This window comes from Ascaphus truei, chromosome 1 (genome assembly GCF_040206685.1).
Source record: "Ascaphus truei isolate aAscTru1 chromosome 1, aAscTru1.hap1, whole genome shotgun sequence".
Classification (NCBI taxonomy): domain Eukaryota; kingdom Metazoa; phylum Chordata; class Amphibia; order Anura; family Ascaphidae; genus Ascaphus; species Ascaphus truei.
The window spans coordinates 307,121,264-307,658,465 of record NC_134483.1 but is presented as its reverse complement, the minus strand read 5'-3'; the positions used below and the strand labels follow the sequence as shown (position 1 = coordinate 307,658,465).

Genomic DNA, 537,202 nt, shown 5'->3' with positions numbered 1-537,202 from the left:
GTAAATAATGTTTACTGTTGGCAGAAGGGCAAAAAATATGCTAGAAAAAATGTATCGAGAACTGATGTGGCTAATGTATCCCCAGGATTTACATCATCAGAAGTAGAGTCCTCAGATGTGGATGCCCAACAACTTGTAGCCATTGCAGAGAGAGCACCTTTTTTAGGCAGAGGTGGCAAAAGCAACACCCAAAGAAGAGGACGAGGCGGGGAGGGAAGAAAACTACGCGATCGGCCACGTTACGGCTAAAGAGGCAAGAACAAATGATGGATGAGACAACCTCAGAAGAATTGACGGTGGTGAATCTTTCAGACATCTTCCTCTCTGAAAACCAAATCAATGTCCTTAAAAAGGGCTTGTCATTTGCCCCCACATTTACCCTGGATAAATTTGAATGGGTCAAGGACTTACATCTGTTTTGCCGTAAGCTTCTGCTTAAGAAATGTTTCTCCAAATCAAAGGAAAACACTACCCAACCAGGAGATTCAGTGGGTTGAAATGATATGGAACGCCAACTCATCTGTGATATGGGTACAGAATTTTCATTGGACGATGAACCTGTCCAGAGTGAATCCATGCTCCTTTCGCAATTTCATCCAAAATCAACATTTTGCCCACCCTTTCAGACCTGTCTGCCAATTGAGGTCTTTGCATCCCTTGTGACCAGTGATATTCTCAAATTATCAGAATGTCCAGGGGTAAGAAATCTTACTTATCAGGAATGGCTTGCCATTAAAGAACTAGGCAAAATGACAACAGTCGAATTTAAGCCAGCGGATAAGGGAGGCAACGTGGTGGTATGGCCAAAATTACAGTATGAATGCGAGGCCTTCCAACAATTTAGAGACCGTACATGTTATGTGGAACTGGCAGCTGATCCCACTGACAAATTAAAAAAGGAATTGGACACTATTCTCAGTGAAGCATGTGCCTTGGGTACCATAACAACTAAAAATATAGACAATCTGATTACGCGACACCCGACGACTGCTACTTTCTATTTATTACCAAAGATACACAAAAGCTTAACCAATCCACCAGGTAGGCCGATTGTAGCCCGGATTGGCAGCCTGAGTGAGCCCATCAGCAAATTTCTGGACCCCTTCTTACAGTAGAGGCAACTCTTATTCTAACAAAAACCAGTGGCAATTCCCCAAAAGACCCAGGAAACACCCAGGTACATTCTGAATACATGCCTTAAACTTTCCTTAAACTAGCCCCAGCATTTCTGCATTGATTAATGGCCTATCAGATTAACAGTGGGGGTCCCTGGCAGTCCCATTCAAACTGAATTGGACTGCCAGGGATCCCTGCTGTGTTAATCCTATGGGTCGTTAGTCAATGCAGAAATGCCTTAAACGTGCCTCAAACTAGCCCAGAACATACCCAGCACATACCCAGCACATACCCAGAATGTAACCCGGCTAGTTTACAGCAAATGTTAGAATAAACGTTGCCTCTACTGTACGTCCAGCGGTTGAAGCATTACCTTCGTATCCCCGTGACACCATGGATGTCCTTTCTAGACTCGATGGTGTCACGGTTGATGCAAATACAATCATTGCTACACGTGACGTAGAAGCTCTGTACACGTCTATAAATCACCAAGACGGTTTACTCGCTACAGAGTTCTTCCTTAAAATGTCACAGCTCTGTTCCAACCTGATTGATTTACTTTTACAACTCTTGTCTTTTATTTTATACCATAACTTTTTTTTTTTTAAGAATAGATTTTATTTACAGAATAGAGGGACTGCGATGGGGGCCACGTGTGCCCCCTTATATGCTAATTTATTGTTGGGCTGGTGGGAGAGGGAGGTGGTGTTTTTGTGAGGCCAATGCCCATCTGACCTCGCATGTTTTGCTGTGGTTGAGATACATCGACGACATTCTTATCCTCTGGCAGGGGTCTGCCGTTGAGTTTAGGGGGTTCGTCGATGTGCTCAACCACAACAAACAAAATATTAGACGTACCTGCAAATCTAGTCCCACATCAATAGATTTCTTAAACTTGAAGATATCTATTGATTCTAGTGGAAATGTAGGGACGGATATTTTCAGGAAGTCAACATCCACCAATTCAATTTTACACGCCTCCAGTTTCCACCAACAGCACCAAATTCAGGGCATTCCTCGTAGCGAATTTATTAGATTAAAACGCAATTGCTCCACAGAGGAATGCTTTGAACTCAGGGCGGCTGATATGAAGGAGAGATTTATATCTAGAGGATATAGTAGAAAGTACATTCACCAGGGGTACCAACATAGTGTAATGAACCAACGAACAACATTGTTACAACCAAAAAAGAAAAACATTGATTCCAAAATTCGATTTATTGGAACTTACAATGACAGATGGCGAGCACTTAAATCCATTCTCTAAAAACACTGGCCCGTCCTTTGTACCGATGGAGAACTTAGGGACGCATTGGGAGACAGTGTCAATCTGACAAGCTGACGTTCACCAAACCTACCAGATCGTTTGGTACACAGACATTACACTCCCCATACCACTGAGACATTTCTTACTGTCAGACGCAAAGGCTTTTCAAAATGCCGTAATTGCTCGGCCTGCAAATTTATGGCACAGACCGACACTTTTTCTACTAGCGACAATACTAAAACATACAATATTGGTTACACCTTAAATTGCAAGTCCAAAGGTGTCATTTATTGTTTAACTTGTCCTTGTAAATTAAAATATATAGGTATGACAACCCGAGAATTGAGATTTAGAATTCTAGAGCATTCAAGAAATATTCGATCAGCTCAACGGGATCTGGATGCTTTTAAAAAAATTACCTCTGTAGCACTTTTTATAGTGTCAGTACGCATATCTCTGCATTTGCGTTTGACAAAGTGTCCTTGGGCATTAGAGGAGGGGAGTTGGAAAAAGCCCTCCCCAAAAAAGAATGCAGATGGATAGTCCTCCTTAATACTGTGCATCCTAGGGGAATGAATGACTCCCTTGGTTTTGCTATGTTGTTATAGCTTCATTTTGTGGTTGTTTTTTTTTTTTTGTGTCATCCCCCCTTTTTTTTTTTTTTTTGCCCCTTTTTATTTTTCCCCCTTCCCCTGTTCCTTGATTATTTTGTTCTATGAGGCTGCAGGAGCTTTCTATATATTTTCCTTCCATGGTTATGACTTTCTTTCTCCGCGCTCTTTAATTATACTTTATTCTCCCTCTTCTGTTTTACTTTTTTTTTTTTTTTAAATCATCAGTTATTATTTTCTTTATGCTCAAAATATTATGTATTTCGTGCCTGCTCTCTTATTATCTGTGCCTTATATTCTATAGGGCACATCACCTCATTGATGTCTAATTTTTATGTGCTCTTTTTTATGTAGATAAGAACTTTGTATATTGCACTTGTACATGCTTCTGTCTGTCTACAATGCTCCCATGACGTCACCCTAACTCTTGAATGGAGACACCCCAATTGAGAGTCTCTGCGAATGCTCAATTGAGTTACAATACTACTCCTGGGGATTTTCCTTCCCCTAGACGCATTGGCATTGATTGCTTTACCTCGGGCACCTGTGTAGATGATGTCGCCCTCCGTTAACCTCACCGCAATTGGCTGTGGATAGGAGACGGTGACGCCGATTTTGATTGGCCACAGTATAAAGGCTAGTAATCATCCACTACCCTTTTACCACTCTGGGATGAAGGCCCCCTTGGCTGCAACGCGTTGAGTGTTCACCGTCGGCAGTTTATATGATTTCTACAGCGTGACCTGTGATTCATGGTGCAACTCCTGTGGACTGCATGAGACACTGCAACATATGTTGGAGTAATACTCCATTGGACTGACTCACATTCTATTATGGACAGCTGAGTATCATTTTCTCTGCTGCCTCTAGTCCCTTCCCTTCTGTGGGAGCTAGGCAAATGCTTGTTTGATTGAGCACTCAGTACTGGCTTTACTTCTCATTCTATATAACCACGTGTTTTGCCTTTTTATAGAGTCCACAGGCATGTTTTGCACTCATGTTTTCTGATATTTTCATTATTTCTCTTTGGTTATTGCTGCACGGGGTTAGAGTATTTTTCATCTTATTTTCCCCTGTGTCTCCCCCTTGGTTTAAGATATAACATTTTTTCTTATGTTCACTATTGTGTATATAAGTTTATTCATTGTATATATTTAATCATTTAATCATTCTTTTTCTTGGGTTTAGTTATATTATTTGCAGCTAGGATCCTTAGGGGGCTTTGTAATCTTTTAGCTCATCTGTATCACCTCATATATTTGATAGGTATATTATTATATTTTTGATACATTTTTTGCTTTAGGTTTTACTTTCAGCGATATTACCTTATTATTTGTTTGTATTATTTTTCTAGTTACAGCTTTTTTATTTTTGTGATGCTGCCTTCAGTGTGTTTATGTTTTTAATGTTAGTGTGTCTTATTGCTCGCTTTTAAAATCATTTCCTTTTTCTATTTTGACTTATTTTGACATCCAGCGTGGGATCCATACGGCGGCCATTCGTAGTGGAGAGCCAAGTCCTTGGACTGAATTCAGACGGCAAACGGCACCCCAGGAATCCGGTGAGCTGTGACTTCCACAGGCAGCCCTGAGGGAGCCCACAAAGATGAAATTATGCAGCACAGAACTGGATGGTGGTGATATAATCACAAATTGCCTATTTACCATTTTATTCTTGTGAGTGTGATTCCTCCCCCCCCCCCCTTCCCTTCCCTTTTTCATATTAAAAACACAGTGTTATGCTATGGGGCGTGCGGTCTCTCTTTTTCTGTTTGTAGATATACCTGGATGTGGTTTATCCCATGTGAGAGCAGCCGGAGAACCCCTTTGTCAGCATCATTTACCTTAATTCATGGACTAACATCTAAAGGACTGGTTGGACTTTTATCTTTCCTTTTTTACACTTTTGCACAATTTTATATAATGAATAAGTGAAGTAGACCGCTGTCACCATTAGTAGTTTGAGTAGTGTAAATTTGAATGACAGGTGCTGTAAGGGTATTAGATACAGTAATATCGGTGGTGATCAAGGAGTGTTGATCAGAGAAAAGAAACCCTTATTATTAGCAAACTCTTGTCATATACATGGTATCAATAATTGGTTGGACTTCAGTGGTCTCACAGTTAATTACTGTATGTCTGAGGAATGTCCAGATCCACAGAGGAAGTCAAAAAAATAATAAAATTTTATTAAGTCTAAATAGATATTTAAAAACACATATACATAATTAAAAATCCCTATTGCTCTAAGTGGTGGATATATTTGGTCACAACTCAAGCGGTATAATACCTTATGTGCATATATCTTGACTGACAGAGTCACAGCTGTGTCTAAGGTCTCTTGACCAAAAAATCAGAGTTGCAGGTGTGTATTGATAGGTATTAGTCATAACGTAATCACAAGAGAAACAAAACAAAATCTCTATGTGTACTATGAGGTAGGTATTTGGAGGTGTGGATAAGGGTGGGTGGTGAGCAAAAGCGGAGAAAGAAACCATATACAGATATAGTTCAATGCTGATGTCACTGTGCTGTCATATCAGGGCACAGATTATGCATATATATCTGCTGTGTCGCAGTATATGCTACACTCCGCTTGCATAATAGGCCCTCTGGCTCTCTCACAACCCGAGCCCCGCAATGCTGTGTTGGCGGGTTAGATCACAAAACCAGAATCACCCAGGTAAATCTTGCACTCAAAACGATTCTCTATATGTGTATAACCATAGAGAATCCTGTGTGCAACCGTAACAAACAAAACCTCTATGGCGCCGAAAGTACAATGCTCATGAATGGAAACAAAAGAAAACAGCGCACAACGCCAAATAGTGAAGCAAATTCAACAATATATTATAGAATTAAAAAGGGGGTAATATATCTGCGTACATGAAAAAAGTTGGTAAAAGGATCACACTGTTTACCACTTGGCAGATGTTAACTGTAGATTCAGGTGCTTGCTTCCCTCTGCTGCTGCAGCTCAGTTGATTCTGGGGCAGGACGTCAGTCTTTTCACTCCCAAGGGGATTTCCCTTCATGCAGCCAGGTTCAGCAGCTTGTACTGGGGCTCGGTGAAATTGCTCCTGCTTCCTGGCCGATATGAAGCTGCTCCTGTACCTCGGCAGGTGTATCCTCTGCACAGAGGTTAAAACGCAGCTTGCTGGGGTGCCCTCAGCGTGCCACGATGCCGCTCCGTAGCGGGACGCTGTGTAATGGCGTCACTGTCTACACAGCAGTGGTGGATTCAATAGGGAAGTTTGAACAGTCTTACAAAGTCTCTCACAAGTGTCCAAAACAGCACACAGGATGAAATAAAAACAGGACAGGCCAATACATAGACAAAGGCCAATGTAAGCAGATATAAGGCAATAGAATATTACATCCAACTAGTTTCGTAGATTTAACTACTTCTTCAGGGAAGAAACTAGTTGGATGTAATATTCTATTGTGCGGGAGCAGGGGGTCCCCTGAGCTGATTCGCTTTGATTTCTGGCTCAGAGACCCCCTGCTTCCGAGTTACAGGCCCTGGTATGGGGCATCGGATGCGAGTGTCATCGCCATCTTTATAGCGTCCAAGACGCGACATTGACGCTATAAAGATGGCGGCGACACTGGCATGCGATGCCCCATACCGGGGCCTGTAACTCGGGAAGCAGGGGGTCTCTGAACCAGAAGTCAAAGCGGTTAAGCTCAGGAGACCCCCTGCTCCCGCACACTATTAATAAAATGACATTAAAGCAGCTTCATTACCTTAGCGACTATCCTCTAAGGCAATGAAGGGGTTAAGGCACAATAGCATGTTTATTATGGACAATTGCCCCCAATAAACATTGCAATATACAACACACATCCCCCCCCCCCGCCCCCTAACACATACAATACAGTAATGGGCAACATTGCTATTATCCACATACTGTATGGATAATAATTCATTTGCCCATTTACAAGACATGAATCACAATAAATACAGTAATTACATATTGCACTTACCTTTTCCATGCACCCATGATGAAGGCCGTCTTCATCCTCATCCTGCCCATGTTCCCTCTGGGATTGAAGTCTGGCGATCTCTCATTGGAGGGAGGGGGGAAAAAAGGACAATTCGCTAAAAAGATACAGTACACAGTAAAAACAGTGGGGAAAAATGAGACACGGTTACCGTACTTACTCCGCTGGCGTCTTCAACCAGTTGATACCGTGCTCAAGAATATGCGCTGTTGACGCGGTGTGCTTCGGATCGTTGTCCTGGTAGAAACGGTGACCATCTGGGAACTCACGTGTGATGTATTCCACAATCTCAGGCACAATTTGCTCTTGGAAAAAAGCTTTTTTCATGATTCCTATAACAAGAAAAGAAAAGTGCTCACAAAACTGCACACTAGTACAGTACAGTGCATAAGGCAAAAGCGTGTGACACATTTTACTGTACCTTCAAAGATGACGATGCATCCTGGTCCACGCCTAGAGATGGCACCCCACACATGCATCTTCACTGGGTGTTTTGGACGCGACTTTTAAATAAATATGCGACCTTTTTTGTGGAATGCAAAGGTGGCAAATCTCTCCAGCGATACAGTAGACTCGTCAGTGAAGATGCAATCCTGGAAAGTTTCTCCACTGTCGATCCATGCCTGGGCCTGGACCACTCTCTTGTTCTTGTTAACGTCTCTTATCATAGGGTACGCTCTGTAATGACAAGGAATAATTTTATAGGTACAGTACAGTTTCTTAAACAACACTTTAACCTCCTGTACTGTCCAGTACTAGCCTCACACGTCCATATTTCCATCCAATTCTGTGTCTCATCTTCCTTATGCTGGTCTCGGATACAGTGAGATTGTGATTTTGCTGCAGAGTGTATTTGACCCTTAAGGCATTCTTCTCATCATTCTCTTCACTTATTTTGTCGACCAGAAGAGTTGTCTCCATACAGTGTACAGAAAAAAAACAATCCGGTAAGTTACAGTGCAGTCAAAATAGTATAAAATTAAATAGATCTATACTATATAGTTCTATTAATATGCAGCAATATAATCAATAATTGATATACTGTATTACATACTGAAGTTATATAAATACACCGAAATAACTTTAAAATTAGATAGATCTACACAATACAGCTCAACCCCGTTATAGCGCGGTCCTCGGGGGCCACCTGGTCTGACCGCGCTAGAACCGGTGTTGCGCTAATTTAAAAAAAATGGCCGCCGTGTGCCCGATCGGGAGGAGGTGGCCGGAAGCCCTACACGTCTCCCAGCAGCCACTAGGCCCGCCAACAGCGGCCCTCCGAGTCCCGCCGCAGCCTGCTCCTTACCTCCCACCACCGGCATCCATTCCCCTCCACCTCTTCCCCCCCCCGATGCCCCCACACCTACCTGCCCGTCGCCCTGGCATTCAGAGAACCTCTGCTCCCGACCTCAGTCTGTGTGTCTCTGACACACCACTCCTATGCAGCATAAGCAGTTTTTGGCCTAGCCCACGCGGCCCTCCGAGTCCCAGCCTGCTCCTCACTCACTCTCCCCACCGGCATCCACAACACCCTCCTCCCTACCACACACCCCCTACCGACACCACCCCCCTCCTCCTCCCGATGCCAGCTCTGCTCCAATCTTAGCAGCCGACACCAAGGTAGGGAGGGGGAGTGGGAGGGAGGAGTGTGAGTGTGGTGTGAGTGCAGTGTGCTGTGAGTGAAGTGTGCTGTGAGTGCAGTGTGCTGTGAGAGTGTGCTGTGTGCTGGGAGAGTGTGCTGTGAGAGTGTGCTGTGTGCTGTGAGAGTGTGCTGTGAGAGTGTGCTGTGTGCTGTGAGAGTGTGCTGTGTGCTGTGAGTGTGTGCAGTGTGCAGTGAATGCTGGTAGTGTGCAGTGAGTGCTGGTAGTGTGTGTAGTGGGCTGTGCAGTGTGCAGTGAGTGCTGGTAGTGTGTGTAGTGGGCTGTGCAGTGTGCAGTGAGTGCTGGTAGAGTGGGTAGTGTGCAGTGAGTGCTGGTAGTGTGTGTAGTGGGCTGTGCAGTGTGCAGTGTGCAGTGAGTTCTGGTAGTGTGTGAAGTGGGCTGTGCAGTGTGCAGTGTGCAGTGAGTGCTGGTAGTGTGTGTAGTGTGCTGTGCAGTGTGCAGTGAGTGCTGGTAGTGTGTGCAGTGGGCTGTGCAGTGAGTGCTGGTAGTGTGAGTAGTGGGCTGTGCAGTGTGCAGTGAGTGCTGGTAGTGTTTGCAGTGTGCAAAAAATTTTTTTTTTTAAATTCCATGCTCAAACCGCGTTATAAGCAGATCCGCATTATAGCAGATCGTGCTATAATGGGGTTGAGCTGTATATAGTTCTATTAATATGCAGCAATAAAAACAATAATAGATATACTGTATTATATACTGTACAGTAGTTATATAAATATACCGAAATAACTATTAAATGAGATAGATCTACACAATATATAGTTCTATTAATATGCAGCAATATAAACAAAAATAGATATACTGTATTATATACTGTAGTTATATAAATGCACCGAAATCACTATAAAATTAGATAGATCTACACAATATATAGTTCTATTAATAATATAAACAATAATAGAAATACTGTATTATATAGTTATATAAATATACTTACGCGTTAGTTACCGTTGGTGTCCTCGTGCGTTGTTTGGTTTTTCCATGTGCATGATAGCACATAGTGGTTGATGGCACAACGATGCTAAAAGCAGCTAACCAGCGTTGGATATCTGCAATTCGTTGTCCGCTCATGTACATCTCCTTAATTCTCATGCTGAGATCCTTTGAAATCTTTTTAACAGGCATTGCTGCGAGTAGAAAGAAATACAGACACAAGAATGTATATTCGATGTTTAGTCGATGTGTATTCAATGTGCAGTGAATCCACAAAATGGATGGTGTCTTTATACGTTAATGACTCACATTAGAGTACGCCCACTTTTAACACCTGTACCTTATCGCCATGCATAAAAGGTTACACACTTTGCATAGCCCACCACTCGATGATCTGTATTTGAACTTGCCCTTGTCCAGATACTGCATTGTGCCATTTGCTTCCATGGATCAACCCCGATTCTACGGACGCAAGAAACTACTCTCTTCTGCCCTGCCTGACTTGCCGAAAAAGCGAAAGACGGAAGCCGTTTCCAAGCCAAGGCCAAAGCGACAGGCTAAGGCAAATTAAGAAAACCTGCTGACCCCAAAGGCTAAGGGTTTTAATACACGTAAGCCTTACTGCACCGACACACTTTATTCGAGCAAATACCCAGTATGTACCTGGCAGATACCTGGAATGCGCCGCTCCTCACCTCTGACAAGCCCCGTTGCGTTTGCCTTCCCAGCCTGGGTTCATGCCTGGCTGACGGGCGGCTGATCTGTTAAATGATAATGATTAGGATTTAATAGGCTGCAATGCTTTGCGTGTCTACCAGATGGCATACATTCATGAATTGTAATGCAGTATATATATATATACTGTGCAGTATTGCAGCCAGCAGGAATAAAATGCTTCAATCCCTGCTTGGAAAATACCTCAATGCACTCGGGCAGAAAACAGTCACAAACCTCAATACACCCGGGTATACACGAATTCGTGGGACTAGCCGAGCTCGAATAAAGTGTGTCGCCAGTGTATTATGTCAAGAAGAAATTCGGTGATGTACACTCAAGGCAAAACAAATGGCAGCCAACCCATCGAACCCGCAGGCCACTTCCTCGATTACACTTCCATGACTCTGCCACAGCTCTTCATGAAATCTGCAGCCCATCTTCTCCACTACTCGTCCACGACGCTGCCGCCGCTCTCTCGGAAATCTACAGCCCGTCTTCTCCACTACTCGTCCATGACGCTGCCACCACTCTCCCGGAAATCCACAGCCCGTCTTCTCCACTACTCGTCCACGACGCTGCCGCCACTCTCCCGGAAACCTACAGCCCATCTTCTCCACTGCTCTTCGACGCCGCTGCCACTGGTGTCCCTGAAATCCACGGGTCACTTTCTCCATTACGCTTAGACGACTTTGCCTCTTCTCGCCCGGTAATCCACAGGTCGCTTTCTCCATCCCTCTTCGACGACGCTGCCGCTTCTCTCTCGGAAATCCACAAGTCACCTCCTCCATCCTTCTTAGACGACGCTGCCGCTTCTCTTCTGGAAATCCACAGGTCACCTCTTCCATCCTTCTTCGACGACGCTGCCGCTTCTCTCCAGGGAACCACCATCTCATCTTCCGTAGAACCCATCCACCCAGATGTCCACAGCACGCCATGCACAAGAACCAGCTCATTAGACCGCTTGCTGAATGGGTTAAGTGTGGATATCCCCGGGAACTCTACTGTGCTGGTAAAGATAGATCTGCTTTTAGAGACCATGCTAAATATGGATCAACGGATGCAGAAGATGGATCAACGGATGGAGAAGGTGGATCGACGGATGGAGAAGATAGAGACTGACATAGCGGGGATACATAATTTGCTCGGTGTTCATGCCCCTGTATCCCCGACGCTGGAGCAGGAGGGTGGCATGGATGTGATGAATGGGACCTTCGACCGCCTTCCAACACCAAGCGCACCCCCTCCACCAGAAGAATTTGTGTACATGTATGCCGTTGAGGAGGAGGATAACATGACAGCCCCGTCAAGACCACGCCAGGAGACAACACGGTGACCAAGACAGGAGGAAAGCTTCCTCCCAGACAACCTACCCTCGCCCGCCGCCACAAGCACACCCGCTCCCAGAAGAACACCCGCTCCCAGAACCCAATCTACATACGCTTGCATCGATACGGTGCCCGACATCATCCTGCGCGAGCTGCCACCGGCACTCAGGGAGAAGTATAGGGTGATGAGTGCTGGTTTACCCCAGAAGTATGGCATGTTAATTTTTAAGCACCACGTGTCCTACTTGGTGTACTGCGGGTGGGCCTACAGTGTGAACTACGAAGGAAATCGCTAAAAAATGGTGCTTCCTGATAATTTAAGAAGGACTATTGTGGAGGAATTGCGGCGCTATTTTTCAATTTCAGATCCTTTAATGAAAATCGTTGGAGACTCATTTTGCGCCATACAAAGCATCGGCCCTGGAAGGAAAATCTGGTGGGGGTCGAATTTGCGTGACTGTTCAACTGTTGTTTATTTTTTGTAAAAGTTTTTGTAAATGTTTTGACTTACTGTACTTTAATAAAGGAGATGTTGCGTTTTTTAAATTTTATGAATAAAGAATTTTTTTTAATAACACCATACTGTTGTGCTGTACATGTTTTGACTTTCTGTACTTTAATAAAGGAGATGTTGCGTTTTTAAAATTTTATGAATAAAGAATTTTTTTTAATAACACTATACTGTTGTGCTGTACATGTTTTGACTTTCTGTACTTTAATAAAGGAGATGTTGCGTTTTTTAAATTTTATGAATAAAGAATTTTTTTAATAACACCATACTGTTGTACTGTACATGTTTTGACTTTCTGTACTTTAATAAAGGAGATGTTGCGTGTTTTAACTTGTATTAAAAAAGAAATGTTTTTACTTACTGTACACAAGACCTGCCTGCACAATTCCAGTCCCCGAGGGCCGCAAACAGGCCCGGTTTTCAAGGTTATCCTTAAAACCTCGAGGACTGGAGTTATGCAGGCCTGACTGACTGTTCTGTACACCATCCTACTGTAAATGTTTTGACTTTCTGTACATAAATGTTTTCTCTAGCAGTAAACCATACACCTGTTAATGTTTTGAATTGCTGTACACTTAAAATGTTTTTAAATTGTATTTGTAAATAAATGTTTTTGTACTGACTTCACCAATAAAAGAAAATGTTGATTTGTTTTAAATTGTTCCATTGTCTCCTTTTATACTGTAACAAAATACAATGTTTCTAGAACATACTCTACAGTACTGTCCAGGCATACTGTACAGTATACTGTAGTTATGCTCAGCACTGTACAGTACATCACAAGAGTATTAAAACAATACATGCTGTATGGGTATAGAACAGGGGGGCGCAAACTTTTTTCCCTGCACCCCCCTGCCGGCTGTCCCCTCACTCCCGCGCCCCCCTCCCAACCCCAACTTACCCGCGCTCCGGCGTAATGACGTCACGTTGCCATAGCAACGTGACGTCACATGACCTCGCAGCGTCATTTTGACGCCGCGTTGCCATGGCGACACAGGGAGGAAGCCGCCGGAGCCACGGTAAGTTAGGTTTACAGAGGCCCTGCAGCTCCCCCGGCACTTAATTTAAGTGCCTTCGGGAAGTGCGCGGGGCCTCTGTAAACCCCGCGCCCCCCGTTGGCAGTGTCGCGCCCCCCCTGGGGGTCGCGCCCCACAGTTTGCGCACCGCTGGTATAGAATACACATATGTACTGGAATACATGTAGAATAAATGCATACTTTTTATTTTTCGGGTTTATTATACAGTATATATAAAAAAAAGTATTGTATACGGTCTGAAAACTACGTCAATACTGTTTCAGGTATTCTATCCTAATCAATAACAATGGCCACTAAACTGTTTTTTTTTAAATCAGATTCAGCAATGTGCAGGCATTGTAACACAAAGCGATATTATCCATCGAAATCCCTCCATTTGCCGTTTTCAGCATGAGATGACAAAGTTTTATTATCTGAGGAAAAAAAAGTAAAAGTTTTACTGTAATGGTCAGTCAGTCCCCTAAAGAAGTTCCTACAGTCAGTCCCACCAATAATTTTCTTGGGGGGCATCTCCTGTTCACATGCGCATGCGTCTACTGTTGATGTGATGACACGCATATGCGTTTCAAGGAGGTTCCAATGCGCATGCGCCTAGCATTGTTCCACCAGTTGTTCAGTATCTACTGTAGAAGCTGCTCAGCCAATGATATTGCTTACAGGAGACTCGCTTGATTGTGCATTAATATTTCAAAAACAGAATAAAATACGGCTACATTACTCACCATAGACTTTGCCAATCAGCTGGTGCCGAGCCACTGCCAGTCCCGTATTCTTGATCATACACGTAGTTGACAGGTGACAGCGGGACTACTACACCTGTAGTCAGCTGATGAGGCTGGAAATCGCTTAGGTACATGCAAGCTTGCTGGAATCTGTATGCGAAATCCGTCTCAGGCTGCAGGTATCCGGGCGGGGACAGACAGCAAGGGTTTTCGGTCACCAGGTTTTCACTGACGGTCGGACCGTTATTGGAAGCCGGTGCTGGCGCATTGCTTGCCTGCGACTGATGTTTCTTAGTTGGTTTTAACATGACCTTTCGCCTTTTGAAGTCTCCATGATCATAGATACGGGAAAAACCCGGTGATACACACCAATACCCTCCAATAACATCGGGATCTATACGAAAAAAACATGGATCAATACATAACTTTTTCCTTATTGCAAGCTTCCACACATGAGCATCTGGTGAAAATTTGTAAAAGTCATAGTTTTCGATAAAATACTGATAAATTTGAACAACTGTTGCCATCTTATCATCTGTTGCATTAATCGCGGCCCATATTAAATAAGCATTCGTTCTGTCGGGTTTTTGGAACACGGACTGCAGTTGTGCACTCATCTCTGAACTCTCAGGACAATACTGTAGAACACCAGACACTGCGCGTTTAGTTTTAATATGAAAAGCCTAAATTGATACATTATTGTAACTTCTTCAGTCCCAAGGCCAATTTACAATGGACCACTGTGGTATTCTTTTAAACACCTGCAAGTCGACACATTACTGAAGCGCATGCGCATTACAATTCATGAATATCTGCCATCTGGCGGATACGCAAAGAATTGCAACCAATTAAATCCGAACCATTATCAATAAACGCATCAACCGCGCATCAACCGCGGGTGTGAATGCAACATGAATGTGGTATGAATGCCGTCAGAATGCGGCATGAACGTGGTGAAGTGCGTGGCATTCAGAAAAAATCCCTGAAAAAATTCGGAGATGTTGGAGAATAAAAGTGGCCACGGCTGTATGTATGTTTGTATGTGTATATATAAACTCATTATACTCATTATATTATATGAGAGGTGTATATATTTTATGATTTCTGCTGATATTAAATTATTTATCATGTGTCCTACATACCACTACTGTATATAGGTTGTTTGTTGTGTGTATATATATATAGATAGAGTGAGGAATATTTGTCTGCATGTCCTGAAACACACTTTATCTGCTACTGTATGTGTCTATCTATAAATATTCCATCATTGGGTGGATAAAAGGTCTATCTTATCTGATATGAGGTCCTTTTAATAGCCATTATTTTGGCTCATCGCCCGGATCCTGGTACTATTAGTTTAATGTATACACAGTCATCTGCTACCTACCTGGTATTTTTATTTTCAGACATGCTCAAATCCCATTTGTCTGTGTTGCATCCAATTGCTTAGCGATATGCACACTAGATCAAATACTCCCCTTGTTAGCGCAAGTATTTAAATGAGGGAGGGATGGTCATATTTACTCCTCCCCTTGATGAAGCATGCCGTGTCTCGCGAAACGCGTGTCGGGGATTCATGACATCATGCCGGTGATGTCCTGAAAGGAGGTGCCGCCATCTTGGTGCAGCAGCAACAGACTCTCAGATGGCTTGTATCACGGTTTTTGGCTTAATACGACATTAGATTATTTGATATATCTATTACATGCCATTTACACCATCATATAGCCTATATACATCTACTCGAGTCTAAGAGGTTCATTATTTATAGGGACCACGTCATTCAATGTTGATATATATCTATATATATACAGCTCAACTCCATTATAGCGCGATCCGCTATAACGCGGATCGCTTATAACGCGTTTGAGCGTGGACCCCAAATTTAAAAAAAAAAAACTCACAGCACACTGCACACACTCACAGCACACTGCACATACTCACAGCACACTGCACATACTCACAGCACACTGCACACTCACAGCACACTGCATACATTCACAGCACACTGCACACACTCACAGCACACTGCACACACTCACAGCACACTGCACACACTCACAGCACACTGCACACATTCACAGCACACTGCATACACTCACAGCACACTGCATACACACACAGCACACTGCACATACTCACAGCACACTGCACACTCACAGCACACTGCATACATTCACAGCACACTGCACACACTCACAGCACACTGCACACACTCACAGCACACTGCACACACTCACAGCACACTGCACACATTCACAGCACACTGCACACACTCACAGCACACTGCACATACTCACAGCACACTGCATACACTCACAGCACACTGCATACACACACAGCACACTGCACACACTCACAGCACACTGCACACACTCACAGCACACTGCACACACACACACACACACACACACACACACACACACACACACACACACACACACACACACACTCACAGCACACTGCACACACACACACACACACTGACACACACAGCACACTGCATAAACTCATAGCACACAGCACACTGCATACATTCACAGCACACTGCACACACTCACAGCACACTGCACACATACACAGCACACTGCACACACTCACAGCACACTGCACATACTCACAGCACATTGCATACACTCACAGCACACTGCATACACACACAGCACACTGCACACACTCACAGCACACTGCACACACTCACAGCACACTGCACACACACACACACACACACTCACAGCACACTGCACACACACACACACTGACACACACAGCACACTGCACAGCACACTGCATACACTCATAGCACACACTCACAGCACACTGCATACATTCACAGCACACTGCATACACTCACAGCACACTGCATACACTCACAGCACACTGCACACACTCACAGCACATTGCACACACACAGCAAATTGCACACACACACACTGACACACTGACACACGCAAAGTCTCACACAGTCAAATACACACACACACACACACACAGAGACACACTGTCTCTTTAAGGGAGCTTGCTCTCGCAAGACGGAAGCAGAAGCAGGAAGCAGAGACAGGGAGAAGAGCTGCCAGATGCCGGTTAAGTGCTGTGTGCTGTTGCCGCTGCCCCACCGGGTCTGGGAATGCTGGGAGAGTTCTCAGCTTTCCCCCCTCCAGTGGACACGGTACCACAACAAAAAAAAACTTGAAAAAAAATAAAAATTTAGACGGCCCTAATTTTTCCGCGACACCGTTTATAACACAGTGGTCACGGGTGCCCCCCGAGGACCGCGCTATAACGGGGATAAGCTGTATATATATATATATATATAAAAATATATATACTCATGCAGTAGATCCTATACAGCAGTCCTCACATACAATAATTCTGATAGAGAGTTGTGTTTACATCGTTGTATTGTTGTGAGGATTGCCTATGCTGGATATGTGAGAGATATTCACTGTGGGTATATGCATAGATTCTGCTGATATTGTATCAGCATGTGTGATTCACTATGGACATAGGCAATTGCTATTATTTTGACCTGCACTGTGGTTTATAAAAGTATATAATCTATAGTAAGTATACGATAGTATACATCTACATAATTAAGACTAGGCTCTGCTATATTGATGTGTGGTCATTTTATCTGTGAGTTACTATTGTGCTGCTGCACCATTTAGAAGTGTTGGTGTGTTTCTATACATCTTATTGATTAACCTCCCACCTTTTGTATATACCTTATTTTGGTGGCCTTATTAAATGGAATTGATGTATAAGCTATATACGAAACCCACCTAGGGGTTTGCCTCCCATGAGGATTTTTAAATTACACTGTGTATTATATATTCACTTGTTTATTAGTGTATTATTCTTAATATTTAATATTTTTTAACTTTTTAGTCCTATGTGGACATATATAATATATGTCAATATTTGGTCAGCATCTGGTCTATTGACACCCTTGTCTAGATATTTGGAATATTACATTTATCTTCTTTTCACAGTGAGCGCTACTATATATAGACCAGGCAATTACACCTTTATATCGGGATCATATCACTGAGCAAAATGAGTTAATGAAATAAATTGTACATTTATTCACAAGCAAAGGTAAATACACAATGTTACACAATTTGCAGTAAAAAGACACACTTACTTGGGGATTTGGGGTTGAAAACAAACCAGACTTTCCTAGGTGTAGGGCTTACCATTACAGCGCTTACCCTAAAAAGTCTTGGAACTAGAATCACATGCAGTCCCAAATGCCAAGGTCCCCTCTCTCTCTTTAAAGGGCTGAAATTCACTTGCTGCTTAGAAAAGTAACTTAGAAGACCCCTAGAAAAACTGAAAAAATCTGAGCTGTGTAACAGTTTTTAAAACCTCTCAGTTTCATTCACAGAACCCTTATAGCCCAATTAAAAAGCCTGAGAAATTTCTCAGCAGCTAATCAGAGCAGGGCTGGTAGGATGTACAGGGTTACCTGAAAATCTGAATGAACCCAGGGGCGTGAGAGATCCCTACATGCCGCCCACCCCACGGTGACAGGCTCTGACCAGTCTCGGGAGCCATATGGACATGCACATTGCGTCCATTGATCTGAGGATGGGGATAATTGAATCCCACCCTCCTGTCCAATTGGTTGTCATACGTTGGACATTCCCATGGCTTTTATCACCAGATGTCCTGCCAGACCTCCTGGCTCCACTTGGTAGCCCAGAGGCCTGTCAGCGCATTAGTTCTGAGAGTACCAGCTCATTTCTGTGCACAAGCATATGTTTTAAACACACAGTTTAAAAAAATATACCTTACACTTTTATGCTGCTAAAATGTCTAAGTATTTTTGGTGATAAGGGATAGAATGAGAACTTGTACTTTTTGGTACCACTAGCCATATGCCTCACACTCTGCAAAACGTGACTTTAGACTTTAACCACACCCCATAGTCCTATATATAACTGGAGCAACCCCTATACTGGGTTCAGGGTGATCTGGGCATTATCTGAGCATCCCCATTAAACTAGGGACCCCTTGACGGTCTCAGGGATACCTCACCGTCCTATGCCTTTTTACCTTTCTGGGTTGTGCTGACCACTCAGAGAAACATGGAGAGATGTACGCTGGGTATTACCTGCAGATACTGGACAAATAATGGATGGGTATGAAAGCAAACATAGTCTGCAACATCACATGGGTAAAGAAATTAAAATGAAATGGCGCTGACATATTGTACAGTATCGCAGAAACAAATGCCCATCACTGGACAAAGATGGTACTAGACTAGTTGCCAAGGTATATCAAAAGATCAAGACAATGACCAGACGTAAGATGGAAGGACGAAATCAGAAGATTCGTTGGAGTAACGTGGAGAAGATCATTGGGGAGGCCTTCAATCAAGCAGTATATCAACAAGGAATGAAGATAATGATGATGATGATGATGATGATGATGATGATGATGATGATGATGATGATGATGATGATGATGATGATGATGATGATGATGATGATGATGATGATGATGATGATCATGATGATGATGATATATAAATATATAACAAAGTCAGAAATGTCTTAAACTTCTCTTTTAAAATGAGTGGTGACCAGTGGAGAAAATGAAAATCTGCTGCCCCTAGGCATTTAGCTGTTGCGGTCACCTCCTTGCTGCTACCCCCGATCTCCTTCTGAACTGCAGCGTCAAATGACACAGTGGACTTCATCAACATGAAGTTGCACGGCATCATGTTGCCATGGTAACACAACATCATTTGAAACTGTGACGTTGCATTGCCATAATCTTCTCACAATCCAGGGGGAGCATGGGGAGTATAAACACAAAAAACAGAACTCTGAGTTCTGTTTTTTGTGTTTATACTCCCCATGCTCCACCTGGATTGTGAGAAGATTATCTGCATTTTTGGGGATGAGTGAAGACAACCCCACCGGAGGGTAGAAGCAGGGGGGTGACACTTCTATTTATATTCACAGTTTTCATCACTTGATACTTCACTTGTTTTATTGTCACATTTATTTGATAGTAGGCACCTAAGGGTGTTAACGCCTGGTTTTTCACATTTGTCTCTCGTCGCATTGCCATGGCAACGTTGATGACATCCACAGTGTCATTTGGAGCTGTGGTTCAGAAGGAGGAGGGTGGCAGTTAAGGAGGCGGCCGCAACAGCTAAGCACTTCCCATCAGGCCCGATAGTGCAGCAAATGTATATGGGGTGGACATTTTTGCCGCCTCCAAATGTTGCCACCCTATGCCCAGTGATAATGGGAAATTCGCCGCTGGTGGCGACTCCAGACACATCTTCAGTTTTTTGGGCTTTCAATTGATCATTCAGGAATAGAGAGATGGGTGAATGTTTTTGGCAGATTTAGATCTTCTGTGGATCGGCCTGTTCCTTTGGTCCTCGGCTCAATCTCAACAGGGGCGGTTCAAATTTTGCGGATTTTTTTAAAATTATTGCCAATACACTCGAATTCCATAATCCGTTGAAGGATTTTTAAGAATCTGCCAACGAATTGCTAATCCGCGGATTGGATTTGACAAGTCTATCAATGGCGGTTTTTGATGAATCCGCTGAGATTAAAACCAGTAAAATCCATTTTGCAGATTTTTCAAAGAAAGACAGATTTTGGGAGGAAAATTTGAGAAAATCCAGGAAACTGATTGGGGCGGATTCACCCATATCTAGTCAGGAGGCATATTATAATCATACTAGTTATTAATTCTCAAATAGGTTGACCATCTGATCCAGGGACAGTGCACCCAGCCTTCATTTTGCAGTCCGCATTCTATGTCAAGCTTCATGTCTTGTCATTCTATGTGTAAATTAGTTTTGGGTAAATATTAACCCACCACTAATTTATCTGTCTTTGGAATAAAGAGGAGGTTTCCTAATATCAAATTGGACTCCTGATCACCCAAGAGTAAACATTTAAAAAGCCATGCAAGATTGGCTAGGTGTGTCTTCTGGTAATCAGGAGTCAAAAGGCACACATTTAGTAATTCATTTCAATGGACTAAACCAAAGCTTCTTCAATTGTTGAACATTGATACTGGAAATTCTCAAAAAAAATCTTCAAATCTCTTCTTACAAGCATTAGTATGCTTTCTGCACACTTTGTAGCTACTTCAGCACTAGAGAAATCTTTACCCCCTAGACTTGCATCATATTTCGTAATAAACAACGCTGAGACAAGTTTAATGGTTGGTTATCAATGTATGTGATATCCACTAAGCAAAGCAGTTTCCATATGTAGCCAGTAAACAAGAGTTGCATAGCCCAGAGCACTGAGTTATTTGGTTCCCCAGTGGTGAATTTAAAGTTAAATTATAGTAATAACAAGGCTCCTGCTTAAACGCTGCAACAGCTGGCCATTGTTTTGGACAGCTGTTAAACATGAAGGTGCTAGGATATCCTCTGAATTAAATCCTTACTGGGATACGGAGCACTCTAAACTAAGATCCCCTTGCATCTGGTGTCCAATTACTAAAGAAAAATAATGAAAATACATGTGATGATATCAGTGAATTGATAGAAAATCAGGGCTATGCATCAAGCTCCTGCAAATCTGGATGCACATTATGTTGTGCCAGTGTTATGTACTATATATATAGAAAATATTTCAATCAAGTTCTAAAACAGATCTTTTAGGCAGTGATGTTTTTGCCATATTAGATCTAGCGGAGTTTATTGTGGCTTTGCTGGATACAAATGAAAAACCTTCACAGAGTTGTTGAGATATTATATACTGTACATTACATTACAGAACTCTGTAATAGCCGAAAGTTGTATTTGTTAGTTAAAAAAGGTATAATATACTGTATATCATAATTTCACTGGGCATATTCAATAGCAGTGCAAATAACAAAACTTTGAATTAAAAAACAGGAAATAAAATGCAAAATTAGAAATTTGCATGTGTTTGTATTCATAGCCAAAGGCGAATATGAGTAAAATATAAATGATTGCGTAATTTTCTTGGCTTCTCAATCTGACGTTCTATGAAGCTAATTCCATATACATGGAATCAGCCTCTACATGAGAACTAAACTGAAGTTAGAAAGGACTATACATGTTATGGAAGTACCCGAGAAAAAGGGTAGTGCTTTGTACAGCTGGAGATAAGAAAAACAGCCCACTCTGAGCAAAGGCCTACAATGAAAGGTAGTCAGGATTAAAGAGAAAGGCCTCTAGATGATAGCCTTTATGGAACTCAAATATTTCTAAAGTTACAGTAAGAAATTATAGTTTTGAGTTTCCCACCCACAACCTGCTGCACTTTATAATTACATTACATATAATATACTATTCACAGCTGTATCTCACATATATGTTAAGAAAAACAGTTACATACAGTAACTGGAAAAAGTGTACTTTTCAAAGTCTGGGTTTAAAAAGACACATTTAGGAGTAGTTGGTTTCGCTATTTCATAGAGTTGCAATAGAAGACACAGACACTCACTTAATTTAGAATTCAATGCAGAACATAAGAAAAGAGCAACATAACTGTTGTATTGATATGTGTAGTGCGATTAATTGTGTGCAGGATTTTAGGTGGGGAAGAATTAAGTAAATGTAATTTAAAACATAGGATCTATCTGTGAAAAAGGGGGTGTCCTATCAGTGTTGGTGGGCTAGGAAGGCTCCAAATGCAACTGTGCTTGGCCTCAAAGGCATCTCCTTTCTTAATGGCTGGGTCAGCAAATTAGGTAGGAGTTGCAGTTTTATTGGATTTGGTTTATTATTTGAGATTAAAACTGGCAAGTCTGCCTTGGTTTATGTTTATGCAGTTAAAACTGTGGCATTTCCTCCTCCCAGTATTGCTGTTGCATCTTCATCTTCCTTTTTCAAATCTTAGTACAGATTGGCTGGTTTAAGTTTATAAGGGTAAAGGCAGTTCCTTGGCAGTCATGTTTATAATGTCATACAAATAAACTTTTTTTTTAATATTGACCACAAGGCCTAATTATATTCAACAAACCAAATACTATTATTAGTACTACTACTACTACTACTACTACTACTACTACTACTAATAATAATAATAATAATAATAATAATAATAATAATAATCTAACACACACACACACACAAGATTGAATTGGAAGGTAGAAAGAAAAGCCTACCTGAAACATTTTATGTTTTATACAAGTTCTATTTTGCTTTTCATTGGCAATATCTAAACAGCTCAATTTCCATGGATATATGAGTTGTAGTGTTTTGTGCCTCTAACATTTAAAAATATATTTATTATAATAGATGTAGCCAAGTTCGCCCTCTGGTCCCCTTGTACCTGTTGTGGCTGTGGAAGCGCGCGCGTGTGACACCGACAGGGCATGCGGGCACCCGACAAGTGCCGGGTTGCTCAGGAAGCTGTGGGCAGCGGTCAGAAGGGCGATCTGGTCACCGGGCTGGGGCAGATCGGAGGGTGTCGCCATCTTGGTTGTCATTGCGTATGCGCAAGACCCGGCACATGTGCAGAAGGGGCATAGTTGCGGCAGCCAATAGATACAGGCTCCCTGAGGGATCTACAACTCCCAGCAGCCCCAGGGGCAGGTACTCACAAGACACAGCAAAGCCAAAAAGGTTCCCCGGATTCCCTGAGGGGAAAAGTGATACATTTGGCACGCTTGGAGCGCGAGGGCAGTCGGTGCAGGGACAGCAAGGGGTAAGGTAGTCTCTGGGTGGAGTTGGCTGTCAGACTAGGCCAGATACCTCCATATACCCCAGCTAGGCCCTGACTCACCTCAGCTTGCGGCTGCTGCAGGGAAAGCCCCTAGATAGGGACCCTTCTCCTAGTAGCTTGTCAGTGTTAGGCATCAGTGTCAGACACCGCACAGTGACTTGCGGCCTGTGGTCTGGGACCGGGTCATCTACGATTAATGACTCTTAAAGGTGAGACACTCCAGCGGGAGTTCACCCCACGCAGAGGCGGACGCCTTCACGGATGACGACGTCGCTGGATCAGCGGATCCCAGATTGTTATTTGGCAGCACCTGGGTACCGGAGTACCCGGGCAGATACTTCACCTAAGTGCACCAACAGCCACTGTTGGCCCTGGGTTGGTCTGGACATTGGGAAAGGACTCTTTGTACTTTGGGGGGCACTCACTGGGTCGTTTCTGAGCTGACACATCCCAATAGATTTGCCATGTTGAGTGAAGATATTGGGAATGTTGGGGCAGAAATGGCAAGGCTGGGGGAGACTAATTCCTCTAGCAGCCAGGGGAATAGTTCCTCCAGCACAGAGGGGACTCAGGATGCTCAGATACAAAGAAAGATTGTGGTGGTAGGGGACTCCATTATTAGGAAGGTAGATAGGGCAATCTGTTGCCAGGACTGCATGAACCGAACAGTTTGTTGTCTTCCGGGTGCTCGGGTTCAGCACATTGCGGATCGGGTAGACAGATTGTTGGGGGGCGGCTAGGATTGACCCGGCGGTCTTGGTACATGTTGGCACCAATTACAAAGTTAGAGAAAGATGGAGAGTCCTAAAAAATGATTACAGGGATGTAGGCCAAAAGCTTAAGGCAAGGATCTCCAAGGTAGTATTTTCAGAAATACTACCAGTGCCATGCGCTACCGCAGGGAGACAGTCAGAGATCAGGGAGGTTAATGCATGGCTAAGAAAGTGGTGCAGGAAGGAGGGGTTTGGGTTTTTAGAGCACTGGGACTCCTTTTCTGAGAGGTGCCATCTATATTCTAGGGACGGATTGCACCTCAATGAAGAGGGATCTTCTGTGCTAGGGGGGAGAATGCTAAAAAGGTTGGAGGAGATTTTAAACTAGGATGGAGGGGGGAGGGGAATGAAACAGATAATGAACTAAATGGAATAGATGAGAATACAAGGTGGTATGGAGGTAGAATGGGGGCAAGTGCAAGTTTGACAAGCAGTGAGACACCCATAGTAAATACAGATAATACTAGAAAACTTCTAAAGACTAAACCAAGTGGGCGCAGAAAGGAAGGAGCAGATAAGATACAGTCTGAAAAAAAACTGAAATGCATGCTTGCTAACTTTCTTTCATCCAGGAGAAAAACTACAGCATTGAGATATCAAGATAAGAAACCATTCTACGTGTGGCTCACACGTGGCCGTGTGAGTACTATATTATGTTATATTCCTTCCCCATTCTCTTTAACTTTTATATCCTTTCTTTTTTATAGGATTATCCATTATTTTTGTTCCCCTATATTTGGGATGGTGTGAAAAGAGATACCCTCCTCAAGAAGTCCACTCACACTTGCCCGTGTGAGTGCATGCAGTATTATTTTGCTGCATTTACATATATCCCTGTTATCACCTTATAAATTGTGGCCCCTCATGGAATTAATTTAACCATCCCTGATACTATTCTTTGTTATCAATTCCTTTTGAGGGACACTTCACTTGAATAAAAGCAGCTGGTTATCAGAAGAATTTACCATCAAGACACAAGAAGAAGAAAAGAGATCCAGTTTAAGGAAGACACAGAAAGAAGATAAAGAAAAGAAACCTTGATGAGATAACACTTACACAAGGCCGTGTAAGTATTTTTTGATATTGTACACTCTACCATCAGCCCATTCATTAACTTGGGGACTTATATCCCAGAAGTTGTTAAACTGTCATTCAGTGTATCTCCATCTGTGCTCCCCCTTTTCTTCTTTGTTTCTATATTTCCTAAGGATCCTGGATAGATCCTTCATAGGGTTAGAGTCATAGACGGAGACCGAAAAACAGATGAGAACCTTTTAGGACTTATAAGTTGTGTTGTTTTATTAAGAATAAGCAAGTTTTTCTTATTCACCAAACTGTGGGGTAGTGCCCGGGTTTTTTCCATTTTAATTGCTAATGCAAGAAGCCTGACAGATAAAATGAGGGAGCTTGAATAAATAGCTGCAAGGGAGCAGTATGATTTCATAGGCATTACTGAAACATGGTGGGATGAAACTCATGACTGGACAGTTAATTTAGAGGGTTAGTCTCTTTTTCGGAAGGATCGAACAAATAGAAGGGGAGGTGGAGTATGTTTATATGTTAAACCGGATCTAAAACCTATTATAAGGGATGATGTCTATGAAGGGAATGATGAAAATGTAGAGACTTTGTGGATAGAAATTAGCAGTGGAGGTAAAAGTATAAAGAAAATGTTTGTGGGAATATGCTATAAACCACCAAATATCTGTGAGATTGAGGAAGCTAAAATACTTTTGCAAATGGAGAAGGCATCAATACTGGGTTATGTTTGCATAATGGGGGATTTTAATTATCCAGACATAGACTGGGGCAATGAGATTAGCGTTACAACAAAAGGGAACAGGTTTTTGGGGGTGCTTAAAGACAATTATATGACCCAAATTATTGAGGAACCAACCAGGAGAGGGGCAGTTCTGGATTTGGTCATATCAAACAATGTAGAAGTAATAACAAATATTCAAGTCCTGGAACATTTGGGTAACAGTGATCATAACATTGTCTCATTTGAAATAAATTATCAAAAAACAGATTACTTGGGTTCAACAAAGACCTTCAACTTTGGAAAGACAGATTTTAATAAACTGAGGTCTAATCTAGTAGTAATACAATGGGATGATGTTTTTGCAGGGAAAAATGTAGAAGATAAATGGGCAGTCTTTAAAACATTGTTAGAAAAGCACACTTATCAGTGTATATCCTTGGGTAATAAGTATAAAAGAAATAAGTCAAAAACAATGTGGCTAAATAAACAGGTAGGGAAGGAAATGGACAAGAAGAGGAAGGCGTTTAGATTCTTTAAGTCAGAAGGGACAGAGACATCGTATCAGAATTATAAGGAATGTAACAAAAATTGCAAAAGTGCAATCAAATTAGCAAAAATGGATAATGAAAAAAGGATTGCAATAGAAAGTAAGGTCAACCCTAAAAAAATCTTTAAGTACCTTAATAACAAAAAAACGAGAAAAGAAAATATAGGACCCTTTCAGTGTGAGATGGGTAGGCAGATTATTGGAGATAAGGAAAAAGCTGAGGTATTAAACAAATTCTTTGCCTCTGTGTTTACCAGGGAAGAATAAAGTTCAATAGTAGTGTCGCAGGAGGAAGCCACAACCTCCATATTAATGAACAATTGGTTAACTGAGGAAGAAGTTCATAAGCGACTTGAAAAAATTAAAGTAAATAAGGCACCTGGCCCCAATGGCATACATCCAAGAGTTCTCAAGGAGATAAGCTTAGTAATAGCAAAACCATTATATTTAATATTCAAGGACTCTATTTCCACAGGCTCAGTACCACAAGATTGGCGTAAAGCAGATGTGGTGCCTATATTTAAAAAGGGAGCTAGATCACAACCGGGAAATTACAGACCTGTAAGCCTGACTTCAATAGTAGGGAAACTACTTGAAGGTTTAATACAGAATAATATTCAGGAATACCTAATGGAAAATAAAATTATTAGTAATAGTCAGCATGGATTTATGAAGGATAGATATTGCCTGTAACGATGCGCGGAAAACGCCCCCTGCGGCGTGTCCCTTCCTTACCTGTTTACTTCTGATCGCCACCCTCTAGCTGCGAGTCAAGATCCTGTGTCTTTAAGGATTCTGAAGCAAGCTACGCCATCTTGCTTTCTGGCAAACCCTGCCCTCTTCCTCCTGACAGGAAGTAAGCCTCTCTTTGACTTTCTCTTTGCATTTAGTCTTTTGCTACCAGCCCTGGTGCCTGCTAATACCCATCGCACGCTGTTCCTGCCTGGACCTTCTTGGGACCTTTACTCTCCTTTTGATTCCGGAAGACTGGGACTGTCACTCATATTATACTACTGAGGTTAGTTTACCATTGGGTAGTGTAGGTACCTGCTTAGTAGGGTTCACCTTGACGTGGTAGCAGGCTTATAATTTATTGGCCAATGGATTAGACTAAGAACCCTTATGTTATGTTTAGTTTCGCTGCACCTTGCTGTTACTGGCACTATGCCTTTAAGAAGTCTGGACGTTCTCCTAGTAGCAATCCTTCTCTGGATGTTACCTTGTGCTCTGGACTCTATGCCCATGTTCCTGTACCATGTTCCTGGTTTCTGTTTCCTGTCTCCTGTGCTGAAGCAGAGTACTCTCCTGTTGACTTCAGTTCCCTGTTTCCTGAGGCTGGCTGCTAGTGTCACGCAGCGGTCTGTTCCTGTTTCCTGTGCTGAAGTGGAGTACTCTCCTGTTGACTTCAGCTCCCTGTTTCCTGAGGCCGGCTGCTAGTCTTACGCAGCGGTCCGTTTCCTGACTCCCGTGCTGAAGCGTTGGCTTCCCGCAACCCCCGCGTTGGTGCCTGAGAACGTGCGCACTCCCGCTCTGCTGTCAGATCATGCGCGCACATGCAGCTGGATCACTCGTGCCTCTGAGTAGGCATCGCACCTCCAGACACGTCGCGCATTCTCATGCACGCGGCTCGGTCACGTGACTACGTGCGCCGATCCCCAGCTGCGCGGCAACTTACTCCCTTCGTATCCCCTGCGGCCTCCCCACCTCGCTACCGGGTCCTTCCCTTTCTCCCTGTGCTTGTGAGAAGAGCACAAGCGTGACATTGCCAAACTAACCTTATTTGTTTCTTTGAGGAGGTAAGTAGGAATCTAGACCAGGGTAATGCCGTTGATGTGGTCTACTTAGATTTTGCAAAGGCTTTTGATACGGTTTCACACAAGAGGTTGCTGTACAAAATAAAGAAAGTTGGACTCAGTAATAATATATGCACCTGGATTTAAAACTGGGTAAAGGACAGACAACAGAGGGTTGTCATAAATTGAACTTTTTCAGGTTGGGCTAAAGTCGTGAGTGGAGTACCTCAGGGATCGGTACTGGGACCCCTGCTTTTTAACTTGTTTATTAATGACCTTGAGGTTGGGATCGAGAGCAAAGTCTCCATCTTTGCTGATGATACTAAATTGTGTAAGGTAATAGAATCAGATCAGGATGTAATTTCTCTTCAGAAGGACTTGGAGAGACTGGAAACGTGGGCAGGTAAATGGCAGATGAGGTTTAATACAGATAAATGTAAGGTTATGCATTTGGGATACAAGAATAAAAAGGCGACTTACAAATTAAATGGAGATATATTGGGGGAATCCTTGATGGAGAAGGATTTAGGAGTGCTTGTAGACAGCAGGCTTATCAATAGTGCCCAATGTCATGCAGTAGCTGCAAAGGCAAGATCTTATCTTGCATCAAACGGGCAATGGATGGAAGGGAAGTAAACATAATTATGCCCCTTTACAAAGCATTAGTAAGACCACACCTTGAATATGGAGCACAATTTTGGGCACCAATCCTAAGAAAAGACATTATGGAACTAGAGAGAGTGCAGAGAAGAGCCACCAAATTAATAAAGGGGATGGACATTCTAACTTATGAGGAGAGGCTAGCTAAATTAGATTTATTTACATTAGAAAAGAGGCGTCTAAGAGGGGATATGATAACTATATACAAATATATTCAGGGACAATACAAGGAGCTTTCAAAAGAACTATTCATCCCACGGGCAGTACAAAGGACTCGGGCCATCCCTTAAGGTTGGAGGAAAGGAAATTTCACCAGCAACAAAGGAAAGGGTTCTTTACAGTAAGGGCAGTTAAAATGTGGAATTCATTACCCATGGAGACTGTGATGGCAGATACAATAGATTTGTTCAAAAAAAGGTTGGACATCTTTTTAGATGGGAAAGGTATACAGGGATATACCAAATAAGTATACATGGGAAGGATGTTGATCCAGGGATTAATCCGATTGCCAATTTTTGGAGTCAGGAAGGAATTAATTTTTCCCTTTAATGGGGTTTTTTGTTTACCTTCCTCTGGATCAATAAGTATAGATATAGGATAAAGTATCTGTTGTCTAAATTTAGCATAGGTTGAACTTGATGGACCTTGAACTTGATTGGGAGTTGTATATGTTATACACTCTGTGTTACAGGCTGCCGATATATATATATATTGTTCAGTAAAACTCGTTATTATATACCTGAGTGTGCATTTCCTGTTAGTATTGGTTCCTGTGAGAGGATCTCCCACTGCGCTGGGATCCCTCACAGGTGGAGGTGCTGCACCCAGGCGACCAAGCGACACCCCAGGCTTCAAGAGGCTAAGGCTCAGGCCTTCTGGTAGCCAAACAGGTAACAGCAGCACTGGTTGTTTCTTCAGTACGGGGAAAAGGGGCTACATTTGGAGGCGCTGCTGAGATCACGTTAAGTGTCGCGTTTTCCTCCTCTGTTAATGTGGGGAGGTGGCAGTTCTCTAGATATTTTTTTATGGCCTCCGCCGCATTTGGTTCGAATTGACCATTCTGAGATCTCAAGTTATATAGTTTGGTGTAGAATTTGGTAAATTCCGCTGCTATTTTTTTATCATTATATTGTATTTCATCAGACCTATTCTTGATTGCTGTTATTTGGGATGTCTGTACCCCTTTTAGTTTACTGGCCAGGAGTCTGTCTGCCTTGTTACCTTTGTCGTAATACTGTTGGTTTGTCCATTTTAGAGCTTTCTCTACGTCCTCTAATTGGGCCTGTTTTAATTTTAGTCTGGCAGTGGTTAGTAGCTAGTATATTTTCCTAGATGGTGCAGTTTTATGTGATTGTTCTAATTTGACAATGGTGTCCGTGAGGTCTTTGATTAATTTTAATTTGACCTTTTTCCTGTGGGCTGCAATAGAGATGAATTTCCCTCTGATTGAGGCCTTATGGGCTCCCCACAGGATTGCTGGAGAAGTGACTGATCCTGAGTTGAAGAAGAAGTAATCCTTAAGTGAGGATCTGTTCTCTTTTTCTATCTCAGGATGGTTCAGCAGGGAATCATTTAGCCTCCATGAATAGGAATTTGATTTTGTAAATGGGACAGATAAGGTTAAGATGATGGGAGCGTGATCAGACCATGTAATTGGGCCTATGTCCAACTTGCACGCGGCCTCTAGGATTTTCTTAGTTACTAGGAAATAGTCTATCCGAGAATAGGTCTGGTGAGGTGCCAAATAAAAGGTGTAGTCCCGCTGGCCCTGGTGCTGGGATCTCCAGACATCCACTAGCGAGAAATCTTTTATAATCCCCCTAAACCTATTTGTTGGGAGAGTGTTGTATGGGGGCGACCTATGGTGGATGATTTGTCATCAGTGGGGTTCAGGACTATATTTAGGTCTCCACCAACCAATACTGATGATAAATATGTGAGGAATTCTGTTTGATTCTCGTTAGGAGCATAAATGTTGATCAGAGCAATCGCCGAACCAGCTAGCGAGCCGTATACCACTAAAAATCTACCCTCTGGGTCCACTGTTGTTTTGACATGATTGAATTGTGTTCCCTGTCGGAGTAGAATAGCTACTCCCCTTTTTTTACTACTAAATGATGCGAAATAATTCATTGGGAACACTTTTTTGAATAAATTTGGTGGGTCTTGGGATGTGAAGTGAGTTTCCTGTAAGAAGATGATATCACCCCCTGACCTTTTGAGGTCTTGGAGAACAAGCCTCCTTTTCCTGTTATTTCGTAGGCCCTTTACATTTAGGGAGATTATTTTAATTGCGGCTGGGTTAGCCATTGGGTTCTTATGCTACAGAGAACCATGTGACCTTTCCTTTCCCACCTGGAAGGTCGTGCTTTAAGGATATAGTTATTAGTTTTTGCCCCAGCAAACATATGCGATAGGCCTGAGTTGCGTGCGTTCTTGATCTAGTGTATCATGGAGGAGGAGGTGGAGGGGGGGGAAAGGGAGGAGACAGAGAAAAGTTCTGCTGGGACAGAACCAGCAGACAGAGAGCAGTAGAAATCAGGTCTACCTGTGACCTTAGTGACATGGAGCTGGTCCAATGGGCGACCAGTGTTTTGGGCAAAGTGCCCCTTCGGGGGTAGGTCCGGCATCAGTGGCCGGTGCGTGTGTAGCAGAGGGGTCCAGACCCTCTAATACAGCCAACTTAAGATTTCCCCCCTTGCTTTTGTATTCACACTTAAGGATTTTTGTGTGTTTCACTCGGGAGGGGGGGATGAGGGAGGGGGAGGGGAGGGGAGGGGGAGGGGAGGGGAGGGGGGGAGGAGGGGAGGAGGGGGAAGTCAATCTGGATACCTGAAACAACTTTATCTTCAGTGGGAACTGTGTGTAACAACATACATAACATAACTATCTACAACAGGGATACATAACTTGGAAGCTGAGCACAGTGGCATGACAGGCTTGGGTGGTAGTCTCTGTCGTTGAGATTCTCAGTCTCTCCCGTTCTATTGAGGGTGCGCAAGGGGAGCCTTTCGAGAGGTGGGGAGGGTATGGGAAAACCTGGGGGCATTTTGCATCATATACATTCAGAGGGAGAATAATCTGTTACTATTCGTATTGCACTTAACTCGTATCTTGTGTTTTGACAGTGGGGGCAAGAGGTGGGGGGGATAGTTTGTAAGAGGGGGAAGGGGAGGGAGGGGAAAGAGGGAGGGGAAGGGGAGGGAGGGGGGTTGCTTTTGGGGAGTTCTGCACTGGGATCTATTATTCACAACTTTACTCCTTGGTGGGGCCTCCTGTTATTTTGGGGGTCGCTACATAGCAATCTGGATACCTGGGATACTCTTGTCTGCCATGAGGAATGTGATTTACAACATACATAGCATAGTTATTTTCAACAGTACTGTTCCACATAGTAGCTGAGCACTGTGGCATGACAGGTTGGAGTAGCGAGCTTTGCCACTGAGACCCTCAATCTATCCTGCTCTGTTGAGGGTGCGCAAGGGGAACCTCTCGGGAGCTGCGGAGGGTGTGGGGACACCTTGGGGAATGTTGCATCTTATACATTTAGATGGGGGGGAGCAGTCTGTCATGATTATCATTGCATATATTTCGTGCTTTACATTTTGTCAGTAGGGGCAGGGTGTGGGAGAGGTAGGTTAGAGAGGGGGGGGGAATGGGGGAGGAGGGGGCAGTGGGGGGGGGGTTATTAGTGTGGTGGAGGAGGGGGGGGGGAGAGGGGGAGAGAGGGGGCAGGGTGGTAGGGACTGCGATGAGGAACTGAGCAACCAATCATATTTACATATTATAACTGCGTTCTGATATGGCTATCTCCTGTTGTGTGCCAGCCTTGAGGGGGGTGAGGGGATCAAGGGGAGTCTCTCACATTGTTAGTCATGGCAAGGATCAACGTCCACATACAGTAAAAAAGCATAGCAATATTGCCCCTTATAATCAAAACATTTGCATACAGTTATTTAGGACATATGAGCAGAGTGGGGGGGGGGGAAGGGGTAGGGAAGGGGACAGGGAGGGGGGGGGGGATATAGTGGTCGTATAGGTTATTGGTAATTGTTTAGTATACTTTTCGGCTGTCGCCATGTTTAGGGAACGTATACTATCTGCGGGTTCATTTAGTGTGTGTGAGCTTAGACAGTCTGAGCGCTTTCCCATGGTTTCGTCTCTCTTTGCGGCATAAGTTACTCACAAAATGGCGGTCCCCGCCGGTGTTATGGGCCGGGTTTGGGAGGTTAAAGTACTCACAATTCTGTAGACCTTCCTGCCCAGTGTTCTGGTGTAGAGCCGCTAGCCTCTGCAATCAATGTGGGCCGCGCGGGTGTAATTCCGGCGCAGGCCCATCTTAACCGCCGGGTAGGGGAAAACGCGGCAGTGGGAGGGGGAATAAAGGCAGGGGAAAGAGAAAAAATAAAATAAATCTCCCTCTCCTTCGGCGTTTTCAACCATGGCCTGCGTGACTTAGCTCTGGACTTTCTTTTGCGGGCGATACGCAGTTGCTCCGGCGCTTCGGGTTGGTCTCAGGCGGATTGGTGGCTACATCCAGCTTTTCCCTAGCCGTTGGTATCACGAACAGGGAGCTCCCGGTTGGTGTAGAGGGAGTGAAGGTCGGGTCTTTTGCTGATAGCTGTACTTTCACCTCCAGAGCTGCTGCGGATCTTGGGCGATGTCTGCGTGGTCTTGATCCATGCTACTGCCTGCCTCGGACGGCTTCTTCTTTGCTCTCACGGTTTCTTCAGTCAATGTGACTTGATCCCGGTGAGCTTGACGGGGTAATAACAGGTAACCAGGAATAGAAAATTACAGGTAAGTTAACCTTTATTTATTTTTTTTGTTGCTTTTGTCCTGCCAGCCTCTCTGAAGCTCTGACTGGTAGTTCATCAGTCTCAGTCTGTGGGGCTCAGATGCTTCCGAATGCCAAGCTGGAGGGGGATGCAGGCCTAGCGCACGGGCTAGTCGGGACATTTCTGAGGGGTGCTTAATGGCATGAAACTTTCCGTTTTTATGTACAATGACTTTAAATAGAAAACCCCATTTATACTTTATTTCGTTCTCCCTCAGCAGTGTAGTCAGCGGCTTCAGGTCCCTTCGCCTATTAACTGTTATTTTTTCCAGGTCGTTATAGACCTGCAAGGAATCATCCTGGAACTTAATAGGCTCCTTTGCTTTGCAGGCCTCCATGAGCCTTTCCTTGGTTATATACCGGTGCAGGCGAACTATGATGTCCCTTTCACGATTCGGGTCGTCTGACCGCGGACCGAGAGCGCGGTGGGCCCTGTCCATTTCGAGATCCTTTTCGTCTAGGTCATCGCATAGTGAGGAAAACAGGCCCAAAATGTAAGGCTTTAATTGACCAGGGAGGATAGACTCAGGGATGCCACGGATCCTTATATTTTGGCGTCTATCGTGGTTTTCTTGATCCTCTAGGCTGTCTTTTAGGTTGTTGATTTCAAGGCCCAGCCTGAAGATTTCATCGTCTGCAGCCGTTTGCGCTTGCAGGGACTCCTCCAATTTAACCTCAAGTGCAGAGGTTCGCTCCGTCAGGCCTGTAATATCTTGCCTGAGCTCTATCACAGCTGCTTTCAAATCCTCCTGTATCGATATATGAAGCTTGGTCAGCATCGATGTCATTAACTCTTGCATATATTCCCTTGTGAGGCTCACTTCAGGGTTCTGTGTGTCTGCCTCTCGTTCCCGATCCGATGCCTGTTGTTTTGCACCGCGTGCGCTCGCTGTGCTGGCGCCATCTTGGTTTTTAGCACTCGCTTCGGCATTCTTTTGTGGGGGAGTGAAAAACTTTGTAACCCCCTGGGTAAATTTTGTTTTCTGCCGATTTGCAATTTCTGTGCGTTGAGCAGATCAGGGTGATCGTTTTTGGGGTCGAAAATTGGAGGGGAAATCTCTTTTAATTATAGTTATTCACGAGGGTCTGTGGAGCTCCTCTCTCACACGACCATCCTCGTCGACATCCTGGACCCGCCCCCCCGATGGTGCATTATTAATGATAATCTATGGAGTAAAACTCTCAAAAGCTTTTCCTAAAATATAAATTGTTAGTCCATCTAATGTGTAATTGGACCAATACATCTACTTCTATTTAATTATAAGTAATCTAAAGAAATGTATAAAGAGTTGTACTCCTTCTACGAAGAATTAATCCCAAAACTTTTAAATTCCATTCTCCTTTTTAATCTAATAAATTGTTTTTGTGTAGAGAAGTAAATCCCCATTTCCAACACATACAACAGGTGGTTTAAAATACACAGTCGGGAATTTAAGTCCCAGATCCACAAGAGGGTGCTAAGTTTAGCAATCATTTACTTTGGGTCAGCTCATTGTGACAATTAATTCTTTCTCTCCATGTGCCTCCAAAATTAAATTGTACATTCTACAGACCAGGAACTTGTTTTCTTTAGTAATGATAGAACACACATCATACTGTTATAGTATGTTGTATAGAAAAGGGCATTACTGGCCACTTATGTACTGGCCGAGTTAAAAGTCCTCGGATTTGCATTGCTCCTTCAACCTGTAATGTTTGCAGTTATGTACATCATTTTGTATACAGTGCAGGGAAAAGTTAGACAAGTGCATGAAAAAAAGTAATTAATGAATTAAATTAGGGAGTCCTTTACAAACTATAACAGCTAATCTCGCATCTATTGGGGCAATCTTGTCAGTTTTTAGGTGGCACCCACCACCTACCACACCCTATCATATATATTGGTGTCAAAAGGAGTTCTATTGATGTGACAAAAGGTATAAAACAACAGACAAAAATTCCCAATGCTACATCCAATATGACAAACAAAAATATAGTTAAATAGTTAACTGTTTGTCTTCTCATACGTGAGGTTCATTTAATTAAACTCTTTGGCCAAAGCGTTATAAGCCTTCAGCCCCGCCAAGCCATGGCAGATTTCCAGGTCCTAACACTATCCCTGAACATCGGTTTTGCATTTTGGAGTTTGGACAGGTACTACTGTAGAATGCTAGTCAATTGCCCAACTTTGCTAGATTTAGATATTCTGGTTACATTATATCCCTTGGTTTTGCGAAGCCGTAGTTAAAATTGCTTCAAAAAAAAAGCCCTTCTCGCACAGCTTGGACATGGGCTTTTATACTATTGTGACACTCTAATCCAGGGGAGTGCAAATTTTCCCTTCTACACCCCCCTGCTCACGTCCCCTTCCTTACCTTGTCTTCAGCATCAAATGACGACGTGGGGTCACGTAACACGCAGCGTCATTTGACGGCACGTCGCCGAAGACAATGTAAATGAAGTTACAGAGGCCTCACGCGAGCCACCAGCATTTAATTTAAATGCCTTGGGGAAGAGCACGGGGCCTCGGAAACCGCCTCCTCCGCCTCTGAAAAATCTCGCGGGTTTGTGCACCCCTGCTCTAATCCATGCAAAAAGGGCTCTTTCAGCACAGATGTGCACTTCTCGCAACTACTATAATATGCACCAGTGTCTTTACTCACTCCACAATTCCGGTATATACTTTGCACTACTCAGCATTGTAGGATAATTTTATTATCTTAACAGATATTCAGTTCCATGTATTCCTCCATCATTTAATGGGCGATAAGAGGTAATCATGAACCCTTCCTACAAGTCCAAGACCCTATGAATCTATATCTGAAAGTGAAACAAATCTACAAATATACAAGATACAAATGAATTTATAAATAATTATAGAAAAATAATCGTTGTGGTGGTTTCCTAACTTCAAGTTGGAAGTGCACTGCATTTTAATACTACATATTGAACAACTGTATTTTTATATGCAAATTTACATGCTCATTGCCCTCTATCAAAGAGATAAAGGTATGTGTACTTCAAAATGCCATTGCCTATATATATATATTTTTTTTTATTACTTAAGTTTTTATTGAGCATTTTCAAACATACAAAATGAGGTAAACACAACATACAACACAGAAGAAAAAGGGGATACAGTAATACAAATAAACTGGTTGTGGAACAATAGAGAGGAGGGAGAACGGGGAAGGGGGGGAAGGGGTAGCATTTGTACCAATATCGCACTGTATTCGACATTTTAAATACCACATGTATCACTCTGTTCAAAATATTCTAGTCTATATATGGGGATATACCTGCATGACGTAACCAAGGAGCCCAAATATTAGAGAATTGCGAGGTAGAGCCGTTCAGGTAGGCTGAGAGTTTTTCCATATAGACTATATGCCAAATTTTGTTGTTTATTTCATTTAAGGATGGGGGGGCCGGTTGTTTCCAATTTTTGGCAATTGTACACCGTGTAGCGTTTAAAATTTGGGATATTACTCTAGCTTTTTTTTGGAGATATTAGCCATTGGTTTTCCTAGTAATATATACTGCTGCGGCCGAGTTTATTCGAGCATTGCCGTTCTCGGCCGCAGCAGTAACCTGGCGCGCGCCGGAGGGTGCCGGGCGCGTGCCGAAGCAGCGGAAGAGCGCCCTCCGATCATGGCGCTCTCCCTCCCGCTGCCGGGTCCGCCGGGTCCCCCGGAACCCCCTGCCGCCGTCCCCCACATCGCGGGACACCAGGGCTCCCTCGGGGAGCCCTGGACGCGCGTGCAGGGGGCGCTGGCACCCGATGATGCGTGACCGCGCGGCACGCCGAGGGAGTGGGGCTAGCAAGCCGGGGCATCCCCCGGCTTGCGGAACTAGCCCTGCTCGGATTAAGTGTGTCGGTAGTGTATATACTGGGTTGTGTGGGACAGAGATTTCTAGTATCTTGTGTATTAGGGTGAACACTTCCGTCCATGTTTGTTGGATTTTGGGGCATGACCAGAATATGTGCAGTATATTCCCCACTTCACCACAACCGCGCCAGCGCAGAGGGGAAACGCCTGGGAGAAAAGAGTGCAACCTTCTAAATATACCATCTAAATATTAACTTGTAAATATTCTCCTTAATTACAATGCATGATCACTTTTTGGAAGCAGCTTCCCAGATGTCTGTCCAGGTATCGAGATCTATACAGACGTTAATATCCTTTTCCCAGGATAACATATAGTTATCGGGGGTTTGGTTGTTCTTGGTAGAGGATAAACTGTGATATATTCTAGAGATAATGCCCTTTGTGTGGGGTTGGTGTAGACACCAGTCCTCATACAAAGTTAAAGCATGGGGTTGACTTGGTTTGTAGACTGATTGGATATAGTGCCTAACCTGGAGAAATCTGAAGAATTCGGAGGAGGGTATATCATGGTTCTGACTATATATTTTTAATGTGTTCATCATATTAAATCTATTCTACAATTGGAAAACCCAATGTTACTTTTCTCTATTCCATTGGTGCCAATATACTGAACGACTGTGAAACTAACTTAATGGAGAAAGATGGTTGAGATTAGTTACTGCACCGACACACTTTATTCGAGCAAATACCCGGTATGTACCTGGCAGATACCTGGAATGCGCCGCTCCTCACCTCTGACAAGCCCCGTTGCGTTTGCCTTCCCAGCCTGGGTTCATGCCTGGCTGATGGGCGGCTGATCTGTTAAATGATAATGATTAGGATTTAATAGGCTGCAATGCTTCGCGTGTCTACCAGATGGCATAAATTCATGAATTGTAATGCAGTATATATATATATACTGTGCAGTATTGCAGCCAGCGGGAATAAAATGCTTCAATCCTTGCTGGAAAATAACCCAATGCACTCGGGCAGAAAACAGTCACAAACCTCAATACACCCGGGTATACCCGAATTCGTGGGACTAGCCGAGCTCGAATAAAGTGTGTCGCCAGTGTATGTGTTATTGGTTGTTTTAGAGATCTTTAAGCTCATCCATAAAGTTGGTTCTGAACCTCCTTAATATGAGCACAAATACAAGTAAAAAACTCAAAAAGCTCATCTCTGTTTTTACACTATCCAAGGCTTCCATCATCAATAAATCTATCCCACATAACCCTGACTAACCTCTATGATATATATATACTGTGTGTGTGTATGTATATATATATTATATATATATATATATATATATATATATATATATATATATATATATATATATATATATATATATATATATATATATATATACAGTGTTCGACAAATAATAATAGCCACTTGCCCGTGACGAGTGGATTTAGGGCGCTGGCGAGCCGTGCTGCGGCTCTATTAATTTTCCCCTGCTCGCGCCAAAATTTTCAATGTAAAAAAAAAAAAAAAAATAATAAATAATTCCTCTCCCTGATTGGTCTGACGCGCCTCCGATCCCCGCTTGCTGCCAGGGGCTCTGACTTCCGTCCCCATGGATGCAGCCGTGGACGGGGGGGAGGGGCGCACGCGCAAGCAAAGTTGGCTGCTGGATCCAGCGCGGCCACGTTTCCCATCGGGGAGGTTGGTGTGGCCGTGCGGATGTCCCCCGCATGCCCCCACATACAATCAATTTCCCCCGCAGGCCCCCTGATGCCCCCACATACAATCAATTTCCCCCGCAGGCCCCCTGATGTCTCCACATACAATCAATTTCCCCCGCAGGCCCCCTGATGCCCCCACATACAATCAATTTCCCCCGCAGGCCCCCTAATGCCCCCCTGCTGCGACACACTTTATTCGAGCAAATGCCCAGTTTGTACCTGGCAGATACCTGGAATACGCCGCTCCTCACCTCTGACAAGCCCCGTTGCATTTGCCTTCCCAGCCTGGGTTCATGCCTGGCTGACGGGCGGCTGATCTGTTAAATGATAATGATTAGGATTTAATAGGCTGCAATGCTTCGCGTGTCTACCAGATGGCATAAATTCATGAATTGTAATGCAGTATATATATATATACTGTGCAGTATTGCAGCCAGCGGGAATAAAATGCTTCAATCCCTGCCTTGAAAATAACGCAATGCACTCGGGCAGAAAACAGTCACAAACCTCAATACACCCGGGTATACCCGAATTCGTGGGACTAGCCGAGCTCGAATAAAGTGTGTCGCCAGTGTACAATCAATTTCCCCCGCAGGCCCCCCGATGTCCCCCGCAGGCCCCTACATACTGCACCGACACACTTTATTCGAGCAAATACCCAGTATGTACCTGGCAGATACCTGGAATGCGCCGCTCCTCACCTCTGACAAGCCCCGTTGTGTTTGCCTTCCCAGCCTGGGTTCATGCCTGGCTGACAGGCGGCTGATCTGTTAAATGATAATGATTAGGATTTAATAGGCTGCAATGCTTCGCGTGTCTAGCAGATGGCATAAATTCATGAATTGTAATGCAGTATATATATATATACTGTGCAGTATTGCAGCCAGCGGGAATAAAATGCTTCAATCCCTGCCTGGAAAATAACCCAATGCACTCGGGCAGAAAACAGTCACAAACCTCAATACACCCGGGTATACCCGAATTCGTGGGACTAGCCGAGCTCGAATAAAGTGTGTCGCCAGTGTACACCCGATTTCCCCCGAAGGCCCCCAATGCCGCCCGATGTCCCCCGCAGGCCCCCCCAATGCCACCCTTTGTCCCCCGCAGGCCCCCCCAATGCCGCCCTATGTCCCCCGCATTCCCCCCCAATGCCACCCGATGTCCCCCCCAGTGCCACTTGATGTCCCTCGCATGCCCCCCCAATGCTGCCCGATGTCCCCCGCAGGCCCCCCCAATGCCGCTTGATGTCCCCCGCAGGCCCCCCCAATGCCGCCCGATGTCCCCCGCAGGCCCCCACATACATCTGATTTCCCCCGCAGGCCTCCCCAATGCCACCCGATGTCCCCCGCAGGCCTCCCCAATGCCGCCCGATTTCCCCCGCAGGCCTCCCCAATGCCGCCCGATGTCCCCAGTCAGTCATCTCACTCTCACACATGCTCTCACTCTCACACACGCTCTCACTCACACACGCTCTCACACACACTCTCTCTTACATGCACTCTCTCTCACACACACTCTCTCTCACACTCTCTCTCTCATACTCTCTCTCTCACACTCTCTCACAGACACACTCTCTCACACACAAACTCTCTCACACACACAGTCTTACTGAGAGTGTGAGAGTGTGAGGGGAGGGATGACTGACTGGGTGACTCTCTCTCTGTCTGTCTCTCTTTCTCTGTTACTCTGTCTGTCACTCTCTCACTCACACTCTCACACTCTGTGAGAGTGTGTGTGTGTGAGAGGGATGGGATGTCTGACTGGGTGACTCTCTCTCTCTTTCTCTGTTACTCTCTCTGTCACTCTTTGTCTCTCACCGTCTCTCTGTCTTTGTCTCTCACCGTTTCTCTGTCTTTGTCTCTCACTGTCTCTCAGTCTTTGTCTCTCACCGTCTCTCTGACTTTGTCTCTCACTCTCTATCTGTGTCTCTCACTCTCTATCTGTGTCTCACTCTGTCTCTCTCTCTCTCTCTCTCTCTCTGTGTCGCGCTCTCTGTGTTGTGTGTCTGTGTGTGTATGTCTGTGTGTGTGTGTGTGTGTGTGTGTGTGTGTCTCTCTCTCTGTGTCTCTGTGTGTGTGTGTGTGTGTGTGTGTGTGTGTGTGTGTGTGTGTGTGTGTGTGTGTCTCTCTCTGTGTCTCTCTCTCTCTGTGTGTGTGTCTCTCTCTCTCTGTATGTGTCTCTCTCTCTGTGTTGCTCTCTCTGTCTCTTTTTGTGTGTGTGTCTCTCTCTCTCTCTCTCTCTCTCTCTCTGTGTCCCTCTCTCCCCTCTCTGTCTCTCCCCTCCCTGTCTCTCCCCTCCCTGTCTCTCCCCTCCTGTCTCTCCCCTCTCTCTCTCACCCTCTCTCTGTCTCTCTCTCTCTCTCTCTCTCTCATCCTCTCTATGTCTCTCTCTCACCCTCTCTCTGTCTCTCTCACCCCCTCTCTCTCTCTCACCGTCTATCTGTCTCTTTCTCTCACCCTCTCTCTGTCTCACCCTCTGTCTGTCTCTCTCTCTCACCCTCTCTCTGTCTCTCTCTCACCCTCTCTCTCTCTCACTCTTTCACCCTGTCTCTCTCTCACCCTGCCTCTCTCTCACCCTCTCTCTGTCTCTCACCCTCTCTCTGTCTCTCTCTCACCCTCTCTCTGTCTCTCTCTTTCACCCTCTCTCTGTCTCTCTCTCACCCTTTCTCTGTCTCTCTCTCCCACCCTCTCTCTGTCTCTCTCTCTCACCCTCTCCCTGTCTCTCTCTCACCCTTTCTCTGTCTCTCTCTCTCACCCTCTCTCTGTCTCTCTCACCCTCTCTCTGTCTCTCATCCACCCTCTCCCACACACTCTCTCTCTCTCACCCACAATCTCTCTCTCTCTCTCTCACACTCTGGCTCTCTTATTTACCCTATATATCTTAACTGCCCCATACCTACACCGAAATATCCTATACGGCTTTCTTCCAGATATGACTCAAGCTTCACACGGGAGACATCGGAAACCCCCCTAACCCAGAAGACAAGTAGGGAACACCTCCCCTCCAATGTATAACATTGCGGGAATGAGGGTACCTGGACATTGAGGGACTGCGGATCAGGTAAGATCTCAGGCGGGATTGCGGCTTTAAATATTGGGAAGTGGGGGCATCCAGACACTGGTTAAGGGGTTCAGGAAACTAGTCATTCACATCTGGCTTTTTTTTTGTAAATCCGACATTTACACACACACACACACACACACAAACACACACACACACACACACACACACACACACACACACACACGTAACCAGGACTAATTGTAGCATAATGTAATACAATAAATAAACTTACGTCAAAAACTAATGTTCTTACTAGGAATTTATTTTATTTATGTATTTTTTTTAAGCGGGACTCGGGGCGGGGGCAGGACTAGGGGCGGGGTTGGGGGCGGGACTAGGTGGCAAGTAGATTTTTTGGTTCGGCGAGTAGATTTTTGGGTAATTTGTCAAGCACTGAATATATATATATACAGTATATATATATATGTATATATATATATATATATATATATATATATATATATATATATATATATATATATATATATATATATAGGCAATACGATACCGTGTAGAGACGAATATCAGAGGCAGCACTGGACCGAAACGTTTGAAATGATGTCTTGTTAATACAATATATTCTTTTGACAAGCATTTGGAGTGCTGCCTCTGATATTCGTCTCTACAGTGTATCGTATTGCCTATTTGTACTATACAGGATTTGCACCCAACATATTGATTTCCCAGACGGAGTGCCTATTGTTCTTTATTTTTTGCTATATATATATATATATATATATATATATATATATATATATATATATATATATATATATATAACGCTCATTCGTGTTTGGTCTGACCCACCCAATCTCACATTGGCCCCTGTGGTCTATCCAGCCCCGTTACATGTCTGTGTATGGTGGTGCACCTGTAGGCAACAAGACTCCTGAGTCTCCCGCATGATGGTATTCGGGGATGTCTACAAGACAGGTATCTGAGATTGTGGGTGCGAGTCCTACTTACATCATGTGCAGCGCCTCCACCTCATCAGGATCTATGCTTATGCTGGTAGATGGTCCCAATGAGGAACTCCTTCTTGGTGGTGAGGGCCCCAGGAGAGTAATTGCAGACTCACACCATGGGGTTCTTGGTAAACAAGCCATATTTATTGTGCGTGGTGATAAGGGCCAGCTGCTCCTCACAGTCCTTGTCTCAGCCGCACATTCTTCCGTGATTCCCTTTAAAAGGTATGCCCTCCCAATGGAGTGGGATTCCCTCTCCCCGTAGGGAGATCACCCCTGTGCCAGGTCCCTGGACACAGTTGGCCTTCTCTGGCTTGATATAAATTGATGCCACTAGTTACGGCACTAGTGGGCACCTTTTATTGGCTGCTTCACCTTTCACCATCAACTCGCAGCAACCACACGCTGCAACTTTCCACACTAACTTTAGGCAGTGCAGTGCCTTATATACCTCAGGAGGCAGGCACATCTCTGAGGTCACTAATAATGGACTCAGAACATGTAGCCACTCCCATCCATACATAGGGCACCTCACCAGGGTGTGAGGGCAAACCTCCATGATTACTGCTGGCATTCCTGTAACTTATCAGGTTTTACTGCCAGCAGGAGAGATGACTGTAGGCATTGTTAGGCATGACTACATACTCCCCCAGGTGAATTCCCACCGTCCCGGCTGGGAACTAAATTTGGTGTACCTTTCTTCAGGAACCACTGCAAAAAGGAACACACAATCAAAAGTCATAACAATGCTTTTCATAATTGGGTATAACATAGCGCTCACTGACCAGCAGGGGTGCTCAAGATTTCCTTGCACAGACCTCATAGACTTTCTCCCTAATAATAGTGACGAGGATCTGGCTTCTTCACTTCTCTGCCAGCCATGTCGGTCACTGTTATACTATACTCCCTGGGCAAACCACGCTCTCCTCTGTACACCACCTTATGCATATAGATGCTGCGCCCAATACTCCAGACATGCATCAATTGGGATATACATTCCTCTGCTCTGGGACCCTCAATGGCACCTCCCTTGGTAACTATGTAATACTCAATATCCTCCCTGAGCCACCCATCCCGTAGGTCCTCTTTCTCCTGCATGAGGGGTTCGGGAACATATGGATATTCTAGCCCATGGGTTCTTTTATATTTAGCCACAATGGCCTGTTCTGCTCGACAGACCCTGGTCAGCTTAGCACTGCCCACTCTCCCCGGCAACACCCATGACAGGGGTTCCTCAGGATCCACCGGATCATCCAACCCATCGGGACCCAGGGGTTCTATTAATCTTCGCCCAATTTTGTACCACCTCTCCTGAATCTCCCTGAGGTGATCCTCCTCCGTAAACTCCCCTTTAGCCCACCAATGATCTACCACCCCATCCCGATCTATGATGAACCGGGTTCTATCAATCCAGAGCACATATCCCTCAAATAAGGGGGCCAACCATCGGGTTTCCCTGACTTCTAGTGATTCCTCCTCTAGATCTCCCTCTTCTGGTACACCCCAGATGATATATCCGACATACACTCGGACGGTGCTTGATTGTCCGAACCCTTTTTCTGGCTCCCAATAGTCACGCTCACATTACTGGGACAGTCACTGGACACGATACCTGCCGTGTAATCCTCCCTCCTCCCACTGACCCATCATCAGTGGTCCCATAGTCCAGGCTCCGAGTCCGTTCATCGGAAGCGACCCGTGAATCCCCTGACATCCCTAAACTAGAAGATGACCCAAAATGAAAAGTGAATGGGGCTGAAACTTTAACTAGGGCCTGGGGTCTAGCTAGGACTGGGGTTTGGGGATAGGGCGCACAGTCGGTATCCGCAGGGCTAGGACCCGCTCGTCTCCGCTACTTGGTCCGGTTCCGCCACAGGGACTCTCCGTCTCCGGTCTCCCGACTCCTCGATCGCTGCGTCGATCGCCCACTCCTCTTGGACTTGGGCGTCTGACCTCCACTGCTCGAGCGACGGGGCACGATCATCTCCTTCGCCACTCCACCGGAAGTGATGTCCAGATACGCACGTGTACCGCCGCCATCTTGGGTTGGGTCCCCAAGCGGGACCTTTTCCTCCACCACGATATCCGGCAACGCCTTTTTCCGTCGTGGCGCCGCCGAGGCCTGGCTCTTTCCCTCCTCCGCCACCACCATCTTGGAGGCCTGGGATAAGCATGGATTCTGCTTACCACTCCGGGGCGTTGGAGTGGACCTGCCGCCATCGGATCCGCTGGTCACCACGGCCGTGGGACATCTCCGCGGAATGGGCGACACTCGGCTCCGTTCTTCGCCTACACCGGTAAGTGGCACTCTTTTTATTGTACTGCTGCTGTCGTACGCCGGCAGTCAGGTCGTAACGGCAATAATGCTGAGGGACTCCTCGTCCGAGAGCTCCAATTTGACATTGGGCCGGGGCATTCCGCCTGGTGATTTGCGGCGCGGCCCCCTCTTATCACCGTGTCGGTGACCGGTTTTCTCGATCGGCTGTTTTAATTACCGGAGCGGGTCCCGGTTCACTGGGACTCATAGCCTCCCTCCAGAGCGCACCAGGAAGTTCCGCAGCCAGCATAGCGGCATCTTCCGCTGCCTCTACTGCTTGAATCGGCACAAAGGTTGGCATGGGCCACAGATATTGTAGTCCACACTGGGCGCTTCGTGCGGTAGAGCTCACCGCTCCGCCCGGCAGTCGACACTGCAAGCAAAGGCATGCTACTGTCTCTACGCCCTCTACTCGGAGGATCAGGAAGCCTCCTGGAGCCGAGTAGGGATGCGTTGTTATCAAGGGCCCTTGTTCTTGTTTGCAAGCCATAGTCACCAATGGAGGTGCTCGCACTAGTGGTCTGTATGGCTTGCTGGTTCCTCGCAACTGAAGGGCATGAGCTGGGTCACCAACTCTTCCTCCAGCTTTCTCCATCCGCATCCGCCAAGACAGGAAACCACTCCCCCTGGTTGAAACTTGGGGGATGTCCCGTAGACTTGTAGGCTGGCCCAGGACAGGGGCGGAACTAGTCCCATGTGGGCGCGGCTCCAGCTCTCGCGCCATACCCCCCAATAGGGCGGGGTCTCTCCGTTGGCGCCACTCCTGGCCAACTTTCTGCAGATTTAGCATTTGCAATATTCTCTGCAACTGGCCCACGTGGTTTCCCAGGGACACGGGAACCGCCATTTTGGCTTGCACTGTCAATCAGATTCATTGTTGAGGTAGCGTTCGATTGTTTGTATGTTGTATGACAAATAAGTCCATTTCGTGCCTCCCATTTCACAACACTGTCTCCTTCTCCTTCACTATCCTCAGGGTTAGTACCCCAAGGTCCTAAGCAGGCCATACACGGCACTACTACTGTCTTCGCGCCATTCCACATCAGGCTCACAAAAGTCTCCTCTGTAGCTGGCTCCTCTTCCTCATACATCATCTCATATTCGTTCTCTCCTTCGGCCTCCGTCAGCCATACTTGAGCTTCCGCACTGCGCTGATTCTCCATTCTGTCGGTCGCCATTAGAATACTGTGTCTTGAATTATTGTACATGGAGCTCCACTCTGCGGGGCAGCTGCCACACAGATACAATAAACATGCCTTGTGCACCACCTTGTGTACCTAATGTAAATCTGACTCGTGTTTACACTACCTCAGGCTAGGCTCACTCCTGCTGTGTCTGCTGTATCTCCTTCCTCCCAGTCTGTGCTCCCTGTTCACTGGTCTGGAATGGGCTAGAGTACTCTGGTTCGTCCATGCAATACTTTGGCGTCTACCTACTGTTGCTAGTCTAGCGCAGACCCTCTCCAGGATTCCTGCTCTAAGTTACCAGTTTATCCCTTTAAGGCGTCCTACCACTAGCACTACCTCAAGGGACTTGGACAGCTATAACCTGGCTCCAGACCTAAGAATCCCAGGGCGTCTATGCATTCCACGTCTTCCGCGGCCTCCCTTGACTACCCCTGGCTCCTCTTCCACGCAGCACAAAGTGGCAACAGACACTCTTCCCGTTCCTGGTGAGCCTAGCAAAAGCCTGTCCTGTTGACAGGTATCTCAGTAGCGCCTCCAACTGTAACGCTCATTCGTGTTTGGTCTGACCCACCCAATCTCACATTGGACCCTGTGGTCTATCCAGCCCCGTTACATGTCTGTGTATGGTGGTGCACCTGTAGGCAACAGGACTCCTGAGTCTCCCGCATGATGGTATTCGGGGATGTCAACAAGACAGGTATCTGAGGTAGTGGGTGCGAGTCCTACTTACATCACGTGCAGCGCCTCCACCTCATCAGGATCTATGCTTATGCAGGTAGATGGTCCCAATGAGGAACTCCTTCTTGGTGGTGAGGGCCCCAGGAGAGTAATTGCAGACTCACACCATGGGGTTCTTGGTAAACAAGCCATATTTATTGTGCGTGGTGATAAGGGCCAGCTGCCCCTCACAGTCCTTGTCTCAGCCGCACATTCTTCCGTGATTCCCTTTAAAAGGTATGTCCTCCCAATGGAGTGGGATTCCCTCTCCCCGTAGGGAGATCACCCCTGTGCCAGGTCCCTGGACACAGTTGGCCTTCTCTGGCTTGATATAAATTGATGCCACTAGTTACGGCACTAGTGGGCACCTTTTATTGGCTGCTTCACCTTTCACCATCAACTCGCAGCAACCACACGCTGCAACCTTCCACACTAACTTTAGGCAGTGCAGTGCCTTATATACCTCAGGAGGCAGGCACATCTCTGAGGTCACTAATAATGGACTCAGAACATGTAGCACTCCCATCCATACATAGGGCACCTCACCAGGGTGTGAGGGCAAACCTCCATGATTACTGCTGGCATTCCTGTAACTTATCAGGTTTTACTGCCAGCAGGAGAGATGACTGTAGGCATTGTTAGGCATGACTACATATATATATATTTTTTAAGTTATGGTGGGTTTAAAAGGCGACAGAAAACCTCCACGTTAGCATATAGCCAATAAAGAATATCACTTGTGAGCACATTCACATGTCTTAGACAAGTCTGCAACCCTGCCTTTCAACCATTATCACCTCGCATACAGTGCTCCCACTGCAGCTAGGGATTCTGGGAAATGACATGCAAATGAGCACACAATGTGTCACCTTTTGCCTGGAATATCCATTCACATGAGCCCATTTAAGCTGATGTATCGCCGTTCACACAGCTTTTAAACACAGCATGGGACTAGCAAAGCAAGTACAGAATTTCCTTCTTTTCCTAGATTTTATTGTTTGGATGGACAATGATTTACAGATGTAGCCAGCCTTATTATTTTAGGCACCGCAACTGGAACTCAAGAAAAACACTGCGCTGGGGGAGGTGACAGTAGCAACGGTACTGCAAGGGTCCATTCCTTTCAATGGGCGTTAATCCCCTCCGGCCGCAATTGGTGCGGTCATGGGACAGTAAGGCCAGGTCCCAAGTGGCCGCCATACACCACTGCACAGCCATCTATGGGGCAGGCCGCAGTCACCGTGTGTGGGCGCCCAAAGCGCGATGACGCGTCCACTGGCAGGGAAGACAGGAATTTTGTCTTTCCTTGCCATGACACGATCACGTGGTGTGTGGGCAGCCAATGGCAGGGCAGATCGTGTGGACCAATAGGACTGCAGGTATAGTAGACAATCATGGCTGCCCCCCCCCCCACCCCATTGCTCCACAATAGATCACAGAATGCGGCTTTCACCCGTGCACGTGCCGCCAGGTATGCGTGCAGCAGTGACCTCTGGGGCCATAGCCTAAGGATTACTACATCGGTAGTGAAAATAATATAGGTACTAAGGAGATTGTAAATATTACAAATAGGACATTTGCAGGAGGTTTGGTCTCAGATTCAGACACGCGTGGCTCGAACAAACTACAATAGCTCTATGGGGCCGGCTATAGTGCACGCAACTGCGCAAGAGCGACAGCACGCAGAATTTTGAGCCGACAAATAATTTGGTTTTTTAGCACCACGGCCACATCATGGCCGTGTCACGTGAGCGGTTCAGGCAATAAGGACGAACCAGGCTGGTGACGTCACAGCCACGCCTCCCCATCAGAGTGCAGGGATCGCTCGAGCAACAGGCGCACGCGATGCCACGCGCTCCATTGTGCGCCCGTCCATACTATAAACAGTAACAAACTATAAGCCTTAGTAGTATATATATATAGTACTATAAACGATGCCTTAGTAGTGTCTGAAGATTCTTCCTTTTATTGAAGTAACTTTGACAAACTGCTTGTTTCTCTGGAAGCACCAGATAACAATAGTATGAATAGAGGCTGTTACTTTAAGGTGTGCATTGCCTAACTCACTTCTTTTGGTAATTAATCACAATAAACATGCATTCCCCAAATCTGCACATTTCATTTACTTCAAAAGTATCAGACATTAAAAAAAAAAAAACATGCCAGCAAAGCACATTTGTGTGGATTGTTTGATAGGATTATGCAAACATTTAAAAAAAACTTTACTGAATAGGACTGCTAAACTTAAATGTGTCCTGGAAATATTGAATCATTAACCCCTTTGGTTCTGCATTTATAGTAGAGCTATGAGGATATTATATCATCTTGCACATGCTTACGAAAAAAACACATTTACATACACAGATATTCAATAAAATGACTGTAATTTGGGCATAAGCATTGTGTAAAGAGGCTGGGCTCCTCCCAGCTAACCCGTCTGTGTAGAGTATTTGTTTAATCCTTCCTTCAGGCAGCAACAAGTGCTAGCAACCTTACTCCAATACAAAAGCAGGAGAATGTTTTTCCTGGAGACATAAACGTCAAGTTAGACAAAGACTGGTGAGTGAGCACATTATTTTATTGCATTCTTTGATGTTTATTAAATCAACTTTTTTTAGATATGGCAATTTTTTTCACTGCTCTATCATGTAATATTTTAAAATGTTTCATATGTTAACTCACCTTACACACGTGCGTCATTTTCACAGCTCAATACAGCATTAGGAAATTGTTTTCAAAGATCATTGAATGGGCACAAAGCAAAAACAAACATTCTGTATAGAGAGAACCTGCTCAGATAAATATCCTAGCTAACTTCTTTTAGATATTTCTCGTGACATAACGCGAGAATTAAAAATAGCAAACAATGTGAAAATAAATTCACAACGTACTGTAACTACAACTAAAAGTATGGGGCAGATAATAGAGATATATATTTGATCCCAGCTGAAAATTCATACATTATATACTTTTTAGTGAAGACTCAAGGATGCACAACCGATAACTTAGCAAATATCTTGGGTGCACTGTAGAAAGAGTTTCAAAACATGTCTTCGTAAAGGTCTATGTACTTTACAGGACCGAATCACTTGCCATGTTAAACTAAACTTTTATTTTTTTATTACACTGGTTGGCTTTTTCTCTTAGTTTTCTTCACGTACATTATATAATATACAGTACATTTAGTCATAAAACAACAAATCCATTGTTTTCTATGATTGAAAAAAAATAGTAATTTTTTACCTACCCTACCACTAGAAATATATTGAATAATAAAGTACAAAAAGAGGGTAAGTATCACTGAAAAGGGTATACAGAACAGTGTGTACTAATATTTTTGAATTCTAAATCACTTGTTAATACTGTATCTAAGGGTGAGTCCATGGTGACTCCAGCCGTGCGATAGGGTTGCCAGGTGTCCGGTTTTCACTCGGACAGGCCGGTAATTCCGTTGCCTGTCCGGTATAAAATCGGAGGTAATGGTATTACCATTTTTGCGGTGGCGGAGGGCAGCACGTGGGCAGGCAGTGCAGAGAGTAGCACTGAGGCCTCGTTCAGGTGCCAGCTGCAGGTTGGAGGGAGGGCGGGAGGGCGGCAGTGAGGCAGTTTGCTGGGCGATCTGTTTTTATCCCCCAGCAGACTTTTCAGCGTTGAGGAGGGGGCGGGGTTACACACGGCAGGTTAAGTATCAAGGCTGCAGTCATGAAATCATTCTCAAGAATGATTTCATTGGCTGCCGAGGTCCCTGTGACGCTGCTGCAGCTCCAAAAAACGAAATTTTCGTTTATTCAAACTGTAGCCAGCTTCAACTCCTGGCTTCGGAGACAGGGCAGCTGCTACCCTGACAACCAGTATTCAAATTGAATACTTTGTTTCTCACGGCAGCACGCACTGCAGCACGCCCTCCCTCCGAAGCCAGCACCCTGAACGAGGCCTGAGACTGAGGGCGGGCAGGAGCACTCGTGTCTGTGTTTGTCTGTGTGCAGCCTGTCCCTGATTGGAGGAGCGAAGGGCCAATCAGAGGACAGCAGGGGCGGAGCCCACACCCCGGCGGCCCAGAGAAGTCTGTGTGACTGTCCTAACTGGCAATAAGGTAAGGACACAGATTGGGGGGTGGGGGCCCGGGTGAGAGGATGGGGGGGCAGGGTGAGATGGTGACAGGATGTGGGGGCCATGGTGAGATGGTGACAGGATGGGGGAGCAGGGTGAGATGGTGACAGGATGGGGGGGCAGGGTGAGAGGATGGGGGGGCAGGTTAGAGGATGGGGGAGCAGGGTGAGAGGATGGGGACAGGGTGAGATGGTGACAGGATGGGGGGGTGAGATGGTGAGAGGATGGGGGGGGTGATATGGTGACAGGATGGGGGGGCAGGGTGAGATGGTGACAGGATGGGGGGGCAGGGTGAGATGGTGAGAGGATGGGGGGTGAGATGGTGAGAGGATGGGGGGGGGGCAGGATGAGATTTTGACAGGATGGGGGGCACGGTGAGATGGTGACAGGATGGGGGGGTGAGATGGTGAGAGGATGGGGGGGCAGGATGAGATGGTGAGAGGATGGGGGGGCAGGGTGAGATGGTGAGAGAATGGGGGGGTGAGATGGTGAGAGGATGGGGGGGTGAGATGGTGACAGTATGGGGGGGCAGGGTGAGATGGTGACAGGATGGGGGGGTGAGATGGTAAGAGGATGGGGGGCAGGATGAGATGGTGACAGGATGGGGGGGGGGCAGGGTGAGATGGTGACAGGATGGGGGGGCAGGGTGAGATGGTGAGAGGATGGGGGGTGAGATGGTGAGAGGATGGGGGGCAGGATGAGATGGTGACAGGATGGGGGGGGGCAGGGTGAGATGGTGACAGGATGGGGGGGGCAGGGTGAGATGATGACAGGATGGGGGGGGGGTGAGATGGTGAGAGGATGGGGGGCAGGATGAGATGGTGACAGGATGGGGGGGGGCAAGGTGAGATGGTGACAGGATGGGGGGGCAGGGTGAGATGGTGAGAGGATGGGGGGGCAGGGTGAGATGGTGAGAGGATGGGGGGGTGAGATGGTGAGAGGATGGGGGGTGGGTGAGATGGTGAGAGAATGGGGGGGTGAGATGGTGAGAGGATGGGGGCAGGGTGAGATGGTGACAGGATGGGGGGGCAGGGTGAGAGGATGGGGGCAGGGTGAGAGGATGGGGGGGCAGGGTGAGAGGATGGGGGGGCAGGGTGAGAGGATGGTCGGCAGGGAGAGATGGTGAGAGGATGGGGGGGGCAAGGTGAGATGGTGAGAGGATGGGGGGCAGGATGAGATGGTGAGAGGATGGGGGGGCAGTGTGAGATGGTGAGAGGATGAGGGGGGTCAGGGTGAGATGGTGAGAGGATGGGGGGCAGGATGAGATGGTGAGGATGGGGGGGGCAGGGTGAGATGGTGAGAGGATGGGGGCAGGATGAGATGGTGAGAGGATGGGGGGGCAGGGTGAGAGGATGGGGGGGCAGGTTAGAGGATGGGGGGCAGGGTGAGAGGATGGGGGACAGGGTGAGATGGTGACAGGATGGGGGGGTGAGATGGTGAGAGGATGGGGGGGTGATATGGTGACAGGATGGGGGGGCAGGGTGAGATGGTGACAGGATGGGGGGGCAGGGTGAGATGGTGAGAGGATGGGGGGGTGAGATGGTGAGAGGATGGGGGGGGGCAGGATGAGATTTTGACAGGATGGGGGGGCACGGTGAGATGGTGACAGGATGGGGGGGGAGATGGTGAGAGGATGGGGGGGCAGGATGAGATGGTGAGAGGATGGGGGGGCAGGGTGAGATGGTGAGAGAATGGGGGGGTGAGATGGTGAGAGGATGGGGGGGTGAGATGGTGACAGTATGGGGGGGCAGGGTGAGATGGTGACAGGATGGGGGGGTGAGATGGTCAGAGGATGGGGGGCAGGATGAGATGGTGACAGGATGGGGGGGGCAGGGTGAGATGGTGACAGGATGGGGGGGCAGGGTGAGGTTTGTGAGAGGATGGGGGGTGAGATGGTGAGAGGATGGGGGGCAGGATGAGATGGTGACAGGATGGGGGGGGCAGGGTGAGATGGTGACAGGATGGGGGGGGGGCAGGGTGAGATGATGACAGGATGGGGGGGGGGGTGAGATGGTGAGAGGATGGGGGGCAGGATGAGATGGTGACAGGATGGGGGGGGGCAAGGTGAGATGGTGACAGGATGGGGGGGGCAGGGTGAGATGGTGAGAGGATGGGGGGGCAGGGTGAGATGGTGAGAGGATGGGGGGGTGAGATGGTGAGAGGATGGGGGGTGGGTGAGATGGTGAGAGAATGGGGGGGTGAGATGGTGAGAGGATGGGGGCAGGGTGAGATGGTGACAGGATGGGGGGGCAGGGTGAGAGGATGGGGGCAGGGTGAGAGGATGGGGGGGCAGGGTGAGAGGATGGTCGGCAGGGAGAGATGGTGAGAGGATGGGGGGGGGCAAGGTGAGATGGTGAGAGGATGGGGGGCAGGATGAGATGGTGAGAGGATGGGGGGGCAGTGTGAGATGGTGAGAGGATGAGGGGGGTCAGGGTGAGATGGTGAGAGGATGGGGGGCAGGATGAGATAGTGAGGATGGGGGGGGGTAGGGTGAGATGGTGAGAGGATGGGGGCAGGATGAGATGGTGAGAGGATGAGGGGGGCAGGGTGAGAGGATGGGGGGCAGGATGAGATGGTGTGAGGATGGGGGGCAGGATGAGATGGTGACAGGATGGGGGTCAGGATGAGATGGTGACAGGATGGGGGGGTCAGGGTGAGATGGTGAGAGGATGGGGGGGGGTCAGGGTGAGATGGTGAGAGGATGGGGGGGGTCAGGGTGAGATGGTGAGAGGATGGGGGGCAGGGTGAGATGGTGAGAGGATTGGGGGGGGGTCAGGGTGAGATGGTGAGAGGATTGGGGGGCAGGGTGAGATGGTGATAGGATGGGGGGGCAGGGTGAGATGGTGAGAGGATGGGGGGGCAGGGTGTGATGGTGAGAGGATGGGGGGCAGGGTGAGATGGTGACAGGATGGGGGGGCAGGGTGAGAAGGTGAGAGGATGGGGGGGGCAGGGTGAGATGGTGAGAGGATGGGGGGGGGGCAGGGTGAGATGGTGAGAGGATGGGGGGGTCAGGGTAAGATGGTGAGAGGATGGGGGTCAGGGTCAGATGGTGAGAGGATGGGGGGGCAGGGTGAGAGGATTGGGGGCAGGGTGAGATGGTGAGAGGATGGGGGGGCCAGGGTGAGATGGTGACAGGATGGGGGGGTCCAGGGTGAGATGGTGACAGGATGGGGGGGGGGCAGGGTGAGATGGTGAGAGGATTGGGGGGCAGGGTGAGATGGTGACAGGATGGGGGGGGGCAGGGTGAGCTGGTGAGAGGATGGGGGGGCCAGGGTGAGATGGTGACAGGATGGGGAGGGTCCAGTGTGAGATGGTGACAGGATGGGGGGGTGCAGGGTGACATGGTGACAGGATGGGGGGGGCAGGGTGAGATGGTGACAGGATGGGGGGGGCAGGGTGAGATGGTGAGAGGATGGGAGGGCAGGGTGAGATGGTGACAGGATGGGGGGCAGGGTGAGATGGTGAGAGGATGGGGGGCAGGGTGACAGGGGGGGCAGGGTGAGAGGGTGAGAGGATTGGGGGGCAGGGTGAGATGGTGAGAGGATGGGGGGGCAGGGTGAGATGGTGAGGATGGGGGGGGGGCAGGGTGAGATGGTGAGAGGATGGGGGGGGCAGGGTGAGATGGTGACAGGATGGGGGGGCAGGGTGATATGGTTAGAGGATGGGGGGGCAGGGTGAGATGGTGACAGGATGGGGGGGGTCAGGGTGAGATGGTGAGAGGATGGGGGACAGGGGGGCAGGGTGAGAGGGTGAGAGCATTGGGGGGCAGGGTGAGATGGTGAGAGGATGGGGGGGCAGGGTGAGAGGAGGGGGCAGGGTGAGATGGTGAGAGGATGGGGGGGCAGGGTGAGATGGTGACAGGATGGGGGGCCAGGGTGAGATGGTGACAGGATGGGGGGCAGGGTGAGAGAATGGGGGGCAGGATGAGAAGATGATGGGGGGAAGGGTGAGATGATGATGGTGGGGGGGGAATAAGATGATAATGGGGGGGATAAGATGGTGATGGGGGCCAGCTTGGGGAGATGAGATCATGATGATGTGGGATATTTTAAATGTATTGGGGAGGTGGGGGATATTTAAAATGTATTGGGGAGGTTGGGGTATATTTTAAATGTATTGGGGAGGTTGGGGTATATTTTAAATGTATTGGGGAGGTGGGGTATATTTTAAATGTATTGGGGAGGTTGGGGTATATTTTAAATGTATTGGGGAGGTTGGGGTATATTTTAAATGTATTGGGGAGGTGGGGGTATATTTTAAATGTATTGGGGAGGTGGGGTATATTTTAAATGCATTGGGGAGGTGGGGGTATATTTTAAATGCATTGGGAAGGTGGGGGTATATTTTAAATGTATTGGGGAGGTGGGGGTATTTTTTAAAAATGTATTTGGGGAGGTGGGGGTATTTTTAAAATGTATTTGGGGGGCGTGGGGGTATTTTTTATGTGTTCGGGGGGGGGGGGCATGGGTGTCCAGTATTTTTGGACAAGCCACCTGGCAACCCTACGTGCGGAGGCGCGCTGAGGCTGAGGGAAAGCGGGTGCTTTCCCTGGCCTTAGTTCGTGCGCCATCCGGGGGGCGGGTCAGTGACGCAAGCGTCAGCGCACCTCAGCACGGGTCAGCACCTAAGCGCTGACCATGGACTCAGCCTAACTCAGTATTTGATTATATATATATATATATATATATATATATATATATATATATATATATATATATATATATATATATATATATATAGCGCCATGTATACTTTTTGGCTACTAATCTGCCCTGCCTAACACATAAACCCTGGTACCAGCGCAGGCAGTGTTTAGGATTAATCTGGGTTTTCCCTGCAGTCAGCAGCTCCCTTGAGTGACAAGGGAGAGCTGGGCCTAGGGTATGTGTTCTGCCCAATCGGGCTTGGACCTTGGACCCTCCCCCATGGTTCAAAAGGGGCTGCACAGCCAAATTTAGTCAGTTCTCTCCCGGGAGAGAGAGGAGAGAGAGAGTTCAAGGGAGCATGGAGTCAGAACTCTGACCAACTTTCATCCCCTCCTTTTAGGGGTGTGGGACAGCTACCCCTCATCTCACTAGGGGATGAGGGAAGAGCATAGGATAGACCCTTGGGACCTCAAGCCTCCTGGGTTGATTCCAGGGGCCATCCAGAGGAGGGAAAAGAATTTAACCAGTTATATGCTGTATTTATTGCTGTTAAAGAATAAAGCCGTTCCAATTATTTTATATATCCTGCCTGAGACTGCAATTAATCAGGGGGAGTATTAGAAGAGGGTTCTCCTGCAGGGATTGCATCCAGTGCTACTGGAGCCTGCAAGAGATGGAGGCGCCGCACCAGTGAGAAAGAATCAACCATCACCCAAAAAGCCTGTCCTGTCTTCCCCATTAATACCGGCGGAAACTCAGCACTGCTGTGAGCCAACAGGTAACCAGCACAACACATCCTGTAATAGCATAATCTCCCACCAGAGGGTGGGGGAAAACCTGTTACATATTTGTGTAGCCAGGTCACCTGATGGCTACTTTTCTGCCCTTGGACTGGCAGTAAACCCTGGTACAATCAGGTCGCCAGTAGTTGCTATGGGGTTTTCCCCCTCCTAGGAACTGCATTTGAGTGACAGCAGGAGACGGTAGCATCAGACCTGGGCATGACCAATCATGAGCCAGACCTGGTGTCCTCCTCCTGGCAGTACTTAAAGGCAGGACCGCCCTAAATGTAGTAGTGTCCTTCCCCCTCTAAGGAAGGCAGGTCGCACAGTGGAAAGGCTAAGATTGGGCCTTCTCCAGTCCTCTTCCCCTTGGGGGAGAGCGAGTGTAGACCATCCTTCTGCCTCTGCTAGGAAGGTGGGGAAGAGCTAGGATGGCTGCGGGTGCCCTTGGTCTGTAGTGACGGTCCAGGGACCATCCTTCAGTGAGAGCTCAGAGTACTGCATTGGGCAGAACTCTGCCGTGTAACTGTGCTGTACAGAAAACAATAAACCGTTCCTGTTGTTATATACCTCCTGCCTGGTGCGTGGCCTAACTGGGGGGAGAGGTAATAAGTTCTACCGTGGGAGATCACCTTCAGTTCCTGGAGTCTACGGCAGATGGAGGCGCTGCACTGCTAAAGAGATATGTGGGGTATGAACCCCAGTAGCCTGGTCCTGTGCCCCCAGTACCACCGGCGGAAGACTCAGCCACCTGTTGCCTGCAGGTATATGCACCATACACCGTAGTAATGGACAAATCTCCCACCAGGTGGGGGAAACACCGTTACATATATACACCCCTATCACCACCCGGCTGCAGAAGATAGGGTGTACACGCAATCAGACTCTTTCTACTCTGCTGACATGCTTTCTACCTGCTTCAGCATAGTGTAGCTCAATCAGTTTTACCTCTGGTCTCAGGGCTTCTCTGGTGTATCCAGACCAAGGCTGTAGTGAGGCATAGATGTAGAACAGGGCGACAGGAACTTTTAATACAGTCTCCTTGCTTTTATTGTCAGCACCATTAGACACAGCAAGATCCGTATAGAAAGACAGAAACCAGCGCAAAAATTCACACATACACTATTAACACTTATTTACTCATTATTTCATTTACTTCACTTTTAGTTTGGAGCACACTCATTCTCTTTTCACAGCAGGATCAGTATACCAAGCAGCAATAATCAGGGCAGGTTTTCAGTTCCCTGTAAGTCATACAGAACTAGTACCTCACGCTACCCCTTCCACATGTAGTCTGGCTTCACCCTCTCCCAGAGTAGCTGCTCTTGGTCTCCTAGCTCCAGCCTAGGAACCTCACCCCTCTCTGCTCTGCACAAGGAGAAAGGCTTCTTTATTCCCCTGTCCGATTATGTGCTTTGCTGCTTTACTTGCATCCCCGGGGCCTATACTCTGGAAGAACTGGACCCTACTTAACCCAGCTGAACTTCTCAGGCCTGTCTTCACTCATTACCCAGGGCACACCTAATCATAAAGGGCAGTTCCCCAACTTATATACCCTGGGGGTGGGAACCTTTCCTCCCCCAGTCTCTGGGCAAAACTCACTATTACCAAACAGTCACCCCACTGGTCACATGGCCTACTAGATCTTTCGTAGCTCTGAATCATACCTCATGTGCCTGGGAGCTGCAACACAGTAGCCTAGCTAAGAGGCAGCTAACATGCAGGACCAGGTGTTAGGCTGCATCCATAGTCACTTCGCCTGTGCGGAGGAGCGTAGGCTGAGGGAAAGCGGGTGCTTTACCTGGCCATGGTACGTGCACCGTCCGTGGGCGTGTCTAGGGGTTTGCCAGTGACGTCATGGAGCTGGTTCGCCCTCATTGGGCGAACCACTCACATGACCGGCCTGTCGCGCCAAGAAATAATTTCTTGTGCAACGCACGCCCACTCCCGCTTCCGCACGTGCCCGTACGCCGTATAGACGCGAACACTGCCTTTAGGCAGTATGATCGCTCAGAGTGCGAAAGCGTCCGCGCTCGTCCATACCATGGACGCAGCCTAAGGAGTTTAACCCCTTCACTGCCAGAGTGCTGCCCTAGCTTGCATGCTAAAAGGGTCTGCATGCTAAAATGTCTGTCCTCATTTACCCATCATAACTTAACTAAGTATGGTAAAACCTATCCCTTGCTTCATTTTTGCATAGCCAGTATAACCAAACCCACACTGAGGAGACCCATTAAGGTCGAAATAGTCTGTCTGTGGGTGGGTTTGCAGGCTATGCATCTTAACCCAGGCTGTGCTCAAAGCTGTGACCATGCAGCAAGCTTAAGCCTAAAGGGAACCATGTTTATGGTTTTGAAGCAAAAGGTGGCACTGTGTGTTCATTTGCATGTCATTTCCCAGAATCCCTTGCTGCAGTGGAAGTGCTGTGTGCTGGATGATAATGGTGAAAGGCGGGGTTGCAGATCTGTCTAAGACATGCAAATGAGCATACAGTAATATTTCCATTTGTTGTGTGTGTGTATGTGTATATATATATATATATACAGTGTTTGACAAATAATTATAACCACACGCCCGTAGCGAGTGGATTTAGGCCGCTGGCGAGCAGTGCTGCGGCTCTATCAATTTCCCTGCTTGCGCCAAAATAAAAAAAAAAAAAAAATCCCCCTCCCTGATTGGGTTAACGCGGAGGGCCCTGCTGCCGTGCGGAAGCCCCCGCTGCCATGTGCAACCCCCCCTGCCATGCAGAGGCCCTTCTGCCGTGTGGAGGGCCCACTGCCGTGCGGAGGCCCCACTGCTGCCATGTGCGACCCCCTGCCTTGCGGGTGAGTGTGTGTGTGAGTGACAGACTAAGTGACTGTGTGTGCGTGTGACTGTGTGTGACTGACTGTGTGTGTGTGTGTGTCTGTGTGTGTGTCTGTGAGTGTCTGAGTGTCTGTCTGACTGTGTGTGTGTGTGTGTGTGTGTGTGTGTGTGTGTGTGTGTGTGTGTGTGTGTGTGTGTGTGTGTGTGTGTGTGTGTGTGTGTGTGTCTGTGAATGTGTCACCCTCTCTCCCTCTCCCTGTTTCACCCTCTCCCTGTGTCACCCTCTCTCTGTGTCACCCTCTCCCTCTCCCTGTGTCACCCTCTCCCTCTCCCTGTGTCACCCTCTCCCTCTCCCTGTGTCACCCTCTACCTCTCCCTGTGTCACCTTCACCCTCTCCCTGTGTCACCCTCACCCTATCCCTGTCACCCTCACCCCCTCCCTGTCGCCCTCACCCTTTCCCTATCGCACTCATCCTTTCCCTGTCGCCCTCTCCCTGTCGCCCTCACCATCTCCCTGTCGCCCTTTCCCTGTCGCCCTCACCCTTTCCCTGTCGCCCTCACCCTTTCTCTGTCGCCCTCACCCTTTCCCTGTCACCCTCACCCTTTCCCTGTCACCCTCACCCTTTCCCTGTCGCCCTCACCCTCTCTCTGTCGCCCTCACCCTCTCTCTGTCGCCCTCTCTCTGTCGCCCGCTCTCTGTCACTCTCTCTGTCTTTGTCTCTCATTCTCTGTGTGTGTGTGTTCTCTCTCTCTCTGTGTCTCTCTCATTCTCTCTTTTTCTCTCTGTGTCTCTCTTTCTCTCTGTGTCTCTCTCTCTCTGTGTGTCTCTCTTTCTCTGTGTGTATCTCTTTTTATCTTTGTCTCTCTCTCTTTGTGTGTGTGTGTGTGTGTGTGTGTGTGTGTGTGTGTGTGTGTGTGTGTGTGTGTATCTCTGTGTGTGTGTGTCTCTCTGTGTGTGTGTGTGTGTGTGTGTGTGTGTGTCTTTCTCTGTGTGTGTCTCTGTGTGTGTGTGTGTGTGTGTTTGTCTCTCTCTCTGGGTCTCTCTCTCTCTCTCTCTGTCTCTCTGTCTCTCTCTGTGTTTTTCCCTCTCTCTGTCTCTGTGTGTGTGTGTGTGTGTGTGTGTGTGTGTGTGTGTGTGTGTGTGTGTGTGTGTGTGTGTGTGTGTGTGTGTGTGTGTGTGTGTGTGTGTGTGTATCTCTGTGTGTGTGTGTCTCTGTGTGTGTGTGTGTGTGTGTGTGTGTGTGTGTCTCTCTCTCTCTGTGTGTCTCTCTCTCTCTTTGTGTGTCTCTCTCTCTCTCTCTGTGTCTCTCTCTCTCTCTGTGTCTCTCTCTCTCTGTGTGTCTCTCTCTCTCTCTCTGTGTGTCTCTCTCTCTCTGTGTGTCTCTCTGTGTGTGTGTGTGTGCCGCTCTCTGTGTCTCTCTCTCTCTCTCTCTCTGTTTCTCACCCACACTCTCTCTTTCTCACACTCTGGATCTCTTATTTACCCTATATTTCTTAACTGCCCTATACCTACACCGAAATAACCTATACTGCTTTCTTCCAGATCTAACTCACGAGCTTCACACGGAAGACATCGGAACCCCCCCTAAACCAGAAGACAGGTAGGGAACACCTCCCCTCCAATGTATAACATTGTGGGAATGAGGGTACCTGGACATTGAGGGACTGCGGATTAGGTAAAATCCCAGGTGGGATTGCTGCTTTAGATATTGTGACGCGGGGGCGTCCAGGCACTAGTTATGGAGTTCAGGAACATTTACACACACACGTAACAAGGACTAATTGTAGTATAATGTAATACAATAAATAAACTAATGTCAAAAATGAATGTTGTTCTTACTAGGAATTTATTCATTTTTATTTATTTTTTAAGGCGGGACTAGGGGCGGGGCTAGGTGGCGAGTAGATTTTTTGTTCGACGAGTAGATTTTTGGGTGGTTTTTAGGGTACCAGTCCCAATGGTCAGGGCTCAGTTAGAGCAGGCTATAATTTGTTATAGTAATTAAAGTTACTGATGTTGGGGGTAATCCAGCAATGAACGCTGCATGAGACTCAATGCATAGTGCCTTTGTAATAACATAAAGTCATGTATGGGTCTCTGTGAAAAGCTGACTGACCCACATATATACCATGATGGGCTAATCAGCTAGATCCAGTGAGACAGGCATGAACTATTATGGAGATATGAATGAAAGCATAACAGGCAGAGTACTCACGAAAGCAGCAGTGCAATCCCCATGATGAGCGTGCCTCAAGCTGAAAGTAGCAAGAAGAAGCAGTCCGTGGAATCCAGAAGCGGAGCACAGCTACAGTGGAAAAAACGGGGGCTACAATCCAGCAGAGATATTAAAAGACCTTTATTGTGTGGGTGGTGGGGGGGGGGGTCAGAACAAACTCTGACACGTTTCGGGAGGGATCCCTTTGTCAAAGAGTGAGACAAAGGGATCCGTCCCGAAACGCGTCAGAGTTTGTTCTGACCCCCCCACCACCACCACACAATAAAGGTCTTTTAATATCTCTGCTGGATTGTAGCCCCTGTTTTTTCCACTGTAGCTGTGCTCCGCTTCTGGATTCCACGGACTATGTCAATATTAAAAACATAAAAACATGAATCCTTCATACTATAAATCATACTATAAATCAAATATTTAATGCTTACCTGGGTTTCAATCTTTAGGTATCAATTAGTCATTTGTATTGCTAGCTTGTAAAGTAGAACAATTGGTTATTAAACCCTGCTGCATAATTCTTTTATTTACCTCAAGAAGTGTTTTTGATAGAGTACCTCAAACCGCACCTTTAAGCTATTGTGCAGTATCTATGACTATTTGCTGTAATGAATTTGACAGTTGTATGTTGTTTTTGTCCCAGTCTACAACACTGCAAAATATATTTGCTCTACTACATACTGTAAAAATGTATTTTAAGGGAAAAAAAGCAAAAGGAGTCACCAGAAAAGGTATGCAAAACTAGTGTTGTGCACTGACTTGGAACTCTGATTTATAAAGTTACTATTTGCTATGCCAGAAAATATTCCTCTAGGGTTCCCTGGTGCTATCTGAAGGAGTAACCACAGTGCAAAAGGGAAGTTTGCAGATTGGGAAAAGAACATAGATAATTAACAAATTAGTTTAAACATTCATATGCTGCAGGAGAAGGTCATGTTATTCACCACAGTGATAACATAATATTATTTATTTAATTTATTAATTATTTATTTATCAAATATTTTACCAGAAAGTAATACATTGAGAATTACCTCTCGTTTTCAAGTATGTCCTGGGCACAGAGTTAAGACAAATACTACATGGTTACAAATACAGTTACATAAATGAACAGGGTATACATTATATACAAGACATTGCATGCACAGTTAAAGAAAATATATATTATGGGCGTATGAAACAGTTACAGACCAGATTAAAATGTGAGACAGCCTTAGATTTGAAAGATCTTAAACTGGTGGTGGAAGTGAGAGTCTCTGGTAGGTTGTTCCAATTTTGGGGTGCACGGTAAGAGAAGGAGGAACGGCCTGATACTTTGTTGAGCCTTGGGACCAAGAACAGTCAAAGTATAACCCTGAATATCACTGATTTTGCCAATTATTCAATGATAACGTTATCATACTATATTTCAGTAATAACCCCTTCAGAAAAGTGCATTATCTGGCTATTATCGCCCTGCCTGGGTTAAATGTTCTTGGACACACCTTTGGTGTCAAGATGGGCCTGCAATCCAGCCATATGCCTCGTTCTGATTAGATTTGTACTTTTATAAGCTATTTTTTTTTCCATTTAATTAAATCGTGCTAACTCATTACTCATTAACATTTAAGGGCAATCCTGGGCCTTTAATCCACAGAAATGTAATCAGAAAACATGGATTGTGAATATTCTAAAGCTTTAGTCTTTAATGTAATATACTGTATCGCTATACAGCTAGGTATATCACAGCAGAAAAGTCAAGAGTATAGCATTTATGTCCAGGGATAGTACTTTGCTAATCACAAAATAGCTTTGCATAACACTAAACCAATTCAACACCAACATTAATTGTCCGCTTTAGTGCCAATCAATTAGGGTTAGACAAGTTAGAGATGTAAAGCCAAAAAAAATAATTTGCCCGTTTACCAGAATTATATTCTATTATGCAGATTCTGCCACCAAGTGAATATAAACAGAATTTCTCTGTTCTGTAACTTTTGTCAGAAACATAAATAATGCAAAACAATCTTTCAGTGCTAAACAGAAACAGCTTGTAGAATCTGCTAAACCTAATTAATTTAAACTTTGGGGATTTCGCCAGTTGTTCAAATCCAGTGATATTTCTCATGGGACTAGTTCAAATAGTTGCTTGTATTTTGTGAAAAACACTTTCAATAGACAGAAACAAAAAAAATCACAATAACCTTTAAAAACAAAGAAATTGCATTTTTAGGCATAATGAAATGTGCAAGGACAAACATTTTTCTATAATGCTAATGATAAATTATAATTTTTTCCATAAAATAACAACATTGTGCTAAAATGCTGCTATATAGTTTATCATCTTTAAAACCGTTTAAACACAGTGGAAATGGCACCAAGAGCCTTAAAGCAGCAATCCCATCTGGAACTCTCAACCACCCAAAAAAGAAACGTATACTCAGATGTGGTGAATGTGTGCTTAATTATGTACAGTATGTATATGTACAGTATAGCTTCATCCTTGCACACAGCGCTTCACAGCAGTAATGGACACAACAAAATAATATGAGACATAATGGGAATACGCACATCAAATATAAAAGTAAAAATTAAGAAAATGAGTACCTTCTTCGAGGAGCTTACAATTTTTTTAATTTGCTAAGCCCTATGCAAGGAGGACCTCTGTCACCAATTTAATTTTTTTTTTTAACGTCAATGGTTTTGCTTTCTATTAAGATAATGTTAAACCCCTTCGACATCACTGGTGCCCATTAGCTAGAAGTTATTGGTCACTGGAAAGATCAAACCCAATGACTATCATACATTTACCTATTTCATGTACCTTCCAAAAGGTGGGTTCCCATGTGGAGGAATGATGCAGCTCTGCCTATTAAAATCATCCAATTTAAAATATGAAAGCAGAAAAAATAGCAATCAGCTATTTTAAGTGGTTGACAATAAAAGAGCTTTTAAATGACATGTAGACGTTTTGTATTACTCTCCTCCATCTAGTTCCAGCTTTTGCCTGCCTGTCATCCCCTTAAATAAATACTGCCACATTGATTAACAGTGAACTTAAAGACTGGTCAGGGAAGAGCTCTGCTATGCATCATTTTCTCACTGCCACATCTGACACAGACCTGAGACCACCTCCCTAACACAACCAACATTGGGCCAACCATAGATTAATTCCATGGGTCACCAGTCCAACCACCTCCACTGCTGAGGCCATTTGATCCCCCCCTTCCCCCCCGCCACCGCTGAACCGTTAATTTCTGACCAAGACCCTTTTCTCCTTTAGCAGTTTTTGACTGCCGCAACAATAGCCTAAAGCACCACCTTAACATCCTCAGACCCAATATCCCTTTAATATGCTCACCAGATCCCCCAAATCCTAATTCTCTGAAGAAGGCTAAAACAAAAGCAGCTCTAAAAAATATATATTGATAATCATAAAGTGAGTGCAGACTGTGAACTGAAAAGTGAATCAGCAAAATGAAGGGGTGCAAAGTGATTGGACCCCTAAGAGAATTCACTTAACCGCACTCCACTGAATTAAAATATACCTTTTAATGAATTACTTAAAACATATATTACCAAATGAGTGTATAACGTGAATTAAAAGAAATTAAATCAACATCACTTTGCACCAGAGTCACATAATAATTGTAACTAGACCCTATCTATCAACTAATAGTGATAGGGTATAGGGGACTGATGGTACTACTAGTCAGGGTATAGACCCCTCTGGATCAGCTAGCAGAGCGGATGGTAGGTGAATATAACCAGTAGTGAGGAAAGAAATAATAAAATTAAATAAATAAATGAGAGCTCTACCCAGTACAGTCATGTGCTGTTCAAACACCCTAATGATATATCAGTTTAGTACACAGTGTAGGGTATGGGCACCATGGGTGTAGACACAATGACTAACACACATAGTGCAGCAGCTGAGAAAGTGAAATAAATTCACAGCACAGGAGCTGCAAAGCACATAAATAACTGGGTAGAGAGATGGTAAAAGACCTCACTAGCTGACAACACTAATGTATAATCAAATAGTGACACTTGAACTCTGCAGACTGAAACAGGTGACTACTAACACTGCATTAAAACAGCTCCAAGTAGGAGACTGACAACATTGCGTGCCCAACGCACGTTTCCCTCCAGCTATGGAGCTTCGTCAGGGTCAAATTTATTTCACTGTCTCAGCTGCTGCACTATGTGTGTTAGTCATTTATTTATTTAATTTTATTATTTCTTTCCTCACTACTGGTTATATTCACCTACCATCCGCTCTGATAGCTGATCCATAGGGGTCTATACCCTGACTAGTAGTACCATCAGTCCCCTATACCCTATCACTATTAGTTGATAGATAGGGTCTAGTTACAATTATTATGTGACTCTGGTGCAAAGTGATGTTGATTTAATTTCTTTTAATTCACGTTATACACTCATTTGGTAATATATGTTTTACGTAATTCATTAAAAGGTATATTTTAATTCAGTGGAGTGCGGTTAAGTGAATTCTCTTAGGGGTCCAATCACTTTGCACCCCTTCATTTTGCTAAAAAAAAACTAAAACTCAAACTCTGAAAAACATTTTTTTCCAGAATCTTCATCAAATGTAGCCAACATCTCTGGTGTGATTGGATCACTCCTATCCTCCATTGCGATTATTTTTTTCCCAGCCGTTAATACTCTTTGCATCAACAACTGTTTGGTGGCATCCTTTCACCCAAAAAACTTTAAAAATAGATTATATTCCAGACAGATCGCGTGCTACCAAGCTGGATGCGGCATAATTACTAAATGTTGATAATATATAACCCATCCTCCTCTAAAGATAAAGCCTCTGACTTGGTAAAAAAAAACAAGCTCCATTCAACCCATGCCTTCCAGTAGGCTTCCCAGTTCCCCAGAGCCATGTATTGTCACACTATATACATCAGTCTGGGTGCCCAAGATTTCATAGGTAGACCGGCACTCCCACCCAAATTCCTCCACCTCTGGCCCCAACTGCAAAAACCAATAATGTATCAGCATACAGCTAGATACTCGTGGTATGTGCTTTGCCAGAACCATATGTTAAACTCAAGGCATCATAAAGCCAAGTGCCTTAGAAGTCTAACCCACGGGGAAGAAGCTTATAGTAGCATTATCGCCTATACTATCCTCATATTGTCAGAGTGGAAATGAACCAAACGGTCATTGAGGAGCTGCCTCCATAACTCCACTCAAAACAATTCCAGGAACAGTAAATTAATGCTTAATAATTCCTTACCCACCAAAACCCGAGGTCACCTCCCAGCATACCAATACACACTGGATACCTTTGTTATCCACCTCCAAGTACTCTATACACACTTCTTAGTCCTGCTTAATCTTCTTTAATACACTTATGAAAGTGGTGGGGTTTTTTATCCCAGCTATAGCTACTGTGAGACTCCTGCAAAATACCCATCCCGTGGGTATCACATTGCACGTAAATGCCAGCCTGCCCATCAATGACTGAAGTGCCCTAAGAGTAACCTTTCTAGACTGTGCCACCTCCACAACCTTCTCTCTATGCTCCCTCACTTTCCCTTGAGGCAATCAAAAGACCATCTATTGTGTGTCAATTTTTATGCCTATGAATGTGAAAACCTTTACCGAGCTCTCAGTTTAATCCTTTGCCAACACTTCCCAAACGACCCAATCGAGGACCATGCAGAACGTTTCAAAATAAAAGTAACCAGGAAGCCAAAGCACCGCACCACAAAATGGATAAATGACATGGTAGGAATAAAAACGATTTATTGCCCAAAATGAAGGATTACACTGACATATTTTTCTCAATGAAGCTTTATCAAAGTGTCTGAATATTACCTCCAGCATGGGTTTTTGTATGTTCGCCGAACCCGGAAGTGATTCTGTAATTCGCGCCACACAACTCGACGTGATGACGTCAAAACCATCACCACGTCAACCTATGTTGTTTAAAACAAAACAACTTTATAGAAAAAAAACCTAACAATTAAAATAACAAACAGAAAAATATAAAATAATCAGAGTTTGGGACATATAAATACATATGGATGAAATAGATTATTCACACACTATTATAATACAAAACATATTAAAAAAATCCTATTAAGACCACAAAGGTAACATTGAGGATTGACTATCTCCAGTTCATGTTCTAAAATAGAAACTCGCAATGCTATTTAATGCCCATATAAACCTATACATAAACTTGTATTGCTATGTGAGTATACATTGATGTTTATGTCATAAGAATGAGAATCATAGTACAGTCTAAATAATCAATAAAAAAATATTGACAAGGTGTAATACTAAATTTAATACAGGTATGTATATATATATATATATATATATATATATATATATATATATATATATATATATATATATATATATATATTAATATGCTTGTGTGTATGTTAACTCAATCAACTCAATGAACGGGAGGGGGGGGGCAGTGGAAGGGAGGGGGGGACAGTGGACAGAAGGGGAAGGGGGGGGGATAATGGACAGGAGGGGGGGGCAGTGGACAGGAGGGGGGGGCAATGGACAGGAGGGGGGGCACACACACTCACACACAGTGTCACACACACACACACACCACACACCACACACACACACACACACACACACACACACACACACACACACACACACACACACACACACACACACACACACAGTGTCACACACACAGTGTCACACACACACACACACACACAGTGTGTCCCCCCACACACAGTGTCACAATAACACACACAGTGCCCCCCCATCACACAGTGTCACACACACACACACACACACACACACACACACACACACACACACACACACACACACACACACACACAAACACACAGTGACACACAGACACACACACACAGTGATACACACACACACACACGTCACCTCTCCTTCCGGCCGACGCCATCTTAGTTAGTCCGCGAGGGAGGAAGGGGGTCCTTCCGGGCGCCGCCATCTTAGGTGCCGCGTGGCAGGTGCAGGCTGCCTGCCCACTGCCTGTCGGAGCACCGGGGGGGAGGTGAGTGGAGCACCGGGGGGGAGCTGAGCGGAACACCGGGGGGGAGCTGAGCGGAACACCGGGGGGGAGGTGAGCGGAGCACCGGGGGGGAGGTGAGCGGAGCACCGGGGGGGAGCTGAGCAGAGCACCGGGGGGGAGGTGAGCGGAGCACCGGGGGGGAGCTGAGCAGAGCACCGGGGGGGAGCTGAGCGGAGCACCAGGGGGAGACACGGGGAGAGGAGGAGGTGCACGCAGGTCACGATGACTTGGATTTCAGGCTGATGTTCGGGGAGGAAGAGGCGAAGCCTCCGGGACCGGCGGGTAAGAGACCGGGAGATGTGCTGCTTACACTGTGAGCCCCACAACACCCCCCCCCTACCGTGTGTGTCTGTGTGTCTGTGTGTCTGTGTGTGTCCTTTGGCCCGTCACTCCGCCTCAGGCCAATGAGAGGTGTGCGGGGGCGGGCGGGCCAAGGGACCAATGAGATTTCCCCTAGGGACAGAGGCCATGCAGACAGGCATACAGTGCTTTCACAAATATAGTATAAAAAACACATACTGTATATATGTGCCTAAAAAAATACAATATGTTCATTACAGAAAGCATAAACAACATAAAATATCCAATAATATATATATATATATATATATATATATATATATATATATATATATAATATATATATATATATATATATATATATATATATATATATATATATATATATATATATATAATGAACTTTGCCATTACGTCAATGTTAAGGGACATGGAACCCTGTATGTCTATTGAAAACACGGATATAAGCTTGATATAAGTGATCGATGCTTGGATTGAGGGGAGGGGGAGGAGGAGATGGAAGGGAACGGGGGAGGCCCTGAATATATGAATATATTTAAAGAAAATTACTTATATCCCAATCAGTATTGAGACCCAAGGGTGTTCTGGTACGTAATGTGAAAATAAAGTGTATCTCCCTCCTATCAAGCTTATTTACCCAATCCCCACCTCTGATATGATGGGGACATGTTAAATGCCTTTAAAGGTAAACAAATGTGGTTTACCCATAGGGCAAGTAGCAGCATGCTTAGAAACGGGATTATTGAGATCTTCTTTCTTAATCAATCTAAGATGCTCTTGAATTATTTGCTTGAGAAAACGTATAGTCCGTCCTACATATTGTTTACCACAGTCACAGGTCAGAAGGTAGATAAAAAATTTGGTTTCACAATTAATGAATGAGTAAATCCCATAATTTCTGCCTGTGACTGTGGAAGCAAAGCAAGAGGATACTTACATAGCAGGACACGCGATGCAATGATTGCACCGAAAGGTGCCTTTTTGTACAGTAGAGGCAACGCTTATTCTAACATTTGCCTTAAACTAGCCGGGTTACATTCAGGGTATGTGCTGGGTATGTTCTGGGCTAGTTTGAGGCACGTTTAAGGCATTTCTGCATTGACTAACGACCCATAGGATTAACACAGCAGGGATCCCTGGCATTCCAATTCAGTTTGAATGGGACTGCCAGGGACCCCCGCTGTTAATCTGATAGGCCATTAATCAATGCAAAAATTCTGGGGCTAGTTTAAGGAAATGTATTCAGAATGTACCTGGGTGTACCTGGGTCTTTTGGGGAATTGCCACTGGTTTTAGTTAGAATAACCGCTGCCTCTACTGTATGTTGGCAAATGGCTTATCCATTTGAAACAAGCTTGGTGACAAATGATTGGCCAATGTTTTAGCCTTACGAAAAACAAATCTTGGGCCATCATTAGCTAATGAGCTAATCGAGGGATCGAGTTAAAGAATCTTCCAATGCTTTTTTACAATAGCTTTAAGTTGTTCTGATTGAGCACTAAACTGTGTAATAAACATAGGAAGATCCCCATTAACTGGGTCCCTCTTTTTCCCTTTGAGTGTACTTGCTCTGTCAATATGTTGTACTTCTCCAAAGGCCCTATTGAGGTCATCAACGTTCTACCCCCTGGCTAGGAATCTGTCAAACAAATTACGGGATTGTACAAGGGAATCCTCCTGGTTGGAACAGTTCCTTTATAACCTAAGGAACTGTCCTTTTAGGTATGCCCCTAAGTAAAGTTTTGGGATGACAGCTGTCAGCGTGAAGAAACATGTTCCGTGAGTTGGGTTTACGGTATATGTCAGTATGGACATGTAACTTCAAATCAACATATAAAAGTAAATCGAAATATTGAATATGTTGGCAGTGATAATTAGAAGTGAAATATAATTGTAAATTATTATCATTAAGAGTGCCAATAAATGATAAAAGTGTAGTGGCATCACCATCTCAAACAAAAAGGAGATTGTTATCCCCGCCCTCCTCTGCGGAAACTAGCCTCCTCAGCTTGATCTTAATGGGCTTCCCACTTGGCGTCTGAGCAGGAGAATCCATTTCATCCTCAGGGTGGGACCTGAGGGTGGTACTGATTGTGCCATATTGGGGGCACGTTGGGGAGTGGCTGCAGGCACAGCAGTAGCGGGTGTGGCATCCCTGGTATTATTGGGAGCCATAGAGGCACGAAGTGCCTTAATGGCCTCCTCCACTGCTGTCTGTGCACCTGGATGTCACAGGGCTCGTGGTTTCTTGAGGAGGGATCTCTATATTGGGACCCTCCAAGGTATTATAGAAGGGCCCACTTGATCCCCCTCCTCAATAACCACGCTTCATCTTCCCCATCAGCACCACCCTAGTATCCTGAATGGCAATGCAGAAGGGGATCTGGGATGAAGTGGGGCACATTGGGCCAGTGCCATTAGGTTGGCGCTGTTCACGGACCACAACTGTGCATCCGTGATTGTGGCGATAATGCAATTAGCTCTCTCGGCCGCCTATTGGCACTTCAACAACTCTTTATTAGAGGACCAGGGCTTTGCAACGTCAGTCTGGGAGTTCTGGATGGCCTGGAGAGGTTGCAAGGGTGACTCTGCCACGTTGAGTCAGTGGTGGGCCGTGGGCAAGGTGCGCTTGTGCTTTTTGTGATAGGTGTATGCCAACGGTGCGAGCAGGAAGCACGATGCTGGGATTGAGGTGCTCCAGGAGGAGGTGCTCGATCTTGAGAAACGGCTGCCTGCGTCTGGGGACCAAGCCCTTCAGCGCGAATACATAGAGAGGAAGTGCGCCCTCCGTGAGCTGGAACAACGCCAGGCTCAGGGGGCGTACGTGTGATCCCACCTTCTTTTTCTTCGGGAGATGGATCGCAGGTCACACCTCTTCTACACTCTGGAGAAAACGAGGGGAACCTTCTAGCTGATGACGGTTCCTCTCTGATGGATCCGGAGAGCATCTGGGATAGGGCCTGGATGTTTTATTCCAACTTGTTCTCTCCGGATCCCATCAATCCAGACACCTGTAGGGTGCTATGGGAGAGGCTTCCAACGGTCAGCGAGGGAGACAGAGAGGCTTTATAAGCTTCTTACTCTAACTGAGCTGACGCCCTCCGTCTAATGCCCTATGGTAAATCTCCGAGGATGGACGGGCTGATCGTACAGTTCTTCCGATCCTTCTGGGAGACTCTGGGACCTGACTTCCAACAGGTCCTTGATGAAGCCCTCGAGGCTGGTGAGAGGCCCCTTTCTTGTGGACGGGCAGTATTAACGTTGCTGCCCAAGAAGGGGGATCTCCGCCAAATCAAAAACTGGTGACCGGTCTCGCTGCTATGCACGGACTATAAGATTGTGGCCAAAGCCATCTCACTGAGGCTCAAGTCAGTGCTGGCAGAGGTGATTCACCCCGACAGTCCTATACGATCCCGGACCGGACCATCTTTGATAATAGCTTTCTGGTCTGGGATTTGCTGCACTACTCTCGCAGGACTGGTCTGTCTCTCACCTTTCTCTCCCAAGCTCAAGGGAAGGCTTTTAACAGGGTAGATCACCGATACTTCATAGCCACTCTGCATGCGTACAGTTTTAGCCCTCGTTTCGTGGACTATCTGAAAATGCTGTTCACCTCTGCAGAGTGTTTGATTAAGATCAATTGGCCCCTGACTGCACCCTAGTCATTTGGTAGAGGAGTACGTCAAGGTTGCCCCTTGTCCGGTCAACTACGCGCTAGCCCTCGAGCCTTTCATTTGTCTATTGAGGAGAAGGCTCCCCAGACTAGTGCTAAGAGAACCAGACATGTGGGTAGTCCTTTCAGCCAATGCTGATGACATACTCCTCATTGCCCAGGACCTAGTTGATCTGGAGCGGGCACAAGAGTGCCAGGAGTTCTATACTGCAGCCTCCTCAGCTTGAATCAACTGGTCCAAATGCTCAGGCCTTTTAGAGGTTTCCATACAGTTAGACTCCTTGCCTCCCACATTCCGTAATATCTTGTGGGAGGCAGATGCAATCAAGTATCTGGGAGTGTACCTGTCCACTGCGGAGTGCCCGGTCTCAGAGAATTGGACAGAGTTAGAGGAACGTGTCCTCGCTCATCTGGGATCGTGGAAGGGTCTCGCGAAAATGCTTTCCCTCAGGGGAAGGACTCTGGTGATCAACCAGCTGGTGGCCTCTCAGCTGTGGCACCAGCTGAGCACCCTGAGTCTGACTCCTGAATTTATCACCAGGATCCAGAGGAAGTTGCTTGGACTTTCTCTGGATGGGAAAGCATTGGGTCTCTTCGGGTGTTATGTTCCTCCCTCTGGGAGAGGGCAGACAAGAAAAATAGCGTGTGTCCGTTCCCAGGTGCACACCTTCTGCCTCCAAAACCTGCAGAGATGCCTGTATGCAGACCCTTCTCCACAGTGGTGCCAGCTGGCTTCCAGCTTCCTTCGCCAGCTGCGCAATATGGGGTATGACCGACAATTGTTTCTCATCAAGCCTGAGGGGTTTGGGAGAGACCTCTCAGTGTTGCCGGCATGCTACCAGGAAACCCTCAAGGCCTGGAGCATGGTCTCCGTGTCTAGGCAAGGAGTGGCTGTTGGGGAAGACCTCCTGACCTGTATAAACTAGCAGGGGGTGCACGGATGTTAGACTCCCCCAGCATCATTCACAACTTTTGCCAGGCAAGGATGACCCGAGTCTGGGATCTCCTGGACTACGAATGATCAGAATGGGTGAAGCCCGAGGTGATCCTGCGGCTCATGGACTACACAACCCCACGAATTCTGCGCCGTTTGTTCCAGGAGATCAAGGACGCCATGTCCCCCGACTCGCGCACCTTCCTAGAGGGGTTATTGCAGACGGAGCACCACGACCACCTTCCGACCCCCCGCCTCCAGCTGTATGCGTGGGCCCAAAACCCGCCAACCCCCTCAGTCTCCTACTGTCCCCAGCGTAAGCAGGCTGGTGACCATACCCTCGACCTGCTTCCGCGGCAGGCCGAGGAGGTGGCTGTACTCTCTAATGCTCCATACAGTGCACTACCTCACCCTTGTCGCCCGCCCTGATACCATGTGTAGGCGGGTACTACCAACAAACGAGGGCGAGAGGCCCCAGTGGAGGCAATTCTATTCAAAGTTAGTTCCCCCTCCCGCCGGGGACCTGAGCTGGAGAATCCTCCATGGTGCACTGAGCACGGGAGAGTACCTTGCCCACTTCACGGACTCCCCAGCCACATGCCCATTTTTTGATACAAGGGAGTATGTGTTCCACATATATTTTAGTTGCACCAGACTGCAGCCCCTCTTGGCATTCTTGAGGGGTCTCCTCCTGCTATTCTGTTTGCACTTCTCCCCACACATTTTTATTTTGGGGCGCCCAGTATCCCGGAACACTAGGGCCAGGGACCTCCTCGTCAACCTGCTCCTGGCATTAGCCAAACTGGCTATTTATAAGTCCAGGAAGCAGCATTTGGCTGGGGAGGTATCCCTTATCTGCCAGCCCTTATTCCGGGTGCTGGTGCGCTCCTGTATCCGAGCAGAGTACACCCACACTGTGGCCACTGGGCAGGAAGCTGCATTCACTTTCCAGTGGGCCTTAAGCGAGGTGCTCTGCTCGGTATCCCCCCGTGTTTTTTCTTTTAAACTCCACATCCTCATTTAGTGCACTTTATTTTCAGTTACTAGTGCACTTAAATACTGATTTTTGTTGTATATTTGTTTTACACCTTTTTCTTTTTCTGGTTGGTCCTAACTGGCTAGCCAGATGCTTAATAAAATTTAATACAACCAGCTTGTATCACCAAGTGGGGTGAATTCCGGTGTGGATAATATCACCATCCAGAGTCTCTTACAACAGAGATGGTCTGGTCCCAGACCACAGGTCACAATCACATTGCGGCATCCTCACTGTGTCCCTGACACTAAACAGTACAATGGGCAAGTGTCCCTATCTAAGGGACCTTCCCTGCAGCAACTACAAGCTACTGGGTCTACGGGGCCTAGCTTGGGCCTAAGGGGGGAAATATACTAGTCCTAGTCTCAGAGCCACTGACTCTGAGACACTACCTGCTTGATCCAGCTCCCTCTTCTGACTGGCGTGGTCTCCTGAGCACGCCAAATGTATCCTTCTGCCTGCTGAGATCCTAGCAGCCCTATTGGCTGAGCTTGCCCATGCGTTGTGCAGACCTGGGGCTGCTGGGATTTGTAGTTCCCCTGTGGAGCTTTGGGTGTAATGGCTACCGCTATACTAGCTCCTGCGCATCCGCGTGATGGAGCAAGATGGTCGTCGCAACTCGGAATATCCCCTGCACGAGTGCTTCTGCGCATGCATGGCCAATACAACATGGCGGCACCTGCTGTCGGGTGCGCCGCGAACCTCCCGGCGACCCAGTCGCCCAGCGCAACCTCCCTGCCTAGCCGCGCTCTCCCCAGTTGCAGCGGAAGTAAGGGGAAAGCCGGGGGGAGGGGGCAGAGGGGGACCTGGCTGCAGACATAAGATTTTTAGCACAGATTTGGAATAAAGAACGATGCAATAAAATAGCGCTGCAATTATGTTGCGCTCTATACAGTACGTCTTTATTTCCTACAATCGGGGTTCCACATAAATGTAATTTATGAAACGTTCATTAGTAAACACCTACCATATCTGTTATTGTTTGTACATATTATCATATTTAACCCCTCTTTACTCGGCTCAAAAAGTGTCACATCGAGGTGTCTAATATACAGTGGTGGTACTCCGGTCTCTATTTACCTTCTCTGGGTGCTGGCATCCGAGCTGACAGGACGGGTATGCAATGAGGTAGAATTAAGGGTGCCATGAACATTTATATAAAAACACAATCTTTAGTTGCATACTTAGGATAATCCCCTGATAACACAGTTCACGTTGGACACCAATCCAGGACAAATGATACGTTACTTCCTTCTTCCCTGGTAGTCTTCATTACTAATCTAAGGAGGCATATTCTTAGTCCATTACTATAAAGCTACTGGTTTCTTCTCTGCCATATGTTCAGAGTACCCTTGTCACACTGTGACCTATGGTAGGTAGCTGTCGGCTCATCCTCCCATCCATTATGCATTTAATTTAGGCTTGCATTAGGATCAATCCGTCTTCAATTAATGTAATTTTCCTTCATACATTCAGTTTGTTAATCAATAGCCCTGTTCTTATTCATTTTTCCAGAATTGAGTCAACCATGGGTGTTTATGCAAGCTCATTTCATAACAGTGGAGGAAAAATTATCCTGGAGTCAACAGACCCTTCCCAGTCAAACTGGATTACTCTTCATGCTGATACCTGTAAAAGTGAGGCATATTTACTACTTCTTGATGATAAATTGTACATTGATAACTTAAAGCTGTATTTCATTTTAGTGAAAAAACTATACTATACAAACTATAAATTAACGCAACCAATTTATTTTTAAATAACTTGCTATTTCTATGCCAGTAGTAAGAGGTAATTGTTTATTTTCCTTCTTAATTTTGATTCTTATTTGTTGAGTGAAACGAGAAACAAATCAGCATTGCTACAACTTATTATGTGCATATCAAATCTAAGTAAAGTGATTAGAGTTGATGTGTAACCAATTATAACAGTCTGCGGGGCATATGGAGGTGCAATTCTAGGGCAAAATAAATGTGTTAAAGGAAAAAATATTAATTCAATTCAACAGGATTATTTTATTTGAGACATCTAATATAATTGTTTAGCGTGAGAATTGTACATCTTTTGTATTGATACATAGAGCTTTCCAGTTGTATTACACAAAGAAATCAGAGACAGCTTTATTTGAAAATGAGATGTGAGGAATAAACTATTGCTGACACCCCCCAAAACTATTATCTACACTGTTTTCCTTTTCATTCTTTGCTTTAAACTGTGCATGGAAGCTACAGATGTAGTAAGACATTGTCCCCAGCACCATGGACGAACAAGCACAAATCCTTCTGTGCCACGGCCAAGGCACCGAGATTTCAAGTATTGCTACATCTGTATGTCTCATTCTACTAATTTTCATACAGTACCATTACTGCTGTCCGCTTTGCTTATTACCATTTTACACTAAAACTGCTTTTTAAAACAAGTATCATTGGTAGAGTGGGCATTACGTTTAGGGATAGAGGGAAGTAATTGGTGCAGATATATTAGTGACCAACTTACAGTCTGTCTTTTATACAAAGAAAATAAGGACGGATTGAAGATTAGAGATGATTTTTTACTCTAGTAATACTGTATGTAACACTAATCGATATCCTACAAGAGGAAATTATTTTTACTGGAAATATCTTTTTTTTTTTTTCTTCATAGAAGAATGTCATCACTCCCAGCTCTGAAAGAAATTAATAGTGTTTTATACTTTTGGTCAGCGGTACTTTTGGTCATTTTTTTTTTTTTTTTACAAAAGTGTGTTTTTAATAAGTTAAACTTTCTTGTGAATAACTTATTTACAATGATTACTCTCTTTGTCTCCCTATGTAATCTATTTTGCTTGCATTTTTTCACAATTTATTTTTTATCTGGACATCTTTACCTTCTGCAAAATGTCCAGATATAAAATAAATTGTGAAAAAATGCAAGGCAAACCTGTCAAAACCCATTCTGCAGATATTCACAGTTTTTAGCGTGTCCAAACTGATCTGGGGGTGGAAGGGGGGGGGGGGGGCTCCCCAGCAAGCAGTTACACTCAGCCCTCTTTCAACTTAAAAAAAAATGAACTTTAAAAATATTTAAATAAGGGACCCACAAGCAGGGTTGAGGAAGGGGAGAGAAGCTACAGTGCTATCCCCACAGGAAGTAAGAGGAAACTGGGCTTAATCACTTTAGCTCCTGGGTGAAACTGGGTGAAACATCCGGCACCACCCAAGGAACACAATGCTCTTGATGTAGTGGATGCAGGAGCATCTCCTTGGTGTAGCCGTCAGCAGTCAGACTCCGTCGATAGAGAAACGCAATACCCAGATGGAACCTCGTTCTCCGACAGTATCGGCAGCAGATGCTGGTAACGTCATCACACAGCATCACAGATAGTAACCATATGGTGTCTGACACAGAGCCTGCCGAAGCAGCTGAAAATGCCGAAACGTCAGTGGAATGGGAAAGGCAGGGAAGGGGACTAAAGCCCAAACAACTAGAGCTCCGGCCAGAACCAGACTCAGCGATTGTAGTGGCGGCTTAAGTCATCAGTGTCCAGTGTCACCAGAGTGACCGTACGGATTCAGCAGCCTTTATCCGACCACATCTCGTTCTAGATTTTGGAAAATTTGCCACATACCATGTGTGGTAGTTGGTGGCAGACTAATGGCCCATTGGATTAACACAGCAGGGATCACTGCAATAATTTGAGAATTGAAGTGCTATTCAGTATATACCGTACATTTTTGTTTGACTTCAAGATAATACTTGATCATTGTGACAGACAATCACAGGACTTTCTGGACAACTCTATTGCCTCAACTGTCAGCGTAAACTAGGCTTATTTATAGGCTTGTATAATACCAGACAATAGTGCGAGAAGTATATTGGCCAGACATTACCATTTTTAACTGAAGTTTGACAATACTAGGAATATTTGATGACAAAATCCACAAATTGATGGCGTTTCAAATTTTGTTTTCCCCGTATTTCATTCCTTGTTGAGAATCTGTGTCCTATTAGGTTTAGTCGCTCATCCAACAACGCTGTATAACATGAACATTTCCCTAGTTACTCTTAATGTCCCCTATTAAAGCTAAATTATTTCCCATTTCCTTACAACAAGGGACCTGGGCTCTTAACACCAGTAGCCAATCTATCCACTCCCATGGAGATCTGCTATAACCGGGAGCATGGTTCTACCAGATCTGTAATAGAGTGCACATTTGGTCTACTTAAAAGTGCCTTGACAAGTGTGGAGGAGTACGTCTATGATCCTGTTACTCTTTGGGAAGCCATAGAGAAGGAGGAAAACAGCCAGGCACATGGTCTTGCAAAAGGGGTGGTTTAATAGCAAATCCAACGTTTCGACTCCATAAGCAGTCTTTGTCAAGGTGAGGGCCTTCACCTTCTCTATGACCTCTCTGGGGTAGTACAGGATCTCCCACACCACCACGAGCACTGGCAAATTACCTTTATTGCTATGATCACTGTGTGCCTGTATACTCTTTGGGAAGTGATGTACTTCCCTTTCCACAACATAGCTGTGAATAGGGAAACTTTGCTATATGGGCTTTTTTGAATTTGATGTTTGTAAGTAGATACTGAAATAATCAGTTTTATAATTATTAAAACAATATTATACTATCACTTGTTATATTCTGGAGCAATCAAGCTGTGCCAGTGAGAAGAGACATCATAAAGCGCAATATTCTTCTATGAAATGTGAGTTGATCTCACCTATAATTTTTCGCCAGATGTGTTTCCCTCTTCATAAGAATCAATTTGCATTAGATCTCTGTTGCAGGGTACATGCAACCACACACACGGGTTCTCTTGATAAGGCTTATTTATTGAGCCTTAAAAACATACCGCACACAAAACAAAATAGCTTCTCTTCAGCATACAAAAACAAAATAGCTTCTCTTCAGCAGACAAAAACAAAATAGCTTCTCTTCAGCATAGAAAACAAGGCAGTTCTCTTCAGCATGCAGGACACAGACAGTTATCACACATGTACTTTGAAAAACAGACCTTATAGCAGTAATCTCTTCAGTATTTCAGTCCTGTCTCCTGACCAGCTAGCTTGCATGTGTGTACAGCCTGGGGGTTTTAAAACACCTTGATTATGCAGCTGGGGTCAGACTAATTAAGCAGCCCTTCTCAACTGAAACTTAACCTCGTCAATGCTGCACTGCAAGCCTAAACATAGGTTTGCCAGGTATATGGCTGGTGATGTTCATTCATCCTGTCACAATCTCTTTCTACGTTTCTTTTTTCCTTTTGGCTTGCGCTCTCTTGGGAGTGTGTTTGTGAGTCATGAAATGCCGGGTCTCATAGAGAATTATCAGGCTGGGGACATAGAGGAACAGGTGCCTGCAGTGGAAGAAACACTTGAAGGAAGAATGACCAGATTGTGATACTTCCTTTTTCACAGTTATAAATGCAATAATTACTTTTATCATTATTTAGATGTTCCATACTTAAGTTCAAACCTCACATGTTGCAGTTAACAGTTGTACGATGTAGAGTAGTTGTCTTCATAAATTTATATTTTTACATTACACATTGCACATACAGCCGCGTCCCCGTTTATTCTCCAACATCTCCGAATTTTTCTGGGTATTTTTTCCGAATGCCACGCACTTCACCGCACTTCACCACATTCATGCCGCATTCTGACCGCATTCTGACCGCATTCATGTTGCATTCACACCCGCGGTTGATGTGTTTATTGATTATGGTTTGGATTTAATTGGTTGCAATTCTTCGCGTATCCGCCAGATGGCAGATATTCATGAATTGTAATGCACATGCGCTTCAGTAATGTGTCGACTTGCAGGTGTTTAAAAAAATACCACATTGTTTTATTGTAAATTGACCTTGGTACTGAAGAAGTTACAATAATGTATCAATTTAGGCTTTTCATATTAAAAACTAAATGTGCAGTGTCTGGTGTTCTATTGTCCTGAACGTTCCGAGATGAGTGCACCGCTGCAGTCCGTGTACCAAAAACCCGACATAACGTACGCTTATTTAATATGGGCCGCGATTAATGCAACAGATGATAAGTTGTTCAAATGTATCAGTATTTTATCGAAAACTATGACTTTTACAAATTTTCACCAGATGCTCATGTGTGGAAGTGTGCAATGAGGAAAAAGTTATGTACCGATCCGTGTTTTTTTCGTATTGATCCCGCACACGGTGTTAAAGGAGGGTATTGGTGTGTAGCACCAGATTTTTCCCGTATCTTTGATCATGGAGACTTCAAAAGGCGAAAGGTCATATTAAAAGCAACTAAGAAACGTCAGTAGCAGGCAAGCAATGCGCCAGCACCGGCTTCCAATAACGGTCCGACCGTCAGTGAAAACCTGGTGACCGACAACCCTTGCTGTCTATCCCCGCCCGGATACCTGCAGCCTGAGACAGATTTCGCGTATAGATTCCAGCAAGCTTGCATGTACCTAAGCGATTTCTAGCCTGATCAGCTGACTACAGGTGTAGTAGTCACGCTGTCACCTGTCAACTACGTGTATGATCAAGAATATGGGACTGGCAGTGGCTCGGCGCCAGCTGATTGGCAAAGTCTATGGTGAGTAATGTTGCCGTATTTTATTCTGTTTTTGAAATATCAAGCAATAAGCAATATCTCCTGTAAGCAATATCATTGGCTGAGCAGCTTCTACAGTAGATACCTGTACTGCACAATTGGTGGAAAGCTAGGCGCATGCGCATTGGAACCTTCTTGAAACGCATATGCGTGTCATCACATCTACAGTAGGCGCATGCGCATGTGAACAGAAGACGCCCCCCGAGAAAATTATTGGTGGGACTGTGGGAACTTCTTTAGGGGACTGACTGACCATTACAGTAAAACTTGTACTTTTGTTTTTCCTCAGAAAAGAAAACTTTGTCATCTCATGCGGAAAACAGCAAATGGAGGGATTTTGCTGGATAATATCGCTTTGTGTTACAATGCCTGTACATTGCTGAATCTGAAAAAAAACACGTACTAGAGTCTACAGTTTAGTCACCATTGTTATTGATTAGGATAGAATACCTGAAACAGTATGCTGTTGTTTTCAGACCGTATACAATACATTTTTATATATACCGTTTAATAAACCCGAAAATGAAAAGTATCCATTTATTCTACATGCATTCCAGTACATATGTGTATTCTATACCCGTACAGCATGTATTGTTTTAATACTCTTGTGATGTACAGTACTGAGCATGCCTACAGTATACTGTACAGTATGCCTGGACAGTACTGTACAGTATGTGCTAGAAACACTGTATTTTGTTACAGTATAAAAGGAGACAATGGAACAATTTAAAACAAATCAACATTTTCTTTTATTGGTGGAGTAAGTACAAAAACATTTATTTACAAATACTGCACAATTTAAACACATTTAAAGTTTACAGCAATTCAAAACATTAACAAGTGTATGGTTTACTGCTAGTGAAAACATTTATGTACAGAAAGTCAAAACATTTACAGTAGGATGGTGTACAGAACAGTCAGGCGTGCACAACTCCAGTCCTCGAAGGCCGCAAACAAGCCCGGTTTTAAGGATAACCTTGAAAACCGGGCCTGTTTGCGGCCCTTGGGGATTAGAATAGTGCAGGTGTTGTGTACAGTAAGTAAAAACATTTCTTTATTCATAAAATTTAAAAAACGCAACATCTCCTTTATTCAAGTACAGAAAGTCAAAACATTTACAAAAACATTTACAAAAAATAAACAACAGTTGAACAGTCACGCAAATGCGATACCCACCAGATTGTCTTTCCAGGGCCGATGCCTTGTATGGCGCAAAATGCCATTGATGGAGTCTCGAACGATTTTCATTAAAGGGTCTGTAATTGAAAAATAGCCCCGCAATTCTTCCACAATAGTCCTTCTTACATTTTCAGGAAGCGCCCTTTTTTCACGATTTCCTTCGTAGTTTACATTGTTGGCCCACCCTAAGTACACCAAGTGGGACACGTGGTGCTTAAAAATTAACATGGCATACTTCTGGGGTAAACCAGCACCCATCACCCTATACTTCTCCCTGAGTGGATTGGGCGGCTCGCGCAAGATGATGGGCACCGTATCAATGCAAGCGTATGTAGGTTGGGTTCTGGGAGCGGTGTGCTTCTGTGAGCGGGTGTGCTTGTTGCGGCAAGCGAGGGTAGGTTGTCTGGGAGGAAGCTTTCCTCCGGTCTTGGTCGCCGTGTTGTCTCCTGGCGTGGTCTTGACCGGGTTGTCATGTTATCCTCCTCGTGAACGGCATACATGTACACAAATTCTTCTGGTGGAGGGGGTGCTCCGGCGTCGGGGATACAGGGGCATGAACACCGAGCAAATTATGTATCCCCGCTATGTCAGTCTCTATCTTCTCCATCCGTCGATCCATCTTCTCCATCCGTTGATCCATCTTCTGCATCCGTTGATCCATATTTAGAATGGTCTCTAAAAGAAGATCTATCTTTACCATAGCATAGTAGAGTTCCCAGGGATATCCACACTTAATCCATTCAGCATGCGGTCTAACGAGCTGGTTCTTGTGCATGGCGTGCTGTGGACATCTGGGTGGATGGGTACTATGGAGGATGAGATGGGGGTTCCCTGGAGAGAAGCGGCAGCGTCGTCGAAGAGAGATGGAGGAGGCGACCTGTGGATTTCCGGGAGTGAAGCGGCAGTGTCGTCGAAGAGGGATGGAGAAAGTGACCTGTGGATTTCCGGGCTAGAAGCGGCAGAGTCGTCTAAGCGTAATGGAGAAAGTGACCCGTGGATTTCAGGGACACCAGCGGCAGCGGCGTTGAAGAGCAGTGGAGAAGATGGGCTGTGGGTTTCCGGGAGAGCAGAGTCGTCGAAGCGTATTGGAGCAAGTGGCCTGCGGGTTCGATGGGTTGGCTGCCATTTGTTTTGTGTTGAGTGTACATCCCTGTATTTCTTCTTGACAGAATAAAACTTACGTGTATTAAAACCCTTAGCCTTTGGGGTCAGCAGAAGGTTTTCTTTATTAGCCTTAGCCTGTCGCTTTGGCCTTGGCTTGGAAATGGCTCCTGCCTTTCGCTTTTCTGCGTGACAAGCACGGCAGAGGCGAATGGCTAACTGCGTCCATAGAATCGGGGTTGATCCATGGAAGCAGATGGCACAATGCAGTATCTGGACAAGGGCAAGTTCAGATACAGATCATCGAGTGGGAGGCTATGCAAAGTGTGTAACCTTTTATGCATGGCGGCGAGGTACAGGTGTTAAAAGTGGGCGTACTCTAATGTGAGTCATTAACGTATAAATACACCATCCATTTTGTGGATTCACTGCACATTGAATACACATCGACTAAACATTGAATATACATTCTTGTATTTGTATTTCTTTCTACTCGCAGCAATGCCTGTTAAAAAGATTTCAAAGGATCTCAGCATGAGAATTAAGGAGATGTACACGAGCGGACACTGAATTGCAGATATCCAACGCAGGTTAGCTGCTTCTGGCCTCGTTGTGCCATCAACCACCGTGTGCTATCATGCACACGGATAAAACAAACAACGCACGAGGACACCAACAGTAACTAACGCGTAAGTATATTTATATAACTATATAATACAGTATATATATTATTGTTTATATTGCTGCATATTAATAGAACTAAATAGTATAGATGTATCTAATTTTATAGTTAATTTGGTATATTTATCTAACTTTTTTTATTTATATAACTATAACTACAGCTCAACCCTGTTATAGCGCGATCCGCTATAACGCGGATCCGCATATAACGCGGTTTGAGCGTGGACCCTGAATTAAAAAAAAAAAAAAAACACACTGCACACACTCACTGCACACTGCATACTTTCACAGCACACTGCACACACACAGCACACTTCACACACTCACAGCACACTGCACATACTCACAGCACACTGCACACACGCACAGCACACTGCACACACACAGCACACTGCACACACACAGCACACTGACGCACACAGTCAAATACACACACACACAGAGACACACTGTCTCTTTAAGGGAGCTTGCTCTCGCAAGACGGAAGCAGAAGCAGGAAGCTGAGACAGGGAGAAGAGCTGCCAGATGCCGGGTAAGTGCTGTGTGCTGTTACCGCTGCCCCACCGGGTCTGGGAACGCTGGGAGAGTTCTCAGCTTTCCCCCCTCCAGGGGACACAGTACCACCAGAAAAAAAATTCGGCGGCCATTTTTTTTCCACGGCCCCGCTAATATAACGTGGTGGTCGCGGGTGGCCCCCGAGGACCGTGCTATAAAGGGGTTAAGCTGTATATAAAACTTTATAATACTATATAACTATATAATACAGTATATCTATTATTGTTTATATTGCTGCATATTAATAGAACTAAATAGTATAGATGTATCTAATTTTATAGTTAATTTGGTATATTTATCTAACTTTTTTATTAATACAACTATAACTATATAAAACTATATAATACTATGTAACTATATAATACAGTAAATCTATTATTGTTTGTAGTGCTGCATATTAATAGAACTACATAGTATAGATCTATCTAATTTTATACTATTTTTACAGTAAATGATGTGCTGTACTTCTGGCCTACTGCACTGTAACTTACCGGATTGTTGTTTTTCTGTACACTGTAGGGAGACAACTCTTCTGGTCGACAAAATAAGTGAAGAGAATGATGAGAAGAGTGCATTAAGGGTCAAATACACTCTGCAGCTTCACTGTATCCGAGACCAGCATAAAGAAGATGAGACGCAGAATTGGATGAAAATATGGACGTGTGAGGTTAGTACTGGACAGTACAGGAGGTTATAGTGTTGTTTAAGAAACTGCACTGTACTGTACCTATAAAATTATTCCTTGTCATTACAGAGCGTACCCTATGATAAGGGACGTTAACAAGATTAAGAGAGTGGTCCAGGCCCAGGCATGGATCGACAGTGGAGAAACTTTCCAGGATTGCATCTTCACTGACGAGTCTACTGTATCGCTGGAGAGATTTGCCACCTTTGCATTCCACAAAAAAGGTTGCATATCTATGAAGCCGCGTCCAAAACACCCAGTGAAGATGCATGTGTGGGGTGCCATCTATAGGCGTGGACCAGGATGCATCGTCATCTTTGAAGGTACAGTATTATGTATGTCACACACTTTTGCCTTATGCACTGTACTGTACTAGTGTGCAGTTTTGTGAGCACTTTTCTTTTCTTGTTATAGGAATCATGAATAAAGCTTTTTTCCAAGAGAAAATTGTGCCTGAGATTGTGGAATACATCACACGTGAGTTCCCAGATGGTCACCGTTTCTACCAGGACAACGATCCGAAGCACACCGCGTCAACAGCGCATATCCTTGAGTGCGGTATCAACTGGGTGAAGATGCCAGCGGAGTAAGTGCGGTAACCGTGTCTCATTTTCCCCCACTGTTTTTACTGTGTACTGTATCTCTTTAACTAATTGTCCTTTTTTTCCCCCTCCAATGACAGATCGCCAGACTTCAATCCTATCGAAATGGTCTGGCATCAGCTGAAGGACCATATCCGAAAAGTCGTGAAACCCTCAAAAAAGGATGAGTTGGCGCAAGGCATACTGAGTTTTTGGAATGATGTACTCACCGTGGAACGATGCAATAAATATATTGACCATATTGCGACTGTGTTGCCCATTGTGATCGCGCGTAATGGGCAAGCATCAGGAAGGTAGTATGGTATAGTACTGTACTGTAGTATTGTATTACAGTATGATACAGGTAAGTATGGCACAGATTTTTTTTTCCTGAGAGCAGCACTAGCCATCTGGTTAAAAAGTATTTAACAGTAGTCACAGTATACAGTAGTTCAAGTGTAGACTAGGTTGACAGTACTAACTGCATACTCCAATATGGAGTAGCTATACAGTACACAATGCCATAATATGCACCTAACTGCACTAATTTTTTATTTTCTTGTCTTTTCAGAGAAAAAAAGGATGGAAAGGGGGAGGGGGAGTATCATGTGTACATTGTGTACAGTAAAGTGTATCTAAAGTGCAGTCATGGTGTACACCATACCTCCCCTCTCTCAATGAATTACACAGAAGGAGGAAGAAGATAAAGATCGAAAACGTTATATTATTATATACAGTGTTCGACAAATCACCCAAAAATCTACTTGCCCAACCAAAAAATCTACTCGCCACCTAGTCCGGCCCCCAACCCCGCCCCTAGTCCCGCCCTCAACTCTAGTCCCGCCCCCAACCCCGCTTTAAAATAAAATATATTAATAAAATACATTTAATAAATTCCTTTTCAGAACATTCGTTTTTGACATAAATGTATTTATTGTATTACATTATACTACAATTAGTCCTTGTTACGTGTGTGTGTGTATGTGTGTGTGTAAATGTCGGATTTAGAAATAAAAGCCAGGTGTGAATGACTAGTTTCCTGAACCCCTTAACCAGTTTCTGGACGTCCCCGCTTCACAATATCTAAAGCAGCGATCCCGCCTGGGATCTTACCTGATCCGCAGTCCCTCAATGTCCAGGTACCCTCATTCCCGCAATGTTATACATTGGAGGGGATGTGTTCCCTACCTGTCTTCTGGGTTAGGGGGGGTTCCGATGTCTTCCATGTGAAGCTTGAGTCAGATCTGGAAGAAAACAGTATAGGTTATTTCAGTGTAGTATAGGGCAGTTAAGATATATAGGGTAAATAAGATATCCAGATCGAGAGTGTGAGAGAGAGTGTGGGAGAGAGAGAGAGAGTGTGGGAGAGAGCGAGAGTGAGTGTGTGAGAGAGCGAGAGAGAGTGTGGGAGAGAGCAAGAGAGCGTGTGGGAGAGAGCGAGAGAGCGTGTGGGAGAGAGCGAGAGAGTGTGTGGGAGAGAGCGAGAGAGCGTGTAGGAGAGAGCGAGAGAGCGTGTGGGAGAGAGGGAGATAGCATGTGGGAGAGAGCGAGAGAGCGTGTGGGAGAGAGCGTGTGGGAGAGAGAGTGTGGAAGAGAGAGTGTGGGAGAGACACAGAGGGGAGAGACACAGAGGGGAGAGAGGGTGGGTGACACACACACACAGAGGGTGTGTGATTCACAGAGAGAGAGAGGGTGGGTGACTGACAGACAGGGTGACTGACTGACAGGGTGACTGGGTGGGTGGGTGACTGACTGGGTGGGTGGGTGACTGACTGGGTGGGTGACTGACTGGGTGGGTGACTGACTGGGTGGGTGAATGACTGACTGGGTGGGTGACTGAGTGGGTGGTCGACTGACTGGGTGGGTGACTGACTGGGTGGGTGACTGACTGGGTGGGTGGGTCGAGTGACTGACTGGGTGGGTGGGTGGCTGACTGGGTGGTTGGCTGACTGACTGGGTGGGTGGCTGACTGACTGGGTGGGTGGCTGACTGACTGAGTGGGTGGCTGACTGACTGGCTGGGTGGGTTTTTGACTGACTGGGTGGCTGAGTGGCTGAGTGACTGACTGGGTGGCTGAGTGACTGACTGGGTGGCTGAGTGACTGACTGGGTGGCTGAGTGACTGACTGGGTGGCTGAGTGACTGACTGGGTGGCTGAGTGACTGGGTGAGTGGGTGACTGACTGGGTTACTGACTGACTGGGTGAGTGACTGACTGAGTGACTGGGTGAGTGACTGACTGACTGGGTGAGTGACTGACTGGGTGAGTGACTGAGTGACTGGGTTACTGACTGACTGGGTGAATGACAGACTGAGTGATGGACTGAGTGACTGACTGAGTGACTGAGTGACTGACTGAGTGACTGACTGAGTGACTGACTGAGTGACTGACTGAGTGACTGACTAGGTGAGTGGGTGACTGACTGGGTGAGTGACTGGGTGAGTGAGTGACTGGGTTACTGACTGACTAGGTGAGTGGGTTACTGAGTGACTGGGTGTGTGAGTGACAGGGTGAGTGGGTGAGTGACTGACTGACTGACTGGGGTTGGTGACTAACTGGGTGTAGAATGGGACAAATACATTAGGAATAACTGTAGACAGCATAAAAAATTGTTACAATCAACCAAACACACTCTCCCATGCAAACACACCCATGCACACACACACACACACACACACACACACACACACACACACACACACACACACACACACACACACACACACACACACACACACACACACACACACACACACACACACACACACATACATACCCATGCATACACACACACACACACACACACACACACACACACACACACACACACACACACACACACACACACACACACACACACACACACACACACACACACACACACACACACACATACCCATACACACACACACACACACACACACACACACACACACACACACACACACACACACACACACACACACACACACACACACAACCATGCATACACACACACACCCATGCATACACACACACACCCATGCATACACACACCCATGCATACACACACACCCATGCATACACACCCCCACCCCCACACACACACCCATGCATACACACACCCATGCATACACACACACACACACACACACACCCATGCATACACACACACACACCCATGCATACACACACACACCCATGCATACACACACAGACACACACACCCATGCATACACACACACACACAGACACACACGACAGGGGGAAGAAGAGGAAAGGTTGCGCGACCGAGCACCACCACTGCCCCGCTCGCCCCCCGTGACCATCTCTAGCCCCGCGCGGGGATCGGCGGGAAGCCGGGGTAAGCGGTGACAGGGAGAGAAGGGGGGAACTCCAGCCCGCGCGGGAAGCCAGGACAGGGAGAGAAGGGGGGAACACCTCCACTACCATCTCCTGCCAGCGGGAAGCCGGGACAGGGAGATAAGGGGGGAACACCCCCACTACCATCTCCTGCCCCGCGCGGGGATCGGCGGGAAGTCGGGGTAAGCAGGGACAGAGAGAGAAGGGGGGACACCCCCCACCTGCTGCCCCGCGCAGGAAGTGGCGGGAAGCCGGGGTAAGCGGGGACAGGGGGAGAAGGGGGGAACACCCCCACTACCATCTCCTGCCCCGCGCGGGGAGTAAGGGGGCTTGCAGGGAAGGAGCTGAGGGGCCGCAAGATGGAGGATTGGAGAGTACTTACTCTCCAACAGATCTCCGGCCAGAAAGAATGGCCGCTCGTTGGGGGCGGGCTCATATAGAGCCTGGCCGCTCGCCCACAAAGCCTGGGAGCGCGCACCAATCAGCTGTCGGGTAGGGGGATTTTTTTTTTTTTCAGCGCGAGCAGGGAAAATTTCAGCGCGAGCAGGGAAATTTTAAAAAACAAACACGTGTGCTGCTTGGGCCAAAATTTACTCGCCCGGAGGTTAAATCCACCCGCCCCGGGCGTGTAAATGTATAGGATTGTCGAACACTGATTATATATATATTATTATACAGGTATATTATATATTATTAATTAATATTATTATCAATGTGCATTATTCATGATTATCCACCGGCCCTCAATTTTCAACTGACAGAAGAACTGAATAAAGACTGCATTTTGTATTATTCATGATTATTTGTTTATTTGTATTTTTTGTTCCTGATAAAATAAAATAAATATTTCTTTACACTCATGATAATCATAATCATTGACCGCCCCCCCCCTACCTACACCAAAGAAAAAGAAAGAATGACAAAAAGTGGTAATTTACTGCATCAACAACATGAATCAGATTATGTTTTTTTAACTCAATTTCACAGGGCTGTGCAAATCAGATTTACATATCAAATTCGAGAAGGGATTATCGCAAGCGTTACCGTAAATAAAGCCTCAAATGGTTGGGGGGGTGGATGGGTGAGTCATGCGCAGTAATCATCAGCTAGCTCCCTTGCCAAAGAGGATTACAGACTCAAAGCCAACAATAGGAAAATTAATGAATGGTAGACACGCAGGCACTGAGAGGTGATGCTCGGCTAGGGACGGACGGATTAAAAACAGAATGACAAGCTTTAGAAATGAATGGCTCTGTAGAGGTGTGGATAAGAAAGAGGTTCAAATCCTTGAGCGAGCCTTGTGTGTGTGCGTGGGGGAGGGAGGTACAGGGTACAGCTGCATGAAGGATTAGCTGTACTGCAGTTCAAAGAAATGGCATATTTTCAAAAGGCAGGTCATAATAATAATTTGATCCCTACACCCCCAAATACATAAAAAGCACACAAATCAACCATGTGTAGTCAGTCAAACGCACAGTGTCGCAGTCAAAAGCTGCAGCACAGATTGAATATCGTAATGTCAAGATGGCTTAGGCAGGGTTGTGGAGAAAATTAAAATAAAAAATGAGGAGAAAAAAAAAAATATATATTTTTTTGGTTACTCACTCTTGAACTTTGCAAGCAAGCAGTGGTGAGGTTATAGACGCATGCGCAGTAATCATCAGCTACAGTATGTAGCAAGCAGGAATGTGATTGAAACCAGAAAGACACACATTCAAAGGAATGGTGTGGGAGAGGTGTACTGTACTGTAGATAAGAAGTTGAAATACTGCAGTGCAGTAAATTATCCTGTGTGTGCGCGGGGGCGAGCGAGGGGAGAGCGCTGTATATGCCGAAATGTGATACTGTTACAGTACACGCCTATGCGTTTCAACAATTTTCAAATGAGACATACAGTATTGCACATGCATGTATAAATATGCAAATTTACAATTACTGCGCGCGCAAACGAAGACTGTGTATTGACTTAGGTTGAACTGCTAAAGTATTAGACTTTGAAGACAACAACTCGCGAATGCCCCCTGAGTTTTTAGACGGTATTGCAGTATTGCAGACAGCGCTAATAAAATGCGAATATTACGAGCGCTAAAATACCGCAACATATTACGGAGAAAAAAAAACATACTGCATCTGCCCGCGGTTATCAAAGTTGCGCCGATTCGGCCGCATTAGGATAAAGGCAGCCGCCACTGTATACTGTAACACCTAATTGAATATAAAAACAGAAAAGACGGTGCAAAACAGCGCTAAATCACACAATTATTAAATGATGGCAGCCAGACAAAAACTGACTGTACAGTCAGTAACTTAGCATAGAAAGAAAAAAGATACTGCCGGCGCCAATTCAAACCGTGTAGTGTAAAGTCCAAATCAAAGTCCTTTGGTGATGGTGATAAGCAAATTGCAGATTTTCTCCAAGACGTGACGTGATATGTGAAAAAATAAAGAGAAAATTATAGTGCAGTATGTCAAAATGAGGACATAAAAACATATAACACTAACAACATATAACAAACAAGATAGACTCACAACAACAACTAGCCAGACAGAAAATAATAAAAAAGCTATTTATTAACAACTAATGCAGGATTCTGGAGGGTTTCACACACTAATCCGGGGGGGCAAAATCGTTACCCTACTCACCGGATGCAGGATGTTTGAAAGCAGCAGGACTGGAAGCACTTTCTGTGGATCCAAGATGGCGACCGGAGCTCACTCTCTGGCGTCCCCACGTGTGGCAGATGCTGTGTGGATGCTGTATGGATCTCCAGGGGCGCTGGAACAGTGATGCTGCTGTGCGTGTCACGCTCTCTCCTCCTGCCGGTTTCCAATTCTCCTACTCTCCTGCTACCCAGCCGTGCGGTATACTCTCCACGAATCGATTGCTTCTAAAAAACGAATCTTCCCAACGCGTTTCGTGCGCATGCGCGCACTTCTTCAAGGGATGTAGCTACCCCTGAATCTGGATAGTTTATATACACAGTCCACTATTCCAATTGGTCCATGTTATAATTGGCAATGTGTTAACTGTATGACTGCCAGAACAGAGGTAGAAACCGTAAAAGCCTGGCTAAACATACATACTATAAATAAGACAAAACAATACAACATTAAAACATTAAAAGACTTAAAAATACTAAAATATTAAATAATTAAATAATGAAAGGAGCTCAAGGAAAGGGATTATGTTATAAAAAAGCCTAATTGAATATGGTACAAACTATAGAAAATTTGTACCAGGCCCAAATCTTCGTTGCAAACCAATTGATATAACATATGCTTGAAAGCAGCGGTTCCAAATCTTTTCTTCAGGGGCCCCCTGCCAGGCCATGTTTTACAAATAACACATTCTTAAATAACATTCAATTAGATGTTAATGTTGACTTGTTGCTATAAAAACCTGTTTACTATTGTTCAATATTTACCTACCTCACAGAAAAATAAACAATCATCAAAAATAAATACATACATTGTCAAAGAATAATTAGGCAAAGAATTCCACTGCAGAGGATCCAAAGATGGCCGGCTCACTCCACTTCTTTCAAAATGGTGCTTGGTGCTCTACCAGGAAAGCGAAAATCCCTGTAGAAATTGATCCATAGACTTCAGATAGAGAAACGTATCCTGTGGGACTCCAAAAAATCTGTGACAAAAATCAAATACACATTTAAATTATTTTTAATGATGCAGGCATAGCGCAAAGTGTCTATTTATTTGACTTTTGTCACACTGTTCTCTATTGAATTCAACTGCAGACACATTTACATTTCGTGGCTTTCTTATGCAGATTTATTGTAGGTTTTTGATACATTTCAGCAGAGAAACATACAAGTTATTTATAGCCAAGATGAAAGATTAGACAGTATTTTAAATCTCAGATTTCTTCTTTAAGGGTACATTTTAAAAAGACAAATATAACTATTAGAAAGCTATGCACACCTTAATTTTATATATAAATAAGATTTATGTAACTCCACTAAAAGGTATCACAATTCACTACTGTACTGTACAGTACTTCTATACAATGCATCTGCATTTCTCTTTGAACTGTATGTCTAACGGAAGTTGTGTGAGTTTAAGCTATTTAGAAAAGCCCCAAATAATTAACAGGCCACAATATTAAAAAGAAAAGGTTTCAACAAACAAAAACTTCAAATGTTAGCTATTAAACACAAAATAACACTAAGTAAAGATTTTATATTCAGCTACAAACTTTACAATTGTATTGATTTATTTAGGATCTCCTGTGTAAGGTTCCCTGGGAATGGTAGACTTTTCTTAACAATCTTTCAGGTATTGGGGTTGGAACCATCTGAGTCTGGGTAGACTGGTCAAGCTTTAAGGCTAAAGATGAGTTGGAGGAGCTTGCCTGGAACAACATTACATTAGAATTATGCTCTTAGTGTTCTAGCAAATTACAAAGCTTTAAACATGTGTGATGTGAGGATCTGACACACGCTCCACCCCCGAGATGACATGATAGGGGCAGGACCCGCCTTCATGCAAAATCCATTATCCGTAAAGCTGGTGCCTCATTAGCATCTGCTATGTAGACTCCGCCCAGTGACAATCCAGTGGTCTGATCTGAGAACATATTTCAGCCATGCATCCTTTTCTCAGATTGGCTATTCAATTAAGGCAATCATCACCTTCAGCCTTGTAGACTCTCATCCTATTGACTACACAACCTTTATATGCTCAGCGATTCCTGCTCCAAATCGTCTGAGCATAGTAGTCTCTACCTAGTGACAAAATGCTGTCCACAAGCTTCTTCATGCCGTACCCTACCCTGCTTGTCTAGCCTTGCTTACCTTGTCTTGCTTTCCAGTTACCTTGACCTCGGACCCTTATCCTACTTCCCGGACCTGTGCAACCCTCAACATCGGCTAAGTGATCTCAACCACCCTCCAGTCTCCAAACCTCGACCACAGTGAGTACATCTTCTACCTTACCTCTCCATGCCCTGACCGGCTACACAACGACAAACCTGTACACCGCATGGTCTCTCAGCTTCTGGTCGGTGTTTACAAATCCCCACCTCGGCCTCGCGGACCCATCCTGTTTATGGTGAGCACTCATTAGATCATGCCAATGTTTTATTCAAGTTGAACTTACCCCTTCTCGTTTTGTGTCTCAGCGTTCAAAAGTCTCATATATCATGTCCCTGTTAACAGATCAGGCCTTGGCATGATCATCTCCTATCTGGGAACAAAGACCAGACCTGACGAGTAACTTATCTCTCTTCACATGGGAGCTCTGAAGGGTCTTCGACACTCCAGGACGTAAGGTAATGGCTTTCTCTTCCCTCCTGCATATATCTCAAGGCACTCGAACTGTGGCCCGCCACAGAGACCTGATGGAACGATGAAGCACTGGTAGCAGTATTTTGGCAAGGCTTTGCGGAGAACCTCAAGGACAACTTGCCGCTCTGGAACATCCTGCATATTTAGCGTTCAGGAGAGAAGAGCAGAGAAGGCCCAGTGCAGAGGAGGTACACGTTCTTTTCATAATCTTTCAGCGGCTCCCATTACCGATAATTCCCCGGATCCAGAGGAGGCAATTCAGCTCGCTGGTAACAGACTATCAGCCAGCGAGAAGCAACACCGGACATCAGGCTCTTCTTTGTCCCAATAAATTGAGAAATGCCAAATCCCAGTGAGAGACGGGAGAATCACGCTGGGAACATTACATCCTTATCCCTCTAGTCTACATTATATTACATCCTTCTCCCTCTAGTCTACCTATTAGGTTGCTGCTGTCTATCAAGTTGACCAGGAAATCCTTCACGTTCAAGACACAGGCTTTTCTGGACTCCAGGTCAGGCGGTAACTTAATCGACCAGGGGTTCGCGGAGAGACATGACATCCTGTTGGTACAGAGAAAATCTCCAGAAGGATTGGAGGCGATCTATGGCAGACCACTACAGCCAGCGTTTATTTCCTTAGAAACAGCTCTGTTACAGTTGGCGATGGGTGCGGACCATACAGAAGATATTCGACTTGACGTAAACCACTCTCCCACTATTGACGTCAGTCTCAGGTTACCGTGGCTTCAACTTCATAATCCTTTGGATTGGACGGAGTCTCTACTCATCCATTGGAGTCCACAATGTTTAAAGGATTGTTCCGTAACAACACAAACTGTCGCTATCGTTTTTTGCACCATCCGAGGTTAATCCCGATCTACCCAGTATCTACTCCACCTTTCAGGATGTATTCGACAAGGTTCAGTCTGAGGAGTTACCACCACATCAGTCATTTGAATGTTCCATTAATTTTTTGCCCGGGTCGGTTCCTCACAGGGGAGGTTCATATCCACTAGCCCCTCAGGAGAACCGCTCCATGAAGGAGTACATTCAGGAAAACTTTCAGAGGGGATTCATCAGAAGTCTTCTTCTTTTGGCGCTGGGTTTTTCTTCGTGTAAAAGAATGATGGAACACTACGGCCATGCATTGACTACTGAGGAATCAACACAATCACGGTAAAAAAAAATCGGTATCTGTTACCACTCATTTCGGAACTTTTTGAAAGATTGCAAGGAGACTCTATTTTCACTAAATTGGATTTACAAGGGGCTTATAATTTGGTGAGAATTAATCAGGGTGATGAGTGGACGATGGCCTTTAATACGCATGATGGGCACTACGAATATCTTGTAATTCAGTTCAGACTAACGCTCTGGCTGTATCCCAGAACTTTGTGAATGAGGTATTTAGGGATCTCCTCGCCAAATATGTCATCGTATACCTGGACGACATCCTGATTTTCTCAAAATCAGCACAGGAACATCCAGGACATGTGATTTAGGTCCCAAAACGATTGCAGGAGAATCATCTATTTGCAAAGCTGGAGAAATGCCAATTCCACCAATCCAGTACCTCCTTTCTGGGATATATCATCTCGGCTACTGGATTAGCCATGGATCAAGCTAAAGTGAAAGCCGTTCTGGTATGGCCACATCCCCTCAGCCTGAAAGCTGTCCAGCAGTTTCTGGGATTTGCAAATTATTACCGCCGGTTTATCCAGAACTTTTCATCCGTCTTGGCGCCTATCACCGCGTTAACCAAGAAAGGGACGGATCCATCTCAATCGTCTAATGAGGCGGCGGAGGCATTTGACAGACTAAAAACAGCCTTCGCCTCGGCTCTGGTTCTGGTGCATCCAGATCCTGCTTTACCCTTCACCCTAGAGATAGACGCTTCGGATATTGGGGCAGGAGCGGTGCTATCCCAGCGGAAAAAAAAACAAAAGCCAATTTGCATTCTTCTCCAAAAAATTCTCTCCAGCCGAACGTAACTATGACGTGGGCAACCAAGCTCTTGGCAATAAAAATGGCTTTACAAGAATGGAGTCCATGGCGGGTACCATAAATCCGGTCACTATACTCACAGACCACAAAAACCTCTTGTACATCGAAAGCGCCCGTCGATTGGGGTTGCGACAAGTGCGGTGGTCATTATTCTTCTCTCGTTTCACTTTTATTATTTCTTACCTACCAGGATCCAAGAATGTGAAGGCGGACGGTCTTTCCCATCAATTCCTGGTCGATGATGTGGCGGAAGATTGTGAAGAGCCCATACTCCCTCCTTACGCATAATATCAGCAGCCACATTTGACTTCCTGGAGGACATCGTTCAAGGTCAGTCCCATATCCCACAGAGCCTCATGGTTCTATATGGATGCCTCTTCGTCTTGCCAGACTTTCAACGGAAGGTCTTGGATTGGAGTCATAGCTACAAAAGCTCCAGTCATCCAGGTGAGAGGAGAACCGTTGAACTGTTGGAACTGACTTTTTGGTGACCTGGGATGCCTAAGGAGGTCAAGATCTTCGTGGCTGCATCTCCTGTCTGTGCTCAGACTAAGACTCCCCGTAATCACCCCACAAGGTTACTACATCCTCTCCCAATCCACGAACGGCCATGGACTCACGTATCAATGGATTTTTTTGTGGAGCTACCATTATCCAAGGGTATGAACACAATTCTGGTCGTCGTGGATCGGTTTTCCAAACCAGTGCATTTTATTCCCCTCAAGGGATTACCAAATGCAGCTAACCTGTCAGATATTTTAATCAGAGAGATATTCCAACTTCATGGAGCCCCTCAAGTATCGGGTTGGATCTCTCTGTTCATCTCTAAGTTCTGGCGGGCCTTTTGCCACCAACTTGGAGTGTCATCATTTTTCATCTGCTTGTCACTCCCAGTCAAATGGACAAACTGAGCGGACTAATTAGTCATTGGAGCAATACATCCATTGGTTCATATCAGAAAGTCAGGATGACTGGGCAGACCTCTTACTATGGGAGAGTTTTGGATACTATTATGGATAATTACGTAATAATACAGGTGTAAGATTTAAAATAACAGATATCGTAATAATTTTCTTGCCACACATGAGGCATGGCCCGTTATGCAATAATCTATCCAAAGCTAGAAAAAGATATACCCTATAACTCAGCGCAAAAAAAAAAAAAAAAAAAAATATATAAAGTGTAAATACAATATGTGAATAATAAGCTTATTGCTAAGTGAAAGCTGCCACGGGGTCTCTGCCAAACAAATTCCTCACAAACTCATTACAAACAATTATACAAATGCAATGACCCGGCGCTTCAGGCTACAACAATACCCCAGTCCAATGATTAGTCCATATAGATATGGAAAGTTCTTTTCAATATTCCAGCTGATGGAGCGATGGTGATCCAATTGCTGGCTGCTGGTTCCGAACTCCTCCTAGTATGTAATGGACAAAAAGGAAAAGACCATTGCGCAGCCACTAGAATCCATGAATAACTCCACAACAGATTAAAGTAATGAACTTACAGACTTGCTGTGTTGTTGTTCCTTTGAGACAATCTGTGCTTTTAACCTCTTCTCTTCCAGATATCATGAATCCCACGTGTTGTATGTCTATCCTCCAGGTTTTCTGTCTGTTCACAGCATTACCACTTGGTCATAGTTCCCATGTGTTCCCAGAAAGGAAATAACATGAAAGATGATGGTGCAGATTGATAAAAATTTATTACAATAAAAATAAAAAACAGCCAAGGGCTTACTCACATAAACCAGGCTGTATAAAAACAGCTGACAACGTGCCGTCCGCAGCTTGATACAATCAGGTAGGCAGGCTTCTGGGAGGATGGCGCTATTGTTGTTTGCAAACCCTGAAGTGGCGTCTAACTCTCAGTAGTTACTCTGCAAGATTCGCCCCCTCTATTTGCTATACAGCAGCGGCAGCTCTTATTCGAGCAAATGCCGCTGGCTGTATGAGGCTGGGAAGCGGGTAGCCGCGGCGCGTGGCGGCGCACTGTGACGTCACAGTCACATGCGCGCCCGGCTTCCCCGTCTTCCCCGGCTTCCCCAGGCTTCCCCGACACCCCTGGACATCAAATTAAGGTAAGCGGGGGTTCGGGGAAGCAGAGGGGCAAAGCAGAAGGGGTACAGGAGTCCGGAAGGGTGTGCAAATTGCGCGCGATGAGGAGGGGGGGTGAGTGGGGGAACGCGGCGGCGCGCGTGCATTACTGGCGGCAGCTGGGGCAGATCCCGGCATGCCGCCGGTATTTGTTGCAATAAGATATGTCGGTACTGTAGCTTCCTCTATCTCAGCTTGAGGTGGCCAGCACTGCAGAATGTGCTCTGCTCACCTCTCTGGGTAACTGCCGTCAGCCCGCGCTAAGCCTCGTGATGTCACACTCTGGCGTCTCTCCTGATCTCTATGCTCCTGCTTCTGAAGACCGTGTCAGTTCTAGCTTCTCCCTCTCCATACGAATGAAGTATCGTAGAAAATCGTATGGAGAGGGAGGAGCTAGAACTGACACGGTCTTCAGAAGCAGGAGCATAGAGATCAGGAGAGACGCCAGAGTGTGACATCACGAGGCTTAGCGCGGGCTGACGGCAGTTACCCAGAGAGGTGAGCAGAGCACATTCTGCAGTGCTGGCCACCTCAAGCTGAGATAGAGGAAGCTATAGCAAATAGAGGGGGCGAATCTTGCAGAGTAACTACTGAGAGTTAGACGCCACTTCAGGGTTTGCAAACAACAATAGCGCCATCCTCCCAGAAGCCTGCCTACCTGATTGTATCAAGCTGCGGACGGCACGTTGTCAGCTGTTTTTATACAGCCTGGTTTATGTGAGTAAGCCCTTGGCTGTTTTTTATTTTTATTGTAATAAATTTTTATCAATCTGCACCATCATCTTTCATGTTATTTCCTTTCTGGGAACACATGGGAACTATGACCAAGTGGTAATGCTGTGAACAGACAGAAAACCTGGAGGATAGACATACAACACGTGGGATTCGTGATATCTGGAAGAGAAGAGGTTAAAAGCACAGATTGTCTCAAAGGAACAACAACACAGCAAGTCTGTAAGTTCATTACTTTAATCTGTTGTGGAGTTATTCATGGATTCTAGTGGCTGCGCAATGGTCTTTTCCTTTTTGTCCATTACATACTAGGAGGAGTTCGGAACCAGCAGCCAGCAATTGGATCACCATCGCTCCATCAGCTGGAATATTGAAAAGAACTTTCCATATCTATATGGACTAATCATTGGACTGGGGTATTGTTGTAGCCTGAAGCGCCGGGTCATTGCATTTTATGTATAATCTATCCAAAGCACAGTATTGCATTTGCAGAAAGCATTAAACTGGGACCATCTTTTTATATCCCTTAATTTAATAATTGCAAAGTACAGTATTGTTTGAAAGTAGGTATACAAGATGTATCTTACCTTCCTCCACAGCAGCTGTGTTTATGAATCAAACTTCTTATATCTGGCCCATATTGAAGATCTCCAGACTTTTTTTTTTTTTTTTTTAAGGCTGCGAACTCTAAGTTAGTAGGAAGGCCTTCTCCAGTACCAGCAGCATGTTTGTCAAATTCTGACATCATCTCCTTGAGGTGAAGTCTCTAATCACAACATCTCTTCTTTAACTCTTCTACTGTGCCCTGTGTGGCAGCAATGGCAATGACCAGGGCCGCCGACAGGGGGGACAAAAGGTAAAGGTGTCCCGTGCCTGCTGGCTGGGGGTGCCCAGGGGCCAGTGGCACAAGTTGGCCCAACCTCTAGCCAGGCCCAGCTTCCGGTCCTATCGTGACCGGGCCCGGCTCCCTCTCAGATGCCTGCAGACCTCTATCACTGTCCCATGCCGACGGGCCTCTGTGACATCAGCATGCTGGAAATAGGCCTGACCCAGCATCCGGCATGCAACGGTATGGAGGGAGGCCCGGTGCACGCCAGCTCGGCATGGAACAGAGGGATAGAAACCTGCAGTGAGGGACAGCTGGGGCCGCAAGATGACCGGCAGCCGGATCTGGCCAGAGGTCGGACCCAACTTGCAGTGCCGGACGGACGGGCCATCGCAGACCAAACACAAGGTAAGTCTGTTTTAAAAATTTTTTATTGGGGGGCATTTTAATATGTATTGGGGGAGTGGGGGCCATTTTAATATGTATTGGGAGAGTGGGAGGCTTTTTAACATGTATTCGGGGAGTGGGGAGCTTTTTAGAGTAGGGCAGTTGACAGAAGGTGGGGGCGAGTGAGAGGAGAGGGAGTGAGTGTGGAAAAGAGGGAGTAAGAATGAGACGCAGGGGAGAGAAATACATGCGAGGCAGGAGGGGGGGTGATTGAGCAAAAGGGAGTCAGACAGAGGGGAAAGAAATACATGGAAAGAGGGTGGGAAATATAGGGGACTCGTGAGATGTAAAATGCGGGGGCTCGCAATACCGCTGGAGCAGCCCCGGACGTAACTCTAGTCCTGGACCCGAGGAAATCTGTATGCGGCCCTGGCAATGACTGTGGCATCAAGCCCTCAGTATAGCAGACTTTCAACCCCGAGGTGCTACTTGAGGCATCTCCAAACAGCTTATCCTCGAGTTCCAGGATGTGCTCTACTTGTACTTTCACTTCAACTCTGTTACATTTCAGTTTTCTTTTCCTTCCAGGCATGCTTCCCATAGCATGCACATGGCAGGCAGAGTTGTTGCAGAAAAAGGTCACACCCAAAGAATTTACATTTGTAAAGGCATATAATGATGGAAGTATGTAGAAACGTAATGCACATGTAATTATGCACAGTCTTCTAATTGTGACAGACAATTCCCTGTTGAAATTAGCGCTGTGTGGAAATAGCGCTAAACTAAGACCTCATTTTCATAATTTTAGATTAGATGCAAATGTCTCTGTAGCACCTTATTCCAAATTGCATCATAAACACAGAAATGTTGGTGTAGTGCTAATATTTGTACACAATTGTTTGGGTGTGCATCCCACAAACCTCTTTATATCAGGACCCTTCTGTGCCAGAACACACCTCACAGCTTATTCCCTTAAAAAGCCGTAGAGGACAATATTTACTAAGCCATGCCCGGAAGTGGTGATTTCATGTATGTATACAGATTTTCGTGTATGGTACAGCTTTTTATTTGTTATACTATGCTTTTTATATTAGCTATTGATTGGGTAACATTTGGTTTAAATCTATGCGTTTAAACTTAAATTTATTTATATACTAGCTGAGAGACCCGGCGTTGCCCGGGATGTAAATGCGTAATAGGTAGTATTATTTATAACTCGTGGAACAATAGGTGAGTATTTGTTGTAAAGGTTTCGGGGGGGGGGGAGAAAGGGGAGCGGGGGGGGAGAAAGGGGAGCGGGGGGGGAGAAAGGGGAGCGGGGGGGGGAGAAAGGGGAGCGGGGGGGGGAGAAAGGGGAGCGGGGGGGGGGAGAAAGGGGAGCGGGGGGGGGAGAAAGGGGAGCGGGGGGGGGGAGAAAGGGGAGCGGGGGGGGGGGAGAAAGGGGAGCGGGGGGGGGGAGAAAGGGGAGCGGGGGGGGAGAAAGGGGAGCGGGGGGGGGAGAAAGTGGAGCGGGGGGGAGAAAGGGGGGGGGGGGAAGGGGAGGGGGAAAGGGGAGTGGGGGGGGGTGGAGAGCGGTGGGCATATGTATTGTCATAATTTATGTATGTATCATTTCCCCCCCCCCCGTTCCCCGTGACTCCCCCCCCCCCCCGTTCCCTGTGACTCGCGCTCCCCCCCCCCCGGCGGCCGCTTGGTCACCCGATGTGCCGTCCTGCTGAGTGAGGCGTGCAGGCGGCTGCAGGAAGCGCCCTGTGTGGGCCTAAGACTCACGCTCCCCCCCCCCCCCCCCCGGCGCCCGCTCGATGTGGCGTCTGGCTGAGCGGCGGTAGGAAGCGCCCTGTGTGGGCCTGAGGCTGAGGCGGGACGCGCAGTGGGCCTGAGGCTGAGGCGGGACGCGCAGTGGGCCTGAGGCTGAGGCGGGACGCGCAGTGGGCCTGAGGCTGAGGCGGGACGCGCAGTGGGCCTGAGGCTGAGGCGGGACGCGCAGTGGGCCTGAGGCTGAGGCGGGACGCACAGTGACTTACCTGAGCGGGTGGTAGCGCCGGGGAGGTAAGGGAGCGGCTGGGGTAGGAGGGCCGCGCTTCCCGTCCGGAGCCAGTGCAGGATGGCGCACGTGAGGGGGGGGGGGAGGGGGGCGGACAGAGGGTGTGTGTGTGTGTATAGAGCTGCTGTGTTGTGTGTGTGTGTGTGTGTGTGTATAGAGCTGCTGTGTTGTGTGTGTGTGTATAGAGCTGCTGTGTTGTGTGTGTGTGTGTGTGTGTGTGTATAGAGCTGCTGTGTTGTGTGTGTGTGTGTATAGAGCTGCTGTGTTGTGTGTGTGTGTGTGTATAGAGCTGCTGTGTTGTGTGTGTGTGTGTGTGTGTATAGAGCTGCTGTGTTGTGTGTGTGTGTGTGTATAGAGCTGCTGTGTTGTGTGTGTGTGTGTGTATAGAGCTGCTGTGTTGTGTGTGTGTGTGTGTGTGTGTGTGTATAGAGCTGCTGTGTTGTGTGTGTGTGTGTGTATAGAGCTGCTGTGTTGTGTGTGTGTGTGTATAGAGCTGCTGTGTTGTGTGTGTGTGTGTGTGTATAGAGCTGCTGTGTTGTGTGTGTGTGTGTGTGTATAGAGCTGCTGTGTTGTGTGTGTGTGTGTGTGTGTATAGAGCTGCTGTGTTGTGTGTGTGTGTGTGTGTGTGTGGGCCGTCACTCCGCCTCAGGCCAATGAGAGGTGTGCGGGGGCGGGCGACCCAAGGGACCAATGAGATTTCCCCTAGGGACACCGGACATCCAGGCAGGCAAACATACAGTGCTTTCACTAATATAGTATAAGATTTATTTTTATTATTCATTTTTTATTTTACATTGTTATTTCATGTATTAAATATTGATTTATTCTGATGGTTCATTTTTATTTTATTTTAAATGTTTTACGACTGCATTGTTATGGTTCACTTTGAACATATACTCAAGATATCCATTTCAGGTGAAATTGATACTATTATAATTCCCTCCATTTTGACCAATCAGGTTTTAATTGGGTCTATAAATGTTGATTGCCAATCCCTTGGGACACACCTTTGATGAACTCGACGCAACAGCTGACGAAACGCGTTGGTCTACGTCATTGTGTCCAGTGATTGTCTGTAAGAGGAGTGAGGAGTGAAGACCTTTTGAATATATGCCGGTTGAATTATCTGGAAGTTTGCAACTTTGTTGCAGTTGTGGCAGAGACTGAGATTTTATCCTGCTGAAATTGGAGACCTACACATTGGAGTGTTACATCTTTAAAGTTACCAGTTTGAGGCAAGCTGGGGGGAAAGCAGGAGACCGACTCTAGTGTTACCTGGATCAGCAACATATGGTCACCGAGCAGCGTTTTGGCGAGGTGCAGCTAACGGAAGGACGCGTGAACCCTCTAAGGGTTTGCTGTGTATTCACAATCTGGTGAGATCGTTCCTCTATCCCCAGTCCCTGCTAGTGCCTGTCTCCCACTCTCAGCACATAATACTATCAGGGATGATATGTTTTGGCTACAATTAGATGCACAATAGCAAATTGTATCCCCTCCTATTAAGCTATATCCATCTTCACGGCTATATCATCTCACACACCAGCCTATTATAAATCCCGTCTATACGTGGTAATAGGAATAAGTGACTTTCCATCAGCATTTTTCCTTCAATCCTTTACAGCCGATTTACTGGACTATTTTTTTGGTTATTTTTGTTTTTAGCCCCTGCATATGTGTGGATTTTGATTATTAAATTGTGCTTGTCATTTTCTGTCTATGTCCAAGGACCTAGTTTTTCTTGCTTTTTATTTAATTGCACAGCTATTTCTATTTTGCTATATTGGTGTAGAGATGTCTCAGTTTGCCATCTACCTTCGCTGCAGTGTGTCTTTAAAGGGAGTTTTCAGAAGGTTCCGCAGCGGCCCGGTAGCACAGGGCGCCGCCATGTTGTTGCGCAATAGTCAAGAGCGACTGTCAGAGCGGAGAGAGTTCGCGCATGCGTAGTGCAAAGCGCGCGAACGGCTGGCCAATCACAAAGAGGCTCAGCAGTAAACTACAACCCCCAGGAGCCTCAGCGATGTCACCTGACGCCAGGCAGCGAATAGGAGTGCAGGGATTGCTGGCAGGATGAAAGGGAAGCGTGGGGGAGAGACCACACTAGCCAGAGGGCACCGGAGGAGCAAGGGGAGAGGTAGTGTGTGTGCAGGGGGTCAGAGACCCACCTGCGTAGGCCAGATTTCCCCTCAGGCCCCACTGTATACCCTGAGTCACCATAAGCTTGTGGTGCTGCAGGGACGCCCTATATTGGTAGCTACAACTACTGCTGTGGCCACTTTCATTCTAAAATTTACCCGTAATTTCCCGGGGCTTAGTTCGGCTGGCGCCGAACTTGGCCGCGCGCCAGCCGCATCTCTTCCCTGCACTCCCCTCCCCTCACGTGCATCTTCCTCTCCCCTCCCGACCCCCTGGCTGCTCCTGCTCTGCCCCTTCTGCCCCTGCATCTTCCCCGTAACCCCGCTTACCTCGCTTCAACCTTCAGGGGATGTCGGGGAAGCGGGCGTGCCACGTGACACCGTCGCCACAGTGACACGCGGACAAGCCGCGTCACCCCGCGCATTGCACACGCATTGCGGTGGCGGCCGCATTAGAATAAAGGCGGCCGCCACTGTAGTCACTTACTGCCTAGACAGATAGGGACACAGTGTCGCGGAGCTGCGGTGGAGACAGTCATTTGGGCCCAAGCTGCTGGACATCATCCACTCATGAGAGACTGCGCTGGATCGGCGGATCCTTTTTGAAGTTTGTTGCCGGTCACCGCAGTGACCAGAAGGTATTTACTAAGTGCACCAACACCGGTACCAACAGGCACTGATCCCGCCTTGGGGGAGGACTCTTTGGGGACACTGGGTTGAGTGACCAAAGGACTAGGCCTATATATATAGAATAACTACGTGGACACGGTGTGAGGTGCACGCAGTGACGGGAAAGTGACATTTCTCTTTAGGAGAGTGGCCGAGCCACAGGTGTTATATTGCATGTCTTTCGGTTAATGCTATATCCTATGTGTGTTATTGCTATAACTATAAGATAAGGTTCTACCCATGAGTATGAGTAAACAGTTACAATCTGATGTGTGTTACTATTGTTCTTGCCTAGGGGAATCTCACTTATTAGGGATCCTGGGTAAGTGGAGGCGCTGCCAAGACCATTATTATTACCCCAGGCTCCCAGTTAGCGGAGGCCCAGATCTCCTTGAGCCAGCAGGTGTGTGCAGTAGCAGTAGTTACTCTAGAGCGGTAGGAAAGAGGGCTACATTGGTTTGCACTTTTTTCTTTTTTTGATTCACATTTATGGATAGGTATATCCTCATTAGAGCTGCATCCCTATAGCTATATTGTCTCCTTATCACTACATGTTCTTAATTATTGATTTAATTTTTCATTTGTATATTCACATACATACACCTACATTTATATATTTTCAATTATTTGTGCTTGTCCAGCGCTGATATATATACAGTATATATAAAATAAAAAATGAATAGACAATACCGTTCTGTGGCTAGCAAAATGCTTTTATTCTTGCGTTCTTTCGAGATACACTGATCCCTTCTTCCGGCGATGTTACAATAAATGAAGCTAAAAATGGGTTTAAACTTAAACAGTGCATACTGGAATGTGATCTGTGATGGAAGACAATCCCACCTGGCGAGAGGTGATAAAGCTCGCAAGAATAAAAGCATTTTGTTAGCCACAGATCGGTATTGTCTATTCATTTTTGATTATTAAAGCTCGGCTAACACAGTACTGATACCTCTACATATATATATTGGAGATAGATGGAGATATTACCAGATTGGAGTCCAGTAATGAGGAGACAGCACACCAGGAATGATATTCAAAATTATTCTGTATTGTAGAAAAATACAGGCACCCCAGCCAACGTTTTGGTCTGCAGAGAGCGACCTTCTTCAGGGCAGTGCAATTTTTCTACAATACAGAATCATTTTGAATATCATTCCTGGTGCGCTGTGTCCTCATTACTGGACTCCAATCTGGTAATATCTCCATTATTCTTACCTATGGGATTAGCATCTGGATTTTTCATTAATACAGGGTGCTGGTTGTTGCTATACACATATATATACACAGTACAGTCAGACCTTTTGCCACCACACAGGACTTACGATTGTCCGATCGATCTGGTTCCAGGTTACTCCCTACCCAAATCCAAGACCTACCCCTTGTCGTTACCAGAATCTCACGCTATGGATGAATATATCCAGGAGAATCTCAAGAAAGGCTTTATTCGTCACTCCAATTCCCCAGCAGGGGCTGGGTTTTTCTTCGTCAAGAAATAGGACGGGTCGTTGAGGCCTTGCATCGATTACAGGAGTTTGAACCACATAACCATCAAAAATCGTTACCCCTTACCCTTATTACCGAACTGTTCGATAAATTACAGGGGGCCAAGATTTTTTCCACGTTGGATCTACGTGGTGCCTATAACCTGGTGCGCATCAGGAAGGGGGATGAATGGAAAACGGCCTTCAACACGCGTAGTGGACACTACGAGTATCTTGTAATGCCTTTCGGCTTATGTAATGCTCCCGCTGTCTTCCAGGATTTCATCAATGACGTCTTTCGTAAGGTACTCAATATTTTTGTTATAGTATACTTGGATGATATCCTGATTTTTTCCAAAGATCTCCAGGACCATATACGCCACACCTCCTACGTCCTTTCCCGTCTCCGTGAACACCATGTGTACGCCAAACTGGAGAAGTGCACCTTTCATCAGACCTCTACTCCGTTCCTGGGGTACATCATTTCCGATGAGGGGTTTATGATGGACTCCGGTAAACTTCAAGCAGTCACTGAATGGCCAAGACCCAATTCTCTCAAGGCCATACAACGTTTTTAGGGTTCGCTAATTACTATCGTAAGTTTATACAGAGTTTTTCTACCATTGTGGCACCCCTCACTGCGCTCACCAAAAAAGTAGCTGATCCTTCTGCTTGGTCATCCGAGGCCATCTCCACCTTCGAGACACTCAAGGAAGCTTTTATATCCGCACCTATTCTCCGTCATCCCAACATTGTACTTCCCTTCATCCTGGAGGTCGACGCTTCTGATTGCGGCGCTGGAGCCGTGCTTTCTCAGAGACCCACGCCTCAAGATAAGTTACATCCCTGTGCATATTTTTCCAAGAAATTCTCATCCGCCGAGAGGAACTATGACGTGGGTAACAGGGAACTTCTGGCCGTGAAGATGGCTCTTCAAGAGTGGAGACACCTGCTGGAGGGGTCGAAAGAGCCGTTTACTATTCTCACGGACCACAAGAACCTTCTTTACATAGAAAATGCTCGACGCCTTGGTCCACGACAGGCTCGTTGGGCTCTTTTTTTTTCTCGATTCGATTTTCACCTTTCCTATATTCCCGGGACCAAGAACGTAAAGGCAGACGCACTCTCCCAAATACATTCTTCTGAAGAGAGACCAGAGGAACCTTTGGAGACTATCCTTCCACATGAGAGGATTCTCGCCACGTCTTCTTTCAAGAATCTTTATTTTTGATTCTGGGTCCTTCCTGCTCCGTTTTTGCTTGTGCGCTTTGTTCTCCATTTATTCAAGAATCTTAACAAGATTTTGCACTCCCAGAGACGCATTCCCAAGGACTTGATCGTTCCCGACAACAAACTCTTCGTACCATCCAAATTTGTTCCAGAGGTCCTGTCTTGGGGTCACTCCTCTAAACCTGCAGGTCATACAGGTTATAAGAAGACTACTGATCTCATTCGTCGGAATTTCTGGTGGCCAAGGATGTCTCAAGATATTCTGGAGTTTACCCGCACCTGCCCCACGTGCGCTCAAAGCAAGACTCTCCGTCAAAAGCCTCAGGGTTTTCTGTTACCTCTTCCAGTTCCTGACCGCCCCTGGTCCCACATTTCGATGGACTTCATCGTGGAGTTGCCCAGGTCCAGAGGAATGAACACTATCTTGGTGGTCGTGGACAGGTTCTCGAAGATGTCCCATTTTATTTCACTTAAAGGATTACCCACCTTCCCCGCCCTTGCTGATATCTTTACGGAGCAGATTTTCCGGATTCATGGGATCCCTTCGTCCATTGTTTCTGACAGAGGTTCTCAGTTCGTATCCAAATTTTGGAGAGCTTTCACGAAGAGATTGGGCATCTCTTCTTCTTTCTCTTCCGCCTATCATCCTCAGTCCAATGGACAAACGGAGAGAATCAATCAATCCCTGGAGAAGTACCTGAGATGTTTCATATCCGATTTCCAGGATGATTGGGCTCAACTCCTTTCTTGGGCAGAGTATGCCGTCAATTCTGCCAAAAATGAGGCCACCCGGGAGTCGCCCTTCTTTATAAATTATGGGTTCCACCCTCCTTGTCTTCCCATCCCCAACATCCCTTCTGGAGTACCAGCCGTAGATGAACGCATTTCTTCCCTCCAAACCGCATGGTCCAGGATTCAGTCTACCCTTCTCGACTCCTCCCGCAGATCGAAACTACAGGCTGATCGTCGTCGTCGTTCGGCGCCCAGTTACAAACTAGGTGATTTGTATGGCTTTCCTCTAAGAATATCCACCTCAAGGTACCATCTCCTAAACTGGCACCTAAGTTCCTGGGTCCCTTCCCTATTTGTGAACAAATCAATCCCGTGGCATACCGGCTCCAACTACCACCCAGTATGAAGATTCCCAATGTCTTTCATGTGTCCCTCTTAAAACCATTCATCTCCAGTCACTTCTTTCCAGATCAGACTCGTAAACCGGACCCCATTACAGTCCAAAATAACGAGGAATACGAAGTTCACTCTCTTTTGGATTCTTGCCTATCCAGGGGCCAGCTCCAGTTCTTGGTGCAGTGGAAGGGCTTTGGCCCTGAAGAGAGATCCTGGGTACCTTTAAAGGACATTCATGCCCCGGCCCTTCTTAAGTCCTTCAGGAAAAAGTTTCCAGAGAAACCCTTCATGGTCCGTCCTGAGGCCGTTCCAGAAGATGGGGGTACTGTCAGGAATCGGCGTCCTCCACGCTCCCCACACAGAGCGCTCCCTCAGGGAGTCCCTGGACACACAAAACAATCCTGCCTTACCGACCTCTGCGGCTCCCCGCCCCTGCCGCCGTCGCGAGATCACTCCCTCTAGTGCACCTTTCATCAGACCTCTACTCTGTTCCTGGGGTACATCATTTCTGATGAGGGGTTTATGATGGACTCCGGTAAACTTCAAGCAGTCACTGAATGGCAGGGACCCAATTCTCTCAAGGCCATACAACGTTTTTTAGGGTTCGCTAATTACTATCGTAAGTTTATACGGAGTTTTTCTACCATTGTGGCACCCCTCACTGCGCTCACCAAAAAAGGAGCTGATCCTTCTGCTTGGTCATCCGAGGCCATCTCTGCCTTCGAGACACTCAAGGAAGCTTTTATATCCGCACCTATTCTCCGTCATCCCAACATTGAACTTCCCTTCGTCCTGGAGGTCGACGCTTCTGATTGCGGCGCTGGAGCCGTTCTTTCTCAGAGACCCACGCCTCAAGATAAGTTACATCCCTGTGCATATTTTTCCAAGAAATTCTCATCCGCCGAGAGGAACTATGACGTGGGTAACAGGGAACTTCTGGCCGTGAAGATGGCTCTTCAAGAGTGGAGACACCTGCTGGAGGGGTCGAAAGAGCCGTTTACTATTCTCACGGACCACAAGAACCTTCTTTACATAGAAAATGCTCGACGCCTTGGTCCACGACAGGCTCGTTGGGCTCTTTTTTTTTCTCGATTCGATTTTCACCTTTCCTATATTCCCGGGACCAAGAACGTAAAGGCAGACGCACTCTCCCAAATACATTCTTCTGAAGAGAGACCAGAGGAACCTTTGGAGACTATCCTTCCACATGAGAGGATTCTCGCCACGTCTTCTTTCAAGAATCTTTATTTTTGATTCTGGGTCCTTCCTGCTCCGTTTTTGCTTGTGCGCTTTGTTCTCCATTTATTCAAGAATCTTAACAAGATTTTGCACTCCCAGAGACGCATTCCCAAGGACTTGATCGTTCCCGACAACAAACTCTTCGTACCATCCAAATTTGTTCCAGAGGTCCTGTCTTGGGGTCACTCCTCTAAACCTGCAGGTCATACAGGTTATAAGAAGACTACTGATCTCATTCGTCGGAATTTCTGGTGGCCAAGGATGTCTCAAGATATTCTGGAGTTTACCCGCACCTGCCCCACGTGCGCTCAAAGCAAGACTCTCCGTCAAAAGCCTCAGGGTTTTCTGTTACCTCTTCCAGTTCCTGACCGCCCCTGGTCCAACATTTCGATGGACTTCATCGTGGAGTTGCCCAGGTCCAGAGGAATGAACACTATCTTGGTGGTCGTGGAAAGGTTCTCGAAGATGTCCCATTTTATTCCACTTAAAGGATTACCCACCTTCCCCGCCCTTGCTGATATCTTTACGGAGCAGATTTTCCGGATTCATGGGATCCCTTCGTCCATTGTTTCTGACAGAGGTTCTCAGTTCGTATCCAAATTTTGGAGAGCTTTCACGAAGAGATTGGGCATCTCTTCTTCTTTCTCTTCCGCCTATCATCCTCAGTCCAATGGACAAACGGAGAGAATCAATCAATCCCTGGAGAAGTACCTGAGATGTTTCATATCCGATTTCCAGGATGATTGGGCTCAACTCCTTTCTTGGGCAGAGTATGCCGTCAATTCTGCCAAAAATGAGGCCACCCGGGAGTCGCCCTTCTTTATAAATTATGGGTTCCACCCTCCTTGTCTTCCCATCCCCAACATCCCTTCTGGAGTACCAGCCGTAGATGAACGCATTTCTTCCCTCCAAACCGCATGGTCCAGGATTCAGTCTACCCTTCTCGACTCCTCCCGCAGATCGAAACTACAGGCTGATCGTCGTCGTCGTTCGGCGCCCAGTTACAAACCAGGAGATTTGGTATGGCTTTCCTCTAAGAATATCCACCTCAAGGTACCATCTCCTAAACTGGCACCTAAGTTCCTGGGTCCCTTCCCTATTTGTGAACAAATCAATCCCGTGGCATACCGGCTCCAACTACCACCCAGTATGAACATTCACAATGTCTTTCATGTGTCCCTCTTAAAACCATTCATCTCCAGTCACTTATTTCCAGATCAGACTCGTAAACCAGACCCCATTACTGTCCAAAATAACGAGGAATACGAAGTTCACTCTCTTTTGGATTCTTGCCTATCCAGGGGCCAGCTCCAGTTCTTGGTGCAGTGGAAGGGCTTTGGCCCTGAAGAGAGATCCTGGGTACCTTTAAAGGACATTCATGCCCCGGCCCTTCTTAAGTCCTTCAGGAAAAAGTTTCCAGAGAAACCGTTCATGGTCCGTCCTGAGGCCGTTCCTGAAGAGGGGGGTACTGTCAGGAATCGGCGTCCTCCACGCTCTCCACACAGAGCACTCCCTCAGGGAGTCCCTGGACACACAAAACAATCCTGCCTTACCGACCTCTGCGGCTCCCTGCCGCTGTCGCGAGATCACTCCCCTCAGCGATTCCTCTGCTCAGCGCCGGGCGCGCCCATGCCCTCCCGTGCGCACACCTGCACCATCCACTGGCTCGGTCCACGCGTGTACACGCGTTACGGAGCGTGCTCATTCTGCACACACTTCTTCCCGTTCCCCGGACCTCAGGCTCTGCCCCCGCACACCACAGGAGCATACTCAGGTTACCAACAAGACTCACCTGGCCTGTTATGCCTGCACCAATCTGCAGTGTCTCCCTGTAGCTCTTCCTGTCCCGCCTCCGTTCCAAATTGGACCTTCCTGCTTTATCTAGCTCCTCTCTGCTCTCAGTCTTTGCTCGACATAGTCTCTGTATGGAAGTACTTCTGGATTCTTTCAGTGTTTTCACAGGTTCTGACGTGGCTTGTATGACTACCCCCTCTGGCTCTCGATCTAGGCACTCCTTGGACAACGCTCACTCTGGTAACCCCTTTAACACGGCTTGGACTACGACCTATCTCCACTCTCCACTCCCTGACCTCGGCAAGGCATTCTTCACTCTATCTCTACAACCGGTACCGGCAAGTATTGTCTACCTTACTACACCTAGCCTGGCAACACTTTATACCACACTCCGGACATGCTCCCTTTGCTGCGGGTGCGTGTATTACCACTTCCCCCTTCAGCTCAGGGGACGGGTCTGGTCTGCGAGCAGCACCGGCGTAACAACTACAAAGTAAATATGGATAAGTCAGAAGCTCTTAACCTGACTCTCCCTGAACCAACGTGGAAACTGCTACAACTTAATTATAAATATAAATGGAGTACAACCAATAATAATTTCTTGGGATTAAAATCACAAACTCATATAGGTCCTTATAACAGTTCATTTGCCCCCCTCTATTCGATCAGATTAAAAAAGACCTTGAGTCTTTGAGCAAACTCCAAATCTCCTGGTTTGGAAGAATAGTCTCAATAAAAATGAACATCCTCCCGAGACTTCTCTACCTCTTCCAAGCTCTCCCCATAGCCGTTCCACTTCCAGCTCTAAAGAACATCCAGTTCCACATATTCCAATTCATCTGGAAAAACGGGGGGCCAAGGGTCCCGGAATCGGTAATGTTATCCCCCAAAATGAAGGGAGGGCTTGGGGTCCCTGATGTGCTCAAGTATTACCAAGTTGCACAGCTGAGGCAGGCCGTAGCTTGGAATTATGACCCTGCCTCCTCATGCTGGCTATCAATAGAGTCCCATTACGCGGCCCCTCTCCCCCTTCCGGTGTCCCTCTGGTCCCAGGGGGGCAAGGAGAAAAGCCCTAGGAAGTTTGATCTAGGATCAATGAGATGTACGTGGGACATATGGTTCAAAAATAAAGGGAAGTATGGCCTGAGCATTTATTTAAATAACTGCAAATTAGGCACTTCCTCTTTTCGCTTTCCCAAAAGGCCAAATTCCCCACACTAACCCAATTTGAATCCCTTTGTATCAAGGGCAGCTAACAGAGGGGGTTGATCTCCGAGATCTACTGGAGGTTAGAGTTGACAACGGATCCCCCAACCCATAAATACATGCAAAAGTGGTCCGCAGACTTAAATCTGACAATTGACACGGACGACTGGAATGATGTTTTGGAATCGGCAACTAAAACTTCTATTTGTACAATCCCTAAAGAAAATATATCCAAAATTCTATTCCAGTGGTACCTGACCCCGACTATGCTGAGCCAGATCTTCCCCGGCACACCCGACCTTTGCTGGAGGGGATGTGGTCAAAAGGGAGACATGGCCCACATTTGGTGGTCATGTCCAGAGATTCAGAGATACTGGTCCATGATCCAAAAATTAATACATGAGACCACAGGACTAAAGATCCCATTGGACGCCCTGACCTTTGTGCTCGGCAAATCTATTGAAAACATCCCCACGCCAGACTGATCTCTTCGATTCTCACAGCCGCCAGTTGCTCAGCCGCAGCGGCCTGGAAGCAGATAAAAACCCCAACTAGAGGCACAGTGGTCAAAAGGATCAACACAGTCTTGACTATGGAATGACTCACAGTGATGCTCTATAAAAAAACTGCCGCAGTTCCAAAAAACTTGGGACCCGTGGCTGGAGTCCCGATCCCGGGGGCTGGACTAGGTCCAAGCTGTAAGGCCCCCCCCTCCACCCACCCACTTCTCCCTCGTCCGTCTGTCTGTCTGTCCCCCCCCCCCCCCATATGTTAAAATGTTTATTGGAAATTTCCTGTACCCTTCTCAGTCATGTGCTCATGACAACTCTGTATCCTTGGTTATATATTTCCAACAAAAAAAAAAGAGTGGGAATTTTTTTTTTATAAAATGGTGATCCCTCCATCATTAATTGGTGATTAATTTGGCAATACATAATTCCATTTGAATGATTTTCCTGATAAACTGTACACATGAGAACAAGAGTACCGAGCGCAAATACTGTAGTAAATCAGTAAAAGGAATAAAATAAATAAATATAAAGAAAATAAATGTGTACAGTCCTGTAAGGGTGCTGATTATGGAGTGGATTCAATCCAAGTCCACTAAGGTGATGGAGGCAAAAAGATCAGGAGCGCACTCGCATCCAGGTAGGTATATATTGAAAAAAGGGGGAGAATAAAATACACAATACACAATACTTCAACACAGTAAAAATAGAAAAAATCCCAATAATAGAAAATAGTGATCTTACTCACAATTTATGCGAGTAATACACGCCTTTCGGTTATTCGGAGTAACCAACTCAGGTTGTAGATCGTCAGCAGGATGGGCAGGAAACTCCCCAAAAAATAGAGGAGAGGATAGTGCAGATTGCTTTATGAAAACAAAATCAATAAAAGATAACTCAGATAATGAGACATAAAATGAATACACATCCATATTTTTATATTTGGCATGTGATTGTACTGTAGAATATCAGATTGATCTAGATTACTTGCTTTTACAAGTGCAGATCTGACCTCTGCACTAGGACACAGTCTTTCCAGGAATTTCCCCTCCAAAACAGAAGATTGTTCTAAAAAAATATTAAAATCTGTACAATTTTGTGTGATTCTTCTGAACTGACCATATGGGATATTGGACATCCAATTTTATGGTGGCAACTTGTTAACACATAATTATTACTATCAACTCCTTTAAAGAAGGTTTTAGTAAGTGAAACTCCTTTGCTGGCACCAACAAAAACAAAAAATTGGAGTGGGAGTAAATCGCCTTCATGGTGATGGAAGTGACGTCACTGCTGGCAGAAGAGGCCGTCGGCGACGTCAGTGTTGACAGCTCAGTGCGCATGCGCAGAGACCTCCCACACTTGTCACGCATCCGCAGTGGCCTCCCGCACATGGCACGCATGTGCTGAGGCCTCTGGCACTCGCCGCACATGCGCACAGTCCTCCGGTGCATGGCGCCATGAGCACAAGCCTCCAGGCGCTTGGAGCGCATGGGGCACATGTGCAGAGGACTCCGCAGCAGCAGCATAGGGACACACACAGAGAGACACATACACAAACAGACACACACACACAAGGAATTCACAGTTAGGATAATTATAGAAGTGCAAAACGTTAAAACACGGGCGTTCTAAGTCAAACTTCTTTGTCACTGAAATTGTGTTTTGATTTTACATTGAGAACATCACCATCACAAATACAATTTCTGTGTGACAACAGTGACAAAAGACAAAGAAGTTTCACATAAAATGCACGTGCTCGGCACCTCCCCCCCTTTTTTTGGTGTGTTTTTCTTGTATATTTTGATTGGACATGTTTGAGTACTGACATAAGAGGGACCCTATCCCCTAAAGAACATTAACCCCGATGAAGCTCTTCCAAGAGTGAAACGCATAAGGTGTTTACTTCACTAACAAGACTGGTTGGAGTGCAGTACCTGAGTAGCTGATTTCCCCTGTTATCTGTGCCTTTTGGTGAAAGGACATTCTCCAAACCTATCGCCGACCTCATCCGTGATGTCACCAAACTGTGTGGGCCGTGATAAACAGTTGGGCTGACAGAGAGAGAGGACACTAAGAGGATTCAGCATTCCAGCACTCCCCATTCAACTCTACACAGTTCTATATGCGTTTGACCTACTGTCTTGTTGTAAGTACAATATTTTCCTCCTCCTGTTTTTGTATTAAATTGTATTGCACTATTTTTGCCTTCTTTTTTTGCCATATATTCCTTGCTTGCATCAAGCCATTAAATCAAGGACTGCCATCATCTGTTCCCCATTGATCTACTTTGCTCCCTTAACATGTGAGTGGGTCTTCCCCTTTATATATTTTTTCCCTTTTTAACACTGGTTGTATTTTTTGTATTTATGTGTGTGTCCATTACTCGTGCTCTAGTGGTCGTGCTCTTTGTTTTCTTGCTGCATTTCTTTGTGTTTGAAAACAACATTTCTTCAGAGCTGCAGTTCCACCAGAGGTTTTTAAAATATATAGTCGGGTGTTTAGTCATTTCACATTTTGTGTGTATATTAATTTGGACCTCTTATTATTTGGTACTTCTATATTGGTTATAGAAATGTAGCCCTCTTTCCCCCTGACTAAAGAGACAACCGGTACTGCCGTTACCTAACTGGTACTGCTGTTACCTGTTGGCTCACAGAAGACTTAAGCCTTCACCTCTGGGAGCCCGTTGTGGTATATTGATCGCCACGGTGCTGCTCCTTCACCTGCGAGGGATCCCAGCATAGTAGGAGGAGCCCCTCACAGCAACCAATAGTACTAATTAACACACATGGTATATACTGTAATAACAACCTTTACTGAACACACACATATAATATAATAGCCCGTACCACACTGTACAATGCACAACCAGCCCAGTACCACCAGAGTGTGTCCCAAAGTTCATTGGGTGCTAGGCAGAGATGTCCCTTTCCCAATGTCCAGGCCCACCCAAAGTGTAGGGAGTAGCGCTACCCCATGAGCTGTTGGTGCACTTTGTTGAAGTAACTGCCGACTTAGCGATAAGCGGCCGACTTAACGATAAGGATCCGCTGATCAGCGACGTCGTCGCCCGCGATGGTGTCCGCCTCTAAGTTGGGTGAACTCCAGTAGGAGGGTCTCACCTTTAAGAGTCTCTAATAACACTGTGGTGGTCTGGTCCCACACCACAGGCCGCGAGTCAACGCGCAACGTCTTCACTGTGTCCCTGACACTAACAGTAAAATGGGGAAGCGTCCCTATCTAGGGGCCTTCGCTGAAGCAACCACAAACTCCCTTGATAGGGGCCTATCTGGGACCTAAGGGGGGTTCTCTGGCCTTGTCTGAGTGCCACTGACACTCAGCCCTTACCTTACCCTTGTCTGTCCTGGCTCCAACTCCCTGCACCACGCTCTCAGCGCGCCAAATGTAGCAAATCCCCCCGCCGTGAGTTCTCTCACCCTATTGGATAACTCTGCCCACGTGATCGGCCCACCACAGGGGATCCTGGGATATGTAGTTTCCCTGCGGAGCAATATCTAACATGGCTGCCACTGCTGCTACTTAATGTGCATGCGCAATATTCTGTAATGGCTGCCGGGGTGTCTCAACTTTTCTGCGCATGTGCAGCAATTAGACATGGTGGCGCCCTTCGCCAGGCACTGCCCCGAAACTACGGCAGCTCCCTGCACCCTATCGACAGACTCTACTCCTCCTGCATGTAGCCGCTGCCTCCGCAGCCATTCTGGAGCACCTGACACGCCGCCCACAGACGCATTAGGTTCCGCCAGGCAGGGTACGAGCATGCTGGTGCTCATGCGCGCTGACATCATGCTCCCTGCTCGGCTGGCTAGGTGCGCATGCAGGGGGGCGAATAGGGGGGCGCGACTATGACGTCAAGGAGCTGGTTCACCATCATTGGGCAAACCGTTCACGTGACACGCTTGCGGACGACAAAATTCAAATTTGCTTGCTTTGCAGCTAAGCGTCGAGCATGCGCAGGCGCTTTTTCACGCTGGCCACACACATTGTCCACTCAGCGCCACCCTGGCAGAGGCTTTAGCCTTCCCACTCCCAGCGCATGCATCGGAGGTGAGTGGGGGGAGGGGCAGGGGACACAGCTACAAAAATATTTCATTTGTTCTTGTTACAAACTACACTCATTCATATTCAAGTGAAAATAAAATTCAATAATTTGTGATGTGAACAATAAAATTCCTCACATGAATATAGCTATTTACAATACTGGAAATAAAGCCCAGTCTATGTTAGATCTTAATAGTGTAATCTAAAAAAAACACACTGTGCTACAAATAAAATGTGGGAATTTACATTGTAGAGCAGCTCAAACCCCTTATGTACTGAAGAACTGTTAAAGAGTTCTTCCAATTGTGCGAGATTCATCTTGAAGTATCTCCACCATCTGCCTGCTCTCTTTTTGTGACAATGCTTTCACTTAGATGCACTGCATGCAGTATTCATTAATAAAATAGCAGAAATGGGTAGACATTCAAGCGTATAGGAATTTCCTGCAGAGATATTTAATTTGTTTTTTTTTACATAGATAAATACTGAATTTGATTATTTGTATGATAAAACAGAAATACTTCGGCTCATTTTTTATATTTCCCGGATAATTTTCTTTTTTTAACTTAGTCACGCTGGGTCACCCTCAATAGCTATTGGGATTTAAAAAGCACAATCCCAATAACTTATTCTCAGTTATTACATTAAAAAAATGTTCAAAAAAAGTATTGCTACATAAGTCAATGTAAATTACCAACATCCATAAAATGACACAAATTCTGTCATTTTAGCTTGTGTTCAACCTCTTGGCCTTTGACAAAAGACCTTCTGTGTCACCTGACAAAAGCCAAAAAACTGCCAAACAGAACAGTGTGAGCAAACATTGCACTCGCTGCTTCCCTCGGAAAACTAATGATGTGACAATGAATGAGGATGCACTTAGCAAAGGAGGTTTTTCAGCCACACATTTATCATTTAGAGAGAGGAATGACTAATCAGATGCTTAATTACCAAGTAACAAGGGGCCATTAAAAAAAAAAAGTGATAAATGGTAACATTTTCCTGGGAAACCTGCTCCTCTCTGTTTAACTGTCCTATAACACAAGCTCAGAAAAGAAGGATCGCAGTTTGCATACCACCACTAAGCTGTCAACCAAAGATTTTATAGACCAGGCACTTTGCTTTCTGGGGATGCACTTCATTGGTATCAAATTAGACATATCTAAACCAGTAAGCTGTGAAGGTGAAGAAAGGTCCTGCATGCGTCTGTGCATAGCAAAGGTACATAACGGAAAAAAGCCAACACTTTATCATATGTCTTTATAGCCAAATCATTATTAGCCGTTACAGCAGAGTGACGTATATCTCTAAATCAATTAAATCCCCCCAAAAAAGGAAAAATGCTGTGATAAGCTCATCCCGCAGAGCCTTCTTTCCCTGGCAAATGAGAAAGCAAAACTGCTTACCCAGTGCAACTTTTACTACTCCATTCTGTTAAAGAATAGACTGAGGAAATTACATCATTGCTTGAGGAATAATGATACCATGAAACCACAGAGGGCATTTAAAACAGGAAAGGTTGTGAATGATATGCAAATGTATGATAGGCTATGTCAAAATATCTTAGGGATTCTAAGCAAACCTGTACCGTGTGCAAGGATAACATGAACTCCACTTGCATGGGATGAATAAAATAAATCAATAAAACAGGTTCTGTGCCTTACAGCTTTCCACAGCTTGGCAAATATCCCTCTACAAACATGTTAATGGTGGGTAGTTAGATTAGTAGGGACTGTTAACTACTTAATAACCATGGTGGTTATGAGGCATGCATTCTGAATTCCTGCATGACCACTGTTGCTTTGTAAAGTAACATGTATGGGTATTGCTTTTTTCACATATTCCAGGCAGGCTACTTGGTTATCTATACTGTGAAGATGAAACAAATACTGTAGTCCCTTTTGCAGGCATGGATTAGGTGAAAGCAAATTGGCAAAATTCAAGACTGCCACAGTTGTTTATTTATGTGCCTATTTGATTTTCTCTTAACATATATTATCAATACAGATATGCATAGCGTTTTACCTTTAATTAAAAAGGGTGAATGATTGTTAATTCTGAAAATGGTCTCATTGAAGTACATTGTATACAACAGGCTGCTCAAGGTTGAGATTTTTTTTTTTAAATATACACTTCTATTAGCCCTTTGAGTGCTGAAGCGTTCATGTTATAGATCCATCACTGATGACGGAGTCCTCCCCCTTTCGTTTCTCATCAGTGTACATTGCAGCCCAGGACGTGAACTCTCCAAGCAAAATGAATGGGCTTGTTTTGACTTAGCTATTACATCATGGGGCCACTGGAGTGCCAGACCCATGACGCAGTAGCTACGTCCAGGATACCCAAAGGGTTAAACTCTCCATTTCTTGAGATGCTGTATATGTATGTATGCACATACAGTACTGTACATGAACCTGCTTTTCAAATGTAATTATTTTCAAGTTTAAAAATATAATACACTGTAGACAGAATATCACGTCTCCTTCAAAACAGAATAAAAATACACGTGAAAGAGATATAAAAACATAATATAGCACTAAAAACTAGTCAGGAAGTTACATTGGTATTTCTCTTCCCAGCTCTGTGCCATACTTAAATGGTGAAGGGTTGCAGTGCCAGGTACCACCGGGTTACTCAGGCATTGTCAATCTTTCATGTTTTTTAACCACTTTAAAGCAGCTGTGTAAATTCCCACCCCAACAGATAATACCTAAGTGTGTGTCATGCAGGCCCACTTTATAGCCATGCACCCGCTCGATTGCGGAATACTGGGGTTTCTGTTAAAACATTTGGCGGATATATAGGACTGGGTGCTCTGCCCATCTATCTCCTGGCAGAATACTGCACCCAGCTCCACCTCTAATGCATCGACCTGTAGTCTAAATACCTTTGTGAAATCATGATCCCTCAATACAGGGGCACGACAAAGCAAGCTGTCATGTTCTAGCCTGCAGTACCATGCTTATCCACTGGGACTGCTGCTGCTCTGCTAGCTCTCTCAAGGAACATTCCAGACCCTGTAACCTGACACTTCTGCACCTGTGCTCTACTCTCAGCCTGCCTATGTAAACTTCCCCTTCCTGTCTGTCAGTGCCTGTAGGTTCTTGTGTTTACTGCTGTTGCTATTGCTCCTCGTTGCCGACCTCTCCGTGTGACCCTGACTACGCTACCTGCTGCCTGCCTCAGACCACTGCTTGTGACACCGACCATGCTATCTGCCACCTGCCTCCAACCTCTGCTTGTGACCCCGACCACCACTCCCTGCTGTTCCTGCCACCGAGATCCACGCCAGCCATAGATCAACCCTTGACACAAGCCCTTTGATCTCTCAGATAAATCCTAGCAAGCTGTTGTCCATTTAATAATATTTGATGTAGAAGTTTTAGTGAAATCCATAGAGGAGCAGCAATAGTTGCAAAATCTGGACAAAAATTAGTTAAAGTACTCCTTCATCCCTAAAAAGTATCTCACCTGCATTCTTTGACAGCTTCCACTTTTTCAACAATATGTTTGTACCCATTCCCTACCACATAGCCTAGATACTGTACCTCTCGACCACCAAGGAAACAAGTTGAGGGGTTTGCTGTCAACCCTGCCTTTCACTGTGTCCCCAAGATTGCTGCCAACTTGACTAAATGTCCCTTCCAATTGGCACCATTCAGGTAGATGGCAATGTCCCGATACGGAAATTGCTGCACAAACATATTTACAGAACTCAAGAACTACAAATGAATTAAAGTGGCTGGTGAAAACGAGCACATCCTCCACCTAAATACTTTGAGGCTTACTCATAATAGTCACTTTTGGGGATTTTTAGAATTTGTGATATTTTTCTTAATATAATCTTTTGAGTACTGTTATTATTATTAATTTGAACCCATAGTGGTCCCATATATCTTATCTTTATACTGTAATATGGCATAAGAAGAATGCCTTGAGACCTTAAATGGGACATATATTATATGATTGCCCTGTATTTCCTCACAGATCAGGATGCAATTGCATATTTTTTCTAACTAAACCTGAATGAAAAATGGCTTAGTTATGCAGGCATTATTGTTCAAAGTGACATAGTACAATTCAAAATACATGGGCAAATTCTTGTTATATTGGTCATGTGTTTGAATCTCCCTCTACCTTATAGGACAAATATTAGGTCTTAAAGTACAGGCAACATCATATATATTAAATGAACAACTCTAGTTAATGTTTGCTATTTAAATGTACAGTAGACTGTCTTATACATACTGTATATGTTACCTTGTACTGTATGTATTGTATGATTGTCTAGAGTGACATCCAGCAAAATCTCCTAGGAGGGTAAAGAAGCCTACATAACATGGGTTTCTGTTAAACGATTATGTGCTGATAATGAATGGAAATATAATTTGATCTATCCACATATGTACTGTAGGAATGAGTCACAACCCAAACAGCAATTTTTAAATGTTGCTCATTTCAGAGACTATCACTTAACTCCAAAGTGTTTTTTTTCTGTCTACTACTTTTCTCAAAAAGGTTCATCTCACGGTCATCCAGGAAAACCAGTATTCACTAGGAATTTCCAATCCTGCCCCAGTTATTCTATCTATCCTGTGTGAAATTCTTGTTTTAATGTCTGGTTTCCTCATTAGCCCTCTGTTAGGTAAGATCCCTACACATGGGTAGTACATTCCCTGTTGCGATACAAAATCCTAAACAAGCTCTTTTACCCTTTCCGAATGCAATGGGATTTGTTTCTACATCTTCCTCTCTCTGATACACACACATTTATTTTCCCTTTTATGTGGGAGTTGGTTTGGATGCATTCTTGCTCTCTGTTGTATCATATGTAAACAAAAAGCTTATTTGCCTAGTTTCTTCGATGTAGGTTAATGTGCAGAGTTTTACACCACCTCAAACTTGGCATATTTTTTTGCTCAAATAAAAGAAGAAATGGAAAGAGATAGGTACAGAACTTGAAATACGTATATATGTATTTATTTATTTTAAAATCAACTAAGGAGTAGAAATGGTCCGTGTGTACAATGATTCTGAAGAACTATCATTTTGGTTCCCAAAAAGGTATCACAATATCAAATATGTATATTGTTGCCCAGAACACAAAGGAAAAACATGATATCACTCTGGTCTTGTATTACAGCGGCATTTTTCTTAAACATACTGTATTAGTGTGGCTCTACTTTCTAATGGAAATGGTGGTAAAGTGTACAGCACTGGCAGCATACTATGCACAAGCATGATTCTTTACAGATCTATACTGAGTAAGAAAGAGATTAATTGAATAAGATACTAAGAGATACCAGCTTTCAAACCCCCTGACCAATTCTTTCATCAGGACCAAGTAACAGCCCAGAGGCATGTCAAATTCATAGTCTTCTACCAGTTTAGCAAATTTCCAAACCTGACATTCTCCTCTAAATAACCTATTATAAGGTAAATAATATTGTGATCCATGTGTGGAATATTCCAGGGCTCTGTCATAATAATAATAATGTTTGCAACGTTAGACAAATCTTATACAACTAATCACGAGTCACAAAGCAGGTCAATGAACAAAAGGGGACAATGGGAAAAAAATCATGGAAACCGAGTAATAATAGAGAAAAGGGAGCTAAATTCAGCTGCCTTCATCTCTGTCCATGGTTTGTTCATGTCACCTTTTTAAAATACAGCCCCGTTTTAAACTCAAATTTGAAATGAGTAAATAACAATATTCTTATATACAGTAGCATTGCAGTGTACACAGTTATTTCCTTATATCATAAGTTCCTGCCTGCAGAGTTACAGTACACCGGTAGACCACTATCTAGTTTTAGTTGAGTGAGATATTGACCCATATTTGCTAAAGGAAAGGCACGTCCATGGGCTGTAAGGTATCTTCCTGTGTCTTATGGTAGATGACCACTTAGTAAATATGGCCATAGTATAACAATGGGTTTCAAATTGGGTGCATCCACTATGTTACACTTTCTGACTTACGCCTTGAAAATAGCTACATACGCCGATTCGGTCACATGAAAATCAGTCCCTTTCTATTATTAGTTGGAAAAAAAATAACACAGTGGCGGTTATTCATTAAAATGCAATAATGAAGATAGGGATCCTATTGCACAGAAACTTCCAAAAAAGTAAATGGCAGATTCTGTGAAGTCAAACCCAGTTTATGTGTGATAGTACCACAATCAGCCCTATTGCAGTTTAATGAATAAACCTGTATGTTTCTAATTGCTGCTGGATATAGACCCACTGTGGTCTTTCTCCCTCCTAATAGAGGTAAATGAGAATTTTAATCCTAATAGAGGTATATTAGTATTTTATCTGGTAGTGTTAGGCCTTGCGAACAGGTGTCTGCCTTGACGTGGCTCGCAAGCTTACAACGCTTTGGCCAAAGGGTTAAACTAAATGACCCTACTTCAAAAGAATATATAAGTATTTTACTGTATATTTCTGTCATGTTGGATGTAGCATTGGGCTTCTCTGTCGTCTGTTGTCCAAATGTATGGAATAATGTCTCAAACAATTACCCAGGACATTTTACAATCATCATACACCTTAACTTCGTTAGGCATGCTGGTACCCTAGCTATGCCTAGCTCTGATTATGCATAAATAAAGTTAAGCTAGTTTCATAAACATGTCTAGCAATCCCATTCACTGAGGAGCTTTGATTAAATGTCCTACAATTTTAACATTATTCAGAAATTACTTCATTTGAGTAAAATGCTCTATTATGATGCATCATATTTATTAGTAATGTAGTCCATGGCCCCAATTTACTGCCAGCATGGAGCCATTGTATCTGCATTCATATTCATAGTGGACAGTGATAACAGTATAAAATGTTCTGAAAATGATTTGGGCATTGCCAGCTATGGAATGAGATCAAGGCAGGTGGCCAAATATTTGAATGACCTTGACTCTGCTAGGAACATAATATTCTAGAAAACAATGTACACCATAAAAATTGTTAAAGTCACATTCTGAACTAGGAAATAGAGCTGGACAGATTTCAGATACCATATTAGTTGGATCTGTTGTTATCCTGTTGTTATTGTATAATGACCTTCACTTTTGTCATGCAATTATGCATGTGTGTATTCATTAAGACACGATAAACATAAAATACATTGCTGTACTTTTTCTATTGCTATTGCATATAGAGGATAGACAAACAGTGATTCTCATATCTTTTCAGAAGTGTTCCGAAATTCAATTTTTCTGGGTCTTCTCACACATTACCGCGTCCATTATTGACACAATCCCCAATTATTTACCCATCCCCAAGCATGTGTTGTATGTTTAAATAAAAAAAACTGTATATTGAAAAATCTACACCATACAGTATTTATCAAAGCAAAAACGCGTATACAAATTAACTTAAAAAAATTGTTAGGTATCAGACTTTAGTAAAAAGGTATTATTCACCTAGAGGTCTCCCATTAAACATGTCACTGGCATTATGTAACTTTGATCCTAGGAGGAATTTCCCCTTTAAGGTGGTTTAACAATCTGTACCAGATTTTATTCATAGGTTTTATTTACTTTCTTCTTTTTAAGGGCTTCCTGTTAACACTGCCAAAAAGAGACACTCGGATAGTAATATTTTGGGTTATATACCGTATGCGTTTATCTGGGACAAGATGAGGGATTTATGGAGTTAGTGGGAGAATATAGGGCAGAGTTATAATGGTGCAGGTCTATGTGTTAAGAAATATGTCAGAAGTATTTTGATTTACATCAAAATACTGGTGCAGCATTCGCCCAATTCCACAACAATGCTAGAAATGCTTTTAATAAATATGTCGCGTTCGAGATAGAAACAATGCAAATTTTGAAAATGTAAATGCGTCAGAGCAGATCACTTTCTTGATACATAAACACCCAAGTTTCTGCTACAGAATTAACAACCTGTATAGGCTGCTTGAAATGTTTCAATTTACATCTTCAATTGAGTTCTTCCCCCCCTGGTCTATCTAGAGTCCATCGAGGGTATTTCAAAAACTATGTATAGGCATGATTGTGACCGTTCTCTTTTGTACTTTTGGGAAGTTCGCTGATTGAAGAGGCTCTTTGATCTGTGGAAATGTGTTCATGTTTTTCTCATTGAAAGCCACAATCCCAGAGCAATTTACTTTGAACAGGATTTGTGCATGGCAAAACTTGGGTATCTTGCTGACATTTTTGAAAAGCCGAATGTACTCAGTGTCATTCTCAAAGGAAAGGACATTGATGTGTTTTCGGCTTTAAAAAAATCGAACCATTTTGGCTGAAAATATCATTGTGGAAACGATGTATCGAAGAGAATGATGTGTCAGACTTTGGGCAGCTATCAACTATCATAGCTGAAGCTATGGAGGAGGAGAATGTTGATGTTCAAATGAAACCGCTCATCGTTACACACTTGAAGGTTTGGGGAGAAAACTTTGAATTCTACTTTCCTTAAAAGTCCGTAGAATACAGTATATACGGAAAAACAAATCACAAATCCATTCGTTCCAGTGAATCTGGTAGGATGCAATCTGGCAAATTTGGGTGAAGAGAAACACCTCAAACTTAATTGTGATTCCAACTTAAATTCATTATTCCAAATGAACTCACATTCAGACCTTTGGATCACAGCTTACAAACAAGAGCATTATCGAAGCTTGGACTCATTGGCGATCAGAGTTCTTGTGAGCTTTCATAGCACTTACCTTTCAGAGCAAGCCTTCTCTGAGTTAGTAAACATAAAAAATAAAAAGCGTTTAAAACCAACTACAAGCAATCTTCCAGCATGTGTAAGGTTGCCTGCATCAAGAACTGTTCAATCCAAATGTCATATTCTTGAGAAGAAAATTCAGCAGCAGAAATCACATTAGTTTAAGGCCGCACTTATAGTTACGGCGACGGCGTGCCCCGCTAAAACAATTACCTGATGTCCGTCGCGCGTTCCCATAGTGGGCGTGACCACGACAACAGTGCGTTGCGACTGGGAGACCCAAAACACAGAAGACAAAGGTTTTTGTGATACACAGCGGCGGTCGCATCACGTGACTGGCGGCAAGCCAATCACATCTCCATCTTGCCTTTTGGGCCTTCCCCCTTGCTGACGTCACCGCCCCTTGCCGCCAGCAAAATCAAGTGCAACTACTCAAGTGCAACTTTCACTATAGCGACGGCGGTGTGTGACATCACGCGGTCGCTAGCAAGCAATGCAGTGCTCACTATAAGCGCAGCCCAAGTCTGGCTACATCTATATAGTGCTATTCTAAACTCTATTGCATTTTGAAAAGATTTTAGCACTTTATCTGCCCCTCAGATTCCCATACCCTAATGAGACCACTTCTAGGATCACAACCACCAACCAGGGGTCTGCAGGCAGACAAGGGTTTCACGAGCGGGTCAGGTGATATCACTGGAGGACAATGTTGTTTCTTTTCTAATTGAAAACATCTTGAGATGTTTTGTCATTAGCTGTGCACATTCTAGAGGCTAAATTGCATCTACAGGTATGTTAACTTAGGACACAAAACCTCAGCTTGCAAAGTAATAATTATCGTACACCCCCCTTGCATTTTCAGCAATAAACATTCACCCTCATATCATGTCATTCTGAAATATATAGTCATAAACTTTAGGGCACTAACATATAAGAATCAATAAGACTATAAATAGGACTTTCTTATGTGTAATCTTGTTGTTCAATACATTTTTCAATTGATATATTTTATTTTATCTTAATTTACTTTAATTATTACTACTGTAGCCATGTATAAAAATGGTGTACAGTTCTCTCTCATGCTGGCAGTAAAACCTGGTAAGTATGCAGGATTGCCAGCATCAATTATGGAGGTTTGCCCTCACACCCTGGTGAGGTGTCATATGTACACAAGGGGAGTGGTAACATGCTCGGTGTCCACTATTAGTGACACAAGAGTTGTGGCTGTTTTCTGAGTCTATATAAGACACAGCACTGCCAAAAGTTAGTGTTGAATAGTGGTTGAATTCAGGAGTTCAAGTTGAGAATGCAAGGTTAAAGAAGTGTCTGCAGCAGTTAGGCTGTCAGATCCAACTGATAGCATACCCTACACTGTGTTCAGCGATCTGACACAGGGGGTGATCTCCTTTAAAGGGAAAGGTGATCCCACTCTTATGAGGCAGAAGGAACTTCTGAGAGGGGAGCAACAAATGGAGATGAGCGGCTAGGATGACCGTTGTGAGGGGCAGTCTGCCTAAAGATGTCAATAAAGATGCCCAGTTTCACAAGACCCTTGCTGTGTGAGAGTGGAGTTATTGCACAGAAGGAGGCACCACAGAGGAGGTCCTCATCAGACACATCCCCCTGCGTATGCAGAGATCCTGATGAGGTGGAGGCGCTGCATCGGATGTGAGTAAGACTCTGATCACACTACCTTAGATGCCTGTCGTGCTGATATCCCCATACCAACTCAGTGGGAGACTCAGGAGTCCTGTACGCCAGCAGGTGCACCACACGACATACATACATGTAATGGGGCCAGTAGACCACAGGGGCCAATGTGAGATTGGGTGGGTCTGGAAACCCGTTACACTACTATTATTAGTACTACTACAGTAGTTTGATATTTTGAGGCGCAAGTAAAAAATGCATGCCATGCAAATTGCAATTCTGAATTGCAACATTTCTTTGTAGAAGTTGAACAAATAGTAAATAAAAGTCACACTTCATAATCCCTTGTAAGGAAGCAAGTTACAGGTCATTTAAATTCAAATCAATTAAGTGCAAGCACAAATAGGGAAGAAACAGAAACCAACATTTCAAGTCAACATGGATTGATCAGAGTGAAAAGCCTGTTAGCTTGAAACCTTTGTCTCCTTTTTAACGCTGTGCTTTCAATGTATTAATAAAAGGAACGTATAGATGTAGCTAGACTTCCAGTCTCCAGTGGCATAGCCAGAAGGGACCAGGGACCCCTGCTGTTAATTTGATAGTCCATTAGTCTCTGCAGAAATGTCACTGAAATGTTTCAGCATGTTCTCAGCATGTACCTGGGTCTTGTTGGTGATTGTCACTGGTTTGTTTTAGAATAACCATCAGCACTACAGTACGCTTTCATATCCACAAAGGTCTGGGGTAGGGTGACCAGATTTTGAAAATGAAAAACCGGGACATTTTTTTTTTTTTACATAACAGTTTATTTATTGTAGTACACTTATACTTACGACCATTAGTCTTTGTTACATAGTTGTGTGTGTGTGTGTGTTGACCTCACTAATCGAACAAAAAAAAAACCAGATGTGAATGATTCTGAACCCCTTAACCAGTGTCTGGATGCCCCCTCTTCACAATTTCTAAAGCAGCAATCCCGCCTGGGATCTTACCTGATCCGCAGTCCCTCAAGGTACTATACTGGAGGGGAGGTGTTCCCTACCTGTCTTCCGAGGTCTCCCGTGTGAAACTTGAGTCAGATCTGGAAGAAAGAAGGGTAGGTTACTTCGGTGTAGGTATACGGCAGTTAAAATAAGACAGGGAGGGTGAGAGAGACAGAGAGACAGAGAGAGAGAGGGTGAGAGAGACAGAGAGAGAGAGGGTGAGAGAGAGGGTGAGAGAGAGGGTGAGAGAGAGGGTGAGAGAGAGGGTGAGAGAGAGGGTGAGAGAGAGGGTGAGAGAGAGGGTGAGAGAGAGGGAGAGACAGAGAGAGATAGAGAGAGGGTGAGAGAGAGGGTGAGAGAGAGGGTGAGAGAGAGGGTGAGAGAGACAGAGAGAGAGACAGAGAGAGAGGGTGAGAGAGACAGAGAGAGAGGGTGAGAGAGACAGAGAGAGAGGGTGAGAGAGACAGAGAGAGAGGGTGAGAGAGACAGAGAGAGGGTGAGAGAGACAGAGAGTGGGTGAGAGAGACAGAGAGTGGGTGAGAGAGACAGAGAGTGGGTGAGAGAGACAGAGAGTGGGTGAGAGAGACAGAGAGTGGGTGAGAGAGACAGAGAGTGGGTGAGAGAGACAGAGAGTGGGTGAGAGAGACAGAGAGTGGGTGAGAGAGACAGAGTGGGTGAGAGAGACAGAGAGTGGGTGAGAGAGAGAGTGGGTGAGAGAGTGGGTGAGAGAGAGAGAGGGTGAGAGAGAGCGAGAGAGAGGGTGACAGAGAGAGAGGGTGACAGAGAGAGAGAGGGTGACACAGAGAGAGAGGGTGACAGAGAGAGAGAGGGTGACAGAGAGAGAGAGGGTGACAGAGAGAGAGAGGGTGACAGAGAGAGAGAGGGTGACAGAGAGAGAGAGGGTGACACAGAGAGAGAGGGTGACAGAGAGAGAGAGGGTGGCAGAGAGAGAGGGTGACAGAGAGAGAGAGGGTGACACAGAGAGAGAGGGTGACACAGAGAGAGAGGGTGACACAGAGAGAGAGAGAGAGAGAGAGAGAGAGAGAGAGAGAGAGAGAGAGAGAGAGGGTGACACAGAGAGAGAGAGAGAGGGTGACACAGAGAGAGAGAGAGGGTGACACAGAGAGAGAGAGAGAGGGTGACACAGAGAGAGAGAGAGAGGGTGACACACAGAGAGAGAGAGAGAGAGAGAGAGAGAGAGAGAGAGAGAGAGAGAGAGAGAGAGAGAGAGAGAGGGTGACACACAGAGAGAGAGAGAGGGTAACACACAGAGAGAGAGAGAGAGAGAGAGAGAGGGTGACACACAGGGAGAGAGAGAGAGAGAGAGAGGGTGACACACAGAGAGAGAGAGAGGGTGACACACAGAGAGAGAGAGGGTGACACACAGAGAGAGAGAGAGGGTGACACAGAGAGAGAGAGAGAGAGAGGGTGACACACAGAGAGAGAGAGAGGGTGACACAGAGAGAGAGAGGGTGACACAGAGAGAGAGAGGGTGACACAGAGAGAGAGAGGGTGACAGAGAGAGAGAGGGTGACAGAGAGAGGGTGACAGAGAGAGAGAGGGTGACAGAGAGAGAGAGGGTGACAGAGAGAGAGAGGGTGAGAGAGACAGAGGGTGACAGAGAGAGAGAGGGTGAGAGAGACAGAGAGAGAGAGACAGAGAGGGAGAGGGACAGAGAGGGAGAGGGAGGCTGAGAGGGTGAGGGAGAGATGTGGAGGGATAGAGGGTGAGAGAGAGAGGGTGAGAGAGACAGAGAGAGACAGAGAGAGACACACAGAAACAGAGAGAGAGAGAGAGAGAGAGAGAGGGTGACAGAGAGAGAGAGGGTGACAGAGAGAGAGAGGGTGACAGAGAGAGAGAGGGTGACAGAGAGAGAGAGGGTGACACAGAGAGAGAGAGGGTGACACAGAGAGAGAGGGTGACAGAGAGAGAGAGGGTGACAGAGAGAGAGAGGGTGACAGAGAGAGAGAGGGTGACACAGAGAGAGAGGGTGACACAGAGAGAGAGGGTGACACAGAGAGAGAGGGTGACAGAGAGGGTGACACAGAGAGAGAGGGTGACACAGAGAGAGAGGGTGACACAGAGAGAGAGGGTGACACAGAGTGAGAGAGAGAGAGAGAGAGAGAGAGAGAGAGAGAGAGAGAGAGAGAGAGAGAGAGAGAGAGAGAGAGAGAGGGTGACACACAGAGAGAGAGAGAGAGAGAGAGAGAGAGAGAGAGAGAGAGAGAGAGGGTGACACAGAGAGAGAGAGAGAGGGTGACACAGAGAGAGAGAGAGGGTGACACAGAGAGAGAGAGAGAGAGAGAGGGTGACACACAGAGAGAGAGAGAGCGAGAGAGAGAGAGAGAGAGAGAGAGAGAGAGAGAGAGGGTGACACAGAGAGAGAGAGAGAGGGTGACACAGAGAGAGAGAGAGAGAGTGACACACAGAGAGAGAGAGAGAGAGGGTGACACACAGAGAGAGAGAGAGGGTGACACACAGAGAGAGAGAGAGAGAGAGAGAGAGAGGGTGACACACAGAGAGAGAGAGAGGGTGACACACAGAGAGAGAGAGGGTGACACACAGAGAGAGAGAGAGGGTGACACACAGAGAGAGAGAGAGGGTGACACAGAGAGAGAGAGAGAGGGTGACACACAGAGAGAGAGAGAGAGGGTGACACAGAGAGAGAGGGTGACACAGAGAGAGAGAGGGTGACACAGAGAGAGAGAGGGTGACAGAGAGAGAGAGGGTGACAGAGAGAGAGAGGGTGAGAGAGACAGAGAGAGACAGAGAGAGAGAGACAGAGAGGGAGAGGGACAGAGAGGGAGAGGGAGGGAGAGAGGGGGAGGCTGAGAGGGTGAGGGAGAGATGTGGAGGGATAGAGGGTGAGAGAGAGAGGGGGAGAGAGAGAGGGGGAGAGAGAGAGGGGGAGACAGACACGGGTACACACACACACACACACACACACACACACACTGGTACACACTGGTACACACACACACACACACACACACTGGTACACACACACACAATGGTACATACACACACACACACACTGGTACACACACACACACACACACACACACACACACACACTGGTACACACACACACACACACACACTGGTACACACACACACACACACACACACTGGTACACACACACACACTGGTACACACACACACACACACACACACACACACACACACACACACACACACACACACACACACACAGGTACACACACACACACACACTGGTACACACACACTGGTACACACACACACACTGGTACACACACTGGTACACACACACACTGGTACACATACACACACACTGGTACACGCACACACTGGTACACGCACACTGGTACACGCACACTGGTATACACACACTGGTACACACACACACTGGTACACACACACACTGGTACACACACACACTGGTACACACACACACACACACACTGGTACACACACACACTGGTACACACACACACTGGTACACACACACACTGGTACACACACACACTGGTACACACACACACTGGTACACACACACACACACACACTGGTACACACACACACACACACACACACACACTGGTACACACACACTGGTACACACACACACTGGTACACACACACACACACACACACACACACACACACAGGTACACACACACAGACACTGGTACACACACACAGACACTGGTACACACACACACAGACACTGGTACACACACAGACACTGGTACACACACACACACAGACACTGGTACACACACACACACACACACTGGTACACACACACAGGTACACACACACAAACACTGGTACACACACACACAGACACTGGTACACACACACACAGACACTGGTACACACACACAGACACTGGTACACACACACACACTGGTACACACACACACTGGTACACACACACACACACACACACACACACACTGGTACACACACTGGTACACACACACACACACACACACACACACACACACACACACACACACACACACACACACACACACACACACACACACACACGAGTACAGACAGAGGCAGCCACGAGCAGGTGGCTCTCCGCCTCCCCCTGCACCCACCCCCGCGCCCATCTCCCGCACCTAGGGGGGGGGGGGATAGGAGCGCCGGGACACAAAGGTAAACTGCCGGCGCCCCCCCTCCCCCGGCGGGCTGCCACGGGCTCCCGGGGCAGAATGGGGGAACACCGCGCAGCCACCACTGCCAGCCCCCGCGCCCATCTCCCGAACCAAAGGGACAGGGGGGGAAGGGAGCGCCAGGACAGGAGGCAAAGGATAAAAAACCCACCTGCTATCCCCCCGGGCGGGCAGAGGGGGGGAGACACCGCGCAGAAGAGCCAGGAGCCGCGGGCAGAGACACACACACCACGTGTGCTCTGCCGCAGGAAGCGGAAGCCCCGCCCCCAGGCACCCTTCCTTCCATCCATTCCACATGCCGGTCCTTGGTGAAGGATGATGCCGGGGGGCGGGGCTTAATGCCGGGACGCTGGGGATTGGCCAACAAGGTAGGAAACTGCCGGGGGGGGGTTGGCATTAAAAAAAATAATATTTACAAGCCGGGCTGCTGCAGTCTCCTCCTCCGCGCCGCCGCCGCAGACTCGCGCACAGCGCACAGTGCACCGCAGCTTACTCGCGCACCGCCGGCAACAAAAAATAAATAAATGGGGACACATTGAGGAAAATCCGGGACATTTCCGGTACACACAGAAAAGCGGTACAGCTCCCGAAAAACCGGGACTGTACCGGCAAAAGGGGGACGGGTGGTCACCCTAGTCTGGGGGCATTGCCTCTTGTCCATTTTAATAAATGCAGCAGATCCTTACATTTACTACAATGCAATTATCTAAGCGACTGATCAATCCGTTCTCCCGTGATTGATCAGAGAAGAACTTGCTTCCTAGGATACCCAGTATGGATGCCTATTTCAAAAGAGGAAGTTCTGTGGCTTCCCAAATGGTTGCTATAGCAACCAAAGGAAGCTTAATATGTTACAAATCTATAAAAAGGGCATAAAGAGTGGGGGGAAAGAAAAAATGCAGTAAGTATTATCTAATACTACCCATCTGATGTATTAAAAAACAAAACACATATAGAATTTTGAATGAAATGCTGCTTTAATTAAGCATACCAAAACTTGGTGTTAACTAACATGACAATTTCTTGGGGGTATTACCTTGTCCTCCCCTCTCTTTCGAAACTCACGTTTAAAGGTTTATTTCAGGGTTTGGATTGAAGTAACGCTATAACATACTCAAAAATTATTGGCAGATAATGCAACGTTATGCTACAATAATGTGAAGTTAGGCCAATGTTAATGAGACGTAGAGCGACCATTGTTTTTGCATTTAAGTAACTTGGAAAATACCTCAGGGAATATAACATCCGTTCTTGTCCTAGGTAATGTCACGCTATGAGCCCTCATTTAACAGAGTTTTGTGGATATGGGCCAACAATTGGGAATGGAGTTAAAGTTAGAGTCACAAACGAAATGCCAAAGTTTTGTTACTTTTTATACAGGTCAAAGACATAAATATGGCATCACGTTTTCATAATAATATTAAAACATTTATTAGTTCATTTTTACTACTTTCAATTTCAAATAAATATCTTGTTTTTCATTAGCCATCTTATTGTAACTTCGAGGATAACATTTGTTATTGTTCTCTCAATAAATAAGGCTCTGCAAAATTCATTATTCAAAGATATTGGCTTTTCACGCCTAAGCTATTTTGTCTCACTGCAGACAGCACAGGACTCTCTATAGGGAAAGCAGTTATGCTTCTGGCTCAGAAAAAAACATGTTTTGCTTTATTTAGAGATAAAATGAATAGATTAAAATTGTTGCAGTAATTTAATGCTGTCAGCATGAATTTGAGGCCAGATATAACACCCTCAAAGTCATTTTGTGCTGCAGAGACACAATAAACATTATGCCCCGTTACGAGCAAGAGAGAAAATTACTTTGTCACTATTCTTTTATTTCCGTTCCATTATGAGGAAATCTCAGCCTGTCTCATTACTGCACGAGACTTCCGATTTCATATGAGAACTAGATTAATATTTCTATATGATGTTTTATAGCAGCTATGTACAGAGTTATTAACATGCTAAATACTGTATACAGATTTTAACATGAATAAAAAGGAACAATGTTGAAGCAATTTACCTGGACTATCTTCGGGAAAAGTTAGCTCCCTTGCTTAAAAATCATACTTATTTTCTTAAGCTAACATACAGTATGACATCATTGTAACTGTTGGGCCATTGTCCAGGACACTCTATAATTGCACACTGTTGCAGATATTCTTGTAGTGAAAATGTCTGCTCTGTTTCTTGGATCTTGCATCTGCATGAACGCCTGGGAGTCATTAAATATCTGCTAAAAAAAACATCAAATGTAACAATAGCAGCAGCTGCTATGGGATCAGACCCAAAATGTGTTGGCCCAAGAAAATCTGACAGATCTTTCCCCTTTGGAAAAGTGCTTTCTTTATTGCTTTGTCCCAAATGCACACGTTTTAAGCTATGCAGTATTTTCTGTTACAGTTGACTTCAGCAGAACATACCCTCAACATAGGCCCTTATTCTATACAGTGTGATAAGAGCAGATGACGTGCTATTACAGGAAAAGCCCCATTAAAGTCCATAGGGCTTTGCATGTGATAGTACTTCATCTGCACTTATCACACCTTGCAGAATAAGGCCCATAGTTAAACTGAGAAAGTAAGTGACACGAATGCACTCTTTCTAGCTCTGTGGCCTTACATCATTAATTAAATGTGTAACACTAACAAGAGTTGTCAGGTGATGTAACTTACATGCAATCATTTCATATTGGATGGCTATCTCCATGTCTAGCAGTCGATGAGAACTATGAAGGGTACAACTATGTGTGGGTTTGCTTTGCAAAAGTCCAGGTGATTTATTTGAGAAATTACAAAAACACAATGAAGTCAGCAAATTATTTTATTTACTTCATCATCAAAATTTTAAGGTTGGCATGTCAAAAATATTCTCACAATTTTCTCATTTTTCTTTGTGTAAACTATCATAATTTAGAAATGCAGAAAAGGTTTCAAAATACATAATTATTTTAGAAAATCATATGCCTGCATTAGTTCTCTTGTATGTTTAACAGTACAACCTGCCGGTACCGGACCTAGGCTGCGCCCCTGCGCCGCCTCCCGTGGTGCACCGGAGGACGCACTTGTCTCCAGTACACAGCAGCGTTGCATGACCAGAAACACTTGAGGGGTTAATGCTAACTCCCTTCATTACTCCTCAGCTGGGATACACTCTGTCCCTGCTTATCAGTACACAGTCTATGGGGGTCATGCACTAAGCTCCGTTAAGTCGTTTTTAGAGCGCAAAGTGCTCTTAGAACGTGATGTTGCGCTGAACACGATGCACTAAGCCGCGCAAACAGGCACTTTGCTCTCTAAAACTGACTTTTTCATGAAATTTTTCTTTGCTCGTTCGTTACCCTGTTTGCGTTAAATTCTGCCCTTAAGCGGGATGCACTAAGCAACGCAACCTTAGTGTACACGAAAGTTGCGTTCAACAGAGCACGTCAGCTCAAGGTAGACGCAAAAAAAGCTGGACTTAGAAAAATGTCTTGCTTTACATTTTTGCATGCGCAAAACCCATACAACAGGCTGGCGGGGTTCTCCGAGGGAGGGCGGGGGTCACGCGGGTGTCCCTGGCTGACCCCGCGGGGGTCCCCGGCTCACAACTCTGATTGGCTGAAGCAAAGCCTCTGTCACATGGTCTACTTGAGCCAATAAGAGTTGGGATGGAGTTCCCACGCTCTGATTGGCTACTGTACCATGTGTCGCCGGCCATCTTTGTTTTGATGACGTCATCTTAAAGGCAATTGAAACTCAGCCATTCTGATTGGCTGGCGTCATTGCCTTTAAATTACTTCATCATTTTAAAAAAAATTTTTTACAAATCACATGTTTTTCACGGCCCAATCAGGACCGTGGGAAACATTTGACCAAAATGTGACGTCATAGGCTTATAAAAGCCTATGTCGCCTCATTTTGAAGCCAGACACCGAGGAGGGAACACCTCACCTCCTAAGAAGAAAAGAAGGGCATGGCAGAAGAAGATGGAAGAAGACGGAGAAGACCCCAAAGAAGAAAGAAGACCCCAAGACTGACGGAAAGGATTAAAAATAGAAGAAAGGAGACACCGTTGTGGATTGTAAGGGTTTATTATTTTATGGTTACCTGTGGATTGGTTCCAGTGCTTCCGGGTCGCCTGGATTTCGGTGAGTGGTATCTAATGGTAAGTAAACAAAAGAAAAGTTTATTATTTTTACTTTTTTCATGTCTTTTATTTTTTCAGTCCCATTTAATGCCCTGAATGTATCTATGTACCTATGGATATACATACATTCATGGACACTGAATGGGTGTATTCTATGTGATTTTTGGATGTAAATGCATTGTTTTTTATGCTCTATTATTGCACCTGTATGTTATGTATATCTATCTATATGGATAGGCATACAGGGATAATAATTGATTGTTTTGTTAATGTTTATGTTCTTTTCATGTATGTCTAATGTATTTAGCAGCTTTATTTATACATTGGTGTGAATAATGCAATTTGTATTTAGTTACAGGTTATTTTTAATGGCTTATTTCTGGTAGTTAGATTAGAATGATGGTGGTTACTTTCAATTAGAATTCTTTTGGCAATGGTTTGGCTTTAGGAATTGAATATGGAATTGTATAATTAATTTGTATTGTAATTGGTTTAGGAAATTGATTAATTGATTGATGGTAAATGTATTTATGTTGCTTAGTTTCTATTTGATTTTCATGATGGCATTGGTGGTTAGGGGACATTGTTCATAGTGTATTTTATTTATACAGATTAATTGCATCATGTACACACTCAATGCAATTGTGTGACATTTCATATACATTTGTGTAGCTGCTGGTTTGTTGTTTTATTTTTACAAGTGCTGCTGGATTAATTGTAACATGCAATGTGGTGATTTTAAGATTAAGAATTCATGTTTTGATTTATGCATGTTTTATGTGTTTCATAATGGCCAAATAATCTATTATCCATATCTGGATAATAGTTATTTTGCACATTATTGTACTGTATGTGTTGGGGGGTGGGGGGCAATTGATGTATTTAAAGTATAGGTCAGGTTTATTTTTTTTTACATACAGGGTTGGTTCCTTTTGGTCTGCGGGAGACCTCTGGAGACCACCTGAGGTCTCCTCGGGCTTTCCACGGGTAGCAGGCTGCCGAGTCCACGGGGGACACCAGAGGGGAAGAACCGGTGGCCCCACATCTGGGGGCACCGCGGACCCGTAGGGACCACCCGTGGGTCCCCAGACCCTCGTGGGAACCACCCGAGGCCCCTCAGACACCTGTGGGTCTGATCCGGGGCCCCCCAGACAACCGCGGGCCTACCCGTGGTGGACCATGGCTCCTGGTGGGGACCACCCGCAGGCCTCCAGACCCTGTTTGAAACATGGTGCTGGGCTATTGTAGGTCTGTGAGGTGACTCGTCAGGCCCACCGGGGACTCCCGTGGGCCTGGGGTATTAACCCTGTATGTAAAATAATAAATCATGTATTTATGGGGGGGCACAGGGGGTGGGTTATGTATAGAATAAATATACTGATGTTTATTGTGGGGCTGCGTATTGTTTTTCTTGTGGGTACTGGGGGTGGGGGAAGGGGGTATTGGCCCCAAGGGTATGTGGGTAGGCCTCCCATCTGGGGTAGTGGGTTAGTGGGTGCGGGTGGTTAGGCCTCACGGGATGGGTAGTGGGGGAGGGTATTTACTGTAGGCCTCCCGCCTGGGTTAGTGGGTGAGGGTGGGTTAACCCCTTAATGACTCTAGCGGTTAATGACCGCTAAGGTGATTAAGGGGTTAGGAGCTATTTTTATTCTCGTGTACAGTATGTTTTGCAGCACCGGAGGGACATGGGCAGGATGAAGACGTGGGTGCCTGGAAAAGGAAAGTGTAATATGTATTTACTGTATTTATTGTAATTTATATGTATTTAAAATGGGCAAATGCATTATTATCCATATGTGGATAATAGTTTTTTTGCCCATTACTGTACTGTATGTGTTAGGGGGCGGGGGTATGTGTGTTGTATATTGCTATATTTATTGGGGGCAATTGTCCCCAATAAACATGCTATTGTGCCTTAACCCTTCATTGCCTTAGCGGATAGCCACTAAGGTAATGAAGCTGCTTTAATGTATTTTTATTAATAGTGTGCGGGAGCAAGGGGTCCCCTGAGCTGAACTGCATTGATATCTGCCTCAGGGACCCCCTGCTTCCCGAGTTACAGGCCCCGGTTTGGGACATCGGTGTCAGTGTCGCCACCATCTTTATAGGGCCCACGTTGCGTCTTGGATGCTATAAAGATGGCGGCGACATTGGCCTCCGATGCCCCATACCGGGGCCTGTAACTCGGGAAGCAGGGGGTCTCTGTGGCAGAAATCAATGCGGTTCAGCTCAGGAGACCCCTGCTCCCGCACACTATTATTAAAATGTACATTAAAGCAGCTTCATTACCATAGCATATAGCTGCAACGATAAGGAATTATTGTTTATTGTTATGTGTGTTTTGACAGTAGTGTACACTGGCGACACACTTTATCCGAGCTCGGCTAGTCCCACGAATTCGGGTATACCCGGGTGTATTGAGGTTTGTGACTGTTTTCTGCCCGAGTGCATTGGGTTATTTTCCAGGCAGGGATTGAAGCATTTTATTCCCGCTGGCTGCAATACTGCACAGTATATATATATATATACTGCATTACAATACATGAATTTATGCCATCTGGTAGACACGCGAAGCATTGCAGCCTATTAAATCCTAATCATTATCATTTAAAAGATCAGCCGCCCGTCAGCCAGGCATGAACCCAGGCTGGGAAGGCAAATGCAACGGGGCTTGTCAGAGGTGAGGAGCGGCGCATTCCAGGTATCTGCCAGGTACATACTGGGTATTTGCTCGAATAAAGTGTGTCGGTGCAGTAGATGTGCAGGGGGTCTCCGGAGCTGAACCACATTGGTTTCAGGTTCGTGGACCCCCTACTTCAGGAGATACAGGCCCCGTTATGGGGTGCCGGTATCCCCTGCAGAATGTAAATAACCCGGTCACGTGACGCGGGAGCTTTAAACTGCAGGGGATACCGGCACCCCATAACGGGGTCTGTAACTCCTGAAGTAGGGGGTCCTCGGACCTGAAACCAAGGCGGTTCAGCTCCGGAGACCCCCTGCTCATGTACACTATTATTAAAATGTATTTATTTATTGTACGATCGCCTGTAACAGCCTTGCATGGAGATGGCATATCTCCATGCAAATGTTACAAGCGGCTTTTTTTCTATCAGCTAGCGTACGGGAACTTTAAGAACGCTAGCAGGGGGGGAAAAAGCAACCCGTAGGCTGTGGCTATTTTGAGCACGTACGTTAAAAAATGGACTCAAGGCCTTAGTGAATCGCGTCCCCGGCCTCACTTTTTAACGGACGTGCTTTTTTGGAACATCAGAACGCAAACCCATTGAGCTTAGTGCATAGCCCCTGTGACAAACGCCCCCCTTTTGTAGTGCTGACGCCTGCCTGGGTTCTTCCCGACACAGTCTTCTAGGGTTATTTAATACAAAAACAGGATCATGCAAAGTATTAAGCTGCTTAACTCAGGCTTCTGCCTGCTTTATTTTCATCCAAGTAAGGTACTGCAGCTTTAACATGTGTAGGTTAGAGGTACTCAGATACTTTCATTCAGCAGTTCACTCATTTCAGTGTTACAGTATTTCCCACACTGTTATTTCAAGTAAAAAGAAACCAAATGATATAAACAAAATCCTATCCCTTTCAGGGATCTAACTACACATCAGAATCAGTCTCTCTAACAGCTGCTGGCCAACTAACCTGGTCCCCCAGCTTAAAACAATGCCCTCTCATTTAGGGTCACTTAGATACAGCACAGTCTTTAGCAACAGCAGTAAACATTTGTTTGGTCTTATCTGTTCGTGGAGTCCAGGCAAATCCTCTGGTACTGTGATACGTGGAGGGGCCGTCAACCCCGATACTGGATGCAGGGGAGCAGCGATACCCCCAGCCTCCAGGCTCCAAGGAGAGAGAGTGAAATGCAAAACCTCCCTGCTCTAAATACCTGTGCATGTGATTAGAAGAGCAGGTGAGGGAGAACTAGAGCCATTGTAATCTGTGGTCTGGATTTTCCATCCAGCTGCCTGAGTTAATGGGAAGCTGTGGAACGGATCATTAACTATTCCTGCACTTTCTGCTCTAAAATGGGGCAGAAAGCTGCCTAACATCTTTGGACTATGTCACACCCCCTATGTCTGATTCATTACCCTGCAGTCTTGTGCCTCTCTCCTATTGGCTGTCTGTTCCTGTAAAGCTCAGCCAAACTGGCTGAGCATAAACCTTGTTTATGTTCCAAGTGCTTGCCACTAGTAGCTTGCTGCCCTGCTGTTGCTTTGCATTCTGCCTTGCCTTTTTTAACCTCTGACTTCAGCTTGTACCCAGACCTCTACCTTCTCTGACCCCTGGACCTCGGCTATGAACAACGACAATTCTGACCTCTCTACTCCTGGACCTTGACTACTCCTATCCTAGTATCACGACTATTCTGACCTCTCCTACCCTGACACAGCTATGACTATGACTCTGCAATCTGGACGCGGTTGCACGGTTGTTGGTCTGTGTTCTCTAACATCCCCACCTCAGCCCTGTTGTCCCGTCTTGTTTGTGGTGAGCACTCGTTACAGTATGCTCAGCCCCACAAACATGGACCCCGCTGAGGTGGCTCGTGTTCTGCACATGCACTCTGACATGTTTAACCAAATAAAGAAACAGCTTAAACAGAACAGTCGGCGAATGGAGCAACTGCTACTTACAGTACAAACTTTGACTGACCAGGCTAAAAGTGCCCTTGTGGACCCTGTCCCCTCAATGGTCTCTGCTCCCACAGCCATTCCCATGAACTAAGCCTCAGAACCCCGACTCTTTACACCCAACCCCTATGGTGGCAATCCTCTTGGTTGTCACGGGTTTCTTAACTGATGTTCTATTTAGTTTGAATTGATGCCCTCACGTTTTCTATCCCAGCGATCTAAGGTGGCCTATATCATATCCCTGCTAGTCGATGACACCTTAGCTTGGGCTTCACCCATCTGGGAACAAAGGCCGGACCTAACCTGCGACATAGGCTGCTTCACCAAGGAGTACCGCAGAGTATTCAGCGCCCGGACGCAAGGTAACCGCTGCCTCATCTCTCTTCCATATTTCCAAGGCAGTCTTCCTGTGTCCTGGTACGCAGTCGAATTTCAGACCATAGCCACTGAAATAGGCTGGAACAATGAGGCATTGGCGGCAACATTCTGGCAAGGTCTCTCCAAGAACCTTAAGGACGAACTTGCTGCGCAGGAACGCCCCACGGAACTGGAGGACCTAATTGGCCTATGCATCTGAGTGGACTTAAGATTACAGGAAAAATCGACGCAAGCAAGGTATTTAGTCTCTCTGCAGCCACTACACAGAGGCTCATTACTCTCCACTTTCGGACCTGGAAGAACCCATGCAGCTCGGAGGCAACACGCTATTGCCCAGTGAGAAACAGCGCAGACGTAATGCTGGACTCTGTCTTTATTGCGGTAACACTGGACACCAGGTAACTGCTTGCCTCCAGAAGTCAGGAAATGCTTAGTACCCAGCGAGAGCCAGGAGGATCACATTGGGAACATTAGGTACGTCTTCTCCCAAGATGCCAACCAGGCTCTTGATACCTCTTGATACCTATAACCCTAACTGGTGACACCTTCAAGGCCACAACTCGGGCCTTTCTGGACTCTTGGACAGGGTGAAATTTTATGGAACAGGGGTTCGCAGAAAGAAACAAAATCCTTTACTGGAACAGTCTACCGGAGACTTTCACTGCCGCCACCAGTCTAAATTCTTTCAAAACTAAAGCTGTCACATTTTAATCTGGCCTGTAACTGTTATATATGCCTATAATATATATTATCTTAAATTGAGAATGCAATATATTCTATATAATGTAATGTATAACCCTTTTCACTCATTGTAACTATGTATTTGTAACCATGTATTTGTCATAACTCTGTGCCCAGGACATACTTGAAAATGAGAGGTACTGTACTGTAACTCTCAATGTATTACTTCCTGGTAAAACATTTTATAAATAAATTAAATAAAGAAATGAGGTAATTCACGCTGGTGAATTTTGGAAAAATTAGAGACCTTTGTGACTTTCATCAATTGTGATATCTCAAGTTCGCCACATTTGCGAATTCTGGTAATGATTACGCACAGAATGTGTGTACTGTTAATATACAACTTGTAAATAGCAACAATGATCTGTATAACATGGAAATAATTCAATTGAAGTTGCTGTAAAAAAAAAGTCTTAGGACCCTATTCACTAAACTTCGATAAGTGACTTAATGTACTTTTTCAGCTATACAGGCATACCCCGGTTTAAGGACACTCACTTTAAGTACACTCGCGAGTAAGTACATATCGCCCAATAGGCAAACGACAGCTCACGCATGCGCCTGTCAGCACGTCCTGAACAGCAATAACAGCTCCATACCTGTACCGAAGCTGTGTGCAAGCGGGGAGACTATAGAGCCTGTTACAAATGCGTTATTTACATCAGTTATGCACGTATATGACGATTGCAGTACAGTACATGCATCGATAAGTGGGGAAAGGGTAGTGCTTCACTTTAAGTACATTTTCACTTTACATACATGCTCTGGTCCCATTGCGTACGTTAATGTGGGGTATGCCTGTATTGCATATTTACAGTAGCACACAAAGCCTTCATTAACATGGCAATATAGCTTGAAAATTGCTTTTTAGCAAGTGTTAGCATTCTTACTATTATAAGCCATGCGGTAGCTGAAAAAATGCCCAAACTTGCATTTTTTGCAAGTAATTGCTATTCACAAAGCTCTGATATGCAAATTGAGGGATAAGCCCTCGCATTTTTTATAATAATTAGGATTTGCATATAACGGAGTTTCTTTTATTTTTACTAAACTTTTTCATTTCAGCCTCCGAGACCCCAAAATCCAGTCCTATAGAATTATAGCACAGCTTCATTACCTTAGTGACTAACTGCTAAGGTAATGAAGGAGTTAAATAGCAGGAACTGGTTTGTTGGTGGTAGAAAGTGTGGGTGCGGCTTGTGGTTACCCCAGCGGGGATGCTTAGGCCTCCTGGTTAGGTTGCAGGAGGAGTTAACCCCAAATATGGGACATAGCGCTTTTGCTCATTCAAATTTACAATAGAGTGCAATAAAACACAATAATATAAAAAATAATTGCGATTGTAACCATTGATTGTCACTGTGGTTACCTCTGTCCTCAACGGGGGCACAGGTTGCCAATGTGGCTATGAATGGACACCCTACTACCCACTCCCTCTACAAACTTGATGGACGCATGTCTTTTTTTCAACCTCATCTACTGTGTAACTATATAACTATGTATTTGAATAGGCAAAACCTCTATTTGCCATATTTGGCTAATAGCATTTTTGCCCATTCCTATGTGGTGTTGGTGGTAGAGTGGGGTGGGCGAAGCTTGTATTTGCCCCGGTGTGGGTGGTTAGACCTCATGGGAGTTGTTAACCCCTTCATTACCTTAGCCGTTAGCCACTAAGGTAATGAAGGTGTGTTTTAATTTTAATAACATACAATTGAAGCAGGAGTCTCTGGAGCTGAACTGCATTAGTTTCAGTCTGGGAGCCCCCTGCTTCACGAGGTACAGGCCTATGTAAGGGTTGCCGTTATCTCCTGCAAATGTGCATCTCTCGCGTCACGTGACCAGGACATTTAAACTTGCCGGAGATACTGTCACCCCATGTACTTCAGAAAGCAGGGGGTCCATGGACCTGAAATTAATGCAGATTAGTTCCAGAGACCAGGAGGAGTACACAGAGCGCAAGAACTCTTCTCGTAGGACTACGAGAGGAGTTCTTGCGCTCTGTGTACTCCTCCTGTTGTCTATTGAGTGATTGTGAAATTCCTCATACCAGCAGCATCTCCTCTTGGTGATATCATTTTTTGTGATTTATTTGTGATATATTATTGGGTTTGCGCTTACCTTCTCTTGCACCAGTTCCAGAGTCCCCCTGTTTCAACGCTATGTTATTCAAATGTAAACTGTGTGATCGCCTGTAAGAGCTGTGCAGGGAGATGCAGCTCTCTCTGTGAAGCTTTTCAAGACCGTAGGTGTGAAAAAAGAACGTTAAGTTCATTTTTCTCTTTGAGCTGCTACAAATTACCAAACGCTTTAAAAAAATGCAATTTTTCTAAATGAATACCATTTTCACACAAATGTCACAGAGTTCGGTAGGAACATGCAAACACATTCGATAATGCAATTCATTTATCGAAGTTTAGTGCATACTGTAGGTCCCATAGGCTTGTTTTGTGGGAAATACACTGCCCTTGAAATCAGAGAACCCATATTGTGTTCAAGTGAAAGCAAACTACAGTAATTTCTGTGGTTTTCAACTCCAGTCCTCAAGAACCCCCAACAGGTCAGGTTTTAAAGCTATCCCTGCTTGACCACAGGTGGTTTAGTCAAAATAACTGAGCCACTGATTGAACCACCTGTGCTCAAGCAGGAATATCCTTATAACCTAAACTGATGGGGGTTCTTGAGTACTGGGGTTGAGAACCAACTGACCTAGTATTTTGTATTCACCATGAATACCACCGGTACCCAAAGGTTTCCTGATGGTCTAAATTTCCTATGTTGGAAGACTCTCAAATTCATTTGGAGTTAGCCAAAATGTATGTTTTTATTAGAGATGTATGTGCAAAATCTTTCCTAAAGTTCGCAAACCGAGAGAATCTCAGGAGGAACAACAAGTACGTAATAACATTTGAAGAAAAAAAACCTGGCAGCCATGCCGAGCATTAAAGGTCAATGTGCAACATTACATGGCCTTTTATATACTGCCATTTTCATAACATTCTGATGAAAATTTGCAGTAGTCTGGGGAAATGTAAAAAAAAAATTGCGTTAACATTACATTTAAGAGATATTCTCAAAAGGACATTTGAAGACATTCACACATTTTTAGTTCCTATGCGTGGAATGTATAATTCAATGCCTATACAGTGTTTAAAGCTTCTGAAACCGATGTACGTAGGGTTATTACAAGGCACATTTTATTACAATAATATAATTTGTCTGCATATAATTTTGCTTACAGTGTCCATCCCAGAAGTACAGAGGTGCTGGAGCAGATTTCTTATGCTTGATGCAGACACAAATGGAAATATCCAACGAACCTGCCTTTTTTCCAAAAATTCATTTGCAAAACAGGTAAATACAGTATATATGATGAAACAAGAAATGTTGCCGCTCTCCAAATGTACAGAAAATATATATACGTGTGGATAAGGGGTGCATACGGGAACCAGGTACATATAGCAAGGCGGGAGAGGGTTAAAGGATAACCCAAAAGAATTCCTATTTGCACTCCCCTATACTAATAAATGGCTAGGAAAAATTCAATCCCTGGGTAAAACCCATACACCATTTAGTGAAAAATAGTTAAAACACAGTTTAATTAACAGTTATGCAAAGACTAATATACAAAGTTTAAAATAAACAGGGAGTGGGTACAGGGAGTGGAGTGAGCTATTTGATGCTGTATTAGTTGCTGTGAGAACACAGCTAACGAATATATAAATCGCTATTAATGCGTCACAGTAACCTTATGCACAGACCTAAATACAGTATATAGCCAGGTTTCTTCTGACCCTACTTACATTTTGTGAATAAAAGTGGTCTGTAATTCTGCTGTTCATGTGATTGCCGTTTAAAAAAAAACAATATCTGAACTTACAGTATAATCCTTGTTGGGATCAGTGATACAATTTCACATTTTCATTTGGAGTTTGCAGAATGCTCTAATAGCCAGACATGCCAATAACATGTCACAGAATAGCCATGCAAATTAGTTTTAGAATAACATATTTAAGGATTCTTCTTAATAACTATGCTAGTTTGGCTGATAACGAACTGTTCCAAAAGTTCATACCGTGGCTTACAAATGTACAGCAATTTAGTAATATCAGCTCATGGTGAACAGCAAGGCTGCAAACATCTTAATAACCTCAAAATACCCCTATTGGTATAAGTGGAAGCGAGAGGGCAGACTGTGTCAATCACAACCAAGGACCTCAAACCTGTGATCCATAATGCCTTGCTTTGTGCACAGACTTATTATACACCACTTTCAATGCTTAAGCAGGGACTACTGCTTTCTACTTTTTTCTCACCGCTGTATATCATAAGTGTTCTTGTCATAGCAGCAGGACAAAAAGACACTGATCATAGCAGGGGGTACATACAATTGAAGGGGGTCTTAAGGAAGAAAAGGACAGTGGGGAGCAGGTAAGAGAGAGAATAGGACCGCTAGGGACAAAGAGAGGAACTATAGAAAATGAGAAAAGCAGACGAAAGACTCCCATTGAGAAAACAGTAATATTACATAAAACTAACCGGCTACCTAGATTGAAACAGTGTATTGTGGACAAAGAACAAAAATACTGTACTTTCACATATCAAAGTTTCAATTATTTGGACTTGTTAAGGAATGGGAAAAGAAAGAGACATACAAAATTCTGGAAATTACAACAGTTCTACTACTTACCTTAGCAAAAAATATATATCTTTTTATCAGAGACAAAAGTAGATATTTTGGAAATCATACAGTTTGACAGGAGGATAAATGCAACTAATCAAGAGCAACACGTGGGAAGTATTTAATTTTCTCCCTGCAGACATGAATAGGGTCAAGCTGACTCCAAGATCACCTAGAGAGAGACATGTAACTGAAACCTCTTTAAGATGTCTGGGGTACTGAGGTTTGAGTGAATAAGGCAGTAAATTCAGGATTTCTTAAATTGTACTTGCTAAGAAAAAGATGTTCTTGAATTTGATAATCAGCAAAGGATGAGAAGTGAATCTCCTGATGGTGCTTCTAAATCCAGGATTGTTCAATGTTGGCCATAATGCCTGGGAGGCCGGGGTATATAAATTGTATATAAAATGTGTGAATGTGTGACAGGGTATATGGCTCACCATATGAAGCCTAACATGGACAGAGTAAAAATAACCACTCTTAAAAGCGAAACCACATGGAAGCCCTTATATAAAGAGACTCCCAGTGCAATCACTATGTGGATAAAACATATCCTGTATCATAGGCTGGAGCCCTGCACATACCCTATAGTCACAATAACCATAAACATAGTAGGTCACTCACTTATTAGCCCCTTCTGCTCCATGACAGCGTGCATCCGTTCCGTTTTGTAGATAGAGTATGTGTAGAAAGATGGTGGAGCACTGCAAAGAAATAGGGCTGGAGGCAGATCCGTGAAAAATAAAAATGCTTTAATCCAAATGCATGGTAGCAACAGCTACATTAAAAGGGTCCTCTAACGCGTTTCGCGCTTTGATAGCGCTTTATCGAATTTGATAATCATATTGTATTCTTAAAATCTATATATCTCCACTAAAGCAAGGTTGGATAATAATCAGATAATTGTTGTCAGGCGCATTTTCTTTTAAGTTTAAGTCATTTTGATTGCAAAATTACCCTATAGCATCTATTTATTTTCTATTTTGCCACTTATTTTGTAATTGTATGCATTAGTTCATTGTAAAAAAGAAAAAAAAAAGAAAGACAATGCACTGTCAAACAACAAACTTGTAAAGATGGCTGTACATATTGTCTCGCTAAAAAAGATAAAAAAAAAACATAATATTAGGTTACATACTATATATAAAATAAATTTTCTTAGTTTGGTATGATCACAGTGCACCTGTATTAATAAAAAACTTTTGTGGTTGTAATGTTCGGAATAAAAGGAGTATTCTTGTATATTAGATGTGAGGCAGTAGTGTGTCCAATATTGTGGGGAATAAAGTGGATGATCCAGGGCCCTGCGGATTTTCAAAAAAGAATGTATTAGTCAGAACAGCACACCGCAGTGCCCTGGATCATCCACTTTTTTCAAGTATAGGATTCTTTAGACAGGTGTTCCCTGAATCAGGAGCACCGGTAACTGTGGGTATCATTTCTTATATATTTTTTCATGGTGTGCAGCATTACATCTACTTAACAATATTGTGGGGAAACAGTATGGTCCGCAAAGAAAAGCAGCAATACTTTATTTGCTTTTTGGGAGAGGGATTTTTGTGCAGTTTAATTGATTGTTTCCATCATTGCCAGGAAGGGTGCGGCACTTGAGTACCAAGACTCTGCTGGCAAGTCACGGCCAGGTGATGGCTTGATTCAGAGTCATGATTCAAATGGAAGAGAAGGGTCTTCCTCTTGCATTCTGATTCCGTTCACCAATTTAGTGGAGAGGTGAACATGATCTCCTCTAGAGAAAAACTGATACATTTCACTGGATGTCACACTGGCCCTGCTGACATCCTGTGAAGATCATAAGGGCACTCACGTTCTTAAACTTTAAACTCTATGACTGTCACCATCCACCATCCTGACTCACTACTTGTATTGCTTCATATATCTGGCACTGTGTTATAGAATATTTTAGTGCCCTATAACTATTATATCATTCTAATAATTTTAAGAATTGCGAATGCTAATATTGATAATGTTTTATTGCTACAAACTATGTATATGATCTAAGAAAATAGAAGCGTGGTCAGTGTTATGACAGATGGAGAGTTGCATATTGAGTACTGAATAGATGTTTCAATTTCATTTTTAATTAATCCATTTCTGTAATTATAATTAGATATGATTGGCTTTGTATTATGCTCCTTGATTGCACTTTACATTTGTACTATTCTTTCAACTAACATATGCATGAGATTCAATAAACGTATTCATCAAGTTACCCAGAGAGATTCTTGCCAGAACTGGCCGATTATTTCAATATAGAGAAAAGAAAAATGAGGACTGCAAACATAGATATCCCATTATACAATGAATGCATACATGATGTTATAATACGTTTGTTAAGTAACTCCTTGTATTGCTTCATGTAAACACACTATAAATAACTCAGTGATGCAAGCTGCCAAATTTATATTGAGAGCAAGAGTAATATTTTACATTCTAGCCATATCAGTTCAACCGAACAAAGTACATAGCCACAAAGTACATAGCCACAAAGTACATAGCCTTAAAGTAAATTTCTCCTTTAAAAAATCCAAAAGGCAACATGCCCATGACTTCAATTGTGTCTCAGTATACCCATTATGCTTCCCGAAATGATTGTCTTTTATAGTCCAGTTTGATGGCTCATTAACTTTTCTATATTGCAATAAGAACTACAGTAGGTGGAAGCACACTAGTCTTGATAATCTTATTGATTTACTGTAAATTATTGTTTTGCATACTTGCACATTCCTTAAAAAAATTACAGTTAGTTTGGCGCCTATAGCAAGTTTACACCACTAAACCTATTGTGCCTTTTTAAAAAAAAATGTTTTTAATGCAATCATTTGTATGGATCAGACTGATGTTAGTCATTTGTATTACAGACTAAGATTACTGAGTGAACACAAGCATAATTTTAAGGTTCAGTTGTGGATATGTTCATTGTGAATAGTCATACAAACTTTAGAATACTGCATCCGTCTAGGCCATATTGAATATTAAAAGATAGTTTGAATTAAAAGTAGAGATGAGCAGGTCTTGAAATCCCCATATTGAACATCACCAATCTGAGCATAATTATCCTTAGGCTCAGATCAGCATGCTAGACCTGAATTGAAAACGAGTCAAAACCTTGTTTTCATTTCCCGCTCGGATCTTGCCCGATTTCACCATTCCTAGTATAAAGCCCGCCTTTACCTGGTGCCAAAAAATTGAAGATAACAGCACGGTCAGTTTTAAGGAAGCTAAATAAGCATCCTTAAGATAAATCTGTGCACGGTTTAAGGAAATAAGGTATAAAAAAAAACTCTGATTCTGTACGATAAATATTATTATCAACTGAATAAACCAGGGGAGCGCAATGTTTTTCCCCTGCGCCCCCTTGCCGGCTATCCCCCACTCCACGAGCCACCCCTGCTTACCTTGACTCAGACGTCCTGGCGTCATGATGTCATGTTGCCATGGCAACGCGACATCACATGACCCCTCTGCGTCATTTGACGCCGTGTTGCCATGGCGATGCGTCACCAGGAGCCTTCTGAAACAAGGTAAGGAGATGTTTACAGAGGCCTTGCAGCTCCCCCGACAATAATTTAAATGCCTTCGGGAAGCACGCGGGGCCTCTGAAAACCCCGCGCCCCCCGCAGCGAATCGCCCACCACTTTTCGCACCGCTGGATTAAACTATACATGTGGTATATACAATGATATTTGCCTATTATGGGATAGATCTACAGATCTTTTCATATAATTAATTAATTCACTCGATCAGATTAGTCAACCATCAATTTTACCTTAATCAGACTAACTTCTTGGACATGGCCGTGTTAAAACAAAAACAATATTGAAAACCAGTGTTTTTAAAACCGTTGAATAAAAATACTTTGTTCAAATGGACAGTTTCCATTAGTGTTGGACCTGGTCCTACTTTAAAAAAAAAAACGGGTAATGGGTACCCGGCCAAAATCAAATGATCTACCTGGCCAGGTACCCGGTTACCCAGTTGGCACTTACCTGGGGGTGGAGGAAGACGGGGGCAACAACTGGCAGGTCAACAGAGGTCCTGTGGCGGTAGAAGCATCAGCAGTGTGTTCAGCTCTGTGCAGAAGCGTTCCTATTGGATAGCCGGCTGTCACATGGTTCCCAGCTCACACTGCTATGGAGCCCTGCAGCTCCCGCGTGGACTGAACACACACTGCTGATGCTGCCACCGCCACAGGACCTCTGCTGACCTGCCTAGATGTCGCTGCGGGCTTCCTCACTGGTCTCCCTCGCCTTCCGCCTTCCGTCGCTGACAGCAGGTAAGTAATTATGTATTTTTCAGCTACCTTGAAATTACCCGGCACCGGGTATTACCCGGAGCCGGGTCCACTTCTCAGTTGCCGGGTCCGGGTAATTTCCGGGTAGCTGAAAATCCGCCGGGTAACGCCAGATACTGGGTAATTCCGGGTACTTTGTACATCACTAGTTTCCATCTATACACACTAAAAATAGGATCACCTATTCCCAAATGATGCACGTAGTACATACAGTATCTCAAGCAATGCAAACTATGTTTATAAAACATTTCGTATAACAGGCAAACACTTCAAAGAGAGGGTATGACTCAAATGAAGTTGATACACTATACCATCTACAGATGCAGCGGACGTTATTCGAACACTTCACGCGTTGTATACCTTGGAATACCCATGTTATGGCACGTGATTTCTTCCAACCTTACCGCCTTAAGACACGAGTGCAGACAAGTGCAAAAAATGGCATTTTAGTGTTCTGGTTTTTAAACACCTGAAATTGACACAGTAGCACAGTACTGTACACATTACAATTCATTCATTTCATTGCACACAAAGAAACAGAATCCATGAAATTCAAACAAAGCAACCGCGATAAACACGTGTGCCTGGGGCGATTGGCCGCGTTAATGCCGCGTGGAATACAGCAGAGCACACGAAAACGGCTCAGTGATTTGTTCAAATAACAGCCGCTGCATCTGTAATTGGCTATTTAGCGAACCAGATTCTTACAAGTGCTCCAGTTGTATTAACTGTAAACATGTAATGACTGGAACGTCTTCCAAGGCCGCGCTTATAATGCCGGCGACGGCGAGGCGACGATGACATCACCCGTCGCCACTAGAAAAAGTTGTAATTCAATTTGCAGCGATGTTCTGAGCACCTGGGTCATTGATTGGTTTACAGACAGTCACATGTGGTGACAGTCTGTAAAAAATCAAATTTAACCCGCTTCCAAATTTATAAGCGCAGCCTAAGCAAGCACATACGGCAAAAATATTATTATTAAATATAGAATTACATGCATGTAAGATTGTAGTTTACACAATTACTGTAAATGCCCATGTGATTTGCTATACATTGGTAAAACCAAAACGATGTTAAAGGAGAATATTGCACAACATAGTTCTGCTATTTAGAGGACCCTGCAAAATTTTCACACAACAGTCTGCGCAGCGAATCCACCCGAGAGTCGTCTTTTTTCATTAACAACAGATTCCACCCATCCCGCCATCCGATGTCCACATCTTTTTCTGAGGTACCGGTTTCAGATAACAGAATTCATCTTCTACAGGAGTCATGGAAAGGGATCCAGGAAAATCTTAGGACTGCAACAGCCAGACAGAAACTCCAGGTGGACCGTCACCGGCGTAAGATCCAGGAATTTAGTCCAGGAGATAAGGTGTGGTTATCATCAAAAAACTTACATCTCAAGGTGCCCACCTTCAAACTGGAACCCAGGTTCCTTGGACCCTTTTCCATAATAGAGAAGGTCAACCCGGTGGCATATCGCCTACGTCTTCCTCCGTCAATAAGGATCCCCTCTGTCTTTCACATCTCCCTACTGAAACCGGCCTTCCAGAGCTCTCGCTTTCCCGATCCTTCCTCACCTCCGGCTCCCCTTCTCGTACAAGGGCAACAGGAATACGAGATTCAGTCCATTGTGGATTCCAGGATCTCTAGAGGATCTATACAGTATCTGGTCCAAGAGAAAGGTTTTGGACTGGAGGAATGCTCCTGGGTCCCCCATCACCATCTTCATGCTCCCAGACTCGTACAGGCTTTTCATCAGAAATATCCTCTCAAGCCTGCCTGGAGTAGCCCGGAGGTCGCTCCTGAAGGGGGGGTACTGTAAGGATCGTGGAGTAACACTTCCCTCTGCATGCTCCCCACGCACCTCCGCTCCCCGCTGCCACTGGTAAGGATGCCACTACGTCGGGTACTGCTCCGTTGGGTACCGCTTTGCCATCAGTTCGTGCATCCGCACCCCGCTCCAGGCTTTATGCCTCTACTGCGGGTTTGTGTTCTCACGCAGATGTCGGGGCGTGCAGCGCATGCACGCAGTGCGCGTTCGCCGCTCACAGGTCCCTCCTCCTCAGAAATGATCAGGAATACTCATCCCACCTGATTCCTGCTCCGGATTCACCACCCACATCCCTCACTGCTGACGCACCTCTACGCTGCAGGTTTCTCATTGGTTGCTCGCTCCTACTTATGCTCAGGTGCCCCACTGGCAAATTGGCTGAGCATAATTCAATGTTATGTTGTGTTCATTGCTTCCTAGCCTCGTAGTCTCGTCTTGTCCTCCTGTTTGTAGCTCTCTGCTATCGACCCGGCTTGTTTTGGACTCTGCTCTTCTGTACTCCTGACCCCGGCTATCTATGACAATCCGCACCTCTCCAACCCTGACCAAGGCATCTGTACATCGACCATTCTCCTCTCTCCAACCTGGACTAATAATACCTGCAATGATCCGTACCTCTCCGACCCAGACCCGGCTACCTTGACCAACTTACACTCCAGACGCGGCTGTGGGTGGTGTTTGTATCCATCCCCACCTCGGTCCCGCAGTCACGCCTTGTTTGTGGTGAGCACATTGTGACACTCACATATGGATGGGAGATTGGACCCTAACTGCAAAGATAATTCAGACGCTTCAGACAGCTAAAAGATGGAGAGATGTATACTTGATATTACCCAAAGAGCAAGGGGAAAGAATGAATGGGTACAAAATCAAACAAGTCTGTGACATCAGAAGGGTGACGAAAATATAATAGTTGTGAGCCAGATATATAGAAAATAAGAAATGACCATCATAGCACAAAGATGGTACTCATCTTGATTCCAAGGGAAATTAAAAGACCATGACGATGACCAAAAGTAAAATGGGAGAATTAAATCCGAAAATTTGTTATAGCAACATAGACAATAGAGGCTTGCCAGCGCAGTACCTGGAAGATGCTTGGGAAAGCCTTCATCCAGCAGTGGATCGACAAGGGCTGAAGATGATGATGATATATGATCTGTTCTTACTCTCTCAAAATATATACTTAACTGTACAAATCAATCAGCTTAAGTTGGTTTAACATATCAAACAATGTAGAAGTAATAACCAATATTCAAGTCCTGGAACATTTGGGTAACAGTGATCATAACATGGTCTCATTTGAAATAAATTATCAAAAAACAGATTACTTGGGTTCAACAAAGACCTTAAATTTTAGAAAGGCAGATTTTAATAAACTGAGGTCTAATCTAGTAGTAATACAATGGGATGATGTTTTTGCAGGGAAAAATGTAGAAGATAAATGGGCAGTCTTTAAAACATGGTTAGAAAAGCACACTTATCAGTGTATACCCTTGGGTAATAAGTATAAAAGAAATAAGTCAAAACCAATGTGGCTAAATAAACAGGTAGGGGAGGAAATGGACAAGAAGAGGAAGGCGTTTAGATTCTTTAAGTCAGAAGGGACAGAGACATCGTATCAGAATTATAAGGAATGTAACAAAAATTGCAAAAGAGCAATCAAATTAGCAAAAATGGATAATGAAAAAAGGATTGCAATAGAAAATAAGGTCAACCCTAAAAAGTTCTTTAAGTACCTTAATAATAAAAAAAATGAGAAAAGAAAATATAGGACCCTTTCAGTGTGAGATGGGTAGGCAGATTATTGGAGATAAGGAAAAAGCTGAGGTATTAAACAAATTCTTTGCCTCTGTGTTTACCAGGGAAGAATCAAGTTCAATAGTAGTGCCGCAGGCGGAAGCCACAACCTCCATATTAATGACCAATTGGTTAACTGAGGAAGAAGTTCATAAGCGACTTGAAAAAATTTAAGTAAATAAGGCACCTGGCCCCGATGGCATACATCCAAGAGTTCTCAAGGAGTTAAGCTCAGTAATAGCAAAACCATTATATTTAATATTCAAGGACTCCATTTCCACAGGCTCAGTACCACAGGATTGGCGTAAAGCAGATGTGGTGCCTATATTTAAAAAGGGAGCTAGATCACAACCGGGAAATTACAGACCTGTAAGCCTGACTTCAATAGTAGGGAAACTACTTGAAGGTTTAATACGGGATAATACTCAGGAATACCTAATGGAAAACAAAATTATTAGTAATAGTCAGCATGGATTTATGAAGGATAGATATTGCCTGTAACTAACGTTATTTGTTTCTTTGAGGAGGTAAGTAGGAATTTAGACCAGGGTAATGCAGTTGATGTGGTCTACTTAGATTTTGCTAAGGCTTTTGATACGGTTTCACACAAGAGGTTGGTGTGCAAAATAAAGAAAATTGGACTTCGTAATAATATATGCACCTGGATTGAAAACTGGTTAAAGGACAGACAACAGAGGGTTGTTATAAATGGAACTTTTTCAGGTTGGGCTAAAGTCGTGAGTAGAGTACCTCAGGGATCGGTACTGGGACCCCTGCTTTTTAACTTGTTTATTAATGACCTTGAGGTTGGCATCAAGAGCAAACTCTCCATCTTTGCTGATGATACTAAATTGTGTAAGGTAATAGAATCAGAGCAGGATGTAATTTCTCTTCAGAAGGACTTGGAGAGAATGGAAACGTGGGCAGGTAAATGGCAGATGAGGTTTAATACAGATAAATGTAAGGTTATGCATTTGGGATGCAAGAATAAAAAGGCGATTTACAAATTAAATGGAGATATTTTGGGGGTATTTGATGGAGAAGGATTTAGGAGTGCTTGTAGACAGCAGGCTTAGCAATAGTGCCCATTGTTATGCAGTAGCTGCAAAGGCAAACAAGATCTTATCTTGCATCAAACGGGCAATGGATGGAAGGGAAGTAAACATTATTATGCCCCTTTACAAAGCACTAGTAAGACCTCACCTTGAATATGGAGTACAATTGTGGGCACCAATCCTAAGAAAATACATTATGGAACTAGAGAGAGTGCAGAGAAGAGCCACCAAATTAATAAAAGGGATGGACATTCTAACTTATGAGGAGAGGCTTGCTAAATTAGATTTATTTACATTAGAAAAGAGGCGTTTAAGAGGGGATATGATAACTATATACAACTATATTCAGGGACAATACAAGGAGCTTTCAAAAGAACTATTCATCCCACGGGCAGTACAAAGGACTCGGGCCATCCCTTAAGGTTGGAGGAAAGGAAATTTCACCAGCAACAAAGGAAAGGGTTCTTTACAGTAAGGGCAGTTAAAATGTGGAATTCATTACCCATGGAGACTGTGATGGCAGATACAATAGATTTGTTCAAAAAAACGTTGGACATCTTTTTAGATGGGAAAGGTATACAGGGATATACCAAATAAATATACATGGGAAGGATGTTGATCCAGGGATTAATCCGATTGCCAATTCTTGGAGTCAGGAAGGAATTAATTTTTCCCCTTAATGGGGTTTTTTGTTTGCCTTCCTCTGGATCAATTAATAAGTAAGTATAGATATAGGATAAAGTATCTGTTGTCTAAATTTAGCATAGGTTGAACTTGATGGACCTACATCTTTTTTCAACCTCATCTACTATTTAACTATGTAATTATGTAACAGTGAACATGTTTATCGCTTGGCTTATATAATATAGTTAATTATATTTGATAAACAGTAGGTAGGCATAGAGAATGAGGTAGTGCCACCTATTTTAAGAAACATTATTATTATCCTTATTTTTGCTAAATAAATTGTAATTTACATAAATACTTCAATCTGTTGATCAAATCAAAGCAGCAAAAAAGTTTAGAACCAAAATTAAAATACAGGATCAAGTGCATATCTCTAGTTCAAAGTGCAAACACTGTTATTTTGCAGAAAACCCGCATTTCGAAACAACGTATCCATGTAATCAATGTAATTAACTTAAACAAATGTAAAGACACTTAGACATTTGGCTGTATCAATTTCTTTGGAAATTAAGACATTTTATCAAAACTTCTGAATAGTGAAGTGATTACCAATCAAATGTTTACTCAGCATCTAGTCCACCTGCCCGTGTGACTGTGCAATAGCTATAGTATACAGTAAGTACTAAGGAGGGAAGAAAGAGGTTGCTGTTCCCGTCCAAACTTCTATTCAATACATGAAACCTATTCACCCTAGGAGAGATTGCCCCTTTAAAGTATCTGTGGGAAGGACGGTGTGTGTTACTATGTTTTTATTGATCACAGTCAGGATAAAGGTTTTAGATCTTACTGCACTCCTTATAGATAATTGTAGTGGGTATCCTTTTTCTTTGTAAGGTGTGGGCAGTTGAAGATGGGATCCCACTTCTGCCATGTAGTGAATATTGCACCTGAGGAAGGGAGATCCCTGAAACGTTGTGCGTTTGCAACCTGCAAATAAAACCGTTTATTATGCTGTAATGTCTGGTGTAAGAATTTATTAGAACAGTGCGGCAAAAAGATATCCAGCTTCATGTTTTTATTGATAGGTTTTACATTTTAAATTCCCTAAAGAAGCATTTCTTTACCCTTTCTATTTCTGAACCAATGTACAAAATAAATAGACTTCCAGAATCAATTAAAATGTATAGATGTGCCACTAACTTTGTCCTACATGATGGATGTTTACTATACTTTTTTCTGCATGGTGAGCACTTGAGATTGGATTTTGTTCACTACTCTGGTTGAACAAATTAATATTTCTAATCCTCATTAGCAGACTTACTGTAACAAACCTTCAGTGGAGTCTTGCTTTGGACGAGTTTGAAAAAATCAGTAAGTAAAAGGCAATCCAGTAATCCAATTTGAATGAAATTAGAGTGTTTGATACAGTGACTGAGTCAACACAAGTGACGAAAAGGAGGGTGGAACATAACACAACATTTGCTGCTCTTGGAGAGCCCTCTAATTGCATAACTGTGCTCAGCAAGTGGTTAACAATTACACAACGTTTGCATACTTACAGTACAGACAATCATTCATATGCACTTATTCATCTTTTGCCTTTGGCTGTGATTAATGCCAGTAAATTAAATAGCCAGAAATGATCATTTAGAATTTTGACTGCCACATCTACAGTACATCTAACACTGTGATGGGTGACATACAGTACTAAACAGCAATTCCCACGAGAATAATAATAATTACAATTATGCCAAACTCAGTGAACATTTATCTGGGTAGTTAACTAAACAAACAAAAGCAGAACTTTAAATAAAGATTACTGCTCCGTAGTCATAAATACCCTTGGCAGTTCTGTAGGTATATTTGGCTCGCATTCTGTGTTGTGACAGTAGGGAGAAAAATTGGAATGTTTGTCAATAGCTGTCAATGATTTACCCCTGGTTTTATAGACTACATAGTACAATACAATACAATACTCAGCAATAATGCAGGTCCATGTTTCCACATCCCTCAATACCATTACGTAAATGAATAGCTCCAATTTTAGATTGTAAGTGGTTTTGCAGATGTTCAGTGAATTGGGTTGTAGCCTTAGTAAGAACGAAAAGCAGCCAGATGTTTTGTAAGTGCCTCATAATGGTATGCATTGTTCATTAGTGCTGATTCATTTATTCTGGATATGTTGCAAGTGAAACAAACCACAGATTTCACATAAGTCTAGAGAGTATGCAACTTATTGTTAAGATGTGGGATTCGTATAAGAAATGTTCATACCTCATTGAATTGTTTCCAAGAAGTAAACATGATTTAGACTTGTAACGGGTGCTTGCCAAAAACAGGACAGAACTGCAGGGCCAAGGTGGGGATATTGACACACTGACCTGAAGCGGCGACGTCTGGATGCGGGACTCATTGTCATGGGTAGCCGGGTCAGGGTAGGAGAGAGCAGCGTAGAAAGAAAGCAAGACGAGGTCGAGGAGTACAGATTGTAGGGGTTACTAGCTGGGGTCGATACCAGGGAAGCCAAAGGAACAGAGAAGGCCCCAGCAAACAGGAAAAGACAGGCAAGGCAAGGTGCTTTTGACTACCACATGTCAAAAAAAGGATTATGCTCAGCCCCTTCTTGGTGGAAAAGGCTGGCTCTCAATAGCAGGGACAGTCAATAGGTGCAGAGCTGTACATCAGGCAGCCACAAGGCAGGCTCAGGCTGCAATTTAAGCCCAGGAACAGGTGCAGCCAATCACAAAGTCCAGGGAGAGATTTGCCAGGAACCAAGATGGCCACAACAGCCACATAATGGCAGGTTCCAGCAATACCCCGGACTGGAACCCTTACAAGACTATCAACAATTAATTGATGTCCACGTGTATCTTTATTACAGTTTATAATTTAAGTTGCAGGGATTTTAATTGTGTTGCTGTCAGTGGAGCAGAGAAGTTTTACCTTTATAGAAAAAAAAGGAAGGTGTAGCACGTATAAACAAATAAAAAATTTGCAAATTTTGCTAGAACTTAGAAAACTTTGAACCAACTTCACTAGAATTTAGACAAGTTTTAGCTATATCTTCAGAACCTTTTGGTAAAAAAAATGTTTGAGGTAACTATTCATGAATTCTAGAGCTTTTGGAAAAATAACAAACAAACAGTCCAGAAGCAGATCTCAGTAAGTTTGTACTTGTCTAGTTAAAAGGAAATATGTAAGTAAGTAAGACCTGATGAGATAGGTGAGTTTACATTTTTCCACTCTACTAAACTGATGCATCAGCTGTTAGTTTACAAAATGCAACTCCTGTTAGAGATGGTTATTGAATATAAATATATCCCACGGTGCTGGCCAGATGTAATATTAATAAAATCCAGTCAATGATTGCTAATAGTAGTACTCTCATTCCATTCGGAAAGGAGAGATACAGAGGAAACTGCAAGATATTCTCTGTACCCAAATATAATCACAAACATAAAGACACTAGTTCTACAGATGAAGCGGCTGTTATTCGAACAAATCTCAAAATGGATTTCGAGATTTGTCCGTGATCCTCACAAGTGTTACCGCGGCAGACATAATGGCCGATCAGATTAATACAGCAGGGGTCCCTGCTGTGTGAGTCCTACCGGGGTCTGCCTCTCTGTAATAGACGTGCAGTAAGAGATAGGCTAAATCAGTCACTCTAACAGCGCGCCTCTCACAGGCGATCGCGGGGGTTTTATTTAATTTTAAACATTACAGTAATGTAGCAGGGGGTCCCCGGAGCTGAACCGCATTGATTTCAAGTCCGGGGACACGCTACTTCCCGAGATACAAGCACCGTTATGGGGTGCCGGTATCTCCTACGCATTGAAATGTCCCGATCACGTGACGCAAGACATTTCTATGCATAGGAGATACCGGCACCCCATAACGGGGCTTGTATCTCTGGAAGTAGGGGATCCCCGGACTTGAAATCAATCCGGTTCAGCTACAGAGACCCCCTGCTACATTACTGTAATGTTTAAAATTAACTAAAACCCCTGTGATTGCCTGTGAGAGCCGCGCAGTTAGAGTGACTGATTCAGCCTATCTCTTACTGCGCGTCTATTACAGACAGGCAGACCCCGGTAGGACTCACACCGCAGCGATCCCTGCGGTGTTATTACAATGGGCCATTATAGTCTGCAGCAGAACATCTCGAAACACCACGCGGCATAACGCAACATTTACCCAGGTAAATGTTCGAATAGCGGCCGCTTCATCTGTATACTGTAGCTGTTCTCTGTATAAGTGTAATGGGAAATACCTAAATTGCAGACTTTTCTTGCTGGTAGGGGAAATGACGGAGATGTTATCTTCTGTCCCGACCAACCTCGATACTGTGCAAATCTTGGGGTCCATGCTAAAGTAGCATCTTCCAAGCATCTGATCTCCAGATCTGTAAAAGAAAAATTCCTTACGGGCAGTCTCCTAGTGTTTGGAAATTAGTGCCCAGACCAGCCTCAATACTGTCATCCACGCCAGCTTGGTGTCTTCCGGCAGCTTGAAAAAGGGGAATTCCTGGATGGTTCTCTCATAGTAGCTGAGTGTCTCAGTGTGTGTAGTAGGTTCCATGATCTATGATCACTCTTTGCCAGCTCCAATAGAATGAGCCCAACGCGTTTTGTCACATATAGCCATTTCCTCAGGGGTATGTGAGGCAGTCGCTGCACGCAATGAAACACATATACAGTAGCTGCTTCAAATTCAAGTGTCAGCTCTCTGTGACCTTGGGCAATTCACTATTCGATTCAATTCAATATCCACTTGCCTCCATGTGCCACCAAAATTAGATTAAAACTATTGTATATAGTATATATTTTATAGGTAAAATACATTTAAACTATTATATTAATAGTCCACAAAGGATAGGGCATTACTGGTCATTCAACTTCGCATTGGCCCCTCACCTAGTCCAGCCAAGGCATTAGTAATGTTTGCAGAAATTAGGCAGACAGTACAGGGAAAAGTTAGAAAAGTGCATAAAAGAGTTCATTAAAGTAATACAATTAGGGAGCTCCTGCTCAACTGTGCTAAAACAGCTAATTTTGCATCTATTGGGTCAATCTCGCCAGCCTTTAGGGGGTGAGATCAAATCTATTAGTATCTGCACCGATTTTGCATTTTGGATTAACTGAGGTTCTAGAAAACCAGTGAATTGGCAACATTTGTGAGATTGAGACATTTTGGCTATATCACACAGGTTTGCAGACCCAGAATGAAATCGCATCTAAAAAAACCTTTATCGCACAGTTTGGACATGTGAAAAGGGCTTTTAGAATATGCCGAGTTGCATATCCGAGCAAATAGGACTCTTTTTTCTCGGATATGCACTTTTCACAGCTACTAGAATAGGCCACTATGTTTATATCTTTGATAATGACAAGTGAAGTTGATTGATACCTTTATTCTGCTGCCTACTACATGTGAGATTTCCTGTTTATTTATCATGGTCTTGTAAATATTTATATTATAAAGCGTTCATCAATTGCAAAGGAAAACTTAATACCAGAGGGCTCACATTTGAGCTGTTTTACCTGTAATGACAAAATTGTTGAACTATGATTTGCAGTTGCACCGACTTTCAATTGCTCCAAACTAAGTGGCCCACGGACATGCCAAGAGAAAAAAAAACCTACATTATAACTGTAGACTCATCACTTTTGGAGTTCATGATTTTGCACAAAACAAAATTCTCATCTAACAGAGGCAGAGCAGAGTTTAAAGCCACTACGACATCATTCTGCACAGCTGCACTGTCTGTTAAAAAAGAGGTCAAGAGCTAATTCCTTTTGGCTTTACAATAGATGGAGACTACAAAAAAAATGTAGTTACACAGTGGAGCAAGAAGACTCAGGGAAGCATTCTGCTGCAGCTGCTACTTCCATTGTAGCCTTTGATCGTGCTTTTTTTCTAGGATAAATTACGTTTAAAAAAATTAAGCCTTGTGAAAAAAGAAGCTTGTATCTTGCAGCTTTTTTTTCATTTCCTGTTCTCTTTAAAAATGGCAAATTTGCTTTGTTGAAATATAAGAGACACATCAGTTTGTTTGTGTGTTATACAATAAAATTGGATGTTCTCTCCCTCATTAGTAAGAACATTGGGATATCACAATATAAAACTAGTAGAAATGTGTTAAATTCCTCTCTTCTGCCAATATGCTTATCAGTTCACACTCAGCTAATCCAAATGTGTTGCTTTCACAATTGTACCTGACACACATCTGGCTTTTAACATTCCCAGAGCTTCTAGTAAAAATACAGTATAGTTAATATTAACTTTCTACAGTCATGTATTGGAAGGGGTGATCTAGCAGTGACATAATTACATATGAAGAAGGGTCTAATCCCAGTGTATGCTCCTTCAGAGCATAAGCAAGTTGCTTTGTTTCTCCATGCCTTTGGAACAAAAAAAGACATTGGAGAGATTCACTAAGCTCCGATGCTTGTTATCGCACCTCAATCTTGGGTTAACTGTCATATAAATCAATGACTGTTAAAAGGGGATGATGCGATAACCAATATTGGAGCTTAGTAAATGCCAGCTATTGTAAGCCAATTGGTGTAAGGACTGGTGCCTGAAAAGTCTTTATATAACACAGCATGCTGCAGCTGTACGGAAGGAAACATTTTATTATTGTAAGCGCTAAGTTTCCTTTGAATTATCATTATAAATGTGCTGGATCAGCTGAGTAGCACTGCTTTATGGGAATACTTTTATTGTCCAGTTGAATGGCACTGACTCAGGTCACTTTATCATTTATAGGAGGCTGTAAAGCAGATTGCTGCAAAGCACAGACAGAAGAGTTTTAAACAGTAGGATCTATAATTAATTTTTATCGTTGTTAACATATTTAGAATAGACTAGGTTTTAAAGGTGTAGTTACTCTGTGATGAGCCATCAATCAGGAATACAGGCTTGGATGCAGGGGAAAATATTATTCAAAATATCATAGGAGAAAGTGGATTAATAATAGGTATGCACATTAAGCCTGAAGAGTGGAAGTCTTTCTCTGTATTATATCAGTGGAAGCATCCCTCTTATTCTCACACATTTAGAACACTGCTACAGTTTTATCTTGGTGCACAATGAGATAATGTGACATACTCAGTGTCACCAAGAACGATCTCTTTTGGTATCTCTTCCACTTCCTTCATTTATTCTCAATCCTATTTCCTGTTTCTCTAACATCACCTCTCTTCTATGGTCATAATAAACATCACAGACCCCCAAGATATGTACTGCTGCGGCCGAGTTTATTCGAGCATTTGCCCGTTCTCGGCCGCAGCAGTTACCTGGCGCGCGCCGGAGGGTGCCGGGCGTGCGCCGAAGCAGCGGAGGAGAGGCCCGCCGATCGCGGCTTCCCCCTCTCCTCTCCGGGTCCGCCGGGTCCCCCGGAACCCCCTGCCGCCGTCCCCCACATCGCGGGACACCAGGGCTCCCTCGGGGAGCCCTGGACGTGCGTGCAGGGGGCGCAGGCACCCGATGACGCGTGACCGCGCATCGGAGACGCGCGGCACGCCGAGGGGCTGCCACTTGCAAGCCGGGAAATCTCCCAGCTTGCGGTACTGGCCACACTGCAATAAAGTGTGTCGCCAGTGTATGGAACAAGGAAAAACCCAGGCGCTCCCTGGTGGAATTCTAGAACAGGGGAAATATAGCAATGAGTGTTACAACCTTATAAACAAAGGTCCCCTCTGGTTCGTCTTCTCCTCCTATGGCTCTGACCCCAATAGGATCCTTATCCAGGATCCTTATTTGTACAGGGATATAGAGAGAAAAGGGGGAGCACAGGTTGAAGAATTTGAGGTATGTATAGTATCTAAATAGATATTGGTGGGTGTGCTTGAAAGATATATTAAATCACTTACACGGCCTTGTGTAAATGCTCTCACAGCAAGGTTTCGTTGCAATTAACTTGTCTTTATGTTCCCTTGGTTGGTTTCTTTCTTCTTTTCAGAGCTTGGTTTTCTTCCTGGATTTCTTCAACAGTCCTCAGCTTACAGTGAGGATGTCCCACTCGGAGTGAACAGATTTAAAGACAATTGTTAGAGGGGAATACAGACGGTATTTTATAATGTCCAATGCTTTCAACTCTAAAAATATACAAAAGCAGTAAATGCTGCCAGCACTCACACGGGCAAGTGTGAGTACAATCCTAGGGGAAGGTATCTTTTTATCCAATCCGGTCTTCACACGTGGTGACCTATAGGGGTAATTAGGGTCTGGTATGTAATAATAGATGTAGATCAAATGATACTCACACGGCCTTGTGTGAGTAAATACACATCAAGGTGTCTTTAACTTGGATATTTTCTTTCTTCTTTTCAGGTTTTAATCTTCTTCCTGGTTTTCTTCAGCGGTCTTCAACTCCCAGTGAGGAAATCCCCCTCGGTGTGAACAAATTTGAAAACAATTGTTAGTGGGAAAATATCGACATAATTCTGTGGTACCCCACTAGAAAAACCCAAGCAAATATGTAAAAGCAGCAAATGCTGCAAGCACTCACATGGGCAAGTGTGAGTGCAATCCTAGGGGAAGGTATCTTTTTCTCTGTTGGTGTCTTTACACCTGATGACTTGTAAGGGTAATGGTGGTCTGATATATAGTGATCTGTATAACTAAAAATAATACTCACACGGCCTTGTGTGAGTAAATGCACATCAAGATGTCTTTAACTCCTTTGTAGTACTGGTAGTGTTAAATTCCAAGTGGGTAAGTGTACGCAGATGACCCCTCCTTGGTGTAAATATAAATTGGAACAATGTCACGATTCTGGTAGACTACAATAAATTTTATTCTTAAAAACTCTAAAAACAAAACATATATAAAAAACAATGAAAAAATGCATAAAAAGAAAAAGCAGCCCGTCAGTAGGAAGTAGCTCGTGGATCTCGTGGAGCGCAGCTAACTTGCTCCGCGTCCGGATATAGTGCTGCCTCTTCTCTGATCCACTCCTTGACGGTGGCTGTGCTGGATCAAAATTGCTTAGTGGTGAGAGCAACGCGTTTCGACCCTTTCTGGTCTTCCTCAGGCTCCGTAGTTTGGGGTTAAGGTTCGTGGCAGGTATTTATGTAAATGTTAGCCAATCCCCATTCCACTTTAAGCAATGTCCTCTGTTGTTCAATTAAAACTAATGAGTGCTGTGTATTGCACTCCGTTTTCTGCTTTGATATGACGCAGTGAATAAATAATTAATTAAACGCATATACTGTTTAAAAACACGGACATTCATGCATATAAATGAAATCTAGAGTAGAAATATAGTTGATAACTAACTTGAAAGACAATTAGTAGCGTGACCTACATATAGTGAGTGATTATGTGTGATATAACAAATAAATGTGTGTAGTTTGTGAAGATTCCTGAAAGATTCTTAAATGCTAATTATGCCAAGTGTGAAACTTGGATTATATTCCGTGGGTGATTAATGTGCATGTAATATTTCTATGGTGTTTTTGTGAATGATTAAATAAACAAATATTTTTATACATTGTGATTAATAAACATAGATATAAGACAGTGCAATTGTCTGTGTTCCTTATTATACTTGTTCTAAAGTGTTGGGTAGGGTTTAGTGAATAAATATGTGCTTATTTGCACACTAATTTTTAATAAACATTCATGATAAAGATAATAAAAATGGTAAAAATCAAAATGTGTTTTCACATATAATAGATGGAGATAATTCCTATTAATATTGTAGCCTTTTGGTACCATGACGTGTACACACTTTAAACAAATGTCTTAAAATGATATCTTATATAAGTATAAATATATTTCTATATATACTTCCGTATAGTACTGGATTCGTGCTATACAGTAGCCTGAAACACCAAATGTTATACTACACTAAATAGTGCAGTTTTTATTGCAATATGAAGTCTTTCAAATGTATTGTATCATGATATTTTAAGAAATGTAATCATAAACTAATTTATTTCACATATGATAGAGGGTGATATCGTATAGCCTATTTATGCAAATGTGGTAACCTTATTCTATACAAAATTTAATATAGTGTACAATCTTAAACAAATATATTAAAAGAGTATCCAATACAAAATATAAAAATGTAGTCTGATATACTTTTGTATAATACAATCGTGCTGTAAACTAAAGCACCCAATGTAATGTTAAAATAACTATTGCAGTCTTTTATACTGCTACATGAAGCCTTACGCATATATTATGTCATGTCATTTCACAGTGAGATACTGTAGTGTATATACTTAAAACATACAGTTTTACAGTGCAGTTTCAATTTTTATATTAAAAATGAAGTATTTTGGTTTGGTATCATAGGTGAGTGATATCTGTAAAAAAGATCAGAAATGATAATAGTGAATTCACTTGTGTGATATTGTGATGTATAAGGAGACAGGGGGGGTGGTGGGAGGGGGGGAGGGGGGGGACTTTGGGGTGGGAAAGATTTGGGGAAAAAGATGATGATAGATCGAGGAGAGACGGAGGATACTGGAACTTAAATAAACGACCCCAGGTCTATATCTATATTCAGACCTTTTGGGGTCAAGGTTTTAAGTTTATATATCCAGTATGTTTCTCTTTGACAGAGTTTCCTTAGTCTGTCTCCGCCTCTCCAATGGAGGTCCACCCTTTCTATTCCCTTGAATGTTAGGCCTTCTGGGTTTCCATCATGATGTAAACTGAAGTGTCTAGAGACGCTGTGTGTTAACACCTGCTTACGAATGTTGCCCATGTGCTCCAAGATGCGCACCCTCAGTGGTCTGGAGGTGAGTCCTACGTATTGGAGACCACATGGGCAGGCAAGCAGGTAAACAACATAATCTGTTCGGCAACTGATTGCTTGTTTAATTTTGAATTATTCTTTTGTTATATGTGAATTAAAAGCTGCCTTGTCGCCCTTCATTACCTGTTTACAGGCCTTACAACTGATGCAATTAAAAAAACCTATCGGTGGGGGTAACCAATTTTGACTATTTTCTTTTATTTCTTTCCGGAAGGTGCTTGGCGCTAATTGTACTTTAATGCAAGGGGCCTTTCTGAAAATTACTTTTGGGATTGGCGGGATATGTCCCTTTAAAATTGGGTCCATTTGGACGACGTGCCAGTGTTTTTGTACAATCTTTTTGACTTTGGCAGCATCAGAACTGTAGGTGGTAATGAATGCTGTAGAGAAGGTGGTGTCCGTTCGTTAAATAGTTGGTTTTAGCAGAGTCTCCCTTGGGATCAAGTTGATTTGATCAACTGCTTTATTTAACAACTGTTGTTCATAACCTCTTTCCAGAAAACTATCTTGTAGTGTGTTTGACTGTTCTTTGAAAACCTCTATGTCAGAGCAATTCCTCTTAATCCTCCTAAATTGGCCATGGGGGATATTGCTAAGCCATCTTGGGTGATGGCAACTTGAAGTTAGTAGAAAATTGTTTGCATCTGTTTTTTTAAAATAGGTTTTTGTTTTGATTTCGCTATTTTCCACATAAATGGTGAGGTCTAAAAAGTTGATAGTGTTAAAACTGTATTCTGAGGTGAATTCCAAATTTACTGTATTGTCGTTTATATATCTAATGAACTCTTTCAGGTCCTCTTCACTCCCTTTCCATATGAACAAGACGTCGTCTATGCAGCGATGCCATGAGACCAAGTTTGCACTGAAGGGGTGGGTGGACCAAATTGTCTTTTCTTCCCAATCTGCCATAAAAATGTTTGCAAAACTGGGTGCAAACTTGGTCACCATCGCGGTGCCACATAGCTGGAGGAATATTTCATCATTGAACCAAAATACGTTGTGTTTCAAGATAAAGTTAATGCTATCTAGTATAAAGGTTCGTTGTTCATCCCTGATAGTGGTGTCTTTTGAGATAATATTGTCGATCGCCCTGATACCATCCAAGTGGTGGATGGACGTGTATAGAGATTTAACATCACACGTGGCCAGCATAAAGCCATTCTGCCATTCTATCTCCCCCAAAATGTTCAGAACTTGCATTGTGTCTTTAAGGTATGATCTGCCCTTAATAGCATACTTCTGGAGGAAGACATCCAGGTATTCGGATAAATTCTGTGTAAGGGAGCCGATACCCGACATAATCGGTCTTCCTGGGGGTGCCTCCAAACATTTGTATATCTTTGGTAAAAAATAAAAAATGGGTAAGATAGGTTTGTCTCTATGAATATACCCCCATTCTTTCTTGGTCAGTATACCAATTGTTTTCCCCCTGTTGAGTATTTCATCTAGTTCTCGTTTATGGTTTGGGGTTGGGTCTCTGTTTAATTTTTGATATGTTTTATCGTCCCCCAAAATTCGTCCTGCTTCATGTAAATAATAATCGGTGTCCATCACTACCACTCCTCCACCTTTATCGGCTGGCTTGATAGTGATGGATCTATCCTCTGTTAATATTTTAAGCGCTTCTTTTTCTTCCTTACTGAGGTTGTCCCTAGGGTGTTTCTTTTGCTCTGTTAGTTCCTCTAGATCCTTTGAAATAAGTTGATGGAAAATCTCTAAAAAATGTCCCTTGCTGTTGCTTGGGTTAAAATTGGATTTCTCTCTCAATTCTGAGTGTATAAAATTGGTCTCTGGGTTTTCTGTTGGTGATGTAGTTTGGCATGCCTCTAATACTTCCCTACTCTGGGCATCTTTATTGAGAAAGAATCTTTTCATAGTTAATTGTCTAAGAAATTTGTTAGCGTCTAAAAATGTGTTGAAACCGCTTGCTTTAGTAGTGGGCGCAAAGTTCAGGCCTCTAGCTATTACACTTAGTTGATTTTTAGTGAGTATTTTTTTGCTGATATTAAAAACTCCCTTTACTTCATTTGTTTCTTTTTGTTTCCTCCTTCTGCCTCTTTTTCCTCTCTTTCTCTTTTCCCTAGGTGTCTCGCCTCTGTGTTTATGTCTATCAGAGGGTCGTACCTGTTCTTTGTTGCCGTGGGGTGTGGAGGGCTTTGTTCTAAAAAAGCTTCACCAGTGTTTTGTTTTGTTCTTTCCCATACCGGGCTTCTGTTTGGGGATCTACTGGCGTATCTCCTGCTCTCTCTTTCTCTATCTTTAGGTCTTGATCTTTCTCGCCTATCTCTGTATTCCTCTCTTTCATTTCTCCTCTCTGGTGGATCTCTTCTATCTTCTCTTTCCCGTCTATAATCCCTCTCATGACAATTTCTCCATTCCCAGTCCCTATGCCATTCTTGACTGCGATTATCCCTTCTATGATGGTAACTCCTGTCTCCATATTCGAATCTTCTATCTCCCCCTCTTGGGTGATTTGACCTCCCTGGGTAATAGGGTCTATGGTGATAGGATGTTGTCCTGTCTTGCTCTTTCTTTTCCCTATCCCCTTTACTGATTTCTTCTTTATCTTTTTTGGTTTGAGGGGGGGAGAGTGGTGGTGGTGGAATAGGGATTGTTGGTGTGTTCATGTCTTTATTTGCTTTCTTTTTATAGGCATCTCTAGAATGTGTCCTGTATCTTCCTGGTGTGTGGGTACTTTCATCTCTAGATCTATCATAATTCTTATACCCACTTTTATCCCATTTTTTATTTAGGCCCTCTTTGTAATCTGCCTTATCTCTCTGGAATTTTATGTTTTTATTAATTTCCAGGTTTTTCTCCAAGGCATCAATTTCGTCCGACAGTTTCTTATTTCTGTCAAGGAACGTTTGATGTCCCATAAGGGGTTCTAGTTTAACTTTTATGGCATTACTTCCACGAGATCCACGAGCTACTTCCTACTGACGGGCTGCTTTTTCTTTTTATGCATTTTTTCATTGTTTTTTATATATGTTTTTAGAGTTTTTAAGAATAAAATTTATTGTAGTCTACCAGAATCGTGACATTGTTCCAATTTATATCTACACCAAGGAGGGGCCATCTGCCTACACTTACCCACTTGGAATTTAACACTACCAGTACTACAAAGGAGTTAAAGACACCTTGATGTGCATTTACTCACACAAGGCCGTGTGAGTATTATTTTTAGTTATACAGATCACTATATATCAGACCACCATTACCCTTACAAGTCATCAGGTGTAAAGACACCAACAGAGAAAAAGATACCTTCCCCTAGGATTGCACTCACACTTGCCCATGTGAGTGCTTGCAGCATTTGCTGCTTTTACATATTTGCTTGGGTTTTTCTAGTGTGGTACCACAGAATTATGTCGATATTTTCCCACTAACAATTGTTTTCAAATTTGTTCACACCGAGGGGGATTTCCTCACTGGGAGTTGAAGACCGCTGAAGAAAACTAGGAAGAAGATTAAAACCTGAAAAGAAGAAAGAAAATATCCAAGTTAAAGACACCTTGATGTGTATTTACTCACACAAGGCCGTGTGAGTATCATTTGATCTACATCTATTATTACATACCAGACCCTAATTACCCCTATAGGTCACCACGTGTGAAGACTGGATTGGATAAAAAGATACCTTCCCCTAGGATTGTACTCACACTTGCCCGTGTGAGTGCTGGCAGCATTTACTGCTTTTGTATATTTTTAGAGTTGAAAGCATTGGACATTATAAAATACCGTCTGTATTCCCATCTAACAATTGTCTTTAAATCTGTTCACTCCGAGGGGGACATCCTCACTGTAAGCTGAGGACTGTTGAAGAAATCCAGGAAGAAAGCCAAGACCTGAAAAGAAGAAAGAAACCAACCAAGGGAACATAAAGACAAGTAAATCGCAATGAAACCTTGCTGTGAGAGCATTTACACAAGGCCGTGTAAGTGATTTAATATATCTTTCAAGCACACCCACCAATATCTATTTAGATACTATACATACCACAAATTCTTCAACCTGTGCTCCCCCTTTTCTCTCTATACCCCAAGATATGTAACAACAATTATCAGAATGTAATAAAGATAAATTTGGCGCATATAATACACTTAGCATAAAAAAAATAATTAAAAAAAAAACAATATTGTCAATGCTAAATAATCTCACAAGTAAAATAAACATACAACATAGGATGGTGTGTGACACAACAAATATCCTTGCAGTGTCCAACGATGATGCTAGTGGTAAATTACCAAGTGCATGAAATAGAAGAGAAAACACACATAGCGTAATACTGTGGGTGATTGAGACAAATGAGACAACTACAAACAACATACAACAAAAAAGACTAAACTAAGTGGAAGCCTTAGAGACAAAACAGGTTATAGATACCGAATAAAAAATACATTTATTAAAATATATAAATAAAACAAATGGAAACTAAATCCATACAAAAATGCTACTGATACTCTGCTGCACTAGGTAAATGCCCTATTTACTAGAAGGAAGGCGTTAGTAGGCGGTGGATAATGTCAGAGAGTATCCCCTCTCACTCGTGACAAGTCTGCTGCAAGATGACTGCTATCGTCAGACTGCCCACCGGTCGGTGGCATAACTCGCTGATGGTCACCAGCGTCGGATGTCTGTGCTCTGATACCAGAGTACTCCGTCACGAATTTCACTCATGGCTACTGTAGCTCTCAGGTTTCGCTAGATGTTGAGTGGAATAGCCGGTTCTGGTGTGAGCTAATTCAATGCCTTCAGGCTAGAGTCTCTGCTATAATGCAATGCAATGTTGAGACACGGGCTGCTGCAAGAGTGATAGGATAAACCCTATGTGTTTCGAAAGTCAAACTTTCTTCACAGGGGTGCGATAATGCTGTTAGATAGTGTATCAGTAGGATTTTTGTATGGATTTAGTTTTCATTTGTTTTATTTATATATTTTAATAAATGTATTTTTTATTCGGTATCTATCACCTGTTTTGTGTCTGAGGTTTCTACTTAGTTTAGTCTTTTTTGTTGTGTTTTGTTAGTAGTTTGTCTCATTTGTCTCAATCACCCACAGTAATACGCTATTACAGTATTTTCTCTTCTACAGTATTTCATGCACTTGGTAATTTACCACTAGCCTCATCGTTGGACACTGCAAGGACATTTGTTGTGTCACACACCATCCTATGGTTGTATGTTTATTTTACTTGTAAGATTATTTAGCATTGAGAATATTGTTTTTTTTTTAGTTTTTTTTATGCTAAGTATTTTATAGGCGCCAAATGTATCTTTATTACATATTGCTTTCATCTGACCAGTGTTCTATTTGGCAGCCGCCCTTCATTTATACATATGTGAGCATTAAGGGATTTTTTTCACATCTATTGAGTTTTGTACTAATTGTTATTGTTGTTTAGTTTTAGCGCCACCTTATTTTTTTCCAGTTAACAATTATCAGAAGCAACTTCTGCTCAGTCAACTATTTCAGAGTTCATAAAATGGTAGAGGTGCACACAGGAATCAAAAATGTGTAAATAAAGAATGTCATTACCCAGAATCCCTGGCTGCAGTGGAAGCATTGTATGCTAAGAGATAATGGTGAAAAACAGGTTTTCAGACCTGTCTGAGACATGGTATTGAGCTCACAAGTGATATTTTTATTTGCTAAATAAAGAAGTTCTTGTCCATTGTTTACAAATCACAGACCCACTGCATATTATAAAAATAAATCTAGCAACTGAACAGGCAAATAAATAGATTTGTCATCTTCAAATGTTTGGTGATGCACAACATAGATTTAAGTATGCAATGCCACCGGAGAAGTTTTTTTCTGGTAATATTAAACATCATAGCATTGCGACGTTAGGAATTTATTTTGGAAAAGCAATTCTTCAAATGTGTAATGACATTTTAAGAAAGATAAACAATTTTGATTTTAAATATTCCCCATTAAAGCGCTTCTCAACCTCTTTCTGTCATTGGCATTCTAAATAAGGCTACATTGTAATGAATGTTGGCTAAATTGAGTTTGTTGAAAATACATTATGATCTCCCTGAGTTGCTATGCAGAATACTGTGACATATTGTGTTTATACTGCATACATAATTAGCTGTGAGGGAGCATCTAGGTAGAACTACTCACTTCCTCGGCTGACTGCTTTCTCTCTGTGTCCTGTAGCTGGTCTCTCCAGTGAAACAATCTTTCATATATCCAGTTAGTCATATAGCCTGATTTATTTCAATATCTTCTTGCTTCTACGCACACATTCTGACTAAGAAGCACAGAAAGAACATGAAACATACCATTAAAGTGTTCTTTTGGTATCACACGGGAACATTTTCTCACTTCCCTTGATTAGAAACAAAATGTACTGTAAATGATCTGAGTGCATTTGAGCAACTTTATAGTTATACTCTTTAAATGTTAATCTCAAAAGCTACTTCCATTTTTTAAAAGAATAAATATATCCCCCTCCTTTCTCAAGTCATTTACCTTAAATATTATTCTACAAATAGACTTATTTTGACTTAATTTTGTGCTTTAGCATGCGTTTCTATGAAAGGTTATATTGTAGTATGTTTTCTTTGTCTCTATTGCTATATTAAATACATTTTATGTTTCTAAGAATATTAATTAGAATAGCCATGGACACACCCTCGCATCAGGCGTTTAATGTTGATTTTCTAGAATTTCTGTCTCCTTTAAACTATAGTACTTTTCATTAGAAGAGACCTCCCCTGAGGTACAGTGCATCAAGTTCAAGCAAAGGGATCAGCAGGTGTATTAATGGGAACCTACAGTAGCAATCATGTTTTTGAGTGCCCTTTCTGTAGCAGCATATTCATTCTAAAGTGGAGGAGGCTTGAACATGAAGAAGTGCACTAAAGCAGCAATATCCTACCCAGTAACAATGTTTTTTGTAGTTAGCTGATCCTGGTAAGGAGTCAACATTGATTTTGCATAGAATAAGCTTTGTGGATTGTCGTTAACCTCAGGGAACATAACGCCCGTTACTGATTTTCATATCATGAGGCTATGAGTCCGGACTTTACAGACCTTTGTGGATCTGGGCCCATGAAGCTTAATGACATCTTAAGTGTATTGTTTGTGCCATTCATTTGTGAAATAATATTTTTAACTTTCATTCTCACTCTCATGATTATTGCCATCAAACTGCTTTCCCTTTGCTGACAGTCAGTTTGATGATGGAGTTGATCTTTGGTTTGGACATTCCACCTTGGTCCTTGATGCAACTTGACATGTGAGTTGATACTACTAAACCCCTCCTTCTACAAGCCCTGCTTTCCTGATAAAAATGACCAACTAAAGCAGAAAGATTGGAGGGGGAAAGGGGGGCAAAACTACTACAGTGGCGGCCGATCTGAGTCTAAGTCGGCTAGATCCGCGGCTCTCAGATTATCCTGGTTAGGTGCGTTTTTTTGTCGTTTTCGCCCGGAGTGAACTGCGTTATTTTCGCGCTCGTGATATTAGCATTTTATTCTCGCTGTCTGCAATACTGCAATGCCGTGTAAAAACTCAGGGGGGCGTTTGCTTAAATCCTTAAAGGATTATTGAATTTTTCGAATGAGACCAGTTTCTTTTCCTTGGCCATGGGTTTAGCAGCAATAATTGATAGTGATGCTCCAATGTTTTTGGCAAACTCGTGTACATACTATAATCGGTACAAAGTTGGAAGCGGCTGTGTTCTTCTTTGTGCTTTGTTAGAACATATTGATTTTATGGCAAATCTTTTGAATGGGAAATTCAGCTTTAAAACGTCCCTGACTGTTCTCTTATGATGCCGGTGCAAAACCGGTTGAAATCCTTTTTTCGTTCTGTAAGAAACAAAAGTAATTCTGATTACAATCACAAATTATATTTTTGTGTATAGTTTACACTTGTCTTGGATGTCTAATACCTTCACGGTTCATCCTACGTCAGTACACAGTCTGTGTGTGCGCGCGCAGTAATTGTACATTTGCATATTTAAAGTATACATGCATTTGCAGTGCTGTGCTGCTGTACAGTATGTCTCATTTGAAAATTGTTGAAACGCATAGGTGTGTACAGTACTTTAACAGTGTCACATTTCTGCATATACAGCGCTCTCCCCTCGCTCAGGATAATTAACTGCACTGCAGGGTATTTCAACTTCTTATCTTCTGTGCAATACATTACATCTCTCCCACACCATTCCTTTGAACGTGTGTCTGGTTTCACTCAAATTCTTGCCTGACAGTAGGAATTTACCGCGCATGCACTTGGAACTTCGCCCACCACTGCTTGCTTGCCTGAGTGACCAAAAAAATTTAAAAAAATATTTTTTATTGTAATTTTTTTTTCTCCACAAGCCTGCAAAAACCATCTTACTGTATTACGATATTCAATCTGTGATGTAGCTTTTGACTGTGACCCTGTGCATTTGACTGCACATGGTTGATTTGTGTGCTTTTTACGTACTGTATTTGGGGGTGTATTATTATGATGAACTGCCTTTTGAAATTAAAGTATGTCTTTAGCTTTGAACTTCATGCAGCTGTACCTGTAGCCCCCTCCCCCACGAACACTAGCTCAAGGATTTGAAATTCCACGGAGTCGTTAATTTTCTGAATCTTGCCATTGTGTTCTTAATCCGTCCATAGCCGAGCTACAAAACCTCACTGCGCCTGCGTGTAATCCTTTTTGAAATGGGAGCTGCTTACTGCGCATGAGTCACCCAACCCCCCCTCTCCACAGAGTCGTTAATTTACTGAATCTTGCCATTGTGTTGTTAATCCGTCCATAGCCGAGCTACAAAGCCTCAGTGCGTCTGCGTGTAATCCTTTTTGAGATGGGAGCTGCTTACTACGCATGAGTCACCCAACCCCCCCCCTCTCCACAGAGTCGTTAATTTACTGAATCTTGCCATTGTGTTCTGAATCCGTCCATAGCCGAGCTACAAAGCCTCAGTGCGCCTGCGTGTAATCCTTTTTGAGATAGGAGCTGCTTACTGCGCAAGAGTAACCCAACCCCCCCTCTCCACAGAGTTGTTAATTTACTGAATCTTGCCATTGTGTTCTGAATCCGTCCATAGCCGAGCTACAAAGCCTCACTGCGCCTGCGTGTAATTCTCTTTGAGATGGGAATTTTGAGGCTTTGTTTACGGCAACGCTTTGAAAATCCCTTCTCGAATTTGATTTGCACAGAGCATCACCACTCTATGGGCCTGTGTGTAATCCTCATTCGGATGGGAGCTACTGTAGTTTATTCCTTCTCATGCGCCTGTAACTTCAACCACCACTGCTTGCTTGAGTGTGTCCCCCAAAAAAAATTAATTGTGATTTTTTAACTGTTATTTTATCCACAAGCCTGCAAAAACAATCTTGATATTACGATATTAAATCTGTGCGTTTGCCTGCACATGGTTGATTTGTGTGCTTTTTATGTACTGTATTTGGGGGGTGTAGGGATCAAATTACAGTATTATGATGAACTGCCTTTTGAAATTACTGTACTCTACAGTACAGTATGTTATTTCTTTGAACTGCTGCACGACTAATCCTTCATCCCTCCCCCACGCACACACAAACTCTTATCGACAGACACCTCCACAGAGTCATTAATTTTCTGAAGTTAGTCATTGTGTTTTTAATCCGTCCCTAGCCGAGCGTCAATCGCCTCACTGCGCCTGTGTGTACTCTAATCCTTTTAGAGATGGAAGCTTGCTGCTTACTGCGCATGAGTCACCCAACCTCCTCTCTCCACAGAGTTGTTAATTTTCTGAATATTGCCATTGTGTTCTTAATCCGTCCATAGCCGAGCTACAAAGCCTCATTGCGCCTGCGTGTAATCACCCTACCCTCCCCCCCAACCCTTTGAGGCTTTGTTTACGGTAACGCTTTGGAAAATTCCTTCTCAATTTTGAAATGTCATTCTGATTTACACAGCATTGTGAGAATTGAGAGTTAAAAAAAACATTAACTGATTCATGTTGTTTTGTCATTCATTCTTATTCATTTGTGTACTGTAGGGGTGGGGGGGGGTTGTGGTTGTTGTCAATGATTATGCTTAGCAGGAATGTGAATAAATATTTATTTTATCAGGAACCAAAAAATACAAATATAAAAATAATCATGAATAATACATAATGCAGTCTTTATTAAGTTCTTTTGGCAGATTGAAATTGGATAAACATTTAGAAAACATTTGTAAAACATGGGGAAACATGAATAATGCACATTTATAAGAATATTATTTAATAATATATACTGTAATGTATAATATATATATATATATATAGTAATATTATTTTTTCCGTCTTTATCTTGTTCCTCATTCTGTGTACAGTACAGTAGTTCATTGAGAGAGGAGAGGTTTTGTGTACATCATTACTGCTGTTTATATACTGTACATTTTACTGTACAAACAGATTACACTGGACACAACACCCCACCTCCCCCCAGGCCACCCTTTTTTCCTGAAACGACAAGAAAACAAAAAAATTAGTGCAGTTATGTGCATACTGTATTATGGCATTGTGTGATGTGTAGTACTACTGTACATGGCTGGTGCTGCTTTCTCTGTAAAGAAAAAAATTGAGCAGTTAGTAGGCAGTTACTGTAGTACTGTCAAACTAGTCTATACTGGAACTACTGTATACTCTGACTACTGTAAAATACTATGGACTGTAACCTGGTGCTGCTCTCTCTGTAAAGAAAAAAACTGTAACTACTGTATACTCTGACTATTGGGAACGAAAAAATCTGTGCCATACTTACCTGTATCATACTGTACTTACAATACTACAGTACAGTATTACTTTCCTGATGCTTGCCTATTACGCGCGATCACAATGGGCAACACAGTGGCAATATGGTCTATATATTTATTGCAGCGTACCACGGTGAGTACATCGTTCCAAAAACTCATTATGCCTTTCAATAACTCGTCCTTTTTGGAGGGTTTCGCCACTTTACGGATATGGTCCTTCAGCTGATGCCAGACCATTGGTGATCTGTCATTGGAAAAAAAGGACAATTAGTTTAAGAGATACAGTACAGTAAACAGTAAAAACAGTGGGAAAAAAATGAGACACGGTTACCGCACTTACTCCGCTAGCGTCTTCACCCAGTTGATACCGTGCTCAAGGATATGCGCTGTTGACGCGGTGTGCTTTGGATCGTTGTCCTGGTAGAAGCAGTGACCATTGGCGAACTTGCGTGTGATATATTGCACTATCTCAGGGACAGTGTTGTCTTGGAAGAAAGCTTTATTCATGATTCCTATAGCAAGAAAATAAAAGTGCTCAAAAAACTGCACAATAGTACAGTACAGTGCATACAGTAAGGCTACACTAGTAAATAAGGCTACATTATATTTCATATATTTTACCTTCAAAGATGACAATGCATCCTGGTCCATGCCTAGAGATGGCACCCCACACATGCAGCTTCACGGGGTGTTTTGGCCGCGGCTTCAAAGATATGCGGCCTTTTTTGTGGAATGCAAAGCTTGCAAATCTCTCCAACGACACAGCAGACTCGTCAGTGAAGATGCAATCCTGGAAAGTTTCCCCACTGTCGATCCATGCCTGGGCCTGGACCACTCTTTTGATTTTGTTTGCATCCCTTATCATGGGGTACGCTCTGTAATGACAAGGAATAAATAATTTTAGCGATACAGTACAGTTTCCTAAACAACACTTTTACCTCCTGTACTGTCCAGTACTAACCTCACACGTCCATATTTCCATTCAATGCTGCGTCTCATCTTCTTTATGCTGGTCTCGGATACAGCGAGATTGTGATTTTCCTGCAGAGTGTCTTTGACACTTAATGCACTCTTCTCATCATTCTCCTCACTTATTTTGTCCACCAGAAGAGTTGTCTCCCTACAATGTAAAGAAAAACATTCCGGTAAGTAAAAATATTAGAGACAGTAGATCAACAGGATACAATATATTGTTCTATTCATATGCAGCAATATAAAACTGTTGTGATATAAATATACAAAATATATATACTGTTGTAATATAAATATAAATATACAAAATATATATACTGTTGTAATATAAATATGAATATACAAAATATATATCCTGTTGTAATATAAATATAACTATACAAATTATATATACTGTTGTAATATAAATATGAATATACAAAATATATATCCTGTTGTAATATAAATATAAATATACAAAATATATATACTATTGTAATATAAATATGAATATACAAAATATATATCCTGTTGTAATATAAATATAAATATACAAAATATATATACTGTTGTAATATAAATATGAATATACAAAATATATATCCTGTTGTAATATAAATATACAAAATATATATCCTGTTGTAATATAACTATAAATATACAAAATATATATCCTGTTGTAATATAAATATAAATATACAAAATACATATCCTGTTGTAATATAAATATAAATATACAAAATATATATCCTGTTGTAATATAAATATAAATATACAAAATATATATCCTGTTGTAATATAAAGATAAATATACAAAATATATATCCTGTTGTAATATAAATATAAATATACATAATATATATACTGTTGTCATATAAATATAAATATACAAAATATATATACTGTTGTCATATAAATATAAATATACAAAATATATATCCTGTTGTAATATAAATATAAATATACAAAATATATATCCTGTTGTAATATAAATATAAATATACAAAAGATATATACTGTTGTAATATAAATATAAATATACAAAATATATATACTGTTGTAATATAAATATACAAAATATATATACTGTTGTAATATAAATCTACAGAAATAACAAAAATATTAGATACAGTACTGTAGATGTACAGTACATTTTTGGATCTAAATTTTTTTTTAAAGTGTTATAAATATACTTACGCGTTAGTTACCCTTGGTGCCCTTTTGCGTTCTCTGTTTTTTCCGTGTGCATGATAGCTCACGGTGGTTTCTGGCACAACGAGGCCAGAAGTAGCTAACCAGCGTTGGATAGCAGCAATTCGGTGTCCGCTCATGTACATCTCCTTAATTCGCATGCTGAGATCCTTGGAAATCTTTTTAACAACCATTGCTGCGAGTAGAAAGAAATACAAACACAAGAATGTATATTCGATGTTTAGTCGATGTGTATTCAATGTGCAGTGTACCCACAAAATGGATGGTATATTTATACGGTAATGACTCAAATTAGAGTACGCCCACTTTCAACACCTGTACCTCGCTGCCATGCATAAAAAGTTACACACTTTGCATAGCCCACCACTCGATGATCTTTATCTGAACTTGCCCTTGTCCAGATACTGCATTGTGCCACCTACTTCCATGGAGCAACCCCAATTCTACGGACACAGGAACCCACTTGCCTCTGCCGTGCCTGTCATGCAGAAAAAGCGAAAGGCGGTTGCCGTTTCCACGCTAAGGCAAAAGCGACAGGCTAAGGCCAATAAAGAAAACCTTCTGCTGACCCCAAAGGCTAAGGGTTTTCATAGACGTCAGCCTTATTATGTCAAGAAGATATACGGTGATGTACTCTTGACGCAAAACGATTGGCAGCCAACCCATCGAACCCGCAGACCACTTCCTCACATACGCTACGACGAGTCTGCCGCCGCTGTCCCGGAAATCTTCAGCCCGTCTTCTCCACCCCTCGTCCTCGATGCTACCGCCTCCCTCCCGGAAACCCACAGGCCATCTTCTCCGGTTCTATCCAACGACGCTGCCGCCTCTAAAATCCACGGGTCACTTTCTCCTTTGCTCTTAGACGACCCTGCTTCTCGCCCGGAAATCCAAAGGTCACTTTCTCCATCCCTCTTTGACGACGCTGCCGCTTCTCCTCTACCGGATATCCACAGGTCACCACCTCCACCCTTCTTCGACGTCGCTGCCGCTTCTCTCCATGGAACCCCCATCTCATCCTCCGTTGCACCCATCCACCCAGATGTTCACACGCCATGCACAAGAAGCAGCTCGTTAGACCGGATGCTGAATGGGATAAGTGTGGATCTCCCCGGGAACTCTATTGTGCTAGCAAAGATAGATTTGCTTCTGGAGACCATGTTAAATGTGGAGCAACGGATGCTACATATGGATCAACGGATGATACATATGGATCAACGGATGCTAGATATGGATCAACGGATGGATCGACGGATGGAGAAGATAGAGGCTCACATAGCGGGTATACATCATTTGCTCTGTGTTAATGCGCCTGTTTCCCCGACGCCGGAGCAGGGGGGTGACATGGATGTGATCAATGGGAGCATCGACCCCCTTCCATCCCCAAGCGCACCCCCTCCACCAGAAGATGTAGTGTACATATATGCCATTGAGGAGGACATAACAACCCCGTCAAGACCACACCAGGAGACAACACGGCGACCAAGACCGGAGGAAAGCTTCCTCCCAGACAACCTACCATCGCCCATCGCCTCAAGCACCCCCGCTCGCAGAAGACCTACATTCGCTCGCATCGATACGGTGCCCGATATCACCCTGTGCGATCTGCCACCGACGCTCAGGGAGAAGTATAGGGTGATGAGTGCTGGTGCACCCCACAAGTATGCCTTGTTACTTTTTAAGCACCATGTTCCCTACTCGTTGTACTGCGACTGGGCCTTCAGAGTGAACTACGACGGAAATCGCGTAAAAAAGGCGCTTCCTGCCAATTTAAGAAAGAACATTCTGGATGAAATGCGGCGCTCTTATCCAATTACAGATCCTGTAATGAAAGGCGTTCGAGACTGCATTAATGGCGTTTTGCGCCATGCAAGGAATCGGCCATGGACGGACAATGTGGTGGACTTTATGGTTTTATCACGGGAACTGTAAGACCATACTGTTGTGCTGAACTGTGCTGTACATGTTTTGACCTGCTGAACTTAAATAAAGGAGATGTTTTAACTTGCTGTACACACACACACAGGACCTGCACAATTCCAGTCCCTGAGGGCCGCACACAGGCACGGTTTTCAAGGTTGTCCTGAAAACCGGGCCTGTCTGCTGCCCTCGAGGACTGTAGTGGTGCAGGCCTGACTGACTGTTTTGCACACCATCCCACTGTACTGTAGACTATATGTTTCTTTAATAAAGGAGATGTTGCGTTTTGTATACTGTATTTTATGAATAAAGATTTTTTTTAATCACAGGTAAGACCATACTGTTGTGCTGAACTGTATTGTACTGTACATGTTTTGACCTGCTGTACTTAAATAAAGGAGATGTTGTTGTGTGTTTTTTAACTTGTATTTATACAGAAATGTTTTAACTTGCTGTACACACAAACAGGACCTGCACAATTCCAGTCCCTGAGGGCCGCAAACAGGCACGGTTTTCAAGGTTGTCCTGAAAACCGGGCCTGTCTGCTGCTCTCGAGGACTGTACTGGTGCAGACTGTTTTGCACACCATCCCACTGTATATGTTTTGACTTTAATAAAGGAGATGTTGCGTTTTGTATATTTTATGAATAAAGAATTTGTTTTTAAAACATGTGACTGTAAACCATACTGACTGACTGTAAATGTTTTTACTTTCTATACATAAATGTTTTCACTACTGTAGCAGTAAACCATACACCTGTTGATGTTTTGAATTGCTGTGCACTTAAAATGTTTCTACATTATACAGTATTTGTAAATAAATGTTTTTGTACTTACTCCACCAATAAAAGAACATGTTAATTTGTTTTACATTGTTCCATTGGCTCCTTTGCTACTGTAACAAAATACAGTGTTTCTAGAATGTACACTACTGTCCAGGCACACTGTACTGTATACTGTAGGCATGCTCAGTACAAGAGTATTAAAAAAAAATAGAAGACACATACAGTACAGTACTGTACTGTATGTACTGGCACTGTATAGAAGACACATACTGTACAGTATGTACAGTACTGTAATACATGTAGAATAAATGCATAGTTTTTATTTTTCCGGGTTTATTACACAGTATACTGTTTATAAAAAAGTATTGTATACTGTACGGCCTGAAAACATCAGCATACTGTTTCAGGTACAGCATTCTATCCTAATCAATAACAATGGCCACTAAACTGTAGACTCCGGTACGTGGCTTTTTAAATCCGATTCAGCAATGTGCAGGCATTGTTACACAAAGCGATATTATCCATCGAAATCCCTCCATTAGCCGCTTTCTTTTCTGAGGAAAAACAAAAAGAAAAGTTTTACTGTAATGGTCTAAAGAAGTTCCCAGCCAGTCCCACCAATAATTTTCTCAGGGGGCGTCTCCTGTTCACATGCGCATGCGCCTACCATCGATGTAATGACACGCATATGCGTTTCAAGAAGGTTCCAATGCGCATGCGCCTAGCGTTCCACCAATTGTTCAGTATCTGCAGTACAGTACTGTGGAAGCCGCTCAGCCAATCATATTGCTTACAGGAGAATTGCTTGACTTTTGAATCGCACCGATATTGATACTGTATTGTCAAAATAAAAAAACACAGAAAATAATACGGCAACGATACTCACCATAGAATTTCCCATTCATCTGGCGCCGGCGCCGGTCCACTGCCAGTCCAGTGTTCTTGATCATCCACGTCGATAGTTTGCAGCGGGACTAGTCCACCTGTAGTCAGCTGATGAGGCTGGAAATTGCTTAGGTACATGCAAGCTTGATCGAAACTGCACGCGAAATCAGACTCAGGCTCAGGGTTGTCACTGACGGTGGGACCGTTATCGGAAGCCGGTGCCGGTGCATTGCTTGGCATCAACTGTCGTTTCTTAGTTGGTTTTAACACGACCCTTCGCCTTTTGCCGTCTGCATGATCATAGATACAGGAAAAAGCCGGTGATACACACCAATACCCTCCAACAAATTGTGGCTCAATACGATAAAAACAGGGATCGCTACATAACCTTTTCCTTATTGCACGCTTCCACGTATGAGAAGCTGGTGAAAATTTGTAAAAGTCATAGTTTTCGATAAAATACTGATAAATTTGAACAACTGTTGCCATCTTATCATCTGTTGCATTAATCGCGGCCCATATCAAATACGCGTAACTTCTGTCGGGTTTTTGGAAAACGGGCTGCACTTGAACACGCATGGCCGGCGGCGGGTCTCTGGAGAATACTGTAACCGAAACTGGTCTTTGTCTTTCTTTAATATGAAAAGCCTAAATTGAAACAATTTTGCAACCTCTTCCTTCAGTCTCAAGGCCAAGTTACAATAGCACACTGTGGTATCTTTTTTAAACGAAACACCTGCAAGTCGACACATTACTGAAGCGCATGCGCATTACAATTCATGAATATCTGCCATCTGGCGGACACGCGAAGAATTGCAACTTATTAAATCCGAACCATTCTCAATAAACGCATCAACCGCGCGTCAACCGCGCATAACCCGTGGCTGAGAACGCAAAATGAATGCGGCATGCTCCAGGTGAAGTGCGTCGCATTCCAGGAAAAAGCCAGGGAAAAACCGGCGATGTTTTAGACTCAGATGAGCCGCAGCAGTATAGCTGTGTCCTTATGTGTTTAATATGTAAAAGTTGTAAACTGCTGCTCTCACTGAGCTATTCACGCTTTAAGCACATAAATTGTACAGTTCAGGGGGGAAACTGCAAAAAAAATTGGCAAACTGAAAGGATGAAAGGATGAGTGTAGATCATGTAAAATGAAGCAGCTAGAGAGGTGAAGGCTGACAGTAAATTACAACCATTCTCTACTATTGGGGCTGTATTAAAATCACATAAACAGCATTGTGTAGCAGACTCCTCCAGCAATTAGGGAGTTAAAAGCCTGTTCTTCCGACATCAAAAGCTGGTGGATAGATAATGAGACATGATTTTTTCAAAACTGGGAGCTATTCAATAGGCAATCATTCTCACTTATAGGATGTTCGTGAGAATGCAACAGAGGCTATGAGTATGTTGATCCATCTTGCTAATGGCTATTTGTTATTCACTGTGGACTCAAAATCAAACTAAGAGCAGCTCCTCACAGAAAACAACAATTAAGAAAAAATAACCCAGACTGTCAAGTTTCACTCACCTGGAAAGAGTCTCACTGATCAGAACACAGAACCACTCATTTTCAGCATAAGTTCCTTAACGGACCTCAATGAAGTCTAACACTGTAAATAAAGTCATAAATTAGATTGAAATGCTACTTTAAACTTTATGGCAGCATAACATTGTCAGTGCCGAGGAAAGTTCATGTTCCTAAATGGTTCCCTGCCATTATTTGAATGTAAGATTTTGACATTTTTTTTACTGTATTGTCCGTTGAAACATATGCCTTAAAACAGTGGTGCGCAAACTGGGGGGCACAAGATTATTCAGGGGGGGCGAGGCGGTTGCAGAGGTCCCGCGCTCTTCCCCCAAGGCATTTAAATTAATGCCGGGGGATCATGTGAGGTCTCTGCAACTTCACTTACCTTCTCTTTGGCGATGCGTCGCCATGGCAACGCGGGTCATGTGACTACGTGATGTCATGTGACCCCGCGGCATCATTTGACGCTGGGAGCCGAAGAGAAGGTAAGAGTGGGGGGGCGCGAGCAGGGGGAAAAGCAGGAGGGGGGGGGGGCGCGAGTAGAAAAGATTGCGCACCACTGCCTTAAAAAACATAGTAGTTTTGCTAAAACAATATGTTTCCATTATAATATTTATTCACAAAAAATACTCAATGCGTCTGGATATATATATATATATATATATATATATATATATATATAATATATATATATATATATATATATATATATATATATATATATATATATATATATATATATATATATATATATATCATACAGTAATAGAAATCTAACATTGCCATAAACTATAGTGTTTTTGAAGTTATGAAGTTAACATATTTGTGCTTGCTTATAACCTTATGTCCTACTCATTACAGTATATTCTTACATGTTCTGTAGATTTTTGTTTACTCAAAGTACTGTAATAACACAGACAATAAAAAGGAAAAAAATGATTCTCAGTCACTATACCCCTTATAAATAAGCATTCCCGAAAATCTTACCGTTTTAGTAAAAAGTCAACAAGTATTATTCATCCAGACCCTGAAATGGGGAGAATTTAGGCAAATATTTTACCCATCTCTAATATGGTCAAATGGAACATCCAGTACATATTGTGTTAGACCAATTGTTTGATCTTATACCCCATCCTGTGGTTAGTTGCTGAAATGCATCCTACTAAAAACAGACAATATTCTACAGCAGAGTAATATTACTTTATACTTATGAAGCTCTGCTTTTTAAATAGCACTGAATTTAGTAAAACAAAATAGAGACAACGAGTCCCTTTCCCAAAAAACTACAGTTATGATTGAAGCACAGGGGGATAAAAGCCCAGATATAGTAAATGAATGAGCCATAAAGTGTCCTCTGGTTTAGGACCATTAAGTAAAAATGCTCCAAAGTGACTTCCCAAGGTCATACGGTGAAAAATTAGTGAATAAGCGTTAATACTAAACAACATACAATATACCAAAATATTAATAAAAGTGAAAGTCCCAATGTCTTTGAAGTTCAAAGATCGCCTAACCGGTCTACCTGGCTTCTCAAAAACCAGAAAGTACTGTTGGAGCAATTGTACGTTCAAGTGAGACTGCATCAAGACCATTTTGGATACTAGAAGTTGGCGGAGTTCATCTGGATCCATATAAGGGTTTGGATTGACTATAATACATCTTCTATCATCGTCATCTTTGGCGCCATATAGGTAAATTGTTCCTTAGGTCATACAAACTGAATAGAGATAAGTGAACGTTTTGCAAAAGTTTGCAAACTTGGTGAAACGTGCTATTTTTTGCTAAATAAGTTAACAAAAAATAACTTTGGTCATGGGATCTTATTTGTTTATTGCAATTAACATAACATTTCAGAAAAAAATGCATTTGCTAACAGAAAAAATGGCAAGTTTATTGTAAGTGGACAGAGCTAAATACATACGCAACCAGGTTTGGGCTTTCAATAACTGCTATATTCAATATTATACCTTCTCCTCGAAGTGTAAATCATCTTATGTTTTGTACATTTTTGTTATTTATTCCCATCAGTTGCAATTATAGTTTGGTTTGGGTTATAAAATTGCTAGGTGGGTTTCTGTTTTCCAAGGAAAGAAAACACAAGTAATATTGTAGCATGTTATTACTTTCATGGCAAAAACAAGAAATCCGTGCTCGTGCTGTCTTTGGTGGTGTGCGCTGATGAATGAGCCCCTTGCAGCTATACACCTGGAGGTACTCCCAAACAGTCCTATGTGAGATCTCCCGATGGATGTCTCACCAACATAACGACAAGAATTTATACATTTAATATATATATATATATATATATATATATATTATATATATATATATATATATATATATATATATATATATATATATATATATATATATATATATATATATATATATACATGTAGAGGTATCAGTACCGTGTTAGCCGAGCTTCAATAATCAAAAAATAAATAGATGATACCGTTCTGTGGCTAACGAAATGCTTTTATTTGTGCGAGCTTTCGAGATACACTGATCTCTTCTTCCGGCGATGTTACAATGAATGAAGCATGGATTACTTAAAAACAGTGTCTCTTGGAATGTTATCTGTGCTGTTCCTTCCCCCGGTGTGGATGTGTTTTATGGCTAGAGGTGTCAAAGGGTAACTGAAGGCAAGTGAAGAAAGAGTGTGTATGTGTATCAGTGTGAATAAAAATGAATGGAGAGCCCACAGTATAAACAGTGCTCTACACAAGGTGTGTGTGGAGTGAGAGGGATATAAATGGTGTGGGTGGGTGTGGAAATGTGAGAGTTTGTAGCACAACTAAAAGTATATATATATAAACAAAAGATCACTCTGTCTAACATGATAACTATATACAAATATATTCAGGGACAATACAAGGAGCTTTCAAATGAACTATTCATCCCACGGGCAGTACAAAGGACTTGGGGCCATGCCTTAAGGTTGGGGGAAAGGAAATTTTACCAGCAACAAAGGAAAGGGTTCTTTACAGTAAGGGCAGTTAAAATGTGGAATTCATTACCCATGGAGACTGTGATGGCAGATACAATAGATTTGTTCAAAAAAAGGTTGGACATCTTTTTAGATGGGTAAGGTATACACTTTTTAGATGGGTAAGGTATACAGGGATACTGTATACCAAATAAGTATACATGGGAAGGATGTTAATGCAGGGATTAATCCAATTGCCAATTCTTGGAGTCAGGAAGGAATTAATTTTTCCCCTTAATGGGGTTTTTTGTTTGCCTTCCTCTGGATCAATAAGTAAGTATAGACTGTAAGCTCCTCGGGGCAGGGACTCCTCTTCCTTAATGTTACTTTTATGTCTAAAGCACTTATTCCCATGATCTGTTATTTATATTATCTGTTATTTATTTGATTACCCAATGTATTACTATTGTGAAGCGCTATGTACATTAATGGCGCTATATAAATAAAGACATACAATACAATATAGGATAAAGTATCTGTTGTCTAAATTTAGCATACTGTAGGTTGAACTTGATGGAACTACGTCTTTTTTCAACCTCATCTACGATGTAACTATGTAACTATGTAACATGGGATCTAAAATATACACATTAAAAAAACACAATATCCTAAACAATCAAAAAAATCAAATTAATAAACTAAATGCTTATAATATGAAAACAAATAACACAGAAAACACAAATATACACGTGTAGCCAGGTCCACTCCGGACCTCCGTTTCCCACACCTTACCCTCGCTCCATTGGGGGATGCGGGGGCGATCGCGTCGCCGGGGCTCCTGGCGGCATTGGAGACAGGGTGCCGCCATCTTGGTTGTGTCCACACATGCGTGGCGGTTCGTGCATAAGCAGTAACGACGCGGCGCCCATTTTGGCGAAGGAGGAGTGGCAGCAGAGGCGCTCCGTAGCGCAGGGCCAGCACCAGATCGCGCATGCACAGTTAGCGGTAGCGGCGGCCATTAGAAGTTTGCACATGCGCAGTGCAGATCACGCACGCGGACCCAATGCTAAAGAGGCCCCTGGGAAATTACAACTCCCAGCAGCCCCAGGGGCTGAGGAACATGTGATGCAAAAGCAGCTAATAGGGCTTAGAGCTTCCCCTGCAGGAAAGGATACATTTGTGTGCACTGCAGGGAGTTGTCAGTTGAAGCTGGGTCACAGACAGGGGAGGGTGGGTATGTGTATGGAGCCAGTGGCTCATACACTAGGCCAGACAACCCCCTTAGCCCCAGCTAGGTCCCAAATCATCTCAGCTTGTGGTTGTTACAGGGACTCCCCTTAGAGAGGGACAGGGTCCTGTAGAACCCAGACTAGTGAGGGTCCAGCCAGGAAGAGGAATATTCTGGCCAGTGATTACAGTGAATCACTCTCTGCCAGTGCAGAGACTGTCGTATCTATCCGGGTGGGATCGCCACGGAGGAGCGTCGTGGAAGGCATTGTCTGCTGGTCTGAGTGCAGGAGCGCTCGGCAGGTAACCCTACACCTAAGTGCACCACCTATAACATCCTCATACTAGTGGGCCGCGCTGTTACCACGCACTTGGGTTTTGGGTGTGGGACAGTGGACACGGTGTGGGGACACGGTGGAGGGTTGCGACCTGCGTTGGCGCTTTGGGTAGTTGTGCCATTAGTATTATAGAGTTTAAAGAGTGAGAAGTGTATTGATATTGCCGTTAGTAAAGATCGTTGCTATTTTACATCAAGTGTATGTGTTCATTTGAATGTGTCCTGCGAGGAACAACTCCCGCTCTGCTGGGAGCCATCGCAGGTGGACGCGCTGCTCCATATAGTATTGTTCCAGAGGATACACCCCAGGCTCTCACTGGCGGGTAAAGCACCACACCGGGTAATACATATAGATTCCCCTCACATGCACCCTATCTGCGATTGGGGGGGTGGGAAACTGTGTTACACACGTAAGAAATGCAGTGCTTTATATGTGTATACTTGCTGATATACTCGGCGTTGCCCGGGATTGCAGGGGTGGGGGGCGTGGAAGGGCGGGCGCATGGAGTGGAAGGGCGGGGGGGGCACGGAAGAGTGGGGGGCAAGGGGCGCGGGGGGGCAAGGAGCGCAGATGGGCGGGGGGCAAGGGGCGTGGAATGGCGGTGGGAAATGGGAGTGGAAGGGCGGGGGGCAAGGGGTGTGGAAGGGCGGGGGGGCAAGGGGTGTGGAAGGGTGGGGGGAAGGGTGGGAGGGCAAGGGGCATGGAAGGGCGGGGGGGGCAAGGGGCGTGGAAGGACGGGGCAAAGGGCGTGGAAGGGCGGGGGGGCAAGGGGCGTGGAAGGGCGGGGGGTGTGGAAGGGCGGGTGGCAAGGGGCGTGGAAGGGTGGGGGCAAGGGGCGTGGAAGGGCGGGGGGCAAGGGGCGTGGAAGGGCGGGGGGGCAAGGGGCGTGGAAGGGCGGGGGGCGTGGAAGGGCGGGTGGCAAGGGGCGTGGAAGGGTGGGGGCAAGGGGCGTGAAAGGGCGGGGGGCAAGGGGCGTGGAAGGGCGGGGGGGCAAGGGGCGTGGAAGGGCGGGGGTCAAGGGGCGTGGAAGGGCGGGGGGTAAGGGGCGTGGAAGGGCGGGGGGCAAGGGGTGAGGAAGGACGGGGGGCAAAGGGCGTGGAAGGGCAGGGGGGCAAGGGGCATGGAAGGGCGGGGGGCAAGGTGCGTGGAAGGGCAGGGGGCAAGGGGCGTGGAAGGGCGGGGGGGCAAGGGGCGTGGAAGGGCAGGGGGCAAGGGGCGTGGAAGGGCAGGGGGCAAGGGGCGTGGAAGGGCGGGGGCAAGGGGCGTGGAAGGGCAGGGGGCAAGGGGCGTGGAAGGGCGGGGGGCAAGGGGTGTGGAAGGGCGGGGGGGCAAGGGGCGTGGAAGGGCGGGGGCAAGGGGCGTGGAAGGGCGGGGGGGCAAGGGGTGTGGAAGGGCGGGGGCAAGGGGTGTGGAAGGGCGGGGGGAAGGGTGGGAGGGCAAGGGGCATGGAAGGGCGGGGGGGCAAGGGGCGTGGAAGGACGGGGGGCAATGGGCGTGGAAGGGCGGGGGGCAAGGGGCGTGGAAGGGCGGGGGGGCAAGGGGCGTGGAAGGGCGGGGGGGCAAGGGGCGTGGAAGGGCAGGGGGCAAGGGGCGTGGAAGGGCAGGGGGGCAAGGGACGTGGAAGGGCGGGGGGGCAAGGGGCGTGGAAGGGCGGGGGGCAAGGGGCGTGGAAGGGCAGGGGGGCAAGGGGCGTGGAAAGGCGGGGGGCAAGGGGCGTGGAAGGGCGGGGGGGCAAGGGGCGTGGAAGGGCGGGGGGGCAAGGGGCGTGGAAGGGCGGGGGGGCAAGGGGCGTGGAAGGGTGGGGGGGCAAGGGGCGTGGCAGGGCGGGGGGGCAAGGGGCGTGGAAGGGCGGGGGAGCAAGGGGCGTGAAAGGGCGGGGGGCAAGGGGCGTGGAAGTGCGGGGGGGCAAGGGGCGTGGAAGGGCGTGGAAGGGCGGGGGGCAAGGGGCGTGGAAGGGCGGGGGGGCAAGGGGCGTGGAAGGGCAGGGGAGCAAGGGGCGTGATAGGGCGGGGGGGCAAGGGGCATGGAAGGGCGGGGGGCAAGGGGCGTGGAAGGGCGCGGGGGTAAGGGGCGTGGAAGGGCGGGGGAGCAAGGGGCGTGGAAGGGCGGGGGGGCAAGGGGCGTGGAAGGGCACGGGGGCAAGGGGCGTGGAAGGGCGGAGGGGGCAAGGGGCGTGGAAGGGCAGAGGGCAAGGGGCGTGAAAGGGCAGGGGGCAAGGGGCGTGGAAGGGCAGGGGGAATGGAAGGGTGGGGGGCAAGGGGCGTGGAAGGGCGGGGGGCAAGGGGCGTGGAAGTGCGGGGGGGCAAGGGGCGTGGAAGGGCATGGAAGGGCGGGGGTGCAAGGGGCGTGGAAGGGCGGGGGGGCAAGGGGCATGGAAGGGTGGGGGGGCAAGGGGCGTGGAAGGGCAGGGGAGCAAGGGGCGTGATAGGGCAGGGGGGCAAGGGGCGTGGAAGGGCGGGGGGGCAAGGGGCGTGGAAGGGCGGGGGGGCAAGGGGCGTGGAAGGGCGGGGGGGGCAAGGGGCGTGGAAGGGCGGGGGGCAAGGGGCGTGGAAGGGTGGGGGGGCAAGGGGCATGGAAGGGCGTGGAAGGGCGGGGGGGCAAGGGGCGTGGAAGGGCGCGGGGGTAAGGGGCGTGGAAGTTCGGGGGAGCAAGGGGCGTGGAAGGGCGGGGGGGCAAGGGGCGTGGAAGATCACGGGGGCAAGGGGAGTGGAAGGGCAGAGGGGGCAAGGGGCGTGGAAGGGCAGGGGCCAAGGGGCGTGAAAGGGCGGGGGGCAAGGGGCGTGGAAGGGCGGGGGGCAAGGGGCGTGGAAGGGCAGGGGGGCGTGGAAGGGTGGGGGGCAAGGGGCGTGGAAGGGCGGGGGGCAAGGGGCGTGGAAGGGCGAGGGGGCAAGGGGCGTGGAAGGGCGGGGGGGCAAGGGGCGTGGAAGGGCGGGGGGCAAGGGGCATGGAAGGGCGGGGGGGCAAGGGGCATGGAAGGGTGGGGGGGCAAGGGGCGTGGAAGGGCAGGGGAGCAAGGGGCGTGATAGGGCAGGGGGGCAAGGGGCGTGGAAGGGCGGGGGGGCAAGGGGCGTGGAAGGGCGGGGGGGGCAAGGGGCGTGGAAGGGCGGGGGGCAAGGGGCGTGGAAGGGTGGGGGGGCAAGGGGCATGGAAGGGCGTGGAAGGGCGGGGGGGCAAGGGGCGTGGAAGGGCGCGGGGGTAAGGGGCGTGGAAGTTCGGGGGAGCAAGGGGCGTGGAAGGGCGGGGGGGCAAGGGGCGTGGAAGATCACGGGGGCAAGGGGCGTGGAAGGGCAGAGGGGGCAAGGGGCGTGGAAGGGCAGGGGCCAAGGGGCGTGAAAGGGCGGGGGGCAAGGGGCGTGGAAGGGCGGGGGGCAAGGGGCGTGGAAGGGCAGGGGGGCGTGGAAGGGTGGGGGGCAAGGGGCGTGGAAGGGCGGGGGGCAAGGGGCGTGGAAGGGCGAGGGGGCAAGGGGCGTGGAAGGGTGGGGGGGCAAGGGGCGTGGAAGGGCGGGGGGCAAGGGGCATGGAAGGGCGGGGGGGCAAGGGGCGTGGAAGGGCGGGGGGCAAGGGGCGTGGAAGGGCGGGGGGGCAAGGGGCGTGGAAGGGCGGGGGGGCAAGGGGCGTGGAAGGGTGGGGGGGCAAGGGGCGTGGAAGGGCAGGGGGCAAGGGGCGTGGAAGGGAAGGGGGCATGGAAGGGTGGGGGGCAAGGGGCGTGGAAGGGCGGAGGGCAAGGGGCGTGGAAGGGTGGGGGGCAAGGGGCGTGGAAGGGCAGGGGGGCATGGAAGGGTGGGGGGCAAGGGGCGTGGAAGGGCGGGGGGCAAAGGGCGTGGAAGGGCGAGGGGGCAAGGGGCGTGGAAGGGCGGGGGGGCAAGGGGCGTGGAAGGGCGGGGGGCAAGGGGCATGGAAGGGCGGGGGGGCAAGGGGCGTGGAAGGGCGGGGGGCAAGGGGCGTGGAAGGGCGGGGGGGCAAGGGGCGTGGAAGGGCGGGGGGGCAAGGGCGTGGAAGGGCGGGGGGGCAAGGGGCGTGGAAGGGTGGGGGGGCAAGGGGAGTGGAAGGGCGGGGGGGCAAGGGGCGTGGAAGGGCGGGGGCAAGGGGCGTGGAAGGGCGGGGGGGGAAAGGGGCGTGGAAGGGTGGGGGGCAAGGGGCGTGGAAGGGCGGGGGGCAAGGGGCGTGGAAGGGCGGGGGGCAAGGGGCATGGAAGGGCGGGGGGCAAGGGGCATGGAAGGGCAGGGGGTAAAGGGGCGTGGAAGGGCGGGGGGGCAAGGGGCGTGGAAGGGCGGGGGGGCAAGGGGCGTGGAAGGGAAAGGGGCGTGGAAGGGTGGGGGGGCAAGGGGCGTAGAAGGGCGGGGGGGCAAGGGGCGTGGTAGAGCAAGGGGCGTGGAAGGGTGGGGGGGCAAGGGGTGTGGAAGGGCGGGGGGGCAAGGGGCGTGGAAGGGCGGGGGGGCAAGGGGCGTGGAAGGGTGGGGGGGCAAGGGGCATGGAAGGGAAAGGGGCGTGGAAGGGAAAGGGGCGTGGAAGGGTGGGGGGGCAAGGGGCGTGGAAGGGCGGGGGGCAAGGGGCGTGGAAGGGCAAGGGGCGTGGAAGGGTGGGGGGGCAAGGGGCATGGAAGGGTGGGGGGCAAGGAGCATGGAAGGGCGGGGGGCAAGGGGCATGGAAGGGTGGGGGGCAAGGGGCGTGGAATGGCGGGGGGGCAAGGGGCGTGGAAGTGCGGGGGGGCAAGGGGCGTGGAAGGGTGGGGGGGCAAGTGCATGGAAGGGCAAGGGGCGTGGAAGGGTGGGGGGGCAAGGGGCATGGAAGGGTGGGGGGCAAGGGGCGTGGAAGGGCTAGGGGGCAAGGGGCATGGAAGGGTGGGGGGCAAGGAGCATGGAAGGGCGGGGGGCAAGGGGCATGGAAGGGTGGGGGGGCAAGGGGCGTGGAAGGGCGAGGGGGCAAGGGGCGTGGAAGGGTGGGGGGCAAGGGGCGTGGAAGGGCAGGGGGCAAGGGGCGTGGAAGGGCGGGGGGTAAGGGGCGTTGAAGGGCGGGGGGCAAGTGGCGTGGAAAAGCGGGGGAGCAAGGGGTGTGAAAGGGCGGGGGGGCAAGGGGCGTGGAAGGGTGGGGGGGCAAGGGGCGTGGAAGGGCGGGGGGGCAAGGGGCGTGGAAGGGCGGGGGGCAAGGGGCGTGGAAGGGCAGGGGGGCAAGGGGCGTGGAAGGGCGTGGAAGGGCGGGGGGGCAAGGGGCGTGGAAGGGCGGGGGGGCAAGGGGCATGGAAGGGCGGTGGAGCAAGGGGTGTGAAAGGGCGGGGGGCAAGGGGCATGGAAGTGTGGGGGGTCAAGGGGCGTGGAAGGGCGGGGGGCAAGGGGCGTGGAAGGGTGGGGGGCAAGGGGCGTGGAAGGGCAGGGGGTAAAGGGGCGTGGAAGGGCGGGGGGGCAAGGGGCGTGGAAGGGCGGGTGGGCAAGGGGTGTGGAAGGGAAAGGGGCGTGGAAGGGTGGGGGGGCAAGGGGCGTAGAAGGGCGGGGGTGCAAGGGGCGTGGAAGAGCAAGGGGCGTGGAAGGGTGGGGGGGCAAGGGGTGTGGAAGGGCGGGGGGCAAGGGGCGTGGAAGGGCGGGGGGGCAAGGGGCGTGGAAGGGTGGGTGGGCAAGGGGCATGGAAGGGAAAGGGGCGTGGAAGGGAAAGGGGCGTGGAAGGGTGGGGGGGCAAGGGGCGTGGAAGGGCGGGGGGCAAGGGGCGTGGAAGGGCAAGGGGCGTGGAAGGGTGGGGGGCAAGGGGCATGGAAGGGTGGGGGGCAAGGAGCATGGAAGGGCGGGGGGCAAGGGGCATGGAAGGGTGGGGGGCAAGGGGCGTGGAAGGGCGGGGGGCAAGGGGCGTGGAAGGGCGGGGGGGCAAGGGGTGTGGAAGGGTGGGGGGGCAAGGGGCGTGGAAGGGCGGGGGGCAAGGGGCATGGAAGGGTGGGGGGGCAAGGGGCGTGGAAGGGCGGGGGGCAAGGGGCGTGGAAGGGCGGGGGGGCAAGGGGTGTGGAAGGGTGGGGGGGCAAGGGGCGTGGAAGGGCGGGGGGCAAGGGGCATGCGATATCGGAGGCAAAAACCCAAAAAACCAAAAAAAAAAACAAAAAAAAAAAAAAACAAACAAAGAAAAAAAAGAAAACAATATCAAAAAAAAAAAACAAAAAACAAAACAAAAAAACAAAAAAAAAAAAAAAAACAAAAAAAAAAAACCAAAAAAAAAACAAAAAAACAAACAAAACCAAAAAAAAAAAAAAAAAAAAGGCGGGGGGCAAGGGGCGTGGAAGGGCAGGGGGGCAAGGGGCGTGGAAGGGCGGGGGGGCAAGGGGCGTGGAAGGGCGAGGGGGCAAGGGGCATGGAAGGGCGGGGGGCAAGGGGTGTGAAAGGGCGGGGGGGCAAGGGGCGTGGAAGGGTGGGGGGGCAAGGGGCGTGGAAGGGCGGGGGGCAAGAGGCGTGGAAGGGCGGGGGGCAAGGGGCGTGGAAGGGCAGGGGGGCAAGGGGCGTGGAAAGGTGGGGGGCCAAAGGGGCGTGGAAGGGCAGGGGGGCAAGGGGCGTGGAAGGGCGGGGGGGGTGAAGGGGCGTGGAAGGGCGAGGGGGCAAGGGGCGTGGAAGGGCGGGGGGCAAGGGGTGTGAAAGGGCGGGGGGGCAAGGGGCGTGGAAGGGTGGGGGGGCAAGGGGCGTGGAAGGGCAGGGGGGCAAGAGGCGTGGAAGGGCGGGGGGCAAGGGGCGTGCAAGGGCAGGGGGGCAAGGGGCGTGGAAGGGCGTGGAAGGGCGGGGGGGCAAGGGGCGTGGAAGGGCGGGGGGCAAGGGGCGTGGAAGGGCGGGGGCAAGGGTGTGGAAGGCCGGGGGAAGTGTCCGTGGAAGGGTGGGGGCAAGGTGTGTGGAAGGGCGGGGTGCAAGATGCATGGAAGCGTGGGGGGCAAGGTGCGTGAAGGACGGGGGGCAAGGTGCGTGGAAGGGCGGGGGCAAGGGGCGTGGAAGGGCGGGGGGCAAGGGGCGTGGAAGGGCGGGGGGCAAGGGGCGTGGAAGGGTGGGGGGGCAAGGGGCGTGGAAGGGCGGGGGGCAAGGGGCGTGGAGGGGCAAGGGGCGTGGAAGGGCGGTGGGGCAATGGGGTGTGGAAGGGGCGTGGGGGCAAGGGGTGTGGAAGGGCGGGGGCAAGGGGTGTGAAAGGGCGGTGGGCAATGGGCGTGGAAGGGCGGGGGCAAGGGTGTGGAAGGGCGGGGGCAATGGGCGTGGAAGGGCAGGGGGAATGGAAGGGCGGGGGGCAAGGGGCGTGGAAGGGCGGGGGGCAAGGGGGGGGTGTGGAGGGGCAAGGGGCGTGGAAGGGCGGGGGGCAAGGGGCATGGAAGGGTGGTGGGCAATGGGCGTGGAAGTGCGGGGGCAAGGGATGTGGAAGGGCGGGGGCAATGGGCGTGAAAGTGCGGGGGGGCAAAGGGCGTGGAGGGGCAAGGGGCGTGGAAGGGGCGGTGGGCAATGGGTGTGGAAGGGCGTGGGGGCAAGGGGTGTGGAAGGGCGGGGTCAAGGGGTGTGAAAGGGTGGTGGGCAATGGGCGTGGAAGGGGCGGGGGCAAGGGGTGTGGAAGGGCGGGGGCAATGGGCGTGGAAGGGCAGGGGGCAAGGGGCATGGAAGGGCGGGGGGCAAGGGGCGTGGAAGGGCGGGGGGCAAGGGGTGTGGAGGGGCAAGGGGCGTGGAAGGGCGGGGGCAAGGGGCATGGAAGGGCGGTGGGCAATGGGCGTGGAAGTGCGGGGGCAAGGGATGTGGAAGGGCGGGGGGCAATGGGCGTGAAAGTGCGGGGGGCAAGGGGCATGGAAGAGCGAGGGGCAAGGGGCGTGGAAGGGCGGGGGGCAAGGGGCGTGGAGGGGCAAGGGGCGTGGAAGGGCGGTGGGCAATGGGTGTGGAAGGGCGTGGGGCAAGGGGTGTCGGAAGGGCGGGGTCAAGGGGTGTGAAAGGGCGGTGGGCAATGGGCGTGGAAGGGCGGGGGCAAGGGGTGTGGAAGGGCGGGGGCAATGGGCGTGGAAGGGCAGGGGGCAAGGGGCATGGAAGGGCGGGGGGCAAGGGGCGTGGAAGGGCGGGGGGCAAGGGGTGTGGAGGGGCAAGGGGCGTGGAAGGGTGGGGGCAAGGGCATGGAAGGGCGGTGGGCAATGGGCGTGGAAGTGCGGGGGCAAGGGATGTGGAAGGGCAGGGGGCAATGGGCGTGAAAGTGCGGGGGGCAAGGGGCATGGAAGAGCAAGGGGCAAGGGGCGTGGAAGGGCCGGGGGCAAGGGGCGTGGAAGGGGCGTGGATGGGCCGGGGGCAAGGGGCGTGGAAGGGCGGGGGGCAATGCGCGTGGAAGGGCGGGGGGCAATGCGCGTGGAAGGGCGGGGGGGCAAGGGCCAGGGAGCAAGGGGCATGGAAGGGCGGGGGCAATGGGCATGGAAGGGCGGGGGGCAAAGGGTGTGTAAGTGCGGGGGGCAAGGTGTGTGGAAGGGCGGGGGGCAATGGGCATGGAAGGGGCGGGGAGCAAGGGGCGTGGAAGGGCGGGGAACAAGGTGCGTGGAAGGGTTGGAGGCAAGGGGCATGGAAGGGCAGGGGCAAGGGGCATGGAAGGGCGGGGGGCAAGGGGCGTGGAAAGGCGGGGGGCAAGGGGCATGGAAGGGCAAGGGGCGTGGAGGGCGGGGGGCAAGGGTCATGGAAGGGCGGTGGGCAATGGGCGTGGAAGTGTGGGGGCAAGGGATGTGGAAGGGCGGGGGGCAATGGGCGTGAAAGGGCGGGGGGCAAGGGGCATGGAAGAGCAAGGGGCAAGGGGCGTGGAAGGGCCGGGGGCAAGGGGCGTGGAAGGGGCGTGGAAGGGCCGGGGGGCAAGGGGTGTGGAAGGGCGGGGGGCAATGCGCGTGGGAAGGGCGGGGGGCAATGCGCGTGGAAGGGCGGGGGGCAAGGGCCGGGGAGCAAGGGGCATGGAGGGGCGGGGGGCAATGGGCATGGAAGGGCGGGGGCAAAGGGTGTGTAAGGGCGGGGGGCAAGGTGTGTGGAAGGGCGGGGGGGCAATGGGCATGGAAGGGCGGGGAGCAAGGTGCGTGGAAGGGTTGGAGGCAAAGGGCGTGGAAGGGCGTGGAAGGGCGGGGGGCAAGGGGCGTGGGAGGGCGGGGGCAAGGGGCGTGGAAGGGCGGGGGCAAGGGGCGTGGAAGGCCGGGGGAAGTGTCCGTGGAAGGGTGGGGCAAGGTGTGTGGAAGGGCGGGGGTTCAAGATGCGTGGAAGCATGGGGGGCAAGGTGCGTGGAAGGGACGGAGGGCAAGGTGCGTGGAAGGGCGGGGGCAAGGGGCGTGGAAGGGCGGGGGCAAGGGGCGTGGAAGGCCGGGGGAAGTGTCCGTGGAAGTGTGGGGGCAAGGTGTGTGGAAGGGCGGGGTTCAAGATGCGTGGAAGCGTGGGGGGCAAGGTGCGTGGAAGGACGGAGGGCAAGGTGCGTGGAAGGGCGGGGGGCAAGGGGCGTGGAAGGGCGGGGGGCAAGGGGCGTGGAAGGGCAGGGGCAAGGGGCGTGGAAGGGCGGGGGGCAAGGGGCGTGGAGGGGCAAGGGGCGTGGAAGGGCGGTGGGCAATGGGCGTGGAAGGGCAGGGGGGCAAGGGGTGTGGAAGGGCGGGGGGCAATGGGCATGGAAGGGCGGGGGCAAGGGGTGTAGAAGGGCGGTGGGCAATGCGTGTGGAAGGGCGGGGGCAAGGGGTGTGGAAGGGCGGGGGGCAATGGGCGTGGAAGGGCGGGGGGCAAGGGGCATGGAAGGGCGGGGGGCAAGGGGCATGGAAGGGGCGTGGGGCAGGGGGTGTGGGAGGGGCAAGGGGCGTGGAAGGGCAGGGGGCAAGGGGCATGGAAGGGCGGTGAGCAATGGGCGTGGAAGTGCGGGGGCAAGGGATGTGGAAGGGCGGGGGGCAATGGGTGTGAAAGGGCGGGGGGCAAGGTACATGGAAGAGCAAGGGGCAAGGGGCGTGGAAGGGCTGGGGGCAAGGTGCGTGGAAGGGGCGTGGAAGGGCGGGGGCAAGGGACGTGGAAGGGCGGGGGGCAATGCGCGTGGAAGGGCGGGGGGCAATGCGCATGTAAGGGCGGGGGGTAAGGGCCGGGGAGCAAGGGGCAAGGGTGGGGGTGGGTGTGTGGAAGGGCGGGGTGCAAGATGCGTGGAAGCGTGGGGGGCAAGGTGCGTGGAAGGACGGGGGGCAAGGTGCGTGGAAGGGCGGGGGGCAAGGGGCGTGGAAGGGCGGGGGGCAAGGGGCGTGGAAGGGCGGGGGGCAAGGGGCGTGGAGGGGCAAGGGGCGTGGAAGGGCGGTGGGCAATGTGTGAGGAAGGGCGGGGGGGCAAGGGGTGTGAAAGGGCGGTGGGCAATGGGCGTGGAAGAGCGGGGGCAAGGGGTGTGGAAGGGCGGGGGCAATGGGCGTGGAAGGGCAGGGGGCAAGGGGCATGGAAGGGCGGGGGGCAAGGGGCGTGGAAGGGCGGGGGGCAAGGGGTGTGGAGGGGCAAGGGGCGTGGAAGGGCGGGGGCAAGGGGCATGGAAGGGCGGTGGGCAATGGGCGTGGAAGTGCGGGGGCAAGGGATGTGGAAGGGCGGGGGGCAATGGGCGTGAAAGTGCGGGGGGCAAGGGGCATGGAAGAGCGAGGGGCAAGGGGCGTGGAAGGGCCGGGGGCAAGGGGCGTGGAAGGGGCGTGGAAGGGCCGGGGGCAAGGGGCGTGGAAGGGCGGGGGGCAATGCGCGTGGAAGGGCGGGGGGCAATGCGCGTGGAAGGGCGGGGGGCAAGGGCCGGGGAGCAAGGGGCATGGAAGGGCGGGGGGCAATGGGCGTGGAAGGGCGGGGGGCAAAGGGTGTGTAAGTGCGGGGGGCAAGGTGTGTGGAAGGGCGGGGGGCAATGGGCATGGAAGGGCGGGGAGCAAGGGGCGTGGAAGGGCGGGGAACAAGGTGCGTGGAAGGGTTGGAGGCAAGGGGCATGGAAGGGCAGGGGCAAGGGGCATGGAAGGGCGGGGGGCAAGGGGCGTGGAAGGGCGGGGGGCAAGGGGCATGGAAGGGCAAGGGGCGTGGAAGGGCGGGGGGCAAGGGGCATGGAAGGGCGGTGGGCAATGGGCGTGGAAGTGTGGGGGCAAGGGATGTGGAAGGGCGGGGGGCAATGGGCGTGAAAGGGCGGGGGGCAAGGGGCATGGAAGAGCAAGGGGCAAGGGGCGTGGAAGGGCCGGGGGCAAGGGGCGTGGAAGGGGCGTGGAAGGGCCGGGGGCAAGGGGTGTGGAAGGGCGGGGGGCAATGCGCGTGGAAGGGCGGGGGGCAATGCGCGTGGAAGGGCGGGGGGCAAGGGCCGGGGAGCAAGGGGCATGGAGGGGCGGGGGGCAATGGGCATGGAAGGGCGGGGGGCAAAGGGTGTGTAAGGGCGGGGGGCAAGGTGTGTGGAAGGGCGGGGGGCAATGGGCATGGAAGGGCGGGGAGCAAGGTGCGTGGAAGGGTTGGAGGCAAAGGGCGTGGAAGGGCGTGGAAGGGCGGGGGGCAAGGGGCGTGGGAGGGCGGGGCAAGGGGCGTGGAAGGGCGGGGGCAAGGGGCGTGGAAGGCCGGGGGAAGTGTCCGTGGAAGGGTGGGGGCAAGGTGTGTGGAAGGGCGGGGTTCAAGATGCGTGGAAGCATGGGGGGCAAGGTGCGTGGAAGGACGGAGGGCAAGGTGCGTGGAAGGGCGGGGGCAAGGGGCATGGAAGGGCGGGGGCAAGGGGCGTGGAAGGCCGGGGGAAGTGTCCGTGGAAGTGTGGGGGCAAGGTGTGTGGAAGGGCGGGGTTCAAGATGCGTGGAAGCGTGGGGGGCAAGGTGCGTGGAAGGACGGAGGGCAAGGTGCGTGGAAGGGCGGGGGGCAAGGGGCGTGGAAGGGCGGGGGGCAAGGGGCGTGGAAGGGCAGGGGGCAAGGGGCGTGGAAGGGCGGGGGGCAAGGGGCGTGGAGGGGCAAGGGGCGTGGAAGGGCGGTGGGCAATGGGCGTGGAAGGGCAGGGGGGCAAGGGGTGTGGAAGGGCGGGGGGCAATGGGCATGGAAGGGCGGGGGCAAGGGGTGTAGAAGGGCGGTGGGCAATGCGTGTGGAAGGGCGGGGGCAAGGGGTGTGGAAGGGCAGGGGGCAATGGGCGTGGAAGGGCGGGGGGCAAGGGGCATGGAAGGGCGGGGGCAAGGGGCATGGAAGGGCGTGGGGCAGGGGGTGTGGAGGGGCAAGGGGCGTGGAAGGGCAGGGGGCAAGGGGCATGGAAGGGCGGTGAGCAATGGGCGTGGAAGTGCGGGGGCAAGGGATGTGGAAGGGCGGGGGGCAATGGGTGTGAAAGGGCGGGGGGCAAGGTACATGGAAGAGCAAGGGGCAAGGGGCGTGGAAGGGCTGGGGGCAAGGTGCGTGGAAGGGGCGTGGAAGGGCCGGGGGCAAGGGACGTGGAAGGGCGGGGGGCAATGCCCGTGGAAGGGCGGGGGGCAATGCGCATGTAAGGGCGGGGGGTAAGGGCCGGGGAGCAAGGGGCAAGGGTGGGGGTGGGTGTGTGGAAGGGCGGGGTGCAAGATGCGTGGAAGCGTGGGGGGCAAGGTGCGTGGAAGGACGGGGGGCAAGGTGCGTGGAAGGGCGGGGGGCAAGGGGCGTGGAAGGGCGGGGGGCAAGGGGCGTGGAAGGGCGGGGGGCAAGGGGCGTGGAGGGGCAAGGGGCGTGGAAGGGCGGTGGGCAATGGGTGTGGAAGGGCGGGGGGGCAAGGGGTGTGAAAGGGCGGTGGGCAATGGGCGTGGAAGAGCGGGGGCAAGGGGTGTGGAAGGGCGGGGGCAATGGGCGTGGAAGCGCGGGGGGCAAGGGGCATGGAAGGGCGGGGAGCAAGGTGCGTGGAAGGGTTGGAGGCAAAGGGCGTGGAAGGGCGTGGAAGGGCGGGGGGCAAGGGGCGTGGGAGGGCGGGGCAAGGGGCGTGGAAGGGCGGGGGCAAGGGGCGTGGAAGGCCGGGGGAAGTGTCCGTGGAAGGGTGGGGGCAAGGTGTGTGGAAGGGCGGGTTTCAAGATGCGTGGAAGCATGGGGGGCAAGGTGCGTGGAAGGACGGAGGGCAAGGTGCGTGGAAGGGCGGGGGCAAGGGGCGTGGAAGGGCGGGGGCAAGGGGCGTGGAAGGCCGGGGGAAGTGTCCGTGGAAGTGTGGGGGCAAGGTGTGTGGAAGGGCGGGGTTCAAGATGCGTGGAAGCGTGGGGGGCAAGGTGCGTGGAAGGACGGAGGGCAAGGTGCGTGGAAGGGCGGGGGGCAAGGTGCGTGGAAGGGCGGGGGGCAAGGGGCGTGGAAGGGCGGGGGGCAAGGGGCGTGGAAGGGCGGGGGGCAAGGGGCGTGGAAGGGCGGGGGGCAAGGGGCGTGGAGGGGCAAGGGGCGTGGAAGGGCGGTGGGCAATGGGCGTGGAAGGGCAGGGGGGCAAGGGGTGTGGAAGGGCGGGGGGCAATGGGCATGGAAGGGCGGGGGCAAGGGGTGTAGAAGGGCGGTGGGCAATGCGTGTGGAAGGGCGGGGGCAAGGGGTGTGGAAGGGCGGGGGGCAATGGGCGTGGAAGGGCGGGGGGCAAGGGGCATGGAAGGGCGGGGGCAAGGGGCATGGAAGGGCGTGGGGCAGGGGGTGTGGAGGGGCAAGGGGCGTGGAAGGGCAGGGGGCAAGGGGCATGGAAGGGCGGTGAGCAATGGGCGTGGAAGTGCGGGGGCAAGGGATGTGGAAGGGCGGGGGGCAATGGGTGTGAAAGGGCGGGGGGCAAGGTACATGGAAGAGCAAGGGGCAAGGGGCGTGGAAGGGCTGGGGGCAAGGTGCGTGGAAGGGGCGTGGAAGGGCCGGGGGCAAGGGACGTGGAAGGGCGGGGGGCAATGCGCGTGGAAGGGCGGGGGGCAATGCGCATGTAAGGGCGGGGGGTAAGGGCCGGGGAGCAAGGGGCAAGGGTGGGGGTGGGTGTGTGGAAGGGCGGGGTGCAAGATGCGTGGAAGCGTGGGGGGCAAGGTGCGTGGAAGGACGGGGGGCAAGGTGCGTGGAAGGGCGGGGGGCAAGGGGCGTGGAAGGGCGGGGGGCAAGGGGCGTGGAAGGGCGGGGGCAAGGGGCGTGGAGGGGCAAGGGGCGTGGAAGGGCGGTGGGCAATGGGTGTGGAAGGGCGGGGGGGCAAGGGGTGTGAAAGGGCGGTGGGCAATGGGCGTGGAAGAGCGGGGGCAAGGGGTGTGGAAGGGCGGGGTTCAAGATGCGTGGAAGCGTGGGGGGCAAGGTGCGTGGAAGGACGGAGGGCAAGGTGCGTGGAAGGGCGGGGGGCAAGGTGCGTGGAAGGGCGGGGGGCAAGGGGCGTGGAAGGGCGGGGGGCAAGGGGCGTGGAAGGGCGGGGGGCAAGGGGCGTGGAAGGGCGGGGGGCAAGGGGCGTGGAGGGGCAAGGGGCGTGGAAGGGCGGTGGGCAATGGGCGTGGAAGGGCAGGGGGGCAAGGGGTGTGGAAGGGTGGGGGGCAATGGGCATGGAAGGGCGGGGGCAAGGGGTGTAGAAGGGCGGTGGGCAATGCGTGTGGAAGGGCGGGGGCAAGGGGTGTGGAAGGGCGGGGGGCAATGGGCGTGGAAGGGCGGGGGGCAAGGGGCATGGAAGGGCGGGGGCAAGGGGCATGGAAGGGCGTGGGGCAGGGGGTGTGGAGGGGCAAGGGGCGTGGAAGGGCAGGGGGCAAGGGGCATGGAAGGGCGGTGAGCAATGGGCGTGGAAGTGCGGGGGCAAGGGATGTGGAAGGGCGGGGGGCAATGGGTGTGAAAGGGCGGGGGGCAAGGTACATGGAAGAGCAAGGGGCAAGGGGCGTGGAAGGGCTGGGGGCAAGGTGCGTGGAAGGGGCGTGGAAGGGCCGGGGGCAAGGGACGTGGAAGGGCGGGGGGCAATGCGCGTGGAAGGGCGGGGGGCAATGCGCATGTAAGGGCGGGGGGTAAGGGCCGGGGAGCAAGGGGCAAGGGTGGGGGTGGGTGTGTGGAAGGGCGGGGTGCAAGATGCGTGGAAGCGTGGGGGGCAAGGTGCGTGGAAGGACGGGGGGCAAGGTGCGTGGAAGGGCGGGGGGCAAGGGGCGTGGAAGGGCGGGGGGCAAGGGGCGTGGAAGGGCGGGGGCAAGGGGCGTGGAGGGGCAAGGGGCGTGGAAGGGCGGTGGGCAATGGGTGTGGAAGGGCGGGGGGGCAAGGGGTGTGAAAGGGCGGTGGGCAATGGGCGTGGAAGAGCGGGGGCAAGGGGTGTGGAAGGGCGGGGGCAATGGGCGTGGAAGCGCGGGGGGCAAGGGGCATGGAAGGGCGGGGGGCAAGGGGCGTGGAAGGGCGGGGGGCAAGGGGTGTGGAGGGGCAAGGGGCGTGGAAGGGCGGGGGCAAGGGGCATGGAAGGGCGGTGGGCAATGGGCGTGGAAGTGCGGGGGCAAGGGATGTGGAAGGGCGGGGGGCAATGGGCGTGAAAGTGCGGGGGGCAAGGGGCATGGAAGAGCGAGGGGCAAGGGGCGTGGAAGGGCCGGGGGCAAGGGGCGTGGAAGGGGCGTGGAAGGGCTGCAGGCAAGGGGCGTGGAAGGGCGGGGGGCAATGCGCGTGGAAGGGCGGGGGGCAATGCGCGTGGAAGGGCGGGGGGCAAGGGCCGGGGAGCAAGGGGCATGGAAGGGCGGGGGGCAATGGGCGTGGAAGGGCGGGGGGCAAAGGGTGTGTAAGGGCGGGGGGCAAGGTGTGTGGAAGGGCGGGGGGCAATGGGCATGGAAGGGCGGGGAGCAAGGGGCGTGGAAGGGCGGGGAACAAGGTGCGTGGAAGGGTTGGAGGCAAGGGGCATGGAAGGGCGGGGGCAAGGGGCATGGAAGGGCGGGGGGCAAGGGGCGTGGAAGGGCGGGGGCAAGGGGCATGGAAGGGCAAGGGGCGTGGAAGGGCGGGGGGCAAGGGGCATGGAAGGGCGGTGGGCAATGGGCGTGGAAGTGTGGGGGCAAGGGATGTGGAAGGGCGGGGGGCAATGGGCGTGAAAGGGCGGGGGGCAAGGGGCATGGAAGAGCAAGGGGCAAGGGGCGTGGAAGGGCCGGGGGCAAGGGGCGTGGAAGGGGCGTGGAAGGGCCGGGGGCAAGGGGTGCGGAAGGGCGGGGGGCAATGCGCGTGGAAGGGCGGGGGGCAATGCGCGTGGAAGGGCGGGGGGCAAGGGCCGGGGAGCAAGGGGCATGGAGGGGCGGGGGGCAATGGGCGTGGAAGGGCGGGGGGCAAAGGGTGTGTAAGGGCGGGGGGCAAGGTGTGTGGAAGGGTGGGGGGCAATGGGCATGGAAGGGCGGGGAGCAAGGGGCGTGGAAGGGCGGGGAACAAGGTGCGTGGAAGGGTTGGAGGCAAAGGGCGTGGAAGGGCGTGGAAGGGCGGGGGGCAAGGGGCATGGGAGGGCGGGGCAAGGGGCGTGGAAGGGTGGGGGCAAGGGGCGTGGAAGGCCGGGGGAAGTGTCCGTGGAAGGGTGGGGGCAAGGTGTGTGGAAGGGCGGGGTGCAAGATGCGTGGAAGCGTGGGGGGCAAGGTGCGTGGAAGGACGGGGGGCAAGGTGCGTGGAAGGGCGGGGGCAAGGGGCGTGGGAGGGCGGGGGGCAAGGGGCGTGGAAGGGCGGGGGGCAAGGGGCGTGGAAGGGCGGGGGGCAAGGGGCGTGGAGGGGCAAGGGGCGTGGAAGGGCGGTGGGCAATGGGTGTGGAAGGGCGGGGGCAAGGGGTGTGAAAGGGCGGTGGGCAATGGGCGTGGAAGGGCGGGGCAAGGGGTGTGGAAGGGCGGGGGCAATGGGCGTGGAAGGGCAGAGGGCAAGGGGCATGGAAGGGCGGGGGGCAAGGGGCGTGGAGGGGCAAGGGGCGTGGAAGGGCGGGGCAAGGGGCATGGAAGGGCGGGGGCAAGGGGCATGGAAGGGTGGTGGGCAATGGGCGTGGAAGTGCGGGGGCAAGGGATGTGGAAGGGCGGGGGGCAATGGGCGTGAAAGTGCGGGGGGCAAGGGGCATGGAAGAGCGAGGGGCAAGGGGCGTGGAAGGGCCGGGGGCAAGGGGCGTGGAAGGGGCGTGGAAGGGCCGGGGGCAAGGGGCGTGGAAGGGCGGGGGGCAATGCGCGTGGAAGGGCGGGGGGCAATGCGCGTGGAAGGGCGGGGGGCAAGGGCCGGGGAGCAAGGGGCATGGAAGGGCGGGGGGCAATGGGCGTGGAAGGGCGGGGGGCAAAGGGTGTGTATGGGCGGGGGGCAAGGTGTGTGGAAGGGCGGGGGGCAATGGGCATGGAAGGGCGGGGGGCAAGGGCCGGGGAGCAAGGGGCATGGAAGGGCGGGGGGCAATGGGCGTGGAAGGGCGGGGGGCAAAGGGTGTGTAAGGGCGGGGGGCAATGGGCGTGGAAGTGTGGGGGCAAGGGATGTGGAAGGGCAGGGGGCAATGGGCGTGAAAGGGCGAGGGGCAAGGGGCATGGAAGAGCAAGGGGCAAGGGGCGTGGAAGGGCCGGGGGCAAGGGGCGTGGAAGGGGCGTGGAAGGGCCGGGGGCAAGGGGTGTGGAAGGGCGGGGGGCAATGCGCGTGGAAGGGCGGGGGGCAATGCGCGTGGAAGGGCGGGGGGCAAGGGCCGGGGAGCAAGGGGCATTGAGGGGCGGGGGGCAATGGGCGTGGAAGGGCGGGGGGCAAAGGGTGTGTAAGGGCGGGGGGCAAGGTGTGTGGAAGGGCGGGGGGCAATGGGCATGGAAGGGCGGGGAGCAAGGGGCGTGGAAGGGCGGGGAACAAGGTGCGTGGAAGGCCGGGGGGGCAAGGGGCGTGGAAGGGCAGGGGGCAAGGGGCGTGGAAGGGCAGGGGGCAAGGGGCGTGGAAGGGCGGGGGGCAAGGGGCGTGGAAGGGCAGGGGGCAAGGGGGGTGGAAGGGCGGGGGGCAAGGGGCGTGGAAGGGCGGGGGGGCAAGGGGCGTGGGAGGGCGGGGCAAGGGGCGTGGAAGGGTGGGGGCAAGGGGCGTGGAAGGCCGGGGGAAGTGTCCGTGGAAGGGTGGGGGCAAGGTGTGTGGAAAAGCGGGGTTCAAGATGCGTGGAAGCGTGGGGGGCAAGGTGCGTGGAAGGACGGAGGGCAAGGTGTGTGGAAGGGCGGGGGGCAAGGGGCGTGGAAGGGCGGGGGGCAAGGGGCGTGGAAGGGCAGGGGGCAAGGGGCGTGGAAGGGCGGGGGGCAAGGGGCGTGGAGGGTCAAGGGGCGTGGAAGGGCGGGGGGCAAGGGGGGCGTGGAAGGGCGGTGGGCAATGGGCGTGGAAGGGCGGGGGCAAGTGGTGTAGAAGGGCGGTGGGCAATGCGCGTGGAAGGGCGGGGGCAAGGGGTGTGGAAGGGCGGGGGGCAATGGGCGTGGAAGGGCGGGGGGCAAGGGGCATGGAAGGGCGGGGGGCAAGGGGCATGGAAGGGCGTGGGGCAGGGGGTGTGATGGGGCAAGGGGCGTGGAAGGGCAGGGGGCAAGGGGCATGGAAGGGCGGTGGGCAATGGGTGTGGAAGTGCGGGGGCAAGGGATGTGGAAGGGCGGGGGGCAATGGGTGTGAAAGGGCGGGGGGCAAGGTACATGGAAGAGCAAGGGGCAAGGGGCGTGGAAGGGCTGGGGGCAAGGGGCGTGGAAGGGGCGTGGAAGGGCCGGGGGCAAGGGGTGTGGAAGGGCGGGGGGCAATGCGCGTGGAAGGGCGGGGGGCAATGCGCATGTAAGGGCGGGGGGCAAGGGCCGGGAGCAAGGGGCAAGGGTGGGGGTGGGTGTGTGGAAGGGCGGGGTGCAAGATGCGTGGAAGCGTGGGGGGCAAGGTGCGTGGAAGGACGGGGGGCAAGGTGCGTGGAAGGGCGGGGGCAAGGGGCGTGGAAGGGCGGGGGGCAAGGGGCGTGGAAGGGCGGGGGGCAAGGGGCGTGGAAGGGCGGGGGGCAAGGGGCGTGGAGGGGCAAGGGGCGTGGAAGGGCGGTGGGCAATGGGTGTGGAAGGGCGGGGGGACAAGGGGTGTGGAAGGGCGGGGGGCAATGGGCGTGGAAGGGCGGGTGCAAGGGGTGTGAAAGGGCGGTGGGCAATGGGCGTGGAAGGGCGGGGGGCAAGGGGCGTGGAAGGGCGGGGGGCAAGGGGTGTGGAGGGGCAAGGGGCGTGGAAGGGCGGGGGCAAGGGATGTGGAAGGGCGGGGGGCAATGGGCGTGAAAGTGCGGGGGGCAAGGGGCATGGAAGAGCGAGGGGCAAGGGGCGTGGAAGGGCCGGGGGCAAGGGGCGTGGAAGGGGCGTGGAAGGGCCGGGGGCAAGGGGCGTGGAAGGGCGGGGGGCAATGCGCGTGGAAGGGCGGGGGGCAATGCGCGTGGAAGGGCGGGGGGCAAGGGCCGGGGAGCAAGGGGCATGGAAGGGCGGGGGGCAATGGGCGTGGAAGGGCGGGGGGCAAAGGGTGTGTAAGGGCGGGGGGCAAGGTGTGTGGAAGGGCGGGGGGCAATGGGCATGGAAGGGCGGGGAGCAAGGGGCGTGGAAGGGCGGGGAACAAGGTGCGTGGAAGGGTTGGAGGCAAGGGGCATGGAAGGGCGGGGGCAAGGGGCATGGAAGGGCGGGGGGCAAGGGGTGTGGAAGGGTGGGGGGCAAGGGGCATGGAAGGGCAAGGGGCGTGGAAGGGCGGGGGGCAAGGGGCATGGAAGGGCGGTGGGCAATGGGCGTGGAAGTGTGGGGGCAAGGGATGTGGAAGGGCGGGGGGCAATGGGCGTGAAAGGGCGGGTGGCAAGGGGCATGGAAGAGCAAGGGGCAAGGGGCGTGGAAGGGGCGTGGAAGGGCCGGGTGCAAGGGGTGTGGAAGGGCGGGGGGCAATGCGCGTGGAAGGGCGGGGGGCAATGCGCGTGGAAGGGCGGGGGGCAAGGGCCGGGGAGCAAGAGGCATGGAGGGGCGGGGGGTAATGGGCGTGGAAGGGCGGGGGGCAAAGGGTGTGTAAGGGCGGGGGGCAATGGGCATGGAAGGGCGGGGAGCAAGGGGCATGGAAGGGCGGGGAACAAGGTGCGTGGAAGGGTTGGAGGCAAAGGGCGTGGAAGGGCGTGGAAGGGCGGGGGGCAAGGGGCGTGGGAGGGCAGGGCAAGGGGCGTGGAAGGGCGGGGGCAAGGGGCGTGGAAGGCCGGGGGAAGTGTCCGTGGAAGGGTGGGGGCAAGGTGTGTGGAAGGGCGGGGTTCAAGATGCGTGGAAGCATGGGGGGCAATGTGTGTGGAAGGACGGAGGGCAAGGTGCGTGGAAGGGCGGGGGCAAGGGGCGTGGAAGGGCGGGGGGCAAGGGGCGTGGAAGGGCGTGGGGCAAGGGGCGTGGAAGGGTGGGGGGCAAGGGGCGTGGAGGGGCAAGGGGCGTGGAAGGGCGGGGGGCAATGCGCGTGGAAGGGCGGGGGCAAGGGGTGTGGAAGGGCGGGGGGCAATGGGCGTGGAAGGGCGGGGGGCAAGGGGCATGGAAGGGCGGGGGGCAAGGGGCATGGAAGGGCGGGGGCAAGGGATGTGGAAGGGCGGGGGGCAATGGGTGTGAAAGGGCGGGGGGCAAGGTACATGGAAGAGCGAGGGGCAAGGGGCGTGGAAGGGCTGGGGGCAAGGGGCGTGGAAGGGGCGTGGAAGGGCCGGGGGCAAGGGGCGTGGAAGGGCGGGGGGCAATGCGCGTGGAAGGGCGGGGGGCAATGCGCATGTAAGGGCGGGGGCAAGGGCCGGGGAGCAAGGGGCATGGAAGGGCGGGGGGCAATGGGCGTGGAAGGGCGGGGGGCAAAGGGTGTGTAAGGGCGGGGCCAAGGTGTGTGGAAGGGCGGGGGGCAATGGGCATGGAAGGGCAGGGAGCAAGGGGCGTGGAAGGGCGGGGAACAAGGTGCGTGGAAGGGTTGGAGGCAAAGGGCGTGGAAGGGCGTGGAAGGGCGGGGGGCAAGGGGCGTGGGAGGGCGGGGCAAGGGGCGTGGAAGGGTGGGGGCAAGGGGCGTGGAAGGCCGGGGGAAGTGTCCGTGGAAGGGTGGGGGCAAGGTGTGTGGAAGGGCGGGGTTCAAGATGCGTGGAAGCGTGGGGGGCAAGGTGCGTGGAAGGACGGAGGGCAAGGTGCGTGGAAGGGCGGGGGGCAAGGGGCGTGGAAGGGCGGGGGGCAAGGGGCGTGGAAGGGCAGGGGGCAAGGGGCGTGGAAGGGCGGGGGGCAAGAGGCGTGGAGGGGCAAGGGGCGTGGAAGGGCGGGGGGCAAGGGGCATGGAAGGGCGGTGGGCAATGGGCGTGGAAGGGCGGGGGCAAGGGGTGTGGAAGGGCGGTGGGCAATGCGCGTGGAAGGGCGGGGGCAAGGGGTGTGGAAGGGCGGGGGGCAATGGGCATGGAAGGGCGGGGGGCAAGGGGCATGGAAGGGCGTGGGGCAGGGGGTGTGGAGGGGCAAGGGGCGTGGAAGGGCAGGGGGCAAGGGGCATGGAAGGGCGGTGGGCAATGGGCGTGGAAGTGCGGGGGCAAGGGATGTGGAAGGGCGGGGGGCAATGGGTGTGAAAGGGCGGGGGGCAAGGTACATGGAAGAGCAAGGGGCAAGGGGCGTGGAAGGGCTGGGGGCAAGGGGCGTGGAAGGGGCGTGGAAGGGCCGGGGGCAAGGGGTGTGGAAGGGCGGGGGCAATGCGCGTGGAAGGGCGGGGGGCAATGCGCATGTAAGGGCGGGGGGCAAGGGCCGGGGAGCAAGGGGCAAGGGTGGGGGTGGGTGTGTGGAAGGGCGGGGTGCAAGATGCGTGGAAGCGTGGGGGGCAAGGTGCGTGGAAGGACGGGGGGCAAGGTGCGTGGAAGGGCGGGGGCAAGGGGCGTGGAAGGGCGGGGGGCAAGGGGCGTGGAAGGGCGGGGGGCAAGGGGCGTGGAAGGGCGGGGGGCAAGGGGCGTGGAGGGGCAAGGGGCGTGGAAGGGCGGTAGGCAATGGGTGTGGAAGGGCGGGGGGGCAAGGGGTGTGGAAGGGCGGGGGGCAATGGGCGTGGAAGGGCGGGTGCAAGGGGTGTGAAAGGGCGGTGGGCAATGGGCGTGGAAGGGCGGGGGCAAGGGGTGTGGAAGGGCGGGGGCAATGGGCGTGGAAGGGCGGGGGGCAAGGGGCATGGAAGGGCGGGGGGCAAGGGGCGTGGAAGGGCGGGGGGCAAGGGGTGTGGAGGGGCAAGGGGCGTGGAAGGGCGGGGGCAAGGGGCATGGAAGAGCGAGGGGCAAGGGGCGTGGAAGAGCCGGGGGCAAGGGGCGTGGAAGGGGCGTGGAAGGGCCGGGGGCAAGGGGCGTGGAAGGGCGGGGGGCAATGCGCGTGGAAGGGCGGGGGGCAATGCGCGTGGAAGGGCGGGGGGCAAGGGCCGGGGAGCAAGGGGCATGGAAGGGCGGGGGGCAAAGTGTGTGTAAGGGCGGGGGGCAAGGTGTGTGGAAGGGCGGGGGGCAATGGGCATGGAAGGGCGGGGAGCAAGGGGCGTGGAAGGGCGGGGAACAAGGTGCGTGGAAGGGTTGGAGGCAAGGGGCATGGAAGGGCGGGGGGCAAGGGGCGTGGAAGGGCGGGGGGCAAGAGGCATGGAAGGGCAAGGGGCGTGGAAGGGCGGGGGGCAAGGGGCATGGAAGGGCGGTGGGCAATGGGCGTGGAAGTGTGGGGGCAAGGGATGTGGAAGGGCGGGGGGCAATGGGCGTGAAAGGGCGGGTGGCAAGGGGCATGGAAGAGCAAGGGGCAAGGGGCGTGGAAGGGCCGGGGGCAAGGGGCGTGGAAGGGGCGTGGAAGGGCCGGGGGCAAGGGGTGTGGAAGGGCGGGGGGCAATGCGCGTGGAAGGGCGGGGGGCAATGCGCGTGGAAGGGCGGGGGGCAAGGGCAGGGGAGCAAGGGGCATGGAGGGGCGGGGGGCAATGGGCGTGGAAGGGCGGGGAGCAAGGGGCGTGGAAGGGCGGGGAACAAGGTGCGTGGAAGGGTTGGAGGCAAAGGGCGTGGAAGGGCGTGGAAGGGCGGGGGGCAAGGGGCGTGGGAGGGCGGGGCAAGGGGCGTGGAAGGGCGGGGGCAAGGGGCGTGGAAGGCCGGGGGAAGTGTCCGTGGAAGGGTGGGGGCAAGGTGTGTGGAAGGGCGGGGTTCAAGATGCGTGGAAGCATGGGGGGCAAGGTGCGTGGAAGGACGGAGGGCAAGGTGCGTGGAAGGGCGGGGGCAAGGGGCGTGGAAGGGCGGGGGGCAAGGGGCGTGGAAGGGCGTGGGGCAAGGGGCGTGGAAGGGTGGGGGGCAAGGGGCGTGGAGGGGCAAGGGGCGTGGAAGGGCGGGGGGCAATGCGCGTGGAAGGGCGGGGGCAAGGGGTGTGGAAGGGCGGGGGGCAATGGGCGTGGAAGGGCGGGGGGCAAGGGGCATGGAAGGGCGGGGGGCAAGGGGCATGGAAGGGCGTGGGGCAGGGGGTGTGGAGGGGCAAGGGGCGTGGAAGGGCAGGGGGCAAGGGGCATGGAAGGGCGGTTGGCAATGGGCGTGGAAGTGCGGGGGCAAGGGATGTGGAAGGGCGGGGGGCAATGGGTGTGAAAGGGCGGGGGGCAAGGTACATGGAAGAGCGAGGGGCAAGGGGCGTGGAAGGGCTGGGGGCAAGGGGCGTGGAAGGGGAGTGGAAGGGCCGGGGGCAAGGGGCGTGGAAGGGCGGGGGGCAATGCGCGTGGAAGGGCGGGGGGCAATGCGCATGTAAGGGCGGGGGGCAAGGGCCGGGGAGCAAGGGGCATGGAAGGGCAGGGGGCAATGGGCGTGGAAGGGCGGGGGCAAAGGGTGTGTAAGGGCGGGGGGCAAGGTGTGTGGAAGGGCGGGGGGCAAGGTGTGTGGAAGGGCAGGGAGCAAGGGGCATGGAAGGGCGGGGAACAAGGTGCGTGGAAGGGTTGGAGGCAAGGGGCATGGAAGGGCGGGGGCAAGGGGCATGGAAGGGCGGGGGGCAAGGGGCGTGGAAGGGCAGGGGGCAAGGGGCATGGAAGGGCAAGGGGCGTGGAAGGGCGGGGGCAAGGGGCATGGAAGGGTGGGGGGCAAGGGGCGTGGAAGAGCAAGGGGCGTGGTAGGGCGGGGGGCAAGGAGCGGGGAGCAAGGGGCGTGGAAGGGCGGTGGGCAATGGGCATGGAAGGGCGGGGGGCAAGGGATGTGGAAGGGCAGGGGGCAAGGGGCAAGGGGCGTGGATGGCAAGGGGCGTGGAAGGGCATGGGGGAAGGGCGGGATAGGGTGAAGGGCAGGGATGGCGGGGAGGCGAAGGGCAGGGAGGGCAAAAGTGAGGGAGGGCAAAGGGCAGGGAGGACAAAGGTCAGGGAGGGCAAAGGGCAATGAAGGGCGAAGGGCAGGGAGGGTGAAGGGCAGGGAGGGGGAGGGTGAAGGGCAGGGAGGAGGAGGGTGAAGGGCAGGGAGGAGGAGGGTGAAGGGCAGGGAGGAGGGGGTGAAGGGCAGGGAGGGGGAGGGTAAAAGGCAGGAAGGGGGAGGGCAAACGGCAGGGAGGTTAAAGGCAGGGAGGGTGAAGGGCAGGAAGGGGGAGGGCAAAGGGCAGGGAGGGCAAAGGGCAGGGAGGGCAAAGGGCAGGGAGGGAAAAGGGCAGGGAGGGCGAAGGACTTGAAGGGTGAAGGGCAGCGAGGGTGAAGGGCAGAGAGGGCAAAGGGCAGGGAGGGCAAAGGGCAGGGAGATGAGGGTGAAGGTTAGGGAGGGCAAAGGGCAGGGAGGGCGAAGGGTGAAGGGCAGGGAGGGGGAGGGCAAAGGGCAGGGAGGGCAAAGGCAAGGGAGATCAATGGACAGTGAGGGCAAAGAGCAATGAGGGCAAAGGGCAGGGAGGGCAAACTGTAAAGGGCAGGGAGGGAGAGGGCAAAAGGCAGGGAGGGCAAATGGTGAAGGGAGGGGGAGGGCATAGGGCAGGGAGGGCAAATGGTAAAGAGCGGGGAGGGAAAAGGGTGAAGGGCAGAGAGGGGGAGGTCAAAGGGCAGGGAGGGCAAATGGCATGGAGGGCGAAGGGTAAAGGGCAGGGAGGGAGAGTGCAAATGGCATGGAGGGCGAAGGGTGAAGGGCATGGAGGGGGAGGGCAAAGGGCAGGGAGGGTGAAGGGCAGGGAGGGTGAAGGGCAGGGAGGGTGAAGGGCAGGGAGGGGTGGGCAAAGGGCAGGGAGGGCAAAGGGTGAAGGGCAGGGAGGGGGAGGGTGAAGGGCAGGGAGCGGGAGGGTGAAAGGCAGGGAGGGCAAAGGGCAGGGAAGGAAAAGGGCAGGGAGGGCGAACGATAAAGGGCAGGGAGGGCAAAAAGCAGGGAGGGCGAAGGGCAGGGAGGGCAAAGGGTGAAAGGCAGGGAGGGGAATGGGTGAAAGACAGGGAGGGGGGTGGGTGAAAGGCAGGGAGGGGGGGTGAAAGGCAGGGAGGGGGGGTGAAAGGCAGGAGGGGGGTGAAAGGCAGGGAGGGGGGTAAAAGGCAGGGAGGGGGTGTGAAAGGCAGGGAGGGGGTGAAAGGCAGGGAGGGAGGGAGGGGGTGAAAGGCAGGGAGGGAGGGGGTTAAATGCAGGGAGGGGGGTGAAAGGCAGGGAGAGGGGGTGAAAGGCAGGGAGGGGGGTGAAAGGCAGGGAGAGGGGGTGAAAGGCAGGGAGGGGGGTTAAAGGCAGGGAGGGGGTGAAAGGCATGGAGGGGGATGAAAGGCAGGGAGAGGGGGTGAAAGGCAGGGAGGGGGGGATAAAGGCAGGGAGGGGGGTGAAAGGCAGGGAGGGGGGTGAAAGGCACGGAGGGGGGTGAAAGGCAGGGAGAGGGGGGGTGAAAGGCGGGAGGGGGGTTGAAAGGCACACCTCGCACCCAGTGCGTTTTGGAGCAATGTTGCTGTTGCGATGTGTTGGTAGTACGTCCGGATTACACTCGCCGACAGCTGATGTCCCGCCAGCCCAAACTTCCTAGTTACACTGCCCCAGCCAATGGGAATGCACGCCAGACAGCCTCACGTGCCCGCTACACGTTTCGCAACTGCATGCTTCATGCTCACGCAGTTTCGTAACTGCGTGCTCATGTGACCTGATGTGTTTCGCATGTATAAGTGCTTTGTCAGAGTGATCCCTCTTGACAAAGCGCTTATATGTGCGAAACACATCATAGGTTCTCTCTGCCTATCCATTTTCTTCTTCTTTTATGATGTTGCAATTGGCCCAATAAATTTATATTATTTTTATGAGCGCTCCAGTCTTTATTTTTGAACAATAGCAGCGCACCACTTTTTCTTCCCCATGAATTCCACTTCCGGTATACGACTGCAAGCAGGGAGCACGCTACCTCCGGACATAAACCAGCATGGTCGTGAGTAGTTGGATATGATTATATGGTCTTTATGGACTTTGTTAGATTTTTAAGACCTAATTATAGATTCTTCAAGTCTAACTCCATGAGGTGCCATCTTTAATGTTGTGAGGGTGTCCGGACCCGCTATTTTTGTGGCATTTTCAGACATTCCCTTTTGGTGCAATTGTTTAGAGCCACCTCTTATCTGGGAGTATTTTTAACGCTCATAAATGTAACTTTTCTATGCTGATCCGTAAAAGATATCTACAACGTCATGACAAATACTATTGACCTGTTTAACATAAGATTTTTTGTAACACAACTTGTGAACTTTAGAGCACTGGTATTTGAACCTTGCTTCTTTTTTTCTTAAATTCATTCTGGTCATAATACTTGGTCTGCTTCCCCCTGGAAAAAAATGATCACATCATATAATAGTGGGTATCATTGAAGTGTCCAAGTCCCCCTTCTGGCACTGAGTGAGAGTCTTTGTTCATTCACACTTGAAAATACTCTACTCTTGGTGTGATATGGTCAGAATTTGATTTGTTTGTACACATTTACCTCCCGGCATTTATTACCTCAGATATATGAGTAACACAATAAAGGATATGAGGGTAGCATTTTGTTCTGCTATACCCACACAAGTTGATCCCATCCTTGGATCAGGGGAAATTTAAGGTGCTGACCAGACAGAAAAATTAATCTTCTGAACTCGCATTCAGCTTTGTTGTGTCCGGCATCCATAGCGCTGTTGTAAGGTGCATGATGCTCGGGACAATAAAGATTAGCATGTTTTTTATCTACAAAACAGTTAATTCATTCATATTCACACTCGGGTCCACATTTCCCTCCCGGAACTTCGGTCCGGGCTTTGCCTTTTGTGAGGCTAACACTTAGAGGCCCTACTCTTAGTGAGGCTAACTCTTAAACACCTTCTTGTTGATCTGCAAGATCAAGTTAGTTCACACTCATACAGTCGTCCATATGTCCCACATGGTCTGGGGTATGCCTTATCTGAGGCTGCCTTCTCCTAGTGAGGCTAACTCTAAAACTGCTAACTCCTAGTGAAGGTATAGAATTGGTAGAGTGCAGGTGGTTTTACCCAATGTAGGTAAAATAGGGTAAAAACTGGACTGGTCAGCAACTTGTTGTCCCCTCTAGTGACTCCTTCTTACATGGCTTCCTTGTGACACGTTCAGACAAAGAAAAGGTAGGACATAGTGTAGTATGAAGAGTTAAAGACTCAACATAACTTGTGGCAATCACACTCACGTTTGGTAAGTTTAAAATGGGCATGTAGTGCAAAATAGCACAACAGGAGTCTCCAGCAACTGATGGTGATGTCACTTCCAGTTTTGCTGCATACAGATGTCTTCAATCCTCTGTTTCTCACAGGCAGAACAGCAAGCCAGCTCTCTACTAGTTGGGCTCAGAGTCCTAAAGATTGGGGATTTGGTGAATGGTTTGGGGATTTTTACTTTTAGTGTTTTCTGTCTATAGGCCCTATTGCAGAGCTGCTTTTAGGGTAGATCAATAGGCATAGTCAATTATGGCGCCAAGCAATTGTGGGCACGCTGAAGGTCGGCACCTATCTACCCTAAAGCCGGCCCTGTGGTGCACACCTGGGGACAGGTTGCTGCCACTGGGCCCAGCTCTCCACAGCTGCTCTGTCTCCTCTTGTCAGGCCTGCCAGTGCACTCCGGAAGCTCCAGCTTCCAGCGTGTGCCGGCAGGAGAGAGCGTACTCTCTCTCCTGCCAGTGCATGCCAGAAGCTGGGTCAAGCTTCCGGCATGCACCAGTGGGAGAGAAAGGATGACATAGGAAGAGGCAGGCAGAGTAGCTGGGGAGAGCTAGCAGCAGAGACCAGAGGTAAGTGGTAATTTTGTATTGGGGGTTATATTTGGTGGGTGGTAATTGTATTTGGGGGTAATTGTATTTGTGGGGGTAGTGCTAATTGAATTGGGGGGTGCCAATTGTTTTTTGGGGTAATTTTATTTTGGGGTGGTGGTAATTGTATTTGGGGGGTAACTGTATCTGAGGGGTGTAGTGATGTTTGTATCTGGAAGGTAGTGGTGTTTGTATCTAGGGGGCGCCAAAAACATTTCTGCACAGGGTGCCGAAATGGGCCCTGGGCCTATGGAATGTTTTTTTTTTGGACATCAGTCATCGCCTCATAACCGAGCTCTGTCAATATGCCCCTTAGGAGCTTATCCTATTTACGTATGCCAAAGCTGCCCAGCAGGCAGTGTCAAAACGGCCCAATTGGCCACATCTTGACTCTGATGAGGTTGCATAAAGGAGTACTAAATAAACTCTAACAAATGTAGAGATGGTTTATTACAGTATTACCTATCTCTGGACAGGTGCTTGTAAAATCCAAAAGTCATTAAATCAGCTGCATTGTAAAAAAATATATATCAGAGATCAATATCTTATCTTTCATTTCAATATCTGATAGGGAAAAGAGTGTGGAAAGTAATGGAGAGCTAGAAAAGTCTCGAAATAGAGCAACCCATTGGAATGTGATGTGAGCACACAGAACATCCAAATTTATAGTATGTAATAAAAATGTTGATACTCTGTTTCATCATTGCCATTTAATCTATAGTCTAAAGTCTATAATATTCTTAGTTTTTCTGTGATGTGTTGTGTTAACAAAAGCATCAAATACATCTGTAATTAGTACAACATGACTAAATTCATGATAATGAGATGCCCAGTACTGCCACTTCCAATTTAGCCCAGGAGATGTTCCGCATAATAGCTAATCACTTAAATAATTCCAAAAGTGGGGGAGATACCTTAACTGACTCACTGAAGGGCCTTGCCAAACTCAGAAAATTACAGTTTACGGTCACAACTGTAATTTAAGATTCTTTTGTTTGTCTCTGAAATGGAACTCAGGACAGGTTTGAAAATGAGATACAGTACTCATTCCAATGTATCTTCCCTGATAAATTAATTCATACAGTATAATATTAAAGTAGCAAACTGACGCTTAAAGGTTATTTGTATCCTTCTTGGATATTCCCATGCTTTTAATTCAAAATCCGATCCATGCATTAAAATCCGACTTCAAATTGTACATAATGTAATCCATGATGAATATCTAAAATCTGTCTATAAAGCTTGGTTTCTCGGATTTTAAATTATGCAACTTCATATTTAAATGTAAATCCAGTCCACGAACCATGTTTATATTGAATCCAATGTCTGGTTATAAAAAAAAAAAAGACGGAGGATTAATCACCATAGTATTAACAAAACGCGACGACGGATTAATCCACTGCCAAAAATCTGAACCCTTAAATCAGACATACATATTTTAATGAACACAACAAAACAAGCGCTGTGCCAATGTAAATTTGTCAAGGCCACACATTGGCCAGCACCACGACTTGTGGTATTAGTTGTGCTAATTAACAATATCTTTGCCTTAGGGGAACTGATAATGTTAACACAGGCCAGACAGCTATTGTAGCATGATCTTTTTAAGTGCTTCTATAGAACTTGAAATGTTAGTGTAATAATTTCCGTAATTACTTGCCCATGGCTTCTAAGCCTCTTGAATGTTGCAAGGGCCGTATGTTTGGGAAGAATCAGATGTTGATTCACTTTGATAAAAGTCAGCCTTTCCACACTGCCATGGGACAGTTTTATCCGGCAGTCGGATAGGATGGCACCAGCTGCACTAAACACTATCCCTGACATCACACTTGCAGTAGGATAACTCAGCCCATCCACTGCCAACTTTGCAAGAGCAGGCCATGTTTTGGTTTTAGAAGCCCAGTATTCGAGGATCAGATTCAGGAGGGAGGAATGAACTATCACCCATGTATGCCTCCACCATGTCCATAGCACTTGTACTATTAGAAGTGTCTGCAGCTTCAGTGCTAGTGCGAACCATGCCATAGTGATGGAGCATTTCCCATAATGATGGACCACAACTTCTTCTGCTGTGGCTGCCACCACTACCCCTGTCACCCACACCATCACCATTACCCGTAGCCCCTTAACTTGAGGCCTGACTCTGAGAGGAAGGGTTGATGATGACCACTGTGCTGTTGTTTGTTTTCTGTGTGAAATGCCCTCTGAGAACCTACATGGCCTCCTCGATCTGCCTTTACTCTTTTTCAAACTCTGCCTGGACACATTCAATTAGATTTTCCTTGTGTAACCCCCCTTTGGAATTATGATGTCCTTAAGGGGTTAACTGTTTATGCCCACACAGAGTAAAGCCTCTTCCCATTACATGCTGCTGGGATGATTCAGCAGTAATAGCCTGGATAAAGTGAATTCAGGCTGGCATATTTAAAGTGAGGGGGAAGCTTCTGGAAGGAGATCCAGAGGAGGTATCTCACTCTAAATACAGCTGAACCCCGTTATAAAGTGGTCCTTGGGGTCCACGTGTGTGTTTGTGTGTGTGTATGTGTGTATATGTCCGTTAGCAATAAAGCATTGAATATTTAAAAAAAAAAAAAAAAATGGAGATGTTTTTAAATCGGGAGCCACGTTTAGACCGTGTATATAAGCAGATCTGCATTGTAGCGGATCGCGCTATAATGGGGTTGCGCTGTAGTATGTAAGTGTTTATTGTCAAAATAGGATAAGGATCCCTGTAAGAGATGTGTGCTGAGGTATGCAATGGAGACCGTTTTTAAGGTGAAATTAAAATAAGGCTTTTATTGTGCCTGTCCCTTTTAACACAGCAAAACATATGAAAACAACAAACGCCTATCCCTGTTTAATGGGCTAATTTACTTCCCCAGTCCCTTTCTCCAGGGCTGGAGGGATAATCCCATTACCACCCTATTCCCAAAAGTCTCAAGAGATACCTTAAAGCAGGTGGCCCTTCATGTAAGTCTCTGGTAGGTTCCTGGGTCCCCTGTGTCCAGGAATATAGGTCTTTGGGTGTCCTTCATCTCAGCAGAGCTTTTCTGCTCAAGACCTCTTTCCTCTTATCGGCACCCTTGTGTACTGAGGAAAATCACACTGCTGGATTAGAGTCAAGCCTGTTAACAGGGATAAAACCCTGTTACATACCTCCCCTGTTTGTGGGAAGCTCGGGCCTACCACGGCCGAAGCCCATCCTTCCACTCTCAGTCGAGATATCTCTGTGACTTGAATGAGAGTGGATGGAGGATCCCGCTGGGATTGGAGCCCTTTTTCCAGTTTAATCGTGTCTCCTCCCACAGGTGCTTGAGATCAGCACTCCTCAGTCGCTCGAGGAGGACTTTTTCCAAGTAGAGTCTTTTTACTGTGTGCGCGGTCATGAGATTTCCCTTGCGTCGGGCGCTCCTCTTATTGTAGGCAGACTGTATGGCAACAGTTGAAGAGCGTTTAAGAATAGCCCTTGAGTTTTCCGGTCTTGAAGCTGTCTCTGTGCACTTTTTCCACTCAATGGAGTTGCTAGTTCAGCTTCTTTGGGATTGAGTTGTAATTCCACATCCACTTCCAGAGAATGTCCCATCTTTTCAGCTTCATCAGCTAAGGATTCACCTGGTTTTGATTCTGCACGTGCACCTTTTTTTGTTGCCTGTTGGGTGGCTGAAGGTTTAGCTAGTGCTTGTTTAGGTGGTTTAGACTTTTCAACCTTGTTTTTCAGATAAGCAGTGTTCCCAGCTCTCACTGTACCCTTTTTCCTTTTGGTTTTTGTGGCTGTGGGATACCGACGCTTGGTCAGGGTCAATACTTGTAGTACTGTAATCTCATCTGCGAGAGAGCCCTGTTTTTTGAGTGCGTCTTGCAAGTCTCTTCTCAGTGAATTTATCTGCGCACTTTGCTTTCTCTGAGTTTGTATCAGTGACTCCTTCATATTCTGGAGCTCTGTAATTTATGTCCTCAAGGTTGCCGTCGCGTCTGTTTTCTCCTTGGTGTACTGACTCAAGGGAATGGAACAGACTTACTGTCTCTCCGGCTCTTGCTCCAGTTTCTGGGCCTTCTCCCGCTTCCTCTCATACAGAGTCACCTGGTATCGAAGCTCCGCCTCCAACGATGCTCTGGTGACATGCAGCGTGGCCTTTAGCACCTCATACTGCTCTGTGGGGACACACTGGGTATTCAGACGTTCCTGCAGCACTTGTACCTCTTTAGCAGCCTGCAGATTTTCTTCCTGCAGAGTTCGCTGTTCTCCTCGGCATTCTGGAGGTGTGTATGCAGACCTTGTAGTTGGTTCTGCAGTCGGTGCTCTGCTTTAACCTTTTCACCTTCCAGTAATTTCTTTATTTTTTCCAGCTCGTAGAGCTTTTCATTCTTTCTATTGACGTGGTCTGTTAACTCAGAATTTTCTTTTTCTAGTCTTACATTTTCTCTTTTTCCAGTCTCTGTAATATTCAGGGCCTCCTTGTAGTCCATCTTCCATTTCCGCTCCTCTGCTTGGATACTGACTGTGTCCTGGCGTGAGACTTCCATCTCTAGGTAGAGGGTCTGAAGCTCCTTCTGAGAGACTTTGAGATCTATTTTAAGATTGACAATAGTTTTTTTAGAATTGTCCAGCTCCTCAGCGAGACTGTGAAGTTCCTTTTTGGAGACTTCCAGTTCTGTGTGGCAGCTGCTGATCTCGTGGTGTCAGGCATCCAGTGCTGTTCAGAGTGTACTGTATGAACCTCCTTCTGGGATATGTCCATCTCTGTCTGGACACTGTTGACCTCCTGGTGTGAGGCATTCAGTTCTATGCGGAGAGTGTGAACCTCATTCTGAAAGACTTCCACCTCTCTATGGCACTTGCGAACCTCTTGCTGAAAGACTGTAATCTCTTTCAGTGCCTCCTCATATTTCTGCTTCAGATTAGCAATCAGTCTATCAGATTTGCTCTGTTTTTCATCCATTACGGTAATAGTAGCGTTTGCTGTATCTAGATCTGTCCTTAGATCCTCCAAGTCGGTCCCGGATTCAGAGTACATTGCGAGAACAGTCTTCTATAGCTCAGCATTATCTTCCCTCTCCAGTTTCAATTGTTCCTGGAGCAGATAACCGTCACGCCTGGCAATTTTAAGGGCATCTTCAGGGCTGGCCAAGGGATTGTCACTCATTGGTTCCGGCTCTGCTTCCCTGGTATGGTTGGTTGAGGGTTTCTCCCTATTAGCACCGGACAGACACTTCTTTGGGGTACACGACTTCTGCCTGGGACCCTCTGGATATTCGGTCATCCGCGGGAAGAATTCTCCATTTTCTCTAGGCTGCAGGGCATCTCAGACCCCCTTTTCCTCAGCGGGATCTGCAGATTTGTCTGTTCCTTGCACGGTAAGTGAAGACCCTTTTTTCTTTTTCTGCCTTTTTGTTTTTGACGACTCCGTCCCATCAGGGACACTGGGGTCTCCGTCTTTATTTGAAATTTCAGCAGCTTCACTGTTGCAACTGTTATCACAGTATTTGCTACAACCCCAAATTGTGGTAGTCCTACAGGTGGGCATATTTTGCTTGTAGAGGTCGCAGCTCTCACAGGCATCTCTGTAGACTTTTTCTTCCGTTTGGTAAGTTTTACAATATTAGCAGTGCTGTGCATGCATTCACTCTTATCATCTGAAAAAGGCCTGAAGGGACACTGCTCCGGGTGGTGGGGTTGTTTACACCAGGAACACATTTTCTTTCCCAATTTTGCAGAGTCTGTATTTGACTTCAGCTGGGCGGCCATTTTAAATTCCCAGAATCATTACCTTGTGTCGGTCACCGTCTGTAAAAGTTTCCTTGCTTCAGCACAGTCTTAGAAAATGGATAGAAGTGCGGCGCAACTGCGCATGTCCAATGAAAGGCTCCCGGATGACTAGTTCAACATAACTTTATTTGACACACACCAGGGCTACACCAGCATCTCCCCCTCAACGCGTTTCACCCTTACGCAGAGGGCTTCGTCTTGGAGTGGGGAGAAGTGGTGACAGCCTCTTAAATACCTAAAAGCCCGCGAAAGCGGCATTAAAACTTTAACCCCTTCAGTGCTATATGCCTGTTAGCTAATATCATGCTATTTAAAGTATTTAATGTCTGTGCAGCTCACTATAAACATATTATATGCACAGAGAGCATCTAAATTATATATTCAGACATACACAATAGCAAAATGATAAGACTATTTGGCAGCACATTCCAGGTATATGAATAAACATAAAAAGCTGTTGCAAACACTGCAAGTGGAATATACTCAACACTAGATTCACAATAACCAAAGTTATATACCTATTAGTCAGTCATACATATAGGGGCTTCCTAATGCTTTATTTAGACATATTTGTGACTTATAGACCAGTGAATCAAGGGAAGGTAGGTGGGAAAGGGAGAGAAACAAGGGTAAAAGGGGGGGGGGAGAAGGGGGGGGAAAAGAGGAGGGGGGGAAAAGAGGAGGGGGGGGGAGGTATGGAAGGGGGGGGGATGAGAAGTGTGAGGGAGGGAAAGAGAAATGTGAGGGAGAGAAAGAGAGGGGGGGGGGGAAGGAGGGGGGGAAGGGGGGGGGAAAGGCTAAGGGAGGGACAGTGCAGAGAATAAATCAGAAATACACAATAGACGTTCTGTTCTAAAGAAGACCATAATATGTACATATCTGCATTCCACGTATAACACTCTTATATATCTCTTAAAGAAAACATCGTAGATCCCAATCCACATTAAGTCCACTGGGTTGTAATGTGTTTAATGTGTGGATCCAGTGCGCCTCCCTTTGGTGTAGGAGCTTGATTCTATCCCCTCCCCGAGGGGGGAGGACTACATGTTCTATAGCGCAACAACTGAAATTGTCCACAGAACCCAATGGACAGTTGTTAAAGTGGATTGGGACCGGATGTGTCATGTCTGAATTCTTGATGAGCCTTAAGTGTTCTAGAATGCGAATTTTTAAGGCTCTACTGGTAAGCCCCACATACTGTTTTTTACATCCGCATTAATGCGGATAAAGGGAGGCGCACTGGATCCACACATTGAACACATTACAACCCAGTGGACTTAATGTGGATTGGGATCTACGATGTTTTCTTTAAGAGATATATAAGAGTGTTATACGTGGAATGCAGATATGTACATATTATGGTCTTCTTTAGAACAGAACGTCTATTGTGTATTTCTGATTTATTCTCTGCACTGTCCCTCCCTTAGCCTTTCCCCCCCCCCCCTCCCCCCTCCTTCCCCCCCCCCTCTCTTTCCCTCCCTCACATTTCTCTTTCCCTCCCTCACACTTCTCATCCCCCCCCCCCCTTCCATACCTCCCCCCCTCCTCTTTTCCCCCCCTTCTCCCCCCCCCCCTTTTACCCTTGTTTCTCTCCCTTTCCCACCTACCTTCCCTTGATTCACTGGTCTATAAGTCACAAATATGTCTAAATAAAGCATTAGGAAGCCCCTATATGTATGACTGACTAATAGGTATATAACTTTGGTTATTGTGAATCTAGTGTTGAGTATATTCCACTTGCAGTGTTTGCAACAGCTTTTTATGTTTATTCATATACCTGGAATGTGCTGCCAAATAGTCTTATCATTTTGCTATTGTGTATGTCTGAATATATAATTTAGATGCTCTCTGTGCATATAATATGTTTATAGTGAGCTGCACAGACATTAAATACTTTAAATAGCATGATATTAGCTAACAGGCATATAGCACTGAAGGGGTTAAAGTTTTAATGCCGCTTTCGCGGGCTTTTAGGTATTTAAGAGGCTGTCACCACTTCTCCCCACTCCAAGACGAAGCCCTCTGCGTAAGGGTGAAACGCGTTGAGGGGGAGATGCTGGTGTAGCCCTGGTGTGTGTCAAATAAAGTTATGTTGAACTAGTCATCCGGGAGCCTTTCATTGGACATGCGCAGTTGCGCCGCACTTCTATCCATTTTCTGACCTGCATCTCGGCGGCGGCACGCAGGAGGAAGCGAGAAGAGCGGTCCCACAACCCAAGGAGCAGGTGAGGTTACCCTTTCCCCCTGCACCGGTTGATTAAGTGACCCTGCTTAGCTCTCCCACGCTTACCCCAGTGTCCTCATTCACTGACCTGCCTCACACTGAAGCGCTTGACAGACTTTCTGCTTCAGCACAGTCTTGCATCAATTTTCACACTTTTCTGCATATACTCCATTCACAGCTGGTAGTCCTATGCGGTGTAGCAGCCTTTTCTTCCAGAATCAGTACCGCTCGTGGGTCACTGTCTGTATTCACTGCTTCAGCGCAAATGTTTTTTTTTTTTAAAGAAAACAATTAAAAAAAAGCCTAGCTCCTCTGGAGCTCTAACTCACTTCTTGAACCCTGACTACAGCTGGAAGGCAAAGCCCCTTTTTCAAAAACCATATTACACATTATTGTGATAGGCAAGTAAGGTTTACCTGCTTCAGCAGTCTCTCTCCTCTTGGGATTGGGGAAAAGAGTCCATCTGTGGTATTGTAGCTTTCTTCAGTGCAGTGTAGATTTCCTGCCTGGGTGTGTATCCCTTTAATTCTGGCCTCTGCTGCATGAGATTCTTTGCTTTGTTGCTCAGGCTATTTGCAGGAACAATATGCCTGAAAATAAGCACAACATTTTTCACAGGCAGGGCAGTTTTGCTGCCTGGATGTGTTTCTTTGGTTTTGTTTGCAGGAACTATGCAGGCAAAATCACAAAAATTTTCACAGGCAATCTCCGGGGCCCCTTCGAACTTCAAGGGCCACCTCTCATCCCAACTTCTGACACCATATGTAAGAGATGTGTGCAGAGGTATGCAATGGAGACTGTTTTTAAGGTGAAATTAAAATAAGGCTTTATTGCGCCTGTCCCTTTTAACACAGCAAAACATATGAAAACAACAAACGCCTATCCCTGTTTAAGGGCTAACTTACTTCCCCAGTCCCTTTCTCCAGGGCTGAGGGATAATCCCATTACCACCCTATTCCCCAAAGTCTCAAGAGATACCTTAAAGCAGGTGGCCCTTCATGTCAGTCTTCGGTAGGTTCCTGGGTCCCTTGTGTCCAGGAATATAGGTCTTTGGGTGTCTTGATCTCAGCAGAGCCTTTCTGCTCAAGACCTCTTTCCTCTTGTCAGCACCCTTGTGTACTGAGGAAAATCTCCTTCCTGTTTCTGGGAACAGGCTTTTTCACAGAGCTGTGATTAGGCAGGTGGAGTGGTTGATTGCAGTGGTGCAATTAACCAGCACACTGCTGGATTAGAGGCAAGCCTGTTAACATGGAGAAGACCCTGTTACAATCCCCTTTATATTGTTTAATAGTTATGGAAAGTGTCCCAGTAGGTCTTAGGCTGCGATTATACCAAAAATCGCCGGCGGTGTCGCGTGGAACGATGCCGTTCGGTGCCAAAACAACAAGCATAAATACAATTAAAGTGCTCATACCGATAGTGACAGTAGCGCTGCGCCGTACTGCTAAGCGGCAGGCTGGGGAAGAGACTTCCATATTTGTTTTCCTCTGGCAACGGCCGTGACACGTGAGTGGTTCAGCAAATGAGGGCGAACTGCTCACGGCCATGTCTCCAAGCCTCCTCTGTTCAGTTTACCTGGTATAATCAAGATGCTGCTCGGTGGCAGCGCAGGGTGACGTCACAGGATAACGCTGACACCCTGCAGCTCTTGGTATAATTGAAGTCTTATGAATGGATAGATGATCAGTCCCATAAGATGGTCCATAGCTGTCCCGTCTCCATATCGCTTCACACTGATCACCAACTGAAAGAGATTAGCACAAGGTCCGACAGAAAGAGATGAAGCTCTACCGAACCCGCCCAGAAGAGGGTTTTGGTATGTAACCGAAGGGATTATGCATAAGCAACTCTCTAGTGGACTGATATGGGGGCAGATAGGGAAGACCGGGTTCCGACAGTAAAGCTATGTCAGAAAGTTCATGCGAGGATGCAGGTGAATGCTGATGTAACAATAAAGCTGCTGTTTGAATGGATTAAGTTCCTGGCACCCATCATTGCTACCGCATTACCCAGCTGCACTAATCCAACACCCTGCCAAGGTAACCAACTCTGAGTAAGTCAATTTAAGAAAAAATTATTTAAACTCCATAGTTGCCGGGCAGGGAGGGTTACACTCGCAATTAGCCACAGTCTCTTTTCCATAGGGCAAAAAGCAATATTTCTGTCTTTGAATTGAGGGTCTACAAATGTAGCCTGAAGGTATTCCTCTCTCATTCACCAGGCATTAAAGCAATTTAGCAACCTCTGCCACCATTTAATTATCATCACTTTCATCATCAGTGTCGCCATTATGCTGCATATTGATTAATGTTTTCCAGGAGGAATATTAGAGGGATGATCTGACATGTCAGCTTCATCACTGCTCACCAAAACGGTCGCTTCCTCAATGGGCAGCAGCCTACATAGCTCTACCATCAGGTGCCACTGTCTAGGCTGCAGAAAGGCATCAGCCAGCTGCCTGGTATGCTCCATGACATAATCATTGACTGTCTTCTGCTGCTTATGGAGATGCTAATGCATATATAAGGTTGAATGCCAGCGTGTGGGAACCTCCATTTTTAACTGGTGATGAAGCATGTTGTTTTTCTCCTGCAGCCTAGACAGGACATTGCGGACTATGTACGATCAGCTAAAGTGAGAACACATCTCTCTGGCAAATAACAAAATGTTCTGCACATTCTGACATTCATTGGTGGAAAAAACGAATATAAGCTCAGGAGATCAAGTAAAAAATAAGAAATAATGATTGTGTTCTACACATATATAGCAGAGCATAGATTGGGTGAAACGGTAATAGGACTCAATGCTGCTGATATTCTGTATATAGGAGGATAGGAGGAGAACACATGTAAAGTGAACATGAAGGTATAAAAAAACACAATACCTGAGTGAAGAGTGATATGCAATCCTCACCCGACGTGGAGGGATAGAGTACTGCTCCCGTGTCTCCGGCATGCCTAGAGTACTGCTCCCGTGTCTCCAGCATGCCTAGAGTACTGCTCCTGTGTCTCCGGCATGCCTAGAGTACTGCTCCCGTGTCTCCGGCATGCCTAGAGTACTGCTCCCATGTCTCCGGCATGCATGGAGTACTGCTCCTGTGTCTCCGGCATGCCTAGAGCACTGCTCCTGTGTCTCCGGCATGCCTGGAGTACTGCTCCTGTGTCTCCGGCATGCCTGGAGTACTGCTCCTGTGTCTCCGGCATGCCTGGAGTACTGCTCCTGTGTCTCCGGAATGCCTAAAGTACTGCTCCTGTGTCTCCGGCATGCATGGAGTACTGCTCCCGTGTCTCCGGCATGCCTAGAGTACTGCTCCCGTGTGTCCGGCATGCCTGGAGTACTGCTCCCGTACTGTATCTCCGGCATGCCTAGAGTACTGCTCCCGTGTCTCCGGCATGCCTGGAGTACTGCTCGTGTGTCTCCGGCATGCCTAGAGTACTGCTCGTGTGTCTCCGGCATGCCTAGAGTACTGCTCCCGTGTCTCCAGCATGCCTGGAGTACTGCTCCCGTGTCTCCGGCATGCCTGGAGTACTGCTCCCGTGTCTCCGGCATGCCTAGATTACTGTTCCGGTGTCTCCGGCATGCCTGGAGTACTGCTCCAGTGTCTCCGGCATGCGTGGAGTACTGCTCCCATGTTTCCGGCGTGCCCGGTCTGGAGTTTCAAATAACTCACAATGAGTCACCATCCAGTTTCTCCAGCTTATTCAGCATTTGCATGTGTCCATTGAAAAGAAATCATCCGCAACCCCCAAGGCAGTCTCTTCAATCGCAGAGCATCAGGAGAAATGTAGGTGGATTGATTAAACTACAGCTTTCTCAAAAGTGCCATAGTGTGTGTGAAATGTGCAGGGTGAGGAGAGCTTTTTGTGTGCTTTTGTATTATTTTTACATGTAGTTAATCTTTTTTATTTTTTCTACTCTGGTGAGTTCTTAGTTTTTTTAATCGAGCTGTATTTTTATCGATCTACCTACCTTTTTCCATTCTGACATTCAGCTGGGAAATGAGTGACTATTAAATTGAGTACAAAGAATGTGAGTCATGTTACCTTGTTTCAGCACTGTAACAAAGTTGGAACCGTTATCCCCCACCACAAACCCAACTTCAAGTGCCCTGGGAGTTAGTCACCGCTCTATCACATTCTGTATTTTTTCAAACACATCAGAAGCTGTGTGCACCTATTCTTTAAAAATCTGCATACATAAAGTTCTATGTCTACGGACGTCCTTGCTGCTGCAGTCCTTGTCTGTCTTTTTTTTAACACATTTTGTTTTTTAACAATACTAAAATACACCCAATCTGCAGTAACGGTCAGGTTGTCATTGTCCGTATGATTACTACTCCACATGTCAGTAGTCAGGTGTACACTACTTCCCTCCAACTGTGCAAATCCATCAGCCAGCTCCAGCCTCATCTTAGAGTTTTAGCTTTACACTGGCGACACACTTTATTTGAGCTTGGCTAGTCCCACGAATTCGGGTATACCCGGGTGTATTGAGGTTTGTGACTGTTTTCTGCCCGAGTGCATTGAGGTATTTTCAGGCAGGGATTGAAGCATTTTATTCCCGCTGGCTGCAATACTGCACAGTATATATATATATACTGCATTACAATTCATGAATTTATGCCATCTGGTAGACACGCGAAGCATTGCAGCCTATTAAATCCTAATCATTATCATTTAACAGATCAGCCGCCCGTCAGCCAGGCATGAACCCAGGCTGGGAAGGCAAACACAACGGGGCTTGTCAGAGGTGAGGAGCGGCGTATTCCAGGTTTCTGCCAGGTACATACTGGGTATTTGCTCGAATAAAGTGTGTCGGTGCAGTACTTGTGATTTAATTTGTATTTTCACAATCTTTAAGAATGATCACAGTATCATCACTTTTATCTGAAATATTATCATATTCATCATAAATGTCCCAGGCACCACCAGTGCAACTAGTGCCCCCACCAGCACTAATTAAATTACAATCTTTAACATCCTCATCAGAATCCTCATTCAAAACAAGTGATATTTGTACTGAGGAATCATCCTGAAGTTCACCCCCCTTACTCCTAAGTCATCAAGTCTCTGTGATTGTGACAATCTCTTTTCAACATCTGACTGTTTTGACAGCTCTTCAGAGTCTAGTAAAAGCAATGCAAGAACTTCTTCGGCATTCATTATTTTTTTTTTACTTTGACAAGAAGGATATGCCTTTTGCAAATTTGTTAATAATGGTAGAGTTGGCACTGATGTCAGTGGTGGTGGTGTGGCTGGCTTTTCCCTCGAACTGACAATTTTATTAACATTCTCAATATTATGCTTTCACACATGTAGCCAGGTCCCCTGCGGTATTACCTTCTCTCCTGTATGTGCGAGCGATTAGCACTAATGGTTCCGTCGGTTCGCGGAGCAGGGCGCCGCCATTGTTAGGGGCGTTGCGCATGCGCAAGGAGTAGCAGCACTCCAGGACTACAGGGAGCTCGCGTCTGTGCAGTTAATGTCCAGAAAGCCCGCGAAGGACTAGCCAATAGGGAAGGAGGATCTCTGTTGGCATCCGGAGATATATTCAGCGCGCAGGAACTACGTAGTTAGTTGGGGACTGGAGCGGCAAGGGGTAAGAGGTAGGGTGCTGGAGTCTGTGACTCCGCGCACTAGGCCAGTACTCCACTAGGCCCCAGACAGCCCTGAGCCGTGCTAGCGGAGTGTGATAGGGACCGGCCCGAAGTTAGGGACCTGCCCCTTAGTTATAAGCTAGTAAGGAACGCAGCGGACGCTGCGGTTTCCACCGCGAGGTTTGGGTCTATGCTGGATCCTAACGGGACCTATAGACTATACGAGCAGAAGCTCTTTGCGGAGTGACTACAGCCGGTGGACATTAGCCGGGTTGCCAATAAGTACAGACGACAGAAGAAGCGGTGATATTATCCACGCTGGAATTCACCTCACCATTGGAGGACATCCAGCGATTCCTTTGCGGTATAGCAGCACCCACGGCTGGAGCCCGGGCAGGTAACATCACAACACACGTGCACCAACCAGGCCTACCATTGACATAGTGGCTGAGCAGTCACACACAAATACACATACGCTGGTCTACGTATTGGGAGCGTAAGACGTTGGGTGGGACTCATTGGACTTGAGGGTGGGATTATTGTGTTGAGACGGTAGCGTCTGTACAGACGCCTAAAGTGTGGACACCCGCCGTGGTGTCCGTTATAGCTAACCTTTGGAGGAAACGCTGAGTTGGGTTACCCGCAGAGAGGAACCCTTGTTATTACTTGTTCTACTTCTATGCCTAGTGATCAGTAAAGAAGTATTCGTTCTCATATGTTATTGTATGTGGTTATTGATTTTCCTGCGAGGAACCACTCCCCCTCTGGTGGGAGCCATCGCAGGTGGAGGCGCTGCATCATTATAAGTAAACTGTCCATAGTATATTGCCCCAGGTTCCCCGTGGCGGAAGCTCAGCCCTCTTGTGAGCCAACAGGTTATGCACCACACCGAGTAACAATATATGTTTCCTGCACCCACACAGTAGAATCTGCGATTGGGGGGGGGGGAAACCCGTTACACACATTGTCAGTTTTTTGTTACCTCTGATGAAGCGCTGGGGACAGTGTGAAACGTGTTAGGCTACTTTTAGTGTGTAACACACATTCCCAACTATCTCAAACCCCTACAAACAACACATCATGAATATATATTTATGCCAAGAGTGCTTTTTGGCGTGGCAAATGTATACAACAAAAGACAGGGTGCCCAATGCTACATCCAATTGACAAAACATGTACTGTATGGTAATAAGTATAAAGCTAATTGAATGTAGCATTGGGCACCCCTGTCTTTTGTTATATACAGTACATTTGCCACACTCAGTAGCACTCTTTTTTGACATAAATATATATTCATGATGTAGTGGGTGTAGGAGTTTGAGCTAGCTGGGAATGTGTGTTAATCAATTTCTGACTGGTAATAGCTGTAATGGAGGTAGGTGGCACCTCACCCCAGAGCTCCACTCCTCCTCACCTTTTTATCTTGGGAGGTCTTTCACTCTGCTGGAAGAACAGGACTTACTATGGTTCTTTCCCCTCATACAGAGGTAAAAGGAAGGGTTCACAGTGTAGTGTAGGACCTGCATTTTTGGTTATACCTTGACGTTTGGTATGCAGGCTTACGACGCTTTGGCCAAAGGGTTAAACTAAATAACCAAGTAATTGCTATTATTATTGAAGTATTTAAACTTTATACTTATTTCCATATATGTTTTGTCAATTGGATGTAGCATTGGGCACCCCTGTCTTTTGTTTTTATACTTTTAGTGTGTGTCGGAACCATGTACACTTTTTATGGGTGTTTGTCAAATAAAGTGTGTGTCGGAACCATGTACACTTTTTATGGGTGTTTGTCAAATTTGTTTTTATGGGTGTTTGTCAAATAACAGGGGTACACCCGTTACAAAAGCTTGCAGATTTTTGATATCCATTTAGACTGGGACCACATCTGTAACGATTTGAATTTGCCTCTTTGCACAGAGTGCTGCGTCATCACTTTTCTCTGAGTAGTAGTAGTAGTAGTAGGATCAGCAGCAGCACTACAGTACCTTTAACTAATTTAACCTTATTCAAATTCATCACCACCCACACCATGATATTGACCAAAACAATATCCACCTCTTTTTGCCCCACTACATCTACTTTCAAAATGTTTATTCAAACTCTCTCTCTCTCTTTCTCCCCCCGCATTAATCCGAGCGTGGATTTTTAAGAATACTGATTTCTCTCTCTAATAAAAAAATCCAAAATGGCGAATTCGTCTTTTTGAGACTGATCCACGGATATCCATTCAGCACAGGAACCAGCCAATCCGAGGTGGATCTAAATCTGGGGAAAAAATGTGCCATTCTCTATGCAGAAGCCCAGAGCCCCAGGGCCCACACCACACTGACAAGGGTCACTCACTAATAGTACTACTTAACTCCAGTCAGTCAAAGGTTAATGTTTGATTTATTTATACTCCTCTGCTCCTCCTACCCCTATTATAATTCTGTTTTTCTGATACGGATTCAGGTTTTCAGGTTCGAATTACTAATCTGACGGACAGATTTTCAGTGATAGAAAAAAAATGTTGGACCTGACTTTTTTAGACTAATCTGCAGAATTCCGCAGCTGAAAGGAAATCGCTGATCCATGTCGGATTCAAATTTGTAGCAAAAATGAACCCATCTCTACTTATTTGTATGTTGACATCCATAATCGCAATGTCTGAGTTTTTCACCATGGTGTGTTTGTTTTTTAGAGGCTGGAACAGATTTGGGAAACCTGTTGGAGATGCATACAGATGCAGCGGCCGTTATTCGAACACTTCACGCGTTGTATACCTCGGAATACCCACGTCATGGCGCATGATTTCTTCAACCGTGCCGCCTTAAGATGCGAGTGCAGAAAATGGCATTTTAGTGTTCTGGTTTTTAAACACCTGAAATTGGCACAGCAGCACAGTACTGTGCACATTACAATTCATTAATTTCATTGCATTTAATTACACACAATCCATGAAACTCAAACAAAGCAACCGCGATAAACACGTGTGCCTGGGACGATTGGCAGCGTTAATGCAGCGTGGAGTACAGCAGCGCACACGAAAACGGTGCCTCGATTTGTTCGAATAACGGCTGCTGCATCCGTAAATGTGATTTTCGTTTCCAGTGTGATACGTACTGTATGTATCAAGGTCATTTTGCTGCAATAGTGGGTCAAAGAGAGACATTATCATGTTGGGTACTTTTGCTCTGAGTGGGTGCAGTTTGAAATATAATGAGGAGTTACATTTTGTAATGAGATATATCAAAATCTGCACTGGTATCCCCTTATTGTTACATTGCCCCAAAAGATCTGTTATGTTTGGAGTGGCTGAAACCCATTTATCTTGCCGTGGAAACATCATTTTTTCAAATACAGCAAATGGCGTAAAATGACCACCGTATTTAAGAAAACACAGAGCTGTATTAACCAATAATTATGTGCATACTGCACCGACACACTTTATTCGAGCAAATACCCAGTATGTACCTGGCAGATACCTGGAATGCGCCGCTCCTCACCTCTGACAAGCCCCGTTGCGTTTGCCTTCCCAGCCTGGGTTCATGCCTGGGTGACGGGCGGCTGATCTGTTAAATGATAATGATTAGGATTTAATAGGCTGCAATGCTTAGCGTGTCTACCAGATGGCATAAATTCATGAATTGTAATGCAGTATATATATATATACTGTGCAGTATTGCAGCCAGCGGGAATAAAATGCTTCAATCCCTGCCTGGAAAATACCTCAATGCACTCGGGCAGAAAACAGTCACAAACCTCAATACACCCGGGTATACCCGAATTCGTGGGACTAGCCGAGCTCGAATAAAGTGTGTCGCCAGTGTACCTAGATTAAACAATGCTTCACTTTACCTCAAACATTTCATAGTAAAAATATAATATAATAGTTGAATAAAATTATTTGAAGATATACGGTATGCATTCTATACTGGATTGAGTTTGAGCTGCATTTATAGGAAAAATCAAATATTGGTATGAGGTGTTTTTGTTTTCTAAGGCGAGGAAACATTAGACAGATGGAAGTGAGTATTCTAGAGTGTTCACTTTCAGTGAGGGGTATACTCCGGATATTAAATGCTTATTTAAATAATATGGTCTTTGTCTCTTCTCTTTTCTATTATGGAAACAGAATGACCAGTAAATACACTGCTTATTTCCCAGTAACACCGTTTTAATACAGTGCTTCAGACAGATGCCCTACAACCACTGCCAAGTTTGTGTAAAATCCCATTTTATTAATCCGGGGTAACTGTGAAGTAAGCAAAAGCAATAATTTTTAACCTCCTGGCAAAACAATTTTCCCATGACAAATATATGATATTCTGAATTAATAAAGTCAGATTTAATCAGTACATTTCCCTCAGCAACCTAAACATAACTTCTTAAGTACCAGAGGAAAGTGCCGCCTCCGTGACACTAGATGAGGTTAACAGTTACATTTTTTTAAATGCCGGATGATGCTTATTTGGAATACATTTACATTTATTTGATAATAATCATAATTTTAAAATGCAAGCTTTGGGAGCCACAAAGCTCAGTTTTTCAAGTACGCCATGGGTGCATGATTCAAAGTTTGTTGAATAATTACCTACCTATAGTGGTAACTATATCTCCTGAGGGCTTGTCCAGAGTGGTGCTAAGCGGGCGTGCACGCTCACGCTAGACACGTTGCGACAATGCACGTGTCCTGCGTGAGCGGACGGGCGCGCCTGCTCGGCACTCAGTCGCTTGCCGAGCGAGCAAATTTGAATTTGCTGCTCGCAAGAACGTCACGTGAGCGGTTCGCCCAATTAAGGGGAACCAGCTCTGTGACGTAGAGTCCGCGCCCCCAGACGCGCACGCACCTAGCCGGCCAGTAATCGCCCGGACGAGCAGGGCTCAGTGCGGGAGTGCCAGCGCACCTCTACCCACCCTGGATAAAGCCTGCGGGATTTCAGATAGTGAAAATGCAAGATCGGTGGTCTTGCTATCCCTTACTTTAGATTTAGAAAACAGTATATTCTGTTTAATTGCTACTAATCCTACACTGTATGTACTGTACTATCTCACGAAAGGATGATTTTAGTACAAATGTTTGCACTGGTTTCCATTGGTGACTTTGTGGTTTGTGTATCAACGTGGAGAAATGTGTGTTTAGATGGCCAACAGAATGAGCAGAGTGACACAGATTGTGATACATCTCATTATAATCTGTGTACCCTGCGGCTCCTAACTAGCTCCAAAATTGCCTTGATTCATAGACCATTTTTATGTCAGAAAAAAAGAGAAAGCACAGTAAACAAAACTTCTTTTTTTTTTTTTAAAGTACATCCATCAATTAAAAATTCTTCTTAGATTTGATAGATTAAAAACTACATTGGGCAGATGAGATTTCAGTTTGGAAGCTGTTTTTAGAACAATAATAATCATATTGTATTGCACTGACAAATGTACACAATACTGTACATAGAATATTGCAGTCCCTGCCCGTACAATCTAATTGTGGTGCACTGGGAGATAAAGGATGAAGTGACTTGCCCAGTTCCACAAAGAAAGCTAACACTGAGTTTTAAATTGGGTTCATCCACTTCAAGGGCAATAAATTACATTACCACTGAGCCACTCTTTCAGCCAATTCTAATGTATGCCTCTGTCACCTGTGGTTAGTTCAATACACACTTTATAAGAGATTTAAATACCTCTTAGGAAACATTTTTCCTAAATCCGATTGCAATGGACTTGAAAGCAAATGTTTTTTCAAAGGAAGTAGGCCAAACATAAAATTGCACAGAAATATTTATCTAAAATACAAATAACATCTATTTGTGATGTGATAGGGTTCCTTGGGTACAGTTCTATGATAAATGCAGGTGCTGCTGTTTGTTGTTATGTTCATTTTAAAGGACCAACTAAGGACACCCCTTCAATGAAAACAAGAAGCAATTTCTAGTGCAGCTTTGCATATTTAAAGCACTTGGTGTATAGGTGTATGATACAAGAGATGGCTAAAAAAAAGGGTATATAAAAGTATGGCATTGCCTGCTTTCCATAGTGTGGCATTATATAGAGAAAAAGGAGAAAAGCACTCAAAAGATAAGACTGACGGGGGCCTGTACACTAAACTTCGATACGTTCAGTGCATTGCCAAGTGGGTTTGCATTTTCTTGCCGCACTATAAAAAATTGGTATCAAAACGGTATTCACTAAGAAAAATCACCATTTCTTAAAGTTTGGTAAAAAAAATTCCAGATCGCACTACTTTATTTTATTTGATTTTTTCTAAGACTTATCGCACGACTTGTGTTTGCTTAGTCTGCAGCCTGGAAGAGGTGCACAGAGAGGGCTGCATCTCCCTGCACAGCTCTTACAGACTTTAGCGCAGTTTTAATGTTAATTTTAATAACAGAGTATTGTAGCGGGGGTCTCCGGAGCTGAACCGCATTAATTAAACCTCAGGGGAGCCCCTGGTTCAATTCTGTATTATTAATATTACTAATAAAACACAACTTCATGACCTTAGTGGCTAACCGCTAAGGTGATGAAGGGGTTAAATATCAACAAGTACTTGGTTGTTCGTAGAGGGGGTGGGCGAAGCTTGTAGTTGGGTCAGGGTGGCTGTTTAGGGCTCCAGGGAGGGTTGCAGTTGGAGTTCACGCCTTCATTATCTTAGTGGTTAGCCGCTTAGGTAATGAAGCTGGGCTGTAATTTTATTTGTATTACCTATGATTGAATCCAGGGGTCTTCATAGATTAAATGAATGCGGTCAGCTCTGGATACCCCAAAGGACTCACGGATAGCCCCAGGAACCCACGGATACCCTCTGGACCCCTGGTGACCAACAGATTCCCCCGGATTTACCCCCAGGAACCCACAGATACCTCTGGGGACCCATGGCTGATGGAATTACTGAGTCTGCCCCCATAGAAATTAACACATACAACACATAATCCAATTTACACTTTACAGGGCTGACTCCCAAATCACATCACAGAATAATGATGATTCACTAAACTGGGGGATTGCATTTACAGGGAATAAAGGCTTTACTGACAAAACTTTGACATGTAAGTTATTTTACATTCCCCACCCCAGACATTAAATACATTGGGATAAGATACACATTACTCAGCCAGGATACACAGTTTTAGGGGTAGCTAAGTGGGTTTGACCTTTATTTTATGATGCCAGCTACCCCTACCGTCACAATGTTATTGATACCGTATATGCTCATTATACAGATTTATTAGCTCACCTAACATATAACATTCAGCACCTGACATTTTAGCACTTGATAATTCTGTTGGTGACAATTCAGACCATAGGTAATTCCACAGTGAAAGACTATATTAAAAAATGAAAGTACAGGATACTGTATCAGAAAAAATATACCCAATATCAGTGGTGCTGCTGTAAATAGAAATATACTGTATCTAAACAATAGAGATGGAGAACCAGTCCAAATCAATTTCTGGGGAATTTTCTGGTCTTTCCATTCAAAATCCGTTCCGCGTGTTAAAATCCACGGACGGATTGTTCCAAATTCAATCTGCATGAATTGTTTCAAATCCATGTGGCTCGGTTATGCCATTTTCATTCCAACGGATTGTGTTTATTTCTAATCCGTATTGTATTGTAAGAAAAAAGTACAACGGAAAAATCCATTCTACGAACACTTTAAAACCCACCGGCGTATTAATCTGTTGTTAAAAATCACAACCAAAGCTACAGCATGCCATGTGATGCTGCCACTCCTACTTATCTGCCCAAGGATTTGAGAAAGGGGAAGATAAGATGCAGGAGCCTGCAGTAAGAGGATGAGAGAGAAAGAGAGAGACACACACCCACACACCCACACACATGCTCACAGTTAACCAGATACAACACACAACACACACATTTATTTGATCCTTTTTTTTTAAATTGTAAATATATATATTCATATTATTTTCTTAGTTTTTTCATTATTCTGTTTATAATGAGTGGTGGCAGTGGCAGCCAGGGCAGGAGGGGCTCTGTCTGTGCCCGTCCAATGAGACTAGTGTGCATTGTTATAAAAAGTGTAGAGAAGGCGCTCCTAGGTAGATAATAATAAGTGCAGACAATAAAAGTGTGAATAAAAATGATTCCCTTGTTCCACCTACATATTGTCATTGCAGATCCTACGTATTGCACCATTTGTGTTAGTTGATTTTTTTCAAATGTGGATCTGTGCTCCCCTTCACTGAAGACCTCACTCGACTAGTGAGGAGGTCATCATCACCAACAACTGTTTTAGACTCAGTTGACAATGTGGACGAAGGAGCTTAAGCAGTGGTTGTGTAACGTTGCTGACTGCAGAACAGGATATGGACCCGTAGGGCACAGGTAGGCAGTAATACACCGACCTTGGCCTAGGATCAGAGGCCTGAGATGATGGGATAGTCATGTACGGTTCCGGGGTCGAGGCAGGCGTCAGGTAAAGGATAGTCAGGTCCGGTTCCGAGGTCGAGGTTTGCAAAGGGTAGTCAGGTCCGGTTCCGAGGTCGAGATAGGCAACAGGCAAAATAAAGGCAAAGCAGAGCTTAGACAGTACATGGAAACAAGTACTTTGCATGAGCAAAGTCCAAGGGCAACTACCTGCTATTTAAAGGCCAGAGAGAGGCTTACTTCCTGTCAGGGGAGTAAGGGCTGGATTTGCCAGGAAGCAAGATGTCCATGGTAGCTTCGGACAAGATGACATCACTTCCTGTCACAGTCATCCAGGATGTTTCAGACAGATCCCTATAGTATCCCCCCCTTCAGGGTCAAACTCCGGGGCGACTAGATCCTGTTTTTTCGGGCTGACGATGGTGGAACGCCTTGACCAGGGCTGGAGCATGAAGATCCTGAGACCACCCAGCTCCTCTCCTCAGGACCATTCCCCTTCCAATCAACCAGATATTTAATGGCTCCTCTGGAGTTACGTGGATCACGTATCTGTCGCACCTCATATTCAATTTGACCCTCAATATTTACTGGACTTGGGGGGGAGGGGGATCCTCAGAAAAGCGATTCCTCGCCACAGGTTTCAGGAGGGACACATGGACAGAGGTGGGAATTTTCATGAGGAGAGGTGCTCCAGTTGAAAATTGACTTCATCGATTTTCCAGGTGCAGTAATGTTGTACGGACCAATGAACCGTGGTCCGGGTTTAGCAGAAGGATGGCGTAAACTGATGTTTTGCATTGAGTATAATGCCTTATCCCTGACGGAGTATGGGTGTGATGGCCTCCGGTGCTTATCCGCTGATCTCTTTTGTCTCTCAGTAGCGGACCAAAGGGTTATCTGAATCCCCTTCCAAAGGTCCTGTAAGTTCTGTGCCCTGGTATCAGCCACTGGCATACCTACTGGTGGAGAATGAAGGGGAAGGGCAAACAAAGACCCCAAAATTGGATTACAATTTACAGATGAAGAAAAAGAAAGCAGAAAAGGATTTTGGATTTTTTTTACCTGTGGCCCCTTGCTGTTTGGGATCGTGGATTGGTTCGAGGGCTTGCGGTGACCACAGGAATCGGAGGGTGAAGAGATTATTTTTTTTGTGATTGCATTTTATTTTACACATTCATTCAAAATGTTTTTATGTACTGCTGCGGCCGAGTTTATTCGAGCATTTGCCCGTTCTCGGCCGCAGCAGTAACCTGGCGTGCGCCGGAGGGTGCCGGGCGCGCGCCAAAGCAGCGGAAGAGTGCCCTCCGATCGGGGCGCTCTCCCTACCGCTGCCGGGTCCGCCGGGTCCCCCGGAACCCCCTGCCGCCGTCCTGCGATCGCGGGACACCAGGGCTCCCTCGGGGAGCCCTGGACATGCGTGCAGGGGGCGCTGACACCCGATGACGCGTGACCGCGCATCGGTGACGCGCGGCACGCCGAGGGAGTGGGGCTAGCAAGCCGGGGCATCCCCCGGCTTGCAGAACTAGCCCTGCTAGGATAAAGTGTGTCGGTAGTGTATGGCCCTTTAGGGCTATACATACATACATACATACATACATACATACATACATACATACATACATACATACATACATACATACATACAGTAAGAAGCAATGGTTGTTTTGGCAAATGCTTGCTTGTATGTATTTTAAATGTATATTGCTTTTTTGATTTTAAATTTGTATGCTATTTATATTGCATATTGATGTAGTGTTCAGGATTTCTTTTTAAAAAATAGTTTTTTTCTGGCTTTTGATTGGTGTTTGCTTTTTAATGTTGGATAATTTTTTGACTTTTGATTTTGAATAATGCAGTTAATTTAGATATTTATTTTATATATTCATGGTTTTGTTTGGTGTTTTAATTGTTTATTCTGGTCTTTATTTCGGATTTGATGAATTGATTGGTGGCAATTTTGTTTTTAGTTTGAGATTGATTGTTTTGAATGCATTGATTCTTGTTTGTGATTGTTTTGTTTAGGTTGACCATTGACTGGCATTGTGTTAAATCATGCCCAATTATATGGTCATGATGTACCCACTGGGCCATTCAATTGTTTGATTGGCATTAGTAATGTGTTGATTTTGCAATGTAATGTGTTTTTATTGGGGCCTGTTTTTTTTATTCTTTTACCATTTCTTGCTATATGGGTAAATCATGTCCATATTATATGAGCATGATATACCCACTATACCAATGAAGGGGTGAAGGGTGGGGGTAGTTGCCTGGGGAGGGTGGTTAGGCCTCCTGGGTAGGTAGTGGGAGAGGGTGGGTTAACTCCTTATTTACTATAGCAGTTACTAACCGCTAAGATGATTAACGGGTTAGGGGACATTAGATTGTATTTTTTATTGTACTGTATTGTTTGTGACAACGGAGGACATGGACGAGGATGAGGATGGCCTTCATCATGGCAGCCAGGCAGGGGTGAGTGCAATATTTATTTATTTTATTTCTGCTTGTTAATGTTTTATTTTTAAATGGGCAAATGCACTATTATCCATATCTGGATAATAGTAATTTTGCCCGTTACTGTACTGTATGTGTTAGGGGGGAGGGGCTGTATTTATTTCCTTTTTTTTTTTTTTTTTAAAGCACAGGATTGGTACCGCAGACCTGCGGGGACCCCCGGACAGCTGTGTGGACCACGCGAGGGCCCCTGGTCACCACGGGGACCACCCGAGGGTCCCCGGACACCTGCGGGGACCACTCGAAGGCCCCCACCGGCCTATAGTAACATTCCTATACTTTCAAAAAATAAATAAATGTAATGTATGTTAGAGGGGTATAGGGGTTGTTGGGGCACAGGGGGTGGGTGCCTAGTACATATTGCAAGGTTTATTGGGGGCAATTGCCTCCAATAAAGCTGCTATTTGGCCTTAACTCCTTCATTGCCTTAGTGGCTAGCCGCTAAGGTAATGAAGCTGCTTTAATGTATATTTTTTTAATAGTGTGCGGGAGCAGGGGGTCTCCTGAGCTGAACCGCTTTGATTTCTGGCTCAGGGACCCCGTGCTTCCTGAGTTACAGGCCCCGATATGGGGCATCGGATGCCAGTGTCGCCGCCATTTTTAAAGCGTCCGCGTCACATGACGCGGGACATTTAAATAATGAGGAGATACCGGCACCCCATAATTGGGCCTGTAATTCGGGAAGAAGCGGGTCATAAAGGCTGAAATCAATGCGGTTCATCTCAGATGCAGCTTCATTACCATAACGGCTAGCCGCTCCGGTAATGAATAATTTTTTAATGATATGTGTGTTTTGATCCTAGTGTACATGAGCAGGTGGTCTCCTGAGCTGAACCGCATTGGTTTCAGCCCCGGGGACCCCCTACTTCATGAGTTATAGGCCCCATTATGGGGTGCCGGTATCCCCCAGTAGGATTTAAATCCCGCAGTCTTGTGATGCGGGAGCTTTAAAAGCACAGGGGATACCGGAACCCCATAACGGGGCCTGTATCTCATGAAGTAGGGGTCCCTGAGGCTGAAACCAATGGTGTTCAGCTCAGGAGACCCCCTGCTCATGTACACTATGATCAAAATCAATATTCTTAACGCATGATCGCCTGTAAGAGCCATGCATGGAGACGCAGCATCTTCATGCAGCTCTTACAGGCTGCTTTTTTTCCATCAGCTATCATGCTTTAAAAATTTTTTTTTCTTTCTCAAACATTTTTAATAGGCAAAAATAGTCAAACAACATGACGAGATATATACATAGCCTAAAATAACATTTTTCCTTTTTAGAGCATCTAGACCACTTAGTGGACTTCGACTGATAAGGGGAAGGGAGATGGAGGGGAGGGGGGGTTAAAGTGTTTGCTCGACTTTATATCTTTAGAGTACAAATATCGTGGTGGGGGGAGGGGGTGGGAAGATATAGGGAGATCAGTCGAGAAAGAGGCAGGAGAAAGAAGAGAAGAAGAAAAGATGGGGGGGGATGGGGGAATAAGGTAACGTCACCCCTCAACCGCCAGGCAACCAAGCTTGAGTGTCAGTGAACAAGGTGGCTAGATCTAAATAACTTCTGCCGACGGATAGACCCATAGCTAGGTTCTGAGCATTAGCCACGGTTCCCATGTTTGGTAAAAGTCCGGTAAGGACTGTTTTAGGAACGCGGTCAGTTTTTCCATCAGCTTGACCTCGTTGATTCGCCTTTTTACCTTTTGTTTGGCAGGCAGAGACACCTTCTTCCAAAAGGCCGCTATCGCGCATCTAGCTGTTGTAAGAATGAAGGAGATTCATTTCCTTATTGCTCTGACAATATCCTCGATTGGCTTTGCCAATAGATAGGTCAGAGAATCGATGGGGATGGTGAGGTCCGTAACCTTTTTTATAAGCTTTGTATAGAGGACCAATATTTCCGAATTTTTGGACATGACCACCAAATATGGGCCATGTCCCCCCTTTGTCCACAGCCTCTCCAGCATAAATCAGAAACCAGGGGGTAGATTTGTTTCAGTCTCACTGGGGTAAGATACCAGTGAAATAGGATCTTGTAAATATTCTCCTTCGTAGTGGTGCATATGGAAGTCCTTGCCGCATATTCCCAAATATCTTCCCAGTCTTCTCTGTCTATATCGGTGCTCAATTCTGCCGCCCATTTAAGCATGTACTCATGGACCGGCAGGTCCACTGATTTCTCCAATTCAGCATATATTTTGGTAATCAGTCCTTTTTGGTGAGAGTTATTCTGGCATAACTTCTCAAACCTTGTGAGAGGGGGAAATTCTAATTTTGGGGATATTTTTTGAAGGAAGTGTCGAATTTGGAGATATTTGAACATGTCCAATTCAGGTATTGCGTATTTGGTTCGTAAATTTTGGAAGCTCAAAAGCTTCCCATCACTCAATAGATTGGCAATCACCTCAATTCCCCTCAGTTTGATTTGGTCGAATTGCTTATATTCACATCCAGGTGGAAATTTGGGGTTATTAAAAAGTGGGGTGAGCTGTGAGCTAATGGACGAGAGGCTGAACTTAGACCTTACTTCCCTCCATCCATACTTCCCAGATGAGTCTAATTGCTCCAAGCTCAAATCCCTTAGGCTTTGTCCCCGCTGGCGCTGAGCGCGCTCATGCTTGGAGAGCATTGTGGGGTTGAGGATGGGTGGAACGCTGCAGGGGAAGCCGAGTGCGCTAGAAAGTTTAAAAAATGTGTTTAACTAAGCGCCGAGCGCCGGTGAGCATGTGTGCCCGCGCATACGGGCGCGCGCATCGGGTGACTGGGGACTTGCATATACAGTAGAGGCAACTCTTATTCTAACAAAAACCAGTGGCAATTCCCCAAAAAACCCAAGAAACACCCAGGTACATTCTGAATACATGCCTTAAACTTTCCTTAAACTAGCCCCAGCATTTCTGCATTGATTAATGGCCTATCAGATTAACAGCGGGGGTCCCTGGCAGTCCCATTCAAACTGAATTGGACTGCCAGGGATCCATGCTGTGTTAATCCTATGGGTCGTTAGTCAATGCAGAAATGCCTTAAACGTGCCTCAAACTAGCCCAGAACATACCCAGCACATACCCAGCACATACCCAGAATGTAACCCGGCTAGTTTACGGCAAATGTTAGAATAAACGTTGCCTCTACTGTATATATGCAAGTCACCTCGCCAAGCGCCACCCGCTCAGCGCTAGCGGGGATGCAGCCTTAGCTTGCACATCCCGATTATCAGTACCCCAAAGGCAGGCCAGTAGAGAAGGCGTTTTTGCATAATAGGACTCAATAGCCAGCCAACAATTTTGAGTTGGTTCAGCGTTCCATAACACTGCCTGTCTCAATTGGGCTGCCTGATAATATTTTGAGACATCTGGAACACCCATACCTCCTCTTGCTCTCGAGGACAATAACACCGACCTAGCTACTCTGGGCTTCTTGCCTTGCCAAATAAAATGAAACATTTTGTTTTGGATGTTTCTCAGTTCGGAGCCTGGGACACGGACTGGGAGAATCTGAAAGTAATATAATAATCTGGGGAGTATATTCATTTTTACAGAGATCATTCTCCCAATCCATGAGATCTGATAACTCTCCCATTTATCTAAATCTTTTTTGATTTTCCCGAATAATGCCGGGTAATTTTTTTGATACAGTGAGTGGTAGTTCCTCGACACATTTACTCCCAAATATTTAATATGTGAGGAGCTCCACCTATAATTAAAGCTCAATTTCAGTAGTTTGACCTCAGGCTCCGTTAGGTTTAGATTTAGGGCTTCAGACTTATCGTTATTAATTTTATAGCTGGATATTTGATCAAAATCTGTCAATTCCTTGTGCAGGTTCGGTAAAGATGTTTGGGGCTGCGCCAGAGATAATATAATATCGTCGGCGAATAGCAAGATTTTATAATTTGTTTTTCCAATTACTATGCCCTGTATATTTGTGTTTTCTCGGATTTTAGCTGCTAGTGGTTCAATTTTCAGTGCAAAAAGGAGGGGGGACAGGGGGCATCCCTGCCTAATCCCATTTTTAATTTCAATCCTTCCATGGTTCCTCCTGGGAGTTTGACCATGGCTGATGGATTACGGTAAAGAGCCCGAATCCCTTCAAGAAAACAATTTTTAAATCCGAATTTCTGCAATGTCATGTCTAGAAAATACCATTTAATCCTGTCAAACGCCTTCTCTGAGTCTAAACTCAGCAACACCGCCTTGTTTCCTGATAGATGGACATGGTCAACTATATTTATTATTTTACGGGTATTATCCGACGCCTGTCTGCCGGATACCTACTTGGTCAATATGTATTCATCTAAGTAAAATGGGGTTCAAACTATTCGCCAGGATCTTGCTATATAGCTTAAGATCGTTATTCAACAAAGATATTGCTGAGGCCTGCCCTCCGCCCTTCTGGGCTTTTAAATTATACAACCTTGTATAAAATGTAGTGAATTATTCCGCTATTTTTTTGTCATTGTAAATTATCTCACCAGCCCCATTCTTAATCGCCGTTATTTGGGATCTTTTCTGAACGCCTCTCAGCTTGCTAGCCAAGAGTCTTCTGGCCTTATTGCCCTTGTCATAAAATCGCTGGTTAGTCCACTTAAGGGCTTTCTCTACTTCTTCCAGCTGGATCTGTCTCAGCTCATCTCTGGTGGCGGTCAGGGTTTTATACATTTTCTTAGACGGGTTGGCTTTATGGAGCTGTTCTAACTTTAAAATCTTATCCGTCAATTCTTTAGTTAATTTTAGTTTTAACTTTTTCCTGTGGGAGGCAATGGAAATAAAATTACCTCTGACCGGCCTTATGGGCTTCCCAGAGTATTGCCGAGGACGAGACAGAGCCTGAGTTTATAACAAAAAATTATCCTAGGGCTTCTCTGATTTCTCTCTCTATCTCCAGGTGATTTATCAGGGAATCATTTAATCTCCAGCTAAACGAGTGAGATTTTACAAATGGGACAGTGAGAGAAGAGTAATAGGTGCGTGGTCGGACCAGGAGATAGGACCACGCTTTAGATTTTTAAGCACAATAGCAAGGGGGAAAAAACAGCTTGCGTGATCGGGCATGTTTTTGCCTGCACTTAACCAAATGCGCTTCTCTTCTTAGTGAATCCCGTGTCTGGCTTCATTTTTTATTGTGGGATTACTCATTTCCCAATCGGGCGCCAAAGCTCACTGCTTAGTGAATCGCCCCCTAAGAATCTAAACGCCTGCCTCTTCTTTTCCATTTCCTCCCTTACCTGTTTATTTAGCCACATTGGTTTAAACTTGTTTCTTTTATATTTATTACCCAAGGGTATACACTGACAAGTTTGCTTTTCTAACAATGTTTTAAAGACTGACCGTTAATCTTCCACATTTTTCCCTGCAAAAACATCATCCCAGTGTATTACTTGTAGATTAGTTCTAAGTTTATTAAAATCTGCCTTTCTGAAGTTTAAGGTCTTTGTTGAACTCAAGTAATATGTTTTTTTTATCATTTATGTCACATGAGACCATGTTATGATCACTGTTATCCAAATGTCCCCGAACTTAAATATCGGAGTAGAGTTACTGTATCTTAGAACAGTATTTTCCACTTTTTTTTGCATAAGGAACCCTATAATTATATTTATATATACAGTAAAGCATATAGCAAATCGAAATATTACTGTATGCTCATTTGCATGTCTTAGGTCTGCAACCCCGCCTTTCACCATTATCACCCAGCACACAATGCTTCCACTGCAGCAAGGGATTCTGGGAAATGACATGCAAATGAGCACACAGTAATATTTCCATTTGCTATATGCTTTACTCTATTTATACTCCTCGGTTCCTCCTCCTCATCCGTGGATCGCAGATTATTGCCAGTGATAGAGAAAAGTGGATTGGCCTTTTTGAGACTGATCCACAGAAATCCGCAAACAGAAGGAACCAGCTGATCAGAGGCGGAACCAAATCCGTAAAAAATATTTCATCCCATCTCTACTAAATAACAAATTTATATACAAAATAAATCCTAACTGGTCAAAACAGGATACAGTACATATTAACTTACTGTACGTGTATGACAAAAGATAAAGTCCTTTAAGAAAACCCTGAAATCATTGCATTCCCCAAATGGGATGAATGAAATTAATCAAGTTGATAAATCAATCTACATTCCTTTCTCAATAGCAAACACAAATACCACTTATGAGAACATTCACATCTCAGCCAGGTCTACAAACCTGCCTTTACCAATTATTTTTAGCATACAATGCTGCCACTGCACCCAGGGATTTCGGGTAAGGACATGCAAATGCGTTTAAGCTTATGCCTACCATGTTACACATCTTTTTAAGCACAGTCTGGGTTAAAGCTGCAGTTCAAGCAATGGGTGTTTTTTTGTTTTTTGTTTTAATAATAAATCAGTTCACAGCTATGAGAAATACTTGTTGGGAAAAAAACATTTTTTAAAGACATTTTTAATGTATTATAATTTAGCAAACATTTTTGTTTCTATGGCAACCATTAACAAAGTCACATCCCCTTTCTCTTCTGAGACAGGCTTTGGCGACCCCATTTGCCCTCTCTAGCAGTGTACCAATTGTATATAGTGCCTGCCTGTTCACATGATCTTCCACACCGAAATTTGCATCCTGGGTACTCTTGTTCAGCACTGACAGTGATTTAGTGAACCCCCGAGCCAAATCTTCGCAGATCGATCACAGGAGAACGGATCGAACGGCAATTTAGCTAATCACTTGTCAGTGTGCAGATTGCCTTGATGCACATATTGAATGGGAAAAAAATGTTACAATGGCAGCTTGAACTGCTGCTTTAAAGAAGTACATGCAGGGCTGCCAACAGGGGGGGACAAAGGGCACTGGCGTCCCGGGCCCCGTGGGTCAGGGGGCTCCGCCACCCGGGCCCCCTGCGCGGCCGGGCACCAGTTATTTAAATAAATGTTAAAAAAAAGTTTAAAAAAATGGCACAGATTCCCCGCGATCCCGGCGCGCAAGTGCAGGGCAAGCAAGGCCCGCTCACCCCCCCCCTGCTCCCAACACGCATGCGCAGGGCCCGCTCCCCCCGCTCCCAACGTGGGACAGAGGGGGAAGTACCTGCTCCTCTTCTGTGGCCCGCTCCCCCCCCCCTCCCAACACGGGACGGAGTGGGAAGTACCAGCTCCTCTTCTGCGGCCCGCTCCCCCTTCGCTCCCAACGTGGGACGGAGGGGGAAATACCTACTCCCCCCGCGGCCAGCTTCCCGCACACCCCCCCGAGCCCACCTCCTGCGCGCCCCCCGAGCCCACCTCATGCGCGCCCCCTAGCCCACCTCCCGTGCCCCCCCCCCCGAGCCCACCTCCCGTGCCCCCCCCCGAGCCCACCTCCTGTGCCCCCCCCGAGCCCACCTCCCGTGCCCCCTCCTGAGCCCACCTCCCCCCTGTCCCGGGCACCTGCTGTGGGGATATCGGGGGCAGGAGGGGGAGGCGTCCGGCGGCAAGCTGCACCCACCCGGTCAAGGTAAGTCACCATCACCTACTGTCACTGTCACCCACTGTCACTGTCACCCACTGTCACTGTCACCCAGTCACTCTCTCCCACCCAGTCACTGTCTCCCATCCAACCAGTCACTGTCACCCAGTCACTGTCACCCACCTAGTCACTGTCTCCCAGACATCCAGTCACTGTCTCCCACCCACCCAGTCATTGTCACCCTGTCACTGTCACCCACCCAGTCACTGTCACCCAGTCACTCTCTCCCACCCAGTCACTGTCACCCAGTCACTCTCTCCCACCCAGTCACTGTCACCAAGTCACTGTCACCCACCCAGTCACTGTCACCCACCCAGTCACTGTCACCCAGACACACAGTCACTGTCTCCCACCCACCCAGTCACTGTCACCCAGTCACTGTCACCCACCCAGTCACTGTGACCCAGGCACCCAGTCACTGTCTCCCACCCACCCAGTCACTGTCACCCAGTCACTCTCTCCCACTCAGTCACTGTCACCCACCCAGTCACTGTCTCCCATCCAACCAGTCACTGTCTCCCATCCAGTCACTGTCACCCAGACACCCAGTCACTGTCTCCGACCCAGTCACTCTCTCCCACCCAGGCATTGTCACCCAGTCACTGTCTCCTACCCACCCAGTCACTGTCACCCACCCACTGTTACCCAGTCACTCTCTCCCACCCACCCAGTCACTGGCTCCCATCCAGTCACTGTCTCCCATCCAGTCGCTGTCACCCACCCAGTCAGTGTCACCCAGACACCCAGTCACTGTCACCCAGACACCAAGTCACTCTCTCCCACCCACCCAGTCACTGTCTCCCACCCACCCAGTCACTGTCATCCACCCACCCATTCACCCACCCACCGCCATTCAACTGTCATTCACCCACCCTCCGTCATTCACCCAAATCATTCAACCACCCAACCACCCACCGTCATTCACCCACCCACTCACTGTCATTCATTCACCCACCCACCCACTGTCATTCATTCACCCACCCACTGTTATTCATTCACCCACCCACTGTCATTCATTCACCCACCCACTGTCATTCAACTGTCATTCACCCACCCACTGTCATTCACCCACCCACCCACTGTCATTCACCCACCGTCATTCACCCAACTGTCATTCTACTGTCATTCATCCACCCACCCACTGTCATTCACCCACCCACCCACTGTCATTCACCCAACTGTCATTCACCCACCCACCATCATTCACCCACCGTCATTCACCCAACTGTCATTCTACTGTCATTCACCCACCCACCCACCCACCCACCCACACTGTCATTCAACTGTCATTTACCCACCCACTGTCATTCACCCACCGTCATTCACCCAACTGTCATTCTACTGTCATTCACCCACCCAGTCACTGTCATTCACCCACTGTCATTCACACACCCCTGTCATTCACCCACCCACCCACTGTCATTTACCCACCCACCCACTGTCATTCACCCATTCACCCACCCACCCACCGTCATTCACCCACCCACTGTCTTTCACCCACCCACCCACTGTCATTCACCCACTCACCCACTGTTATTCACCCACCGTCATTCACCCAACTGTCATTCTACTGTCATTAAACTGTCATTCAACTGTCATTCACCCACCCACTGTCATTCACCCACCCACCCACTGTCATTCACCCACTGTCATTAACCCAACTGTCATTCTACTGTCATTCACCCACCCACCCACTGTCATTCACCCACCCACTGTCATTCACCCACCCACCCACTGTCATTCACCCAACTGTCATTCTACTGTCATTCACCCACCCACCCACTGTCATTCTACTGTCATTCACCCACACACTGTCATTCACCCACCCACCCACTGTCATTAACACACCGTCATTCATCCAACTGTCATTCTACTGTCATTCACCCACCCAGTCACTGTCATTCACCCACTGTCATTCACCCACCCACTGTCATTCACCCAACCCACTGACATTCACCCAACCCACTGACATTCACCCACCCACCCACTGTCATTCACCCATCGTCATTCACCCAACTGTCATTCTACTGTCATTCACCCACCCAGTCACTGTCATTCACCCACCGTCATTCACCCACCCACCGTCATTCACCCACCCACCCACTGTCATTCACCCAACCCACTGTCATTCACCAACCCACCCACTGACATTCACCCACCCACTGGCATTCACCCACCGTCATTCACCCAACTGTCATTCTACTGTCATTCACGCACCCACCCACTGTCATTCAACTGTCATTCACCCACCCACTGTCATTCACCCACCCACCGTCATTCACCCAACTGTCATACTACTGTCATTCACCCACCCAATAACTGTCATTCACCCACTGTCATTCACCCACCCACCCATTGTCATTCACCCACCCACCCACCCATTGTCATTCACCCACCCACTGTCAATCACCCACCAACCCACTGTCAATCACCCACCCACCCACTGTCATTCACCCATCCACTGTCATTCACCCAACTGTCATTCTACTATCATTCACCCACCCAGTCATTGTCATTCACCCACTGTCATTCACCCACCCACCCACTGTCATTCACCCACCCACTGTAATTCACCCACCCACTGTCATTCACCCATCCACCGTCATTCACCCACCCACCCACTGTCATTCACCCAACCCACTGTCATTCACCCACCCACCCACTGACATTCACCCACCCACCCACTTTCATTCACCCATCGTCATTCACCCAACTGTCATTATACTGTCATTCACCCACCCACCCACTGTCATTCAACTGTCATTCACCCACCCACTGTCATTCACCCACCCACCGCCATTCACCCAACTGTCATTCTACTGTCATTCACCCACCCAATCACTGTCATTCACCCACTGTCATTCACCCACCACTGTCATTCACCCACTCACCCACTGTCATTCACCCACCCACCCACTGTCATTCACCCACCCACCTACTGTCATTCACCCACCCACTTTCATTCACCCACCCACCCACCCACTGTCCTTCACCCACCCACTGTCATTCACCCACCGTCATTCACCCAACTGTCATTCTCCTGTCATTCACCCACCCACCCACTGTCATTCTACTTTCATTCACCCACCCACTGTCATTCACCCACCGTCATTCACCCAACTGTCATTCTACTGTCATTCACCCACCCACTGTCATTCACCCACCCACCCACTGTCATCCACCCACCCACTGTCCTTCACCCACCCACTGTCATTCACCCAACTGTCATTCTACAGTCATTCACTCACTCACTGTCATTCAGCTGTCATTTACCCACCCACTGTCATTCACCCACCCACCGTCATTCACCCAACTGTCATTCTACTGTCATTCACCCACCCAGTCACTGTCATTCACCCACTGTCATTCACCTTTTTTATAAGCTTTGTATAGAGGACCAATATTTCCGAATTTTTGGACATGACCACCAAATATGGGCCATGTCCCCCCTTTGTCCACAGCCTCTCCAGCATAAATCAGAAACCAGGGGGTAGATTTGTTTCAGTCTCACTGGGGTAAGATACCAGTGAAATAGGATCTTGTAAATATTCTCCTTCGTAGTGGTGCATATGGAAGTCCTTGCCGCATATTCCCAAATATCTTCCCAGTCTTCTCTGTCTATATCGGTGCTCAATTCTGCCGCCCATTTAAGCATGTACTCATGGACCGGCAGGTCCACTGATTTCTCCAATTCAGCATATATTTTGGTAATCAGTCCTTTTTGGTGAGAGTTATTCTGGCATAACTTCTCAAACCTTGTGAGAGGGGGAAATTCTAATTTTGGGGATATTTTTTGAAGGAAGTGTCGAATTTGGAGATATTTGAACATGTCCAATTCAGGTATTGCGTATTTGGTTCGTAAATTTTGGAAGCTCAAAAGCTTCCCATCACTCAATAGATTGGCAATCACCTCAATTCCCCTCAGTTTGATTTGGTCGAATTGCTTATATTCACATCCAGGGGGAAATTTGGGGTTATTAAAAAGTGGGGTGAGCTGTGAGCTAATGGTCGAGAGGCTGAACTTAGACCTTACTTCCCTCCATCCATACTTCCCAGATGAGTCTAATTGCTCCAAGCTCAAATCCCTTAGGCTTTGTCCCCGCTGGCGCTGAGCGCGCTCATGCTTGGAGAGCATTGTGGGGCTGTGGATGGGTGGAACGCTGCAGGGGAAGCCGAGTGCGCTAGAAAGTTTAAAAAATGTGTTTAACTAAGCGCCGAGCGCCGGTGAGCATGTGTGCCCGCGCATACGCGCGCGCGCATCGGGTGACTGGGGACTTGCATATACAGTAGAGGCAACTCTTATTCTAACAAAAACCAGTGGCAATTCCCCAAAAAACCCAAGAAACACCCAGGTACATTCTGAATACATGCCTTAAACTTTCCTTAAACTAGCCCCAGCATTTCTGCATTGATTAATGGCCTATCAGATTAACAGCGGGGGTCCCTGGCAGTCCCATTCAAACTGAATTGGACTGCCAGGGATCCATGCTGTGTTAATCCTATGGGTCGTTAGTCAATGCAGAAATGCCTTAAACGTGCCTCAAACTAGCCCAGAACATACCCAGCACATACCCAGCACATACCCAGAATGTAACCCGGCTAGTTTACGGCAAATGTTAGAATAAACGTTGCCTCTACTGTATATATGCAAGTCACCTCGCCAAGCGCCGCCCGCTCAGCGCTAGCGGGGATGCAGCCTTAGCTTGCACATCCCGATTATCAGTACCCCAAAGGCAGGCCAGTAGAGAAGGCGTTTTTGCATAATAGGACTCAATATCCAGCCAACAATTTTGAGTTGGTTCAGCGTTCCATAACACTGCCTGTCTCAATTGGGCTGCCTGATAATATTTTGAGACGTCTGGAACACCCATACCTCCTCTTGCTCTCGAGGACAATAACACCGACCTAGCTACTCTGGGCTTCTTGCCTTGCCAAATAAAATGAAACATTTTGTTTTGGATGTTTCTCAGTTCGGAGCCTGGGACACGAACTGGGAGAATCTGAAAGTAATATAATAATCTGGGGAGTATATTCATTTTTACAGAGATCATTCTCCCAATCCATGAGATCTGATAACTCTCCCATTTATCTAAATCTTTTTTGATTTTCCCGAATAATGCCGGGTAATTTTTTTGATACAGTGAGTGGTAGTTCCTCGACACATTTACTCCCAAATATTTAATATGTGAGGAGCTCCACCTATAATTAAAGCTCAATTTCAGTAGTTTGACCTCAGGCTCCGTTAGGTTTAGATTTAGGGCTTCAGACTTATCGTTATTAATTTTATAGCTGGATATTTGACCAAAATCTGTCAATTCCTTGTGCAGGTTCGGTAAAGATGTTTGGGGCTGCGCCAGATATAATATAATATCGTCGGCGAATAGCAAGATTTTATAATTTGTTTTTCCAATTACTATGCCCTGTATATTTGTGTTTTCTCGGATTTTAGCTGCTAGTGGTTCAATTTTCAGTGCAAAAAGGAGGGGGGACAGGGGGCATCCCTGCCTAATCCCATTTTTAATTTCAATCCTTCCATGGTTCCTCCTGGGAGTTTGACCATGGCTGATGGATTACGGTAAAGAGCCCGAATCCCTTCAAGAAAACAATTTTTAAATCCGAATTTCTGCAATGTCATGTCTAGAAAATACCATTTAATCCTGTCAAACGCCTTCTCTGCGTCTAAACTCAGCAACACCGCCTTGTTTCCTGATAGATGGGCATGGTCAACTATATTTATTATTTTACGGGTATTATCCGACGCCTGTCTGCCGGATACCTACTTGGTCAATATGTATTCATCTAGGTAAAATGGGGTTCAAACTATTCGCCAGGATCTTGCTATATAGCTTAAGATCGTTATTCAACAAAGATATTGCTGAGGCCTGCCCTCCGCCCTTCTGGGCTTTTAAATTATACAACCTTGTATAAAATGTAGTGAATTATTCCGCTATTTTTTTGTCATTGTAAATTATCTCACCAGCCCCATTCTTAATCGCCGTTATTTGGGATCTTTTCTGAACGCCTCTCAGCTTGCTAGCCAAGAGTCTTCCGGCCTTATTGCCCTTGTCATAAAATCGCTGGTTAGTCCACTTAAGGGCTTTCTCTACTTCTTCCAGCTGGATCTGTCTCAGCTCATCTCTGGTGGCGGTCAGGGTTTTATACATTTTCTTAGACGGGTTGGCTTTATGGAGCTGTTCTAACTTTAAAATCTTATCCGTCAATTCTTTAGTTAATTTTAGTTTTAACTTTTTCCTGTGGGAGGCAATGGAAATAAAATTACCTCTGACCGGCCTTATGGGCTTCCCAGAGTATCGCCGAGGACGAGACAGAGCCTGAGTTTATAACAAAAAATTATCCTAGGGCTTCTCTGATTTCTCTCTCTATCTCCAGTTGATTTATCAGGGAATCATTTAATCTCCAGCTAAACGAATGAGATTTTACAAATGGGACAGTGAGAGAAGAGTAATAGGTGCGTGGTTGGACCAGGAGATAGGATTAGATTTTTAAGCACAATAGCAAGGGGGAAAAAACAGCTTGCGTGATCGGGCATGTTTTTGCCTGCACTTAACCAAATGCGCTTCTCTTCTTAGTGAATCCCGTGTCTGGCTTCATTTTTTATTGTGGGATTACTCATTTCCCAATCGGGCGCCAAAGCTCACTGCTTAGTGAATCGCCCCCCTAAGAATCTAAACGCCTGCCTCTTCTTTTCCATTTCCTCCCTTACCTGTTTATTTAGCCACATTGGTTTAAACTTGTTTCTTTTATATTTATTACCCAAGTGTATACACTGACAAGTTTGCTTTTCTAACAATGTTTTAAAGACTGACCGTTAATCTTCCACATTTTTCCCTGCAAAAACATCATCCCAGTGTATTACTTGTAGATTAGTTCTAAGTTTATTAAAATCTGCCTTTCTGAAGTTTAAGGTCTTTGTTGAACTCAAGTAATATGTTTTTTTATCATTTATGTCACATGAGACCATATTATGATCACTGTTATCCAAATGTCCCCGAACTTAAATATCGGAGTAGAGTTACTGTATCTTAGAACAGTATTTTCCACTTTTTTTTGCATAAGGAACCCTATAATTATATTTATATATACAGTAAAGCATATAGCAAATCGAAATATTACTGTATGCTCATTTGAATGTCTTAGGTCTGCAACCCCGCCTTTCACCATTATCACCCAGCACACAATGCTTCCACTGCAGCAAGGGATTCTGGGAAATGACATGCAAATGAGCACACAGTAATATTTCCATTTGCTATATGCTTTACTGTATATATAAATATAATTATAGGGTTCCTTATGCAAAAAAAAAGTGGAAAATACTGTTCTAAGATACAGTAACTCTACTCCGATATTTAAGTTCGGGGACATTTGGATAACAGTGATCATAACATGGTCTCATGTGACATAAATGATAAAAAAACATATTACTTGAGTTCAACAAAGACCTTAAACTTCAGAAAGGCAGATTTTAATAAACTTAGAACTAATCTACAAGTAATACACTGGGATGATGTTTTTGCAGGGAAAAATGTGGAAGATAAACGGTCAGTCTTTAATTTATTTATACTCCTCGGTTCCTCCTCCTCATCCGTGGATCGCAGATTATTGCCAGTGATAGAGAAAAGTGGATTGGCCTTTTTGAGACTGATCCACAGAAATCCGCAAACAGAAGGAACCAGCTGATCAGAGGCGGAACCAAATCCGTAAAAAATATTTCATCCCATCTCTACTAAATAACAAATTTATATACAAAATAAATCCTAACTGGTCAAAACAGGATACAGTACATATTAACTTACTGTACGTGTATGACAAAAGATAAAGTCCTTTAAGAAAACCCTGAAATCATTGCATTCCCCAAATGGGATGAATGAAATTAATCAAGTTGATAAATCAATCTACATTCCTTTCTCAATAGCAAACACAAATACCACTTATGAGAACATTCACATCTCAGCCAGGTCTACAAACCTGCCTTTACCAATTATTTTTAGCATACAATGCTGCCACTGCACCCAGGGATTTCGGGTAAGGACAAGCAAATGCGTTTAAGCTTATGCCTGCCACGTTACACATCTTTTTAAGCACAGTCTGGGTTAAAGCTGCAGTTCAAGCAATGGGTGTTTTTTTGTTTTTTGTTTTAATAATAAATCAGTTCACAGCTATGAGAAATACTTGTTGGGAAAAAAACATTTTTTAAAGACATTTTTAATGTATTATAATTTAGCAAACATTTTTGTTTCTATGGCAACCATTAACAAAGTCACATCCCCTTTCTCTTCTGAGACAGGCTTTGGCGACCCCATTTGCCCTCTCTAGCAGTGTACCAATTGTATATAGTGCCTGCCTGTTCACATGATCTTCCACACCGAAATTTGCATCCTGGGTACTCTTGTTCAGCACTGACAGTGATTTAGTGAACCCCCGAGCCAAATCTTCGCAGATCGATCACAGGAGAACGGATCGAACGGCAATTTAGCTAATCACTTGTCAGTGTGCAGATTGCCTTGATGCACATATTGAATGGGAAAAAAATGTTACAATGGCAGCTTGAACTGCTACTTTAAAGAAGTACATGCAGGGCTGCAAACAGGGGGGGACAAAGGGCACTGGCATCCCGGGCCCCGTGGGTCAGGGGGCTCCGCCACCCGGGCCCCCTGCGCGGCCGGGCACCAGTTATTTAAATAAATGTAAAAAAAAAGTTTAAAAAAATGGCACCGATTCCCCGCGATCCCGGCGCGCATGTGCAGGGCAAGCAAGGCCCGCTCACCCCCCCCTGCTCCCAACACGCATGCGCAGGGCCCGCTCCCCCCCTCTCCCAATGTGGGACAGAGGGGGAAGTACCTGCTCCTCTTCTGCGGCCCGCTCCCCCCCCCTCCCAACACGGGACGGAGTGGGAAGTACCAGCTCCTCTTCTGCGGCCCGCTCCCCCTTCGCTCCCAACGTGGGACGGAGGGGGAAATAACTGCTCCCCCCGCGGCCAGCTTCCCGCACACCCCCCCGAGCCCACCTCCTGCGCGCCCCCCGAGCCCACCTCATGCGCGCCCCCTAGCCCACCTCCCGTGCCCCCCCCCCGAGCCCACCTCCCGTGTCCCCCCCGAGCCCACCTCCTGTGCCCCCCCCGAGCCCACCTCCCGTGCCCCCTCCTGAGCCCACCTCCCCCCTGTCCCGCGCACCTGCCATGGGGATATCGGGGGCAGGAGGGGGAGGCGTCCGGCGGCAAGCTGCACCCACCCGGTCAAGGTAAGTCACCATCACCTACTGTCACTGTCACCCACTGTCACTGTCACCCACTGTCACTGTCACCCAGTCACTCTCTCCCACCCAGTCACTGTCTCCCATCCAACCAGTCACTGTCACCCAGTCACTGTCACCCACCCACGCACTGTCTCCCAGACATCCAGTCACTGTCTCCCACCCACCCAGTCATTGTCACCCTGTCACTGTCACCCACCCAGTCACTGTCACCCAGTCACTCTCTCCCACCCAGTCACTGTCACCCAGTCACTCTCTCCCACCCAGTCACTGTCACCAAGTCACTGTCACCCACCCAGTCACTGTCACCCACCCAGTCACTGTCACCCAGACACACAGTCACTGTCTCCCACCCACCCAGTCACTGTCACCCAGTCACTGTCACCCACCCAGTCACTGTGACCCAGGCACCCAGTCACTGTCTCCCACCCACCCAGTCACTGTCACCCAGTCACTGTCACCCACCCAGTCACTGTCACCCAGTCACTGTCACCCAGTCACTCTCTCCCACTCAGTCACTGTCACCCACCCAGTCACTGTCTCCCATCCAACAAGTCACTGTCTCCCATCCAGTCACTGTCACCCAGACACCCAGTCACTGTCTCCGACCCAGTCACTCTCTCCCACCCAGGCATTGTCACCCAGTCACTGTCTCCTACCCACCCAGTCACTGTCACCCACCCACTGTTACCCAGTCACTCTCTCCCACCCACCCAGTCACTGGCTCCCATCCAGTCACTGTCTCCCATCCAGTCGCTGTCACCCACCCAGTCAGTGTCACCCAGACACCCAGTCACTGTCACCCAGACACCAAGTCACTCTCTCCCACCCACCCAGTCACTGTCTCCCACCCACCCAGTCACTGTCATCCACCCACCCATTCACCCACCCACCGCCATTCAACCGTCATTCACCAACCCTCCGTCATTCACCCAAATCATTCAACCACCCACCCACCGTCATTCACCCACCCACCCACTGTCATTCATTCACCCACCCACCCACTGTCATTCATTCACCCACCCACCCACTGTCATTCATTCACCCACCCACTGTCATTCATTCACCCAACCACTGTCATTCAACTATCATTCACCCACCCACTGTCATTCACCCACCCACCCACTGTCATTCACCCACCGTCATTCACCCAACTGTCATTCTACTGTCATTCATCCACACACCCACTGTCATTCAGCCACCCACCTACTGTCATTCACCCAACTGTCATTCACCCACCCACCATCATTCACCCACCGTCATTCACCCAACTGTCATTCTACTGTCATTCACCCAACTGTCATTCAACTGTCATTTACCCACCCACTGTCATTCACCCACCCACCGTCATTCACCCAACTGTTATTCTACTGTCATTCACCCACCCAGTCACTGTCATTCACCCACTGTCATTCACAAACCCCTGTCATTCACCCACCCACCCACTGTCATTCACCCACCCACCCACTGTCATTCACCCATTCACCCACCCACCCACCCACCGTCATTCACCCACCCACTGTCTTTCACCCACCCACCCACTGTCATTCACCCACTCACCCACTGTTATTCACCCACCGTCATTCACCCAACTGCCATTCTACTGTCATTAAACTGTCATTCAACTGTCATTCACCCACCCACTGTCATTCACCCACCCACCCACTGTCATTCACCCACTGTCATTTACCCAACTGTCATTCTACTGTCATTCACCCACCCACCCACTGTCATTCACCCACCCACTGTCATTCACCCTCCCACCCACCCACTGTCATTCACCCAACTGTCATTCTACTGTCATTCACCCACCCACCCACTGTCATTCTACTGTCATTCACCCACACACTGTCATTCACCCACCCACCCACTGTCATTCACCAACCGTCATTCACCCAACTGTCATTCTACTGTCATTCACCTACCCACCCACTGTCATTAACCCACCGTCATTCATCCAACTGTCATTCTACTGTCATTCACCCACCCAGTCACTGTCATTCACCCACTGTCATTCACCCACCCACTGTCATTCACCCACCCACTGTCATTCACCCAACCCACTGACATTCACCCACCCACCCACTGTCATTCACCCATCGTCATTCACCCAACTGTCATTCTACTGTCATTCACCCACCCAGTCACTGTCATTCACCCACCGTCATTCACCCACCCACCGTCATTCACCCACCCACCCACTGTCATTCACCCAACCCACTGTCATTCACCAACCCACCCACTGACATTCACCCACCCACCCACTGTCATTCACCCATCGTCATTCACCCAACTGTCATTCTACTGTCATTCACGCACCCACCCACTGTCATTCAACTGTCATTCACCCACCCACTGTCATTCACCCACCCACCGTCATTCACCCAACTGTCATACTACTGTCATTCACCCACCCAATCACTGTCATTCACCCACTCTCATTCACCCACCACTGTCATTCACCCACTCACCCACTGTCATTCACCCACCCACCCATTGTCATTCACCCACCCACCCACCCATTGTCATTCACCCACCCACTGTCAATCACCCACCAACCCACTGTCAATCACCCACCCACCCACTGTCATTCACCCACCCACTTTCATTCACCCACCCACCCACTGTCATTCACCCAACTGTCATTCTACTATCATTCACCCACCCAGTCATTGTCATTCACCCACTGTCATTCACCCACCCACCCACTGTCATTCACCCACCCACTGTCATTCACCCACCCACTGTCATTCACCCATCCACCGTCATTCACCCACCCACTCACTGTCATTCGCCCAACCCACTGTCATTCACCCACCCACCCACTGACATTCACCCACCCACCCACTGTCATTCACCCATCGTCATTCACCCAACTGTCATTATACTGTCATTCACCCACCCACCCACTGTCATTCAACTGTCATTCACCCACCCACTGTCATTCACCCACCCAACGCCATTCACCCAACTGTCATTCTACTGTCATTCACCCACCCAATCAATGTCATTCACCCACTGTCATTCACCCACCACTGTCATTCACCCACTCACCCACTGTCATTCACCCACCCAGCCACCTACTGTCATTCACCCACCCACCCACTGTCATTCACCCACCCACCCACTGTCATTCACCCACCCACTTTCATTCACCCACCCACTCACTGTCCTTCACCCACCCACTGTCATTCACCCACCGTCATTCACCCAACTGTCATTCTCCTGTCATTCACCCACCCACCCACTGTCATTCTACTGTCATTCACCCACCCACTGTCATTCACCCACCGTCATTCACCCAACTGTCATTCTACTGTCACCCACCCACCCACTGTCATCCACCCACCGTCCTTCACCCACCCACTGTCATTCACCCAACTGTCATTCTACAGTCATTCACTCACTCACTGTCATTCAGCTGTCATTTACCCACCCACTGTCATTCACCCACCCACCGTCATTCACCCAACAGTCATTCTACTGTCATTCACCCACCCAGTCACTGTCATTCACCCACTGTCATTCACCCACCCCTGTCATTCACCCACCCACCCACTGTCATTCAACCCACCCACTGTCATTCACCCACCCACTGTCATTCACCAACCCACCGTCATTCACCCACCCACCGTCATTCACCCACCCACTGTCTTTCACCCACCCACCCACTGTCATTCACCCACCCACCCACTGTTATTCACCCACCGTCATTCACCCAACTGTCATTCTACTGTCATTCACCCACCCACCCACTGTCATTCACCCACCCACTGTCATTCACCCACCCACCCATTGTCATTCAACCAACTGTCATTCTACTGTCATTCACCCACCCACCCACTGTCATTCACCCACCCACCCACCCACTGTCATTCACCCACCTGTCACCCAACTGTCATTCTACTGTCATTCAACTGTCATTCAACGGTCATACACCCACCCACCCACTGTCATTCACCCACCGTCATTCACCCATCTGTCATTCTACTGTCATTCACCCACCCAGTCACTGTCATTCACCCACTGTCATTCACCCACCCACCCACTGTCATTCACCCACCCACTGTCATTCACCCACCCACTGTCATTCACCCACCCACCGTCATTCACCCACCCACCCACCGTCATTCACCCACCCACCGTCATTCACCCAACACACTGTCATTCACCCACCCACTGACATTCACCCACCCACCCACTGTCATTCACCCACCGTCATTCACCCAACTGTCATTCTACTGTCATTCACCCACCCACCTACTGTCATTCAACTGCCATTCACCCACCCACTGTCATTCACCCACCCACCCAACGTCATTCACCCAACTGTCATTCTACTGTCATTCACCCACCCAATCACTGTCGTTCACCCACTGTCATTCACCCACCCACCCACCCACTGTCATTCACCCACCCACCCATTGTTATTAACCCACCCACCCACTGTCATTCAGCCACCCACCCACCCACTGTCATTCACCCACCCACTTTCATTCACCCACCCACACACTATCATTCAACCACCCACTGTCATTCACCCACCTGTCATTCTCCTGTCATTCACCCACCCACCCACTGTCATTCAACTGTCATTCACCCACCCACTGTCATTCACCCAACTGTCATTCTACTGTCATTTACCCACCCACTGTCATTCACCCACCCACCCACTGTCATTCACCCACCCACCATCATTCACCCACCCACTGTCATTCATTCACCCACCCACCCACTGTCATTCATTCAACTGTCATTCATTCAACTCTCATTCATTCACCCACCCACAAACTGTCATTCATTCACCCACCCACTGTCATTCATTCACCCACCCACCCACTGTCATTCATTCACCCACCCACCCACTGTCATTCACCCACCCACTGTCATTCACCCACCCACCCACTGTCATTCACCCACCCACCCACTGTCATTCACCCAACTGTCATTCTACTGTCATTCACCCACCCACCCACTGTCATTCACCCACTCACCCACTGTCATTCACCCACCTGTCACCCAACTGTAATTCTACTGTCATTCAACTGTCATTCAACTGTCATACACCCACCCACCCACTGTCATTCACCCACCGTCATTCACCCAACTGTCATTCTACTGTCATTCACCCACCCAGTGACTGTCATTCACCCACTGTCATTCACCCACCCACCCACTGTCATTCACCCACCCACTGTCATTCACCCACCCACCGTCATTCACCCACCAACCGTCAATCACCCACCCACCATCATTCACCCAACCCACTGTCATTCACCCACCCACTGACATTCACCCAGCGTCATTCACCCAACTGTCATTCTACTGTCATTCACCCACCCACCGTCATTCAACTGCCATTCACCCACCCACTATCATTCACCCACCCACCCTCCGTCATTCACCCAACTGTCATTCTACTGTCATTCACCCACCCAATCACTGTCATTCACCCACTGTCATTCACCCACACTCCCACTGTCATTTACCCACCCACCCACTATCATTCACCCACCCATTGTCATTCACCCACCCACCCATTGTCATTCACCCACCCACCCACTGTCATTCACCCACCCACTTTCATTCATCCACCCACCCACTGTCATTCAACCACCCACTGTCATTCACCCACCTGTCATTCTTCTGTCATTCACCCACCCACCCACTGTCATTCAACTGTCATTCACCCACCCACTGTCATTCACCCAACTGTCATTCTACTGTCATTCACCCACCCACTGTCATTCACCCACCCACTTTCATTCACCCACCCACCCACCCACTGTCATTCACCCACCCACCATCATTCACCCACCCACTGTCATTCATTCACCCACCCACCCACTGTCATTCATTCAACTGTCATTCATTCATTCAACTGTCATTCATTCACCCACCCACCCACCCACTGTCATTCATTCACCCACCCACCCACTGTCATTCATTCACCCACCCACCCACTGTCATTCCTTCACCAACCCACCCACTGTCATTCATTCACCCACCCACTGTCATTCATTCACCCACCCACTGTCATTCAACTGTCATTCACCCAGCCACTGTCATTCACCCACCCACCCACTGTCATTCACCTACCGTCATTCACCCAACTGTCATTCTACTGTCATTCATTCACCCACCCACTGTCATTCACCCACCCACCCACTGTCATTCACCTAACTGTCATTCACCCACCCACCGTCATTCACCCACCATCATTCACCCAACTGTCATTCTACTGTCATTCACCAACCCACCCACTGTCATTCAACTGTCATTCACCCACCCACTGTCATTCACCCACCCACTGTCATTCACCCACCGTCATTCACCCAACTGTCATTCTACTGTCATTCACCCACCCACCCACTGTAATTCACCCACCCACCCACTGTCATTCACCCACCCACCCATTGTCATTCACCCAACTGTCATTCTACTGTCATTCACCCACCCACCCACTGTCATTCACCCACCCACCCACTGTCATTCACCCACCTGTCACCCAACTGTCATTCTACTGTCATTCAACTGTCATTCAACTGTCATACACCCACCCACCCACTGTCATTCACCCACCGTCATTCACCCATCTGTCATTCTACTGTCATTCAACCACCCAGTCACTGTTATTCACCCACTGTCATTCACCCACCCACCCACTGTCATTCACCCACCCACTGTCATTCACCCACCCACTGTCATTCACCCACCCACCGTCATTCACCCACCCACCGTCATTCACCCACCCACCGTCATTCACCCAACACACTGTCATTCACCTACCCACTGACATTCACCCACCCACCCACTGTCATTCACCCACCGTCATTCACCCAACTGTCATTCTACTGTCATTCACCCACCCACCTACTGTCATTCAACTGCCATTCACCCACCCACTGTCATTCACCCACCAACCCAACGTCATTCACCCAACTGTCATTCTACTGTCATTCACCCACCCAATCACTGTCATTCACCCACTGTCATTCACCCACCCACCTACCCACTGTCATTCACCCACCCACCCATTGTCATTCACCCACCCACCCACTGTCATTCAGCCACCCACCCACCCACTGTCATTCACCCACCCACTTTCATTCACCCACCCACACACTGTCATTCAACCACCCACTGTCATTCACCCACCTGTCATTCTCCTGTCATTCACCCACCCACCCATTGTCATTCAACTGTCATTCACCCACCCACTGTCATTCACCCAACTGTCATTCTACTGTCATTTACCCACCCACTGTCATTCACCCACCCACCCTCCGTCATTCACCCAACTGTCATTCTACTGTCATTCACCCACCCAATCATTATCATTCACCCACTGTCATTCACCCACACTCCCACTGTCATTCACCCACCCACCCACCCACTTTCATTCACCCACCCACCCATTGTCATTCACCCACCCACCCATTGTCATTCACCCACCCACCCACTGTCATTCACCCACCCACTTTCATTCACCCACCCACCCACTGTCATTCAACCACCCACTGTCATTCACCCACCTGTCATTCTTCTGTCATTCACCCACCCACCTACTGTCATTCAACTGTCATTCACCCACCCACTGTCATTCACCCAACTGTCATTCTACTGTCATTCACCCACCCACTGTCATTCACCCACCCACTTTCATTCACCCACCCACCCACTGTCATTCACCCACCCACCATCATTCACCCACCCACTGTCATTCATTCACCCACCCACCCACTGTCATTCATTCAACTGTCATTCATTCATTCAACTGTCATTCATTCACCCACCCACACACTGTCATTCATTCACCCACCCACCCACTGTCATTCATTCACCCACCCACCCACTGTCATTCATTCACCCACCCACCCACTGTCATTCCTTCACCATCCCACCCACTGTCATTCATTCACCCACCCACTGTCATTCATTCACCCACCCACTGTCATTCAACTGTCATTCACCCAGCCACTGTCATTCACCCACCCACCCACTGTCATTAACCCACCGTCATTCACCCAACTGTCATTCTACTGTCATTCATTCACCCACCCACTGTCATTCACCCACCCACCCACTGTCATTCACCTAACTGTCATTCACCCACCCACCGTCATTCACCCACCATCATTCACCCAACTGTCATTCTACTGTCATTCACCCACCAAGTCACTGTCATTCAACCACTGTCATTCACCCACCCCTGTCATTCACCCACCCACTGTCTTTCACCCACCCACTGTCTTTCGCCCACCCACCCACTGTCATTCACCCACTCACCCACTGTTATTCACCCACCGTCATTCACCCAACTTTCATTCTACTGTCATTAAACTGTCATTCAACTGTCATTCACCCACCCACTGTCATTCACCCACCCACCCACCCACTGTCATTCACCCACCGTCATTCACCCAACTGTCATTCTACTGTCATTCACGCACCCACCCACTGTCATTCACCCACCCACTGTCATTCACCCACCCACCCACTGTCATTCACCCAACTGTCATTCTAATGTCATTCACCCACACACCCACCCACCCACTTTCATTCAACCCACCCACCCACCCACCCACCCACCTATTGTCATTCACCCACCCACTGTCATTCACCCACCCACCCACTGTCATTCACCCACCGTCATTCACCCAACTGTCATTCTACTGTCATTCACCCACCCACCCACTGTCATTAACCCACCGTCATTCACCCAACTGTCATTCTACTGTCATTCACCCACCCAGTCACTGTCATTCACCCAATGTCATTCACCCACTCAGTGTCATTCACCCACCCACCATCATTCACCCACCCACCGTCATTCATTCACCCACCCACTGTCATTCACCCAACCCACTGTCATTCACCCACCCACCCACTGACATTCACCCACCCACTGTCATTCACCCATCGTCATTCACCCAACTGTCATTCTACTGTCATTCACCCACCCACCCACTGTCATTCAACTGTCATTCACCCACCCACTGTCATTCACCCACCCACCATTATTCACCCAACTGTCATACTACTGTCATTCACCCACCCAATCACTGTCATTCACTCACTGTCATTCACCCACCACTGTCATTCACCTACTCACCCACTGTTTCTAAAACCCATTGTCATTCACCCACCCACCCAACCATTGTCATTCACCCACCCACCCACTGTCATTCATCCACCGTCATTCACCCAACTGTCATTCTACTGTCATTCACCCACCCAGTCACTGTCATTCACCCACTCTCATTCACCCACCCACTGTCATTCACCCACCCACTGTTATTCACCCACCCACCATCATTCACCCATCCACCGTCATTCACCCACCCACCCACCCACTGTCATTCACCCAACCCACTGTCATTCACCCACCCACCCACTGACATTCACCCACCCACCCACTGTCATTCACCCACCCCTGTCATTCACCAACCCACCCACTGTCATTCAACCCACCCACTGTCATTCACCCACCCACCCACTTTCATTCACCAACCCACCATCATTCACCCACCCACCGTCATTCACCCACCCACTGTCTTTCACCCACCCACCCACTGTCATTCACCCACCCACCCACTGTTATTCACCCACCGTCATACACCCAACTGTCATTCTACTGTCATTCACCCACCCACCCACTGTCATTCAACTGTCATTCACCCACCCACTGTCATTCACCCACCCACTGTCATTCACCCACCGTCATTCACCCAACTGTCATTCTACTGTCATTCACCCACCCACCCACTGTCATTCACCCACCCACTGTCATTCACCCACCCACCCACTGTAATTCACCCAACTGTCATTCTACTGTCATTCACCCAACCACCCACTGTCATTCACCCACCCACCCACTGTCATTCACCCACCTGTCACCCAACTGTCATTCTACTGTCATTCAACTGTCATTCAACTGTCATACACCCACCCACCCACTGTCATTCACCCACCGTCATTCACCCATCTGTCATTCTACTGTCATTCACCCACCCAGTCACTGTCATTCACCCACTGTCATTCACCCACCCACCCACTGTCATTCACCCACCCACCCACCGTCATTCACCCACCCACCGTCATTCACCCACCCACCGTCATTCACCCAACACACTGTCATTCACCTACCCACTGACATTCACCCACCCACCCACTGTCATTCACCCACCGTCATTCACCCAACTGTCATTCTACTGTCATTCACCCACCCACCTACTGTCATTCAACTGCCATTCACCCACCCACTGTCATTCACCCACCAACCCAACGTCATTCACCCAACTGTCATTCTACTGTCATTCACCCACCCAATCACTGTCATTCACCCACTGTCATTCACCCACCCACCTACCCACTGTCATTCACCCACCCACCCATTGTCATTCAGCCACCCACCCACCCACTGTCATTCACCCACCCACTTTCATTCACCCACCCACACACTGTCATTCAACCACCCACTGTCATTCACCCACCTGTCATTCTCCTGTCATTCACCCACCCACCCATTGTCATTCAACTGTCATTCACCCACCCACTGTCATTCACCCAACTGTCATTCTACTGTCATTTACCCACCCACTGTCATTCACCCACCCACCCTCCGTCATTCACCCAACTGTCATTCTACTGTCATTCACCCACCCAATCATTATCATTCACCCACTGTCATTCACCCACACTCCCACTGTCATTCACCCACCCACCCACCCACTTTCATTCACCCACCCACCCATTGTCATTCACCCACCCACCCATTGTCATTCACCCACCCACCCACTGTCATTCACCCACCCACTTTCATTCACCCACCCACCCACTGTCATTCAACCACCCACTGTCATTCACCCACCTGTCATTCTTCTGTCATTCACCCACCCACCTACTGTCATTCAACTGTCATTCACCCACCCACTGTCATTCACCCAACTGTCATTCTACTGTCATTCACCCACCCACTGTCATTCACCCACCCACTTTCATTCACCCACCCACCCACTGTCATTCACCCACCCACCATCATTCACCCACCCACTGTCATTCATTCACCCACCCACCCACTGTCATTCATTCAACTGTCATTCATTCATTCAACTGTCATTCATTCACCCACCCACACACTGTCATTCATTCACCCACCCACCCACTGTCATTCATTCACCCACCCACCCACTGTCATTCATTCACCCACCCACCCACTGTCATTCCTTCACCATCCCACCCACTGTCATTCATTCACCCACCCACTGTCATTCATTCACCCACCCACTGTCATTCAACTGTCATTCACCCAGCCACTGTCATTCACCCACCCACCCACTGTCATTAACCCACCGTCATTCACCCAACTGTCATTCTACTGTCATTCATTCACCCACCCACTGTCATTCACCCACCCACCCACTGTCATTCACCTAACTGTCATTCACCCACCCACCGTCATTCACCCACCATCATTCACCCAACTGTCATTCTACTGTCATTCACCCACCAAGTCACTGTCATTCAACCACTGTCATTCACCCACCCCTGTCATTCACCCACCCACTGTCTTTCACCCACCCACTGTCTTTCGCCCACCCACCCACTGTCATTCACCCACTCACCCACTGTTATTCACCCACCGTCATTCACCCAACTTTCATTCTACTGTCATTAAACTGTCATTCAACTGTCATTCACCCACCCACTGTCATTCACCCACCCACCCACCCACTGTCATTCACCCACCGTCATTCACCCAACTGTCATTCTACTGTCATTCACGCACCCACCCACTGTCATTCACCCACCCACTGTCATTCACCCACCCACCCACTGTCATTCACCCAACTGTCATTCTAATGTCATTCACCCACACACCCACCCACCCACTTTCATTCAACCCACCCACCCACCCACCCACCTATTGTCATTCACCCACCCACTGTCATTCACCCACCCACCCACTGTCATTCACCCACCGTCATTCACCCAACTGTCATTCTACTGTCATTCACCCACCCACCCACTGTCATTAACCCACCGTCATTCACCCAACTGTCATTCTACTGTCATTCACCCACCCAGTCACTGTCATTCACCCAATGTCATTCACCCACTCAGTGTCATTCACCCACCCACCATCATTCACCCACCCACCGTCATTCATTCACCCACCCACTGTCATTCACCCAACCCACTGTCATTCACCCACCCACCCACTGACATTCACCCACCCACTGTCATTCACCCATCGTCATTCACCCAACTGTCATTCTACTGTCATTCACCCACCCACCCACTGTCATTCAACTGTCATTCACCCACCCACTGTCATTCACCCACCCACCATTATTCACCCAACTGTCATACTACTGTCATTCACCCACCCAATCACTGTCATTCACTCACTGTCATTCACCCACCACTGTCATTCACCTACTCACCCACTGTTTCTAAAACCCATTGTCATTCACCCACCCACCCAACCATTGTCATTCACCCACCCACCCACTGTCATTCATCCACCGTCATTCACCCAACTGTCATTCTACTGTCATTCACCCACCCAGTCACTGTCATTCACCCACTCTCATTCACCCACCCACTGTCATTCACCCACCCACTGTTATTCACCCACCCACCATCATTCACCCATCCACCGTCATTCACCCACCCACCCACCCACTGTCATTCACCCAACCCACTGTCATTCACCCACCCACCCACTGACATTCACCCACCCACCCACTGTCATTCACCCACCCCTGTCATTCACCAACCCACCCACTGTCATTCAACCCACCCACTGTCATTCACCCACCCACCCACTTTCATTCACCAACCCACCATCATTCACCCACCCACCGTCATTCACCCACCCACTGTCTTTCACCCACCCACCCACTGTCATTCACCCACCCACCCACTGTTATTCACCCACCGTCATACACCCAACTGTCATTCTACTGTCATTCACCCACCCACCCACTGTCATTCAACTGTCATTCACCCACCCACTGTCATTCACCCACCCACTGTCATTCACCCACCGTCATTCACCCAACTGTCATTCTACTGTCATTCACCCACCCACCCACTGTCATTCACCCACCCACTGTCATTCACCCACCCACCCACTGTAATTCACCCAACTGTCATTCTACTGTCATTCACCCAACCACCCACTGTCATTCACCCACCCACCCACTGTCATTCACCCACCTGTCACCCAACTGTCATTCTACTGTCATTCAACTGTCATTCAACTGTCATACACCCACCCACCCACTGTCATTCACCCACCGTCATTCACCCATCTGTCATTCTACTGTCATTCACCCACCCAGTCACTGTCATTCACCCACTGTCATTCACCCACCCACCCACTGTCATTCACCCACCCACTGTCATTCACCCACCCACCGTCATTCACCCACCCACCGTCATTCACCCACCCACCGTCATTCACCCAACACACTGTCATTCACCCACCCACTGACATTCACCCACCCACCCACTGTAATTCACCCATCGTCATTCACCCAACTGTCATTCTACTGTCATTCACCCACCCACCTACTGTAATTCAACTGCCATTCACCCACCCACTGTCATTCACCCACCCACCCACCCAACATCATTCACCCAACTGTCATTCTACTGTCATTCACCCACCCAATCACTGTCATTCACCCACTGTCATTCACCCACCCACCCACTGTCATTCACCCATCGTCATTTACCCAACTGTCATTCTACTGTCATTCATGCACCCAACCACTGTCATTCAACTGTCATTCACCCACCCACTGTCATTCACCCACCCACCATGATTCACCCAACTGTCATACTACTGTCATTCACCCACCCAATCACTGTCATTCACTCACTGTCATTCACCCACCACTGTCATTCACCCACTCACCCACTGTTTCTAAAACCCATTGTCATTCAATTGTCATTCACCCACCCACCCACTGTCAATCACCCACCCACCCACTGTCAATAACCCACCCACCCACTGTCATTCACCCACCCACTGTCATTCATCCACCATCATTCACGCAACTGTCATTCTACTGTCATTCACCCACCCAGTCACTGTCATTCACCCACTCTCATTCACCCACCCACTGTCATTCACCCACCCACTGTCATTCACCCACCCACCATCATTCACCCATCCACCGTCATTCACCCACCCACCCACTGTCATTCACCCAACCCACTGTCATTCACCCATCCACCCACTGACATTCACCCACCCACCCACTGTCATTCACCCATCGTCATTCACCCAACTGTCATTCTACTGTCATTCACCCACCCACCCACTGTCATTCAACTGTCATTCACCCACCCACTTTCATTCACCCACCCACCGTCATTCACCCAACTGTCATTCTACTGTCATTCACCCACCCAATCACTGTCATTCACCCACTGTCATTCACCCACCACTGTCATTCACCCACCCACCCACTGTCATCCACCCACCCACTGTCCTTCACCCACCCACTGTCATTCACCCAACTGTCATTCTACAGTCATTCACTCACTCACTGTCATTCAGCTGTCATTTACCCACCCACTGTCATTCACCCACCCACCGTCATTCACCCAACTGTCATTCTACTGTCATTCACCTACCCAGTCACTGTCATTCACCCACTGTCATTCACCCACCCCTGTCATTCACCCACCCACCCACTGTCATTCAACCCACCCACTGTCATTCACCCACCCACCCACTGTCAATCACCAACCCACCGTCATTCACCCACCCACCGTCATTCACCCACCCACTGTCTTTCACCCACCCACCCACTGTCATTCTACCAACCCACCCACCCACTGTTATTCACCCACCGTCATTCACCCAACTGTCATTCTACTGTCATTCACCCACCCACCCACTGTCATTCAACTGTCATTCACCCACCCACTGTCATTCACCCACCCACTGTCATTCACCCACCGTCATTCACCCAACTGTCATTCTACTGTCATTCACCCACCCACCCACTGTCATTCACCCACCCACTGTCATTCACCCACCCACTGTCATTCACCCAACTGTCATTCTACTGTCATTCACCCACCCACCCACTGTCATTCACCCACCCACCCACTGTCATTCACCCACCTGTCACCCAACTGTCATTCTACTGTCATTCAACTGTCATTCAACTGTCATACACCCACCCACCCACTGTCATTCACCCACAGTCATCCACCCATCTGTCATTCTACTGTCATTCACCAACCCAGTCACTGTTATTCACCCACTGTCATTCACCCACCCACCCACTGTCATTCACCCACCCACCCACTGTCATTCACCCACCCACCGTCATTCACCCACCCACCGTCATTCACCCACCCACCGTTATTCACCCAACCCACTGTCATTCACCCACCCACTGACATTCACCCACCCACCCACTGTCATTCACCCATCGTCATTCACCCAACTGTCATTCTACTGTCATTCACCCACCCACCTACTGTCATTCAACTGCCATTCACCCACCCACTGTCATTCACCCACCCACCCACCCAAAGTCATTCACCCGACTGTCATTCTACTGTCATTCACCCACCCAATCACTGTCATTCACCCACTGTCATTCACCCACCCACCCACCCACTGTCATTCACCCACCCACCCACCCACTGTCATTCACCCACCCACCCATTGTCATTCACCCACCCACCCACTGTCATTCACCCACCCACCCACCCACTGTCATTCACCCACCCACTTTCATTCAACCACCCACCCACTGTCATTCAACCACACACTGTCATTCACCCACCTGTCATTCTCCTGTCATTCACCCACCCACCCACTGTCATTCAACTATCATTCACCCACCCACTGTCATTCACCCAACTGTCATTCTACTGTCATTCACCCACCCACTGTCATTCACCCACCCAAACACTGTCATTCACCCACCCACCCACTGTCATTCACCCACCCACCATCATTCACCCAACCACTGTCATTCATTCACCCACCCACCCACTGTCATTCATTCAACTGTCATTCATTCAACTGTCATTCATTCACCCACCCACCCACTGTCATTCATTCACCCACCCACCCACTGTCATTCATTCATCCACCCACCCACTGTCATTCACCCACCCACTGTCATTCACCCACCCACACACTGTCATTCACCCAACTGTCATTCTACTGTCATTCACCCACCCACCCACTGTCATTCACCCACCCACCCACAGTCATTCACCCACCTGTCACCCAACTGTCATTCTACTGTCATTCAACTGTCATACACCCACCCACCCACTGTCATTCTCCCACCGTCATTCACCCAACTGTCATTCTACTGTCATTCACCCACCCAGTCACTGTCATTCACCCACTGTCATTCACCCACCCACTGTCATTCACCCACCCACTGTCATTCACCCACCCACCGTCATTCACCCACCAACCATCAATCTCCCACCCACCGTCATTCACCCAACCCACTGTCATTCACCCACCCACTGACATTCACCCACCCACCCACTGTCATTCACCACCGTCATTCACCCAACTGTCATTCTACTGTCATTCACCCACCCACTCACTGTCATTCAACTGCCATTCACCCACCCACTGTCATTCACCCACCCACCCACCGTCATTCACTCAACTGTCATTCTACTGTCATTCACCCACCCAATCACTGTCATTCACCCACTGTCATTCACCCACACTCCCACTGTCATTCACCCACCCACACTCCCACTGTCATTCACCCACCCACCCATTGTCATTCACCCACCCACCCACTGTCATTCACCCACCCACTGTCATTCACCCACCCACTGTCATTCACCCACCCACCCACTGTCATTCAACCACCCACTGTCATTCACCCACCTGTCATTCTCCTGTCATTCACCCACCCACCCACCCACTGTCATTCAACTGTCATTCACCCACCCACTGTCATTCACCCACCCACTGTCATTCACCCACCCACCCACTGTCATTCACCCACCGTCATTCACCCAATTGTCATTCTACTGTCATTCACCCACCCACCCACTGTCATTAACCCACCGTCATTCACCCAACTGTCATTCTACTGTCATTCACCCACCCAGTCACTGTCATTCACCCACTGTCATTCACCCACTCACTGTCATTCACCCACCCACCATCATTCACCCACCCACCGTCATTCATTCACCCACCCACTGTCATTCACCCAACCCACTGTCATTCACCCACCCACCCACTGACATTCACCCACCCACCCACTGTCATTCACCCATCGTCATTCACCCAACTGTCATTCAACTGTTATTCACCCACCCACTGTCATTCACCCACCCACCGTCATTCACCCAACTGTCATACTACTGTCATTCACACACCCACCCACTGTCATTCACCCACCCACTGTCATTCACCCACCCACTGTCATTCACCCACCGTCATTCACCCAACTGTCATTCTACTGTCATTCACGCACCCACCCACTGTCATTCACCCACCCACTGTCATTCACCCACCCACCCACTGTCATTCACCCAACTGTCATTCTAATGTCATTCACCCACACACCCACCCACCCACTTTCATTCAACCCACCCACCCACCCACCCACCTATTGTCATTCACCCACCCACTGTCATTCACCCACCCACCCACTGTCATTCACCCACCGTCATTCACCCAACTGTCATTCTACTGTCATTCACCCACCCACCCACTGTCATTAACCCACCGTCATTCACCCAACTGTCATTCTACTGTCATTCACCCACCCAGTCACTGTCATTCACCCAATGTCATTCACCCACTCAGTGTCATTCACCCACCCACCATCATTCACCCACCCACCGTCATTCATTCACCCACCCACTGTCATTCACCCAACCCACTGTCATTCACCCACCCACCCACTGACATTCACCCACCCACTGTCATTCACCCATCGTCATTCACCCAACTGTCATTCTACTGTCATTCACCCACCCACCCACTGTCATTCAACTGTCATTCACCCACCCACTGTCATTCACCCACCCACCATTATTCACCCAACTGTCATACTACTGTCATTCACCCACCCAATCACTGTCATTCACTCACTGTCATTCACCCACCACTGTCATTCACCTACTCACCCACTGTTTCTAAAACCCATTGTCATTCACCCACCCACCCAACCATTGTCATTCACCCACCCACCCACTGTCATTCATCCACCGTCATTCACCCAACTGTCATTCTACTGTCATTCACCCACCCAGTCACTGTCATTCACCCACTCTCATTCACCCACCCACTGTCATTCACCCACCCACTGTTATTCACCCACCCACCATCATTCACCCATCCACCGTCATTCACCCACCCACCCACCCACTGTCATTCACCCAACCCACTGTCATTCACCCACCCACCCACTGACATTCACCCACCCACCCACTGTCATTCACCCACCCCTGTCATTCACCAACCCACCCACTGTCATTCAACCCACCCACTGTCATTCACCCACCCACCCACTTTCATTCACCAACCCACCATCATTCACCCACCCACCGTCATTCACCCACCCACTGTCTTTCACCCACCCACCCACTGTCATTCACCCACCCACCCACTGTTATTCACCCACCGTCATTCACCCAACTGTCATTCTACTGTCATTCACCCACCCACCCACTGTCATTCAACCAACTGTCATTCTACTGTCATTCACCCACCCACCCACTGTCATTCACCCACCCACCGTCATTCACCCACCCACCCACCGTCATTCACCCACCCACCGTCATTCACCCAACACACTGTCATTCACCCACCCACTGACATTCACCCACCCACCCACTGTCATTCACCCACCGTCATTCACCCAACTGTCATTCTACTGTCATTCACCCACCCACCTACTGTCATTCAACTGCCATTCACCCACCCACTGTCATTCACCCACCCACTGTCATTCACCCACCGTCATTCACCCAACTGTCATTCTACTGTCATTCACCCACCCACCCACTGTCATTCACCCACCCACTGTCATTCACCCACCCACCCACTGTAATTCACCCAACTGTCATTCTACTGTCATTCACCCAACCACCCACTGTCATTCACCCACCCACCCACTGTCATTCACCCACCTGTCACCCAACTGTCATTCTACTGTCATTCAACTGTCATTCAACTGTCATACACCCACCCACCCACTGTCATTCACCCACCGTCATTCACCCATCTGTCATTCTACTGTCATTCACCCACCCAGTCACTGTCATTCACCCACTGTCATTCACCCACCCACCCACTGTCATTCACCCACCCACTGTCATTCACCCACCCACCGTCATTCACCCACCCACCGTCATTCACCCACCCACCGTCATTCACCCAACACACTGTCATTCACCCACCCACTGACATTCACCCACCCACCCACTGTAATTCACCCATCGTCATTCACCCAACTGTCATTCTACTGTCATTCACCCACCCACCTACTGTAATTCAACTGCCATTCACCCACCCACTGTCATTCACCCACCCACCCACCCAACATCATTCACCCAACTGTCATTCTACTGTCATTCACCCACCCAATCACTGTCATTCACCCACTGTCATTCACCCACCCACCCACTGTCATTCACCCATCGTCATTTACCCAACTGTCATTCTACTGTCATTCATGCACCCAACCACTGTCATTCAACTGTCATTCACCCACCCACTGTCATTCACCCACCCACCATGATTCACCCAACTGTCATACTACTGTCATTCACCCACCCAATCACTGTCATTCACTCACTGTCATTCACCCACCACTGTCATTCACCCACTCACCCACTGTTTCTAAAACCCATTGTCATTCAATTGTCATTCACCCACCCACCCACTGTCAATCACCCACCCACCCACTGTCAATCACCCACCCACCCACTGTCATTCACCCACCCACCCACTGTCATTCATCCACCATCATTCACGCAACTGTCATTCTACTGTCATTCACCCACCCAGTCACTGTCATTCACCCACTCTCATTCACCCACCCACTGTCATTCACCCACCCACTGTCATTCACCCACCCACCATCATTCACCCATCCACCGTCATTCACCCACCCACCCACTGTCATTCACCCAACCCACTGTCATTCACCCATCCACCCACTGACATTCACCCACCCACCCACTGTCATTCACCCATCGTCATTCACCCAACTGTCATTCTACTGTCATTCACCCACCCACCCATTGTCATTCAACTGTCATTCACCCACCCACTTTCATTCACCCACCCACCGTCATTCACCCAACTGTCATTCTACTGTCATTCACCCACCCAATCACTGTCATTCACCCACTGTCATTCACCCACCACTGTCATTCACCCACCCACCCACTGTCATCCACCCACCCACTGTCCTTCACCCACCCACTGTCATTCACCCAACTGTCATTCTACAGTCATTCACTCACTCACTGTCATTCAGCTGTCATTTACCCACCCACTGTCATTCACCCACCCACCGTCATTCACCCAACTGTCATTCTACTGTCATTCACCTACCCAGTCACTGTCATTCACCCACTGTCATTCACCCACCCCTGTCATTCACCCACCCACCCACTGTCATTCAACCCACCCACTGTCATTCACCCACCCACCCACTGTCATTCACCAACCCACCGTCATTCACCCACCCACCGTCATTCACCCACCCACTGTCTTTCACCCACCCACCCACTGTCATTCTACCAACCCACCCACCCACTGTCATTCACCCACCGTCATTCACCCAACTGTCATTCTACTGTCATTCACCCACCCACCCACTGTCATTCACCCACCCACTGTCATTCACCCACCCACTGTCATTCACCCAACTGTCATTCTACTGTCATTCACCCACCCACCCACTGTCATTCACCCACCCACCCACTGTCATTCACCCACCTGTCACCCAACTGTCATTCTACTGTCATTCAACTGTCATTCAACTGTCATACACCCACCCACCCACTGTCATTCACCCACAGTCATCCACCCATCTGTCATTCTACTGTTATTCACCAACCCAGTCACTGTTATTCACCCACTGTCATTCACCCACCCACCCACTGTCATTCACCCACCCACCCACTGTCATTCACCCACCCACCGTCATTCACCCACCCACCGTCATTCACCCACCCACCGTTATTCACCCAACCCACTGTCATTCACCCACCCACTGACATTCACCCACCCACCCACTGTCATTCACCCATCGTCATTCACCCAACTGTCATTCTACTGTCATTCACCCACCCACCTACTGTCATTCAACTGCCATTCACCCACCCACTGTCATTCACCCACCCACCCACCCAAAGTCATTCACCCGACTGTCATTCTACTGTCATTCACCCACCCAATCACTGTCATTCACCCACTGTCATTCACCCACCCACCCACCCACTGTCATTCACCCACCCACCCACCCACTGTCATTCACCCACCCACCCATTGTCATTCACCCACCCACCCACTGTCATTCACCCACCCACCCACCCACTGTCATTCACCCACCCACTTTCATTCAACCACCCACCCACTGTCATTCAACCACACACTGTCATTCACCCACCTGTCATTCTCCTGTCATTCACCCACCCACTGTCATTCAACTATCATTCACCCACCCACTGTCATTCACCCAACTGTCATTCTACTGTCATTCACCCACCCACTGTCATTCACCCACCCACACACTGTCATTCACCCACCCACCCACTGTCATTCACCCACCCACCATCATTCACCCACCCACTGTCATTCATTCACCCACCCACCCACTGTCATTCATTCAACTGTCATTCATTCAACTGTCATTCATTCACCCACCCACCCACTGTCATTCATTCACCCACCCACCCACTGTCATTCATTCATCCACCCACCCACTGTCATTCACCCACCCACTGTCATTCACCCACCCACACACTGTCATTCACCCAACTGTCATTCTACTGTCATTCACCCACCCACTGTCATTCACCCACCCACTGTCATTCACCCACCCACCATCATTCACCCATCCACCGTCATTCACCCACCCACCCACTGTCATTCACCCAACCCACTGTCATTCACCCATCCACCCACTGACATTCACCCACCCACCCACTGTCATTCACCCATCGTCATTCACCCAACTGTCATTCTACTGTCATTCACCCACCCACCCATTGTCATTCAACTGTCATTCACCCACCCACTTTCATTCACCCACCCACCGTCATTCACCCAACTGTCATTCTACTGTCATTCACCCACCCAATCACTGTCATTCACCCACTGTCATTCACCCACCACTGTCATTCACCCACCCACCCACTGTCATCCACCCACCCACTGTCCTTCACCCACCCACTGTCATTCACCCAACTGTCATTCTACAGTCATTCACTCACTCACTGTCATTCAGCTGTCATTTACCCACCCACTGTCATTCACCCACCCACCGTCATTCACCCAACTGTCATTCTACTGTCATTCACCTACCCAGTCACTGTCATTCACCCACTGTCATTCACCCACCCCTGTCATTCACCCACCCACCCACTGTCATTCAACCCACCCACTGTCATTCACCCACCCACCCACTGTCATTCACCAACCCACCGTCATTCACCCACCCACCGTCATTCACCCACCCACTGTCTTTCACCCACCCACCCACTGTCATTCTACCAACCCACCCACCCACTGTCATTCACCCACCGTCATTCACCCAACTGTCATTCTACTGTCATTCACCCACCCACCCACTGTCATTCACCCACCCACTGTCATTCACCCACCCACTGTCATTCACCCAACTGTCATTCTACTGTCATTCACCCACCCACCCACTGTCATTCACCCACCCACCCACTGTCATTCACCCACCTGTCACCCAACTGTCATTCTACTGTCATTCAACTGTCATTCAACTGTCATACACCCACCCACCCACTGTCATTCACCCACAGTCATCCACCCATCTGTCATTCTACTGTTATTCACCAACCCAGTCACTGTTATTCACCCACTGTCATTCACCCACCCACCCACTGTCATTCACCCACCCACCCACTGTCATTCACCCACCCACCGTCATTCACCCACCCACCGTCATTCACCCACCCACCGTTATTCACCCAACCCACTGTCATTCACCCACCCACTGACATTCACCCACCCACCCACTGTCATTCACCCATCGTCATTCACCCAACTGTCATTCTACTGTCATTCACCCACCCACCTACTGTCATTCAACTGCCATTCACCCACCCACTGTCATTCACCCACCCACCCACCCAAAGTCATTCACCCGACTGTCATTCTACTGTCATTCACCCACCCAATCACTGTCATTCACCCACTGTCATTCACCCACCCACCCACCCACTGTCATTCACCCACCCACCCACCCACTGTCATTCACCCACCCACCCATTGTCATTCACCCACCCACCCACTGTCATTCACCCACCCACCCACCCACTGTCATTCACCCACCCACTTTCATTCAACCACCCACCCACTGTCATTCAACCACACACTGTCATTCACCCACCTGTCATTCTCCTGTCATTCACCCACCCACTGTCATTCAACTATCATTCACCCACCCACTGTCATTCACCCAACTGTCATTCTACTGTCATTCACCCACCCACTGTCATTCACCCACCCACACACTGTCATTCACCCACCCACCCACTGTCATTCACCCACCCACCATCATTCACCCACCCACTGTCATTCATTCACCCACCCACCCACTGTCATTCATTCAACTGTCATTCATTCAACTGTCATTCATTCACCCACCCACCCACTGTCATTCATTCACCCACCCACCCACTGTCATTCATTCATCCACCCACCCACTGTCATTCACCCACCCACTGTCATTCACCCACCCACACACTGTCATTCACCCAACTGTCATTCTACTGTCATTCACCCACCCACCCACTGTCATTCACCCACCCACCCACAGTCATTCACCCACCTGTCACCCAACTGTCATTCTACTGTCATTCAACTGTCATACACCCACCCACCCACTGTCATTCTCCCACCGTCATTCACCCAACTGTCATTCTACTGTCATTCACCCACCCAGTCACTGTCATTCACCCACTGTCATTCACCCACCCACCCACTGTCATTCACCCACCCACTGTCATTCACCCACCCACCGTCATTCACCCACCAACCATCAATCTCCCACCCACCGTCATTCACCCAACCCACTGTCATTCACCCACCCACTGACATTCACCCACCCACCCACTGTCATTCACCACCGTCATTCACCCAACTGTCATTCTACTGTCATTCACCCACCCACTCACTGTCATTCAACTGCCATTCACCCACCCACTGTCATTCACCCACCCACCCACCGTCATTCACTCAACTGTCATTCTACTGTCATTCACCCACCCAATCACTGTCATTCACCCACTGTCATTCACCCACACTCCCACTGTCATTCACCCACCCACACTCCCACTGTCATTCACCCACCCACCCATTGTCATTCACCCACCCACCCACTGTCATTCACCCACCCACTGTCATTCACCCACCCACTGTCATTCACCCACCCACCCACTGTCATTCAACCACCCACTGTCATTCACCCACCTGTCATTCTCCTGTCATTCACCCACCCACCCACCCACTGTCATTCAACTGTCATTCACCCACCCACTGTCATTCACCCAACTGTCATTCTACTGTCATTCACCCACCCACTGTCATTCACCCACCCACCCACTGTCATTCACCCACCCGCCATCATTCACCCACCCACTGTCATTCATTCACCCACCCACCCACTGTCATTCATTCAACTGTCATTCATTCATTCATTCATTCAACTGTCATTCATTCACCTACCCACACACTGTCATTCATTCACCCACCCACCCACTGTCATTCATTCACCCACCCACCCACTGTCATTCCTTCACCAACCCACCCACTGTCATTCATTCACCCACCCACTGTCATTCATTCACCCACCCACTGTCATTCAACTGTCATTCACCCAGCCACTGTCATTCACCCACCCACCCACTGTCATTCACCCACCGTCATTCACCCAACTGTCATTCTACTGTCATTCATTCACCCACCCACTGTCATTCACCCACCCACCCACTGTCATTCACCCAACTGTCATTCACCCACCCACCGTCATTCACCCACCATCATTCACCCAACTGTCATTCTACTGTCATTCACCCACCCACTGTCATTCAACTGTCATTTACCCACCCACTGTCATTCAACCACCCACCGTCATTCACCCAACTGTCATTCTACTGTCATTCACCCACCAAGTCACTGTCATTCAACCACTGTCATTCACCCACCCCTGTCATTCACCCACCCACCCACCCACTGTCATTCACCAATTCACCCACCCACCGTCATTCACCCACCCACTGTCTTTCACCCACCCACTGTCTTTCACCCACCCACCCACTGTCATTCACCCACTCACCCACTGTTATTCACCCACCGTCATTCACCCAACTGTCATTCTACTGTCATTAAACTGTCATTCAACTGTCATTCACCCACCCACTGTCATTCACCCACCGTCATTCACCCAACTGTCATTCTACTGTCATTCACACACCCACCCACTGTCATTCACCCACCCACTGTCATTCACCCACCCACTGTCATTCACCCACTCACTGTCATTCACCCAACTGTCATTCTAATGTCATTCACCCACACAACCACCCACCCACCCACCCACTTTCATTCAAACCCAAAACTGTCATTCACCCACCCACTGTCATTCACCCACCCACCCACTGTCATTCACCCACCGTCATTCACCCAACTGTCATTCTACTGTCATTCACCCACCCACCCACTGTCATTAACCCACCGTCATTCACCCAACTGTCATTCTACTGTCATTCACCCACCCAGTCACTGTCATTCACCCACTGTCATTCACCCACTCACTGTCATTCACCCACCCACCATCATTCACCCACCCACCGTCATTCATTCACCCACCCACTGTCATTCACCCAACCCACTGTCATTCACCCACCCACCCACTGACATTCACCCACCCACCCACTGTCATTCACCCATCGTCATTCACCCAACTGTCATTCAACTGTTATTCACCCACCCACTGTCATTCACCCACCCACCGTCATTCACCCAACTGTCATACTACTGTCATTCACACACCCACCCACTGTCATTCACCCACCCACTGTCATTCACCCACCCACTGTCATTCACCCACTCACTGTCATTCACCCAACTGTCATTCTAATGTCATTCACCCACACAACCACCCACCCACCCACCCACTTTCATTCAAACCCAAAACTGTCATTCACCCACCCACTGTCATTCACCCACCCACCCACTGTCATTCACCCACCGTCATTCACCCAACTGTCATTCTACTGTCATTCACCCACCCACCCACTGTCATTAACCCACCGTCATTCACCCAACTGTCATTCTACTGTCATTCACCCACCCAGTCACTGTCATTCACCCACTGTCATTCACCCACTCACTGTCATTCACCCACCCACCATCATTCACCCACCCACCGTCATTCATTCACCCACCCACTGTCATTCACCCAACCCACTGTCATTCACCCACCCACCCACTGACATTCACCCACCCACCCACTGTCATTCACCCATCGTCATTCACCCAACTGTCATTCAACTGTTATTCACCCACCCACTGTCATTCACCCACCCACCGTCATTCACCCAACTGTCATACTACTGTCATTCACCCACCCAATCACTGTCATTCACTCACTGTCATTCATCCACCACTGTCATTCACACACTCACCCACTGTTTCTCAAATTTGTCATTCACCCACCCACCCACCCATTGTCATTCACCCACCCACCCACTGTCAATAACCCACCCACCCACTGTCAATCACCCACCCACTTTCATTCACCCACCCACCCACTGTCATTCATCCACCGTCATTCACCCAACTGTCATTCTACTGTCATTCACCCACCCAGTCACTGTCATTCACCAACTCTCATTCACCCACCCACCCACTGTCATTCACCCACCCACTGTCATTCACCCACCCACCGTCATTCACCCATCCACCGTCATTCACCCACCCACCCACTGTCATTCACCCACCCACCCACTGACATTCACCCACCCACCCACTGTCATTCACCCATCGTCATTCACCCAACTGTCATTCTACTGTCATTCACCCACCCACCCACTGTCATTCAACTGTCATTCACCCACCCACTGTCATTCACCCACCCACCGTCATTCACCCAAGTGTCATTCTACTGTCATTCACCCACTCACCCACTGTCATTCACCCACCCTGCCACCCACTGTCATTCACCCACCCAGCCACCCACTGTCATTCACCCACCCACCCACCCACTGTCATTCACCCACCCACCCACTGTCATTCACCCACCCACTTTCATTAACCCACCCACTGTCATTCACCCACCCACCCATTGTCATTCACCCACCCAATCACTGTCATTCACCCACTGTCATTCAGCCACCACTGTCATTCACCCACTCACCCACTGTCATTCACCCACCCAGCCACCCACTGTCATTCACCCACCCAGCCACCCACTGTCATTCACCCACCCACCCACTGTCATTCACCCACCCACCCACTGTCATTCACCCACCCACTTTCATTCACCCACCCACCCACTGTCATTCACCCACCCACTGTCATTCACCCACCGTCATTCACCCAACTGTCATTCTACTGTCATTCACCCACCCACTGTCATTCGCCCACCATCATTCACCCAACTGTCATTCTACTGTCATTCACCCACCCACCCACTGTCATCCACCCACCCACTGTCCTTCACCCACCCACTGTCATTCACCCACCGTCATTCACCCAACTGTCATTCTACAGTCATTCACCCACTCACTGTCATTCAGCTGTCATTCACCCACCCACCCATTGTCATTCACCCACCGTCATTCACCCAACTGTCATTCTACTGTCATTCACCCACCCACTGTCATTCAACTGTCATTCACCCACCCACTGTCATTCACCCACCCACCCAATGTCATTCACCCACCCACCCACTGTCATTCACTCACCCACCGTCATTCACCCACCCACCCAATGTCATTCAACCCACCCACCCACTGTCATTCACCCACCCACCCACTGTCATTCACTCACCCACCGTCATTCACCCACCCACCGTCATTCACCCACCCACTGTCTTTCACCCACCCACCCACCCACTGTCATTCACCCACCCACCCACTGTTATGCACCCACCGTCATTCACCCAACTGTCATTCTACTGTCATTCACCCACCCACTGTCATTCAACTGTCATTCACCCACCCACTGTCATTCACCCACCCACCCAATGTCATTCACCCACTGTCATTCACCCAACTGTCATTCTACTGTCATTCACCCACCCACTGTCATTCAACTGTCATTTACCCACCCACTGTCATTCACCCACCCACCGTCATTCACCCAACTGTCATTCTACTGTCATTCACCCACCCAGTCACTGTCATTCACCCACTGTCATTCACCCACCCCTGTCATTCACCCACCCACCCACTGTCATTAAACCCACCCACCCACTGTCATTCACCCACCCATCCACTGTCATTCACCCACCCACCGTCATTCACCCACCCACCGTCATTCACCCACCCACTGTCTTTCACCCACCCACCCACCCACCCACTGTCATTCACCCACCCACCCACTGTTATGCACCCACCGTCATTCACCCAACTGTCATTCTACTGTCATTCACCCACCCACCCACTGTCATTCAACTGTCATTCACCCACCCACTGTCATTCACCCACCCACCCAATGTCATTCACCCACTGTCATTCACCCAACTGTCATTCTACTGTCATTCACCCACCCACCCACTGTCATTCACCCACCCACTGTCATTCACCCACCCACCCACTGTCATTCACCCAACTGTCATTCTACTGTCATTCACCCACCCACCCACTGTCATTCACCCTCCCACTGTTATTCACCCACCCACCCACTGTCATTCACCCACAGTCATTCACCCAACAGTCATTCTACTGTCATTCAACTGTCATTCAACTGTCATACACCCACCCACCCACTGTCATTCACCCACCGTCATTCACCCAACTGTCATTCTACTGTCATTCACCCACCCAGTCACTGTCATTCACCCACTGTCATTCACCCACCCACCCACTGTCATTCACCCACTCACTGTCATTCACCCACCCACCATCATTCACCCACCCACCGTCATTCAACTGTCATTCACCCAACCCATTGTCATTCACCCACCCACTGACATTCACCCACCCACCCACTGTCATTCACCCACCGTCATTCACCCAACTGTCATTCTACTGTCATTCACCCACCCACCCACTGTCATTCCACTGTCATTCACCCACCCACCCACCGTCACTCACCCAACTGTCATTCTACTGTCATTCACCCACCCAATCACTGTCATTCACCCACTTTCATTCATCCACCCACCCACCCACTGTCATTCACCCACCCACCCACCCACCGTCATTCATCCACCCACCCACCCATTGTCATTCACCCACCCACTGTCATTCACCCACCCACCCACTGTCATTCACCCACCCACTTTCATTCACCCACCCACCCACTGTCATTCACCCACCGTCATTCACCCAACTGTCATTCTAATATCATTCACTCACCCAGTCACTGTCATTCACCCACCGTCATTCACCCAACTGTCATTCTAATGTCATTCACCCACCCACCACTGTCATTCACCCACCCACCGTCATTCACCCACCCACTGTCATTCACTCACCCAACCACCCAGTGTCATTCACCCAACCCACCCACTGACATTCACCCACCCACCACTGTCATTCACCCACCCACCCACCGTCATTCACCCACCCACTGTCATTCACTCACCCAACCACCCAGTGTCATTCACCCAACCCACCCACTGACATTCACCCACCCACCCACTGTCATTCATTCACCCATTGTTATTAATTCACCCACCCTCCCACTGTCATTCACCCAACTGTCATTCACCCAACTGTCATTCTACTGTCATTCACCCACCCAGTCACTATCATTCACCCACCCAGTCACTGTCATCCACCCACTCACCCACCCATTCACTCACCCACTCACCCACCCAGGCAGACAGTCACATGACTTTTGTTGAAAATATAAAAACAAACAGGTTGCATTGTAATGTTTTTTTCTGTATCACAATAATAAAACAGTTGAGTAAAAGTTGCGCGCTTAAAGATATTTTTTCGTGGTAGTTGCGCTATGGGTTCGGGGGGGGGGTTCACTATGGGTTCGGGGGGGGGGGGCTGCTCCTTTCATTTGTCCCGGGCCCCATGATTTCTGTTGGCGGCCCTGAGTACATGGTCAGTAAACCCATTCACAGGCAGCTATTTCAACCTTTTGGGTGCAATCAATGTGAGAATGGTTACTGGCCTTGAAATGTGAAGCTTGTAGTGTCTACAACAAGACACAAAGTAAGTTATGGTGAGTAAAATGTGTTTGTCTCTTCATCCTCTTTATTAGTGGTTCCCAATCAATGACCTTAAAGCATAGTTGACTTATGTAGTGCTTTATTCGTAAAAAAAAAAAAAATTGCTACAGGAGAATCAGAATATACATTTTCACTTTTGCACCAGATATGAAGTTGAAAAACTACTCCATACAAGTGTAGCCGTGGGTAAGTTTGGGCTATAGGTCTATCCTCCTCCTGTGCAGTAATACCTGGTAAGGGCAGGTTTGCCAGGAGTAATCATGGGTTTCCCCACACACTGCAGTTTAGTGAGTCAGAGAAGGTAGTACTCAGGCCTTGTGTCAATCAGAGGCACAGGGGTGGGTCTACTGGATTTTTACTTACTGAATTGTACTTCCTGAATTTTGTCAGTTGTCTCTACTCTTGAGAGAGACTAGTCCACCCTATCTGGACTGTGCAGGGCTCTGCCAGTCTGAGGCCCTCCCATAGGGGAGTGGAGGGGGATCCTTCCTCTTATCTCACCAGGAGATAAGAGAAGAGCACATATAGCTTCTAGGGCCCTGACAAGGAGTGATTGTCCAGGGACTTCCTTCGGTTGACAACCTACTGATGTGCGGCTGAAGCACCCTGCTGTGAGATGGGCAGTCTGCCATGCATTGCTCAAATAAAGTATTCTTTTGATTCAACATATTCTCGCCTGAGATTGGAATCTATTAGGGAGTAGCTGTTAGAGATTCTCCTGCAGAGGTTCCTCCCTACCAGTTTGGGGATCTGCATGAGATGGAAGCGCTGTACCAGTGAGTATTACTTAGCTCTACCTCAAAAGCCTGTACTTATATCCCCTATACCATCGCGGGAGACTCAGGGCCCCCTGTTGCCAGCAGGTTTGCACCACCTTAGACACCGTAACCAGTACACCATTTCCCCAAGGGCACCCTACATGAGATTGGGGGTGGGGGGGAAGCAGGGTTACACAAGGATAGTATCTTCAGACCGATGCTATTTTACTTTTTCACTACAAGTACTTATTCGCTGAATACAGTAAATATTGTAATACTAAAAAAAAATTAAAGGATCTTATTCAGTGAACTGTGATGTTGTTTTTCAGATGTAATTTGAAAAGCACTTTCCTGTACTTATTTAAAGCATATTTTAAGGAAATTTCATAAAGCTTTCTCAGCTTTCCTTTGTGTGATATGTAAATGTTATATTAAATCAATACAAATCAATGTGATATTGTCCTAAAAAGAATAGGAAATGTTTGCCTTTGTTTTGTTTAATTGCAGGGATTCTTCTATGGGAATACATTTCAATAGTGAACATTTTTGTTTAATTTTCCATGTTAAGATTGGTATTCATAAAATGTAAAAATTCTGCTTCAATCATCATACACTGAAACATGTCTGAGTAGTTCTCATGTTGATCCAACAAAGAGTTGCACTGAGGACTGGCAAACAGTTTAAATCCAAATTAGAAAACAAAAAACACCTTGGGGAAAAGGGATTGTCCAACCAATTACCTCAAGCAACAGAACTATAAGATATATATCCATCTAAAAATAGTTATGGTTTAAAACGGGGATTTTGTATATCTAACGTGTTTCCCCCACCCGGTGGGAGATTTGGCCATTACTAAATGTGTGGTGCATGATTCCTGCTGGTAACAGGAGGGCAAGCTGTCCACCGATGGAAGTTGGGACACAGGATCAGGTTTCTGGGGTTCATACCCTACATATAATTTAGCAGTGCAGCGCCTACATCTAACGTAGGCTCCAGGGAACTGAAGATGATCTCCCACGATAGAACCGATTACCTCTCCCCCAAGTAAGACCACACACGAGGCCAGTGGTATAATAACAGGAACGGTTTATTGTCTCGCTCTGTGCTGCACAGTACACTGCAGGGTTCTGCCCAATTTCAGCTACTCAATGAAGGATGGTCCCTGGACCTTCACTACAGGCCAAGGGCAGCCGCAGCAGTCCCAGCTCTTCCCTGCCACTCTAGCAGGGGCAGAGGTATGGTACACACTCACTTTTCCCCGGAGGGAAGAGGACCTGAGAAGGCCCAATAATCAGGCTCTTGGCTGTGTGACCTGCCCCTCTCAAGTGGGTAGAGGCACTAATGACTTTGGGGCGGCACTGCCCTTAAGTACAGCCAGGAGGAGGGCACCAGGTCCGCTCCATAATTGGAGATGCTCAGGCCTGATGTCACCACCTCCCAATTCCACTCAAGTGCAGCACAAAGGAGGGGGAAAACCCCATGATAACTACTGGCCAGGCCTGCTTGTACCAGGACTTACTGCCAGGAGTAAAAGCAGATTAATAGCCATAGATGGCATGGCTTCATATAAAAAGAGAATTATTTCTAATATCTACAATCTGCACCGTAACATGCACAATGCCTGAAATCCAGTATTTGTGCAAAGTATTCTACTGCAGATGTGATCAAAGAGGACAGCCATGCATCAACTTTGCTAAGGCCTCTGGTAAATTCACGAGAGTACTGAGGTATAAAAAATATAAGAAGAAAAAAAGATTCTGTTTTCAAGACAAATAAGAATTAAATTGACAGGATTGTATATTGCAGAAATGGAAATGTCATGTGAATGTAATTGGCTAAATATAAAGCTGTATTGGCAATGTTTAATGAAAATGCAGGCTACCTGACACAAGAGTTTGCATTTATTTCAGCTACTTGAGAAAATTCCACTGGGGAATGATGAGGTTATAACATTCCAGACTTATTGCAGTGCTGTGTCATGGTTATCAAAGGCCCCTCAAGAAAGCAAACTCAGAGGTAAGAATACAGTTGAATTATCTACTGCACTGTAAGTATTTTATTTTACTGCAATAAGTTTCTCCCATAATAATGTGCAGAAACTGGACACAGACGATCAGAATTAAAGGAGCAATTCCCGCTTTTATTTATTTTTTTACTTATCTTTTTTTAATACCGGATTGAAGCAGGGGGTCTTCGGAGTTGAATCCCATTTATTTAATCTCCAGGGACCCCTGATGGGGGTGTGGGTATCTCCTGCAGTTTTCTGCAGTTTAAAGCTCCCATGTCACCACTCCGGGTGACATCCCAGATTCCAATTGGCCCGCAGGAGCCAAAGGAGGCCCACTGGAGCTTTCAAAATTCGCCAGAATGTGAACCCTGGATGAGAGCTGGAATGGCTATCGGCACCCACTACGGAGGTTCTCTGCGGTTCCCCTGAGATTAATTAATGTGGATCCACTCCTAAAACCCACTGTTTCAATCCAATGTAAAAAAGAAAAGAAAACGTCTTGGATTGTTGCTTTAACTCCTAATTACATACAATAGTTTTTCTCTATCCGTTTTTTACATCTCAGTTTAGTGTAACACACTATCACCCCCACCCCCTCTACAGCATGAGGGATAGGGTGTACAGTGAAATATAGGAATGTAACAATCCCAATGTCTTTTCTACTGTCTCTTTAAAATAGGATTGCTGTTTAAAGGCATATGTGGGTGCTCAGTGGTTACCTGGTCAATCTTAGGGTTGAGGATCTGCGCTGGCTCGTGATCAGGAGTAAAAAATAATAGTACAGGGCACCAGGAACTTTTGAAAATGTATTAACAGATGATCTTCTTCGTATGCATCACAGCATTCACAAAGAGGCACGGCTCTTAGGTTACAACAGGACAGGTTTTCAGCATACAGGAATCAGTACTTGTCCATACCTTTCACCAAGAGACTGGTAGTGGTTCATCTCCCTTTTGAAGGCTTTTGCCCTGCCTGGTCGCAGATCCATAATCCAGAAATCACCAGCAGCCCACCCATGTCTCTTCCTAGTCCTGCAAATGGAGACTACTTGCTACTGCACTGTTGGTTCAGTCAAATACATTTATTGTAATAGTATAATCCTGCTGAACACTGGCCTCCCCTTATGAGGCCTGTACTGCCAGATTCCTTATTCTAGGGAAGGCCTGCACAACTTGTAAAGGGAACTCCTACAAGGAAAACAGATTCGGGCCACACGGGTTAAACAGCATTTATTATTCAAAATTATACATTTCTTTACCATGTTTACTTGATACAAAATTACATTTAAAATACTTGAATTGAAATTAACTAATTTCCTAATCATCTCACAAACTTAATGAGAGGTATTACACTTCTTTTCAGCAACAAGCTTGTTGTATTCCGGGGTCAAATTCGTAGTAGACGTCTTCAAAATGTCTTCCAAATGGTCATTAGTCAGACAAGATTGTTGTTTGTTTATGTTCATATTCATGATAGAGAACGTTTGTTCACAAATGTAGGTACTGCCAAAAATGCTGAACGTTTTCATTGCAGCTTCAATAAAAATTTTGTACTTTTCAATCTCCACACTTCTGTAGAATTCCTGCAGTCTGCTTTCTTGGTGCTTATTTCTGTAATCTGTCGAACACTGAAGATCAATAACGTTCAACTGCAATTGGAATGGCATGTCTGCTGGATACACTGAAAAGGGACCGTCAATCATCTTCAATTGAATGTCTTCTTCTTTAGACAAAGTGAGTCTTCTGTCAAATTCTTCAATCAGACCATCAATTTCTGATAGCATTGAAATTGCTATATTTTTATAGCAATAAATAGCATAGCATATTTTTCTCCTAGCTCGTGTGCTTGTGCTGAGGGATATGCTGTGCACAAGTGCTAAAGTGACACATTTCACCTTTCCAAAGCTGACTTCTGAAAAGCTTATTTTTTCCCTAAAGTTGAGTGTTGAGGTTATTTAGATGTGTTGTAACGTCACAAAAGAAGAAAAGATCACGATTCCAGGACTGCACTTCAAGCTCAGGAAATTGTCTTTGTTCTTGTTCTAAGAATTTGGCTACTTTCTCTTTTAAAGCAACGAAACGCTGGAGCACTCATCCTCGACCCAACCACCTCACTTCTGTATGGTAGAGTAGGTCACTGCAGTCGGCGTCTACCTCTTCAAGAAAAGCTCGGAATGTCCCATGTTTCAGTCCCCTAGAACAGAGCTAGTTAACAATAGAAACTACCACTGACACATAATGAAACGTCAAAATTTTGCTACACAAAACCTGAAGATGTATTATACAGTGACGTTTGGTTATTTGTCTACCGATAAATTGTTCAATAAGAGTAACCGCTCCAACATGTTTTCCGCACATTGCCTGTGCACCATCAGTACAAATGGTCACCAAGTTTGCAAAACCTATTCCCAACTTCATCATCCCCGCACTTTATTACTTCACTGGATATTTATTTTACGGTTGTCTGGCCTGTCATGGAGCATATACCAACAAGCTCTTCAGTAATTTCGAAGTTTCCATCAATACCTCGAACAAAAATAAGAAGTTGAGCTGTGTCCTTCAAATCTTTACTTTCGTCCATTGCTAGAGAGTAAAAGCAGAATTCACTGGCTTTCTGCTTCAACTGATGGCTAAGATTGTTGGAAATGTCCGCTATCCTCCTCTGTGTGATAGACTGACATTTTCAAATGTTCCCCTCTTTTCTGAACATAGCCCAGAAACAGCAATCAGCATCCATTTCTTTATAAAGTCACCCGCAGTATAACTTTTTCCAGCAGCAGCAATTTCCCTCGAAATTTCAAAGCTGACCTTGGTGGCCGCCTCGCTCTCGGTGTTCACTTTCTTGAAAATCTGTTGTTCTGCACTAAGACGTTTCATAAAATTTGCTGCTTTAATTTTCTTTTCATGTGCGTCCAATTTGGCCACTTCAGGATGTTTAGTCTCAAAGTGCGCCAAATATTATATTCTTTGGGATTGGCTACCATTACGCGACACACGAGGCATAGAAATTTGTCTCGGAACATAGTAAACAAATATGTATTTGTCCATTCAGCGTTAAAAGATCTATTCTCCGATTCCAACTTTCTTATTTTTCTTGTCACTCATTGCAGCTGTAGTTATTTAAAATAGGAATAGGAAATAGGAAAGATTCAGTGATGATGATAATGATAATAATTTATATTTTCACATTATATTCTAATTTCAAACAGAATTATATTGAAAATTATACATTTCTTTTTTAAAAAGCCTGTCACATAAGACCAGCACTTTTGACACTTTATACCTTCGGAGATCAATCCACTAGGCAGGTCAACATTGTTAAATAAAATGGGGTTTATTTGATGAGACTGCAGACATGCAAAAAATGCACAAAACATCATATTTCCCCCAGCACCACTCATCATCATAATATATCTCCCCCAGCACCCCTCATCATCATCATCATATATCTCCCCCAGCACCCATCATCATCCTCATATATCTCCCCCAACACCCCTCATCATTATCATCGAATATCTCCCCCAGCACACCTCATCATCATCATATATCTCCCCCAGCATCCATCATCATCATATATCTCCCCCAGCACCCCTCCTCAGCATCATCATATCTCCCCCATCATCATATTTCCTCCCCCTCATCATCATCATCTTCTTATCTCCTCTCCCCACCCCCCCCTCCCCCATATGCCTAACTTATTGCGGCGGTGGGTTCCAGAAAGTATGAAATTAACAGCAGGTATGAAATCAGAGCAGAGCAGGACCTCATGGGGTAAGAGGCGCCCTCTAGCAGCAGACACTGGAAGTTCCGGGTCACACTGCTAGAGCACGTCACACAACTAGAGTGCGTCACACAGCTAAAGCGCACACCTACTGCTAGAGCACGTACCTACCCTGCTGTCCTCATCTGAGGGGAGAGCAGGCTCTTGGGGAGGAAGAGGGGGAGAGCGGACCAAAGCCGTTGCGAGCCGCACAGTGAGTACAGGCGGGCCACATGCGGTCCATGGGCCATATGTTGTGCAGGCCTGTTCTAGGAAATATCTATCTATAGTAGTACTTCCTTAATTTATAAAACAATAAAAGGACTTACTATCTTGAATCACTTACATGTGAGATCCTCTCCTCAAAACCTCCTGGAATCCCAGATGATATTGGAATCCTCCTTGGGTCTGAGGGGTCTAAAGGATCTTAAGGGGTCTAAGAGATAAAACCCATACCTGCCACTTATCTAACTTAGGTACTGTATTGTAGGTGTAAAACCCACCCCAGTTGCTGGGCGGATTAAAATGGATATATATGTTGCACAAGGATCACACCATATCATCTGACCCTTCTAGCCTTTTCTGGAAACCAGTCAGTAACATATACTGACCTTTAAAAGGCAACATAATAGTAAAAACTTTGTGAAAATGGTGGCTGTGAGGATTAACCCCTACACTGCCTGCATAGACCAGAACTGACATACAGAGATTCCAAACTTTAGCAGGGTGCTACATTAGCAATCATGAGAACGATTCAATTGCTTACTGCACCGACACACTTTATTCGAGCAAATACCCGGTATGTACCTGGCAGATACCTGGAATGCGCCGCTCCTCACCTCTGACAAGCCCCGTTGCGTTTGCCTTCCCAGCCTGGGTTCGTGCCTGGCTGATGGGCGGCTGATCTGTTAAATGATAATGATTAGGATTTAATAGGCTGCAATGCTTCGCGTGTCTACCAGATGGCATAAATTCATGAATTGTAATGCAGTATATATATATATACTGTGCAGTATTGCAGCCAGCGGGAATAAAATGCTTCAATCCCTGCCTGGAAAATACCTCAATGCACTCGGGCAGAAAACAGTCACAAACCTCAATACACCCGGGTATACCCGAATTCGTGGGACTAGCCGAGCTCGAATAAAGTGTGTCGCCAGTGTATAAAGTGTTTAAAAAAACAATACATTTACAATCGGATATATCTCGGGAATGATGCAGCATAAAATAAAAGGGAACAGCCAGAGCAAGAAAAGGCTTGTCAAAGGCTTACTACTGTATTTTTATTAAATGGGGATCTGCTTATTTAAATTAATTTGTATGTTAGTAACATTATGAGCTTCCAGAGGTGACTGAATTTGGATAATATATTATTATTGTAAAAAATCAGAGTAGGAAAGAGCTAAAAAATTATATAATGTAAAGCATGAAAAATATGCTTCAAAAAAGTATAAAATCATGAAAACAACTAGAGATGGAGAATGATTCATCACCGGCCTGCCCTGCACTTGGAGCAGGTGAACCACCGGCTAAAGTGCGACCTGATCACAGCCAAGTGCAGCACAGGGGAAATTTCCCATCAAGGTTAACACAGCGGGTGTCCATGCTTCTGAATGGGCCATCCACTGCATTCATCATACCGGACCGCCACCAGGCTGTAAGAGTTGCACAGTGAGAAGCTGCATCCCCTACATAGACCTGCATAGCTCTTACAGGTGATCATGCTGTTTTTATTTGATTCTTATTACATGGGATTGAAACAGGGGGTCTCCGGAGATGAACCGCATTAATTTCAGGTCCGTGGAACCCCTGCTTCCCGAGTTACAGGTGTCCGTATGGGGTGCCGGTATCTCCGGCATGTTTAAATGTCCTGTGTCATGGCCCATGTGACCGGGACATTTACACTTGCCGGAGATACTAGCATCCTATACTGGGGCCTGTAGCTCGTAAGCAGGGTGTCACCTGAGCTGGAAATAATGTGGATCAGCTCCGGAGACCCCCTGCTTAAATCCTATGTAATATGATTAAAATAAAAGTAGTTTCATTACCTCAGTGGCTAACCGACATTCCTAGTTTTTTAGGGGTAGAGTGTTTAGGTTAAGGTTGTAGTTGCCCCAGGGTGGGTGGTTAGGCCTACTGGAAGGGTTGTGGGAGGGGTTAATCCCTTAATTACCTTAGCGGTTACTACTGCTAAGGTATTAAAGCGCTTAATGCCTCCAGTTACCCACCCAGGAGGCCTAACCACCCACCCGGGGCAACTACCTCCTTCACCCACCCCCTCCACATCCAACACCACCACACAGGAATGGTCAAAACCCTAGTAGCCAATTATGGTTAATAGCATTTTTGTCCATTCAAATTTACAGCAAAATAAAATACAAATTACATTAATCAATGTTTTACTCACCCCTTCCAGGATGAAGGCTATCCACTTCCTCTTCCTCCTCACCATGATTGAAGAAAGGGTTGATGCCCAACCATTAAGCCAATGTGTCTATCAGTGCCCCGTTGAGGTCATAGATAACAACAGTGACAATCAATGGATTTATTGACTTGTGCGTTTTTATTATATTATAATGTTTATTTTATTGTTATTTTTTAAACATCACAAATCGGCAAAAGCGCTATTATACATAGTTGGCTACTAGGACTTTTGCCCATTTGCTTGTTTGTGGTGATGGGGGTAGAGGAGGTGGGTTATTGGGGTAGTTGCCCCGGGGAGGGTAATTAGGCCTCCATTGTCAGTAAGAGAGGGGTTAACCCCTTAATTACCATCGTGATTACTAACTGTTAAGGTCATTAAGTGGTTACTGGCCAGTAGCTAGTGTTTTTATTTAAATGTTGGTGCCACTGAACACGAGGACAAGGATGAGGACAGCCTTCTTCCTGGCAGGGGTAAATACAACTTTTATTTATTTATTTATGATGGTTTTTAATATGGAAAGGCGCTATTAGCGCATCCTTTCTCGAACTTTGTCTTTGGTGCCAACGTGTACCAAGACCACTGGATCAGTCCCAGCGCCTCCCAACAATCTATCCACCCGATCCGGATTGTGCCAAAACCGAGCCCTGGGAGACAACAAACTGTTCGGTTCATGCAGTCTCGGCACCAGATTGCCCTATATACAGTATCTTCCTAATAATGGAGTCCCATACCACCATAATCTTTCTTGGTCTCTGAGTCACCTCTGTACTGGAAGAACTATTTCCCTAGCTGCTAGAGGAATCTGTTTCCCCTAGCTTTGCCATTCCTGCCCTGACACCCCCAAAATCTTCACTCAATCTTGAAAATCTATTGGGGTGGGTCAGCTGAGAACTGGCCTTCCTCTTCCCCCTGCTTCCCCTTCTAACTGAACCCAGCTACCTACCTGTTCCTCACTCACAGCTCCACCCTATGCACCACTAGTTCCACCCAGGGCCTGCTTAGTGAGCACTAAACACCTTTCAAGATTGTTAATGTGCCTCAGTGTTGGAAGATGCCACTTCAGATCAGCAATCTGAGACTCCAAAGAGACCAGTTGCTAAAACATCCCACAGCGGTATGCTCCCTGAAAAGCTGCTCCAAGTGCACATACTGTACATGTTGCAAGATGTGCATTGAGTGGCACTCCGGCTTATTGTGGCACTATGGAGTATCAAGTGGTAACAATTTACTGTACTTCAATATACCTTGTTTCACACCTTCCTTTATTAACTCCTCTTTGTTCTGACTCCACACCTAATACAAACTGCACTTGAAATCACACTGCAATTCAGTCCCACACCTCAGCATATACAAGTGTAGCAGGGTACCCTCCCTTGCCTCCTCCATGGCAGTGGTCCCGTTGAGTGTAAGGAATTAGTGAGCTGGGTTGACCATGTTGTGGTTGGCACAGCCACATACATAGGGACTCTGTGTAAGGCAGCGGCAATCATGAGGTTGGTTCTGCAGGAAGAGGAGGTCCTGTCGCTCAGGATTTCCTCCGCAGACTGTAGGCGGCATGCTCAGTCCTGACGGAGCTGGACTAGGCCAGACCCGTTCCCCCATAGGCCCCAGTTTGTTCCCCTATATCGTAGTGGAGTATTGTAGGGCTGGCCACTAGTAAGGGACTTGCCCCTTATTGTGCAGACAATTCAGCACAGCAGATGGAACAGCGGCGGAGGATTCCCCAGGCCTGATGGAATGGCTGCACGGTGCTACCTGACATAAGACGAAACAGGGATTGTGTCGGAGGCCCTGCATCATGGGATCATGGATGTGGCCTGTCTGAGTATACCCTGGTGTACCTGAGTACCCAGGAAGGTATCCATGTGCACCAATACCACACAGGGAGGGTAGCGCTGCCCTCACATATATCTCTGGGAGGGACTGTTCTGATGGACATTGGGTTTTAGGTGCCCAGGGCACCCTCAGTACTTTGGGGGATGCTTACTGTGATTGTGTGTGTATACTGTATTGATGAGACTATGGGACCATAGTAAATAGGTTGCATATACTTTGTGTGGATTGTGGTTATTGGAGGTATACCATATAGGTATACCGGTTCCCGTGAAGGGCTTTCCCGCCAACACAGGGCTCCTCATGGGTGGAGGCACTGCACCAGTCACCCCAGGCTCCCCAAGCACGAAGGTTTAGGCCTTTTGTAAGCCTAACACGTTAGCACCCGTATCATCCAAATCTCCTTAAGGAAGAGGGAAAGCGTGTTACACTGTAATGCTTGTGTGAACCCACAAACAAGACAATACCCCAGTACTGAGGTGGGAAGGTTTAGAGCCACACACCCACAGCAGCGGAGGCGTGCCTCCAATCCCACTGGTCTACACTATTGTTTTGGTTTCTTCTTTTTCTTTGCATATATCACCTGGTTTCTTCTTTCTCTTCCCATATTATATGGGTATGATATACCACTGTGCCAATCAATGGGTAGAGGTTGGGGGTACTTGTGCCAGGGTGGGTGGTTAGGCCTCCTGGGTTGGTTGCAAGGGAGGGTGGGTTAACCCCTTAATTACTATAGCTGTTATTAACCACTAAGGTGATTAAGGGGTTAGGGGCCATTAGATTGTATTTTTTTTGTACTCTTGCTGCCAACAGAGGATATGAACATGGTGTATGGTGATGAAGATGCCCTTCATGATGGCAGGGGTAAGAAGAAGTTTTATTTACTTTATTTATGCTGGCTACCTAATTTTTTATTTTGAATGGGCAAATTAGCTATTATCCATATCTGGATGTGTTGTTGGGGGTAGAGTAGGTGGGTAGTAGGGTTGTTGGGTTTTTGAATGTTTATTGAATGTTTATTGTGGTAGCGAGGATGGGTGAAATTGGCATTTGGCCCTTCCCACCGCTATGGTAGTGAAGGGGTTAACTCATCCTACAACCCCCCCGCAAGGCCTAAACACCCAGCAAGAGCCAAATACCACCTCCGCCCACCCCCACTATCCACAATAAACATGGCATTGGTAGTTAACCACTTCATTGCCTTAGCGGTTAGCCGCTAAGGTAATGAAGTTGCCTGTAAATGCTGTTTCATGCATTTGATTCATGCCAGGTGGCCTCCGGTGCTGGTATTAATGTGTATCAGCTCCGGAGACCCCGGCATCAATGCAAGGCAGGAAAAATGCATTCTTTTTTTAAGTCCCTCTCTCGCTGGCGCCCCCTCAGAAGCTTCTCACCATTTACGCTATTTTTTTCTGGCGAGGAATTTGGGAGGAAATCGCCATTCTAGTACCGCAATTAGCCTCGATAAGCTAATCAAGGCTACTAGAATTGCATGACTTTCAAAACCTGCTAATATGTGGCTTATCGCGGTTCACTCTGCGATGTGCTTTGGATGTCTGCAAAAATTGGCGATTAATGCTTTTGACGCCCACTTATCGAGGCTTTCTGAATAGGTATTAGGGGCTGATCACAGCTAAAAAGCCTCAACAAGTGGGTTTGAAGGCTACTAGCATAGGCCAATAGTGTCCTTTTGAGAGACATTTCTGATAAAACCTTGCCCGTATATATTTTTTACTTTCCATGTTAAGTGACTGAGTTTAAAATTTTGGATAATATAGCAAACCATTTAAATAATTTAGACCTCTGAAGAACACTATGTCATATACTAATGGAACAACGTGAATTATTATTATAAGTTTAATATTATTATAAGTTATAATATAATAATATATTATTATTTATTATAAGTAACAAACTCCCAGTTAGTTACGTTATGTGTACATAAATATTGTAAATATTACGGGCTAATAATTTGATGAGTCTTGTTGTCTAAATGCAATATAAATCACCAACCCTCATGGGCAAATCATGTCAGGGTTACAGAGAATGCATTTTTAAGAAGCTCAGAAATACAGGCAATTGTTGAGGGTTAAAAAAAAAAAAGTGTAACAATAAAAAGAAAAAAAAAGTGTTACTCTTCGGGGTCCACTTCTTAGTAAATATTGAATAGAACAGTGGTGTTCATATAGTAATTTCATTGGGTTTTTGGAGTGCAACAAAAAGAAGGTAAAAATTGTGTCAAAGATGGACTCTTTCACTGAAGATATTTTACTAAAACTATTATTACACTGTAACACTGTTACAGGAAGCACTTTTTTTTCTTGTCTATATATCGATAGTGGTATGCACCCCTGCAGTAGAACCTCAGCCCAGTTATTTTATGTGCTGTACATAAAAATACTATTGCTGTGTAAGGGCTTATATATATTTTTTAATAATTCAACAGCTTTCTGTACTTAGAGTTGGTTCTCTTGAGTGCAATAAATCAGTCCAAGGAATATGTGGACATAAATAGAAAAATACCAAAAATAGTGTAATTTTCCTTGTGGTTCTATAGAGTTTGAACTCACACTTTTCTTCTCTTGAGTTTTATGTTCGTTTCACAGATATATCGTGATCTCTGCTGTCAGTCAGGAAAGTACTTTTCTTATCCAATAACAGGGTTAGTGGAATGGACATAGAGACAAAAAAAGAGCACATTGTGCAGTCTTTCTAATCCTCAGAGCAATAGTATAAAATATACTTGGATATATATATTCACTATGACCTTGAGGTTGTCATAGATGCAAAGTCTCCATCTTTGGCGATGACACTAAATTGTGTAAGGTAGTAGAATCAGAGCAGTTTTAATTTCTCCCCAGAAGGACGTGGGTAGACTGGAAAGTTGGGAAGACAAATGGCAGATAAGTTTTCATACAGATAAATGTGCTGTTATGTATTTGGGAAAGACGAATAAGCAGGCAAATTACAAATTAAATTGGGATACATTCAGAGAATCCTTGATGGAGAAGGATTTAGGAGTGCTTGTAGACAGTAGGTTTAGCAATAGTGCCCAAAGTCATGCAGTAGCTGCAAAGGCAAACACAATCTTATCTTGCATTAAAGGGGCAATGGATGGAAGGGAAGTAAACATAGTTATGCCCCTTTATAAAGCATTAGTAAGACCACACCTTGAATATGAAGTACAATTTTGGGCACTCCTCTATTCAAAAGACATGGAACTAGACAAAGTGCAGAGAAGAGCCACCAAATTAATAAAGGGTGATGGATAATCTGATTTGTGAGGAGAGGCTGGCTAAATTAGATTTGTTTACATTATAAAAGAGGTGTCTAAATGTAAGGGTTCCAGTCCAGGCTTTGGCTGGAACCCACCCTTACCTGGCTGCTGTGGACATTTTTGATTACTGGCAGCCTGCTATATTGGCTGCACCTGTTCAAGGGCTTAAATAGCAATCAGTAACTTCCAGCCCCTGCCTGAGCATTGTATACTTTTTGATATGTTCCTGGCCACCCTGGGCTCTAGTTCCTGAGCCTTCTCTGTTCCTGAGCCTTCCGTGTGGCTTGTCAGTCCCTGTGGCTTCCCTGTTTTAGAGGCTAGCCTGTTGCTTTGGCTTCTCTGTTCTAGAGGCTAGCCTGTTGCTGTGGCTTGCCTATTCCTGTGGATTCCCTGTTCATTTCGAATTCCTGTTGATGACCTTGGACCATGACCCCGACCTCACTGCCTTCCGCCTAGCTTGACCTTTTGCCTGCCGCCTGGATTCTGCACCACTGCCGCCTGCCCTGACCCTTTGCCTGCGTACCGATCATGGATACTTTAACAGGACTCTGTCCCTTGGCTCTGGTCGGTTGATTGGCATCCCTACCTCAGCATAAAATAAATATAAGTGCGCAACCCAAAAAACACCTTGTAAATGTGAATAAATATTTGATACAGTGTACCATACAAAGCAAATATAACAGTGCTATTATACTATAAAAGTATATCAAACCATACTATCCGTTGGTTGTGGCGTGTGCAGCTATATCAGAGAGTGGCTCAGCACTCACACAAACTAGGAAAAAAACACAAGAAAAGCGCAAAACGCAAATAGTGAAGTAAATCAATTACAAATAGTGAAGTAAATCAATTACAAATGTATTATTGATTAATAATACATTTGTAATTGATTTACTTCACTATTTGCGTTTTGCGCTTTTCTTGTGTTTTTATCCCTACCTCAGCCCTGCGGGTCCGTTCCTGATCGGAGATGAGCATCGTCACATTAAGAGGGGATATGATAACTATATACAAATATATTTGGGGACAATACAAGGGATTTTCAAAAGAACTATTCATACCAAGGGCAGAACAAATGACACAAGGTCATCCCTGAAGGTTGGAAGAAAGAAGATTTCACCAGCAACAATGGAATGGGTTCTTTATAGTAAGGGCAGTTAAAATGTGGAATTCATTACTCATAGAGACTATAGATATGTTCAAAAAAAGTTGGACTTCTTTTTATAAAGGAAAGGTATACTGGGATATATAAAATAAGTAAACATGGGAAGGATGTTGATCCAGTGAGTAATCTGATTGCCAATATTTAGAATCAGGAAGGAATTTATTTTCCCCCTTATGAGATCATTAGATGATGTTTCACTGGGGGGGGGTTGTTTGCCTTCCTCTGGATCAATATACTGTATGTACAAATATAGGATAAAGTATCTGTCATTTAAATTTAGCATAGGTTCAACATAATGGACGTAAGTCTTTTTTCAATCTCATCTAATATGTAATATGTCTTTTCTCCATTCTTTCTCTATTTTCTTCTCATGTGCCCTCTTGAATGTCCGCTTTGTCACTAACAAGGCTCTGGTTGTACAATACCTCTTCTGGTCTCTTCTCTTCAGCTCTTTGCTCTAACAGAAACCTAGCTCTCACAATGTGACTCTGCTCTCTCGTATGGTGGTCTCTCTTTCTTTCACACTCCAAGCTCCACAATTCATGGCCGGCGGGAGGGGTAGGTTTTCTCTTCTCCCACTGCCAATATCAGCTCCACCTATGGCTTCATCTGTTTCTTTGTCTTCTTTTGCGGTTCACGCTACCCAACAGACCGCCTATATCTACAGCCTCTACATCCTCCTTTCTCTCTGACTTTGAATCCTGACTTTCCTTCTTTCTGTCCTCTTACTCTCTATCCTTTTAATGGGGAACTGACCTCTCTGCTCTGTCATGTACACTGAATGATAACCTCTCTTCTCTTTCCCCTTCCTCTGAACCTGACAATATTGTTAAAGTCTTAATACACTATCCTCTCCACCTCTCTTGATCTACAGTACAGTATATTCCCCTTCTCAGCTCTAGGCACACTCTTTCCTCTAACCCATGGCCTTTACCAAAATCTCAGACACACTTCCTTACACTTCCACTCACTCCTCTGAACACCTATGGAGGAAATCTCACACTTAGGCGGATCTTCTGCACTATAAATGTCTCTTCTCCTGTTTTAACTCTGCTCTATCTAAGGTCAAACAACCCTACTTTTCCTAACTCATCAACATTCACAAATCCAGTCCACACTGTATTTTTTCTGTATTTGACTCCCTCGCCTGACCTCCTCCTCCCACTTCCCTTCCTTCCTTCATTTTTCCTCTAGCCTTTGCTGACCACTTTAAAGGCAAGGGGATGCTATCCACAATAAAATCCCTTCTGTCCCTCCACCCTCCTCTCTGCTTGTACCTAGACCTCTTTCTTCCACTCAACTGTTTTCAGAGGTTGAAGTTTCTGCGCTGATTTTCTCTTCTCCATCTAACACATGCCCTTATTGAAAGCAATTTTGGAAGAGTCCTAGAACCCTCTTCTCCAAAAAATAGAAACAATTGGGGATATATGTTTTTGTAATTGAAGAACTACTGCAAATCCTCCCTATGGAAACTCTATTACTTGTTATTACAGCTACAAGGGGGGCAGTAGATTGCAGATTTTAAAATGTTGATGTCAAACAAAATATCTTGAGCCAGAAATTCTTAACAAATGTATTTCAAGGCAAAACTTGAATATTACTTTAGGCTTATTTTACAGCCTACAAAAGCAAAGCCACAATACTGTAGCAATGGAACCATTTTGCACATTTAATACATCTCACAATCTTGAAATCAGTTCACATAATAATAGAATGCCCTGCACCCTAGAAATGTTTCATGTAGCATGAAATGAAACTGTACAGTATTAAAATGAATTTCAACTTCCAATAAACTGCTTTAACCAAAACTCAGTATTATTCTAATATGTATAAATGTTATGTCCAATAGTATATGGCCCATTTTACTGCATTCAGAAAACATGATGCTATAAGACACATAAAATATTTTAATACCATACATTTTCAATGGAATAACAAACAATGGCACTTCACTCCACTCTGATGGTAAGCAGACCAAGACAAATTGTAGATGGGAAGGGACAATTAAAGAAAATCAAAACTTACCGTAGTAATGTACAATATGTTCTGTTATTGACTCTTTCTATAGCTCCATAAACCCAGAGGCTGATGCATGACATGCTAAAAACAGAAAGAACTTTGACCTAAGGCGACAAATGTTTAAATGCATTTCTTGGGGGTTAATTCTATATGTCATAAGCAGCCATTGTTGAAGGATTCTCACTGTTAGCAATAGACAGACCGCTCTTCTTGTTACATGTCTCCTGTGTTGGGTTCGCTGGAATATATGCCATTCCCAGTGTAACGGGTATTCCCTCTAGTCTCACCCACTCAATCTCATATTGGCCCGTGTGGTCTAACCAGCCCCCATTACATGGTCGTGTCTGGTGGTGCACCTGTAGGCAACAGGACTCCTGAGTCTCCCGCATGATGGTATTAGGGGATTGTCACTCCAGACAGGCAGCTGAGGTAGTGGGTGCAAGTCCTACCTATATCACGTGCAGCGCCTCCACCTCATCAGGATCTATGCGTCCGCAGGGAGATGGTCCTGATGAGGAACTCCTTCTTGGTGGTGATTGCCCCTGGAGAGTAATTTCAGACTCACACCATGGGGGTCTCGTTGAACAAGCCATATTTATTGCAGAAGTGGTATGGGCCAGCTGCCCCTCACAGCTAGCCGCTCAGCCGCACATTTCTCCGTGCTCCCCTTTAAAAGGTACGCCCTCCAAATGGAGTGGGATCCCCTCTCCCTCGCAGGGAGATCACCCCTGTGCCAGGTCCCTGGACACAGTTGGCCTTCTATGGCTGTATATAGAACAGTGCCACTAGTTACTGCACTAGTGGGCACATCGATTCCACCTCTGCCTCATTACACTCTCCTCAGAACTTGCTGCTCCGCAGTTCACCTCGCAGCATCAACACTAACTTTTGGCAGTGCGGTGCCTTATATACCTCAGGAGGCAGGCACATCTCTGATGTCACTAACTGTGGACTCAGAGCATGTAGCTACTCCCATCCATACATAGGGCACCTCACCAGGGTGTGAGGGCAAACCTCCATGATTACTGCTGGCATCCCTGTAACTTACCAGGTTTACTGCCAGCAGAGGGGAAAACTGCAGACCATTTTACATGCATGGCTACACCAGGATGAATTTGCCAGTCGTTCTTGGTCACAGAATGTCTCAGCTATCTTCTAACATCACAGGGTCATCTGTGAGTGTTTCTGCAACTTCCATGGTAAGCTGAGAAGCTCTTTTTTTTTTCTTTCCCTTCGGCTTTACCTTGGAAGAATTTGATGCATCACTAGTACTGATCTCCCCCTCATTACTTTAAATTTCTGCACGTTCAATGGGCCCACCATGCTTTGCTTGCGGTTACAGTAGGTGGCAAAAATATTCCTCACCCTGCTGGTGCTACTGCCACCATTAAAATTCAAGGATGTAAGGATACTACTCTTCCAGGTGACCAGGCTCATTACAGCTCAAACATATGGACATTTTGCTGTTGCGTCTCAATGTTGCTGTGCAACCTAGACTTCAGCAAACCACCAGTTGAAAATGTTTCTACATTTATTCTGGAGTATTCTTCACATTGACCACAGGAGGCACCATGACATCAATACTTTTCTGATATATACTTTTGTAGTTCAGCCTCTGTAGCCACCTTATTCCTGTTGCATAGCCTGTTGCAGGAACTTTGCAAAATAGAGTCCTCCTTGGCGCTGGTACTTGTCACTCTTGCACAATGCAGTTCATGAAAAAATAGGTGTAGAGAACAATATGATGAATACTACTATTATATGGACAAAAACCACCTCTGTGCAGTTCACATGGGACATATAATTAGTATACCAAATCTATTTAACTGGTGACTGGCAGTGATTAGGAAACACACCACTACCAACAAATGAACCTATACACACTGAGTCATTCCCAATGGATAGTTAACCCTTTATACAACAGTATTTAAAATATACACCGTGGATGGTACAAGACAGAAAAACACTTACAAAACTGTAGCTGAAAGATGTTGATGAAACTATTCAGCAAATATAAATCTCCCAGCAGTGATATGTAAGGGAAAAAAATGAAAACATAGCACAGAACTGCTATATACTGTGATTTAATAATGTACATACAAATAAACACATGGAATAAAACTCACAAATTATTCCTTTCTTTCAACGCCTTTCAACCTTTTAAGCCTGATTGTGGGGGCCTTTGGGGTATGCGCTCTCCAGAACTGCCGATATCCACGCTTTGGCTGTGAGTGCAGTCTGCTCCGACTCTCTGTTTGGAAGCCCAGGTGCAGGAAATCTCCTGGTGCAGCTTCCTAGTTGGCGCTGTCCATCCCGTCCTGATGACGTCATATTCAGTGACGCGGCAATATGGCAACACACTAACAGTGCTCGAGCAGCAAACAGCACACACCAGTCCAGCGGCAGTCCACCATCATAAGATATGCATCCCCCAAACACAAGCCCACAGGCAGCTAGGTATTTCAGCCGGTTAAACGTGAGGATAATAAACTTAACCCAACATGTTTCGTGAGAGACGTCTCAGGGGTATAGTCTGTGTTGCAGGAACTGTTGCAAGAAAAAAAATGTCCCTGATGGTCTCTGGACCCTTTCGAAATCCAAGTGCCACCTCCAGCATCCCACTTCTTAGGCCAACTGTAGGCAATGCGTGCAGAGGTGAAGCCAGGAGACTTGCTTTGGGAAAATAACGTACGCTTTTATTCAGCCGAAGTTTTAGCAACATAAAGTACAGACCTTTCCTACTGTACCAACATAAAATTCAGCAACATAAAGTACAGGCTTTTTCTAGAAAAGTTCAGCAAGATACAGTACACGATTTTCCTAGCCAAATTTCAACTTCCCCAGAGTATGCAAGTCTATATATCTATAAACATCTACATAGATATCGGGGGTCCCTATGCATCTGGAACATGTACATATGACCTGCATGCCCTGGTGTCCCTAGGAATCAAGGACACCCACATGGGTGAGACAGAGAAATGCTTCCCTTTCCTGCCTTGTAAAGCTTTGCTAGAGTCTGGTGGGCTCGCTAGTAGTCCTGACTTCCTCTAGGCAGGGATTAACCACAACCTGGCCAACACTAAACAGCTCTAGCCGTTGTAAACAGGCTTGTCCCCGTTACAGATATGTACTAAAAAAAATGGTTCTGTGCATACTAAAAAGGAGTAGTCCATCAAGTTCAATTTAGTGCAAACCCTAAAAAGTCTGTTAATAGTGTTACTATGTACCAAACCAAAACATGTATTTGATGCTGCACGGGTGATTCATTATGGTAGGTTACCAAAATGTATTCTTTTCATAGTATGGTTATTGTAAATAATATTACGCTGATAATTGCACATTAAAAATATAATTCTATTTTCATTTCAATAGTATTAATCAGGTATTCAACATGATGTGATGGGTCAAAATGTTTACAAACCAACACATTTTGCCTCATATTTATGAAGAATTCATACATATGTAATGGTTGTACCTCCACACAATCTCATATTGGCCCCTATGTGAGGATACTGTCCCATATTACATGTCATGTCGTGTGGTGCACCTGCTGGCTGACAGGACTCCTGAGTCCCCCGCTTGATGGTATTGGGGAATTCACCAGGACTGGCTCGTGAGGTAGTGCTGAGATCGTACTCACAGTTGGTACAGTGCCTCCATCTCTTCCAGGTCCCCACGACAGCAGGGAGGAGTCTCTGGAAGAGAACCCCTGGGTGCAGCTTCTCTCTGATTAACTCCAGTCTCAGGCAAGAAGGTTCTTTTGATCAAGGCAATCTTTATTAGCATCTTCCATGGCAGACTGACCCTCATAGCATCCGGTCTCTAGCCGCACATGTTCAAGGTTGCCCACCTCAAGGAAGTCCCTGGACACCACTCCTAGTCAGGGCCCTAGAAGCTGTCCTTGCTCTTCCCTTACTCTCTAATAGAGTAAGGGGAATAGTCTGCCCACCTTTCCCCTAAGGGAGGGCCACAATCTTTGCCAGAGCCCTGGCACTGTGTTGGGTCAGACAGGCACGCTGCAACTCTGCTCTGCAGCTCATCACACAGAACACACTAACTTTAGGGATTGATGCGTAATATATAGCTCCAGGAGGCACCACCCCTGTGTCATTGTAAGTGGACACAGAGCATGCTGTCACTTCCTTTGCTACACACTACACCTCACAAGGTGTGAGGGCAAAACCTCATGATTACTCCTGGCAAACCTGCCCTCTTAACAGGGTTTACTGCACAGGAGGAGAGAGACATGTAACCCCAAAATTACACAGGGCTACACATATGAAGCACATTTTATGAATTATGAATGTATTTCTCAGTGCTTTTGAAATTTTAACGATTTCAAATTAAATCTTAAAACATAAGCCCCAGCGTATTTCTATCTTGTGTATTTCTTTGAATTTTACCATCAGGAGAACACTTACCAGTTAAAGAAGCAGTCTCTCCTAGGAACAACAACGTGTACAAATGGCACTGACATATTTAACGGGTTACACCTGGATGATTACTGCTCTTTTGTTTCCCAAAGACATGATTGACAAACACTTCAGAGGCCTCTAAAAAAATAAACTCAAAATAAAAGCAGCCAAATCGTTGCTATTAAAGCAGGAATCTATTTTATTGTTTTTTATATTTTCATGCAGTAGCTGCAAAGGCAAACACCTTTCTTGCATTAAACAGGCAATGGATGGAAGGGAAGTAAACATAATGATGCCCCTTTATAAAGCATTAGTAAGACCACACCTTGAATATGGAGTCCAATGTTGGGCACCACTCCATAAAAAAAAGACATTATGGAACTAGAGACAGTGCAGAGAAGACCCACAAAATTAATAAAGGGGATGGATAATCTGATTTACAGTATGGGGAGAGGCTAGAACATTTAGATTTGTTTACATTAGAATAGAGGCGTCTAAGAGGGGTATGATAACTATATACAAATATATTCGGGGACAATACAAGGAGCTTTCAAAAGAACTATTCATCCCAAGGGCAGTACAAATTAAACAGCGTCATCCATTAAGGTTGGAAGAAAGGAGATTTCACCATCAAAGAAGGAAAGGGTTTTTTTTAATAGGGCAGTTAAAATGTGGAATTCATTACCCATGGAGACTGTGAGGGCAGATACAATATCTTCAAAAAAAAGGTTGGACATCTTTTTAGAAAGGAAATGTAGACAGGGATACACCAAATAAGTAAACATGGGAAGGATGTTGCTCCAGGGAGAAATCTGATTGCCAATATTTGAAGTCAGGAAGGAATTTATTTTTCCCCTTATGAGATATCATTGGAGGATATGTCACTGGGGTTTTTTTGTTTGCTTTCCTCTGGATCAATACACTGTAAGTAAAAATATAGGATAAAGTATCTGTCGTCTAAATTTTGCACGGATTGGACTTGATGGCCGCATGTGTTTTTTCAACCTCATCTACTACTGTATGTAACAATGTAACATTGTAAATGGCTTTGACTCAACAAATATTTTCCTGTCCTATTTTGTATTGGCGATTTCTCCAGTTCTTTCAACTGCAATGTTTATAAGTTCTTCATAATTGTTTATTCAAGTGTCCCCGTGCATTTTGAGCAAATGGAAATGATTTTTCAGTCCTACTTGAAATTCTCTGCTTTTATTCTTGGTTATTGATGTTGATTGTTTTTGTCATCTTTTTAATCAGTTTTTTTCTTTTCATCTTTGCATTCAAATGTAATTTGCCACAAACCAATTGGTGATGACTTTTTGTGTTAACACAGTTGAGGACTGTGTAGTGTTCAATCACGAATTTCTTGTTAGCTAGGATATAGTCCATTTCTTTCTTGAATCCATGGGGTCCACTCCAGGTCTATTTTCTATTTGTATTCTCCTTGAATAATTAATTGATGATGTAGATGTTTTCACATTCTGTAAATTGTAAATAAATTCCTTATTGTGTGTATATATATGTAGCACACTTTCCCCCACCCCCTGGGAGATATGACAGCTACTGGGTATGTGGTGCGTTACCTGGGGCTCACAGGAGGCCTGGGCCTCTGCTGCTGAGAAAAAACACTTGTGTGATGCTCTGAAAAACACATGGCAGATCTTGTTGAACTAACATAGAGGTAGATAAGATCTTCAATGGTTTACCCTTCCAGTAACTAGATAATAAGCACTAGAGTCTTCAACACTTGATGTACTAACTGGAACAATCCCACTTTGCACTGCGGTGAAGATTATACACTTTCTAGTGTCCAGACAATTATGTACACTGGCGACATACTTTATTCGAGCTCGGCTAGTCCCACGGATTCGGGTATACCCGGGTGTATTGAGGTTTGTGACTGTTTTCTGCCCGAGTGCATTGGGTTATTTTCCAGGCAGGGATTGAAGCATTTTATTCCCGCTGGCTGCAATACTGCACAGTATATATATATATATACTGCATTACAATTCATGAATTTATGCCATCTGGTAGACACGCGAAGCATTGCAGCCTATTAAATCCTAATCATTATCATTTAACAGATCAGCCACCCGTCAGCCAGGCATGAACCCAGGCTGGGAAGGCAAACGCAACGGGGCTTGTCAGAGGTGAGGAGCGGCGCATTCCAGGTATCTGCCAGGTACATACTGGGTATTTGCTCGAATAAAATGTGTCGGTGCAGTACATCGCTGATAAGAAATGAGATGAATGATACACATATAGTTGTGCTTTCCTGGAGGTCAGCTTCCATCTGTCCTAGGCTATCAGCGTGCGTCCACTTGAAATTGGCAGCAAGTAAAACGAAGAAAAGAAGGCAAAGCACTACATCTCCATAGAAAAAAATATTAGGCAGAGAAAGCGTTGTCCCAGAGTATTGAAAAATGTATTAATTAAAGGAAAAAAAACATAGACATACAGTCCTGTCAGCAGCACCTACGCATTTCAGGCAAAAAAAGCCCATTATCAAGGCCCTTGATAAAGGGCTTTTTTGCCTGAAACACGTAGGTGCTGCTGACAGGCCTATATGTCTATGTTTGTTTCCTTTAATTAATACATTTTTCAATACGCTGGGACAATGTATTGCCTAACATTTTTCTCTGCTGCTGGGAGCTTGTGGTGTGCCTGATCTGTCAGATGACAGAACCTCCACCTGTACGGGATCCTACTATGTGGGATAACTCCGGTACAGGACACCATGCAATAATACACACAATGGTAAGAGTAACAGTTTTACTGCATGCATAAGAATAACAATGATAACCATTCCACACCACTAGGCTACACACGGCCGTACCCTCACACCGTCCTCCAACACAATGTCCACCCTGGATGGGATATCACCTCGAAGTATTGAGGGGGCCCTTTGGCACCCAACCACCCCGTTGTCCACAAGTAGCAACCCCCCCAAATGTGTGAGACAGCGCTGCCCACTAGAACTGAAGGTGTTGCAGTTGGTGCACTTGGAGTACCTGCCCAGGTGCTCCTACACCCAGGTATGGCCAGAAGATGATACGGATCCACTGATCCAGCAATGTCGGTGTAGCCTCCGCCTCTACTTAGGGTGCTTTATATGCTCAGCCAGCCCCTAGGCAAATTAGATGAGCACAAACCGTGTTTATGTTTCTAGTGCTTGCCACTAGCATCCTGCTGCCCTGCTGTTGCCTTGGCATTCTGCCTTTTTCTCAGTTACCTTTGACCTCAGTTTGGACCTGGACTTCTCTTACCCCTGGACCTTGGCTACGCACAATGACCATTCTGACCTCTCTACTCCTGGACCCCGGCTACGCACAACAACCGCGTCCGACTTCTCCAATCCCAAGCACGGCGAGAATCACGACTAATCTGACCTCTCCTACCCTGACCCAGCTACACGACTATGACTCTGCAATCCGGACACGTTAGAGGTAGCATGTGAGCTGCAGCCGCAGGGGCTGCTGGGGCTTGTAGTCCCCATGGAGGACCTTCCTGTTCTGGCCGCCTTGCACGCTAGCATTGCGCATCTAATACCATGAACTCATTCAATACTTATATAGATGTTGGAAAATTTGTCAGGAATCTGTCTTTGAAAAAATATTTTATTAAAAAGACAATACAAGCAGATTCCAATCTCCCTATTAGATCTAATGGTGATTTAGCTGTATTCAACATATTCCTTTCAGAAATAAGTCTCTTTTTTACCCAAGCTACCTTAAGGTATTTGCTTGGAGTTATTTGAAAAACTTGTGAAGGATGATCTGGAAAATATAACAAAAGAAAATAGTATTGATGTGAGAGTTTCCTGCATGTAGAGGGGAGGGGGGGTCCCTGTAGGGTGTCTTCACCTAGTTCCAGACATGCAAAATACAAAACAGAAAAACAAAAAGAACGATTCCTGCGCTCCTACCAATTGGGCTAAAATAAAATAATAATCTCATGAAAAAGGGTTATTTTGTTAAACCCTTTGGCCAAAGCATTTATAAGCCTGCATGCCACGACAAGGCATAACCGTATACAGGAACCTACACTAAATATATGTAATAGTTGTCCCATGGACTAGTGAAAAAATATGTAAAAGCCCTGAAGGGGTTAAATAAACATAAGCTTATGTGAGTAGAGCAATTAAAATCTGGCTGAAGCAAGTATCATTGTTATCTTACTGAGAGGAAAAATGTGGATGCACAAATTCCCTTGTGAACATAATACAACTTACACATATTTCTCTCTGTCAGCCTTAAACATTCACCTACTCTTCAATAGAGGGTGATGTCCAGACTGACACTGGGGTGTAATATACCTGCACTAATTGGAAAATCGGTAGCGGCTCAGTAACTGCTATGTAAAGCAGATGAGCCAATAAATATACCTCTACAAAACAGAAATAGAAAAAAAAATTATACCATGCCGCCAGTACAGTCCATTGTTAAACTGTAAAATGGATAAAAAACATTAAACAATGAAACAATTTAAAACAATCAACTATCTTTTTTCAGTATTTAGATGAAAACATCAGTCGTCAAACAATTCGATGGAGCTCCAGGGAAGAGCCTTTGTATGCCTCAAAAGGCCATTGATGCTGTCTCTCACGTTTCTAGCAATACCAGTGGTAACATTAAAATAGCACTTCACTTCTTCCATAATTGCGTTCCTTAAATGTGCAGGAAGAGCCTTCTTGTCTTTATTGCCATCTGGGCATATTTCTGTGGCAGAGATGTATAACTGTCATGCGCTCCTAGGCTAAAGTTGAATGAAGCACTAATAGTGCAGGGCTGGAAGGATAATGAAAGGATAAGTAAAGACCAAGACGAAGCACCAGTGTGCGTGAAACGCATAGAGGAGGAGGCTGTGCTGCAGCCTGCTGTTTCCATTGTGTGTCTTCAATAAATCTTTGATGTTCAAATTTCGGACTTTGATGTCTTTGGACTGTTTGCTGTCGCTCCGGATGCACCTTTCCCTTCTATATTTCTGTGGCAGACCAGAACATCTGATCTTGAATTTATCCCTTCCAGTCTGGGGCAGTTCTCTCAGCATGATGTCTGGGAGCTGTACAATCCTGGGTGCTGAAGCTGTTGTGCTTCTGGCACCGGGTGGGGGTAGATGGTCGGGGAGGATGCTTTCCTCCTTTTGTGGCCTTACCGGGGTTTTCATCTCCTCCACCACAATGGCATACATGTATTCTGCAGATGGAGGGGGTGAGCATGGGGGGACCCATGGTGTGCTTGGTGTTGGCACCGTGAAGTTCAAATCCAGGGATTGAGAGGGTGCACGAGGGGCTATGCGGTTCCTCCATGGGAGAATAAGGCGCCTCAAGGCCACTCTCCTGCTCCTGCGTCGGACATACAGAGGCAGGGACTCCAAGCAAAGAATGGGTCCCTGCGATGTTCCTCTCAATCTTATCCAGGCGAACACCCATGCCACCATGCACCTATCCATATTCTCCATGGCCGCCAAAAGACGATCCATTGTGGCCTCCATTCGGGCCCTGTATTGCTCTGTAGAGTTGTCAGTGATGTCGACACCACTGAAAACATTCAACATGCGGGCTAACGAGCTAGATCTGGTGCATGGAGTGCTGGGTGCTGGAGCAGGTAAGCTGGGGGTTTCCGGATGAGCACCGGCATTGATGAGTGCTGGAGCAGGTAAGCTGGGGGTTTCCAGACGAGCATCTGCATTGATGGGTGCTGGAGCAGGTGATCTGGGGGTTTCCAGACGAGCATGTATGGGGCCCGTCCAAAGAGGTTTTGTGAAGTAGATGTTGGCCCTTTTCTTCTTCACATAATAAGGACCAGGGTTCTTTGCCTTTGGAGTCTTCGGAATGTTTTCTTTATTCTCCTTTGGCTTTCGCTTTGACTTGGAAACAACTTCCGGCTTTCGCTTTCTCGTGGTCGGCATGGCAGAAGAAAGTTGGTTCCTGCATCCGTAGAATCTGTGTTGATCCATGGATGCAGATGGAAGAATGCACAATACAGTATCTGTACAAGAGCTCGTTAAGATAGAGATCAGCGCGTGGGAGGCTATGCAATTTGTGTCCCCTCTTAGGCACTGAGCTCCCATTTTAATTTTTTGTCGGGCATGGATACGAGCTTCAGGTGTTAAAAGTGGGTGTACAGTGCCTAACCTGTCGAGCGAGGTCCATCTCATTTTATAAATACACCATTACATATGTTGATTCAATGCACATTCGAATACACATCGAATACACATCGAATACACACACATCGAATATACATTCCTCTGTGCTTGATTTCTTTCCTAAAGCAGCGATGCCGAGGAATTTGTTTCAAAGGATCTCAGCATGAGAATACAGTACATGTACAAGAAAGGACACGGAATTTTACAGATCCAACACTGGTTACGTACTTCGGCCTCGTTTTAGCAAAACGCACTGTCAGTTATCATGCCCATAGTAACGCAAAAGGTGTAAAGTGAAGTCCCACAGTCACAACAGAGTATGTATTTTTGTTTTCATTACTGTATGTAATTACTGTATTACTTGTATAAGCTTCTTGCCTACAGTATAAAAATGCATTTGTGTGTTTACTTGTTTTCTTTGCAATTATGTTAGAGCTAAAAAATTACTGTACTTCTTTTAGAAGAAAATATAAAATGTATTTTTGGGCTCTAGATGCTTATAAAATATTGTACAGTATTGTACTGTATTACTCTAAAAAAAAGTCTTGCCTATCAAAATGCATTTGTGTGTTTACTTTTTTCCTTACAATTATTGTAGAATACTGTATACAGTACTGTACAGTATGTCATGTATTTGAGATGACTTAATTTTGGGCCTACTCTAACAAATTGTTCTCTATTCCTTTACACTGTAGGACGAAATCAGCGAGGTAAATGATGAGCAATGTGCAGCAAAAGTCAAGACTGCTCTAGAGAACACTCATAATATCTCAGCATTTGAGACCAGCATCAGGCAGATGAGAATGCAATTGGGTTGGAAATATGGACGTGTAAAGTAAGTGTCTTACTGTAACAAAGTACAGTACTGTACTGTATATTGCATATAGTACTAAATAAAGTACAGTACATAGTAGTAATAACCCCCATGAATACTTTATAGTACAGCATAGTAATGAAGTTCAGTATATTGCAATAGTACTGTACTGTATGCAGAGTGCTGTGCCGTACAGTAGTTACAGTACACTACTGTACTGTACAGTAGGTAAAGGTGTGGTTTTACAGTACCTGTAAAATTCTTCCTTCTCATTACAGAGCGTATCCAATGATAAGGGATGCCAACAAGGTGAAGAGAGGGGAGCAAGCACAGGCATGGATCGAAAGTGGCAAGTCTTTTCAGGATATCATCTTTTCTGAAGAGACAACTGTAGTCCTTGAGAGATTTGCCACATTTGCATTCCACAAAAAGGGACACCTATCTCTGAAGCCACGGCCCAAGCACCCACTGAAGATGCATGTGTGTGGTGCGACCTCTAGACGTGGACCAGGATGCATAATCATCTTTGAGGGTAAAATAATGCACAAAGTCACAAGCTGTAGCCTTATGCACTGTACAACTGTAGTGTATTTTGTACCCTAATGTTGCATTTTTCTTCTACTGTTCCAGGAATCATGGATAAAGTATTTTTCCAAGATGGAATAGTCCCCCAGATTGTTGAATACATTAGGCACGATTTCCCATTGTCACGGTTGTGCTCGCCACAAACCTGGGTCGGACCGCGTGGCTGAGGTGGGGTTGTAAAAGCACCGACCTTAGACCGCGCAGGCTGATCCGGATTGCGCAGTTTGTAGTCGTACATAGCAGGGTCGGGACTGGAGAAAGCAGCATCATCAGTGGACAAGCCAGGGTCAGGATCGGAGACATCAGGGTAAACATTGTTCAAGCAGGAGTTCGGCAATAGGTAGTCAGGAGTTCCCCGCTTCAGCTTAGGAGCGCGAGCGCGGGAGTGGCCTTTGCGCGTGTGGCGACCATGGCCCATGGTACTTGTCTCAGGAAAGGATATGCAGACTGGGGTGGGCACACCACCTGGCAGCACTGGAAAACCAGTGCTTCAGCGCAAGAGTCCTGAGCGGGCTGGAGAATCCTCCGCTTCAGCACAGGAACCAGGACATGGCCTCTGCAATGGAGAATGAGCAGCAAGCCCCAGGAACCAGAAAACTGAAGAAAACACTGGAGGGACCTCCGCTTCAGCACAGGAGACAGGAACAGGCCTCTGCGTGAAACTAGCAGCAGGCCTCAGGAAAGCAGACCTCTACGAGAGAGTAGTAGCTGACCTCAGGAAAACAGGAAGCTGAAGTTACGCAGGGGATACAATGCTTCAGCACAGGAACAAGAACTAGGACAAAACAGAGTTAGTAACGAGATAACAAGCCAGGGGATTGTGGCAGAACACTTGGTGACATCCAGGAAGGACTATGCTTGGCAGGGGAGCATTGTGGGAAAGGTGTCTTTAAAGGTCAGTGAACCAATAGCAGAAGGTGCGTGTGACAGCATTGCATTAATGAGTGAACCCAGGGTGGAGCTGCAGTAAATATCAGGAGCAGTGTTCCAGGGCTGCACAGGTCTGTAAGGCAAGGTAACCGGCAAACTGAGGTGTGGATTCCTTACAACCATCTGGACACCGTTTCTTCCATGACAATGACCCTAAACATACCGCCTCTAGTGCCTCTATTCTTGCGAGCGGTATCAACTGAGTTAAGACGCCACCAGAGTAAGTGCTCCAGTGTACATGAACTTTTTCTCATTGTTTTAAACTATTTTTATCTGTTCAACTAATTCGCCATTATTTTCCCCCCTCCCATTCCAGATCACAAGATTTGAACCCCATCGAACTGGTGTGGCATGAGCTGAAGGATTATATACTGTAAGAAAGGTTGTTAAACCGTCCAAAAAGGAGGAATTAACACGAGGAATAATTAGATTCTGGAGCGACATACTCACAGTAGACAAATGCAACAACTATATCAATCATATTGCCAGATGGTTGCCCGTTCTTTTACAGCGTAAAGGGAGCACCACGGGAATGTAGTAAGGTACTCTACTGTACTGTAGTGAGGTCTGCGCGTACTGTACTATCCACTTTCTATATATATTATACATTTGTATTAGACATGTATTAGATGTGTGTACTGTCTTACCTATTATAGTTATATACAGTTTACAGTATATAGTATGGTTATACTGATATGGTTAAATGGTATGGTTAAATGAACCGTATGCAAAGCTGACCAAGCCTAGCAGCAAAAAGGTGAAGGTTTTCAATAGTACAGGTATACTGTAACCTCCCCCCCCCCAAAAAAAATTAGCGTATACCACCTCATATAGAAATAGAAAGTAAGTGATTTTAAGAACGTATACATTGATAAAATATTAAAAACATGCATCACACAATGTTTTTTTCAAATGACTAATTTATTAAGCCCTTGTCTAGAAGAAAAGAAGAAAAAAAGAAACGGTTCTGCCTTTTTTTTTTCTTTTCTTCAGACTTGACATTCACACTGGTAGTGAAGTCATTTTGGCCAAATCCTCATGAAGGACTTATCACACATGCACATGCGTGTTAAACTGGTCAGAGAAAAATAATGAATCACCTGGGGTAGGTGTCGATAAGCAGTTGAATGCATTTTTCTTTGTGAGGGGGGGAGGTGCGACTCACTTTGCCAAACCTTGTGTGCAGGATTATACTGTATACTATAGTTCAAAGAAATTATTTGAACAGTTTTACAATCAAAGTTCTCTCAACAGTACATAAATACCATGGGTGTGTGTCTGAGATATTTCCATAAACCGTATGCAAAGCAGACCAAGCCTAAAAACATGCATCACACAATGTTTTCTTCAAATGACTCATTTATTAAGAAACGGTTCTGCCTTTTTTTCTTTTCTTCAGACATGACATTCACACTGGTAGTGAAGTCATTTTGGCCAAATTTTTTAGCAGAATTAATAACACATGCGTCTACTGTAATTATACTGCAAAATGCAACGTCATTGATAAAATAAAACAGTAGTGATGATAACAATGTAAAAATGTATTGAATATGAAAATATAGCATCATACTGTATAAGGTTTTGTATAAAGCTCACAACTATTCTTTCCTTCTCAATAAAAATTACATTGTCACTTAAATTTTTTATCCTCGTTGGATTTTTAAATCAGATTAAAAATCGCAAGCAATGTTTTTAAAAAGCGATATTAGAGTTCCATAGAGCTTCCTCCTTATCTTTTGCCGTTTGATGTCAAAGTTTATTTTCTGGGGGAAAAACATGATGCTATCATTTCCGGTATTGCGCATGCATGCGTCATGTCGCGCTGTAGTGTGCATGAGTACAAGCATTGATACTGTATGGCAAGCATACTGTACGCTACTGTAGTGTCATTGGGAATTAAAGCAGTAATTCAAGCAGTATCCTACATGTGTGTTTTTTTAAATAAATCAGTTCTGCTATGAGAGCAAACTTCTGATAGGCTCTGGCTCTTAAGCTCCACCCTCTCCCTAGCAGTCCACCAATTGTATTTGTAGTAACTGCTCAGGCAATCATATTGCAGGACTTCATCTTCAATAATGCTGTGCAAGAATTGAATTAAATAACCCTGAGCAAAACGATTGATTACAGAAGAATGGACCGATCTGCAGCTTACTGTAGCTAATCACTTGTCTGTGTGCTTATTGTATTGCTGCACATACTGTATTATTATTTTTTTTTAAAGAATATTATTATTATTTTTTTAAACGGCAGCTTGACCTGCAGCTTTAAACTTAATACTGTACTGTATAATGTAATACAGTATACTGTAGTACTGTACATTATATTTACCCTCATTATAAACTTTGCCAAACGGGTGGAGATGAGCCTGTAGTCTGCATTATAGTTGACAGGTGACTACTGGCCTGCTACATTTGTAAATTTGTAAAAATCATAGTTCGAAAGGAAATATTCATATATTTCTAATAAAGTCGCCATCTTAAATAATCTTAAATAATAATAATAACCATATATTGCATAATGGCACAGAACGACTACTCTATATTCATAATTAGTATATAATATATATTGGTATTTGAGGTATTGCGGATGCACTAACAACAATGCACAGCTAGCTTGATTATTATGTTAGATCTATATTTTGACTGAATCACACAAGTAGCTTCCTTCATTTTCCTGTGGCATATTTGCTGCAGATTCTTCCTAACATTTGCCTTGCCCAGAATTACACTTTGCTTCAAATGTTAATACTTTCTTTGTTGTTGCATTCTCCATATTGACTGGAGAAGGCAGGCTGCTTTATTTTGGCAAAAGCTGACAAGCTTTTGTTCCTCAGTAGGCCACGTGTATGAGGACCGCTGCGTAGCGTATGCGCAGATAACTCTCTCTCCAATCTTTCTTGGATGAGAGCTCTGCAGTATTTATGAAGGGTTAAAATGCTTCTCTTCTTTCTTTCAGAGTCTGATCTGATTTGAGAGAGTTCTAATTGAAGTCATAGGGATTTGTACTTTTCCTGCTGAAGAGCGCCCTTTGCTTTTTCCAGTGCCAACTGAACTTCAACTTTTTCTTGTTGGATTTGTTTATTCACGTTAATTTCTTCATGAGTCTTCTCCTTTCCTTTACGGACTTGATCATTCAGATATGAAACCTCCCCTGTCAACATTATGTTCTTTTTACAGTCTCTATAATATTCAGGATCTTTCTGACATCATCCTTCAATTTAGACGCCTCGGTGCTGAGACTTCAGATTTCCTGGTGTGAGGCTTTGAGCCCTGTGTTGAGAGCATGAAGCACCTTCTGAGAGACTTTCAGCTCTATACTGAGACTGTGAATCTCCTTTTGGGAGACTCCCAGTTCTGCACGAGAATGTGAAATTCCTTTTGAGAGATTTACAATTCTCTGCTGAGACCGCTGACCTCCAGGCGAGAGACATCCAGCTCTATGCTGAGATTATGAACCTATGTGAGAGATTTCCAGCCCTGCACTGAGACTGCAAAACTTCTTTTTAGAGATTCCCAGCTCGGTGCTGAGACTGTGAGACTCCTTCTGAGAGAGTTTCAGCTCTATACTGAGATTGAGGGCCTTCTTCTGAGCCTCTCATACCAATGCTTCCCATCAGCAATAACTTCATCAGAGTGGCTCTGTTTCTTGACCATGTCAGTAATAATAGCGTTCTCCATTTTCAGCATAGTCGACAGGTCTTCGAAGTCACTACACAAGCGACGCACCGTATTCATCACAGTCCCACAGTCAAAGGCGAGTGTGAGAAGTCCACGCTGTTGCTCGGCTTTGTCCTTTCCCAATTGTTCAAAGAAGAGATCACTATCATGCCTGGCAGTTTGAAGTGCATCTTCAGGCCTGGTCAAGGGATCGTCACTTATTTGTTCCAGCTCTGCTTCCCTGGTATTGTTTGTTGAGGGTTTCTCACTGTCAGAACTGGACACACTTTGGAGTACATGACTTATGCCTCTGGCCCTCTGGAGATTCTGCCATTCTGGAATGAATCTTCCATTCACTATAGGCTGCAGGATATCTCGGCCCCCTTCTGATGTCACAGGGTCATCTGCGGACATGTCTGCAACTTCCATGGTAAGCTGAGAACCACTTTTCTTTTTCTTTCTCTTCCTCTTTACTTTGGAAGACTACTGAGGTCTCCTGCTTTACTTAAAATTTCCGCAGTTTCACTGCACCCACTATTCTTCTCTTGCAGTTGCAGTAGCAGGCAGCAATATTTGGCGTTCTCCTGGGCCTGCCCTTGCTGCTGATGTTCATATTCCTAGACATATGGGCACAATGCTTTTGTGTGCCCAGGGTCCAGGCACGTCCAACATCCTAGGGGTGGTTCACTGGTGCGTTTAGTTTATGGGAACATATAAGAGACATCCTAATCATCATCCAGAGGCCTAAATGGACGCTTTCATATGGCTGGGTTCATTACAGACAATTTAAAACCAGAGACAGAACATGAAACACAGACAGAGCTCAGTACATCCAGTGAAACTTATACACGGTACAGTGCCTAAATATATATGTATAGATATCTATTAAATAAAATGGTCTTTTAGTTTAACATTTTGGCCAAAGTGTTGTAGCCCTTGAGCCACTACACAGCAGACCACATCTCAAGGGTACCTAACACTAATATAAATTCTTAATAACCTGTGCATTACCAGGAAGAATGATTTATAATAAATCTGTCAAAATTAGTTGCATAGTTCTAAGTCTGATTGAAGCTCTTATTAACCTGTACATTACTGAAAACCAGGGGAGGGAGAGGAGAGGGGGGGAAAGGAGGAGTTAGGAAGGCTCCCGCATCAGCTAAAGCAGAAAAGGTAATGAATTGATAGTGAGTATCATATACAGGTGCAAAAGGGGACAAGGGATGATGAAAACAAACAAACAAAAGATTCCTCCTTGAATGCACTCGGATAGATCAATATGTAATAATAGAGTATATTAAAATCATTTTAATCAATGATAAAATAGTTTTTGTATAGAGGGGTGTGGTACAAAAATCCAGGGCCACCCACTAATGACATACCAAGCAGTCAAAATACAAAATTAAATACGGAAGGTAGCTGAAAGGATCACTGCATCCAATCATATTGGCTAAAATGCCACGGTATACATTGTGAAATTCCTGCAGAACAAAGTGCTATCCCATGGTGAGGATGCACTAATGTCTAAAAAATCACCAGTCTCTAATGAAATAAGGCTGCTGATGCTAAATCTGGAGGAAATAAATACCCTGGCAATAAAGTGCAGTACCAAATCAGGATGACTATATTAATTAGCCTAGTTAGCCTGTCAAACCTATTGTGATGATGCAGATCCAAGAAAACAACGTGAATATCACACTACAAACACAGTCCAATTAGTATATATGTATACACACACACATCATATAAAAATAAACAACCCTCCCCAATACATTTACAAATTCCCCCAAGCCCCCCAATACATATAACAATACCCCCAAGCCCCTTAGTACAAATAAAAAAAAGACCCCCCCCCCAATACATATTAAAAAAAGACTTACCATGTGGATGATCAGCGGATGCCGGTAGGTATGTGTGGGGGGGGGGGCAGGTGGATGACGGTTGGGGGGGAAGGTTGATGCCGGTTGGGGGGGAGGTGGATGCTGGTTGGGGGGTGGGGGGGAAGGTTGATGCCGGTGTAGAGGGGGGAGGTTGATGCTGGTAGGGGGGGGGAAGGTTGATGCCGGTAGGGGGGGAGGTGGATGCTGGTAGGGGGGTGGGGGGGAAGGTGGATGCCGGTAGGGGGGGGAATGAGGAGCCGGCTGGGGAGGGCTGCGTGCGCGCTTGCCAAAAACTTTGTAGCGCTGCGCGTAGGAGTGGAGAGAGTCAGAGACACTGACTGAGGGCGAGAGGAGGAGTCTGGTCTGCCGGTCTCTGGATGCCGGGCCGGTAGGTGTGGGGGCCTGGGAGGGAGGTGGAAGGTGGAGAATGACAGGGGAAGGGGGGAAGGCATGCTGGTTGGGGGGGGTGGATGCCGGTAGGGGGCTGATGGTGGATGCCGGTAGGAAGGGGGGTGGATTTCAGTACAGGGGGGGGTGGATTCCAGTACAGGGAGGGATGGTGGATTCCTGTACAGGGGGGGATGGTGGATTCCGGTACAGGGGTGTGGTGTGGTAGATTCCAGTACAGGGGGGAGGGATGGTGGGGGCTGGGGAGGGCCGTCTGTGTGGTAGGTCCAAAACTGTAGCGCTGCGTGTAGGAGTGGAGACAGTCAGAGACACTGACTGAAGGCGGGCGTGGAGCAATCTTGTCTGCCGATCTCTGGATGCCGGGCCGGTAGGAATGCGGGCCTGGGGGAAGTGGAAGGTGGAGGATGCCGGTTGGGGGGGGGGGGAGGTAGGACAGGATGGACAGTCAGACAAAAAAACAGACTAGAGAGTATACAGGAGTACACACATATACACGGTGAAACAGACTCAGACAGGCACAATCACAGGACAGATAACAATTACAGTATTGATGTACTTAACGTTTGTGTTCTATGTGAATAAGCAGCTGCACAGCCTGGAACATTCAAACTTGCTTCTCCCGCCTGTGCAGTTGCTTATATTAACTTGTAGTCCGTCCCACTCCCCGCCCAGGAGGAGGGCCCTGATTGGATCCCCTCTCCTCATATTTTTTTTTTTATTATTTATTTTTTTGACACATGCTTTTTTTTAAGACACTTTTTTTTTCTGATACACGGGGTCCCGGCGGTGGCCGCAGGCGACCGGGCCCCCCTGACTCAACGGGCCCGGGACACCAGTGCCCTCTGTCCCCTGCTGTTGGTGGCCCTGTCTGTGACACTTATATGCTTATATATATGTTGTGGTTATTTTGGGGGTTCAATATGAGCTTGTAGGTGTCCTGTATGTTTTACAATTCTTGTTTAGCTTGTCTTAGCTGATTGGAGGGTGGCTCCTCCTTCCTAGTTGAAGCTCACTCCCTCCCACATTTAAATGGTTAAAAGCTCACTCCATTGCATCTCCCACTCTCAGGGGAACTCTCTTGCTTGCAGTTTGATTGTGACAAATCTAATACAGAGTTCTTTTCCTGGTAATGTACAGGTTAATAAGAGCTTCAATCAGACCTAGAACTATGCAACTAATTTTGACAGATTTATTATAAATCATTCTTCCTGGTAATGCACAGGTTATTAAGAATTTATATTAGTGTTAGGTACCCTTGAGATGTGGTCTGCCGTGTAGTAGCTCAAGGGCTTACAACACTTTGGCCAAAATGTTAAACTAAAAGACCATTTTATTTAATAGATATCTATACATATATTTTTAGGCACTGTACCGTGTATAAGTTTCACTGGATGTGCACTGATCTCTGTCTGTGTTTCATGTTCTGTCTCTGGTTTTAAATATATATTGCCATGCTCAGTAGCACTCCTCTGTGACACTTATACGCTTATTTATATGTTGTGGTTATTTTGAGCTTGTAGGTGTCCTGTATGTTTCATTACAGACAAAACACATTTTTCCCTCCATTCTGACACTTTCAGGTGTATTCTTCAGACTGACCTTGGGAGGCACTATTGCATCAATATTCACTGTATATACTAGAACACCGCTGGTAGTCATACAACAGGTGGCACAGACTTCACTTGCAGAGTTTTCAGCTCTCACAGGCATCTCTGTAAACATTTCATTTATTTTTTGAGCGGTTTAAAAACCCATGTATTTTTTTCCCTCACATATGTAACGGGGTAGAATTTGGTCACCGAATCAGTACCTTGTGTGGGTCACAGTCTGTAGAAGTCCTCCTAGTCAGACTGTGGCATTTGTTGCTTTATCCAGCAGTGTAGCTTTCTTCTGCCTGGCTCTGCAGCCCTTTATTTCTGGTCACCTCTGCACATGGTTTTTCCATTTTTTAAACCTGTTGCTCAAGCTGTTGCATAAACTGTTGCAAACAAAAGCATTAAACATTTCCTTGATGGTCTCCGGGCCCCTTTGAAATTCAAGGGCCACCTCTCATCCCACTTCTCACACCCAAGGCTTTAGCAACCAAATTAGAGGCTTTTCCTAGCAAAACATATGCAGCAATAAAAATAACCTTTTACAACAGTGGATTAAGGTATATATGCATCTGTAGATGTCTGTGCAGTTACCTATGTCCCTATGTATCAAGGACTCGCAGATACAGACGGAATGTCCTAGTGTCTCTCTGTATCAAGGACACGCACAGTACATGCGGTCTGCACACCCTGGTATCCCTGGTAGCAAGGACATGTACATGTACATGTGGTCTGTATGCAGACCAGGGGAGAGAGCCAAACACTTCCCTTTCCTGCCTTTTAAACAATTGTTACACTCAGGTGGGCTCATTAGTAGCCCTTCTTCCAGACAGGTATTAACTACTACCTTGCTGACACCCAACAGCTCTATCTGTTGGTAACAGGCTTGCCCCTGTTAGTCTTACTATGACTTGAATAGTTTGTGTCTCTAACATGGCCAAAAAGCGCTCCTAGTGACAAGTTGTAGTGACAATAAAATTAAAATAAAAAGAGCACGTGAAAGGGAATAGTGAATAAAAGATGCAGTTCCAACCTGCAAAAGAACCCGTGTGTTCAATCTTTTATAAAATTGCTATTGTTTGGAATGGTGGAGCGCAAAGAAAAAAAAGTGAGAAAGTTGTGAGGAATTGGATCAAAGTTCTATTGGTAAAAAAAAAATATTTTAATGAGAGTCTATAAACTCACATAAAGTGAAATCTTGACCCTCGTTGTAAATGTTTGAATGGATCCAAACTCAGGTGTTTTATTTCCCGTCTGTGTAGTAGTGTTGCATCCAACTCAAAATAAAAAAAGGCAAGACATTATGTGCTACGTAAAAAAAACAATTGAGAGAAATGCTGCACACCTCAAATAGAAAAAATTAATACAGTTACCGGTGCTCCAATGTTTGAACGAAAGCCTGCAATCAATCCTGAATAGATGAACAAAGGAACAGAGGGCACAACGGATTTAGCATATCCAAACTCATTTATTGAGCCAACACAACGTTTCGACCATGATGGTCTTTATCAAGTGACAATGGCATAAACACAATCCCTTCTAACAACATATAAATAGTGCCCCAAATCCCCACAATGCAACATGTTCAATCAGTGGTGATGGTATCCATGTGCTGAATCAGTCCCGTTAACCAATGTCCAGTCTGTATCCTTGAGTAGGTGATCCCCAACAGATGTTAGTGTTCCTCTGTGCAACGTGGTGTTCAAATCCTCCCCACTTCCGTGTTGTTCGGCATCCATCTTGCTGACGTCATCAATCCGGGTCCTCAGCAGTTGGAACGCATCCGGGTCCTGTACTGCTCCAGCACGTTGTTTCATATCGTGCGTTTAAAGTCCGCGCATGCGCGGTGAAGGTCCGTTCGATATTCTTCATCCCTTCTCAATTTGGAACGCATAAAGCGCAGACTGCATTTCAGTCATTGCGCATGCGTTAGTCATTCAACCTGCGGTCCTGCAAGTTTAAGGGGGATAAGCTGATCTTCGGTTTTCATCTGTAGTGGTCCATCAGTGCATCATCTTCTTCTATCAATCAATGGGGGGGGATATCTTCATCATCAGAAGTCCACGATGTGTACAGAAAAGAAAAAAGGGGGATAAATCAGCACACCACTATATGAACTAGCTGCTAATATATAATCTTACTGTGAAAAGTGAGTGATAATGAAAATGATTAAAAAAGGTTGGTCTTTGTCAATTTTTAGAAATACATAGCCCCAGAGGTATACTGACCTGACAGTTTATATCCTTTTAGCTAATACAGCAAGCAGTGGCAGCAACCTATGGAGGAATTGATTTTATCTTTCCTCAATGAAGCAACTTAATGACAAGAAGTCGTTCAGTCCATTAGGAAATACAGTATCTAATGTGTGAATCCAAAAGGATTCACGCTGTAATAATAAAACATCCTTTTCTAGACCTGCCCTAGCTTTTTTAATATGTTCAATGCCCATTAGTTTTAATGATGATATTGGGTGACTAAATTCAGAGCAATGTCTAATAAGACCGGTATCCTCTGCACGATTACTGATTTTACTCTTACTGTATGTTCAATAAATCTAGTTTTCAGCATACGACTGCTCTTACCGATATAACACAGTTCACAAGGACATTTAATCATGTAGATTATGTTCGTAGTTGTGCAGGTGATACGCTCCTTGATATTGAACAATTTGCCACTTCTGGGATGGTAAAACTTATCCCCAGTGTTCAGACTGTTGCAAATGCTACATCCATAACATTTATAACAACCTACCTTGGGTGAACTCAAGAAATGTGGAGTAGTATAATGTTTCTCATTATCAGCCTTAATCAGGATGTCTCGGGTAGCCACAGATGTAGAGGTGCAGCGCACAGCGATAAACTGGATCCACGGGACAGCAGCAGTATAATGAAAATAAAAGTTCTTTATTGAGAAGTCATGGTGCAGACAGGTATGGGTGCAGGAAAAAGCCTCTGTCTCTAACGCGTTTCACTCTCCGACGAAGCGCCAGCAAGGCGTGAAACGCGTTAGAGACAGAGGCTTTTTCCTGCACCCATACCTGTCTGCACCATGACTTCTCAATAAAGAACTTTTATTTTCATTATACTGCTGCTGTCCCGTGGATCCAGTTTATCGCTGTGCGCTGCACCTCTACATCTGTGGCTACCCGAATCATTTCTACAAGCAGGAGCACGCTTTCCAGAAGGCACAATGGGCAAGGTCACGTGAGTTGTACCTTCAAACAGTACATAGAGGTATTTTATTGGTGTGTTTATATTAGTGTCAGTACCAGTCCACATTGGCAGTGAGGGGGTGGGGCTCATATATCTCCATCACCCACACTCACCAGGACATTTATTCAGGTCACAGACTACATACGCACCCATATATACCTCACTCAATCATATACCTTATACCCAGCCTATTTCCTTCAATCAAGAAATCATTGTTAATTACAGAGCATGTCACTTGAGCACTATATTTGAACATTGTTCTTCTACTTAATCAGGATGTCCTTTAGATTCTCTCCACGTTTATAAGCAAAACGTGGGAAATCCTTGCAGACATCCTTCAGTGTATCTCTTATACTGTATAATAATAAAACAAATGCATTTACAGTATAACATAGTGCAACAATGTATAAATGGTGCATACTATGACTATAAAAGTGTTTACTCTAACTAGAAACCTTAGTTGCTCATATAACATACGACAACGGGAAAAGAAAGTAAATAATAATGTCAGTTAGAAAATGTATCCAATGCATATATTTCTATTTTTGAACAAATTCAATAAAGGCTTTCTCTTTGATAGACAGTGAAATGATGAGGGGTCCTCACTAATTTTTCACTTTTTTCTTTGCGCTCCACCATCCGAAACAATAGTAACTTGTGTCTCTGTTGTGTTGGCAAAGCAAACAGTTACAAGCCCCACTAGTACTGAAGAGGTTAATAGTATCTGTGCTGAAAAATATAAGCTCATCTCAATTTAAGATATTATAAAACCTCCTTTATAAGTAAGACTTAGGGCAGTGGCTTCAATTGCTTCTTAACCCTCTTTGCTGCTACAGGCTCTTAAGGCAGCAAAAGGCTTAAATGTGCTCCTGACAAATACACAGTTGTCTCAAAAACGTGGTCGGTCTTAAAAAAAAATCTGTTGTAAGTATGATCTGAGTTTTGACCTAATTTTCTAAGCCCTTAGAGAATTCTGGGCCTCAAACACCACCGTTTCTATAGAAAATTGGGATTAGGAAAAGTGAGCTGAGCTTGTAACCCAGAACAACACAGAGCTAGGTTTGAAAAACTGATCACTAAAGCTATTTCAGGGCGAAAAAAAACCTTTTTACTGTTCCTATTGACTAGTTCTTATTTGTCTGCTGTTTATACGGTAAATTCAATCTGTTATTGACAAGCATTAGGCCATTAATTTTGGCTCAAGTTTCAACCCATCCTATTCTGGGATTCTTTCACAATGTCCTGTGTAGAGCTTTGCTAATCAGCATGAATCAATAAATTACCCTCATGTCATTCTAATTTCCTTCCTGCATACAAGCAATTCAATTATAATAAATGAATCATGCCAAGCATCTGAGATTTCGGTAAAGTCATCATTAAAATTGATAATAGTGCACATTCACAGATTTATTGATTTCCCAAATGTCTGGTTGAAACAAAAAAAAAAGTAGAGCCAATAATTGTAAAGAGCTTCTACATAAAAGGTCTTGTTGTCCAAAGTTCTGAATTAGAGAGGAGAAAGCCTTGTAGATGTTTAATGTATATGAAAGGTTTAAATAATGATTATTTGATTATCTGGAATGTTCTTTATTGTCCTCTCCTCCTGCTAAATAATTCTGTTATCCTAAGAGAAAAGCTGAGCACAGCTGATGCATTTGTCAGACAACTCAATTGTTGCTTATCATCCTGACACAATAAGATAATGGTGGGTGGAAAATCTCCATTCTATAGAGCATTGTACATGAAGGCAAAACATTTTAGAATACATTGAAACATCTTGTACATCTTTCCCAAGATGGTTCTGTTGTTTCAAATATCTCACAGAGTTTTCCCTCCAGATATCCTGAAAGTATAGTAATGGGATAACTCAAGTATAGTAATGGGATAACACATGTTAATTCACGTAGTAGAGTACATGACCAGGGAGACTGGGGGAAAGTTCCCTTCCCCTCCCACATTACTCATTACCCACATAAACACAAACAATTAACAACAGAGACCCGGTCTGGAAACACAAAGGCTGCGACTTTTTATTTAAACATTAAGTAATTGGATAAATGCCCATTCCTGCCAGAGTGCTCGCTCACAGAACTCCACCATCTATATTCGGGATAAAGAATACAGGGGGGAGGGTGAAAATATCCAAAGTAATTCAACCTTGACCCCTCTGTAAACCAGACAGCAGCAGCCGGGCTGATTCCCTACAGGGAAACCTTCCCAGCCATGGCGCCACCTCTCCCACGATTGCCGGAGAAGCGGCCCTCCTGACCAGCCTGCTGCCCTGTTCCGCTAAACCCATGTCCGCCCTTCCTGAAAAATTTGGCATGTGACCCCTCACAAATGAAACCATATACTAGCTCCAACGTCAAACCCGCCCTCCCCCCCGTGAAAAGGCGATAGCCCCTCTGACCTGACCAAAGATCCATCTGCATCCTTACTGCCATTTTTTGCCTGAACTGCTCATCATAAGCCCACCAGCCCATACCGCTATGCTTCCAATAAGCAAACCCAATCCTGTCCTGATATTTAAAGAGTGACGAACATAAGTGGGGAGCCTTCTCCCCGATTACCCTAGCCAGGATCGAAAAGGCCTGTGACAGTTGGAAAAGTTATGTGGAAAAAGATGTCTGTCCACGTCTTCTTTGCTCTGCTACCGCTGGTTCTTCTTCATACAGCAGTACAGGGGACCTTCTGTTCCGCCGTTGGCAACCACCTTATCACCAAGCCGCCTGTAACCACTGCAGTACAGTTCAGTCGCTCAACAGATGCAAAACAAACTCAAATTTATTAGATTCCTGCTGTGAGGCACTTCATATAATTTTCTTATTGTTTTCTAATGCTTCCTTAAAAAAGCGCCACGGGGGTGTGTGAAACACGCGAGAGGAGAGTTTTTCACTGTTTGCACATGTTTTTTATGTAGCCCAATAATTTGTTTTTAATGATTTTTTTGCTAGTGAGTTTCCCCGATTTTTTCCGTTTTGGAGCAGCAGTTACTTTGATCCGTTTTCTGTTCTTTTCTGTTTTTTAATGCTTAAAGGTTTTCTTGCAATTGGTTTTTAATTGAAGTGCAGTTCCCTGTCTCGTCTACAATGCATGATATTGATATTGAAGGGATGATGTTGTTTATAAATGTGAGAAATACTTGTATTTACATTTCACCAATTTCTGGCACCAACTATCACTTTCTCCTGTGCTTCATGCCCTCTCTATTTCTGTTAAGCATGAAACAAATTCCAGCAGGGTTAATATAGTGTGGACCATCAGAAAATGCAGACCTTTCGCTCATCACTCATGTCAGAATGAGCAGAAGATCTTTTGCTACAAATGTGTTTTATGTGATCTGTCATTGTCCTATTTGTAGTTTTTCTGTACCAGGTCAGACGCTACAAAAAAACTACAAACATGGGCGCAGGCTAAAAACATGGCCAAAGGATCACTAATAGAAAAACGCTACATCATCTCCCAATGACATTACAGTTTTTCTATTGCCCGACGGGCCGAGTCCTGACCCCGATGGTCATATTCCTGACCCATGATTTCCTGCTGAACCCGTATCAGGAATAGGCTTGCTGATCTTGAACCGAGGGGTCCCCGAACATTGGGGGACCACTGATGAGCTCCTCGGTACCCCCTACCCCAAGTTCAGGCAAGACTAAAAGAAAAAACCATCAAGATATGTTTCTAAAATAGGACATTGGAGAATGAAGAAAGCACAAGGTTAGATTTCACGACTCACATACTCATGAGTCATTTTATTACCCAAAATGTGTTTCCTCCATACTATGTTAAATAAAATGTTTTATCATTTTATTTTACCTGATAATTAAGGTCTGCTACCAACTTTACGAAGTAGTGTGTTGCCTTGTGTTGTATTCTATGTTACTATGTTACTGCCACAGTTACAGAGCTGCAGAGAAAGGTACACAATGGCATCTGAAGGAGACCTGGCACAAGAGTACGTATCTGCTCTAATCCTGGAATAGAGGGTGTCTCCTTGAAATGCAATTTGAAAGGTTGAAGTGGTTATTCTATATTGAGCAGCATGGTGAACCAGGCAATCAGGATGATTAATAAGTCATGTAAAGTCATATTAAAATCCTCCACTCATATTATTGCTGTGTGTCTGAGCAGAATACATTGTGAGTAATAAACAATCGAACATATTTCCTAGGCTCCCATACTTATTAAATAAAAATGTGTTCCTAACTTGAGTGACTCAGGTATCTTTGAAAATAAGGTCAATGATCCACTTTATAAATGTCACATTTTTAAACATTTCTGTCTGCAGGTGTTGCCACTGGCTCGGCTTTCTAATTTAAACAAATAAATATAGTTGTTTGTTATTGTACAGTATCTGAAATACCATTGCCATCTAGTGGCTAGAAATGATTATTTTCTGTCACTATATAAACTGACATTATTAAAAGAAAAACAAATCATGATCTTGTTTAACAGAAATCATACAATACTTTGATAACCTAAGAGCCTGGTTTCTGTGATATGACTATGAAATATTATCACATCATACTGTATGACAGATTTTTCACAGGATTTAATAATAATTTGTTTTATCACATTATGGCTCTATGTCCAAACAGCATTTTTCTTTCTACCAACATCGCTATTCCTCTAACTCCATTCATATGTCTCCATCTCTCCTTCATTCTCCACTTCTCAGTTCACATGAACTCCTTTCCTATCTGAGCCCTTTTACACCACTCTGCAATACAACCTGCACTAAAATACACACCTACAAATCCTCCTTACACATTCTTTTTCTCTCCATGCTTCTCCTCCTTGCTTCTGTTGATATCTCTTCCCATCTTGGACCCTGTTTCATTTCTACATGCTCTCGTGCTCGCCTCCTACACCCAACTTGCCATCCTCATGGTATAAACCCCTCTAACCTCTTATCCCTCTAATCTTCCTTTGTCCTGAAATACCCTCTCCCTCTCTAACGTGTAACGGTGTTTCCCCCACCCGGTGGGCTATTTGGCCATTACTACGTATGTGATGCACGATACCTGCTGGTAACAGGAGGGCTGAGTCGTCCGCCGATGGTAGTGGGGACACAAGACTAGGCTTCTGGGGTTCATACACTACATATTATTTTGCAGTGCAGCACCTCCATGTGCCGTAGGCTCCAGGGAACTGAAGGTGATCTCCCACGGTAGAACGATTACCTCTCCCCCCAGTAAGGTCACACACCAGGCAGGAGGCATAACAACAGGAACGATTTATTTTCTTCACTGTACAGCACAGTACCAAGGCAGAGTTCTGCCCAATGCAGTCTCTCTCTCAGCTACTCACTGAAGGATGGTCCCTGGGTCTTCACTACAGGCCAAGGGCACCCGCAGCAGTCCCAGCTCTTCCCTGCCCCTCTATCAGGGGCAGATGTATGGTACACACTCACTCTCCCCCGGAGGGAAGAGGACCAGAGTAGGCCCAATAATCAGGCTCTTGGCTGTGTGACCTGCCCCTCTCAAGTAAGTAGAGGTACTCCCGAAATTTGGGGCGGCGCTGCCCTTAAGTACAGTCAGGAGGAGTGCACCAGGTCTGTCTCATGATTGGTCATGCCCTGGCCTGATGTCACCGCCTCCCACTGACGCTCAAGTGCTGCACCTCGGAGGGGGAAAACCCCATATCAACTACCAGCAACCTGCTTGTACCAGGGCTTACTGCCAGTACAAGGGCAGAATAGTAGCCATCAGGTGACCTGGCTACACAAGTTTCTATCTGTACATGACCTCTTTTTCTCTCAATCTCTGCTCCATTTTGCTATTGCTCTCACATTTTGACTGTGCACTGGAAACTGCCCTCTCTTATGTGACCTTTCTGTTTCCAACACTCCGCGACTTGATGGCAGGGGTGGATCCATAGGGCCTGATCTCTTCCATCTACCGATACTGGACCCATCCTATACATCCCACTCTCTGTTCCCTTAATTTAAGGCTTGCACCATCCAACTTCTCTCTCCTCTGCCACTCCAGGTGGTTGTCATATATGACCCACTAACACTACTCTTCCCCTGACTTTGATTCCTGGCTGTCTTTATATCTTTCTCTCCTCCAACTACCATTCTTTTCTGCTTGGTGACTTAACTGATGACCCCTCTCTCTTTCAGCCTACCCCAATAAGCTGCAGTCAGCACCCACAAAGATTGCCACTGTTCCCAAAAAAATGCTCTCTCTTGTTCTGATTTCTCTATTTCTCACTTTTCTCTCTCTGATCACTGTCTCATCTCATTTACTTCTTCTCAAATCTCCTTTCCTTCACATCCAGCCAACCCTCATTTCTCCAGACATGCGTTCCATTAATCTATTGGCTCTTATCTGCCCTTTTGTGCTCCACATTCGCTTCTCTTTGTTCCTCTACAGACTCTGACAACCTTTTCATGAACAACTTTGCACTATTCTCATCCCTTCATCTACATGCTCACATCACATCTTCTCTGCCATACTTGCCCTTCTAACTCCAGCATTTGGCTAAACTGCGACAGATGCAGTTTTCGCTCTTGCACGCCTCTGGAGGAAATCTCATACTCTCGCTAACTTAAGTCACTACAAATGTAACCTATTCTGTTAGCTGTTTTTCTTCCTTTCAATCATCAAGGCATCTCCTCTGTATCCTCCTCATATTCTACACCTACTTTTCCTAACTCTCCTCCTGCCTTCCTTGACTCTGGCACACAGGAGGAAGTGTCGCTGTTGCTCTCCTCCTCTCCCTCTAGCACATGCCCTCCTGACCCCATTCCCTCCCATCTCCTTAAACTTCTTACTTCCACTCTACTCCATACACTCAAGGATGTTTACTTCTCCATCATCTCTCCATCATCTCTTCTACCTTTCTCACTTCCTTCAAGAATGTAAGTTATACCTTTACTCAAAAATAGCAAGCTTGAACCTACCTGTCTCTATACTGTATCTATTGCCCTGTCTCCCTCATGCCTTTTTTTCTGATTCTTTGCATCAATGAAATCCATCAGGAATAAGATGGTGTAAAACTATGCTCTCTGTGTCAAATGACAGATGTGCATTTTGCAACCTTTTGAACCAGTAGTATGAAGTTGAACAGATTTATGCAAAAAAATTGCCTTTAAATCCCTAACTGTATATTCCCTCTTTCTAAGCATTGCCCTCATATCTACCCAAACGCCCTCTCACATGCACCATACATTTCTGAACTGAGGTGTGCTACCAATCAATTATTTTTCATGAATAATCAAAAGTATAACTTCCTTCAACACATCTACAGTACATTGACTAGCATGGGCAAAGCTTAAAGCTAAAATCTCTCCTCCACCAGAAAATAAAGGTACTTTATTATAAAGCCACACTTTTAATGAGAAAAGACGATTATTTTTTAAAGAATAGAGACCCTTGGTACAAATATAGATGCTGACCCCAATGCCCACCAACCACCTCCAAACTGGGATGGGAATAACTCTACTTTCTGAAAGGCCTCTCCTGTTGGTTACGTTGTGATTTGATTACACTCAGCAGATCTTAAGTTTTTGGTACAGTATACATGGTTTTAGTTACACATTGTAATATATACATTTTCATGGTTGGTAATTATTTCCAGAAAGGTCAAAGAATCCGCACTCTTATGGACTTTTTAAAACTATTTATTAGTCACACAGGTCAAGATAAAGGTTCAGGGATAGGACCCGTGGGAGTAATATCAAGATTTCCGCCAAAGCTCCCTACTAATTACAATTATTTTCAATAAACATGTACTGTTGCTTTGAAAGTAAGGGTCCAATATGTTTATAGCTATATTTTTCTCTGTTTTGAACATACATGCATTCAAACACTCACAATAAAAGAAGGGGAGAGTGAATCTAGTATGAAATTATAAGATGTATGTATGTATGTATGTATACTTTTATTTATATAGCACCATCCATGTACATAGCGCTTCACAGCAGTAAAACATGTGACATAATAATATAACAGATAATGGGAATAAGCGCATCAGGCATAATAGTAACAATAGGAAAATAAGTCCCTTCCTTGAAGAGCTTACAATCTAAGTGGTAAGTGGGGAGAGACAGTAGGATGGTGTTCCGGTAAGTGTCAGTCCATATGAGGTGTATAGTATTATCCACGGAGCTACCCATATGCTCATTAAAAATGTGTATTGATATATTGATTCTGATATGTTTATTTTATCATTCTGTTGCAGGGCTCTACCAGACTTTAACCTCAAGTAACCTGACGGAGGAATCTCTACAGAGCCTGCTTCATAGCCTTTACCCTAATGAAGACTCAAAATGTATTGTAGACCTTTGCCATCTTCTCCTTTCTGAAATTGATAATAACAATAAAGGTGTGTACACTTTTATGAAGACTTCCTTTCCCCATTATATACTTTCAGTAAGCAGGGAATAAATAAATGTGTTAGCTATAGCCTATAAAGTATGAACAGCATAGTGACAATTATCCAATTATCAGTGACTACTAGGAAGCCAAATTATCAATATAGTGAAGGCCATGTTCACCATCTTCATCGCTTAAAGAAAAGGCCCTAAATCACAACAAAGTTTAAAAAAAATTCAACCATATTAGAAATGTGAAGCTAATTTGACGCTTGCCACACTGGGAAATCTCTCTTAGTGCAAATGTGAACTAATGAGAGTCACATGTTTAATAGGGTAAAAAATCAACCTTTTAAAAAAGACTTTTGCATGGTAATAAAAAAAAATAAGCTTTACAGGTATTTTACAATCTATGTCTTTTGTTGATTAGACTGTCAATCCTTAATTCTACGAGTAAATAGTTGTTTTTGTTTATAGTTTGTAATTACAATGTCATCATTAGTAAAAAAAATAAATAAAAAACCCATAATTCGCTAATATGCATTAATTCATCTGACATTTTTTCTTTGACCTGCTACTTAAAATTGTCCCTGTAATGGAAGATCTTCAGAGTCCTTTATGAATACCGTTGTTCATAAGCTTTCAACATTTGACATGGCTCTCCTTCGGGTGTATCATGTAAGAGAAATAAGTATGTTGGTTAGCCTACAAAACTATTTCTAATCAGAATCAGGAAATCTCTTATTCTAATGCGCATATTAATGCTTGGTGTTCTCATTCCTATTGGTACATGTAGTTCTCTGTATAGTCATTGTATTGTAACTTCTACTTAAAACCTGGTTGGCACTATATACAGTACAACTAAAAAGTAATAATAAAGATGTCCTGGGACCATGATGAAGTGCCCAAATGCTGACATTTTAATACATTATCCTAACAAAAGCTACTGAGATTAATTTAGATAATGAGTGTGCTTTAGTGCTACTTGTACTTAATAGTTATTTTGGAGGCTTAATCAATTCCATGCATTTCTGCACTCACACAGCAAATGTTAATTGAATTTTTATGTGTCAAATGCATTTCTTTTAGCTGACACAAAATACCAAAAGCACACTAACAAATGGTTCATCGTTCTATAGTGTGCAAGTAACACAGAGATGTTCTCCTTATAAAGTACTAAAGAACCAAGCAGACATGCCTCCTTAAAAGAAAATAACAGACACTTTGGCATTTTTGTAAGCATTCAAACCACTACATTAGTCCACGTTTCTTTGACTTGCAGTCGAGGGGCAGGTCTAGCCTCACCACATGGCAATTCTGATAATGATCAGATAGGAATGGGCCTGGAGGAGTCATCTTAAGGAACTTTATTAGGAACAACTCTAATTTGAATGTGTATGTTTTCATGTAAGGTAATGACTGTAAGGGCAATATTTACTAAGCAGTATTCTGCCCCAGGACACCTCCCTATGTTGGAATACATCGGCCAACCTATTCAAGTCAATGGGCTGTAATGTGTCTTCCAGCACTGGAAGGTGTCCTATGGCAAAAGACTGCTTATTAGTACACATGGAAATACAGTAAGGGACTGCAATTGAATAAAATAATGAAGTGGATGGACTTCATGCATTTCTCTGCAGCGCAAATGTCATATTATTGTTCTAATCATTTATTTGTAAAGCGCCAACATATTTCGCAGCGCGGTAAAGTGGGGGTAAAGACATTTGCTTATTCTTCATTGGTCTGTTCTCCCTATATATGCTCAGCCTGCCCTCTGGCACATTGGCTGAGCATAACCTTATGTATGTCCGCTATGTTCCTGAGAGGATTTAGAAAAGATCATAATGTCATCCAGATGGATGACCACAAATTGATTGAGCAGATCTCTGAAAATTTAGTTAACAAAATCTTGAAAAATGGCAGGAGCATTACAGAGACAGAAGGGCATGATGAGGTATTCATAGTGGCCGTCACGGGTATTGAAAGCGGTTTCCCATTTGTCGCCTTGGCGAATCCTTACCAAAGTGTAGGACCCACGAAGATTCAATTTAGTAAAGATGTTGGCTCCTTGGAGGCGATCGAAGTGTTCAGGAATCAATGGTAAGGGATAGCGATTTTCAATAGTGATTTTTTTAAGGGGTCTGTAGTTAATACAGGGTCCTAGAGATCCGTCCTTTTTCTTCACAAAGAAGAATCCAACCCCGGCTGGAGATGAAGATTTTCGAATGAAACCCCTCTGTAAGTTTTCATGGACATACGGATTCATAGCTTTGGTCTCGGGGAGAGAAAGCGAGCTAGGGAGCAAATCAATAGGACAGTAAAAAGGACGATGTAGGGGTAAAACCTCAGATCTGGCCTTATCAAATACGTCGCAAAATTCGGTGTTGACTTCAGGCAATTCTACCGTCTCTTCCTTGGGAGCAGCGACCCCACAGACACCGTACAGTTCTTAGAACAGGGGGAACTCCACAGGACAGGTTCCTTGCCAAACCAATCGATGCGTGGATTGTGACGTTGCAGCCATGGGAGGCCAAGAATCACATCCACCAAAGGGGTGTGGATAGCGTCCAACTGGATCTCTTCTGTATGAGCTTTACCAGTAAGAAGGTGAAAGGGAATGGTTTGTAAGGAGATAAATGCTGGTTGAATAGGGCGACCATCAATGGCTTCCAATCCCATCTGGCATTCCTTGCGAACGAGGGGAATATTATTCCTTTCGGCGAAACCTTGATCGACAAAATTACATCCCTACCCAGAATCCACAAAGGCCAGTGCAGAAACGTGGAAGCCCTTGCCGATGAGCGTACGAGAAGGAAGATCCTGGTAGGTGGTTTCTCTGTGATAGGGGATAAAGAAAGTGTTCCCAATGTGATCCCCTGGTCCTCATTGGGAGTTGGAGTTTCCCGACTTGTGGGGACACTGAAGTACCAGATCACCGGAATTGCCACAGTACAGAGTTCAGCATTGCGTCGGCGTTGTTTCTCTGTGGCAGACAACTTATTACCACCTAATTGCATGGGTTCAGGGGTATTGGGGTGCAAGGATTCCGGAATGCTGACCTGGAGAGAAGAGACTCTCAGCGTGAGCAGGCGATGGCGGGATCTTTCGGACCTCCTCTCCTACAAACGTTGATCCACGCGGATGCAAATAGCGATAAGCTTCTCAAGGTCGGTAGGGCACTCTTGTGCCGTCAGTTCATCCTTTAATGTCTCAGAGAGACCTTTCCAAAAGGCAGCTGATAATGCCTCATTATTCCATCCGGTCTTCGCAGCGATAGTACGGAACTCAAGAGCGTATCTAGCGACGGGACGAATTCCCTGGGAAATGTGAAAAAGAGAGGAAGCAGCAATTACCTTGCAACCAGGTGTGTCAAAGACTCTGCAAGCGAAATTATATACGCCACCTTGAATCTTTGAGAAGGAAAACGAGAAGGCATAATTTCGAACTGAATAAAGCATTGATTTAAAAACCCTCGGCATCCATGGGGATCAGCAGCGTAACGATTGGGTGTCGGAAGTCAGGATTCAGAAGTCAGGGTCATAGGCATGGTGGCAGCAGGAGCCAGAGGGGCAGGATCAGGAGGAGGAGCTTGCACCTGAACTGAGAGAGACTGGAGAGTCTCCTGTAATAGGTCCATGTGTTCGTCGTTCTGCTCAAAATATCTCTCAACCCTCGAGAACATGCTGGCATGCATGCTCAAGAATCACCCCACCTCAGCAGGGTCCATGTTTGTAGGGCTGAACATACTGTAATGGAGTGCTCACCACAAACAAGGCGTGACCGCGAGGTCGAGGTGGGGATTTGGTAAACACCAACCCACAGCTGCGTGGGCGTGTCTGGAGTGTAGATTGGTCGAGGTAGCCGGGTCGGGGTAGGAGAAGTCAGGATGGTCAATGATATTTGCTGAGGTCAGGATTGGAGAGGTGCGGATCATCGTGGGTAAGCCGGGTCAGGAGCGGAGAGGTACGGATCGTCATTGGTAAGCCGGGTCAGGAGTGGAGCAGTATGGAATTCAAAAGCAAGCAAGGTCAGGCAACACTGGACAAAACAGGCAAGTCACAGACACCAGGCAGAACTGCAGTGAACACAGCGCACATACACAAGGTTATGCTCAGCCAATATGCCAGAGAGCAGGCTGAGCATATATAGGGAGACCAGACCAATGAAGAATAAGCATACTCCCTAGTATGCTTGGCTGTGGTTGGCTGCTGGAGACGAACAGGTGAATCCTATTGTGTAGCGAACAAGATAGACTTTGCGCGTGTGCGCCACGCATAGCAGGTGCACGCTGCGGAGGTGGCATTAGAAGCAGAGTGAGATCCGCACATGCCCCTTGGAGGTACTCTGGCAATGGTTGGTTCGTGAGATGTGCTGCAGGAGGCAGCAGAGGCAGGATACCCGATCGTGTGTGTACGTGAGTAGAGAGCGCGCTGGGAGGGGCGCGGATGACGGACCCTTACAAATACATAGTATAAGTTGGAGAGACCCATACCTGTGAGGGAAATGGGTCTGGGATATCTGGACACGAAAACCAGGTGTCTGGGAGACACTGGGTAGCCTCGGTGTAATTCAACCCGCGTACCAGCAAAACATGCCTGCACGCCGGGGAGAATTAGGAGACTACCGGTAACTTTGGCCCCCGAACTCCTGCAAACAAAATAACTGCATTTCTACCCAAATATCCCACCCAGGACGTACACTCCTGAAGTTTGAGGACTCTGGGACAAAGGGAACAGGAAAAGTTGAAAAGCAGGGGTCACTTTAACTTTTGTATGTTACATTACATGGCCCCTGGCTTATGGTGCTATGTAGCTGCCAGGAACCCACGGTTTTCAAGGATAACCAAATGGGCTTAACCTTTATTGTATAGCCTGGCTACCCTATACCGTCACACGGGGGGTCGGAACTTCTTTCAGGGCATTACTGGTCAATGGACTTTTACCCCTCCAACCACATAACCTAAGTATTTTGTTTCGGCCTTACCTAAGGCACGTTTCTTAGGGTTGGTGGTGAGTCCTGCCTCCCTTAGAGACATGAGTACAGCTTTTAGCTTGTTTATATGGGCCCGCCAGTGTTTACTGTAGATGACAATGTCGTCCAAGTATGCTGCAGCATAATTTCTATGAGGTCTCAGCACCTTATCCATAAGTAAATGGACAAAACAGTATTAAAAGCAATTAAAAAACATTTTTAATTGCTTTTAATACTGTTTTGTCCATTTTGTACCTAACTTGAGTGCCCCGTTTTGGAGTTTCTGCAGTTTCCGTCTTTTGGACTTATGTATTTTCATTTCGGTTATTAGTCTTAATCTCTCCTATGTGCACCGCCTATTATATTTGTTTTTAGATTGGTTAGGTTAATTACTTTCATTTTCAGTGGTAGTAGAGCTCTTCTCAGTCCCCCTTCTTCCTTATCCATAAGTCTCTGGAAAGTGGCTGGGGGCTCCATGCAGACAAAATGGCATCTTCACAAACTGGTATAAACCCATCGGAAAGGCAAAGGCTGTTTTGCACTTAGACTTGAAAGGTATTTGCCAATATCCTTTTGTGAGGTCAAGCGTGGATATATACTCCGACGTACCAAGGATGACAATCAATTTGTCCACCCTTGGAATGGGGTACACATGAAACCTGAATACTGCATTTACCTTTCGGAGGTCCACACAAAATCTTACCTTCCCATCTGGTTTGGGACCATGACTATTGGACTACACCATTCACTGCATGATTCCTCAATCATGTCCAAGTTTAGCATTTCTTGTACCTCCTTCTCCACCAGAGCCTTACGGCTTACAGGCAACCTGTAAGGACTGTTTCTATCACATGTGAAACTAAATTTGTCTGTCCTGGTAGCTCAGAAAAAACATCCCTGAATGTGTTAAATACCCATGAGTCCCCTTTCTCTTCAGAAGTTAACTGGATTCCCATTGGGATTTGATTGTCCCCACAGGTGTTCCTCTGTGTGGGGCTGAGGACCCAGATCTGTTTCCTCTTTGTAAGGCATCGGGGAATATGTCCTTTGCGACATGTTTCCTCCTTACCTGCGTTATCCCAGACCTCCGCCCTGACTCCAGCGCATGCGCGCACCCCCGCTCTGTCTACAGAGCGTGTGCGTGCACGCGCAGCTCTTCTAGAGTGCCACAGAGCTTGGCTCTGCCCCTCGGACGCGCCGTGCTTCTCTTGCGCGGCACGCACACATGATGGTGTGCACCCCTCCCCAGATGCGTGGCAAGTATTCCCCCAGCCCACTTGTCTTCTGTAGCCAATCCGTGTCTCCGCGTAGGCCACGCCTCCATTCTGCCCCCTGCCTCATTGGATCCTGTCTGCTATATATGCCTTGCTCATTCACTCCTGCTTTGTTGTAGCCTTGAGTTCCTGCATCCGTTGTGCCTTGCTCCCTGTCCTGTGTTCTCTTACAGTTAACTCTTCGTGTACCGACCCGGCTTGACCTTGGAACCTCTCTGGATACTGACTCCGGCTTACCCTCGACTCTGTGGATCACTCCAACCCAGACCACGGCAATACGGACCTCCACGATTCTGACCTCTCCAACCCCAGACCACGGCTAATGGACTTGACTATTCTGATCTCTCCATTCCAAGACCCTGGCAAGTATTAACTAACCCACTCTCTCCAACCCAGACCGGCTACGTTTGACAATCAGCCTGCCAGACACGCTTCCGCTGCTGTGGGTGTGTGATTTACTACTTTCCCACCTCAGTACCGGGGTCCTGTCTTGCTCGTGGGCAGCGCAAGCGTTACACTCTTCCACTGGGTAGATGAACAGAGATTTCTGCACCTTTCAGTAAGTTTACACAGTACATTATTTTTTTACCCTTTCTAGACCTTTGTTGAGAGATTTCGTAGTCCACGTCACCCGTGCGGTGGAGTACTTCAAATAGGCCCTGCCATTTTGCTAGGAGTTTGCTCTCACAACTACAGTAGGTAATAGTAACATGACCTGGTCCCCAAGTTGAAATACCCTTGTCACGGGAGACCAGGTACTTTTTACACCATTTATATATTACAGTAATCATTCATTAGGCAGAACAAGATAGTAAAAATCAATTGCGTTTATTTTGGTAAGCCCACATACAACAAGAAGAAATACACAAGGAACAGTTAAAAATACACTTGCTGCGGGTCTGGGGGAAAAATCTAGGCTTTCCTAGGTACAGGGTGCCCGCTTGGATGAGCTTACCCTGACCGGGATATACACCCGGTTCTCCTGGTCCTCTTTTCGGCTTCAATTCCTAGCCGCGACCGCTACGTTTGATTCTGACAAATTTGGCGCCAAAAGACGGGACTTAGGCTCTGCGAGGCAGACTTTTCAGGCTTTAAAACGAAGCTGGTTGCTCTTCTATCTCGAACAGAGCAACTTTGAAAAGCCTGTCTTGGCTTCATCGACTCAAATCATTGGTTGGCTTGGATGGCCAGGCTCCCTCTCTCGGTCAGCACCTTACATGCACTCCGCTGGGCTATCCCCAGAATGGAGGGGGAAGGAACAGCCATTTGGGGCGTGGGAATTCCTCCCTGTCAGCCAATAGAAAGAGGGGCTCGTCCCCGGCTGACGTCAGAGGAGCCGATGTGCCCAGCAGGCTCAAAAAGCTGGGTGAGCATGAAATTTGATTTTAGCCAAATGGAGAGCAGACTCTATGGCTAACTAATTGCCACCTGGGGGGCCGGCTCCACCAAGTCTGGAAACTAGAAAAGGTGTCCCCCATGGGGTGCTCTTTGTAGTCAAGATCTGAACATTCGCCCTTCCCTCGCTCACCAAACGTTTTCACACCTCTGGACATCCTCTCCCCTTTGAACTACGGACTCTATGGAGACTTGCTGGCATCTTAACGGGATGCCCAGTCAGACTGCATAGAGCCTTATAATAATGTATCAAACAAATGTATTTATTTATTTATAAAATATTTTACCAGGAAGTAATACATTGAGAGTTACCTCTCGTTTTCAAGTATGTCCTGGGCACAGAGTTAACACAAATAATACATGGTTACAAATACAGTTACATAAATGAACAGGGTATACATTATATACAAGACATTGCATGCACAGTTAAAGTTAATATATATTATGGGCGTATGAAACAGTTACAGACCAGATTAAAATGTGTGACAGCCTTAGATTTGAAAGAACATAAACTGGTCGTGGATGTTACAGTTTTGGGGTGCACGGTAAGAGAAAGAGGAACGTCCGGATACTTTGTTGAGCATTGGGACCATGAACAGTCTTTTGGAGCCTGATCTCAGATGATAGGTGCTGCATGTGGTAGGGGTGAGGAGCTTGTTCAGATAGCTGGGTAGCTTGCCCATAAAGAATTTGAAGGAAAGACAGGAAAGGTGAACTTTGCGCCTAGACTCGAGTGATGACCAATCTAGTTTTTTGAGCATTTCGTAGTGATATGTGTTATAGTTGCATTGGAGAACAAAACGACAAATTGAATTGTAGAGGGTGTCAAGTTTGCTAAGGTGGGTTTGAGGTGCCGTGCCATATACTATGTCTCCATAGTCAATAATTGGCATTAGCATCTGCTGTGCGATACGCTTTCTGACCAAGAGACTTAAGGAGGATTTGTTCCTGTAAAGTACCCCAAGTTTGGCATAGGTCTTGGTTGTCAGGGTATCAATGTGCATCCCCAATGTTAAGTGGGAGTCAAACCATATGTCCAGGTATTTAAAACTAGTGACAGGGGTTAGGGTGGTGTTAGCGTTGGTTCTAATCTGGAGCTCAGTCACTGGAAGTTTTAAAAATGTAGTCTTGGTCCCAAATACCATTGTTACAGTCTTGTCAGTGTTTAAAAACAGTTTGTTTTGGGAAATCCAGTTTTCGAGTCTCAAAAAGTCAGACTGAAGTATGTGTTGAAGGTCAGAGAGGCTATGGCTGTGTGCATGTAGGATTGTGTCATCTGCATACATGTGTATTGAGGCTTCCTGACAAGCTGTGGGAAGATCATTGATGAACACTGAGAAGAGTATATATAAAACATCTTTTTAATACATGGGGCACGGGCAGCCCCGGTATAATTCTACTCGCATACAGGCAAATCATGCCTGCTCGCCGGGTAGAATCAAGGTACTACCGGTAGCTCTGGTCCCCGGACTCCTGCAAATAAAATAATTGCATTCTTACCCAAATTACCAGAATAAACATGTGTCCCTTTGCAGAGGGTTTTAGAGGTCCTACCAAGTCTACCCCAATCCTCTCAAAGGGAACTGACACCAAGGGTAGAGAAACCAAAGGGACTTTTTTTTTGGCCCTTCTGACTGGTTAGCCGGCATTCAGGACATGCCGCACATAATTTTGCAACATCATTATATATCCGTGGCTAATAAAACTGGTACGAAATACGGTCCATGGTTTTGTCTCTGCCGAGGTGACCACCCCACAGGATAGTGTGGGCTAGGATGAATACAGCTTTAATAAACACCTCAGGGACCAAGATTTGTCTGGCGACCTCCCCTGTTTGTTTATGCTTATTCACCCATTACAGAATATCATTTGACAATTCAAAATGAGGGAACGCCATTACCTCTCGTGCCTTCAATAAATTGTCATCAATGTTTACCACCTTCTCATACTGTCTGGAAAGGACAATGTCCTCCCTCTGCTGAAAATCACGGAAAGACAGTTCTGGTAACTCTCCAAGCTCTGTCTCTCCCTCCTTCTGGCCATCCCAGTTATTACCTGTGTTTTAGGTATCTTTGTCTTGTCACATTGAGTCCCAGATTTTTGTAACCAGTCCTGTTTATCACAGCGTCATTGCTACTGATATTTTGGAACCCTATGTCTACTGGGGAATAGATCAGCAGAGAAGGGGAACAGTTTACCAGTTTTCTCTTGTATCAGAGAGAGAGGGGAGTCATAGGAAAGCACTTCAGGTGGTAAAAGTTCCTTAAAACCAAAGGTTTTCCCAAAACCCAAATCCACAAGGGCCTGGACATATTTACCCCCAATCAGTACTGGAAGCAGCCAGGGTTCGCAGTTTTCTCTGGAGAAGGCTGAGGCGACGGTCCTGCTAAAGGAACAATCCATCTGTGGGCACTGTATATGCCGGTGACCCTGTTCTCCGCAAGTAGAACACGGAGAGGGCTCTCTCTGAGGAGGTTGACGTGGATACCTCTCAGGTGACTTGGATACTGGAGACAAGGAGTGGGGTGGGTCCCGTGTGCGATGTCCTCTGAAGTTCCCCTCTTTTGGCGATGAGCCGACATTAGACAGAAGACGAGGCTCTCAGCAGAGATCGGTGTCCAGACCTCCCTATCATTGTAAAGATTGATCCCTTCATGAGACTTGGTGGTCACGGATGGTTGGGTTGTAGTTTATCCGCTGGACCGGCCTCCCTCCTTAGGCATCAGGCGGAGCTGGTGGACTCTGTGTTAATGGTTCCAGGACCCAGCTGTCACGGCTGGCATAGCCGCAAAAGATTGCGCCCTACAGGTGAAGCCACAGTGTTAAAAAGACTGTCCTCTCACACGTCAAAAAAGAGACAGTCGCAAAGACATTTCACAAAGGGATTTACAAGGGCAAAAGAGAGTGTTTTTCGTCATGTCCAAGGAGAGAACAACCTCCTGAGGGCAGTCAACAAAGAGACACAAAAGCGTTTCACCAAATTACGTGGAGACGTTCTCGTGCAAGAGAAATGCACCAATGACCTACGGTGCACAGCGTTCCAGACAACAAGGGACGACAACAAGCAAACACCATAGAGGGAAGATAGAGGATTCCCGAGGTTAACAGTCAAGAAGCTCGTCAAAGACGGACCGGGCAGTTGAGTGAACCCGCTACCATTCCGTTCACCAAGAAGACGCCTCCCGAACAATAGAGAACTTGCCATCTCTAGGCTCACTTCGCTCCGCTGCTACCCACAAAGGGAGCCGGAGACCAAGAATCAAATTGTGGTCTTCACGCGGAAGAGATTCCTTAGCGGACACGCAGAGCCAGCGCCTTCACTGAAGGTAGGTAAAAAATGCTGGCACCTCCCATCATCTGGTGTTCACCAACGTCAGAAACCCAGCCATATCTGGGTAATGTTCAGCTCCAATACTCAGCACCAAGAAGCCTCTCCCAACGAGGCACTACTCACTGGACCAGACTTGACAACCAGTCTTCCAGGGGCGTTTATCCGCTTCTGCAAGGAGCCAAAGGCCATCTCCTTCCGCCAAACGCCAGGTGATAGGGTGACAAACTACCATGACTGGCACATCCATGAGGTGATGCACTCTGTAGAGAAAACTACAGAGTCAAAGGGACTGTTCTCTCACGAAGTTGAAAGGAAACAGTGCCAGAGACTTTCACAGAAAGACATTGCGGTGAACCCAGCTAACCTGGACCGGTTCATCCACCCAACATCCTTTGCTAAAAACCTTTGCCAAGGGATTTCAACACCAGTGGTACCGGCCGGTATCACCTCGTTATGTGGACATGAACTTTGCACTGTTATGTTATATTGCACATATGTTCCACATATATCAAGAATATAGTGGTATCTCCAGATACTAGACGGGGAGTGTCATGGAACAAGAACTACATTTCTGTTTCACCCCCTCCCCCTCCTTGCAGTTCTGCCCATCAGTTTCTCATTCCCAGCTGCATGTGTTTTGCCCTGTGCACACACACAGTGCCCGTGTGATAGACACAGCGTTATTTCCCCTGTCCCAGCAGCTTGCTGTATCAGAAATGCAACATTATTGCAACATTTTGTGGCTCCCTTAGACATTTCAGTGAGTTGTCATAGCAGCCCCAGCCTTTCTCTCAAATGAGCTAGTCTGCTTTCTCCCCCTCTGCTCTGCTCTCCCCCCTAACCCTCATATCATTATTCCCCCTGCACCTCCCATCATTCTCCCCCCCCATGCACCTCACATCACTCTCCCCACTGCACCTCACATCAACTCCCCCTGCACCACACATCAAGCCCCCAGCACCTCACATTAACCCCCCAGCACCTCACATTAACTCCCCCTGCACCACACATCAAGCCCCCCAGCACCTCACTTTAACCCCCCAGCACCTCACATCAAGGAGGCAGTGGCAGAGCAGGTTGGAGGGCACACACGCTCTAGCAAGCAGCATGCAGGAAGTGCCTCAATGCTAGAGCACGCTGCTACCCTGCGAGGGGGAGAGCGGGCTCGCGGGGGAGGGTGACAGCAGGCTCGCGGGGGATAGTGACAGCGGGCTTGCGGGGGATGTGACAGTGGGCTCGCAGGGGATGGTGACATCAGGCTCGCGGGGGGCACGGGAGAGTGGACTCGGGAGGGAGGGGGAGAGCAGGAAGCCGCCGCGGGCCGCACAGTGAGTGCAGGCAAGCCGCATGCGGCCCGCGGCCCGCGTATTATGCAGGCCTGCTTTAGAGTCTTGAAACTGAGCAGGTGGTGCCTAATCATTACCAAATCAGTGCCCATGATTTGTGATTTGTTAAATATGTGTTGCTACTGTACAGTACATTTGTGCTAAATAAAGAACTGTGGAAAAGTTGTGTGCTACTGTATCTAGTACTTAGATCAGGGATGGTGAACCCTTGTCCTCAAGTGCCACTAACATGCCAGGTTTTCAGGATATCCCAGATTCAGCATAGGTGGCTCAATTAGTGGTTTTAGGTATAATTCGGGAGGGGGAGTGACGGGTGTAGTTATAATAAGTAGAAGCAGTAGAAATTGGGCCATTACTGATGTTTCGAATTGAAGAAAACATATGGTGACAGATAATGGTTTTCTGCGTTGTGCTGTCTCAAAAGGGGGTAGATAGGTATTGCCACTCTTGCTGCCGCCTGCTTAGGGGAACTCCATGATCTCCAATAGAAAAGTAATCCCCCAATAAGGAGCTCACATGAAGCATATTGTGCGAAATGCGTAGAGGTCAGGAGAGGTTGCAACGTGAGCACTCATTTGTGGAGGGAGATGCTGGCAGTGGGAAGGATATTTCAGCTCGGTGGAGTATTACGGGTCCGGACATGCGCCATCTTTTCACCTGGCTGACATCCAGACTTCTCCGGTGTCACTCCCCACCCAGGATAATTGTAAGTTTATTTATGTTTACGCTTATGTATTGTGGCAGGATGACCGTGGTTAGTGAGGAGGCAACACAGTTCTTCTAGTGAAATAATCTGCTGGTGGTTTTATTTGTCCATAAACATAACAAAACAATGGTTGCTCTGTCTCTTTAAGTGAAACAAAAACATAAAAAACAAAAGCCTCTCCCGTTGGGAAGCTAAGTAAACAAGGTTAAGCCTATCTACACGCTGGTTAGCTAAAATAGACCAGACCAACAATCTTTGGTGATACCACTTGGCTCCTTACCTGGGAGCTTTATTCCATTCAGGACAGCGTAAGTCTGAGCAGCCTGGGTCTGTCTGTCTGTCTGTCAGCTCTGCTCTGTCCTCTCTCAGTGTCTGAGATAGACTGCTGCCCCGGAGGCATTTCCTCTTCCCCTTTATAAAGCAGATGAGCTCACTTAATTAGGATCACCTGTGGCCTGTCTAACTAGTGGAGTTAACGCATCACATACTGGAAAGCATGCATAATGCAACCTCCTACTAATATATACATATGTATTTTAACATTGTGTCTGAATAGCCCAATTGTGGGGTTTTATTGATTAAATCATATTGCATCTCAGTGTGCCTTCGGCTTATGTTTCATAGGTGCCATTGATGAAGATCAGTTTGTGTCCTGGATACAAGCCATGCCTCAAGCTCATGCGGCATCATTACTGCACTTTCCAATAATACCACCAGACTTGGAATCTTCAAGTGAGCCAGGCCCATCCTCTGTATCGGTAAGTGAGGATACATAAACTAAATATAGCAACAGAAATTTTGAAATGCGATTGTATTAACAAAAAAACACAAAACCACTCACAGGCATGTCTCTGATTGTCAAAGTTTATGCTATTCTTTCAATTTTACACAATATTTAAACTTCAAACATGTAGGGAACGATGTACAAAGCATCGCAATACAAGGTTTTATTGTAAAACAGACACACAGATGGATGTCTGTGGGGCACTAGTAAAGGATTTACAATATTAAAGTACAAGCATGACCACTTCTAAGCATTATAAATACTGTATTGTCAGTCATGATTTGCATGATTGGCATAAACAACAAATGTAAGTCGGTGGCATGCATACATTTCTTAATGCATCAATATATATGACATAGTTGTTCTGCTGACCCTTCATCAGTCGCCAATCTATATAATTGATTGGCTATGCCAGGGGTGCCCAAACTTTTTTCTTTGTGCCCCAATGCCTTCTCTCCCGCCCCCTGCTGCCCCCAGCTCATGCCCCCACCGTACCTTTCCTTCGTGCATCGGCAGCAGCATTTGGCGTTGTCATGACGATGCGTTGCCAGAAGGGAAGGAGACATTCAGAGGCCTCGCACTCTCCCACATTTTATTTAAATGTTGTGTGGAATTCTTTAATAAACTCTGACTTAAAAATATTCTCCAAAATATTAGCTAATAGATTAAATAAAGTCCTCCCATCACTGGTTCATCCGGATCAGGTGGGTTTTATCCCTAGAAGACAAGCTGCGGACAATACCAGATGCATTATTGAGTTGGTGGCATTAGTGACAAAAATAAAATACCATCGATGGTCCTGAGCCTTGACGCCGAAAAGGCATTTGACCGAATCGACTGGAAATACATGTCAAAGACATTGCAGGCATTTGGAATGGAAGGCTCTTTCCTTAGAGCCATCGAGTCTTTGTACACTACACCATCGGCAAAAATATACTCCCAAGGTTTCTCCTCTGAGACTTTTCCTATAAAGAATGGAACAAGGCAGGGATGTCCCTTATCTCCGCTGCTATTCGCCCTCTGTATGGAGCCTCTAGCTGCATACATAAGAAAAAACCCCAATGTAGCAGGAGTTCAGGTGAAAAGTCAGATATACAAAATCGCACTTTATGCAGATCATGTGATCCTTACAATAACCAAACCTCAAACTTCACTTCCAAATTTATACTCCACTCTGTCTTGTTTTAAGGATATCTCAGGTTTCAAAATTAATAGTAACAAGTCTGAGGCACTAAATATAAATCTGCCTAAAGATCAAGTTAAATTGATTGCTCTAAACTTTGATTTTAAGTGGCAACCGAAGGCGATCAAATACCTAGGGATATTTATCACAAAAGACTATAGTACTCTCTATAGGGAGAATTACTCAAAGGTCCTGATAGCTCTCAAATCTGATATTCGGATGTGGTCCGGCCACGCTATATCATGGATAGGCAGAATACATAGTATAAAAATGAATATATTGCCCCGACTCCTGTATCTTTTCCAAACTCTTCCCATCCCATTGGTATTAGAGGAATTTAAGACACTACAGTCTATTATAAACAAATTTATCTGGAAAAATAAAACACCAAGAATTGGTAAGAAAATGTTAAATATACCAAACAAGACAGGAGGGCTGGGTCCACCATGCCTTATTTCCTATTACAAGGCAGCCCGGACAAGCCAACTCTAACCCAGTCCACAGACGCTGGGTATCTTTGGAAACGGATTTAATTGCCCCAGTTGAATTAAGTAATCTTCTGTGGTCCCCAGTGAGAAAGAGACCAGAAATATTCAAATCCAGCCAAATTATAGCCCACTCACTCAAATTATGGGACTCTGTTGCGATTCGACACCTCCTTACAACACATAATTCTCTTTTGATTCCACTATATGACAACCCAGAATTTGGTCCAGGAATGGGTCGTAATAGGTTTAAAGACTGGAAAACAGCAGGTGTCACAAGATTAAAAGATGTAGGCTCAGAGGGACTTCCCAGACCCTTCGAATATTTCCACAAAGAAAAGGCTATCCCAAACAATCAGTTCCTTCAATACCTTCAATTGAAGGCCTTCTATAACAAAATCTGACTCCCCGAATTGCTAACTAGATTTGAGTCACTTTGTCTAGCAGATAGAAACACATCTGGACTGATATCTAACCTGTATGAGTACTTTGTTAGCCCTCCTCCTCATATGAATCAAAAACTAAAATATTTTCGGTTTGGACCTACCAATGGATCCCTGGTTATTTCTATTAAACAAACCATATTACCTCCTCACGAGACATGAGAATAAATTACTGTGTCACATATCTTCAGCCGCAAGACGTGAACTAGCGGCAGTATGGAAGCAACCAACTATTCTCTAAATCCATAAAGTTAAAAATAAAATCTGGCAGATTTGCTGCATGGAAAAATTGGTTAGTCTTAAAAACGACACCTGCGCAGATTTCCAGAAGGTGTTTTTACCTTGGATTTTGGGTGCTGGTCAACCAGAAATTAATACCCACCTAATTTTGTTGTAAAAAATGCTATATATATTAACTGTGTGAATGAATATTATAAGATGATTTGATAGGTAAAATTCTAAATGAATGTGTTCTTTCTCCCGTCTCTATTTTTTGTACCCTTCCCCCCCCTTCTTTTATTTTCTTCATTTCCCCCCTCCCTAAAAATTGTAATAAAAATTAAGTTAAAAAAAATATATATTGAGATGCGCATGCGCGGCTGGTTGATGATGGTTGCATAGACACACAGCTCCACCAACCGCCGGCACAATAAAGCAAATAATCAATATCAAAACCAGCAATTTTGAAGAAAAAAAACAGAGCGACAGCCGTCTAAACCCTTCCCAGTCAAGCCAATAAGCCCCAAAAAAGGATGGCTGCAACAAGACAGAAGACCCGACGCAAGTCAGATGTCAGGGCCTAATTTACTGGCCAAAGCAAGGCAGGGGCTGCGGAGATGTCGGCGGTCTCTGATTCAGATTCAGCCCAAGATGCGGAGGGCTCAAGAGTGGCAGCAGAGCAAACAAAAGTTATTAAAAAAGAAATCTCACGCTTATTAATTGATCTTAAATCTTTCTTCAGAGGAGAGGTGGAGACACGACCTCGTACAAATAGGGACAAGGACCAACGAACTGGAGGAGCGCATGGAAGCTAGCTCCAATACCCACAAAGAGACAAACTCCCGGGTGCAGGCGCTGGAGCAGAGAGTGGCAGAGCTGGAAGCCAGACAAGAGGACGGGGAGAATAGGGATAGAAGAAACAACCTCAGAGTTCGGGGGATCCCAGAAGAAATCCTGGACCCAGAAGCTCTGCTATCCCGGTGGATGGCCTCTATACTACCAGGCAGTCCGGCATCAGACTTTAGAATGGACAGATGCCATAGGGCCTTACGATCCAGACCCGTGCCCTCTAATCCCCCTAGGGACGTGATCCTCCGGCTCCACTACTTCTCCGTCAAAGAAGAGGTGAGCAGAATAGCCCGTGCCACCCCGCACATTACCTTCGAGGGGATTACCCTCTTGATCTTCCAAGATCTGTCCCCCCTAACGTTGGCCAGATGGAGAGCGGTAGGGCATATTACCAAGGCCCTAAGGGACAGCGAGGTGCGATATCGATGGGCATTTCCATTCGCCCTAGTAGCCATCAAAAACGGCAGACCGCAGGTGCTCAAGCACCCCTCAGAAGGGGCAGCCTTCCTAAAAAAACTGGGAGTGCGGGGGCCACAGGACAATGGTGCGGAGGGAGCCCAGCAGGGGAAGAGGACGGACTCCCCGCCAGGGAAGCAGGGTCCCTCACCCACGCCGGAGAGGAGACTGAGCAAGGAAGGGGGAAGCGGGAAAAGCCCGTAAATGCGGGACAGAATAAGGTTCGCGAGCTGCAGTGGCGCCCGTTGCGAGGTTTAAACATACCCTGACACACAGGCTAAGGCAGAAATCCCCCCTACCGTAAGACTTTCGAGGCTCTGGAGTCGTCCCGCTGCCGAAGATGGATGCCCTAAGCAGATGGCCACAGCACATGGGTCCCCAAAATGGCGGCTATTTACCTATCGATGAGGAAGGAGGACAGAAGGGCGCGAGATCTCCAATGGCGGCAGGGGTTTCGGCGGGAAGGTCTGCTCTGCCGGCTGGACCCGCCCAGGGAGCCTCCCCCGATCCAGCCCTCTCGTCCTGGCAGCCCACTGCTGAATGAGCACAACACGCCCACACCGGTGACGTCACGGGACCCGATCTCGCGAGAGCTGGAGGAGAGGCGCGGCTAACAGACCCGGCAGACGGCAAGATGACGTCGGGAGAGAGGCGACTCTCAGGAAGTGAAGCGGTCTCCTCTGGCGGGGGCACGCGAGCTCCACCGCCAGGGAAGCGATTGCGGGGCATATTGAACTCCTCAGGAAGGACTCGAGATAGTGGTGCAGAAGGAGGCTGCCTGGCCGCTCGGGGAGGGGGTAACTCTGGACAGATGTGGGGGAGCGGGGGGGGAGGTGAAGGCCCCCGCAAGTGCCGGGAGGCAAATGGGTTAATATAGCAAATACATGTATAGTTGTTCTATCTATAGCATATTATAGTAGCATGGTATAGTATACATAGTATATATAGTATATAGGGAAAAAGGGACATGAGGGAGGACAGAGGGGTACAGGAGCGATGCAAGCAGGGGGCTCACGTTAGGAATAACAGATATGCGGCGGCGAGTGGTTAGGTATGACCCCAGAGGGAGGGGGAAAGGGGGGGGGGCGCCCGAGCCAGGGAGCAGAGAGGAGTAGATAAGGAGAGGAAGAAGTAGTTAGCGGTAGTAAGGGCAGGAGTAGCACAGGGTGTGTAGTTGTAGTTTCAGTTTCGGATAAGAGATAAGAGCTCACGAGTAGAGCTCAAGGTAGTTAAAAGGTTAAGTATAGGTTAATAAGAGTTAATAAAATAAATAGAAGTGACGCTAGTTGCTAGTCAAGGTAGTTAAAAGGTTAAGTATAGGTTAATAAGAGTTAATAAAATAAATAGAAGTGACGCTAGTTGCTAGGTTTTGTAACGCACAGAGCGGCCGGCGGGGGGGAGTGCAGCCACCACTCTGCCTGCAGGCATGTGCGTCTTCGCCAGGAGGGGGGTCATGTCCCACCTACCTGGCATTGACCCGGAGATCTGTGGCGAGTTATCGAAGCCACGGAGATGGACCAGGGGGGAGGGGGGTCCAGGGAGAAAATATCTCCACCGGGCATTGAACCCGAGGTCTCTTAGGACCAATACGGTTCTCATGATGTTTATATGTGTTATATGATTGTATTCCTCCCTCATGTTATCTCCCTTTCCCTCCCCAGTCCCAAAAAGCGGTGGGTTGAATAGGCGCTTCTGGAGTCTGCACTACAAAGTCCACGAACAGAACATGTCCAGGGTCTGGGGTAAGATCAGATCGGCTTACATATTAGGTCCACACAGACACGGCTACATAAAATGGAGGTAATTTTTATCTCGCAAAACGCCAAAGGGCTCAACAGTCCACACAAGCGAAGAGTCGCTTTCACTGAGTTCAAGAGGAGACGGGCTGACATGGTCTTCCTACAGGAGACTCACTTCAGCTCGCGTAATAACCCGAAATTCCTTGATTCTAACTTTCGAAAGTTCTTCAGGGGCGGAGAAAAAAGAAAGGTGTAGCTATCCTGTTTCAAAATCAAACCCCCTTCCAGGTTGAAAAGGTTAAAAGGGATCCGAAGGGAAGGTACCTAGTACTGGTCGGGCTCCTTAAGCAGGTCAGAATGACCTTAGCGTGTATATATGCGCCAAATGAAGGTCAACCAGACTTTTACAACACATTTTTTCAGAAGCTTCAGTTATGGGCTGAGGGACAAATAATTCCCAGAAAAACAATAAGAGAGAAGGGAATATCTCACTACTGAAAGGCCTCAAACAGACTAGCCTGGTGGACATATGGAGAGAGCAGCACCAGGGAGACCGCATTTATTCTTTCTACTCCCACCCACATGACAGCTACAGTAGGATTGACCACTTCTTTGTATCGAGCAGAATGGTCCCACAAATTTCCGATACCAGCATACATGATATTACTTGGTCGGACCATGCATCGGTAGAGCTGAGATGCATTCAATTGGGAAGTGCCAGCCCAGGAGCAAACTGGAAGCTAAATGAATCGATAATTAAAATCCCGGATATTCAAAACAAAGTGAAGTCTGAAATATCAGATTATTTCCGGATAAATAGTGGCAGTGTGGAATCCCATTCACTGTTATGGGAGGCTCATAAGGCCACGATTCGGGGGGTACTAATCGGTATAGCTGCAAATAGGAAAAAGAAAAAAGAAGCCAAATTATCCCAGCTTTATCACAGGTTACATGAGCTCTCTATTCTACATAACCGGACAGGTAGAAATGATGCTCTGAGGGAGTTGAAGGATGTTAGAATTCAGCTAAACCTCCTCCTTACTTCCCGGGCGGAGAAGGACATGAGTTGGACGCAGAGGAAGTTCTATGAGAAAGCTAATAAACCAGACACTATGCTAGCCACCAGACTCCGTAATCGGAAACCAAATTTTAACATTCAATCTATTAAGACAGCCGGAGGCCAGAGTTCCTCAAACCCTAAAGTCATAGTAGGGGAGTTCACGAAATTCTACGAACAGCTATATAATGGAGAGAAGGTAGTTCACAATGCTAGGACAAGTAGTAATCTACAGAAATTCCTAGCAGACGCAGCCTTGCCACAAGTGCACAGAAAGGAGCGAGAGGCTCTTCAACGAGACTTCACAAGGGAAGAACTAGAGGCGGTAGTAAAAAACTTAAAAGCATCAAAAGCCCCAGGCCCGGATGGGTTCTCCAACCTGTACTATAAAAAATTTATCGGAGTTTTGGCTCCGCACATGCTCCAGCTGTTTAATGGAGTATTAGCAGTAATCCATAAAGAGGACAAGGATCCCACTAGCTGCCAAAGTTACCGGCCAATATCATTAATTAACACAGATGTAAAAATCTACTCTAAATTGCTGGCCAATAGATTAAATGTAATCCTGCCAGGGCTCATCCACCCGGATCAAGTTGGCTTCATTAGAGGTAGACAAGCGGCCGACAACACTAGGAGAATTGTGGATATAATAGACTTTATGGGAGCCAACGAGATCCGGGGTATAGCCCTAAGCTTAGATGCGGAAAAGGCCTTTGACAGGATTGATTGGCCATACCTGGATTCCACGCTTGGCGCATTTGGGTTTGGAGGCAAATTCCAACAGGCTGTTAAGGCACTATATACGGCACCATCAGCCAGGGTGGTTCACCAGGGATTCCCCTCGGAACTATTCCCAATTAAAAGTGGTACGAGACAGGGTTGTCCGCTTTCGCCCCTGCTATTCGCCTTATGCATCGAACCACTCGCAGCACAAATTCGGAGTAACGCTGATATCGCTGGGGTACAGATCCATTCGCAGGAGCACAAAGTGGCTCTGTACGCGGATGATATTATTCTAACCCTTGCCAAGCCGCTCATCTCGCTGCCCAATCTGTTCGAGCTTCTAGAGCGTTTTGCCCAGATCTCTGGCTTCAAAATAAATCAAGCTAAATCAGAGGCCCTAAGCCTATACATGCCAAGAGAAATGGAGAAGCTGATAGAACTCAACTTTGAGTTTAGATGGCGCCCATCCACCATGAAATACCTAGGAGTGCAGATCACAAAAAAGGCGAGCTCCTTATATTCGGCTAACTATCCCAAACTGTTGAGGACTCTCAAAAAAGAGCTACAGGAGTGGAAGGCATATGGTATTTCTTGGTTGGGGAGAATCTATAGTGTCAAGATGAACATCCTTCCCCGAATTCTATATCTGTTCCAAACTCTGCCGGTTGCCGTGGTTAGAGCAGACATTGCAGGGCTCCAAAAAGCTATTTCTCAATTTATTTGGAAAGATAAAAAACCACGGATTAAAGGAAAAATTATGCAGAAAGCCAAGGAAGCTGGTGGACTGGCAGTTCCGAGCGTCATATCCTACTACAAAGCGGCACAATTGTGCCAAATCACACAGTGGCATGGGGACCCGGGGCTCAGGAGGTGGGTGGCACTGGAGAAGGAGGTGTGCGCCCCGCTTGAGCTCAGGGACCTGATCTGGTACCCGAGGACACGGGTGAAGGATATACTCATTCCTCTGTCCTCTGTGATCAACTCACTCTCGGTCTGGGAGGCTTCTAAAAGTAGCTGCTCTTTGACCTCCAAACACACACTGATAGCTCCTTTATATGGCAACCCGGACTTTGCTCCTGGGCTGGCAGAAAAATGCTTCCCGCGCTGGCGGCAATTAGGGATTAGTCAATTGAAGGACCTGGAGGTTAAGGGCAAGATCAAATCTTTTGAACTATTACAGTCAGAAACGGACTTACCTAACACTGATTTTATGAGGTACCTCCAGGTCCGGGCATTTTATAACGCACACCCGGTGAGACCACCGCTGACCAAATTCAAACAGCTCTGCGTGCGCGGAGCAGACACGCGGGGACTGATCTCTGCATTGTACAGAGAGGTGGTGAATACTGACTCAGACAGGACAGTCAAACCCCGTTTCGTGGCACAATGGGAAGAGGATCTCCAGGCACAACTAGAGGACGAAGACTGGGCCGCGGTGTTCAAAGCTACGGCCTCGAGCTCCATATGCACGACATTGAAGGAGAACTCATATAAGGTATTATTAAGGTGGTATCTCACCCCAATCAGATTAGCTAAATTCGTACGGGGGGCTTCCCCGCTCTGCCCCAGGCAGTGCGGGGAACAGGAGGATCTGGTGCACATGCTGTGGTCTTGCCCGAGATTAGTGCCGGTCTGGACCCAGATCCGCGATTGGCTGCAGAGGATCTTTTTAGGGCTCAAAATTCAGCTGGACCCGTGGCTATTTTTATTAGGTAAACCTACAAACGAGGTATCTAGATCGGGTAACAAGCTGATAGCACATTTTGCTACCGCTATGAGGTGCGAGACCGCAGCACTGTGGATTCAGAATGCGATTCCTTCAATCGATAAAGTCAGAAACAGAATTTGGTTCATTTGCAGAATGGAGAAGTTAACGAGTTTAGTTAACGACTCAGCCGACAAATTTGAAAAAGTATGGTCATTATGGCTTGCCCAGACTGATATTCAGGGGATGAATGAGGCCACAATATGGCTTTGATAGAGATAGGTGGGTTCTCCTTGGATGTTGGGCTGGGAGCTGGACGGGACGATCGGACAGCAGGGCTCCCCCCGAGGTACAGTGGTGAATCGATTCACCGATCAACGAAAATCTGATGTGAACCGGATTTGGGCTCCTCTGAGAGGTGGACTGGAGCAGAGCAAAGGCAGTGGTGGTGAAGGACTCCTGAGAAACGAGGAACCAGCGCTTCTCCCAGGCCGCTCCCCCATTCCTACCTCCCCCCCCCTCTTTGCCCTGTCCCTAGATGTTTTCAGTCTGTCTGTGTCCTGTCCTGTGGTCCCCCCAATGTTCGTCCGTTACTCGTAAAGTGTTCCTGTAAGTTTGGTGTATACCTTAAACACTTGACAATATTCTGTATTCTATGATGTGTATGCACAAAAAACTAATAAAAACAAAGTTGGAAAAAAAAAAATATATATTATAATCATTTCTTTTTGATGCATTGCTTTTTGTTGTTGTTACAGCAACTTGAAAGTGCAATACAATGCTGAATAATCTTCTCTTTTGTTTGTCTATACTACAATGTTCAAATACACCAAACAGAAAAATAAATGGTTACAGTATATATATAAAAAAAAAAAAATGTTGTGTGGAAGAGCGTGGGGCGCTTGTAAGTGCCGTGCCTCCCCCCCACCCCCACCAGAAAATGTCATGCCCCCCAGTTTGAGCACCCCTGGACAATGCTTCTGTATGATTAATGGTAATAAGAGAAGAATTGTAAGAGGAGGAAAAATGAATACATATATTTATCTTTATCATTCATATATTTTTCATTGGGTTTCATTAGCACTTTTCATATATTTATGCGAATATGCTATGTGTGTCGAATATAAGAACATGAATAATGACATACCTACATGCATTGCAAATAATTTCATTGCTAATTCTTAGCACAATGCACTTTTTTATTTTGTTTTGAAAAGTCTAGCCCCTTAGATTCCTCTTATACATAGCCCCTGATAAAATGAGCAAATTGTGATTTTTTTTAAATTGGGCCATAGACAACCACAATAAAAGTGGCGCAAGCCGCACTGTTTTTAATACATAGACCTGAGCGAATATTCAAATATAACTCTGCTCAAACTCCTCCCATTTGCTCCATAAATCCCTTGCCTCATCACAAACAGACACAGACATCCCTGAAAATGGTGCAAATAATACTAATACATAGACACTTCATATAGCAGGTATATTTTAGCACGAGTTGTGACAAAATAATAACGTTATCCCAGAATTTGCCCTTTGATATATAGAGACCAGTATATCCTTATTATCATGAACAGACAACAAATATGCCACCTATAGCAGGGTCTCATCCCCGGTCCCCTGGGTCCCCCAGTCCCCCACTTACCTCCGTTACAGCGGGGGGAAATTGCAGACATTGTGGGGAGTTGTGGAGCGACGACTGCATTGCCGGAGGTTCCTGGCGGCTTCCTGTGAGCCGCTATGTGAAGTTGCACACGCATGTGCAGTGAGATCGCACATGCGTGTGAGGCGGACATTAGAGATACAGGGCTCCGCGAGGACTACAAGCCCCATAATGCATAGGGGAAAGTACTCAGGTGCCCGAGATAGGCCAATAGGGCTAGGAGAATCCCCTGCTCGAGAGATATATACTTTTCACATGCAGAGGAGCACACCAGTCGAAGCTGGGGCAGCAGAGGAGTATGGTGTGCATGTGCAGGGTATCACTGGCCCCTGCACTAGTCCAGAGACCCCCTGTTAGGCCCCAGCTAGGACCCTACTTCCTAGTGCGTGGCCTAGTTGGTGGGATTGAACATTGTGATTGTTCTATTGCATACTGTAAAACTGTTACTCAGCAGTGTGTGTTTTATTGCATGGGGTCCTGTAACTGTTTTATCCAGATAGTAGGATCCTGTACAGGTGGAGGCGCTGTCACCAGACGGATCAGACGCATCCCAGGCTTCCAGCAGCAGCGGCTCAGCCCTCCTGTGAGCCACAGGTAACGCACCACACACACTGTAGCCGCCATATCTCCTAGTGGGTGGGGGAAAGTGAAGTACGCTACACACCATAAACATTTTATTTTTAGAAGTGCTGATCCCGTCTCCTGTGCAAAGCGCGTCCTCATCTCCACATGATCTGATAGAGCTAGAATGAGATTAAATAATGCACTTCACCATTCCATACAAACTACAGTAGTGGAGAAATGTGCTTCTATAGCAGACTTTACTAAAAATTCTACTACAGATATTAACCCTATGAGGGGAGAATTTATCCGTACTGCAGCTCATCATAATGAAATGGGATAAACTTCAATACGTAAAAATAGTCTATAAAATAAGTGATGAATATTCTATTAAAATTTCAAATAATACCCAAAATCACAATAGAGGAACTTAACAGTTTACTTATAGGAAAATACAGAAAAAACATTAATTGTGACACAACATATATTTTATGAAAAAAGGTAACAAAGCTGTCATGGTGTTAGTAAATACTGTACAGTAAGTTTAAAAATGTACAAATGTAAAATATAGTAAGGGCAATGTTTTCTAATACTGGTTCAGTCGCTGTATATCATTTTCCCCATAACTTTTTTTTTACTGTAAACCTTATAATATTCATAAAGCAGAAAAGAATAAGACTCATTTTTATAAAGTAATACAATTTTTACAAGATCTTAATTTACCTACATTTAGCCCTGATCTGAAAGATAAACTGGAAATTCCCTTTATTAAAAAAAAAGAATTGCTGGAGGCTATAAAAATAGCTGAAGGTTAGAAAATCTCCCAGGCCAGATGGATTTACCCATATTTATTATAAAAATGCACCATATCTGAAAACCCTCTAAACCTCTATAAATCTAATGGTTTCCTACAATCTATGCTCAAAGCTTTTATAGCACTAGTGCATATTACATTGCGCAAATTGCAGACATATTTTGCTTTTAAACACAGATTTAAAATGATACTTAGGTAATTTCACCTTGAATAAATATAGAACTAATACTTTAGGTTGTATGCCTAACAACAACTAGAAGATAATACAAGAAGAGTTTTAAATGTGGGCTATAAAGCCCTCAAAGACCAATTGATGTACCATTAATGTTATTAAAAACTGACATGTTTCAGCTAACACAAGATTTTGACCTTTCTTTTTAGATTGGATTTTAGCTTTACACCAAAATACCACATCTAAAGTTAAAATCAATAGAATTCTTTCATAATCCTTCATCATGTTAAATGGCACACAACAGGGCTGTCCTCTTTCACCCCTGATTCTTGCTTTAGTTATTGAACTTTTAGCTGTCCACATAAAAGACAATAGGGATATTTCATGGAATTTTAATAGGTAACAGGGAGCATAAGATAGCAATGTACGGCTATGATATTATGTTTATTATTACTAAACAAAAATAATAAAATATGAAATGTTAAGGTAAACTTTACAATATCTGAAATATTCCCTATATAAACATATTATAAAATTACTAGGAATACATTTTCCTTTCACCTGTAATGACACTGAATTTAAATAGAGTAGGATTTATATACAGTAACATAAAAAGTGAAAGATGTTTATCAATGTAACTTGACAGGGTAATTCTTATTAATGTGAAGAAAGTGGGAAATATCTTGGTATGAGCATTACAATGAACATATTACCAAGATTTGAATATCTATTTCAGACTCTTTCAATAAATACACTGGATTCCTTTAAAAGGTCTCTCCAATTATGGCTAAATAATTTTATTTGGGAGGGAAAGCTAGAGTATATAGGGGTACTCTATATGGGTCAAAAGATGAAAGATGCCTAGGAGTACAAAATATTACAAAGCAACACAAAACAACATATTATTCTATTCGAGAATACATTCAAATTAAAATTAGGTACACATAGAACATGGTAAATATACAATATTGCAAATTGAGAACTTACCTTAGTTTATTAATTCAGACTATTATAAATCTATAATAATCAATGTATTAATACATCACTTATTAAAACAACACTTTGAGTTTGTTGTCAATAGCTATAAAATATAAATCCCCACACCAATCTCGCTTTACATCCAATTTGGGGAAAATACATTTTGTCCATGGATTAGATGCCTTTAAGGCTTGTAAATGAAACAATCTCAGGAGAGTAGAATAGTTTTTTCTGGACTTTTTTCTGTTCTTTTGACTTTTATAAAGAACATAAGAACTTTATTAAATGAATTTGGGAAAATTTTGCAAATGAAAAGTTGTATACAGTAAATTATTTGGAGTCCAAAGACTAGACTATACATCTTTTGAAACACTACATCTAAATTTAAAATACATTGCTGCTATTCTTATATTTTTATTAGTGAAAAATGTAACACCTTAAAACCCCCATTTGTAATTAAATTGGAATCTGACCTTATTAAAATACTCTTACTCAATTTGGCTGAAAAACAGTAGTATGGCTGGCAGTGATTAGACACATACACATTATGTGTAGATCTAGAAATCAGCTAATATATATACTATAATCACAAATATACGATAAAGTAACTGTCGTCTAAATGTTGCATAGGTTGAACTTGTTGAACATATGTCTTTTTTCAACCTCATGTAACTTTCGATATATATATATATATATATATATATATATATATATATATATATATATATATATATACTGTATATATATATATACAGTGGTTGACAAATCACCCAAAAATCTACTCGCCAAACCAAAAAATCAACTCGCCACCTAGTCCCGCTCCCAATCCCGCCCTGCTTGGGGTCGGCCATGAGGAGGTCGCCACCGGGTCAAATCCAGTCGCCACGGGCCTGTATTTTAATGGATTTGTCGAACACTGTATATATATATTAATACTTATGGTCATTGCTTATTCCTGATGTAAACCTCTGATCATCAATTAGCAAATTGATTCAGTTTTGATACTAATCTCTGGAGATCAATAAGTATTTCTATGAGTGCTCTGTGTTTTAGATATCTTTTCACATGATTAATTACTATTACCTCTGAACCTGTGGTGTTTCAAATATTGTTTTCTACTTTTTTCATTGCCGATATACAAATTTATCATTCTCAAAGTTTTGCCATTCGCAATCTCAGACATTTCCTCTATTTAAAAATTCTCACAGTGGTAAATGGGCGTGATGCATTTTTTTAATATATGGTCATTTAAAACATTTTTCTATTTATTTTTGATGCCATGTTTAAATTATTAAAAAGCCCACTTAATTAAGGAATGCATAGGTTTTTTTAAATAAATGCAATAGAGCAAGCTCACTACTGAAACCATTTAATAGGCACCAGTGCTGGCTGAATATGCGAAATTAGCCAAAAACAATATCACATATGAGCACACTCGGATGTCTCAGACAGGTCTGCAACCCTGCTTTTCACTATTATCTCCAATGCTTCCACTGCAGCTAGGGATTCTGGAAAATGACATGCAAATGAGCACACAATCACCTTCTTTTCCATTTTAACATGGACAATCCTTACAAGCTTGTACCTGCTGCATTACACAGATTTTCAGCACAGCTTGGGTTAAAGAAGGAAATCTATGTCATTTTGTTATATGAGTCTTACATAAATTCACTTTCTAAACAGAGCCTCCTATGTATGTTTCATCATGCTTGTGAAAACTTAATTGAAACCAAATTGTATGGAGCATTTACATTATGAGAAGAGGCAGAAAAGAGTAAGGGCCATTTGCAGTGCTACTCCATAACGGCTTTGTAAATATGGTCCTTTCTGACCCATTCATGTGAATGGGCTATAAGTTTTTCCGGTATTAGCAAATAAGACTCTACTGTATGTCTCTTTAGTCTAGAAAAATAGAAAACTGAGGGCAGCGCGGCACATTATATTAAAGGCTAAGCCCACTTATTGCCCCTACCTGTTAGGATGGTGACCCTTTAGGGTTAACTGGTCATGTCTAGGCTGCAAAATGGCTGCCAGCACTGCTAATATCTAACTTTGGTTAGATCTCTGTGTTTTTCCTATGTGTGATGTAACAGTGTGTCATGGTATGTTTACTGGGTTTTTCTGTGATATCTACGTGATTCATTATATGCTTGAGCCACTAACAATAGTCAAGTGGCCAGCATACAGAGAGTCAGAGGACTAGCCTTTGCTTGGAGCCAGGTGCAGTGTCTGTGGACAATTGTGAGGTGAGGAAGGGTGAGCTCTCCTGCAGGGGAGGTACATACTGTTTGAGCTGCTAATGGTCAAAAACTCCCATTGACTTAAATAAGAATTTATTGCAGATAAAGGATCAAATTACCCTTTTGGATTATATTGAATTACCCCGCTATATGTCTCATTGACACATTGTAAAATATATACATACATTAAATATGCTAAAATACCAGGTTACAGAAATCTAATTGTCATGGTATCAGAAAGTGATAAAGTGCCACTAGTCCATTGTTTAAAGAATGTGTTTATATACAGAGATTCCGACAGAGGTTTGCACCCATGCACTCTGGAAATAAGACAAAGAGCCAATACTTTTGGTCAGTATCTATTCATGATGTAAACATCAGGTAGTTATTAAATTAGTCTATCTTTGATACTGATCCTTGTGATGTTTCTAAAAGGTACGGAAATAGATTAGTATTTCTATGAATGCTGTATGTTTTAGATATCTTTCACATGATGAATTGCTATTACATCTTAACCCGTGGTACTTTACATATTGTTTTCTACATTATATTATGGTGGCACACACATGAATAATCTTCAGAGATTTGCAATTTACAATTTCACACCTACTCTTTATTTCAAAATGTTCAGAATGGTCATTTATGTTTATATAGGCATGATGCCTTTTTTTTATTATATGGACATTTGGCCCATTCTTCTGTTTTTTTTTGCTGCCAGTTCTAGAATATTTTTAATCCTACTTAGGGTCGATACCCTTATTTGTACACACAAAATAATATTTAAGTGCTGGAATATTAACATATGTTTCAGGAACATGGTAAATGTCCACATGGCCTGGAAGAAGTTATCATGACCTATTATTATTTTGACAAAGTTCACATTAATGTTATTGTCATTGAATTATATTTTAGAAATATTTTAAGATCAACTTCAGCTTTTTTTTATTTCGACACATAGTTACTGATTTCCCCAAACAATGGTAGGTCAGGAATGTTTCAGGCCAAAAATGGCTTTTTATCAAGAGTCTGTGCTTAAGCTTAGTACCTTTAGTAAATATGGGCCAAATGGTATGTAAAAAGTAAACTGTGTTTGTTACTGCACATATTACAGTGATTTTTTGTTACTATTGCATGAAAAGTTAAATATTAAGCATTTTGTCACAGGTGATTATTTTGTTGTCTCAGTTGTAGTTATTTTCTAAGCCAATAGTTAAAAACAAACAGAATAGGAGTTAGGCTCCAAAAGCTTTTATTAATGTCAACATTTTGGAGCAAACATAAGTGCAACTGGTACCAAACATTGACATTCATAACAGCTTCTGGTTGAGACTAAGGGCTCTATGCAGTAAGCGCCGAAAAAGTGCAATGGCCAAGCTTACCGATTTGGCATGATGTTGGCGATTTTCCCTCTCCGTATGCAGTAATTGCCGAATCCCTTCAGAATCAAGTCGAAAACATTTCCGCCCACTCTCACGATGATTTGCCGATCACACACAGGTGTATCGGCGTGCATGGCGGGGTGCTGTTAGGTTCGCCAATCAAACTTCTTGCTGAATCAGGCGAAGCAAGCATGTATTGGATAGCGCAGCCTATTTAAAGGCAACGTGTACTGTTAATCATTCTCTGTGTTGTTGGGAGTGAGAGAGAGAGAGACGCACAAAGCTGGGCGATTTAATATTTGCATATTGACTGAGAGAGTTGTTGTGTATTGTGAGAGGTTTGTCCTTTGTTGTTTTGTTTACATCCTTGTTTTGTATGTGTAAGTGTTTAGTGTGATTGGCTTTACATTTTTTTTCTGTTTTTTGTGAGTGCTAGAGGTATGGCCGCAAGGCGTGGGAAGAGTGATGCAGGTGTGAGTGGTACTGCTAGACGTGCTAGTACACGTCGGAGTGAACGTACGGTTCAGGGGAGTGATGTTGCTGGGAGTGTGAGTGCTGTTGCTGGGAGTGCGAGTGCTGTTGCTGGGAGTGCTAGTGCTGTTGATGTGAGTGTGAGTGCTGCTGGTGGCTCAGTTGCTGATGGGGTGTCTGGTGGTGGCGTGCTTGCTGGTGGGCTGCTTTTGGAGTCTCTTCCATTGGAAGAAGGAGAGTCCAGTCAGCACCAGCCAAGCTCTGAGCCTAAACCTGCTCGGAAGAAACGTGTGGAGCAGCCACGTAATCCTCGCTTCAATGACAACGAAAACACAGCTCTTGTCACTGGGATTCTGGAGCACTATGACAGTCTGTTTGGTCATTTAGTATGTAAGTCTACCTTTGCATTCATTCTTCAAATACATGTTATCGTAGGTCATGTGAAGTGTCATAATATGCAAATATGGGTCCATAATGTCTATCAATGTAACTTTTGTTGTAAACACATATTTTAATCATGCTTTACAATGACAAGAACACTCAGTTGTTCAATTTGTGCAAACTTCATACAATATTAATGCAAGCTTCATTACATGTCTATGTTTACAAGTGAATGCTCATGTCCTAAACATATTACACCTAAACAAGCATGTTTGGTATCTTTTGGAACAGCTAGCATTGTAGGAAATGGTTCATTTTATTAGTAAGAATTAACGTCATATATTTTGTATGTATTTCAAGCGCGGACAAGTTCAGCATCCAAAACAGAAAAGTGGAAACAAATACTACTTGGTGTGAATGCGTGTAGGAATCGTGTCAGGGACCGGAATAATTGTCGCAAGAGATTTGACGATATTAGGGCAAAATTAAAAAGAAAAATACAACAACAACGCTTGCATGCTTCTGGCACTGGAGATGGGCCGCTAGCACAACGTCTCATCTTAACTCCATTGGAGGAGCAGCAGCTTCGGGAAAAATTACTTCCCGTCGTCGTTGAGGGTTTGGCCGGTGACAGAGACATCGGAATTTATTCGTCAGAATTTCCACCAGGTGAGAAATGTTACTGTACTAGGCGTGTCGTAGGTTACAGTTATTTTCTATATTTCTGCTGCTATTTATACTTTCTTCCCAATAGAGGCATACCTACATCTATATATGTATATATGTCTCTCTCTCTCTATATATATCTATCAATATATATTTATATTTCGTTGTCCTACTACAATCACTAAATAATATATAACGTGGCACTGCGTGCTCATTTGCATGTCATCTCCCACAATCCTTTGCTGCAGTGGAAGCAATTTATGCTGCCCGAATATGGGGAACAACAGGGTTGCACAAATGTCTAAGACATGCAAATGACATTAATATGTGCTGTTGCAGTACATACATATATATAATAGTAATTTATATTTAATTTTTTTAACACCTACAAACACGACATTACTGCCTCTTGAAATCATGCATCGAAGATATTGCATGCAACGGCCAACAAACATCACTTGCACTAACACATTTGCTTTTGTTTAGAAAAAGGTCCTTTTTTGCTTCATCTCATATACAGAGAGCATAATGAGGCACACGTTGCATATGTTATGTAATTGTGTTCATAGGTAGCACACTTCAGACTACTATTTAGCTAATCTACCATTGTGTTCAAGCAGCTGCAATTAATATGTCATCACAAGCATACACGTGAACTCAGGGGGTGGGGTTGTGCACACAGCCAAATAACAGGGTCATGTTACGGTCAACTTTGTTGACACCATTTTCTGCTGCTTGAATTAATTGAAAGGACAGGGTGATTTTAGTTTTTGGGGGAGGGACTACTGTTCTTAAAACCTGACAAGCTAAACAGAAGTTAATCACAGTCATTTGAAATGGTAACTCTATGTACAAATTCACCCACCAAACCATTATGTATCAAACCGTACGTTACACATTCGTTCACTCAGATCTATTGTTCAACTTATATCAACACCACATTATGACACCAGTAGCATCTGTGAGCGACACACTGCATGTGTTGTGTTGTTGAGTGGCAGCCACATTCAGCCCTGCAACCGCTTCTATTAATGTAGCACACATATCCTGTAACAAAAACAATAACTTTTCCAATATTACCTACTTAATGATAAGCATTGTCAACGTTGATCTCATGATAGTGATGTACATTATTATTGTGATATTACTGCACAACATATGCAGGGTATGTCCAATATTAATAATATTTTGCTAACGCATTACTGCATAAACATTGTATGTTGTATGTTAGTGAACTAAGAAGTCCAAAGTACACTGGCATGTACATTGTTATTAAAACGAATAATGTTCAGTTTGCCACACACATATTTTCAGTTCATGAAGTGATGCTGTTAGTTAGCCATAAATACCCAAGATACACTAACTCAATGTTCATTATGTACACATGTCAATTAACAACTGATGTTATTGTTCTATATAGTTGCTCCTGGAGGACATGTGTCACCTGAGACTGAACAAGTGTCTTCACCGGGGTCATGCAGCTCATCGCACCTGGAATGGGAGTGTATGAGGTGCAGGACATATAATATGTTCATTTATATATGTTATGTTGTCATGTTAATTAATTGTTTTTGACATGTTATTTAAATTGGATCACTTAGTGTCATTGAAAATGAAGTGTTTTAAGAGAACATGTATTGTGTTTGTGATGTAAAGTATCATGTAGGAGTTGTGAGGTTTGAACAACCTTTCATTCATTCTTATTTCACACTGAGTCGAAACATAATTCTTAAGTCAAGGTACATTTTAATGTGACGTGATAAAACGTATGGAAACATGTTAGGTGTTAGTTGTTATCACAGTGTATAATTACATAGTAAAACAGCAGGCATTAGCATGCCATTTCATCATGTGTTCATTTATTTTTAGAACATGATGATGCCAAAGACACAGAAATGCAATCAAGTGACCATGAAGAGGTTCCTATTCAAAGAGTAACACAGGCAATTCCTCCAGCAAGTAACACATACGCAGCAATAGCAGCTTCTGAAGAAAAAATTGTTGAAGCAGAAAATCGTCGCCATTCAGATCTGATGTCAGTGCACGAAAGGATGATATCACTGCAGGAAGAAACGAAATCACAATTGTCACATCTCCACAGAGTCTTCATTGAAGTTCCTAAACAGATACAAAAATTAAACACGACATTAGAAGCAGTAGTTGTTCAGCTAACCCAAGCTAATCACTTGAGAATGACTACAACAGCACATCATTTCAACTTTAGCCCATCAGAGGAAGGATCTTTAGATGCTGCTACTTTTTCACCCCATGCATCTGATCTTCATTCCCCAGGTCGGGATGTTACCGGTACAGTAGCTGAAAGTTCTGTGCATGTTCCTCTCAACATCCAACCGCTACCATCTGTAGAAAATCTGGAGCTGACACCTACAAAGGAGGCACCAAAATGAAAAATGCACAAGCAGTTACTACTGACCAGTTTTTGGAAACAAACTAAAAAACACAAACATGAAACGGAGCAAGCATCAATTGTGCACTGTGTACCAACTTGTTCACAACTGCCACTGCCCACAAGCCCTGCCCGTGAAGTGTCACTGGCCAAAAGCCCTGCCCGTGAAGTGTCACTGCCCACAAGCCCTGCCCGTGAAGTGTCACTGGCCACAAGCCCTGCCCGTGAAGTGTCACTGGCCACAATCCCTGCCCGTGAAGTGTCACTGGCCAAAAGCCCTGCCCGTGAAGTGTCACTGCCCACAAGCCCTGCCCGTGAAGTGTCACTGGCCACAAGCCCTGCCCGTGAAGTGTCACTGGCCACAAGCCCTGCCCGTGAGGTGTCACAGGCCACAACCCCTGCCCGTGAAGTGCCACAGGCCAGTCAAACTGGCTCTGTTTTGCTTAAAGTTGTTGCCAAACGGAAAAAAAACCCAACCGACAACAAGCAGGCCTGTGACTCGGTCTCAAAAGGAAAAAAAAGAATACATTTTCTAATTAAGTAAATCTGTATTTGGCCTTGTGTTGTTGACTTGAGATTATCTAATTAATATTGTATGTATGATCAAGACCTGTTGTTTCCAAACATTCAAGTATGTCCTTGTACACGTGAAGGTTTGGAAATGTTCACAGTCCGAATGAATGCATAATGTAATTAATACTTATGTATTAATCATCTGTTCAGTAATGGTCCAACATTACACACTTGCAATGTTTAGAGAAGCTGACATTCACTTAGCTGCAAAAGATTGTATTTGGGTGTGTTTGGTAGGTAATTTAGGTAATCATTGCATGTTAATATTATTCACATGCAAGTTAAAATAAATATATATTTAACTGCTAACATCTTACATTTCAGTTTTGTGCAGGATGAACTGTCAAATATTATTTACCTTCGCCTTCCTTGAAGCTTCTTAATGTTGGCCTTTCATCATGTATGAGTACTGGTTACAATAACATATCTTGGAATGTGTAGTAATATATACTGTATGTAGTATCTATGGATATATGTACACACACACACACAGTGTATAACTAATATATATATATATATATATATATATATATATATATATATATATATATATATATATATATATATATATATGTTTTAAACATGTAAATTTGTCTAGAGTTTATTTAACACAATATATATATGATGCTTCCTTGTGAAAACACAGTATTCAAAGAAAACAGGCCTTATGTTAGTGAAATATACATGATCTGACCCTTTAACAATATGGGCCTAATATTATGAAGCACATAATTCATTCGCCTTGATCACCATTTAAATAGGTTTCATACAAGGCCTACTTACTGCCATCAATATGTTCAGTGTAGAACTGGATTAAATAGATATATTATATGTTGTAACACTACAGGCCTTGTAAACTCACAAAAGGCCTTGTTTGATGTTAACTCCAAATTGGACACAGCTGACTCTAATAGGCCCTCAAACATAATTACCCTGTAATGTTTAAACCTTTAAATAAGTCTGAGCAATATAACAATCCCTGTTTATATATAAGGCCTTAAATACCGTAAAGTACACACACACACATATATATATATTTCATTGTTCGTTTTTGAGACATATATATATATATCTATTTTAAAATATACATATGTATATGTTTTTATGAGATATCTATATATCTATCTATATATATATATATATATATATATATATATATATATATATATATATATATATATATAGATAGATATATAGATATATAGATATCTAGATATACACACATAGTCAAACTGTGTGAGACAGACAGAGAGTTAACCAGACAGAAAGATACACACAGTGAAATGTTGAAAAAAAGACAGAGAAAAACATTAGCAGGTGTGTGTGTATATCTCATTATACACTGGCGACCAACTTTATTCTTAGTTGGCTAGCTCCGCGAATTTCAGAGTATCCCGGTGATGTGCGGTTTTGTATCATTTTCTCCCGGGGTGTATAGCGTTATTTCCGCGGCAGTGATTTAAGCATTTTATTCCGGCTGGCTGCAATACTGCAATGCCGTGTAAAAACGCATGGGGGCGTTTGTGAGCTGTTGCCTTTGAAGCCGAGAAATTCATGAATTGTAATGCAGTATATACTGTACATATACAGTATATACTGTATAACAACAACCCCTATAACCCCTAACATACACATACAGTACTGTATATGCACATCAATGATACTATAGGCCGTCCCCTGGTGAGATGTGTTTGCAGCAGAGAGAGAACCGCTGCTCTCTCTGCGCAAACATCGGCGCATTAAAAATTATTTAAAATACATTTTTATTGATAGTGTAGATGTGCAGGGGGTCTCTGGAGCTGAACTGCATTGGTTTCAGGTCTGGGGACCCCCTGCTCACCGAGATACAGCCCCATTTATGAGGTGCCGGTATCCCTCTGCATTTAAAGGTCCCGATCACGTGATCGCGGCCTGTAAACAAAGCAGAGGGATACCGGCACCCCCTAAAGGGGCCTGTATCTCGGGAAGCAGGGGTCCCCAGACCTAAAACCAAAACATTTCTGCTCCGGAGACCATCTGCACATGTACAGTATGAATAAAAAACATATATAAATAAACACTCGTTCCTTACCTTAGCGGCTATGTGCTACGGTAATGAAGCAGCATTTCTGTATTTTAATAATATTGTACAGTGAGCAGGGGGTTCCCTGAGCCAGAAATTAATGCTCAGGGACCCCCCCTGCTCCTGCACAATATTATTAAAATACAGAAATGCTGCTTCATTACCATAGCGGATAGCCGCTAAGGCAATGAAGGGGTTAACTCACCGTGCCCGCTTTATTGTGGGTAGCGGGGGTGGGTGAAGGGGGTATTTGGCCCTTGGTGTGAGTTTAGGACTTGCGGGGGCGTTGCGGGTGCACTTAACCCCTTCACGACCGTAGCTGTTAATACCGCTACGGTCATGAAGTGGTTAAGCCCTCCCGCTACCCCCCGCAAGCCCTAAACAAGCACCGTTGGGGCTAATACCCCCTTCACCCACCCCCGCTACCCACAATAAAAAAAACTCACACACAGCAGCCACCAAAAAATAAATAAATAAATCTAAATAAATAAATAAATAAATGACTATAAATAAATACATTTGAAATACATTTTTATTTATAGTGTAGATGTGCAGGGGGTCTCCGGAGCTGAACCGCGTTGGTTTCAGGTCGGGGGACCCCCTGCTTCCCGAGAAACAACCCCCTTTATGAGGTGCCGGTATCCCTCTGCGTTTAAAGGGCCCGATCAGGTGATCGCGGCCTGTAAACCAAGCAGAGCAGAGGGATACCGGCACCCCCTTAAGGGGCCTGTATCTCGGGGAGCAGGGGGTCCCCGGACCTAAAACCACAGTGGGTCAGCTCCGGAGACCCTCTGCACATCTACATTATCAATAAAAATGTATTTTAAATGTATTTATTTATATTCATTTATTTATTTAGATTTATTTATTAATTGTACTGCTGCTGCTGTGTGTGAATTTTTTTTATTGTGGGTAGTGGGGGTGGGTGAAGGGGGTATTAGCCCCATCGGTGGTTGTTTAGGGCTTGCGGGGGGGGTAGCGGGTACACTTAACCCCTTCACGACCGTAGCGGTACTAACTGCTACGGCCGTGAAGGGGTTAAGTGCACCCGCAACCCCCCCGCAAGTCCTAAACTCACACCAAGGGCCAAACACCCCCTTCACCCATCCCCGCTACCCACAATAAAAAAAATTCACGCACTGCAGCCCCACAATTAATAAATAAATCTAAATAAATAAATAAATACATGAAGAGAAATAAATATATACTGTATATATATACTGTATATATACAGTATATATATATATATATATATAACAATCCCTATACATATACAGTATATACTGTGTATATATATATATATGACAAACAAAAAAGAAGAAAAAAGCAGCGCCTCTATTAAGCCAAAACCATAAAGTGCATAAACTATATAAAATAATTAATAATTAATAAATTATAATAGTATATGATAAATAAACAATATAAACTATATAGTATAAAATATATATATATAATCAAATCAATGAAACTATAAACCATGAACTAATTCAATAAATATATGAATATAAATATGCAACATGAAACATCAAAAACAGAGAAAAAAGAGTATAAAAACCAGTCCTCAAAAATAAGTCCAGTATTGATGTGGGTTCCGGTATGAAGGGTCTCCGGCAGCTCTCAGTGTGGTCAAACCAAGTCCACAGTGAATCTAGGGGAAAAAAAGGAAGAGAGAGCGCACGCCCATAGCGTAAAATTGTATTTTAATGAGGGGAGGGGGAAAGGGGGGTAAAAAATGCACTCACAAGGGTACAATAAAATCAAGCATTGCGTGATATAATCACCACCATCCGGTACGTGTCTGCAACGTCTTGGGGCAGTCCCAGTCTTGCAGTCTCAGGATCGTACTCCTAAACAGATGTCCAGAGCAGATGGTATTCACTCCTGCAGTATACACTGGCGACACACTTTATTCGAGCTCGGCTAGTCCCACGAATTCGGGTATACCCGGGTGTATTGAGGTTTGTGACTGTTTTCTGCCCGAGTGCATTGGGTTATTTTCCAGGCAGGGATTGAAGCATTTTATTCCCGCTGGCTGCAATACTACACAGTATATATATATATATATACTGCATTACAATTCATGAATTTATGCCATCTGGTAGACACGCGAAGCATTGCAGCCTATTAAATCCTAATCATTATCATTTAACAGATCAGCCGCCCGTCAGCCAGGCATGAACCCAGGCTGGGAAGGCAAACGCAACGGGGCTTGTCAGAGGTGAGGAGCGGCGCATTCCAGGTATCTGCCAGGTACATACTGGGTATTTGCTCGAATAAAGTGTGTCGGTGCAGTAAGAGTCCTGTAAGATGGCTCCGTGTTGTAGGAGCTTCTGCAGCAGTGCGCATGGATCAGTCCGTTCCAGCGCTCGTTGATGACGTCGGTGTCAATGCATCTGACGTGATGACGCTCCCTGACGCGCTTCGTCCCTCTCGGGTAACTTTCTCAAAGGGTAGTCAACCCTTTGAGAAAGTTACCCGAGAGTGACGAAACGCGTCAGGGAGCGTCATCACGTCAGATGCATTGACACTGACGTCATCAACGAGCGCTGGAACGGACTGATCCATGCGCACTGCTGCAGAAGCTCCTACAACACGGAGCCATCTTACAGGACTCTTATACTGCAGGAGTGAATACCATCTGCTCTGGACATCTGTTTAGGAGTACGATCCTGAGACTGCAAGACTGGGACTGCCCCAAGACGTTGCAGACACGTACCGGATGGTGGTGATTATATCACGCAATGCTTGATTTTATTGTACCCTTGTGAGTGCATTTTTTACCCCCCTTTCCCCCTCCCCTCATTAAAATACAATTTTACGCTATGGGCGTGCGCTCTCTCTTCCTTTTTTCCCCATATATATATATATATATATATATATATATATATATAAATATATATATATATATATATATATATATATATATATATATATATATTTATACACACAGTATATACACACACATGATGAACCAATATACAAATAAATGTAGAATGGTTATCAAAATCATATTGTCCTACAAATAACGCTTCTCCATACAGACAATAATAATAATAATAATCCATTTAATAATCCTAACTGATTTTACAATATAAAACATAACATTCCAATCCACACAGTACATTGCATTTACATTGTATAAATGATGCATAAAATCTATGCACCATATACATTCTGCAAATGAATGTTAACAATATCATTGCAAGCTACTGTACCAGTAAATACAAACACTTCCAAACAAGTCAACTATTTTAACCAATCAATTAAACAAAAATCAATATATACTGTAAGTACCAACCAGAAAACACAATTTAAAACCAAAGATAACCCTTACAATACCAAGGATTACATCTATCTAATTGTCTGGGAGCCCTGGGTCAGACCCACAGGTGTCTGCGGGGCCTCGGGTGGTTCCCTCGGGGGTCTGAGGAACTCACGGGTGCTCACTACGAGTCCTCGGTGCCCCCACAGAAGTGGGACCACACATCATCATCCCCGCACCTACAGGTCGGCGGTGCCCCCACAGAAGTGGGACCACACATCGTCATCCCCGCAGACTACGGGTCGGCGGTGCCCCCACAGAAGTGGGACCACACATCGTCATCCCCGCATGTGTCACCCGTGGAACCACCAGCCTGATACCCTTGGGATACCCGAAGATACCACAGGTGGTCTCCTGAGGTCCCACGCAGAACCACGGAACCAACCCTGAATGTAAAAAAAATAAACCTGGCCTATACATTCAATACATACACCCTTCCCCCCAACACCTACAGTACAATAATGTGCAAAATAACTATTATCCAGATATGGATAATAGATTAATTGCCCATTATTAAAAACATTAACTAGCATATACAAATAAATAAAGTACTACTGACCTCATCAATACGAAGTGTCCATGGCCAGCAACATCCTTGTCTTGTCCACAAAATACATTGCCAATACAAAGCCAATACATTGCAAGTACATTCAGATATCAATTAACCCCTTAAACACCTTATCAGATAATAACCGCAAAGGTGATTAAGGGGTTAAGCCACACAGGCCCGATACCCACCCTTCACCCATGAATTTGTACAGTGGCTTCATCATGCAACTATATACATTATAAATATATACTGTATATATATACAGAGAGAGATATATATATATATATATATATACAGTATATATATATATATATATATATATATATATATATATATATATATATATATATATATATATATATCACAGTATATATACACACGATGAACCAATATACAAATAAATGTAGAAGGGTTATCAAAAGCATACTGTCCTACAACCAAACACTTCTCCATACAGACACTACATTAAAATCAATTTCCTTTAATAATCCTAATTGATCTCACAATCTATATCATCACAAACCAATGAAAAACCTCACATTCCAATATATATGATGCATAAAATCTATGCACCATATACATTCTGCAAATGAATCAACCAAGTAAACAAAAATCAATTAGCAATCATTATTTACATCCCTAAACAATTCACACTCCATCAAGAACAATGAAACAATTAACTAATTCTCGCCTGGAGCAGAACAATTTAGCCTGTGAAAAAATACAGTATCGACCAGAATACAACCTTTAAAACCAAGGCAACACACAATACAATACCAAGGAATACATCTATCTAATTTTAAAATACTTTAAACTCACAATAAAGCATAGCAGCATAGACAAATTAATTTAAAACACATCAAATCAAGCTTTTAAAAGAACATCATTTCTTACCCTGTATGTATATATCTCTCTAGACATATATACATACATACATACAGTGGCAAGAAATGATATACCACAAAAAAAAAATACACATGTTAAAAAACCTTTTGATAAAATTAACAAGTTAAATAAAATACATTTCTTTAGTTCACTTACCATTACTTGGCCCCACCGACTCCTGTTGTGCAGCTTACTCACGAACCAATCCACGATCAGGAACCCATAAAATAAAAAAACATAAAATAATAAACATTAAACTAAAAATCCAAATCAATCCACGGGTCTTCTATTTGTAATCCATCTTCATCTGTATTCTTCTTTCTTCTATCTCCTTCCAGCGGGGCGGGGCGGGGTCTTCTCCCCATCTGCGGCCACGCCCTGGTCTTCTTTCTTGCCCGGAGGTCCTTCCTCCGCGGCGTCTGGCTTCAAAATGAGACGACATAGGCTTTTAAAGGCCTATGACGTCACATTTTTCGTCATGGTTCCCACGGTCCTAATTGGGCTGTGAAAACCATGTGTTTTGACAGACAAAAAAAAAATGATGACGTCACTTAAAGGCAATGACAGCACAGCCAATCAGAATGGCTTTGCTTCAATTGCCTTTAAGATGACGTCATGAAAAGACACATGGCCACCCTCACATGGTATGGTAGCCAATCAGAGCGTGGGAAGTCTTTCCCTACTCTGATTGGTTCAAGTACCATGTGTCTTTTCATGTATGTATGTCATGTATTTATTGTTTATGTATTTTAAATACACAGGGGGTGTACTGTATGTTGTTTATTGCAATGTTTATTGGGGGCAAATCAAATGTCCCCAATAAACATGCTATTCTGCCTTCATTGCCTTAGCGGCTATCAGCAAAGGTAATGAAGCAGCATTTCTGTATGGAGTTCCCACGCTCTGATTGGCTACCATACCATGTGAGGGCGGCCATGTGTCTTTTCATGAGGGGGGCTTACACAGATTAGTCAAAGCAGGGAAGTTTAGCAGACATAATAGGGGGAGGTGTTTTTACATAGATTACAGTGAAGGCAGGGAAGCTTCACACTCAATAGGGGAGGGTTTTTTACATAGATTACAGTGAAGGCAGGAGGTTTAAAACACAATAGGGGGAGGGTTTTTTACATAGATTACAGTGAAGGCAGGCAGGTTTAAAACACACAATAAAAATATGTATGTCATGTATTTATTGTTTATGTATTTTAAATACACAGGGGGTGTACTGTATGTTGTTTATTGCAATGTTTATTGGGGGCAAATCAAATGTCCCCAATAAACATGCTATTCTGCCTTCATTGCCTTAGCGGCTATCAGCTAAGGTAATGAAGCAGCATTTCTGTATTTTTAATAATATTGTGCAGGAGCAGGGGGTCCCTGAGCATTAATTTCTGGCTCAGGGAACCCCCTGCTCACTGTACAATATTATTAAAATACAGAAATGCTGCTTCATTACCATAGCACATAGCCGCTAAGGTAAGGAACGAGTGTTTATTTACATATGTTTTTTATTTATACTGTACATGTGCAGAGGGTCTCCGGAGCTGAACAGCATTGGTTTCAGGTCCGGGGACCCCCTGCTCCCCGAGATACAGGCCCCTTTAGGGGGTGCCGGTATCCCTCTGCTCTGCTTGCTTTACAGGCCGCGATCACGTGATCGGGCCCTTTAAACGCAGAGGGATACCGGCACCTTATAAAGGGGGCTGTATCTCGGGGAGCAGTGGGTCCCCCGGCCTGAAACCAACGCGGTTCAGCTCCCGAGACCCCCTGCACATCTACACTATAAATAAAAATGTATTTTAAATGAATTTATTTATATTGATTTATTTATTTATTTATTTAGATTTATTTATTTATTTTTTGGCGGCTGCTGTGTGTGAGTTTTTTTTTATTGTGGGTAGCGGGAGTGGGTGAAGGGGGTATTAGCCCCAACGGTGGCTGTTTAGGGCTTGCGGGGGGTAGCGGGAGGGCTTACCCTTTCATGACCGTAGCGGTATTAACTGCTACGGCCGTGAAGGGGTTAAGTGCACCCGCAACCCCCCCGCAAGTCCTAAACTCACACCAAGGGCCAAATACCCCCTTCACCCACCCCCGCTACCCACAATAAAGCGGGCACGGTGAGTTAACCCCTTCATTGCCTTAGCGGCTATCCGCTATGGTAATGAAGCAGCATTTCTGTATTTTTAATAATATTGTGCAGGAGCAGGGGGTCCCCTGAGCTTTGATTTCTGGCTCAGGGAACCCCCTGCTCACTGTACAATATTATTAAAATACAGAAATGCTGATTCGTTACCATAGCACATAGCCGCTAAGGTAAGGAAAGAGTGTTTATTTATACAGTAGAGGCAGCGATTATTCTAACAAAAACCAGTGGCAATTCCCCAAAAGACCCAGGTACACCCAGATACATTCTGAATACATTTCCTTAAACTAGCCCAAGCATTTTTGCATTGATTAATGGCCTATCAGATTAACAGGGGGGGTCCATGGCAGTCCAATTCAAACTGAATTGGACTGCCAGGGATCCCTGCTGTGTTAATCCTATGGGTCGTTAGTCAATGCAGAAATGCCTTAAACGTGCCTCAAACTAGCCAAGAACATACCCAGCACATACCCTGAATGTAACCCGGCTAGTTTAAGGCAAATGTTAGAATAAGCGTTGCCTCTACTGTATATGTGTTTTATTTATACTGTACATGTGCAGAGGGTCTCCGGAGCAGAAACGTTTTTGTTTTAAGTCCGGGGACCCCCTGCTCCCCAAGATACAGGCCCCTTGTGGGGGTGCCGGTATCCCTCTGCTTTGTTTACATGTCGCGGTCACGTGATCGGGCCCTTTAAACGCAAAGGGATACCGGCACCTCATAAAGGGGGCTGTATCTCAGGGAGCAGGGGGTCCTCCGGCCTGAAACCAAACGTGGTTCAGCTCCTGAGACCCCCTGCACATCTACACTATAAATAAAAATGTATTTTAAATGTATTTATTTATATTGATTTATTTATTTATTTATTTAGATTTATTTATTTATTTTTTGGCGGCTGCTGTGTGTGAGTTTTTTTTTATTGTGGGTAGCGGGAGTGGGTGAAGGGTGTATTAGCCCCAACGGTGGCTGTTTAAGGCTTGCGGGGGGCTTAACCCCTTCATGACCGTAGCGGTATTAACTGCTACGGCCGTGAAGGGGTTAAGTGCACCCGCAACCCCCCCGCAAGTCCTAAACTCCACCAAGGGCCAAATACCCCCTTCACCCTCACCCGCTACCCACAATAAAGCGGGCACGGTGAGTTAACCCCTTCATTGCCTTAGCGGCTATCCGCTATGGTAATGAAGCAGCATTTCTGTATTTTTAATAATATTGTGCAGGAGAAGGGGGTCCCCTGAGCTTTGATTTCTGGCTCCGGGAACCCCCTGCTCAATGAACAATATTATTAAAATACAGAAATGCTGCTTCGTTACCATAGCACATAGCCGCTAAGGTAAGGAACAAGTGTTTATTTATATATGTGTTTTATTTATACTGTACATGTGCAGAGGGTCTCCGGAGCAGAAACGTTTTTGTTTTAAGTCCGGGGACCCCCTGCTCCCCGAGATACAGGCCCCTTTAGGGAGTGCCGGTATCCCTCTGCTTTGTTTACATGTCGCGGTCACGTGATCGGGCACTTTAAACGCAGAGGGATACCGGCACCTCATAAAGGGGGCTGTATCTCGGGGAGCAGGGGGTCCCCCGACCTGAAACTAACACGGTTCAGCTCCAGGGAGACCCCCTGCAAATCTACACTATCAATAAAAATGTATTTTAAATAATTTTTAATGTGCCGATGTTTGCGCAGAGAGAGCAGCGGTTCTCTCTCTGCTGCAAACACATCTCGCCCCCCCAGCCTATAGTATCATTGATGTGCATATACAGTACTGTATGTGTATGTTAGGGGTTATAGGGGTTGTTGTTATACAGTATATATATATATATATATATATATATATATATATATATATATATATATATATATATATATATATATATACATATACATATAGAGAACAGAATACAATCAGCGCAAATTCCAAACACTTAGTGGGGTTGTAGTAATAAAAATATTAACTGCCCCTTGCCAATCAGTCAAACAGGAGGTGTTATACCTTACAATCTATTCTTGCTTGAATGCAGCAAATTAGGTCTGCGGCTCCACACTTGCCGCAATGGATAATGTAGAGAAGAAATGACCTAGGCGCAAATAAGCCAGGAAAGAGACAAAGAGAAAAATATCATAGGGCAGTATGTCTGTTACTTTCAGAGTTAAGGTGGTAAGATATACACTTACACTTAGTAAGCCAAATATAAACTTTTAATCCACCACTGGGATTCAGGAACACTGCTGCTGGGATTTCTTTGCTGTTTGCATGGATCTCAGACTCTCCACGTGTGCTGCTTGCTTCAGAGGTCACCTTTTCATCTGCAGCTGCGTGTCTCCTTAACATGGGATATAGCTCACCAGGGAGGGGGGAGGGGGGGAAGGGGAAAAGGGACAATGGAACAAAAAATAGTATAAAACCTTTTATTGTAAAAACTATCTAAAAAATAACAAACAGTATCTCACTCACATGTTGTGAAATAATTTCAAGCAGTTGAGATTTTGAATTGAGTCTCTCACACTCGTAGAGTAAGCTGTCCGGTCCACTGCACTGCTGCTAGCCTGGTTTACTTCCGCGTCACGTGCTCCGGCTCCAATTCTCGCGAGACTTCGACCTCCAATGACGTCACAGCGCTATCTACACTCCGTTCTGCAGCGCGTCTCACTCTGCTCGGTTTGCAATGCCTGCAATGTCTGCAGGGTCTGCCCTACGCGTTTCTCCTCTAGGGCTTCCTCAGGGGCATAATACCATTGTGTCTCCCCACCCCTGGTATATATACCCACCTCCTGTGACTGATTGGATTCTTGCAAACAATTATATTAAACACTTTACCTCCGTGACGGGTACTAATTAAAAACGAATGGTGAACACAAGATGAACAAAATGTCCCTATTACCCAGACTGGCGATACCTATGTGTACTTTAGGAAGAGAAAATTACATAATGTATACATTTGACAATACTGGTTTATGCCTTAGCCTATAGAGTCAATTGGTTATATTGCCAAAATATCTTGTTGCCCTAATCTAATCAGGGATCATATTGAGTACATAAACTAATCAGGGATCATATTGAGGAACATAAGTTAACCTCATATATACTATCTATTGGCACAATTAGATATATGTTGAATGACAACTAGAATCGCCAGGCTGGGTAACAGAAAGCACAACAAAATTTCATACACAGACAAGAACAATTAGAAGGTGAATTAAATGGAGCTTGATGCCCCTACCATTAAGACAAGTTGTATACATTGTTAAAGCTAGGATATGCTTATATACAATTTTTTTAAAAACTGCCAGAGCTCACTAAATTGGCATACTGCTGCGGCCAAGTTTATTCGAGCATTTGCCCGTTCTTGGCCGCAGCAGTAGCCTGGCGCGCGCCCGAGAGTGACGCGGAAGTAAACCAGGCTAGCAACAGTGCAGTGGACCGGAAAGCTTACTCTACGAGTGTGAGAGACTCAATTCAAACTCTCAACTGCTTGAAATTATTTCACAACATGTGAGTGAGATACTGTTTGTTATTTTTTAGATAGTTTTTACAATAAAAGGTTTTATACTATTTTTTGTTCCATTGTCCCTTTTCCCCTTCCCCCCTCCCCCCTCCCTGGTGAGCTATATCCCATGCTAAGGAGACACGCAGCTGCAGATGAAAAGGTGACCCCTGAAGCAAGCAGCACACGTGGAGAGTCTGAGATCCATGCAAACAGCAAAGAAATCCCAGCAGCAGTGTTCCTGAATCCCAGTGGTGGATTAAAGGCTTATATTTGGCTTACTAAGTGTACTGCTGCGGCCGAGTTTATTCGAGCATTTGCCCGTTCTCGGCCGCAGCAGTTACCTGGCGTGCGCCGGAGGGTGCCGGGCGCGCGCCGAAGCAGCGGAGGAGAGGCCCGCCGATCGCGGCTTCCCCCTCTCCTCTCCGGGTCCGCCGGGTCCCCCGGAACCCCCTGCCGCCATCCCCCACATCGCGGGACACCAGGGCTCCCTCGGGGAGCCCTGGACGTGCGTGCAGGGGGCGCAGGCACCCGATGACGCGTGACCGCGCATCGGAGACGCGCGGCACGCCGAGGGGCTGCCACTTGCAAGCCGGGAAATCTCCCGGCTTGCGGTACTGGCCACACTGCAATAAAGTGTGTCGCCAGTGTAAGTGTATATCTTACCACCTTAACTCTGAAAGTAACAGACATACTGCCCTATGATATTTTTCTCTTTGTCTCTTTCCTTGCTTATTTGCGCCTAGGTCATTTCTTCTATACATATACATATATATACTGCATTACAATTCATGAATTTATGCCATCTGGCGGTCACGCGAAGCATTGCAGCCTAGTAAATCCTGAACCATTATTAATTAACACATCAACCGCGCGTCAGCCGTGTAATGCGCCTGGCTGGGAAGGCAAAAGGAGCCAGGCATGCTCCGGGTGAACAGAGTGGCATTCCAGGAACATGCCAGGTACATGGCAGTGATTACTAAGAATAAATGCTGCTGCAGCAGTATGTCAGTGTAGCCAGTTTTTTCATAATGCCAACACTGTAGAATTTCTCACCCACATTGTTTTTTAATTAAAATCCTACACTTGTTTTGAGAATGTAGATTAAGTAAAAAACAATGTTACTTTCACAGTGAAAAGGCAATCTTAACCAAAAAATGTGTGCCAATTATTTCTACACATTCGAATTGGTGGTTTAAAAAAGGAGTGAAACATGGAACTTGAAGTCTGACCTTGACAAAAACCCACAAAAGATAACATTTAAATAGTTTCACATTCAGAAGAAAAAACCTACAACTCAAGTTTCACACATTGAGACGCAGCAATGGCAGAGAATACAACATTGAACAGCAATCCGCATAAATCTTATAAAATAATGATAGCAGAGGCCATCATATCAACTGAACAACACAAAGCCAACGTGGGGCAGATCTATGACTTGATCAGAAGTAAATATCCATATTACCAAGACCCGTGCCGCGCTGGAAATTTTAAATCATCTGTACGATTCACTTTATCAACAAATTATTGTTTTGAACGTGTCCAGGATAACCTACATGAAAGGTATGGATTTTGGCAGATTGCACCACAATTTAAAATTACCATGGAACATGGCACATATCTTCTGATAAATAGCATATTTATTCCTAATACCAATAGCAATGGGTTCGCTACTACTGTTCTGTCTGAATCAATACCTGCTGCAATATCTGCACCCTCCATTTCTGAAGCACAGATGCAAGATGAACATAACTACAATGATGTTTATCCAAACCTTTTTGGTCAAAACACATTAGAATGGCAAAACCAAGAACTGTACGTACCTCCGGACGTATTGTTTGAAGAAGGCAGTGCCGATTCCTATGAGCGCCTCATGGAGATGTGTGTCCTACAGGATTCAACGGTTGCCTCAACCATGGATGAAAATGCATTGTCTTTCTGGAGCGACCAGTTGCAGCCAAACGAAGTGTTACTTCTACAAGAATGGCAAATATAATAATTGTTATGCGTTGACTCACCGTTAAAAGTTTAAACTTTTTTCTATTCACCATTTTTACGCTAAATGCGTGGATACAGCATAACATTGCAGACAGCATAACATGTAGCGTTCACAAACACATTGTTTCCTATTATTATTATGCCCACAGTTGTCTGGAATGACGCGGAAGCAAGATAATGTAATGAGCACAGCATTTTAACAAGGCCAGGGACTGCACGACCTCTGGCTGTCAAGAAATCTAAATCTCCCCTTATCTCTTCATAAAGAGATAAGACTGCTGCTGAACTCAAACGATAGCTACTTACTATTTCCTCCTCACTCATCCCATCTAACAGGGTTCTCTCCCTGTACACACGCGGACGAGCCACAACTTCTCTCCTCTGTCTTCTCCTCTGATCTCCTGTCCCTCTCCCTGTCCCTCTCCCTGTCGTGTCCACGTGCCTATCCCTGTCACTGTCCCTGGCTCTGTCCCTCCCTTGCCCTATGTCATTCTCTTCATCAGCAAGCCACTCATGCAAAAGAATGTTACGACGTCTCCTAAACATGCGCAACATTTTGAAATCTGTAGCTGTGAATGAACAGGTAATGGCCGTGCTTTAAATAGCTATGGGATGATGTCAGGTGACTTTGTAAAATGCAACATGTTACATTAACATATTAAAGTACTTGGCTCCCAAGCTGTATCCATTTGATCTAAGAAGTATTATTTCTGTGTATTCAGCAGCCAATCCTGATATTTCACAATGATGTAACGTGAAGCTTTGTACAAGCATTAATTGTAAATTATTAGTGTAATGTGTAATGCATGTACCACTTCTGAACGCAACACTCAGTCATGTAATTATGATAAAAACCATGAGAATCACGTAGAAAAAGTTTGCTGCAACATGTCTAATTTGCCATGTTAGTGTCACATGTTCACAACAATTAATTCTCGTGTGCATATGCATACATTTATGGCATCAGGATAGTTGCTATTGAATCAGTTTGAAACGTGTAACAATGAGTAACTATTGTAGATGTGTGTATAAGTTAGCATGAAGTGCTTGTAATGCAACGTTTACAATGTAAACATGCAATGTGATTGACTGTCCAATCACGGACGTCATCAAAAAAGGGAAGACACAAACTACATGTAAACATGAGAAGAAAGATGTACATGAACGTTTAATGATGCGTTACACATTACAAGCATTGTCTAATGTAAAGCAACATGAATATACGGTGGATGTGTTAGATGTGTGACATGGGTAACATCATATAATAAATTGTCGCACAGTTCAGTAACATGTATGATATGATGTGATCTTCTCTTTTAAGAGTTGAGTATAGGTTTTTCCATTGACACATCATCACATGATGAGTAATGTGACACGCAAATGATGAAAACATATAAAAGTACAATGTTATGCAAATAATAAACGTCAGGTGTGACACAATGCAGTGAATGCCCCCCACACTGTAATGCTAAACACATTTGTATGGTGAGTAATAGAACGTAAACAGTACTATAATGTTATACGTCCCCGCTCCATTGACTCCATTGATGTACAGAAGAGTTTTTTTTTCTAAGTGCCGTTCCGGCAACCTTATTCTCCCCTCCAACTTGCCAACTTTAGTTGGCGGGACAAATTGGCCATGAAGTCTCAATTTCTTAGTGCCGATCAGCCCCGATGTGCTGATTTTGCTACTTGAATACAGCCGAATTAAAAAAATGGCGATAAGTGCCGAAAACCGGCTTATCGGCAGGCGACTGGCCATAACAAAATTATCGGATACGAAAACTGGCGAAATCAAGCAATTATCGGCGCTTACTGAATCTCAAACCCAATTTTGGCGGGAAAATGGCGAAAAAAGCCTTATCAACGCTTACTGCATGAGGCCCTAACTCTTGTTGTTTGTTTATTTTATTTTTAGATAATTTTGAGGCTGTAGCAGGTTGTCTCATAGTTGCAGCTATTATTTATGCCCTGTTTTAATTCTTCTAATTGAGTGCAAATCTTATCTTCTATGATTGCTAAAGACAAACCATTTTGGTTTTGTTTTGGTTCTTTCAAGCTAGCCTTAGTTTTGCTAATGCTTGATTTCCCACGGTGATGGCAAATTGAAGCACTTACAAAGTGCAAGACCGGCTACTGCCCGGAGGAAATACTGTAGCAGCCAAGCACGTGTTTTAACAAGTAAAACAGCTGTCTCCTTTACTGCTCTTAACAATTGTGCCGGTGGAGACCTTTGTAAAACACAACCCTTCTTCCATGTGGAAAGCTGCCAATTCAGAGGAACTATTTTGCATGATGTTCAGCATTTGAATTACTTTAAAAAACTTTGTAACATTTTGTAAACTGCCCCTGTGAGTTTCTCAGGTGGCATACATTTTCTTGAACATTCAGGTTGATTCTTGGGATTTGGCAAACACATTAATTGTTGAATTCTATATTAAATATATATTATTATTAAATTATATATTTAGGCAATATGTAGGCAAAATGTGTAGCTAAAAACTAGTCCACATGTTTAAAAGAATAATCAAACATTGATATAAATGCAAAATGAATTATTGTTGTACTGTTTATGTAATAATTCTGATCCAGTTAGTGAAATGGGCACGTTAGCACATAAGGCTTAGGCCCCTATTCAAGGTGCTGTGAAGCTACTTCTCTATCATATGTCAGAAAAGCCTGTGCGCCCCATTGAAATTCCCTGACAGCTTCCCAGCATATCAAAGACCTTATTGGTAATGATGGGCAAACATATAAAAGTTCGGCTTGCAAAGATTTCGCAGAATTTATGTAAATCATTGCAAAGCTGCGAATATTCAGCTATTATTTTTTATTTAAAATCTGTGCGAAAGGTTGGAAATTCGCCATTTTTCTTCTTTTCACTCGGAAAAAAAGCAAATATTTGATTTTCATTTTGTTTGTTTTTTTCTGTCTTGATTGTGAAATATATTGCATAATGAAATCTTTTATAAGCAAACAATAATAAAATGTAAAAAAGAGACGTGTTTGTTCGAACTCAGATGCATCTGCAAAGCTTCACACTTGCAAATAAAAGCTGTTTTCAAGGCGGATTCAAGCTTTGCTCATCTCTGCTTATTGGTAATGCACACTTTTGCTGTATATATTTTATAACATTTATTTTTGTTTTTTTCTATAGAATGGGTAATTTTCTCAATTAGAGGAGGATCCACAAAGCTCTGTTTATTGACTTAACATCTAGTTCATTGTTAAAGAATATCTTCAAAGCTCACAAACGATGCGTCATACTGCTAAGATGGCCTGGCGTTAACTTTAAAGTTAATGGTATGCAAAAGAGGTGTGGAACACCACAACGTATATCCACAGCAGGCCGTTAAAGTTAATGCGGGACTTAACATTTTAGGTCATGGCTATGCCTGGCATTAGGTGCTTCCGGCTCACAGACAACTTTTTGGCCTTGTCAAGGGTGCTGAAGTGACCCACTTTGGCTTCCTATATTGCCTGAGCATTACCCTAGACTAGGACAACATTATTTAGCCAAGACCTATGTATTAACCCATTCAAAGCCATAGGGGACATGAAGGAATGCATTATCAATGCCTCCATGGTCTCTAAGGTAGCCAAGGAGTTAATACAAAGACCTTAACTATCTATTGTATGGCATAGAGGTACAACCACTATGATATACAAGGGGATAACCAGGCCCTTAATTCCCCCCTGGTGGCCTAACCTGTAGAGATGGGGAACTGGTCTGAATCTGTTTTGGTTTGTTGACAAAATCTGATCTGCACAACAAAATCTGCCGTCGGATTGGGAATGAAAAAATCCAGGTAAATACATCCAAATCAACCATTAAATCCATTCCAAGAAAAATAAATGCAAACACTCTGCGCTTAATACTAAACAACAGTGAAAAGTGCTCATGTATTATAACACTGAAAGATAATGGTACAGATATAAGAGCTCAGTCCACCTGCTATAGAGAAGAATCCCTCATTAGGGAAGTCAGCCTAGGAAGGCTATACGGCTCTTCTCCCAAAACCAAAAGACAAAAAGAACTTAGCAGTAAAGAAGTCCTCCTTGGCACCAACAACTCCTCTGGAAGCATGATGATCAGGACAGTCCTTAATTAAAATTGTCCTTAATGCTGCAATATAAACACAGAAAAGCACACACAGCGCAGTAACGTTCAAACACCTTTTGGTTCATCACAGAGTTGCCATTGCTGCACTGTAGCAGCTGATATCACCTTTATGCAAGTCTTAAATTACTCCTCTATCAACATTATTGTTAGTGTGAGTAACTTCTAACATGAGCGAGAGCCATAGAGGTTGTGTATGCCATACAAAGGGTAGTAAGGTAGTTAGGGTGTTGGTATTAACCCTTTGGCTACCTTAGTTACCATGAAGGCATGCAATATGCATTCATGCCTTCATGGCACTATGGCTTCGAATGGGATAATACATTTTAAAAAATGTAAATTACAATGCAATGTATACCTGACATCTTCCTTAGAATATGGGTAACACAGGCCAGTGTTACTAGCAGCTAGCGCCGGGGTGTCTTATCCCGGCTTTAGCCTTTCATGCTGCCACGTTAGTCATGTGCAAATGAAGTCCCTAATGGCCATTGTTTTGGCATATAATTAGCTTTGTGGATACCCTGTAAACTCAGAGAAGCTAATGTCCACTACCTATATAGGTAACGTCACGGTATTTGCCCTCCATTAAGGAAGCTTTGTGGATCTGTGCCCCTTAATGCCATGTGTGCCTCTCTTTTGGGATCTTGTTAACTGCACATTTCATACAGTACAGTGAGAGGGCTCTAGTGGTACTGCATGATAAGTTTTAGGTCTCTTTTTGTTAAGGTACAGAAAGGTACAAAAAGTTGATTTTAATACATGTTCAAACAAAATATTTTGCAGCCATGGAGTCTGCAACAGTGTAAGTTACTCCTTTTTGACTGTGTTTCTTGGTACATTTTCATCTCTAGATATTTTATAAAAATATTGGTTCCACGCAATATTATGTTTGTGAATAAATGACAAAATTTGGGATGTGTATACTACAGGGTGCAAACTAAAGCTTTTACATGTAAATCACCATGAGAGTTTTTTTGTAGATGAGGTTGATTTATTGTTGACAAGTTTCCAAGTCCTTTTGAATCTCATATTAATGTATGTTTTCTGTTCCTATTTTTCCTGCAATAGACAACTGCAGTTTTAGATGACAGGTGGAGATTGCGGGATGACCAGCTTCGGCATGTTGCCATGGTGATGGCAAAAAGAAAGAGGGACTGGAGACTCCTAGCAAATAATCTGGGATTTCTAGAGAAGGATTGCATCTTCTTTGAAGCTCACCCTGTAGCCAAAGATCAGGTACTTAAAACTACTTGGTGCAGGTACAGTAGATTAATACACATTTGCTCATTTGGATTCACTTCTGAAGTTGTCCAAGCTCTGCATACAATGTGGACTGTGCCTAATAATGTAATGTCCTAGTCCCATTTGAATGTGGTGATATGGTAGTGAACAGACATCAGAACATAAAAAATGAATCTAAACATATAAAGTGCATTACAAACCGTATGCCACAACAATATACAATGCATCACCATATTTGTGTAGTTTCTGCTAAAAAAAATTCTTCTCCTTTCTAGATTCTGGATATGTTACTGCTGTGGAGAAATGCCTTTGCCAACCAAACTCAATCTCAATCCCTGCAGGAAGCACTGAAGAGAACTGGCAATGCTGATATTGTCAATGAGATCTTCTCTCTCAATTTTTAAACTGAATGAATCTCACCATGACTGGAAAACAGATGATAGCATTCCTTCGTCATCCATAAAAGAAGGAGTAAACATTGTACTATTCCAAATGACTTTATTTTAGATTAGTTTAAAGCATACTTATACGATATCTATTGTTTAAAAAAACAGGCACAAAAAATTGGACCCATAAAAAACTGTATGGTGCTCTAACTATGCCATCAATTGCTTGTTATAAGCATAATTCCTTCAAGTTGATAAACCTCATCGGGTGTGTAACCCTCGAATATCATCTGTATAGACCAAAGTTCCAAATGACACCAACAATCCACTATTTATATCGACTAGCTGGTCAGGATTCCACTGTCACTGTTGTAAGAATCCTCACTTAATAGTGTCCAAGCATAAATATATCGATATGGATAAATGCAGTATGGTGTACTGCAGCGTTTGCCAAACTTTTTTTTCTGTGACCCTGTTATTTTTGAACTTCTCCTTCGTGACCCACTAAAAAATGTATCGCCTATAGGTAAAATAAAACAGTTATGAATGTCCATACAGATTTCATATATTCTCCCAATCCTCTCTATTCTCTCTCTCCCCCCTCCATTCTCTCTCTGACCTGCACAGAAGCACACAGTCACTGACCTACAGACACTCACACAGACAGACCAACACAGACACTGACCACGCACAGACACCCACACAGACACAGCCACTGCTGGCCTGCACAGACACACAAACAGTCACTGATACACACACACACAGCCACTGACAGACACGCAGCCACTGACACACACGCAACCACTGACACTGATACACACACACACACAGACACTGATACACACACACACAGACACTGATACACACACAGAGACAGACAATGATACACACACACAGCCTCTGATATACACACACAGCACTGATACACACACACACTCACACACAGCCACTGACACACGCAGCCACACAGAGGCACTGCTACACACACACACACACACACACATACACACACTGATACACATGCACATACACACACTGATATACACACACACTGATACACACACACACTGATACACACACACAGACCCTGATACTGATACACACACACACATACACTGATACTGATACACACATACTGATACACACACACACTGACACACACACAGACACTGATACACACACACACAGACACTGATACACACACACACACACACACACACACACACACACACACACACACACACACACACACACACACACACACACACTGATACTGATACACACACACACTCTGATACACACACACACTGATACACACACAGCCACTGATACACACACACAGCCACTGATACACACACACAGCCACTTATACACACACACACACAGACAGACACTGATACACACACACACACACACACACACACACACGCACTGATACACACACAGACAGACACTGATACACACACACACACTGATACGGATACACACACACACACAGCCACTGATACACACACACGCACACACACACTCTCCCCTATACACACACAGACACACACAGTGAATTACAGACAGCGACGGATGTGAGTTACTGGAGGGGGGGGCAGGGGAGAGAGGAAAGGACAGCGATCCAAGCAGGTGGCTCCACCGCCTCCCCCTGCCCACCAGCGACTGCACAGCCAACGTTGTCTGCCCCCGCGCCCATCTCCCGCACCACACCCACACAGCCACTGCTGGACTGCACAGACACACACACAGTCACTGATACACACAACCACTGACAGACACACAGCCACTGACACACACACAGCCACTGACACTGATACACACACACACAGACACTGATACACACACACACAGACACTGATACACACACACACACACACACACACAGACACTGATACACACACACAGCCTCTGATACACACACACAGCACTGACACACACACACACACACACACACACACACACACACACACACACACACACACACACACACACACACACACACTCACACACAGACACTGATACACACACACAGACACTGATACACACACACAGCCACTGATACACACACACAGACACTGATACACACAGACAGACAGACACTGATACACACACACACACACACACACACACACACACACACACACACACACACACACACACACACACAGGCACTGATACACAAACACAGACAGACATTGATACACACACACACACACACACAGACAGACACTGATACACACACACACACACACACACAAACTGATACTGATACACACACACACACTCTCCCCTATACACACACAGACACACACAGTGAATTACAGACAGCAACGGATGTGAGTGACTGGAGGGGGGGGCGGGGGAGAGAGGAAAGGACAGCGATCCAAGCAGGCGGCTCCACCGCCTCCCCCTGCCCGCCAGCGGCTGCACAGCCACCATTGTCTGCCCCCGCGCCAACTGACTGGGTGGGTGGCTGGGAGACGGTGACTTAGACAGTGACTGGGTGGGTGGTAGATGGTGACAGTGACTGGGTGGGTGGGAGATGGTGACAGTGACTGGGTGGGTGGGAAACAGTGACTGGGTGATGGTGACTGGGTGACAGTGATTGGGTGGGTGACAGTGACTGGGTGGGTGACAGTGGGTGGGAGAGAGTGACTGGGTGACAGTGATTGGGTGGATGACAGTGACTGGGTGGGTAGGTGGATGGGTGACAGTGACTGGGTGGGTTACAGTGACTGGGAGGGTGGGAGAGGGTGACTGGGTGACCGTGACTGGGTGACAGTGACTGGGTGGGTAGGTGGGTGGGTGACAGTGACTGGGTGGGTAACAGTGACTGGGTTGGTGACAGTGACTGGGAGGGTGGGAGAGGGTGACTGGGTGACAGTGACTGGGTGACAGTGACTGGGTGACAGTGACTGGGTGGGTGACAGTGACTGGGTGACAGTAACTGGGTGGGTGACAGTGACTGGGTGGGTGGGTGACAGTGACTGGGTGGGTGACAGTGACTGGGTGGGTAGGTGGGTGGGTGACAGTGACTGGGTGGGTGACAGTGACTGGGAGGGTGGGAGAGGGTGACTGGGTGACAGTGACTGGGTGGGTAGGTGGGTGAGAGTGACTGGGTGGTTGGGTGACAGTGACTGGGTGGGTGGGAGACAGTTACTGGGTGGGAGAGAGTGACTGGGTGACAGTGACTGGGTGGGTGACAGTGACTGTGTAGGTGGGTGGGTGACAGTGACTGGGTGACAGTGACTGGGTGGGTTGGAGACAGTTACTGGGTGGGAGAGAGTGACTGGGTGACACTGATACACACACACACACACACACACAAACTGATACTGATACACACACACACACTCTCCCCTATACACACACAGACACACACAGTGAATTACAGACAGCAACGGATGTGAGTGACTGGAGGGGGGGGGGGCGGGGGAGAGAGGAAAGGACAGCGATCCAAGCAGGCGGCTCCACCGCCTCCCCCTGCCCGCCAGCGGCTGCACAGCCACCATTGTCTGCCCCCGCGCCAACTGACTGGGTGGGTGGCTGGGAGACGGTGACTTAGACAGTGACTGGGTGGGTGGTAGATGGTGACAGTGACTGGGTGGTTGGGAGATGGTGACAGTGACTGGGTGGGTGGGAAACAGTGACTGGGTGATGGTGACTGGGTGACAGTGATTGGGTGGGTGACAGTGACTGGGTGGGTGACAGTGGGTGGGAGAGAGTGACTGGGTGACAGTGATTGGGTGGATGACAGTGACTGGGTGGGTAGGTGGATGGGTGACAGTGACTGGGTGGGTTACAGTGACTGGGAGGGTGGGAGAGGGTGACTGGGTGACCGTGACTGGGTGACAGTGACTGGGTGGGTAGGTGGGTGGGTGACAGTGACTGGGTGGGTAACAGTGACTGGGTTGGTGACAGTGACTGGGAGGGTGGGAGAGGGTGACTGGGTGACAGTGACTGGGTGACAGTGACTGGGTGACAGTGACTGGGTGGGTGACAGTGACTGGGTGACAGTAACTGGGTGGGTGACAGTGACTGGGTGGGTGGGTGACAGTGACTGGGTGGGTGACAGTGACTGGGTGGGTGACAGTGACTGGGAGGGTGGGAGAGGGTGACTGGGTGACAGTGACTGGGTGGGTAGGTGGGTGAGAGTGACTGGGTGGTTGGGTGACAGTGACTGGGTGGGTGGGAGACAGTTACTGGGTGGGAGAGAGTGACTGGGTGACAGTGACTGGGTGGGTGACAGTGACTGTGTAGGTGGGTGGGTGACAGTGACTGGGTGACAGTGACTGGGTGGGTTGGAGACAGTTACTGGGTGGGAGAGAGTGACTGGGTGACAGTGACTGGGTGGGTGACAGTGACTGGGTGGGGTGACTTACCTTGCCGCCGGACTCTTTCCCCTGCTGCCCCCGATATCCCCGCGGCAGCTGCCCGGGACGGGAGGTGAGCTCGGGAGGGGGGGCATGGGAGGTGAGCTCGGGGGGAACGTTGGAAGCTGGCCGCAGGGGGAAGCGGGCTGCAGTAGGAGCTAGTACATCCTCCTCCGTCCCACATTGGGAGCAGGGGGGGGGGGGGCCCTGCTTGCCCTGCGCATGCGCGCGGGACCGCAGGGGAATCGCGCCAATTTTTTTAACTTGAGCGGGGGGGAGGGGCACCGCGCGGCCACCATTTGGGAAACGCTGGTGTACTGTATGACATAAAGAATAATGAACTCACATTTGTTGGTGATCTGATCTGAACCAAATTAATTTCCTTGTTCCGAAGCTATATACCTGTAAAGGGAGTGCTGTTATTGTCCCCTCCAAGGGAAATAAAATGGGGGTTTAAATCTTCGGCGTTACATGGGCCAATAGGAAGCTACGATGGAATGAATCTTGGGAGCTGAAATGTATGTGGTTCAGCTCCAAGTACTCCCTGTTTCTCAGCTATGGAAAAAAACAGGGGAGCATGGCATGGAATAAACCTTTGAAACAGGATATATAAATTTGCAAAGCACCTTATTTGCCCTTTGCAGTTGTACTTTAGTAACAGCCATAACATATCATCAATAACAGGCATTCTGTGAACTCTGCATTGTCACATTAAATGGAGAGAAAGGAATAATTGTGTTTTATGAAGAATTTATATTTTGTATAGATATGTCTAGCTAGAACTATTTTTTATTGAACTATCTACGATATTAATAGTATGGACTGAAAATATGGTAATGAGCCAGAACAATCAGGCAGAGGAGAGCACAGCTCGTGAAAAAAAGTGTACCAGACTGAAGTGCCGATAAAAAGGTAAGATTTATTCTTTGCATGAAATCATCCAAAGCACAGGCATTGAACAGGAATGATGATGAAAAATACTACAGCGCTCCCTTCACAAGTTATGAGGGTAACCACCCTGTCCTGACTATTTAGTAAAATCACAGTATTACACAAGCAAAACAATAAAAATAAATGAAAGTAGTGATACTAGCCCTTCGTGAATTTTGCAGCTCAACCTGGAGAGGATCATCCCTTGATCCTCAAATGTTGGTTGAATGGAGGAGGTGGTGAGCGCACATATGAAATAGATATATAACACAATGTCAGTCAGTCAATGTTGAATACATAAAACACTGTTCAAGACTGTAACAGTCCTGCAGTGAGCAAAACCTCACTCAGGGTTCAGAGGATGGAATGGGTATATAAGTTTATAAACATATATCAGGAATAACGCGTTTCGGAAATGATTCCTTCTTCAGATTACTGTTGGCTGTGATCATTCCTGTTCAATGCCTGTGCTGTTGATGATTGCCTGCAAAGAACAAATCGTACCTTTTTATCGGCACTGCATTCTGGTACCTGTTTTTTTCACGAGCTGTGCTCTCCTCCACCTGGTTGTTCTGGCTCCTTACCTGCTTCTTGTATCCGAAGACGCACGCATCTTCTGGGACTGGATCATTCAACTGTGCTTTGAGTACTTACCTTCTTCAATGCTGACATAATTGTTACCTGTCTACAAACGGAGGGGGCTATACAGATATTAGCCTTAGGAATGAGTGAAGAGGGGAGGGTCCGCATAGAACTGGAATCCAGCATACTCACCCGCCACTCGTTTTCTCTCCTTTCCTCTAACTGTTCAAAATTGACTTTACCCCTATCGGATTTCAAAGAGATTTATTTGTTTGAACATTTGTTTATCTCATTAAAGGGGCACCGTTTATCACATTTTCTGTCAGTACTGCACCGACACACTTTATTCGAGCAAATGCCCGATTTGTACCTGGCAGATACTTGGAATCCGCCGCTGCTCACCTCTTGCATGCTGCGTTGCGTTTGCCTTCCCAGCCACGGTTCATGCCTGGCTGACGGGGGATCTGATCTGTTAAATGATAACCAGAAGAATTTACTAGGCGGCAATGTTTCGTTTGTCCACCAGATGGCATAAACTCATGATAACCAGAAGAATTTACTAGGCGGCAATGTTTCGTTTGTCCACCAGATGGCATAAACTCATGACTTAAGTAATGTGTGGACTTTGCAAGTTGTTTCGTTTACTGTACCAAAAAAGATACTTTATCCCAGTACAGTATGCTACAGTATTGTAACTTGTCCTTGAGACTGAAGGAAGAGTTGCAAAAAATGTATCAATTTAGGTTTTACATACAGTACTGTATTACAGTAAATAAAGACAAAGATCATTTTTGCTTACACTACAGTATTCTACAGAGACATGAGTGTTCAAGAGGAGCCCGCTTTCCAAAAACCTGACAGAAGTTATGCTTATTTGATATGGGCCGCTATTAATGCAACAGAGGATAAGATGGCAACAGTTGTTCAAATTTATCAGTATTTTATCGAAAATTATGACTTTTACAGATTTTCGCCAACTCCTCATTTGTGGAAGCGCGCAATAAGGAAAAGGTTATGTAGTGACCCCTGTTTTCACCGTATTGAGCCCCAATTTGTTGGAGGGTATTGGTGTGTGGCACCGGGTTTTTCCCGTATCTATGATAATGGAGGCGGCAAAAGGCGAAGGGTCGTGTTAAAACGAAATAAGAAGCGACAGTCCCTGCCAAGCAATGCGCCAGAACCAGAACCAGAACCAGCAGCAGCACCAGCTTATCATGATGCCCTCGCCATCGGTGACAACCCTGAGATGGATTTCGCAGCCAGTTTTGATGAAGCTTGCATGTACCTAAGCGATTTCCCGCTGACTACAGGTGGGCTAGTCCCTCTGCAAACTATCGACGTGGGTGATGATGAAAGCTGGACTGGAAGTGGGCCGGCGCCGGCGCAAGCTGAATGGGAAATTCAGTAATACAGTATGGTGAGTACTATTATTTTGGTGGGGCTGGCTGGGTACTTCTTTAGGGGGCTGACCATTACTGTACATTAAAACTTTTCATTTTGTTTTTCCTCAGAAAAGAAAACAGCTAATGGGGGGATTTCGATGGATAATATTGTGCTGTACAGTACAGTATGCTGATGTTTTCCAGCCGAACAGTATACTGTGTAATAAACCCGAATAAATAAAACTATGCATTTATTCTACAGTACATGTTCAGTAAATTACTGCACATACTGTACTGGGGGCGAGATGTGTTTGCAGCAGAGAGAGATTTAATAATATTGTACAGTGAGCAGGGGGCTCCCTGAGCCAGAAATTAATGCTCAGGGAACCCCCCCCCCCTGCTCCTGATCAATATTATTAAAAAAATACACACAGCAGCCGCCAAAAAATAAATAAATAAATGACAATAAATACATTTGAAATACATTTTTATTGATAGTGTAGATGTGCAGGGGGTCTCCGGAGCTGAACCGCGTTGGTTTTAGGTCTGGGGACCCCGTGCCCCCCGAGATACAGGCCCCTTTAGGGGGTGCCGGTATCCCTCTGCGTTTCAAGGTCCCGATCACGTGACCGCGGCCTGTAAACCAAGCAGAGCAGAGGGATACCGGCACCCCCTAAAGGGGCCTGTATCTCGGGGGGCACGGGGTCCCCAGACCTGAAACCTGTGCGCTTCTGCTCTGGAGACCCTCTGCACATGTACACTATCAATAAAACACATACAATATACAGTATAAATAAACACTCGTTCTTTACCTTAGCGTCTATGCGCTATGGTAAAGAAGCATTATTTTAATAATATTGTAAAGTGAGCATGGGGTTCCCTGAGCCAGAAATTAATGCTCAGGGAACCCCCCCCCCCTGCTCCTGATCAATATTATTAAAAATACGGAAAATGCTGCGTCATTACCATAGCGGATAGCCGCTAAGGCAATGAAGGGGTTAACCCACCGTGCCCGCTTTATTGTGTGTAGTGGGGATGGGTGAGGGGGGTATTTGGCCCAAGGTGTGAGTTTAGGACTTGCGGGAGGGGGGGGGGTTGCGGGTGCACTTAACCCCTTCACGACCGTAGCAGTTAATACCGCTACGGTCATGAAGGGGTTAAGCCCTCCCGCTACTCCCCCCCCCCCCCGCAAGCCCTCCCCAACCATCGTTGGGGCGAATACCCCATTCACCCACCCTCCCGCAACCCACAACAATAAAATACACACAGCAGCCGCCAAAAAATAAATAAATAAATGACAATAAATACATTTGAAATACATTTTTATTGATAGTGTAGATGTGCAGGGGGTCTCCGGAGCTGAACAGCGTTGGTTTTAGGTCTGGGGACCCCGTGCCCCCCGAGATACAGGCCCCTTTAGGGGGTGCCGGTATCCCTCTGCGTTTCAAGGTCCCGATCACGTGACCGCGGCCTGTAAACCAAGCAGAGCAGAGGGATACCGGCACCCCCTAAAGGGGCCTGTATCTCGGGGGGCACGGGGTCCCCAGACCTGAAACCTGTGCGCTTCTGCTCTGGAGACCCTCTGCACATGTACACTATCAATAAAACACATACAATATACAGTATAAATAAACACTCGTTCTTTACCTTAGCGTCTATGCGCTATGGTAAAGAAGCATTATTTTAATAATATTGTAAAGTGAGCAGGGGGTTCCCTGAGCCAGAAATTAATGCTCAGGGAACCCCCCCCCCCCCCCCTGCTCCTGATCAATATTATTAAAAATACGGAAAATGCTGCGTCATTACCATAGCGGATAGCCGCTAAGGCAATGAAGGGGTTAAGGCATAATAAACAATTAATACAATCAATACATATTTTTCACGTCTGTGTTAAAACTCCCTGCCTTCTCTCTAATCTATGTAAAACCCCCTCCCCCTATTCTCGCTTTTAAAACGCCCTGCCTTCTCTCTAATCTATGTAAAACCCCCTCCCCCTATCCCCCTATTGTGTGTGTGCGTTAAGCTTCCCTGCAAGCTATGTAAAAAAACCTCCCCCTATTGTGTGTGTGCGTTAAGCTTCCCTGCAAGCTATGTAAAAAAAACCTCCCCCTATTGTGTGTGTGTGTTAAATCTGCCTGGCCTGTGTTTCTGAGTGCTGAGTGCTCTGCGTTTAAAGGTCCCGATCACGTGATCGCGGCCTGTAAACCAAGCAGAGCAGAGGGATACCGGCACCCCCTAAAGGGGCCTGTATCTCGGGGGGCACGGGGTCCCCAGACCTGAAACCTGTGCGCTTCAGCTCCGGAGACCCCCTGCACATGTACACTATCAATAAAAATGTATTTCAAATGTATTTATTGTCATTTATTTATTTATTTATTTATTTAGATTTATTTATTAATTGTGCTGCTGCTGCTGCAAGTCGTAAACTCACACCAAGGGCCAAACACCCCCCTCACCCCCAATAAAAAAAATTCACGCACAGCAGCCCCACAATTAATAAATAAATCTAAATAAATAAATAAATAAAGACATGAAGAGAAATAAATATATACTGTACAGTATATACTTTGTATATATACTGTATATACACTGTATATATATATATACAGTATACTGTACATATATACACTGTGTATATATATATATATATATATATATATATATATATATATATATATATATATATATATATATATATATACAGTATATATATATATATATATATATATATATCATACAGCTATATTTGTATATATATATATATATACAGTATATATATATATATATATATATATATATATACATACATACTGTATGTGAGTGAAAAGAGAAAAAAGTAACCCGTATGGGAGCACTCAGGTATGCAATTGATATATTTGTTTATTTATTTGACACAGTGCAAAAAGGGATGAATAAACAGTACATGATTTAAAAACACTTAAAAAAGAAGCATGGACCCTTAAACACTAATGAACAGCACTAGGGAACGACACACACTGTCAACCCTAAACATGAAAAGGATAGTGACTCAAAAAACACTAGGGAGAATCAAAGTGAATCACAATAGGTTACTGGGTTCAAAGGCACCTACTGTATACAACGCTAAGGATAATGCACACTACACACCAAAAGGTAGACTTGTCAAAGTATAAATGACAGTCTCAAAGCATCACACATCTGCATTAGCATACAGTGATATAACCAATGCCTACAGCACAAATCATGTGTAGGAAAGGTGGTAAGGTGGAATGAAATCCCTAGACGTGTAGAGCAATGAAGTTAATGAATAGCATACAGTATAAAACATAACATTACAATCCACACAGTACATTGCATTTACAGTACATTGTATACTGTAAATTATGCATAGCATTAAATCTATGCACCATATACAGTACTGTACATTCTGCAAATGAATGTTAACAATATAATTGCAAGCTACTCTACCAGTAAATACTGTACAAACACTTCCAAACAAGTCAACTACAGTATTTTAACCAATCAAGTAAACCAAAATCAATATATACTGTAAGTACCAACCAGAAAAGACAATTTAAAACCAAACTAACCCTTACAATACCAAGGATTACATCTATCTAATTGTAAAAAACCTTATACATTATACACAGCATTGTTTAAAGCCCCCTCCCCCCTAATGTTTCTGTTAAGCAGATTACACTGAAGGGACAGAGATATAAAGGCCTAAAGCCCCTTCCCCCCCTAATGTTTGTGTTAAACAGATTACAATGAAGGGAGAGAGATATAAAGGCCTAAAGCCCCTTCCCCCCTAATGTTTCTGTTAAGCAGATTACACTGAAGGGAGAGAGATATAAAGGCCTAAAGCCCCTTCCCCCCTAATGTTTGTGTTAAACAGATTACAATGAAGGGAGAGAGATATAAAGGCCTAAAGCCCCTTCCCCCCTAATGTTTGTGTTAAACAGATTACAATGAAGGGAGAGAGATATAAAGGCCTAAAGCCTTACCTGCATTGGTAAACCCTCCCTGCATTGGTAAACCCTCCCTGCATTGATGTCGTGCAGTGTACAGTATGTAAATGTGGGGAGGGGGGAGGCCCAATGTGCATAATGTACTGTGAGGTCTAACCACCCTCACCCCCTACCCACATACTGTACCGTTACCCTCCCACCCCCCCCATCCTGGCCATGGCCCCTCACGCACAGCAGCTCCACAATTAATAAATAAATCTAAATAAATACATGAAGAGAAATAAATATATACTTTATATATAAATGTGAGTTTATAAATAAAATAAAGAATATTATTTCTAGGGGCCCTAGAACAGAAGTTCCCACGCCAATTTCGCGCTCATTGCTCTTTTTTTGCTCTTTTTTTACAATGTTGCTGGTCTTGCGGCTTTGCAGTCTGCAAGCACAAAGCGCAAAGTGTATGAAGTCTGGGTGAGCGCTTTCCACATTTGATGCCTACGGCACCTTCCCATTTCTACACACTTCAATACCTGCACAGTTGGTAGCGCTTTCCATCCCAGCTACCATTCTGGATATTCACCTCTCACAGGCCATTCTTGCCCGAGTCTGTCCTATCAGACAGGGGCATTAACCTGTATCCACACCACCTGGACAATTTCCCTGTTTGTTTGTTTATTGCAAGCAAAAAGCAGTTTGTAGTACTGAGTGTGAGATAAATTACTGTATTTATCAGTGTTGATCAAAGAGAGTTGATCAGAAGGATTCCCCTTATATACAGTACGTAGAATTAATAAAATTGTATTATTTTCCGATATCCGCAGTGATTCTGGTCAACCTGACAGATTTTTAGTAATACAGTATACTGTACTGCAAGACCATGTGTTGTCTACCTTTTACTTCAGTATACTGTACTGTATGAATGACAATAGAGTGCTGTATAATTTATAAGGGGAATCCTTCTGATCAACTCTCTTTGATCAATACTGATAAATACAGTATCATATTTATACCCCTTTAGCACCTGTCGTTCCATCCTATGCACCCATTTACTGTACAATGGTGATTGCGGTCGTATTCACGTACTTTATGTGAGATAAATTAACCAGTTCTTTTATTGCTGAAGTCGCCACAAAATACTTTTATTTACAAATACAGTACAATACAATGGTGAAACTTTTCAAGTTAACAACAATTCAAAACATCAACACACAATAATACATACTTTACAGTACTGTACAGTATACTGTACTAGTATATTTGGGCCTTGTCTTTGGGGGTTTATTCATGCAATTATTAGGGTGACCTGGCGTTGGAAATACTGACACAGTACAATCCTACAGCTACACCACCCACCCCCTCCCTTAGAGTTTTTAATCCCTCCCTGGCCAAGCATCAATCGTCTGGCTAATCCAATCCAAGCCATTGTTTTGTTAATCTGGCCCTGGGCTGTTCAGAACAGCCACTGCTTCTAAATTACTGAAAATATACAGGATAAATATACAGTGATGTGAAATAATCCTTTCTGTGGGTCTGAGAGGGTTGAAAGTCACCAGGTCCTCATACAGTAGAGTACATTCTCGAATACCTTTAGAATAAAAATACAGTATATATAAATATACAGTATAAATATTGCACAGTATACTGTAATGTTAAATAACCCATCCTGTTCTTTTTCCCTTCATACTGTAACAGTATCCTCATTGTGTCTGCGGTACAGTAGTTCATTGAGAGAGGAGAGGTTTTGTGTACATCATTACTGCTGTTTATATACTGTACATTTGACTGCACAAGCAGATTTGATGAACACAAGGCCCCCCCTCCACCCTGGTGCACCCTTTTTCCTGGAACGACAAGAAAACAAAAACTTTGTTCAGTTACTGTACTGTACTGTATGTGCGTACTGTATTATGGTAGAACTACTGTACAGTAGGTGGCTGGTGCAGCTTTCTCTGGAAAGAAAAAAATGGAGCAGTTAGTAGGCAGTTACTGTAATATGTCAAACTAGTCTACTGTACTGTATACTGGAACTACTTTATACTCTGACTATTGGGAAAGCTAAAATCTGTGCCATACTTACCTGTATCATACTGTACCTACTGTACAATACTACAGCACTGTACTACTTTCCTGATGCTTGTCCATTGCGCGCGATGACAATGGGCAACACAGTGGCAATATGGTCTATATATTTATTGCATCGTTCCTCGGTGAGTACATCGTTCCAAAAACTCATTATGGCTTTATACAACTCGTCCTTCTTGGAGGGTTTCGCCACTTTACGGATGTGGTCCTTCAGCTGATGCCAGACCATTTCGATCAGATTGAAGTCTGGCGATCTGTGATTGGAAAGAAAGGACAATTAGTTTAAGAGATACAGTACACAGTACAAACAGTGGGGAACATAAATGGGACACGGTCTACTGCACTTACTCCGCTGGCGTCTTCACCCAGTTGATGCCGCGCTCAACGATATGCGCCGTCGACGCGGTGTGCTTGGGATCATTGTCCTGGTAAAAGCGATGACCATTGGGAAAGTCTTGTGTGATGTATCGCACTATCACGGGCACAATGTTGTCTTGGAAGAAATCTTTATTCATGATTCCTATAGCAAGAAAAGAAAAGTGCTCAATAGTACAGTACAGTGCATACGGTAAGGCAACACTAGTCAAGTACAGTGCATTAGGCGGCATTATATTTGAGAAATTGTACCTTCAAAGACGACAATGCATCCCGGTCCACGCCTAGAGATGGCACCCCACACATGCAGCTTCACAGGGTGTTTTGGCCGCGGCTTCAAAGTTATGCGGCCTTTTTTGTGGAACGCAAATCTTGCAAATCTCTCCAGCGACACAGTAGACTCATCAGTGAAGATGCAATCCTGGAAAGTCTCACCGCTGTCGATCCATGCCTGGGCCTGGAGCACTCTTTTGATTTTGTTTGCGTCCCGTATCATGGGGTACGCTCTGTAATGACAATGAATAAAAAATGTTAGCGTCACAGCGCAGTACAGTTTGCAAAACAACACTTTTACTTTACAGTACAGTACCTCCTGTACTGTCCACTACTAACCTCACACGTCCATATTTCCATCCAATTCTGCGTCTCATCTTCTTTATGCTGCTCTCGGATACAGTCAGATTGTGGTTTTCCTGAAGAGTGTTTTTAACCCTTAATGCGCTCCTCTCATCATTCTCCTCACTTATTCTGTCCACCAGAAGAGTAGTCTCCCTACAATGCAAAGAAATTATATTGTGTTATTAATATGCAGCAATATAAAATGTATACTGTATACTGTACATGTAATATTGTAATATACAGTAAATATAAATATACAAAAAATGTATACTGCTGTACTATAAATATAAATAGACAAAATATACAGTATACAGTACTGTTGTAATATAAATATACTATATAAATATACTGTTATTATATCATAATAAATACACATCATACTGTATACTGTATATTCCGTTGTCAGATGAATTGCAATATACCAAAAGTGTATACTGCTGCACAAAAAATATAAATTGACCACACATACAGTACACTACAGTATATACTGTTGTAATATAATAAATATACTATATAAATACGGTATACTGTTGTTATATCATAATAAATACACATCATATACTGTATATTCATTGTCAGATGAATTGCAATATATCAAAAGTGTATACTGCTGCACAAAAAATATAAATTGACCACACATACAGTACACTACAGTATATACTGTTGTAATATAATAAATATACTATATAAATACGGTATACTGTAGATGTACACTACAGTTTTCTATATTTTTTTTGGTTAAGTTTTATAAATACAGTATACTTACGCATTTGTTATCTTTGGTGCCTTTTTGCGGTCTCTGTTTTTTCCTTGTGCATGATAGCACACGGTGCTTGATGGCACAATGAGGCCAGAAGCAGTTAACCAGCGCTGGATATCTGCAATTCGTTTTCCGCTCGTGTACATCTCCTTCATTCTCATGCTGAGATCCTTTGAAATCTTCTTAACAGGCATTGCTGCGAGTACTGTAGAAAGAAATACAAACACAAGAATGTATATTCGATGTTTAGTCGATGTGTATTCAATGTGCAGTGAATCCACAAAATGGATGGTGTATTTATATGTTAATGACTCACATAACAGACCACCCACTTTCAACACCTGTACCTGGCCGCCATGCATAAAAGGTTGTACACGTTGCATAGCCCACCACTTGCTGATCTTTATCTGAGCCGTTGTCCAGATACTGCATTGTGCCTCCCGCTTACATGGAGCAGCCCCGGTTCTATGGACGAAAGAATCATCTCACCTCTGCTGTGCCTGCCACACTGAAAAAGAGAAAGGCAGTTACCGTTTCCAAGCCAAAGGCAAAGCGACAGGCTAAGGCCAACAAAGAAAACCTTCTGCTGACCCCAAAGGCTAAGGCTTTTAAAACACGTCAGCCTTATTATGTGAAGAAGAAATACGGTACTGTGCTCGGTACGCAAGACGCATGGCAGCCAACTCACCGAATCCGCAGACCACTTCCCATAAGCTTCGACGACTCTGCTGTAGCTGTCCCGGAAATCTTCAGCCCGGCTTCTCCACCCCCATCTTCTCAGGTTCCATCTGAAGATGCTGCTGCCTCTGAAATCAACGGGTCACTGTCTCCTTTGCTCTTGGACGACTCTGCTTCTCTCCCGGAAATCCAGCGGTCACCTTCTCCATCCCTCTTCCACCACGCTGCAGCTTCTCCTGTACTGGGCATCCCCAGGTCACCTCTTCCACTCTCCATCGATGCCGCTTCTCTCCAGGGAACCCCCATCTCATCCTCCGTTGCACCCATCCCCCCAGATCTCCAGATGCCATGCACAAGCAGCTCGTTGGACCGGATCCTGAATGGGCTAAGTGTGGATCTCCCCGGGAATTCTAGTGTGCTGGCAAAGCTAGATCTGCTTCTGGAGTCGGTGCTACATATGGAGCAACGGATGCTACAAATGGAGCAGCGGCTGGATCAACGGATGCACAAGATAGAGGCAGACATAGCGGGCATACATTATTTGCTCGGTGTTAATACCCCTGTTTCCCCGACGCTGGAGCAGGGGGGTGACATGGATGTGATGCATGGTACCTTCGACCCCCTTCCATCACCAAGCACACCCCCTCCACCAGAAGATACAGTGTACTATGCTATTGAGGAGGACATGGCAACCCCGTCAAGACCACGCCAGGAGACAACCCGGCGACCACTACCGGAGGAAAGCTTCCTCCCAGACACCCTACCATTGCCCATCGCCTCAAGTACACCCGCTCCCAAAAGACCTCCTACACCCGCTCGCATACAAACAGTGCCCAACATCTCCCTGTGCGATCTGCCACCGGCACTGAGGGAGAAGTATAGGTGAGGAGTGCTGGTATACCACACAAGTATGCCTTGATCATATTTAAACACCATGTTCCCTACACATTGTACTGCGAGTGGGTGTTCAAAGTGAACTATGATGGGAATCGCCAAAAAAATGCCCTTCCTGCCAATTTAAGGAAAAAGATTGTGGAAGAAATGCAGCGCTATTACCCTGTTACAGATCCTGTAATGAGAGGCTTTAGAGACTGCATTAATGGCGTTTTGCGCCATGCAAGGCATCGGCCATGGCTGGAAAATGGGGAGGACTTTCAGTGAAACCATACTGTAATATTGTGCTGTACTGTACAGTACATGTTTTACCCTATAGTACCTGCTGTACTTAAACAAAGGATACTGAATGTTGTTGTGTGTTGCACGGTTTTTGTACTGTATTTTTAAATAAAATATCTCACACTCAGTACTACTGTACAAACTGCTTTTTGCTGCCAGACTGCAAACCCGCAAGACCAGCAACATTGTAACAAAAGAGCAATGAGCGCGCAATTGGCGTGGGAACTTCTGTTCTAAGGCCCCTATAAATAATATTCTTTATTTTATTTATAAACTCACATTTATAAACCCCGTCACCCACCCCCGCTAAACACAATAAAAAATAATCACACACAGCATCCCCGCAATAAATAAATAAATAAATACAAATAAATACATTTGAAATACATTTTTATTTATAGTGTAGATGTGCAGGGGGTCTCTGGAGCTGAACCGCACTGGTTTCAGGTCGGGGGACCCCGTGCCCCCCGAGATACAGGCCCCTTTAGGGGGTGCCGGTATCCCTCTGCATTAAAAGCCCCGATCACGTGACCGCGGCCTGTAAACCAAGCAGAGCAGAGGGATACTGGCACTCCCTAAAGGGGCCTGTATCTCGGGGGGCACGGGGTCCCCAGACCTGAAACCTGTGTGCTTCAGCTCCGGAGACCCCCTGCACATGTACACTGTGAATAAAACACACACATCATTAAAGAATCATTCTTTAGCTTAGCGGCTTTGCGCTATGGTAAAGAAGCAGCATTTCTGTCTTTTTAATAATATTGTACAGTGAGCAGGGGGTTCCCTGAGACAGAAATCTAATCTCAGGGGACCCCCTGCTCCTGCACAATATTATTAAAAGTTCAGAAACGAGGCTTCATTAGCATAGCGTATAGCCGCTAAGGTAATGAAGGGGTTAAGGCATAATAACCAATAAATACATTCAATACACTACCCACTACCCATGGCAACCTCCGTTGCTGTACAGTAAAACAGAGAAAAAAAATAACACTTTCAAAGTAATGTCCCCTAACCCCTTAATCACCATAGCGGTTATTAACCGCTTCAGTCATGAAGGGGTTAACCCGCCCTCACCCACCACTCGGGACGCCTACTGTACATACCCTCCCACTCTAACCCCCCACACCTTGTGAGGCCTAACCACCCTCAACCCTCACCCACTAACTACCCACAAGGGAGGCCTACCCACATACCGTTGGGGAACCCCACCCCCCACCCCCAGTCCCCGCAATCAAAACAATGCACAGCCCCACAATAAACAGCATTCTATTTATTAAATACATTACCCACCCCCTGTGCCCCCCCCCATAAATACAAGATTTATTCTTTTACATTCAGGGTCCATAACGCAGCCCCACGCTAGTCCCCGGTGGGCTGGCAGGGCACCTGGACAGACCTACAGTTTACCAGCAGCATTCCACAGGTTCTGGAGGCCTGCTGGTGGATCCTGCCAGCACCATGGCGCCCAGGTGGTCTCCTTGGGTCACCGTGAGCCACAATTGGGTCCACACGGTAGGCCCAAGGATGTCTGGGAGCCCCGGGTCAAACCCACAGGTGTCTGCGGGGCCTCGGGTGGTTCCCATGGGGGTCTGGGGAACTCACGGGTGCTCACTACGGGTCCGCGGTTCCCCCACAGAAGTGGGACCACACATCATCATCCCCGCACCTATGGGTCGGAGGTGCCCCCACAGAAGTGGGACCACACATCGTCATCCCCGCATGTGTCACCCGTGGAACCACCAGCCTGCTACCCTTTAGGATACCCGAGGATTCCCCGCGGGTGGTCTCCAGAGGTCCCACGCAAAACCACGGAAGTAACCCTGAATGTAAAAAAAATAAACCTGGCCTATACATTCAATACATACACCCTCCCCCCCAACACCTACAGTACAATAATGTGCAAAATAACTATTATCCAGATATGGATAATAGATTAATTGCCCATTATTAAAAACATTAACTAGCATATACAAATAAATAAAGTACTACTTACCTCATCAATACGAAGTGTCCGACGCCAGCGCCTTCCTTCTCTTGCCCACACAAAACATAGCCAAAACCAAGCCAATACATTGCAATTACATTCAGATATCAATTAACCCCTTAAACACCTTATCGGATAATAACCGCAAAGGTAATTAAGGGGTTAAGCCACACAGGCACGATACCCACCCTTCACCCATGAATTTGTACTGTGGCTTCATCATGCAACTATATATATATACTGTATATATATATACACAGAGAGACAGAGAGAAAGAGAGAGAGAGAGAGAGAGATATATATATACAGTATATATATATATATATATATATATATATATATATATATACACACACGTTATATACACACCCATGATAAACCAATATACAGTACAAATAAATGTAGAAGGGTTATCAAAAGCACTGTCCTACAACCAAACTCTTCTCCATACATACACACTAAATTAAAATAAATTTCCTTTAATATTCATAACTGATCTCTCAATCTACTGTAAATCATCACTAAACCTCTGAAAAGCCATTTAAACAACTTACATTCCAATATAAATGATGCCTAAATATCTACTGTATGCACCATATACATTCTGCAAATTACTGTAATCAACCAAGTAAACAAAACTCAATTAGCAATCATTATTTACATCCCTAAACAATTCAGACTAGATCCCGAACAATAAAATCATTAACAAATTCACGCCTAGAGCAGAACAATTAAGCCTTTGAAAAAATATATGTACCGACAAAAATACAACCTTTCCAAACCAAGCCTACCTATCCCTGACCTTCCTCAAACACACAATACAATACCAAGGAATACATCTACAGTATCTAATTTTAAAATACTTTAAACTCACAAAATAATTAAAAACACATCTAATCCAGCTTTTAAAACATCATCATTTCTTACCCTGAATGTATACTGTACAGTATATCTCTCTAGACATATATATTGTACATACATACATACAGTGGCAAGAAATGATATACCACAAAAAAAAAAAAATACACATGTTAAAAAACCTTTTGAAAAAATTAACAAGTTAAATAAAATACATTTCTTTACTGTAGTTCACTTACCATTACTTGCCCCCACCGACTCCCGTTGCCCAGCTTACTCACGAACCAATCCACGATCAGGAACCCATAAAATAATAAACCATTCAAAATAATAAACATTAAACTAAAAATCCAAACCAATCCACGGGTCTTCTACTTGTAATAGTGTACATCTTCATCTGTATTCTTCTTTCTTCTATCTCCTTCCGGGCGGGGCAGGGCGTGGTCTTCTTTCCATCATCGGCCACGCCCTTGTCTTTTTTCTTCTCCGGAGGTCCTTCCTCCGCGGCGTCTGGCTGCAAAATGAGACGACATAGGCTTTTAAAGGCCTATGACGTCACATTTTGCGTCATGGTTCCCACAGTCCTGATTGGACCGTGAAAACCATGTGTTTTGGCCGATAATAAAAAAATGATGACGTCACTTAAAGGGAATGAAAGCACAGCCAATCAGAATGGCTTTGCTTCAATTGCCTTTAAGATGACGTCATGAAAAGGCACATGGCCGTGCACACATGGTATGGTAGCCAATCAGAGCGTGGGAACTTTATCCCTACTCTGATTGGCTCTGGTATACCATGTGTCAGGGGCTTGGGGGAGAAAGGATGTGACGTCAATGAAAACCTGTCACGTGGTACGGTAGCCAATCAGAGTAGGGATGGAGTTCCCACGCTCTGATTGGCTACCGTATCACGTGACAGGTTTTCATTGACGTCACATCCTTTCTCCCCCAAGCCCCTGACACATGGTATACCAGAGCCAATCAGAGTAGGGATAAAGTTCCCACGCTCTGATTGGCTCTAGTACCATGTGTGCACGGCCATGTGCCTTTTCATGACGTCAACTTAAAGGCAATTGAAGCAAATCCATTCTGATTGGCTGTGCTTTCATTCCCTTTAACACAGAAAAAAGATTAGGTGCAGAACAGCGCTAATAATACAAATTAAATATTAATAAATAACACAGGCAGCCAGGTGAATGTTCCCTTTAAGTGACGTCATCATTTTTTTATTATCGGCCAAAACACATGGTTTTCACGGTCCAATCAGGACCGTGGGAACCATGACGCAAAATGTGACGTCATAGGCCTTTAAAAGCCTATGTCGTCTCATTTTGCAGCCAGACGCCGCGGAGGAAGGACCTCCGAAGACAAGGGCGTGGCCGATGATGGAAAGAAGACCACGCCCTGCCCCGCCCGGAAGGAGATAGAAGAAAGAAGAATACAGATGAAGATGTATTACAAGTAGAAGACCCGTGGATTGGTTTGGATTTTTAGTTTAATGTTTATTATTTTGAATGGTTTATTATTTTATGGGTTCCTGATCGTGGATTGGTTCGTGAGTAAGCTGGGCAACGGGAGTCGGTGGGGGCAAGTAATGGTAAGTGAACTACAGTAAAGAAATGTATTTTATTTAACTTGTTAATTTTTTCAAAAGGTTTTTTAACATGTGTATTTTTTTTTTTTTTGTGGTATATCATTTCTTGCCACTGTATGTATGTATGTATGTACAATATATATGTCTAGAGAGATATACTGTACAGTATACATTCAGGGTAAGAAATGATGTTGTTTTAAAAGCTGGATTGGATGTGTTTTTAATTATTTTGTGAGTTTAAAGTATTTTAAAATTAGATAGATGTATTATTCCTTGGTATTGTATTGTGTGTTTGAGGAAGGTCAGGGATAGATAGCCTTGGTTGTACTGTAAAGGTTGTATTTTTGTCGGTACTTATATTTTTTCAAAGGCTTAATTGTTCTGCTCTAGGCGTGAATCTGTTAATGGTTTCATTGTTCATGATTGAGTGTGAAATGTTTAGGGATCTAAATAATGATTGCTAATTGATTTTTGTTTACGTTGATTAATTTGCAGAATGTATACAGTATGGTGCATAGATTTTATGCATTTTGGAATGTGACTTTTTTCATTGGTTTGTGATCATATACACTGGCGACACACTTTATTCGAGCTCGGCTAGTCCCACGAATTCGGGTATACTCTGGTGTATTGAGGTTTGTGACTGTTTTCTGCCCGAGTGCATTGAGTTATTTTCCGGCAGGAATTTAAGCATTTTATTCCCGTTGGCTGCAATACTGCACAGTACATATATATATACTGCATTACAATTCATGAATTTATGCCATCTGGTAGACACGCGAAGCATTGCAGCCTATTAAATCCTAATCATTATCATTTAACAGATCAGCCGCCCATCAGCCAGGCATGAACCCAGGCTGGGAAGGCAAATGCAACGGGGCTTGTCAGAGGTGAGGAGCGGCGCATTCCAGGTATCTGCCAGGTACATACCGGGTATTTGCTCGAATAAAGTGTGTCGGTGCAGTACAGTACAGTAGATTGTGAGATCAGTTAGGATTTTTAAAGGAAATTGATTTTAATGTAGTGTCTGTATGGAGAAGTGTTTGGTTGTAGAACAGTATGGTTTTGATAACCCTTCTACATTTATTTGTACTGTATATTTGGTTTATCATGGGTGTGTATATAACGTGTGTATATATATATATACTGTATATATCTCTCTCTCTCTCTTTCTCTCTGTCTCTCTGTATGTATATATACAGTATACAGTATATATATATAGTTGCATGATGAAGCCACAGTACAAATTCATGGGTGAAGGGTGGGTATCGTGCCTGTGTGGCTTAACCCCTTAATTACCTTTGCGGTTATTATCCGATAAGGTGTTTAAGGGGTTAATTGATATCTGAATGTAATTGCAATGTATTGGCTTGGTTTTGGCTATGTTTTGTGTGGGCAAGAGAAGAAAGGCGCTGGCATCGGACACTTCGTATTGATGAGGTCAGTAGTACTTTATTTATTTGTATATGCTAGTTAATGTTTTTAATAATGGGCAATTAATCTATTATCCATATCTGGATAATAGTTATTTTGCACATTATTGTACTGTAGGTGTTGGGGGGGAGGGTGTATGTATTGAATGTATAGGCCAGGTTTATTTTTTTTACATTCAGGGTTACTTCCGTGGTTTTGCGTGGGACCTCTGGTGACCACCCGCGGGGAATCCTCGGGTATCCTAAAGGGTAGCAGGCTGGTGGTTCCACGGGTGACACATGCGGGGATGATGATGTGTGGTCCCACTTCTGTGGGGGCACCGCGGACCCGTAGTCTGCGGGCATGACGATGTGTGGTCCCACTTCTGTGGGGGCACCGCGGACCCGTAGTGAGCACCCGTGAGTTCCCCAGACCCCCATGGGAACCACCCGAGGCCCCGCAGACACCTGTGGGTTTGACCTGGGGCTCCCAGACATCCTTGGGCCTACCGTGTGGACCCAATTGTGGCTCACGGTGAACCAAGGAGACCACCTGGGCGCCATGGTGCTGGCATGATCCAACAGCAGGCCTCCAGAACCTGTGGAATGCTGCTGGTAAACTGTAGGTCTGTCCAGGTGCCCTGCCAGCCCACCGGGGACTAGCGTGGGGCTGCGTTATGGACCCTGAATGTAAAAGAATAAATCTTGTATTTATGGGGGGGGGGCACAGGGGGTGGGTAATGTATTTAATAAATAGAATGCTGTTTATTGTGGGTGATTGTACTGTTTTTATTGTGGGTACTGGGGTGGGGGTGGGGTGTTTCCCCAACGGTATGTGGGTAGGCCTCCCTTGTGGGTACTGACTGGGTGGTTAGGCCTCACGGGTGGGGGGGGGTTAGTGTGGGAGGGTATGTAGGCATCCCGAGTGGTGGGTGGGTGAGGGTGGGTTAACCCCTTCATGACTGTAGCGGTTAATAACCGCTATGGTGATTAAGGGGTTAGGGGACATTACTTTGTATGTTTTAATTTTTGTGTCTGTTTTGCAGAAGCGGAGGGGCCATGGCCAGGATGGGGGGGGGTTAACGGTATGTGGGTAGGGGGTGAGGGTGGTTAGCAATGCAGGGAGGGAGATTTACTGGTAACAGAAACATCTCTCTCCCTTCAATGTAATCTGTTTAAAGCCCCCTCCCCCCTAATGTGTGTTTCTGTAAAATCTCTCTCCCTTCAATGTACTGTAATCTGTTTAACAGAAACATTAGGGGGGGAGGGGCTTTAGGCCTTTATATCTCTCTCCCTTCATTGTAATCTGTTTAACACAAACATTAGGGGGGAAGGGGCTTTAGGCCTTTATATCTCTCTCCCTTCAGTGTAATCTGCTTAACAGAAACATTAGGGGGGAAGGGGGTTTTAAACAATGCTGTGTATAATGTAAAAGGTTTTTTACAATTAGATAGATGTAATCCTTGGTATTGTAAGGGTTAGTTTGGTTTTAAATTGTCTTTTCTGGTTGGTACTTACAGTATATATTGATTTTGGTTTACTTGATTGGTTAAAATACTGTAGTTGACTTGTTTGGAAGTGTGTACAGTATTTACTGGTAGAGTAGCTTGCAATTATATTGTTAACATTCATTTGCAGAATGTACAGTATTGTATATGGTGCATAGATTTAATGCTATGCATCATTTACAGTATACAATGTAAATGCAATGTACTGTGTGGATTGTAATGTTATGTTTTATATTGTAAAATAAGTTACTGTAGGATTATTAAATGGATTATTATTATTGTCTGTATAGAGAAGCGTTATCTGTAGGACAGTATGATTTTGATAACCATTCTACATGTATTTGTACTATTGGTTCATCATGTGTGTATATATACTGTATACTGTATATATATATATATATATATACATCTACACTATCAATAAAAATGTATTTCAAATGTATTTATTGGCATTTATTTATTTATTTATTTATTTAGATTTATTTATTAATTGTGGGGCTGCTGTGAGTGAATTTTTTTTATTGGGGGTGAGGGGGGTGTTTGGCCCTTGGTGTGAGTTTAAGACTTGCAGCAGCAGCAGCAGCACAATTAATAAATAAATCTAAATAAATAAATAAATAAATAAATGACAATAAATACATTTGAAATACATTTTTATTGATAGTGTACATGTGCAGGGGGTCTCCGGAGCTGAAGCGCACAGGTTTCAGGTCTGGGGACCCCGTGCCCCCCGAGATACAGGCCCCTTTAGGGGGTGCCGGTATCCCTCTGCTCTGCTTGGTTTACAGGCCGCGATCACGTGATCGGGACCTTTAAACGCAGAGCACTCAGCACTCAGAAACACAGGCCAGGCAGATTTAACACACACACACAATAGGGGGAGGTTTTTTTACATAGCTTGCAGGGAAGCTTAACGCACACACACAATAGGGGGATAGGGGGAGGGGGTTTTACATAGATTAGAGAGAAGGCAGGGCGTTTTAAAAGCGAGAATAGGGGGAGGGGGTTTTACATAGATTAGAGAGAAGGCAGGGAGTTTTAACACAGACGTGAAAAATATGTATTGAATGTATTAATTGTTTATTATGCCTTAACCCCTTCATTGCTTTAGCGGCTATCCGCTATGGTAATGACGCAGCATTTTCCATATTTTTAATAATATTGATCAGGAGCAGGGGGGGGGGGGTTCCCTGAGCATTATTTTCTGGCTCAGGGAACCCCCTGCTCACTTTACAATATTATTAAAATAATGCTTCTTTACCATAGCGCATAGACGCTAAGGTAAAGAACGAGTGTTTATTTATACTGTATATTGTATGTGTTTTATTGATAGTGTACATGTGCAGAGGGTCTCCAGAGCAGAAGCGCACAGGTTTCAGGTCTGGGGACCCCGTGCCCCCCGAGATACAGGCCCCTTTAGGGGGTGCCGGTATCCCTCTGCTCTGCTTGGTTTACAGGCCGCGATCATGTGATCGGGACCTTTAAACGCAGAGGGATACCGGCACCCCCTAAAGGGGCCTGTATCTCGGGGGGCACGGGGCCCCAGACCTAAAACCAATGCGGTTCAGCTCCGGAGACCCCCTGCACATCTACACTATCAATAAAAATGTATTTCAAATGTATTTATTGTCATTTATTTATTTATTTTTTGGCGGCTGCTGTGTGTATTTTATTGTTGTGGGTTGCGGGAGGGTGGGTGAATGGGGTATTCGCCCCAACGATGGTTGGGGAGGGCTTGCGGGGGGGGGGGTAGCGGGAGGGCTTAACCCCTTCATGACCGTAGCGGTATTAACTGCTACGGTCGTGAAGGGGTTAAGTGCACCCGCAACCCCCCCTCCTGCAAGTCCTAAACTCACTCCAAGGGCCAAATACCCCCCTCACCCATCCCCACTACACACAATAAAGCGGGCACGGTGGGTTAACCCCTTCATTGCCTTAGCGGCTATCCGCTATGGTAATGACGCAGCATTTTCCGTATTTTTAATAATATTGATCAGGAGCAGGGGGGGGGGTTCCCTGAGCATTAATTTCTGGCTCAGGGAACCCCCTGCTCACTTTACAATATTATTAAAATAATGCTTCTTTACCATAGCGCATAGACGCTAAGGTAAAGAACGAGTGTTTATTTATACTGTATATTGTATGTGTTTTATTGATAGTGTACATGTGCAGAGGGTCTCCAGAGCAGAAGCGCACAGGTTTCAGGTCTGGGGACCCCGTGCCCCCCGAGATACAGGCCCCTTTAGGGGGTGCCGGTATCCCTCTGCTCTGCTTGGTTTACAGGCCGCGGTCATGTGATCGGGACCTTTAAACGCAGAGGGATACCGGCACCCCCTAAAGGGGCCTGTATCTCGGGGGGCACGGGGTCCCCAGACCTAAAACCAACGCGGTTCAGCTCCGGAGACCCCCTGCACATCTACACTATCAATAAAAATGTATTTCAAATAATTTTTAATATGCGGATGTTTGCGCAGAGAGAGAGCAGCGGATCTCTCTCTGCTGCAAACACATCTCGCCCCCGCCGCCCATACAGTAGTATCATTTATGTATGTGCATATACAGTACAGTACAGTACTGTACAGTACTGTATGTTAGGGCTTACAGGGGTTGTTGTTATACAGTATATACAGTATATAGTATACAGTATATACTGCATTACAATTCATTATAGGGGACGGCTTCACAGAGAATAGCTCGCAAGCGCCACCATGTGTATTTTGACGGCATTGCAGTATTGTAACCAGCCGGAATAAAAAGCTGAAATTCCTGCCGGAAAATAACGCAATGCACTCTGGCAGAAAACTATCAGAAACCTGAATACACCCGAGTATACCCGAATTCGCGGGACTAGCCGTGCTCGAATAAAGTGTGTCGCCAGTGTAAATACTACACTCACTAAAGCATTGGGAATGGTAATGATCAAGTTCCTGTTCATACTATCAAGTTGGATATATATGCCTGGATTACATCTATGAAGATGTTGCTGCAGGCTGTGAAGCACTAGTTTGAGACTGTCAGTCTCATTATTTCTCTGGACTGAAAATATTCCTACATGTGTGTTTTATTATTAATTTACAGTTTTTGGAAACTGAGTTGTAAAGAAAGTGATTTTGTTAAAGTCAACAGTGTGATGATTGCTAAACTAGAACTAAATAAAAAATCATGTGCATACAAGGCCAAGACTTGCAATTAAACTTTATTCTGACATTTATTCTAAATCAAGCAGGTTAAATTGACGAATCAGAGCACTTCATAATGCAAAGATGACACACACATTTTTTTTTCAAACCAATTAACTTAATGAAGATTAATTCAGGCTATTGTTCAGATATGGGGCACAAAATAAAACCAATAGTGAAAACAGTGTTAGGGATAATGGCTTACACTATGCAGTAGATGGTAAGCTGGAGGCTGTATTGTATCCACCGGACAGGTGAAGAAAATCTAGATAATGGAATAAGGAAGAAAATTCAATAGTGTAATACAGTAATACTGTATTAATGATTATATTAAATGAACAGGTGTACACTCACAAACATAAGTTGATTCAGGCAGTATGAAGTTTAGGGATGTCCTGGCTTATAGACTCTCCTGGTCCTAGGTAGAGTCTTAGGTTGGTGCCCAGGGAAAGGAGTGAAAGTCTGTAGTAGTCCTTCTTTCTCTGTACTCTCCTTGTGCTCCGCTGTGTCTCTGCTTCCTGGTTCCTGGATCCGACGTTGTGCTGTCACCCGCAGTAGCGCTATGCAAGCTGGAACTCAGTCAAAACTTATTGGATGCTCTGATGCCTGCTGCTTTCTGCCCTCTCCTCCTACAAGCAGCTGCCACAGACCGCTAATATAATATAAAATTATTATAGAGATCGCAGACAAGGGGGGTGCCATAGTCGTGCAACATACAGATGACTATAAAAAAGAGGCACGTTGTCAGTTAAATGACAATACCTCTTATCATCGACTAAAGAGCGATCCACATAAACATTCCTGTAATGGATGCTCGCCACAAACAGGACGGAACCGCAAGGCCGAGGTGGTGATATTAATACACCGACCTGGAGCCGCAAAGCAGCATCCGAATGCGGGACTCATTGTCATGGATAGTCGGGTCAGGGTAGGAGAGAGCAGATTAGTAGAATGACAAGTCAAGGTCGAAGAGTGGAGAGGTGCAGATTGTAGAGGTCGATAGCCAAGTAAAGGGTTAGAGAAAGCAGCAGAGTCAAGGCAAGGCAGGGAGGCAGAAGTACTTGCGATCAGCACATGTCATATGAAACTATGCTCAGCCAACTTCCTGGTCGAAGAGACTGAGCATAAATAGCAGAGCTGAACCGCAGACAAGAACAGGACTGAAACTCAGAAACAATCAGGCGACCGGAGCTTGACGGGGGCGTAGCCTGTGACAGATCCTCACAATTCCTATTGGAAAGCAAGGAAGTTTGGGATATGGGAAAGATTTTATATATGTTTCAGGCTAAAGAGTTGGATTTCCTTTATGACACCTCCAGCCATGCTCATTTTCCACCATCTCCCAAAACTCCATAAGTTTTGCCCTCCGGGCAGACCTATCATCTCGAACATAGGCTCTTTGGGAGATGGACTATCTGGATATGTGGATGTATTTCTTGCAACCTCTAATCCAGGCTTTACCTTCCTTCCTTAGGGATACGACAGACCTACTGACGGCACTAGTTGATCTAAAATGGTCCAGGAACAACCTTTGGTGACATTGGGTGTAACATCTTTGTACACTATAATAAGAGAGAGTCACAAGAATGGAAAGTCTCTGTATATTGCACTCAATTATGATGTGGGATTGATTAGCCTATATTAAAAAATTATTTTTAATACACAAATTTAAAACAATGTCAAATGATAAAGCATAGACTTTATGGTGAATAAATATTTACAGTGAAGCAAACTAGGATAAAAACTGTGTGCCTGAACCAAATAAACGGGTTCAGCATTCTAAACATTTCCATTGAACTTTGTCACAGTAGATTTATTGCTAACAATATTAACAACATTTATGTTAAAGAATTAACAGTTCTATATCTGTTGCATTTTTCTTGTTATGGCAGTACTAGATAGAAACAACAACTGCAATGATTTCACATCACTATTAGCTATATTACTGTACCTTTCCTCCGGTTTGGTACTTCGGGTCGCTGTTCTGACGTCCATGTGTCAGCGCGCCTGAACCTATGGCTTACTACATAGCAGCAACCGCTCTGTCTGGCGGTTAGACCGACGGCTCACTGGTTGTCTACCTTGATACTTTAATTACCAACTTCAATATGTGGACACAATAGTGTTAGTGCTCTAATAGGGAACAGATTAGCTAGCCCTTAGTCCGTATATGTGGCTAAGCTAACCAGTCAGGATAGAGTTAGTGTATATTTATCACTACCATGCTACAGCAGTTATGAGAGGAGAGGAAGAGAGGAAAAATCTCCCAACATCAATGCAATCATGTATTGTAGGGTATGGAGGCTCTGATGGCACAAAGGGATAGCTACTCTTACTTTGAAGGTAATGATATCACAGCACTAAACTGATCCCATATGAATATAGGGATATAGAGATCAGCAAGGGCACAAAAGGTGAGTGACAACATCTTGATCCTACATTGTAAATGGGGATGCTGATAACCATAAATGATTATTATGCACACTGTCAGATGTAAAATAGTTACAATACATTAAACTGCTCCCAAGTAGATGGAATAAGGTGCAGATGAATATATTGTCTAACCAATTAAGGGGGCAAACATAAAGCCTTCATTTAAGCTTTGTGGGTATAATGTGCCCAGAGTGTAGATTAATTTTGCCTCCTTTTTGAGAAGTTCCCTACCCAGTTGCCTAAGCGTATACTCTCAGGCAGTTGATTGATACCTTTGAATCGGAGGTTAGTTATATCTTCTCCATGCATATCATTGATATGTTTGGCAAGGGGAGGTCGGCTTTATTTGTGATGGTCCCTATATGCTCTAAGACCCTCCGTCTGAATTGACGACTGGTCTTTCCGACATACTTTCTACCACAGTTACATACCGCTTGGCAGATTACTCCTGTGGTTATACAATTTACAAACGTTTTCATGGTGTACATTTTTTAATCATCCCAGTTGTTGAAAGTTTACGTAACCTAACGTAATTGACATATGAAATTGGGGGAAAAAACTCCGGGTTTTAATTATAGACCTGGTAGAAAGGGGGTTGGATCACAACATCTACCTATATGATGCGAATGTATCCCCTAGGTTAATACATTTAACTTCATACTATGCCCACTTATTGTTCTAAATGCTACATTTAAGCAATGCCTTAATCTATATTACGACATATTCTTTTGCGTTGCTTGTTACTACTTGTATTACTTTTCTCTCAAAGGGTTAACCTAATATTGACTAGATCTATAATGAGTTAATCACCATTACTCTACTACCAATTGAGTTCCAACTATTAGTCTGTTGTCTATTATTGGATATATCCACTGTTCTCAACCAACATTTAGATAGGGTGTTTTATTATATACTGTATACCCATCGAAGTTGAATCTGTTCGTCACAACACTGTGTACTTGGCCATAAGGGCTAACAGTGCTGTACATTAGACCTACTGCTTATAACTACGCATGAACACTGGTTTATTGCATCTGTCCATTAGACATTCCCTATTATTTTAGGATTAAAATACTAACTAGTCAAACAGTAAGATTTGAATTTAGACTTTTATTATATTTCTTGGTCTAGCCATGAGGTGGCGTCACCTGTTTAACCTAAGCATTACTTTCCCTAATTCGGGTCAAGGCACTATCTTTACCTATAATTAGAAACCAGGTTTGAGAGAACTAATTTAATAGTCTTCTTTACCTACTGTCACTATAAGTGTGACTAATCGTTATTGTATTGTGTGTCATTTGTGTTTTGTCCAACTTTATTTTAATTATACAACATTAAAAGGTTATGTTTGAACTATTTCATAACTCTCACTTTGGCGAGTGCTGTTCCTATAGGGGTCTTTTCACGACCTATGGCAATTTTCCATTGCTCTACACAGTTTTTATCCTAGTTTGCTTCACTGTAAATATTTATTCACCGTAAAGTCTATGCTTTATCATTTGACATTATTTTAAATTTGTGTATTAAAAGTTCTAATATAGTCTAATCAATAGTCTAATCTAATAGTATTAATATAGTCTAATCAATCCCACATCATAATTGAGTGCAATATACAGAGCCTTTACATTCTTGCGACTATCTCTTCTATCTATCCAGTTTATGCACAAAAACTGACCAGTTACTAACCGACTCTTTACACAATGTATAGGGACTTGGGAACCGTGGAGAATCTATATACTGCAGGTGTACTGTAGCTAATTTCCCAAAAATGTTTTCCAAATATAATTAAGAGATGGAGGGCATCCATAACCATTCTCTTGCTGGAGCCAATTTTATTAACACTTGGACTTGTTGTTTTTTGTTGTTGCGAAGAACATGCTACACTTGTCCCTGGCCTTTGACCAAGCACCATGAATGGCAATAAGTATCTACAGAATGGTTGAACCCTATGAGACATTATATGTAATGTGTTTATGGTTTAAACACTGCAACCTTTTTTTTAGTGCCCCCTTTGTGTATAATTGCCTTGTTTATCTTCTGTGTCCCTTTTAAGTCTTTATATGAAATGTCACAATACGTTTGAGATTAAAAAAGTGGGCTCATTTTGCACCCAGTTTCCAAGAGGCCCTGTGTTATTATTTCTTATTAGAAATGGGATTAGGCCGCCATTTTGATTTTACGAATCAGCGTTCACACCCGGTAACTAAACTTGTAAGAATCTCGGGAACCAGGAAGTCCCTATAGCTTTAAGCAGCACGGGACAGCTCCGGGGAACCCTTGGGTTCTAATTCTGGTCAGTGTTACAAAAGGATACAGGCTTTCATTTCATTCCTCCATGCAGAAAAATTATCAACCGAAGCTATCAACATCTATCACCAAGTCCCCAGCAATGAGACCTGTACTGTCATTTTGACCTGTAAAGCAAGTGGTTCAGATGTGGAGTGCACTTGGTACAACTCCACCAGTCGTGAAATAAACGTGACGAATCACACTCTTAATGTATATAAACACGGATAGAAACAGCAGCTACACCTGTACTGCCCGGAACCCAGTCCGTGATATTTCTATAACCATCATTCCGTGGGAATGCTTCGAGGAAGGTAGTTTTATTATACACTAAGGGGACAATTTATCAAAGTCTCCCAACTGCAAAACTGGGGCAAAAAAGCACTAGATTAGAGAAAAAAATTCCATTGAAACTAATGCTTTTTTTTGCTTGATACATTTGAAAAAATAAGAACAATTCCACGTATCAAAACATATCACAATTGCAATAAAGTACAATAATTGATGTACCATAAAATATGTTGTGAAAGTTGTGAATAAAAAACACAAGTCTGAGGATATGTTTTGCAGAATGACAGATAAGTTTATTGCATTGTGCGATGCACACGCAGAAGGAAGGTTCAAAGTAAACACTCCCACAATGACATGGTGGCATACAGGCCTTATTTATACACAAAATACTAAGCCCACGCCCCCTATACGAGGTTGTGTGTGCGTCACTACGTAAGCATATAAGATAAACAAAATATGAACATGAACATATTGAGTTAATAGCATTTACTATGGGATTCATATTAGAAATGACATGATTCAGCAATAACACTTTATTCAAGCTGTTGACCTTTTCTCTACATATGGGACTTCATGGGCACCTCCCTCGGAATGCGAGACAGTGCGTTATCTGTCTCTTATTTTCATAACATTGGCACTTTTGCTCTTCTCTTCAAGGTTTTTCAGTTAGCTGCGTGGCTTATTATCACTTTAAAATTGAAAGCAAAAATCTCTTTCAAAACGTCCATTCTCAAACCCCTTTCATTCAGACAAAACCTAAAATGGATGCTGACTTAAAATGGTTGCTTAGATCCCAGTGCTGTTATGTCAGACCTCCCCCATATGTCATATTCTCACTTTGTCACTCCCTCCTTTTTTTATTCTTAAAACATAGCTTTTGAGAATTAAGATTGTGATGTTAGTCCAGGGAAGCATAGACAGATTCATATTGTATACTGGGGTACTCCATCATCTGATAGTGTTTGTATGTATACACTGGAGTGAAAGGGAGAGGGGTTTTCCCTCCTGCTGTCATAGTCTTGTATGGCGCAGTGGCCAATATGTCTTTTGGAGTTGAATAACTGTGGTCGGCATCTTCTTTCTTCAACGGACTGCTGTTTCTTTCATCTGTAAAGAGTGGCATCAGATTGGGGGAGGGGGTCGCACATTTGTGGATCGTACCTTTGCAACACTTGACACACACATATATGATGACAAGAAACACCCCCACACACACCAAAACATTCAAAAAATTTGCTCCAAGTGATCCAAGCCAAACACCTAACCCCAGAGTGTCCCATTCCATCCCATCTTCCTTTCTAAGCCTCTTTTGAATCTCTTCTATTTTATCTAGTTCATGCTGCACATGACCACTCTGATCTTGAATGAAAACACAATATTGTTCTTTGATCAAAGCACATACGCCTCCTTTTGAAGCTAAAAAATACAGTAGTCTAAAGCAGGGGTGGGGAACGTCCGGTCCACGGGCCGTGTAAGGCCCGTGAACTCATTTGGTCCGGCCCCGGGAAGCAAGCCTTTTTTAAAGCTCCCCCTTTCCTGATTGGCTGCCCGTGCTGTCACTCTGCCAAGATTTTTTTTTTGGCCCACCCCTTCCTACAGCACTGCCCCCCTCCCTTCTCTCCTCCAGTAATGCCGGGCTCCTTAGGCTCCGCCCCTCTGTCCCTCCCTTTAGGCTCCGCGGGCCTGCCAGTCTCTCAGCTGCACTGGCTACCTATGCATCTCCAGAAGCCCATTCATGGGCCCCAGGTAACCCACATGCCCCCTTATACCCCCTCCCAGACACCTTACCCATCTCAAGGGGAGAGAGGCCTTATTTTTGTGTGTGTTTGCAGAGGTGGCTTATTGTGTGTGTGTGTGTGTTTCACTGTGTGTGTGTTTGTCTCTGTCACTGTGTGTGTGTCAATGGCACTGTGTGTGTGTGTGTGTGTGTGTGTGTGTGTGTGTGTGTGTGTGTGTGTGTGTGTGTGTGTGTGTGTGTGTGTGTGTGTGTGTGTGTGTGTGTGTGTGTCAATGTCACTGTCTCTGTGTGTGTGTGTGTGTGTGTGTCACTGGGTGTGTGTGTGTGTGTGTGTGTGTCACTGTCTGTGTGTGTGTGTGTGTGTGTCACTGTCTCTTTGTGTGTGTGTCACTGTCTCTGTGTGTCTCACTGTCTCTGTGTGTGTCTCACTGTTTCTCTGTGTGTGTCTCACTGTCTCTCTGTGTGTGTCTCACTGTCTCTGTGTGTGTGTCTCACTGTCTCTCTGTGTGTGTCTCACTGTCTCTCTGTGTGTGTCTCACTTTCTCTCTGTGTGTGTCTCACTGTCTCTCTGTGTGTCTCACTGTCTCTCTGTGTGTGTCTCACTGTCTCTGTGTGTGTGTCTCACTGTCTCTGTGTGTGTGTTTCACTGTCACTGTGTGTGTGTGTCTCACTGTCACTGTGTGTGTCACGGTCACTGTGTTTGTGTGTCACTGTCTGTGTGTGGCAGCAGCCGCCTGAGGTGATTAAGGACCTGAGTATCACCAGGGCGGCGCGGGTAAGCAGCGCTCTGGGGGGGAGAGGGTATAAGAGGAGTGGGGGATGGGGGGAGGGGGATAGAAGAACGAGTCTGCTGTGGGAGAGACACCTCACTACCACCTCTCCTCATCCTCCCCACACCGGGCAGCAGTTGTGGAGGGTACCTGCTCCGATCCCCCCCTGCTCCGCGCACTTACATGGCCTTCCTCCCCACACCGGGTAGCAGTTGCGGAGGAGGGCATCTGCTCCGATCCCCCCTGCTCTGATTCCCCCCCCCCTTGCGCACTTACACGGTCCTCCTTCTCCCCACACCGAGCAGCAGTTGCGGAGGGCACCTGCTCCGATTTCCCACCCCCCGATCAGATTTCCCCCCACCCGATCAGATTTCCCTCCCCCTGTGTGTGTCTGAGAGAGAGAGAGAGAGAGTGTGTGTGTCTGAGAGAGAGAGTGTGTGTGTCAGAGAGAGAGAGTGTGTGTGTGTGTGTCTGAGAGAGAGTGTGTGTGTGTGTGTGTCTGAGAGAGTGTGTGTGTGTCTGAGAGAGAGTGTGTGTGTGTCTGAGAGAGCGTGTGTGTGTGTCTGAGAGAGAGTGTGTGTGTCTGAGAGAGAGTTTGTGTGTGTGTGTGTCTGAGAGTGTGTGTGTGTGTCTGAGAGTGTGTGTCTGAGAGTGGGTCTGAGAGTCTGAGAGTGGGTCTGACAGTCAGAGAGAGTGGGTCTGAGAGTTTGAGAGAGAGTGAGCCTGAGAGAGAGAGTGGGTCTGAGAGAGAGAGAGTGGGTCTGAGAAAGAGAGAGTGGGTCTGAGAGAGAGAGTGGGTCTGAGAGTCTGATTTCCCTACCCCCTGCCCGATTTCTGTGCATGTGTGCGTGTGCACAGACACCAACCCACAGTCAGTCATAGTCACCCACCACCCAAGAGTCAGTCAGTCACCCAAAGAGAAGCAGTTCCAGCCATCACATTATTGGTGAGTTCATTAAATGATTGACCAAATATAGCAGGCTAATTTTTAAGTTGATAATTTTGGGTGGCCCTCGAATGATTTGATAAATATCAAAATGGCCCTTGGCAGAAAAAAGGTTCCCCACCCCTGGTCTAAAGCAATTCTGTTTTGTAAGGCCATAAGCCTAATCTGAACCTGTTCTTGGTTTAATGTTGCTATGGCTGTAGTCGTGTGATTGAGGACATCATCTAACACATCTGCTAATGTATTGAACCTGTCATATAGTAAACCAACCCCTACATTTGGGAACAAACTAGCCTACAATTGTTCTCTCCACAAACTAATTTTCAGCCCTGCGGTATTGGGTGTTTCTCTCTTGTTTCTGAAACGGCCTTTAGGTAATCTTTTTGTGATTGTGAAAGCAGGAACCACTTTCCCTAAATAGCAAGATCCTGTCCATCCACATGGCAAGACTCGATATGCCCACCTTCCAAAGAGCCAATAGACTCCGCGGGGTAAAGTAGAATCTTTGCAAGCATTCTTTACTATACCAATTAAGACTGTGAGATTAAGGCCACAACCTTCCTGTATATTTTTTACTCCAGGCTGTAAATACATTTTGACACAAGTTTCATTAGTTGATGGAGGAACCTGACCCATGAATTTATTGTTGTTCCCTGTGTAATTTATGTAAAATCCCCCTACTGGAATATCATTTACCAGTGGAATTCGGTTCAACAGTTTAGAAAAATTTCCTGTAAACATATTCAAATTGATGTTCCCTTTTCTAAATTCAGCATCAGCTCCTCACCCCTACCACTTGCAGCACTTATCACCTGAGATCAGACTCCAAAAGACTGTTCATGGTCCCAAGGCTCAACAAAGTATCCGGACATTCCTCCTTCTCCTACCATGCACCCCAAAACTGGAACAACCTACCAGAGACTCTCACATCCACCACCAGTTTAAGTTCTTTCAAATCTAAGGCTGTCTCTCACGTTAATCTGGTCTGTAACTGTTTCATACGCCCATAATATATATTTTATTTAACTATGCACGCAATGTCTTGTATATAATGTACAGTATACCCTGTTCATTTATGTAACTGTATTTGTAACCATGTATTATTTGTATTACTCTGTGCCCAGGACATACTTGAAAACGAGAGGTAACTCTCAATGTATTACTTCCTGGTAAAATATTTTATAAATAAATAAATCAGTGTAAGGTATTCCTACCCAAGGAGCTAGGTGTGTATGTGGTATGTATCCGCATACCCAGCAGGATTCATTTAACCCAGACTTGGTGTATATTGTTCTGCAAGTATCAACAAACGTGTTCTCTTTTTCCCAAGGGGTTAAATGTAGGTCTCTCTTATCTCGGAGTGTACCCCTGATCTTTGTGATGTTAGTAGGTGAGGTGCTTAGTGTGGTGTTACCTTGACCCTGGTGATAGGTATCTGCAATGTATAAGGACCACAGGAAGATGAGTATTGCTGCCACTGCTCCGCCGAGCAGTCCCAGTACAATCTTGTCATCTCTCTGTGGGTTATACCTGCGCAGACCCAATGGTGCATACATCTTAAAATTCTAACTTAAACACACTATAAAGAATGAAAATACTGAGTCTCTGAAAAAATGAAATGTTCTGATAAAACCAGAATGAAATGTTCTGATAAAACCAGGCCTGGTATCTTATTTTTCTCGTTGGTTAACGGTTAGAGTTTTGACTCGGCAAGACGTTAACTTGATGCGGCTGTGCTTTAGATGACTTTGGTCTTTAGTGGAACTGGAACGTTTGGTGGAGCTGGAACGAGCTTTACGTGGGTTACGTGGATCCAGGAGGATACCTCTGCCACTTTAATTGCTGTATTGGTGGTGAGGAGTTTTTGAAATGGCCCTTTCCATCTGGGATGAAGAGTGTGCTTGCGTAGGAAATGCTTGACCATTACCCAATCACCTTCCTGGAGATGATGCTGCTTTGTGTTTTCCTTGGTAGACTGTACTGCTTGGACATGAGAGTGAAGAGTCTTAAGAAATGTAATTAATCTTACACAATACACGCTGATTAAGTCATCAGTAAGAGCATGATCATGCATCATTAATTCTAATGTGCCGGCACAAACCATTGGCCTACCCATTATTATTTCATGAGGGGTTAATCTAGTCTTGGCCTGAGGAGTGCTTCTGATTGCCATTAGTGCTAAAGGGAGAGCATCTGGCCATTGCAATTTTGTTTCTGCACAAATTTGACTGATTTTACTCTTTAGGACCCCATTGGTCCTCTCAACTTTGCCAGCGCTCTGCGAATGATAGGGGCAGTGCAGATGATAGATAATACCTAGGACCTTTGCTAGACCCTGAACTATCGCAGCAGTGAAATGTGTACCTTGATCTGAAAAAATATGCTGAGGAATTCCATATCTAGGAATGAACTCCTGCAGTAGCTTTTTAGCCACTGAGCACGTGTCAGCATGTTGACATGGATATGCTTCAGTCCAGCATGAGAACATGCAAACAACAACCAACACATAGTGATAGTGTAGACTACGTAGCATTTCAATGAAGTCAATTTGTAAATTGCGAAATGGGCCCTAGGGGCACGTGATTTTTCCTGGACCAACAGAAACATGTTTTCCAATGTTATGTAATTGGCAGATGTGGCATGCAGAGCAAAAATCTTTTATCTTGGGGCTGATGTGTGGTGCAAACCAGTCTTTTCTGATGGATAATAACATTCCATCCCCATGTATGTGCGATAAACCATGTGACATGCGAATTATGTATGGCTCTAAAGAGGGAGGTAAAACTGGTTTATCCTCAGGGCCTCCAAACCAAAACTCCCCTTTTTGTTGATAACCCTTGCGTGTCCAGTCTTGGGCAACCTCTGTGGTTAACAGTTTATAGAAGGAAGATAAATCACGTGGTATGGTAATGGGTGTCTCTGGATCAGTGGGTGTAGTAAGAGCATATGCCGGACATATGGCCTTAGCGCTGCTTGCTTTGCAGTAGCATCAGCAAAAGCATTACCTTGGGATATCTCATCTTTCCTGTTAGTGTGTGCTGCTACTTTAATAACTGCAAGTGTTTTTGGTAGTAAGAGTGCCTTGAGCAAATTCCTGATGTGTTCAGCGTTATGAATAGGTGAGGTTGCTGTGATAAATCCCCTAAGCCTCCAGAGAGCGCCAAAGTCATGTACTACACCAAAAGCATATCTTGAATCAGTATAAATGTTTACATTCTTCTGGTATCCCAGAATGCATGCTTCAGTAACAGCCTTTAACTCTGCTATCTGAGCAGAAAAATGCGGGGGGAGGGAATCACTCTGCAAAACCTCCTTGCTGCTAACTATGGCATAGCCTGAACATCTCTTCCCTGCAGCATTAAAATAAGAAGACCCATCGACAAAGAGGTCTATGTCTGCGTTCTTAATAGGAATTTCAAATAGATTATCCCTGACAGAGGTGATTATGTCTGTCTCAGCCATACAGTCATGTGGGGCCCCCGCCTCTGGCAGAGGAAGAAGTGTCGCTGGATTAAGTGTGATGCATCGGTGGACGGTTATATTTTCAGATCCCTGTAATATAACTTCATATCTGGTAAGTCTGCTGTTTGTTAGCTGTGTGGATCTGCGTAAAAGTAGTGTAGAGACAGCATGGGGAACATACAGCTCTAGGGTATGGCCCTGAATGATAGATTGTCTGTGTCAACGAGACCTGCAGCAGCTGCTATGGCACGAAGACAAGGGGGAAATGCTTGTGCAACAGCATCAAGCTTAGTGCTGTAGTAGGCCACAGGATGCTGTCGGCTGCTATGAGCTTGAGTTAAAACTCCTGAGGCATGTCCTTTGTTTTCGTGGCAATACAGTGCAAAGGGTAATGCATAATTAGGCAAACCCAGTGATGGAGCTGACATTAAGCACTGTTTTAGTGTACAGAAAGCTAGTTCTGCTTCTTCAGTCCAAGGGACTGGTTCAGCAACCCCTTTGCATGTTAGCTGCTGTAAGGGCTCTGATATGTGTGAAAAATTAGGGATCCACTGTCTACAGTATCCTGCCATTCCCAGGAAACCCCTTTTCTGTTTTTGTGTCTGTGGTCTGGGTGTATTTTGAATTGGTGTGATTCTGTCAGGGTTAATGGACCTTTGGCCTGGTGATACAATCTGGCCTAAATACAGTACTTTAGTTTGACATAATTGCAACTTTTGCCTATTAAATTTATGTCCTTTGGTAGCCAATACTCTTAGTAAAGCTACAGAGTCTGTTTTACATGCTTCTAGTGATTGGGAAGCTAACAACAAATCATCTACATACTGGATTAAGACTGAGCCCTCTGGCAGACAAATGTCCTGTAAATCCCGCTGCAAAATCTGTGAGAATAAGCTCGGCGATTCTGTATACCCCATTGGGATTCTTAACCATGTGAACTGCCTACCCCTGAAACTGAACGCAAACAAATACTGACTGTCTTGGTGTACTGGCACACTGAAGTAGGCTGAAGATAGGTCTATGGTGGTAAAATAACATGCGGTGGGAGGGATGGATGACAAAATGGTTGACGGATTAGGAACCACTGGAAAAATTGGTTGTACTTGTAACGGGTTTCCCCCCCACCCCCCCAATCGCAGATTTATACTCTGTGGGTGCAGGAACATATATTGTTACTCCATGTGGTGCATAACCTGTTGGCTCACAGGAGGGCTGAGCTTCCGCCACGGGGAACCTGGGGCAATTATACTATGGACAACTTACTTATAACGATGCAGCGCCTCCACCTGCGATGGCTCCCACCAGGGGAGTGGTTCCTCGCAGGACAATCAATAAACACATACAGAGTGATTATATTAACTAATACCTTTACTAACATGAATAGCCATCAGCACATCAATATTAACCTGTGTCCCTCTACCGAGGAGACACCTACTGTGTCGCGCAGGACGCTTCCCCAACACCAAGTGAACCCACCCAGTGTCCAAAGAAACCCCACCCAATGTCCCGCACTCTTGCAGAGAGTCAATGGGTAACTGCGCAGTCACAGTTAAGCTAAGGGCCCGGTGGTGCACTTATGTATCAGATACCTGCCGAGCACTCCGGTACTCGGATCAGCAACTGGCTTCGCAAAGGGTCAGACGTGTGATGAATCCGTCTGATCCTCCAACCGAACTCCTGGCACGCGTGGACCGCCAGGGTGGTCCCACTCCGGAATAGTCTCTGCGGACCCCAACGTGGGTCCGAACCGCTTCAACAGGAACAGCAGCAACCGCTGTGTCCCTCTCTCATCTACGTGGCACGTGCTACACTATAGGCCGTCCCTATAGTACAGCAACCTGTAGTGGCTTGGGGAACTTCTATGGGCCTAAAGGGGTTAAGGACCTGTCCCACTCCCCTAACTACCCAAGTCCATTCAGCCTCACTAAATGCTGACAGCCAACGTGCTGCGCAACAAGGTGCCTGCCTGTCAGACCTCACAGCACTGACAGCTGTGACTCTGACAAGGCAGCACTCTAAACTAAGGGCAGCATCCCTATCTTGGGCCTCCCTCAGCAATTAACCCACTACCCTAGTGGGGGGTTGGGGCCTAACTGGGGTGTGGGTACCTATAGGGCCGCAGGAGCTGTACTCGCTCCCCGCGCCCTGCCTTCCCTCACAGCTCCCCTGCTCCAACGGATTAACTTGAGTGACAGGGTCCCTCTCACTAGAGCAGTCCCTGGCAACACTCTCTCAGAGTACTAACTACCTCAGACCCTGGGGGTGCTGGCCTAGTACAGTGAGTCCTGGACTCCTGTACCCTACTTCCTTCCCTGGGCTGCTCCGGTCTCTGACTGCTAGCTAACGTACTGTAAGCCCGCCAAATGTATCTCTTCTTGAGAGGCTCCCTAAGCCCTATTGGCTCCCTGGTGTCACGTGGGGCATACAGAGGCTCATGGGATCTGTAGTCCCAGCTCAGAGCCTTCCCTGGTAGGCTAGGGCTTCGCGGGCTTTTCCCTACCTCTCTTGCTCCTGCGCAAGCTCCCTCTAGCTGCCTCAACCTTCCCTGAGCTGTCCCTTTGCGCGACTTTGCCCTGTCTCTGGGGCTCTCCCTACGCTATCGCGTCCCTGCGCATCCGCAACCTGCAGCGCAATGGCGGCGTCCTGCTTCACCGGCCACCGGGACCTTACAGACGCGATCGCGGCCTTAGCAACGGCCCGATCGCGTCCCCGGCAACCGGCCGCAGACGGAGGAAGCCGCGCTGCTCCCTGCTCCAGCCCCCACCCTTGGAAGCAGCCGTCGGGTCTGTCGGCACCCGCGACCGCGCTGCACCAAGGGAGGGTGTTCTCCAGGAGCCACTGGAGCTCCAGGCTACATACTATTTTATTGATGGCTCTTAAATCTTGTACAAACCTGTATTTGGGAGGATTTGAGTGTGGCTTAACAACTGGCAAAATTGGGGTGTTACACACACTGCTTGTGGGGACTATAACCCCTTCTTTTAGAATTTCTGCTATGACAGGGGCTATTCCCTCTAATGCACTCCTGCTGAGAGGGTATTGACTGATACGTTGTAACACAGCATTGGAAATTAATTTAATTTGTACTGGTTTTGCTGACTTAATAAAACCTGTAGTCTCACCTGGTGACGCCTACACATTGGCATCTAACTGTTCTAATATGTGTTCATAATTTTCTGTGGTTAAGTTATATACACAGGCATCTTCCTCTAGAGGGCAGCAAAGCATCATGATCGGTTCTATATGGCCGGGGATGTCCATAAATACTGAGCTATCGTTTCTACAATCTAAAGAGCACTGCAGCTTACAGAGCAGATCTTTTCCTAACAAATTGACAGGACACGTAGGACTCATGAGAAATTCATGTGTAATTTTGGTATTCCCCACAGTAAGAGAAAGGGGGACGGATAACGGGTGTGTTATCACTTGGTTCCCCACTCCTGTTACCATGATGGTTTTTTTTGTGCTAATCTCAAAATGTTGCGAGGTTTCTCTAGATAGCGTGGAACGACTAGCTCCCGTGTCCAAGAGAAATTGCTCTTTTCTACCATTCAAATACAGTATGCAGTAATGTTTGGTCCGTCACTGTCAACTGGTATGGATGGCAACTTTATTACTGTGTCCTCGTGCTCTGTCTCCTTATGTCAATTTGGGTATGGTCACAATTTGGGTATGGTCACAAACCATGTGTTCCTGCTCATCAGGGTTGTGTACAATGTAAACTGCGTGTTCTTGGTCATGTGAAGTGTTTCGCTGGCTTTGCCTGTAATCCCTGTTATTTCTCTGCTGCTGATTGGGTCTATTCTGGTAATTCCTCTTAGGTCCCCTGCAATTCCTTGCTATGTGCCCCAATTTACCACAATTGTAACATTCCACCTGCCTCCAATCTCTTCTCCCCTCATCCCTGCCCTCATTTCTGCCTTGGTAACCTCTCCCATACCATCCTTTTTCATTCTCATTCTCCCCCCCCCCCTTGATAACCTCTTCTGTAACCTCCACCTTGATTAACCTCTTCCCTAGGTTCTGCTCCTTGGAAAAAAACTGTTTGCACTTTCATTAACAATTTTTGTTCCTTAACCTTTGAGATCTCTTCCTTTTCTTTGCTGTCCATTTTATTTCTCTCAAAATGCATTGCAGCAGCAATGATTTCGCTAATGTGCTTGCTTTCCCATCCCAAAACCACTCTGGTAATCCCTTTTGCCACATCCGGATCTAACCCTTTAATGTACTGCTGCGGCCGAGTTTATTCGAGCATTTGCCCGTTCTCGGCCGCAGCAGTAACCTGGCGCGCGCCGGAGGGTGCCGGGTGCGCGCCGAAGCAGCGGAGGAGCGCCCTCCGATCGGGGCTTTCTTCCTCCCGCTGCCGGGTCCGCCGGGTCCCCCTGAACCCCCTGCCGCCGTCCCCCACATCGCGGGACACCAGGGCTCCCTCGGGGAGCCCTGGACGCGCATGCAGGGGGCGCAGGCACCCGATGATGCGTGACCGCGCATCGGTGACGCGCGGCACGCCGAAGGGATGCCACTAGCAAGCCGGGAAATCTCCCGGCTTGCGGAAACGGCCGCACTTCAATAAAACGTGTCGCCAGTGTATGCAGCCACAATTAAAGGGCCGGCATTCTGTTCTATATTAGTGATTCCGCCGTATGTTTTTACAGCAGAGATTACTCTGTCTGCGAACTCCTCTGCGGACTCCCCCTTCTTCTGTTTCATGGAGTTTATCTTTCCCCAATTAACTTGCGGTGAAAATGCCTTACGGAGTGCTGCTACAATGGCAGTGTTTAACTGTCCCATTTGCTGCTCATCCCTTTGTATCCCCGCTATATCAGACCAATCAGGGCTTCCTGCAATCTTATCTTCTGTAAGGAATCCACTCCTGGCTTTGATTATAGCTTTTGCAGACTTCTGCAGTTGCAAAAGTTTCCTCTGGCAGTCAATGTGCTGCTTCTCATTGCAGCTTCTGCCCTGTGCTACATCATTGGAGGAATACTCACACACCCTCCTCCTGTGATTGGATCTCCGCCCTTTATATCCTGGGCGTTGGCACTGATACAGTGCCGAGCATAATCTCCTACCTGGGACGTTACTGTCTCTGCCACAAACCGCCCCAGGCCTCTCTCCTAGCGTTCTTACTGCTGCGGCCAAGTTTATTCGAGCATTTGCCCGTTCTTGGCCGCAGCAGTAGCCTGGCGCGCGCCCGAGAGTGACGGGCGCGCGCCGAAGCAGCGGAAGAGCGCCCTCCGATCGGGGCGCTCTCCCTACCGCTGCCGGGTCCGCCGGGTCCCCCGGAACCCCCTGCCTCGGGGAGCCCCTGGACGCGCGTGCAGGGGGCGCACACTCCCGAAGACGCGTGACCGCGCGTCTATGACGCGCGGCACGCCGAGGGGCGGCCACTAGCAAGCCGGGAAATCTCCCGGCTTGCGGATCTGGCCGCAGAGTGATAAAGCGTGTCGGTAGTGTACCTTCCAAGTTCCTGAGTATCCAGAGGCCTGTTCTTTCTCCTGTGCTGAAGCGTGTTGCCAGCACCGGTACCTGCAGCATTCCCTCCTAGCAGTGGCTACCCTTCCTTTCCTGCGGCCTGCTGCTATCCCCTTGCAGTGGCCTGCCTTGGACTTCTGCGCTGAAGCGTTGGTTCTCCCCGACGCTGCCCTGCGGTGATCTTCGGCCAGCCTGCTGTCTCCTCCTGCTGAGATCGGCGTCATGGGCCGAGGCCGCTCCTTGCGCAGAAGCCACTCCCGCGCTCACGCTCCTAAGCTGAAGCGGGGAACTCCTGTCTGCTTGTTGCCGATTCCTTGCTACGACTACGACCACCCGGATGTCTTCTATCCTGACCCTGCTTCGGCCATCGATTGTCCTGTCTTCTCCTACCCCGACTTTGGCTTCAATAACGACGATGCTGCTCCAATCCTGACCCTGCGATGTACGACTACGAACTGCGCACTCCGGATCAGTCTGCGCGGACTAGGTCGTGATAATGTAACCCCACCTCAGCCCCGCGGTCCCGTCCCGGTTTGTGGCGAGCATCGGCGTAACAGTATGCTCGGCCAACAAAAACCGGACCGCGCCATGGCGGGGGTAGGCAATTTTCCAACTGAAGTTATGTCCCGGCCTGCATACCAGTCCCACTATGAAGGCCAGTATTTGTGTGAAATAATAGCCTTGATTGAAGACCTGTATACGTATGAAGGTTTAACCCCTTTGCAAAGACAATGCCGTTGTGATCTCTTTCTTAAGGCTTGCTGCATCCAGAACTTAAAACAGTCTCTAGCCGATTGTATACGCTCACCTGATTCCCCTTTAACCTGGGATAACGTGTACCCTATGGAACTGGCCGACGCCCAAGAGGCACTCTATGCCCTGGCCTCATCACTGGACATTCATCTAGTACAACAGGGCGCCCTCCTCATGTTGGCTCAATCTCAGGATATACTCCATGTACTTTCCTTAACACTTGACATTTGCATAAAAGAACAGGACCCCCTCCTTGCCAGCTTCGCTGCTGCTTGGCAGATCTCCTATGCTGCCAGTCCTGTTGCTAAACCTGTGGGGGTACCTCCCTCTCCTAAGAATGGCCAAACCATCTCTCTGTCGCTGCCCGCTAAGGAAGAAGCTGCCACGCTCCCTAATCCTGAGTTAACCTCCCTAAATTCTGTCCCTGAGGTTATTCCAGTCTTAACCCCTGCTAGCCTGGCCTATGAGTCCCCCACTGTAAATCCCTGCATTCCCCAGGTCAGTGTGTCTTCCCTAGCACCAGAGAATGAATCCTGTTTGCCTTCTTTTTCTAACCCAAAAATTCTAAGTTCTGTTCCTGAGGGTTTTTCTGTTTTAACCCCTGCTAGTCTGCTCTGTGAGGTCCCTACTGCTAACCCTAGTATTCCGCAGTCTAATGTTAGGTCCCTAGGGCAAGAGGCAGAACCCCCTATGACCCCACTCTCGGAGACTAGCTTCTATTTCCCTGACTCTCAGGTACAGAGTAATTTAACCCTTGAGGTTTTTCCTATGTTAACCCCTACAGGTCAGCCCTATGAACCTCCCTTGGTAAATCCCTGTAGTCCGTCAGTCAGCGACACCTCCTTAGCTTCAGAGGATGAACCCCTTATGTCCCCTGACTCAGCTAAAATTCTCGGGGCTACGTCCCCTGAACTTTCGGCAATAATAATGGCTCCAGTTAAGAGTATTCTGGAGCCGTTTGTTTCTCTAAACCTGTTCGCAGAATCACTACTCCTAGGTATTTCACTGAACCCGTCTGTCACTCAGGAAGCTGAGACCCTTGCTTCTGAGCATAGACCCCTTTTCATGGAATCTGTTGTCGTTTCTGATGTCCCAGACACTCTTTCCCAAATACCCATTTCAGAGACCAGCACAGTCGTGGTTGCCCCATTTGCACTGTCTGTGTTCTCCTCTTCTCAAATCCTAGGGTTTAAAGCGAACAGTACATATTATGTCCCTTTCCAAGTGACCCCTTCTGTGATCAGCGTATCTGCTGTTGCTCCCTTAGTACAATTAAAGTTAGGGCCCTCCTATTTGGAGGATCAGGTTTTCAAGTTTGAAACTTCCCTTATTCCTGATTTTGTAAACCTGCAGTCCCTTCTCACTGTAGCTAAAAGTTCTCCAGCAGCCGCTGAGTTAAGCTCTGCCGCTTCCAAATCTTCTGTTGTAGAAGCAACCTTCTCTAGCTTACTTCTGTTTTTCCTATCTGTTATGCCTATCACCTTTACTAAAATTTCTTATTTGCAAGGTATTTCTCCTATTAAGTCTGTGATACCTGCAATTCCTTTAATTGGTTCTAAGACCCCTGTCACTGAGTCTCCTATGGAGTCTGATGCCCTCACTAGGGATTCTCAGGGATTCTCAGCCGACTTTGGCTTCAATAACGACGATGCTGCCTTCTCCAATCCTGACCCTGCGATGTACGACTACGAACTGCGCACTCCGGATCAGTCTGCGCGGACTAAGGTCGGTGATAATGTAACCCCACCTCAGCCCCGCGGTCCGGTCCCGGTTTGTGGCGAGCATCGGCGTAACATCTTCATTGTAAGCTTTTACAAATTTCCCTCTTTCTGTCCCCGTCATGATTACTGTCAGTAAATGTTTTATGTCACCACAAGTGGGGTCATATGCAGTCATGACACTGCATTTGGTCACAAAAAAACTCTATGTCATCCTCTGGGCGTGGAAATTGTTTTTTTAAAGTCATGATTTCACTTGGTGTCCAGGGCTGGTGCACATATCTGAACTGTTCACCCACTCCTGCAAGCTCCCTCATTGGCATAACCTGAGTGTTTGTGAAAGAAGGTCGTTGTCTGTGCACAGTGGGTGGCAATAATGCGCTTCTAAGGCGGTTGGCAATAGGGGTGTGAGGTCGAGGTAATGCAGGAGAGTCTGGAGAATCTTGCACATGCTGTGGTGGGTGTGTATATGACCCTGTGACTAAGTAGGGACGGGTAGGTCTAGATATTCTAGTAGTAGGTCTAGATATTCTAATCTCCGTGGGTCTAACTGCTGTAGATCAAAATATACTCTACGGTCCCCCCTTATGGGTGTGTGTTGCATCAGATCAGATGGGTGTTCCTCTACTAGTGCTGGGACAGGTACAGGTACAGGTGCAAGTACAGGTGCAAGTGGTTGGACCATGCCTACAATAGGGGGTGCACGTGGTGTATTAGTAGAGACACATGTCATTGCGTGATCAAGGAGAAAATCAATTTCCTCCTCAACAGCAGGTTTGGGCCTTGTTTTGTTGTTCTCCATCCTTACAGGATAGGTCACAGATGGTGTATCATTAACAACTGTGTTAGTGTTATGTCTGATAGCAAATGCATGTTTCTCCCACAGGAGAAATGTACGCCACTCCTTTCTTGGCACATTTTTTTTGTGAACCAATGAGTGTATTACGCAGACTTTTGACAATCTAAGAATTAAAGGAACCTTCCCTTGGCCAAATAAATGCATTATTTTTATCAGCTTCAGTTCTCTGTACCCATTTTTTTGTAAATTTCCCTACAGAAGATCCATAACTTGTGCACATAACCTGAATAGGTGACCCTTTCACCTCATGAGAAGTCTGGTTTCCCATATTCTCTTGCTACACAGATCAAATTTAATTAACCCTGTACAATTCTCTGAGACAATAATCAAATTCAATTGACACCGTACAACTCTAATTTTGCGTGTAAAACAACCTGATTACGCAAGAATCACTTGGTACATTATTAATAAAACACAATAAATATATAGTCAAGGACCCGTCCTCCTCAGACAACAACTGATGTACCACAACCCAGGTACGGTCTGCAACCACTCCTTTAATCATACAATCACTTTTCTTCATCATTAAAACACCAAGATAATATTTTGTAGGACTCTCACTTCAGTCCCAATAAAACTTAACAACTATAATACTTTAAAATGGATACAGGAACAGACAAATAAACTTATTTGACAGTGCAAGGTAACCCGTCAACCCAAATCGAGACACCTTCCAGAACACACCTCTACATACCACTCAAACACGTTTAAACTAAGGCTTTCGGTTAAACAGGTAGCCCTTACCTTGGTTCTTATGCGCGCAGGTTTGAGTGACAGAGGAGTGGCCTTTTCAGGTGCTCAGCTTCCGGTATATATTTGTCCCTGTTCGGAGCGCCATCTGCAAAAGTTGTGAATAAAAAACACAAGTCTGAGGATATGTTTTGCAGAATGACAGATAAGTTTATTGCATTGTGCGGTGCACACGCAGAAGGAAGATTCAAAGTAAATACTCCCCCAATGACATGGTGGCATACAGGCCTTATTTATACACAAATACTAAGCCCACGCCCCCTATACGAGGTTGCGTGTGTGTCACTACGTAAGCATATAAGATAAACAAAATATGAACATGAACACATTGAGTTAATAGCACTTACTATGGGATTCATATTAGAAATGAAATGACTCAGCAATAACACTTTATTCAAGCCGTTGACATTTTCTCTACATATGGGACTTCATGGGCACCTCTCTCGGAATGCGAGACAGTGCGTTATTTGTCTCTTATTTTAATAACATTGGCACTTTTGCTCTTCTCTTCAAGGTTTTTCAGTTAGCTGCGTGGCTTATTATCACTTTAAAATTGGAAGCAAAATTCTCTTCCATTCTCATACCCCTTTCATTCAGACAAAACCTAAAATGGATGCTGACTTAAAATTGTTGCTTAGATCCCAGTGCTGTTATGTCAGACCCCCCTTACGTCATATTCTCACTTTGTCAATGTATATTGTGCATACATAACACATTATTAAATGTATTCAATATATTACATATGTGCATATAAATGTATGATTCAGTGAATATTAGATTACTTATAGGTTATAACTTTTCAAAATAGAGATTCCAGTTGTTACTCTGTCTTTGTATTTGAGCTTATTTCTCAACCTCTTTTTTTCAGGAACAAGACAGAGTAAAGAACAAGTTCATAGCAGTTAAAAACTGCAGAATATAATAAGGCTGATATCTGCCATTATAATAATCATTGCTACGTGTGTGTTCTTCCACCATGTGAAGGGAGGGAGCATCAAATCCTCAAGTTACAGCGGTGAAGATTCTACATCTGTCTAGGTCAGTGTCTTTCAACTTGGGTTCCCCCGAGCATCCCTTAAGGGTTTCCTGCAATGTTCAGGTCATTTAAAAATTGTATCAATTACAGAAAAATGTAGATGTTAGAGAGGGTTGTGGTTCCCCAGAACTTCACAATAAAATTATCGGGTTCCTTAACCAAAATAAGGTTGAAAACTACTGGTCCTGGTTGTTTTTATGGTGAATGTATTGCTAGCGAGTTACTTTATCAAGCTGTTCCTCCAGTGACCACTAGGCGGCAACAAGCCTACCATTCCTTTTCGTATGGTGAGGCATGTTGGAGAAACGTTAGTGCTACTGGAACCAGAAACACTTGGAGACCATCCAGGAATCTGGGTCCCACAGTTATGCCAGATCTGGGTAACTCTGGGAATGGGGTCTAATAAAGGTCAAGCCACTTGGCTGCCAGAATGCCCTGCTTCAGCACAGACCAGAAAGGCATTGTGATAAGCGTATCCCTGGTATAGTCAGGGGTTAATGGGAGTCGTCCCCGTCCCCCCAGTATACGCCCAGAACCATGGACCCGGTACTTGTGGTTTCGGACTGTCTCCAACCAGCCATAATGTTGTGAGAGTGAAATTATGTCTAAGTCCAGCTTTGGTACATTAGAAGCAACTCTGAAACTTAACCTAAGCGTTTTTCGAAGATACTTTTTGGCTAACTTCTTATAGGAAGGTCTAGGAGCTCTCAAAATGAACGTGCGCGTCTTTCACTCTTCCCGAGGTACTTAGAAGCATTTTGTGATATTTTTTATTAGAATGGTGTATAAGGGTATACTGTATATATAAATATATTTTATGCACTGTATATGAGCTGGCGATTTCTAAGTCTGTGGTTCCGAGAGGGGGTAACCAGGCTCACTAATAAAGGTCAAGCCACTTGGCTGCCAGAATGCCCTGCTTCAGCACAGACCAGAAAGGCATTGTGATAAGCGTATCCCCGGTATAGTCAGGGATTAATGGGAGTCGTCCCCGTCCCCCCAGTATACGCCCAGAACCATGGACCCGGTACTTGTGGTTTCGGACTGTCTCCAACCAGCCATAATGTTGTGAGAGTGAAATTATGTCTAAGTCCAGCTTTGGTACATTAGAAGCAACTCTGAAACTTAACCTAAGTGTTTTTCGAAGCTACTTTTTGGCTAACTTCTTATAGGAAGGTCTAGGAGCTCTGAAAATGAACGTGCGCGTCTTTCACTCTTCCAGAGGGACTTAGAAGAATTTTGTGATCTTTTTTATTAAAATGGTGTATAAGGGTATATATATAAATATATTATATAAATATATTTTATGCACTGTATATGAGCTGGCGATTTCTAAGTCTGTGGTTCCGAGAGGGGGTAACCAGGCTCACTAATAAAGGTCAAGCCACTTGGCTGCCAGAATGCCCTGCTTCAGCACAGACCAGAAAGGCATTGTGATAAGCGTATCCCCGGTATAGTCAGGGGTTAATGGGAGTCGTCCCCGTCCCCCCAGTATACGCCCAGAACCATGGACCCGGTACTTGTGGTTCGGACTGTCTCCAACCAGCCATAATGTTGTGAGAGTGAAATTATGTCTAAGTCCAGCTTTGGTACATTAGAAGCAACTCTGAAACTTAACCTAAGCGTTTTTCGAAGCTACTTTTTGGCTAACTTCTTATAGGAAGGTCTAGGAGCTCTCAAAATGAACGTGCGCGTCTTTCACTCTTCCCGAGGGACTTAGAAGCATTTTGTGATATTTTTTATTAGAATGGTGTATAAGGGTATATATATAAATATATTTTATGCACTGTATATGAGCTGGCGATTTCTAAGTCTGTGGTTCCGAGAGTGGGTAACCAGGCTCACTAATAAAGGTCAAGCCACTTGGCTGCCAGAATGCCCTGCTTCAGCACAGACCAGAAAGGCATTGTGATAAGCGTATCCCCGGTATAGTCAGGGGTTAATGGGAGTCGTCCCCGTCCCCCCAGTATACGCCCAGAACCATGGACCCGGTACTTGTGGTTTGGACTGTCTCCAACCAGCCATAATGTTGTGAGAGTGAAATTATGTCTAAGTCCAGCTTTGGTACATTAGAAGCAACTCTGAAACTTAACCTAAGCGTTTTTCGAAGCTACGTTTTGGCTAACTTCTTATAGGAAGGTCTAGGAGCTCTAAAAATGAACGTGCGCGTCTTTCACTCTTCCCGAGGGACTTAGAAGCATTTTGTGATATTTTTTATTAGAATGGTGTATAAGGGTATATATATAAATATATTTTATGCACTGTATATGAGCTGGCGATTTCTAAGTCTGTGGTTCCGAGAGGGGGTAACCAGGCTCACTAATAAAGGTCAAGCCACTTGGCTGCCAGAATGCCCTGCTTCAGCACAGACCAGAAAGGCATTGTGATAACCATATCCCCGGTATAGTCAGGGGTTAATGGGAGTCGTCCCCGTCCCCCCAGAATACGCCCAGAACCATGGACCCGGTACTTGTGGTTTGGACTGTCTCCAACCAGCCATAATGTTGTGAGAGTGAAATTATGTCGATGTCCAGCTATGGTACAGTACATTAGAAGCAATTCTGAAACGTAACCTAAGCGTTTTTCGAAGATACTTTTTGGCTAACTTCTTATAGGAAGGTCTAGGAGCTCTGAAAATGAACGTGCGCGTCTTTCAATCTTCCCGAGGGACTTAGAAGAAGTTTGTGATATTTTTTATTAAAATGGTGTATAAGGGTATATATATAAATATATTTTATGCACTGTATATGAGCTGGCGATTTCTAAGTCTGTGGTTCCGAGAGGGGGTAACCAGGCTCACTAATAAAGGTCAAGCCACTTGGCTGCCAGAATGCCCTGCTTCAGCACAGACCAGTAAGGCATTGTGATACGCGTATCCCCGGTATAGTCAGGGTTTAATGGGAGTCGTCCCCGTCCCCCCAGTATATGCCCAGAACCATGGACCCGGTATTTGTGGTTCGGACTGTCTCCAACCAGCCATAATGTTGTGAGAGTGAAATTATGTCTAAGTCCAGCTTCGGTACATTAGAAGCAACTCTGAAACTTAACCTAAGCGTTTTTCGAAGCTACTTTTTGGCTAACTTCTTATAGGAAGGTCTAGGAGCTCTGAAAATGAACGTGCGCGTCTTTCAATCTTCCCGAGGGACTTAGAAGAAGTTTGTGATATTTTTTATTAAAATGGTGTATAAGGGTATATATATAAATATATTTTATGCACTGTATATGAGCTGGCGATTTCTAAGTCTGTGGTTCCGAGAGGGGGTAACCAGGCTCACTAATAAAGGTCAAGCCACTTGGCTGCCAGAATGCCCTGCTTCAGCACAGACCAGTAAGGCATTGTGATACGCGTATCCCCGGTATAGTCAGGGTTTAATGGGAGTCATCCCCGTCCCCCCAGTATACGCCCAGAACCATGGACCCGGTACTTGTGGTTCGGACTGTCTCCAACCAGCCAAAATGTTGTGAGAGTGAAATTATGTCTAAGTCCAGCTTCGGTACATTAGAAGCAACTCTGAAACTTAACCTAAGCGTTTTTGGCTAACTTCTTATAGGAAGGTCTAGGAGCTCTGAAAATGAACGTGCGCGTCTTTCACTCTTCCCGAGGGATTAGAAGAATGTTGTGATATTTTTTACTAAAATGGTGTATAAGGGTATATATATAAATATATTTTATGCACTGTATATGAGCTGGCGATTACTAAGTCTGTGGTTCCGAGAGGGGGTAACCAGGCTCACTAATAAAGGTCAAGCCACTTGGCTGCCAGAATGCCCTGCTTCAGCACAGACCAGAAAGGCATTGTGATAAGCGTATCCCCAGTATAGTCAGGGGTTAATGGGAGTCGTCCCTGTCCCCCCAGTATACGCCCAGAACCATGGACCCGGTACTTCTGGTTCCGACTGTCTCCAACCAGCCATAATGTTGTGAGAGTGAAATTATGTCTAAGTCCAACTTCGGTTCATTAGAAGCAACTCTGAAACTTAACCTAAGCGTTTTTCGAAGCTACTTTTTGGCTAACTTCTTATAGGAAGGTCTAGGAGCTCTGAAAATGTACGTGCGCGTCTTTCACTCTTCCCGAGGGATTAGAAGAATGTTGTGATATTTTTTACTAAAATGGTGTATAAGGGTATATATATAAATATATTTTATGCACTGTATATGAGCTGGCGATTTCTAAGTCTGTGGTTCCGAGAGGGGGTAACCAGGCTCACTAATAAAGGTCAAGCCACTTGGCTGCCAGAATGCCCTGCTTCAGCACAGACCAGAAAGGCATTGTGATAAGCGTATCCCCGGTATAGTCAGGGGTTAATGGGAGTCGTCCCCGTCCCCCCAGTATACGCCCAGAACCATGGACCCGGTACTTGTGTTTCGGACTGTCTCCAACCAGCCATAATGTTGTGAGAGTGAATTTATGTCTAAGTCCAGCTTTGGTACATTAGAAGCAACTCTGAAACTTAACCTAAGCGTTTTTCGGAGCTACTTTTTGGCTAACTTCTTATAGGAAGGTCTAGGGGCTCTGAAAATGAACGTGCGCGTCTTTCACTCTTCCCGAGGGACTTAGAAGAATTTTGTGATATTTTTTATTAAAATGGTGTATAAGGGTATATATATAAATATATTTTATGCACTGTATATGAGCTGGCGATTTCTAAGTCTGTGGTTCCGAGAGGGGGTAACCAGGCTCACTAATAAAGGTCAAGCCACTTGGCTGCCAGAATGCCCTGCTTCAGCACAGACCAGAAAGGCATTGTGATAAGCATATCCCCGGTATAGTCAGGGGTTAATGGGAGTCGTCCCTGTCCCCCCAGTATACGCCCAGAACCATGGACCCGGTACTTGTGGTTCGGACTGTCTCCAACCAGCCATAATGTTGTGAGAGTGAAATTATGTCTAAGTCCAGCTTTGGTACATTAGAAGCAACTCTGAAACTTAACCTAAGCGTTTTTCGAAGCTACTTTTTGGCTAACTTCTTATAGGAAGGTCTAGGAGCTCTGAAAATGAACGTGCGCGTCTTTCACTCTTCCCGAGAGACTTAGAAGAATTTTGTGATATTTTTTATTAAAATGGTGTATAAGTGTATACTGTATATACAAATATATTTTATGCACTGTATATGAGCTGGCGATTTCTAAGTCTGTGGTTCCGACGAGAGGGGGTAACCAGGCTCACTAATAAAGGTCAAGCCACTTGGCTGCCAGAATGCCCTGCTTCAGCACAGACCAGTAAGGCATTGTGATACGCGTATCCCCGGTATAGTCAGGGGTTAATGGGAGTCGTCCCCGTCCCCCCAGTATACGCCCAGAACCATGGACCCAGTACTTGTGGTTCGGACTGTCTCCAACCAGCCATAATGTTGTGAGAGTGAAATTATGTCTAAGTCCAGCTTCGGTACATTAGAAGCAACTCTGAAACTTAACCTAAGCGTTTTTCGAAGCTACTTTTTGGCTAACTTCTTATAGGAAGGTCTAGGAGCTCTGAAAATGAACGTGCGCGTCTTTCACTCTTCCCGAGGGATTAGAAGAATGTTGTTATATTTTTTACTAAAATGGTGTATAAGGGTATATATATAAATATATTTTATGCACTGTATATGAGCTGGCGATTTCTAAGTCTGTGGTTCCGAGAGGGGGTAACCAGGCTCACTAATAAAGGTCAAGCCACTTGGCTGCCAGAATGCCCTGCTTCAGCACAGACCAGAAAGGCATTGTGATAAGCGTATCCCCGGTATAGTCAGGGGTTAATGGGAGTCGTCCCCGTCCCCCCAGTATATGCCCAGAACCATGGACCCGGTATTTGTGGTTCGGACTGTCTCCAACCAGCCATAATGTTGTGAGAGTGAAATTATGTCTAAGTCCAGCTTCGGTACATTAGAAGCAACTCTGAAACTTAACCTAAGCGTTTTTCGAAGCTACTTTTTGGCTAACTTCTTATAGGAAGGTCTAGGATCTCTGAAAATGAACGTGCGCGTCTTTCACTCTTCCCGAGGGACTTAGAAGAATTTTGTGATATTTTATATTAAAATGGTGTATAAGGGTATATATATAAATATATTTTATGCACTGTATATGAGCTGGCGATTTCTAAGTCTGTGGTTCCGACGAGAGGGGGTAACCAGGCTCACTAATAAAGGTCAAGCCACTTGGCTGCCAGAATGCCCTGCTTCAGCACAGACCAGTAAGGCATTGTGATACGCGTATCCCCGGTATAGTCAGGGGTTAATGGGAGTCGTCCCCGTCCCCCCAGTATACGCCCAGAACCATGGACCCGGTACTTGTGGTTCGGACTGTCTCCAACCAGCCATAATGTTGTGAGAGTGAAATTATGTCTAAGTCCAGCTTCGGTACATTAGAAGCAACTCTGAAACTTAACCTAAGCGTTTTTCGAAGCTACTTTTTGGCTAACTTCTTATAGGAAGGTCTAGGAGCTCTGAAAATGAACGTGCGCGTCTTTCACTCTTCCCGAGGGATTAGAAGAATGTTGTGATATTTTTTACTAAAATGGTGTATAAGGGTATATATATAAATATATTTTATGCACTGTATATGAGCTGGCGATTTCTAAGTCTGTGGTTCCGAGAGGGGGTAACCAGGCTCACTAATAAAGGTCAAGCCACTTGGCTGCCAGAATGCCCTGCTTCAGCACAGACCAGTAAGGCATTGTGATACGCGTATCCCCGGTATAGTCAGGGGTTAATGGGAGTCGTCCCCGTCCCCCCAGTATACGCCCAGAACCATGGACCCGGTACTTGTGTTTCGGACTGTCTCCAACCAGCCATAATGTTGTGAGAGTGAATTTATGTCTAAGTCCAGCTTTGGTACATTAGAAGCAACTCTGAAACTTAACCTAAGCGTTTTTCGAAGCTACTTTTTGGCTAACTTCTTATAGGAAGGTCTAGGGGCTCTGAAAATGAACGTGCGCGTCTTTCACTCTTCCCGAGGGACTTAGAAGAATTTTGTGATATTTTTTATTAAAATGGTGTATAAGGGTATATATATAAATATATTTTATGCACTGTATATGAGCTGGCGATTTCTAAGTCTGTGGTTCCGAGAGGGGGTAACCAGGCTCACTAATAAAGGTCAAGCCACTTGGCTGCCAGAATGCCCTGCTTCAGCACAGACCAGAAAGGCATTGTGATAAGCATATCCCCGGTATAGTCAGGGGTTAATGGGGGTCGTCCCCGTCCCCCCAGTATACGCCCAGAACCATGGACCCGGTACTTGTGGTTCGGACTGTCTCCAACCAGCCATAATGTTGTGAGAGTGAAATTATGTCTAAGTCCAGCTTTGGTACATTAGAAGCAACTCTGAAACTTAACCTAAGCGTTTTTCGAAGCTACTTTTTGGCTAACTTCTTATAGGAAGGTCTAGGAGCTCTGAAAATGAACGTGCGCGTCTTTCACTCTTCCCGAGGGACTTAGAAGAATTTTGTGATATTTTTTATTAAAATGGTGTATAAGGGTATACTGTATATATAAATATATTTTATGCACTGTATATGAGCTGGCGATTTCTAAGTCTGTGGTTCCGAGAGGGGGTAACCAGGCTCACTAATAAAGGTCAAGCCACTTGGCTGCCAGAATGCCCTGCTTCAGCACAGACCAGAATGGCATTGTGATAAGCATATCCCCGGTATAGTCAGGGGTTAATGGGAGTCGTCCCCGTCCCCCCAGTATACGCCCAGAACCATGGACCCGGTACTTGTGGTTCGGACTGTCTCCAACCAGCCATAATGTTGTGAGAGTGAAATTATGTCTAAGTCCAGCTTCGGTACATTAGAAGCAACTCTGAAACTTAACCTAAGCGTTTTTCGAAGCTACTTTTTGGCTAACTTCTTATAGGAAGGTCTAGGAGCTCTGAAAATGAACGTGCGCGTCTTTCACTCTTCCCGAGGGACTTAGAAGAATTTTGTGATATTTTATATTAAAATGGTGTATAAGGGTATATATATAAATATATTTTATGCACTGTATATGAGCTGGCGATTTCTAAGTCTGTGGTTCTGACGAGAGGGGGTAACCAGGCTCACTAATAAAGGTCAAGCCACTTGGCTGCCAGAATGCCCTGCTTCAGCACAGACCAGTAAGGCTTTGTGATACGCGTATCCCCGGTATAGTCAGGGGTTAATGGGAGTCGTCCCCGTCCCCCCAGTATACGCCCAGAACCATGGACCCGGTACTTGTGGTTCGGACTGTCTCCAACCAGCCATAATGTTGTGAGAGTGAAATTATGTCTAAGTCCAGCTTTGGTACATTAGAAGCAACTCTGAAACTTAACCTAAGCGTTTTTCGAAGCTACTTTTTGGCTAACTTCTTATAGGAAGGTCTAGGAGCTCTGAAAATGAACGTGCGCGTCTTTCACTCTTCCCGAGGGACTTAGAAGAATTTTGTGATATTTTTTATTAAAATGGTGTATAAGGGTATACTGTATATATAAATATATTTTATGCACTGTATATGAGCTGGCGATTTCTAAGTCTGTGGTTCCGAGAGGGGGTAACCAGGCTCACTAATAAAGGTCAAGCCACTTGGCTGCCAGAATGCCCTGCTTCAGCACAGACCAGAATGGCATTGTGATAAGCATATCCCCGGAATAGTCAGGGGTTAATGGGAGTCGTCCCCGTCCCCCCAGTATACGCCCAGAACCATGGACCCGGTACTTGTGGTTCGGACTGTCTCCAACCAGCCATAATGTTGTGAGAGTGAAATTATGTCTAAGTCCAGCTTCGGTACATTAGAAGCAACTCTGAAACTTAACCTAAGCGTTTTTCGAAGCTACTTTTTGGCTAACTTCTTATAGGAAGGTCTAGGAGCTCTGAAAATGACCGTGCGCGTCTTTCACTCTTCCCGAGGGATTAGAAGAATGTTGTGATATTTTTTACTAAAATGGTGTATAAGGGTATATATATAAATATATTTTATGCACTGTATATGAGCTGGCGATTTCTAAGTCTGTGGTTCCGAGAGGGTGTAACCAGGCTCACTAATAAAGGTCAAGCCACTTGGCTGCCAGAATGCCCTGCTTCAGCACAGACCAGAAAGGCATTGTGATAAGCGTATCCCTGGTATAGTCAGGGGTTAATGGGAGTCGTCCCCGTCCCCCCAGTATATGCCCAGAACCATGGACCCGGTATTTGTGGTTCGGACTGTCTCCAACCAGCCATAATGTTGTGAGAGTGAAATTATGTCTAAGTCCAGCTTCGGTACATTAGAAGCAACTCTGAAACTTAACCTAAGCGTTTTTCGAAGCTACTTTTTGGCTAACTTCTTATAGGAAGGTCTAGGAGCTCTGAAAATGAACGTGCGCGTCTTTCACTCTTCCCGAGGGATTAGAAGAATGTTGTGATATTTTTTACTAAAATGGTGTATAAGGGTATATATATAAATATATTTTATGCACTGTATATGAGCTGGCGATTTCTAAGTCTGTGGTTCCGACGAGAGGGGGTAACCAGGCTCACTAATAAAGGTCAAGCCACTTGGCTGCCAGAATGCCCTGCTTCAGCACAGACCAGTAAGGCATTGTGATACGCGTATCCCCGGTATAGTCAGGGGTTAATGGGAGTCGTCCCCGTCCCCCCAGTATACGCCCAGAACCATGGACCCGGTACTTGTGGTTCGGACTGTCTCCAACCAGCCATAATGTTGTGAGAGTGAAATTATGTCTAAGTCCAGCTTCGGTACATTAGAAGCAACTCTGAAACTTAACCTAAGCGTTTTTCGAAGCTACAGCAGCGGCAGCTCTTATTCGAGCAAATGCCGCTGGCTGAATGAGGCTGGGAAGCGGGTAGCCGCGGCGCGTGGCGGCGCACTGTGACGTCACGGTCACAAGCGCGCCCGGCTTCCCCGTCTTCCCCGGCTTCCCCAGGCTTCCCCGACACCCCTGGAGTTCAAATCTAGGTAAGCGGGGGTGCGGGGAAGCAGAGGGGCAGAGTAGAAGCCGGGTTCGGGGTGTCTTTGGGGGGGTAATTGCGCGCGATGTGGAGGGGGGGTGCGTGGGGGAAACGCGGCGGCGCGCGTTTCTGACTGGCGGCAGCTGGGGTAGATCCCGGCATGCCGCCGGCATTTAGTCGAATAAAAGATGTCGCTACTGTACTTTTTGGCTAACTTCTTATAGGAAGGTCTAGGAGCTCTGAAAATGAACGTGCGCGTCTTTCACTCTTCCCGAGGGATTAGAAGAATGTTGTGATATTTTTTACTAAAATGGTGTATAAGGGTATATATATAAATATATTTTATGCACTGTATATGAGCTGGCGATTTCTAAGTCTGTGGTTCCGAGAGGGGGTAACCAGGCTCACTAATAAAGGTCAAGCCACTTGGCTGCCAGAATGCCCTGCTTCAGCACAGACCAGTAAGGCATTGTGATACGCGTATCCCCGGTATAGTCAGGGGTTAATGGGAGTCGTCCCCGTCCCCCCAGTATACGCCCAGAACCATGGACCCGGTACTTGTGTTTCGGACTGTCTCCAACCAGCCATAATGTTGTGAGAGTGAATTTATGTCTAAGTCCAGCTTTGGTACATTAGAAGCAACTCTGAAACTTAACCTAAGCGTTTTTCGAAGCTACTTTTTGGCTAACTTCTTATAGGAAGGTCTAGGGGCTCTGAAAATGAACGTGCGCGTCTTTCACTCTTCCCGAGGGACTTAGAAGAATTTTGTGATATTTTTTATTAAAATGGTGTATAAGGGTATATATATAAATATATTTTATGCACTGTATATGAGCTGGCGATTTCTAAGTCTGTGGTTCCGAGAGGGGGTAACCAGGCTCACTAATAAAGGTCAAGCCACTTGGCTGCCAGAATGCCCTGCTTCAGCACAGACCAGAAAGGCATTGTGATAAGCATATCCCCGGTATAGTCAGGGGTTAATGGGGGTCGTCCCCGTCCCCCCAGTATACGCCCAGAACCATGGACCCGGTACTTGTGGTTCGGACTGTCTCCAACCAGCCATAATGTTGTGAGAGTGAAATTATGTCTAAGTCCAGCTTTGGTACATTAGAAGCAACTCTGAAACTTAACCTAAGCGTTTTTCGAAGCTACTTTTTGGCTAACTTCTTATAGGAAGGTCTAGGAGCTCTGAAAATGAACGTGCGCGTCTTTCACTCTTCCCGAGGGACTTAGAAGAATTTTGTGATATTTTTTATTAAAATGGTGTATAAGGGTATACTGTATATATAAATATATTTTATGCACTGTATATGAGCTGGCGATTTCTAAGTCTGTGGTTCCGAGAGGGGGTAACCAGGCTCACTAATAAAGGTCAAGCCACTTGGCTGCCAGAATGCCCTGCTTCAGCACAGACCAGAATGGCATTGTGATAAGCATATCCCCGGTATAGTCAGGGGTTAATGGGAGTCGTCCCCGTCCCCCCAGTATACGCCCAGAACCATGGACCCGGTACTTGTGGTTCGGACTGTCTCCAACCAGCCATAATGTTGTGAGAGTGAAATTATGTCTAAGTCCAGCTTCGGTACATTAGAAGCAACTCTGAAACTTAACCTAAGCGTTTTTCGAAGCTACTTTTTGGCTAACTTCTTATAGGAAGGTCTAGGAGCTCTGAAAATGAACGTGCGCGTCTTTCACTCTTCCCGAGGGACTTAGAAGAATTTTGTGATATTTTATATTAAAATGGTGTATAAGGGTATATATATAAATATATTTTATGCACTGTATATGAGCTGGCGATTTCTAAGTCTGTGGTTCTGACGAGAGGGGGTAACCAGGCTCACTAATAAAGGTCAAGCCACTTGGCTGCCAGAATGCCCTGCTTCAGCACAGACCAGTAAGGCTTTGTGATACGCGTATCCCCGGTATAGTCAGGGGTTAATGGGAGTCGTCCCCGTCCCCCCAGTATACGCCCAGAACCATGGACCCGGTACTTGTGGTTCGGACTGTCTCCAACCAGCCATAATGTTGTGAGAGTGAAATTATGTCTAAGTCCAGCTTTGGTACATTAGAAGCAACTCTGAAACTTAACCTAAGCGTTTTTCGAAGCTACTTTTTGGCTAACTTCTTATAGGAAGGTCTAGGAGCTCTGAAAATGAACGTGCGCGTCTTTCACTCTTCCCGAGGGACTTAGAAGAATTTTGTGATATTTTTTATTAAAATGGTGTATAAGGGTATACTGTATATATAAATATATTTTATGCACTGTATATGAGCTGGCGATTTCTAAGTCTGTGGTTCCGAGAGGGGGTAACCAGGCTCACTAATAAAGGTCAAGCCACTTGGCTGCCAGAATGCCCTGCTTCAGCACAGACCAGAATGGCATTGTGATAAGCATATCCCCGGTATAGTCAGGGGTTAATGGGAGTCGTCCCCGTCCCCCCAGTATACGCCCAGAACCATGGACCCGGTACTTGTGGTTCGGACTGTCTCCAACCAGCCATAATGTTGTGAGAGTGAAATTATGTCTAAGTCCAGCTTCGGTACATTAGAAGCAACTCTGAAACTTAACCTAAGCGTTTTTCGAAGCTACTTTTTGGCTAACTTCTTATAGGAAGGTCTAGGAGCTCTGAAAATGACCGTGCGCGTCTTTCACTCTTCCCGAGGGATTAGAAGAATGTTGTGATATTTTTTACTAAAATGGTGTATAAGGGTATATATATAAATATATTTTATGCACTGTATATGAGCTGGCGATTTCTAAGTCTGTGGTTCCGAGAGGGTGTAACCAGGCTCACTAATAAAGGTCAAGCCACTTGGCTGCCAGAATGCCCTGCTTCAGCACAGACCAGAAAGGCATTGTGATAAGCGTATCCCTGGTATAGTCAGGGGTTAATGGGAGTCGTCCCCGTCCCCCCAGTATATGCCCAGAACCATGGACCCGGTATTTGTGGTTCGGACTGTCTCCAACCAGCCATAATGTTGTGAGAGTGAAATTATGTCTAAGTCCAGCTTCGGTACATTAGAAGCAACTCTGAAACTTAACCTAAGCGTTTTTCGAAGCTACTTTTTGGCTAACTTCTTATAGGAAGGTCTAGGAGCTCTGAAAATGACCGTGCGCGTCTTTCACTCTTCCCGAGGGATTAGAAGAATGTTGTGATATTTTTTACTAAAATGGTGTATAAGGGTATATATATAAATATATTTTATGCACTGTATATGAGCTGGCGATTTCTAAGTCTGTGGTTCCGAGAGGGTGTAACCAGGCTCACTAATAAAGGTCAAGCCACTTGGCTGCCAGAATGCCCTGCTTCAGCACAGACCAGAAAGGCATTGTGATAAGCGTATCCCTGGTATAGTCAGGGGTTAATGGGAGTCGTCCCCGTCCCCCCAGTATATGCCCAGAACCATGGACCCGGTATTTGTGGTTCGGACTGTCTCCAACCAGCCATAATGTTGTGAGAGTGAAATTATGTCTAAGTCCAGCTTCGGTACATTAGAAGCAACTCTGAAACTTAACCTAAGCGTTTTTCGAAGCTACTTTTTGGCTAACTTCTTATAGGAAGGTCTAGGAGCTCTGAAAATGAACGTGCGCGTCTTTCACTCTTCCCGAGGGATTAGAAGAATGTTGTGATATTTTTTACTAAAATGGTGTATAAGGGTATATATATAAATATATTTTATGCACTGTATATGAGCTGGCGATTTCTAAGTCTGTGGTTCCGAGAGGGGGTAACCAGGCTCACTAATAAAGGTCAAGCCACTTGGCTGCCAGAATGCCCTGCTTCAGCACAGACCAGAAAGGCATTGTGATAAGCGTATCCCCGGTATAGTCAGGGGTTAATGGGAGTCGTCCCCATCCCCCCAGTATATGCCCAGAACCATGGACCCGGTATTTGTGGTTCGGACTGTCTCCAACCAGCCATAATGTTGTGAGAGTGAAATTATGTCTATGTCCAGCTTCGGTACATTAGAATCAACTCTGAAACTTAACCTAAGCGTTTTTCGAAGCTACTTTTTGGCTAACTTCTTATAGGAAGGTCTAGGAGCTCTGAAAATGAACGTGCGCGTCTTTCACTCTTCCCGAGGGACTTAGAAGAATTTTGTGATATTTTATATTAAAATGGTGTATAAGGGTATATATATAAATATATTTTATGCACTGTATATGAGCTGGCGATTTCTAAGTCTGTGGTTCTTACGAGAGGGGGTAACCAGGCTCACTAATAAAGGTCAAGCCACTTGGCTGCCAGAATGCCCTGCTTCAGCACAGACCAGTAAGGCTTTGTGATACGCGTATCCCCGGTATAGTCAGGGGTTAATGGGAGTCGTCCCCGTCCCCCCAGTATACGCCCAGAACCATGGACCCGGTACTTGTGGTTCGGACTGTCTCCAACCAGCCATAATGTTGTGAGAGTGAAATTATGTCTAAGTCCAGCTTCGGTACATTAGATGCAACTCTGAAACTTAACCTAAGCGTTTTTCGAAGCTACTTTTTGGCTAACTTCTTATAGGAAGGTCTAGGAGCTCTGAAAATGAACGTGCGCGTCTTTCACTCTTCCCGAGGGATTAGAAGAATGTTGTGATATTTTTTACTAAAATGGTGTATAAGGGTATATATATAAATATATTTTATGCACTGTATATGAGCTGGCGATTTCTAAGTCTGTGGTTCCGAGAGGGGGTAACCAGGCTCACTAATAAAGGTCAAGCAACTTGGCTGCCAGAATGCCCTGCTTCAGCACAGACCAGAAAGGCATTGTGATAAGCATATCCCCGGTATAGTCAGGGGTTAATGGGAGTCGTCCCCGTCCCCCCAGTATACGCCCAGAACCATGGACCCGGTACTTGTGGTTCGGACTGTCTCCAACCAGCCATAATGTTGTGAGAGTGAAATTATGTCTAAGTCCAGCTTTGGTACATTAGAAGCAACTCTGAAACTTAACCTAAGCGTTTTTCGAAGCTACTTTTTGGCTAACTTCTTATAGGAAGGTCTAGGAGCTCTGAAAATGAACGTGCGCGTCTTTCACTCTTCCCGAGGGACTTAGAAGAATTTTGTGATATTTTTTATTAAAATGGTGTATAAGGGTATACTGTATATATAAATATATTTTATGCACTGTATATGAGCTGGCGATTTCTAAGTCTGTGGTTCCGAGAGGGGGTAACCAGGCTCACTAATAAAGGTCAAGCCACTTGGCTGCCAGAATGCCCTGCTTCAGCACAGACCAGAATGGCATTGTGATAAGCATATCCCCGGTATAGTCAGGGGTTAATGGGAGTCGTCCCCGTCCCCCCAGTATACGCCCAGAACCATGGACCCGGTACTTGTGGTTCGGACTGTCTCCAACCAGCCATAATGTTGTGAGAGTGAAATTATGTCTAAGTCCAGCTTCGGTACATTAGAAGCAACTCTGAAACTTAACCTAAGCGTTTTTCGAAGCTACTTTTTGGCTAACTTCTTATAGGAAGGTCTAGGAGCTCTGAAAATGAACGTGCGCGTCTTTCACTCTTCCCGAGGGATTAGAAGAATGTTGTGATATTTTTTACTAAAATGGTGTATAAGGGTATATATATAAATATATTTTATGCACTGTATATGAGCTGGCGATTTCTAAGTCTGTGGTTCCGAGAGGGTGTAACCAGGCTCACTAATAAAGGTCAAGCCACTTGGCTGCCAGAATGCCCTGCTTCAGCACAGACCAGAAAGGCATTGTGATAAGCGTATCCCTGGTATAGTCAGGGGTTAATGGGAGTCGTCCCCGTCCCCCCAGTATATGCCCAGAACCATGGACCCGGTATTTGTGGTTCGGACTGTCTCCAACCAGCCATAATGTTGTGAGAGTGAAATTATGTCTAAGTCCAGCTTCGATACATTAGAAGCAACTCTGAAACTTAACCTAAGCGTTTTTCGAAGCTACTTTTTGGCTAACTTCTTATAGGAAGGTCTAGGAGCTCTGAAAATGAACGTGCGCGTCTTTCACTCTTCCCGAGGGATTAGAAGAATGTTGTGATATTTTTTACTAAAATGGTGTATAAGGGTATATATATAAATATATTTTATGCACTGTATATGAGCTGGCGATTTCTAAGTCTGTGGTTCCGAGAGGGGGTAACCAGGCTCACTAATAAAGGTCAAGCCACTTGGCTGCCAGAATGCCCTGCTTCAGCACAGACCAGAAAGGCATTGTGATAAGCGTATCCCCGGTATAGTCAGGGGTTAATGGGAGTCGTCCCCATCCCCCCAGTATATGCCCAGAACCATGGACCCGGTATTTGTGGTTCGGACTGTCTCCAACCAGCCATAATGTTGTGAGAGTGAAATTATGTCTATGTCCAGCTTCGGTACATTAGAATCAACTCTGAAACTTAACCTAAGCGTTTTTCGAAGCTACTTTTTGGCTAACTTCTTATAGGAAGGTCTAGGAGCTCTGAAAATGAACGTGCGCGTCTTTCACTCTTCCCGAGGGACTTAGAAGAATTTTGTGATATTTTATATTAAAATGGTGTATAAGGGTATATATATAAATATATTTTATGCACTGTATATGAGCTGGCGATTTCTAAGTCTGTGGTTCTTACGAGAGGGGGTAACCAGGCTCACTAATAAAGGTCAAGCCACTTGGCTGCCAGAATGCCCTGCTTCAGCACAGACCAGTAAGGCTTTGTGATACGCGTATCCCCGGTATAGTCAGGGGTTAATGGGAGTCGTCCCCGTCCCCCCAGTATACGCCCAGAACCATGGACCCGGTACTTGTGGTTCGGACTGTCTCCAACCAGCCATAATGTTGTGAGAGTGAAATTATGTCTAAGTCCAGCTTCGGTACATTAGATGCAACTCTGAAACTTAACCTAAGCGTTTTTCGAAGCTACTTTTTGGCTAACTTCTTATAGGAAGGTCTAGGAGCTCTGAAAATGAACGTGCGCGTCTTTCACTCTTCCCGAGGGATTAGAAGAATGTTGTGATATTTTTTACTAAAATGGTGTATAAGGGTATATATATAAATATATTTTATGCACTGTATATGAGCTGGCGATTTCTAAGTCTGTGGTTCCGAGAGGGGGTAACCAGGCTCACTAATAAAGGTCAAGCAACTTGGCTGCCAGAATGCCCTGCTTCAGCACAGACCAGAAAGGCATTGTGATAAGCATATCCCCGGTATAGTCAGGGGTTAATGGGAGTCGTCCCCGTCCCCCCAGTATACGCCCAGAACCATGGACCCGGTACTTGTGGTTCGGACTGTCTCCAACCAGCCATAATGTTGTGAGAGTGAAATTATGTCTAAGTCCAGCTTTGGTACATTAGAAGCAACTCTGAAACTTAACCTAAGCGTTTTTCGAAGCTACTTTTTGGCTAACTTCTTATAGGAAGGTCTAGGAGCTCTGAAAATGAACGTGCGCGTCTTTCACTCTTCCCGAGGGACTTAGAAGAATTTTGTGATATTTTTTATTAAAATGGTGTATAAGGGTATACTGTATATATAAATATATTTTATGCACTGTATATGAGCTGGCGATTTCTAAGTCTGTGGTTCCGAGAGGGGGTAACCAGGCTCACTAATAAAGGTCAAGCCACTTGGCTGCCAGAATGCCCTGCTTCAGCACAGACCAGAATGGCATTGTGATAAGCATATCCCCGGTATAGTCAGGGGTTAATGGGAGTCGTCCCCGTCCCCCCAGTATACGCCCAGAACCATGGACCCGGTACTTGTGGTTCGGACTGTCTCCAACCAGCCATAATGTTGTGAGAGTGAAATTATGTCTAAGTCCAGCTTCGGTACATTAGAAGCAACTCTGAAACTTAACCTAAGCGTTTTTCGAAGCTACTTTTTGGCTAACTTCTTATAGGAAGGTCTAGGAGCTCTGAAAATGAACGTGCGCGTCTTTCACTCTTCCCGAGGGATTAGAAGAATGTTGTGATATTTTTTACTAAAATGGTGTATAAGGGTATATATATAAATATATTTTATGCACTGTATATGAGCTGGCGATTTCTAAGTCTGTGGTTCCGAGAGGGTGTAACCAGGCTCACTAATAAAGGTCAAGACACTTGGCTGCCAGAATGCCCTGCTTCAGCACAGACCAGAAAGGCATTGTGATAAGCGTATCCCTGGTATAGTCAGGGGTTAATGGGAGTCGTCCCCGTCCCCCCAGTATATGCCCAGAACCATGGACCCGGTATTTGTGGTTCGGACTGTCTCCAACCAGCCATAATGTTGTGAGAGTGAAATTATGTCTAAGTCCAGCTTCGGTACATTAGAAGCAACTCTGAAACTTAACCTAAGCGTTTTTCGAAGCTACTTTTTGGCTAACTTCTTATAGGAAGGTCTAGGAGCTCTGAAAATGAACGTGCGCGTCTTTCACTCTTCCCGAGGGATTAGAAGAATGTTGTGATATTTTTTACTAAAATGGTGTATAAGGGTATATATATAAATATATTTTATGCACTGTATATGAGCTGGCGATTTCTAAGTCTGTGGTTCCGAGAGGGGGTAACCAGGCTCACTAATAAAGGTCAAGCCACTTGGCTGCCAGAATGCCCTGCTTCAGCACAGACCAGAAAGGCATTGTGATAAGCGTATCCCCGGTATAGTCAGGGAGTCGTCCCCATCCCCCCAGTATATGCCCAGAACCATGGACCCGGTATTTGTGGTTCGGACTGTCTCCAACCAGCCATAATGTTGTGAGAGTGAAATTATGTCTATGTCCAGCTTCGGTACATTAGAAGCAACTCTGAAACTTAACCTAAGCGTTTTTCGAAGCTACTTTTTGGCTAACTTCTTATAGGAAGGTCTAGGAGCTCTGAAAATGAACGTGCGCGTCTTTCACTCTTCCCGAGGGACTTAGAAGAATTTTGTGATATTTTTTATTAAAATGGTGTATAAGGGTATATATATAAATATATTTTATGCACTGTATATGAGCTGGCGATTTCTAAGTCTGTGGTTCCGAGAGGGGGTAACCAGGCTCACTAATAAAGGTCAAGCCACTTTGCTGCCAGAATGCCCTGCTTCAGCACAGACCAGAAAGGCATTGTGATAAGCGTATCCCCGGTATAGTCAGGGGTTAATGGGAGTCGTCCCCGTCCCCCCAGTATACGCCCAGAACCATGGACCCGGTACTTGTGGTTCGGACTGTCTCCAACCAGCCATAATGTTGTGAGACTGAAATTATGTCTAAGTCCAGCTTTGGTACATTAGAAGCAACTCTGAAACTTAACCTAAGCGTTTTTCGAAGCTACTTTTTGGCTAACTTCTTATAGGAAGATCTAGGAGCTCTGAAAATGAACGTGCGCGTCTTTCACTCTTCCCGAGGGACTTAGAAGAATTTTGTGATATTTTTTATTAAAATGGTGTATAAGGGTATATATATAAATATATTTTATGCACTGTATATGAGCTGGCGATTTCTAAGTCTGTGGTTCCGAGAGGGGGTAACCAGGCTCACTAATAAAGGTCAAGCCACTTGGCTGCCAGAATGCCCTGCTTCAGCACAGACCAGAAAGGCATTGTGATAAGCGTATCCACGGTATAGTCAGGGGTTAATGGGAGTCGTCCCCGTCCCCCCAGTATACGACAAGAACCATGGACCCGGTACTTGTGGTTCGGACTGTCTCCAACCAGCCATAATGTTGTGAGAGTAAAATTATGTCTAAGTCCAGCTTTGGTACATTAGAAGCAACTCTGAAACTTAACCTAAGCATTTTTCGAAGCTACTTTTTGGCTAACTTCTTATAGGAAGGTCTACTGTAGGAGCTCTGAAAATGAACGTGCGAGTCTTTCACTCTTCCCGAGGGACTTAGAAGAATTTTGTGATTTTTTTTATTAAAATGGTGTATAAGGGTATATATATAAATATATTTTATGCACTGTATATGAGCTGGCGATTTCTAAGTCTGTGGTTCCGAGAGGGGGTAACCAGGCTCACTAATAAAGGTCAAGCCCCTTGGCTGCCAGAATGCCCTGCTTCAGCACAGACCAGAAAGGCATTGTGATAAGCGTATCCCCGGTATAGTCAGGGGTTAATGGGAGTCGTCCCCGTCCCCCCAGTATACGCCCAGAACCATGGACCCGGTACTTGTGGTTCGGACTGTCTCCAACCAGCCATAATGTTGTGAGAGTGAAATTATGTCTAAGTCCAGCTTTGGTACATTAGAAGCAACTCTGAAACTTAACCTAAGCGTTTTTCGAAGCTACTTTTTGGCTAACTTCTTATAGGAAGGTCTAGGAGCTCTGAAAATGAACGTGCGCGTCTTTCACTCTTCCCGAGGGACTTAGAAGAATTTTGTGATATTTTTTATTAAAATGGTGTATAAGGGTATATATATAAATATATTTTATGCACTGTATATGAGCTGGCTATTTCTAAGTCTGTGGTTCCGAGAGGGGGTAACCAGGCTCACTAATAAAGGTCAAGCCACTTGGCTGCCAGAATGCCCTGCTTCAGCACAGACCAGTAAGGCATTGTGATAAGCGTATCCCCGGTATAGTCAGGGGTTAATGGGAGTCGTCCCTGTCCCCCCAGTATACGCCCAGAACCATAGACCCGGTATTTGTGGTTCGGACTGTCTCCAACCAGCCATAATGTTGTGAGAGTGAAATTATGTCTTAGTCCAGCTTCGGTACATTAGAAGCAACTCTGAAACTTAACCTAAGCGTTTTTCGAAGCTACTTTTTGTCTAACTTCTTATAGGAAAAACTAGGAGTTCTGAAAATGAACGTGCGCGTCTTTCACTCTTCCCGAGGGACTTAGAAGAATTTTGTGATATTTTTTATTAAAATGGTGTATAAGGGTATACAGTATTTTTAAATATATTTTATGCACTGTATATGAGCTGGCGATTTCTAAGTCTGTGGTTCTGAGAGGGGGTAACCAGGCTCACTAATAAAGGTCAAGCCACTTGGCTGCCAGAATGCCCTGCTTCAGCACAGACCAGAAAGGCATTGTGATAAGCGTATCCCCGGTATAGTCAGGGGTTAATGGGAGTCGTCCCCGTCCCCCCAGTATACGCCCAGAACCATGGACCCGGTACTTGTGGTTCGGACTGTCTCCAACCAGCCATAATGTTGTGAGAGTGAAATTATGTCAAAGTCCAGCTTTGGTACATTAGAATCAACTCTGAAACTTAACCTAAGCGTTTTTCGAAGCTACTTTTTGGCTAACTTCTTATAGGAAGGTCTAGGAGCTCTGAAAATGAACGTGCGCGTCTTTCACTCTTCCCGAGGGACTTAGAAGAATTTTGTGATATTTTTTATTAAAATGGTGTATAAGGGTATATATATAAATATATTTTATGCACTGTATATGAGCTGGCGATTTCTAAGTCTGTGGTTCCGAGAGGGGGTAACCAGGCTCACTAATAAAGGTCAAGCCACTTGGCTGCCAGAATGCCCTGCTTCAGCACAGACCAGTAAGGCATTGTGATACGCATATCCCCGGTATAGTCAGGGTTTAATGGGAGTCGTCCCCGTCCCCCCAGTATATGCCCAGAAACATGGACCCGGTATTTGTGGTTCGGACTGTCTCCAACCAGCCATAATGTTGTGAGAGTGAAATTATGTCTAAGTCCAGCTTCGGTACATTAGAAGCAACTCTGAAACTTAACCTAAGCGTTTTTCGAAGCTACTTTTTGGCTAACTTCTTATAGGAAGGTCTTGGAGCTCTGAAAATGAACGTGCGCGTCTTTCACTCTTCCCGAGAGACTTAGAAGAATTTTGTGATATTTTTTATTAAAATGGTGTATAAGGGTATATATATAAATATATTTTATGCACTGTATATGAGCTGGCGATTTCTAAGCCTGTGGTTCCGAGAGGGGGTAACCAGGCTCACTAATAAAGGTCAAGCCACTTGGCTGCCAGAATGCCCTGCTTCAGCACAGACCAGTAAGGCATTGTGATACGCATATCCCCGGTATAGTCAGGGGTTAATGGGAGTCGTCCCCGTCCCCCCAGTATACGCCCAGAACCATGGACCCGGTACTTGTGGTTCGGACTGTCTCCAACCAGCCATAATGTTGTGAGAGTGAAATTATGTCTAAGTCCAGCTTCGGTACATTAGAAGCAACTCTGAAACTTAACCTAAGCGTTTTTCGAAGCTACTTTTTGGCTAACTTCTTATAGGAAGGTCTAGGAGCTCTGAAAACGAAAGTGCGCGTCTTTCACTCTTCCCGAGGGACTTACAAGAATTTTGTGATATTTTTTATTAAAATGGTGTATAAGGGTATATATATAAATATATTTTATGCACTGTATATGAGCTGGCGATTTCTAAGTCTGTGGTTCCGAGAGGGGGTAACCAGGCTCACTAATAAAGGTCAAGCCACTTTGTTGCCAGAATGCCCTGCTTCAGCACAGACCAGAAAGGCATTGTGATAAGCGTATCCCCGGTATAGTCAGGGGTTAATGGGAGTCGTCCCTGTCCCCCCAGTATACGCCCAGAACCATAGACCCGGTATTTGTGGTTCGGACTGTCTCCAACCAGCCATTATGTTGTGAGAGTGAAATTATGTCTAAGTCCAGCTTCGGTACATTAGAAGCAACTCTGAAACTTTACCTAAGCGTTTTTCGAAGCTACTTTTTGGCTAACTTCTTATAGGAAAAACTAGGAGCTCTGAAAATGAACGTGCGCGTCTTTCACTCTTCCCGAGGGACTTAGAAGAATTTTGTGATATTTTTTATTAAAATGGTGTATAAGGGTATATATATAAATATATTTTATGCACTGTATATGAGCTGGCGATTTCTAAGTCTGTGGTTCCGAGAGGGGGTAACCAGGCTCACTAATAAAGGTCAAGCCACTTTGCTGCCAGAATTCCCTGCTTCAGCACAGACCAGTAAGGCATTGTGATAAGCGTATCCCCGGTATAGTCAGGGGTTAATGGGAGTCGTCCCCGTCCCCCCAGTATACGCCCAGAACCATGGACCCGGTACTTGTGGTTCGGACTGTCTCCAACCAGCCATAATGTTGTGAGAGTGAAATTATGTCTAAGTCCAGCTTTGGTACATTAGAAGCAACTCTGAAACTTAACCTAAGCGTTTTTCGAAGCTACTTTTTGGCTAACTTCTTATAGGAAGGTCTAGGAGCTCTGAAAATGAACGTGCGCGTCTTTCACTCTTCCCGAGGGACTTAGAAGAATTTTGTGATATTTTTTATTAAAATGGTGTATAAGGGTATATATATAAATATATTTTATGCACTGTATATGAGCTGGCGATTTCTAAGTCTGTGGTTCCGAGAGGGGGTAACCAGGCTCAATAATAAAGGTCAAGCCACTTGGCTTTCCAGAATGCCCAGCTTCAGCACAGACCAGTAAGGCATTGTGATACGCATATCCCCGGTATAGTCAGGGTTTAATGGGAGTCGTCCCCGTCCCCCCAGTATATGCCCAGAACCATGGACCCGGTATTTGTGGTTCGGACTGTCTCCAACCAGCCATAATGTTGTGAGAGTGAAATTATGTCTAAGTCCAGCTTCGGTACATTAGAAGCAACTCTGAAACTTAACCTAAGCGTTTTTCGAAGCTACTTTTTGGCTAACTTCTTATAGGAAAAACTAGGAGCTCTGAAAATGAACGTGCGCGTCTTTCACTCTTTCCGAGGGACTTAGAAGAATTTTGTGATATTTTTTATTAAAATGGTGTATAAGGGTATACAGTATATTTAAATATATTTTATGCACTGTATATGAGCTGGCGATTTCTAAGTCTGTGGTTCTGAGAGGGGGTAACCAGGCTCACTAATAAAGGTCAAGCCACTTGGCTGCCAGAATGCCCTGCTTCAGCACAGACCAGAAAGGCATTGTGATAAGCGTATCCCCGGTATAGTCAGGGGTTAATGGGAGTCGTCCCCGTCCCCCCAGTATACGCCCAGAACCATGGACCCGGTACTTGTGGTTCGGACTGTCTCCAACCAGCCATAATGTTGTGAGAGTGAAATTATGTCAAAGTCCAGCTTTGGTACATTAGAATCAACTCTGAAACTTAACCTAAGCGTTTTTCGAAGCTACTTTTTGGCTAACTTCTTATAGGAAGGTCTAGGAGCTCTGAAAATGAACGTGCGCGTCTTTCACTCTTCCCGAGGGACTTAGAAGAATTTTGTGATATTTTTTATTAAAATGGTGTATAAGGGTATATATATAAATATATTTTATGCACTGTATATGAGCTGGCGATTTCTAAGTCTGTGGTTCCGAGAGGGGGTAACCAGGCTCACTAATAAAGGTCAAGCCACTTGGCTGCCAGAATGCCCTGCTTCAGCACAGACCAGTAAGGCATTGTGATACGCATATCCCCGGTATAGTCAGGGTTTAATGGGAGTCGTCCCCGTCCCCCCAGTATATGCCCAGAACCATGGACCCAGTATTTGTGGTTCGGACTGTCTCCAACCAGCCATGTTGTGAGAGTGAAATTATGTCTAAGTCCAGCTTCGGTACATTAGAAGCAACTCTGAAACTTAACCTAAGCGTTTTTCGAAGCTACTTTTTGGCTAACTTCTTATAGGAAGGTCTAGGAGCTCTGAAAATGAAAGTGCGCGTCTTTCACTCTTCCCGAGGGACTTAGAAGAATTTTGTGATATTTTTTATTAAAATGGTGTATAAGGGTATATATATAAATATATTTTATGCACTGTATATGAGCTGGCGATTTCTAAGTCTGTGGTTCCGAGAGGGGGTAACCAGGCTCACTAATAAAGGTCAAGCTACTTTGCTGCCAGAATTCCCTGCTTCAGCACAGACCAGTAAGGCATTGTGATAAGCGTATCCCCGGTATAGTCAGGGGTTAATGGGAGTCGTCCCTGTCCCCCCAGTATACGCCCAGAACCATGGACCCGGTACTTGTGGTTCGGACTGTCTCCAACCAGCCATAATGTTGTGAGAGTGAAATTATGTCAAAGTCCAGCTTTGGTACATTAGAAGCAACTCTGAAACTTAACCTAAGCGTTTTTCGAAGCTACTTTTTGGCTAACTTCTTATAGGAAGGTCTAGGAGCTCTGAAAATGAACGTGCGCGTCTTTCACTCTTCCCGAGGGACTTAGAAGAATTTTGTGATATTTTTTATTAAAATGGTGTATAAGGGTATATATATAAATATATTTTATGCACTGTATATGAGCTGGCGATTTCTAAGTCTGTGGTTCTGAGAGGGGGTAACCAGGCTCACTAATAAAGGTCAAGCCACTTGGCTGCCAGAATGCCCTGCTTCAGCACAGACCAGAAAGGCATTGTGATAAGCGTATCCCCGGTATAGTCAGGGGTTAATGGGAGTCGTCCCAGTACCCCCAGTATACGCCCAGAACCATGGACCCGGTACTTGTGGTTCGGACTGTCTCCAACCAGCCATAATGTTGTGAGACTGAAATTATGTCTAAGTCCAGCTTTGGTACATTAGAAGCAACTCTGAAACTTAACCTAAGCGTTTTTCGAAGCTACTTTTTGGCTAACTTCTTATAGGAAGGTCTAGGAGCTCTGAAAATGAACGTGCGCGTCTTTCACTCTTCCCGAGGGACTTAGAAGAATTTTCTGATATTTTTTATTAAAATGGTGTATAAGGGTATATATATAAATATATTTTATGCACTGTATATGAGCTGGCGATTTCTAAGCCTGTGGTTCCGAGAGGGGGTAACCAGGCTCACTAATAAAGGTCAAGCCACTTGGCTGCCAGAATGCCCTGCTTCAGCACAGACCAGTAAGGCATTGTGATAAGCGTATCCCTGGTATAGTCAGGGGTTAATGGGAGTCGTCCCCGTCCCCCCAGTATACGCCCAGAACCATGGACCCGGTACTTGTGGTTCGGACTGTCTCCAACCAGCCATAATGTTGTGAGAGTGAAATTATGTCTAAGTCCAGCTTCGGTACATTAGAAGCAACTCTGAAACTTAACCTAAGCGTTTTTTGAAGCTACTTTTTGGCTAACTTCTTATAGGAAGGTCTAGGAGCTCTGAAAATGAAAGTGCGCGTCTTTCACTCTTCCCGAGGGACTTAGAAGAATTTTGTGATATTTTTTATTAAAATGGTGTATAAGGGTATATATATAAATATATTTTATGCACTGTATATGAGCTGGCGATTTCTAAGTCTGTGGTTCCGAGAGGGGGTAACCAGGCTCACTAATAAAGGTCAAGCCACTTTGCTGCCAGAATGCCCTGCTTCAGCACAGACCAGTAAGGCATTGTGATAAGCGTATCCCCGGTATAGTCAGGGGTTAATGGGAGTCGTCCCTGTCCCCCCAGTATACGCCCAGAACCATAGACCCGGTATTTGTGGTTCGGACTGTCTCCAACCAGCCATAATGTTGTGAGAGTGAAATTATGTCTAAGTCCAGCTTCGGTACATTAGAAGCAACTCTGAAACTTAACCTAAGCGTTTTTCGAAGCTACTTTTTGGCTAACTTCTTATAGGAAAAACTAGGAGCTCTGAAAATGAACGTGCGCGTCTTTCACTCTTCCCGAGGGACTTAGAAGAATTTTGTGATATTTTTTATTAAATGGTGTATAAGGGTATACAGTATATTTAAATATATTTTATGCACTGTATATGAGCTGGCGATTTCTAAGTCTGTGGTTCTGAGAGGGGGTAACCAGGCTCACTAATAAAGGTCAAGCCACTTGGCTGCCAGAATGCCCTGCTTCAGCACAGACCAGAAAGGCATTGTGATAAGCGTATCCCCGGTATAGTCAGGGGTTAATGGGAGTCGTCCCCGTCCCCCCAGTATACGCCCAGAACCATGGACCCGGTACTTGTGGTTCGGACTGTCTCCAACCAGCCATAATGTTGTGAGAGTGAAATTATGTCAAAGTCCAGCTTTGGAACATTAGAAGCAACTCTGAAACTTAACCTAAGCGTTTTTCGAAGCTACTTTTTGGCTAACTTCTTATAGGAAGGTCTAGGAGCTCTGAAAATGAACGTGCGCGTCTTTTACTCTTCCCGAGGGACTTAGAAGAATTTTGTGATATTTTTTATTAAAATGGTGTATAAGGGTATATATATAAATATATTTTATGCACTGTATATGAGCTGGCGATTTCTAAGTCTGTGGTTCTGAGAGGGGGTAACCAGGCTCACTAATAAAGGTCAAGCCACTTGGCTGCCAGAATGCCCTGCTTCAGCACAGACCAGAAAGGCATTGTGATAAGCGTATCCCCGGTATAGTCAGGGGTTAATGGGAGTCGTCCCAGTACCCCCAGTATACGCCCAGAACCATGGACCCGGTACTTGTGGTTCGGACTGTCTCCAACCAGCCATAATGTTGTGAGACTGAAATTATGTCTAAGTCCAGCTTTGGTACATTAGAAGCAACTCTGAAACTTAACCTAAGCGTTTTTCGAAGCTACTTTTTGGCTAACTTCTTATAGGAAGGTCTAGGAGCTCTGAAAATGAACGTGCGCGTCTTTCACTCTTCCCGAGGGACTTAGAAGAATTTTCTGATATTTTTTATTAAAATGGTGTATAAGGGTATATATATAAATATATTTTATGCACTGTATATGAGCTGGCGATTTCTAAGCCTGTGGTTCCGAGAGGGGGTAACCAGGCTCACTAATAAAGGTCAAGCCACTTGGCTGCCAGAATGCCCTGCTTCAGCACAGACCAGTAAGGCATTGTGATAAGCGTATCCCTGGTATAGTCAGGGGTTAATGGGAGTCGTCCCCGTCCCCCCAGTATACGCCCAGAACCATGGACCCGGTACTTGTGGTTCGGACTGTCTCCAACCAGCCATAATGTTGTGAGAGTGAAATTATGTCTAAGTCCAGCTTCGGTACATTAGAAGCAACTCTGAAACTTAACCTAAGCGTTTTTTGAAGCTACTTTTTGGCTAACTTCTTATAGGAAGGTCTAGGAGCTCTGAAAATGAAAGTGCGCGTCTTTCACTCTTCCCGAGGGACTTAGAAGAATTTTGTGATATTTTTTATTAAAATGGTGTATAAGGGTATATATATAAATATATTTTATGCACTGTATATGAGCTGGCGATTTCTAAGTCTGTGGTTCCGAGAGGGGGTAACCAGGCTCACTAATAAAGGTCAAGCCACTTTGCTGCCAGAATGCCCTGCTTCAGCACAGACCAGTAAGGCATTGTGATAAGCGTATCCCCGGTATAGTCAGGGGTTAATGGGAGTCGTCCCTGTCCCCCCAGTATACGCCCAGAACCATAGACCCGGTATTTGTGGTTCGGACTGTCTCCAACCAGCCATAATGTTGTGAGAGTGAAATTATGTCTAAGTCCAGCTTCGGTACATTAGAAGCAACTCTGAAACTTAACCTAAGCGTTTTTCGAAGCTACTTTTTGGCTAACTTCTTATAGGAAAAACTAGGAGCTCTGAAAATGAACGTGCGCGTCTTTCACTCTTCCCGAGGGACTTAGAAGAATTTTGTGATATTTTTTATTAAATGGTGTATAAGGGTATACAGTATATTTAAATATATTTTATGCACTGTATATGAGCTGGCGATTTCTAAGTCTGTGGTTCTGAGAGGGGGTAACCAGGCTCACTAATAAAGGTCAAGCCACTTGGCTGCCAGAATGCCCTGCTTCAGCACAGACCAGAAAGGCATTGTGATAAGCGTATCCCCGGTATAGTCAGGGGTTAATGGGAGTCGTCCCCGTCCCCCCAGTATACGCCCAGAACCATGGACCCGGTACTTGTGGTTCGGACTGTCTCCAACCAGCCATAATGTTGTGAGAGTGAAATTATGTCAAAGTCCAGCTTTGGAACATTAGAAGCAACTCTGAAACTTAACCTAAGCGTTTTTCGAAGCTACTTTTTGGCTAACTTCTTATAGGAAGGTCTAGGAGCTCTGAAAATGAACGTGCGCGTCTTTTACTCTTCCCGAGGGACTTAGAAGAATTTTGTGATATTTTTTATTAAAATGGTGTATAAGGGTATATATATAAATATATTTTATGCACTGTATATGAGCTGGCGATTTCTAAGCCTGTGGTTCCGAGAGGGGGTAACCAGGCTCACTAATAAAGGTCAAGCCACTTTGCTGCCAGAATGCCCTGCTTCAGCACAGACCAGTAAGGCATTGTGATAAGCGTATCCCCGGTATAGTCAGGGGTTAATGGGAGTCGTCCCTGTCCCCCCAGTATACGCCCAGAACCATAGACCCGGTATTTGTGGTTCGGACTGTCTCCAACCAGCCATAATGTTGTGAGAGTGAAATTATGTCTAAGTCCAGCTTCGGTACATTAGAAGCAACTCTGAAACTTAACCTAAGCGTTTTTCGAAGCTACTTTTTGGCTAACTTCTTATAGGAAAAACTAGGAGCTCTGAAAATGAACGTGCGCGTCTTTCACTCTTCCCGAGGGACTTAGAAGAATTTTGTGATATTTTTTATTAAAATGGTGTATAAGGGTATACAGTATATTTAAATATATTTTATGCACTGTATATGAGCTGGCGATTTCTAAGCCTGTGGTTCCGAGAGGGGGTAACCAGGCTCACTAATAAAGGTCAAGCCACTTTGCTGCCAGAATGCCCTGCTTCAGCACAGACCAGAAAGGCATTGTGATAAGCGTATCCCTGGTATAGTCAGGGGTTAATGGGAGTCGTCCCCGTCCCCCCAGTATACGCCCTGAACCATGGACCCGGTACTTGTGGTTCGGACTGTCTCCAACCAGCCATAATGTTGTGAGAGTAAAATTATGTCTAAGTCCAGCTTTGGTACATTTGAAGCAACTCTGAAACTTAACCTAAGCATTTTTCGAAGCTACTTTTTGGCTAACTTCTTATAGGAAGGTCTAGGAGCTCTGAAAATGAACGTGCGCGTCTTTCACTCTTCCCGAGGGACTTAGAAGAATTTTGTGATATTTTTTATTAAAATGGTGTTAATGGGAGTCGTCCCCGTCCCCCCAGTATACGCCCAGAACCATGGACCCGGTACTTGTGGTTCGGACTGTCTCCAACCAGCCATAATGTTGTGAGAGTGAAATTATTTCTAAGTCCAGCTTTGGTACATTAGAAGCAACTCTGAAACTTAACCTAAGCGTTTTTCGAAGCTACTTTTTGGCTAACTTCTTATAGGAAGTTCTAGGAGCTCTGAAAATGAACGTGCGCGTCTTTCTCTCTTCCCGAGGGACTTAGAAGAATTTTGTGATATTTTTTATTAAAATGGTGTATAAGGGTATATATATATATATATATATATATATATATATATATATATATATATATATATATATATATATATATATATATATATATATATAAATATATATATATATATATATATATATATATTATATGCACTGTATATGAGCTGGCGATTTCTAAGTCTGTGGTTCCGAGAGGGGGTAACCAGGCTCACTAATAAAGGTCAAGCCACTTGGTTGCCAGAATGCCCTGCTTCAGCACAGACCAGAAAGGCATTGTGATAAGCGTATCCCCGGTATAGTCAGGGGTTAATGGGAGTCGTCCCCGTCCCCCCAGTATACGCCCAGAACCATGGACCCGGTACTTGTGGTTCGGACTGTCTCCAACCAGCCATAATGTTGTGAGATTGAAATTATGTCTAAGTCCAGCTTTGGTACATTAGAAGTAACTCTGAAACTTAACTTAAGCGTTTTTCGAAGCTACTTTTTGGCTAACTTCTTATAGGAAGGTCTAGGAGCTCTGAAAATGAACGTGCGCGTCTTTCACTCTTCCCGAGGGACTTAGAAGAATTTTGTGATATTTTTTATTAAAATGGTGTATAAGGGTATATATACAAATATATTTTATGCACTGTATATGAGCTGGTGATTTCTAAGTTTGTGGTTCCGAGAGGGGGTAACCAGGCTCACTAATAAAGGTCAAGCCACTTGGCTGCCAGAATGCCCTGCTTCAGCACAGACCAGAAAGGCATTGTGATAAGCGTGTCCCTGGTATAGTCAGGGGTTAATGGGAGTCGTCCCCGTCCCCCCAGTATACGCACAGAACCATGGACCCGGTACTTGTGGTTCGGACTGTCTCCAACCAGCCATAATGTTGTGAGAGTGAAATTATGTCTAAGTCCAGCTTTGGTACATTAGAAGCAACTCTGAAACTTAACCTAAGCATTTTTCGAAGCTACTTTTTGGCTAACTTCTTATAGGAAGGTCTAGGAGCTCTGAAAATGAACGTGCGCGTCTTTCACTCTTCCCGAGGGACTTAGAAGAATTTTGTGATATTTTTTATTAAAATGGTGTATAAGGGTATATATATATATAAATATATTATATAAATATATTTTATGCACTGTATATGAGCTGGCGATTTCTAAGTCTGTGGTTCCGAGAGGGGGTAACCAGGCTCACTAATAAAGGTCAAGCCACTTGGCTGCCAGAATGCCCTGCTTCAGCACAGACCAGAAAGGCATTGTGATAAGCGTATCCCTGGTATAGTCAGGGGTTAATGGGAGTCGTCCCCGTCCCCCCAGTATACGCCCTGAACCATGGACCAGGTACTTGTGGTTCGGACTGTCTCCAACCAGCCATAATGTTGTGAGAGTAAAATTATGTCTAAGTCCAGCTTTGGTACATTTGAAGCAACTCTGAAACTTAACCTAAGCATTTTTCGAAGCTACTTTTTGGCTAACTTCTTATAGGAAGGTCTAGGAGCTCTGAAAATGAACGTGCGCGTCTTTCACTCTTCCCGAGGGACTTAGAAGAATTTTCTGATATTTTTTATTAAAATGGTGTATAAGGGTATATATATAAATATATTTTATGCACTGTATATGAGCTGGCGATTTCTAAGCCTGTGGTTCCGAGAGGGGGTAACCAGGCTCACTAATAAAGGTCAAGCCACTTGGCTGCCAGAATGCCCTGCTTCAGCACAGACCAGAAAGGCATTGTGATAAGCGTATCCCCGGTATAGTCAGGGGTTAATGGGAGTCGTCCCAGTACCCCCAGTATACGCCCAGAACCATGGACCCGGTACTTGTGGTTCGGACTGTCTCCAACCAGCCATAATGTTGTGAGACTGAAATTATGTCTAAGTCCAGCTTTGGTACATTAGAAGCAACTCTGAAACTTAACCTAAGCGTTTTTCGAAGCTACTTTTTGGCTAACTTCTTATAGGAAGGTCTAGGAGCTCTGAAAATGAACGTGCGCGTCTTTCACTCTTCCCGAGGGACTTAGAAGAATTTTCTGATATTTTTTATTAAAATGGTGTATAAGGGTATATATATAAATATATTTTATGCACTGTATATGAGCTGGCGATTTCTAAGCCTGTGGTTCCGAGAGGGGGTAACCAGGCTCACTAATAAAGGTCAAGCCACTTGGCTGCCAGAATGCCCTGCTTCAGCACAGACCAGTAAGGCATTGTGATAAGCGTATCCCTGGTATAGTCAGGGGTTAATGGGAGTCGTCCCCGTCCCCCCAGTATACGCCCAGAACCATGGACCCGGTACTTGTGGTTCGGACTGTCTCCAACCAGCCATAATGTTGTGAGAGTGAAATTATGTCTAAGTCCAGCTTCGGTACATTAGAAGCAACTCTGAAACTTAACCTAAGCGTTTTTTGAAGCTACTTTTTGGCTAACTTCTTATAGGAAGGTCTAGGAGCTCTGAAAATGAAAGTGCGCGTCTTTCACTCTTCCCGAGGGACTTAGAAGAATTTTGTGATATTTTTTATTAAAATGGTGTATAAGGGTATATATATAAATATATTTTATGCACTGTATATGAGCTGGCGATTTCTAAGTCTGTGGTTCCGAGAGGGGGTAACCAGGCTCACTAATAAAGGTCAAGCCACTTTGCTGCCAGAATGCCCTGCTTCAGCACAGACCAGTAAGGCATTGTGATAAGCGTATCCCCGGTATAGTCAGGGGTTAATGGGAGTCGTCCCTGTCCCCCCAGTATACGCCCAGAACCATAGACCCGGTATTTGTGGTTCGGACTGTCTCCAACCAGCCATAATGTTGTGAGAGTGAAATTATGTCTAAGTCCAGCTTCGGTACATTAGAAGCAACTCTGAAACTTAACCTAAGCGTTTTTCGAAGCTACTTTTTGGCTAACTTCTTATAGGAAAAACTAGGAGCTCTGAAAATGAACGTGCGCGTCTTTCACTCTTCCCGAGGGACTTAGAAGAATTTTGTGATATTTTTTATTAAATGGTGTATAAGGGTATACAGTATATTTAAATATATTTTATGCACTGTATATGAGCTGGCGATTTCTAAGTCTGTGGTTCTGAGAGGGGGTAACCAGGCTCACTAATAAAGGTCAAGCCACTTGGCTGCCAGAATGCCCTGCTTCAGCACAGACCAGAAAGGCATTGTGATAAGCGTATCCCCGGTATAGTCAGGGGTTAATGGGAGTCGTCCCCGTCCCCCCAGTATACGCCCAGAACCATGGACCCGGTACTTGTGGTTCGGACTGTCTCCAACCAGCCATAATGTTGTGAGAGTGAAATTATGTCAAAGTCCAGCTTTGGAACATTAGAAGCAACTCTGAAACTTAACCTAAGCGTTTTTCGAAGCTACTTTTTGGCTAACTTCTTATAGGAAGGTCTAGGAGCTCTGAAAATGAACGTGCGCGTCTTTTACTCTTCCCGAGGGACTTAGAAGAATTTTGTGATATTTTTTATTAAAATGGTGTATAAGGGTATATATATAAATATATTTTATGCACTGTATATGAGCTGGCGATTTCTAAGCCTGTGGTTCCGAGAGGGGGTAACCAGGCTCACTAATAAAGGTCAAGCCACTTTGCTGCCAGAATGCCCTGCTTCAGCACAGACCAGTAAGGCATTGTGATAAGCGTATCCCCGGTATAGTCAGGGGTTAATGGGAGTCGTCCCTGTCCCCCCAGTATACGCCCAGAACCATAGACCCGGTATTTGTGGTTCGGACTGTCTCCAACCAGCCATAATGTTGTGAGAGTGAAATTATGTCTAAGTCCAGCTTCGGTACATTAGAAGCAACTCTGAAACTTAACCTAAGCGTTTTTCGAAGCTACTTTTTGGCTAACTTCTTATAGGAAAAACTAGGAGCTCTGAAAATGAACGTGCGCGTCTTTCACTCTTCCCGAGGGACTTAGAAGAATTTTGTGATATTTTTTATTAAAATGGTGTATAAGGGTATACAGTATATTTAAATATATTTTATGCACTGTATATGAGCTGGCGATTTCTAAGCCTGTGGTTCCGAGAGGGGGTAACCAGGCTCACTAATAAAGGTCAAGCCACTTTGCTGCCAGAATGCCCTGCTTCAGCACAGACCAGAAAGGCATTGTGATAAGCGTATCCCTGGTATAGTCAGGGGTTAATGGGAGTCGTCCCCGTCCCCCCAGTATACGCCCTGAACCATGGACCCGGTACTTGTGGTTCGGACTGTCTCCAACCAGCCATAATGTTGTGAGAGTAAAATTATGTCTAAGTCCAGCTTTGGTACATTTGAAGCAACTCTGAAACTTAACCTAAGCATTTTTCGAAGCTACTTTTTGGCTAACTTCTTATAGGAAGGTCTAGGAGCTCTGAAAATGAACGTGCGCGTCTTTCACTCTTCCCGAGGGACTTAGAAGAATTTTGTGATATTTTTTATTAAAATGGTGTTAATGGGAGTCGTCCCCGTCCCCCCAGTATACGCCCAGAACCATGGACCCGGTACTTGTGGTTCGGACTGTCTCCAACCAGCCATAATGTTGTGAGAGTGAAATTATTTCTAAGTCCAGCTTTGGTACATTAGAAGCAACTCTGAAACTTAACCTAAGCGTTTTTCGAAGCTACTTTTTGGCTAACTTCTTATAGGAAGTTCTAGGAGCTCTGAAAATGAACGTGCGCGTCTTTCTCTCTTCCCGAGGGACTTAGAAGAATTTTGTGATATTTTTTATTAAAATGGTGTATAAGGGTATATATATATATATATATATATATATATATATATATATATATATATATATATATATATATATATATATATATATATATATATATATATATATATATATATATTATATGCACTGTATATGAGCTGGCGATTTCTAAGTCTGTGGTTCCGAGAGGGGGTAACCAGGCTCACTAATAAAGGTCAAGCCACTTGGTTGCCAGAATGCCCTGCTTCAGCACAGACCAGAAAGGCATTGTGATAAGCGTATCCCCGGTATAGTCAGGGGTTAATGGGAGTCGTCCCCGTCCCCCCAGTATACGCCCAGAACCATGGACCCGGTACTTGTGGTTCGGACTGTCTCCAACCAGCCATAATGTTGTGAGATTGAAATTATGTCTAAGTCCAGCTTTGGTACATTAGAAGTAACTCTGAAACTTAACTTAAGCGTTTTTCGAAGCTACTTTTTGGCTAACTTCTTATAGGAAGGTCTAGGAGCTCTGAAAATGAACGTGCGCGTCTTTCACTCTTCCCGAGGGACTTAGAAGAATTTTGTGATATTTTTTATTAAAATGGTGTATAAGGGTATATATACAAATATATTTTATGCACTGTATATGAGCTGGTGATTTCTAAGTCTGTGGTTCCGAGAGGGGGTAACCAGGCTCACTAATAAAGGTCAAGCCACTTGGCTGCCAGAATGCCCTGCTTCAGCACAGACCAGAAAGGCATTGTGATAAGCGTGTCCCTGGTATAGTCAGGGGTTAATGGGAGTCGTCCCCGTCCCCCCAGTATACGCACAGAACCATGGACCCGGTACTTGTGGTTCGGACTGTCTCCAACCAGCCATAATGTTGTGAGAGTGAAATTATGTCTAAGTCCAGCTTTGGTACATTAGAAGCAACTCTGAAACTTAACCTAAGCATTTTTCGAAGCTACTTTTTGGCTAACTTCTTATAGGAAGGTCTAGGAGCTCTGAAAATGAACGTGCGCGTCTTTCACTCTTCCCGAGGGACTTAGAAGAATTTTGTGATATTTTTTATTAAAATGGTGTATAAGGGTATATATATATATAAATATATTATATAAATATATTTTATGCACTGTATATGAGCTGGCGATTTCTAAGTCTGTGGTTCCGAGAGGGGGTAACCAGGCTCACTAATAAAGGTCAAGCCACTTGGCTGCCAGAATGCCCTGCTTCAGCACAGACCAGAAAGGCATTGTGATAAGCGTATCCCTGGTATAGTCAGGGGTTAATGGGAGTCGTCCCCGTCCCCCCAGTATACGCCCTGAACCATGGACCAGGTACTTGTGGTTCGGACTGTCTCCAACCAGCCATAATGTTGTGAGAGTAAAATTATGTCTAAGTCCAGCTTTGGTACATTTGAAGCAACTCTGAAACTTAACCTAAGCATTTTTCGAAGCTACTTTTTGGCTAACTTCTTATAGGAAGGTCTAGGAGCTCTGAAAATGAACGTGCGCGTCTTTCACTCTTCCCGAGGGAATTAGAAGAATTTTCTGATATTTTTTATTAAAATGGTGTATAAGGGTATATATATAAATATATTTTATGCACTGTATATGAGCTGGCGATTTCTAAGCCTGTGGTTCCGAGAGGGGGTAACCAGGCTCACTAATAAAGGTCAAGCCACTTGGCTGCCAGAATGCCCTGCTTCAGCACAGACCAGTAAGGCATTGTGATAAGCGTATCCCTGGTATAGTCAGGGGTTAATGGGAGTCGTCCCCGTCCCCCCAGTATACGCCCAGAACCATGGACCCGGTACTTGTGGTTCGGACTGTCTCCAACCAGCCATAATGTTGTGAGAGTGAAATTATGTCTAAGTCCAGCTTCGGTACATTAGAAGCAACTCTGAAACTTAACCTAAGCGTTTTTTGAAGCTACTTTTTGGCTAACTTCTTATAGGAAGGTCTAGGAGCTCTGAAAATGAAAGTGCGCGTCTTTCACTCTTCCCGAGGGACTTAGAAGAATTTTGTGATATTTTTTATTAAAATGGTGTATAAGGGTATATATATAAATATATTTTATGCACTGTATATGAGCTGGCGATTTCTAAGTCTGTGGTTCCGAGAGGGGGTAACCAGGCTCACTAATAAAGGTCAAGCCACTTTGCTGCCAGAATGCCCTGCTTCAGCACAGACCAGTAAGGCATTGTGATAAGCGTATCCCCGGTATAGTCAGGGGTTAATGGGAGTCGTCCCTGTCCCCCCAGTATACGCCCAGAACCATAGACCCGGTATTTGTGGTTCGGACTGTCTCCAACCAGCCATAATGTTGTGAGAGTGAAATTATGTCTAAGTCCAGCTTCGGTACATTAGAAGCAACTCTGAAACTTAACCTAAGCGTTTTTCGAAGCTACTTTTTGGCTAACTTCTTATAGGAAAAACTAGGAGCTCTGAAAATGAACGTGCGCGTCTTTCACTCTTCCCGAGGGACTTAGAAGAATTTTGTGATATTTTTTATTAAATGGTGTATAAGGGTATACAGTATATTTAAATATATTTTATGCACTGTATATGAGCTGGCGATTTCTAAGTCTGTGGTTCTGAGAGGGGGTAACCAGGCTCACTAATAAAGGTCAAGCCACTTGGCTGCCAGAATGCCCTGCTTCAGCACAGACCAGAAAGGCATTGTGATAAGCGTATCCCCGGTATAGTCAGGGGTTAATGGGAGTCGTCCCCGTCCCCCCAGTATACGCCCAGAACCATGGACCCGGTACTTGTGGTTCGGACTGTCTCCAACCAGCCATAATGTTGTGAGAGTGAAATTATGTCAAAGTCCAGCTTTGGAACATTAGAAGCAACTCTGAAACTTAACCTAAGCGTTTTTCGAAGCTACTTTTTGGCTAACTTCTTATAGGAAGGTCTAGGAGCTCTGAAAATGAACGTGCGCGTCTTTTACTCTTCCCGAGGGACTTAGAAGAATTTTGTGATATTTTTTATTAAAATGGTGTATAAGGGTATATATATAAATATATTTTATGCACTGTATATGAGCTGGCGATTTCTAAGCCTGTGGTTCCGAGAGGGGGTAACCAGGCTCACTAATAAAGGTCAAGCCACTTTGCTGCCAGAATGCCCTGCTTCAGCACAGACCAGTAAGGCATTGTGATAAGCGTATCCCCGGTATAGTCAGGGGTTAATGGGAGTCGTCCCTGTCCCCCCAGTATACGCCCAGAACCATAGACCCGGTATTTGTGGTTCGGACTGTCTCCAACCAGCCATAATGTTGTGAGAGTGAAATTATGTCTAAGTCCAGCTTCGGTACATTAGAAGCAACTCTGAAACTTAACCTAAGCGTTTTTCGAAGCTACTTTTTGGCTAACTTCTTATAGGAAAAACTAGGAGCTCTGAAAATGAACGTGCGCGTCTTTCACTCTTCCCGAGGGACTTAGAAGAATTTTGTGATATTTTTTATTAAAATGGTGTATAAGGGTATACAGTATATTTAAATATATTTTATGCACTGTATATGAGCTGTCGATTTCTAAGCCTGTGGTTCCGAGAGGGGGTAACCAGGCTCACTAATAAAGGTCAAGCCACTTTGCTGCCAGAATGCCCTGCTTCAGCACAGACCAGAAAGGCATTGTGATAAGCGTATCCCTGGTATAGTCAGGGGTTAATGGGAGTCGTCCCCGTCCCCCCAGTATACGCCCTGAACCATGGACCCGGTACTTGTGGTTCGGACTGTCTCCAACCAGCCATAATGTTGTGAGAGTAAAATTATGTCTAAGTCCAGCTTTGGTACATTTGAAGCAACTCTGAAACTTAACCTAAGCATTTTTCGAAGCTACTTTTTGGCTAACTTCTTATAGGAAGGTCTAGGAGCTCTGAAAATGAACGTGCGCGTCTTTCACTCTTCCCGAGGGACTTAGAAGAATTTTGTGATATTTTTTATTAAAATGGTGTTAATGGGAGTCGTCCCCGTCCCCCCAGTATACGCCCAGAACCATGGACCCGGTACTTGTGGTTCGGACTGTCTCCAACCAGCCATAATGTTGTGAGAGTGAAATTATTTCTAAGTCCAGCTTTGGTACATTAGAAGCAACTCTGAAACTTAACCTAAGCGTTTTTCGAAGCTACTTTTTGGCTAACTTCTTATAGGAAGTTCTAGGAGCTCTGAAAATGAACGTGCGCGTCTTTCTCTCTTCCCGAGGGACTTAGAAGAATTTTGTGATATTTTTTATTAAAATGGTGTATAAGGGTATATATATATATATATATATATATATATATATATATATATATATATATATATATATATATATATATATATATATATATAAATATATATATATATATATATATATATTATATGCACTGTATATGAGCTGGCGATTTCTAAGTCTGTGGTTCCGAGAGGGGGTAACCAGGCTCACTAATAAAGGTCAAGCCACTTGGTTGCCAGAATGCCCTGCTTCAGCACAGACCAGAAAGGCATTGTGATAAGCGTATCCCCGGTATAGTCAGGGGTTAATGGGAGTCGTCCCCGTCCCCCCAGTATACGCCCAGAACCATGGACCCGGTACTTGTGGTTCGGACTGTCTCCAACCAGCCATAATGTTGTGAGATTGAAATTATGTCTAAGTCCAGCTTTGGTACATTAGAAGTAACTCTGAAACTTAACTTAAGCGTTTTTCGAAGCTACTTTTTGGCTAACTTCTTATAGGAAGGTCTAGGAGCTCTGAAAATGAACGTGCGCGTCTTTCACTCTTCCCGAGGGACTTAGAAGAATTTTGTGATATTTTTTATTAAAATGGTGTATAAGGGTATATATACAAATATATTTTATGCACTGTATATGAGCTGGTGATTTCTAAGTCTGTGGTTCCGAGAGGGGGTAACCAGGCTCACTAATAAAGGTCAAGCCACTTGGCTGCCAGAATGCCCTGCTTCAGCACAGACCAGAAAGGCATTGTGATAAGCGTGTCCCTGGTATAGTCAGGGGTTAATGGGAGTCGTCCCCGTCCCCCCAGTATACGCACAGAACCATGGACCCGGTACTTGTGGTTCGGACTGTCTCCAACCAGCCATAATGTTGTGAGAGTGAAATTATGTCTAAGTCCAGCTTTGGTACATTAGAAGCAACTCTGAAACTTAACCTAAGCATTTTTCGAAGCTACTTTTTGGCTAACTTCTTATAGGAAGGTCTAGGAGCTCTGAAAATGAACGTGCGCGTCTTTCACTCTTCCCGAGGGACTTAGAAGAATTTTGTGATATTTTTTATTAAAATGGTGTATAAGGGTATATATATATATAAATATATTATATAAATATATTTTATGCACTGTATATGAGCTGGCGATTTCTAAGTCTGTGGTTCCGAGAGGGGGTAACCAGGCTCACTAATAAAGGTCAAGCCACTTGGCTGCCAGAATGCCCTGCTTCAGCACAGACCAGAAAGGCATTGTGATAAGCGTATCCCTGGTATAGTCAGGGGTTAATGGGAGTCGTCCCCGTCCCCCCAGTATACGCCCTGAACCATGGACCAGGTACTTGTGGTTCGGACTGTCTCCAACCAGCCATAATGTTGTGAGAGTAAAATTATGTCTAAGTCCAGCTTTGGTACATTTGAAGCAACTCTGAAACTTAACCTAAGCATTTTTCGAAGCTACTTTTTGGCTAACTTCTTATAGGAAGGTCTAGGAGCTCTGAAAATGAACGTGCGCGTCTTTCACTCTTCCCGAGGGACTTAGAAGAATTTTGTGATATTTTTTATTAAAATGGTGTTAATGGGAGTCGTCCCCGTCCTCCCAGTATACGCCCAGAACCATGGACCCGGTACTTGTGGTTCGGACTGTCTCCAACCAGCCATAATGTTGTGAGAGTAAAATTATGTCTAAGTCCAGCTTCGGTACATTGGAAGCAACTCTGAAACTTAACCTAAGCGTTTTTCGAAGCTACTTTTTGGCTAAATTCTTATAGGAAGGTCTAGGAGCTCTGAAAATGAACGTGCGCGTCTTTCACTCTTCCCGAGGGACTTAAAAGAATTTTGTGATATTTTTTATTAAAATGGTGTATAAGGGTATATATATAAATATATTTTATGCACTGTATATGAGCTGGCGATTTCTAAGTCTGTGGTTCCGAGAGGGATTAACCAGGCTCACTAATAAAGGTCAAGCCACTTGGCTGCCAGAATGCCCTGCTTCAGCACAGACCAGAAAGGCATTGTGATAAGCGTATCCCCGGTATAGTCAGGGGTTAATGGGAGTCGTCCCCGTCCCCCCAGTATACGCCCAGAACCATGGACCCGGTACTTGTGGTTCGGACTGTCTCCAACCAGCCATAATGTTGTGAGAGTGAAATTATGTCTAAGTCCAGCTTTGGTATGACATTTGAAGCAACTTTGAAACTTAACCTAAGCGTTTTTCGAAGCTACTTTTTGGCTAACTTCTTATAGGAAGGTCTAGGAGCTCTGAAAATGAACGTGCGCGTCTTTCACTCTTCCCGAGGGACTTAGAAGAATTTTGTGATATTTTTTATTAAAATGGTGTATAAGGGTATATATATATATAAATATATTATATAAATATATTTTATGCACTGTATATGAGCTGGCGATTTCTAAGTCTGTGGTTCCGAGAGGGGGTAACCAGGCTCACTAATAAAGGTCAAGCCACTTGGCTGCCAGAATGCCCTGCTTCAGCACAGACCAGAAAGGCATTGTGATAAGCGTATCCCTGGTATAGTCAGGGGTTAATGGGAGTCGTCCCCGTCCCCCCAGTATACGCCCTGAACCATGGACCCGGTACTTGTGGTTCGGACTGTCTCCAACCAGCCATAATGTTGTGAGAGTAAAATTATGTCTAAGTCCAGCTTTGGTACATTTGAAGCAACTCTGAAACTTAACCTAAGCATTTTTCGAAGCTACTTTTTGGCTAACTTCTTATAGGAAGGTCTAGGAGCTCTGAAAATGAACGTGCGCGTCTTTCTCTCTTCCCGAGGGACTTAGAAGAATTTTGTGATATTTTTTATTAAAATGGTGTTAATGGGAGTCGTCCCCGTCCCCCCAGTATACGCCCAGAACCATGGACCCGGTACTTGTGGTTCGGACTGTCTCCAACCAGCCATAATGTTGTGAGAGTGAAATTATTTCTAAGTCCAGCTTTGGTACATTAGAAGCAACTCTGAAACTTAACCTAAGCGTTTTTCGAAGCTACTTTTTGGCTAACTTCTTATAGGAAGTTCTAGGAGCTCTGAAAATGAACGTGCGCGTCTTTCTCTCTTCCCGAGGGACTTAGAAGAATTTTGTGATATTTTTTATTAAAATGGTGTATAAGGGTATATATATATATATATATATATATATATATATATATATATATATATATATATATATATATATATATATATATATATATATATATATATATATATATATATATTATATGCACTGTATATGAGCTGGCGATTTCTAAGTCTGTGGTTCCGAGAGGGGGTAACCAGGCTCACTAATAAAGGTCAAGCCACTTGGTTGCCAGAATGCCCTGCTTCAGCACAGACCAGAAAGGCATTGTGATAAGCGTATCCCCGGTATAGTCAGGGGTTAATGGGAGTCGTCCCCGTCCCCCCAGTATACGCCCAGAACCATGGACCCGGTACTTGTGGTTCGGACTGTCTCCAACCAGCCATAATGTTGTGAGATTGAAATTATGTCTAAGTCCAGCTTTGGTACATTAGAAGTAACTCTGAAACTTAACTTAAGCGTTTTTCGAAGCTACTTTTTGGCTAACTTCTTATAGGAAGGTCTAGGAGCTCTGAAAATGAACGTGCGCGTCTTTCACTCTTCCCGAGGGACTTAGAAGAATTTTGTGATATTTTTTATTAAAATGGTGTACTGTATAAGGGTACTGCACCGACACACTTTATTCGAGCAAATACCCAGTATGTACCTGGCAGATACCTGGAATGCGCCGCTCCTCACCTCTGACAAGCCCCGTTGCGTTTGCCTTCCCAGCCTGGGTTCATGCCTGGCTGATGGGCGGCTGATCTGTTAAATGATAATGATTAGGATTTAATAGGCTGCAATGCTTCACGTGTCTACCAGATGGCATAAATTCATGAATTGTAATGCAGTATATATATATATACTGTGCAGTATTGCAGCCAGCGGGAATAAAATGATTCAATCCTTGCTGGAATATAACCCAATGCACTCGGGCAGAAAACAGTCACAAACCTCAATACACCCGGGTATACCCGAATTCGTGGGACTAGCCGAGCTCGAATAAAGTGTGTCGCCAGTGTATATATAAAAATATATTTTATGCACTGTATATGAGCTGGCGATTTCTAAGTCTGTGGTTCCGAGAGGGGGTAACCAGGCTCACGAATAAAGGTCAAGCCACTTGGCTGCCAGAATGCCCTGCTTCAGCACAGACCAGAAAGGCATTGTGATAAGCGTATCCCCGGTATAGTCAGTGGTTAATCGGAGTCGTCCCCGTCCCCCCAGTATACGCCCAGAACCATGGACCCGGTACTTGTGGTTCAGACTGTCTCCAACCAGCCATATAGTAATGTTGTGAGAGTGAAATTATGTCTAAGTCCAGCTTTGGTACATTAGAAGCAACTCTGAAACTTAACCTAAGCGTTTTTCGAAGCTACTTTTTGGCTAACTTCTTATAGGAAGGTCTAGGAGCTCTGAAAATGAACGTGCGCGTCTTTCACTCTTCCCGAGGGACTTAGAAGAATTTTGTGATATTTTTTATTAAAATGGTGTATAAGGGTATATATATAAATATATTTTATGCACTGTATATGAGCTGGCGATTTCTAAGTCTGTGGTTCCGAGAGGGGGTAACCAGGCTCACTAATAAAGGTCAAGCCACTTGGTTGCCAGAATGCCCTGCTTCAGCACAGACCAGAAAGGCATTGTGATAAGCGCATCCCCGGTATAGTCAGGGGTTAATGGGAGTCGTCCCCGTCCCCCCAGTATACGCCCAGAACCATGGACCCGGTACTTGTGGTTCGGACTGTCTCCAACCAGCCATAATGTTGTGAGATTGAAATTATGTCTAAGTCCAGCTTTGGTACATTAGAAGTAACTCTGAAACTTAACTTAAGCGTTTTTCGAAGCTACTTTTTGGCTAACTTCTTATAGGAAGGTCTAGGAGCTCTGAAAATGAACGTGCGCGTCTTTCACTCTTCCCGAGGGACTTAGAAGAATTTTGTGATATTTTTTATTAAAATGGTGTATAAGGGTATATATACAAATATATTTTATGCACTGTATATGAGCTGGTGATTTCTAAGTCTGTGGTTCCGAGAGGGGGTAACCAGGCTCACTAATAAAGGTCAAGCCACTTGGCTGCCAGAATGCCCTGCTTCAGCACAGACCAGAAAGGCATTGTGATAAGCGTATCCCCGGTATAGTCAGGGGTTAATGGGAGTCGTCCCCGTCCCCCCAGTATACGCCCAGAACCATGGACCCGGTACTTGTGGTTCGGACTGTCTTCAACCAGCCATAATGTTGTGAGATTGAAATTATGTCTAAGTCCAGCTTTGGTACATTTGAAGCAACTCTGAAACTTAACCTAAGCATTTTTCGAAGCTACTTTTTGGCTAACTTCTTATAGGAAGGTCTAGGAGCTCTGAAAATGAACGTGCGCGTCTTTCACTCTTCCCGAGGGACTTAGAAGAATTTTGTGATATTTTTTATTAAAATGGTGTATAAGGGTATATATATAAATATATTATATAAATATATTTTATGCACTGTATATGAGCTGGCGATTTCTAAGTCTGTGGTTCCGAGAGGGGGTAACCAGGCTCACTAATAAAGGTCAAGCCACTTGGCTGCCAGAATGCCCTGCTTCAGCACAGACCAGAAAGGCATTGTGATAAGCGTGTCCCCGGTATAGTCAGGGGTTAATGGGAGTCGTCCCCGTCCCCCCAGTATACGCACAGAACCATGGACCCGGTACTTGTGGTTCGGACTGTCTCCAACCAGCCATAATGTTGTGAGAGTGAAATTATGTCTAAGTCCAGCTTTGGTACATTAGAAGCAACTCTGAAACTTAACCTAAGCATTTTTCGAAGCTACTTTTTGGCTAACTTCTTATAGGAAGGTCTAGGAGCTCTGAAAATGAACGTGCGCGTCTTTCACTCTTCCCGAGGGACTTAGAAGAATTTTGTGATATTTTTTATTAAAATGGTGTATAAGGGTATATATATATATAAATATATTATATAAATATATTTTATGCACTGTATATGAGCTGGCGATTTCTAAGTCTGTGGTTCCGAGAGGGGGTAACCAGGCTCACTAATAAAGGTCAAGCCACTTGGCTGCCAGAATGCCCTGCTTCAGCACAGACCAGAAAGGCATTGTGATAAGCGTATCCCTGGTATAGTCAGGGGTTAATGGGAGTCGTCCCCGTCCCCCCAGTATACGCCCTGAACCATGGACCCGGTACTTGTGGTTCGGACTGTCTCCAACCAGCCATAATGTTGTGAGAGTGAAATTATTTCTAAGTCCAGCTTTGGTACATTAGAAGCAACTCTGAAACTTAACCTAAGCGTTTTTCGAAGCTACTTTTTGGCTAACTTCTTATAGGAAGTTCTAGGAGCTCTGAAAATGAACGTGCGCGTCTTTCTCTCTTCCCGAGGGACTTAGAAGAATTTTGTGATATTTTTTATTAAAATGGTGTATAAGGGTATATATATATATATATATATATATATATATATATATATATATATATATTATATGCACTGTATATGAGCTGGCGATTTCTAAGTCTGTGGTTCCGAGAGGGGGTAACCAGGCTCACTAATAAAGGTCAAGCCACTTGGTTGCCAGAATGCCCTGCTTCAGCACAGACCAGAAAGGCATTGTGATAAGCGTATCCCCGGTATAGTCAGGGGTTAATGGGAGTCGTCCCCGTCCCCCCAGTATACGCCCAGAACCATGGACCCGGTACTTGTGGTTCGGACTGTCTCCAACCAGCCATAATGTTGTGAGATTGAAATTATGTCTAAGTCCAGCTTTGGTACATTAGAAGTAACTCTGAAACTTAACTTAAGCGTTTTTCGAAGCTACTTTTTGGCTAACTTCTTATAGGAAGGTCTAGGAGCTCTGAAAATGAACGTGCGCGTCTTTCACTCTTCCCGAGGGACTTAGAAGAATTTTGTGATATTTTTTATTAAAATGGTGTATAAGGGTATATATATAAATATATTATATAAATATATTTTATGCACTGTATATGAGCTGGCGATTTCTAAGTCTGTGGTTCCGAGAGGGGGTAACCAGGCTCACTAATAAAGGTCAAGCCACTTGGCTGCCAGAATGCCCTGCTTCAGCACAGACCAGAAAGGCATTGTGATAAGCGTGTCCCCGGTATAGTCAGGGGTTAATGGGAGTCGTCCCCGTCCCACCAGTATACGCACAGAACCATGGACCCGGTACTTGTGGTTCGGACTGTCTCCAACCAGCCATAATGTTGTGAGAGTGAAATTATGTCTAAGTCCAGCTTTGGTACATTAGAAGCAACTCTGAAACTTAACCTAAGCATTTTTCGAAGCTACTTTTTGGCTAACTTCTTATAGGAAGGTCTAGGAGCTCTGAAAATGAACGTGCGCGTCTTTCACTCTTCCCGAGGGACTTAGAAGAATTTTGTGATATTTTTTATTAAAATGGTGTATAAGGGTATATATATATATAAATATATTATATAAATATATTTTATGCACTGTATATGAGCTGGCGATTTCTAAGTCTGTGGTTCCGAGAGGGGGTAACCAGGCTCACTAATAAAGGTCAAGCCACTTGGCTGCCAGAATGCCCTGCTTCAGCACAGACCAGAAAGGCATTGTGATAAGCGTATCCCTGGTATAGTCAGGGGTTAATGGGAGTCGTCCCCGTCCCCCCAGTATACGCCCTGAACCATGGACCCGGTACTTGTGGTTCGGACTGTCTCCAACCAGCCATAATGTTGTGAGAGTAAAATTATGTCTAAGTCCAGCTTTGGTACATTTGAAGCAACTCTGAAACTTAACCTAAGCATTTTTCGAAGCTACTTTTTGGCTAACTTCTTATAGGAAGGTCTAGGAGCTCTGAAAATGAACGTGCGCGTCTTTCACTCTTCCCGAGGGACTTAGAAGAATTTTGTGATATTTTTTATTAAAATGGTGTTAATGGGAGTCGTCCCCGTCCCCCCAGTATACGCCCAGAACCATGGACCCGGTACTTGTGGTTCGGACTGTCTCCAACCAGCCATAATGTTGTGAGAGTGAAATTATTTCTAAGTCCAGCTTTGGTACATTAGAAGCAACTCTGAAACTTAACCTAAGCGTTTTTCGAAGCTACTTTTTGGCTAACTTCTTATAGGAAGTTCTAGGAGCTCTGAAAATGAACGTGCGCGTCTTTCTCTCTTCCCGAGGGACTTAGAAGAATTTTGTGATATTTTTTATTAAAATGGTGTATAAGGGTATATATATATATATATATATATATATATATATATATATATATATATATATATATATATATATATATTATATGCACTGTATATGAGCTGGCGATTTCTAAGTCTGTGGTTCCGAGAGGGGGTAACCAGGCTCACTAATAAAGGTCAAGCCACTTGGTTGCCAGAATGCCCTGCTTCAGCACAGACCAGAAAGGCATTGTGATAAGAGTATCCCCGGTATAGTCAGGGGTTAATGGGAGTCGTCCCCGTCCCCCCAGTATACGCCCAGAACCATGGACCCGGTACTTGTGGTTCGGACTGTCTCCAACCAGCCATAATGTTGTGAGATTGAAATTATGTCTAAGTCCAGCTTTGGTACATTAGAAGTAACTCTGAAACTTAACTTAAGCGTTTTTCGAAGCTACTTTTTGGCTAACTTCTTATAGGAAGGTCTAGGAGCTCTGAAAATGAACGTGCGCGTCTTTCACTCTTCCCGAGGGACTTAGAAGAATTTTGTGATATTTTTTTTTAAAATGGTGTACTGTATAAGGGTACTGTATATATAAAAATATATTTTATGCACTGTATATGAGCTGGCGATTTCTAAGTCTGTGGTTCCGAGAGGGGGTAACCAGGCTCACTAATAAAGGTCAAGCCACTTGGCTGCCAGAATGCCCTGCTTCAGCACAGACCAGAAAGGCATTGTGATAAGCGTATCCCCGGTATAGTCAGTGGTTAATCGGAGTCGTCCCCGTCCCCCCAGTATACGCCCAGAACCATGGACCCGGTACTTGTGGTTCAGACTGTCTCCAACCAGCCATATAGTAATGTTGTGAGAGTGAAATTATGTCTAAGTCCAGCTTTGGTACATTAGAAGCAACTCTGAAACTTAACCTAAGCGTTTTTCGAAGCTACTTTTTGGCTAACTTCTTATAGGAAGGTCTAGGAGCTCTGAAAATGAACGTGCGCGTCTTTCACTCTTCCCGAGGGACTTAGAAGAATTTTGTGATATTTTTTATTAAAATGGTGTATAAGGGTATATATATAAATATATTTTATGCACTGTATATGAGCTGGCGATTTCTAAGTCTGTGGTTCCGAGAGGGGGTAACCAGGCTCACTAATAAAGGTCAAGCCACTTGGCTGCCAGAATGCCCTGCTTCAGCACAGACCAGTAAGGCATTGTGATACGCGTATCCCCGGTATAGTCAGGGTTTAATGGGAGTCGTCCCCGTCCCCCCAGTATATGCCCAGAACCATGGACCCGGTAGTTGTGGTTCGGACTGTCTCCAACCAGCCATAATGTTGTGAGAGTGAAATTATGTCTAAGTCCAGCTTCGGTACATTAGAAGCAACTCTGAAACTTAACCTAAGCGTTTTTCGAAGCTACTTTTTGGCTAACTTCTTATAGGAAGGTCTAGGAGCTCTGAAAATGAACGTGCGCGTCTTTCACTCTTCCCGAGGGACTTAGAAGAATGTTGTGATATTTTTTATTAAAATGGTGTATAAGGGTATATATTTAAATATATTTTATGCACTGTATATGAGCTGGCGATTTCTAAGTCTGTGGTTCCGAGAGGGGGTAACCAGGCTCACTAATAAAGGTCAAGCCACTTGGTTGCCAGAATGCCCTGCTTCAGCACAGACCAGAAAGGCATTGTGATAAGCGTATCCCCGGTATAGTCAGGGGTTAATGGGAGTCGTCCCCGTCCCCCCAGTATACGCCCAGAACCATGGACCCGGTACTTGTGGTTCGGACTGTCTCCAACCAGCCATAATGTTGTGAGATTGAAATTATGTCTAAGTCCAGCTTTGGTACATTAGAAGTAACTCTGAAACTTAACTTAAGCGTTTTTCGAAGCTACTTTTTGGCTAACTTCTTATAGGAAGGTCTAGGAGCTCTGAAAATGAACGTGCGCGTCTTTCACTCTTCCCGAGGGACTTAGAAGAATTTTGTGATATTTTTTATTAAAATGGTGTATAAGGGTATATATACAAATATATTTTATGCACTGTATATGAGCTGGTGATTTCTAAGTCTGTGGTTCCGAGAGGGGGTAACCAGGCTCACTAATAAAGGTCAAGCCACTTGGCTGCCAGAATGCCCTGCTTCAGCACAGACCAGAAAGGCATTGTGATAAGCGTATCCCCGGTATAGTCAGGGGTTAATGGGAGTCGTCCCCGTCCCCCCAGTATACGCCCAGAACCATGGACCCAGTACTTGTGGTTCGGACTGTCTTCAACCAGCCATAATGTTGTGAGATTGAAATTATGTCTAAGTCCAGCTTTGGTACATTAGAAGCAACTCTGAAACTTAACCTAAGCATTTTTCGAAGCTACTTTTTGGCTAACTTCTTATAGGAAGGTCTAGGAACTCTGAAAATGAACGTGCGCGTCTTTCACTCTTCCCGAGGGACTTAGAAGAATTTTGTGATATTTTTTATTAAAATGGTGTATAAGGGTATATATATATATAAATATATTATATAAATATATTTTATGCACTGTATATGAGCTGGCGATTTCTAAGTCTGTGGTTCCGAGAGGGGGTAACCAGGCTCACTAATAAAGGTCAAGCCACTTGGCTGCCAGAATGCCCTGCTTCAGCACAGACCAGAAAGGCATTGTGATAAGCGTATCCCCGGTATAGTCAGTGGTTAATCGGAGTCGTCCCTGTCCCCCCAGTATACGCCCAGAACCATGGACCCGGTACTTGTGGTTCAGACTGTCTCCAACCAGCCATATAGTAATGTTGTGAGAGTGAAATTATGTCTAAGTCCAGCTTTGGTACATTAGAAGCAACTCTGAAACTTAACCTAAGCGTGTTTCGAAGCTACTTTTTGGCTAACTTCTTATAGGAAGGTCTAGGAGCTCTGAAAATGAACGTGCGCGTCTTTCACTCTTCCCGAGGGATTTAGAAGAATTTTGTGATATTTTTTATTAAAATGGTGTATAAGGGTATATATATAAATATATTTTATGCACTGTATATGAGCTGGCGATTTCTAAGTCTGTGGTTCCGAGAGGGGGTAACCAGGCTCACTAATAAAGGTCAAGCCACTTGGCTGCCAGAATGCCCTGCTTCAGCACAGACCAGAAAGGCATTGTGATAAGCGTATCCCCGGTATAGTCAGGGGTTAATGGGAGTCGTCCCAGTACCCCCAGTATACGCCCAGAACCATGGACCCGGTACTTGTGTTTCAGACTGTCTCCAACCAGCCATAATGTTGTGAGACTGAAATTATGTCTACAGTAAGTCCAGCTTTGGTACATTAGAAGCAACTCTGAAACTTAACCTAAGCGTTTATCGAAGCTACTTTTTGGCTAACTTCTTATAGGAAGGTCTAGGAGCTCTGAAAATAAACGTGCGCGTCTTTCACTCTTCCCAAGGGACTTAGAAAAATTTTGTGATATTTTTTATTAAAATGGTGTATAAGGGTATATATATAAATATATTTTATGCACTGTATATGAGCTGGCGATTTCTAAGTCTGTGGTTCCGAGAGGGGGTAACCAGGCTCACTAATAAAGGTCAAGCCCCTTGGCTGCCAGAATGCCATGCTTCAGCACAGACCAGTAAGGCATTGTGATACGCGTATCCCCGGTATAGTCAGGGTTTAATGGGAGTCGTCCCCGTCCCCCCAGTATATGCCCAGAACCATGGACCCGGTAGTTGTGGTTCGGACTGTCTCCAACCAGCCATAATGTTGTGAGAGTGAAATTATGTCTAAGTCCAGCTTCGGTACATTAGAAGCAACTCTGAAACTTAACCTAAGCGTTTTTCGAAGCTACTTTTTGGCTAACTTCTTATAGGAAGGTCTAGGAGCTCTGAAAATGAACGTGCGCGTCTTTCACTCTTCCCGAGGGACTTAGAAGAATGTTGTGATATTTTTTATTAAAATGGTGTATAAGGGTATATATTTAAATATATTTTATGCACTGTATATGAGCTGGCGATTTCTAAGTCTGTGGTTCCGAGAGGGGGTAACCAGGCTCACTAATAAAGGTCAAGCCACTTGGCTGCCAGAATGCCCTGCTTCAGCACAGACCAGAAAGGCATTGTGATAAGCGTATCCCCGGTATAGTCAGTGGTTAATGGGAGTCATCCCCGTCCCCCCAGTATACGCCCAGAACCATGGACCCGGTACTTGTGGTTCGGACTGTCTCCAACCAGCCATATAGTAATGTTGTGAGAGTGAAATTATGTCTAAGTCCAGCTTTGGTACATTAGAAGCAACTCTGAAACTTAACCTAAGCGTTTTTCGAAGCTACTTTTTGGCTAACTTCTTATAGGAAGGTCTAGGAGCTCTGAAAATAAACGTGCGCGTCTTTCACTCTTCCCAAGGGACTTAGAAAAATTTTGTGATATTTTTTATTAAAATGGTGTATAAGGGTATATATATAAATATATTTTATGCACTGTATATGAGCTGGTGATTTCTAAGTCTGTTGTTCCGAGAGGGGGTAACCAGGCTCACTAATAAAGGTCAAGCCCCTTGGCTGCCAGAATGCCATGCTTCAGCACAGACCAGAAAGGCATTGTGATAAGCGTATCCCCGGTATAGTCAGGGGTTAATGGGAGTCGTCCCCGTCCCCCCAGTATACGCCCAGAACCATGGACCCAGTACTTGTGGTTCGGACTGTCTCCAACCAGCCATAATGTTGTGAGAGTGAAATTATGTCTAAGTCCAGCTTTGGTACATTAGAAGCAACTCTGAAACTTAACCTAAGCGTTTTTCGAAGCTACTTTTTGGCTAACTTCTTATAGGAAGGTCTAGGAGCTCTGAAAATGAACGTGCGCGACTTTCACTCTTCCCGAGGGACTTAGAAGAATTTTGTGATATTTTTTATTAAAATGGTGTATAAGGGTATATATATAAATATATTTTATGCACTGTATATGAGCTGGCGATTTCTAAGTCTGTGGTTCCGAGAGGGGGTAACCAGGCTCACTAAAAAAGGTCAAGCCACTTGGCTGCCAGAATGCCCTGCTTCAGCACAGACCAGTAAGGCATTGTGATACGCGTATCCCCGGTATAGTCAGGGGTTAATGGGAGTCGTCCCCGTCCCCCCAGTATACGCCCAGAACCATGGACCCGGTACTTGTGGTTCGGACTGTCTCCAACCAGCCATAATGTTGTGAGAGTGAAATTATGTCTAAGTCCAGCTTCGGTACATTAGAAGCAACTCTGAAACTTAACCTAAGCGTTTTTCGAAGCTACTTTTTGGCTAACATCTTATAGGAAGGTCTAGGAGCTCTGAAAATGAACGTGCGCGTCTTTCACTCTTCCCGAGGGACTTAGAAGAATTTTGTGATATTTTTTATTAAAATGGTGTATAAGGGTATATATATAAATATATTTTATGCACTGTATATGAGCTGGCGATTTCTAAGTCTGTGGTTCCGAGAGGGGGTTACCAGGCTCACTAATAAAGATCAAGCCACTTGGCTGCCAGAATGCCCTGCTTCAGCACAGACCAGAAAGGCATTGTGATAAGCGTATCCCCGGTATAGTCAGGGGTTAATGGGAGTCGTCCCCGTCCCCCCAGTATACGCCCAGAACCATGGACCCGGTACTTGTGTTTCGGACTGTCTCCAACCAGCCATAATGTTGTGAGAGTGAAATTATGTCTAATTCCAGCTTTGGTACATTAGAAGCATCTCTGAAACTTAACCTAAGCGTTTTTCGAAGCTACTTTTTGGCTAACTTCTTATTGGAAGGTCTAGAAGCTCTGAAAATGAACTTGCGCGTCTTTCACTCTTCCCGAGGGACTTAGAAGAATTTTGTGATATTTTTTATTAAAATGGTGTATAAGGGTATATATATAAATATATTTTATGCACTGTATATGAGCTGGCGATTTCTAAGTCTGTGGTTCCGAGAGGGGGTAACCAGGCTCACTAATAAAAGTCAAGCAACTTGGCTGCCAGAATGCAATGCTTCAGCACAGACCAGAAAGGCATTGTGATAAGCGTATCCCCGGTATAGTCAGGGGTTAATGGGAGTCGTCCCCGTCCCCCCAGTATACGCCCAGAACCATGGACCCGGTACTTGTGGTTCGGACTGTCTCCAACCAGCCATAATGTTGTGAGAGTGAAATTATGTCTACTGTAAGTCCAGCTTTGGTACATTAGAAGCAACTCTGAAACTTAACCTAAGCGTTTTTTGAAGCTACTTTTTGGCTAACTTCTTATAGGAAGGTCTACGAGCTCTGAAAATGAACGTGCGCGTCTTTCACTCTTCCCGAGGGACTTAGAAGAATTTTGTGATATTTTTTATCAAAATGGTGTACTGTATAAGGGTATATATATAAATATATTTTATGCACTGTATATGAGCTGGCGATTTCTAAGTCTGTGGTTCCGAGAGGGGGTAACCAGGCTCACGAATAAAGGTCAAGCCACTTGGCTGCCAGAATGCCCTGCTTCAGCACAGACCAGAAAGGCATTGTGATAAGCGTATCCCCGGTATAGTCAGTGGTTAATGGGAGTCGTCCCCGTCCCCCCAGTATACGCCCAGAACCATGGACCCGGTACTTGTGGTTCGGACTGTCTCCAACCAGCCATATAGTAATGTTGTGAGAGTGAAATTATGTCTAAGTCCAGCTTTGGTACATTAGAAGCAACTCTGAAACTTAACCTAAGCGTTTTTCGAAGCTACTTTTTGGCTAACTTCTTATAGGAAGGTCTAGGAGCTCTGAAAATGAACGTGCGCGTCTTTCACTCTTCCCGAGGGACTTAGAAGAATTTTGTGATATTTTTTATTAAAATGGTGTATAAGGGTATATATATAAATATATTTTATGCACTGTATATGAGCTGGCAATTTCTAAGTCTGTGGTTCCGAGAGGGGGTAACCAGGCTCACTAATAAAGGTCAAGCCACTTGGCTGCCAGAATGCCCTGCTTCAGCACAGACCAGTAAGGCATTGTGATACGCGTATCCCCGGTATAGTCAGGGTTTAATGGGAGTCGTCCCCGTCCCCCCAGTATATGCCCAGAACCATGGACCCGGTAGTTGTGGTTCGGACTGTCTCCAACCAGCCATAATGTTGTGAGAGTGAAATTATGTCTAAGTCCAGCTTCGGTACATTAGAAGCAACTCTGAAACTTAACCTAAGCGTTTTTTGAAGCTACTTTTTGGCTAACTTCTTATAGGAAGGTCTACGAGCTCTGAAAATGAACGTGCGCGTCTTTCACTCTTCCCGAGGGACTTAGAAGAATTTTGTGATATTTTTTATTAAAATGGTGTACTGTATAAGGGTATATATATAAATATATTTTATGCACTGTATATGAGCTGGCGATTTCTAAGTCTGTGGTTCCGAGAGGGGGTAACCAGGCTCACGAATAAAGGTCAAGCCACTTGGCTGCCAGAATGCCCTGCTTCAGCACAGACCAGAAAGGCATTGTGATAAGCGTATCCCCGGTATAGTCAGTGGTTAATGGGAGTCGTCCCCGTCCCCCCAGTATACGCCCAGAACCATGGACCCGGTACTTGTGGTTCGGACTGTCTCCAACCAGCCATATAGTAATGTTGTGAGAGTGAAATTATGTCTAAGTCCAGCTTTGGTACATTAGAAGCAACTCTGAAACTTAACCTAAGCGTGTTTCGAAGCTACTTTTTGGCTAACTTCTTATAGGAAGGTCTAGGAGCTCTAAAAATGAACGTGCGCGGCTTTCACTCTTCCCGAGGGACTTAGAAGAATTTTGTGATATTTTTTATTAAAATGGTGTACAGTATAAGGGTATATATATAAATATATTATATAAATATATTTTATGCACTGTATATGAGCTGGAGATTTCTAAGTCTGTGGTTCCGAGAGGGGGTAACCAGGCTCACTAATAAAGGTCAAGCCACTTGGCTGCCAGAATGCCCTGCTTCAGCACAGACCAGAAAGGCATTGTGATAAGCGTATCCCCGGTATAGTCAGGGGTTAATGGGAGTCGTCCCAGTACCCCCAGTATACGCCCAGAACCATGGACCCGGTACTTGTGGTTCGGACTGTCTCCAACCAGCCATAATGTTGTGAGACTGAAATTATGTCTACAGTAAGTCCAGCTTTGGTACATTAGAAGCAACTCTGAAACTTAACCTAAGCGTTTTTCGAAGCTACTTTTTGGCTAACTTCTTATAGGAAGGTCTAGGAGCTCTGAAAATGAACGTGCCCGTCTTTCACTCTTCCCGAGGGACTTAGAAGAATTTTGTGATATTTTTTATTAAAATGGTGTATAAGGGTATACAGTATATATAAATATATTTTATGCACTGTATATGAGCTGGCGATTTCTAAGTCTGTGGTTCCGAGAGGGGGTTACCAGGCTCACTAATAAAGGTCAAGCAACTTGGCTGCCAGAATGCAATGCTTCAGCACAGACCAGAAAGGCATTGTGATAAGCGTATCCCCGGTATAGTCAGGGGTTAATGGGAGTCGTCCCCGTCCCCCCAGTATACGCCCAGAACCATGGACCCGGTACTTGTGGTTCGGACTGTCTCCAACCAGCCATAATGTTGTGAGAGTGAAATTATGTCTACTGTAAGTCCAGCTTTGGTACATTAGAAGCAACTCTGAAACTTAACCTAAGCGTTTTTTGAAGCTACTTTTTGGCTAACTTCTTATAGGAAGGTCTACGAGCTCTGAAAATGAACGTGCGCGTCTTTCACTCTTCCCGAGGGACTTAGAAGAATTTTGTGATATTTTTTATTAAAATGGTGTACTGTATAAGGGTATATATATAAATATATTTTATGCACTGTATATGAGCTGGCGATTTCTAAGTCTGTGGTTCCGAGAGGGGGTAACCAGGCTCACGAATAAAGGTCAAGCCACTTGGCTGCCAGAATGCCCTGCTTCAGCACAGACCAGAAAGGCATTGTGATAAGCGTATCCCCGGTATAGTCAGTGGTTAATGGGAGTCGTCCCCGTCCCCCCAGTATACGCCCAGAACCATGGACCCGGTACTTGTGGTTCGGACTGTCTCCAACCAGCCATATAGTAATGTTGTGAGAGTGAAATTATGTCTAAGTCCAGCTTTGGTACATTAGAAGCAACTCTGAAACTTAACCTAAGCGTGTTTCGAAGCTACTTTTTGGCTAACTTCTTATAGGAAGGTCTAGGAGCTCTGAAAATGAACGTGCGCGTCTTTCACTCTTCCCGAGGGATTTAGAAGAATTTTGTGATATTTTTTATTAAAATGGTGTATAAGGGTATATATATAAATATATTTTATGCACTGTATATGAGCTGGCGATTTCTAAGTCTGTGGTTCCGAGAGGGGGTAACCAGGCTCACTAATAAAGGTCAAGCCACTTGGCTGCCAGAATGCCCTGCTTCAGCACAGACCAGAAAGGCATTGTGATAAGCGTATCCCCGGTATAGTCAGGGGTTAATGGGAGTCGTCCCAGTACCCCCAGTATACGCCCAGAACCATGGACCCGGTACTTGTGGTTCGGACTGTCTCCAACCAGCCATAATGTTGTGAGACTGAAATTATGTCTACAGTAAGTCCAGCTTTGGTACATTAGAAGCAACTCTGAAACTTAACCTAAGCGTTTATCGAAGCTACTTTTTGGCTAACTTCTTATAGGAAGGTCTAGGAGCTCTGAAAATAAACGTGCGCGTCTTTCACTCTTCCCAAGGGACTTAGAAAAATTTTGTGATATTTTTTATTAAAATGGTGTATAAGGGTATATATATAAATATATTTTATGCACTGTATATGAGCTGGCGATTTCTAAGTCTGTGGTTCCGAGAGGGGGTAACCAGGCTCACTAATAAAGGTCAAGCCCCTTGGCTGCCAGAATGCCATGCTTCAGCACAGACCAGAAAGGCATTGTGATAAGCGTATCCCCGGTATAGTCAGGGGTTAATGGGAGTCGTCCCCGTCCCCCCAGTATACGCCCAGAACCATGGACCCGGTACTTGTGGTTCGGACTGTCTCCAACCAGCCATAATGTTGTGAGAGTGAAATTATGTCTAAGTCCAGCTTTGGTACATTAGAAGCAACTCTGAAACTTAACCTAAGCGTTTTTCGAAGCTACTTTTTGGCTAACTTCTTATAGGAAGGTCTAGGAGCTCTGAAAATGAACGTGCGCGACTTTCACTCTTCCCGAGGGACTTAGAAGAATTTTGTGATATTTTTTATTAAAATGGTGTATAAGGGTATATATATAAATATATTTTATGCACTGTATATGAGCTGGCGATTTCTAAGTCTGTGGTTCCGAGAGGGGGTAACCAGGCTCACTAAAAAAGGTCAAGCCACTTGGCTGCCAGAATGCCCTGCTTCAGCACAGACCAGTAAGGCATTGTGATACGCGTATCCCCGGTATAGTCAGGGGTTAATGGGAGTCGTCCCCGTCCCCCCAGTATACGCCCAGAACCATGGACCCGGTACTTGTGGTTCGGACTGTCTCCAACCAGCCATAATGTTGTGAGAGTGAAATTATGTCTAAGTCCAGCTTCGGTACATTAGAAGCAACTCTGAAACTTAACCTAAGCGTTTTTCGAAGCTACTTTTTGGCTAACATCTTATAGGAAGGTCTAGGAGCTCTGAAAATGAACGTGCGCGTCTTTCACTCTTCCCGAGGGACTTAGAAGAATTTTGTGATATTTTTTATTAAAATGGTGTATAAGGGTATATATATAAATATATTTTATGCACTGTATATGAGCTGGCGATTTCTAAGTCTGTGGTTCCGAGAGGGGGTTACCAGGCTCACTAATAAAGATCAAGCCACTTGGCTGCCAGAATGCCCTGCTTCAGCACAGACCAGAAAGGCATTGTGATAAGCGTATCCCCGGTATAGTCAGGGGTTAATGGGAGTCGTCCCCGTCCCCCCAGTATACGCCCAGAACCATGGACCCGGTACTTGTGTTTCGGACTGTCTCCAACCAGCCATAATGTTGTGAGAGTGAAATTATGTCTAATTCCAGCTTTGGTACATTAGAAGCATCTCTGAAACTTAACCTAAGCGTTTTTCGAAGCTACTTTTTGGCTAACTTCTTATAGGAAGGTCTAGAAGCTCTGAAAATGAACGTGCGCGTCTTTCACTCTTCCCGAGGGACTTAGAAGAATTTTGTGATATTTTTTATTAAAATGGTGTATAAGGGTATATATATAAATATATTTTATGCACTGTATATGAGCTGGCGATTTCTAAGTCTGTGGTTCCGAGAGGGGGTAACCAGGCTCACTAATAAAGGTCAAGCAACTTGGCTGCCAGAATGCAATGCTTCAGCACAGACCAGAAAGGCATTGTGATAAGCGTATCCCCGGTATAGTCAGGGGTTAATGGGAGTCGTCCCCGTCCCCCCAGTATACGCCCAGAACCATGGACCCGGTACTTGTGGTTCGGACTGTCTCCAACCAGCCATAATGTTGTGAGAGTGAAATTATGTCTACTGTAAGTCCAGCTTTGGTACATTAGAAGCAACTCTGAAACTTAACCTAAGCGTTTTTTGAAGCTACTTTTTGGCTAACTTCTTATAGGAAGGTCTACGAGCTCTGAAAATGAACGTGCGCGTCTTTCACTCTTCCCGAGGGACTTAGAAGAATTTTGTGATATTTTTTTATCAAAATGGTGTACTGTATAAGGGTATATATATAAATATATTTTATGCACTGTATATGAGCTGGCGATTTCTAAGTCTGTGGTTCCGAGAGGGGGTAACCAGGCTCACGAATAAAGGTCAAGCCACTTGGCTGCCAGAATGCCCTGCTTCAGCACAGACCAGAAAGGCATTGTGATAAGCGTATCCCCGGTATAGTCAGTGGTTAATGGGAGTCGTCCCCGTCCCCCCAGTATACGCCCAGAACCATGGACCCGGTACTTGTGGTTCGGACTGTCTCCAACCAGCCATATAGTAATGTTGTGAGAGTGAAATTATGTCTAAGTCCAGCTTTGGTACATTAGAAGCAACTCTGAAACTTAACCTAAGCGTTTTTCGAAGCTACTTTTTGGCTAACTTCTTATAGGAAGGTCTAGGAGCTCTGAAAATGAACGTGCGCGTCTTTCACTCTTCCCGAGGGACTTAGAAGAATTTTGTGATATTTTTTATTAAAATGGTGTATAAGGGTATATATATAAATATATTTTATGCACTGTATATGAGCTGGCAATTTCTAAGTCTGTGGTTCCGAGAGGGGGTAACCAGGCTCACTAATAAAGGTCAAGCCACTTGGCTGCCAGAATGCCCTGCTTCAGCACAGACCAGTAAGGCATTGTGATACGCGTATCCCCGGTATAGTCAGGGTTTAATGGGAGTCGTCCCCGTCCCCCCAGTATATGCCCAGAACCATGGACCCGGTAGTTGTGGTTCGGACTGTCTCCAACCAGCCATAATGTTGTGAGAGTGAAATTATGTCTAAGTCCAGCTTCGGTACATTAGAAGCAACTCTGAAACTTAACCTAAGCGTTTTTTGAAGCTACTTTTTGGCTAACTTCTTATAGGAAGGTCTACGAGCTCTGAAAATGAACGTGCGCGTCTTTCACTCTTCCCGAGGGACTTAGAAGAATTTTGTGATATTTTTTATTAAAATGGTGTACTGTATAAGGGTATATATATAAATATATTTTATGCACTGTATATGAGCTGGCGATTTCTAAGTCTGTGGTTCCGAGAGGGGGTAACCAGGCTCACGAATAAAGGTCAAGCCACTTGGCTGCCAGAATGCCCTGCTTCAGCACAGACCAGAAAGGCATTGTGATAAGCGTATCCCCGGTATAGTCAGTGGTTAATGGGAGTCGTCCCCGTCCCCCCAGTATACGCCCAGAACCATGGACCCGGTACTTGTGGTTCGGACTGTCTCCAACCAGCCATATAGTAATGTTGTGAGAGTGAAATTATGTCTAAGTCCAGCTTTGGTACATTAGAAGCAACTCTGAAACTTAACCTAAGCGTGTTTCGAAGCTACTTTTTGGCTAACTTCTTATAGGAAGGTCTAGGAGCTCTGAAAATGAACGTGCGCGTCTTTCTCTCTTCCCGAGGGATTTAGAAGAATTTTGTGATATTTTTTATTAAAATGGTGTATAAGGGTATATATATAAATATATTTTATGCACTGTATATGAGCTGGCGATTTCTAAGTCTGTGGTTCCGAGAGGGGGTAACCAGGCTCACTAATAAAGGTCAAGCCACTTGGCTGCCAGAATGCCCTGCTTCAGCACAGACCAGAAAGGCATTGTGATAAGCGTATCCCCGGTATAGTCAGGGGTTAATGGGAGTCGTCCCAGTACCCCCAGTATACGCCCAGAACCATGGACCCGGTACTTGTGGTTCGGACTGTCTCCAACCAGCCATAATGTTGTGAGACTGAAATTATGTCTACAGTAAGTCCAGCTTTGGTACATTAGAAGCAACTCTGAAACTTAACCTAAGCGTTTTTCGAAGCTACTTTTTGGCTAACTTCTTATAGGAAGGTCTAGGAGCTCTGAAAATGAACGTGCCCGTCTTTCACTCTTCCCGAGGGACTTAGAAGAATTTTGTGATATTTTTTATTAAAATGGTGTATAAGGGTATACAGTATATATAAATATATTTTATGCACTGTATATGAGCTGGCGATTTCTAAGTCTGTGGTTCCGAGAGGGGGTTACCAGGCTCACTAATAAAGGTCAAGCAACTTGGCTGCCAGAATGCAATGCTTCAGCACAGACCAGAAAGGCATTGTGATAAGCGTATCCCCGGTATAGTCAGGGGTTAATGGGAGTCGTCCCCGTCCCCCCAGTATACGCCCAGAACCATGGACCCGGTCGGTACTTGTGGTTCGGACTGTCTCCAACCAGCCATAATGTTGTGAGAGTGAAATTATGTCTACTGTAAGTCCAGCTTTGGTACATTAGAAGCAACTCTGAAACTTAACCTAAGCGTTTTTTGAAGCTACTTTTTGGCTAACTTCTTATAGGAAGGTCTACGAGCTCTGAAAATGAACGTGCGCGTCTTTCACTCTTCCCGAGGGACTTAGAAGAATTTTGTGATATTTTTTATTAAAATGGTGTACTGTATAAGGGTATATATATAAATATATTTTATGCACTGTATATGAGCTGGCGATTTCTAAGTCTGTGGTTCCGAGAGGGGGTAACCAGGCTCACGAATAAAGGTCAAGCCACTTGGCTGCCAGAATGCCCTGCTTCAGCACAGACCAGAAAGGCATTGTGATAAGCGTATCCCCGGTATAGTCAGTGGTTAATGGGAGTCGTCCCCGTCCCCCCAGTATACGCCCAGAACCATGGACCCGGTACTTGTGGTTCGGACTGTCTCCAACCAGCCATATAGTAATGTTGTGAGAGTGAAATTATGTCTAAGTCCAGCTTTGGTACATTAGAAGCAACTCTGAAACTTAACCTAAGCGTGTTTCGAAGCTACTTTTTGGCTAACTTCTTATAGGAAGGTCTAGGAGCTCTGAAAATGAACGTGCGCGTCTTTCACTCTTCCCGAGGGATTTAGAAGAATTTTGTGATATTTTTTATTAAAATGGTGTATAAGGGTATATATATAAATATATTTTATGCACTGTATATGAGCTGGCGATTTCTAAGTCTGTGGTTCCGAGAGGGGGTAACCAGGCTCACTAATAAAGGTCAAGCCACTTGGCTGCCAGAATGCCCTGCTTCAGCACAGACCAGAAAGGCATTGTGATAAGCGTATCCCCGGTATAGTCAGGGGTTAATGGGAGTCGTCCCAGTACCCCCAGTATACGCCCAGAACCATGGACCCGGTACTTGTGGTTCTGACTGTCTCCAACCAGTCATAATGTTGTGAGACTGAAATTATGTCTACAGTAAGTCCAGCTTTGGTACATTAGAAGCAACTCTGAAACTTAACCTAAGCGTTTATCGAAGCTACTTTTTGGCTCACTTCTTATAGGAAGGTCTAGGAGCTCTGAAAATGAACGTGCCCTTCTTTCACTCTTCCCGAGGGACTTAGAAGAATTTTGTGATATTTTTTATTAAAATGGTGTATAAGGGTATATATATAAATATATTTTATGCACTGTATATGAGCTGGCGATTTCTAAGTCTGTGGTTCCGAGAGGGGGTAACCAGGCTCACGAATAAAGGTCAAGCCACTTGGCTGCCAGAATGCCCTGCTTCAGCACAGACCAGAAAGGCATTTTGATAAGCGTATCCCCGGTATAGTCAGTGGTTAATGGGAGTCGTCCCCGTCCCCCCAGTATACGCCCAGAACCATGGACCCGGTACTTGTGGTTCGGACTGTCTCCAACCAGCCATATAGTAATGTTGTGAGAGTGAAATTATGTCTAAGTCCAGCTTTGGTACATTAGAAGCAACTCTGAAACTTAACCTAAGCGTTTTTCGAAGCTACTTTTTGGCTAACTTCTTATAGGAAGGTCTACGAGCTCTGAAAATGAACGTGCCCGTCTTTCACTCTTCCCGAGGGACTTAGAAGAATTTTGTGATATTTTTTATTAAAATGGTGTATAAGGGTATACAGTATATAAAAATATATTTTATGCACTGTATATGAGCTGGCGATTTCTAAGTCTGTGGTTCCGAGAGGGGGTTACCAGGCTCACTAATAAAGGTCAAGACACTTGGCTGCCAGAATGCCCTGCTTCAGCACAGACCAGAAAGGCATTGTGATAAGCGTATCCCCGGTATAGTCAGGGGTTAATGGGAGTCGTCCCCGTCCCCCCAGTATACGCCCAGAACCATGGACCCGGTACTTGTGGTTCGGACTGTCTTCAACCAGCCATAATGTTGTGAGAGTGAAATTATGTCTAAGTCCAGCTTCGGTATATTAGAAGCAACTCTGAAACTTAACCTAAGCGTTTTTCGAAGCTACTTTTTGGCTAACATCTTATAGGAAGGTCTAGGAGCTCTGAAAATGAACGTGCGCGTCTTTCATTCTTCCCGAGGGACTTAGAAGAATTTTGTGATATTTTTTATTAAAATGGTGTATAAGGGTATATATATAAATATATTTTATGCACTGTATATGAGCTGGCGATTTCTAAGTCTGTGGTTCCGAGAGGGGGTAACCAGGCTCACGAATAAAGGTCAAGCCACTTGGCTGCCAGAATGCCCTGCTTCAGCACAGACCAGAAAGGCATTGTGATAAGCGTATCCCCGGTATAGTCAGGGGTTAATGGGACTCGTCCCCGTCCCCCCAGTATACGCCCAGAACCATGGACCCGGTACTTGTGGTTCGGACTGTCTCCAACCAGCCATAATGTTGTGAGAGTGAAATTATGTCTAAGTCCAGCTTCGGCACATTAGAAGCAACTCTGAAACTTAACCTAAGCGTTTTTCGAAGCTATTTTTTAGCTAACTTCTTATAGGAAGGTCTAGGAGCTCTGGAAATGAACGTGCGGGTCTTTCACTCTTCCCGAGGGACTTAGAAGAATTTTGTGATATTTTTTATTAAAATGGTGTATAAGGGTATATATATAAATATGTTTTATGCATTGTATATGAGCTGGCGATTTCTAAGTCTGTGGTTCCGAGAGGGGGTAACCAGGCTCACTAATAAAGGTCAAGCCACTTGGCTGCCAGAATGCCCTGCTTCAGCACAGACCAGTAAGGCATTGTGATACGCGTATCCCCGGTATAGTCAGGGTTTAATGGGAGTCGTCCCCGTCCCCCCAGTATATGCCCAGAAACATGGAAACGGTATTTGTGGTTCGGACTGTCTCCAACCAGCCATAATGTTGTGAGAGTGAAATTATGTCTAAGTCCAGCTTCGGTACATTAGAAGCAACTCTGAAACTTAACCTAAGCGTTTTTCGAAGCTACTTATTGGCTAACATCTTATAGGAAGGTCTAGGAGCTCTGAAAATGAACGTGCGCGTCTTTCACTCTTCCCGAGGGACTTAGAAGAATTTTGTGATATTTTTTATTAAAATGGTGTATAAGGGTATATATATAAATATATTTTATGCACTGTATATGAGCTGGCGATTTCTAAGTCTGTGGTTCCGAGAGGGGGTAACCAGGCTCACTTATAAAGGTCAAGCCACTTGGCTGCCAGAATGCCCTGCTTCAGCACAGACCAGAAAGTCATTGTGATAAGCGTATCCCCGGTATAGTCAGGAGTTAATGGGAGTCGTCCCCATCCCCCCAGTATACGCCCAGAACCATGGACCCGGTACTTGTGGTTCGGACTGTCTCCAACCAGCCATAATGTTGTGAGAGTGAAATTATGTCTAAGTCCAGCTTCGGCACATTAGAAGCAACTCTGAAACTTAACCTAAGCGTTTTTCGAAGCTACATTTTGGCTAACTTCTTATAGGAAGGTCTAGGATCTCTGGAAATGAACGTGCGGGTCTTCCACTCTTCCCGAGGGACTTAGAAGAATTTTGTGATATTTTTAATTAAAATGGTGTATAAGGGTATATATATAAATATATTTTATGCACTGTATATGAGCTGGCGATTTCTAAGTCTGTGGTTCCGAGAGGGGGTAACCAGGCTCACTAATAAATGTCAAGCCACTTGGCTGCCAGAATGCCCTGCTTCAGCACAGACCAGTAAGGCATTGTGATACGCGTATCCCCGGTATAGTCAGGGTTTAATGGGAGTCGTCCCCGTCCCCCCAGTATACGCCCAGAACCATGGACCCGGTACTTGTGGTTCGGACTGTCTCCAACCAGCCATAATGTTGTGAGAGTGAAATTATGTCTAAGTCCAGCTTTGGTACTACATTAGAAGCAACTCTGAAACTTAACCTAAGCGTTTTTCGAAGCTACTTTTTGGCTAACTTCTTATAGGAAGGTCTAGGAGCTCTGAAAATGAACGTGCGCGTCTTCCACTCTTCCCGAGGGACTTAGAAGAATTTTGTGATATTTTTTATTAAAATGGTGTATAAGGGTATATATTTAAATATATTTTATGCACTGTATATGAGCTGGCGATTTCTAAGTCTGTGGTTCCGAGAGGGGGTAACCAGGCTCACTAATAAAGGTCAAGCCACTTGGCTGCCAGAATGCCCTGCTTCAGCACAGACCAGAAAGGCATTGTGATAAGCGTATCCCTGGTATAGTCAGGGGTTAATGGGAGTCGTCCCCATCCCCCCAGTATACGCCTAGAACCATGGACCCGGTACTTGTGGTTCGGACTGTCTCCAACCAGCCATAATGTTGTGAGAGTGAAATTATGTCTAAGTCCAGCTTCGGTACATTAGAAGCAACTCTGAAACTTAACCTAAGCGTTTTTCGAAGCTACTTTTTGGCTAACATCTTATAGGAAGGTCTAGGAGCTCTGAAAATGAACGTGCGCGTCTTTCATTCTTCCCGAGGGACTTAGAAGAATTTTGTGATATTTTTTATTAAAATGGTGTATAAGGGTATATATATAAATATATTTTATGCACTGTATATGAGCTGGCGATTTCTAAGTCTGTGGTTCCGAGAGGGGGTAACCAGGCTCACGAATAAAGGTCAAGCCACTTGGCTGCCAGAATGCCCTGCTTCAGCACAGACCAGAAAGGCATTGTGATAAGCGTATCCCCGGTATAGTCAGGGGTTAATGGGACTCGTCCCCGTCCCCCCAGTATACGCCCAGAACCATGGACCCGGTACTTGTGGTTCGGACTGTCTCCAACCAGCCATAATGTTGTGAGAGTGAAATTATGTCTAAGTCCAGCTTCGGCACATTAGAAGCAACTCTGAAACTTAACCTAAGCGTTTTTCGAAGCTATTTTTTAGCTAACTTCTTATAGGAAGGTCTAGGAGCTCTGGAAATGAACGTGCGGGTCTTTCACTCTTCCCGAGGGACTTAGAAGAATTTTGTGATATTTTTTATTAAAATGGTGTATAAGGGTATATATATAAATATATTTTATGCATTGTATATGAGCTGGCGATTTCTAAGTCTGTGGTTCCGAGAGGGGGTAACCAGGCTCACTAATAAAGGTCAAGCCACTTGGCTGCCAGAATGCCCTGCTTCAGCACAGACCAGTAAGGCATTGTGATACGCGTATCCCCGGTATAGTCAGGGTTTAATGGGAGTCGTCCCCGTCCCCCCAGTATACGCCCAGAACCATGGACCCGGTACTTGTGGTTCGGACTGTCTCCAACCAGCCATAATGTTGTGAGAGTGAAATTATGTCTAAGTCCAGCTTTGGTACTACATTAGAAGCAACTCTGAAACTTAACCTAAGCGTTTTTCGAAGCTACTTTTTGGCTAACTTCTTATAGGAAGGTCTAGGAGCTCTGAAAATGAACGTGCGCGTCTTCATCTCTTCCCGAGGGACTTAGAAGAATTTTGTGATATTTTTTATTAAAATGGTGTATAAGGGTATATATTTAAATATATTTTATGCACTGTATATGAGCTGGCGATTTCTAAGTCTGTGGTTCCGAGAGGGGGTAACCAGGCTCACTAATAAAGGTCAAGCCACTTGGCTGCCAGAATGCCCTGCTTCAGCACAGACCAGAAAGGCATTGTGATAAGCGTATCCCTGGTATAGTCAGGGGTTAATGGGACTCGTCCCCGTCCCCCCAGTATACGCCCAGAACCATGGACCCGGTACTTGTGGTTCGGACTGTCTCCAACCAGCCATAATGTTGTGAGAGTGAAATTATGTCTAAGTCCAGCTTCGGCACATTAGAAGCAACTCTGAAACTTAACCTAAGCGTTTTTCGAAGCTATTTTTTAGCTAACTTCTTATAGGAAGGTCTAGGAGCTCTGGAAATGAACGTGCGGGTCTTTCACTCTTCCCGAGGGACTTAGAAGAATTTTGTGATATTTTTTATTAAAATGGTGTATAAGGGTATATATATAAATATATTTTATGCATTGTATATGAGCTGGCGATTTCTAAGTCTGTGGTTCCGAGAGGGGGTAACCAGGCTCACTAATAAAGGTCAAGCCACTTGGCTGCCAGAATGCCCTGCTTCAGCACAGACCAGTAAGGCATTGTGATACGCGTATCCCCGGTATAGTCAGGGTTTAATGGGAGTCGTCCCCGTCCCCCCAGTATATGCCCAGAAACATGGAAACGGTATTTGTGGTTCGGACTGTCTCCAACCAGCCATAATGTTGTGAGAGTGAAATTATGTCTAAGTCCAGCTTCGGTACATTAGAAGCAACTCTGAAACTTAACCTAAGCGTTTTTCGAAGCTACTTATTGGCTAACATCTTATAGGAAGGTCTAGGAGCTCTGAAAATGAACGTGCGCGTCTTTCACTCTTCCCGAGGGACTTAGAAGAATTTTGTGATATTTTTTATTAAAATGGTGTATAAGGGTATATATATAAATATATTTTATGCACTGTATATGAGCTGGCGATTTCTAAGTCTGTGGTTCCGAGAGGGGGTAACCAGGCTCACTTATAAAGGTCAAGCCACTTGGCTGCCAGAATGCCCTGCTTCAGCACAGACCAGAAAGTCATTGTGATAAGCGTATCCCCGGTATAGTCAGGAGTTAATGGGAGTCGTCCCCATCCCCCCAGTATACGCCCAGAACCATGGACCCGGTACTTGTGGTTCGGACTGTCTCCAACCAGCCATAATGTTGTGAGAGTGAAATTATGTCTAAGTCCAGCTTCGGCACATTAGAAGCAACTCTGAAACTTAACCTAAGCGTTTTTCGAAGCTACATTTTGGATAACTTCTTATAGGAAGGTCTAGGATCTCTGGAAATGAACGTGCGGGTCTTCCACTCTTCCCGAGGGACTTAGAAGAATTTTGTGATATTTTTAATTAAAATGGTGTATAAGGGTATATATATAAATATATTTTATGCACTGTATATGAGCTGGCGATTTCTAAGTCTGTGGTTCTGAGAGGGGGTAACCAGGCTCACTAATAAATGTCAAGCCACTTGGCTGCCAGAATGCCCTGCTTCAGCACAGACCAGTAAGGCATTGTGATACGCGTATCCCCGGTATAGTCAGGGTTTAATGGGAGTCGTCCCCGTCCCCCCAGTATACGCCCAGAACCATGGACCCGGTACTTGTGGTTCGGACTGTCTCCAACCAGCCATAATGTTGTGAGAGTGAAATTATGTCTAAGTCCAGCTTTGGTACTACCTTAGAAGCAACTCTGAAACTTAACCTAAGCGTTTTTCGAAGCTACTTTTTGGCTAACTTCTTATAGGAAGGTCTAGGAGCTCTGAAAATGAACGTGCGCGTCTTCCACTCTTCCCGAGGGACTTAGAAGAATTTTGTGATATTTTTTATTAAAATGGTGTATAAGGGTATATATTTAAATATATTTTATGCACTGTATATGAGCTGGCGATTTCTAAGTCTGTGGTTCCGAGAGGGGGTAACCAGGCTCACTAATAAAGGTCAAGCCACTTGGCTGCCAGAATGCCCTGCTTCAGCACAGACCAGAAAGGCATTGTGATAAGCGTATCCCCGGTATATTCAGAGGTTAATGGGAGTCGTCCCCATCCCCCCAGTATACGCCTAGAACCATGGACCCGGTACTTGTGGTTCGGACTGTCTCCAACCAGCCATAATGTTGTGAGAGTGAAATTATGTCTAAGTCCAGCTTCGGTACATTAGAAGCAACTCTGAAACTTAACCTAAGCGTTTTTCGAAGCTACTTTTTGGCTAACATCTTATAGGAAGGTCTAGGAGCTCTGAAAATGAACGTGCGCGTCTTTCATTCTTCCCGAGGGACTTAGAAGAATTTTGTGATATTTTTTATTAAAATGGTGTATAAGGGTATATATATAAATATATTTTATGCACTGTATATGAGCTGGCGATTTCTAAGTCTGTGGTTCCGAGAGGGGGTAACCAGGCTCACGAATAAAGGTCAAGCCACTTGGCTGCCAGAATGCCCTGCTTCAGCACAGACCAGAAAGGCATTGTGATAAGCGTATCCCCGGTATAGTCAGGGGTTAATGGGACTCGTCCCCGTCCCCCCAGTATACGCCCAGAACCATGGACCCGGTACTTGTGGTTCGGACTGTCTCCAACCAGCCATAATGTTGTGAGAGTGAAATTATGTCTAAGTCCAGCTTCGGCACATTAGAAGCAACTCTGAAACTTAACCTAAGCGTTTTTCGAAGCTATTTTTTAGCTAACTTCTTATAGGAAGGTCTAGGAGCTCTGGAAATGAACGTGCGGGTCTTTCACTCTTCCCGAGGGACTTAGAAGAATTTTGTGATATTTTTTATTAAAATGGTGTATAAGGGTATATATATAAATATATTTTATGCATTGTATATGAGCTGGCGATTTCTAAGTCTGTGGTTCCGAGAGGGGGTAACCAGGCTCACTAATAAAGGTCAAGCCACTTGGCTGCCAGAATGCCCTGCTTCAGCACAGACCAGAAAGTCATTGTGATAAGCGTATCCCCGGTATAGTCAGGAGTTAATGGGAGTCGTCCCCATCCCCCCAGTATACGCCCAGAACCATGGACCCGGTACTTGTGGTTCGGACTGTCTCCAACCAGCCATAATGTTGTGAGAGTGAAATTATGTCTAAGTCCAGCTTCGGCACATTAGAAGCAACTCTGAAACTTAACCTAAGCGTTTTTCGAAGCTACATTTTGGATAACTTCTTATAGGAAGGTCTAGGATCTCTGGAAATGAACGTGCGGGTCTTCCACTCTTCCCGAGGGACTTAGAAGAATTTTGTGATATTTTTAATTAAAATGGTGTATAAGGGTATATATATAAATATATTTTATGCACTGTATATGAGCTGGCGATTTCTAAGTCTGTGGTTCTGAGAGGGGGTAACCAGGCTCACTAATAAATGTCAAGCCACTTGGCTGCCAGAATGCCCTGCTTCAGCACAGACCAGTAAGGCATTGTGATACGCGTATCCCCGGTATAGTCAGGGTTTAATGGGAGTCGTCCCCGTCCCCCCAGTATACGCCCAGAACCATGGACCCGGTACTTGTGGTTCGGACTGTCTCCAACCAGCCATAATGTTGTGAGAGTGAAATTATGTCTAAGTCCAGCTTTGGTACTACCTTAGAAGCAACTCTGAAACTTAACCTAAGCGTTTTTCGAAGCTACTTTTTGGCTAACTTCTTATAGGAAGGTCTAGGAGCTCTGAAAATGAACGTGCGCGTCTTCCACTCTTCCCGAGGGACTTAGAAGAATTTTGTGATATTTTTTATTAAAATGGTGTATAAGGGTATATATTTAAATATATTTTATGCACTGTATATGAGCTGGCGATTTCTAAGTCTGTGGTTCCGAGAGGGGGTAACCAGGCTCACTAATAAAGGTCAAGCCACTTGGCTGCCAGAATGCCCTGCTTCAGCACAGACCAGAAAGGCATTGTGATAAGCGTATCCCTGGTATATTCAGAGGTTAATGGGAGTCGTCCCCATCCCCCCAGTATACGCCTAGAACCATGGACCCGGTACTTGTGGTTCGGACTGTCTCCAACCAGCCATAATGTTGTGAGAGTGAAATTATGTCTAAGTCCAGCTTCGGTACATTAGAAGCAACTCTGAAACTTAACCTAAGCGTTTTTCGAAGCTACTTTTTGGCTAACATCTTATAGGAAGGTCTAGGAGCTCTGAAAATGAACGTGCGCGTCTTTCATTCTTCCCGAGGGACTTAGAAGAATTTTGTGATATTTTTTATTAAAATGGTGTATAAGGGTATATATATAAATATATTTTATGCACTGTATATGAGCTGGCGATTTCTAAGTCTGTGGTTCCGAGAGGGGGTAACCAGGCTCACGAATAAAGGTCAAGCCACTTGGCTGCCAGAATGCCCTGCTTCAGCACAGACCAGAAAGGCATTGTGATAAGCGTATCCCCGGTATAGTCAGGGGTTAATGGGACTCGTCCCCGTCCCCCCAGTATACGCCCAGAACCATGGACCCGGTACTTGTGGTTCGGACTGTCTCCAACCAGCCATAATGTTGTGAGAGTGAAATTATGTCTAAGTCCAGCTTCGGCACATTAGAAGCAACTCTGAAACTTAACCTAAGCGTTTTTCGAAGCTATTTTTTAGCTAACTTCTTATAGGAAGGTCTAGGAGCTCTGGAAATGAACGTGCGGGTCTTTCACTCTTCCCGAGGGACTTAGAAGAATTTTGTGATATTTTTTATTAAAATGGTGTATAAGGGTATATATATAAATATATTTTATGCATTGTATATGAGCTGGCGATTTCTAAGTCTGTGTTTCCGAGAGGGGGTAACCAGGCTCACTAATAAAGGTCAAGCCACTTGGCTGCCAGAATGCCCTGCTTCAGCACAGACCAGTAAGGCATTGTGATACGCGTATCCCCGGTATAGTCAGGGTTTAATGGGAGTCGTCCCCGTCCCCCCAGTATATGCCCAGAAACATGGAAACGGTATTTGTGGTTCGGACTGTCTCCAACCAGCCATAATGTTGTGAGAGTGAAATTATGTCTAAGTCCAGCTTCGGTACATTAGAAGCAACTCTGAAACTTAACCTAAGCGTTTTTCGAAGCTACTTATTGGCTAACATCTTATAGGAAGGTCTAGGAGCTCTGAAAATGAACGTGCGCGTCTTTCACTCTTCCCGAGGGACTTAGAAGAATTTTGTGATATTTTTTATTAAAATGGTGTATAAGGGTATATATATAAATATATTTTATGCACTGTATATGAGCTGGCGATTTCTAAGTCTGTGGTTCCGAGAGGGGGTAACCAGGCTCACTTATAAAGGTCAAGCCACTTGGCTGCCAGAATGCCCTGCTTCAGCACAGACCAGAAAGTCATTGTGATAAGCGTATCCCCGGTATAGTCAGGAGTTAATGGGAGTCGTCCCCATCCCCCCAGTATACGCCCAGAACCATGGACCCGGTACTTGTGGTTCGGACTGTCTCCAACCAGCCATAATGTTGTGAGAGTGAAATTATGTCTAAGTCCAGCTTCGGCACATTAGAAGCAACTCTGAAACTTAACCTAAGCGTTTTTCGAAGCTACATTTTGGCTAACTTCTTATAGGAAGGTCTAGGATTTCTGGAAATGAACGTGCGGGTCTTCCACTCTTCCCGAGGGACTTAGAAGAATTTTGTGATATTTTTAATTAAAATGGTGTATAAGGGTATATATATAAATATATTTTATGCACTGTATATGAGCTGGCGATTTCTAAGTCTGTGGTTCCGAGAGGGGGTAACCAGGCTCACTAATAAATGTCAAGCCACTTGGCTGCCAGAATGCCCTGCTTCAGCACAGACCAGAAAGGCATTGTGATAAGCGTATCCCTGGTATAGTCAGGGGTTAATGGGAGTCGTCCCCATCCCCCCAGTATACGCCTAGAACCATGGACCCGGTACTTGTGGTTCGGACTGTCTCCAACCAGCCATAATGTTGTGAGAGTGAAATTATGTCTAAGTCCAGCTTTGGTACTACATTAGAAGCAACTCTGAAACTTAACCTAAGCGTTTTTCGAAGCTACTTTTTGGCTAACTTCTTATAGGAAGGTCTAGGAGCTCTGAAAATGAACGTGCGCGTCTTTCACTCTTCCCGAGGGTCTTAGAAGAATTTTGTGATATTTTTTATTAAAATGGTGTATAAGGGTATATATATATATATATATATTTTATGCACTGTATATGAACTGGCGATTTCTAAGTCTGTGGTTCCGAGAGGGGGTAACCAGGCTCACTAATAAAGGTCAAGCCACTTGGCTGCCAGAATGCCCTGCTTCAGCACAGACCAGAAAGGCATTGTGATAAGCGTATCCCCGGTATAGTCAGGGGTTAATGGGAGTCGTCCCCGTCCCCCCAGTATACGCCCAGAACCATGGACCCGGTACTTGTGGTTCGGACTGTCTCCAACCAGCCATAATGTTGTGAACGTGAAATTATGTCTAAGTCCAGCTTTGGTATTACATTAGAAGCAACTCTGAAACTTAACCTAAGCGTTTTTCGAAGCTACCTTTTGGCTATCTTCTTATAGGAAGGTCTAGGAGCTCTGAAAATGAACGTGCGCGTCTTTCACTCTTCCCGAGGGACTTAGAAGAATTTTGTGATATTTTTTATTAAAATGGTGTATAAGGGTATATATACAAATATATTTTATGCACTGTATATGAGCTGGCGATTTCTAAGTCTGTGGTTCCGAGAGGGGGTAACCAGGCTCACGAATAAAGGTCAAGCCACTTGGCTGCCAGAATGCCCTGCTTCAGCACAGACCAGAAAGGCATTGTGATAAGCGTATCCCCGTTATAGTCAGTGGTTAATGGGAGTCGTCCCCGTCCCCCCAGTATACGCCCAGAACCATGGACCCGGTACTTGTGGTTCGGACTGTCTCCAACCAGCCATAATGTTGTGAGAGTGAAATTATGTCTAAGTCCAGCTTTGGTACATTTGAAGCAACTCTGAAACTTAACCTAAGCGTTTTTCGAAGCTACTTTTTGGCTAACTTCTTATAGGAAGGTCTAGGAGCTCTGAAAATGAACGTGCGCGTCTTTCACTCTTCCCGAGGGACTTAGAAGAATTTTGTGATATTTTTTATTAAAATGGTGTATAAGGGTATATATACAAATATATTTTATGCACTGTATATGAGCTGGCGATTTCTAAGTCTGTGGTTCCGAGAGAGGGTAACCAGGCTCACTAATAAAGGTCAAGCCACTTGGCTGCCAGAATGCCCTGCTTCAGCACAGACCACAAAGGCATTGTGATAAGCGTATCCCCGGTATAGTCAGGGGTTAATGGGAGTCGTCCCCATCCCCCCAGTATACGCCCAGAACCATGGACCCGGTACTTGTGGTTCGGACTGTCTCCAACCAGCCATAATGTTGTGAGAGTGAAATTATGTCTAAGTCCAGCTTTGGTACTACATTAGAAGCAACTCTGAAACTTAACCTAAGCGTTTTTCGAAGCTACTTTTTGGCTAACTTCTTATAGGAAGGTCTAGGAGCTCTGAAAATGAACGTGCGCGTCTTTCACTCTTCCCGAGGGACTTAGAAGAATTTTGTGATATTTTTTATTAAAATGGTGTATAAGGGTATATATATAAATATATTTTATGCACTGTATATGAGCTGGCGATTTCTAAGTCTGTGGTTCCGAGAGGGGGTAACCAGGCTCACTAATAAAGGTCAAGCCTTTATTGTGCTGAAGCAGGGCCAGAATGCCCTGCTTCAGCACAAACCAGAAAGGCATTGTGATAAGCGTATCCCCGGTATAGTCAGGGGTTAATGGGAGTCGTCCCCGTCCACCCAGTATACGCCCAGAACCATGGACCCGGTACTTGTGGTTCGGACTGTCTCCAACCAGCCATAATGTTGTGAGAGTGAAATTATGTCTAAGTCCAGCTTTGGTACATTAGAAGCAACTCTGAAACTTAACCTAAGCGTTTTTCGAAGCTACTTTTTGGCTAACTTCTTATAGGAAGGTCTAGGAGCTCTGAAAATGAACGTGCGCGTCTTTCACTCTTCCCGAGGGACTTAAAAGAATTTTGTGATATTTTTTATTAAAATGGTGTATAAGGGTATATATATAAATATATTTTATGCACTGTATATGAGCTGGCGATTTCTAAGTCTGTGGTTCCGAGAGGGATTAACCAGGCTCACTAATAAAGGTCAAGCCACTTGGCTGCCAGAATGCCCTGCTTCAGCACAGACCAGAAAGGCATTGTGATAAGCGTATCCCCGGTATAGTCAGGGGTTAATGGGAGTCGTCCCCGTCCCCCCAGTATACGCCCAGAACCATGGACCCGGTACTTGTGGTTCGGACTGTCTCCAACCAGCCATAATGTTGTGAGAGTGAAATTATGTCTACTGTAAGTCCAGCTTTGGTACATTTGAATCAACTCTGAAACTTAACCTAAGCGTTTTTCGAAGCTACTTTTTGGCTAACTTCTTATAGGAAGGTCTACGAGCTCTGAAAATGAACGTGCGCGTCTTCCACTCTTCCCGAGGGACTTAGAAGAATTTTGTGATATTTTTTATTAAAATGGTGTATAAGGGTATATATTTAAATATATTTTATGCACTGTATATGAGCTGGCGATTTCTAAGTCTGTGGTTCCGAGAGGGGGTAACCAGGCTCACTAATAAAGGTCAAGCCACTTGGCTGCCAGAATGCCCTGCTTCAGCACAGACCAGAAAGGCATTGTGATAAGCGTATCCCTGGTATAGTCAGGGGTTAATGGGAGTCGTCCCCATCCCCCCAGTATACGCCTAGAACCATGGACCCGGTACTTGTGGTTCGGACTGTCTCCAACCAGCCATAATGTTGTGAGAGTGAAATTATGTCTAAGTCCAGCTTTGGTACTACATTAGAAGCAACTCTGAAACTTAACCTAAGCGTTTTTCGAAGCTACTTTTTGGCTAACTTCTTATAGGAAGGTCTAGGAGCTCTGAAAATGAACGTGCGCGTCTTTCACTCTTCCCGAGGGTCTTAGAAGAATTTTGTGATATTTTTTATTAAAATGGTGTATAAGGGTATATATATATATATATATTTTATGCACTGTATATGAACTGGCGATTTCTAAGTCTGTGGTTCCGAGAGGGGGTAACCAGGCTCACTAATAAAGGTCAAGCCACTTGGCTGCCAGAATGCCCTGCTTCAGCACAGACCAGAAAGGCATTGTGATAAGCGTATCCCCGGTATAGTCAGGGGTTAATGGAAGTCGTCCCCGTCCCCGCAGTATACGCCCAGAACCATGGACCCGGTACTTGTGGTTCGGACTGTCTCCAACCAGCCATAATGTTGTGAGAGTGAAATTATGTCTAAGTCCAGCTTTGGTACTACATTAGAAGCAACTCTGAAACTTAACCTAAGCGTTTTTCGAAGCTACTTTTTGGCTAACTTCTTATAGGAAGGTCTAGGAGCTCTGAAAATGAACGTGCGCGTCTTTCACTCTTCCCGAGGGTCTTAGAAGAATTTTGTGATATTTTTTATTAAAATGGTGTATAAGGGTATATATATATATATATATTTTATGCACTGTATATGAACTGGCGATTTCTAAGTCTGTGGTTCCGAGAGGGGGTAACCAGGCTCACTAATAAAGGTCAAGCCACTTGGCTGCCAGAATGCCCTGCTTCAGCACAGACCAGAAAGGCATTGTGATAAGCGTATCCCCGTTATAGTCAGTGGTTAATGGGAGTCGTCCCCGTCCCCCCAGTATACGCCCAGAACCATGGACCCGGTACTTGTGGTTCGGACTGTCTCCAACCAGCCATAATGTTGTGAGAGTGAAATTATGTCTAAGTCCAGCTTTGGTACATTTGAAGCAACTCTGAAACTTAACCTTTGCGTTTTTCGAAGCTACTTTTTGGCTAACTTCTTATAGGAAGGTCTAGGAGCTCTGAAAATGAACGTGCGCGTCTTTCACTCTTCCCGAGGGACTTAGAAGAATTTTGTGATATTTTTTATTAAAATGGTGTATAAGGGTATATATACAAATATATTTTATGCACTGTATATGAGCTGGCGATTTCTAAGTCTGTGGTTCCGAGAGAGGGTAACCAGGCTCACTAATAAAGGTCAAGCCACTTGGCTGCCAGAATGCCCTGCTTCAGCACAGACCACAAAGGCATTGTGATAAGCGTATCCCCGGTATAGTCAGGGGTTAATGGGAGTCGTCCCCGTCCCCCCAGTATACGCCCAGAACCATGGACCCGGTACTTGTGGTTCGGACTGTCTCCAACCAGCCATAATGTTGTGAGAGTGAAATTATGTCTAAGTCCAGCTTTGGTACTACATTAGAAGCAACTCTGAAACTTAACCTAAGCGTTTTTCGAAGCTACTTTTTGGCTAACTTCTTATAGGAAGGTCTAGGAGCTCTGAAAATGAACGTGCGCGTCTTTCACTCTTCCCGAGGGACTTAGAAGAATTTTGTGATATTTTTTATTAAAATGGTGTATAAGGGTATATATATAAATATATTTTATGCACTGTATATGAGCTGGCGATTTCTAAGTCTGTGGTTCCGAGAGGGGGTAACCAGGCTCACTAATAAAGGTCAAGCCTTTATTGTGCTGAAGCAGGGCCAGAATGCCCTGCTTCAGCACAGACCAGAAAGGCATTGTGATAAGCGTATCCCCGGTATAGTCAGGGGTTAATGGGAGTCGTCCCCGTCCCCCCAGTATACGCCCAGAACCATGGACCCGGTACTTGTGGTTCGGACTGTCTCCAACCAGCCATAATGTTGTGAGAGTGAAATTATGTCTAAGTCCAGCTTTGGTACATTAGAAGCAACTCTGAAACTTAACCTAAGCGTTTTTCGAAGCTACTTTTTGGCTAACTTCTTATAGGAAGGTCTAGAAGCTCTGAAAATGAACGTGCGCGTCTTTCACTCTTCCCGAGGGACTTAAAAGAATTTTGTGATATTTTTTATTAAAATGGTGTATAAGGGTATATATATAAATATATTTTATGCACTGTATATGAGCTGGCGATTTCTAAGTCTGTGGTTCCGAGAGGGATTAACCAGGCTCACTAATAAAGGTCAAGCCACTTGGCTGCCAGAATGCCCTGCTTCAGCACAGACCAGAAAGGCATTGTGATAAGCGTATCCCCGGTATAGTCAGGGGTTAATGGGAGTCGTCCCCGTCCCCCCAGTATACGCCCAGAACCATGGACCCGGTACTTGTGGTTCGGACTGTCTCCAACCAGCCATAATGTTGTGAGAGTGAAATTATGTCTACTGTAAGTCCAGCTTTGGTACATTTGAATCAACTCTGAAACTTAACCTAAGCGTTTTTCGAAGCTACTTTTTGGCTAACTTCTTATAGGAAGGTCTAGGAGCTCTGAAAATGAACGTGCGCGTCTTTCACTCTTCCCGAGGGCCTTAGAAGAATTTTGTGATATTTTTTATTAAAATGGTGTATAAGGGTATATACAGTATACAAATATATTTTATGCACTGTATATGAGCTGGCGATTTCTAAGTCTGTGGTTCCGAGAGGGGGTAACCAGGCTCACTAATAAAGGTCAAGCCACTTGGCTGCCAGAATGCCCTGCTTCAGCACAGACCAGAAAGGCATTGTGATAAGCGTATCCCCGGTATAGTCAGTGGTTAATGGGAGTCGTCCCCGTCCCCCCAGTATACGCCCAGAACCATGGACCCGGTACTTGTGGTTCGGACTGTCTCCAAACAGCCATAATGTTGTGAGACTGAAATTATGTCTAAGTCCAGCTTTGGTACATTTGAAGCAACTCTGAAACTTAACCTAAGCGTTTTTCGAAGCTACTTTTTGGCTAACTTCTTATAGGAAGGTCTAGGAGCTCTGAAAATGAACGTGCGCGTCTTTCACTCTTCCCGAGGGACTTAAAAGAATTTTGTGATATTTTTTATTAAAATGGTGTATAAGGGTATATATACAAATATATTTTATGCACTGTATATGAGCTGGCGATTTCTAAGTCTGTGGTTCCGAGAGGGGGTAACCAGGCTCACTAATAAAGGTCAAGCCACTTGGCTGCCAGAATGCCCTGCTTCAGCACAGTCCAGAAAGGCATTGTGATAAGCGTATCCCCGGTATAGTCAGGGGTTAATGGGAGTCGTCCCCGTCCCCCCAGTATACGCCCAGAACCATGGACCCGGTACTTGTGGTTCGGACTGTCTCCAACCAGCCATAATGTTGTGAGAGTGAAATTATGTCTACTGTAAGTCCAGCTTTGGTACATTTGAAGCAACTCTGAAACTTAACCTAAGCGTTTTTCGAAACTACTTTTTGGCTAACTTCTTATTGGAAGGTCTAGGAGCTCTGAAAATGAACGTGCGCGTCTTTCACTCTTCCCGAGGGACTTAAAAGAATTTTGTGATATTTTTTATTAAAATGGTGTATAAGGGTATATATAAATATATTTTATGCACTGTATATGAGCTGGCGATTTCTAAGTCTGTGGTTCCGAGAGGGGGTAACCAGGCTCACTAATAAAGGTCAAGCCACTTGACTGCCAGAATGCCCTGCTTCAGCACAGACCAGAAAGGCATTGTGATAAGAGTATCCCCGGTATAGTCAGGGGTTAATGGGAGTCGTCCCCGTCCCCCCAGTATACGCCCAGAACCATGGACCCGGTACTTGTGGTTCAGACTGTCTCCAACCAGCCATAATGTTGTGAGAGTGAAATTATGTCTAAGTCCAGCTTTGGTACTACATTAGAAGCAACTCTGAAACTTAACCTAAGCGTTTTTCGAAGCTACTTTTTGGCTAACTTCTTATAGGAAGGTCTAGGAGCTCTGAAAATGAACGTGCGCGTCTTTCACTCTTCCCGAGGGACTTAGAAGAATTTTGTGATATTTTTTATTAAAATGGTGTATAAGGGTATATATATAAATATATTTTATGCACTGTATATGAGCTGGCGATTTCTAAGTCTGTGGTTCCGAGAGGGGGTAACCAGGCTCACTAATAAAGGTCAAGCCTTTATTGTGCTGAAGCAGGGCCAGAATGCCCTGCTTCAGCACAGACCAGAAAGGCATTGTGATAAGCGTATCCCCGGTATAGTCAGGGGTTAATGGGAGTCGTCCCCGTCCCCCCAGTATACGCCCAGAACCATGGACCCGGTACTTGTGGTTCGGACTGTCTCCAACCAGCCATAATGTTGTGAGAGTGAAATTATGTCTAAGTCCAGCTTTGGTACATTTGAAGCAACTCTGAAACTTATCCTAAGCGTTTTTCGAAGCTACTGTACTTTTTGGCTAACTTCTTATAGGAAGGTCTAGGAGCTCTGAAAATGAACGTGCGCGTCTTTCACTCTTCCCGAGGGACTTAGAAGAATTTTGTGATATTTTTTATTAAAATGGTGTATAAGGGTATATATACAAATATATTTTATGCACTGTATATGAGCTGGCGATTTCTAAGTCTGTGGTTCCGAGAGGGGGTAACCAGGCTCACTAATAAAGGTCAAGCCACTTGGCTGCCAGAATGCCCTGCTTCAGCACAGACCAGAAAGGCATTGTGATAAGCGTATCCCCGGTATAGTCAGGGGTTAATGGGAGTCGTCCCCGTCCCCCCAGTATACGCCCAGAACCATGGACCCGGTACTTGTGGTTCGGACTGTCTCCAACCAGCCATAATGTTGTGAGAGTGAAATTATGTCTAAGTCCAGCTTTGGTACATTTGAAGCAACTCTGAAACTTAACCTAAGCGTTTTTCGAAGCTACTTTTTGGCTAACTTCTTATAGGAAGGTCTAGGAGCTCTGAAAATGAACGTGCGCGTCTTTCACTCTTCCCGAGGGACTTAAAAGAATTCTGTGATATTTTTTATTAAAATGGTGTATAAGGGTATATATATAAATATATTTTATGCACTGTATATGAGCTGGCGATTTCTAAGTCTGTGGTTCCGAGAGGGATTAACCAGGCTCACTAATAAAGGTCAAGCCACTTGGCTGCCAGAATGCCCTGCTTCAGCACAGACCAGAAAGGCATTGTGATAAGCGTATCCCCGGTATAGTCAGGGGTTAATGGGAGTCGTCCCCGTCCCCCCAGTATACGCCCAGAACCATGGACCCGGTACTTGTGGTTCGGACTGTCTTCAACCAGCCATAATGTTGTGAGAGTGAAATTATGTCTAAGTCCAGCTTTGGTATTACATTTGAAGCAACTTTGAAACTTAACCTAAGCGTTTTTCGAAGCTACTTTTTGGCTAACTTCTTATAGGAAGGTCTAGGAGCTCTGAAAATGAACGTGCGCGTCTTTCACTCTTCCCGAGGGTCTTAGAAGAATTTTGTGATATTTTTTATTAAAATGGTGTATAAGGGTATATATATATATATATTTTATGCACTGTATATGAGCTGGCGATTTCTAAGTCTGTGGTTCCGAGAGGGGGTAACCAGGCTCACTAATAAAGGTCAAGCCACTTGGCTGCCAGAATGCCCTGCTTCAGCACAGACCAGAAAGGCATTGTGATAAGCGTATCCCCGGTATAGTCAGGGGTTAATGGGAGTCGTCCCCGTCCCCCCAGTATACGCCCAGAACCATGGACCCGGTACTTGTGGTTCGGACTGTCTCCAACCAGCCATAATGTTGTGAACGTGAAATTATGTCTAAGTCCAGCTTTGGTATTACATTAGAAGCAACTCTGAAACTTAACCTAAGCGTTTTTCGAAGCTACCTTTTGGCTAACTTCTTATAGGAAGGTCTAGGAGCTCTTAAAATGAACGTGCGCGTCTTTCACTCTTCCCGAGGGACTTAGAAGAATTTTGTGATATTTTTTATTAAAATGGTGTATAAGGGTATATATACAAATATATTTTATGCACTGTATATGAGCTGGCGATTTCTAAGTCTGTGGTTCCGAGAGGGGGTAACCAGGCTCACGAATAAAGGTCAAGCCACTTGGCTGCCAGAATGCCCTGCTTCAGCACAGACCAGAAAGGCATTGTGATAAGCGTATCCCCGTTATAGTCAGTGGTTAATGGGAGTCGTCCCCGTCCCCCCAGTATACGCCCAGAACCATGGACCCGGTACTTGTGGTTCGGACTGTCTCCAACCAGCCATAATGTTGTGAGAGTGAAATTATGTCTAAGTCCAGCTTTGGTACATTTGAAGCAACTCTGAAACTTAACCTAAGCGTTTTTCGAAGCTACTTTTTGGCTAACTTCTTATTGGAAGGTCTAGGAGCTCTGAAAATGAACGTGCGCGTCTTTCACTCTTCCCGAGGGACTTAAAAGAATTTTGTGATATTTTTTATTAAAATGGTGTATAAGGGTATATATAAATATATTTTATGCACTGTACAGTATATGAGCTGGCGATTTCTAAGTCTGTGGTTCCGAGAGGGGGTAACCAGGCTCACTAATAAAGGTCAAGCCACTTGACTGCCAGAATGCCCTGCTTCAGCACAGACCAGAAAGGCATTGTGATAAGAGTATCCCCGGTATAGTCAGGGGTTAATGGGAGTCGTCCCCGTCCCCCCAGTATACGCCCAGAACCATGGACCCGGTACTTGTGGTTCAGACTGTCTCCAACCAGCCATAATGTTGTGAGAGTGAAATTATGTCTAAGTCCAGCTTTGGTACTACATTAGAAGCAACTCTGAAACTTAACCTAAGCGTTTTTCGAAGCTACTTTTTGGCTAACTTCTTATAGGAAGGTCTAGGAGCTCTGAAAATGAACGTGCGCGTCTTTCACTCTTCCCGAGGGACTTAGAAGAATTTTGTGATATTTTTTATTAAAATGGTGTATAAGGGTATATATATAAATATATTTTATGCACTGTATATGAGCTGGCGATTTCTAAGTCTGTGGTTCCGAGAGGGGGTAACCAGGCTCACTAATAAAGGTCAAGCCTTTATTGTGCTGAAGCAGGGCCAGAATGCCCTGCTTCAGCACAGACCAGAAAGGCATTGTGATAAGCGTATCCCCGGTATGGTCAGGGGTTAATGGGAGTCGTCCCCGTCCCCCCAGTATACGCCCAGAACCATGGACCCGGTACTTGTGGTTCGGACTGTCTCCAACCAGCCATAATGTTGTGAGAGTGAAATTATGTCTAAGTCCAGCTTTGGTACATTTGAAGCAACTCTGAAACTTAACCTAAGCGTTTTTCGAAGCTACTTTTTGGCTAACTTCTTATAGGAAGGTCTAGGAGCTCTGAAAATAAACGTGCGCGTCTTTCACTCTTCCCGAGGGACTTAAAAGAATTTTGTGATATTTTTTATTAAAATGGTGTATAAGGGTATATATATAAATATATTTTATGCACTGTATATGAGCTGGCGATTTCTAAGTCTGTGGTTCCGAGAGGGATTAACCAGGCTCACTAATAAAGGTCAAGCCACTTGGCTGCCAGAATGCCCTGCTTCAGCACAGACCATAAAGGCATTGTGATAAGCGTATCCCCGGTATAGTCAGGGGTTAATGGGAGTCGTCCCCGTCCCCCCAGTATACGCCCAGAACCATGGACCCGGTACTTGTGGTTCGGACTGTCTCCAACCAGCCATAATGTTGTGAGAGTGAAATTATGTCTAAGTCCAGCTTTGGTATGACATTTGAAGCAACTTTGAAACTTAACCTAAGCGTTTTTCGAAGCTACTTTTTGGCTAACTTCTTATAGGAAGGTCTAGGAGCTCTGAAAATGAACGTGCGCGTCTTTCACTCTTCCCGAGGGTCTTAGAAGAATTTTGTGATATTTTTTATTAAAATGGTGTATAAGGGTATATATATATATATATTTTATGCACTGTATATGAGCTGGCGATTTCTAAGTCTGTGGTTCCGAGAGGGGGTAACCAGGCTCACTAATAAAGGTCAAGCCACTTGGCTGCCAGAATGCCCTGCTTCAGCACAGACCAGAAAGGCATTGTGATAAGCGTATCCCCGGTATAGTCAGGGGTTAATGGGAGTCGTCCCCGTCCCCCCAGTATACGCCCAGAACCATGGACCCGGTACTTGTGGTTCGGACTGTCTCCAACCAGCCATAATGTTGTGAACGTGAAATTATGTCTAAGTCCAGCTTTGGTATTACATTAGAAGCAACTCTGAAACTTAACCTAAGCGTTTTTCGAAGCTACCTTTTGGCTAACTTCTTATAGGAAGGTCTAGGAGCTCTGAAAATGAACGTGCGCGTCTTTCACTCTTCCCGAGGTACTTAGAAGAATTTTGTGATATTTTTTATTAAAATGGTGTATAAGGGTATATATACAAATATATTTTATGCACTGTATATGAGCTGGCGATTTCTAAGTCTGTGGTTCCGAGAGAGGGTAACCAGGCTCACTAATAAAGGTCAAGCCACTTGGCTGCCAGAATGCCCTGCTTCAGCACAGACCACAAAGGCATTGTGATAAGCATATCCCCGGTATAGTCAGGGGTTAATGGGAGTCGTCCCCGTCCCCCCAGTATACGCCCAGAACCATGGACCCGGTACTTGTGGTTCGGACTGTCTCCAACCAGCCATAATGTTGTGAGAGTGAAATTATGTCTAAGTCCAGCTTTGGTACTACATTAGAAGCAACTCTGAAACTTAACCTAAGCGTTTTTCGAAGCTACTTTTTGGCTAACTTCTTATAGGAAGGTCTAGGAGCTCTGAAAATGAACGTGCGCGTCTTTCACTCTTCCCGAGGGACTTAGAAGAATTTTGTGATATTTTTTATTAAAATGGTGTATAAGGGTATATATATAAATATATTTTATGCACTGTATATGAGCTGGCGATTTCTAAGTCTGTGGTTCCGAGAGGGGGTAACCAGGCTCACTAATAAAGGTCAAGCCTTTATTGTGCTGAAGCAGGGCCAGAATGCCCTGCTTCAGCACAGACCAGAAAGGCATTGTGATAAGCGTATCCCCGGTATAGTCAGGGGTTAATGGGAGTCGTCCCCGTCCCCCCAGTATACGCCCAGAACCATGGACCCGGTACTTGTGGTTCGGACTGTCTCCAACCAGCCATAATGTTGTGAGAGTGAAATTATGTCTAAGTCCAGCTTTGGTACATTAGAAGCAACTCTGAAACTTAACCTAAGCGTTTTTCGAAGCTACTTTTTGGCTAACTTCTTATAGGAAGGTCTAGGAGCTCTGAAAATGAACGTGCGCGTCTTTCACTCTTCCCGAGGGACTTAAAAGAATTTTGTGATATTTTTTATTAAAATGGTGTATAAGGGTATATATATAAATATATTTTATGCACTGTATATGAGCTGGCGATTTCTAAGTCTGTGGTTCCGAGAGGGATTAACCAGGCTCACTAATAAAGGTCAAGCCACTTGGCTGCCAGAATGCCCTGCTTCAGCACAGACCAGAAAGGCATTGTGATAAGCGTATCCCCGGTATAGTCAGGGGTTAATGGGAGTCGTCCCCGTCCCCCCAGTATACGCCCAGAACCATGGACCCGGTACTTGGGTTCGGACTGTCTCCAACCAGCCATAATGTTGTGAGAGTGAAATTATGTCTACTGTAAGTCCAGCTTTGGTACATTTGAATCAACTCTGAAACTTAACCTAAGCGTTTTTCGAAGCTACTTTTTGGCTAACTTCTTATAGGAAGGTCTAGGAGCTCTGAAAATGAACGTGCGCGTCTTTCACTCTTCCCGAGGGCCTTAGAAGAATTTTGTGATATTTTTTATTAAAATGGTGTATAAGGGTATATACAGTATACAAATATATTTTATGCACTGTATATGAGCTGGCGATTTCTAAGTCTGTGGTTCCGAGAGGGGGTAACCAGGCTCACTAATAAAGGTCAAGCCACTTGGCTGCCAGAATGCCCTGCTTCAGCACAGACCAGAAAGGCATTGTGATAAGCGTATCCCCGGTATAGTCAGTGGTTAATGGGAGTCGTCCCCGTCCCCCCAGTATACGCCCAGAACCATGGACCCGGTACTTGTGGTTCGGACTGTCTCCAAACAGCCATAATGTTGTGAGACTGAAATTATGTCTAAGTCCAGCTTTGGTACATTTGAAGCAACTCTGAAACTTAACCTAAGCGTTTTTCGAAGCTACTTTTTGGCTAACTTCTTATAGGAAGGTCTAGGAGCTCTGAAAATGAACGTGCGCGTCTTTCACTCTTCCCGAGGGACTTAAAAGAATTTTGTGATATTTTTTATTAAAATGGTGTATAAGGGTATATATACAAATATATTTTATGCACTGTATATGAGCTGGCGATTTCTAAGTCTGTGGTTCCGAGAGGGGGTAACCAGGCTCACTAATAAAGGTCAAGCCACTTGGCTGCCAGAATGCCCTGCTTCAGCACAGTCCAGAAAGGCATTGTGATAAGCGTATCCCCGGTATAGTCAGGGGTTAATGGGAGTCGTCCCCGTCCCCCCAGTATACGCCCAGAACCATGGACCCGGTACTTGTGGTTCGGACTGTCTCCAACCAGCCATAATGTTGTGAGAGTGAAATTATGTCTACTGTAAGTCCAGCTTTGGTACATTTGAAGCAACTCTGAAACTTAACCTAAGCGTTTTTCGAAGCTACTTTTTGGCTAACTTCTTATTGGAAGGTCTAGGAGCTCTGAAAATGAACGTGCGCGTCTTTCACTCTTCCCGAGGGACTTAAAAGAATTTTGTGATATTTTTTATTAAAATGGTGTATAAGGGTATATATAAATATATTTTATGCACTGTATATGAGCTGGCGATTTCTAAGTCTGTGGTTCCGAGAGGGGGTAACCAGGCTCACTAATAAAGGTCAAGCCACTTGACTGCCAGAATGCCCTGCTTCAGCACAGACCAGAAAGGCATTGTGATAAGAGTATCCCCGGTATAGTCAGGGGTTAATGGGAGTCGTCCCCGTCCCCCCAGTATACGCCCAGAACCATGGACCCGGTACTTGTGGTTCAGACTGTCTCCAACCAGCCATAATGTTGTGAGAGTGAAATTATGTCTAAGTCCAGCTTTGGTACTACATTAGAAGCAACTCTGAAACTTAACCTAAGCGTTTTTCGAAGCTACTTCTTGGCTAACTTCTTATAGGAAGGTCTAGGAGCTCTGAAAATGAACGTGCGCGTCTTTCACTCTTCCCGAGGGACTTAGAAGAATTTTGTGATATTTTTTATTAAAATGGTGTATAAGGGTATATATATAAATATATTTTATGCACTGTATATGAGCTGGCGATTTCTAAGTCTGTGGTTCCGAGAGGGGGTAACCAGGCTCACTAATAAAGGTCAAGCCTTTATTGTGCTGAAGCAGGGCCAGAATGCCCTGCTTCAGCACAGACCAGAAAGGCATTGTGATAAGCGTATCCCCGGTATAGTCAGGGGTTAATGGGAGTCGTCCCCGTCCCCCCAGTATACGCCCAGAACCATGGACCCGGTACTTGTGGTTCGGACTGTCTCCAACCAGCCATAATGTTGTGAGAGTGAAATTATGTCTAAGTCCAGCTTTGGTACATTTGAAGCAACTCTGAAACTTATCCTAAGCGTTTTTCGAAGCTACTGTACTTTTTGGCTAACTTCTTATAGGAAGGTCTAGGAGCTCTGAAAATGAACGTGCGCGTCTTTCACTCTTCCCGAGGGACTTAGAAGAATTTTGTGATATTTTTTATTAAAATGGTGTATAAGGGTATATATACAAATATATATTATGCACTGTATATGAGCTGGCGATTTCTAAGTCTGTGGTTCCGAGAGGGGGTAACCAGGCTCACTAATAAAGGTCAAGCCACTTGGCTGCCAGAATGCCCTGCTTCAGCACAGACCAGAAAGGCATTGTGATAAGCGTATCCCCGGTATAGTCAGGGGTTAATGGGAGTCGTCCCCGTCCCCCCAGTATACGCCCAGAACCATGGACCCGGTACTTGTGGTTCGGACTGTCTCCAACCAGCCATAATGTTGTGAGAGTGAAATTATGTCTAAGTCCAGCTTTGGTACATTTGAAGCAACTCTGAAACTTAACCTAAGCGTTTTTCGAAGCTACTTTTTGGCTAACTTCTTATAGGAAGGTCTAGGAGCTCTGAAAATGAACGTGCGCGTCTTTCACTCTTCCCGAGGGACTTAAAAGAATTTTGTGATATTTTTTATTAAAATGGTGTATAAGGGTATATATATAAATATATTTTATGCACTGTATATGAGCTGGCGATTTCTAAGTCTGTGGTTCCGAGAGGGATTAACCAGGCTCACTAATAAAGGTCAAGCCACTTGGCTGCCAGAATGCCCTGCTTCAGCACAGACCAGAAAGGCATTGTGATAAGCGTATCCCCGGTATAGTCAGGGGTTAATGGGAGTCGTCCCCGTCCCCCCAGTATACGCCCAGAACCATGGACCTGGTACTTGTGGTTCGGACTGTCTCCAACCAGCCATAATGTTGTGAGAGTGAAATTATGTCTACTGTAAGTCCAGCTTTGGTACATTTGAATCAACTCTGAAACTTAACCTAAGCGTTTTTCGAAGCTACTTTTTGGCTAACTTCTTATAGGAAGGTCTAGGAGCTCTGAAAATGAACGTGCGCGTCTTTCACTCTTCCCGAGGGACTTAGAAGAATTTTGTGATATTTTTTATTAAAATGGTGTATAAGGGTATATACAGTATACAAATATATTTTATGCACTGTATATGAGCTGGCGATTTCTAAGTCTGTGGTTCCGAGAGGGGGTAACCAGGCTCACTAATAAAGGTCAAGCCACTTGGCTGCCAGAATGCCCTGCTTCAGCACAGACCAGAAAGGCATTGTGATAAGCGTATCCCCGGTATAGTCAGTGGTTAATGGGAGTCGTCCCCGTCCCCCCAGTATACGCCCAGAACCATGGACCCGGTACTTGTGGTTCGGACTGTCTCCAACCAGCCATAATGTTGTGAGACTGAAATTATGTCTAAGTCCAGCTTTGGTACATTTGAAGCAACTCTGAAACTTAACCTAAGCGTTTTTCGAAGCTACTTTTTGGCTAACTTCTTATAGGAAGGTCTAGGAGCTCTGAAAATGAACGTGCGCGTCTTTCACTCTTCCCGAGGGACTTAAAAGAATTTTGTGATATTTTTTATTAAAATGGTGTATAAGGGTATATATACAAATATATTTTATGCACTGTATATGAGCTGGCGATTTCTAAGTCTGTGGTTCCGAGAGGGGGTAACCAGGCTCACTAATAAAGGTCAAGCCACTTGGCTGCCAGAATGCCCTGCTTCAGCACAGACCAGAAAGGCATTGTGATAAGCGTATCCCCGGTATAGTCAGGGGTTAATGGGAGTCGTCCCCGTCCCCCCAGTATACGCCCAGAACCATGGACCCGGTACTTGTGGTTCGGACTGTCTCCAACCAGCCATAATGTTGTGAGAGTGAACTTATGTCTAAGTCCAGCTTTGGTACTACATTAGAAGCAACTCTGAAACTTAACCTAAGCGTTTTTCGAAGCTACTTTTTGGCTAACTTCTTATAGGAAGGTCTAGGAGCTCTGAAAATGAACGTGCGCGTCTTTCACTCTTCCCGAGGGACTTAGAAGAATTTTGTGATATTTTTTATTAAAATGGTGTATAAGGGTATATATATAAATATATTTTATGCACTGTATATGAGCTGGCGATTTCTAAGTCTGTGGTTCCGAGAGGGGGTAACCAGGCTCACTAATAAAGGTCAAGCCTTTATTGTGCTGAAGCAGGGCCAGAATGCCCTGCTTCAGCACAGACCAGAAAGGCATTGTGATAAGCGTATCCCCGGTATAGTCAGGGGTTAATGGGAGTCGTCCCCGTCCCCCCAGTATACGCCCAGAACCATGGACCCGGTACTTGTGGTTCGTACTGTCTCCAACCAGCCATAATGTTGTGAGAGTGAAATTATGTCTAAGTCCTGCTTTGGTACATTTGAAGCAACTCTGAAACTTAACATAAGCGTTTGTCGAAGCTACTTTTTGGCTAACTTCTTATAGGAAGGTCTAGGAGCTCTGAAAATGAACGTGCGCGTCTTTCACTCTTCCCGAGGGACTTAAAAGAATTTTGTGATATTTTTTATTAAAATGGTGTATAAGGGTATATATACAAATATATTTTATGCACTGTATATGAGCTGGCGATTTCTAAGTCTGTGGTTCCGAGAGGGGGTAACCAGGCTCACTAATAAAGGTCAAGCCACTTGGCTGCCAGAATGCCCTGCTTCAGCACAGACCAGAAAGGCATTGTGATAAGCGTATCCCCGGTATAGTCAGGGGTTAATGGGAGTCGTCCCCGTCCCCCCAGTATACGCCCAGAACCATGGACCCGGTACTTGTGGTTCGGACTGTCTCCAACCAGCCATAATGTTGTGAGAGTGAAATTATGTCTACTGTTAGTCCAGCTTTGGTACATTTGAAGCAACTCTGAAACTTAACCTAAGCGTTTTTCGAAGCTACTTTTTGGCTAACTTCTTATTGGAAGGTCTAGGAGCTCTGAAAATGAACGTGCGCGTCTTTCACTCTTCCCGAGGGACTTAAAAGAATTTTGTGATATTTTTTATTAAAATGGTGTATAAGGGTATATATATAAATATATTTTATGCACTGTATATGAGCTGGCGATTTCTAAGTCTGTGGTTCCGAGAGGGGGTAACCAGGCTCACTAATAAAGGTCAAGCCACTTGGCTGCCAGAATGCCCTGCTTCAGCACAGACCAGAAAGGCATTGTGATAAGCGTATCCCTGGTATAGTCAGGGGTTAATGGGAGTCGTCCCCGTCCCCCCAGTATACGCCCAGAACCATGGACCCGGTACTTGTGGTTCGGACTGTCTCCAACCAGCCATAATGTTGTGAGAGTGAAATTATGTCTAAGTCCAGCTTTGGTACATTTGAAGCAACTCTGAAACTTAACCTAAGCATTTTTCGAAGCTACTTTTTGGCTAACTTCTTATAGGAAGGTCTAGGAGCTCTGAAAATGAACGTGCGCGTCTTTCACTCTTCCCGAGGGACTTAGAAGAATTTTGTGATATTTTTTATTAAAATGGTGTATAAGGGTATATATATAAATATATTATATAAATATATTTTATGCACTGTATATGAGCTGGCGATTTCTAAGTCTGTGGTTCCGAGAGGGGGTAACCAGGCTCACTAATAAAGGTCAAGCCACTTGGCTGCCAGAATGCCCTGCTTCAGCACAGACCAGAAAGGCATTGTGATAAGCGTGTCCCCGGTATAGTCAGGGGTTAATGGGAGTCGTCCCCGTCCCCCCAGTATACGCACAGAACCATGGACCCGGTACTTGTGGTTCGGACTGTCTCCAACCAGCCATAATGTTGTGAGAGTGAAATTATGTCTAAGTCCAGCTTTGGTACATTAGAAGCAACTCTGAAACTTAACCTAAGCGTTTTTCGAAACTACTTTTTGGCTAACTTCTTATAGGAAGGTCTAGGAGCTCTGAAAATGAACGTGCGCGTCTTTCACTCTTCCCGAGGGACTTAGAAGAATTTTGTGATATTTTTTATTAAAATGGTGTATAAGGGTATATATACAAATATATTTTATGCACTGTATATGAGCTGGTGATTTCTAAGTCTGTGGCTCCGAGAGGGGGTAACCAGGCTCACTAATAAAGGTCAAGCCACTTGGCTGCCAGAATGCCCTGCTTCAGCACAGACCAGAAAGGCATTGTGATAAGCGTATCCCCGGTATAGTCAGGGGTTAATGGGAGTCGTCCCCGTCCACCCAGTATACGCCCAGAACCATGGACCCGGTACTTGTGGTTCGGACTGTCTCCAACCAGCCATAATGTTGTGAGAGTGAAATTATGTCTAAGTCCAGCTTTGGTACATTAGAAGCAACTCT

General features: G+C 45.6%; 1 protein-coding gene across 1 annotated transcript; it reads left to right on the top strand.

Annotated features, from left to right (window-relative positions):
* Window positions 1–50,244: 50,244 nt before the first annotated feature.
* On the top strand, window positions 50,245–397,263 carry LOC142470750 (uncharacterized). Its single transcript, XM_075577441.1, has 8 exons — window positions 50,245–50,300; window positions 76,837–76,958; window positions 147,521–147,633; window positions 294,416–294,521; window positions 340,821–340,964; window positions 354,601–354,734; window positions 395,554–395,721; window positions 396,003–397,263. Exons 2-8 carry the CDS (start codon window positions 76,850–76,852, stop codon window positions 396,129–396,131), a joined length of 903 nt encoding a protein of 300 aa, XP_075433556.1. The 5' UTR covers window positions 50,245–50,300; window positions 76,837–76,849; the 3' UTR covers window positions 396,132–397,263.
* Window positions 397,264–537,202: the final 139,939 nt, after the last annotated feature.

Coding starts and splice junctions, on each gene's coding strand:
- LOC142470750 (XM_075577441.1), top strand. CDS start 76,850: ATGGGTGTTTATGCAAGCTCATTTCATAACAGTGGAGGAAAAATTATC. Junction 294,522..340,820: donor TCAAGAAAGCAAACTCAGAG/GTAAGAATACAG, acceptor ATTCTGTTGCAG/GGCTCTACCAGACTTTAACC. Junction 395,722..396,002: donor ACCCTGTAGCCAAAGATCAG/GTACTTAAAACT, acceptor TCTCCTTTCTAG/ATTCTGGATATGTTACTGCT.